General features: G+C 47.6%; 176 protein-coding genes across 176 annotated transcripts; 94 read left to right on the forward strand and 82 right to left on the reverse strand.

Annotated features, from left to right (window-relative positions):
- Nucleotides 1–577: 577 nt before the first annotated feature.
- Nucleotides 578–1,480, forward strand: N7520_003620 (Aldo/keto reductase; the record flags this gene model as incomplete). The annotated part of the gene is made up of 1 exon (XM_057137555.1): nucleotides 578–1,480. The coding sequence occupies one exon, from the start codon at nucleotides 578–580 to the stop codon at nucleotides 1,478–1,480; it is 903 nt and encodes a 300-aa protein (XP_056998020.1).
- A 2,084-nt stretch (nucleotides 1,481–3,564) lies between these two features.
- Nucleotides 3,565–5,244, forward strand: N7520_003621 (uncharacterized protein; the record flags this gene model as incomplete). The annotated part of the gene is made up of 1 exon (XM_057137556.1): nucleotides 3,565–5,244. The coding sequence occupies one exon, from the start codon at nucleotides 3,565–3,567 to the stop codon at nucleotides 5,242–5,244; it is 1,680 nt and encodes a 559-aa protein (XP_056998021.1).
- Nucleotides 5,245–6,369: 1,125 nt separating this feature from the next.
- On the reverse strand, nucleotides 6,370–7,695 carry N7520_003622 (FAD-dependent oxidoreductase; the record flags this gene model as incomplete). Its single annotated transcript, XM_057137557.1, has 1 exon — nucleotides 6,370–7,695. One exon carries the CDS (start codon nucleotides 7,693–7,695, stop codon nucleotides 6,370–6,372), a length of 1,326 nt encoding a protein of 441 aa, XP_056998022.1.
- A 612-nt stretch (nucleotides 7,696–8,307) lies between these two features.
- N7520_003623 (fungal specific transcription factor domain-containing protein) lies at nucleotides 8,308–10,402 on the forward strand (the record flags this gene model as incomplete). Its single annotated transcript, XM_057137558.1, is given in 4 exon segments — nucleotides 8,308–8,731; nucleotides 8,742–9,526; nucleotides 9,585–9,811; nucleotides 9,856–10,402. Coding segments are annotated over 4 exon segments (1,983 nt in total), but the record flags the coding sequence as incomplete, so codon positions are not given.
- Nucleotides 10,403–11,182: 780 nt separating this feature from the next.
- On the reverse strand, nucleotides 11,183–13,357 carry N7520_003624 (uncharacterized protein; the record flags this gene model as incomplete). The annotated part of the gene is made up of 1 exon (XM_057137559.1): nucleotides 11,183–13,357. One exon carries the CDS (start codon nucleotides 13,355–13,357, stop codon nucleotides 11,183–11,185), a length of 2,175 nt encoding a protein of 724 aa, XP_056998024.1.
- An 8,469-nt stretch (nucleotides 13,358–21,826) lies between these two features.
- Nucleotides 21,827–23,296, forward strand: N7520_003625 (mannosyltransferase -domain-containing protein; the record flags this gene model as incomplete). Its single annotated transcript, XM_057137560.1, has 1 exon — nucleotides 21,827–23,296. The coding sequence occupies one exon, from the start codon at nucleotides 21,827–21,829 to the stop codon at nucleotides 23,294–23,296; it is 1,470 nt and encodes a 489-aa protein (XP_056998025.1).
- A 1,917-nt stretch (nucleotides 23,297–25,213) lies between these two features.
- On the reverse strand, nucleotides 25,214–26,555 carry N7520_003626 (polysaccharide lyase family 1 protein; the record flags this gene model as incomplete). The annotated part of the gene is made up of 5 exons (XM_057137561.1): nucleotides 25,214–25,768; nucleotides 25,824–25,920; nucleotides 25,979–26,104; nucleotides 26,158–26,279; nucleotides 26,370–26,555. The coding sequence occupies 5 exons, from the start codon at nucleotides 26,553–26,555 to the stop codon at nucleotides 25,214–25,216; spliced, it is 1,086 nt and encodes a 361-aa protein (XP_056998026.1).
- A 6,726-nt stretch (nucleotides 26,556–33,281) lies between these two features.
- Nucleotides 33,282–33,884, forward strand: N7520_003627 (uncharacterized protein; the record flags this gene model as incomplete). The annotated part of the gene is made up of 1 exon (XM_057137562.1): nucleotides 33,282–33,884. The coding sequence occupies one exon, from the start codon at nucleotides 33,282–33,284 to the stop codon at nucleotides 33,882–33,884; it is 603 nt and encodes a 200-aa protein (XP_056998027.1).
- Nucleotides 33,885–40,385: 6,501 nt separating this feature from the next.
- Nucleotides 40,386–42,109, reverse strand: N7520_003628 (FAD-binding oxidoreductase; the record flags this gene model as incomplete). The annotated part of the gene is made up of 3 exons (XM_057137563.1): nucleotides 40,386–40,663; nucleotides 40,725–41,459; nucleotides 41,524–42,109. The coding sequence occupies 3 exons, from the start codon at nucleotides 42,107–42,109 to the stop codon at nucleotides 40,386–40,388; spliced, it is 1,599 nt and encodes a 532-aa protein (XP_056998028.1).
- Nucleotides 42,110–42,478: 369 nt separating this feature from the next.
- On the forward strand, nucleotides 42,479–43,325 carry N7520_003629 (uncharacterized protein; the record flags this gene model as incomplete). Its single annotated transcript, XM_057137564.1, has 2 exons — nucleotides 42,479–43,032; nucleotides 43,097–43,325. The coding sequence occupies 2 exons, from the start codon at nucleotides 42,479–42,481 to the stop codon at nucleotides 43,323–43,325; spliced, it is 783 nt and encodes a 260-aa protein (XP_056998029.1).
- Nucleotides 43,326–43,587: 262 nt separating this feature from the next.
- Nucleotides 43,588–44,427, reverse strand: N7520_003630 (Cupin 2 conserved barrel; the record flags this gene model as incomplete). Its single annotated transcript, XM_057137565.1, has 2 exons — nucleotides 43,588–43,872; nucleotides 43,915–44,427. 2 exons carry the CDS (start codon nucleotides 44,425–44,427, stop codon nucleotides 43,588–43,590), a joined length of 798 nt encoding a protein of 265 aa, XP_056998030.1.
- A 454-nt stretch (nucleotides 44,428–44,881) lies between these two features.
- On the forward strand, nucleotides 44,882–45,937 carry N7520_003631 (uncharacterized protein; the record flags this gene model as incomplete). Its single annotated transcript, XM_057137566.1, has 2 exons — nucleotides 44,882–45,765; nucleotides 45,826–45,937. 2 exons carry the CDS (start codon nucleotides 44,882–44,884, stop codon nucleotides 45,935–45,937), a joined length of 996 nt encoding a protein of 331 aa, XP_056998031.1.
- A 216-nt stretch (nucleotides 45,938–46,153) lies between these two features.
- Nucleotides 46,154–47,467, reverse strand: N7520_003632 (wax synthase family protein; the record flags this gene model as incomplete). The annotated part of the gene is made up of 1 exon (XM_057137567.1): nucleotides 46,154–47,467. The coding sequence occupies one exon, from the start codon at nucleotides 47,465–47,467 to the stop codon at nucleotides 46,154–46,156; it is 1,314 nt and encodes a 437-aa protein (XP_056998032.1).
- Nucleotides 47,468–47,676: 209 nt separating this feature from the next.
- N7520_003633 (cytochrome P450) lies at nucleotides 47,677–49,509 on the forward strand (the record flags this gene model as incomplete). The annotated part of the gene is made up of 6 exons (XM_057137568.1): nucleotides 47,677–47,825; nucleotides 47,875–48,287; nucleotides 48,339–48,547; nucleotides 48,609–48,929; nucleotides 49,011–49,291; nucleotides 49,350–49,509. The coding sequence occupies 6 exons, from the start codon at nucleotides 47,677–47,679 to the stop codon at nucleotides 49,507–49,509; spliced, it is 1,533 nt and encodes a 510-aa protein (XP_056998033.1).
- A 791-nt stretch (nucleotides 49,510–50,300) lies between these two features.
- N7520_003634 (type I polyketide synthase) lies at nucleotides 50,301–55,674 on the reverse strand (the record flags this gene model as incomplete). Its single annotated transcript, XM_057137569.1, is given in 3 exon segments — nucleotides 50,301–51,977; nucleotides 51,996–53,857; nucleotides 53,877–55,674. 3 exon segments carry the CDS (start codon nucleotides 55,672–55,674, stop codon nucleotides 50,301–50,303), a joined length of 5,337 nt encoding a protein of 1,778 aa, XP_056998034.1.
- A 756-nt stretch (nucleotides 55,675–56,430) lies between these two features.
- N7520_003635 (4-hydroxybenzoate octaprenyltransferase) lies at nucleotides 56,431–57,249 on the forward strand (the record flags this gene model as incomplete). The annotated part of the gene is made up of 1 exon (XM_057137570.1): nucleotides 56,431–57,249. The coding sequence occupies one exon, from the start codon at nucleotides 56,431–56,433 to the stop codon at nucleotides 57,247–57,249; it is 819 nt and encodes a 272-aa protein (XP_056998035.1).
- A 413-nt stretch (nucleotides 57,250–57,662) lies between these two features.
- N7520_003636 (uncharacterized protein) lies at nucleotides 57,663–60,474 on the forward strand (the record flags this gene model as incomplete). The annotated part of the gene is made up of 2 exons (XM_057137571.1): nucleotides 57,663–58,417; nucleotides 59,028–60,474. 2 exons carry the CDS (start codon nucleotides 57,663–57,665, stop codon nucleotides 60,472–60,474), a joined length of 2,202 nt encoding a protein of 733 aa, XP_056998036.1.
- A 441-nt stretch (nucleotides 60,475–60,915) lies between these two features.
- Nucleotides 60,916–61,518, reverse strand: N7520_003637 (Transcription factor; the record flags this gene model as incomplete). Its single annotated transcript, XM_057137572.1, has 1 exon — nucleotides 60,916–61,518. The coding sequence occupies one exon, from the start codon at nucleotides 61,516–61,518 to the stop codon at nucleotides 60,916–60,918; it is 603 nt and encodes a 200-aa protein (XP_056998037.1).
- Nucleotides 61,519–61,770: 252 nt separating this feature from the next.
- Nucleotides 61,771–63,703, reverse strand: N7520_003638 (uncharacterized protein; the record flags this gene model as incomplete). Its single annotated transcript, XM_057137573.1, has 2 exons — nucleotides 61,771–63,045; nucleotides 63,128–63,703. 2 exons carry the CDS (start codon nucleotides 63,701–63,703, stop codon nucleotides 61,771–61,773), a joined length of 1,851 nt encoding a protein of 616 aa, XP_056998038.1.
- A 3,594-nt stretch (nucleotides 63,704–67,297) lies between these two features.
- On the reverse strand, nucleotides 67,298–68,377 carry N7520_003639 (NAD(P)-dependent alcohol dehydrogenase; the record flags this gene model as incomplete). Its single annotated transcript, XM_057137574.1, has 2 exons — nucleotides 67,298–68,096; nucleotides 68,154–68,377. The coding sequence occupies 2 exons, from the start codon at nucleotides 68,375–68,377 to the stop codon at nucleotides 67,298–67,300; spliced, it is 1,023 nt and encodes a 340-aa protein (XP_056998039.1).
- Nucleotides 68,378–70,442: 2,065 nt separating this feature from the next.
- On the reverse strand, nucleotides 70,443–71,781 carry N7520_003640 (NADH:flavin oxidoreductase/NADH oxidase; the record flags this gene model as incomplete). Its single annotated transcript, XM_057137575.1, has 2 exons — nucleotides 70,443–71,537; nucleotides 71,605–71,781. The coding sequence occupies 2 exons, from the start codon at nucleotides 71,779–71,781 to the stop codon at nucleotides 70,443–70,445; spliced, it is 1,272 nt and encodes a 423-aa protein (XP_056998040.1).
- A 1,038-nt stretch (nucleotides 71,782–72,819) lies between these two features.
- N7520_003641 (MmgE/PrpD family protein) lies at nucleotides 72,820–74,274 on the forward strand (the record flags this gene model as incomplete). The annotated part of the gene is made up of 1 exon (XM_057137576.1): nucleotides 72,820–74,274. One exon carries the CDS (start codon nucleotides 72,820–72,822, stop codon nucleotides 74,272–74,274), a length of 1,455 nt encoding a protein of 484 aa, XP_056998041.1.
- A 1,180-nt stretch (nucleotides 74,275–75,454) lies between these two features.
- N7520_003642 (short-chain dehydrogenase) lies at nucleotides 75,455–76,450 on the forward strand (the record flags this gene model as incomplete). The annotated part of the gene is made up of 1 exon (XM_057137577.1): nucleotides 75,455–76,450. One exon carries the CDS (start codon nucleotides 75,455–75,457, stop codon nucleotides 76,448–76,450), a length of 996 nt encoding a protein of 331 aa, XP_056998042.1.
- Nucleotides 76,451–76,936: 486 nt separating this feature from the next.
- N7520_003643 (fungal specific transcription factor domain-containing protein) lies at nucleotides 76,937–77,959 on the forward strand (the record flags this gene model as incomplete). Its single annotated transcript, XM_057137578.1, has 2 exons — nucleotides 76,937–77,215; nucleotides 77,432–77,959. The coding sequence occupies 2 exons, from the start codon at nucleotides 76,937–76,939 to the stop codon at nucleotides 77,957–77,959; spliced, it is 807 nt and encodes a 268-aa protein (XP_056998043.1).
- Nucleotides 77,960–79,130: 1,171 nt separating this feature from the next.
- On the forward strand, nucleotides 79,131–80,744 carry N7520_003644 (MFS transporter; the record flags this gene model as incomplete). Its single annotated transcript, XM_057137579.1, has 1 exon — nucleotides 79,131–80,744. One exon carries the CDS (start codon nucleotides 79,131–79,133, stop codon nucleotides 80,742–80,744), a length of 1,614 nt encoding a protein of 537 aa, XP_056998044.1.
- Nucleotides 80,745–81,517: 773 nt separating this feature from the next.
- N7520_003645 (uncharacterized protein) lies at nucleotides 81,518–82,372 on the forward strand (the record flags this gene model as incomplete). The annotated part of the gene is made up of 1 exon (XM_057137580.1): nucleotides 81,518–82,372. One exon carries the CDS (start codon nucleotides 81,518–81,520, stop codon nucleotides 82,370–82,372), a length of 855 nt encoding a protein of 284 aa, XP_056998045.1.
- Nucleotides 82,373–82,616: 244 nt separating this feature from the next.
- Nucleotides 82,617–83,537, reverse strand: N7520_003646 (alpha/beta hydrolase; the record flags this gene model as incomplete). The annotated part of the gene is made up of 1 exon (XM_057137581.1): nucleotides 82,617–83,537. One exon carries the CDS (start codon nucleotides 83,535–83,537, stop codon nucleotides 82,617–82,619), a length of 921 nt encoding a protein of 306 aa, XP_056998046.1.
- Nucleotides 83,538–86,729: 3,192 nt separating this feature from the next.
- N7520_003647 (uncharacterized protein) lies at nucleotides 86,730–88,577 on the reverse strand (the record flags this gene model as incomplete). Its single annotated transcript, XM_057137582.1, has 1 exon — nucleotides 86,730–88,577. One exon carries the CDS (start codon nucleotides 88,575–88,577, stop codon nucleotides 86,730–86,732), a length of 1,848 nt encoding a protein of 615 aa, XP_056998047.1.
- A 1,368-nt stretch (nucleotides 88,578–89,945) lies between these two features.
- On the forward strand, nucleotides 89,946–91,349 carry N7520_003648 (uncharacterized protein; the record flags this gene model as incomplete). Its single annotated transcript, XM_057137583.1, has 3 exons — nucleotides 89,946–90,195; nucleotides 90,251–90,958; nucleotides 91,009–91,349. The coding sequence occupies 3 exons, from the start codon at nucleotides 89,946–89,948 to the stop codon at nucleotides 91,347–91,349; spliced, it is 1,299 nt and encodes a 432-aa protein (XP_056998048.1).
- A 2,314-nt stretch (nucleotides 91,350–93,663) lies between these two features.
- Nucleotides 93,664–94,842, reverse strand: N7520_003649 (uncharacterized protein; the record flags this gene model as incomplete). Its single annotated transcript, XM_057137584.1, has 1 exon — nucleotides 93,664–94,842. The coding sequence occupies one exon, from the start codon at nucleotides 94,840–94,842 to the stop codon at nucleotides 93,664–93,666; it is 1,179 nt and encodes a 392-aa protein (XP_056998049.1).
- Nucleotides 94,843–95,244: 402 nt separating this feature from the next.
- Nucleotides 95,245–97,209, forward strand: N7520_003650 (uncharacterized protein; the record flags this gene model as incomplete). The annotated part of the gene is made up of 1 exon (XM_057137585.1): nucleotides 95,245–97,209. One exon carries the CDS (start codon nucleotides 95,245–95,247, stop codon nucleotides 97,207–97,209), a length of 1,965 nt encoding a protein of 654 aa, XP_056998050.1.
- Nucleotides 97,210–99,260: 2,051 nt separating this feature from the next.
- On the forward strand, nucleotides 99,261–100,940 carry N7520_003651 (histidine phosphatase family protein; the record flags this gene model as incomplete). Its single annotated transcript, XM_057137586.1, has 3 exons — nucleotides 99,261–99,858; nucleotides 99,913–100,042; nucleotides 100,094–100,940. 3 exons carry the CDS (start codon nucleotides 99,261–99,263, stop codon nucleotides 100,938–100,940), a joined length of 1,575 nt encoding a protein of 524 aa, XP_056998051.1.
- A 2,348-nt stretch (nucleotides 100,941–103,288) lies between these two features.
- N7520_003652 (uncharacterized protein) lies at nucleotides 103,289–104,155 on the reverse strand (the record flags this gene model as incomplete). The annotated part of the gene is made up of 2 exons (XM_057137587.1): nucleotides 103,289–103,915; nucleotides 103,973–104,155. 2 exons carry the CDS (start codon nucleotides 104,153–104,155, stop codon nucleotides 103,289–103,291), a joined length of 810 nt encoding a protein of 269 aa, XP_056998052.1.
- Nucleotides 104,156–104,746: 591 nt separating this feature from the next.
- On the reverse strand, nucleotides 104,747–106,888 carry N7520_003653 (GMC family oxidoreductase; the record flags this gene model as incomplete). Its single annotated transcript, XM_057137588.1, has 3 exons — nucleotides 104,747–106,283; nucleotides 106,339–106,776; nucleotides 106,833–106,888. The coding sequence occupies 3 exons, from the start codon at nucleotides 106,886–106,888 to the stop codon at nucleotides 104,747–104,749; spliced, it is 2,031 nt and encodes a 676-aa protein (XP_056998053.1).
- Nucleotides 106,889–108,008: 1,120 nt separating this feature from the next.
- On the reverse strand, nucleotides 108,009–109,648 carry N7520_003654 (CFEM domain-containing protein; the record flags this gene model as incomplete). Its single annotated transcript, XM_057137589.1, has 8 exons — nucleotides 108,009–108,301; nucleotides 108,353–108,420; nucleotides 108,473–108,855; nucleotides 108,909–108,976; nucleotides 109,033–109,069; nucleotides 109,119–109,303; nucleotides 109,352–109,487; nucleotides 109,544–109,648. The coding sequence occupies 8 exons, from the start codon at nucleotides 109,646–109,648 to the stop codon at nucleotides 108,009–108,011; spliced, it is 1,275 nt and encodes a 424-aa protein (XP_056998054.1).
- Nucleotides 109,649–110,829: 1,181 nt separating this feature from the next.
- On the forward strand, nucleotides 110,830–112,465 carry N7520_003655 (peroxidase family protein; the record flags this gene model as incomplete). The annotated part of the gene is made up of 7 exons (XM_057137590.1): nucleotides 110,830–111,031; nucleotides 111,081–111,199; nucleotides 111,251–111,281; nucleotides 111,334–111,483; nucleotides 111,536–111,856; nucleotides 111,909–112,083; nucleotides 112,135–112,465. The coding sequence occupies 7 exons, from the start codon at nucleotides 110,830–110,832 to the stop codon at nucleotides 112,463–112,465; spliced, it is 1,329 nt and encodes a 442-aa protein (XP_056998055.1).
- A 626-nt stretch (nucleotides 112,466–113,091) lies between these two features.
- N7520_003656 (TMEM165/GDT1 family protein) lies at nucleotides 113,092–114,772 on the forward strand (the record flags this gene model as incomplete). Its single annotated transcript, XM_057137591.1, has 3 exons — nucleotides 113,092–113,685; nucleotides 113,749–114,652; nucleotides 114,705–114,772. The coding sequence occupies 3 exons, from the start codon at nucleotides 113,092–113,094 to the stop codon at nucleotides 114,770–114,772; spliced, it is 1,566 nt and encodes a 521-aa protein (XP_056998056.1).
- A 731-nt stretch (nucleotides 114,773–115,503) lies between these two features.
- N7520_003657 (telomere repeat binding factor family protein) lies at nucleotides 115,504–118,308 on the forward strand (the record flags this gene model as incomplete). Its single annotated transcript, XM_057137592.1, has 3 exons — nucleotides 115,504–115,615; nucleotides 115,833–118,197; nucleotides 118,254–118,308. 3 exons carry the CDS (start codon nucleotides 115,504–115,506, stop codon nucleotides 118,306–118,308), a joined length of 2,532 nt encoding a protein of 843 aa, XP_056998057.1.
- A 546-nt stretch (nucleotides 118,309–118,854) lies between these two features.
- On the reverse strand, nucleotides 118,855–119,547 carry N7520_003658 (WSC domain-containing protein; the record flags this gene model as incomplete). The annotated part of the gene is made up of 2 exons (XM_057137593.1): nucleotides 118,855–119,195; nucleotides 119,265–119,547. The coding sequence occupies 2 exons, from the start codon at nucleotides 119,545–119,547 to the stop codon at nucleotides 118,855–118,857; spliced, it is 624 nt and encodes a 207-aa protein (XP_056998058.1).
- An 814-nt stretch (nucleotides 119,548–120,361) lies between these two features.
- Nucleotides 120,362–122,178, forward strand: cps1 (Gly-Xaa carboxypeptidase; the record flags this gene model as incomplete). The annotated part of the gene is made up of 3 exons (XM_057137594.1): nucleotides 120,362–120,690; nucleotides 120,745–122,078; nucleotides 122,135–122,178. 3 exons carry the CDS (start codon nucleotides 120,362–120,364, stop codon nucleotides 122,176–122,178), a joined length of 1,707 nt encoding a protein of 568 aa, XP_056998059.1.
- A 655-nt stretch (nucleotides 122,179–122,833) lies between these two features.
- Nucleotides 122,834–125,203, reverse strand: gta1 (glutaminase GtaA; the record flags this gene model as incomplete). The annotated part of the gene is made up of 7 exons (XM_057137595.1): nucleotides 122,834–122,906; nucleotides 122,954–123,089; nucleotides 123,140–123,283; nucleotides 123,334–123,536; nucleotides 123,589–124,612; nucleotides 124,659–124,951; nucleotides 125,010–125,203. 7 exons carry the CDS (start codon nucleotides 125,201–125,203, stop codon nucleotides 122,834–122,836), a joined length of 2,067 nt encoding a protein of 688 aa, XP_056998060.1.
- An 838-nt stretch (nucleotides 125,204–126,041) lies between these two features.
- N7520_003661 (uncharacterized protein) lies at nucleotides 126,042–126,266 on the reverse strand (the record flags this gene model as incomplete). The annotated part of the gene is made up of 1 exon (XM_057137596.1): nucleotides 126,042–126,266. One exon carries the CDS (start codon nucleotides 126,264–126,266, stop codon nucleotides 126,042–126,044), a length of 225 nt encoding a protein of 74 aa, XP_056998061.1.
- A 2,225-nt stretch (nucleotides 126,267–128,491) lies between these two features.
- On the reverse strand, nucleotides 128,492–129,523 carry N7520_003662 (60S ribosomal protein eL21). Its single transcript, XM_057137597.1, has 4 exons — nucleotides 129,472–129,523; nucleotides 129,291–129,358; nucleotides 129,176–129,223; nucleotides 128,492–129,040 (listed from the first exon to the last, which is right to left on the reverse strand). Exons 1-4 carry the CDS (start codon nucleotides 129,505–129,507, stop codon nucleotides 128,710–128,712), a joined length of 483 nt encoding a protein of 160 aa, XP_056998062.1. The 5' UTR covers nucleotides 129,508–129,523; the 3' UTR covers nucleotides 128,492–128,709.
- A 253-nt stretch (nucleotides 129,524–129,776) lies between these two features.
- N7520_003663 (40S ribosomal protein uS4) lies at nucleotides 129,777–130,600 on the forward strand (the record flags this gene model as incomplete). Its single annotated transcript, XM_057137598.1, has 5 exons — nucleotides 129,777–129,784; nucleotides 129,846–129,883; nucleotides 129,941–129,959; nucleotides 130,037–130,135; nucleotides 130,189–130,600. The coding sequence occupies 5 exons, from the start codon at nucleotides 129,777–129,779 to the stop codon at nucleotides 130,598–130,600; spliced, it is 576 nt and encodes a 191-aa protein (XP_056998063.1).
- A 298-nt stretch (nucleotides 130,601–130,898) lies between these two features.
- Nucleotides 130,899–131,884, reverse strand: N7520_003664 (uncharacterized protein; the record flags this gene model as incomplete). Its single annotated transcript, XM_057137599.1, has 3 exons — nucleotides 130,899–131,329; nucleotides 131,385–131,565; nucleotides 131,666–131,884. 3 exons carry the CDS (start codon nucleotides 131,882–131,884, stop codon nucleotides 130,899–130,901), a joined length of 831 nt encoding a protein of 276 aa, XP_056998064.1.
- A 249-nt stretch (nucleotides 131,885–132,133) lies between these two features.
- On the forward strand, nucleotides 132,134–133,414 carry N7520_003665 (uncharacterized protein; the record flags this gene model as incomplete). Its single annotated transcript, XM_057137600.1, has 2 exons — nucleotides 132,134–132,231; nucleotides 132,298–133,414. The coding sequence occupies 2 exons, from the start codon at nucleotides 132,134–132,136 to the stop codon at nucleotides 133,412–133,414; spliced, it is 1,215 nt and encodes a 404-aa protein (XP_056998065.1).
- A 414-nt stretch (nucleotides 133,415–133,828) lies between these two features.
- Nucleotides 133,829–134,551, forward strand: N7520_003666 (DOPA 4,5-dioxygenase family protein; the record flags this gene model as incomplete). Its single annotated transcript, XM_057137601.1, has 4 exons — nucleotides 133,829–133,899; nucleotides 133,950–134,082; nucleotides 134,141–134,198; nucleotides 134,247–134,551. The coding sequence occupies 4 exons, from the start codon at nucleotides 133,829–133,831 to the stop codon at nucleotides 134,549–134,551; spliced, it is 567 nt and encodes a 188-aa protein (XP_056998066.1).
- A 595-nt stretch (nucleotides 134,552–135,146) lies between these two features.
- Nucleotides 135,147–136,382, forward strand: N7520_003667 (uncharacterized protein; the record flags this gene model as incomplete). The annotated part of the gene is made up of 5 exons (XM_057137602.1): nucleotides 135,147–135,234; nucleotides 135,283–135,613; nucleotides 135,664–135,720; nucleotides 135,780–135,941; nucleotides 136,013–136,382. 5 exons carry the CDS (start codon nucleotides 135,147–135,149, stop codon nucleotides 136,380–136,382), a joined length of 1,008 nt encoding a protein of 335 aa, XP_056998067.1.
- A 1,647-nt stretch (nucleotides 136,383–138,029) lies between these two features.
- On the forward strand, nucleotides 138,030–139,680 carry aspE (septin; the record flags this gene model as incomplete). Its single annotated transcript, XM_057137603.1, has 2 exons — nucleotides 138,030–138,511; nucleotides 138,561–139,680. The coding sequence occupies 2 exons, from the start codon at nucleotides 138,030–138,032 to the stop codon at nucleotides 139,678–139,680; spliced, it is 1,602 nt and encodes a 533-aa protein (XP_056998068.1).
- An 815-nt stretch (nucleotides 139,681–140,495) lies between these two features.
- anxc4 (annexin ANXC4) lies at nucleotides 140,496–143,247 on the forward strand (the record flags this gene model as incomplete). Its single annotated transcript, XM_057137604.1, has 2 exons — nucleotides 140,496–142,883; nucleotides 142,951–143,247. 2 exons carry the CDS (start codon nucleotides 140,496–140,498, stop codon nucleotides 143,245–143,247), a joined length of 2,685 nt encoding a protein of 894 aa, XP_056998069.1.
- Nucleotides 143,248–146,126: 2,879 nt separating this feature from the next.
- N7520_003670 (uncharacterized protein) lies at nucleotides 146,127–146,357 on the forward strand (the record flags this gene model as incomplete). The annotated part of the gene is made up of 1 exon (XM_057137605.1): nucleotides 146,127–146,357. The coding sequence occupies one exon, from the start codon at nucleotides 146,127–146,129 to the stop codon at nucleotides 146,355–146,357; it is 231 nt and encodes a 76-aa protein (XP_056998070.1).
- Nucleotides 146,358–150,738: 4,381 nt separating this feature from the next.
- Nucleotides 150,739–153,776, forward strand: N7520_003671 (putative C2H2 zinc finger domain protein; the record flags this gene model as incomplete). Its single annotated transcript, XM_057137606.1, has 3 exons — nucleotides 150,739–150,891; nucleotides 150,991–152,881; nucleotides 152,962–153,776. The coding sequence occupies 3 exons, from the start codon at nucleotides 150,739–150,741 to the stop codon at nucleotides 153,774–153,776; spliced, it is 2,859 nt and encodes a 952-aa protein (XP_056998071.1).
- A 1,176-nt stretch (nucleotides 153,777–154,952) lies between these two features.
- N7520_003672 (RNA-binding protein) lies at nucleotides 154,953–156,309 on the reverse strand (the record flags this gene model as incomplete). Its single annotated transcript, XM_057137607.1, has 3 exons — nucleotides 154,953–155,068; nucleotides 155,169–155,776; nucleotides 155,852–156,309. 3 exons carry the CDS (start codon nucleotides 156,307–156,309, stop codon nucleotides 154,953–154,955), a joined length of 1,182 nt encoding a protein of 393 aa, XP_056998072.1.
- A 693-nt stretch (nucleotides 156,310–157,002) lies between these two features.
- Nucleotides 157,003–157,430, forward strand: N7520_003673 (translocon subunit SSS1; the record flags this gene model as incomplete). The annotated part of the gene is made up of 4 exons (XM_057137608.1): nucleotides 157,003–157,087; nucleotides 157,154–157,212; nucleotides 157,286–157,313; nucleotides 157,390–157,430. The coding sequence occupies 4 exons, from the start codon at nucleotides 157,003–157,005 to the stop codon at nucleotides 157,428–157,430; spliced, it is 213 nt and encodes a 70-aa protein (XP_056998073.1).
- Nucleotides 157,431–157,944: 514 nt separating this feature from the next.
- Nucleotides 157,945–160,245, reverse strand: N7520_003674 (WD40 repeat domain-containing protein; the record flags this gene model as incomplete). Its single annotated transcript, XM_057137609.1, has 6 exons — nucleotides 157,945–158,183; nucleotides 158,232–158,997; nucleotides 159,048–159,413; nucleotides 159,469–159,833; nucleotides 159,893–159,988; nucleotides 160,017–160,245. 6 exons carry the CDS (start codon nucleotides 160,243–160,245, stop codon nucleotides 157,945–157,947), a joined length of 2,061 nt encoding a protein of 686 aa, XP_056998074.1.
- A 3,169-nt stretch (nucleotides 160,246–163,414) lies between these two features.
- N7520_003675 (sorting nexin-3) lies at nucleotides 163,415–164,114 on the forward strand (the record flags this gene model as incomplete). Its single annotated transcript, XM_057137610.1, has 3 exons — nucleotides 163,415–163,492; nucleotides 163,684–164,005; nucleotides 164,086–164,114. 3 exons carry the CDS (start codon nucleotides 163,415–163,417, stop codon nucleotides 164,112–164,114), a joined length of 429 nt encoding a protein of 142 aa, XP_056998075.1.
- Nucleotides 164,115–164,914: 800 nt separating this feature from the next.
- Nucleotides 164,915–166,937, reverse strand: N7520_003676 (telomere repeat binding factor family protein; the record flags this gene model as incomplete). Its single annotated transcript, XM_057137611.1, has 3 exons — nucleotides 164,915–165,788; nucleotides 165,838–165,867; nucleotides 165,919–166,937. The coding sequence occupies 3 exons, from the start codon at nucleotides 166,935–166,937 to the stop codon at nucleotides 164,915–164,917; spliced, it is 1,923 nt and encodes a 640-aa protein (XP_056998076.1).
- Nucleotides 166,938–167,206: 269 nt separating this feature from the next.
- On the forward strand, nucleotides 167,207–167,733 carry N7520_003677 (uncharacterized protein; the record flags this gene model as incomplete). Its single annotated transcript, XM_057137612.1, has 2 exons — nucleotides 167,207–167,289; nucleotides 167,325–167,733. The coding sequence occupies 2 exons, from the start codon at nucleotides 167,207–167,209 to the stop codon at nucleotides 167,731–167,733; spliced, it is 492 nt and encodes a 163-aa protein (XP_056998077.1).
- Nucleotides 167,734–168,549: 816 nt separating this feature from the next.
- Nucleotides 168,550–170,177, reverse strand: N7520_003678 (uncharacterized protein; the record flags this gene model as incomplete). The annotated part of the gene is made up of 2 exons (XM_057137613.1): nucleotides 168,550–169,419; nucleotides 169,485–170,177. 2 exons carry the CDS (start codon nucleotides 170,175–170,177, stop codon nucleotides 168,550–168,552), a joined length of 1,563 nt encoding a protein of 520 aa, XP_056998078.1.
- A 3,095-nt stretch (nucleotides 170,178–173,272) lies between these two features.
- N7520_003679 (40S ribosomal protein eS4) lies at nucleotides 173,273–174,479 on the reverse strand (the record flags this gene model as incomplete). The annotated part of the gene is made up of 5 exons (XM_057137614.1): nucleotides 173,273–173,326; nucleotides 173,380–173,674; nucleotides 173,823–174,107; nucleotides 174,168–174,305; nucleotides 174,466–174,479. 5 exons carry the CDS (start codon nucleotides 174,477–174,479, stop codon nucleotides 173,273–173,275), a joined length of 786 nt encoding a protein of 261 aa, XP_056998079.1.
- Nucleotides 174,480–174,852: 373 nt separating this feature from the next.
- Nucleotides 174,853–176,066, reverse strand: N7520_003680 (aspartate-semialdehyde dehydrogenase family protein; the record flags this gene model as incomplete). The annotated part of the gene is made up of 3 exons (XM_057137615.1): nucleotides 174,853–175,661; nucleotides 175,715–175,972; nucleotides 176,036–176,066. 3 exons carry the CDS (start codon nucleotides 176,064–176,066, stop codon nucleotides 174,853–174,855), a joined length of 1,098 nt encoding a protein of 365 aa, XP_056998080.1.
- A 522-nt stretch (nucleotides 176,067–176,588) lies between these two features.
- Nucleotides 176,589–177,610, reverse strand: N7520_003681 (aromatic alcohol reductase; the record flags this gene model as incomplete). Its single annotated transcript, XM_057137616.1, has 3 exons — nucleotides 176,589–177,041; nucleotides 177,103–177,516; nucleotides 177,575–177,610. 3 exons carry the CDS (start codon nucleotides 177,608–177,610, stop codon nucleotides 176,589–176,591), a joined length of 903 nt encoding a protein of 300 aa, XP_056998081.1.
- Nucleotides 177,611–178,586: 976 nt separating this feature from the next.
- Nucleotides 178,587–179,878, reverse strand: N7520_003682 (uncharacterized protein; the record flags this gene model as incomplete). The annotated part of the gene is made up of 5 exons (XM_057137617.1): nucleotides 178,587–179,007; nucleotides 179,071–179,453; nucleotides 179,504–179,571; nucleotides 179,623–179,659; nucleotides 179,717–179,878. The coding sequence occupies 5 exons, from the start codon at nucleotides 179,876–179,878 to the stop codon at nucleotides 178,587–178,589; spliced, it is 1,071 nt and encodes a 356-aa protein (XP_056998082.1).
- Nucleotides 179,879–180,440: 562 nt separating this feature from the next.
- Nucleotides 180,441–181,231, forward strand: N7520_003683 (alpha/beta hydrolase; the record flags this gene model as incomplete). Its single annotated transcript, XM_057137618.1, has 2 exons — nucleotides 180,441–180,848; nucleotides 180,908–181,231. The coding sequence occupies 2 exons, from the start codon at nucleotides 180,441–180,443 to the stop codon at nucleotides 181,229–181,231; spliced, it is 732 nt and encodes a 243-aa protein (XP_056998083.1).
- A 1,161-nt stretch (nucleotides 181,232–182,392) lies between these two features.
- On the forward strand, nucleotides 182,393–183,893 carry N7520_003684 (transcription factor domain-containing protein; the record flags this gene model as incomplete). Its single annotated transcript, XM_057137619.1, has 3 exons — nucleotides 182,393–182,535; nucleotides 182,585–182,675; nucleotides 182,727–183,893. 3 exons carry the CDS (start codon nucleotides 182,393–182,395, stop codon nucleotides 183,891–183,893), a joined length of 1,401 nt encoding a protein of 466 aa, XP_056998084.1.
- A 2,598-nt stretch (nucleotides 183,894–186,491) lies between these two features.
- N7520_003685 (FAD-binding oxidoreductase) lies at nucleotides 186,492–188,337 on the reverse strand (the record flags this gene model as incomplete). Its single annotated transcript, XM_057137620.1, has 4 exons — nucleotides 186,492–186,644; nucleotides 186,696–186,877; nucleotides 186,930–187,983; nucleotides 188,032–188,337. 4 exons carry the CDS (start codon nucleotides 188,335–188,337, stop codon nucleotides 186,492–186,494), a joined length of 1,695 nt encoding a protein of 564 aa, XP_056998085.1.
- Nucleotides 188,338–190,035: 1,698 nt separating this feature from the next.
- On the forward strand, nucleotides 190,036–193,557 carry N7520_003686 (uncharacterized protein; the record flags this gene model as incomplete). The annotated part of the gene is made up of 9 exons (XM_057137621.1): nucleotides 190,036–190,110; nucleotides 190,165–190,312; nucleotides 190,366–190,460; nucleotides 190,513–191,130; nucleotides 191,182–191,334; nucleotides 191,385–192,584; nucleotides 192,634–192,762; nucleotides 192,818–192,934; nucleotides 192,988–193,557. The coding sequence occupies 9 exons, from the start codon at nucleotides 190,036–190,038 to the stop codon at nucleotides 193,555–193,557; spliced, it is 3,105 nt and encodes a 1,034-aa protein (XP_056998086.1).
- A 767-nt stretch (nucleotides 193,558–194,324) lies between these two features.
- Nucleotides 194,325–197,587, reverse strand: N7520_003687 (uncharacterized protein; the record flags this gene model as incomplete). Its single annotated transcript, XM_057137622.1, has 5 exons — nucleotides 194,325–194,350; nucleotides 194,398–195,060; nucleotides 195,105–196,149; nucleotides 196,214–196,721; nucleotides 196,842–197,587. 5 exons carry the CDS (start codon nucleotides 197,585–197,587, stop codon nucleotides 194,325–194,327), a joined length of 2,988 nt encoding a protein of 995 aa, XP_056998087.1.
- A 1,391-nt stretch (nucleotides 197,588–198,978) lies between these two features.
- On the forward strand, nucleotides 198,979–203,121 carry N7520_003688 (RNA dependent RNA polymerase; the record flags this gene model as incomplete). The annotated part of the gene is made up of 4 exons (XM_057137623.1): nucleotides 198,979–199,193; nucleotides 199,268–199,424; nucleotides 199,481–199,934; nucleotides 199,991–203,121. 4 exons carry the CDS (start codon nucleotides 198,979–198,981, stop codon nucleotides 203,119–203,121), a joined length of 3,957 nt encoding a protein of 1,318 aa, XP_056998088.1.
- A 332-nt stretch (nucleotides 203,122–203,453) lies between these two features.
- Nucleotides 203,454–208,590, reverse strand: N7520_003689 (DNA-directed DNA polymerase zeta catalytic subunit REV3; the record flags this gene model as incomplete). Its single annotated transcript, XM_057137624.1, has 2 exons — nucleotides 203,454–208,291; nucleotides 208,356–208,590. 2 exons carry the CDS (start codon nucleotides 208,588–208,590, stop codon nucleotides 203,454–203,456), a joined length of 5,073 nt encoding a protein of 1,690 aa, XP_056998089.1.
- A 501-nt stretch (nucleotides 208,591–209,091) lies between these two features.
- Nucleotides 209,092–210,486, forward strand: slu7 (mRNA splicing protein SLU7; the record flags this gene model as incomplete). Its single annotated transcript, XM_057137625.1, has 1 exon — nucleotides 209,092–210,486. One exon carries the CDS (start codon nucleotides 209,092–209,094, stop codon nucleotides 210,484–210,486), a length of 1,395 nt encoding a protein of 464 aa, XP_056998090.1.
- Nucleotides 210,487–210,822: 336 nt separating this feature from the next.
- N7520_003691 (60S ribosomal protein eL37) lies at nucleotides 210,823–211,845 on the forward strand. The gene is made up of 5 exons (XM_057137626.1): nucleotides 210,823–210,885; nucleotides 210,955–210,972; nucleotides 211,053–211,115; nucleotides 211,295–211,366; nucleotides 211,495–211,845. The coding sequence occupies exons 2-5, from the start codon at nucleotides 210,969–210,971 to the stop codon at nucleotides 211,632–211,634; spliced, it is 279 nt and encodes a 92-aa protein (XP_056998091.1). The 5' UTR covers nucleotides 210,823–210,885; nucleotides 210,955–210,968; the 3' UTR covers nucleotides 211,635–211,845.
- A 208-nt stretch (nucleotides 211,846–212,053) lies between these two features.
- N7520_003692 (uncharacterized protein) lies at nucleotides 212,054–213,274 on the reverse strand (the record flags this gene model as incomplete). The annotated part of the gene is made up of 3 exons (XM_057137627.1): nucleotides 212,054–212,365; nucleotides 212,417–212,881; nucleotides 213,014–213,274. The coding sequence occupies 3 exons, from the start codon at nucleotides 213,272–213,274 to the stop codon at nucleotides 212,054–212,056; spliced, it is 1,038 nt and encodes a 345-aa protein (XP_056998092.1).
- Nucleotides 213,275–214,208: 934 nt separating this feature from the next.
- Nucleotides 214,209–216,610, forward strand: N7520_003693 (putative C6 transcription factor (Gal4); the record flags this gene model as incomplete). Its single annotated transcript, XM_057137628.1, has 7 exons — nucleotides 214,209–214,241; nucleotides 214,293–214,322; nucleotides 214,384–214,478; nucleotides 214,526–214,839; nucleotides 214,898–215,577; nucleotides 215,636–216,165; nucleotides 216,226–216,610. 7 exons carry the CDS (start codon nucleotides 214,209–214,211, stop codon nucleotides 216,608–216,610), a joined length of 2,067 nt encoding a protein of 688 aa, XP_056998093.1.
- Nucleotides 216,611–216,854: 244 nt separating this feature from the next.
- On the reverse strand, nucleotides 216,855–217,730 carry N7520_003694 (CIA30 family protein; the record flags this gene model as incomplete). The annotated part of the gene is made up of 3 exons (XM_057137629.1): nucleotides 216,855–217,098; nucleotides 217,154–217,621; nucleotides 217,687–217,730. The coding sequence occupies 3 exons, from the start codon at nucleotides 217,728–217,730 to the stop codon at nucleotides 216,855–216,857; spliced, it is 756 nt and encodes a 251-aa protein (XP_056998094.1).
- Nucleotides 217,731–218,318: 588 nt separating this feature from the next.
- N7520_003695 (uncharacterized protein) lies at nucleotides 218,319–218,925 on the forward strand (the record flags this gene model as incomplete). Its single annotated transcript, XM_057137630.1, has 2 exons — nucleotides 218,319–218,574; nucleotides 218,669–218,925. 2 exons carry the CDS (start codon nucleotides 218,319–218,321, stop codon nucleotides 218,923–218,925), a joined length of 513 nt encoding a protein of 170 aa, XP_056998095.1.
- Nucleotides 218,926–219,579: 654 nt separating this feature from the next.
- On the reverse strand, nucleotides 219,580–221,184 carry N7520_003696 (OTU family ubiquitin thioesterase; the record flags this gene model as incomplete). Its single annotated transcript, XM_057137631.1, has 7 exons — nucleotides 219,580–219,664; nucleotides 219,715–220,176; nucleotides 220,224–220,495; nucleotides 220,549–220,814; nucleotides 220,862–220,925; nucleotides 220,976–221,062; nucleotides 221,113–221,184. 7 exons carry the CDS (start codon nucleotides 221,182–221,184, stop codon nucleotides 219,580–219,582), a joined length of 1,308 nt encoding a protein of 435 aa, XP_056998096.1.
- Nucleotides 221,185–224,641: 3,457 nt separating this feature from the next.
- On the reverse strand, nucleotides 224,642–226,290 carry N7520_003697 (uncharacterized protein; the record flags this gene model as incomplete). The annotated part of the gene is made up of 4 exons (XM_057137632.1): nucleotides 224,642–225,865; nucleotides 225,920–225,980; nucleotides 226,032–226,193; nucleotides 226,247–226,290. The coding sequence occupies 4 exons, from the start codon at nucleotides 226,288–226,290 to the stop codon at nucleotides 224,642–224,644; spliced, it is 1,491 nt and encodes a 496-aa protein (XP_056998097.1).
- Nucleotides 226,291–226,869: 579 nt separating this feature from the next.
- On the forward strand, nucleotides 226,870–227,087 carry N7520_003698 (uncharacterized protein; the record flags this gene model as incomplete). The annotated part of the gene is made up of 2 exons (XM_057137633.1): nucleotides 226,870–226,962; nucleotides 226,989–227,087. The coding sequence occupies 2 exons, from the start codon at nucleotides 226,870–226,872 to the stop codon at nucleotides 227,085–227,087; spliced, it is 192 nt and encodes a 63-aa protein (XP_056998098.1).
- Nucleotides 227,088–227,172: 85 nt separating this feature from the next.
- rho3 (Rho family GTPase RHO3) lies at nucleotides 227,173–228,205 on the forward strand (the record flags this gene model as incomplete). Its single annotated transcript, XM_057137634.1, has 8 exons — nucleotides 227,173–227,222; nucleotides 227,279–227,329; nucleotides 227,416–227,433; nucleotides 227,502–227,518; nucleotides 227,572–227,586; nucleotides 227,644–227,765; nucleotides 227,837–228,038; nucleotides 228,087–228,205. The coding sequence occupies 8 exons, from the start codon at nucleotides 227,173–227,175 to the stop codon at nucleotides 228,203–228,205; spliced, it is 594 nt and encodes a 197-aa protein (XP_056998099.1).
- Nucleotides 228,206–229,667: 1,462 nt separating this feature from the next.
- Nucleotides 229,668–230,872, forward strand: N7520_003700 (NIPSNAP family protein; the record flags this gene model as incomplete). The annotated part of the gene is made up of 2 exons (XM_057137635.1): nucleotides 229,668–230,310; nucleotides 230,388–230,872. The coding sequence occupies 2 exons, from the start codon at nucleotides 229,668–229,670 to the stop codon at nucleotides 230,870–230,872; spliced, it is 1,128 nt and encodes a 375-aa protein (XP_056998100.1).
- Nucleotides 230,873–231,803: 931 nt separating this feature from the next.
- Nucleotides 231,804–233,534, forward strand: N7520_003701 (aminoalcoholphosphotransferase; the record flags this gene model as incomplete). Its single annotated transcript, XM_057137636.1, has 6 exons — nucleotides 231,804–231,943; nucleotides 232,149–232,158; nucleotides 232,260–232,417; nucleotides 232,468–232,514; nucleotides 232,562–233,325; nucleotides 233,394–233,534. The coding sequence occupies 6 exons, from the start codon at nucleotides 231,804–231,806 to the stop codon at nucleotides 233,532–233,534; spliced, it is 1,260 nt and encodes a 419-aa protein (XP_056998101.1).
- Nucleotides 233,535–234,120: 586 nt separating this feature from the next.
- On the forward strand, nucleotides 234,121–234,726 carry N7520_003702 (40S ribosomal protein eS27; the record flags this gene model as incomplete). Its single annotated transcript, XM_057137637.1, has 3 exons — nucleotides 234,121–234,123; nucleotides 234,278–234,340; nucleotides 234,544–234,726. 3 exons carry the CDS (start codon nucleotides 234,121–234,123, stop codon nucleotides 234,724–234,726), a joined length of 249 nt encoding a protein of 82 aa, XP_056998102.1.
- A 1,771-nt stretch (nucleotides 234,727–236,497) lies between these two features.
- N7520_003703 (uncharacterized protein) lies at nucleotides 236,498–237,013 on the reverse strand (the record flags this gene model as incomplete). Its single annotated transcript, XM_057137638.1, has 2 exons — nucleotides 236,498–236,792; nucleotides 236,949–237,013. The coding sequence occupies 2 exons, from the start codon at nucleotides 237,011–237,013 to the stop codon at nucleotides 236,498–236,500; spliced, it is 360 nt and encodes a 119-aa protein (XP_056998103.1).
- A 263-nt stretch (nucleotides 237,014–237,276) lies between these two features.
- N7520_003704 (alpha/beta hydrolase) lies at nucleotides 237,277–238,128 on the forward strand (the record flags this gene model as incomplete). Its single annotated transcript, XM_057137639.1, has 1 exon — nucleotides 237,277–238,128. The coding sequence occupies one exon, from the start codon at nucleotides 237,277–237,279 to the stop codon at nucleotides 238,126–238,128; it is 852 nt and encodes a 283-aa protein (XP_056998104.1).
- A 451-nt stretch (nucleotides 238,129–238,579) lies between these two features.
- On the forward strand, nucleotides 238,580–239,206 carry N7520_003705 (uncharacterized protein; the record flags this gene model as incomplete). The annotated part of the gene is made up of 1 exon (XM_057137640.1): nucleotides 238,580–239,206. One exon carries the CDS (start codon nucleotides 238,580–238,582, stop codon nucleotides 239,204–239,206), a length of 627 nt encoding a protein of 208 aa, XP_056998105.1.
- A 349-nt stretch (nucleotides 239,207–239,555) lies between these two features.
- On the reverse strand, nucleotides 239,556–241,250 carry N7520_003706 (proteasome regulatory particle lid subunit RPN5; the record flags this gene model as incomplete). Its single annotated transcript, XM_057137641.1, has 5 exons — nucleotides 239,556–240,158; nucleotides 240,209–240,697; nucleotides 240,750–240,986; nucleotides 241,062–241,118; nucleotides 241,173–241,250. 5 exons carry the CDS (start codon nucleotides 241,248–241,250, stop codon nucleotides 239,556–239,558), a joined length of 1,464 nt encoding a protein of 487 aa, XP_056998106.1.
- Nucleotides 241,251–241,590: 340 nt separating this feature from the next.
- On the reverse strand, nucleotides 241,591–242,976 carry N7520_003707 (uncharacterized protein; the record flags this gene model as incomplete). The annotated part of the gene is made up of 1 exon (XM_057137642.1): nucleotides 241,591–242,976. The coding sequence occupies one exon, from the start codon at nucleotides 242,974–242,976 to the stop codon at nucleotides 241,591–241,593; it is 1,386 nt and encodes a 461-aa protein (XP_056998107.1).
- Nucleotides 242,977–245,372: 2,396 nt separating this feature from the next.
- N7520_003708 (2-deoxyribose-5-phosphate aldolase) lies at nucleotides 245,373–247,184 on the forward strand (the record flags this gene model as incomplete). Its single annotated transcript, XM_057137643.1, has 4 exons — nucleotides 245,373–245,428; nucleotides 245,498–245,579; nucleotides 245,683–245,890; nucleotides 246,367–247,184. The coding sequence occupies 4 exons, from the start codon at nucleotides 245,373–245,375 to the stop codon at nucleotides 247,182–247,184; spliced, it is 1,164 nt and encodes a 387-aa protein (XP_056998108.1).
- Nucleotides 247,185–248,626: 1,442 nt separating this feature from the next.
- Nucleotides 248,627–253,258, forward strand: N7520_003709 (uncharacterized protein; the record flags this gene model as incomplete). The annotated part of the gene is made up of 5 exons (XM_057137644.1): nucleotides 248,627–249,209; nucleotides 249,263–249,321; nucleotides 249,382–251,720; nucleotides 251,780–252,425; nucleotides 252,473–253,258. 5 exons carry the CDS (start codon nucleotides 248,627–248,629, stop codon nucleotides 253,256–253,258), a joined length of 4,413 nt encoding a protein of 1,470 aa, XP_056998109.1.
- Nucleotides 253,259–253,731: 473 nt separating this feature from the next.
- Nucleotides 253,732–254,208, forward strand: N7520_003710 (uncharacterized protein; the record flags this gene model as incomplete). Its single annotated transcript, XM_057137645.1, has 1 exon — nucleotides 253,732–254,208. The coding sequence occupies one exon, from the start codon at nucleotides 253,732–253,734 to the stop codon at nucleotides 254,206–254,208; it is 477 nt and encodes a 158-aa protein (XP_056998110.1).
- A 360-nt stretch (nucleotides 254,209–254,568) lies between these two features.
- N7520_003711 (uncharacterized protein) lies at nucleotides 254,569–254,949 on the reverse strand (the record flags this gene model as incomplete). The annotated part of the gene is made up of 1 exon (XM_057137646.1): nucleotides 254,569–254,949. One exon carries the CDS (start codon nucleotides 254,947–254,949, stop codon nucleotides 254,569–254,571), a length of 381 nt encoding a protein of 126 aa, XP_056998111.1.
- Nucleotides 254,950–256,157: 1,208 nt separating this feature from the next.
- On the forward strand, nucleotides 256,158–256,896 carry N7520_003712 (uncharacterized protein; the record flags this gene model as incomplete). The annotated part of the gene is made up of 2 exons (XM_057137647.1): nucleotides 256,158–256,671; nucleotides 256,730–256,896. The coding sequence occupies 2 exons, from the start codon at nucleotides 256,158–256,160 to the stop codon at nucleotides 256,894–256,896; spliced, it is 681 nt and encodes a 226-aa protein (XP_056998112.1).
- A 397-nt stretch (nucleotides 256,897–257,293) lies between these two features.
- On the reverse strand, nucleotides 257,294–260,195 carry chsA (chitin synthase I; the record flags this gene model as incomplete). The annotated part of the gene is made up of 4 exons (XM_057137648.1): nucleotides 257,294–257,308; nucleotides 257,357–257,875; nucleotides 257,922–259,946; nucleotides 260,007–260,195. The coding sequence occupies 4 exons, from the start codon at nucleotides 260,193–260,195 to the stop codon at nucleotides 257,294–257,296; spliced, it is 2,748 nt and encodes a 915-aa protein (XP_056998113.1).
- Nucleotides 260,196–261,352: 1,157 nt separating this feature from the next.
- Nucleotides 261,353–262,013, forward strand: ltpA (tyrosine protein phosphatase LTP1; the record flags this gene model as incomplete). Its single annotated transcript, XM_057137649.1, has 2 exons — nucleotides 261,353–261,407; nucleotides 261,469–262,013. 2 exons carry the CDS (start codon nucleotides 261,353–261,355, stop codon nucleotides 262,011–262,013), a joined length of 600 nt encoding a protein of 199 aa, XP_056998114.1.
- A 350-nt stretch (nucleotides 262,014–262,363) lies between these two features.
- N7520_003715 (demethoxyubiquinone hydroxylase family protein) lies at nucleotides 262,364–263,089 on the reverse strand (the record flags this gene model as incomplete). The annotated part of the gene is made up of 1 exon (XM_057137650.1): nucleotides 262,364–263,089. The coding sequence occupies one exon, from the start codon at nucleotides 263,087–263,089 to the stop codon at nucleotides 262,364–262,366; it is 726 nt and encodes a 241-aa protein (XP_056998115.1).
- A 422-nt stretch (nucleotides 263,090–263,511) lies between these two features.
- Nucleotides 263,512–265,498, forward strand: N7520_003716 (RNA polymerase-associated protein; the record flags this gene model as incomplete). The annotated part of the gene is made up of 4 exons (XM_057137651.1): nucleotides 263,512–263,720; nucleotides 263,783–264,531; nucleotides 264,584–264,723; nucleotides 264,776–265,498. 4 exons carry the CDS (start codon nucleotides 263,512–263,514, stop codon nucleotides 265,496–265,498), a joined length of 1,821 nt encoding a protein of 606 aa, XP_056998116.1.
- A 1,894-nt stretch (nucleotides 265,499–267,392) lies between these two features.
- N7520_003717 (protein kinase subdomain-containing protein) lies at nucleotides 267,393–270,537 on the forward strand (the record flags this gene model as incomplete). Its single annotated transcript, XM_057137652.1, has 8 exons — nucleotides 267,393–267,613; nucleotides 267,670–267,930; nucleotides 267,975–268,555; nucleotides 268,610–268,644; nucleotides 268,693–268,726; nucleotides 268,799–269,434; nucleotides 269,486–269,755; nucleotides 270,161–270,537. 8 exons carry the CDS (start codon nucleotides 267,393–267,395, stop codon nucleotides 270,535–270,537), a joined length of 2,415 nt encoding a protein of 804 aa, XP_056998117.1.
- A 1,314-nt stretch (nucleotides 270,538–271,851) lies between these two features.
- Nucleotides 271,852–272,397, reverse strand: N7520_003718 (uncharacterized protein; the record flags this gene model as incomplete). The annotated part of the gene is made up of 2 exons (XM_057137653.1): nucleotides 271,852–272,252; nucleotides 272,280–272,397. 2 exons carry the CDS (start codon nucleotides 272,395–272,397, stop codon nucleotides 271,852–271,854), a joined length of 519 nt encoding a protein of 172 aa, XP_056998118.1.
- Nucleotides 272,398–274,644: 2,247 nt separating this feature from the next.
- Nucleotides 274,645–278,562, forward strand: N7520_003719 (uncharacterized protein; the record flags this gene model as incomplete). The annotated part of the gene is made up of 2 exons (XM_057137654.1): nucleotides 274,645–277,448; nucleotides 277,500–278,562. 2 exons carry the CDS (start codon nucleotides 274,645–274,647, stop codon nucleotides 278,560–278,562), a joined length of 3,867 nt encoding a protein of 1,288 aa, XP_056998119.1.
- A 517-nt stretch (nucleotides 278,563–279,079) lies between these two features.
- On the reverse strand, nucleotides 279,080–280,093 carry N7520_003720 (uncharacterized protein; the record flags this gene model as incomplete). Its single annotated transcript, XM_057137655.1, has 1 exon — nucleotides 279,080–280,093. One exon carries the CDS (start codon nucleotides 280,091–280,093, stop codon nucleotides 279,080–279,082), a length of 1,014 nt encoding a protein of 337 aa, XP_056998120.1.
- Nucleotides 280,094–280,691: 598 nt separating this feature from the next.
- On the reverse strand, nucleotides 280,692–282,165 carry N7520_003721 (uncharacterized protein; the record flags this gene model as incomplete). The annotated part of the gene is made up of 2 exons (XM_057137656.1): nucleotides 280,692–281,372; nucleotides 281,422–282,165. 2 exons carry the CDS (start codon nucleotides 282,163–282,165, stop codon nucleotides 280,692–280,694), a joined length of 1,425 nt encoding a protein of 474 aa, XP_056998121.1.
- Nucleotides 282,166–283,611: 1,446 nt separating this feature from the next.
- On the forward strand, nucleotides 283,612–286,737 carry N7520_003722 (uncharacterized protein; the record flags this gene model as incomplete). The annotated part of the gene is made up of 1 exon (XM_057137657.1): nucleotides 283,612–286,737. One exon carries the CDS (start codon nucleotides 283,612–283,614, stop codon nucleotides 286,735–286,737), a length of 3,126 nt encoding a protein of 1,041 aa, XP_056998122.1.
- Nucleotides 286,738–287,711: 974 nt separating this feature from the next.
- N7520_003723 (uncharacterized protein) lies at nucleotides 287,712–289,319 on the forward strand (the record flags this gene model as incomplete). Its single annotated transcript, XM_057137658.1, has 1 exon — nucleotides 287,712–289,319. One exon carries the CDS (start codon nucleotides 287,712–287,714, stop codon nucleotides 289,317–289,319), a length of 1,608 nt encoding a protein of 535 aa, XP_056998123.1.
- A 277-nt stretch (nucleotides 289,320–289,596) lies between these two features.
- Nucleotides 289,597–290,421, reverse strand: N7520_003724 (uncharacterized protein; the record flags this gene model as incomplete). The annotated part of the gene is made up of 1 exon (XM_057137659.1): nucleotides 289,597–290,421. One exon carries the CDS (start codon nucleotides 290,419–290,421, stop codon nucleotides 289,597–289,599), a length of 825 nt encoding a protein of 274 aa, XP_056998124.1.
- A 1,330-nt stretch (nucleotides 290,422–291,751) lies between these two features.
- On the reverse strand, nucleotides 291,752–293,335 carry N7520_003725 (peptidase family M28; the record flags this gene model as incomplete). The annotated part of the gene is made up of 6 exons (XM_057137660.1): nucleotides 291,752–291,826; nucleotides 291,885–292,056; nucleotides 292,109–292,251; nucleotides 292,310–292,687; nucleotides 292,748–292,914; nucleotides 292,972–293,335. 6 exons carry the CDS (start codon nucleotides 293,333–293,335, stop codon nucleotides 291,752–291,754), a joined length of 1,299 nt encoding a protein of 432 aa, XP_056998125.1.
- Nucleotides 293,336–293,602: 267 nt separating this feature from the next.
- Nucleotides 293,603–294,630, reverse strand: N7520_003726 (NAD(P)-binding protein; the record flags this gene model as incomplete). Its single annotated transcript, XM_057137661.1, has 3 exons — nucleotides 293,603–294,023; nucleotides 294,079–294,517; nucleotides 294,588–294,630. 3 exons carry the CDS (start codon nucleotides 294,628–294,630, stop codon nucleotides 293,603–293,605), a joined length of 903 nt encoding a protein of 300 aa, XP_056998126.1.
- Nucleotides 294,631–297,124: 2,494 nt separating this feature from the next.
- N7520_003727 (putative monooxygenase) lies at nucleotides 297,125–298,542 on the forward strand (the record flags this gene model as incomplete). The annotated part of the gene is made up of 2 exons (XM_057137662.1): nucleotides 297,125–297,371; nucleotides 297,452–298,542. The coding sequence occupies 2 exons, from the start codon at nucleotides 297,125–297,127 to the stop codon at nucleotides 298,540–298,542; spliced, it is 1,338 nt and encodes a 445-aa protein (XP_056998127.1).
- A 921-nt stretch (nucleotides 298,543–299,463) lies between these two features.
- On the forward strand, nucleotides 299,464–299,862 carry N7520_003728 (uncharacterized protein; the record flags this gene model as incomplete). Its single annotated transcript, XM_057137663.1, has 2 exons — nucleotides 299,464–299,558; nucleotides 299,748–299,862. 2 exons carry the CDS (start codon nucleotides 299,464–299,466, stop codon nucleotides 299,860–299,862), a joined length of 210 nt encoding a protein of 69 aa, XP_056998128.1.
- A 520-nt stretch (nucleotides 299,863–300,382) lies between these two features.
- Nucleotides 300,383–302,094, forward strand: N7520_003729 (bZIP transcription factor; the record flags this gene model as incomplete). Its single annotated transcript, XM_057137664.1, has 4 exons — nucleotides 300,383–300,674; nucleotides 300,755–301,359; nucleotides 301,416–301,899; nucleotides 302,048–302,094. 4 exons carry the CDS (start codon nucleotides 300,383–300,385, stop codon nucleotides 302,092–302,094), a joined length of 1,428 nt encoding a protein of 475 aa, XP_056998129.1.
- A 238-nt stretch (nucleotides 302,095–302,332) lies between these two features.
- Nucleotides 302,333–304,380, reverse strand: N7520_003730 (uncharacterized protein; the record flags this gene model as incomplete). Its single annotated transcript, XM_057137665.1, has 8 exons — nucleotides 302,333–302,657; nucleotides 302,710–302,847; nucleotides 302,900–302,986; nucleotides 303,048–303,131; nucleotides 303,189–303,486; nucleotides 303,551–303,788; nucleotides 303,850–304,024; nucleotides 304,076–304,380. 8 exons carry the CDS (start codon nucleotides 304,378–304,380, stop codon nucleotides 302,333–302,335), a joined length of 1,650 nt encoding a protein of 549 aa, XP_056998130.1.
- Nucleotides 304,381–304,941: 561 nt separating this feature from the next.
- N7520_003731 (enoyl-CoA hydratase/isomerase family protein) lies at nucleotides 304,942–305,853 on the forward strand (the record flags this gene model as incomplete). The annotated part of the gene is made up of 2 exons (XM_057137666.1): nucleotides 304,942–305,348; nucleotides 305,412–305,853. The coding sequence occupies 2 exons, from the start codon at nucleotides 304,942–304,944 to the stop codon at nucleotides 305,851–305,853; spliced, it is 849 nt and encodes a 282-aa protein (XP_056998131.1).
- Nucleotides 305,854–306,140: 287 nt separating this feature from the next.
- N7520_003732 (uncharacterized protein) lies at nucleotides 306,141–306,614 on the forward strand (the record flags this gene model as incomplete). The annotated part of the gene is made up of 1 exon (XM_057137667.1): nucleotides 306,141–306,614. One exon carries the CDS (start codon nucleotides 306,141–306,143, stop codon nucleotides 306,612–306,614), a length of 474 nt encoding a protein of 157 aa, XP_056998132.1.
- Nucleotides 306,615–308,798: 2,184 nt separating this feature from the next.
- On the forward strand, nucleotides 308,799–311,880 carry N7520_003733 (uncharacterized protein; the record flags this gene model as incomplete). Its single annotated transcript, XM_057137668.1, has 5 exons — nucleotides 308,799–309,105; nucleotides 309,162–309,442; nucleotides 309,519–309,762; nucleotides 309,835–310,262; nucleotides 310,555–311,880. 5 exons carry the CDS (start codon nucleotides 308,799–308,801, stop codon nucleotides 311,878–311,880), a joined length of 2,586 nt encoding a protein of 861 aa, XP_056998133.1.
- A 161-nt stretch (nucleotides 311,881–312,041) lies between these two features.
- On the reverse strand, nucleotides 312,042–314,601 carry N7520_003734 (MIF4G domain-containing protein; the record flags this gene model as incomplete). The annotated part of the gene is made up of 2 exons (XM_057137669.1): nucleotides 312,042–314,258; nucleotides 314,311–314,601. 2 exons carry the CDS (start codon nucleotides 314,599–314,601, stop codon nucleotides 312,042–312,044), a joined length of 2,508 nt encoding a protein of 835 aa, XP_056998134.1.
- A 210-nt stretch (nucleotides 314,602–314,811) lies between these two features.
- On the forward strand, nucleotides 314,812–315,290 carry N7520_003735 (signal recognition particle 14 kDa protein; the record flags this gene model as incomplete). The annotated part of the gene is made up of 2 exons (XM_057137670.1): nucleotides 314,812–314,838; nucleotides 314,934–315,290. The coding sequence occupies 2 exons, from the start codon at nucleotides 314,812–314,814 to the stop codon at nucleotides 315,288–315,290; spliced, it is 384 nt and encodes a 127-aa protein (XP_056998135.1).
- Nucleotides 315,291–315,551: 261 nt separating this feature from the next.
- Nucleotides 315,552–317,200, reverse strand: N7520_003736 (cytochrome P450; the record flags this gene model as incomplete). The annotated part of the gene is made up of 4 exons (XM_057137671.1): nucleotides 315,552–316,465; nucleotides 316,537–316,713; nucleotides 316,767–316,975; nucleotides 317,025–317,200. The coding sequence occupies 4 exons, from the start codon at nucleotides 317,198–317,200 to the stop codon at nucleotides 315,552–315,554; spliced, it is 1,476 nt and encodes a 491-aa protein (XP_056998136.1).
- Nucleotides 317,201–317,638: 438 nt separating this feature from the next.
- On the reverse strand, nucleotides 317,639–320,911 carry N7520_003737 (uncharacterized protein; the record flags this gene model as incomplete). The annotated part of the gene is made up of 2 exons (XM_057137672.1): nucleotides 317,639–320,563; nucleotides 320,612–320,911. 2 exons carry the CDS (start codon nucleotides 320,909–320,911, stop codon nucleotides 317,639–317,641), a joined length of 3,225 nt encoding a protein of 1,074 aa, XP_056998137.1.
- Nucleotides 320,912–322,229: 1,318 nt separating this feature from the next.
- On the reverse strand, nucleotides 322,230–322,733 carry N7520_003738 (uncharacterized protein; the record flags this gene model as incomplete). The annotated part of the gene is made up of 1 exon (XM_057137673.1): nucleotides 322,230–322,733. One exon carries the CDS (start codon nucleotides 322,731–322,733, stop codon nucleotides 322,230–322,232), a length of 504 nt encoding a protein of 167 aa, XP_056998138.1.
- Nucleotides 322,734–325,875: 3,142 nt separating this feature from the next.
- On the forward strand, nucleotides 325,876–327,570 carry N7520_003739 (permease of the major facilitator superfamily; the record flags this gene model as incomplete). Its single annotated transcript, XM_057137674.1, has 3 exons — nucleotides 325,876–326,069; nucleotides 326,168–326,430; nucleotides 326,480–327,570. 3 exons carry the CDS (start codon nucleotides 325,876–325,878, stop codon nucleotides 327,568–327,570), a joined length of 1,548 nt encoding a protein of 515 aa, XP_056998139.1.
- Nucleotides 327,571–327,806: 236 nt separating this feature from the next.
- Nucleotides 327,807–329,240, reverse strand: N7520_003740 (glycosyltransferase family 31 protein; the record flags this gene model as incomplete). The annotated part of the gene is made up of 1 exon (XM_057137675.1): nucleotides 327,807–329,240. One exon carries the CDS (start codon nucleotides 329,238–329,240, stop codon nucleotides 327,807–327,809), a length of 1,434 nt encoding a protein of 477 aa, XP_056998140.1.
- A 1,562-nt stretch (nucleotides 329,241–330,802) lies between these two features.
- N7520_003741 (acetamidase/formamidase family protein) lies at nucleotides 330,803–332,247 on the forward strand (the record flags this gene model as incomplete). The annotated part of the gene is made up of 5 exons (XM_057137676.1): nucleotides 330,803–330,877; nucleotides 330,928–330,946; nucleotides 330,995–331,283; nucleotides 331,336–331,612; nucleotides 331,669–332,247. 5 exons carry the CDS (start codon nucleotides 330,803–330,805, stop codon nucleotides 332,245–332,247), a joined length of 1,239 nt encoding a protein of 412 aa, XP_056998141.1.
- Nucleotides 332,248–332,333: 86 nt separating this feature from the next.
- Nucleotides 332,334–333,713, reverse strand: N7520_003742 (NAD(P)/FAD-dependent oxidoreductase; the record flags this gene model as incomplete). The annotated part of the gene is made up of 2 exons (XM_057137677.1): nucleotides 332,334–333,460; nucleotides 333,521–333,713. The coding sequence occupies 2 exons, from the start codon at nucleotides 333,711–333,713 to the stop codon at nucleotides 332,334–332,336; spliced, it is 1,320 nt and encodes a 439-aa protein (XP_056998142.1).
- A 2,255-nt stretch (nucleotides 333,714–335,968) lies between these two features.
- N7520_003743 (dihydrolipoyl dehydrogenase) lies at nucleotides 335,969–337,741 on the reverse strand (the record flags this gene model as incomplete). Its single annotated transcript, XM_057137678.1, has 4 exons — nucleotides 335,969–336,808; nucleotides 336,870–337,352; nucleotides 337,431–337,510; nucleotides 337,606–337,741. The coding sequence occupies 4 exons, from the start codon at nucleotides 337,739–337,741 to the stop codon at nucleotides 335,969–335,971; spliced, it is 1,539 nt and encodes a 512-aa protein (XP_056998143.1).
- A 2,544-nt stretch (nucleotides 337,742–340,285) lies between these two features.
- Nucleotides 340,286–342,176, forward strand: N7520_003744 (uncharacterized protein; the record flags this gene model as incomplete). The annotated part of the gene is made up of 5 exons (XM_057137679.1): nucleotides 340,286–340,682; nucleotides 340,733–340,886; nucleotides 340,936–341,410; nucleotides 341,462–341,788; nucleotides 341,844–342,176. The coding sequence occupies 5 exons, from the start codon at nucleotides 340,286–340,288 to the stop codon at nucleotides 342,174–342,176; spliced, it is 1,686 nt and encodes a 561-aa protein (XP_056998144.1).
- Nucleotides 342,177–342,560: 384 nt separating this feature from the next.
- Nucleotides 342,561–343,064, forward strand: N7520_003745 (MGMT family protein; the record flags this gene model as incomplete). The annotated part of the gene is made up of 1 exon (XM_057137680.1): nucleotides 342,561–343,064. One exon carries the CDS (start codon nucleotides 342,561–342,563, stop codon nucleotides 343,062–343,064), a length of 504 nt encoding a protein of 167 aa, XP_056998145.1.
- A 1,522-nt stretch (nucleotides 343,065–344,586) lies between these two features.
- On the reverse strand, nucleotides 344,587–345,280 carry N7520_003746 (C2H2-type zinc finger protein; the record flags this gene model as incomplete). Its single annotated transcript, XM_057137681.1, has 2 exons — nucleotides 344,587–344,830; nucleotides 344,889–345,280. 2 exons carry the CDS (start codon nucleotides 345,278–345,280, stop codon nucleotides 344,587–344,589), a joined length of 636 nt encoding a protein of 211 aa, XP_056998146.1.
- Nucleotides 345,281–346,952: 1,672 nt separating this feature from the next.
- Nucleotides 346,953–348,897, reverse strand: N7520_003747 (CNOT2/3/5 family protein; the record flags this gene model as incomplete). Its single annotated transcript, XM_057137682.1, has 3 exons — nucleotides 346,953–347,013; nucleotides 347,078–348,576; nucleotides 348,643–348,897. 3 exons carry the CDS (start codon nucleotides 348,895–348,897, stop codon nucleotides 346,953–346,955), a joined length of 1,815 nt encoding a protein of 604 aa, XP_056998147.1.
- Nucleotides 348,898–349,391: 494 nt separating this feature from the next.
- Nucleotides 349,392–350,223, forward strand: N7520_003748 (D-aminoacyl-tRNA deacylase; the record flags this gene model as incomplete). The annotated part of the gene is made up of 4 exons (XM_057137683.1): nucleotides 349,392–349,398; nucleotides 349,452–349,630; nucleotides 349,689–349,731; nucleotides 349,787–350,223. The coding sequence occupies 4 exons, from the start codon at nucleotides 349,392–349,394 to the stop codon at nucleotides 350,221–350,223; spliced, it is 666 nt and encodes a 221-aa protein (XP_056998148.1).
- Nucleotides 350,224–350,472: 249 nt separating this feature from the next.
- N7520_003749 (peptidylprolyl isomerase) lies at nucleotides 350,473–351,861 on the forward strand (the record flags this gene model as incomplete). Its single annotated transcript, XM_057137684.1, has 5 exons — nucleotides 350,473–350,485; nucleotides 350,571–350,638; nucleotides 350,694–350,703; nucleotides 350,764–350,850; nucleotides 350,921–351,861. The coding sequence occupies 5 exons, from the start codon at nucleotides 350,473–350,475 to the stop codon at nucleotides 351,859–351,861; spliced, it is 1,119 nt and encodes a 372-aa protein (XP_056998149.1).
- A 609-nt stretch (nucleotides 351,862–352,470) lies between these two features.
- N7520_003750 (uncharacterized protein) lies at nucleotides 352,471–354,363 on the reverse strand (the record flags this gene model as incomplete). Its single annotated transcript, XM_057137685.1, has 1 exon — nucleotides 352,471–354,363. One exon carries the CDS (start codon nucleotides 354,361–354,363, stop codon nucleotides 352,471–352,473), a length of 1,893 nt encoding a protein of 630 aa, XP_056998150.1.
- Nucleotides 354,364–355,626: 1,263 nt separating this feature from the next.
- N7520_003751 (O-methyltransferase) lies at nucleotides 355,627–356,501 on the forward strand (the record flags this gene model as incomplete). The annotated part of the gene is made up of 3 exons (XM_057137686.1): nucleotides 355,627–355,671; nucleotides 355,719–356,402; nucleotides 356,457–356,501. The coding sequence occupies 3 exons, from the start codon at nucleotides 355,627–355,629 to the stop codon at nucleotides 356,499–356,501; spliced, it is 774 nt and encodes a 257-aa protein (XP_056998151.1).
- A 1,414-nt stretch (nucleotides 356,502–357,915) lies between these two features.
- N7520_003752 (zinc-binding alcohol dehydrogenase family protein) lies at nucleotides 357,916–358,929 on the forward strand (the record flags this gene model as incomplete). Its single annotated transcript, XM_057137687.1, has 1 exon — nucleotides 357,916–358,929. One exon carries the CDS (start codon nucleotides 357,916–357,918, stop codon nucleotides 358,927–358,929), a length of 1,014 nt encoding a protein of 337 aa, XP_056998152.1.
- A 466-nt stretch (nucleotides 358,930–359,395) lies between these two features.
- Nucleotides 359,396–361,175, reverse strand: N7520_003753 (ribosome-binding protein NMD3; the record flags this gene model as incomplete). Its single annotated transcript, XM_057137688.1, has 4 exons — nucleotides 359,396–360,513; nucleotides 360,578–360,867; nucleotides 360,938–361,036; nucleotides 361,111–361,175. 4 exons carry the CDS (start codon nucleotides 361,173–361,175, stop codon nucleotides 359,396–359,398), a joined length of 1,572 nt encoding a protein of 523 aa, XP_056998153.1.
- Nucleotides 361,176–362,889: 1,714 nt separating this feature from the next.
- Nucleotides 362,890–363,364, reverse strand: N7520_003754 (uncharacterized protein; the record flags this gene model as incomplete). Its single annotated transcript, XM_057137689.1, has 2 exons — nucleotides 362,890–363,066; nucleotides 363,122–363,364. 2 exons carry the CDS (start codon nucleotides 363,362–363,364, stop codon nucleotides 362,890–362,892), a joined length of 420 nt encoding a protein of 139 aa, XP_056998154.1.
- A 373-nt stretch (nucleotides 363,365–363,737) lies between these two features.
- On the reverse strand, nucleotides 363,738–366,272 carry N7520_003755 (uncharacterized protein; the record flags this gene model as incomplete). Its single annotated transcript, XM_057137690.1, has 1 exon — nucleotides 363,738–366,272. One exon carries the CDS (start codon nucleotides 366,270–366,272, stop codon nucleotides 363,738–363,740), a length of 2,535 nt encoding a protein of 844 aa, XP_056998155.1.
- Nucleotides 366,273–367,909: 1,637 nt separating this feature from the next.
- N7520_003756 (NAD(P)-dependent alcohol dehydrogenase) lies at nucleotides 367,910–369,002 on the forward strand (the record flags this gene model as incomplete). The annotated part of the gene is made up of 3 exons (XM_057137691.1): nucleotides 367,910–368,208; nucleotides 368,300–368,522; nucleotides 368,574–369,002. 3 exons carry the CDS (start codon nucleotides 367,910–367,912, stop codon nucleotides 369,000–369,002), a joined length of 951 nt encoding a protein of 316 aa, XP_056998156.1.
- A 1,312-nt stretch (nucleotides 369,003–370,314) lies between these two features.
- On the reverse strand, nucleotides 370,315–371,722 carry N7520_003757 (uncharacterized protein; the record flags this gene model as incomplete). The annotated part of the gene is made up of 2 exons (XM_057137692.1): nucleotides 370,315–371,085; nucleotides 371,141–371,722. The coding sequence occupies 2 exons, from the start codon at nucleotides 371,720–371,722 to the stop codon at nucleotides 370,315–370,317; spliced, it is 1,353 nt and encodes a 450-aa protein (XP_056998157.1).
- Nucleotides 371,723–372,233: 511 nt separating this feature from the next.
- N7520_003758 (uncharacterized protein) lies at nucleotides 372,234–373,025 on the forward strand (the record flags this gene model as incomplete). Its single annotated transcript, XM_057137693.1, has 1 exon — nucleotides 372,234–373,025. One exon carries the CDS (start codon nucleotides 372,234–372,236, stop codon nucleotides 373,023–373,025), a length of 792 nt encoding a protein of 263 aa, XP_056998158.1.
- A 1,399-nt stretch (nucleotides 373,026–374,424) lies between these two features.
- On the reverse strand, nucleotides 374,425–376,798 carry N7520_003759 (Hsp70 family protein; the record flags this gene model as incomplete). The annotated part of the gene is made up of 9 exons (XM_057137694.1): nucleotides 374,425–374,802; nucleotides 374,895–375,108; nucleotides 375,170–375,303; nucleotides 375,366–375,468; nucleotides 375,528–375,789; nucleotides 375,864–375,936; nucleotides 376,001–376,045; nucleotides 376,095–376,621; nucleotides 376,690–376,798. The coding sequence occupies 9 exons, from the start codon at nucleotides 376,796–376,798 to the stop codon at nucleotides 374,425–374,427; spliced, it is 1,845 nt and encodes a 614-aa protein (XP_056998159.1).
- A 365-nt stretch (nucleotides 376,799–377,163) lies between these two features.
- Nucleotides 377,164–378,568, forward strand: N7520_003760 (uncharacterized protein; the record flags this gene model as incomplete). Its single annotated transcript, XM_057137695.1, has 2 exons — nucleotides 377,164–378,121; nucleotides 378,183–378,568. 2 exons carry the CDS (start codon nucleotides 377,164–377,166, stop codon nucleotides 378,566–378,568), a joined length of 1,344 nt encoding a protein of 447 aa, XP_056998160.1.
- A 261-nt stretch (nucleotides 378,569–378,829) lies between these two features.
- N7520_003761 (uncharacterized protein) lies at nucleotides 378,830–379,552 on the reverse strand (the record flags this gene model as incomplete). Its single annotated transcript, XM_057137696.1, has 1 exon — nucleotides 378,830–379,552. The coding sequence occupies one exon, from the start codon at nucleotides 379,550–379,552 to the stop codon at nucleotides 378,830–378,832; it is 723 nt and encodes a 240-aa protein (XP_056998161.1).
- A 2,104-nt stretch (nucleotides 379,553–381,656) lies between these two features.
- Nucleotides 381,657–383,201, reverse strand: N7520_003762 (uncharacterized protein; the record flags this gene model as incomplete). Its single annotated transcript, XM_057137697.1, has 3 exons — nucleotides 381,657–382,843; nucleotides 382,900–383,072; nucleotides 383,122–383,201. 3 exons carry the CDS (start codon nucleotides 383,199–383,201, stop codon nucleotides 381,657–381,659), a joined length of 1,440 nt encoding a protein of 479 aa, XP_056998162.1.
- Nucleotides 383,202–384,624: 1,423 nt separating this feature from the next.
- Nucleotides 384,625–385,851, reverse strand: N7520_003763 (uncharacterized protein; the record flags this gene model as incomplete). Its single annotated transcript, XM_057137698.1, has 1 exon — nucleotides 384,625–385,851. The coding sequence occupies one exon, from the start codon at nucleotides 385,849–385,851 to the stop codon at nucleotides 384,625–384,627; it is 1,227 nt and encodes a 408-aa protein (XP_056998163.1).
- A 3,356-nt stretch (nucleotides 385,852–389,207) lies between these two features.
- Nucleotides 389,208–393,509, forward strand: N7520_003764 (uncharacterized protein; the record flags this gene model as incomplete). The annotated part of the gene is made up of 1 exon (XM_057137699.1): nucleotides 389,208–393,509. The coding sequence occupies one exon, from the start codon at nucleotides 389,208–389,210 to the stop codon at nucleotides 393,507–393,509; it is 4,302 nt and encodes a 1,433-aa protein (XP_056998164.1).
- Nucleotides 393,510–398,885: 5,376 nt separating this feature from the next.
- N7520_003765 (MFS transporter) lies at nucleotides 398,886–400,621 on the forward strand (the record flags this gene model as incomplete). The annotated part of the gene is made up of 7 exons (XM_057137700.1): nucleotides 398,886–399,477; nucleotides 399,524–399,747; nucleotides 399,795–399,922; nucleotides 399,969–400,270; nucleotides 400,328–400,434; nucleotides 400,492–400,536; nucleotides 400,601–400,621. 7 exons carry the CDS (start codon nucleotides 398,886–398,888, stop codon nucleotides 400,619–400,621), a joined length of 1,419 nt encoding a protein of 472 aa, XP_056998165.1.
- Nucleotides 400,622–401,917: 1,296 nt separating this feature from the next.
- On the forward strand, nucleotides 401,918–402,208 carry N7520_003766 (uncharacterized protein; the record flags this gene model as incomplete). Its single annotated transcript, XM_057137701.1, has 1 exon — nucleotides 401,918–402,208. The coding sequence occupies one exon, from the start codon at nucleotides 401,918–401,920 to the stop codon at nucleotides 402,206–402,208; it is 291 nt and encodes a 96-aa protein (XP_056998166.1).
- A 1,187-nt stretch (nucleotides 402,209–403,395) lies between these two features.
- Nucleotides 403,396–403,695, forward strand: N7520_003767 (uncharacterized protein; the record flags this gene model as incomplete). The annotated part of the gene is made up of 1 exon (XM_057137702.1): nucleotides 403,396–403,695. One exon carries the CDS (start codon nucleotides 403,396–403,398, stop codon nucleotides 403,693–403,695), a length of 300 nt encoding a protein of 99 aa, XP_056998167.1.
- A 77-nt stretch (nucleotides 403,696–403,772) lies between these two features.
- Nucleotides 403,773–404,069, reverse strand: N7520_003768 (uncharacterized protein; the record flags this gene model as incomplete). Its single annotated transcript, XM_057137703.1, has 1 exon — nucleotides 403,773–404,069. One exon carries the CDS (start codon nucleotides 404,067–404,069, stop codon nucleotides 403,773–403,775), a length of 297 nt encoding a protein of 98 aa, XP_056998168.1.
- A 471-nt stretch (nucleotides 404,070–404,540) lies between these two features.
- N7520_003769 (phosphoribomutase PRM15) lies at nucleotides 404,541–406,834 on the reverse strand (the record flags this gene model as incomplete). Its single annotated transcript, XM_057137704.1, has 10 exons — nucleotides 404,541–404,713; nucleotides 404,781–405,457; nucleotides 405,508–405,797; nucleotides 405,846–406,026; nucleotides 406,083–406,092; nucleotides 406,143–406,161; nucleotides 406,215–406,534; nucleotides 406,591–406,669; nucleotides 406,731–406,775; nucleotides 406,826–406,834. The coding sequence occupies 10 exons, from the start codon at nucleotides 406,832–406,834 to the stop codon at nucleotides 404,541–404,543; spliced, it is 1,803 nt and encodes a 600-aa protein (XP_056998169.1).
- A 274-nt stretch (nucleotides 406,835–407,108) lies between these two features.
- On the forward strand, nucleotides 407,109–408,852 carry N7520_003770 (fatty acid desaturase; the record flags this gene model as incomplete). Its single annotated transcript, XM_057137705.1, has 2 exons — nucleotides 407,109–407,311; nucleotides 407,373–408,852. 2 exons carry the CDS (start codon nucleotides 407,109–407,111, stop codon nucleotides 408,850–408,852), a joined length of 1,683 nt encoding a protein of 560 aa, XP_056998170.1.
- Nucleotides 408,853–409,122: 270 nt separating this feature from the next.
- Nucleotides 409,123–411,207, reverse strand: N7520_003771 (ASCC2 family CUE domain-containing protein; the record flags this gene model as incomplete). The annotated part of the gene is made up of 1 exon (XM_057137706.1): nucleotides 409,123–411,207. One exon carries the CDS (start codon nucleotides 411,205–411,207, stop codon nucleotides 409,123–409,125), a length of 2,085 nt encoding a protein of 694 aa, XP_056998171.1.
- Nucleotides 411,208–411,552: 345 nt separating this feature from the next.
- Nucleotides 411,553–412,156, forward strand: S10a (40S ribosomal protein uS10; the record flags this gene model as incomplete). The annotated part of the gene is made up of 3 exons (XM_057137707.1): nucleotides 411,553–411,594; nucleotides 411,765–411,988; nucleotides 412,072–412,156. 3 exons carry the CDS (start codon nucleotides 411,553–411,555, stop codon nucleotides 412,154–412,156), a joined length of 351 nt encoding a protein of 116 aa, XP_056998172.1.
- Nucleotides 412,157–412,565: 409 nt separating this feature from the next.
- On the reverse strand, nucleotides 412,566–414,624 carry N7520_003773 (FG-nucleoporin nup42; the record flags this gene model as incomplete). Its single annotated transcript, XM_057137708.1, has 4 exons — nucleotides 412,566–414,108; nucleotides 414,162–414,195; nucleotides 414,446–414,529; nucleotides 414,579–414,624. The coding sequence occupies 4 exons, from the start codon at nucleotides 414,622–414,624 to the stop codon at nucleotides 412,566–412,568; spliced, it is 1,707 nt and encodes a 568-aa protein (XP_056998173.1).
- A 933-nt stretch (nucleotides 414,625–415,557) lies between these two features.
- Nucleotides 415,558–416,612, reverse strand: N7520_003774 (ELYS family protein; the record flags this gene model as incomplete). Its single annotated transcript, XM_057137709.1, has 3 exons — nucleotides 415,558–416,121; nucleotides 416,169–416,398; nucleotides 416,459–416,612. 3 exons carry the CDS (start codon nucleotides 416,610–416,612, stop codon nucleotides 415,558–415,560), a joined length of 948 nt encoding a protein of 315 aa, XP_056998174.1.
- Nucleotides 416,613–416,886: 274 nt separating this feature from the next.
- smc4 (condensin subunit SMC4) lies at nucleotides 416,887–421,423 on the forward strand (the record flags this gene model as incomplete). The annotated part of the gene is made up of 4 exons (XM_057137710.1): nucleotides 416,887–420,339; nucleotides 420,389–421,141; nucleotides 421,198–421,275; nucleotides 421,328–421,423. 4 exons carry the CDS (start codon nucleotides 416,887–416,889, stop codon nucleotides 421,421–421,423), a joined length of 4,380 nt encoding a protein of 1,459 aa, XP_056998175.1.
- A 1,047-nt stretch (nucleotides 421,424–422,470) lies between these two features.
- N7520_003776 (uncharacterized protein) lies at nucleotides 422,471–422,712 on the reverse strand (the record flags this gene model as incomplete). Its single annotated transcript, XM_057137711.1, has 2 exons — nucleotides 422,471–422,601; nucleotides 422,664–422,712. The coding sequence occupies 2 exons, from the start codon at nucleotides 422,710–422,712 to the stop codon at nucleotides 422,471–422,473; spliced, it is 180 nt and encodes a 59-aa protein (XP_056998176.1).
- A 75-nt stretch (nucleotides 422,713–422,787) lies between these two features.
- On the forward strand, nucleotides 422,788–423,526 carry N7520_003777 (uncharacterized protein; the record flags this gene model as incomplete). The annotated part of the gene is made up of 2 exons (XM_057137712.1): nucleotides 422,788–422,827; nucleotides 422,871–423,526. The coding sequence occupies 2 exons, from the start codon at nucleotides 422,788–422,790 to the stop codon at nucleotides 423,524–423,526; spliced, it is 696 nt and encodes a 231-aa protein (XP_056998177.1).
- A 508-nt stretch (nucleotides 423,527–424,034) lies between these two features.
- Nucleotides 424,035–425,834, reverse strand: N7520_003778 (glycoside hydrolase family 3 protein; the record flags this gene model as incomplete). The annotated part of the gene is made up of 1 exon (XM_057137713.1): nucleotides 424,035–425,834. One exon carries the CDS (start codon nucleotides 425,832–425,834, stop codon nucleotides 424,035–424,037), a length of 1,800 nt encoding a protein of 599 aa, XP_056998178.1.
- Nucleotides 425,835–426,644: 810 nt separating this feature from the next.
- On the forward strand, nucleotides 426,645–427,451 carry N7520_003779 (tyrosine-protein phosphatase; the record flags this gene model as incomplete). Its single annotated transcript, XM_057137714.1, has 1 exon — nucleotides 426,645–427,451. One exon carries the CDS (start codon nucleotides 426,645–426,647, stop codon nucleotides 427,449–427,451), a length of 807 nt encoding a protein of 268 aa, XP_056998179.1.
- Nucleotides 427,452–430,207: 2,756 nt separating this feature from the next.
- Nucleotides 430,208–430,976, reverse strand: N7520_003780 (uncharacterized protein; the record flags this gene model as incomplete). Its single annotated transcript, XM_057137715.1, has 3 exons — nucleotides 430,208–430,609; nucleotides 430,664–430,887; nucleotides 430,943–430,976. The coding sequence occupies 3 exons, from the start codon at nucleotides 430,974–430,976 to the stop codon at nucleotides 430,208–430,210; spliced, it is 660 nt and encodes a 219-aa protein (XP_056998180.1).
- Nucleotides 430,977–431,894: 918 nt separating this feature from the next.
- Nucleotides 431,895–436,623, forward strand: N7520_003781 (uncharacterized protein; the record flags this gene model as incomplete). Its single annotated transcript, XM_057137716.1, has 5 exons — nucleotides 431,895–432,594; nucleotides 432,651–432,709; nucleotides 432,782–434,141; nucleotides 434,208–435,186; nucleotides 435,243–436,623. 5 exons carry the CDS (start codon nucleotides 431,895–431,897, stop codon nucleotides 436,621–436,623), a joined length of 4,479 nt encoding a protein of 1,492 aa, XP_056998181.1.
- Nucleotides 436,624–437,099: 476 nt separating this feature from the next.
- Nucleotides 437,100–438,687, reverse strand: N7520_003782 (fungal specific transcription factor domain-containing protein; the record flags this gene model as incomplete). Its single annotated transcript, XM_057137717.1, has 4 exons — nucleotides 437,100–437,246; nucleotides 437,319–437,754; nucleotides 437,805–438,529; nucleotides 438,595–438,687. The coding sequence occupies 4 exons, from the start codon at nucleotides 438,685–438,687 to the stop codon at nucleotides 437,100–437,102; spliced, it is 1,401 nt and encodes a 466-aa protein (XP_056998182.1).
- Nucleotides 438,688–440,441: 1,754 nt separating this feature from the next.
- On the forward strand, nucleotides 440,442–443,306 carry N7520_003783 (GH92 family glycosyl hydrolase; the record flags this gene model as incomplete). Its single annotated transcript, XM_057137718.1, has 10 exons — nucleotides 440,442–440,831; nucleotides 440,885–441,031; nucleotides 441,081–441,201; nucleotides 441,251–441,766; nucleotides 441,814–441,904; nucleotides 441,950–442,491; nucleotides 442,540–442,628; nucleotides 442,675–442,745; nucleotides 442,793–442,885; nucleotides 442,934–443,306. 10 exons carry the CDS (start codon nucleotides 440,442–440,444, stop codon nucleotides 443,304–443,306), a joined length of 2,433 nt encoding a protein of 810 aa, XP_056998183.1.
- Nucleotides 443,307–444,005: 699 nt separating this feature from the next.
- Nucleotides 444,006–444,448, forward strand: N7520_003784 (uncharacterized protein; the record flags this gene model as incomplete). The annotated part of the gene is made up of 2 exons (XM_057137719.1): nucleotides 444,006–444,059; nucleotides 444,119–444,448. 2 exons carry the CDS (start codon nucleotides 444,006–444,008, stop codon nucleotides 444,446–444,448), a joined length of 384 nt encoding a protein of 127 aa, XP_056998184.1.
- Nucleotides 444,449–445,730: 1,282 nt separating this feature from the next.
- On the forward strand, nucleotides 445,731–446,875 carry N7520_003785 (glycoside hydrolase family 16 protein; the record flags this gene model as incomplete). The annotated part of the gene is made up of 2 exons (XM_057137720.1): nucleotides 445,731–446,530; nucleotides 446,581–446,875. The coding sequence occupies 2 exons, from the start codon at nucleotides 445,731–445,733 to the stop codon at nucleotides 446,873–446,875; spliced, it is 1,095 nt and encodes a 364-aa protein (XP_056998185.1).
- A 965-nt stretch (nucleotides 446,876–447,840) lies between these two features.
- On the forward strand, nucleotides 447,841–451,362 carry N7520_003786 (bifunctional cytochrome P450/NADPH--P450 reductase; the record flags this gene model as incomplete). The annotated part of the gene is made up of 5 exons (XM_057137721.1): nucleotides 447,841–447,958; nucleotides 448,017–448,265; nucleotides 448,315–448,755; nucleotides 448,800–449,777; nucleotides 449,825–451,362. The coding sequence occupies 5 exons, from the start codon at nucleotides 447,841–447,843 to the stop codon at nucleotides 451,360–451,362; spliced, it is 3,324 nt and encodes a 1,107-aa protein (XP_056998186.1).
- A 183-nt stretch (nucleotides 451,363–451,545) lies between these two features.
- On the reverse strand, nucleotides 451,546–452,562 carry N7520_003787 (D-isomer specific 2-hydroxyacid dehydrogenase family protein; the record flags this gene model as incomplete). The annotated part of the gene is made up of 1 exon (XM_057137722.1): nucleotides 451,546–452,562. The coding sequence occupies one exon, from the start codon at nucleotides 452,560–452,562 to the stop codon at nucleotides 451,546–451,548; it is 1,017 nt and encodes a 338-aa protein (XP_056998187.1).
- A 1,541-nt stretch (nucleotides 452,563–454,103) lies between these two features.
- Nucleotides 454,104–455,027, forward strand: N7520_003788 (PhzF family phenazine biosynthesis protein; the record flags this gene model as incomplete). The annotated part of the gene is made up of 1 exon (XM_057137723.1): nucleotides 454,104–455,027. One exon carries the CDS (start codon nucleotides 454,104–454,106, stop codon nucleotides 455,025–455,027), a length of 924 nt encoding a protein of 307 aa, XP_056998188.1.
- Nucleotides 455,028–455,693: 666 nt separating this feature from the next.
- On the forward strand, nucleotides 455,694–458,033 carry N7520_003789 (alpha-galactosidase; the record flags this gene model as incomplete). The annotated part of the gene is made up of 3 exons (XM_057137724.1): nucleotides 455,694–455,781; nucleotides 455,835–456,441; nucleotides 456,491–458,033. The coding sequence occupies 3 exons, from the start codon at nucleotides 455,694–455,696 to the stop codon at nucleotides 458,031–458,033; spliced, it is 2,238 nt and encodes a 745-aa protein (XP_056998189.1).
- Nucleotides 458,034–458,257: 224 nt separating this feature from the next.
- Nucleotides 458,258–458,743, reverse strand: N7520_003790 (uncharacterized protein; the record flags this gene model as incomplete). Its single annotated transcript, XM_057137725.1, has 1 exon — nucleotides 458,258–458,743. One exon carries the CDS (start codon nucleotides 458,741–458,743, stop codon nucleotides 458,258–458,260), a length of 486 nt encoding a protein of 161 aa, XP_056998190.1.
- A 1,430-nt stretch (nucleotides 458,744–460,173) lies between these two features.
- N7520_003791 (SUR7/PalI family protein) lies at nucleotides 460,174–461,147 on the reverse strand (the record flags this gene model as incomplete). Its single annotated transcript, XM_057137726.1, has 3 exons — nucleotides 460,174–460,452; nucleotides 460,505–460,975; nucleotides 461,022–461,147. 3 exons carry the CDS (start codon nucleotides 461,145–461,147, stop codon nucleotides 460,174–460,176), a joined length of 876 nt encoding a protein of 291 aa, XP_056998191.1.
- Nucleotides 461,148–462,083: 936 nt separating this feature from the next.
- On the reverse strand, nucleotides 462,084–464,020 carry N7520_003792 (HET domain-containing protein; the record flags this gene model as incomplete). The annotated part of the gene is made up of 3 exons (XM_057137727.1): nucleotides 462,084–462,108; nucleotides 462,132–463,566; nucleotides 463,648–464,020. 3 exons carry the CDS (start codon nucleotides 464,018–464,020, stop codon nucleotides 462,084–462,086), a joined length of 1,833 nt encoding a protein of 610 aa, XP_056998192.1.
- A 505-nt stretch (nucleotides 464,021–464,525) lies between these two features.
- Nucleotides 464,526–466,040, forward strand: N7520_003793 (uncharacterized protein; the record flags this gene model as incomplete). Its single annotated transcript, XM_057137728.1, has 3 exons — nucleotides 464,526–464,659; nucleotides 464,706–465,291; nucleotides 465,342–466,040. 3 exons carry the CDS (start codon nucleotides 464,526–464,528, stop codon nucleotides 466,038–466,040), a joined length of 1,419 nt encoding a protein of 472 aa, XP_056998193.1.
- A 145-nt stretch (nucleotides 466,041–466,185) lies between these two features.
- N7520_003794 (uncharacterized protein) lies at nucleotides 466,186–466,889 on the forward strand (the record flags this gene model as incomplete). The annotated part of the gene is made up of 2 exons (XM_057137729.1): nucleotides 466,186–466,212; nucleotides 466,416–466,889. 2 exons carry the CDS (start codon nucleotides 466,186–466,188, stop codon nucleotides 466,887–466,889), a joined length of 501 nt encoding a protein of 166 aa, XP_056998194.1.
- Nucleotides 466,890–467,731: 842 nt separating this feature from the next.
- Nucleotides 467,732–468,514, reverse strand: N7520_003795 (uncharacterized protein; the record flags this gene model as incomplete). Its single annotated transcript, XM_057137730.1, has 1 exon — nucleotides 467,732–468,514. One exon carries the CDS (start codon nucleotides 468,512–468,514, stop codon nucleotides 467,732–467,734), a length of 783 nt encoding a protein of 260 aa, XP_056998195.1.
- Nucleotides 468,515–470,905: the final 2,391 nt, after the last annotated feature.

A 470,905-nucleotide genomic window follows, 5' to 3' on the forward strand; every position in this document is an offset into this window, starting at 1 on the left:
CCACACCCTATGGTCGTATGTACTTGAGAACCTGAGAAAAGAGAATATGTAGTGTAGTATGATGTCATTGAGATTTGCACCATATGGCGAAAACGGCTGGTATTGGAGATAATATACGCTGACTATGGCTAGGTTCCGTCCCCCTATATTTCAGTTCTGTTTCTGAAATGGAGCATTTCAGATTTTAAGTAGAATTAAGGAGGTCGAGGGCGGGCATGGCAAGTTCCGCGAGGTTACGAAGAGTCGGTATAAGCTGCGTTTTAAGGAGACCTGCCGGGTTGACGGGGGTCTGTGACTTATTAGTGTCATTCATTAGCCGTCGGGAAGGGACTGACCTTTGGAGCGATCGCTTTGCGATCTACCTCTGGCTTATGAAATCGCACATACGCATCATCGTCTGGCTATTCAGATTGCCGGCGCTGCCTCTAGACTGGCCGGCCTGCTGGAGAAGGAGAAGTAGGATGATTTATTTGGCTTTCTCCTTGAAGAAGTTGGCACCATTGTGCAAGGTGAGAAGCGTTTACATATTACGAATAGGGCATAATATGAAGAATCGGAGATCTGGCTCGGTGAATGGATGAAATCCCGTCAGAATCGAGACGAGATTGTGCTTGCGATCAAATACACGGCCCCATTCCCATATGAACAAAGGGAGAAAATCCAAGTTGACTTTGGCGGCAACGGGACTAAATCACTTCGCCTCTCTCTTGAGGCGTCCCTCAAAAAGCTCGGAACAACTTATATCGATATCTTCTATGTTCACTGGTGGGACTTTACCGTCAGTATTCCAGAATTTATGCGTACTCTGGACGATCTCGCCGCCGCTGGAAAGATTTTGCATCTTGGAATCTCCGACACCCCAGCCTGGGTTGTTTCGAAGGCAAATGAATACGCTCGCTGTCATGGCCTCCGCCAATTCGTGGTTTACCAGGGCTTATGGAATGCGGGTACCCGCGACTTCGAACGTGATATCCTCCCTATGTGCTGCGCCGAGGGTATGGCAGTGGTTCTATACGGGACATTGGGACAAGGCCGCTTTCAGACCAAAGCAGCATTTCAGGAACGCGAAAAAACCAATCCTGGTCGCACTGGACCACCGATCAATGAGCACGACAAGGCAATCTCATCGGCTCTCGAGGAGGTCGCCAACGCTCGAAGCACCGATATCGCAAGTGTGGCTCTTGCGTATATCAGGAGCAAAGCACCCTACATTTTTCCACTTATTGGCGGCCGTAAAGTGGAACACCTCAGAGGAAACATTGCAGCTCTGGAATTGACTTTGAGTGAAGACGACGCGAAAGAGATTGAAAAGGCTTACTACTTTGACCATGGGTTTCCGCATACTTTCCTTAGTGGTAGTAGGTTTGGCCAAGGTACTCCTAGAGGTGCTTTCGGACCTCGCGATGTCTTTTTAAGTGACCAGATGGGCCACCTCGACTGGGTTCAGGCGGAGAGGTCACTTGACTCCTACTACAGTTGAAGTGTCAAAAGACATCGATGATTCTTGTTCAGAGATATCAAGGATTCATCTCACGACAGTCTATGGACCTGCAAAATAATGTCTCATGGCATCATAGCATCCTTAGCATAAGAGAAAAATTACTATAGGATTTTCCCGAGTTCTTATCTTTGATCGTTTGAGTACACATTACACGTTTTGTTCCACTGCAATGCCTCGTTTCTCATAAGCAATAATGTAGCTCAATATCCACACCTATACTACTCTAGAACATATGGTTTTTTTGCAGCATCTTATTGGTCAGTTTGCTGCAAATGTGGGTCTTCATATTTGCCTTTTGCTCCTTTCAATAAGCCTCGCTAGCTTTACTCAGGTAATTTATCATCGGAATTATACTGATGCCGCGCGGAAGCGCGGCCGGCTGGCTTGTAGTATACTAGTAGTATACTAGCTTCTAATGGGCGGAAAGAGAAGTAAATAGCAGAGGAAGAAGACTCCAATTATTAAAGCCTATGATTATAAGAAAGACATTTCCTTCTAGCGCCATTATCTGTTCATCAAAGGAGCTATAAGATGCTAATCTAGGTCTTTAATATTGGTTATAAGCTTTTCTTTTGTCCTTTTTAGCATACAATAAATGAAAATTCTCCAAGCTAGTATATCTTAAAGTATCTGTATTCTCATCTACCACGTAGACCTAGGAAGTTCGCGAGACAAAGGCGGAACTTTGGCGCCTAAAATTAGGCATTTTCAGTCGCAAATCTTTCTTTTATCTACAAAGAAGTTGTCGTTAGTCGAACAAGATTAAAATCTTAGTCTTGACGAAATATTTCTTTCCGTATCTCCTATGCAATAACATCTTGAGGCGCATGTCTTTCATATAGTATCGAAAGCTACGCAATGTAATTACACACAACCACAATCTATTACCACAAGCCACATATTTGACCTCAATGTTCTTTTCACATAAAACAAGCGAACATGTATGGTATCATCACATGGATTTCCTCGTATCTGGTTCTTGTCTATAAACTCAGGCATAAAATTCAAAATAGGGCCGAGATTTTGGAGATAAGCATGAAAAATTCCATGGCTCCTCAGAAATCCGAATTTGAGCATCTTTCTTGATAACTTTGTTTGGCCTATGTTTGTTCGTTTATTGGCGTCTAGTACCGCCCGATGAAATTATTCGGCATCTTTATTACCGGATATAGCATTCCCTTGTATTTGATAGTAGCCATTGTTTATGCATCAAAGAAAGTACAAGCGCAGACAGATAAGTGTGAGCGCGTGGCGCTGAAGGATCAGAGGAGAAGTGGATAAAAGAACGTAGGAGTACGTACAGAATAAGGAACAACCAGAACTGTATTGTGAGAGGTTAAATAGAAGAAGAAAGAGGAAGAGAGAGAAGTAACCACATGGGCAGTCACCTAAACTCTGATTGAAAGCCAACCCACCGTCTGAGCGTTCAGTGATGTTGTTTGGCTGCTCATCCATTTCCTAGCCGACCAACCGAGCCGACCAACCGATCATGCAGGACGCCAAGTGCTAAAACCTATGCTACTAGCTCTCTTTGGAATTACCGCCGAGACTAAATTCGTAGCTAAGCTTCTCTGGGGTTCTGACAGCGCGTCGTCAAAATACAGGGCTGATTCACAATCAGCCACAGGCATGGCGCAAAACTTCTAATTGAAAAGTCTAAAGACTGAGATGAAAATTTATTAGGCTTCTTGCTTGGGACAGAGGCTATCGGAGTTTGTGACCTTCAACAATTCCAGCGTCGCAGTGTGATAGACTGTAACATTTGAATGGTCAGAGATAGTCGAAATTGATCCATGCGGATAATGCGATTCAGAGTCAAAAGCTCCCAGAGATCATTCAACCTCAAGAATCCCCCGATTATTCCAAATTTTGTCTGACAGGGATATAATGATGTCGCAATATCACTATAATCTAACGATTTTCAGGTTCACATGTTAGAAGCGGGGATTCAGGTCAGTATAAAAGATAGCCTATTCCAACTTTCGTTCATCTAAGTGTTGGAAGACGCTATCTCACTCATTTGATACTAAATGAGTCTTTCTCAATCGGCGCCCAATAACACAATGTCGGAGACTGTGGAGTATCAAGGAGATGAACGGATACGACAGGATAGTTCGGGCCTTGCTCCCGAGAAGCCAATTGCTCGCTGCATTGAACGGACATCCGAGGTCATCATGGCCGACAATGCGAAGCAGGGCGCCGACCTGGAAAAGCAGATGACATTGGGTCGAGCCCTCAAACTTTATCCCAAGGCTGTGTTCTGGTCGATCGTTCTATCGACTGCCTTGGTGATGGAAGGTTATGATACCCTTCTGATAGCCAACTTCTATGCGTTACCCAGATTCAGCGAGAAATATGGCACCTTAGATACGGGAACTGGAGAATACAAAGTATCAGCTCCATGGCGCTCTGGTTTGTCCGATGGTGCTGCCGTCGGTGAAATCATTGGACTTTTCTTGACCGGTTACATTTCGGAGCGCATCGGTTATCGCAAGACAATTCTCGGGGCTTTGATCACGATCACCGGATTCATCTTCATTGTTTTCTTTGCTGTGGACGTCAAGATGCTTCTAATTGGTGAGATACTTTGTGGTTTGCCGTGGGGTGTGTTCCAAACAATTACGACTGCGTATGCTTCCGAGGTGTGCCCGGTTAGTCTGAGGGCATACTTAACGACTTACAACAATTTGTGCTGGGTTATCGGTCATTTTATCGCCTCTGGAGTACTCCGTGGAATGGTCGACAACACTACGGCCGACGCCTATCGTATTCCCTTTGGAATCCAGTGGATATGGCCACCAATCCTCATTGTCGGTGTTTATTTCGCACCCGAGTCCCCTTGGTGGTTGATTCGTAAGGGTCGGGTGGAAGAGGCCAAACGTTCATTGTTGAGGCTCACAACTACAAATGATCCGGAATTTGACGTCGACAAAACCCTCGCGATGATGCAGCACACGAATCAACTGGAACAGGAGATCTCTTCCGGTACCAGTTATCTTGACTGCTTCAAAGGAGTGGATCTTCGCCGAACTGAGATCTGTACCGCTGCTTGGGTGGCCCAAAGTATCTGCGGGTCAACGTTCATAGGCTACTCAACCACTTTTTTCGAACAAGCTGGACTTCCTACCGTGGACGCCTTCGATATGTCAATAGCACAATACGCCATCGCAGGGATTGGCACCATTCTGTCATGGTGGGTCATGACTTACGTTGGCCGGCGGAGAATTTACCTCTTTGGAACAGCGACAATGTGTATTATTCTTTTCATTGTCGGCATGCTCGGCATTGCCCCCGCAAGCAACAAGGCGGGATCATGGGCTATCGGCTCAATGATTCTCGTTTTTGCCTTTGTATACGACTCTACGGTTGGCCCCGTATGCTACTCTCTCGTTGCTGAGATGTCGTCTACAAGACTACGAGCTAAGACGATCGTCATTGCGCGCAACTTTTACAACATAGCAGGGCTTGTTACAAACGTCCTTATAAACTATCAACTAACTTCCACCGCGTGGAATTGGGGCGCAAAGGCCGCTTTTTTCTGGCTTGGATTGTGCTTCTTATGTTTTGTTTGGTCTTTTTTCCGATTGCCTGAGCCAAAGGGCAGAAGCTACAGTGAACTCGACATTCTTTTCGATCAAAGGGTTCCTGCGCGCCAGTTCAAACACACAAAAGTTGATCCTTTCCAGGCGAAGCAAGTTTCGGTTATCGAAAGCAAGGCAAATGGGAATATGGATGTTGTTTGAGGCTGCTGAACTATAATAGTAGGTAGTTCCTTGACTGGTTTTCAAGTCTTACAAATACTACTCTGGTACATTTGAATTTTTATTGACCGGGATCATATACTGTTTTTGTATATATGGATAATGCTGAGTGCCATTCTGGGCCTTCAGTGAGATCAGCCATGACTAGAATAATTTTTTTGAGTTATAAGAAAATTCAGTAGGTATAGCTGCCTAAATCACTAGGATCGCCATTACCTGCTATGCTAAAGAAAGTCTCCCTGCACCCACTACACCTGACCGACAAAATTCCTTGCTTCTAAGTTTTTCCGTGGACGCGTCGGTCGCGAGTACAATTCCGTACATCTCATCCCCGCCGAAGGTGGCGTTGTCCTCGGGGCACAATTTCCAATTGGCCAGCTCCATGCGGAAATTTACTCCCTGACAATAAAATATGCCCTTACAATTATTTCGCAGGTTTAAGCATGTTTAAGATATTTACATATTCGCAGATCTCCGAAGTTCATTGCGAAAATTTGCGGAGCGCAGAGGATAAATTCGCAGGTCCTTGCGAACGTGCCGCAGCCTGATCAGGCTCATATCGCGCGGCATAGATTCTTCGTAAACAGTCTTTTGGATTTCGCTCAGGAAGCTCCACCTTGACGAAACAGTCTACAATGATGGCTGATTACTTTTTGGAAAAAAAAAAAAACTCCGGTGTTTGGAGTTTGCATCATTTGGATCATTTACCATGGACCATATGCATGAGTATCTAGGTTTTCGAGACTGGTGATTTCTTCTCATTGGCATGGTGAATAAAGTAAAATATCAGCTTACTAATCTATTGATCCTCTTGTGCAGGGCTGTCATAGACTTCTGTATCCGATGATCTTCGGAATTTTCCTATCCTTTATCTCCGTCTAGCACTAAACCGCCCTCACAAAATAAACTCACTCCCCTTTCCTTCTGAACTCCGCTCACCCCGACCGAACCTATTTCGAGAGATGGCCAATTTACTACTCGCAAGCCGTCGAACTATCCGTCCTCTATATTCGGTTCTTGGGCTAATTAGGAGTAACAAGAAGCCAGATAGCTAGCAGATGAATTGGAACTTGGAATCAACACAAATGGACTGCTGCTCGAAGAATCTTATCTGCCACCAGAGGTCTTCACATCATAAAGAAGTTCGTCATGTTCTCCATCCACGAATCCGAGGACGTTCTCAACTGCATTCTCACTGAAAAGCACTGCTTCGCTCTCCGCGCTGCGCCGGATCAGGTCCCGACCGCGCTCAAACATTTCCTTCTCATATAACGATAGAGCCTCTTCCAAAGTGGCTTCATGAACACTTGCAAGATTCAGATCCGTGCCACATACCTCGAAGATTCGGTTGTATAGTAATACAGCGTCATACATGGCGCAATTCACCCCTTCACCCACAAATGGCGTTGATAGATGCGCTGCATCTCCGAGTAGAGTCACACCTGGAGCCACATCGCGTTTCCAACCAACCTCTTCTGGCCTCAGGTAGTGCAAACTCCAGGCACGGAATGGCCCTTCCGCATTTGAGGCAATAGATTTGAGACATGGAGCCCAGTTTGCGTAGAACTTATCGGAAGATAGCATCAGCTGTCGCACAGCTTCTGACTTTTCCATCGCACTGCCATTGCGGTGTTCGTAGAAGTCTTCAGCAACGACAACCCCAAAGTACATTCTGTATGTACCATCAGCCACTTGCTGTAATGTTAAGCTCCTGCTTGGACCCATGGCCATCATCATTCCCGGGCCGGCCAACTCGCAGGCTGCTTTGTAACTCTCGTTGCCGTGCGAAATCTTGCCTTCGATGTACATCTTTCCAGAATAGATTGGCTGGGCTGTCGAGATCTGTAAATTACAACCGTGACTTAGAATTATAGTCCCTGTTGATTCTGAGTTGTGAAGACCTACCAAAGAACGGACTTTGCTCCAACCCCCGTCAGCTCCAACAATTAGCTTGAACCCAGTAGCTGAGTTGCCGTTGGTGAAATGAACGATTTGACCATTACCCACGACGGCGGGGCTCTTTGTTTTTTCCTCCTCAATAAAGGACACACCGTGACCCCACTGGATCTTGTGCGCGGGTATAGAGCTAAGTAGAAGCTGCCGTAGCTGCAGGCGGTCTATCTCCGGTGCGTCGCGGCCGTCACCAAAGTGCCCAACTGTCTCTCCAGAAGATCTAACAATATGTATGCGCGAGGCATCCCAGCGTGCGTAGACTGCGTTAAATTCATCGAATAATCCCGCTTCCTTGAGTGCCTGCTGACCTGACGGGCCATGTAGGTCTAGGGAGCCGCCTTGCTGCCATGGGCCCGGTTTTGACGACTCATCACGCTCATAAACAACATAGTCCTTGAGTCCATTCACCTCAAGGAGGCGTGCGAAGAGAAGGCCGCTCGGCCCGGCACCGATAATTGCGATAGAGGCTGGCGGTTGCATAATGGGCGTATCTGAATGAGATAAAAGTGATTGGAAACAAAGCACAGTGGAAAAATTTACACTTCCAAGATATCGGCTTCATATAGACGCGATGTTCGTAATGTTATCATGGAAATCTGTATTGTTCCAGCTCCGGGTTCACCCCCTCTGATTGGTCGAGGCTGGAACCAATCCGGAGCATTCTCCGGAGACGACCAATCGCACTGCACAATTTTCCGACCTCTCCGAATCATTTCATAGACTCCGCCATCTTCGCTCAGATCTTTAAAACATTGGTCAAGAAGCCAAGATTTTTTAGGTAACGACATGGAAGCCGCTGGATATTCTGAGACAGCCCACGGGCCCGGGTTTGCTCGGTTCGCTGTGAGTACGAAGTGCGGACGACGATCGGGAATCTGCGATAACTGACAGAACTAGTGCGACTTCTGTCGAGTAAAGAAGCTCAAGTACTTCGCACCCTTGTATGACCAAATTCAAGGTCCGAAATTTGACTAACGAATTCAAAGATGCTCCAGGGAGTTGCCGAAATGTGGTGGTTGCAAGCCATGGTCAAGTAGCTGCGTTTATTCGCGAGAAGTTTCGTCAATTAACGCGAACGGGAAAAGACCCCATATGACTGAGGCTTCTGATAAAGAAACAAAAATCAGCATTGAAAGTCGCCTAGAAAGCTTAGAGTGCACAGTAAAGTCTCTGACCAGATCTATTGACGGAGCCTTGCATGTCTTGTCCGCAGCGTCCTCACGAAAAGACATAAATAAAATATCGGTTGCACCAAACCAGGCCACTTCGAATGAAGCAGATAGATCCGACTCGGAGCTATACATCGGTCCATCGCATTCTTTCTCTTTTCTTCAAGAGGCGCCTGCTGGGATCAAGCGTCTACCTCCACAAGGTGTTGAAGATTCTCGACAGGATGTTATTTCAGAGATTCACAATATGTCATCGAGTCTGACATCAGCAAGAATGGCAAATCCGATAATTGAGCCAAAAAGCTTTCATATTCCATCGAGATCTGTGGGATATGCCCTCCTTAGCAGTGAGCTCAGTCCGCTTCCTTCATCCTCCTTTGTTGTTGGATCCTTCCACTAACTTCAAACTCGCTTCACTAGAGTTTTTGGAATATTCCCGGCTTGGTGAGCCGTTTTTTTGTTTCCCGTTGGACGAAATACTCAGGCAAATCGTTTTCGAACCTGAAAAGGTTCGAGAGAAAGCATGGATTGTTTCCTTCAACTATATTTTACTTGCTGCCATATCTACGCAGCTTGATGAGCATGAAGGAAACCTCCGAAAGAACTTCCAACTTGCATTAAATGATAGTCGAATATTCCTTGAGCCATCCTTGGCTAACGTGCAGACTTTGGTCTTGCTCGCTGTCCATGGCGAAGACTTTGCTGCGCCCAACATATCATGGATGCTATTAAGTCACGCATGTCGGCAGGCCGAAGCTCTAGGCTTGCAAGTCAGGAAAAGCAGAGACCATTTCGATGAATGGCAGCACAAGCTCTGTTTATTTTGGATGCTCTTCACGCTGGACAAATCTTGTGCGCTGGCATTTGGTCGGCCTGCCTTCTTGCCATTTTCCCTGTACCGTCATCTTCCGCTGCCAGATGAAATATTTATGCGCAAATTCAGTCCCCATGACACGGAGGGCCTCGGTGATCAGCGGCCGAAATCTCATAATTCCGATTTTGGCGCCTTGATGTTCAAAAACACCATTGAGCTGGCTAAGTTGACGAGCGAAGTTTTAGATGTTCTGGGGGTGGCAAACTCAGATAAATCCAAGGATAAGACAAGGTCAAAGTTAGAAGATTGGTTCTCAAAAACGAATATGGTAAGAGTCACACTGTTTCGGCCATTTGGGAAACCGAAAAGCTAATTCATAAATTTAGACCTTGACACACGCCTTAGAGAATGCGCGAGGATCAACAGAGACAAATCAATTTCATGAAATGGAGTTGGGAATCAATAGTGCTAAATTTCAATACTTGCATTTACTAACACTATTACTGAAGGGGGATGTGTCCTCAAATGTGCGGCTATCATGTGCTCGCGAAGCAATTGCCTTGCTCCCATCATTGGTATCGAACTGGGGCTCAGTATATAACGGAGTTGTTTGGTATGAGAATATTTCTCCATTTTTAGACCCTGCTAACCGCGTAGGCAACTTCTCTATTATCCCTTCGCCCCTTTTCTCGTTGTTTTCGAGAACATAGTACACCGGCCTAGCCACTCCCAGAAACATGAAAATGATTTGCGTTTATTGGCTATTACAGTAAACTACTTTGCCGATATGAGGCCCCAGATGCGGCTTCTTGCCGACTTATGCTCCAAACTCCAACATACTGCGGCTGTTTTCCTCCAGTTGGCTCAATCCCATGTCCGCCATTGTTACTCTACAAAGCCAACACAGAATGCAGTCCTTTTATCCCAGCAACCGAAAAGTTCAAGGGCTGATGAGCAGGCCACACAGACATGGAATGATCTAATTGATATTGCCTTGGATGATCAAGAACTCATTAACTATTTGAGTTGCCTACCGGTCGACATGAATTCTACGTCTCGAATACTTGAAACTGAGCTTCACGTTCCCCAATCCCATCGTCCAAACCGCGCGGAGAACATGAGTCCAACATACTCTCAACAGCCGATATCGGACTGTACTTTTGGTTGGTTCTTATGGGATGACTATTACGGCAGTTCCAATTTAAGGTTTGAATGATGTTCCGTCTAGTAAATAATGAAGAATGTCATGCAACTTCTTATAATGCAATATTTAACATTGGCTTCCATGTCTCACACAGAAGCTATCTCAAGCCTCTCGAGAGAAATATAAATATCCGTGTACATTGATCTGCAAACAAATCAAGAGAAATATTCCACAACCTCAGGAGGTAGAAGCACACGGCTGAGAGGGGAGAGCACTGATCCAACGTTCCGGTCTCGAGACAAAATGCTTTTAACCACATATATTGATCCGATGACTTGACTGAAGACCGAAACATGATGGTTTCGATATGCAGATGATTCTTCAGTGCTTGATGGCCCAGTATACCAGCTTTGTGGACATGCTTCATCGTAACAATCCACTGCCTCCCCCATTTTGAGTTTTGGGCTCAAAGACGATGTTCTCCCTCAAGGGAAAGTCCTCTATAGAGATAGTCCAGTCTCGTTGCACTGGTAGCCATCTTGATCGAAATCAGAAAGTATACAAAGATCATTTGTAGGTTGCTCATGCTATCTCACATTATAGTAAAAGTTTTACTCGTTCCAATCAGCAAGACGCCATTATCCAACTTAATATTAGGGAATCGAAACAAGACATTTATAAGAATGAGGAGTGGTCGCCCGCTCGTGGGCTTCGCCATCAACCTAAATAACCATGACCTTATCGGTCTTGCACATTAAGTATCCAAAAATTGAGTGAAAATCCTCTACAAACAATAAAATATGACGGACACGGGTATTTAGCAAGCAAAAGAAAGACGCACTACTGCGCCAGAGCACTGACAGCGGGACAAGCCAAGATTGTCACAACGCTTGTCACATAGACTGTCGGGGTGACCTCTGGGTTATTGTTCGTTCCAACATCGATGGTAGTGGCATGCGGGGAAGGCGTCTCTGCTGAAACCAGGATCACGGTATAGGTCTCCTCGGATTTAGAAGTCACATAGGTGGTTTTTTCAGAGGACGGACAGTCATCGACGTCGTATGGACAAGCAGTAATGGTGTGAGCTCGAAAAGTGGAGCCGGTGGAGGTAGTGAAGGAGTAAAAATTGGTTTCGGTGGGAATCACCTGGGTGATTGTCGAGGGAGTCTTTTCGGCATAAGGGCAATCCTTCACCGTAGAAGCACATTTGTGAACCGTCGAAAATTCAGTTGTATACATCGTCTCAGTGTATATACTCTCCGCTGATGCAGTGTCACTGGGGGCCTCTCCTGCGATATATGTGGTGACAGGGTAAACGGTGGTGCCGGTGGCGATCACCTGGGTGATTGTCGAGGGCGTCTTTTCGGCATAAAGACAATCTTTGACTGTAGATGCACATTTGTAGATTTTTGAAAGTTCAGTTGTGTACAGAGTTTCAGTGGTAAAAGAGGCCGCTGGTGGAGGGCCACTGGGGGTCTCTCCTGCGGTGGAGGTGGTGACAGGGTAAACGGTGGTGCCGGTGGCGACCACCTGGGTCGCTACCGAGGGAGTCTTTTCGGCATAAGGACAATCCTTCACAGTGGGAGCACATTTGTAGATAGTTGAAACTTCAGTTGTATACAGAGTTTCGGTTGTGAGAGTGATTGGTGGAACAATGCCCGTTGGGTTGTTTTCGATAGTGTGTGTAGTCTGAATATGACTCGGGATGCCTGATGGAATGTTGTCGTAAGGTGGGCTCACTGAATTGGCAAAAGAGGGAGATTCAGATGCCGGAGGGGGCGAGTGAGATTTGAGGAAAGGAGTTCCCGGAGAACTCACGACATAGGTTGAGGATGAGATTGACGGCGCACTTGTGGAAGATTTCGGCAGCGGCACTGATGAAATCGGTGATGAAGAGGATAAATGGAACACCGAAGAGCTAGGTCGAACAGAGTCTGAAAAGGCGATATAACTTGAAGTAAAAGCAGTCGGTGGTGAGGAAGATTGATAAGCCACCGAAGAGCTAGAGTGAATATAAACTGGTACTCCTGTAGGACTTGAGGGAGAAGCCTCCGGCGACACGGAAGATAAATGCGGCACTGGAGAGCTAGAGCGAATAGGGGCCGAGGCTACTTCAGAGTTTGAAGGAGAGGCAATTCGCGATGAAGAGGATGGATGAGCCACCGAAGAGCTAGAGTGGATAGGGACTGAAGCTGCCGCAGAGCTTGAAGAAGGGACTGGCGATGAGGAAAATAGCTGATATACTGATGAGCTAGACCGAATAGCCGCCGAGGCTGCTGTAGAGCTTGACTGAGAGGCGATTGGCGACGACAAAGATAGATGAGCCATTGAAGAGCTAAAGCGAACAGACATTGATACTGCAGCAGAACTCGGCGGAGAAGCGATAGGAGTTGAGTAAGAGAGTGCCACGGAGCTTGAGGCTATTCCTGGAGTGGGAGTAGGAGTAGGATTTGGCGTCGGCGTCGGCGTCGAAACAATCACGGTCGAGGTATATAAGACGGTGTAGTCCACAGTCGTGACCTCAACCGAAGTCTCTGTGGATATCGACGTGATCGTTTCCAAACAGGGATTAGTAGTAAATACCTCCAGTAGCGCCTGAGAACTAGTAGCCGGGACGATTGTAGGCGTGCCGCTGAGCATATAGCATTCGGAAAAGGGGCCTATGGTGGACATCCAAATTCCGCTACAAGAGAGCTCGGTACACCATTCGTAACAAATTGCCCATGGCACGTTGACATATGCCCGAATTGTGGAAGCCCCTCCCAAAGTGGCGGAAGATGCACAGTTCGCCGAATAGTAAAGTGAGCCTGCAGCCCAGACGGAGTTGGTGCATGATTCGTGTGGAGCGCTGCCAAGGGTGCAGATCGTTTCAGTAGTGGTGATTGCATATGTGCTTGTGATTGTCTGAGAAACGGTACTCTGACTTGTTTCAGTAATCGTCGTTAAAGACGTAGCTTCTGTGATGTCTAGAAAGCCCCAGAGGAGGATGGTGATGCAGGTAAGAAAGGCCCTCATGTTGACCAAGGATCGATAAAGAAACGAGCGTGGATGAAATCAATACTAGTAAAGAAAGGAGTAGATGTGTCTGTTTATAACCTTGAAAAAGGCGAAATGAGCCCTTCAATCTCTTGTCATAGCGCCACCGTCGCCTGTCCTATCCTAGAGTCTGTATTGTGGAACGTTGTGGGTCCACTTTGGGAGCGAACAGCTCAACGACCCACTATTTGAAAGGGAAAATCAAGACTGGCCATTTTTGCCGGTGGAACAGCCGGGGTATACAATAATAACAAACCAACTCCTAAGGGGGACTTTTTGATTTTTTATATAGTCAGCCAGCCACTGAGTCCACCCTAACAAAGACCCACCTTTGAAAGTATTCCAAGGTTGCTTTGTTGTTCAGAGAATAGAAATGGGAAGCAGTGCCGGCACAACAATAATCCCTGGAGCTACCGGGCCTGCCGACATTCGAGAACTGGTCTACGCCACAACCACCACTAGTACCTGCATTAGCTTGATATATTTGTATGTCCGATTCTGTAAGCACGGGCTCTACGGATCCTTCCGCAATGTGTATTCCCATCGGACACATACATATAAATATATGATGGCCCATTGGTTTAACACTATTTGCAATTTTTCGGAATTCCCAAATTATTGCCCTCAGAAGCAAGGGAATGGAGGAAATGAATGAGGTTGAACGAACAGGGCTAGGCTGACAGGAGAAATTTGAAATTCTTCTTTATGTCAAGATGCTAGCACTTAGACAGCTTTGATGAAAACAGAAGGGCTTGTTGGATAAAGTAGGCTTCAGAATTCAACTAGAAAGCCTAGATTCAGTGACTAATAGTGGCTAGTAGGCGTCGGAAGTGACAAGAATAGAACGCGACCATGCGAAATCATTCACCGCCTTTCAACACGAGCGAGTGCTGGGTGAGCGCGCAATAAATAGGGGTGGCCCATATATGAGGTAGTTCCCCTAACTCTGTGGAGAAGGTTATGCGAAAGGAATCGCAGAGTGGTTAATTGAATGAAGCCGCCCTCATTACGGCCACAGTCTATAAGACACTCCGTTCGCATAGAGAAAGCTGCGCAGAAAATAACTTAATCACGGGAATCACAATAGCACACATTGTACGGTTCCTTCAACCAAGGAGGCGAAACAGGGTAAGCCATAAAATTTGCAGTATCTTGAAACAAAGTACCTTTCTAGTTAGCATTACCATTTTTTTTTTTGATAAACAGCGGTAAACCCTTTTTCTCTCCAAGAAGCACTTCACCTCGATTGCTCATCAGCTGAAGCCGCGACCTTGCTTTCGGTATGTTGATGCTAGGTTGGCCATACTAGCCAGCGTGTCAGGATGGTTCTCGCCGAGCTTCTTCTTGCGAGTCTCCAATAGCAGGAAGACTACCTAGTATTTCCCGTGTCTCTTCAAAATGCCATTAAGAGCCCGCCCTTGGGCCTCTTCGTTCATTAAACGATCCTTCTCACTAATAGCATCTACAAGACACAACGTATCGCAAATTCTGACATGTTTCATTCACCAGTTCCAGGAAGGGATAGGGTCGATAGCAGAGCTTCAAAACGCGAAAAGAGACGGTTACGTGAATGATCTTTAGGGGCACAGTTTCATCTTATATAAATAATTGAAGTCAGCCTTTCATTTAAAATGACCGTGGAGCACAATTCGTCGAGGGGTGCATCACCTGGAATAGTAATAACCTTTTAAGGGTGAAATTTGAGCCATGACTGAAGAGGCAGATTAACGTCCTAATCCCCAATCGCTCCTCGGTACCGCTATTTAGCCTGAAATCTCTTCGTTATCTATAAAAGTGTCATGTCCTACCCTGCCTGATCTATGGAGAGCGCGGTGAATTTGAGCAATATAAGTGGTATAAGTAGTCATAGGATTTTTGCATATTATGTTAAAACAAGTTCAACCGTCAGATCTTGATCAACCTAAGCCCAAAACACTTTACAAAAGTAACTGTTTCATGAGACTACTTCATTTCCTGTTTTTGTTGCTCACTTTTCATCTCTTATGATCGATTCTACGTGAAGAATTCACTAAAAAATGATACGTAGCTTTGTTTTCATGTGAAGTAGAGAATTTTCATTACAAAATTTTCAATTGACCCGGGCTAAAAATGCACCCAACTCCAGATTGGATTATACGCATTGTAATAACGCGCCCAAAGGAAAGATTCATTATAGGAAGGGGAAGGGCACGTCAGCTTCTTACGCACTTGCAGGGGATTCAGGTGCAAGACAGTATTGTTGAAGGCTTCAGGTTAAGAGTAGGGCGGCAAGAGAAGATTCCTAGACGAGTTAAATATCAGCAAAAACAAAAACATACAACAGTCAGGATTCGCATGTGGTCACCCACCATACTACTAACTAACCGGCGTGTGGCTTAAGTACGGCTGAGCGGACGGGAAGCCCTGTTCTCCACACCCTATGGTCGTATGTGCTTGAGATCACTTTAATCTTAATTATATTGTATTCTATAGTGAGAATATAAGGGCGTAAAATATGACATATTAGTGAAAATCACTATCAAGATAGAGTGGGATGTGGAGAAGTAAAACATAATTTCATGTATATATAAATTTGCTTCAATTAATACACGCAGTAATTTCATAAACTATCCAATCGTGCTATGGTGCCATAAATGATAACAAGTCAATAGTTTGAGTATTGCTGTGGTTAGGTTTGTCTGCAGGGTAGGTGTATATATGTAGTAAGGGTATTATTATATTAGCTTAGTAGCATTGATGATTATCTTCCATTTACTATGTGATTTCATAGGTTATGTCCCCATGGCCGCTACTCGCCTCTGTCCATATCCCGAAAATGTTCTGGCTATGCGTAGAACTGCCCGCAGGAGCTCCCTACAAAACCATGTTGAACAGCTCTGTATGCTCTATTGTAGTTGCACGCTTAATCTTACTTAATGCTATCTAATCTAGTAGATTAAGGGTCTATTATTGCAATACTGCAAAGCATGGTTAACTAAGCAAACTATATATCAACAAGAACGACCCTTATATCCGCTTCTGATGCTAGCCAGCTTTTGAATATTTGAAGACCTGAGAATTATTTTCAGCTTCGTTCCTGTCGTATTGATTGTAATCCACAAAAGTGGTCGTCTCTAAATCTTTCCCTGCCCTATCAAGCTCATAGTAACCTACGTGTGGGGTATCGCAGGCATATACGACTCTTTCGTATCGTAGCGTGATTAGTCTAGGTAAAGAGTGAAAGATCCGCTCTATTAAGGGCCATAAGCCTACGGAATGTCTCCTTATATCCCGTTATGCTAGCAAACGGGAGCATCTATCACCTCTAGCCCCAAATTCCAGGTATACTTAAGTTGGTCAAACCTGGAAAATGTCCGGGTCCGAGGAGCGTCGGCTATAATACTTAGAGGAAAGAAAAGACTAGCAGGCTTCAGCCAAAGAATATTAGTTTTATGTCAAGATATCTTGGATTCCCATTCACCCCACTTCTCGGTTACCCTTTTACATGAAGCAGAGCTGCTGTCCTGATCACGCCTATGGACCCCTTAAATAGCAAGTGCAGCCAGGACATCTTGTTTCCCATTCTTTCTTGCAATATCATGGATACTTTCGCCGTTGCAATCCCCAATAGAAAAGTCCACATTTGGAGTCTCAGTGAGCAATTGTATGATATGCAATTTTTATCTTTGTGCGGCGTAAAAAATAGCTGTTCTACCTTTATCATCCGGCAAATTAGCATCAATGTCTCCAGTTTTCAACAATCTTTCCACAGTTTGCCAATCATCTATGACAATAGCATGCATCAGAGGGGGTTTTCCATGCGCGTCTTGTGAATTGACATTGACTCGCGAAGTGCGTAGAAGAACTTCCACGAGCTGAACAAGACGATTTTTTGCGGCCCAACTCAGAGGGCTACTCTCCCCTGTCAAAGCCATAAAGCCCCCTCCCACGTTCATTCACATTTGCTCAAACTCAAATCGGGCCATCATCAATCGCCTCTTTTTCTGTTGCTCCAGTAACATGAGTTGCATTTGATAGTCTTGCAGGGCATGATTCTGCGGCATACCGGGCTCCAGAGGTAACCTGAGTGAATTTCTGCAGGCGGACTAATTGGGGATTTTTTTTTTTGCCAGTTGAAGTGCTGGAGAATGGGAGAAAGATTTTGTTTGCTTTTCCTGTGTCTGAGCTAGTTTTGCGCGGAGATGGCTCGTCCAGTTCATTGGAGAAGCATGAAATGAAGCTCTCGAATGCTAGGCTCTTCCATATCCCGAATTTAAGGGCGCCCCAGAGCGTTGCATTAGCAAAGCCTTTGTTAGCCCACTCCTTTAACAAGAATTGATCGGTAGACACCTGAGGAAATCCCTCCAATGTTTCTTTCACCACTTCCCTCGGTGGGGTCTGTTGGGAGGGTAGAAGAGATGCTTGACAAAACAGAAGTTGCGAGACTTGAGGCACACCAGTATCATCCGGGCCCAGATCGCTTTCTCTACCAGAGATTCTGCCACGTGAATAAAAAGCCTCAGAGCGTCTGAGCTTGGGTCACGTTGGAAAAAGTTGCAAAGCAACACCCAAAGTATTGGCGCAGGGTTGGATCCGGGCGCGATGTCACTATTCAAAACCCATTTAACACCACGGGTCTCATTCGCTCTGATCAATAACGGCAAAATGGAATCACTTGCCTCAAAAGAGCATCGTCACCCAGCCGAATGACGTTTTTGAATACAGATATCAAATGAGCTCCCTTGTTATCAATCAGGAATGAATCTGTAAAAGTCTCCTTAATCAACGTCCGTGCTATGGCCTGGCGTTTATCAGAGGCGATATACTCAAAACTCGCCAGCGGGTGAGAATAGCAGGCCAGTTATATTTGCCACGACCAGTCAAGCTTATATTAGGGCGCTCAGTCAACGTAGCCAATATTTCCAAATTGCCTTTCTCAGCCGCATTCGTGAAGGGTGTCTCGATCTCCCCGTCAATATTGATCATGCAATTTACATCGGCCAAAGGTTTCGGCCCCCCAGACAATAAATGAACTAGTCGAAGACCTGCATTGTGATCGGCCTTGATTGCGAGAAGAAGAGCGTAATCAAAATAAATACGATGCAAATTGAGCTTCTCCGAGCGCCGGACAAAGATAAATCTCTCCCCTTGCTGAAAAGCTGCATTTTCTCGTTTTGAGAATCCGTCTTTCGTAAGAATTTCGATATTATTGGCTTGCAAGTGCTGATATTCGAATGCTTGAGTTCCGATCAAGGAATCTGCGATTGGATCAAAGCTCAGTGAGATAGCAATTTCTAAGCCGCGATGTTGTTCCTCCACTTTGCAGTGCGGCCACAGCAGTTCGACAATTTCGGTATGTTCTCTCAGAATTGCGATTTCGAGACCGCTAGGTCTTTGCTCTTCCATGCGAGCACCTCGAGCAAGCAAAATTCTGTATGCATCAGAATGTCCTCCCTGTACAGCGAACCAGAGAGCGGTGTGCCCGTTGTTGTGAGGGGCATTGACATCGCACCCTTCCTGGACCGCAGACTCTATGTTTTAAAGTCTTCTAATAAGACTCATAATCTCGGCTTTTATATTGATAAGATCTAGAGATTGCTCGACCTTCAGATTCGAGGGACTTCACGAGGCAATCATAATATCTATCCCATCCGCCTAAAGACTCCAACAATAGGTAGCTGAGGGATAGCATTTCCATTACTATAAATTTTGTGGTATGCTCGGTACATAGGATTCAGCTAGCAGATGGTACTTGCCCAATATAATCTGAATACAGCTCGTGAGGGTTTACTACTTCCAGGAAGAAGCGAGTAAATGGATTCCTTCATCATCAAATAGGTTGTAACGCTGAAGTTGTGCCTGAAATAGGGTCGCAAAGTTTTTCGCACTCTATTCCTATCGATCATATCTTAATTTCTGTGTCAGTGCCCCAGGCTTTATCAGAGTGGCTGAGACTCAGCCACAATCGCAGCTACAAGGTTACGGTTGCAAATCATCCCGACACTGAAGTAAATTAGGAATTGAATGAAAGTGGCGTCTAGAACCAACAGAATACAGCAGTCACCTCCTGCTGTTGTTCCAATTGGTTAATCGGTAGTTCATGCTCCGTAGTCCCCGATCCCTCCCCCCCGTAAACGTTAGTCCCCATCTGCCCCAACCCGTTAAGTGCCAATTTGTCCCGTCTCTAATTCCGCGGGACGAAATTAGAGCAAGCAAAAGCGAAAGCGAAAGACGAGTGGATACCCGGCTAAGGGAAAAATGTAAAATTTACGGAGTAGGCTTCCGCAGGACCCAAGACCCGACCCAATTGGGATTTGTGTCGGGTTGGGTCCGGTTCCACTTGGGCCTTGCCGAAGCCTAATCGTAGCCGCCAGTCAAATCGAAATACGCGCAGGGATCCAGAACACAGCAAGATGCTCAAGGTCTGACAGGAATGCGTGAAGACCCATACTTGCCACGTAGCGACCCATGTGTCTGGCACCGGCAAAATGTAATTGTCGCGTGCTTTTAGTAAAGTAAGAAGATTCCTCCAAGGCCTTGGTAGGAGAAATGTCTAACCGGTCCAATTTACAAATTGAGTTATAGAGCCACGGACAGCCAAAAGAGTATAGTGTATATATTAGAAGGAACGCGACATAGATTATTTAGTGCCTAGTAAGCCCATAAGTCACTAAGCTACGGGTTTCCTTAGATATTCTATCAAGGTCGAAAAACGTATACCAATAGAATTGGTCAATGTAATAGGACTAATCAGGTACTTCAATATTCTAGATCCAGCTTATAAATCATATATTATCAATAATAAATAGGGGCCGTCTTTATTTTAGAGTAGATCGCCTATCTTATACTGGATAGCTCTTCGAGTAAATATTATTTGACTCCTGGTGTCTATATACCTATACTAAATACCTCGAGTACGGGTGATTCATTCTGGACGAGAGAAGCCGAGAAAGCAGCGTCGAGAAGCCACAATAGTCCGTCTGTGTATCTAAGAACCACGCCATTCTTTTCTCCCCAATTGACTCACAGATGACCGACTCGGCGTCGTCATCACCCCTGGACTGATCAGTCTGTAGCTGCGCCCCTAAGATGCAAAGTAGTGGTAATGCACTACGGCGCTATCATCTTAGTGGGATCGCTATCCATTAGTCAACTAGGTGACAGTGGGTGAATTCTCATACCAACCTACGAGTTGTGGCTACTGAGGGACGCGCTTCCAGACCTCATAAATCACTTTTAAGCGGGTAACTGAGCGATAACTGCATACAAAATAACCCCTCGAACTGAGGACACTTGTGGCGAACCTGGCTGTTTCCAGACCGCCTGAGGGCTGTTGGCTGTTTCTGACCAGACTGTTGGGCTGTTTGGCCATTGCCATCCGGAGTGGATTGCTGGAACCTTCCAATGGGCGAGAGAGCGTATATTTTGTTCATGCTTCTTCTCCGTCTTTCGCTTTCATCTCTCTATCCTTGATATTCTCGTTAAATATGGACACTTTCTTCCGAGATCATCTTGCCTCGTAACAGCACTAGCGTAACTCGGTCGGGAATTGGGGCAGTATTTGCCGGCGTATTAAAGTTTTTCGAAGGGCCTGATTCTCGGCTAGCGTAAGCCGGACCTCATATTACACCACCCTACAGCTAATAACGTGACCGGAAAGCGGGCTGGACACGTAAGCTAGCTGGACACCTCAAAACACCATATTAGTTAGTAAATGCGATCTTTGACAATCTTGTATATCTAACGCTTAAAGCTTATTTAGTAATTGAAATCAGACGTATATATCAAAGATAGAACTCATAGTATATAAGGAAAGCTTGGCAGTATCCACGTCAAATATCATTCTTACTAAAATGGTTTTGTGGGGTGTCCAGGTAGCTTACGTGTCCAGCCCGCTTTCCGGTGCGCTATAATGTATTTCTTATGCGAATGGCGCACACAAACGAGTTAGCGTACCCTCAAACAACATAGTAAATGCAATACTTACTACTTAAATATCTCAACAACCACATTCTTAAGACGCTCCCCCACTTACCGATAGACATCGATAGTAATATCAACTTTGAGTAAATTGTACCATGATATTATCACGAAACCAAAAATTAAGTTCCTCAGCCTATGAATTGTATCTACCGCAGCCATTATGCATTTAAAATCCTCGAAACTCACTAAAGTCTCGAAATACCAGATAAAACAACTGCAGCTTTAAGGCCAAGTTCCTATAGACCGCTGTTGTTGAGGAGATAACGAGTTGTAATTAATCGCATTTACTATGGTGTTTGAGGGTGCGCCACTCGCTTGTATACGCCACTCTCATGTGAAATAGCTAATGAGAAAGATTTCAGCTGGCTCAAGGCAACCGCGGACATACGATAAACTCACCTCTTACTATGCAGGAAAGCCCCAAAAGCAACTCTGCACAGAAGTATCCTTTTGAGGGTTGTCCTCATTGTCTCTTGATCTATAGACATGAGTTTTCTTAGGGCTTTCCCAGGCTCCCAAGCTTTTCAGGTCATTGCTGGTGCGGGAGCAGCATTAACACTACTTTTTCTGGTTTTGTTGTATTCACCAACATTACAGACTACCTCAGGGGTCTTGCACCTGGGATACAGTACTACAACTGAACAAAAAACCGCGGTCGATCTCAATGATATCAATCTAGTGACAGACCTTTCTATATACTTCTTGGATTACCCGCTCAACCCGCCGTACAAAGACAAATTTGGCGAGCTAGGTCGGCGTGCTCGGATTGTGCGCGATTGGCTAAATTTGGCTGAAAAAGAAGAGGAACCTACGACAAAAGCTTTATATGTCAACGCTGTTGAGCAAGTTGCCATCTCGCTCTTCCCATTCCTAGAGAAACCTCCCGCGCAGCCCACCTCGCCAACCCCGGTAGCAGATCTTCGTGCGTCCTTCCAACCGGGCTCAACTGGAATCGTGATCCCGACCAGTGATAAGACTCTTCGCTTTGCAGCTCACCTAGTCAGCGCGCTACGCTCGGTCCTGAACTCTACTCTACCCATACAGGTCGTCTACGCGGGCGATCGTGACCTCTCACAGGACAATAGGGCGCTTTTGTCTCACCTGGTAGAATTGGGACCGCCCCTTGAGTTCCTCGACATCAACAGCGTCTTCGATAATTCAACTCTAGAACTAGAGTTCGGTGGCTGGGCGATCAAAGCCTTTGCAGCCCTAGGCTCTCACTTTGAGCGAGTCATACTTGCCGATGCTGATGCGGTATTCCTCCAACCACCTGAGGTACTTCTCCAGCATGAGACATTCCTTCGAACCGGCGCACTGCTGTTTCATGACCGGCTGCTCTTTCAGCATGCCTTTGAAGAGCGTCATAAGTGGTGGAAGGATCAGATTCGGCGGCCAAGTCGCATGCTGAACATGTCATTAGTATGGACCGAAGATTATGCTGAGGAGCAGGATTCAGGTCTTGTTGTTCTCGACAAGAGTAGGCTTGATATCCTGGTGGGGCTTTTACATGTGGCCTGGCAGAACTCCTACTCTGTACGCGAAGAGGTCACATATAAGATGACATACGGGGACAAAGAGAGCTGGTGGTTGGGGCTTGAGCTCTCAGGTGCCAACTATGAGTTCTCGAAGCATTACGGAGGAATAATAGGCTGGGAGGAAGTTGACGAGAGAGGAAGATCGAAAGTTTGCAGCTTCGTCATCGCCCATGTTGATGCCCATGATGAATTACTCTGGTATAATGGGGGTCTGTTGAAGAACAAGGCAAGAATCGATATGGCAAACGAGTACGAGGTCCCATCGAAATGGATGATCGATGCCAACTGGCAAAAGGGTGCCACAAAGCAAGATATGAGCTGTATGGTAGGCGCGGAAATCAAAAGTCTTAGCAACGATCAGCTACGGATCCTAGAACGATCAATTGACCTCGCAAAACAAGTCGACGCTGTGGTCCTTTAGAATATAACTATTTCATACCTGATTGGATGATCCGATGGTTCATACGTTGAGATAGAATGTCTCTACGTTTTATTCTATGCATTTCAAACAATAGATAACACAAGTCTAAAATATTCATCTAGACGAGATAATGATGTCGCCGGATACCTTCATCGTAGCGGTTTGGGGTCGATGCTTTCCAGTTTATCTATCCTTTCCAGTTATATCGTCTTCAGTATTTCAGTAAGCTGGAACTGGGAGTATGATGTGATGTTGGCTCTACACTTCTAGGCGGGCTGTAGCGCACTCCAGTTAAGATGTTCCTAGAGGAAGGTGTGTAGCGTTATGACGATTTACATTATTATCAGCCAAGACGGGTTAGTTAGTCAATATTACTAGCTTATAGTAATTATATTCAGCAACCACCGGTTGCCGAAGCGCTAAGGCAAATGACCTTACTACCAAGTGAACCTCACAGAGATGAGTAAGCCTGGTAGGGTCAATATTCTCAGGCGTTAGGGGTATTCTATCTTCAGATAATATCTTAAGACTGGCACCGCTCTATGAAGGCTTAGCTCAAGCTCAGTGAGCAAATCAGGGCGCTCAGATTAGGCTTAGTGAGTAGATCAGACTGCTCAGGTAAGTATCAGGTGATGCTGAGCCAATCAGGCGCTCAGGGGCATGCTTGATTTTTCTCAGTGAGCAAAAAGCGGCAAGGGGTGAGCAAGTTTCCAGATGATTGATTCACGCAGGCTACTTACACCTATAGTATTATTGGTCATGTAAAGATTATTTACTTTTCCCCACACCCTGATTGGTTTCAATAGAGGCTAGGCACTCCACTTAGTCCACACGTTAGCCGAACTCCAATCGATCAAATCCCGGCATGGTGCTTCCTATCGTCGAGCTCTAACATATTTGAATTTATCTCCTATACGTAGATTGCCGCTATAGCTATGCTCAGACTATATAGCTATATTTATTATTACCACTATTAAACAATATAGGGGAGGGTAACCCTATAGATAGTCTTAGCGCTTGAAGATTATGGTTTCTTCTAGGCGAATCAAAAATAGGGCTATGACGGTCAAAAATTAGAATGGAATTGAAAAATAAAAACATACAACAGTCAGGATTCGCATGTGGTCACCCACCATACTACTAACTAACCGGCGTGTGGCTTAAGTACGGCTGAGCGGACGGGAAGCCCTGTTCTCCACACCCTATGGTCGTATGTACTTTAATTCACTCTAATTTAAATCATATAGTGTAAATATAGAATATCAGTGAAAGGAATTTATCATCACATGGGTGCTGTCGACAGATGAATCCTGCTGTCATCCAGGGGAGGCGTGAAAACATACTAGGAAACGGATAAGATCATTATTCCGAGAGGGACAGAGAAGAGAGAGAGAAAGAGAGAGATCTGGCTCCTCTTTCCCACATCTAATCTATAGTTCCTCAAACATGGCAAATTTCCGGATTATTATCATCAAATTCTTAATACTTGGGTGGCGTTTTTTTTTGACCCGAAAGCTTGTCCGGCTCTCGGCCTTCCTTGAAGGGTACTAGAGAGTACCGGTCCTGATTGTATTATCTGCAAGGAAAATCTATTGACTTTCCTTACTGTTTGTACAAAAGTAGATAAAGGGAGTCTGAGAGTAACTCCTAAAGATACTGCTTCGCTGTCAGTTCATGAGCAGTATTGTGCGCATCGATTCTGGAAACCAACAATTTCTAGATATACTGAAACCTGGAATATAATGAAGAACGAAGAATGACTGTATTGATGATGTTGTTGACAACCTTGAAGGGTATACAAGGAAACTTTTTCACTCTTTAAGGATAGAAGAAAGCTAATACTTATATGATACACACATTCACAAAATCTTCTCTGGAAATCGTGAGGAATGGCCCCAAAAGGATACCCAGGATGATTTAGAGATTCCCCTGGCCAGCACTGGAAGCAGGGTCAGTGCTGGCAGCCGAAGCGGTTGGCAGGGTATCGCCCGACAGGTTCTCGAGGACAATGGTGGAAGAGCCGGAGAGATCACCTTCATTAACGTTGGCTACGCAGGAACGACCAATGTAAGACTCGCAGGTGCTAGAGGAGCTACCGGAGGAGAAGAGTTCACCCTCGAAGGAATCAGTCTCAAGAACGGTGTCAACATTGCTGAAATAGTTACCCTCAGCAAGCACGTAGCCCCCAGAACCGATCTCAAAAGCATGACCGGAGTTGTTGTCCCAGTAATTGTTGACAGCGTGGAGGTAGGTATTGCCTTGGATCTTGGGGGCGCGACCACTGGTCTTGTACAGATAGTTACCCTTGAAGGTAACCTTGTCACTAGAACCATCGAGATAGACATTCCAGTAGTGGTGGCCATCGCAAGTGGCAGAGTAGTCGCTTTCGCCATCAATGTAGTTGTTGGTGAGGGAGACACGGTTGTCAGCGTCAGTGCCCAGGACATAGTGTTGACGGCCAATGCGAGCAGTCTGGATTATTCGTTAGTCACAATAAAATCATTCAGTGTATTTTAGAGTCGCATACAGTGACGTGATCAATCCAAACCAGATCGGCATTATCAAGAGTGATGGCATCACCACCCCAGACGTACTTGGGATTGATATCGGTAATAGCAATGTTCCTGCAGTGCTTTGGTTAGCCTGTACAAAACAGTAAATTGGTGTATCCGTTCAACGCACTGTACGATGATGTTGCTGGCACCGCTGACCATGCGAATACCACGGCCCTTGATGACACCACTGGTACCCTCGCCAATCAAAGACTTATTGGAGTTCACGGTGATACCAAGTAAGCCAGCGGAGTTGCTATGATCCGTATTAGCATTGAAGTTGTCAACTCCGAGTATTAGAACTCCTACTAGGTCACAGAAGTGGTGGGCGCATCCGGTTCGTAGTTGGTACACCAGTCATCCTGGTTGATAGCAACCTGGCAGGCAGAGCCAGTGCCCCAGGGAGCGCATCCAGTAGCAGTAGTGGTGCCCTCGGTGTCAGTAAAGTCAAATTTAGATTATAATAATCAGCAGGTAGACAGAAAGGTAATAACAGAAGGTCTTTACGTCGTGCTCAGGACAATAACGCGGGCCTCATCATCACCAAGGTAAGAGACAAGTTCATCAGTCGTAGTAGGGTAGACCGCAGTCGCATCTCCGCCACCAGTGGCAGAAGAAGCAAAACCCTCGGGGGTCCCCTGGACCCCGACAGCGGTAACCCTGGATGCTAGAGCGGCAATAGCCGTCAGAACAGCAGCGTACTTCATCCTGGAAAACGGTGTGGTTGAGAAAAAGGATAAGAAAATATTGAATGAATGAATAACAAAATATTACGCGGGAATGAAAGAGAGAAGCTGTAGAGAAGAGAAGCAGGATGAAAGGAAGATTCAGCTCTTTTATATACGTTTGTTTCTAAGCAATGTCCATGTTGTTTCTAGTCACTCCGAGTTTCGTATGGGGTAAGAAAACCGACAGCAGTTAGGCTATCTTGGCGTTCTCCATAGCAATTGAAGGATATTAATTGCATCCCTCTATATTTAGGATAGTCATCAGCGTGAACGAAACAAAGTAACAAGAATGAAAAATGAAATTAAAATCCAGGGAATGAGATTTCCGGATCTTAGCAAGAAGATGATGATGCCACTGCCGATCATTCGGTGTAATGGATCTTTTGGGAAGGCGATCTTCGTCTCTAGAGAGCTAAAGTCCACCTCCGAAACGAACCCACTCTCCTTGGCAAATCAAGACTACGCGTCAAAAGAGAGGAGCTTCAAATATCTGACTGATTTCTGTTTCAAGTAAAAATAAGAAGCAATTATTTCTTGGCTTTACCAAGGAATGCATACGCTTTTGAATCGCCTTTCCGATTTTGCGATATCAGCCCACTTGCGTATTTCAATGTTCACATGAGCGCCGCACCCCAAAACACCATGGTAAAGGCTAATTTTGATAATCCTACATATCAACAAACACTTCCTTAATTATATTATACTATCTTTCAATAAAGTTCGATAAGGATTTATCATAACATATACCAATTTCAAATGAACCAAAGTCTTGTATTATCTCGATACCGAAGGTTATGTTGTTCACCCCAGGAGATATATATTTTATGATCCTCAGATGATCAAAAAATTCAAATCTCACTAAAATGACTGAATATCAAATAAAAAGGACTAATGTTCAAGGAAAAGCTCCTGCAGACCACTATTGTTAAGATACTAAGTTATTATTCGTCATATCTACTATATATTCCAGGGTGCGGCGCTCGCCTGTGTGCGGCGCTCGCCTGTTCGGCGCTCACATGTGGAATACGGTTCTTCAACTCAAAGAACTTTTCTGTTTTTATTGCCTTCTTGAATTCCAAATTCGATCACGTGTCATAACAGCAGCCCGGGTGGTCTAGTGGTATGATTCGCGCTTAGGGCAGCACTCTAAGCACTCCTGCGCGAGGTCCCGTGTTCGATCCACGGCTCGGGCCTGTTAATTTCCAAGGCGGTTTGGCCGAGTGGTCTAAGGCGATTGACTAGAAATCAATTCTCTTCGGAGGCGGCGGTTCAAATCCGCCAGCCGTCGTTTTTTTATGTTATTTTCGATGGAATGGAGGTATCTATTCAGTTGATGCAGTCTCGGAGCACTGGAATAAGTTCATTCCAGTTTTGTTTCATTTTTGTTTTTCAGAAAATAGAATGCAGAGGTTCATCGTGGCGCAGGGTTTCATGCCGGAACATATGTATCACTTGAAAATATCGATACACCTCGGTGTCGAGCCACATGCATGCAGGCATTTGCGAGTCCACACATGAGTAGGAAGAGGAGCAAGTGCATAATCAAACTCTGAAAGCCACCGGAACAATGCCGAAACAGAAGAGAACAAGCTATAAAGGATACTATATATGCTGCTACAAAACCATATAAGAGACCTATACGTGGATAACTCTTCCTTTTCTCTAGTTTTATGATAAATGGCCAATAAACCTATTAGACGAAACTCCTCTTATAAATACTATATGGCCTTCAAATAGGCTCTTATAGCGCTCCTGATCGCTATTTCGTCTTAGCTAGAGTCCCCTACTATATTCCACGTTGGAGAACCTAGTTCTGAGATTGAACATTTTATTCTCCTTATAATGCTCCGCCGTGTAAACAAAAATTCCAATCCGATTCCTCATCTATAGAATCTCAAACGGATAATCTTTCTTCCTGACGACTGTTTAGTAGGTAATGATGGTATTTACTATAAAATCGCTGAAGATTATTATCATCGACTGAATCTGGTCCGACGGCTCCTAGCGCTGAAGTCCGTATCTTTCACTCTAGCCTCGTGGAATAATGAGGCCGGCTTACCTCCTCCGCCAAAATCAGCAAATTACAGCGAGGTCAGCTTTACCTACTTAGATTTAGCAGAGATGGAATATGAAATGTGCCATATCATTGATTCCCATATACATTATTGGTAGGCGGGCACAGCCAGAGAGGGGCAAGGTAAATGTGACTCTCACGTCCCTTGTAAGATGTCTCTGGAGACACCGTCATCATTTAGAGGAATTTGATCTTAATGTTGAAGATGATGTCTCTTGGGGTAAGATTTATGGCAATGAGGGCCTAAAATCTACAAAGGGAATTAGAAGGGACGAAGATACAGAGTATGAAGAAATATGGAAAGGAGAGATCCGGGCCTTCAAAGTTGAGACAGGTATCTCAAAAGATCGTGCAGCAGCTGCAGCAGAGGGATATATACCATCTTTTATAGCTTTTATAGCTAATAAAAGGCGACCTTCTTGCTCTATCAATTTTGTTTTTTTCTCAGAGCGTTGGGGTGGCATTTTTGTTGTGGTTAAAAAGTATGTATTATTATTGAAGTGGATTTTCGATGGGGTCGCTCGCGCGGCCGTGTCGCTCGGGCGACCGTGGATCACGTTAACGTGATTCACGGTCTCCCGGGCGACACTGCCGGTCGGGCGGCCCCATCAAAATCCCTCTTCATAATAAAACATGTTTATTAACCACAACAAAAATGCCTCCCCAACGCTCCGATCGAAAAAAAAAGTTGATAGAGCAGGAGGGCCGTCTTTTATTAGCTATAAAAGCTATAAAAGATGGTAAATTTCCCTCTGCTGCAGCTGCTGCACGATCATTTGATTTACCTGTCTCAACTTTGAAGTATCGGCTTAATGGGCGTGAATCTTTGGCTGAGAAGAGACCAACTGGCCATATTTTTACTGAAATTGAAGAGCAATCAATGGAAGACTGGCTACTTGATATGGATGCTAGAGGTGCTGCTCTCACGATACCTATGTTACGTGATATGGCCAATCTCCTACGAAGTGCCCAGAAAAATAACCCCTCGACTATTGGCGTCAATTGGCCTACTCAATTTATCAAACGACGCCCAAATCTCTCTATTCGACTTTCACGCAAATATGATTATCAGAGAGCTCTTTCAGAAGATCCTAGAATCATTAAACCATGGTTTGATTTGGTTCAAAAGACTATTGAAAAGTGGGGTATTGTCTCGGACGATATCTTTAACTTTGATAAGAGTGGTTTTGCTATGGGTATCGGCGCAATATAAAAAATTATCACTTCTACAGAATACCACGGGAAAAGAGCTCTTTTAAAAGCCGGAAATCGCGAGTGGGTAACCATAATCGAGTGTATTCGAGCTTCTGGAAGTATCATGCCTCCACTCTTTATTTTCAAGGGAAAAAAGTTTCCAGAGCATCTACGCCCTTATCTTCTTTTAAATCAAGAAGGAGCACGTCTTACTATAAGTGAAAATGGCTGGACTACTAATATAATTGGTTTATGGTGGTTAAAACATCTTTTTATCCCAAATATTAGGCTAAGAGTGGGAAAATATTGCCTACTAGTCCTCGATGGTCATAGGAGTCATTTAACCCCCGAATTTAACCAACTTTATAAAGAAAACCAAATTATCGCAATCTATATGCCTCCTCATGCTTCCCACCTTTTACAACCTTTAGATATAGGCTATTTTTCGGTTTTAAAGAGGCTTTATGGAGGAGCGGTTTTAACCTTAATGCGGAATAGAGTGAACTCTATTAATAAGGAAGATTTTCTTGAACTTATCGCTAATGCGAGAATTGGTGCTTTTAAGACTTCTACTATACAAAATAGCTTTTCAGCTACTAGATTAGCACCATTTAATACTAATAAAGTCTTAGAAAAGCTAAATGTGCGCCTGGATTCCCTTCCTCCTCTCGATATTATCTCACAGCGACCACTCTCTTCCGGCAGTAATAGTGATTCAAATACTCTCTGGACTCTCTCAAAATTCACAAAATCACAATCTCGGATCAAAAAAGGTCTAGAATCTTCTTCTTCAATCCTCTCTTCACCAACAAAAAGAGAGCTTCAGAAGACCTATGATATGACTATCAAAGTAGTCCACCACCATATTTTTCTCCAGAATCGCTATACCCAATTAGAGGCTACCAATAAGAAACAGACAAAAAAACGAGAGACAATACATAAGTTTACTGCCCAAAAAGGTATCTTTAGGGGTCTAGAGAATAGTAAAGATGATGTGGTTTATAAGGATGAAGATAATGGTAAAGATATATATTTGCCAGAGGTATCTACAAGAGCGGTTGTTGAGCCTACTTTACCTTCTATGCCTTCGGTTCGGCGGCATGTGACATGTTCTGGCTGTGGGATAAAAGGTCATACATATCCTAGATGCCCTTCACGTGTTTAGTAGCAAGATTTTGAGTTACTTGATGGTTTAGTGGTAGTTCAGAATTAATGATTTTTCGAAGTTTGGTGGGGTCGCTCGCTCAACCGGGTCGCCCGCGCAACCGGACTTCACGTTAGCGACACTTCACAGATGGGCTCCGTACTATCTGACATATCATCCAATGATGAAGATACCGGTGATGATAGCAACTATGGACAAAGCGATTTCTGTGAATTACCACAAGAGCCATTTATGCTCACAGACTTCGACAGTCTCTATCTACCCGTTACTCCGCATTTGCCTATGGATCTATATCATGCGAACTCATCTGGTGTTAACCAGGGGACATAATCTGTAATAAGGACTTCCTCTTTGGCGGTGTCCCCTTTGGCAATGTCCCCTTTGGTGGTGTCCTCTTCGGTGGTGGTTATCAGGAATTCATTCTACCTCGGGCAGAATTCTTCAGTGGGAATAAACTTCTACTAAGTTGAGAGACGAGTATATACAAGTCGCTCTGAATCATTCTCATTAGAGGAATGCATCGACTCTATTTTCGTACCGCTTAATTTATTCATAAGTGGAATGGCGAGTAGCATCCTAGGATTAAGTGCTCCAAATGCACTCCACTTGCATATTCGCATTGACCTCGACAACCTTCCTCGCCTACGAGTTGCCATCGCTTTAACATACCTTCAATCTCGGTATTTCTTTTACTGCAAATAATTATCGTGGCAGTATTAGCGAATTCTTTCATGCGGGCATTTTAAGTCACTTTAGGCGTTGGACCTCAGAATTCAAGTCACGAAAGAGATGGAGAAAGTGACTGATATTGTTTGTGAATGTCGATGGATTATATGGCTATTAGAAAGCTGATGTTTGTCCAATCCTCTATACAGGACTTCCTGGTATATTTACAGGAGGATTTCTGGTGGCTAGGAACGAAAGAGTTTCCAGCGGCTGAACGATATGGCGTTGTGACTTTCACAGGGCGCGAAAGTATACATTCAATAGGTCTCACCACGATCGATAGTAGATGCGGTAGCTCCTAAGAACCATCAATGACTTGATAAAGTATATGCTCCAGTTAAGAAACGAGATTCTATAGTTGGATAATAGGTAAGTAAGAAAGGAAGACCCTAAAAATTGCTAGTATTTTGGGAAACATTTAAATCGGAAGGTGGATAAAAGTACTAATCGGGACTAGTGTGCTCCTTCAGGGGCTGCTTTCTGCTCTAGTCTCTCGGACTCTAGCCTTCCTTTTTCCACCGCTCTACCCTTTTAGATTTAGTATGTTTGCTTTTTCTTTTTCTTTGTATTTTTCTTGGTTTGTATAGCAGCCCGTTCTGCGGTCTTTAGTAGTCCTCATAAAAGTGTTCATGATACTAGGGTAAAAAATGACTATTGAAATAGGTGATACGGTGTACTGTAGGGAGACAGGAAGTGTCAAGGACTCTTGCTGGACGCTGAATAGATTGATTGATGGTCAGGGACTTAAGCTCCATATCCAAATGAAAAATAGAGGGGCTCGCATGTAACCGAAAAATCCTTCTGAGATCTGTGAAACTCGGCGAATCACTATTACCCGGGGTTCATCCCTGCACTCTGACAACAATAGTACTCCAGGCATCTTCCTCATCAGCAAAAAGCTCCATCATTGAGCTATTTATCCGTATATTGATGTTGACAATGCAAGTCAGACGAGACGCCAAGCTTACGGCGTGCTCCCCTGCAGCAACTTAATTTCCCTTAATTGGTCAATTTGTCCCGGTTCGGTACACTAACGATATCTATTGCCGTAAACTATAGCCTCAATCGTGAAGGCTGACCTAGAGTAGTATCTTCCCGTAAATTGCTTCTGCTAAGAGTTTATTGTTTTATGATTTTAATTGTTTTATGATTTTAAATCTTGATTTCAAATTATGTCAAATCAGAGGTATTTTCTAGCTATATATACCGCATCCCTCTCTTAGACAGAAAACGAAGTCGAATAACAAAGTCAAAATTCAAATTGTCAATTCAATTCAATTCAATTCAGTTGAAGCTCAATTCTCACTAGATCTACTTGACCTAAACGTGAGCCTTCCCCATAAATCCTATAATTTTAATGAGACGTTGGGCTAACATCGCGTTGAAGTTATCCAATCCGATTTTGGAAAAGGACCCTCACACTTCTTCCAGTGCTCTGTCTGAAACTGTGAAAGCCACGATCCCGTACCTCCTGTACAATTCCCAGCTTTACAACTATCATACAGTCCAAACTGTAGTAGATATTTGTCGACGACCACAGAACAAAATGAAGTTCAATTATTTGATCACATACTTGGTGTTACACCTCAGTTTTGTGGCTGGCAACCCAGTGGATCTGAGCGGCATGGCAGTTGTTGAGGCGAGAGGGTTGGTGCCTAGGACGTTGAGTATCACTGGTACGACCAGCGGTTATTGTTGGGCAGTAAGCTCTGGAACACTGGTAAACCCAGGATATGCGGCCGGTCTACTTGACCTCTACAATCAGATGTTTAATTTTTTTAACGTGGTCGGCAATGTCGGGGCAGACGAGTTCATTTTCACAAGCTCCATCAACCTTGGAGTTATTTGGAAGGCGAAAGTTATCGTGATAGCTACTACGGAATCCTTCTGGATAGCTGACGCAGTAAATGATCTATATGGCAGTCTCAATTTAGGGGACCAATTATCGCTGAGGGGAGGTACTGCTGCGGTTGCGTCGGTAGCAAGTGCCCATGTCGGGACATTGATAGAGATGGTATCGATGATCAACGGCCGTTCCACTTATAATACGTTGAAACGTGATGTGGATGAAAAAGATTTGTCAAAACGTGCTAGCTGTGGAGCCGGAACAGAGGACTACAGTTCCTGTTGTACAATCGAGATCGATTGAAAAAACTGGAGCTGTACTGCAGGGCTGCAAATGCCTTTGTTTAAACGAGGCCTGAGAATTAATTTCTTCAACAGGGATCGAGTGAATATCGAGGAGAATAGAAGTGTGCGGAATAGGCAGCCGAAAGAGAGTAGATTATGTGATATTGTGCCAAGCCTTAGTTATAACGTGGATCACCAGTACCCACCAAGATTCAAATGAACGCATCAATTTCAATTCCACTTTTAGATACAAAAACATAATAAAATAAACTAAATAACACGAGTAGGAGAGTTATTATAGGTATGCCCTATGGTATTGCAACCAGAGCAGGTTCTCTGGCGCTTTACAACAGGCATTTGAGGCAACTCAATTTCAGTAGATGCGGGTTCAACAGGCTCAACTGCAGATATAAGTATCTCTTCATTACCACTCTGCTCAACCACAACAGTCTGTATCTCCTCCAAACTCCGTAAACTGCCATCAAAACCACCTGTTTTTTACTAGCATTCATTTTTTGAACCTGTTCTTTATTTGCCGCCTCGAAATGAGTGCAACGATCATGCAGAAAAATATGATGGTGGACTGTCCGGGAAGTGCGATCGTAAAAGGTCTGCATATATCGAATATTTGACACTCCAATCTGTAGAATAGGATGGGCCTCATGTCTACAGTGCATTCGAAAATCACTCCACTGAGGGGGCTGTGTGCAGATGCCAGGATGCCGACCGTTTCAGCTGAGAATCGTGGCCCAATTATGTTGTACTCTCGCTCAGCTTGGAAGGTCAGTGCGGCCATCGCGCGACAGCGGGTGAGCATCACCCGCTCTCACCCTGTTTCTCACCCTGTATATTGCGCACTCACCCTTCTCACCCCCGGTCGCGCGACGCTAAAGCGGCTCTTACCCATTTCTCACCCTGGTAGTACCCACCGAACTACTGGCCGCATTTAACCCCTAGTAGATCAGCATGGCTAATACTTTATAAAGCCCTACTAAACTAGAGCGGCGACTGCTTTACGCTAGGTGAGTGTGGGTGATAGAGGTGAGAACAGGGAGAGATTTCTCACCCCAGGGGTGATCGACCCCGCCGCACACCGACACTGGCCATACCTTGGGACATCTGGGAGAAACATATAAACAGCTCAGGGCCCCTTATTCGGTCTGCTATGATTTTCATATCGCTTGAAATATGCCACCAAAGAAAAGTTTCCAGGACAAGCTCGAAGAGTGCATTGCACGTGCTAAGTCACGTGGATTCACCCGCATACCCTTAATAGCAGGGGTACATCAGCGCGTCTAATTTCAATAGGCGGCATGCCACTTCTAGTAGGTGATGGTAAAGAGCGGTGAACAGTGGACTTCAAACTTATGGAATGCCACTGTATTTATGTATGGTCAGACAAAGAAACCGGTAAAACAGAAATCTTTGCCTGAGGCTACCAACCTCCTTACTTTGTAGTCACGTTTTACGCCATTTCTAGTAATGATCTACTATTTCTGCCTGGTTTTTAGGGGTTTTGATAAATTGGCCGCTACTCGCCTCCGTACCCTTGACCTTCACGTTTTGTTGCCCTGAAAATCACGTTGAGATGAAATGGTACCATGGAGTTAATTTGTAGTTTAGTGAAAGGTTAGAGCCTAGAGGGTCTGATTGGATGATGCTGACGTAACAAGGCCACTCAGGGTCAACGGTAGTAATAACAGCCAAATGGCAATATCGCACATACCTAGCCACCCGCCGACATATGATTAGTCTCAGTCAGAGTATCGTATGCGACTCTTTTGCCAATCTTGCCTTCGTCCAAGATCGAGATCATATTGTATGGCCTATAGTAGATGGAACCGAATCTACCCACAGGCCTTTCCGAGGAATAAAGACTGCTCAAGGCCAAGATGTTTTGCCAAGAGACACAGGTTGCCGACAATCGCTGAACTCGAATGAATGTTGCTGAGTAGACTTTGATAGGCCCAGGGATATGTCCAGGTGGAAAAAAAGTGGTTTATCCATGGACAGGCCCGCCAAGAAAAGCCCATTAGGCCCATGAAAATGGATCTTATTCTTAGGCATAATTTGTGAAAAATATGTTTTATTTTTAGTATTCTAGCTATTAAGTATAGCTACTGTAAATATATATCTGATTTTACTACCTAAGAAGTGTTTTCATGCATAAAAATCCATAGACCTGAAATAGGGCCATTTTCCTAAACGATATAATTTTCATCTATGCTCTATACGCCAGCGCCATCTGTTGGTGCATACGGGAGGTCGAACAAATTCTTCAAGTCAATTCCAAGCAGTCTCAGCCCATATATGATAGCTCGTATCATAAATCAGAGGAAGAAATAACTCACCGGCTTCGTGAAGCGTGGCTGGAGTCCACAATGGTGTAGTACTGGGACCAGGTACCAGTCGTTCTTGAGGCAACCTTGGAAGCGAGTCGGCTATTTGGCCATATTTCTCTGTCTCGGCACTAGAAAAGATGAAAATATGCGCGGCTTCCACCGCTCCTTCGGATTGCACGATGCGAACCTGCTCATGGGTGCTCGGGTCAGGAGTTTTGTGTTTATTTTCTTTTATTCTCAGTCACTTAATGTCTAGTCGCCCTCCAACCAGGTTATCAACATATTCAAGCTAGTCAGTGAGCTGATAGTGAGCGACCATAGACCAAAAGTGAGCATCGACTAGGTTTAGCTTGTAGAAGATTTTGGGCGCAGCGGAATTGCCCGTTCCAGCAGCTTTCGATGATCCAACCAAGCCGGATACCCTGAGACCAATCTCGATTTGGGAATATATGCTTGACAACCGAAAGCTGCAAAACTTGATTTCTCCCAAGGATGACAACTGAATGATCAAATTGAGATGATACTGCATACTTGATCACCATCGAGCTTTCTCCATTGGTCAGCCCCAAATTCTACGCAGACAAGATGGGAGGAATGGTTACACAACGACTCGTCCTTGGTAGGTCTTACATGTTATTAATGAGAAATCATATAATACCGATACCTAAGAGCTCAAAGGCCCCATGGTCAGATTTTTACTTTACTCTTAATTAAAAGTATCCAATTTTCAACAGCTTGGCGTGAAATGGAACTTATTCAGCAGTCCCTTGGCCGCGAATCGCCCGCAAATCTTCATCTAGCTCTGGAGACTAAGCTAAAGGGATACCCAAAGCAGAAGCAGCTGGAAACAGTCACTGAAATTTTGAAATCAAGTATAAATGCAGACGAGAAACTATCGGAACTCGTTTATGTTGCTTGGGAGTACGTGTGCAAACATAATCTCTGGTCATACGGATTCGAATCTTTGGAGCAATATCGGCAATTGATTAGCTACCAGCATCTTATACGGCCGATTATTCAGCGATTCAAAAAGTCCGACCGTATCAAAATGGCCAGCATTGCCGCAATTGAAAAGAATTGGCATATGTCGTTGAACGAAGCGATTCCTCAAAGCTTGGCCCCGCAACATTGGAGTAAAAACCTGCTGCATTTGTTAGCGACTCTTAGCAAGCACAGGAGCAGAGAAGATGCTATACTCCTAATAGAGAAAAGCATAACAAAGAGACCACCACGGTCACGTCACATCTCTGCCTTTATCCCCATCGACGTTGAGCGTGTTCTCCAGGAGTTATCTCCGTTAATTCAAGAACCGATAACTCCCCAGAGTACGTATTTCTGCATATCTCTCGAAAATGCTCCTGAACCTTACGATTTACAGCTTCCGGCGGTGAAACTCAATTGGCGACCGTAGACTGGGAGCACATTGTGACCCCGCATCCAACGTTCATTACCCCGCATCCAACGTCTGTTAGCTCACCGTACTTCTCAAATGATCAATTCCATATCGCGCATTTGCTGCATTGCATGTGCTCTCCTATATGCCTACCCTTGGTTCTTTTGTTGGAGAGCAATTCCTCCCAAATGACAGATCTCTTCGCCCTTGAACTTATCAGGTGGACACGCAATGTGTCTTGGTCAAATTTGTGTTTTATCCATCTCCAGGTACTGGCAAGTTTCAAGATTGGAGATTCCGCGCTTTGTCTAGATCGGAGTGATATCATTGCCACCCTGGATGCATTGTGCCCAGCCGACATTTACCGACGACATTTAGAAAGGCGAGAATGAGAGTTGAGTGTAAGCGAAGGTTACATGTCTACCAAGCTAAGATATGAAGAAAAAGGCGATATATTAGGTGACCTTTTGTTTTCCATGGATAATGGCGGGCTGCGTGCCAAAAGCCGTGTCGCAGCTGCATACAACCTGATCATGGAAAGCCGGAACCTGGAAGAAGTTGCCGTTAGCCACGGGCCCTTTCTGGGTCGCTAAGTGGTCAAGACTTTGCGACATGTTTTTTGATCCCGTTGCCGATCATGCTATTTCCAGATTCCAGGAGCGGGCTGGACCCACACTCCGTTTTTCCGAATCACTGGACAAGCTGAATAACAGGAACCGTCGGTCAATAACCGAATTCATTGTTAGCCATTGACACTCAACCTTGGAAGTGCTTCTATAGTTTAAACTAATGTTTACCTGAAAGACCGGATGAATAGCGGTTCTCAACATGTATAGGTAAAATCAACTCAATTCTACCATAGTAATCATCAGATGAATACCAGATATTTGAGGTTATTCAAATATTTTCTTTATCAAGAAAACTGGACGCCTAATGCGGCATTTCAATTATCATAACCCATGGGGTCTACAGGAAACCTACATGTGATGTAGTGAGGTGTCTAGGACTATGCATATGAGGTGTCTGAGTGAGTCAGAATCCTCATGCGAGTGTACTGCTGATCATATGGCAGGAGAACCTGGTGTGAAAGCGTCCCTGGCTGTTTTCTTCTTTATGATTGATTTTTCTCTCTTTTCTTTTTCTTTATTTCGGTCACCTCTCTTGTGTAGTTGTTTCTTCAAGAATTAGATTTCTAACGTCATATTATTACTAAGTTTAGTCTCTAAGCACGTACTCTAATATATAGCTTGACTTAATGCATCTTCGGGACTCCCATGCAACCTGCTTCTATGGACGTGACCCCGCAAAAGCCGTCAAGTCAACTAGGAACGGTACGGTTACAGACTAAGAACATACGAATCTTCATATAGGTCTGAATACCATAGCGATAATGACGAAAGTTGTCCCAACAAAGCGCCTCTAATTGATTTTATTGCCTACATCTCAGCCACTTAGGAGTAGATTTGGCAGGCCCGTGGATATGTCCAGGCGGACGAAAAGTGATTTGTCCATTAAAAGGCCCGCCAAGAAAAGCTCGTGAGGCCTTTAAAAGTGGAGCCCATTCTATGTGCAATTTTCGTAAAATATGCTGTATCATTTGTAGGATAGCTATTAAAATCCGCCTAATTATTACACCACCTAATAATATAACTAGTAAGCGAGCGGAACATGTAAGTGAGCGGGACACCCCAAAATGAATAGTGAATATATCAGATTATAAATTTATTTCTTAACTATAATAGACCAGAATGGATTCGTATGATGGATGATATTGAAAAGATGTCTTTTGATGGATCGAGAAAGTTTAGTAAGCATTAAGCTGTAGTAGTTCAGCTACAGTGGTGTTTAACAAGTATTGACCTTAGGTACTTCAGGGTCCACTTCTCTTATTGCCAGCAGAAATTCATATCTGGCATAATTTGGCCGAGGAATAAAAGAAAAAATCCCGTGATTTCTTCCAAGCACCCTTTTATCTATTGAATGGTGCCGTCTATGTTAAAAAGTCAGGGCGCGTGGAGTTGACTTTACTAGATTGGTGAGCGGTCTATAGAGCGGTCGGGTCTGAAAGTACTCAAGGTCAAATACTTGTTAAACACCACTGTATATGTGCTTTGAAGAAATTGATGAAAAGTAATTCGTATTGTATGCAGTCTGTAATAGAAGCAGGCATACGTGTAGTAGCGGTCAGATTCTTTCCCCTGAACCTTGGAATAACCGAACTATTAGAAATCATTAGATGGTTCAAGCTTGATATTGTTCTCAATTAAAAAGCGCCACTTCCTAAGACTAGGTATCAGTTTCAAGCTCTTTCCTTATTAGGAACATCCTTCATATCTTACATTTCGCTTTTTTTCGTCTCCAATTAACATCTCCTCATTCTGCACATGTGCATATTAGTGGAGCTAATCCATGCCATGACTGCGAAACATGAGAGCCTTGGAGGGAAGAGAGAAGAGGTTCACCACCGGGGCCTGAGAGTAGCAGGGATAAGGAACGAGACCCACCTGGGCAGGGTAGATGGAGAACACCGAGTGAAAGAGATCTTATGCTCTGCTGTCATGTAGGTGAGCAGTCTTCATGTTATCCCTGTCATACTGATTCATACGTACTAGCCTTTCACTTGGGAACACAACATGGAAAATGGAGAAATTTTTTTCAGCGGTAGGTGCTTGGGGGAAGAGACTCGGAGAGGAGGGCAGAACACGTAACATGTTCAAGTTTAGCAATGGTGCAACTTGATTCCACAATGAAACAAATAAATAGACTTCGGTAGCTGGTACATATTTCACAACTCCTCTGAAACAAAGTAGGCCCGATTCTGCAACTTCTGCATCACACCATTGGGATCATATTTCTTCGCCACAACATCAATATACTTGAGATTCTCTGTCCCGAATGACTGTAATGGCTTTTGAGTAGGGCTCGCATCATTCACGAAGATATAAGGAAGAAAAACACCCTGCGATTTTGCACTCGATGTAAGATTAGCCAATACTGAGTCGACAACACCTGTCACCGCAGATTGGTTCAAAGTTGCTGGAAATTGGACAAAAACATCCATCCCTGCATAAAATTTCGAATTATCAGTGGTAGTATGGATGAATGATAGGGAGAAAATACATACAGACTTGGGGCGTAGCTGTTAGACCAAGGAGATTCCCTCCATTCTGCGCCTTGCCTTTTGTCACCAAGTTCGGAATAACCCCTTGAGGCACATAAGAGAGTTCCGCCTCTGAAGGCAGAGAGGCGACAGCCTCTAGATACACCTCGTATGTCACCTGTAGAAGTGCAGCCCCAGTAACCTCGAAAGTGAAGGTTCCGCCATAGGAAATACCATCTGAACTCAGTCCAGAGGCACCAATTGTGAGGAGAAGCTCAGGAAGCGAGCCGTTTGTTGGTGGGTATAGTACTGAAGCCACAGGTATGTCGGAGAATACATCGAATGTTGCAGGCGTAGAAACATGTCCAACGTACCCGTAGAATACCATAGTGTAGGTGGGGTTGATCTGGATCTCCACGTTACTGTTGATATCGGCATCCTGTAGATACGTGGCATATGCTGCAAGTACAGCGGGTGTGTTGGCGAGAGTATAGGTATTTATCTCGTAGAAGATATTGACTCCTGTATTTGTCGCGAGGTCATATTCAGTCACGATGCCTGGAACGATTAGTTGAGGAAACGATGCATAGATAAAGTCATTCTCACCAAAATTGTTCAAACCTCCCTTAAGGCCTTTGAATAGATCGGCATTCTCAGTTTGAGTCGCGTTGACAATGGACCCGCTGGGAAGTACGACCTGGAATCGGATGACGCTGTCAATGGCCAACCCATATGTATTGTAAAATGTACTGAGACCACCTGCTTCCGTCAGCTTTTCAATGAAGGGCAGGGGAACTTGAATTCCGACAGTCTATGCACTCACCACCAAGAATGTACCCGCCGACACCTACAACGACTTCAAGACCACCCAAAGTTGAGAGATTATACCCCTGGAGATACTCGTATACAGTTCCCCACTGATTACCAGGCCCAATTGTAACCGTTCCGAGATCAGCGCTCAGTGAAAGAGTGTCCAACTTTTCGAGAGCGACCAAAACTCCTTGCCTGCCAATTGAACTAAAGCCCGGGTTGATATTATGTCCACCCGAGCGAATAGAGAACTTGGTATCCAAAATTTCGAGGATCTGTAACAAGGTTGAAACCTCTTGGGCTGAAGTGGGTGTTATAACACAGGACGCATTTAATCGGCAATTCTGTGACCAGGCTTCGTCGATCAATGGGTCATAGTATGATGAGCTCACTGTGAAGGTCTCATTTTTCGAAAACACCGTATCCAGCAGGTTGCAGGTATACCGGACATCCCCGACCAGGACCTCGCCCTTTGGAAGAGAGACGCCAAGTGAAGATAAAGCAGAAGCAGCCGAGGATTGAGCGGTGGAAACAGCAACTGCATCTCTCAGAATAGCCAGTGAGGCGCACAGTATGAGAGAAATATTAATCCGAATCATGATGAGTGATAGTCCTGGAGTGAAACAAACCTTGGAACTATTGCTCCTGTTCTTGTATATATGTTATGACCCACCATTTATAAATTTAATACTTGCAATATCGGGCGGGAAATGACATAAGATTATACAAAAGTGCCACGAATAAAATGACGTTTCCCCCTGGAGCCGAGCTGGCGGTAGAACGCCTTGATGGTACCTGGCTAGTATGAAAATCTTGGACCGATCTGACTCGGCCGACGAACCTCACTCCGACTCGGACATCTGGACGTACCCCTCACTCGTTCAATATGGCGATATCAGATATATATGGGAGCGATTTACACAACTTGAAATAATTCTCCCCATAATTAATCCAGATCTATGTGAGAAATGGGTTTCTTTGCGCTCGAAGAATGGGCCGCTGCCAACGACGACTACAATAATGCTCAAGCGCCTTACTGGCATGTGAAGTCTGTGCCCGATGGCTTCACAGCCATCTCAGGCATTCTATGGTCTATCTCATACATTTTGATGACTCGTCAAGCGTTCAAGGATCGTTCTTACGCCATGCCCCTGCATTGCCTTTGCTTGAACATAACCTGGGAAGCAGTTTACGGGTTCGTCTATGGCCCAGGTCCACTCAATCAAATTTTGTTCGCGCAATGGATGATTGTCGACGTGATCCTCGTCTACGCTATTCTCAAATCGGCCCCAAATGCTTGGAAAAATTCACCTCTAGTCGCGAAGCATCTGGCGACCCTTATTCTGGTTGGATGTGTGATCTGTATGTGGCTACATCTAGCCGTGGCAGCCACGTTTATTCCGAAAATCGGTCGGCAGGTTGTATTCATGACCGCATGGCCCATGCAGGTTCTCATCAACTTCAGCTCGATTGCGCAACTGCTTTCACGTGGAAATACTTTAGGTCATTCTTGGGGAATTTGGTAAGTGGAAGAACTATTCCTTTGCTCCAACAGCTTCCTGATCTGGCGCTGACTGTATGAATAGGTGGACTCGAATGCTAGGAACTGTTGCAGCTGCATGCTGCTTTTCCTGGCGCATTTATTTCTGGCCAGAGCGATTTGGATATGCGTGGACACCATATGGACAGTTTTTGCTTCTGGGTAGTATCGGGTCTGACCTGGTTTATGCTGCGGTCTATATCTATGTTCAAAGTTTCGAGAAGAACTTGAGTTCTCGGGTGAAAGTCACAGGGAACTTGAAGAAGGGTTATTGATTATTATAAAACTCATCAAATGATATGGATGTCGATCAAGAAAAGTGATCCCGGGAGATTTAAAATGTTCAAATTGATAGAAGCACTTGAGTAGTAGTCGGATTGATAGAGCTAAAAATATAACCACTAAATAGTAGTATGTTTTTGGGTATATCTCAGCGCATGCAATAATAATAGAAGAACTTTGAACATCCATTTAATTTTGGACATTTAAAGTTGACCCTTCCAAGGTTGGAAGCCTGATGATCAAAATACTATATGTCTAGTCTGATTTCTTTGCAGCCTTCGCCTCGTCTTCTAACTGATCACGAAACATTTCACATGCTCGTTCCTGTGCGTGCGGATCTGCGAAGCGACGATGGAACCAACTTTGCTCCATTGCCTGACAGGCTTTCTCCCAGTCAGTCGTCCACTCAGGATAGAAGGGCGCATATCCCAGCAGCCCACCAATCCACCGACCAACCATAATTCCGAGCAAAAGCCCGACCCATGACCGAAAGGTTACCCACCATGGTGGAGAGAGATAGGTACCTCCAGCATCAAACATCTATACTCAATCAGTTCACCCGGGCTTCTCCGTAGAACATACTTCAAATGTTGTATTTACCGAAAGAACCTGTATAAGGTCCAGCTTCTCTCCTCGTTGAAATACATCTTCCTGATACCCATACCAATTCTCAAAGAACGACTGATCCATAACTGGCCCTTGCTCATCCTCCACCGCAAGATCACTGCCACTCACTTCAAACTCCACCTCGTTCATCTCCGTTCCTGGGGTCCCATAAATGACATGGTGGGTATAAGGAGCTACTGCCATTTCACCATCAGCGGGAGTACGGTGAACGGGACGCCCATTGATATCGATGGTGAGATTGCCGCGAAGGACCCGAAAGAACTCCCATTGCGTAGGGTGGAAGTGTGTCGGGGGCTTTTGTCCAGTGGCGATCAGCTTAGCATAGATGCCTCGACTGGGTCGCATAATACCATGGAAAAGGAATAAGCGATCTGCCGGTCGTGGTAGATTTCGCACCGAAATGGCTCCATCGAATTTAGTCAATGGATCTTGACCAGCTGTGAAGGTACGGGGTTTGCAGGGAGCCATTTCTATTCAGAATGGAGGAAGTGAAAGGAGGGCAGCTGGTTGGTGATACGCCGCTTACTTTACATATCTGCGGTTTATTGTCGACCATCATGATGAAATGGGTATCTAAATTTGATAATAACGCTCGGAAAAAGACCTCGGTCGCCTCGCTATGGTCGTCTCGCTCGCGATGTTCAAATGTTATTCGGGCGAGCTGTTGCTCCCGGGATTACCCTTTTGGGGTGTCAATCGGCCGAATGCTGACTCAACCATCTGTTACAAAGGGGTTTTAGTCAGCCCCACCTGGAATAGGTATGGGTTCATGAATGCTGAACAATCATACACAATATTTGGAAGAGCTAGGTAGTTATGGCACGATAAAGGGACTTCAAAATGACTTCCCCGAACATTCTTCCTCTTCTCTTCTATAACGTAAATTGCAACCTGCCAGCCTCCCCTTGATTCAAATTCCGCCATGGTCAACATCATCCAGCCTAAAGTGGATCCCTTGCCTACGGGCATTGATCTTACGGGCCAAACCATTGTCATTACCGGCGCCAGTGCCGGTATGGGCCTAGAAACTGCAAAGCAGGTGCTTAGATTGCGCGCCTCGACTGTAATTCTCGCTGTACGCAATGTCGCCAAGGGCGAGGCCTGTGCCAAATCACTCCTCCAGGACCGCCGTATCCAAGCCCACAACCCCAAACTGACCATCAAGGTCATGGAGCTTGACGTCGACCGATATGACAGCTTGCAAGCTTTCACAAAGAAACTCCAAGAGGAGATCCCTATTGTCGATATCCTCATTCTAAATGCGGGTATCGGCCTGCTCAAGCTGGAACGCAGCCCGAGCGGACATGACCGTACCACCCAGGTCAACTACTACTCCAATGTTTTGTTAATTGCCGAGCTTCTTCCGTACCTTGAGCGTGGTGCCGAGAAGACTGGATCCCCCGCGCGCATCAGCTGGGTCGGCAGTCGTGCGCACGAGGTGACAAGCTTTGAAAAGAAGTGTCCCATCAAGGCAGATGAAGGTGTCCTAGAGCACATGGACAAAGATGAGGCCTTCGTACCGTTTCAGCGCTATGGGGACTCGAAGTTGCTTTGTGTGCTGTTCATGTACAGTTTGGCTCCGCGACTGGACCCCAAGAAAGTCATCATTAACATGATGTGCCCGGGTATGGTTAATACCAACATGAGCGACGTTCTTCCATTGCACCTGCGTATCATAGTCAATGCTATCAAGTCGTTCCGTGCCAGACCTGTTGAGGTTGGTGGCTGGATCATCTTGAATGCTGCGCTGGTGGTAGGCCCTGAGTCCCACGGTAAGATGTTGGAGGATAAGACCATCGCTGCCAAGTACGTTGATTCCTTTCGCTTCTAATAGTTTGTCAATGACTAACATGATTTCCCCTGCAGCAAAACTGCATTTATTCGGTCGCAGGCAGGTCAGGAGATTCAGAAGAAACTCTGGGAGGAGACGATGGCCGAAATTAGCACTCTGACGACGCTTCCTAAAGAGTTTGTATAGTCTAGCAAGGTATCAATAGACGAGAGCTTCGCTTCTATTCTGGGGTTTATTGTCGTTTAATTTGTACCTCTCTATGTGGAAACTTCCAGGGCTTTACTATCTGCACACGATTTCCTAACTATGCTAGCTTAAGAAATAAGCTGAGACTGCATGTGCTCATTCAATGTCCCCAGGCCTTTTCGTACTCGTAGAAAATCTATTAACCAAAATCCTCACTCATAAAAAAAGCTCCCACGCCTGCGCCACAAAGTTACCAGGCACCGCAGCGGCCGATCGTCGCGCCAGCTCTAAAGCAGCATATATGTCCTCCCTCTCATCCCGGATTCCACAGGAAAGCGCCACAGGGATTGCCAGCACATATACACGAGTACATACATACCAAGAGACCGTAATCGCATATCCCATCCACCGCCGCATTGTCGTAGGCTTTGCTCCAGACCGATCATCAACACCCAGAACCCAACATACAAAATCCTCGATTATAATCGCAACTCCCTGTACTAAGAAATACCTCATCTTCCCACCGTCCCACAGTGGAGTTCCGAAGGCTCGTGTAACCTGATAAGTACCGCAAGCGTGAATCGCTCCTGAAACGACAAAACTCATAATGTGCAGGAAGTATCGTCTTGCAAGCCGAACTGGGGTTCGTCTGGACACTCGTACACTCTCCGGCAATAAGCCAAGCAGGTAAGAACCAGGTACACCTGTCTGTCGTCGCAGTTGCTGATGCCAGGTATACCCCCAAAAGCGCCGAATGCTGTATGCTTCAGTAATACTACCGAAATTCGGTGGCCAGGAGGAAACTTCTCGCCATGAGCGAGGACCAACTTGAAGCCCGACACAGATAGCCGAGAGCGGAAGTATGAGAATAGCGAAATGGCTATATATTGTCGTAATAAACCCGACGACAATCAGGATGTGGATATGCAAATCGCCTGGGATGTTCAAGCTGGGATTTGGGTTTGATAGAATTGTCCGACATGCTAAAGTTACCAGATTCAATCCAGTATACATGGCAACCCATCGGAGAAGTTGGGATGCAGCGAATTGGAATCGAGTTGATGCGACCGAAGGCTTAGGAATACCGGCAACGCGCCAGTTCCAGCCGATACCACGGGTAACGCTGATGAGCTCGAAGGCCCAAAAAATGCGCGCTGATAGTGGGGTATTGGATATATCTTCGAGTTTTGGTGGGGTGATAGAGGAACTTGAAACATTTTGAACTCGATAAAATGATGTCTCTGGGGTGTGAATGTATAGTCGATCAATGTAGCGCGCTAGCATGTTACCCATGAACACACCAGATGTGTAGAGAAGAGCCACATCTAATACCGGAGGCGGTGGTGCAAAGAAAGCCTGCACTGCAGAGCCTATTTGAAGGAGCAGTAATCCATAACGAAGGGCAGATCCATGAGTCGTCTGTGGTATACAGACAGCAAGAATGAAGGCGAGAGCCGTATAGTGCCTACTGTCAAGGAATAGTGGATTCGGTCCAAGATTCTTAATAATGGAGGACTCAGAATAATTCATTTTGTCTATACTATTCCAAGATTTGAAGCGGAATATTTGAAATCACTTTAAGGATTCCTTTCGCCTATGTGGATTTTCCATCTCGGCGTCCTCGGCTATCCAGGTGCGTCTCATTAGGCCGATCGGTCACTACAGAGATTTTAAAAAAGGGAACAAATATACCTAGGTATAGAGGTGAGACGTTCAAATTTTATCTTGAAATTACAATTATGTATTTACTTTTTGATACTCCTGTGAGCCTTTGGCTTATTGCAATCGGAACCTTTGCTGTTTACCATGCTGTTCGTGCTGTCTATTTGATCTTCTTCAGCCCACTGGCCGTTTTTCCAGGATCACCATGGGCGGCCTTAGGAGAATAGTGCGTATCGGTCTGTCTGCTTGAAGTTGTTTTGCTAAAAATACCACAGTTGGGAGGCCTATTGGAACATTGGTATCCGACCTGGGCAAAAAGGCCAGACACTGTTCAAGCTCGAAGAGATGCACAAGAGACTGGGACCTGCGTTGCGTATGGGTCCCAATGAGGTTCATATCTACGATCCAGAATTTTACCATGAGCTATACCGAGCAGGTAGTCGATACTACAAAGATCCCACTATGCATAAAGTACTGGGTGCACCGTCAAGTACTCTGGCTGAGTGCGACCCAGTGCGACACAAGCAGCGCAAAGCACCGCTTGAGCAATTGTTCTCCAAGAAAAACATACTGAGTTTGGAGCAGATGCTAATGGAACATGTGGACTACTGCTCAGAACGCTTCGATGAATATTTCGCCCAGGGAAAACCTGTATCGATGGAGTGGGCCTTGAAGTCTCTCGCAATGGGTGAGTATCCTGCCTTTCAACCTTATGGCTCAGGTTTAATGAATCTCTTAGACATGGTTTCTCAGTTTGCCTTTGGCCAATCCTTCGATGCTCTCTCCGACCCAGAGTTCAAATCTCTCCCTGTGCGAGTCTTCCAGCAATACCTTCCCAGTCTACATGTTATCAAAGCATTCCCGTTTGTCAGACTTCTTAACTCGCTGCCTTTGTGGATTGCGAAAAGAATTCCGCATTCTGTTGAAATGGGCCATGAGCTGGAACAGGTGAAACCAGCCCAGAACATATTCAACTAGCCAGGCAACATTACTAAAGATAATTATTCAGTTCGCCTCTCGTCGCATCGATGAGTATATTGCCGCCGCATCCAAAGGGAAAACTCCTAGTTTCTCCACAGTCATGGAACGTTTGCTTATTCCCCTGCCCGAAAAAGGCTACGCGGTCCCCGACAAAAGTGGCCTGCGCGATGAGCTTCTCACCCTCATCTCTGCGGGTGATGATACCACAGGCATTGCCAATACCGTCACCCTGTTCTATATCTTCAATGATCGTCAAATACATGCTCGACTCCTAGCAGAGCTCAAAACCGTCCTGCCAACGTCAAATTCTCATACAACATACATTCAGCTTGAGAAGCTGCCTTATTTGGTTAGGCTTCACCCCCTCGTCATTATAACCTTAAAAAGCTCATGTTCCACTGATCGTCAGCTAATCATGGAATGAAAACAGACTGCAGTGATTAAAGAGGGTCTAAGATACTCATCTCCGGCAGCATCTCGTACTCCCCGTCTCGTTCCACCAGGTGGTGTCCGTCTCCCAGATGGCCGGTTCATCCCCAGTGGTACCCGGGTAGGAATGGCGATCTACCACATCCATTATAACGAGACTCTTTTCGAAAATCTACGGGTGTTCGATCCAGAACGCTGGCTTCAGGAACCTGAGATATTGGCACAGAGAACGAAGTTTCTAGTGCCCTTTTCACGAGGAAGTCGGTCGTGTCTGGGAATCAAGTATGTACAATCTACCTTTGCATTCAAAAAGATGGTGACTAATGTGCGGTTTGTGTAGTTTGGCATACATGGAGATGTATATGGCTATTGCCTATATTGTTCGATGTTTCGATTTGGATTTAGTAGGAACGACTGTGGAGGATATGAAGTGGGAAGATATGGTTGTGCCACAGTTTCATGGTGAGTTTCTGGCGTTGACAAAGAGGCGAATAGACTAGAACCTTGGAATCAAGGGGCAGAATTGCTCTCCAGGGCCTTATCAGGTGGTATGAGTGAATAAATGTATATTCAACCTTGGAACTTGAATGTTCGAGCTACATGTACATCCGAGTCTAGAGGGTCTACTGCTAGTGCTAGCATCAGAAAATACATTTGGATATCTTGAATTCAAACCCTGGCCCGGGGCATTTCAACTGAGCCACTCCAATGTTCGTTCAAATATGTGTATTTTTTTTAAACAGAACTGATAAGCATATATACATTATAGGGGAATAAATCCATTGACTGCGCTCAGTAGTACTACCTTCGAACATTCAAATGTTGAATAGTAGTAAATCTTGGAATCATATACCGTGACTTCAAATTTTTAAAGCTACTAGTACCTAACAAATACAACTTGAATGAAATTCTAGGTTGAATGGCCAGGGATTGTACTTACATACATGTATGATATACTCAAGTGCTTTACTAGTAGTAGGCTCATTCTTTTGTAAGGCACCTGCGGCGACTCGGATTTAAACTGCCCTTCAATTGCTACTAGTACGGCAGTGAACATCAATTCAAGTTACAAGATTTTGGAAGCCCTGAAGATGTAACTACTAGTATCGATTTCTCACTGTAAAAAATTTCAATTATTGCCGGTACATACATTTCAATGTTCTCCGAGTCCTTTCTCCTCATAGGCGAAGACTCAAGCCCCTCAACCGAATCCCTCATGGATGCGGAACCTTGGAATAGCCTTCCACATTGCGGACTTGAGTGCCATTCTCCATACTCAACTGCCTAAGTTCTAAGAAGAGGACTTTTCGTCCAAAGCCTGATAAAGGTGCTCAACCAAATGACGAACCGTCGGGTACTTCCACAACAAAGTTGGTCCAACACTGACAGCCAATGCCTGCTGCAAAGACATCCTGAAATGGACTGTCATTACCGAATCCATTCCCATCTCTGATAAGGCTACCGTCTCATCGATTTCCTCCACAATGGACAGCGTCTTCGACACACATTTCTTCACAACAACACGCAAATGCTCCATCAACTCCTGACCAGTCAATTTCTTTTTTTCTTCAATTTTGCCAGCCTCGCCCTCATTCACACTTGTCTTTTTCCAACCAACAATATCCTTGAGGATGGCATGAGGCAATGGCTCTCCAGATCCAAGCAATCTAGCCCGGAGAACAACACCGTGATTTGCCTCTGCAATGGAGGAAATGGAGCTCCAGGCTTTGAATGCCTCGTCAGGTGTCACATCTGTGATACCACGAGCATATAGCTCCGCCCCCAAGGCGCCATTTGAACTGGCTCCCATACCCATGCCGCGCCATGATGTCCAGAGAAGAGAGAGGACATTGTCACCCTCTATTTTTCTTGATTCAGCCAAAGCGTCCAAAAACGCATTCCCGCTTGCGTACGATGCTTGGCCAGGGAAACCTAGCAGTTGCCCACAGGATGAGAAGAGGACAAAGAAGTCTAGACTAGGAGAATTAGGTGGGAAGACAGTGTGGAGTGCTAATGCGCCTGCTATCTTTGGTGCCAACACAGCTTTGAATGCTTCTGGGGTGATTTGTTCGACTAGCTGGTCGCAGAGGACGCCAGCAGCGTGAACTACGCCAGCTACGGGTGGGAGGTTAAGGGTGGCCAGCGCCGAGCGGAGGTTGGTTGCTGCAGATGGGTGAGATATATCAATAGCGAGAGGGTAGATAGTAGCGCCGAGACGTTCGAGAGAAAGTAAACTTTCGATAGTAGATTGAGTATCGGTGCATTGTGAGGTCATCCAAGTGGAACGTGGCGATAAGGAGCGACGAGAAACAAGCACAATACGTCGTGCACCTTGACTAGCCATCCAATTAGCCACTGAAAGGCCCAGGGACCCGAGCCCACCAGTAATTAGATAAGTGGCTGCTGGGGAGAAAGTGATAGTCCCCGGAGCGGGAGTGGAGCGGAGTGGGGCGGAGCGGAGCGGACGAAGGCGGGCGGTGCGCGGAACCCCGTCGCGTATTTTGATTACATCAGCATTGTTGACGTATCGCATTGCCATGAAGGGGAATGTGGAATAGTCTTCGACATTGATAAGGCTCCCCCAGATTTCAGGATGCTCCGCGAAAATAACACGACTAAGGCCAGTGAGGGCGCTGTGGCCTAGATTGCCCTCGGAGGTGATGACGAAAAGCCGCACAGTCTTTTCATCGGAGCCTAAGCGCAGGATAGCCTGCGCAGCAGCAACGAGGCCATCGCAGGCGATGGTAGCAGTGTCGAAAATTTGATCTGTGACTTGAGGGAGGTAGAAGACTGCCAGAGACGGATGAATTCCCCATGGCAAGTCTGTGGTATCTTGATGGATAGAAGTAGATATCCCTCGGCTATCCAGCTGCCTTATGTATGTCTCCAGCTGGGTATTGGTGGTATCGGATGCGAGGAATGCGATGTGGGCAAACTCCAATGGCTCCTCGGTCAGCACAGCTGGCGGCTAATTGATTTGATGCACGAGACCTGAAGTGCTTTTTCCCGAGAAGGACTCGCCTTCCACGCCCGCAAATGCCATGCCCTGTTTTTCCATCAGGACCATTCCATCCTCCCTGATGATGATCACATCAGCTATGTTGACAGCCGATTGTGCCTTGGTGCAGTGGATGTACACGACTTCCGGAGTAGCCACATTGACTGACACGACACGGTCGACAGCCGTGGGCATCCGTAGCCGGGGCTCGTGATGCCAAAGGGTCGAAGCAATCGAAGTCGCTGCATCCATAATGGAGGTTAGAGAATCGTTCATACCGGGGACACTTGCTGAGTTGGCCTCTACCCTGGCTAGCATCTCGTTGTTGTTGGCCATATGGTTCACTACTCGCCAAGGGAATCCCATGGCTGAAACACCCACAGATGCGAGATATTCAATTGAAAAGTTTTCTGGCAGCTTCTGTGACATTCTTTTGCTGATAACCGCCAGATCAACATTGCCGAAGGAGGGTGCTGCATCCGCTGTACCCACAGTGGCAGTAGTGTTGACAAGCCAGGATCCGTCCTCGACGCTTGTTGCCTCTTCCAAACGGGATGTTATAGAGATTATCTGTGTATTTTGTCGGATTTGGATCTCACGCGGTGGAGAAACCACTACAGGCACTTGGAGAGAAACCTTCTCGACGCTCCTAGGTGACAGTGCACGCAAAAATGTACGCAATAGTACGGCAGCGGGTACGATCTCGGACCCATGTAATGGATGGCGGCCGGGAAAGGGCCGATTATCATCCTGCAGGTGGGTTTGATAAAGCACTTCGTCAGTTCCCCATAGGGCGGTGCGAGAACCCAGTAGATCATTGGCCGCTGGGTTGTGCGTTGGCGCTAACTGTGCAGCCGTCATCCTGCCCACGGCACGGTAGAATGGCTGGTGATCCCAGGTAGTACAGGGCACTGAGGAGCTCCATGCAGCGCTCGGGTTGGGATTTGTGAACTTCATGGGGCAGCCAAAGCAGTGCAGACGCCCTACACCAGCCAATATGCTTTTTAATGCCGGCTGTCTGCGCACCATGGTCGGTGTTGCGATAAATCTATCTTTTGTCTTTTCGCTAACCGTTTCAATGATAGAGTGAGTCACGATGGGATGACTCGATAACTCGACAAATGCTCGGAACCCGTCATCCACAAGTGCTGCCACTGTTGACTGTAGTCGGACCGGTTGGATCATGTTTGCCACCCAGTACTGCGCATTACGTGGCGCCTCTAATCGTGGATCCTCTAGTGATGTTGAATAAAGAGCTATATGTGGCGCTTGGGGGTTGAGCTCGCCTTGTAGCGCCTCCAGCAGAGGGCCTGTCAGACTTTCCAGCAGTGGCGTGTGAAAAGGCACATCGGAGGAAATAGCACGAACCTCGATGCCTTCTTCGCGCAGCTTTTCAGATATGCGTTGGACGGCATTAATGGTGCCAGACAGCACACATGAAGAAGGCGATGTCTCGATTGCCACGGACACACCAGGGTGCGTAGCGATGCGAGAACTGGCATCAGAAGCCGGTATTCTAACTAGCGCCATACAACCTTTGCCCATGAATTCGCGATAAAGCCGTGCTCGACGACAGACGACCAAGGCCCCTTCCTGCCAAGTCAGAGCTCCAGAGACAACTGCCGCCGCCGCTTCTCCCAATGAATGGCCGACAACAGCGATAGGAGGACCACACTTCTGCTCAAACAATGCAGCAATTCCCATATGTATGAGGAATGTCATCGCCTGGATCACATCGGTGCGGTCTGGACAGCAGGAATTTAGGATTTCAATCGCAGAGAATCCTAACTCGGCCTGAATGATGGGCTCCAGATTGTTCCAGATTGTGTACCACTTGCGCGAATACCGGACTAGAGTGGAGCAACTCACGACCCATCTCAGGCCATTGTGCACCATGTCCTGAGAATACCCAAACCGGACCTTTGAAAGCTTCTTTCCCGTCTCGGCCATTATGCGCCCAGGGATTTGGCACATCTTGGGCTACATCATTGAGTGTAGCGATAGCATTTGCAACGGAGTCAGCGACGATCGCGTGGCGGAACCGGTGGTGCGCTCGGCGCTGGGATAGTGTCGTAGCCACCGCCGATAATGAAACTTCTCCATTATTGTCGCACAACCACTGGCTTAGCCTTCTAGCTGCTATAGAGATGCGGTTCGCTTGAGGTGCGGACAAGAGAAGCAGAACCGGCGTGACATCATCATCTGGAGTCTGGGCCAATCGCTCCTCGAATGAGGATCGACCATTGAAGGCTTCAATAATGGCGTGCGATACAGTGCCACTATATCCGTACGATGCTACAGCCGCCCGTAACGGCCGTAATGGACTAGGTTCCGGGAGCGTCACTAGCTCGCGGGGCGAGCATAGTAAGTTCTTATCCCAATCGATCTTAGTATTCAAGGTCTGTAGATTGGCTTGCGGAGGCACCTGGCAATAGCGAAGCACAAGAACCGCCTTTATCAGACCCATGACGCCAGCACCAGCCTCCAAATGTCCGATATTTGGCTTGATGGAGCCTACATAGCACGGATCAGTTGGATGGCGTCCGGATCCCGCACCATATATCTCAGCCAGTGCGCTCATCTCTGTAGGATCTCCTAGCGATGTAGAAGTAGCATGAGCTTCGATGTAGTTGATAGAGTCAGATGTAACTTTCGCCTCTTTGAGCGCCTTCTGTGCAACAAGAAGCTGTGCTTGCGCATTAGGCGCCATTATTCCAAGTGTCCTGCCGTCAGATGCCACCGCACTACCCTTTAGTACGGCTAGCACTTGGTCACCATCCATGACGGCTTTATCAAGACGTTTTAGAATGACAACTCCCGCCCCTTCACCTCGACCATACCCGCTGGCCGAGTCGTCAAAGGAACGACACTTTCCATCCGCTGATATGGCCCCGGCTTCGTCTAGTACGCGGGTTAAGCCAGGTCCAAGAAGTGCATTGACACCACCCGCAATGGCAAGATCAGTCTCGCCAGCTCGAATTGCTTGTCTGGCATGATGGACAGCAACCAGGGATGATGCACAGGCGGCCTCTAGTGCAACACTGGGACCCATCAGATCCAGTAGATAGGAAATACGGCTAGGAATACCGCAATAGGCAGTCCCAACACCCATATGTGCACCAACACTGGGAAGATCTTCCAGTACCAGCTTGGCGTAGTCGTCGGAGTTGACACCCATGTAAACTGACGTGTTCGAACCAGCAAGGCTGGAAGGGGAAATGCCTGCATTTTCCAAAGCCTCCCAGGCCACCTCCAGGGCAATACGCTGCTGGGGATCCATTTGCTCCGCCTCACGTGGAGAAATAGAGAAGAAGCTAGCATCGAAGTGATCAATGTCATTGAGGAAATATCCCTTCGTGGTTGTCTGGTCCAGTATGCTCGCATTGCGGGGATGACGCTGCCGATAGGGCTCCCAACGCCAGGAGGGCATGTCGCCTGATGCATCGCCTTTATCAAGCAGGAACTGCCATAACTCGGAGGGGGATTTGACATCGCCAGGGACACGACATGCCATCCCAATGATGGCAATATCATCACAGAGGTCACTAGAGACGGGGCTTATTGTTTCGAATTCATCGTTGCTGGAGACGGGAGTTGCGATGCCTTTCCTATGCGTAGAGCCCTCGGGTGAGGTTAAGATCTCAGTGCTTCTATTGAAGGAAACCATTATGATGTGGCTTCAAATATTTCGAAGACAACTGAATGACTTTCTGTTTTTCAAATCGTTTTCAAATGTTAGATGTGGCAAAGGTCAACCGTATAAAAATATGGGTATGAAGATTCCAAAACTCCGAGTCTTTCATATCAAAATGCCGATACCGACTGGGAATTTCTATACTTCGGCTCGCTCAAGTGCTGTGGTGACTCCACTCTAGATAAGTTAACCGTTAGTCCACACCAATCCAATCCACTAGATCAGAGCGATCGGTCATATTGGCTCGTGCAATAGCATAGTAATCACTATGTAATCGTCGGCCGAGTCGAGAGTACTTCCAGGATTCACCCGAACCGTCTCTGAAACTGTTTCGAGACCGACGCCGAGTCTCGGCGCCTGGGGCCATATAGTAGATATTAAGTGGAAATTCCTATATAGATACCTATTCAAATATGACACGCTTCGATCAACACACGGACTATTCCCACGTTAGGAGCCTTCGCACGTCACATCTCAATATTCCTGCTGATATTCTGTTGCATACTTCGATTGCCAAAATTAAGGCGTCTGGATACCAAGCGCTATGACTTACTCTACCGTCCTCCAATCTCCGCGTAACGTGATACGCGGTGTATGGGAGCTCGCACGCCTACATACCCGTGAAGCCTGGCTATGCTGGTAATCCGCTATCTGGGGGGCGTGTGTGGCTGCGGGGATGCACGATGTATCATTAGATGTGGTGGCATTCATGCAATTACTGTTCGGAATATGGGTCAGCGTGACAGCTACTCACTGTGCATTCTGTACATTCAAGTAAGCCTTCGAAAAGATTTCTGCTTGTATCAGTCAACCAATTCTTCCAGTGATATCTGTGATCAAAAGTTCGATAAACATGTCGAGCGATGCAAAGTTCGCCCTCTACCGTCCGGCATGATAAGCACAACAGAAGCCATTATAGCCTTTATTTGCTGGTTACCTGTCACTCTGATTGTTACTTGGATGACTATGGGTCCAGCGGCTACTGCCAGCTTCGTTCCGGTATGGGTCCTGAGCACCATTTATCCCTTCATGAAACGCATAATGCCTTTCCCCCAAGTCGTCCTGGGAGCAATAATCGGAGGCGCGGTTTTCCCTGGCTGGGTGGGGGTTACAGGAGATTTAAATAATATGAGCCAGGCGCTTCCTTTGTTCTTTGCTACGGCAACATGGGTTGTCTACTTTGATGTCTTCTATGCGATGCAGGATCGACCGGATGATATGAAGATTGGCCTCAATTCACTTGCCATCTTTTTGGGGAACAATATCCAAGTTCCCCTGGCGGTATTATGTGCTTCCCAGGTCATCCTTTTTGCGATCACCGCAGTACAGGCAGAGCTTTCTCTGATATTTTGGGTGCTGGGGCTTGGTGTGTGGATGGTGAGCGTGCCATGGCATATTATGACGTTAGATCTGAAGGATCGGAACTCGGGAGGAGTAGTTTTTAAGAGGAACATCAAGTTAGGATTATATCTGACAGTAGTTTCTCTGGTGGAGCTATTTGTGGTTCGGGTTTATGATGTCAACTGGGCACTGGTGAAACTCAAGTGATAAACTAGGGAGCCTAGTAGCTAGCTCTGATTTGGCTGACCACGTCCAAATCCTCAAGGGTTAACAGGCCTGTCCTCCGGCCGAGCATGGTCGGTCTCTTTCTTGCTCGGCCGTAGACTTGGATGATCGGTTTATGGCTAATGATTTTAAGACCAATATATGACCTGCATTTGTTTCTACTACATTGATTTTTCGCAGTATTCAGTAAAATCACATATTGGAATCCGTTACAATGAGCCGAATCGACGTGCATCATCACTTCATTCCCCCTGCCTTTGTCAATGGTACTTTGAGTGGTACATATTTCTAAATCTGAAACTTGACTGACGGAAGTCACAGCCTACAAATCGACTCCTGGGGATCCATCAGGCTGGGCACTCCCCAATTGGACTCCGCAATCATCTCTCTCTCTTATGAGCTCCCACTCTACGCGCACCGCCATTCTCTCCCTCACGGCCCCAGGGACATCAATTCTAGCACATCTCCCGACAGCCTCCGCCACTCTTGCGCGAGAAATTAACGAATACGGCTCTAAGCTACATGAAGAAAACCCCACCCGCTTCGGTTTCTTCGCCAGTCTCCCCCATCTGACACCCGAAACCATCCCTTCCGCAATCGAGGAAATCGCCTACGCGCTGGATATACTTCACGCTGACGGAATCACCCTTTACACGCGGTACAATGGAACAGGGTATCTCGGACATGAAGCTTTTGAGCCACTATGGAAGGAGCTCAATCACCGAAAAGCAGTAGTCTTCATTCACCCGACAAACACCGCGTCGGACCCCCAAAAGAAGCCCGTTTTGGTCAATCAGAAACTTCCTCAGCCGATTATCGATTACCCGCACGAGACATGCCGAACGGCCGTGGATTTAATCACCTCAGGGACGATATCTCGGAACCCCGACGTGAATATCATCTTATCACACGGAGGTGGGACTCTGCCTATCCTCGCTACCCGCGCTGCGAACTTGCTTTACGATGCAAGTTTGACTGAAATTACGCCCGAGGTATTTCTGGAGCAGGTGAAGAAATTTTATTTCGACTTAGCCCTTTCGGGAGATCATAGGAACTTGGAGTTGTTGCTTGGGAAGAATGGATTGGCAGAGAAGGGTCATGTTTTGTATGGAAGTGACTTTCCTTATGCTCCTGTTCAAACTATCAACACGTATGTCGGTATGATGGGGAAAATTTTCCAGAAGGAGGGAGGGAGGAGAGGGAGGTTGCTAGGCGTGCAGCTGTGGAATTGTTCCCGCGATTCCGGAGGGAGGAAGATAACTAGACATTGATAATTGCCAATAGAACTGTTGAAAGGCGAATTGAACATCCTTCAAGTTGGAAGACCGACGGCGACGGGAGTCTGTATCTCATCTCGGTTCGGGGTTCCCACATAAGCAGATAGTCGGCCGAATTCGCATGTTAAGTTCATCGACATAGTTTTTTTCTTTTCTTTTTTTTATACATAGTGTCAATATTTGATGACCACACTAATAATATCCTATCCATGTGACAAGTGTCTCTTTACCTGACCCTTCCTGTACTGGGACTACTGTGGATTCTTGTGCAAGTGTTCAGAAACTGGGTAGTACTGAGCAAACTGCCTCCAGGTATGTATCACAAGCCCCCCATATTCATCTCTGGGGGTTAAGAACTAAAGAATATAGGTCCACCTGGCCTACCTCTGATTGGAAATATCCACCAAATACCTTCCGTTCGCGTGCATCAAAAGTCTGTTTATGGTCCAACTCACTCAATATATGCTCAGCTGACAACCACAGATTCACCGAATGGGCGAAAACCTACGGCGGGCTTTACAGTTTCCGCATTGGATCAGCCACTGCGGTCTTGATCACAGATCGCGAGCTCGTCAAAGAATTGTTTGATAAACGCAGCGCACTATACAGCTCACGCCCTGTATCCCATGTCGGCCAGAATCTCATTACCGGTGGTGATCATCTCCTTGTCATGAACAATAACGATTCATGGCGCCTATTTCGCAAGACAGTGCATCAACACTTCAAGGCGGCTAATTGCGAGAAGGACCATGTCAAATTGCTCGAGGCCGAGCATACACAGATGATGCGCGACTTCCTCCTATTTCCTAAAAATCATTTGCTGCACCCCAAACGAACTACTAACAGTATTATCATGAGTCTGTTGTACGGTATTCGTACCCCATCATGCGATGTTTTGCATATGCAGCAACTCTATGAAATTATGGAAAAGTGGTCTAAGATTATGGAGACAGGGGCCACGCCCCCAGTTGATATTTTTCCCTGGCTTAAATGGATCCCTCAACACTGGTTGGGTAACTGGATTGATCGGTCAATGGAGGTTTGCCGTGGCATGAAAGGGCTATACGGATCGTTCAGACGAAGGGCCATTGAGGCACGTCAAAATGCAGAGCGAAATTCGCAGATACGAGCCCACACGTTCATGGACTATGTCCTAGATCTACAAGAGAAAGTTCGCCTTACAGATAACCAGGTCGACTTCCTAGGCGGCGTGATGATGGAAGGCGCTTCTGACACAGGGTCCACGATGCTCTTAGTTATGATCCAAGCCATGGTACAACATCCCGAAATCCAGGAACAGGCGCGTGCCGAACTCGATGCAGTTTGTGGAGAGAACCGCTCGCCGACCTGGGCGGATTTCAGATCTCTACCTTATATCAACATGATAGTGAAAGAAACAATGCGCTGGCGGCCCGTCACTCCACTAGCCTTCCCGCACGCACTAAGCCAAGACGACTGGGTCAACGGGTATCTGCTACCGAAAGGAACAACAGTATTCCTGAATGTCTGGGGTCTCCACCATGACGAAAGCGTCTTTCCCAACCCCGAAGTCTTCGACCCGTCCCGCTATAAAGGCCGACATAATCTTGCTTCCGACTCTGCTGCTTCGCCCGACTACATGCAGCGTGATCACTATATCTATGGTGCCGGGCGACGACTTTGCCCAGGTATACATCTATCTGAGTGGAGTATGTTTCTCGGTGTCGCAAAACTGCTGTGGGGCTTTCGGTTTGAACACGAGGTAGATGAGAACGGGAACCCCGTCGAGATCGATACCGACCCAATTACGGGTTATACCGAAGGATTTCTTGTTTGTCCGAAACCTTACAGGTGTAAGGTTGTTCCTCGCTCTAAGGCGCATGCCGAAACCATCTTACGCGAGTTCGCGTCGGCCGAGTCTGGTTTTTTGTCTCGATATGCGACGCCATAGGTTAGGATACCATATGCGGGGGACTGTAAATTGTTGGGCCGACGTGAATGGGGGCCGAATTTGTGGGTGGCGAAGACCGGAGTCTATGCTGCATAGGGACTGCAAATAGATAAGTGTTACGCAATCAATCACATTGGATTAACTGAAAAACGTCAAATTTAGCGACAGGATCAGGATCGCAATCCCTGTATATTCGCGTATGCAAGTGATATGTCGCTTACGCGCCGGAGTTCATGGTACTCAACGCCACTTTATTCGGCCTTCGAAGAAGAAAGGTTAGAATCAAAATCTCATCATTTAGAATTAACTCCCACAGAACTCAATTTTCTTTCAAGTCAAAAAGCTTATAAATATTGCCAAATCAGTCTATCAATTCATTGTTCTATACCATATAGAGAGTAAAATGTAAGACGAAGCGCAAAGAAATGTATCATAGCGGTATTAAACATGGACATCAAGCCCTCCAGTGGATCCAGTGGATCCAGTGGAGTTAGAAATATTGACCGGCTCCGTTGTTAAATCATAGCCAGGCTTTGGATTCTCGAGATCTGGTTGAAAAATGTCAGGGTCCGAGATCAAGGACGAAGACCAACTATCCAGATCCGAAATGGCGGCAAAGAAGTCCATTTCAATGCCCAAGTCACTCCCATTCGTAAAAGAGTTACTTGATGAGCCTGCACGGGGTTCTGTTGCAATTGGATGGGTCTCATGACTTGAACTTTGGTTGGCGGTAGTCGTGGAAGATGTCTCGGAGGAACTGTGGTTGGATGACGCACGCAGATCGGATGCCTTGATGGCAAGATAAGGCGCAGAGTGTGGAAAATGACACCTGCTCGCGTCCGATAGTGGCGGTGGTTGGTCATTTGGTCTAAGAGATGAGCCGAAGTTTGCATGAAGGTCAATGAGAACTTGGATGTTCAACGGCACCCGCTTCCTCTCTCTATTGGATTCGGCACCTTTGAGGATACTGGAAGAGCCAGGTTCTGGGTCTGCATATTCGGCCACGCAGTAGTGTATAACTTCTTCAATACAACATCGAGCCATTAAGGTCTCCCTCGAGCCTTCGAAATGATGTAGGTATATTATGCCGATGAATGCGCATTGAAGAGGCACATAATGAGTGCAACAAAACCACAAATATGGCGAGAATGCAGGTGACTGATAAAGTTGAAGGTAAATTCGCAAGTAGTTGACGCAGAGTTGGCTCATTCTGGAGATATTTATTATGTTAAAGTCAGCAATGATAATTCTTTCTTCTTTGTTTTGGAAACAGAACAGAGATAGATAAGCAAGGACTCAAGCCAAAGGAGATTCGATGGCAGGGCAGGTCACATCGCGAGGAATATTGTTTGAGGAATAGAATAGATGTGGAAAGAAGTCATACCTAGTCCATGATTTATGTGATTGCGGACTTTTACTGTTTGGGGGTAGCAAAGATGCTTTCTGTAGGAGGATTGCTATTTCGGATTTCAGTAATGTCAACATGATTCGCGTCCACGCCGCAAAAACCGTTGGCTGGCTCGCATCCTCCTTGTACAACGACGGGTGTGTGTATGGAGATGCATTTGCCAGGCGGAACGGGATGCACCCCTTTTCAGGGATTCCTTGCATAGGAACGTGCGCAATCAGCGAGTCAATATTTTCTAAAAGTTGCTTTGCATCGACGAAAAACTCTTCAAACCCATCCTGTGTTGGGCCATCAGGACTCTGTATATTCGCCACGATCCTTGCTTGTAAGCGTGCGGTCTGAAATCTTCCAATGGCATATAGAATTGCCACTGATGGTCCAGTGGCGGCAGAGTCAGTGCGCGGCGAAGACGAGGCAGAATTGTTGGTTTCTTCATCGATAGTTCCAACCATTCCCACCGCTTCTAGTGCATCGCTCCCGCAGCAGAGAGTCAGTCCAGTGGAGATACTGCACTGTACATCGAGCCAAACAATGTGCCACCAGACTCGACGTCGGGTTTCCTGTTCAATGGGAGTTAGTGCAGACCACGCTGACTCTCGGTGCAATCCCATAATTTGTGCAGTGCGCACTGTAGTGCTAAGTTGGATTAAATCATGCATCGGCTCAGAAGCCCAGCCAAGGAACGATTCAGCCAGCAAGGTGGAAATTAAAGTATTCAAAGTTGGATATTTCGGATGCTGGCACAGGGAAAGGCTCGTGGTATATGCCGATTTAAGGTGGCCCACTGTCGTCTCCTTCTGTAGGCCTTGGAGTTTAGTGTGCGTCCAGCTGGTCGCTGGCGCGGCTGACGCGCCGCAGTACAGAACAGCAAATAGAAGACAGATAAAAGTAGGGTCATCGCGAAGTCTTTCCGGTGCTGAAGAGGTCTCATTTTTGCGGCACCATTCCCAGAACTCGTCGTATTGTGCCTGCAGTTCTGGCGGGTGCAGAAGAGGCACAAGCGGCCAAACAGCAACGAAGAACATCTCAAGTAAGGCATCACTAACAGACTTATTGGGCAGAGATCGCAGGAGACTGAACATGCCGACCGAGGAGATATGGGGTAGAGGGAGATCGGAACGGACATGACGGTTCTCGTCAAAGAAGTCATCGCTCAAACTCTCCTATAGAAAGTCCGAATCAAGTTAGCCATAATGCATGGAGAAGATATAACATTATAACTCCATTTATTATGGCCTAACTCACCTTTCCAGCAACGAATCCCCAGAAAGTCTGGCTAATATACCGCGAGCGGCCGCCCCGTCTTAAACTTAAAAAGGCACTGTCGGTCGGGAAAGGTGCAGCCGATGGCACTGGAGAAGGATTTCGGGTAATTGCCGGGCTGAGCTGACGCGCAGCGGTCGCATCGTGAAAGCCGGAAATCCGGATGGCCTCTTCCCATGATGGTACTGTTGAAAGGGGTTCAACTGATTGTCGAGGCGGAGACAGGGGGATCGGCCCAGCTGACGGCTGATTTGGTTGTGTATAAGGCTCCATGGGACAGGTTGTATTGTCAGTATTGCTGTCTCGTGGAACCCAATGAGACCAAGGAAGCTCCGTTGGGGCATCTGGTTTGTTGATCGCCCTATCTGGAGGTGATGCCGGTCCCGCACGGCCAGAATTGTCGTTGACCAAGGCCTGATAAACACATTTCTCTTTCATGCGCACACAGTTGGCACATTCTGGCTGTTCACGATCGCAGCGAACCTTGCGTCGTCGGCACACGATACAACTAAGTGATAAGCGAGGTTTCTTGATCTGGCGAGGCTCCGGGAAGGGCATTCTCAAAGAATGGGAAGGCCAGATGGCTTTTGTAATACTTGTTCCAAGGTTAGATCACACGCTTCAAAGAGGGGGCGGGTGGCTTTTCATCCTTTTTATCAGGGATGTTTACATAAATTACTCCTGCAGTGATGTTAAATTAAATGCATTTTATTTAATGTCGAGCTTGATATAGTATTTTTATTTTCAAATTTTATTTTATTTTATCCGAAGATCAAAGGTACGGAGATAACTAAGTAGATCTACGGAGTTCAAACCAGTTCATACCAAGGATATCAAACATCTCCGACACGGCTGAATCCTGTAGTCTAAGTATGTGGGTTGAATGCACTAAGCGGTATCAATTGCCCACGGGGGAAAGGTTCCCCTCATAGTGCCATTTACACTCCCAATAAATGGTTCTAGGTGATAACGCATTTAACAAGCGAGTTGCGTAATCCAAAATGTGGAAGGATCCATGCATCTAACTTCGTATTTACACAATAATGATTTCCTAGTAGGTTAAAAGTGTGATATCTACTGCAGTGTCCAGTTGCCCGCCAGTGTTCCCAGGGGAGGTGGGGACTCAGAAGTACTATGTCACTCATGGTATTGTCATATTTATTTCGTTCCTCCAGGGCTCATGATTCTTCCGATGTTACTGCATTATGAGTGATTTATATTTAGACCATGTCAGACAACTTGAAACAACTTGAACTTGCTTGAAATCGATACTCTTAACTAACTTCAACCCCTTTGGGTCTGCCCCCTAATCTTTAGCCAGGCGTTTTAGAAAGAGTCAAGGCCACCAATAAAGACATAACATATCTCCTCTCGAGATCTACTACTTTTCCGATCAACTATTCTTGAGTAAAATCGATCATTATGGGAGACATGATGTGTGCTTAGCGAAGGAATAGCGGCGTCAGAAAGGAAACACGTGATAAAGTAGATATAGGACAGAGGAGGGGAAGACGTAGTGCTAAGGCCAAGATGTGAAACAGCGTGCATAATACCACGTCAGCATTATCTATCCATTGGTCTCGAGTACTTTTGGTCAAGCAATGGTTATAGTGGGTTAAGTAATCCCGAACATTTCCGCGCTTTAAATATGGGAAATGTATCCCTCTGCTGGTGATAGCAAGGCAGTCCAAGATATTAGGATCTTTCGGAAGTAATTGGTAAATGAGCTTTTCGCGATCGATACAAGCGTCTGAGTATTGTTCTCTGTGCTCCACAGATTCAATTACTTTTTGACTGCATCCCGTTGTATCGTGTTTGAGAGGAGCCTTGATGATTTGATCATGATGAGAGGAATCCTGATATATGCCGGCTGCGCCTCCTAAAGCGACCATCGGCCTAAGAGTACCTTCAGGATTCAAGAACACAGGTCTTCCTTCCATGATGAGAAGGAAGCATTGCACAAATCGTAGACAAGAGGAAGCCAGGAGACAAAATACAATCTGAATGAGCAAGGGGTAAGCCATTTCGAAGGGGGTGGGCAAGGCGGTCTAACGTGGCAGATAACAATCTAGTAATATTCCCCCGAGGCGGCTTCCGTATATTGATCTAAGTCTGGACTTTCCTCCTCCAACTACAGTAAGACAAGTGAAAGATAGATACTTAATAATCTACGAGGCTTTGCTCTCTTTCAAATTATAGACGTGTATCCCATCTGCTCATTAAATTTCCACCATATTTTGATATAATCACTGAAAACGTCATTTTACTCTCGTAGCACATGAATTGTGGCGAAGTGCAGATACTGTTGTTTCAGGGAGAGGCATGTGGGCCAATCATATTTCAACTCCAGCTCAGCTGAAAGGGTCAGTGCGGGGCCATACGACGTAGGGTGATTCTCACCCGTCTCTCACCCCGTCTATTGCACACTCACCCCTTCTCACCCCCGATGACGTAGGAGTAAAGCGGCGCTCACCCCATTCTCACCCGGGCGACACCCACCAGACTATTTTCCGCGTTTAAGCCACCCGTCGAATGGCCATGCTGGCCAATCATTTAGTCTAGCCTGGTGGGGAAACAACCGGTCGCCGCTTTGCGCTCACGCACCAGGGTGATAAGGGTGAGTACGCAGTATGACAGGGGTGAGATCTAGCTAAGAATCACCCGGGTCGTGCGATTACCCTAAATATCACTCTAACCAATGTTCACTATACCATGTCATAACGTAATCAACAGGCGAGCGGCCCAGTCCAAAACACCGTAGTAGATACGATATACTTTAGTCATATAATTTCTCAATAACTACTGTTTCATTCTATTTCATTACTTGCTGGTATTGATTTTCAAGTATCTGTGGTATCTCATACGAATATCGAATAAATCGAATATCAGTTATCATCATGACGCCAAAGTTTACATCGCTGAACCTCCATGTGTATATCCTTATTCGCCATTGCGCACCAAATCAATGATGTTCTCCAAGCGCCCTAAAGTGACTAGATAGCATATCAAAAGGACCTAGGGTCAAGAAAACGTTAATACCGATCAGTTCTTCGGACCACTAACAACGAAGAAAAGCGGATTTAGAAGAGAGTGAGATTCGACGCAATAAGCATGCTGTGATTTAAAAAAGGAAATGGTTGAAGCAGCTTCATTACTGGATCATCTTCGAGTAACTAAACAGTTCATCTAGGTGAGATTCACAGATCGGAATTTCCTTGGTATTCTTCAGTGAGTTAGCGGATTGCCTCTTGATCTGTCTCCTGAATCTGCATCTCCCATATCACCCAAGATACCTCATAGCTCTCGTTGTGGAGTCACCTTTGCCTCATCGTGCTTTTATAGCATGTCACACTTGGTAAACACTGCAATTTTCCGTTTCATGGCTCCTTCCTCTCTCTCGCAAGACGTAGAACAGCTTGGTTGTGCATGTCATCAGCGGCGGGCATGACGGCCCTGAACAGTCAGCGTTTATCTTAAATCATCATTCCTCTCTGACTCACAGAATTATAGCACGAGGGGTGGTCTACTGTAATATCGTTCACTACCGCCGCCACCAAAAAATACTAAGCTATAGGAGAATAGGTGGTATACTAAGCCTAGTACCCCTCGCACCACGTATACCTAGCTAATGGTACTCATCCGGACTGGTAGATGCCTCTAGGCTACGGCTCATACCGCAATAAGGTCCTTCCGTATCTCCAGCGTCTCCTAGCGCAGCTATGAAAAATATATGCCAATCGGCACCCAGGGGGTTCTTCAGGAGGTCCCCAGTGAGCTCCTCGAGTAATTAAAAATAATATAGCACGTGGGTGGGAATACGGTTCTCAGCTTACTTATCGACATAAGATAATACCTGCTTGGTGTCGTGATTCACGTTCAGAAGTCTGGCAGTAGTGTCGGCGTCGGCCTGTCCCTGAAACCAGGGTCGGCCATGCGGACGCCGGCACGGCATGGTGACGCCCTTGAATTTGGGGACGATTTGCAGCGTCGGAAGTAATTGAAAACGGAAGTAAATGAAAACTTCTTGTTTACAGTAAATCGCCTACTGGAGTGGCTGTGAAGATATTTCAAAGGTTCGATTTGCCAAAAGATATGTTTTTTTCAAGCTGATGTAGCTCACATTTGCCCACAGCCCCGTCCCAGGGAGAAATTCTAATCTTCAGTGCTTCTATACAACACCCCTCGGTAGCGTATTTCTCCGGTCCTCAATTTCCTCAGGCTCCTCGAGATCCCTTCAATTGTCATTTCGTCCTTGTCAATGACTGGACGAATACCATGCCCAGCTGCAAATTGGAGCATGGACCTGTATGAAATCAGGTTTGGCAGAGTACTTATGATATGAAGTCCGCTGACCAGAAACTCCAGGTAAGGAATTTCTAGTTTGGCATCAGGGCCCAACACCGTCAAGGGAAATATCGAGCCTCCCTTAGCCATGATCGGCATGAACAGCTTCCAGTCAGGAGCCTTAGACGCGGTGACCAACAAATGGTTGATCTTCCGAGGAACACTCAACTCAGACTTGTTCTGGGTCGTGATAAAATGCGAGGCTCCCATTTGGGTTGCCTGCTCTCTTTTAGACTCCGTTGTACTAAATACAACAACTTCACAGCCCATAGCCTTAGCAAACTGGATTGCAAGATGCCCTAACCCACCAACACCAATGACGCCAACCACGTCGTTCGGCTTGACAACTCCGTGGAGCGTCAGAGCAGCCCAGACAGTGATTCCGCCGCACATGAGCGGCGCGGCCGCATCGGACGGTAAATCATCGGGAATTTGAAACAGAAATGCCTCGGACCTGATGGCACTCGTAGCGAAGCTTCCAGAATCTATACAATCGAAGCCATATATCTTGGGTTGGCCACTTTCACAGCGGATGGGAAATCCACTGATACAGGAGTCGCAAATCCCGCAATCACCAGATGTATAGCCCCAGCCCACACGGTCGCCACTGAATTTTTGTCAATATCTCGAAACAAGCGGGAAAATTTACCCAAAGGAGACTCACACTTTGAGTGCCTTCACAGCAGGCCCGGTTTTCTCGACAATGCCTACTCCTTCATGGCCAAGTGCAATTCCTGAGCAAAGGTAGTGCTCATCTGTTGCACAGACTCCAGAATGAGTGACAGAAATCAGGACCTGATCACCCGTAAGAGAAGGTCTTTCTGTTACAGCCTCGATGATCTCTCCTGTTGGAGTTCCCTTGTAGACTTTGAATCGGTGGGAGGACATAATTGAATATTTGAGTTGAATATTAGTCAAAGGAAAAATTCAATACAGCTTTAATATCACAGAACGACACGGGCTAACCTTAATTATAAGTTCACGGCTTGTGTAGAATTTGGAACCCTTATCTCCGGCAAGTGCTATTCATGTCCGAACAGAGAAATTTCCAATGTGGGTCTCCCGCCACTCCACAAGCAAAGCCTTTTCCACCTGTCAGCTTCGGGTTTTACAGTATATCTAAGTCCGACGAAGCAAGGCCGTTCAGGCCGCGAATCTCGAATACCTTGTGAAACTATGTATTCTAATTGCGCTTCAAAACTTCGGTCTTATTTAAAAGTTCAAAGAAAGATGTGGTGCAATTACATCATAAGTGATCCTAAATAGTAAAAGCTCAGATAAACGCATCAATTTAGAGTGGAATTAAGAAGTGCTTCACTTAAAAAATCGACACGGAATTGATATAGTTCTCAAGATAGTGGGGGCACCAGCATTGAGAAACGTGCTGCATCCTTGCCTTTACGAGTAGTCATTTCCTGGATGGGCTTCCTGGACGGTCTAGGATTAAGCCAATTTGTCGAAGTCTATATTATAAATAAATTTAAATAGCGTTTTCCAATAGCGTTTGAAAATCAGAATGGCGGTTCAGATAACCATAATGAGTACGACAGATTTTTCTTGGGACGGGCTGTATCACTGTCATATCACTGTCAATGGGAGAGGTGTCGCGAATTATGCATGGTATACCCCGTATATTATTAGAAGATAAAATAAAGTATGGCCTTTTTCTATCTTCTTTGGCTATCTGACACGCTCCTTTGTAGATAGCATTGGGTTTATTCAACCTAGTCATCATTTCTTGCAACCTATATCGCTCAATGGCATAGCTAACATGTGGAACACAGGGGCATGAAAGAAAGTTATGTTTAAATCCTTAGGGGTAGATAGTTACAAATGCTCAATTAAGCTAATTTTTGGTGTCAGGGAATTACTATCTCATGATGCCTTGTTGCCTTATCAGCCTGTTTGCGCACTTCCACAGGGCTGGAATGTGGGAATCGCCAGGTCTGTGCAAAAAGATTCAAGGGTTACTCCACCATTTCGCATCGGTTCAAGGTTTTATGGTACCGGGAAAACCGGTAATTCGAGTCCTGTAAAATACCAGTGGGGCCGAAACCCACCTCACCCTTGTCTCAAGAGGCTAGAACCCTTGGGTCTTGTTGGTGCACCTTATTTATGGTATTATCTTGTCACATTGATATGCACTACTCAAGCCTTAGGTTTAGATTAGAATATAGATTACTTATATACACATGCTACAGCAGGTCTCCGTACTGTATTCGTGTATTTAGTACTGTATGTAAATACCCACCATAGGGCAGCAACATATTACATAGTTGGTATGTATAGAGAAGGAGCAACACTATTACTACTTAGTAGACCGAGGACACAGTCCTTATGCTGTTTTGCGCAAGTAAAATTGTATTTGTTCTCTAGTGTTCTTTTCCCTTGCGTCCTCAAATTGAACGCTCAATGCTTTAGATTTTGTTGAGAAGGTGATTTTCGTGACGGATGGCGCGTCAGGCACGAGACTTATAACTGTCAAAATACTACTTGGAAAGGAGCTTCGGTCGGCATGTTTGATCTCAGAAAGAATAAACTGGCGAATGTGTTCAATTCCGTCGCTAGGTGGCCGGTGAATTACATTAAACGAAGCATGGCAGCCATTTGAAATAAAATCTGACCAAGGTTTCTCCTCACTCTATAGTCATGTAATGACAATCTATCCATTGATTGATATTTGACTGACCACCATCTATGAAGACAGCCAAATAGAGGACCACTAAGCAAAATCAATGGTATAACGAAGTCTGTTTCCCAAGTCTGGTGGCTTATCACAGGAGTATCATAGTCGCGATGATAGGGGGCGAGTAGGATTTATTTTAGCCAGTCAATTAAAACTTTTAAATAGATCTTCTAATTAATCACTTTCGAGACGAGTATCAAAATGGTATATTGGAATCTTAAATCCTTTCTAATGATATGAACCAGAACATTTCTTCCAGAAATTGTCTTAGTCGAACATGGATGCCTTGAAGGAAGAGGGATTGATGTAAGTAGATTCACCACGGCCAGTAAAGCCCCAGCGAATCTGCTTAGGCATCACGAATTCGACACCAAGGTCTTGAGCAAAGGACCAGACGAGGCCAGGGTTCTTCTGGAAACCACGAGCAACGAGCGCAAAGTCCAACCCATCGTCTTCGAGGATCTGATTGGCCAAACGACCAGAATTGATCATACCTACGGCGCCAACAGCCATTTTGTCACCAACAGCCTGCTTAACAGCAACGGCGAAGGGAACCTGAAATCCGGGGCCGGAGGTGACCTTTTGTGCAAGGTGGACACCACCAGAACTGATGTCCATCAGGTCAATGGCACCCTGCTCAGCCAGAGCCCTGGCAAACTTGACAGTGTCCTCGACACCAAAGCTCTCCTCGGGGAGGATTTTCTCGACCCAGTCGCTAGCGGAGACACGGAGAAAGACAGGAACGTTAGGACCAACAGCCTCACGTGTCAATTGAGATATCTCAAGCGAGAGACGAATGCGGTTATCGAAGCTGCCACCATACTTGTCGGTACGCTTGTTGGAGGCAGGAGACAAAAAGGAGGACAGCAGGTACCCGTGGGCGTTGTGAATTTCGATAAAGTCAACACCTGCCTTGATGGCGCGCTTGACAGCCGCAACCCACGACGACTTGAGCTCCTCGATGTCCTCCAACGTCATTTCCTTAGGCTGGGCGAAGCCGTCCGAAAAAGGGATATCACTAGGGCCCTTGACCTTATTGGGCCAGCCGCCGACCTCTTCGGTGGCGATGGTACCGCCAGACACCCATGGCGCGTTGGTGCTTGCTTTGCGGCCTGCGTGAGAAATCTGAATACCAATGATCTGGTTCTGACTGTGGGCAAATTCGACAACACGATTCAGAGGCTCGATCTGGGAATCTTTCCATAAACCCACGTCCTGTGGAGTGATGCGGCCCTCAGGAAGGACAGCAGTTGCCTCCACCATAACAAAACCGGGTCCTCGCTGGAGAATACCTCCAAGGTGAGTCAGGTGCCAGTCGGTCATATGGCCATCTTGAGCAGAATACTGGCACATAGGAGCCAACTTTTAAGTTGGTTAGCATGCTGTATGGATCGAGTTCAAATAAGACCAGCTTCTTTCTATAACTTACTCCGATGCGGTTTTGGAAGGTCTTCCCTCTAATGGTGATGGGCTGAAACAGCTTCGGTGGTGCTGATCCATTAGACTGGGGGTTTGCTGCAGTTCCTGCAGGGGGTGTCTGGGCGGGAGTAAAGTAGGAGATGCCTTCGGCCGCCTTATTCTCGATATCGAGGTTGTTAGGAGACATATTGCCAATTTTCAAATAATGATCAAATCGCCAGTATATGTGGTGTCAGAATGGAAGGTTGGAAGAAGCAAGAAAACTGGTCAATTGAAACTGAATAATGTGCTGCTTTACTTTCAAACCATGGAGTTGTCAAGCAGTTTTTATTTCAACCTAACGATGATGACTAAAAGTAAATATTACCTGCCGGTTCCACTTTCGCTTTGAAATACCAGATAATATCAATCATAAAAATTGTGCGGCGTCGAATGGCAAAGAAAAGAAAAGAAAAGAGTTCAAGGCATAAAACCTAAAAGGATTTACATAATTGCTTGCCTTGAATCTTTTTCTGTGCAATTTTGGTTGACTTAGTTGTAAAATGTCCTCGCGAGACGTCCTCAATCAATGAATTATCATGGCGGGCCTATGTGAACTTGACTATTTTTCCGGCAGACATGCTTAAGATAACCCATTCATCATTGAAAACCATTTGAATGGTGAGAATAACCAATTTGGATCTCAATGATGCAATATCAAGTGACGAAAATAAGTGCATTGCCGAAATCCGGGACAGCTGTCTTTAACATCGGAAGTACTCCGGGAAATCTAAGAGGGCGGGGAGATAAACTTCCATTTCATTGGTTAGTACCTCACCGCTCCGGGCTTAGTGAATGACAAACTCCGAAGGGTCAGCAACCCCTCGGCCCGTTGGTGCCGGGATTTTTTCTATTTTCTTTTCACTGAGCGTATCGTTGGCCCAGCATGTGTGTAATACTGCTTTGCATGCTATTTGCCTGACTCTAGTTCTGAGCATGCTGGTATGATTTTCCGGATAATAGAAGCCGTGAGCTGCTGGCTTTTGGTGGAGAACGTCTTAAGTGACGATGATAGAGAGCTTGCAATAATTATTTAATACCCTTTCATTTCCCCATTCAATCTATCAAGATATACAAAAGCATCTTATGAACACCCTCCGAATCCACACACAAACAAAACGCTCCTTTCAATATCCTATTCTGCTACCTACGGGCTCCGAAGAACAGCAACACGAAAGAAAGGAAAATGTCTCAGTCTAAGATGATCTCAGGTGGCTTCACCAGCACCGTCGATAGCCAGAGGCCTGCCGACCCTATGCATTTGCTGTGCCAGATGGTAGTTGAAACACAATACGAAGATCTGCCACCTGAGGTCATTGATCACGCCAAGTGCACCCTTCTGGATGGAATGGCCGTCACGATTGGGGGCTCTGGCATGGAAGGGATACCAGCTATCGTGGAATTGGTCAAAGGAAAAGGCGGCAAGCCCCAGACGGTGCTGCCATTCTACGGCGGTTGCGTACCGGCTGCTGAGGCAGCACTAGCTATCGGACCTATGCCACGAGCAATGGACTGCGGTGATCTCCATGAAGAGGCAGGGCATATTAGCGAGTACGTGATAGCGAGCTTGCTTGCAGCAACCGGATTGCGACCGCAGATCACAGGGAGAGACTTCCTCACTGCCCTGGTGGTTGGTCAGGAGGTCCTTGTTCGTATTGGTACCGCCTATAAAGTCATCAGCAGCGCTATCAAGGCCAACGACTGCGGTGGACACTACATCTTTGGTGCAGTGGCAGCTGTCGGAAAACTACTCCGCCTCTCTCCTGAACAATTAGAGAACGCCCAAGGGATAGCACGGACTATGACCCAGCCTCATACGATGGGAATCTACGCACCGGCGACATTGATGGTACGCGTTCACCATGGCTTGGTCTGCCAGTCCGCGATCACAGCTTGTCTATTGGCTGAGCGCGGAATTACTGGGCCACGACAGGAGGTCTTGACAGGTGCCAACGGATTCCTCCAGACGGCACGCTGGGAGACCGACCCAGAAGCATTGGTTAGGAATCTAGGGAAGCAGTGGGAGATGACACAGATTATCAGCAAGGGCTACAGTGCTTGTTACTTCTCACACTCTTCGATTGATGGGATTTTGCAACAAATGCGCACGAACAATTTTGCCGTCAATGACATTGCAAACATCCACATTGATGTGTCTCCATCGGGATGGAAGGCAGTATGTGAACCAGTGGATCAGAAGTGGAAGCCTAAGACAGTGCACGAATGCCAGTTCAGCCTGCCCTACGCAGTAGCAACCGCTGCAGTAGACGAAGTTGTCTTTGCTCAATCCTATTCAGAACAAGCTCGTCAACGTCCTCAAATCCATGACTTGATCTCGCGTATCGATGCTGCTGAGGACCCATCCATTTCTGACTGGGGAGCCCGGATAACGACTACACTACATGATGGGCAGAGAATCACCACCGAACACGTGTATGTCAAGGGCCATCCTAAGAATCCATTCGGAAGGCAAGACTTTGTGGAAAAGTTTCTTCGATGTGTACCCTTTTCGGCGTTGCCTCTGGAGCAGAAGGTAGCTGAAAACATGATTAAAAACATTTTCGCCTTGGATGAGGTCGAAGACGTGGTCAAGGTATTGCTAATGCCCTTGACACCAGATTATAATTCTAAGACCGTCTAAGAGAGCATATCGTGAGTTTGAGATTCTGCTGCTACTTTGGTATATGGCTAGTTAGATGTTATTATAATACGGTTCTTAGTACGCCAATTCCGGCTTCTGTTAACGTCTTAAATAAGCGACCCGATCATACCAGAACACCATAGTCGAGGCTATAAATTATGATGCCTTAAAGTTACTTGTATAGATTTCATACTGAAAAGTCCGATTGCAGATACTTATTACAATACTTGTATTGGGGATTTTCTACTAGTGAAATAAGAATATACATTTTTATGGCTCAAGGAACTTAATTACAGCGTAATTTTATGTTATCGTTATCATCTAGCTTTTTGATTTGCTTCAAATACCTATAGATTATAGAAGGATCTTATCGATGTATATACACGAAAATGATACGAAATCCAAGCTGTAGAGTAGTTATTAAGATGTATGGTCATTAAAAACAGGCCTTGACAGGTGTTCTGGTATGATTGGGCCGCTAGTGAAACACGTTACTTAATGTAATTCATACATGAGTGCACATAGGCAGCGGCGCACTCCTAAGCACTATAGTAAGTACAATAAATTAAACCTCATTATCTCCACAATTGTGGTTTATAGGAACTTATCATTGCTATGTAATTTATTATAAACAGTACTTAGTGACTCTAAGGAATTTGAGAATATCAAAAAGATGTTGGCTATTATACACATTTTCAAGGCTCAGCAGTGTGATTTTCGATTTGGTATTATATAAGGGTTTGATTTATTTGTGATTGATGTACGTATGTAAAAATCTTTATCAATGTCTATCGGTAAGTAATTGAATGTGATAATAAAATGGTTGTTGAGGTATTAGGTTATGAACATCATATTCAAATATGTTGTTTTGTTTTTCTGGTATTTAGGGGTATGTCAATCACTTGTATGCGCCACTCGCAAGTGAATTACGTTAGTAATCTTGTCATTGATGACTCGTATTTATTGTCTTCGGAGGTAGGCGGAGGTAGCATAAAAAACAAGTCGTCATAGTTTCTATCTCCGACTAAGCAAGACCCGTTAAAACCACCAAAGTTAAATGTTTTCTCTAATGAAACACCCACCAGCAATATCTATTTAAGCTTGCAGCAATTCTACAATATCACTGTTTCTCTTCCTTCATAAATCTTGATAGATTTCTACAGTGTCCATAAATTTCAACATGGGTTCCAGATATGCTCCCCTTCACGTTTCCACCAAGGGACCCGGCGATGCCCGTCCAACTGCTTTGCAAATCATCAAAGACGAAAACCTTGAGGACGGCCTAGTCGGTAAGAGTATCCTCATCACTGGGTGCTCTTCAGGCCTAGGTATTGAAACGGCACGGGCACTTTACCGGACCGGTGCTACGCTTTATCTTACGGCCCGTGATGTCAAAAAAATGCAGAGTACTTTGAGCGACCTTGCTGACAGCCCTCGGGTCCATTTCTTGCACCTTGACCTCAACTCTCTCTCTTCGGTTCGCGAATGTGCCGAAACATTCTTGTCAAAAAGCCAAACTCTGAACATTCTAATTGAAAATGCCGGAGTGATGGCATGTCCGGAGGGCCGAACAGCCGATGGATTTGAAACGCAGTTTGGGAGTAATTTCCTCGCTCACTTCCTTCTACTCTACCTTCTGAAGCCCTTGCTGCTGGCCTCGTCAGTCCCCGAATTCAATTCTCGCATTGTCATTGTCGCTTCTAGCGCCCATCGAGCCTCGAGTGTCCACTTCGATAACATCACCCTTGCGGGTGAATACGAACCGTGGAAGGCATACGGCCAGAGTAAAACAGCTCTCGTCTGGGCCGCTAACGAAATTGAGAGGCGCTATGGGCCTCATGGTCTACATGCCTTCAGTTTACACCCTGGTGGAATCCAGACGGAGCTGTTGCGTCATGTCTCGGATGAACAGAAGGCCACCTGGGCTAATGACGATGTCGTGTCAAACTACTGGAAGAGCCCAGAACAAGGGGCAGCCACGACTGTGTGGGCGGCCGTGGCAAAAGAGCTAGAAGGCCAGGGAGGGAAATACTTAGATAATTGTCAGGTTGCCGGACCGCATGATACTGCTAAAGGGCGCTACGCCCCGGGCTATGCCCCATGGGCATACGATGCAGATGGGGCGTCAAAGCTTTGGACAAAGACATTGCAGATGCTGGAGCTGGAGGATGAATGATGTTTATGATTAGATATATTCCTATGAGAAATAAAATTTCACTCTATCAATTAAGTTATAGTTCGCATTGTATGCGTTGAACTTTCCTTTCACGGGTAAACCTGCTCTGTTTATACTGTAATCCGTATGAGCGCTGCGGCATCCGATCTAGTGAGTATAAATGATTTCTGCTTGCGTGAACTTTGCTATGCTAGATGGGTCACGTGAGGTGACGCCAACCAGGAAACGCCAAGACAGCAGCTCAAATTGACTTTGTGGGCCTGCTCCACAATCCCCGCTCCACCTGTCAGCCACTATCGGGTTTTATGTTTTAAGTCCGGTGAGTCTGTGGCTCTCTGTGCCGTGTATTCCGAAACCTTCCACAACTGCCCTGATCGCGTTTTTAAAGGAACAGCTAGTTTTATTAGCGTCAAACTCTAATCTCAATTAGAATAATATCAGGTTGCAAACTTATTCTATCTAACTCGTTCAGATCAGCTAAAAGAAATGGTCTATCAAAGCCCGGATCCTCTAGACAGACGATTGGCGGCACTAGAAAGACTAGTCGGTACTTTGATGAACGACACTTCTAATTCTGTCCCCCGTCACGGGATGAGAGGAGAGGAAGCTCAATCCAGTGTTCCTAGACAGCCTGCTATCCCAAGGCAAGCCGATCACGACTCGATAAAATGCTTGAAACACAACGACATCCCCTTCGGCAAGCTACTCGAAGACCTCGACAGTGCGTATATACGTGGCAGATTGGGTACTGATGCGCTGCATGAGGTATGTAGATTATGTAAATCAACATCGTTTTGATTTAGGTTGCCTATAAGTGCTTACAAAATCTATGGGAGAACACAGATAGTAGTAAATTGTTCCGAAATTGGATCATCGATAACGATTAATTCTGCTGCTATCCCGGCCTGCGGGCTGATGAGCTTTTTCGATTTTTCTTCCGCCTCATCTACCAATAAAGAAATCTATCCGACACCTACCCAGTCCTTTATCCTATGGGAGATTTACAAAGAAAATGTCGCAGCGGTCCTACCGATTCTACATAAGCCGACCATCCAAGCCCTGATAATGCAAGCATCGACGGACCCTGAGTCTGTAGACCAGAGCTCAAGGACTCTACTTTTGGTGGTTTACCTCTCGGCTGTTATCAGCTTGACAGATGAACAGTGTGTCCAAGAGCTGGGAGATGAGCGTACTCAGCTTATCATTCGCTACAAACAAGCAACACAAAGAGCATTCACCAAAGCAAATTTGTTGGCAACAACTAACGTCAGCCTTCTGCAAGCAGCAGTTCTATACTTATCTTGCATGCACAAACATTATGCAGACTCTTCCTACGTCTGGGCAATGACAACAGTATTACGTCGCGTGGCTCGGCAAATTAATATGCACCTCGATGGGGCTATTCTTGGAATGAAGCCTTTGAAGTTGAAATGCGTCGCAGGCTCTGGTGGCATCTTTGCCTATTGGATGTGCGCTCATCGGAGGCCCTTGGCACGGACTGCGAAATAAATGACTTCATCTCCGACGTCCGCCTGCCGTTAAATATCAATGATGAGGATATTTCTCTGGAGTCGACGAACCCAATTCAGGAGAGGGAGGGATTTACTGAGATGACATTCGCCAACATGCGGTCTGAATTGATCCTTGCCGACTATCAAATGAGGAAAATCCCAAAAACGTGTCAACGCTCGGTAGATGCAAATTGTGATTGTATAGATCAATGCAGGGCGGTGATTGAAGGTCTGGCTAGACGTTTTCAGACCCGTTATCTTGGCAACTACGACCTGACTGATCCCACCAGTCGACTATACGTTGGTCTCGCTTATATCGTGCCGAGATTGTCTTTTATGATTCACCATCCGGTCTCCCATTATGATGTCTTCAATCTGCCAAAAAATATGTTGGATTCTTTTTTCATGGCTGCTGTGGAAGGAGTGGAGTTTCATTGCTTTATTGATTCATACGCTCCAACTGCCAAGTGGACATGGCTTTTCCGACAGAGCTCTACGAGATGTTATTTGCTTATTCTTCTCCTCACTGAGCTTTGTGTTAGGCCATCTTGTCCCTCTGTTGATCGGGCGTGGCTTGCTATCGAATCCGCATATAGATTGTGGGGACTTGCAATATCTGGAAAACGGTGGCAGACGATCTCCATGCTGATGCAGCGAGCGCAATCATTTCGCGAGGTGGCATTGCGGTCTAGAGATTAATTATCAAATTTCACTCTTTGAATAAAATTACTTAGACTCGAGAACAATGCGCTGTTGTGATCTGTGGGAATGCGAGAGGCACAGTCATGTTATAGAAATTTTTATTATGGCCATTCGGTTTTAAAGAAACTTAAGACCGGGAACCGAGGTCAGTTTTTCCATAGTGCCGAGTCCCGTGTTGAAGTGCCGATTATCCGTAAAGAAAAGTAGATTGATCTGCAGCAACAATCATAGGTAATCAATATTGTGGTCTGGGATATTAGTGGAGACCAATTCGAAAGATTCAGGGGATATATTTTATCGGAAGTCGGCATTTGAGGAAACTAACACTTTTTACATAGTTGTCAGCGATTAAAGCCGCTTGGGTCTTTGACTTGCGTACCATCCAGTAGCTATAAAATGGAGCCTATTATTCACCTAAACCTGCCTCCAGATTGCAGAAACGACTTACCACCTCCTGCATTGCAAGCATGATTAACAACGATCCAGAATGCCAGCCAGGGAACACCCCACGCCCCATTTCCAAGCATTTGATACCTTATTATCGCCAGGTGCTAGATCAGGGTGCAGTCACACAAAGTGTTTTGGACTATCAGTACCCTGGATCAGGGACGAAAGCCGACCCTTTTGTTGTATCCTGGATTCCTGATGACCCTCGCAATCCAATGCTCTTCAGTCTGCCAAAGAAAGTGGTGATTACTATCATTGTTTCAACTGCGACCTTGGTAGTGGCCGTTGGATCATCGGCCTATTCGGGTGCCGTTGATCAAGTCATGGATTACTTTGATATTGGGACGGAAGTTGCCACTCTAGGCATGTCTCTCTACGTTCTTGGTTTCGCACTGGGACCCATGGTTTGGGCTCCTGTCAGCGAGTTTGCTGGAAGACAATACCCATTCTTTATCTCCTTGGGCGGCATGGCTGCATTTTTTGCGGGTTGTGCTGGTTCGACGAATATTCAGACGTTGATGATCCTTCGTTTTTTTGCTGGCGCATTCGGATCATCGCCTTTGACCAACGCCGGTGGTGTGATCAGTGATATGTTCCCAGCTAGACAGCGAGGGCTGGCTCTCAGTCTTTTTGCGGCCGCCCCCTTCATGGGACCTGCTATTGGCCCATCCATTGGCGGATTCATGGGAATGAATGTCGGCTGGAGATGGGTTGAAGGGTTTCTGGCTGCTTTTGCGGGGCTTATATGGATTGTTACAGCACTTTTTGTACCGGAAACTTACGCTCCAATCCTACTACGGCGGCGGGCGGCTCGATTAACGCAGCTGACTGGAAACGTCTATCAAACAAAGTTCGATATCGCGGAAGAAAATGTGTCAATCGCCCATATGTTTGGTACTTCCCTACTGCGCCCGTGGATCCTTTTGTTTCGAGAACCGATTGTTCTTATCTTCTCGATATATATTGCCATTATTTACGGCGCACTTTTCATGATGTTCGCTGCTTTTCCAATCGTATACCAGCAGCTGAGAGGATGGAATGAAGGTGTCGGTGGACTTGCTTTTATGGGAATTTTGGTCGGCATGATTATTGGTATCTTCTACACGATCCCCGATAACATGCGATATTTACGGACTGTGGATCGACACGGTGGTCTTGCTCCCCCAGAATCACGCCTCCCACCGGTAGTCGTCGCGTCTGTTTGCATTCCCATTGGGCTATTCTGGTTTGCCTGGACCAACTCTCCCTCGGTTCATTGGATGGCCAGTATTGCTGCCGGTGCTCCATTTGGATTTGGACTCATCTTGGTTTACCTGGGAATCATGAGCTATTTGATCGATTCCTACACCATATTCGCCGCTTCCGTGTTGGCTGCCAATGCCGTTTTGCGGTCAATTTTCGGTGCAGTGTTCCCTTTGTTTACAACATACATGTATAATGGCTTGGGTATTCACTGGGCCTCATCCATCCCTGCTTTTCTCACTGTTCTCTGCATGCCATTTCCGCTGATTTTCTACAAATTCGGAAAATCTATTCGGAGCCGCTGCAAATATGCTGCGCTGTCTGAGGAGTACATACAAAGGGTTCACAACAATGCGAAATCTGAGGCGCCTGAGGCGACTGCCGAAAAATGAGGATTCTTGACACTTAGAATTTGCTAGGACAAGATGTGGAGCTTTTTTCTTCTTCGATTGGTCCGGAACTTTTTCACCATGTGCAGAACCGAATGTCTGGATGGGTGTTTACTTGAATTATCTGGTTGAAGAATGCACAACATATGTACATTCTGCATAGATAGGAGTCCCGTTATAGGGGCCACTGTATTTTATTAGCCAAGCGCTTCAAAAGTCTCCTTCAGTTACATATTTGTTGTACGCTGCTCCATATGACAGGTTGTGTTACTGCGCCACAAAATTCCGGGCGCATTTTGGGATACTTTGTGGAGAGGGACTTGTATGTTCCAATGACCATGTTTTGCAGCGCTGCATTAGCGGGTTTCGTGTATATGTATTAACATGTTTGAGTAGTTTATTGGAGCAGCATTATTTCATGCATAATTTGAGAGATACAGCACTAAACATACAGAGAAAACTCATTCGATGAAGTGAGAACAACTTTGAAGTAAAAACTTGGTCCAGATATTGTAACTGGACAGTTGGTCAAAACATCTGTAAAAGGCGATTTTACAAGTGTAATTTACAACCGGTAATATATGATCCGAGCTAGACTACATCGGGTTGACAGCCAAATAAGTGGCGAACTTCAGTCCACGGGCCCGGAAATTAAAGGCTTTTAGCCCGGTCATCCAGGCACAAATATCCGCATGGCTTGTAGTCCAGCTTTAACCAATTTATTCCCCACATCACTGATCTTTACAGACAACATACCGAGGTGTAAGATTGTCAATATGCAAGTCCCCGGAAATGAGCACCCTTATATCCTCGTTGGTAAAATGCCGCAGCAGGAGCGCGCCAGTAATCCCGAAGAGGACTGGACCGGGGTTGTCGATCGACTAGAACGGAAAAAATTGCAGAACCGGTTAAATCAACGGTTATACCGTAAGTGTCTCGCTCGGTTCATTACACTGGTGTTTTATTCAGCGAATAACCTGTCAACCGATCTAGGACAACGTAAGATGAATCGATCGCTTCTAGCTACCGCTGGTTATGGAATTTTCCAACCGGCTCAAGAGCCGCAATTATTGTCTCGCCGGAAAATAGCTCCTGCAGCTCCCATCCCTACCTCCGCAGAAAATGCAGCGATCTATAACTTCCCCGGACTTCGAGGCCCCGCTAGCCTGTGCGATTTTGACTCTACGACCATCGAAAGTCTAATGGCCAAAATTGAAAGCTGGGCCTACAATCAATCCTTACGGGGTACTCCAAGCGCAGAGAATCTCTTGACACTGGTTCACTTCAATGTCTTCAAAGCGATGGCATACAATGCTTTAATTTTAGGGCTAGGAACGAATTGGTTAAAAGAAGATGCTCTGTCATTATTTAACGCTCTTGGCCCAGCGCAAATGAACACCCCGGCGGATCCCCTTCCCATGAGCCTGCAGCCGACGATGCTTCAGCACATAGTTCCACACAACCCTTGGCTTGATCTGCTCCCATTACCGAGATTACGCGATAATCTCCTTCTAGCAGGAGATGCCCTTAATGAAAGTAAACTTTATACGGACATCCTAGGATTCTTAGGCTGCTCAACAGAAGGGTCAGGTCTTGTAGTTCGGGGTGAGTCGTGGGATCCAAAGGGTTAGGAGACGATTGAGGACTTTGCTAAGAACTAGATTGGGCGCTCACGGCATGTGATGATATTCAAAGCTCAACAAATGACTGGCGACAGAAATGCGGACTTAAACCCATACAGTTTGGAATTTCCTTCGAAGTAGTGCCCTACCGAAAATTGCTATGTAATCCTGAAGAAATATGATTTTCGAACTAGTGCTTGAATAATTGTATTCTCAAATCCGAACCTTGCGTTGGTAAGACAAACGAAAATACTTAATCATACAGTGCCTTGGTCATGAAGTTAAAATGCTTCGGCGGAGTGACCAACGTATCGTCGTATAGATCAATGTGGGTCTTGCCTTCAATCTTAAATAATTCCTTAGGTTCGAGTGCCCGCTCAAACGCTTCCTTGCTAAAATAAAGGGTGTCCGCCGTAGATCTAGCGATCATCAACAGTTGACGAGGTGAAATAAGATCGTTAAACGCAAAGGACGAATAGTCAGCCATAAGATCAACGCTTCGTGTGGGGAATCGGTTAACGGAGTTGCAGTGTGCTCCACGATCAGTGCGATAATACTGAGACCCTTGTTTGAAGAGGGTAGGCAAGTAATCCGGAACTTCGGCCGCGTTGTCGGGAACAATAGGACCAAGACTGGGACTCTCTCCACGAGCCTTTGCGATGCGAGCTTTTCCAGCAGTTCTCAGACTCTCTATAAGCGCAGCACGATCCGTGGCAGCGACAGTGCCCTCAAGGCCGTTCCGCATAAGCCCACCATTGTCGACCACACTGACGGTGGCCACGGCCTTGATGCGAAAATCGGTCTGTGTCGCGAAGGAAACGTAGCCTCCACCTGCGCAAACACCCATAGCTCCGATGCGCTCGGGATCCACATCGCTTCGGGTTGAGAGATAATTAACTGCACTTCGATAATCCTCGGCTCGCTGCGAGGGGTCTTCGAGACCACGAGGCTCACCACTGCTTTCACCCTGGTAAGCAGCGTCGAAGCTGAGGGTGATAAAGCCATTGCTGGCCAGTCGCTCTGCATAGAGCCCTGCAGTCTGCTCCTTCACTCCGCCCCAAGGATGACCGACAACAATAGCAGCATGTTTGCGATCTGAAGCTGACTCTTGAGGGGTGTAAAGGTTGCCGACAATCTTCAAGCCCTTGCTGAGAAAGTTGACTTTGACGGGCATTTTCAGAGGAAGATAGGCAATCTTAACGAGGTTATTTGTAACAGCACTGAAGTTTGTCAATGTATCGGCAAGTCGAACTCAAATTTGCAATGGAAATGACCACCGCTATGTATGATTTACGTGATGGGTCGTGGAAGACTTGATTGCCGGATTGCGGATTTACCCACAATCTCCGATTCAAAAGTCATCAATTCTGATATCTTTCCTGAGTAGTACTGAAAAAATATCTAAAAGGATTCAAGTGATTCAATGCAGAAAAAAAACCTCAAATTAGCTTAGCTTCATGCAAGCGGGCGGGTTCGGGTGCGGGTTTCTGCGGGTTACGGCACAGCCTAGCTACGGCTTTACAGATTGCGAAATAAGCGTAGCTTATGTCCAGATAAAAATCAATCATCGGATCCAGAAAGGTAGATAGAGCCGTAGATGTTGTTGCCGTTCAGCTGGTGGACTTCACTTCTGAACGTATAAATGCCAATTTGATCCTTGGTATCAGCGTAGAGCCTGTGCGGGGTAGCTGACATGTCTAGTAGCTTACGTGTTCAACAGCATGATAAGAGTAATAACACAAACAACTACTTACATCACGTGGTTTTCATCAGTCACTTAAGTCTTTCTTTCCGCGTGTCTTTTTTACCAGTATGTTTCCATTCTTGCCACAACCCTACAACTATAGAACCGTCCCGATCAAGAAACTGAGCCATGCTAAATCAAAAATCTATAAGACCTCAAGATCGCCATTCATTTGAGATCGCCATTTTTTGCGCCCTGGGCCTCGAGGCGGACGCAATGATGACCATGTTCGATGACGTGTGGGAACATGAAGAACAAGATGAAATTATTCACGGTGACACCAATAGCTATACCTTCGGTCGGATTCATCAGCACTTTGTGGTGCTAGTTCATATGCCTCGCATGGGCAAGATATTGGCTTCCAACGTTGCAAGTAATGCCAATATTAATTTTCTATGCATCCAAATGGGCTTGCTAATCGGTATATGTGGCGGTGTGCTCTTCGGTGGAAATCACAAACAAGACATCTTTCTAGGAGATGTTACCATCAGTATATACCTCGTCCAAATCGATTTTGGAAGATTGTATCCGTACGCCTTTGTTCGCAAGAATATGCTGCAAGATAATCTGGGCAGACCGAACGTGGAGATCGCGGGATTCATATCCAAAATCCAAGGCCAAGCTGTTCAGGCAGATATCAGAAATTCAATGCGAGTGGACCTTGACACCATCTTTAAATCGACAGCAGGCTACCCACTTTCAGGATATCCGGGAGCTTCCAAAGATAACCTTTTTGAAGTAAGCTACAATCAAAAACACGTGGAAATATGTTTTGTGCCCAATGCGTAAGCCTAAACGACGATATCTTTACCGAAGCCTTGAACATGTCTTGCACCGAGCTTGGCTGTGTTTTCAGCAAGGTGATACCGCGAGTTCGAACACAAATAACAAATAAGAATGATCAAAGTAATTTATTCCACTGTCCTACAGTATATTTCTGTGGACTAGCTTCGGGAGACCAAGTCATCAAGTCTGCTTTACACCGCGACCAAATTGATGAACAGGAAGGTGTTCTTGGGTTTGAAATGGAAAGAGCCGACTGATGGGACATTATCCCTACCATCGTGGTTAAAGGAGTGTGTGACTCCGCAGATAGCCACAAAGGAAAAGAATGGCAGCTTTATGCAGCAGCGGCGGCGGCAGCCTGCGCAAAAGGATGTTGAAGAAATGGAGAGGGACATCAAGACCGATTGAAGATAAGTCCAATTACAAACAAGCAGGCCCGTCACCAATACACCAAGTCTTCAATGGTAATTCCACGGCTGGAAAGAACATCCATAGCGGCGGCACTTATACCGCTGAATCGATGATTTTCTAACAGTCAACGGAGAATATAATCTCTAGGGACCATATCTCAATAATGGAGCAACTGTATGCCAGCAAGAATAATGAAGTGATCTACCAGTAACTCTTCCGACCAATTTATACGCTGGTGAAAGCCATTAGATTTTGTTGTCGTCAACATAAAGCTTCGAGGTATTTGTTTAAATATCTCAGCCTTGGCTAACTTACATAAAGGCTTATGTTTGATTGGGAGATGATTCGAATAAGACAAGCTTCGATATAAACTGAAGAACCTATGCAGCTTTTTGTAGGAAGAGGAAAGTGTATTGAATTTACTAAGCATCTACAATTAACTAGTTAGGTACTTTCAAGCAATCGCTAACACTATTAAGCTTAGAGTAGGCAACATAATGATATTCATATACGCATAGTTTCACCCTTAGCGCACTTCAACCAAAGCAGTATATTAGTCAAACTGTAGAGATAATGGCCTCATGTCTACAGTACATTCGAAAATCACTCCATTGAGGGGGCTGTGTGCAGATGCCAAGACGCTACCCGTTTCAGTTGAGAATCGTGGCCCAATGACGCTGTTCTCTCGCTCAGCTTGGAAGGTCAGTGCGTCGTCGCGAGACAGGGGGCGATTCTCACCCGCTCTCACCTTGCTTCTCACCCTAAATATTGCGCACTCACCCTTCTCACCCCCGGTCGCGCGACGCTAAAGCGGCTCTCACCCATTTCTCACCCTGGCGGCACCCACCGAACTACTGGCCGCATTTAAGCCACACGCCGGTTAGTTAGTAGTATGGTGGGTGACCACATGCGAATCCTGACTGTTGTATGTCCGTGATAACCCGTTTTTTGGTGACTGGTTGGGACGACTGGCCCGAGTCGCTTTACTTTTCAGCCCCTTCAGACCGCTTCAGCTGAACGCCCTGAAGCCCCTCTATTCTTCACCCACGCCGCCCTGAATACCCCTGAAGCGATGACGTGGCTCTTCCTCCCAGCCTCCTCCCCGCCCGTGCCTAATTTCGTGGCCTAAACTGATCCTGATCAGAGCTGGAGCTGATAACGGAAAATAGATCCACTGTTGCTATTGCAACCGTCTGGTCTGGTATTGGTTATCACTTCTCCAAGAGCGTAGTGAAGATTCTGACCAAAGAAGAGATGCAGAAGCGAATGGCTCGCTTCCATGGAAAAAACCATAATTAAAGGGTTCCCCCGTGGCTGAACGCATGGTGTATTTCACCAGTTAAAACTGAATTAAACTACATTACAATTATCTTTGTGCTAAAGCAGCACATCGTGAAAATCCGGCGCCGATTCGTCACATGCTCATTAATTCAACATCGATGTACAAACGTTGAGGTATTCCTTAATCCACAGGTCATATAGTTCGCGTGCAGATTTTGAAGGACTGTCACTCGTCTTGCCCAAACGAACCGATACGTGATATCCACTTGAGGGCAGGCCACCGTAAACAGTACCTTCCATTCTACAGTCAAGCAGGTTTGTCGGGCTTGGAGGTATAACCCCAATTTCAATTACTGTGACGAGGATCGCTGGGTCTCTAAGCATCCCGTTACTCAGTCGGGGCCAGATAAGCATGCAATGGCGCCACTTGCGCAAAGCCATATTGATCCTGCTGCGCGCAGCGGGTTCTTGAGCAAAGGCGGATAGACTGTCTTTGTCATTCTCCTCTAGTATTTTCATCGTGAAGGAGCCGATAAGTGTGCCATCCTTGGAAACATTCAGCCATTCTGTGGAGTTGTAACCGGGAGAGACAAAGGGCTTGCCGCCGTGGAGCAGAGTTGAGGGGCACCAAGAGAAAATTCCCTGTTTCCGAGGCAAAGAATAGCCATGGTGGAGGAAGGAAGGATCAATTTTCGGGAACGAGGTGATGATTTCCCGAGTCAAAGCCGCTTTTATATCCGGACCTTGAACATTAGTGTCGAGACCACGAACAAGAGCAGCTATCACTAGCCGATCACTTTCCCAGGTTGTACTTCGAGTTGCAAGTAGATGTAAAAGGTCGGTAACGCTCTGGATCTTCATCTGACGCAATCGCCGAATAGCCGTTGATGCAATCCAGTGCCCGCGACTGCAGTACGCAGGGTGTGAAGCAAGGACTTCTGTTTCCAGATCTTTGATCACATATCTTTTCGGGTCATTGGGATGTTGAAAAATTACCTTCACATTCTTCGATACCAGGAGCTCCAACGCAGTCCAGCCACGTGTGAACCATGGTGAGAGAGCCAAAGCGATGCAGGGACTGCCGTCATTTGCCCAAGGGTACGTTGCGGTGTATAGGTCATGGACTATGGTAATTTTGGCATCTGAGAAGTTGCGATGCATCCGCCTGATGGATAAGGCACGCGCCTTGGTCTCCCTTGGAATAGATATAGCGTCCCACCAAATGGCATTGCACTTCTCGGCTTTTGCAATGCTGCAGAAGTAATCAAATAAGCATCGATTGACCGAGTCATTGGCGGAACCAGTTCCATCCGACCAGACGTGAGAGATAGCGGCATAGTTTCCTTGCCCAGGCCGAGGAACATCATTGCTGATACACCAGGTGTACGGTCCGGGCCGGTTGAAATCCTCTTCGGATGGACTCCACGTTCGACATCCCCGGCTCGCACACTTGTGAAGTATGGAAACACGCGTACTGTCGATAGTTGCAAAGTGACAGATGGTTGAAGTACACTCAGTATGACCAATGTTTTGCGTTCTTGGAATGTGCATCGTCTTTGCAGCATCATTGAGTCGGTCAGCGCTTTCTCTGTGTGTGAAATTCCTAGGTTGCCTCGTGATGGTAATATCTGTGACCAGTGCAGGCAGATCAAAATCTGCTCGCTCACTGGCAGAGATAATATTCAATAAGCGGTTCTCGCAGATCCCTAATGCGTGCGCCTGATTCAAAGCTTCCATTATCTTTGGCTCGTAAACCTCTTGAGATGGAGGGCTCGTGACATGTCGGTAGTGGGATGGGCTTGCTTGCTCCCAATAATATCCCACACGACTTTCCTTCTTAGTCCGCCCCAGGTTCTCATAAAGCTCTACTTTACTCATCCAATCGACCATTTCATAGATCTCTGTGCTGAGGTCGTTTGGCGGTGCACCCACTTTCGTGATCCCACCAAAAAAAGCAGTGACTCCATCGTGTTCATTGACACCCTTGATCATGCCTGAGGTTATCAAGCATGATGTTCGAACCAAAACCCAATCTCGAAACTGTGGCCAAGCGGATACCTTCTTAGGGAAATATTGGCCCATCTGGTCTCTCAGCTGCCTGCACTGTTGGTTCTCGCATTCTACGAGATTTGCAAACAGGCAGAAGAGATAGACTCTATATAAGGGAGGAATATCGTATGAGTCGGAGGGTCTCCGGTAGTAACCCGCATTCTTCCCTCAAGTTTCACTCATCAGCTTTCGTATACGTCCTGGAAAGTTTACATCGCAGTTTGTCCTTACCTTCATGATATCACCTTGTCCATAGTTTTGGCACCTATCACGAGGCATATATCCTTTCGCCTTTGATATCAAGGGTTTTTCAGTGTCAAAGGGGATTATCCAGGGATCATTCTTCGAGAGCCGAAGCGACACCTCTTTCAAATTGTCCAGCGTGTAACCAGACTTCAAATGTGACCAATGAAACATTCTGATATGATAATACTCAGGAGCGACCTGATGTTAGTCAAAATCGAATGAAGACAGATTATTAGAGAAAGAGAAGGTATGGAACTAGGGGCACTGACTATAAATCATTCTTATTTACAGTTCGGGGGTTTGTTGTCTCGCTCGTCTCATGCTGGGAGAGAGGCTCTGCCATTAAATTTATCACACGTGGCTTCTTTAGTTGGTCAAGATTGCACCGTAGTCTCGATTGGCTCTTCTCCGTGCCAACCACTTCATAGGGGTCACATTTTACCATAAATAGATCGTTGAGTGTTGAGTGGCGAATTAATCACGATTGGACTGTGCACATCAATGGCGGCAACGTGCAGTTGCTAACGCATACGAGTTTTTTTCAGCTGGTGTGGCTGTGACCATGACCAACACATGCAAGTCTTTCGGGTGAATCGACAGGATCCAACAATTTAACAGCGCTGCTTACCTCAACCTGAATAATAACGTGCTAGATTCGCGTGGCTTGAGGCTAATTAGAGTAGGTATCACCCGGGCGCTCCGTTCAACCTAGTCAGCCTGACCAGGAAGCAACGATCGCCCCTCGTCCTCCTGAGTAGAACTCAACCTACCATAAGTTTGTACCTTAGCTGCATACCTACAGCTAGGTATTCTGAGCACACTAAAGCTACCTTTGGTAATCGAGGGCTAGTCAGCTTGACAAAACAATAAATACCTAACTTTCCCTTTTCTTTCCGGTCTTGCCCCCTCCTCGTATTCGACTAGGTACCCAACAAGGCCATCTTTCAAGCGCCCAGCCCCTGAATTTTCACCTCGACCCCCCCCCCCCCCCTTTCAATATCGCAAGGCACCAACTCCCAGTTCTGGAGCAAGACCAAGACGAAGGATATTTTTTTTAATCAAAATATGGCCCCTTCGAATCCAGTGATTACGAAACACGCCACACGAAATGCTATCAGCAGTCCTGCGATTACTGCCGGCGAGATTGTATCTCAATTGACGAATCCAGGAGACATATTCTCAATTTTACTGCTGCTGGGTCCGGAAATAGTTCAACAAGCGGTGGCCCAGCTCGCGGGGCGATACATCACACCGGTCGCCTTCTCATTTGGATGGGTTGCATATTCAGTGCGAGCCTTGACCGCTGTTGTTGGGGGTAAACATCGATGAACACCTTTAGATTGACATTGAACTTACTCATCGGTCGTTAGACGGAAATTTAATGCCCGAATCGGATATCGCAGATGTAATAGTGATTGGCGCGCACAGTGGCCACACGCGGACGACGACATCATGGGTTCTCGGCAGACTGCTTCGAGATTCAAATCGCATAGTTGATAAGATAATGCGCAATGAGCAAACTCACCGCACAGAAAGTACCCGAAACTCCAAGACGAAATGGTTTGAAGAAAAGATTGCGTCCAGTTTCAGCGCTAAGCCCGCAACACGACCATGGGAGGCTCTTCGTATCTCCGTATACGAGGTGATTGATAGGCCTACATGTGATCATGGTGTTCCAATAAGAGACTACATTTGGTATTCAGGCTTTGTCGTTATCTTCTTGCAATTGGTGATCGCGTCCATTCCATGGATACTCAACGATCAATGGGGAAGCTTGCTCGTAACTCTCTATGGGAGCTGTCTTGCTTTATTACAAGCCTCACTTCCTCAATGGAGACGAGAAAAATGGGCATGTCCAAAAAACGGCGGTTCCGACATCATACTTACTCATGGTAATGGAAGCCGTCATGCGATATTGATCCTAGGCAAAAGGGGTGTTGGTTTGGACCTCGAAATTCTGGCCCGAGGAACTAGGACCGTGCGAGCGACACGTTGCACGAGGCTACTTACAGCCCTGTTAGCAGCAAACTGGGTCTTCCTTCTCGTAATGGCTGCAGGCCTGAAAAACGATGCATGGTGTAAGTCCAAGTTCGATTCAATTTTGGTCAATAACTAACATGGCTGATAGATCTTCTTGGGATTGGTGTGCTAGGCAGTATTCAAAACATTGTCTGCGTTGGACTTCCGCGAAGCCCTAGTGCCCTCGGTATCCACATTCATAATACCAAGCGCATAATTCGTGGTCATCGAGTCGCCGATGTCATCAGACAAGCCGAGGAGTTATATCCTGGGGTGGGATTATCTCTTGTTCCCGTTTTTTTCCCAGGATCAATGCGGATTCAACCCTCGGAATTCGATTTCTGGAGAGAAGCCCAAGAGCGAAGCAAAAGACCAAATCGATGGGGCACTCGTATAGACAGTTTGCCACCCAAAGATCCTCCATCCTTATCGGAAGTGGAAGTGAAATAAGATACATGAGACTCTTGTACAGCTGGGGGTTTGATCAAAGATACTACTACTCCATTCTTCCATTATTTCCGATTGAGGCTTCCTAGGAAGCACCGATGATTTCTATACTGAACATACAGAAACCCGCTGAAAAGATTCTCACTGCACAGATAAAGCTAGACTGTATATGCCAATCCTATTATTCAAGTTCATATTTGCCATAATTCTGGGCCTCAGATGTCAATGCGAGAGGCTGGACACATCTAGGTATTAGTATTGAATTAGTATTAATTTTATAACAAGTTGGAACGCAGTTTAGTAAGCCATCTGGCTGTACCAATGGAAATCGCATTCAGTCTAAATTACTATGGAGCCCCTAGCTGGCAATTTAGATAGGCATAAACATGACTAATCTTAGTAGATCTATAACTAGTATCTCCTTTCTCCGGGTCTCCACCAATCCTGCTGCTCCGACATAACATCACCAGCAGGTCACGTAGCACCCGCTACCTCATGGGACGGCAAAGGAGCATTGCATTTAACGAGGTTTATTTACCCCATAACAGAATCTGCCATGTTTCCCTTTAGCAGCCTAGTCTAGAAGGACTTACAGGTCTAGAGGTTGGGAGGGGTTTAGCTTCGGGATACAGCTTAATGAATCTAAAATATAGTTAATCTATAGACTTCTATAGAGAACTACACACCGACTTATGAAAGACTTAGAATACGCTTATAGTCGCTCTCTGTACGCGGCAGGACTGTCCGTCTGATTTCGGAGTTATTGAAGTCGCTTGGGTTTACCACGTTACAGGTATAAGTCGGCAGTAGGTCTTTATTTATCATAATTACCTTCGACTTGAAGCAAGAGGAAATGGCAGAGGGATAGGAGTGAATTTTGAGGGCTACCAGCGACAATTGCCCAAACAGCAAGGGCATGGTGTCTGCTCCCGCATCGCGAAATCTTTCCCTTGATCAAAATGTAGAAAGGCACATTTTGGGACAAGAATTCACCCCCGTAGGTGCAGAATATTCAGGTGGGTGAGCTACCGCCTGAAGCCGCCCGAACTCGCCTGAAGGCCGACTGCGTAAAGCGTCGAGCCGCCCAGCACCGAACGATGGGCGCTAGGTGAGCACCACCATAGTATGGCTGTTGTATGTTTTTGTGAAGTTTTTAGTTCTTTTTTTTTATTTGTGTACAATAATCCATATCAACTTGTCAACTGGGTGACCGCCAAGGAAATTCTGCCGGTTTTTTGAGATCATATCTTCAGTGACTATCCATTTCTATTTGGGTGCAAGAAGCTAGGAATTCGCTATATAATCTTTCAATGGCCATCCCTCTCTACGATATCATAGAATAATAGCCTGTCCAAACATTAAGACTATGAAAGTAACTTTGTGGTAGCCATCTAGCATGACAAGCAAGAGTCTATAAAAAGAAATGAATGAAGTGAGAGCTGTAGGTGCCTTTCCTCGGAGGCGTCAGTTTGATCTCGCTGTCGCGCACCACCCTGGAGGATGGCCTAGCAGTGGCAGTGGTAATAAGGCCACGGGAGATCGTGACGAGGCTCGAACTTCAATTCCAGTGAAGTGGTACACTTTAAATATCCGAACATTTACAGCCAAGGTAGCTTTCCTACAATCGTGTTGATAGTCTCAATGACCCAGCTCAAACAAGGATTACCCATATTCCACCGGTCGCAGTTCTCTAAGCCTTATTCATGAAAGTCCCACTGGTATAGTTATGACTTCCGATTACAGTAGAATAACTGACGAGGTCAGGCCGCTCAGAGGCGTGTTAAAACTCATCAGTAATCACAAAGTGGCGAGGGCGAGCACTAGAACGGAAGGGCAACGCCCAGAGTGGCCAGACACTATGCGAATGTATGCCAGCGCCAGCTTTCAGAGCCGACCAGAGCCTCCGATTGGCCGAAAACACGTGCCGCATGCCAAGTGGGCCTGCGGCTGCTGACAGCGTCACTAGTCAGGCACGTTGGTCAGGTACCAAAGGGGTTTTTTTTTAGCCGGCGCTAAACGTTTAAGTGAAAGAGTATCTGGATCTGGATTCGGGCTAGTCCCTTTCGAGACAGGCGCTATGATGAACTAGCCCCCTGGACCCGAAACAATTTGAATTAGCGAGGGTCGCAGATGTCAAATGATCAATAAGAGAAACGTCGGACCAACGAGGTAAATTGTGATCCAGTAATTTGCCCGATTTTGAAAGTCTTACTCCTGATAGTCATATGTAAATGAAATCTATACATAGATTGGGGCAAAGGGAGGATACCCCGCCGAAATAACTTGACTAACACCAGCACTAACTATACTCCACATCCTATGACGACTCTCTCCATTGACCACAGTTTCCATTGGACGCCTGAAATGAATATGTCAACACGTCAGAGGTCAAATAAGCCCAACCATAGGTGGTAGACGAGGAACAGGTGGTTGTCTTGATCAGGTAGCAATATTTCGAGCTGCTGTACTCGTAGTATCCAGATAAGGCACAAGCCGAGTCTTCCTGACAGCTGATACAGCAATCTTCAACGGAAGATGAGACAGCATTAACGGATACGGTGTAGCCGGGAACGTTATTCCAGGCCAACGTGCCGATGTAATCTCCTGCTAAGCCGCCAAAGTCCGAGGAAAGAGGAACGCCAGCAATGTTGTTGGTAGCGCATGCCGCGTAGGTAGAGGTAGTGCTGATGGCAGCCGTAATGGTGGTTGTAGCTGTCACGGTATCCGTCACTGCAGGCGCGGTGGAAGTTTCGGTAATGGTGGAAGTAGTGCTGTAGCTGAGTGTGGTGGAGACATCGTCAGGAACGACCACGGAGCTGGTGGTGATGGTGTTGGTCTCTGTCACGGTGGTGGAAGGAGCAGCAGCGGTGGCAGTGGTGGGCGCCTCGGTCACAGTTGAGATTGTCGTGGTCTTGAGGATAATCTTCTCAAGGCAGACAACCTCTTGGGCGTACTTATAATCGTCCAGAATAGGAGAGCAGTCATTGTCCAGGGAGGGCTCGAATGATCGCTTGTCATTGTAGATGGGCATAGCGGTAGTCAATGTGTCTACGATGGGAGTGAAGGAATCAGAGGCTGCAATCGTTGAGGTGGTGGTGACGGTGATCGACACGGTCGAAACGGCCGTCGAGGTAATGTCATCAGGGGTGACCGTCAAAGTGGCAGTATCAAATTCAGTCGACGTTGTTGAGAACACGTCTGTGACAGTGCTTGCAGTGGAAGTAATAGTGGTGGTCTCATAGTCCGTCGCCGTCAGGGTTGACACTGCTGGAGTCACGGTGACGGTGTCCTGAATCGTGGAGAAGACCACGACGGGAGACGGGTCATGAATGCGACGAGTGATAGTGGTCGTAGGCACTGAAGCAACTGGGGATAATCCAAGCACCGTACTGCAGATGGCAGTGTGGACAGGAGCTTGACTGCTGACGGGCACGCTAGATGAGATGCTGCCAGCAGCGGCTAGAACCGCCGCAACGGTGGAGCGGAACATCGACATTGTCTTTCGTTTTTCACCGAGAAAAATAAAAATGCGTGTGATTTCGAGATTATTTTGGATATCTATGCTGGCTCTAAATACTTCTGGATTTTGTTTAGGGGAAGCTGGTTCGCCGGCTATTTTGACCTTGACCCACGGTTCCACCGCGAAATCCCCGATTCACGGCCCCATCGGGCGTCAATAGTCGAGGAAATGGGGAAAGGTAAACAGGGCAATGTGAGCTGTCTCGCAACTTTCAAATAGTCTTAAGTTTCACTTCGTCGGCGTTGTCCGTGTGCACGTTATGGTGAACCCTTAGCGATCTATATACAGGAGTCCCGCTCTTAGGTTCATTCTCATCAGTCCTTCTTTTTTGTTTTTTTTTTTTTTGCTTTGGTTTCTTACCCTAGTCACTCTTTCAACATGGGAAGCTTGCTAATTCGAGGATGGGTCCTCGTCGCATTGGCTATGCAAAGCTTTGCTTCCGCAAAGACCATTACTGAGACAACGACTGCTGACCCAGTCGCAGTTGTGACTGTCCAGCCAACTACGACTCCCACTCCCCAGGCGACTCACCACCACCACCACCAAAACCACCACATTCATTGGACTTATATTTCCAGGGCCTTACCTAGTCGCAAAGCTTGCAGCGTTCGTTCATCATCTGTTCCCTCTTCCAGGGCAACACTGGCATCCTCTGCTATCGTGGTATCATCGTCTTCGGCAGCGATTAGTACTTCTACTCCTTACTCTAAGCCGGTGCCCACTCACTCTGTGCATCATCATCATCACCATAGTCACCATTGGACTCATACTTCTCTATCGCGGCCACACCGCACTGCATGCTCATCTTCCAAGCCCATTGCCATCTCGTCGTCGTCGGCTCCTACTTCGACACCTCTCCACCAGACGACAGCCAGAACTTCTGTGCCAGGATCCGTTGCCTCTGGAAACCCTCAACCATCTGGAGGAGTGCCTGCCCAGTCGGGTAACCCTCTCCCAGAGACTACAGTTACTCCCACAGGCTCTGCTCCTGCAGGCTCTACGGCTCAGTCGACTACTTCCACAATTGTCTCTACTCGGACCGCTACCATCGCAGCTTGTCCTTCAGCGACCCCCAACTGCCCGCCATCTTCCAAGACTACGTTTGTGACCACCGAGACTGTGGTCGTTTCGACGACAGTCTGTCCGGTGGCCGATGCCACCCAGACTACATCCCTTCTCACAGGTGGACAACCATCTGTGAAGCCGGAGGGACCTGAGTTTACTATCTCTACCATCTTCAGCACCCGCACTGCCACTATCACTGCCTGTCCCTCTTCTGTCACCAACTGCCCTGCGCGGTCCAAGACAACATTCCTGACAACCGAGACCATTGCGGTGACCACAACGGTCTGCCCGGTCGCTGATGCCACTCAGACCACATCTCCTTCCATTTCAGGAGGCGAAGCTGCTACAAAGTCTGAGGAGCTTGGATTTACCACTTCCACCGTCTTCAACACCCGCACTGCTACTATCACTGCCTGCCCATCTTCCGTTACTGACTGCCCTGCGCGATCAAAGACAACGTTTGTTACCACTGAAGCTATTGCTGTTTCCACAACAATCTGCCCCATAACCGAGGCTGCCGGTGCTACTCAGACCTCGTCTGTTTCAGGATCCACAGGTGAAGGTGCTGGTGCACAGGGCAATGGAAATGGAGGCTCCGAGTCAACTATTTCCACTATCTGGACCACCAGAGTCGCGACTGTCTTGGCTTGTCCAGCATCTGTGACCAACTGTCCCCTGCGCTCCAAGACAACCTACTTGACCACCGAGACCGTGGCTATAGGGACTACTGCAATTGCTGCGTCCGCACAGGCAACATCTCCCTCCGAGGGCGCCACAGTCACCACTCAGGTTGTCGGTGTGGATTCTCAAGCCACGGAATCAGTTTCGGCTCTCCCTAAGACCACCGTCGAGGCTTTATCTGGATCTTCCCGTGCAACTGGTGGCCAGTCAAGCTCTGGCTCTGGCTCAGGCTCAGGAGTGGCTGCAGTATACACCGCTCTCTACACTGTCGAATCATGTGGCAGCAGTGATACTTGCACGCAGTACGTCAAAACTGTTGTGATGACGCAGCCCAACGTCGCCCAACCCACAATGACCTCCTCCCTGGCTAAGACGATGTATGGCTCCGGCATTGGCGGCATTCCTACTGCTTCTGCCTCCTCGGCACACATGGGACAACAGGGTAGCCAGAGCGGTGGAGTGAGTACAGGTAGCGCTTCAAGCACGAGTAGCGCGGCGTACGCTGTCTACACTGGCGCTGCGTCTGGAACCCTTCAGTGGTCTTTGCTAAAGATGATCGGCACGGCCATGGTTATGTTGGTAGCTATCTTAGCTTAGATGGTCTTTTTGATAGATCATCATCATCTTTCAATCAATAATTATCTGTTCGATTCGTATTTTACATGTATTTGATCAGTTTGAATCTATCGAGTCTTATTTCAGTCATAAATGCCACGATCTGCGAAGAGTAAAACAAAGTGATTCTCACCACTGTATGACCTCTCTGCGTACGGTCATCGAATCTATGGTAGACGAATGACTGAAATAGTCCAAGGCAGTGGGCTGATGGACATCAAATACGGGAAGGAAATGAGATAGTCGTGCTAAGGCAGGCACGTCTTCGTGGCTCTTCACAACACCTAGCCCTTCCTCTTCGATCTCAATCCATTTCTCAGGTATATTGACTACAAAGTGGCTGTTCCGCACCGCTTCCTCCTTGAATTTCTCAAGTCGGAAAAATGCATTTTTGCACACACGGACCTTAGACTAGTAGTCTTGAAAATGCTCATTCGGCAGAGGCGTGTCGATGATCGGATCTGAAGTCCAAATACAAGCTTTTGTTGGGCGCGTATGGTAGATCACCTATTTTTCCCGGTAGGTTCCGTCTCAGTCCTAGGATCGGGCAAATTATATAACAACAAGGGGTTTGCCATTGGCTACAGTTAAGACTTCGGGGATTGCTATCCATGCGCCCTTTTTTGTAGCGTGATGGCTTTCCCCAGCTCAGTTCTCTTTAGCTTTCGAACTTTGTAATCTGCCTGCCAGTTCTTTCTCTCTTACTTTCCGATTCAATTTTATTTTTGAATTTCGAACCCTCGCCAATGCTCCTTTAGATCTATTCAAATGGAGGATCCGATATCTTTCGTGATAGAAAACCCATATGTGGGAGGGCCACCAGATGAACCCACATCGTCAGAGATCCCAGACCGAGTGATCTTTGCCTCCATCCTAATAATGTTGTCGTCCAATACATTATGTTACCCATCCTTAATAATTCTGTCATGTAAGTACTTTGCGCTTGCTTTATTAAAGTATTGGCTTCTAAACTTTTTGTAAAAAGATTCATGTTTGCACCTCTAGCTTTTCTCTGTGGCTCCTTGATATTATGCAAGCAATGCGTGAAGTCGGATGAGATTTGCGATCCTATGTTTGATTGGACAGTACGTTTGATGTGGTGGGGAGTGGCTTTCCTCACTATATACCGCTCCTATCTTCGAAGAAAGTTTTCAAGACAGTAATGAAAGGTTGTTGGGTATCCGGTCATGATGTTTGGAAGATGGCATCGCACAACATTTGGAAATGTGATTTGGAGAAATATAACTGTCATTGTAAGAGATTGGTCAACTGATATCACTGGCATCTTCTCCGCCTAGCCTTCAGATCATGTGTATCTTATTCTACACTCAGCCCCTTCAAGTCTAGCGTAAGAACAATTTTGAACTGCTCAGTTGACCGGAGTTCGTTTGAGTCGTGGGTCAAGCCGAGCGACCCGGGCCACCCCGTACAATGCTGAAACATCAATATTTTCCATTTGTGCAGTAGCGGCCCGTTTTGGTAGCTCAAGACTCGCATTTGCAAGATAGCTGATTTATGTAAAGTGATTTCGAAAGAGCAGTGTGAAAGCTTGTTGGTGCCTTGAGCTCCAGGCATCCCGGTCAAGTGCTCTTTAGGCTTCATAGTTAGTGCTCTACACTCTCTTTCCCCCTTCCTTCTCACCATACCACACTTCAAAGGTAATAATATATCTCCAGTGCTACGAAGTGATCCTACAAGAGAACTGTTTGAATGTACTCCGTAGAACAGGTTTCTTCAGTCTCAATGTGATCTGCATACTGATGTTGATCTTTACCTAGAGGGGGAAACAACATTCCCAATACAGCATGGAACAACAATCACCCGGAAGTCAAATGAGCCTCGGAAGATAATCGGAGTTTCCATATCATCGCGAGAATTTTAATAAAATACCCCTGTTGTGCCATTGTTACTGCTTGTGCATTGCCCATTGCGATCAATTAGTAGACGCTGTTAGAAAGGGAGACGTCCGAGGGAACCAAAAAACCAATTCCTCACATAAATCCCGGAGGTTCTACACTTGACCCAAAGTAACAATGAAAAGCCTCGGAGTCACGCTGGTCAGCATTGCTGCCACCGCGACTGCCACCGCAACCTCTACGTCTGCCCCTGCATCTGGTCCAACTGGCTCTACGTATGCCTCTGGATTTGACATGACCAAGAGCTGGGCCAACCTTAGTCCCTACAGAGACGCAGATGGCTTCAGCATTCCCAAAGGTGTGCCCGAGGGGTGTGAATTATCCCAGGTGCACGTTCTGCATCGTCACGCTCAGCGGTTCCCTACCAACTACCCGTTGGATGGTGAAGGTATGCAGGATTTCGCAACCAAGATCACCAATTACAGCAAGGCCCACCCGGGAAAGGCTATTGGCACCGGCCCTCTCAAATTTCTCAACAATTGGGATTACGTCATTGGAGATGACACTTTGATGGAGAATGGTGCAGCAACTGAGGCTACATCTGGAGCAAACTTCTGGATCAACTATGGTCGGCTTTTGTACCGCGCAGGTCGGGAGAACGTGGCTGCTTGGAGCTCATCCTTGAATGTGTACGCCAACGGTACCTCTCGCCCCAAGCCGGTCTTCCGTACTACTTCACAGGCGCGTATCCTGGAGAGCGCTCGGTGGTGGCTCAGTGAGTTGTTCTAAGTTGATATAAGATCTTGCGCAAGCTAACATATCCGACTAGGTGGCTTCTTTGGAAACAGCGGTGCAAACAGTTCGTACAGTCAATACGACCTTGTTGTGATTCCCGAGGAGTCTGGTTTCAACAACACCTTGGCTTCATATGAGGCGTGTATGGGCGATATGTCTGAGGGGTAAGTCACTTTTCCCCTTTTCAGGGCATAGATATTGATTAAACGCTACAGCGACGACTCTGCTGAGGTCTTCATTGCCCGGTATACCAAGGACGCTCAGTCTCGTCTCGCGTCCTACTTCCCTAGCGATTTTAACGTAACTGCCTCCGACGTGCTCGCCATGCAGAACCTATGTGTTTATGAGTACACCAGTCTTGGCGGCTCATATTTCTGCTCTCTCTTCACTGAACAAGAGTGGAAGGACTTTGAATACAACGTTGACATTCAGTACTACGGAGACTACGCATACGGCTCGCCTACCGGTCGCGCTCAAGGCATTGGCTATGTCCTGGAACTCGCCGCTCGTCTCCAGCGAAAGCTTATCACCTCCAGCGATACCAGCATCAACTACACCTACGACAACAACCTGAAGCAGTTTCCCTTTGACCAGCCTTTCTACATGGACATGTCTCACGATGATATCATCCTCTCTGTGATCAACGCACTCGGTCTTGACTACTTCAAATTTGGCCCTCATGGTCTGCCTGGCAACGTCGACCATGCGCCCAAGCGGAACTTCTCCCTCCAACAAATGACTCCATTTGGTGCTCGCTTTTTGTCTGAAATCTGGACTTGTCCAAGCAACACGTCTTTCAGCAACCTTGGGCCTGTCCTTCTCAACAACCCCACCGTTGAGTCCACCAAGAACACCACGACCTACATTCGGTTTGTGCTGAACAACGCCCCTCTGCCTCTAGATGGCCTTGTGGGCTGTGAGACTGCCAGTCAAGGTTTCTGCCCCGTTGAAAAGTTCCTACGTGGTGTGCCTACACTGAAGCAAAAGGCCGAGTACCAGAAAGCCTGTTTTGGCAACTACACTACTGGACACCAGGTCGCGGATGGTGTCCCTGACTCTTAAGCAAAGAAGAAATTTGATGGTCATCTAAAAATCTTGAATCGTCTTGTACATACTACAAGTTTTCATTTTGATATAAGAAAAGTACATTCTAGAACAAAGTCCATACAAAAACGATGGTATCAATAGAATCACCAGGAAGTCACTTGTTCAAAACTTGTTCAAACCTAAATATAGAGAGGTAGAACATCAGCAATGGCAAGCGGAATGTTGTAAGCTATATTTGGAAGTACATTGACGACGGTAATTTGGGAGTTTCATCCCGTGAGACATTGTTGTTGTATATGGGACTTGCCGAGTTTAAATACATAACAATGGCGTACGTGAAGATCCCACAGACGGCGATAATGGTTAATACAAGTCCAGCGAGGCAGCCATACTTGAGCCGGTCAAGCGTATCTTGTTCTTCTTCATCGATCTCTGACAATTGGCTCGGACGCTGGAGTGAGTCGACAGAGCACTCACTTCCTATTTTAACGTCATCAAAATTTGAATAAGGAGGGGGATGGCAGTCCCGAGACAGGCGAAATTCTGTATTGTGGATGTTATTGCCAGCAAGCTTTTGACCTTTCTTGAGGACGTACCGCATTTGACAGGAAAGTACATGGTGATGGAAAGCCTGAATTAGGTGCGCAATTGAATATTTGATAATGAGTTGATGGATTTGAGACGAATATTAAAAACAGTCGGGAAGGTGGTGCAAAGGAAAGACGAGAGGAGGGCGACTGCTCCGTTGCTTTATCTTCAGGGCGGATTGGTTATACATGATAACTTTTCTAGATTGAAATGACACTAAGCCCTTCTAGAATTTTATCGAGGGTTGATATGGCACTAAGCCTATTAGGATGGGTTGCTAAGTGTATTAAGGAGCAACATTGACCAAGCTAGGCCTAGTACAGTCACTGATCCAAAAACTCTAATTTCCCCATTTTCGTCATTCCTCTAGCGGACTTGATATTACTGGGCTTCAACTGCAGTCAACGATAAGTTTCATAGATCAGTTTTTGAGGAGCAATATCTTGCTTTGGTATGTCATTAAGCTGATGCTTCTATAAGTAATCCTCTCAGGGAACCCTAGAAGGAACCATAAAGAATATCTAAGGAGAGGCCAAGGAACATTGGGGCTACTCTTTTTCATTTCAGACCGTTAAGCTGTATTTAATTTGATTTAATTGTTCTCCGCACTAGGATTCACAGATCATTTTTTCGAAATGATGACCACAGCCCTTCAAGTTCAGGGGCCCGCCCTGGACCGCGGGACTCTAGAACAACCGTTATCTCGATGGCTGATGAGGAAACCAGTGTCGAATCATCTGCGGCGCAGGGTGCATGCATCACAATCTGCACTGAGCCGGGTTTTTGCTCTTTGTCTGAGGTGTGTATTCAGTCGCTGTGGCTTGGGTGTTGGGTTCACCTTCACTAAACGGCTGAGCATGCTCGGCTGTTCTTCGGGCCGTCGCCGGCTACGAAACTACCGGGCACGGAAATTCAGGGTACGCTGGACGACTGAGATACCAACGCTGCGTATGAGAGACAACTCACAACGTATTGCATCTGTGACAAAGGTGTTAATCCTGTAAGTTAGAAACGCCCGCACTGGTCAAGATCGTGAAACTGATATCCTTTTCATAGCTTTGTCGTCACCTTTACCCTACCCTACCTTCTGAATTCTCCCTACGCATATCTTCAGTCAAAGGTTGGTTTTATTGATGGGGCATTTGCCGTGTGCTCCAATTGTCTTTTGTCTACTTTTGTGTGCCGGAATGCCATGGAAGATCATTTGAAGAGATTGATTAGATGTTCCGTGACAACATTAGTCTCCGAAAATTTGCCCAGTTATCTGCAGATAATGTACAGTCTGAGGGTACCATAGACAGGCAGGTTGTTAATATAACCGGGAAGGAATCGCCTAGTGCCAGTGGCGGTTCGGTATAGACTGGGATTGAAGTGTCGAGGGGAGTAAAGCAATCTACCAGCGTTGTCCTTCTTTAATCAACACCCATCTCTTCGCTTCTACCAGAAGTTCATAGATATCTAGGCGCGGCCACCAGTGAGTTGGTCCCACCGTATGATTGACGATGCAGACGAGGAATAGGATCTGGAGTGATGGAAGGTGAATGTATTTGATTTCCCACTCATGGTGAAGGCGGCCTAAGCAGGGAAAGCCCCACTTGGGACAGAAAATAACCTACTACGTATAAATGCCTAAGTAGCTTTAATGAGAAAGTCACATGGATGTTTCAGAAAACTTTGCTGCGAGGGCGATGATATTGCACTTGTAGCTTCACTGTTTATCTTACTTGATTCTCGCCATAAGGCTGGGACTTTGAAAAACATACAACAAAAGACTCTCAAAAGACGAGTTTCGTCATACCGATATTATCAGTCGGGACCTTTCCACCCTCGAAGTTCGTATTCTTCGAAATCCGCCAGATCATCTGGGGGTCTCGAACACAATGAAGAATGATGCTCTTGGTCAAAATATCGGTCCTCCCCCATTGCCAGTGGATCACAGTCCTTATGCCATTGTCGGTCTTCATCTTCTGCTCCATGGTAGGCAAGACAATATAAGGAGTAGCCTCCACGGGAATTTGGTCGATAGCATGGCATATGAAATGCATCAAATCTGCCTGCACGCGGAATCGGAGAGGGTCGTCTACCTCAAACCCTCGAAGAAGCTTGACTAAAGAGACACAGTAGGCGACAGGCTTGGGGGTGAGAATGTTGAAGGTGTCGTCGAATGTACAGGGGACTCTAGCAGTGTCTGCGAGGGAGAAGCCAACGATGGATAGAGGCAGGAGATAAACAACCCCGAAATCCAGATTATGCTCTGGCATCTTGATGTCGTGGCACCAGGCTCTGGTATCCCACCATCCTACCCAGGGCCGTACCGAGGGAAAAATTCGAGGGTAGCCTGCTTCGACCAGGATCTGGGAAGCCCCGGGCAGCTGGTCGTCGGGGATCACCCACTCCGGATTCTAATACTTCTTATTAATGATCACGTTTGATCTGTGGGATTTGGGTTCGTCACGTACCAGTAGATAGTATCTTCTGTCTCCACTTTGGTGGTAAATCTGCGCGCCATACTCCACGACTGGGATACCTGCTAGGATAAGGGCTCTCAAAGCAAGAAGCATGGACGGAACACCGATTTGGAGCGTGTTGACCACTTTGCCCTGGAGTTTAGCGAGCTTGTCGGGAGGGGGAGGCGCATCCATGATGGGAGGGTTTTAGCTCTTGTTTGGGTCTTCGGGGTGCTGGACAGGGTTTGAAGAAGTCGGGACAGTTTGTGTGGACTCTTGTGCAGGTGATAGAAAGTGGTTCTAGAGGAAGGAATCTCAATCCTCTCCCTCTAATATTGGGGTTACTTGAAAGAGTTATCAGAGACCTTGTGTGGAAGAGATATGGTGGGAGGGAGAGGGACGCGACAGAAAGAGGTGACCAGGGAAAGTGAAAGTAAACACGCCAGCACCTCCATAATTCCAATCCTCACCCTTCTGATCCAAGGCCACAGCTCATACCAATTCCAGCAGTCACCATTTCCTCCTCCTCTCCTCTCGCTTGCATCACACACGATTCAAATTCGGTAATCATAGGGATAACCTCGGCGAACCCTGTAACCGTGTTACTTTTTCCACGCTCCACGAATCAAATTATTGAGTGCATGAACTTGTAAAAAAACTGATAGTATGACTGTAGATTTCTATTTCATTTGAACCAGCCCTAGAGGCAATATATAAGATAACATGAAGAAGAGAGACAAAAGCTTTTCACAAGGCTTTGAATTAGACGATAAAAAAAAATCAAGATTATACAGCATCAGAAATGATGACCTCCGCAGCCTTCTCACTGACCATGTAGATAGGAAGGGCAATGTAGTAACCCGGAATCTTGGGGAAGATCGAGGCATCCACAACACGCAGGCCATCAACACCACGGACACGGAAATCCGCATCCAAGACGGCTTGGGGATCTCCATCTTCTCCAATAGCAGCAGTGCAGCAGGCATGATGACCCCATGCCTCCCGCTTGATGAAGTCCTTCAGCTCACTCTCCGTCGTAACATTGGGACCAGGCCAGACTTCCTCAAAGCCTCCATCAAGGGGAATGAGGTCCTCGAAGATTGTGCGAGAGAATTCCATAGCCTCATAAACGGCCTGAAGATCTTTGTCGTCCGCACCATCAGTAGTCACACCGGCATCAAAAGAATTGAAGTTAATAAGGGGAGTATCCCGAGGATCGGCTGATCGCAGTTGAACAGTTCCAGCGTTGTTGCGGCTACGAGCTTTCAAGGTAATCCACGTCCAGTGCTGAGAATCCTTGAGACCCTCGTAAGAGTAGTTTGGATAGTAACCGGGAAAGTTCACAGGTGCCCCTGAAATGAAAAGATCGGGCTCATCGTCAGCGACCGAGGATTGTCGAAGGATCGCAATGGCAATCCCGTTGGTGGTGTAGGTGCCTTTGAATAGGGGATCATTCTCATATTGCTCCAGGCAAGGGTCTGGAAGGGTGTACATGAAAGTGCATTTTTCGGTGAGCACAAAGTCAGTTGGGGACTTGCCAACCACACCTGTTTCATACCGATCCTGGAGATTGGAACCCACGCCCGGCAGATCTACCAAAGTCTTGATACCAAATCTGGACAACTCCTCCTTTGGACCGATTCCGCTCAGCTTCAGTAGCTGGGGAGTGTTGAATGATCCTGCCGAGATGATAACTTCGCGGGTGGCGTTCACGCTGCCGGGAGTGCCACCAGCGGACATGGAAGCACGGGGATCTGCACGATATAGGCTTTGTCCCTGGAGGTACTCCACTCCTGTAGCTCGAGGCTTGGCTCCCATGTTATCGAATCGAACTTTTGTGACAAGTGTGTTCAGCTGGATATCAAGGTGATATTTACGCGAACCATCATCATTGACAGCATTAACGGTTTGCAAAAGGAAGTCTCGGGGACCAGTTCTTCTGTATTCAGGAACGTCCACAGCGAGAGGTACCTGGAAAGGACCAGTCTGGTAGTCGTGCAGGGGACCGGGGTTGTTCATATCGCGCAACAAGACTCCGGCGAGCCCTGTAACCGTGTCAACAATTTTACCCAAGAGACTTGTACCAGCAGCAGTTGCACCCGCCAGGATTAACGACAGAAGCTTTTGGTCTTCAATAACAAGACGTAAGTCCGTCAGGCTGGTTGTGAGCCATCCATCAAATCCATGGCCAACAATGCTGCTTGGCAGGTATCTGTTGCGCTCCAATTTCTCGAAATATCCACGCATGTTGGAGGCGGACCAGGATTCGTTGCCGGTGAGAGCTGCAAGATTCTCCCAGTCGTTCTCGTATGGGTAGATTGTACTATAGAAACATCCATCAGTATACACGAGTCAACGCTAGCTGCGGGGAGGCTCACATCATAGCATTGTGGGCAGAGCAACCACCCAAAGTACCAGCGCGAGGGTACAAGATTCCTAGAGGATCCGATCCACTTGGAGCGTTGCTACCGACATGAAGATCTCCAGACGGAGTACGGTATGTCATTTTCGAGTCCTCCTCCTGGCGGGTCAAATTGGAGTAGTGGTTGACGAAGTAGTCCCACCTCATGGGCGTGTATTCCGTAGACTGGAGCTGAAGAGCAGGCACAATCTGCCTGGTAGCATTCCCCTGGTCATCGCCTGCATCTATGAGAAGAACCTTGAACCCAGCAAGAGCTAGTCGTGCAGCGAGGGGTCCACCTCCAGGACCGGAGCCGACTACCACATAGTCATACTCTGCAGTTCCGGCTTTTGTGGTGGTTCCATTCAAAACTCGCTTGTGTAAATCATGGTAGCGATGGCTTGGTATATAATCACTGTTTTGATCTTAGTCTTCGTTGTCAAGGCCAGAGAAGTTCTGTCTTTCACTTACGAGGCGAGGGCAAATGAAAGAGTGGAAAGTATCCCAAACACTGCTGGGATACGCATGATGGATGAGAAAGGAGGAAATATTGAAAAAGCAAAGAAAACAATAGTACAGTAAGAACAAGTAAAAGAAAAAGAGTGACAGGAATCAAGGAATGACAATGTTCTGTCTACTCTATTATACTGAGCGTCCAGGGGTCTTCGATGTAATTCCCGACGATGTTACTATATTCGTTCCCACGTTCCCCAAGTATTGATCGACACTAAACTGTATACCGGTTTGCACTCCATCCCCCCTTAAAATACAACACTAATACAGTATATACTACATTCTAGCCCAAGGATTTCTACCATACGATTGAATCTGTCCCGTGTTGACCCAGCACCGTGAACCGACATACTGGTAAAGAGAATATAGATATCCATACTTTTGGTGGCCTCCTTACTCAACCAATAATAAAAATTCCTTTCTGTGGGTCCATCCAAGCTTCACGGGGTCTGAGAACCCTGTAAAACGTTCTTGACCGTTGACATGTCGATCACACGGCACCTCAACGCCACCAATTTAACGGTGGGGCTAATACTGTCTGAGCTCTATTGTGCCGTCTCAATTTTTCCAATATCATTCTTCGTAGGATGAACGCTTAAGCCTTCGAGGAAAGTTTGTGGGGACAGGTACTTTGTCCCGTCAAGCGGAAACACGGGCCCGCTGTCATCCAGATTTTGGATTTCCATTCTGCTTAACTGAGTGGGTGGGCTTAGGTTTACGAGTTTCTAGCATAATGAACTTTCCTCTTTTTGGTTTGAGCAACTTCAAAGGAGTCTTCATTCAGGGGCTCACATGTGCAAGGGAATATCGCGGAGTTCTAGCGAAGAATGCTCTCCCACCTGCTTAGTTTATCACAGGTTTTGGTAATGTGTCATGTAGTCATTATCATGTATATATGTTCTACAGTGAACAAGTTTATCAATCAGTGTATGGAAAAATGCCACTTTGACATCTCGATTATCAAAAAGAAGGTTGGATATGGAATACATTCTCACTGTTCCCATAAATGAGGAGCTAGATAAGCATTGACAGCTTTTAAATAAATAAAAACAAAAGAAGAGGGAAATGAAAAGAATGAACAGAATAATTCAACAGTTACTCAGTTGCTCAGCTTGGGCAATGGACTGTTGGTCTCTATACTTTGTCGGCGAGCCGTGCTTCACTGGAGTTTGACATATCACCTAGGGGATAGAATTGGTGATCATTGCTCTTGACATGAATGTCGTGGTGAACATAGATCGGCCCATCAAACCGAGATCCAGTGCCTCGAGAGTTAGAGTTCAAGCCATACGATTTGGCAGGTTCGGTGTCGCCAAAGAATCTTGGAGATACACGGCGAAGCAAGGATCGAATTGCCGGTAAGCATGCGCAGATAACACCAACGTCACATTCAACGGTGCTCCAGTATCCAATAGTCACGTAATCCCCTTTCAGATAGTCAGTTCTTAGCAACTGGTAGAACAGGGAGAGACACTCACATGTCAAGTCAGTGGTTGAAGCAAAGTTAATGAGCGACTTCAGTCGTAGAATACTGACCAGAGTGACACTAAAGGCACAAATCAGTATTTCACAGTGAATCAATCCTCAAGAACACGTACAAGAGACCCAGGCCAAACATGCACATCACATACGCCTTCTTCTTCACTGAAAGATTCAGATGATAGAGTTGACGCAATGGAAGGGCCATGACTATGATATCAAGGATCATGTTTATAGCAGCCGCCGACCATCCTTGTGCATTAATGTGGTTGCACTTATAATTTCCCTCTCCATCCCAGTGAAGCCATGCGCCAGGCAGTGGTAAGCATTGAAACACGGAGATCAAGACAAAGGCAATCAAGTATGATACGTTCAGCCCAATAACAAAATATGTTAACCGTCGAAATTGTCGGTCGGGGAAGATTCGGAGGTAGAAACAGCAAATCGAAATTTTGGTCATAGGTAGGACACTGAGATAGATTAACTCATCCCAGAAGTAGATCTGGGATAATTTTAGTGAGTATCCAAGCCTGGATAAGTATTGAAAGTACTCACGTAGAGAATTCGTGTGATATTTTCGAAGGGAAGCGTCCACATGTCTCTCCCTAAGCCTGTGTTGGCCACTATATAGAGGTTTAGTCAAAGAACGAGTTTTTAACAGAAATTGAGAGTCACATACAGACGCCAGAAAGAGCCGAGAGTGGAAGAACCAAGCACTAAAAATTGTGGGTAAGTGAAATTTCTCCAAGGAAAGAAAGGCTATACCATTGTCAACATCATAGTCCAGTCATCCCAGCCAAACATTCCGCCACAGCATCGCAGTCGAGCAATCATTCGAAGAACAAAGACGACGAAAGCAATTACACCGCCAACGATGCCAGTATAAAAGACAACGTTTGTTCGATCTCGGATAGGAGCCCCGCATGCTGTTTCCGTGACATTTTTCGTTGCTATAATTGTCAATACTGGCAGACTGCAAGTGGAGAGTGTTTGCTTACTCAAAGATTGTCGAATAGTGCAGCTGGTAAGCACACATTCCTCAAGAATTGCGGTATATGTCGCATCTAGACATAGACAAGCCTGGTCTGTGGCTGCGCAGGATGTCTGCGTCAGTGACGAAGCCATGCATTTCAGCTTTGACAAGAATTAGCTCTTCAGCCTCAATAAAACAGGACAGAGGATTTCCATACCGCACATGTCGGGAGTATGGCTTCTAATTGCGCCTGTGCGGATGCTGCTATGACTGTAGTTGTGAAAGATGTCGCCAAGAGGACCACTGTGCTGAGGAAGCGCATTTTGAGAGCTTGTCTCAGTCTGCACCTGTAGGTACCAACGTGAAAGGAATGTTGTGATCGGAGATGTAATAGGTAAGAGTTTATTTTCAAATCAAGGAGCGTGTTTGCCAAAACATACAATCCAATCCATTCCGATAATCTTATTAACATCAACATTTGAAAAAGCCCCTCACCTCCTGTCAAACTACTCTTGACATACGAGGAATGGTTCAACGTTTTACCGTCGATCTCTACATGCGATTTTACCTCGAATCCAGTTAAGCATACTCCATACAACTCCCCCTGCATCCATACATTTCTTGAGACGCCCCAATCGATCAATCCAGACATTGGCACTCGAATTACGATCTACAGTACGAAGACCCCTATTCCCACTTCCGGTCAACTTTTAGACCTAGTTGTGGCTAAATGTCAACCAAAAGAACAGAAGAAACTAGACGCGGCGCCACCTCCCAGCCGAGAGACGGACGAGCCGCTGATCTGCACTTCGCTCTGACCTTTCCCCCCACTGAATTCGGCAATAACCGACAAGTCAAGTCAGCCACGCGGGAGACATTCAAGGTTATTCTGACAATTCAGAGACTTTTACGCCAAACTTTATTTCCTTTCTCCACTTCCTAGACTGTTAAATCCACCTTCTACTTCAAGAAAAAAGAGGCGCTTGTCCGGTGTTTTATCTTCACTAGCGCCTTGGTTATCCCACAAATGACTCGGATCGGCGCTGTCATTAACTAGGGTTCGATCCGGGACTACGGGGACGGGGACTATTTTCCCCATTGGGAAATGATCGTTGTGAACTAAATAACATCGGATAATGTATCCTAGAACTAGGTTGTCCATTTTTGCTTTGAGATTTTGTGGATAGCTTTGAAGGAATCGAATGATTATCCTGATTTTGACTACTTTGGGATGGCAATTACCGACTTAAAGCCAATGACTGTTAAATGGGGCATGCCATTTACGCAAAATACGGCGTCGTTATGGTTGCATGTTTTATTCGAGGATTTGATCTGACAAGGTTCATGCGCTGATGATCTTCTCAGGGGTAGTAACTCAGTATGCATATTTCGAATTCATATTTTGTTTGCGGATTTTCTTGTTCTTCGTCCCGGGTGGATTGTCATTCTTTCTTTTTTTGTGGCAATTGAATCTTGGATTTAGGATCAATCCATTTGTTCAATATGCGTTTCCTTGGTGCAGGGCAGTTGCTTTGCTCATTGTCACTTTCTTCCGTTGTATTTGGTTTCCCAGATGCAGGACACCATGGCAACCTGGTGCACAGAGGCCTGCATAAACGGTGTCCATTTCCCAATGATCAGCCTCAGCCTAAGGTGCACCATGACAAGCGGTTTCTGTTCTCGGACATGAGCTCGCCTGTGGATGGTATGTGAGGCGTGCCCTGTATCAGGGTTTGTGCTAACGCGTCGAATAGTCACTGGCGAACATGCTTTCCAGCCTCCAGACTTCGCAAATGGTGATCAGCGTGGTCCTTGTCCTGGACTCAACGCATTGGCAAACCACGGCTATATCCCGCGGAAGGGCGTGGTATCTGTAAGCCATTCATAGCGACGTGGACTAGCTATAAGACTAATTGTGTTCAAGTTTGGAAACGTGATCGCTGCTATCAACGAAGGTATACAATCGATATTTTTGCATAGTTTGGCTCTAGCTAACCTGTTCTTCAGTTTATGGCATGGGGGTTGACCTGGCTACCATCCTTGCCATCATGGGCACTGTCTGGACTGGTGATCTCGTCTCTCTGGATCCCAGCTTTTCCATCGGTGGTCGCGATCCCGGTGTCAACAATCTTCTGGATAACCTGGGAGGACTTTTGGGTCAGTACATATGGGATCAATACGAGTCATTGTGCTCTACTAACTTCCATAGGCACTCCCCTTGGTCTTGATGGCTCCCATAACTTCATCGAAGCGGATTCCTCCAATACTCGCGACGATCTCTACGTCACAGGAAACAGCCACACGCTGAAAATGGACAAATTCATGGCTTGGTACAACATGTCGACCGACGGCACCTTTGACATGGATCTCATGGCCAAGCGAGCCAAGAACCGCTTTGATGAGAGTGTCCAAACCAATCCCAACTTCTACTATGGGCCTGTGACTGGCCTCATTGCGCGAAATGCGGGCTATCTCTTCTCCGCTCGCATGTTCCGAAATCACTCCATCGAGAATCCAGAGGGAGTCCTGAGTAAGTGATACATTGAAAGAGATCTGCTGTTCTGGGTGCTAACTATCTCCAGCTAAGAGCCATATCCGGAACTTCTACGGCATCTACGGCGAGGAAGGTAATTTGACCTATCGTGAAGGATGGGAGAGAATTCCTGAGAATTGGTACAAGACTCCCGTCGACTACGGCCTTATCCAACTCAACCTGGATACTATTGAATGGATATTGAAGTACCCGGAGCTTGGAAGGTAAGAATGACATTGCGGTATGCGTTATTTAATGAGGCTGACTTGGTACAGTATTGGAGGAAACACTGGTACCGTCAACAGCTTTGCTGGTGTCGACCCCGCGGATCTAACGGGCGGTGTTCTCAATCTGACCAGCCTTCTGGAGGGTAACAATTTGCTGTGCTTCGTATCCGAGGTGCTCAAGTTTGGTAGTCCCAATGCGCTTGACGGACTGTATAAGAACATTGCTGGGCCATTGGAATGGGTCACTAATCTGCTTGCTGTGCCTTTGCTGAATCTGACCTGTCCTGCATTTGAGGAGCTTCAAATTGGTGGCACGCCTTTCTGGGAAGCTCTCCAGAACGACTTTCCCGGGGCTTTGAAGAGCGGCAGTTCATTTTAGACACTGATCTGTCGGTTTCTCCTTGAAAATCTGTATTAATTGAAACCCATTGTTGTATTGAGAGAGTAGATAGAAATTTTTTTGTTGTGTTCATATGCAGACTACCCCTGAGCCGGTCTAGTAGTTACGGTGACTGACGCCCTGGAACGGGTATGATTCGCTGCATAACATGCGATTGTTTGAAAATAAGATGAACCAACGTGATGATCCCTCACAATTGGGCAGAGATTCAAACTTCCGATTGTCCTGTAAATAGAAACGAGACGATCGAATCAGAGCGCGTCAAAATAATCTCCGCTTGCGGCATGGTCACGTGAATGCGCCCCCTTTGTAGAAACAAGCAACGGATCAACATTTGCTTCGTGTCCACCTTCAAATTCTTATTTCGCTCACGGAGATTTGGTCTCAATCATACACTTGATTATTCTGGCCTCTCCAATACTATCCTTCTCCGATTTCTCAATTCGCCGTGCTCGCGCCCCTACGAGACACCGTGGCTTTTGGCGTCTTGCACCGCATCCGCAAACTTATTTCCTCCGGCCAACTCGAGTCCTTTTGACCTCCCTCGCACTCGAATAACCTGACCAAAACGACATTCTTTACGCGCGCAATTCTTTCAATCCACAATGAAGATTCAGTCTCCATCATTACTCCTTCTCCTCCTTCCGGTGCTGTCAACGGCCACAGTCACCACCAAATCGTTCAGTGTGCCATCTGCTCCTGCATCGCGAGGAGCTTCAACCCTTGATACCCGATATGTCGATGCTGAGCTTGCCCCCAACGCTGTGAAAGGATCGTCAGACGCCCCTGTAGACGGCAAGGATGGCCGACCTCACGCTGGCCCGTGGGTAGAGACCACCGCGGATAGGGATCGCAAGAGTGGCAAAGGAAGCGATGATATAGACCTTGTTTCAACAAAACTCGATACCAAGATCCCTTCGGTGGGCCACATCACTGAGGATGGGAAAATGATTCCGCATTCCAATGGTGGCGTGATGGACGACCCGCACCGCGCGGGTCCTCAGGAAGGCACACGTGGTACGGAAGGGGGAGTTACTGAGAAGGGGAAGGACGACCTGTATAATTCTGCCAAGGTCCCTGACAGCCCTAAAGAGGCGCTGCCGCTGCCCCACAGCGAGAAACAGAAGTTGCCCACGAATGATGAGACTACGGGAAGCGGGCGCACTGCTGAAGGTGCAGGCACGCTTGGCATGTTGGAGGTAGGACTTTTCTTGTTCTCCACAGGTTTGAAATGAGCAATACTAACATAACGCGGACTTTAGAAACCCGCCGATCTAACTGACAAGCCCCACGATATCCCTCACCCCAAATCTCCCTCGCAGGCCAAGGACGACCCTCTGTCTGTCCAACATGGCTCCGCCGGCTCCGGCTACCCCAGCTCGTCCTCCCCCAACAAGGGCGAAGATATCACCGAGACCGATGGTCTCCACTCTCTGTTGTTCTCTTTCACCATGATTCTCGTATCTGAGATCGGCGATAAGACCTTCCTTGTCGCCGCACTCATGGCAATGCGACACCCTCGCCTGGTGGTCTTCTCGTCGGCATTCTGTGCCTTGGCCACTATGACCGTCCTCTCTGCCGTCCTCGGTCACGCCGTTCCTACCTTAATCCCCAAGACCCTCACCAAGTTCATGGCAGGGTTCCTATTCTTGATCTTCGGTGCGAAGATGTTCAAGGAAGGCCGGGAGATGGACCCAGAGGAGGGTGTTGGCGAGGAGATGCGGGAGGTTGAAATGGAACTTGAGGAGAAAGAGCAAGAACAGATGCGCATGGGTCGCCGTCGCTCATCGGTCACTCCCCAATCCTTGGAGGCTGGCCGTGTCCCCAAGTCCCGTGGCTCTCGCAATCGCCTGCCCTCGCCCCCGGAGAGCATTTCCTCATCTTCCTCCCGTGGCTCATCTCCTCGCCCCCAGCGTCGCTGGAACGACTTACTGGTCGGCGTGAGCAATCTCTTCTCTCTTCTGCTCAGCCCCGCGTGGGTGCAGACCTTTGTCATGACTTTCCTCGGCGAATGGGGTGACCGCAGCCAAATCGCCACCATTGCGATGGCCGCTGGTCAAGATTACTGGTGGGTGACTGTTGGTGCGACCGCTGGCCACGGAATCTGCACTGCTGCCGCCGTAATTGGTGGACGTGCGATTGCTGGTCGGGTCAGCATGCGCGTTGGTATGTTCAATCCTCGATCTCGTATTCCTCTGCCACAACTAACGATTTATAGTGACTTTGGGTGGTGCTGCGGCCTTCCTTGTCTTTGGAATAATCTATCTCATAGAGGCGCTCTACTAACGGGTTGCATGGTGTAACATACATTCGCGGTTTTTCTTGCAAGTTTTGGGCGGTGCATCGCGATGTAAAAGTTGGAACGGTTTGTCATACACTGTTTAATGATATAATATCGTGCCTGGTCCACGTAATGACCAGATTTATTTTCAACAATCCATGTGCTGAATCTTGCTTGTAGAACCCTACAAAGAACGGCTCTATGGGTAAGTGTTTTGGTTGCCTGGGGCCTACTAAGTGCTCACCAGAACAAACAGGAGGGAATACCGAGGGAATAGCTCGCAACACTCACCGAGCGGTACTCAACTCTCTCATCATATCATCAAAACTCCGGATTCTTCTACTGGATGTAGATTCACTGGTAAATGGTGCGTATTCCAATTGCGAGAGAAATCACACAAGCCTGTACTCCCCTCAACATGTGTATTTCTTTATCACGTGATTGGCCCAGTACATGACGTGGTTAGGGTGGTTAGGGTCCGCTAAACCTATTCCGGTAAGTGTATGGATAAATAGTAATTCCGGAAGGTTCACCCTAGAGTTAGACTCTCGGTCGCACTTGTTTATCTCACTGCCATCTCTTCTAACACAAATTCGCGCCCACTGACATGCGAAAAGCCTTCAGCCGATTCCAAAACTTTTGCAGTTGATTTCTTTTTTCTTATTTTCATCGCTGAAACAGCATATTGATACTCCCTCGATCAATAACAACAAACGCGTCTCGGCCCAGGGCTCAGATGGCAGGACCCACACAGCCTAGGCGCGTAACAAGGAGTCAGAGTCCTGGTTATCAGCACATTTCTTTGAAGAGCACCAGAAACCTCGGGAAAGGCAAGGCCGTTGATCAGCGTAAGTGACGTATTGTTTGTGCTCTCATTTTCGACTTTGGGGGTAAATATAGGTTGGTTGCCTGTACTTCATAGTGCACGCACTAACATACCCCTGCATCAGATTTCCATACCCCTCATTGGTCCGACACAAGCTTCTCTTTTTAAGCATGTTCCGCACCCTTGCCAACTCGCGGTCTCTAAGAGAGCAAATTTGTGAAACATACTGATTTATCCAGGGCTGGAAACCGTTACAGAAGAGACACCCATCTCGTCACGTCAAACCTCTTTGTCTAAACATAGCTCTCCTGTAGTACAGGGAACTCCTGAACAAGCGGAAGCAAACCACAACATTTCCGGTACCACCTTTTTAGAGGCAGAAGATTTTGAAACAGACAGCGAAGATGAGGCCTCAGATGATCCAATCATTATGCTGGACGAGCTCCCGGACCTTCAGCAAGCGGCCTCTGGATTGATGAACTTACTGGTCTCCAATCAACAGGATCCGATAGCGATTGTGAATGCAGCAAAGCGCATACGGGTAGCTGGTCCAAGCAATAAGGACTACAGGCGACTCAAATCACACTGCAAAAAACTTGTTGAGCGAATGAAGAAGTATGGCAACGCTGCATTCGTTGATGTCCCTCGTATTCGGGATATTATTCCCACCATCTCTGCAAGAGTCGATGAGAAGCCATGGAGTCCATCACCAATCCTACACAGCGCAAACTGCGCCAGATTGGCTTATGAGGTTCTATTGTCAACTGCAGAGTCAGAGCCAGCAAGACAGGTGGTCAAAAGTCTCAACAGTCAGTTTCCAGCTCCATTTTTGGACCAATTTGTCAAAGGCCGCGATTCAAACCTGGTCGGTTTTAGTGCGGTTGAAAAGGCCGCGTGGGAGCTTGCGCTGGAGATCAGAACCCAGTATTTTCTCATGGAATACGAGCGATGTCAAAGTGAGAAAGGCTTTGATCCAAGTCTTCTGCTTCGGACGGTCTTCTATGATGAATCAAAGTACGAGGGTGGTGACTTGGATTCTCGGTGGCTTCGGGGGTTTTCTGTGACGCCATTCCATGATGAAAACGGGTGTCTTCCAGACCGGTTTCATGATGCTGCTCTCGATCATATTGGAGAACTGGAACTTGAACTGACTGACGATGATGGTGCCCTCAATGTGAAAGGCCTTAGAGCCGCCTTTTCCTGGCAAAGATTCACTGTCCGCACCGCCCGTTTCCTTCACAGTCGTGATAAAGAAATCCGACGTGACCTCAAATCCCAGGCAGATTTTGATGATGTCCATGATCTTCTGGAAAGGAAGATCAAGGGCGAGAGTGTTCTCAATGAGACACATGTGCAAGAGGATTCGAGCGTTTTCCCTGATGATTCACTATTCCAAGCTACGACTCCAAACAACCGCGACCCGGAGAAGAATCAGCCCCTACGGGAAATGTCCCCGCCCGCGCAGCAAAGATCATTTGCCACAGAAACCACGCTTACAGGGTCACCTCAGAAATCCATTGGACAGCCTAGTCCGGTCAGTCTGGGCAAACGGCCCGCGGATTCACGTCCCCATCGAAGAAAATCTGGCAAGAACCAATTCTTAAACATGGATTCTATCTCTCGTTTTAAGCAACGATTGGTCAGTGTCGCGTCAGATTCGCCCGTTCAACAGCGTCCAGTACCTCAGGATACTACCGGAAATAAAGGAACCGTCGCAGAGAACCATATTGATGACTATGTGCCTTTTGACGATACGAACGAGGATTTCGACCTCAGCGGCGAGCCGGACGAATCTACCACCCCGCCTGGTTCTGCCCGAACCAGACAGGTGAGCTACAATCCCAGTCTGCAGTTTGATTCGCCTGGCCCAAGTCGACTTCGAGCGCCACCCATGACGAATGACGAGCAGGAAAGCCAGCCAGCCCAGAAAGCCGGGGAAGCGAGCCTTCAGACTCCCCAACGAACAATCTTTGACCGTCAGAACGATGCTAGAAGAGTTTCCCCCATCGATGAAACCGAGACCCAGAGTGCAGAACGGCGACCAGCTCGGCCTAATGGAGAAAACTCCAGGAAACGTGCCCGTGGCGATACAGAAGAAGAGTCTGATGATGATTTCGAGCAAGATTCGCGTGCGAGCAATACTGCCACCAAGCGAGCTATCAAGCCTCCGCCAAAGCGACATGCCCCCGCGCGCCAGGAACGAGATGAGACCTTGGAGAGTGCCAGCGAAGCAGGCGAACAACTACAGCAGCAACTCATATCCAGCCAAGCTGCTGCCCGGAAAATGCCCTGGTCATCATCCACAGCAACCACTCAAGAACTGGCGCCAGCGCCAGCGTTAGCGCCAGCTCCGACTGTCCAATCTGCTTGGGCCGCCCGCAACATCAGTGCCCAACGGCCTCCTGGTAAAGGTGGCAAGTGGTCCCAAGAAGAAGACGATCGAATCATTCGCGGGGTCGCTGTTCACGGCACATCCTGGTCCACTATCATAAAGGAAGATAAACTGTGTCCGGATCGTGATGGCGGACCTGTTTTATTGCAGAGGCAGCGTAGCCAAGTCGATATTAAGGATCGTGCACGTGTATTGAAGCGGAAGATGATGAAGTAAGTTATTCTTGTTAGTGACTTTGTACTGCATGATGCTGACTAAAGTTGATTAGAGCCGGAACGCCTCTTCCTCGGGGGTTCGAAAAAGTTGGGAATTTGAAGTATTGATCGGTTTCCGAGCTTGAATCTGGTAGGCATTGTATGATGACTTCAATTTTGCTGTGGCGTTTGTGATTTTCTTGCTCTCATGATACCCATTCGTGCTTGGTTCATTGCTTTTTTAGCATTTTTTAAGACTTTGGAGCTACATTTACACTTCACGTACAAATTTGGTGTCCTTAGTGTCAATCATTTCCGGCCATCATTCGTAAAAAGAATGCCCTATTTTACAGACCATCCAGCCCTGATACATCCTACAGAACATAACCCTATTACTGTAAATATGATCACAATGGATATCGAAGTCCATTTGGAAACCTAAGTCTAATCTAAAGATCCCATCCAGGATCAAATGAATGTAAGATGAGTACAAAGTTCAGGAAAGTCAGCCCCAGCAACAGGCCTAAAGATGTACATCTATAATCCCAAGCACAGTGAAGCGAAACCGAATCCAAGCCCGCCAGCGAGTCCGATTAAACCCCGTCCTACCAGAGGAACAGGTCTGTAATATGCAGCACGGTAAAGCAGTGAAAAAAGCCACCCCAGCCTAGGCGCTTACAGCAGCAAACCCAGCCCCGCGACAAGAATGCCCGCAAGAGATCCAGCGCGCAGCGTACCAGCAGCATTAGCAGTTGCGGAAGGCGTCGCGGAAGTCACAGCGGTGATCGCAGCGGACGCGGCATTAGACTTCGCTGCGGGAAGGGCAGTGATAGCCACCTTAGTCCCCATGGAAGACGGGGCAGTGAGAATACTGGTCGGCATGGAAGAAGGATTCACAGTAGGAGCGACAATATTGCGACCCGTTCTGGGGATAGTGGAGTTGGAATTGGAGTTGGAGTCGGAACTTCCGTGGTATTCGCCTGTAGTGAGGACAGTGTAGACATTGATACCGCCACCTATAGAAGAATATTAATATCAGAACATGTCCCGGCGGAACCAATTTGGAAGAGTGTGTATTCACTTACAATTATCTTCAGGCCAACCAGCGCAGTATTGATCACATTTGTCGTCATCAACCATGGCGGATGATAGCGGGATGGTATTGCTACAACCGCATGTGACGCCGTCTTTCAAGGCGGCAATGTGGAAGCCAGCTTCAGTACATTGGTTTAGGCAGAAGGCCTGCGATTGAAATGTGTACTGCTTCACATCTTTGAGATTGGGGACTGCGGAGAAGCAGCCAAGGGAGCTGGAGGCAGCCACCAGTGGGACAATGGCGAGAGCAGCGAGGAGAGTGTGGGAATACATTGTGTAGCTGGGGGAAATGAACGATAAAAGATAAAGAATCAAATTTATGAAAGACAATGAATGTGGATGTGGTTGTGGATGTGGATGTGGATGTGGCGTATAACGAGAGTTATGTCGATGTGGAATGCGGGAACGAGAGGAAATGCAACGACCAGCGAAACGATATAGAGTGAAAATGAGTTCAAGAAGTAAGCTAATGTCTCACTTAAGAGGGTCTGACACCTCCAAGCCCTTACGAACAGGACCCATTCTTTAATGGAGCATGAAACGGAGACCATGACGTGAAATAAGAGCGATCAGCTCTGAAACACTAGAATACTGGAGCTATTGGCTTGAGGGTGGCGCACTATTGGCGCGCTTAAGGATCGTCGTGATCATCGAGTGGAGTGTCTCGAACGAACTCCGAAAGTCCCAGGCTGAGTGGTTTGCCACATTTTTCAATTTCAGCCCCATGGAGATGTTTGTACTCCATACAAACATTGTTGTGCCCCTTTTCTCCCTTGATCAGGTGACCTTGGAAGGTTTCATCGGTTCCACCCGTTCAGGAACCATCTCAGGAACCATCTCAGGTACCATCTCAGGTACGGAGTACTCCATACTACACAACCATACATATGTCCTGGACCCTGAAATGTAACATACTGACTAATAGATAACATTGCCGACTTCATCGGCAAAAACCTCATCAATGTCCAAATCTGGCAAAAGCGGTATTATCCGCTGTGAGGGGAAGATAAGAGATAGCGCATCATATAAAACAATTCTCGCATCATCAACATGAACATTTACACCGACATACTCTCGTGTATATGCAATGAAGGCAATTACTCTCCTCGGATTGGCATTGCCATCCCTCGCCTTGAATATCCCACAGCAGATCCTCTTTCCCGGCTCCGTCAATACCCCCAACCCCGCCCGAGAGACATGTCCCCAGGCACACAAGGTCGCTACTCCCAATGACGGCCTGCACCCGGCATCGACCTTTCTCGAGGATGCTGCTTTCCGTGCTCGTCAGGCCAATCGGCTTTCGCGAGCAGTCCAGGTCCCCACGACGGTCGGAGACTATGCCACGGATCCATACGACGAGGCGTTTGCACCAATGGTAGAGTTCCAGAAATTACTCCGGGAACTGTTCCCTCTAGTGTAAGATTAGACTGGAGAATTAGAGCACACCCATACTTAGACTGACCCATCCAGACACTCCGTTGCCGAGGTTGACCACATCAACCGTCTCGGTCTAGTCTTCACCTTCCAAGGCGCAGACACCACCCAAAAGCCAATCCTCTTCATGGCCCACCAAGATGTAGTCCCAATCGACGACGCATCCGACTGGACTCACCCACCCTTCGAAGGATACTTCGACGGCGAATGGATCTGGGGCCGCGGCTCAAGCGACTGCAAGAACGTCCTCATCGGCCTGATGTCCACACTGGAAGACCTCCTCTCCCAGGACTGGCGCCCACAACGCACAATCCTCTTCGCATTCGGCTATGACGAAGAATCCCACGGCTGGCTAGGCGCAGGCTCAATCGCCCCAGTCCTAGAAAAGAAATACGGAAAAGACAGCTTCGAATTCATCCTCGATGAAGGCGGCATGGGTCTCCAAAGTCTCGGCTCCTCCTCCGACGGAGAAGTCCTCTACGCCCTCCCCGGCGTCGGTGAGAAAGGCAGCTTGGATCTCGTCATGGAACTCGCTGTTCCAGGCGGCCACTCCTCCATCCCTCCAGCCCACACCGGAATCGGCATCATGGCCGAAATCATCTACGAGCTCGAGAACCAAGATCTCTTCTCCGCCTGGCTCGATGAATCCCACCCCTCCTTCGGCATGCTAGCCTGTCAAGCCCGCTACTCCCCCTCCGAAGTTGAGTCCTGGCTCTCCACCAAACTAGCCTCCGGCGACCCAGCCGCGCTCGCCGAATCAGTCGCTCAATCCCGCGGCCCCGCGGTCCGCTACACCCTCCAGACCTCCCAAGCAACAGACCTCTTCCACGGCGGCGTGAAGACAAACGCTCTCCCCGAGAAGATCTCCGCTGTAGTAAACTACCGCGTCGCACTGCACCAAACAGCCGATCTCCTCCGCGAGCGCGCAGTCCGCATCATCACCCCCATCGCCGCGAAGCACAACGTCTCCCTCGAAGTGAACTTCCCCGGCCTGGAGACGGAAACCATGCCAGACATCGTGGCCGGTGCTCGCACACTCACCCTCTCGCCTCTCAGCGATCCGCTCGACCCGGCCCCCATCTCGCCAACGGACCCCCTCACCTCGAAAACATGGGCGCGGTTCGCAGGCGTAGCCCGTAGCGTCTTCGAGTCGCACCCCAACCCTCTGACACCCGAGTCCACCTCCACCCCCACTGTTGTCGTCACAGGCGATATCATGACTGGAAATACCGATACTCGGTTCTACTGGTCTCTGTCGGAGAACATTTACCGATGGAGTCCGTCCCGGATGGGTGGATCGGCGAATATCCACACGGTCGATGAGCGGATGCATTTGAGTGCCCATTTGGAGGGGATGATGCTTTACTATGGTATGTTGATATTGGTCTCGATTCTTGTGTGCGTTGTGCTAATGAGTTCTGTCTAGATCTGATTCGCTCGTTTGATGCTTGGGACGAGGACTCACAGTAAACGGTTTTGGAATGGTAGATGTAGATCAAGGTATATTGCATTTTTGCATGGAGCAGGCTCCCTGACGAATTTATGAAGGGTGTACGTAGTGGACGTAGGTAGATAGGAGTAAAGGGAATGAAATGCACATATGTCTTACCTATTTCATGCTGCATTATTGCAACTGTAATATTCTTACATCGTCTCCCATAATGCACAGCCCTCCAGGTCTTGCAGGGACTCCCTAAGCTCTCTACCAGAAGTCATGACGACTCAAATTAGAATAGTCCATCTCGCTCTCCGGGGTAGTGGACCAACTACTCCAGCAGCTTCGATTCTACAAAATTATCATGAAAAGAAGCATCGTCGGAAAAAAGTCAATTCATGTATGGACAAGAAACCAGCACAAAATAAAACCACGCACACAACCGTCAAGTCAAACAAGACCGGCGCTATGGATGGGTATCAATGCAAGAAAGGATATTACACGCCCGAATCAACGAAACATGTGATGCCATATAAACGAATGGATGACGTCCAGTGCGTCGTGCGTTTCCTCCAAATTGACCAAATCACGGCCATCTCATCATTCAATAATGACAAGTGGAGTGTTGGAAGGGTATAGTGATAAAAGGGTATATAAAAATAGATGCACAAGAAGCGAAGGTGTGGTCTTTTACGCGGTGACCAAAAGGGGCGCGAAAGAGCCGCCTACAACGGGGCGGGCGAAGAACTGGGTGGAGGGGTAGCTAAGTCGGTTAGTTGTGGTTCTCAGGTCATGTTCGAATTGACTTACTCTCCAGTCACGGTATCGTAAAGGTCGGTCAGGGCCTTGTTTGTTGGGGTCTGGTTGATCCAGGTGGCCAGGTGTTCGAAGAACATAGCCCGAGTTGACGTCGACGCGATCGCCGCGACGAATGATTGCCAGTCGCCTGTGCTCAAATTAGAATCCGGATATAGACAGAGGTTTGAAGGAACTTACTCTTAGTCTCGGTGTGACGGGTGTCAAGAGGAACACCATATTTGTTGAACACAGTAGGGTAGAAGGCGCTCTGCATATTATAAACAGACTGCGGTACAAGACCGAGACCCAGCTGAGCATCAGCATAGAGATTGTATAGAAGACCTGTAAATCATTAGCAAATGAATTTCTGATATGTTCGGAAGCTGACGTACCGTGGCTGCTTGCATTGCCGTAGCTCAGAGTGGTGTGGGGCGGGGAAGCATCCTTGTTAATACCCAACTCCTGCCACTTAGTAATGTAGTCGTGGGCAATACTAGAATAGTTGGCCGCATCGGCAGTGTGTCCGGTCTCGTTGGCAATGATAGCCATAGCCTGAATACCAATCATACCCTTCAGAGCCAAGTTGGTTTGGTTTCTAATTGGAGTTAGCTCGCAGTCGTTTTTGAAACAAGCACTTATTCACTTACGCCAGCGATCCAGCAAAGTCATCCGTCGAGATCTGGTTTGCTGGGTACAGCGCCTCAGCGACAAGGTACTCAGTCCACTGGGTAAGCAATTTGTAGTGTGCGGATAGGTAGGCGGTATCCTCGGCCGCCTTAGCGTACGCCAGCGTCATGATAACCATGTTTCCGCACTCTTCCAGCGGCATCTTTTCATCATTACCATCGTTGTGGCCGGTTGCATTAGGGTAGTTGGAGCCCATATCGTGCATGGCCCAGGCGTTGGGGTATTTTCCAGCCTCTTGGTTCTCATATAGCGGCGCCATAATCAACTTCAGGTACTCTGGGTTGGTGTAAATGAAGAATGGGTAGGCTGGGAACATCACATCGACGGTGTTAAGGTTGCCATCGGAAGAAATTTCCTTCATGAACAGGTACATGTCGTCTTCCGTTCCACAGAGCTGGGTAGCACCAAACACTTGTCGAGCACTGAGGGAAGTAAGTGCGAGGTAGTTTTCACCACCGAGAGCGGTGGAGTCTGTGGCTACCTTGTTATCAAACGAACTGGAAAGGCTGCTAGCCTCGCTAAAATCTGTGTGGAAGAATAACATAGCGTCCAATCCGGTATCAAAGTATGCTTTCCACAGAGACTGCAAGGGAGCATAGGTAGAGGCCCCCTCGAACTGCACCGCATCATCCTGGGTAAGACCAAGAGAGAACAGCGTGCTGACAGGGGATGAAGAAACGGAGCCCAGGTTGGATGCAAATGCAAACACTGGCCAATCATTCGAGATAGCGCGGTAGTTGGTATCAACACCATTGGTAAGGGTACCATTGGACGAGAACTGAGCACGAACAACAGTATCCTGGCCGGACTGGTGGGTCATATTATTAGAGGCATCGGTAGCCCAGTACCAGTCGCCCCATTCACCCTGCTGGTTAACCTCGGAAAATGCAAGCTGAGTCTGACGGTAGACCTTGTGGTAGGCGACACCGTCAAATGTACCATATTCCCATTCAGCAATTGTGGTCCGATCACCCGATACCCATTCTGCACATGTCAGTATATCCGATTGTTGATAGGGCTAAGAGCTTACCAGCGGAAATATCGGCGTAAACCTGCACATCGTGGGCCTTGCCATCCAAGGAAGACACTTCAACATTAAGGTAGGAAAATGTCAAGGATTGACGGCGGAGATCATCAGGCGTAATAGGTGACATAAAGGTAATGTTCATTTCTACCGCACCTGCAACATTCATGGTGAAAATGCTCTTGGTCGAGGTATACTCTAGCGCGGTTTGGTTGACAGTCGTAGATCCCGGCAGGCCCATCCAAGTATAGGCCTTGCCATCAACACGAATTAAACCACACCACCCGGTGACCTGGTTCCTATTCGTGAAACAGAGATTAGATACGATTGAAACACAATTGCAGATCCCAAACTTACTCCCAAAATGTCGGCCATTCTCCAGCCAGGTACCCGCCATTACCACCATCGCTCCCAGCATCCAGCCAGGTACTCAGGTACGGCGATTTGACAGCCAAAGGCACAGCTGGAGGACGAGCAGGCGAAAAGCTCGAAGTTGCACCAACCGAAGCAACAAGAGACCCGACTAGGAGACCGAGATTATAGAGCTGCATTGCGTGACGAAAAGGATTGGACGGGATCAAAGCGATCAACCCAGGAACTTGTCCTCTTTTGATATTTTTTTTTGTCGAAAGGAGTGAATAACAAACAGAGAAGCAGGAGCAAAAACAAGGAGCTCCGATAAGGTAAGCTGCACGAGCACTGAGATGACAGAGCAAGTTGCAGAAAAGATCGGCGTTGTTTACAGGAATGCCAGGGACATTTTTATAGTTGACCTCCTAGCCGAGCAAGGTACAGAAAGGAGATCCCAATAGGTCGGTCTCAGGCTCGCATGCCAGAATGCTCCGCTCTACGACAAACCGAAAAAAAACAGTCTAGTGCGATGGGTATGATTTCACCGAGCAGCAGACCTGCAGGTCGAAGTTCCGAGCGCGCAAGTCGGCTGATCTCCGTAAGTGTCTGCACAGATGAGATGAGATCTCATGCCTCATCGGCCATATGGTAAGGGATGAAAAGACGGGATGTGAGGGGTTTGTAGGATCCATCACAGTGCAGGGGTGGGATAAGGGGTGTATCGTGCCTATGGAGACCTTGTTTGGATGTGGGGTGCACCTGGATTGAGACTGACTTGGACTAGCTCCGAGCGAGTGAAATGCGGTCAAAGACAGTATTTTCCTAGGTCGCATGGAACAAGCGGCGGACCATGCAAGATCGACAGCCTGTGGCGCCAGTGTGGAAAGCGTATTTTAGCCTTTGGCTGAAGAGCCTGCAGGTGACAGAGCACACGGGATGGCGTAAATAAAGATGCGGAGAAAAAGAGTGTGGTGTGGGATAAACGAGTGATCGATTGTGTGTATGTATGGCTCAAGATGACCCCATACGGTCGCGAAATTAGTTGGTCTTGTCCATGACAGCGTGGGCAAGCGATACATGAGGAAGGTGCCAGGTGGGCGTGATGGGATCATGCGCACGACCTTCCTCGGCAGTCGGCTTCGTGCTCATCTCATAGTGCTTGGCCATATCATTCAGACTATCGAAGTTAGTGCCCGACAAATCTGCGGGGGGCTGATCAGCAGAGCGGATCCCATTAATCTCGTGGAGTTTTGGGCACAACATTGAACGGGTAGAAGCATCGCGGAAGCTGAGATTATCCGGGGACCTGCAGAAGTAAATAGACAACTTAATCAAGTTCAGATGTTCAAATCAGAGCGACTCCCCTTGCAGGAAAATAGGGCTGTACGCGTCAGCTCTTGGATAAGATACTGTACAGTTGTAGTGTTCAATACTTCCAATGTTGATTGGGGGCGTGAGATAGTCGCGTGCGCTAGGTATTACCCGGTCCCCGCCCCACCTCTTATTGGTTGCCCCTTACTCACTGTGATACGTCAGGGTTTTCTTCAGGGGAAATGAACATTTAAACCTTCTCCCCATGCATTGTCATCAGGAAATTTCCGACCATATGCCTTGGTGTAGGCGATTGGAGGAAATGAAAGGTTGAGCATCGGATGTAACATATTTGTGGGGTCTATCAATTAAGTACCGAGTAACATATATTCTATATTGCATTCAATCGCGATCACCCGATTTCTACAAAAATTACTCCAATTGGTATATGCGGTAGACCCTTGGAACTGTGCATACTTAAGTACATATGTAACCCACAGACCTATTTGGTAATTACTTCTGTTCCACAGGGATCCGTGTTAGACATGCAGCCCTGACCTCGCATGCAATGTATTCAAATGTGTGCCCATGTGGTCTTCACCGCTAGAATATCAAGCGACATCACAGTAACACTTCAAGTGGAGTTGAATGATATTAGTTTGACTGAAGTAAAGGTCCGAGCTCTGAACTACTCGAGTTTCCGAATGTCTTGACTGGTCCAAGTATACATACGTATGTTGAATGTGTTTCACGCCACCCCTTGCCAGTGATGTCGGCTATCATACGCAGTCCGTGCCTCAAACGTGGGTATCTAGCACACTGGAGTTGCATCTGCACATCAATGAACATTGTCATTGGCGGGATACCAAGGGGTTTGCTTGAATTGCCGGGGTCCGATCCTCAAGTCACTCTAGATCGAGTTCACATTAAGCCGATATTAGGCCGACGGAGGACTTACACTGTTAAATTGAGATGGTACTAATCTCTCACTGCGGCATTTAATATATATGGCTCGGAACAAGGCCGATGATCCTCTCAAGCTACGGCTGTAAAGTCTGAGTTGGACAAGAAAGGTAACTATCAAATTCAGTAAGGTTGATAATGTATTTAGAATCTTGCACCACCGCTGTCATTGGTACATAAGTAATAGCATGGTCGAAGTTCTGTCAACGCAGTATGTAGTACTTCTACCATAGCATTGAACCTTCAATTCAAACTTAGCTATTTACAGCCATTTCATAGGATACACAAGTTATCGTTTCGCTTCCAACCTTGGTGATCTTGCTAAGCATTGCATAAGGTTCACTTTCCCTACATGTACTGATGCCTCAGGATCCGCCAATACATCAACCTTGGAAGGGAGAGGGGCATCAAATATGTATAGGGTAGTATTGCTTTGGACTTCTTTTAGTAGAAGGTTTCAGTACATGTAATGCTCAAGAAGAGGAATATAAATTTGGAGTTTTCTATTTCTCTTTCCATCATTCTTCCAACATTTGAAGCTTTCTTCTCGAAATACATCTTCATCTGCAGTATGGAATGGCCGAGGAAAACTAGGAAATTACATTTCAGTCCTCACCAACCGATAAGTGGCTATGGACGACATGTCGGTACCAATACTTAATGCCGTGAGAAGATCACATTATCCCCGGAACCTATTTGCCGCGGACATCCGGTGCGACAAGTCATGGCTGCAGCGTCTGTTGAGGGATATCTTCGAGGCACAAATCACAAGTTCAAGACAGAGACTCAATATTTTCCTTGTCTCGAAGCTGACCTGCTGCAAGAGGTAGAACCAGCTCTGTATGGGTTGAAAAAAAAAACACTGGGAGGAGCACTTTCAAAGATCCTATCAGCGGAGAAAGAATGGGGCTGAACACTGACAAAGATGAAAGACCGCAGGAAGGAACATTTGAACATTATCTATCGCTTCGACTATGCTTTTTTTGAAGCTCACAAGCATGTCGCCACTAAAAATGGATGTACGATGAAATGATCTTCCAATCAATTTATAATTCGAGTGAATATTCAGGGGTGATAGATAGCAACAGTGTATCCTTAAGCTCGAGGCAGTTTTCAGACTTGGAACTGACTACAATCCTAATATATCCATATTGCAGACAGAGGGTTAACATTTGCATGCACTTCTTTAAATATATCATTAATCGTGGGATTCAGGTGAACTCGGAAATTTTTGATTTTTGTTTCATTCAGGGGAATCTATGCACAGGCTTGAGATGTGCCAGGGCATCGAAGACCCATCACGCGTCGTCTCATGCAGCCCAAGTCCAGTTCCAGCCACTTGGGCGTGAAAAAGCGACGTAAACCCAGTTCTCAAATAACACCGAATAACCACGCGCACCGAACCCACAGACCCATTTTCCATGCGAGTCCCTTAGATGTGGGTGTCGTAGGCGATGGGGACAACGGTCTCGGGAGCGTTACCAGCCTGGGAAACGAGGTGGCCGGAACGGGGACCAACAGCCTGGCGCTTCAGGTGGACGTGGATACCCTTCTCCTTGGCCTCACGCTTCTTGAGGGCGTTCTCCTTGACACGGTTGATGAACTCCTCGCGGGAGCGGGAGTGCTGGACGTGCTCAATGCGGACGCTGATGCGCTTCTCGAGGTAGCGGTTGTCGACGCGCTTGTACAGGAGAACACCGATGGAGGACTTGGTGACGTTGTAGACGACACCGGTCTTACCGTGGTAGACCTTGTGGGGCATACTGTTCAAACATCTCAGTTACTGTGTTCCATCTCAAGGGCAAATGTATGTCGGTGGAGGTTTTGGTGAATTTGATGTTGCTCATTGCGAGCAATTGGGCGAATGAAGCAAAGGGGAAGATTCGGATTGTACTGACCCCTTCTGAACGGCACCGTTCACCTTGATGTCGACGATGTCACCAACACTGTAAAATTTGTCAGATCTTCATTTCTTGATATTCTCACGAGTTTCGAGGTTCGGGTTGGGCGTACCGGTAGGTCTTCATGTAGGTGGAGAGACGGATCATACCGTGCTCCTTGAAGGAGCGGCTGAAGGCATACTGTGCATTTTTGTCAGTATGGTCGTTCTCTTCCGCTTCTCTCGTCCTTCATCCGACTAAATCGTAGATGGTCGATTCGTAGAGATTATAGCAAATGAAATATGGCGACGTACCCGAGTGCCGGCACGGAGACCGTACGAGTGAGGCATGGCGACGGTATTGGTGGTTGGTGTTGGTGGTGAATTGGCGACAGCGGGCCTTTGTTCAAGATGAAGCGCAAGACCCGATTAATTGTGGCCGTCATGTGACTGTGCGATCCGTGGGACCCGTGACTGGGTTGGCCCTAGCCCTCTCGCAGCCAATTTAACCCTAATCGGACTAGCTCGGAATAAGCGACTCCACCCGACTCACCTTCTTGCTTTTCGACCTTAGGGACGTTTCTTCGTAGTGTGCTCAACTTCGCGACAACTCAGCAACCATGGCCCCGTGAGTATATACAGGTCATTGAAGATGGATTATTGCAGGATTCTGACCGTCGAAATTATAGTCGCGTTTACTCCAAGACCTACAAGGTCCCCCGTCGCCGTATGTGAAATTCTATATCCCACCAAATCTTCAAGTCCCATTGCTAACTCATCGCAGCGTTCGAGTCGGCCCGTCTGTTAGTACACCCCGGCCACTGATCAGAAGCGTGCTTCTGGTTATGTCGTGACACCCCAACTAACCTGTTTTTAATAGTGACTCCGAATTGAAGATCGTCGGCGAGTTCGGTCTCCGCAACAAGCGCGAGGTGTGGCGTGTTCAGCTTACCCTGTCCAAGATCCGTCGTGCTGCTCGGTATGTGGATGAAAAATTGGTCGCGGATGCACAATATACTAATACCTCCCTAGTGAGCTCCTCACTCTCGATGAGAAGGACCCCAAGCGTCTGTTCGAGGGTAACGCCTTGATTCGCCGTCTTGTGCGCATCGGTGTCCTCGACGAGTCCCGCATGAAGCTCGATTACGTCCTTGCCCTTAAGGTCGAGGATTTCCTTGAGCGCCGTCTCCAGACCTGCGTGTACAAGCTTGGCCTCGCCAAGTCCATCCACCACGCCCGTGTCCTGATCAAGCAGCGCCACATCCGTGTCGGCAAGCAGATCGTCAACGTTCCCTCCTTCATGGTCCGCCTTGACTCCCAGAAGCACATCGACTTCTCCCTGACCTCGCCCTTCGGTGGTGGCCGTCCCGGCCGTGTTCGCCGCAAGAAGGCCGCTGCCGCCGCCGGCGGTGAGGGTGAGGATGCTGAGGAGGATGAGGAGTAAATTAGCACCAAAAAATGAAAATTGGGCGTCCGGTCGGGTTTCGCTTTGGGCAGATCAAAATTCTGGGGGTCCTGATGGCTGCAGCATCTAGCGCTTTATGTTGTATGATCATGCGAATCAATTGAACAAAACCAGCCTGAAAAATGGCTTCAATTCGAACCCGAATTCCTTTCGTTGTGTAATTCATTCCATCAAACCTAGTCAATATGCAAGTACAGATATAGTTCCTTAACGCCATTCCCCGCTACCAACCTTAAATCATTCGGTCATGTCATCGTCCGTCGATCGGTTAGAGTTATTATCCCTCCACGCCCACCATTTCCTTCAATGTCTCTTCTGCACTGCGGTACCACCGACCCATTTCCTCAGTGCCGTCCGTCTCACCCTCCTGCTTCTTCCGTCTGGCTTCGCGTGCCTGTGCGACAGCCTCTACCTTCCGCCGCTCGAGCACTGAGCACTCCCTCTCAATCGCCTCGGCTTCCCGACTTTTGCGGGGCAAAGAATTCTGGACAGCAGCCATCTGCCGATTGAGCGCCGCCAATTCTGCCTCACGATCGGCGAGCAATTTCACAGTGGCAGGGAGAGACAGGTTTTGGGATGCTCGAGGATCCGATGTATCCATGTTCGCAACTTGCTTCGCGCGGAGGCCCGCAATAGTACCCTCGAGATTTTCAATTGATTCTGGGAGGCTTGCGAGCTGCGCTTCTTGGACTTCAACGTTCTTGTAACCTGTAAAAGCGCTGTCAGCTGAGATTTTGCGAAGAAACCCCGAAGAGAAACTTACGGCTAGCCAGATCACGGCTCATCTTTTCCATCTCTTCGATCACCATGCGGGCTTCCTCTTTCCGGGCCTTGAGCTCTGCCTTAACCTCCGCCAGCTGTGTCTCCAACTCTACGTTCTCATTGTGTCCCACGATCAGAGGTGGATCGCCGACGATTGCCCGTAGAAACTTTTCTTTAGTAACCTGTTCGAGATAGGAGAATCGCAATTTGGAAAAAAGTTCCTGTACTCACAGGCAAGTTAGCGAATGTGACTGGTCATCGTGACAGAAGGTAGTAGCAGACCTTGTAGTGTGTCAAATCAGCTTCAAGAGAGGCAGGAGTTGGATCATTCAGGTTTGACAATGAGACATCTGATCTTCGCTTTGAAGGTGAGGGGTTCGCGTCGCCAGCGTCCGAGATAGGTTCTGCAATTCGAATGATACTGAGGTTCTGCTTCAAATCGCCTTGCTCATTTTGAATTTTTAGAAGCAAATCCAATGCCTCTGATGCGTTGGCTGTCATTTCAGACATATATTGCCTTTAATAGACGTGTGGTAGTATACTGGTTTCTCTGGAAAGTGGGTTGGATTGCTTCAAGCGCGAGGAGTTGTTCATCATTTGGCTTATCGCGATAAGAAGGCGGTGTGGCGGATGGATGAACGATCTGGAAGGTGCAACTAACATTACTCTTCCCCACATGATGCGACAAAAGGTGCCTAGACATATCACCAGCCGTTCCTCATGGTGACGCGGCCGCGGGCCTCTGGTTAAATGGACGACAATTATGTTGCGCAGGTCCTTGCCAAAGAGGCGAAGGACAGCTCTCAGAAGTACTCAGCTGAAGGCATAAGTGCATATCTGCCTCGCAAGTAGGTTCCTCAGAGCTCTTCAATCCCAATTTAGTCTTAGAGTGCTATACTGACACAACAATTCAGAGCCGCAGGCAATGCTCCTAAGCCAAATCTCCGATTCCTTCGCCATTTGATCAAAGAGACAGACAATCACAATACGGCTCTCAAACGCAAGGAAGAGAGAGATTCCAATACACGTATGCGAGAACTGAAGGAACAGTCTCCTACTTTTAAATCTACATCTCGTTCAAAAGATTCGTCCCGCCCCCGAGCCTCTGAGAAGTCACGCAGAGAACATCGTGACGATCGACACCGATCTTCTCGACGACACCGAAGCCGCTCTAGATCCACTGATAGAGATCGTTCACGACGACATCGGCATAGGCATAGCGAGGACGACAAAGATAGAACTCGAGAGATGAGTCGGGACCGTGAGCGACGACGGGACCGCCACCGGCATGCATCTCGCAAAGATCGGCAAGATAGAGACCGATCCTACTCAAGATCTCGCAGTCGGTCTCCCCGCAAAGAGCGCACCTCCAGATCACATCGTGAGCGACACCGATCTGCGTCCCCATCTCGCAGAAAATCCCGTTCACACCGAAACCCGCGCGATCCAGATTTACCAGCCGGCCACGCCGATACAACTTCTCGCAAGCGTGATTCCTCCCTGAACCGCAGGCACGAGTCCCCGTCCTCCTCAACCTTACGCCCTATCGAGTCAGGCAACGAGTCAGATCCTCTCGAAGACATCGTCGGACCCCTCCCTCCCAAAGAAAAACCCGTTCGCTCGCGGGGCCGCGGGGCCTACAAAGCCAACGCCAGCACCATCGACTCACACTTTGCATCGGATTATGACCCCACGCTCGATATCCAGCCAGTTGATGACGAAGGCATCAAAAAACCCTCCCGCCGCGCCGTCTCTGGTCTCATGACTGCCGAGGATGACTGGGAAATTTCTATGGAGGCGCAACGCGAACGCGAATCTTACAGATTGAGGAGCGAAGCGAGACTTCGGACAGCTGGCTTCGATGAAAAGGTTATTAATAAGTACAAGGCACAGTCTCTTTCTTCTACTGTGAGCGTGGAGCCTCAGCCCGAGGATGTGCGCTGGTCCAAGAAGGGCGAGGGACGGGAGTGGGATCGGGGGAAGTTTGTTGATGATGACGGACATATCGATGTTCGAGCTGCTTGGTCCTAGCGGTTCATAGCGGGTCTGTTGCAACATTGAATTTTTGCATGGACATTACTACTGTAACAATACCACAATGCCATTTCTCGGGTTTACCTAGAATCTTTCCAAGGCTTTCATTTCCATGTTCTGTACTGGATGGACCCGCCCGTTCCGCGGCTTTGTAAGTACGGAAACGCCCGATGTTACCAAACTGACGACATCTGTCATCATAATTTCAAAGCATTTCTCAGCAAAGCTTCTGAGGTTGTGCTGATTGATAAGATCGGATCCGACACCAGTATTTTGTGCCGAAGATCTCCCACGTTTGATACGCTATTTTGCACAATATATATATCGGGGTGCAGACCAACCACACTTGAATCCTTTCACACTCTCAAATTACTCAAGGCCAGCTCGAACTAATTCAAACACAATCCCGACATGACAGATCAATTCGCTTACTCATATCCATCACCTTTGGAGGGGTACGAGAACCTCGAGCCACTGTCCGAGTAAGTCAAATTGAATACGATCACTCTGTTCCCGTATTAATCCTGAACAGCGAGCGGAATGAAGATGGAAAATCCCTCAAGAATCCCCAAACTGGCATCCTAAGTAAAGCCTACGATGAGTTTCCCGATCCATTGAGCAAAGGCCGACGCGGCGGATTCGACGTCCACATCTACCACTTCCAAGTACCCAACCCACCGAATAGGTAAGACTAAGTACTTAAGCTAACACAAACCTCCACAGACAAACCCAGACCAAGTAGCCTTCGCAAAGGCCCTTCATGAAAGAATCCGACGCGAATGTAAGAGACATCCACCCACCAACACTCACCAAACTAACAGAAACTTAGTCCCCGAACTCCGCATCTACCGATTCTTCGACCAGCCCGTCGGCCCCCACCCTGTTGCCATGTTCGAAGTAAACATCTTCACACCCGCCCAGTTCGGAGCCTTTATTCCCTGGCTAGTAATTAATCGGGGTCAACTGAGCGCGCTGATCCATCCGAATACGGAGATTGAGACGGGAGCGGAGGAGGAGCGGAATCATACGCAGCGGGCGACGTGGTTGGGGGAGAGAATTCCATTGGATTTGAGGTTGTTTAAATTGTGGAAAGAGAAGGAGCAGAAGGAGAAGGAGAATCAGCAGGGAAGATAATTTCTTCAAAAATTCCATAGGTGTTATGGAAAAGTTATTACTACCCCGCATCAATGTGTTTTCTATGTGGAGACGAGATAATCAGATGACCCCGTCACACACACTACACCTATGATAAATGACAAGTCGGTTTATATGTATCGACCATCGAATCAGAAGCCCTGAATATGCCAGGCGGTGCCTGGGTTGTCGATCTATGGCCTTGAATTCATGCATGTAACATTCCAGGGCTTCCCCGATCAGCTATGTTTAGTCCTTCCCACTGCAGGCCGGTCACGTATCTCGTGGGATTAGTGGATAACCTGACCTTTTTTCTACGGTCCTCTAGTCTTTGACATAGGATCTATGATATGATTTGCTACATGGAGTCTTAAAAGGGCTAATGCTCCCTGTAGGTATACCCACGGGCAATGTGCAATGATGGCTATTCGTTCCTCGGTAGGTGTTTGACCTGAGCGGTATCTGAGTCTGGTGATAAGATCATACTCATGGCTATATGAATAAAGAGGACTGTATCGCTCGAGTCTCAGAAGTTGCATTATCATATCGCCGGCAAGATACCCCAAGCTTAACAGCGTTTCTCACGCACCAGATAATGCATCTTATGGCACTCGCCTTAGCGGTTCTACCTTTTCTTCAACCTTCCATCGCATCCAACATCCCGCAATATGTATACAAATACGGTGAAAATTTCCCCTGGATCTATAATCTCAACGTCTAACACGAAAAAGCTCCACTAGTATGGCTTTACAGCACAGACCCATACCGACCAAGCGATCTACAAGCACAACTTGATAATACCACGCCAGAGGTCAACTGGACATCTGTCGCAGATGCACCATCCCCACTAACGCTAAATAACCTCGACCAACTCAATGCCCTAGGCAACACAAGTGTCTATCTCACAACCTCCGGAGGTATCGCCCAGACACCCCAACCATCCTGGTGGGATGGCATCTCGCCCGACAGCGACGGACGCATCGGGAACGGAACCGGATGTGCCATCATAGTCGTAGACCATGGAAGCGGTGAAGTAGATGCATTCTATTTTTACTTTTACGCGTGAGTCACAAGTGCCCCGAAGGGAACTCGAGTCTCACAACCATATCAAGATACAACAGAGGCGATATAGTGCTAGGTCTAGAGATCGGTGACCACATCGGTGATTGGTACGTCTTTCCCCTAGGTATCATGGCAGAAGCATACCAACACTAACACAACAAAACAGGGAACACAATATGATCCGGTTCATCAACGGCACACCACAAGCAGTATGGTTCAGCCAACACTCCAGCGGGCAAGCATTCAGCTACAAAGCGCTCGAAAAGCAAGGGTTACGACCCTACACATTCTCTGCAAATGGAACACACGCCAACTACGCAATTGTAGGGTACGTACGAAGCCGCATTCACAATTACTTGAGCCATGTCATGTCCTGTCACTGATGTTTCCACTGGATAGAAGACACGACCACACCATCCCCAGCGTGAATCTGCCCATCGGATTCTTACTAGACTACACCGATAAAGGCATCCTCTGGGACCCAACACTAAATGCCTACGCATACACCTACGACCCCGCAACAGCAACCTTCGCATCAGACAGCGCGGTCTCATATCCAGTCCCATGGCTAGAGTTCAATGGGCGATGGGGAGATGCCCAGCCAGTGGGCGAGCCCACAATTTTCGGAGAAGGGAAGTACGTAGCTGGACCGAATGGGCCAAAATTCAAGATATTGAATCGGAAGACGGTCTGTCCGTCGACACCGTGTATTGTGTTGCCGTTTCGAACTTGGGCAGTGGAGAATGGGTTGGTGACACAGCCAGAGTAATAGTAGTTTATTATGGTATATAGCGATATAAAGCCCTCTGCGATGTTTTCTGAATCTAATCATCCGATACGGAGTAGATAAGAGCAAATCCTGCACGCGATGACCCGCTCCACGTGTGGACCCACAAGGAACGTGCACATTTTCATTTTGATTTTCATTTCACGACTGGTGAGTTTCCCCCGTGTGAACAAATCAGGAAAAAATATCCGAGTGCAATAAAAGAAGAGGTCAGGTGTTTGATGATCCAGGGATCCTGAATCAGTGTTGTTTCGCCCACAGAGTAAACGCGTCCCCGAAGTGTGTGCCCCACCACGTTGGGATCAAGCTCGCGTGGATCGTGCATGTCGGTGAGCCTAATAAATTAATCATAGAATATTATAACAAGAGTACTCCGTATTGGTTCATTGATGTTGATCCAGGTACAGTAAGTACTGAGAACTGTGCTCTGCCACCGGCATCGCAGGTCCACTTAAGTTGCGGCTTCCGAACCAAGTTGGCTTGGACGCGACCCAGTCTCCTGGATCACAACAAACAGCCTTAAACCGAACTTGAATGAGAAATGATGCAAGCCGAAATTCTCATTTCAAAGGTGGAGTTAAGTCCAACGGCCTGCACGTGCCAATTCAGCCTTTCAGCCTTTCACTCTGACCTCCTTATTGGACATATTCTCTATTTCTATATAGTAGAGAGTATGGACTACTCCGTAAATACCCAAAAACTACTTTACTTTGTACTCTGTACTCTGTGGAGAGCAAGAATTGGAAAATGGCCTCCCGCCTTGACCCGTTCCTTGTCGGGGATTCGCTGGTGGGACGAACAGCTCCAAGTGGGGGCTTTTGTTGCTCTGGACCGTGTCATTTTACCCCTGAATCATCCAATATCAGTTCAATTGCTTCTCATAAGGAATAGAATAGTAGTTAACAGATGGGATATATCTTGTGTTATAATAAGGTCATCACCTCCAGTGCTCACTTCTTCTCCTCCAATTAACCCCCCCTGAATCAATGAGAAATGTTATGATAAAACGTATCATAAAAGCATAAACCCTGTAACCTTTAATCATTAGCTCGAACCGACTTAAGAAAGATCCTCATCTCGGGTTTTTTCCTTCCTTTCCCACCCACTCCTTTCCCTTCGTTTCTCTCCCCTCGCGCCGCTATAGTCGGACGCTGTGAGCAGGCTGGTTCTCAATTTCAAGGTTTTTCAACTTCACCAATTTCGATTCCAAATTCCCCTGGGTCTGTCTTTCTGACGAGACGATTACAACAACTCACACTGGTTGAGAGTTCTGTTGCTATTCATCTGATCCGCCTGGTTTTCTTCTCTTTGCTGCTGTCGCAGTCTCTCTCGTTTGGATTTCTCTGGGTCGCAAGTCGCAAATCCCCGCACCTGATCAGTCTCAGACCATTGAATTGGATTGGGAACAAGGTTGTAGGTGACAGAAAATCGGATATGTAAGTTGGCAAAAGATTCCGTGCATATACAGATGAGGGGCAGATGTCGTACCAGACTCAAGGAAGTAAACAATGGGCTGATTGATGTTTTGACTGCAGATTATATCGATTTTGACATTCAAACTGCAACTTGAATAAAGAAAACAAAAAGTTAGAAAACCTCCAAAAAAACGGAAAATTTACGCGCTCAAACATGGCGACTCCAACTTCCTCGCGCGCGCCTTCTGATGTGCCTTCCACTCCGGAGCAAACTCTCAACGCTCGTCGTACCTCACTCGGTTTCCTTCGCCGCTCCAAATCTACTGAACCTCTCGGTGAACACAAAGCTTCTGGTAATCGCAAGAAGATGACGAAATCTCAAATCATGGAGGAGGATATGCGCCGTCAGCGCGAGTCGTACGCCCCTAAAGCCGCCCCTCGTTTGCCCGATTTCTCCCCCACCCCGCAGCTCGAGACCTTTGGAGGTGAAGAGCGCGATACTCTCAAGGTTGAGCCTACCTCGCCTCGTCCTCACTCTGGCTTTGTGCCTCCCCCGCAAGTCATCGACGCTATGGACCCCTACGCTCGTTCCGAAAGCATGACCCACCGTGGTCGCTATAGCTACGCCAGCAGCGCTGTCAGCACCGTCAACAGCCCTCGTCGCGTACGTCGCCGCAAGGATCCTACTTCCTACAAGTAAGTTTCATCGATTATGGATACATGAACAACTCTTAACCTAGAACAGCATCCTGGTGGTTGGCGCTCGTAATTCCGGCAAGACCGAATTCCTCAACTTTCTCCGCAAGGCGCTCACCATGCCAGCACACAAGCACCCTATCCGTACTGCTGAAGAACTGGAGGAGTTAGAACGCCAAACTTCCGCCTACGAAGGTTTCACCTCACAGTATCTCGAAACTGAATTTGATGGGGAACGCGTCGGCCTGACCCTGTGGGATTCCACTGGTCTTGAACGCAACATTGTCGACCTGCAGATGCGCGCCGTGACCGGTTTCCTGGAGAGCAAGTTTGAGGAGACCCTTGCAGAGGAGATGAAGGTGGTGCGCTCACCAGGCGCACGCGACACTCACATCCACTGTACCTTCCTGCTGTTGGACCCGGTTCGTCTCGACGAGAACATCGCTGCGGCCGAGCGTTTCGCCAATGGTACCTCCAAGGCTACTGATACTCCCGTGATGGGCGTCTTGGATCAGAACCTGGACCTACAGGTGCTGCGCACCATCCTGGGAAAGACTACCATTGTGCCCGTCATCAGTAAGGCGGATACCATCACCTCCGCCCACATGGAATACTTGCGCAAGGCCGTCTGGAACAGCCTCAAGAAGGCCAACATTGATCCTTTGGAGATCTTGACCTTGGAAGATCAGGAAGAGTACTCTTCATCGGAGAGTGCGGATGAGGAGTCGTTAGATGAGCGCGAATCCGAGGCCGAATCTCCAGAATCTTCCGGGTCGAGTGACTCCAAGATGCCGACTCGCACGCCATCCCAGCGTAGTCAGAGCACGCGCAAATCCAGCGCATCACAGGGTTCTGTCAATCCCAACGTGCCATTTTCCATTCTGTCCCCGGACCCACACTCCCTCGCATCTGGAGAAGAACCGGTCGGTCGCCGATTCCCATGGGGTTTCGCCGACCCATACAACCCAGAACATTGTGACTTTGTGAGGCTTAAGGACGCGGTGTTTACTGAATGGCGATCGGAGCTACGTGAGGCCAGCCGTGTGATTTGGTATGAGCGCTGGAGAACCAACCGTCTCAACCGCAATGGACCGCCTGCGCCTTCGCCCGCGCCCAAGTCCTACGGTGGTCGCAAAGGACCACTTAATGATGGTCGTCGTACTCGTTAATTTGATATTGTCTTTGTCTTCTTTTCTCTCCTGTTCGCATAGCTTGCTATTCCGCACATACCCCCCTTTTCCCACCTCATGCACGAGGATTTTTTTTTGTCTTTTGTTTACTTCCATTCTCCACACAAAACGTGTCACCTCGAGTGTCTGAATTCCACTTTTACGCTTTCTTTATGCTGTTCAATGTTTAACTGGATCCAAATGAGTACTGTAACCTTGACCATGTGGATAGTCCCACGTATTCTCTAGTTGTATTCACAATCGATTCCTTGGCGCATAGGCCCTATGACCCTAAAGCAGGTTCAGCGGCTGAAGCGACAGGGCGATCCCAAGCTGACCTGCATGGAACCAATAGGAACTCGTGACCGACGGTTCCATGCGCCCTTTCTGCAAGAATCAGCCAGTCGGTCGGACTTCCCCGTTGCTGTTAGAAGCATTATGAGGCTCTAGATTATTCTCTCCATTTCCCTCCAATTTATTTTCTCACTCCTAAGAGAAACAAGAAGCGAAAAGCTTCACTTCATGGTAGCACAAGTGACAGGGCTGAGAACTTGAACTGTGTGGACCCCAACACGATCCCGCTTCCCCTCGCGATTGAAACTCTCATTCACTTGTGCGCCATCAAATTCCCCCGCTCAGGAAATCCCTAACTCTCCTGAGGAATCCATCAATTCTTCCTATTCATTCTCCCAAACTTCAGAACCCCAGAACCTCTGGTTCCATTGTATACTTGCCGATAAACATTTCTCCAGATTTGGCTCTTGACGCCCCACAAATCTATCGCGGACCCTGGAACGCTTAAACCAGACCCAAACATGTCGCTTCAAGTAAACGACTCCCGGTCGCGCACCCGGTCTAAATCACCAGGTCGTCGCGAACGCTCCAGATCTCGCGATAGCCGCTCTGCATCTGACCTGAACTTATCTGTGGATACATCGCGACCACGCTCGCGCTCCCCCGCAGTTGAAAAGTCCAGTTCTAGTCGCAATTATGATCTGGACGAGGCGGAGATTGATCGCCAGTACAAATTGATGAAGGAGAGTCAGGAGCGGGTGCTAGAGCGAGAGCGGGATGCGAGTAGGGCACCCCGGAGTCCTGCGCGGTATGAGCGCGATGTGCGCCGCGATGATTCCGATGATAGTGCCAGAAGGCGCGAGCGACGTCGGCGCGAGGAGAAGGAGAAGGAGAAGGAGAAGCAGGAACTGGAGAAGAAGCGCGATCGCTACGAGCACTCTGACGATGATCGCGATATGAGAGTCGTTCAGCCACGCGAGTACGCTCGCTCTCCGCACCCTTCGCCCCCGTTACCGAGTCGTAATGGTCATGGGCGGAATAGGAACAGGCGAGACGAGGAGAGCGAAAGCGAGAGCTCTGACGACTCTGTTGATGATGATCTCGCGTACGGTGATGTACCCGGTAGTCATCCTAGCTATGCACGACCGGGAAGATTCCGCTACGCGGAGCAGAAGGGGATGTTTTCTGCGCCGCCGCTGCCTCAGCGCCCGAGTACGAAGACGGATTGGGCGGCTGTGCCTGAATGTGAGCGGCCTGGCTTTGTGCCACCTACATCGCAGGCTGGGATGCCTGGGGCGTTTCCTTCGTCGGGGTATGATGTGCCTAGCACGATGGCGCCGAGTTTTCCGGCGCCGCAGTATGGGAATTCGTCGCAGCTGCAGGGTTATGCGTCGACTGGGGCTTTTACACCTTCGCATTATCGGACGGCTTCGGCGAGCGATGTTGGTCATCCGCAGGGATATGCTCAGCCGACTCCGTATCAGTATGCGCAGGTTGATCCTAATGTGCGGTATACGTCTAAGGCTGCGCCGAAGCCGATGTATACGGCTTCATCGGAGGCGCAGTTTTCTACAATGGCTGCAGCTGGTTACCCTCGAGGACCTCAGCCTCCTATTGCCCCCGCGCAACCTGACCAGCCGGTATACTCCTACAAGTATCCTAGCTATGAGCCTCAAATCTCGGAGAAGCAACCACCGCCGCCCTCGCCTAGAGCCGCTCCGCAAAAGCAATATATGGAGATAACGCCTGGTGGGGGACGGACTCGGCCGCATAGTTTGTCTGTGTCGTCGGCCAATAACCTCGCTGTTGCTGGGGCTGCTATGTCTGGACATCACCCGCCTGCTAGTCCTTTACTTGAGCCGTATCGTGGTACCTACCAGTCAATGTCGCCTATGCCTTCTCCCATCGTCATTCCCTCTGTGCGTGACGACGATATCTCCGACTTGGAACCACTAGATGGCGAGACCTCCAGCTCTGAAACCCGCCGACGAAGAACACACACCCGCACAAAGTCCTCTATTAGCGAGAAAGAGCGCGAATACGAGCGAGACAGCCGACACCGAAGCAGCAAAGAAAAGATACGCGAATCCGACCGCAAAGACGAAAAGGAAAAAGAAAAGCGACGCAGCCGCCCAACAACCCACGACCATGACTCCCTAACAGCAGGTGACTCCTCCCTCGTAATCCGATCCCCCAGCAGCGCCGGCCGAAAAAGAGTGTCCTTCTACGATGCCAGCACCGACGCCGAGGCCATGCAATCCGCCCTTAACCACACCCGCAACATTGACAGCAAAATCATCATCCAAACCCTCCCCCGCCTAACAGGCGACGAGATCCTCCTCCTCCGCCAAGAATACAAAACCCGCGTCAAAGTCCATGGCAAAGGCATAAACCTAGCCAAACACCTCCGCCTCAAACTAGGAACATCCTCCTTCGGAAAAGTAGCCTACGCCACAGCCCTTGGCCGCTGGGAATCAGAAGCATACTGGGCAAATTGCTACTACCAAGCCGGAACCTCACGACGCGAACTCCTAATCGAATCCCTAATGGGTCGCTCGAACGCCGCTATCCGTGAGATCAAAGCCTGCTTCCGAGATACCCGCTACGAGAATAGTCTAGAGCGCTGTATGCGCTCCGAGTTGAAAGCGGATAAATTCCGTGTTGCCGTCTTACTTGCACTGGAAGAAAGGCGTCAGGATGATCGCGAACCATTAGATTCTAGACTCGTCAGGCAGGATGTTTCGGATTTACATCATGCACTTGTTTTGCGGGACGGAGGCGAGACTGCCATGATCCAGATTATCGTGTTACGAAGTGATTCGCATCTTCGAGAAATCCTACACGCCTACGAAGCTATCTATGGTCAGAATTTTGCTCGTGCAATGATTTCTAAGTCCCGGAACCTGGTTGTATGTTCCTCTCACCTGACATCTAAACAGTACCAGTGCTCTAAACTAACATTACTTTTTTTACTAGGGCGAAACACTAGCTCACATCCTTAACGGAGCCATTAACCGTCCCATGCGCGACGCCCTCCTCCTCCACCAAGCACTAAGGGAATCGAAATCCGGCCGCGAGCGCTCCGAGCTCCTGATCTCACGACTTGTGCGGTTACACTGGGAACCGCGACACTTTGAGCAGGTGAAGATTGATTATCGGAGACGGTACGGCGAGCGAATTGAGGAGGCGATTGCGGAGGAGATCTTGACATCGAGTAATGGGGGTGAATGGGGGGAGTTTTGTATTGAGCTTGTGCATAGTTCTGTTGCTTAGAGGATTTCTCTTTGCTCTGGCTCTGGCTCTGGCTATAGGTGGGAGTGGGAATGACATCAATGGATCCGGCTAGATACCCGTATACGAAAATATGATTGTATGTGCATTTGCATTGACTCTGGAGATGGAGTCTAGACGCATCATCTTCAGCCAGAGTCCAGACCAGACCAGACTATGAGATCCTTCAAGATCTCGCCGAGTCTAGACCCATCCACCACCGCCTGACATCAACAAGCCTCTCACTTCAGCTCTATAAGGCTCCCAGTGTAACCTTACTTGCATAGAACCGAGTTCAACCGAACTACGCATAACCATCTCAGACGATCATCTATGCAGCGGTGAGTACGAAGCGCTAGTATCGGTGTCCAGACGCCAGAGCAAGAAGCAGAACCAGTTGCACTGCCACAAAAAAAGACCACAACCCGGGTTTTGATCCTGACTAGCAGTCCACATCACCCATTGGTGTATGAGCCTTGCAATCGTAACTGGATCACCTGGGTCCTGACTTGGGCAAGAGCTAGAAGTTAGGTAATTGAACTGCGCCACGCCGCTTGTCCGCCACAGGCTAGCTTTGGGTTGAAAGTATAGCAAAGAGTAGAATCCTGTAAGCCAGAACAAACAACACGGAGTAAAGTCTGGATTTGTTTCAACCAAGTGGCTGCTGATGTGACTGTGGCTGATTTTGGTGGCTGGTGGACCGAGGGCGCCATGTGCAGGCAGTCACGCTGTTGCCTGAGAAAAAGGAAAGAAAAAAACAAACATTTGCTCAACATCTACTCTACCCCGGAGGTCTGATCCCGTTAACTTTGGTGGTAACGAGTACAGTGATCACACATACATGTTGACAACAGAAGTCATTCAGCCCAACGGAAAGAGATTTCAATGACTATTCGCGATAATGCCAAGAACCAGTGCATGCATTGAGTTTCGGGACTTTGGGTAGAACCAGTTCAGCTCGTCAAGTCCATGCTTCAAGTGGTTCACTTAAGGCTTTATCGCAAATTGTTTTTTTTTTTCTTTTTAAATTGATTTGACAATTTTTTCCTTGACTCATATTCATATCTTGCAGAGTTTTCCTTTTTGTCTTATCACTTAAAGAACTTGAAGTTTGTCAGCCTGAAAAAGCAATTAAGCTTGTACGGTATGGGATACACGCAAAACGGGGGACAAAGCGTGATATACAACCATGAGAGTACGGGGTACTACAGTGATCCAGATGATCTATACAGAGGAAATCAAACCACGTTGCATTAAGGAGTTGGTCTGACTCAACGGTCTTTAGTTCCATACTTGGCTGTGCTTTGGGTAAATGGTAGATGTATCTGTCGTCATTGTATAAGAGGTCGGAATTGCATAATACTGATTCGCCCGACTGGAGCAATGGATTGGATTTGGAGGATTTTGGTGATCTCATCTTACAGGTAGAAGTCAACTAGCGCGCAGCCAGCTGATCGGGCTTTCGCACTAGCCCACCCTTGTTGATGATTTGGCAATGGCGGTCTAAAATCCCCTAAGCCTAGTTCTTATTTATTGATTCATTGTTGGGCGTCGAGGCTTGGATCCATGGTGTTGGAGTGGCAGTGGAGATGCGATGTGTTTCCTTTCATTTCACCCTATTTCCCCTTTCCCTTCCTTAACCCTGGTGTTTGTACCCAGGTTTATGGCGTGGGTTCTCCTGATAATTTTAGGGGATCCGACGCTAAGGAGAATTGAGTTAAAGTGAAGTGAATAGAAGTGAAGTAAGGTGACGTGATGAGGGGTACTGTAATGTGGTACTAATGATCCAGAGATTGCCCCACGGCGCTTGTATAGTAAAGACCTATTGAATATCAGAGGTTTAAGATTGAAACGGCTGGATATTTTATCCACCGACCGCCATCTGTGATGGACTCTTTGATAGGCAGATTGAAAATCTCAATCCAAATACCAAACTATCGGGTCCGTTAGGCCGATGATTGGCATTCGGGACGTACTCGAGACTTCCGTTGTACTTGTCTTACATGCGTGAAAAGGATCCATTATGGTATCCGGCCGGTATTCAGGAACGGGGCACCCGGCATATCATATGGGCGACCACTCAGGAGGAACTTTGGTGACCCTGCTACTCAGACTCACAGTTCTACACCGATATTTCGTTGGGCGCTTTTCCTAGACAGATATGACTTGCATTTTACTTGAAATAGATGTGATGAAAATACCATAGTTTATTTCTCCTATTGCACAGGGCGGACCCTGGTTGGCAAATGTACCCCTGCATCGGATTTTGCCCTAAAGGTACAAAGTTTTGATTTTCTATTTTATTTCTTTTTTTCCCCAGTACTTTGTACCTTTGTTCGTTCATTTGTCCTTTGTCCTTGAATTTTTCTCTTAATTCATTTTTACATCCACTATTAGTTCTCGAATAAACTTTCCGATCTCTCTAGGCAGGAGAGAAATTGATTTAATTTTCCGGAAATAATTTACCCTTGATCTCAAGGCAGATCTGGATCTACAAACCCGACTCGGGTGACGCTATTATCACCCTATCCTCCATGAAATCTGTCCTGGGTTTGCACCCGGGCATATCGTACGCGGCGATGTTATGGCTATGCTCTAGATAATGCTTCTCTATCTATAAAGACCCTCACCTCGCTTGAGGTATCCATCTCACAACGCTCTCAATTTCGTGCACCGCATAGTGAGTTACTGGATCCACACCGCGTTGTTCATTCTAACAAACTGTCTATCTAGCTACAAGCTTTCCTTACCACCACCTTAGCTACGCTACGTATTACTTCTCAGGATGAGTCAATCAACGTAAGCTACTTAATACCACTAGCTGGCCATTCTCCCCACAGCAGTGAATGCTATACTGACGATTCCTCTCTTTTAGCTCCAACATGGCAATGGATCTCTCCCAGATGGGGGCATGGGCCAAATCTGCTCCCCACTTCCATGGCGACGGATCTACCACTCACCTTGACCTCGAGCTCGAGCTTTCCCGTACCGCCTCCACCACCACGTTCCCAACCACGAGACCCAGCAATGGGTACTCCCCTTCCCTGGAAGCCTATGTGAACGCCCCAAAATCGTCTCAGCCATGGTCTTCTCTCAACGTTAGCGGCCGCTAGTCAACGACCATGTAAGGCCTGTGATTGGGGGGTGGAGAATTACGAGTTCATGCAGATGCAGATGCAGACTGCATGCTGCAGGTCGGGTCGTCCGATGTCGGTACATTAGGAATGGATTTTGAATTTGACTTTGGCTTTGTTTCATGGCCGGTCCGACTGATGGAGCTAGGTACTTAGTCCCATCGGTCTGACAAACGGGATATACTAGCATCTTGCGATGGAGAATGGAGAATGGGAATAGGAACGGGGCATAGAGGGACAATTGGGGACCAGGAGTGGATTTGGGGAGTTTTGTTTCATGCTTATTCTTTGTGATTCTGGTTTTCCTTTCTTCTCATTTGTCTTATTACAAAAAATTATTGTTCTTGCTGACTGCATCTCTACGTCATCCCAGGGGCAGCAGCCTACCCCGCCCAATCACTGTAGGAACAGGATGAAAATTTTTCCTTCCCCCCTTTTGCTTGCAGCTTCTGTCTTGGTTATTTGCATATACGGTTTGACGGGACTTTCTTGATTTCCATGGTTTATGTCGATATGCCGCCCGATCCATGGAACGGACCCGCTCTATAGTGGGTATGTGGGTCTGTATAGATCTGGAGAAAAAGTGATCTGAGACAGCCCGTGATCACCATTCGTACAAGGCTGAAACCCTGATTTTTGCTTCTTTGAACTCCTACAATGGGATTCGTATCTCTCCGTAGTCGGCGCTGGCCTTGGCAGATAACTGTTGAAGGCCTGTGGAGCCTCAACGTGAACGTGACGGAAACGATCACCAACGCATACAAAGCACATCATGAGACCAAACCGAAGCACATGCAATGCAAATTTCCCAGGGCTGAGCTGGGTTTCCAGCTAAGGAGTCCCGGTGAAAGAAAAATCAAGGATAAAGCCTTTCCTCAAGAATTATAGTACCGTCAAACGGGGATTGGTCCCAGCCTCGAGTTAGTCAAGTCCGTAGGGCGACAAGAAAGAAAACCCAAACCAAGCTTCAAAGCTTGCCTAGGTAATAATCACAGCTCCAATATAAGCCATGGCCGGCATAGGCTATATTATCCCCCTCCACACAACCACACCCGCAACCCAAATCCAGGGCCCAAGTCGTGTCCGATCAGATGAGCTACCCGGATTGCTCGACCGGTGTGCAGAATTCGTGTTCATCTCCCGAGGTCTGGGGTCTGAAAAAACCTAACCTTTTCTACATGTCAGTATCCGGGGAGATATCTAGCGACCTGGCTGTGCAGAGTATAGCAAAGCAAAGTTCGCTTATCGTCTACCCCCCCCCCCCCCCCGGCCACGCCTCACTTCTGATCATCGGTCCTAGGTTTCCGGGATGTGTTTCCCGTTTCCGATGCGGAGGAGTAAGTGACACCCGGCCGAAGGAATTATGTGTATGGATTGGCATTATCTAGAGTTTGATTGGGAGCTTCTTATTGCATGTATATCCGCCCGATTTCCTATGCATGGATTCGCCCCCGTACGCGGATGCGGGGGTCCGGAGCACATGAGCATCGGCGGACGGGCGCCGATGTTGATAGCGAGTTTGAGCGCCCGATTGCATAGCAGGGAATTAAGACGGCTGGTTTGATTTATTCTTCTATCTTGGTTCTAGTTCTGGTTCTGCCTGTATGTTAAGTCGATCGTGGTTGTTTTCCTCAGATGCGCGCTGCGCTTAGCTTAGCGTTTCTTCGTGATATGATGCACAACTAAAGGGTCCACTATGATGTAACTACCAGGTTAATAGAGAAACCCTGCCTATATTGCCCTTTTCTCATTAGATTTAATTGGTTTTATCTTATTTTATTTTTCTTAGATTTGTGACTTGTCAGAACCGGCCCGATTGTTCCGTTTGATAGGAACTCCACGGGCAATGGCGGGTGTTTTCGGGTATTTTGGAGTTCAACGAGAATAATTCTAATTCTAAATTCTAATGCCAATTGAATTCAAACTTGAAGTCACGGGTGCCAGATGACCATGTTCCTCGCAAATCGCCTCATTTTCGTTTCGTCGCTCGGACCTCAACGTGTTCCATGATGGTAAACTTTTGTAAATCAACAAATTACTGTAATACCAAGGTAATGTGGTTTTAAATTTTTAGGGGCAAATGCATTCGCTACCCTCTCAGAGAATTGCAAGGATGCCATGGCTGCAAAAGCTGTTACACTTGGTACATTCCAGCTGTACGCAAACCATCGGTAAGCACCCGTCAACAGACTGGGCATTGCCATTTGCAGAGGATATTCACGTGGGTACGGATCGTGAATATAATTCCATTGTAGGCTAGAAGTTGTGTGGACATAGCGCTGGGGGTCTTAGGAGGAGGTTCCCTGACCTCCGTATTCCAGCAAAATTAATCACCCTCGAGGGTGATTCTCTAGCATCTAACTGGCCAGAATGCCATCCACCATTGCAGCGTCTGCCGCACAAGGGCATTCGAGGTGTGTGGTTGGATATGCCTGCCACTCATTTGGCTTGGGACTTACTAAAGGCCTTGAGAAAGGTGCTTCGTCTGTTACAAGGGTTGCATTAGCTGTCGGCAGCTGTAGACATGGGAGGCGGTCATTTTCATCTCCTGTGCTTTGGGGTCTGGCAACGACTAGCAAGATTTAAGACGACATATGCTTGAACGTTGATTGGGAGCTGTGACTGTGGAAGGAGACCCGCAGGGTGCAAAGAATTGATGATTGGCTCCACGAATGTTCCCACCGGCTTGTTTACTGGTTTTAAGTTTCGCCACACCAATATCGGCCCTTCTGGCAGGACTTCAGCCTCTTCAGAGAGCAGATGAAATTGGTCGGCATAGATTTCGTTGGTCGACGGGGTGAGTATTTTCCCAGTGATAGTCATATTCATGCCTTTTAAGCCTAGCCGAAATTTTGACTGTGGCGCTGGTCCGGGAGCTATAGCTCCTAAGCCGTTGAACAACGCCTCTCTTGTCCTCTGGAAAAGAGTTGCCGCGTTCCCTGGTCTCTATAATTTACTTGGCGATAAGAAAAGCTCGTTTAGTTCCTTCTCAACATCTCTACTTGGCAAGTAGACATCATCAGATCTCAGAGTTTCATCGGTTTGGCCTTCGGCAGAACAGTCGAGACCATCTTCAATTGTGTTTCCATACTTTGAACCCATCTTAGGTATAATCAATTACATATGCAGCTGCTTTTATGCTTTTTTCTGATTTTCCGACCGTAAAAAACGGGTGTAAGGTCTAATATCACAGCTGAACACATGATATTAGACCCTATATTTACCATTCTTAGACTGTTTAGGGTCTAATTAATATATTTCTAGCTTTATTCATAGATGTATAAGTGGTGGTAGTTTATTTTGAGGCTAAAATGCGTGGTGGATGCCAAGCACCCCATGACCAAAAGCACGGGTATCGCGATTCGTTTCACAATTTAAGAAGACCCACGTGGAGTTCTTAACATCTCTGAAACACTGAACTGAACAGGCTGTACGGAGTGGAGTAGATGGGTATTTAGTATTTTCTCAAAAACCTTCTTGACTAGCGAGTTGGCGTAATAATAGACACGGTTGAAGATCGCACGGGGCTGGCACGAATTGGGATGGTCCGGATAGAACGTGTTTAATAAGATAATCATATAAGAACTATTCCGGTAGTAGCCCCGGATGGTATGTCTTGTTTATGTTTTATTTATTTATCCAACATTAACCGGGATAAAATGGTTGCGGCCTGTGATTGTAACGGAAATACCAATACCATACGGCTCTGTTCTGGTGATGAAGTCGGAACTGATCAGTGATATTAATGATGAAACTAATCCTCCTCAAACATCACACTCGCTAGTGAAGCCTCACCGCCGTTCCTAAAACGCTATTGTATGATGATCTCATTGCTTCTCATTCTCAAGGAGGCAGTGCCAATCTGCTTCCCCGTGCTTACCAAGAATTAGGCGTCCGACCCGAATTCAACTGCGCCTCATGTCGGTGCTTTCCTGCGAACCATCCAAGGCAAACGATATATTCTGCTTCTGCCCAACAATGGTCTACTATCTATTTCCCTTAAAAGACAAAAAGCTGCTCAAAGGCTTGAACGGCTCATCATTCTACAGTCGGGGGTTGACCAGCCCCGCTACGGGAGCTACGGAGCATAGTTGACTGACGATTCTCCAGTGATCAGCTTGCTTCGAGTGCCCAAACATTTTCACCCGGGGGAAAGTGGGGACTACCCGACTGTCACCGCCCAAGCAGCCGCAAAAGGTATAAATAAAAGGTTCCATGCCACCTTTTAAAGGCTGCTTCTATTACTTTGTCTCTGTCCATTCACTTTGACTCATACAGCACTTGGGCCTTGGTCCAGTGCTTGAGGACCTCATAAATTTTTTATTCCAAGAATTAATTTTATTTATTCCTTGTTCCCATCATGGCTGACTTCGGTTACTTTGACGACGATGGGTCTTTTTATCTGCTTCCAGCCGAACCTATCAGACTGGCAGACTACAGCACCCACCCCAATTCGAACAACTGTCAATTGGTCTTCAGTCAAGCTTCGGCTGGAAATTCCCATTCAAACTCGGTAAGTTGGTCTGTCTTGGCTTCTCTTTACCTTGCTTGATCCAATGGAAGACATCTATACACAGAATCTATCCACTTAGCAGACACTGACAAGATCAAGAATTCGCAGGAATCGTCTTGTCCAACGAGCAGTACGAGCGAGACCAGTGCACCTCCCGAACATGAATCAATACCTGGTCCTACAGTCCAGAAGCATATTCCCGTTCGACCGGAGGACATTTATCACATGTCAGGTGGAATGGACCAAATCCAACTTCAATATCTTGAAGATGACTCCATATGTATTGAAGATGACTCCCAGGTGCTGCAGATGGTAGCTGGTATGAATCCCGACCAGCGAATGCCTGCTCTTCAGCAGAGATCTATGCTCGGTATACCTGCACTCGAGCAAGCTGAGCCCTTGGAGGGAGTGAGCCTTCTTTGCGGCATTCTCACCGGAGCCCTTCACACAGAGGCAGAGCTGGCTTCGACCTTGCAGAACCTCAGTCAATGGACAAACACAGTCAAAAGAAAGTTGAACGACAGAAAGTTGAACGACAAAAAGTTGAACGACAGGAAGTTGAACGACAGGAAGTTGAACGACAGGAAGTTGAACGACAGGAAGTTGAACGACAGGAAGTTGAACGACAGGAAGTTGAACGACAGGAAGTTGATCGACAGAAAGTTGATCGACAAAAAGATGAACGACAAAAACAGGGTCACAAAGAGGCCCGCGTCCAAACCAAACATGTCTTCTGTGGGTGGAAGTGACAAGAAGAAAAAGGCAAAGAAGTTCTTCCGGTGCACTGACTGTGGCACAACATGTGGTACTATGGGAGCATCCCAGCGACATGCTGATTATATCCACCAGCCAAGTACCAAGTATTACTGCTCTTTTTGCGATCACGTTTCGTATAGAAAAGACAAACATCGTGATCACTGTCGAACTGCGCATTTATGGGGAACAACCGACGAGGAGATTAACGAATGCATGGAGCCCCTCAACTGTCCACCTGTCTGCAAGCTTTGCCCGAGGCAGACTGGAAACTGGAAAGAGTTCTACAAATGCTTTATCAGCCACGGTATCATCGGCCAACCCGATGAAGATGAGGAGGTAGAAACTGATGATGAAGATGATGAAGATGTCGACCCAGCCCCTGGTAATGGTCGCACCTTTCCACCAGTAATCGGGGGCACAAACGTGCGTCTAGCACAGGGCCAGAATGAATACTATCCTGGCATTTCAAACCAGAGCTGGAACTCATTCTCTATTCAGAGCCCGAATATCAGCGTCAACCCACAAGCCTTCGATATGGATCGCTCATTCTCGCATGATGTTGGCATGTTGGCACCTCAACCAGGTATCCTCCACGATAATCAGTTTCAAAAACGCCGAGCAGCTGGTCATTCTGATATTCTCCGGGGAGTTACCCAGCTTGGGCTACCCCCACAGCACCCACCAAAGCGAGCCAGACAAGCTAGTGCTGAGTCTCCAGAGCACCGCCTCTGTTGGGGATGCAAACACCAATTCAGCGGCTGTGATCTCTGTGAAAACAAAACAGCATCGGTTGACAGATGCCACGCGTGCCCTGGTGCTACGATACCTATAGCAAGCGCATCAGGATCTCAAGTGGCTCGACGTACTGCTCAAGGCCAGGGCATGAATAATACGTCTTTTATCATTCCTCAGGGCCAGCAGCAAATGCGTCATGGACAGTGGCTGACTCCTACACCACTTGGAAACAACCGTCAAATGCCACAGCAGCGCCCTGGAAATCGTCGTCTCACCGGAAGTCCCCAGGGACTCCCTCGAGACCCATTTTATCATGCCAATATGGTGATGACCCTGGAACTACCAGATTTAAGCGAGGAGGACTTACTTTCCCCTGGACCTAAGCCCTCTGATGCGAATTTCGGAGGTACCTGGTTGAGTTGCCTTCCCATCCGAGTCCCACTCCTAGGAATGGCCAAGGAGCCCTCAGAAGCAACAGTTTCGGGGTTGGAGTATGGAGGTATGTGTCGAGCGTTTGATACAATGACGCTTTTCCCAGGATTCCATCTTCAATCTACTCAGACTTGCTAACTTCTACAGGCGAAACCATATCCCCCCTGGGCAATCTGCCTGTGGCTAGAATTGGGAAATCAATTCCAAATCTATGTGGCTGCCCCTGTCGAACGAAAACCTCCTACTCGAGCAATGCCCGCGTTGAACTTGCTCCTGGCAAAATTCTTGACATGACCCTTACAATCCTCCCACAAGATCGCGTTGTGCATCCCCTCCGGACCAGGGTCAGGGTCGTAGTGAAGCTGCTTAAGTTACGCTCCTCGGTCGCTCGGGCAGGGAACAAGAAGAAGAACAAGGAAGACGCGAAGGCCATTGAAGAAGTCCTCAAAACGAGCTTGGATGGTTCAGCCTCCACAGAGCCTGTCAAGGAAAGTCAAGAAGACCCCGTCGATGAATCCGACTGCTCTGAGTTCGAGGACGACGGTTTGTTCTCCGACGCCGAGTCCGTCACGTCTTCCATCTTTGAAGCTTCTTCGGTCTCCGAACTTGCCATGGTTCCTTTTAAGAGATCAAAACCAGCCTTGTTCCACAATGACGAAGACGAGGATGAAAATGCCTCGGACCTGTCCCCCGACAGGGAACCAGATGATACCGAAGCCCTCCAAACACAATCTCTATTCCAAATATGCGACTACGAAGAGACCGAGCTGGAGATTTCCATGGACCTCGATTTCCAAACCTGTCTCGAGAGACTTTCCACTTGGACCGATGGCCTCGCCGACATCGAGTACTCCGGTCATACGATCAGCGATCCTACCCGTGTCTTTGAATACTTTTTCAAATACATAATTTACGTGATATTCGCCCTAAGCCGCTCCAGAATCATGACTGATAATCGTTGATTGAGCGATGCAAGAAACTGTTATGCCTATTATACCTCTTCATTTCGACTTTCTTCCTGTTGTTCTTATACCCGATACCCCCCTTTGTTACTGATTGATTGATGGCGTTATGTGTGAATGAGACCACGATTTCTGCAATTCTCTTTCTTCCATATTTGTGATCTTCTGATTCATGATTTACGCTCTTATAGCATCAGGTGGTGCGGGCTGGACCGGATCTGACAGCGATTTACTTTGATCTTAGCGGATGCTTGGTTTCATAATAAATGTTCTTGTTGGACGTGCGTTTCTTCATTTCCTTCTGCATACATAGTTTTGTTACTTTCAGCTTCTGGTTTGTCCGCTTTGGGACCATTATCCTCCACCGCCACCGAGTGCGTAGCGAAGCCTTGTTTACCAAAATATCCTTGGCGTTGCCTCCTTTCACATCATGTTAAAGTAGCCGCAGCTTGACCGCTAGATCCCAATGTCCGAATCTGTGTGTTGATCGACACCTCGAATCAATCCTATGAGATCATTTAATCGAGGCAGTGCTAGTCTTGCATGCATAGCCCCGGCTGACACCTGGGCTGTTTAGCGTACAGCTTAGCTCCCAAAGCCCCACAGAGCTCCGCCTCGACGTTCTACATCGGGTCTCGTGTCCATGCGTGCAGAGTTAATCAACGGGATATCAGCAGGTATGTGTCTACACCGCATCCATATAGCACCTATCATCCGTTCATATTCCCATGAAATATTGCAAGGAGTATAGAGTACTCGACTGATCACAGACCTTCCAGGGTTCCAAGGTTGAACACCGATTCGCAACATGTTGAACAGTAATAATATCATAATACACCGTATCCATGGATCCCGAATACAATTTTGCTCCAGACCAGCAAGTTCGCCATATGTAAAGTACAACATGAAACACACCTTTGGATTGCATCTAATACAAGGAAGAAGAAAATCGCAACATTGAAAAAGAAAAAGAAAGAACATTGAGTGCATCGAAGCCAAATTGGAACTGTCCTCTTCCCGTAACAATCTGGGTGCTTCGACTGGAAGATGTGGGAGTGAAGCTGAGGTTAATTCAATGCCGTAAAAATAGAAAAAGCGAGGAAATAAGCCAACACTGGTGAACTCCGGAGCCAGTGAAAAAAAGGAAAGTTGGCAAAAGTGAAGAAAGCAATATCACTACTCCTGGCGACTGCGCTTCGCACCGTGGGGATTCCAGGATGCGTCTCCACCGCCACCTTGGTTGTTGAAGAACCCTTGGTTGAAAGCTGGGTTAGGAGCTTGGAAGCCTTGGCCTGGAGAGGATATCAGTTAGATGTTTCCAGGAAGAACAGATGAAAAGCCTCGAGAATCCTCGACAAGGCTTTTCAATATTTCGAGTTCATTACCACTTACCCTGCATGCCCATGTTTCCACCCATCCCGCCCATCATTGGGTTCATACCACCAGCCATTGGGTTCATGCCCATGCCACCAGCCATGGGATTCATTCCTGGCATTCCCATCATATTACCTCCGCCACGACCACGCATCCCACCAGGGCCACCACGCATGCCGCCTACCATGCCTCCACGGTTATTGAAGCCGTAGTTCTGCATGCCACCCATGGCATTACCTTGGAAGCCACCCATCATGCCGGGACCAGCACCGCCCTGGAAGCCATTACCCATATTGTTGAAGTTACCGCGATTGTTGAAGTTCATGTTACCGCCCATTCCACGGTTGTTGTTGTACCCGCCTCGGCCACGGTAGCCACCGCCCATGCCCATGTTGCCTCCACTGTTGAAGTTCATGTTTTGGTTGCCAGAGCTGAACCCAGGAGTAACGCCGCCACCGCGGGGATTATCCTTGCGCATGGGGGCATCCTTCGGGAGGGTGCGGAACGGGTTCGCATGAGGGTTGGTGTAGTTGACCATGTATTTACGGCCCGAGGCAGCAAGGCTCTCAAGTTTGTGCTTGGTGGCCGTGGCAGCCTGGGAGGTGGTGAATTCCACAAATGCTTGGCTATAAGATGATGCGATTAGTTTCTAATGGAAGTTTTCGGTGGGGTGAGCTTGGATTGTTATGATGTTGACTTACCCTTTGCTCTTTCCATTTACCTTGTGCTCACTGAATGTCACATCTTTAAGCTCGTCTTCACTACCTGCCTGGTTTACCCAGCCACGGATGTCATCATCTGTTGTCCACCATGAGAGATCGGAAACAAGTAAGGCAGTGGTGGCATCTGGGTCAGAGGGTCGGTCATCATATTCCTTGCGCTTAACACCATGGGGTGCAGGCGCATCTGCGGAGTTTTGTTGGCCCATTGTGTGGTCACCGTTGGTTGGGGGTTGAGGTTGTGGATCGTGAGGTTTGTTTTGTTCAGAGGCGGTGGTATTGTTTCCTGAAGGCTGTGTCGGTGCCTGCGGTGGTGCCTGCGACGGTGTGGCCTCTGGGGCATCTAACACCAGCTCCGAATCATCACCCTGTTCATTGGTATTGTAACCACCACCGTCACCATAGATGTCAATATCGAAGTTATCATCTTCGGTAGCCATTGCGCACTATGGAGTCCCAGGGAATGGGGGCACAGCAGGCTTCAGAGCAAAGATTCGATTTGGGTTAAGTGAGAGGTTGGATATACACAGGCCCTTGTTCCTTTTCTTTTCTTCTGCTTCTGGATCAAGGAGAGTACATGTCTGTCAATACAGGCCATTAATTAGCATGGAGAATGAACAGGCATTCAATCACAAGAACAACACGATAAATGCAGAAGATCCCGGAACCGGGTGGCAATGGGAGTGCAGAGATGAAAAAATACCACGACGCGCAAAAGGAAGAGAAGAAACAGAAGTAGACTCGACCATACGTACAATCCAAAACCACCAATTTTCCCGAACAGAATAGCCAGCCGATCAGGCGCGTACAGACTTGCCGAGCTCACACGGGATACAGGGAGAGAAAAAGGGAAAAGGGGGAAGTGAAATCTGCCACAGACCAGCCGCAACACAGAAATAACTGTATATGAACAATGAGAAAGGGAAGCAAGTCTTTCCTACTTGATTCCTTAAGAGTCTGAGGAGAGAGAGAAGGAGCTTGTGAAGCTGGGGTTCTCCGGAGCGGTTAAATTGTTAATCCGGTAAACCCCCGAGTTCAGGCCAAATGGCAGGAGATCACGCCAACTATCACTTCCTTCTTATCTTCTCTCCTTTCCTCATTCTTACTTTCTTTCCCCCCCAATTTCATCAACCATGTCTGACACCTTCCAAGAGCTTGCTGACATCCCCAAGGACTTTGTCCGTGAGGGATCCTTGTTTGTGCGCCGCTGCACTAAGCGTATGTCCACTTCCTTTCCCCAGGTTCCCCCATGATCGTCCACACAATTGCTGACTTTGGCTACAGCCGACAAGCGTGAATTCATCAAGATCAGCCAAGCTGTTGGCATGGGCTTCCTTGTTATGGTATGTCTCGACTTTCCCTCAATTCACCTACCTGTTATTTACTATTATGACAGTGGCTAACTGTTTACTTTAGGGCGCCATTGGATACTTCGTCAAGCTGAGTGAGTGTCACTTGTGGATGACATACTTAAATATCCTCAATAGGCACAGTAAAGCTAACCTTCCGTCTCCCTACAGTTCACATTCCTGTCAACCAGGTCCTGGTCGGTGGCGCATAATCGCATAATCTATCAACCTACAATTACCTTTACTGCGACGAGTCCAGAATAAGGAGAAGGGCCGAGTAACTGGAGATGAATGCCTGTTGAAATGATCCAAAAAAAGCCACGCGATTTCGATGCGCTAGGGAGGATCAGGGACATCCTCCAGAGGCCACATAACCCTTGAGTCAGCGGGGTTTTCTTTGTCTTGCCAGATCTCTCATCTGGCTACCATGCTTTTTTTGGGATGCGATGGGAGAGTGCTTTATCACCCTTGAGATACCACATACCTCTGTTTTTGTACCAATACCAATAGGGGTCTTTTTTCGATTTAATTGACGACCCCCATACCCATTTCATTTCTCATTCACATGAACCCAGCTTAAAAGAACGAAAGTGAAGAGTATATTTTCGCTAACTCATTATACCTACATTTATTGTGGACCAGTCCACGGTTAACTTTCCATATAAATAATCTCCATGAACCCGTTTTACCTGCCATGCAATATGAAAAAAAAAATGATCCTAACCCTTACCAAGCACCAAGGTGTTGATCCTCTTCAAATCGCACGGGCATGCTGCGTAAGTGCCTCATGCGTCTCGTTTCTTGGATGTGACTTTTCCGGAATCTGTTAAATTCGGGCACAGATCGAAGTTTGTCGTCGTAGCTTTGACCAATCGGTGGTTCTCCTTCGTCCTTGTCTGCACCGTCATTCCATGAATGTATAGTACATGTGCCACTAGACAGACCCCATCCATTCCACGAGGTCGCTATTGATTCAGTCAGATCATTCAAGGAGAATGAGAAATGTTACTTACCTGCAACAACAGGCGCATTCGGGTGCCAGCTTGCATCCCGAACGCAAGTCCTCCACAACATCTCCCCGCTCAACTCGTAATCCGTCGAGAAGACATCTGGTTCGTGGGGCCGGGAATTGGCAGTCGCTGTCCCAACGTCGATAGTCTCGGCCAGCGTGGCATCCATATTGTACACGTAAATCTTACCATCCTCGCTGCCGGTGTACACGTAGCGTGAGTTTGTGCTTCCGGGTGGCGAGAAGTGGCAACGAATGAGGGTCTTCAGGACGCGGTGGCCGCGGTACGTGACAACGGAACAGTCATGCTCATGTGGCTCGTAATAGTCATCGGGGTATGGTTGGAAGCGGTAATCAAACCCGGTTGTGTAGTTGTTCGGGTCAATTGTATCAAATTTAGCTGTGGTCATCATCTTCCGCAGATCCCAGAGTTTCATGGTCTGGTCTTTGCCATTGGAAAGAACATATCGACCATCGCCTTTGCTGTCGACATACGTCAGACCCTCGGTATGGCCCATGAACACGCCGGCTTCACGGCCATCGCCCATTGAGCGTCGATCCCACACTCGCAGTGTGGTATCGTCGGATCCTGAATAGAGAATATGTGGTGACGATGTATCACCAAAGCAAACTGCGTTCACATGGTCCTGGTGGCGATCTCGAAGATTAAGTACTGGTTGTTTGGTTTCAAGATCGTAGACAATGACCGAGTTCTCCGATGTGCCTGCAACCACTTCACGTCCATCTCCAGAGAATCTGAGAGACCAGATCTGCGGAATCCAATTAGCGACTATTATACAATTAAGGTTGGCATACATACTCCGAAATGCGAACTTCCCCAGCTTCGTCGCCGTCGCTCACCAGGGGGTAGGGAGAAATCTAGGACGGTCGGATCCGAATCGTCCTCTGGGTCTGTCGGCGCTAGGTAGGCTTGACTGCGTATTGAACTATAGACGAGGTGGCGATTATCCGGACTTAACGTAGCATCGGTAATGGTCCACTGGCCAAACGGATACTCGACAGTCTTATAATATTTCCACTCATAAGGGTTGGAAGTGTCATACATCCGGACTTTGAAGTCCTGTGCACAACAGAAAAAGAAATTACCATCGTCCGAAAACTGGCCGGAGTAGCTTCTGAAATCGTAATGGATGATCTTGTCTGCCGCAGAGCCCGGAATCATGTGCTAATTCGCCGTGTTTTTAGCGACGATACATTCGAGACCGCCCATTCAGCCTTACCTGCGAAATTGACTGATTTGCTCTCTTGCGCACTCCATAAGGATCCACCCCAAGCTCTCTCCACATGAGATGTGTCGCGAGCACCTTCTTGCGCTGCCTGGCGCGATCCACATAGTGCCTATCTGTTCCGAAGTGGCCCTGGGCCATCAATTCGGTGCCCTCGTCGCTTGGGACTTTCGGAAACTGGTCGGTTCGACCGGCTCGCCATGTTCGCATTCGACGTCTGAGTGCACCTGGATAATCGAAATCGTCCTCATCTTCATCTACCTCCAAAGCATCTGCTGCATTTGTTGTCCATCCGTTGGCGTGAAGGACGTGCTGCAGACCGCTAGATGCGAGCAATTCGAGTAATCGTGAGGCGGGAACTAGATAAAAGTAAGTGGCCATTATCTCAGATCATAGAAACCCTTTTCAATAAGCATACCTCGTGTCCGACCGCCATTGCCCGCTCCCTCGCCCTCGGGGGGATCATCCGCCGTCAACTCGATCTGAATGCTTCCAATATTGATGATTGGATTTTCTGTAACAATAGTAGTTAGTAAACCCACTATTCTGACCATCTGCACACAGGAATACTGTAATCGCACCATCTCCAATGCCGAGGCCCATATCGTCTTCCTCATCCGCATCGTCTTCCCATTCTTCGCTTTCATCCTGTCCTTCCAGAGCTGAATGATAGTCCGGGTCTAGTTCATCATCTTCCTCAAGCCATTCTTGTGGAGGGTGCCAAACTGAGTTGGCTTCATATTCATCTGGGGGTATTCTGCGGGCGACCATGACGTGGGTTGATGAGGAGAAGTGCTTATCGATAGCGGGTTATGGAGATAAACTCACCGCTGGTTCCGTTCGCCTTCTTATGTCATATTTCCCGGTTATAAGTTGCTTAATTCCGATGAGATATAATCCCATTGTCCTAGGACATAGTATAGCATGATGATCTTCTACTCCTTTTATTTAGAATGTCTCTCTCAATTCTGATATCGCGGGCACGACTTCCAAACGAGACATTACCGTAATCTTGTCCACTTTTTCGGACACAAGGCACAAGGCACCTTTTAGAAGCCCGATGACGAGGTCGGTGAATGGATCACGGATGATGAATATTCTGTCTATCCAAGAACATCCATCCCTCCAGCGGGTCACGGTTGATTGGCTCAACGATGGTCTATCTGATCTGGCGCATGGACTACTGGATGTTGGCGTTTCATATCTGTCATTTTCTGTGTTTGTGGACGATAATTTGTCTTCGATGCTGAAATGGAAATTGTGGTATGAGTGGTGTGACTGTAATTGAGGTAAGCCAAGCTTATTGTGTAAGTGTTGCTGGTGCTATTGAAAGTACTTACCAGGTAGGATATCGAATCAGTTAGGACTTAAAGATGTTTATTGGTGAATTCAATTGATGGATTAAACGTGCATGATAGCTTCATAATAACGATACAGAACGAGAGGAATATCTCCTGACCTCCCAGCGTTGAAGAGCCGAGAAGCCTACGTAGGCACGACATAATACTAGCACCACAGCGACTCATCAGAGGTATGTCGTGAATTATTAGATGCAATCAGTCTATTCTGTGTACAATTAACTACTCAAATAGTATCCATCGAATAATTGCTGCGATGGCAAGTTCTAATTTGGTCCTGGACTTGGGGTCATCACTGAGCACCGGCGCTCCGCCCGACTGTCAATGGCCTATTGTTCTGACACCATGGCTAATGCTCCTCTTTAAGCCTGGCAGCAAGCCTTTATGACATACACGGACACGCGAGGCAGACTTGGCAGCCCCAAAAAGGGACCCTAGGACGCCCGAAAGACCTCGGGGCACTCGCCGGGAATGCTAACCAATGGTATTGATACATTGAAAGGCGCATTTGGAGCTAAATATTTGGCTCAGTATGCCGCCAAGTTCTTGGGGTGGGTAATGATAGCGCCGAGAGTGATGGTTCGGCCAAAAGGCCTCAGACCCATCGTGGCTATCTAACGCCAGTGATCTAAGAGCCGGAAGTCGGCACAGTGACGACTGGCACACAGTGCAATCCTGTTTCGATCATGTAGTCGCGACTCTAGGGATATCATTTTGCTGGTAGCTGTAGAATTGTAATATTCAAGGTCATTGTGTCGGGCGCTGCCGCTGAGCCGCCAGCCCGTGCGTGTCAACAAGGCTGAACTATAATCTCCACAGCCCCGTTCCCACTGAAGCTGGGGATTTAAAAACTGGAGATCAATCCTTTTGAAAATCGAAATTATGGGAGATTCGTCCTAGATCTATTAATTGAACATCAAATACTCTCGGCACCATGAGACTCTCATTGGTTGCTGTTGCAGGGTCTATCCTATCTGTAGCAGCAGAGAGCCCTCTCCGCCTACTAGCCCAAGAGCCAAATGATTCAATCAATTCCGGTGTAAGTAGAGGACTCACGCCAACAACTATCTTATCTAAGAAACTGAGTCGTATCCAGTTATCATGCATACAAATCAATTATAGCCCACCGTGTGACCCAAAGAGCGTATCATGCTGGTGCCAAGATATGCCATTCATCAATCAAATCGATGACTGTACAACAGATTCCTGCACTGAGTCTGTCCAGTGTAAGTTCCTCCCGACTGCCTTCAACTAATCCTTGATCCATTAACACGTTGTACATATTAGCTACACTCACCAATTTTCAGAAGTGGTGCATGCTAGACACAGGAGATGAGCCGCAATTTGAGTGCATTAAATTAAGCAGCCAATACTCTCCGACGTCACCAAAAGACCAAGACACCCAAATCAGTCTCCAAGGGATGATCGACCGGTTTACCAAACGAGACAATTACTACAATGGGAACCAAGAACGCAGATTGTCCGCGGCGGCTATTTTCGGTATCTGTTTTGGCGCTTTCGCAGTGGGGAGTATCTTGCTTCTTTGCAAAAGAGCACTCAAGGCCGACTCGCGTAGACTACCAGTTTACGAACTTAGCCGGGGCCGTTCTAACTCAAATCATCCTTTTCCGCGATCTTCACAGACTCGGCCACCGTATGCAGGTGCCACAGGGACGACCAGGGCTTCAACGCCTCCGCCAGCATATATCAGGGAGCCAGAAGCTGCTCATGTAAAGAATATATCTGAAGGGCCGGAACTTCCGTCATATGATGAGCTGAGGGGAAGCAGTGCGGCTTAACTTGTATAAAATTAATTGGATTGGTTAATGTTTTTGAATCGTGTATAGAATTGAAAGGCCTAGCGAGAGATAGTTCTAGATTTATAAATGGTTCTAACAGTCGCTACTATCAACGCAAATATTTTATTATTCGCCTATCTTAGACATATCTCGGCTGTTCAACCTGACTCAATCTACATCCCCATTCACAGTCACTTGGACCCATCTTTTCAGGTGTGAATAAATTTGTTATTTTCCATTCACGTCGATATGTTATGCCTATTAGGTATAGATACTTGATCGCAGCATGTGAGAGACACATCCTGCTCAGTTACACTTGACAAATTTCAAACTTCATTGGCAGCTTTTTCAAGAATTTCTTTGATTTCTCTCGGAACTTTGATACGACTTCTACCTAATTACGTTTGAACATGACCCCTTCACTAAAGGACACGGATGTATATCTTGATGAGCTCCGACCATATCTCACCTGCTTTGTGACAGACCACATTCTGGAGAATCATTCAAGGGTTAGCAAGCTAAATATAGCCTTGGGTCACGCATCGCTAGACAACATATCCAACTATACTCCGTACCTCGATAAGGCCGATAAGGGCGGATCAACCATTTTCCCGCGTCTGATAACGAAACTGGATCCCCCGCTTCTCTCGCTTGCCTTTCCGTGCGGAGACGTGGTTCCTACTATTTGCTCTAGGGGTTCATATTCACCTACACTGCTACCGGTGCTGTAGTCTGATTCAGTTTCTTTTCTTAAACCCCCTACCTCCCAGGCCCACCCACACCATGCAGCACGTCCCAGAGTCCCGCCAACAGACCTTCGAGGAGATCTACGGCCCCCCGGAGAACTTCCTTGAAATTGAGGTACATGACCCCACCACAAAGTACAAGTACAGCTACAGCAGCCACGTACCTGTGTCGCGTGCCTCCAGCAACCCCGCAATGCAACTCAATGCCAATCCCAACGCCCATCCCCCTCTCAATCCAACCTTAATTCTCGCAACCCTGGAACAACATGAAATGAAATACATCACAGAGCTAACTCATCCATGTAGGTCCGCAATCCTCAAACCCACGGCACATCCCGAAACATGTACACCTCGTACGAAATCGTCTGCCGAACCAACATCCCCGCCTTCAAGCTAAAGCACTCTGTCGTACGCCGTCGTTACTCGGACTTTGAGTATTTCCGTGACATCCTCGAGCGTGAGAGCACGCGTGTTACTATTCCCCCGCTTCCCGGGAAGGTATTCACAAACCGATTCAGTGACGAGGTCATTGAGCACCGGCGCGAGGGGCTCCAACGGTTCCTGCAGATTGTGGCGGGGCACCCGCTTTTGCAGACTGGGAGTAAAGTGTTGGCTAGTTTCATACAGGGTGGGTCTCTTTTTCTTCGTTTTGCGGCATGGGAGAATGTTTTTGGAAATATGCTAATCTGCTTGGTTTAAATGTTTTAGATCCGAACTGGGATCGCAATGCGTGGTAGATTGGGTTCGCCTTGTACATAGGTTTAGGTGGATTATGAGTTTTTGGGGTTTTTTTCTTCTTATTCTTCTTGTTTTGTTCCATCCACGAAGCAACTTGAGCGCTGTGGGCTTTAGCCAAGGGTTTTGAATTTCATTTTTGTTTTCTGAGCTGAATGGAAGATTTTCCATTCTGCGATTGCTCTCATCAAGCACTGTGTGTTCGGCCATGGGTAGCATTGTCTTTCTTTGGAGACTCTGTCTGTGTCTATGTCTTCAAGGCAGAAAAGCGGTGCTAGACAGCTGTATCTTATGTGGTGGTCCTTATCTTTGGCACTTGATATTCTTGATGTTCAAGTATCATTTGATTTAATTTGATTTTTGGGTATTGCGATCTTTCTTCAACGCATTGTGGATTGATATAGCTATATATGAAGCTATACGGCATTGACTAGCTCGAACTCGGCTTTGACGAATATATGACTTCACAGCTCAAGTGTAATATAGATTTCATTAGACCTTATAAGTAAACTTGTTTTCTTGCTCACGAATGCATATCTAAAAGCACTGCTCTAGCTAAGGATGGAATATAAGTTTGAGACGAATGGAGAAAAAGTTCATTGGTAACACTTTCGCTCTCATTCGAAAAGACACGCATTGAAAACTATGGGAAAGCCGTCGTGTACTGCGGGATATCGAAGGAGAAATCAACAAAATCAAAACACCCGAAATGCCAAAACAGATAAATCAAAAACAAACTGAAAATAAATCAAAGCCTTTTTTTTCCCTCCTCTTTCTCTCTATCATCTACTTTTGTTGGGCCTTAGCTGAGGTCGTCCCAAATCATAGGAGCAAGCGTATTATCTTCCCAAGGCGAAGATGCAGCTGCCGGGTTCTCATCCAACGAAAACGAAAGTGCATTAGCCGACGGCTCAAGGAAACCCTGCGGAGGCGGTAAAAAAGACGGATCAAACGGACCAGCACCCGTGTTAGAGTGTGACGCGTTGGATAACTGACGAGTGTGAACATGCGAATCTGAACGCCGGTGAGCCACTGGAGCTTTCGTGGGAGTGGATTCGCTAGGCTGGCGATCTCGAGATACTGGCCCAGGATCGCTTTTGGCGGTTTCCAGCTTTGGCGGCTTCGAAGCTTTACCGTTGACAGAGCCTCCGTCGCGGTAGACGTGCGGGAATTTCGTGCGGAAGCGGTCGCGGAGATCTGTCGCTTTTCGGTGGCCCAGGTTGAGTCGTTTGTCCTGTTGAATGAGAGTCCATTGAAAGCCGTGGACGGCGTAGCCTTTGAGCAAAGCCTCATCTTCAGCTGTGGTGAATGGCCGGCGCGAACGACGTTTAGACTTCACTGAGACATAAGGCTCTGGAATGCCAAGGGATTCAAGATTTGTCGGATATTCGCTAGAGGATTTTGCATCCTTGGCTGGGGGCGACTGCCGAAGGATCGGGCTACCACTCCGCAAGTCCTTTTCCGAATTTACAGGTGGCACGCTCTTTGGTGGATTCTGAGAGCTCATGACTGGACTACCAGACGTAGAACTCAGCTCGGACCCCACATTCGTTGGAGACTGGAGCGGAGGACGGACCTTGCTGGAGGTTCCATCGGATGCGTCGGCTTGGGATTTGAGAAGAGCATTGGCCAAATTATCACGCAATTTCTTTGTTGCTTCATTTGGATCAGAGGCCCTAATTAGAATGAGTAAATGAAGTAAGCTCTTTGCAGTAGGTGACTTACCGATATGCCCAAGGACAACAGACCCGGAAGCTTTACATTGTGAGTATCAGAGCAGAAGAGGGGCAATAAAAGGTTTCATACCGGTCCTTCAGGTTGGAAGCCGTTCGATTCTTGAACTTGAGTTCTGGTTGCGCCAATATCGCTGTCCAGTTACCAATTCCGCACTTCACCACGCCTCGGTAGAGATCATTTGTTTCCTCCTCTGTCCACTTCCTCAAATTTTTACGAGGTCGTCCTTGGGTTTTGGATAAAGGTCCACCCGGAGCAGGGGGAGTAGAAGTTATGTCATTCGAGGTGCACGCTTTTTCATCAGGGATCACAGACTTAATTCGATTTTCGGTTTGGGTAATTTTTTCGTCTTCGGGATCATGTACATCATCGTTGTGGTCATCGAGGGTCGCATCGAGAAGCTCCTCGATCCTCGCTTCTCTCCGCTCTACAGGGTGACCCTCAGAAAGAGCTCCGGTGGAGACTATAGCAGGATCGACGGTGGTATCTTCACGAGATGGCTTTGTCAAAAGCTGAGGGATCGAGCCTGCCTCAATGGGAGGAAGGAGGGCAGCATTGGGTGGAGGTTCATTCAATCCGTTCAGAATAGCAAAAGGGCCAAAAGGAGGAGGACGTTGTTCTTTTTGCGCCTGTGGAATGGGGAGCTGCAAGTGCTCACTAAACGACTCTGTCAGGTCTAAGCGGCGGCGCTTGCGTGTGCCATGAAGGGCGTCGTCGTCGAAAGAGGAAGAGAACGGGAAGCGTTCCAGCGCACGCAGGTTTACAAAGGCCGGTAGAATGGGTTTGGGTAGTGGCTCCACATTTGATGAGTCTGTGACAGGCTCGGCCTTTTCAGTCCTTGCAGCATTGAGAAACTCGGTCACAGTTGGTAGACTCGCTTTGGAGTTTGTGGGGGCGTTTCCACCAGTCGATGTGGATTTGGGGATTATATTGGACTCCCTGCTTCGGCTTGCATTTGGCTCCAGGGGAGATGGAATGCTAAGCGTACGAGATGCGACAGGTTCCCGTAGCGGCGCGATGCGCAGGGAAAGCTGGGGAAGTTCGCGAAGTAAAGCTTCATCCAGGGGCCGCAAAGCGCCACTAGAATCCATGCTCTTACATGAAGAGGGGGGTCTTTCTAACGACTTTCAGCTATACCTGGTAATTGACAATTCATCTGATCCGCCATGGCTGCATATATAGATGAAGAGTAATTTAAGAAGAGTTGAAACGAGCTTGAAGTGTGAAGCTTCGATAAGGGAGCGATAAGAATTCGGGTAGAAATAGAGACCAAGAACGCATCTACGTCAGTAGAGATCTATTAACGCGGAGAAAGTCGATCAAATAGATCTTATCTCTTCCAAGCTTGAGTATTTTCAAAATGCCTACCATCTTCCCAACATGGCCCCACATTATTTTCGGCATCCTTGAGCCTATATCATTGTATAATCCCCCATCCAAAGGGTAAAAACAAAGAAACTAACAAGCCCCGTTTCCAGAGTCGCAGGCTCTCTCGCCCCAATCTTCGACCTTGACGGCTTTATATCTGGCCAAACACCCCACGTCCAAGCCCCTACAATCCAACATCCAAGTAGCATAGCTCTTGCCTACCAACTTGGCAATCTCTACAACCTCCTCTTCCTCGTCGGAGTCGGCGTGCTACACACTACAACCGAACCCAAGGTTCTCCGCAACTACCTGATTGCTCTAGCCATTGCCGATATCGGTCATGTATACGCCACGTACGTCGCGATGGGATGGGATGCATTTATGGACGTCGGTGCTTGGAATGCGCTGACCTGGGGAAATATCGGAGCTACCGCGTTTCTATTCATGAACCGCGTGTTATACTTTTTGGGACTTTTTGGACAAGCGAAGGCGCCAAAGGTTGCTGGGAAAAAAGACTGAATCCTTCCATTGGAGGTTCAGCGGGTTATTGCTCTATTATTGCTGGGCAATAACTTTTTCTCCCTTCACGTTTATGCAACACCCGTTTCAGCCTGAGGGAGAGATGACGGATTATGTCATGCGCTGTATTATACTTTCATAATCCGGACATTTCGGCATACGTGTCGCATGACGAAGGCTATCTAGGTTCTGACTCGACGCCAAAGGCCAACTCTGGATTGATGGATTGGATTGGATGTGCCGGGACATTTGCCCAGAAAACAACGCCAAGCAATTCTTGTCCTATGGCTAGGAACTCTGCATCAGATCTGGATTGTATTGGATAAATCTCGGGATGGAGTGCAGCGAGCCGAGCCCGATTAAGTTGATAAGTTTTTAGAAGGCCTATTATAGTGCAGAAAGAAACAAAAAGCAAATAAACAACAAACATCAGCAAGAAATCAGGAATTTGTCCAAGAAGATCCCGTCTTCCCTGATTCATACAATCTCCGATGTCCCAGCACTGCGGATGCTATCTAAGCTAGCATGGGTATAAGAAAGAAAACATGCATGCCCCACATTAGAGACCCAGCACAAAGCACAAAGCACAGCATAAAGCTAGCTAAGAAGAATGGGCTTCTCTTTTCCTTATAAAACCCTTGAAACAAACGCGAAGGTAATAGACCCATCACATTGCCCATAAACGAAATACTTTAGAAACAACCCATGACACGAGAATGACCACCTGCATGCCATGCACGCCACCAATCCACTTTTCATTTTCTGGCTCCCTCACCATCGAGCGACAAGCATGCAGGCTGTCGATCACAACCACAATCACAAGACTTTAGAAAAATCCTGGAGAAAATCTAGAAGCGGTTGAATGCTCGATTCACCATGTTGCTGATAATCCCGGATATGAGGAAATAGAAACGGAATACCCGGATTCTGAACATAATGCTGACGATAAACGGCGTAATTCTGGGCTGAAGTAATGAGAGAGGCGGCTTCTGGCGAGACACAAGTATCCACAACGACTGTACTGTAACTTCCGTTTACGTTGAGCTGAGCAGTGGAGGCGTAAAATCTATGTAGACCCTCGAGAATGGCGGTAGAAGAATAATAATCCTTTTTTGTGTATAGTGTCTGCTTCCAAGGTTTTCTGTTAGTCTCGAGTCCAGGTTGAAGTTCGAGTCCGAGTTTCAGTCTTTTGGGTAGACTCGCCTGTGCGCATTCTTGTAGTGTCTTTATCATGTCTGGTAGTGCACAACAGCACTCCCAAGTCGACATGCTGATTGTGTGCCAATTCTCCACTAATTGAGTCGTCCTTATATCGCAGGTGATGATGCTTTGTCGTGAAAGCTGTGAAAATTCCATTTCATCGATTTCGAATAGTTTTTGAGCTAGATCCTTTGAAGACGTTGTACTAAGACATTCTTCTAGAAATACAGCCGTGGTGTCGAAAGGGGTGACCCAGTCCATTGTCGACATTTGGCTGTAATGGGTACGAAAACGCTTAGCCAGGACGCTCAAGATCTTGAGTATGGTTGTCAATTTATATTGCGGATTTTTGAATAGACTCTGAACTGGACTGGCAACGAATTCTAAGCCGGGTGAAGTTGGTAGGTGAACGTTGAATGTCGGTAGAACGGTATGCAAGCATTTCACCACAGCACGGTGAGCAAATGGACTTCGATCTCGCAGATACTATAAAGAAACTTCAGTTTGAGGACTCGCAGAATAAGAACACAAGTACGTCATATGGCACAAACCTTCTCGGCTTCTACGTAAGCCAGGATCTCGTCCGGATATACTCTCAGATGGTCGACGAGGTGAATATAGAGAGCCGTATGTTGCTGTAGAAACCACTCTACTGAGGGTGACGGGTAGCCCAGCGCCGCGCGAACAATCTCCTCGAAATCCACTCTCAAAAACTGGCAATGGCTCTCTTTTTCGATGGCGCTAGCAATAGACCGGGGATCAAGCCCTCCTCTCGGCGGGAACCAGCTCCAGTGAATTGGCCGGAGTGGAGGAATCCTCGAGCGCCGCAAGACCTCCTCCACCCTCTGCACATTCGACAACACGTAAAAAGAAGGATGTTCCCTTGCATCCGAAAGAGCTAACAAGAAAAGATCGACAGTTTCAGCATTCCTGCTAATGAGTGCATTCCGTGGAAGGTTCTCATCTCGAAATAAAGCGTAGCGGATAAGCAAGCAGAGATCGGGGATATTGAAAGCCCACAACACGGTGGTAGCTTCGTCTTCCCACCAGCGATAAGAGATGGCAAAACGAGGGATCTCCGAGCCGGGCAAGAAAAGAGCGTGGTAGGAAGGAAGCCCGGTTGGTGGCATTGTCATGATTGACTGGGTGGCAAGAGACATGTTGGGCCTTAAAGTTGGTGAAATCCTGGGAATGTATGATCTAGAGGGCTCCAAGACCGATTCTTCAGTGCTCATGGACTGCATTTATACGGATACCACAGCACCTGGCCAGGCGGTGGATTGGAGGCTAGTTTGGGGTACAACAACATAAGCTGAAGTAATGGGTAAAGACGAAGTTGACTGGATACGAGAAAATTGACAAGAAATTAGGAAAAGGAAAAATAAAAACGATTTAAGGATTTCAAGTATAGGCCAGGGTTTCAAATACGGTGGCGAAGGCAGGAATGGCGAAAGTGAACAGAGGAAGCTATCTTTTTTTTGCTCTCAGCTGGGACAGGATCTTGAGGGTAGATTGGACTCTTTTAAGGGCTAGTGCTTTATCCCTGACGTAGCCGCCACGTTAGACTCATCAAGAATGGATGGGCTACGGCAGATGGGCGTATTGAAAATGGGAGTACTTTGGGAAAAGGGGGTAATGATTAATCATTCGAGAAACACGTATTGGCCCTAGAACCGGGGAGGAACATGCGGTCTCCACTGTAAAGAATGAGTGTACGGCTTGTCCTGCTGCTTACCGAACCGATCCCGTTGATTATTCTTATTTTTCTTTTCTTTTCTTCTATACCCGTTATAGTCCATTCCGATTCGTGGTATGTCATAGGTGCTTTACTATCTTATCTTTGGTCCAAAGAGAAATCGGTTGAGAAGCGGTCAACTATCAAACCTAATATACTGAAATTTCGGTTATTTTCATTTGATATCATTTTTTTTTATTTTTCTTATGTTTTTCGTTTACAGTACAATCAGTCGGTCTAGGTGATAAGCCTAAAATGGTGGCGGTTAGCCTGTAGATCAAAGTTCTCCCTTTAAAGGAATTCGAGGGGCAACGGGTATCAACCCACGTCCAAGGAACTGGAAACGGGATCTCGGTAGATCCACATGTCCCAGATATTGGTGGATCTGTATGTTGCTTAACATCAATATCATCTCACGATGCAATACATAAACAAAGACTCAAAAGACTAAAAGTGCTGGGACCTTTCATGTACAATTCAGCATAGGTATAGCGCCGCTCGTAGTCTCCGAAAGCAAACCCCGTTCTAGACCCGCTCCACCCGCCTTTTCCGCTCATACATGGAGTAGCAAGAATGGGCAATGATGTCGTTACGAATAAATAAGAATAAACCACTTTTCTCTTCATCGATTTCATCATCGATATACCTTTTAGTGGTCGATCGACTTATCTGACTGCATTATAGGGGCTGCACTAACATCCAGGGATCATCATCTATGGCGAAGGGGCCAGAGCCAGCTCATCCTCCTGCATTGCATGGAGGAATTACCGAATTCCAGGAAACCTTTCCTCTAGATGCATAATTCAGGTTCCAGCCACTCATACACTAGGTCCATGTAAGGATGATCCTGATTCCTTTAGCAAGGTTGACCTACAGCTCAACAGTAACTTGTCTCTCCATGTTGCATTGCAGCCTGGAATCCACGAATGCTATGCTGTGCATATTCCGGTTCTCCGCTTGTGGAATCCGGAATTTTTAATTTTCTGTGGAGAAAGAATGGAGTAATTAACGGGTCAAAATTGGATGTATCAGATTCGCCAGTGGCAGATGCTCGATCAGCACATCGGATCGCACATCGGATAGCACATCTGGATCGTTGCACGCACTTCGTACGGATTATTGAACATTTACGTTTGACAGTTGGACCTATACGATGCGGTGCGGACTAATTAGGAGAGCCTGTGATCAATATTATTACCCTCTCCAGGTGGATTTAATGGAAATTGCAGATCAGAAGACATCTGACTTTAATATGCATGCGTCCCTCTAATACGTCGATCGGGCGCGATCGAAGAGGCTTGCTCTGCGACCACGGGAGACTGATCAACACTAATGCCTCCTTTAACAATGGACCAATTGTGGATGAACATGTTCCTTCATTTATAGCTTTTTCCCTTCCTATCAAATTTTGTTGGAAGTTATTTCCGACTGATTATTCAACTCCTATTAGCGTTGGCTTGGTCTCGGCTTGCTTTGTGGTCGGAGTACGCCGGGTTACATAACGCCTTTGTACATGTTTCCCCACATCGGAAGGTTTTTGGTCATGTCATAGGGCGCTAGGCCCACTCAGTTTTTATCGGATCGTAAGCGACTAAGGAGCTATACATCTATTGTGAGCCAGTTGTTGGTCTTTTTGAAAGTTGCATCGGAGGATGGATCCGCATCGATGCAACTTCATCTCCGGGTAAATACTAGATCGAGTGACCTCGGCAAATTTCAATATTGGCCTCTTGATCCATCTTCCAAGTTTTTTTCAAGGCTGCTATCTAGCTTATGTGCCAATTTGACCAATTGAATGATGGTGGTGGGCGGGAACTTTGTTCGCCGAATTTTCCCTTCACTGTTTTGATATATATGTTGCGCCGAGGATTCGGAAATGCCGACGCTCTGGATAAGCTTGAAAACCTTGGAAGATTGATAATGCACCTATACATAGATGTAATTGGTTCTTAGAATAGGTCGATTGGACAGATTAACGCATCGGTCGGTATAATCACTATATCACTGGATGCCCGAATATGCACATGTGCACATGTGGGGTTGGGTTCAAATGTTGTTGATGTTGCTCGTGGTTCAGCTTCGATCTAATTCCTATATGTGGGTACCTGGGCCAGTTTACAATATCTGACAGCTGAGGCTGGGAACATTCAACATTCGAATGTTTACCAATCTTTGCATGGGTTGAATTGATTTCTTGGTACGATTATTGCCACCCAGGGCTGAGGGCTGAGGGCTGAGGTGCATCATCATATGTAGACGAGGCGTAATACTCCGTACTTATTGCTCCACTCCAAGATTCTACAAAGGCATGGGAAGAGGTACATTGCCAGTTGAACAGGCAAAAGAACATCCGGAGGGAGAGATTGGAAAGGCGAGAAAAAGTACGATCATTAAGTCATTCGAGAAAAAGGTAACGTTAAATAGGTATCATATCACTCGGAAACGAGTGTTTTGTTTGCTATGGTTAAAACTACGGAACGATGCATCATTCAAGTCCACAAAGCAGACAAGACGCCGTTTCCAAGCTACAGTTTTGGTTAATGTTTTTTGTTACATCTTCAGATGAAGATGGCCGGAACACTATTTGCCAATGTCAGAAGACATTTAGTTGGCAATAGCGTGAGCACGGCGGCGGTCACGCTCCTCAGCAATGGAGAGCTAGAGAAAATGTTAGTCTATGTTGTTGATAATGGTTAAGATTGTAAACGAACCTTGACACCCTTGCCCTTGGGCAGGGAGATCCAGGGCTTGTCCTGGCCGATGACGAAGACGTTGGACTCGCGGGTGGCGAAGGTGTTGTCAATAGCGTCCTTGACGTGGACGATGTTGAAACCACCATCGTGGCGCTCACGGTGAGTGACGACACCAACACGACCCATGTTACGACCACCAGTGACCATGCAGACAACACCGGAGTCGAACTTGACGAAGTCGGTGATCTTGCCGGTGGCAATCTCGACCTTGACGGTGTCGTTGACCTTGATGGCGGGGTCGGGGTAACGGATGCTGCAGGCCACGAGTTAGCAAAACCTTGTTCTTTCGAGATGGGGCTTACTGTATCCAGAAATGGAACAGGTTGTTCGTTTGTCCTCAACCGATCAACCAAAACATGGTCCAACGACTGAATGACACGGAACTTGGAGTATGCACTCACGTTCGCGCATCGTGCGTAACCAAGAATGGGATCCCGCCCTTGCCAAGCTGCACACGCTTGACCTTGCAGAGCTTGAACTCAGCCTCCTCAGCCTGGATGCGGTGGACGGTGAAGCGACCCTTGGTGTCGTAGATAAGGCGGAAGTGCTCGCCGGTCTTCTCGAGGGAGATGACGTCCATGAAACCGGCGGGGAAGGTGGTGTCGGTGCGGACCTTGCCGTCAACCTTGACCAGACGCTGCATCATGATGGCCTTGACCTCACGGCCGTTCAAGGCATACTTGAGACTATTCAAAGATCCATGTTAGTTTCCAATGGATATTGTGGCAGAGGGTGGAGGGTCGTACCGGTTGCGGATGAAGACAATCAGAGGAAGGCAGTCCCGGAGCTTGTGGGGACCGGGGGAGGCCTTGGGCGCATAGGTTCCGGACATTTTGTCCAGGAGCCAGTGCGAAGGCGCACTGAGGCGCTTCTGGTGCTTCTTACTGTAGGGACATTGTAGTTAGTTATGCTGAACTTTCTTCATTGGTACCGCAAAATTTTCGAGGCTTGGACAATCGACCAGGTGTGCACGCGAGCAGTCGAGAGTCGAGTCCAGAAATTGTTGCAGAGTAGACTGAAAGGAGGAAGCATCATGACACTTACGGTCCGCGTCCCATTTTGATGGATTTGTCGAGATGGAGGTGAGTTGACGGAGTATCGCAAATCGATAGAACAGACGGGTCGCGTTGAGGATCAAGGGGAATTCGCTTAGTGCGTCCGTGGGGCTCGAGCCCTAGAGCCCTCACGCTAGTCTATAACGGGCTGACACGTTACCCGATTATATCATCAAGACCCACCTTCCTAAATAGGAAATGTAATTGATTTTTGATCGCGCAGCGTTGATGGAATAATTACGACTCTAGTTTACGGTGAAGGAAATCATTAAGACTTTTCAAGTCTAATAGTTCTATTGAATCTTTAATCTTGGAGGTTATGTACCTAGGTATAATTGAATATCGCTGAGAATCCCACTTTTCGTATCTACACTTTTTAGATGTAACCCTTGATGACAGCCACCTCGGCGTTCAGGATCGATGATCCGGCAGCGCCAATCACTGTGTTGTGTGAGAGAGCGGCAAAGCGGATGTCAAAGAAACCGCCCTTGGCTCCCTCGCGAACGCGTCCAACGCTCACCGTGTATCCGCCGGAGATATCACGGTCCAAGCGGGGCTGCGGGCGATCGGGCTCATCGAACACCTTAATGGCCTCTGCGGGCGCCGAGGGTGCGCCCAGCTTCTGAGCCTCAGACTTGTACTCTCGCAAAGCCTGCATGACCTCCTCCGCGCTGGGGATAGACGAGCGGTTCTGGAAACGCAGTGATACGAATGCCATGTGGCCATCAGTGACACCAACACGGGTGCAGGTGGCGCCAATGCGGAGTCCAGCCTGCTCGTCGAATCCGGTGGCATCAGCATTCAGGCCGCCCAGAATCTTCTGGGCCTCGTTCTCCAGCTTGTCTTCCTCGCCGCTAATGTAGGGAATGACATTGTCGATGATGTCCATGCTGGGCACACCTGGGTAGCCGGCACCAGAGGTAGCCTGCTCGGTGAAGACCTCCACCTCCTCGACGAGGCCGAACTTAGCCTGCAGGGCAGCAAATGGAATGACAACACCAATGACAGCACAGTTTGAGTTGCAGATCAGGAAACCCTTCTTGAGGCCGAACTGCTTGCGCTGGTGAGGGATCAGGTCCATGTGGTCGGGATTCACGGTGGGGACGACCAGGGGAACAATGGGGTCCTTGCGGTAGTTCTTTGCGTTGGAGAAGACGGGGATCTCAGCCTTCATGAATTCCATCTCTGCGAAGAACATCAGTGTTGGTCCAGGGTCCTATGTTGCCACCGAAGCTTACCAGTCTCGCCAGCAATGTCGCTGTTCAATCCGGAGAAGACAAGATCACAGTCCGCAAAGTCCTTGGCTCTGCAATCACGCACAATCAGGTTGCTGAGCTTCTCCGACATGGGAGATGACTGCTTCCACCGCACAGCATCTTTGTACTTCTTGCCTGCGGAACGCTCTGAGGCACCGACGGCGTGGAGTTCAAGGAAGGGGTGGTCGGCAAGCAGAAGGATGAAACGCTGACCGACAGAGCCAGTAGCACCGAGGACACCTAAAACAGAAAGATGTTAGAATTGATATGAATGAGGTCATTGGGCCAATACGCAAGACCTACCGCACTTCTTCTTGGGGTATGGGGTTGCCATCTTGAATGAATATATGTAGGATAGGTGTAATTATCCTAAAGACAGTTAGATTGACGAGAACAGAGAACGAGAAGGTAAGAAATTGCAACGGTGAAAAGCCAGTTCCATTCCCGTATCTAATCGTGACCATGCCACGGAGATATGAGTCAAGGCGTCGTCCAGTGCCCCGCATAGTGGATTGGATCGGATACAAGGCATGGAAGACCCCGATCACCTCATTGACGGCATGGACGATTCAGAATGGCATTGTAGTAAGATAAAAAAACAACAAGAACTCATTTGCACTTACCAATTGCGTATGGTTGAGGTTGAATTGTGGCAAACTGCTCCGAATGCGATATCGCCAACCCCGCGATGAGTAAGCCGCCCTGGATTCTTCATTTTCTTCTCCCCGATTGGTTACTCGACCGTACATTGCTCCATTCCACGGTTTATTTCGGAGTTGGGGTTATTCTCCGGTGGAACCATATTAAATGTCTCAATTGAAGTTTATTCCTATGACGTCCGTCCGGGCAACTAGATCTATCCAGATACAATTCGCTGCACAGTGGTCTCAATGCTTTCAAGCTTCAAACCCAGAACTTCATTAGCCAACTCCGTCTCTTTGGCGTAATTTGAACATAGACCAGGCGTGTTTCCAAAAACAGTGGCTCGGACCAATGAAAAGGCACCACTGAAATCACCAGCTCCGAGCTTCTCAAAGCCCTCACTGACTTGCAATTCCGTCGTGGTCTCGGTGACCGCCCAATTGGCTCCCTGTGCTTTTTCCAAAGCAGCGAGTATCTCCCGCTGGGTGGTTTCCACGGAAGCGACATACAAGTATCGGTTGCGGGTCTCATCTGGATGCTGAAGGACAGAGACAACCGACTGCTTGAGCTCCTTTTCATTGGTGAGCGTAAAAATTTTGTCACCGCTATCCCAGATAGTGGCAGTTCTGTTTGCAATGTCGAATCCAAGAAATTTGTTTTGAAGGCCCTGTTGAATTCCTACATCAGATACAGTGATCTCTTATCTCAAGACAAGACGTATAACTCACCCAATCAAACAAACCGGACGTGGCAATACCGGTCCAGCTCAGACCTTCTGCCTCTTTGGTCTTGAGGTACTCGATCAGTTCTTTCTTCTGGCCAAAAAGCGGAAGTAGCTGCAGAACGGCACTATTCAGACTGCTGACTGAAAATTCAGACGGAATAAATCGTTTGACACCGGCACGCAGGGCAGCATCGACGAACTTTTTCTGTTCGCCAAATCCAGCGGCTCCGACTGTCGAGATGACAACATCTTGGTCCTTGAAGGCGGCCTCAAGACCGGCCTCCGAGAACTCGGGCCTGAGAACTGTGACAAGTTGAGGAAAGGATGCAACGCTTTCCTTCCGCGAGACTACCGTGATGGTAAATTGCGAAGATGCGACGAGGCCGTCAAGCACGATCTTACCAATACTTCCGCTAGCCTAGACAAAGTCAGCGAATGAATGGCTGGGTCGAACTCCAGGAACTCATTTTACGTACACCAATTATGGCAACTCTCTTGAAAGGGGATGTCATTGTGAATTGCGAATGGAAGAAGTATTTGTCTAGGATTTTACTTTTTGTTCTGGTTGAAAGATATCTTATGAGGGGGGTGTAAAGCATATTTATAGCGATGAGTCTACTACTATCAATCCTTTTGTTTCTTACCAGGATTCATAGCCAGCATTGTAACATCCGAGAATGGTAATCCTGCTGTATCGTTACCTAGCTGTATTGCCATGTCAATTTCAAGACACAGTGGCGCATGCCAATGTGGTAATATCTCGAGCCGCTTTAAGCCATACAAATTCAACGGTACGAAAATGCTAATCAATACTTCGAATATACTTGGTGTCATAAAAGGTTTTTTGATAAGAAACTGCTTTCAAATAGTTCAAATTCCGTGAAACAATTTCTAAATACATCCACGGCTACGGGGGCGAGCAGCGGCCATGAGGACAGAACCTTTTAGCGTGGCGCCTAGTACTTAAGTATTATATCATATCCTACTTAGTCTCCTACATAGTCTCCTACATAGTCTCCTACTTAGTTTCCTGCTTAGTCTTTTACTTAGTATCCTATCTAGTACTCTACCTTATTTTATACCAGTCTAGTCAAATGTTCAAATGGCTCTCTAAATCAATATAGCGGAATAGAAAATAAAGAGATAAAAGTGCAGAGAAAAAAGTGAAGCGGAAGGAGAAGGTCTGGTGGAGGTTTCGAACGTACGTCCCAAAAGTCTGCGATTTATCCAATTAATAGAGGGGTAGATTAGCTCAGTAGTATTTTGAATGTTCTGCCATCATTTATGTGATATTAAAAATTCTGTCCTCATGGCCACGACTCGCCTCCGTACTACGACTTGCCAATATTTTTACATTTCAAATAGACTGCATGTCCATAGATATTTCATACTATGTAAAATTTCTCAAATGATAACTCAATTCAATCAAATTATTGTTTAAATTTACCTTATTATGTACAGCCAGCTGCCATAAGATGAACATTGTGCCTAATCGCTATCATGCTCCGCGCTTATCACCGTCCATCCTTTGCCTTTCAAATGCGAACTTCCTCGATGACCAGGATTCATTTCCTCCAAGACGTAGTCTCCATTACTAGCACGACGCGCACTATTTGTACTGGCGTTGAAATTGTTCTCAGCGTTGATCGAATGTGTAGTTACCCTTGTCCGCGAAAGCACTCGTTCCTCCGATTGAGTCAGATTAGACTTCGATATCGACTTTGCGGTGGAAACAAGGCCTTTAGTACAAATTTTGATCAGAGGAGCCGTTGTGGGTAGACAGGCTGAAATGACACCGGCTGCGAGTTCGACAACACACCAAGTTTGTGCATCAGCAAGTGTCCAGGCAACATCGTTCATGTCGAAGATGAAGATCAAGCTGAAGCGATAAATACTCGCAAACACGACGCTAAGTTTTAATTAGCAAGCAGTTAAGAGTGTTTTCTGGGTTGTAGCTTCGGATAGCGCATACAAGCTTCCGGTCAAAAATATGGCAATGACTGATACACGCTGCCACAAACTTGCTTGTAGACCCCATATCAGCTTCGAAGGTAGAGCTAGAATGAACATGTCTGTCACGAAGTTTGGAACACCATTTCCAATGAGTGCCCCTTTGAGACTAATACAATGACCTGCGAGTGTGGGGTTGTATGCTTTGGCGATCGGGAAACACTGAAAGATGGCTAAGAAATCCATCGAAATGACCCAAGCGAGGGTTACTGCGCCAAGAATTAAGCCGCCGATTTTCACATAGCGGACGGGGAAGATGCGGTAGTACATAAGAAGTACAGATAATTTTATAACGCCGGCCGTGGTGATATAGAGGGGTTCGAAAGCAAAGACAAGCTTTAGGATCTATTAGAACTATGACCAACGAGAACAGGAAAACAGATTCTGCTTTATACCTTGAAAAATGTGCCCTGTCTATCCAGAGGGATAGTACTTGTGTGTTTGCCCATGCCATATTCAACGCCTATAAGTGATATTAGGTCGATAGCCCACAATAACACAAATGGAAGCATACAAGCAAGATTGACCCCTGCAACAACCAAAACAAATATCTAAATCGATATGAGAAACTGTCGCCGAAGTTCGAGTTGAAGCCAAGAGAAACTTACTAGTCCCACAATCAGGGTCGTGTCATCGGCCCCCAAATGCACCTTCTTCACTCGTCGAGCGAGCAGACGGAGGCAAAGAAAGATAATAGCCAGTGCAGCCAATACGATTGTTGTAACACGCTGCTTCGATTGAGTACTCTGCTCATCGTAGCCAGATGACATTTCTTTCTAGCAATTTCTGACAATCATATGAATGAACCAGAAGTTATGGGCATACCCCTGTGAAGAGCAAATTGGAGATTGGACAAAGATACCAGGCTAAGCCAAGTCCCAGGACGCTAAATGGGCCAGGCCATGGAGTTAGTTTCAGGACGGTTGACCTCACGGGAGATGATAGGCACACTCATATCCGAACTACTGGTGGGTCTCCCCAGATGTATCATTATTGATGGATACAAGCCGTGGCACGAGCCGGTGAAAGCCATTGAATCCACAATCGGCCCAGAAAGGGTTTAGTTCTGTCTTGGAATTGTAAATTAGTGCCCCTACACAGTTCGGAAAGCCGTCCGTGCGCCCGATAGGATTCTACGATGCATCTTAGACCAGAATGAGCAATTTGTTTGACGCTAGTCACTCATTCATGTATTCTCGGCATCTATATATCCGAACTACCCCCTCATCCGAAGGATGCCGCTAAAAACGAGCCCCTGAAATATGCTGAATGACCCAGCTTTTCAAAATCTTTTTTTTTTTCTTGTAGCTCTACCTCTACTTATATCTCAGTATGAGTAACCCGACATTTGTCTTCTCTCTCGGGGCCTGGATTATTCCTGCGGTTTACGATGCTACCCGCTCCCACCTAGACGCCCTTGGATTCACTTCTGTGTGCCCCGCTCATCCTTCGATCGGCGCTGAGCCACCCACTAAAACATTGTCTGACGATGTTGCCTCATTCCGTGAGGTCTTGGTGAAGCTCGCAGATGAAGGTCAAGAATTGGTTGTTGTGGGCCACTCTTATGGCGGAGTTGTTGCTTCCTGTGCCGTCGAAGGGCTGAACAAAGATGCTCGTATCAAGGAAGGCAAAACAGGTGGTGTCATCAAAGTTATATACCTGGCTGCATTTGCCATTGATAAGGGACAGAGCTTACTGGGTATGCTGGGTGGAAACTATCTGCCTTGGATGAAGGTTGAGGTCTGACTCTCCGCCAATACAAAGTAAATGGGTGAATGAAAAAACTAACCCAATATCAGGATGACTATGTCCTTGCAGATGGTGCCGGAGAGATTGGTTGGCAAGATATTTCCCTTGAAAAGCAAGAAAAATGGAATTCGCTGGCATTGCACACTTCCCGTCCGGTGTTTTCTGGCGAGTCAACATATGAGCCCTGGAGAGACATCCCCTGCGCCTATATTGTGTGTGAGCAAGATCATGCTCTTCCCCCTCCTTTACAAGAACTATTTGCTTCCAAGATGGGTGGCCCAGAGAATACCTACCGGCTTCCAAGCTCACATTCTCCATTTTTGAGTATGCCAGAGCGCCTGGCACAGCTTTTACAGCAGATTGTGAAGGCATAAGCAATTTGAATTATTACTTGGTCGGCTTTACAATCATAAATCATATTTATCGTGTCACAATCTCGTTTTAAATTGTTCACCTTGTGGCACACGCCTCATTCAAACCGAACCTTAATGAGAAAGCCACAAGAAGAACCTTAAACTTAGAAGCCAGCAACGAGTTCAATGTGCCCTCGTGTCTCTCAACGAATTATCTTATTAAAAACTCAAGTGAAACAAAACAAGTCTTCGATATTATACTAACGGAGATCGTAGACCTTGGATTTGTTTGGACGAATTCTGTTAAGACATTGGGTCGGAGACAATCTCAGCGTTCTAAAAGCGGCATGAGTTTTCTTTTAGCCCATGTATGTTCAATTGGAACAAAACATGAAATTTCGCGAATTTACCGTTATTCTGCCTGTAAGTTACAGGCCATCCTCATGTCTGTTAGCGTCTCGGACAGGGTGATTGCTTACCACCGCAAGCCGGACGGACATTTGAGGCCGCAGTCCGCTGCAGCCAATGGTATATGAGAAAAGGCTCCAGCCCCACTCATATCAGCCTTGTGCTTAGAAATGCGGTCTTGGTGGTCCGCGCCTCCGCCCCCACCAACCAGAACTAATAGCATTCTGTTTCCTCTTGTCGAACATCGTCATTATTTTTGTTACCACAGCGGCGATGCCTCCTACAGTAGCTAGTCCGCGTTCATGCCTTGAGTGTCACCGTCGCAAGATCAAGTGTGATAGATCGTATCCTTGTTCTTACTGCGTCAAGGTTAAGATCCACTGCCATTACCCTCCGCCAAGACGAAACCGAAACAAGACTGGTAGCCCTCAAACGAGCTCTGATGTTGTATATCGCATCCAGAGAGTAGAAAATACACTGCTTTCATTAGAACAGAGCCTTGTGGAAATAAGGCAATTGATACGACCAACAAACCCGTCGCAAATTTCGCCAATCAGTCAGACTGGACTCGAAGTTTTTCATCGAACGCAACCAAATCTATCATATATTGAACTGCAAAATGACTTCCAAACCCATGATACTACCGGTTCTGATGTGTCTAACCAGATATCCTGGCCATCTCCCACAACAATATCACTGTTATGGCAAATTTATCTGGAGAGAGTGGATTCAGTCCTGAAAATAGGTCACACTCCAACCGTTCAACGATTCGTCATGGGGTTTGCTCGAGATTTAAATCGCATGAGTATATCAATATCGGCGCTTATGTTCGCCATCTGCTATGCTGCCGTGGTGACCATGTCGGCAGAAGAATGCCTGGGCGAGTTTGATGAGAGTAAAGACAAGGTTTTGCAAAGGTATCAAACCTCCAGTGGATTGAAATAAATGACCGACTAACACTAGTAGATACCGGAATGGAGTTCAGACCTACCTTACAAAAGCCGATTTTCGCCAGTCATCAGATTTGATCGTCCTGCAGGCTTTCATGATTTACCTTGTAAGTCTCTCGAGCATATTCCCAGGCCTGCCAAAGGTAACAACGCATTAGATTTGTGGGAGATTTGACCACAACGGACCAGATGTTAAAAATCTCATTCCAGTGGCAATAAGTATCGCTAAAAAGAACGGCCTGCATGAAGAGAATCCCGGGCTAACGCTCTTTGATATTGAAATGCGCCGTCGAATCTGGTGGCATGTTTATATCCTCGACATTCGAACAGCAGAAGACTTCGGTGTCGATCCGCACATCCAGGAACCATCTGACCATTTTAAACTTCCGCTGAACATCAATGATTCAAATCTTCATCCGGACATGACCCAGACCCCACAAATAGATAACGGGAAAACAGAGATGATGTTCAGTCTTGTCAGATTCAAAATCAGCAACTTTGCCCGCCAAATAGTTTTCTCGAAAGACTTCTGCCAGCAAAATGGCCATGGAGTTCTCTCACCTCTGGAAAAATGCAAAGCAATCGACAACTTCAAGGATGCGATCGGAAGAGAACATCTTTCATACTGTGACAGCAGTATTCCATTGGATCATATCACTGAAATATCTAGTCGATTGATTCTTGCGAAGCTCAAACTCGCCGTGACTAAACCGCGAGACCGACTAAACCAGCACATCCTGAGCCAAGCATGTTTTCGCAATACCTGCGTTGACATATTGAAGCGTGCTCGATTTCTCAGTATATACGAGAAGGGGAAACAATGGCTTTGGCTATTCCAGACGTACCTTGAATGGGATGCGTTGATATATCTTCTCATCAACTTGTCTCTAGTGCCAATCGGCGATGGAGTCTTTTCGGCATGGAAAGTTGCTGAAGATGCTTATTATTATTGGAAGAACAAGAGATATGTTCACTTTGATGGTCGTTGGAAGCAAGTTGAGGAGTTTCGTTCGCAGGCTTTAATAGCCAGAGACATGTTCCAAAGGGCCCCAAGCTTGTCTGTACAGGTCTCTTGCCACGGGGAAAATCATGAACCATTTCCATCCCAGGAACATGATCCAAGTCTCCAGGCCGAAGCAACCGATTTTCAAAGGGATATCTCTAGCGCTTCGGTCTTTTCAGACGCTACCCCAGCCCTGCCAGAACCAAATCCGGCACTAGACATTCCTACCTCTGGAACAGGATGTCAATGGAGTGCATCGATATTTGAGCGATATTTTGAGCTATTAGACGCAGAACAGTCACAGGTAGCCCCGTGGATATGAATAAACTGGCGCGTTTTGGACCTGAAGTCTATTCTGGCACCTATCTCTTGGATGTTTCTGATAATATCTAGCCGTCGTCGTCTATCTTCAAAGTCTATACCTGAAGCTCGGAGCCTTGTCACCCATATTAATCAACTGGTCCGAAGTATACTGATAACCTCTATCAGCCTCCGCGTCCTTCTTCGTGTTCACTCTGCGACATATAAGATAATAGACCACCATAGTGACAAGCCCCAATCCAGCGAATACCAACACCAAAACGTGGCCCAGGCGATATCGTGGAGCATCTGAATTTCGATAAAAGTTTGACGCAGCAGCACCACCCATTGTACCGAAGCCAATTTGGAAAGCTATACCAATAGCTCGCTTCGAATTAGGTGCCCAGTTATTTGAAGACAGTGATAGGAGACCCGGGATAGCTATAAAACTGCTTAGTTAACGCGAATCAGCATATGCATGGGATATTGTACCTGAGTACATTCCACAAGCTGCAATAAAACACCCGGCATATGTCAAGCCAGGTAGGAAATTTGGAGGGACAACTGCGATAAGATATCCTACAACGATGGCAGTATAGCAGGCAAAAGTAAAGAAGCTTCGCTGGCCCGTTGTATCCGCAAATTAGCCCACTAGAATACAGGACATGGTAGCGGCTGCGTAAATTGGAATTGTCAAGAGTTGAGCGTTTGCGGCCGAATATCCTAGTCCGCTGATGGTTGGAAGGAATAGCGACAATGCATACACTGATACCGCCTGTTCAGGACGGGTTAATTAAAGCGATACCCACTGAGCATTCCTACTTACAACTCCCCAATATCCAACACAGTGGAGCCATGTCTGGAGACTCTTTATCAGAAATATTTTCAGAACGAAGGAAAAGGAGGAGACGAACTTGCCAATCCAGAACTGCATCTGTGAGATGTTTCCACTTGAAAGAGTACTCGCTTCCGAGTTGCGCATTTATCGAGGTCTTAATTTGTGGATAACTTAATGCGTCCAGAATAATCTTCTTTTCCTCTTCAGTAAGAAATGTTGCAGTGGCCGGCTCATCCCAGACGAAAAATTACGAGGCATCGGCGACCACTACTGTCAGAATGCCCTCCAGGATAAAGCTACCGAGATTTAGTAAGCGTAATGAGGTTATGATAAAGAGAATTCGTACATCCACCGCCAGCCCTCCAGGCCCCCAATACCATCCATCTTACTAATAAGATAGGCCAGGAGGCCAGAAAATGCGCCGGCCATTGAAGCAGAGGCAAAAATCAGAGCAAGTCTAAAATGGGCATTTGCACGTGGGTACCTATCTTCTGTGAGTAAAAGCATTGCGACAAGAGTTTGAGATATTACCAAAGGGAGAGATATAGAAAGCCAGACCAGGAACTGCAATAGACGTCAGAAAATATATCTACATGGTTAAAGTACAAGTAGTAGACATAGTGGCTCACAAAGACCTGCCTCAGCGTGACCTAGAGAGTTTTGACAGTCAGAACACTATTTAACTCGACTAGTCATGTCACTCACTGAGAAAAAAACCTAGCAGCAAGGAGTCCGGAGTAATTTCGCACAATCTCAGTCAAAGTCATGACAACACCTGGAGGTTTTTAGCTGTAGATCTGGATAGCGGATCACGTTATCCACCCCAAGCAACCATTATTGATGGAAGCCATACACTTGGCTTGAACCAGACCAAAAGGATATTGCAAACGGGCTCCGTGAATGAATATGGAAAGGAGAACACTGTAAGACAACTGGAAACACGTTAGTGGCACTAAGTTGCGCGCATTTGCACTCACCAGTTGTATTGGTTGCCAACCAGATTCAAGTCGGTGGCTAGTCCTTGAATCTTTGCATTTCCAATGCTACCTAGCTCTATGGGTCAACTCGTGTGCAATTCCAATGGTCAGGAGAAGGGCTTTTACCTCTGTCAAGGAAGCTCAGGGGGTACAGAATGGCTAGGATAGGGATCACTCGATAGTCGACTTTTCGAAGGATTCTGTTATATTCTGCTGGTAGAATTTCTACCAAGGCATCGTCTATTGGTTTAGCCACAGGTTTTTCGGGTGGTGCAATGTGGGCCGACTCATTATCATGATCGAATCGTGTAGAGTCCATCTCATTCTCTGGAAAAATGTGCTGGAGCTAGAGTGACCAAGGTCGAAGTGTGAGGAGTTTAAGGGTAACTTGATACTAAAGGTGTATACTGGAAGCAACTGAGTGTCTATTATTATCTTTCTGGGATCTCACGCTGGTTGGGGATATTGAAAACGTGGGGAAGGGGGAAGGGCTACGAATGCGAAGTTGCTGATCTCCGCTTTCTAGGTGATCTTCCCTTGCATGACTTCTTCTCCGGCCTCGGCGAGTTCGAGTGATGCAGCTCGGCGTCAAAGCCGGACTCTTGGCATTGTGATCAGTATCCCCCTCAACAATTATTTGCCTAGGTCGGCGGTGCCTGATGCAATTTATTCATGCTAAAAATACCCATGCTTTGTTTCATTTCTTCTATATACAGTGGGGAGATATTCAGTACATTGTCGTTGGTGGCTGGGAATCGAATATAACAAGCATGGGATCTTATTGGCCAATGGGTTGATTCCATTTTCAAGAATCTCTCTCAATTTCAAAGATTTTCCCAGGATTCAGAAGCCAGTGTGGATCAAGGGAACGTTTGATACCTCGCATTATATCAATTGTGTCCTCTCCCAGTTCCTTCTTCAGTGATCCCTTCTTGCCTAGACCAACACCATGTTCGCCCTGCATGTATATTAGTTTTCAAGTTAGATTTTAGGCAGGCAGATGTCATACCGTGCATGAGCCGTCCATTTCGAGAGCGCGATTCACCATATCATATACAACCTTCTCTACTCGTGCTTTTTCTTCTGGGTCTTTTCGATTAAACATGATACTGGCGTGGAAATTTCCATCGCCAATGTGTCCGAGGATACTAGCGAAAAGTCCGAGATCAACCAGTTCCTTTTTAGAGATTTCTGCAGCTATCAGTATAACACCCAAATTTGAAAGTATCGAATTTGAGCTTACCAATAATTTCGGGTAATCTGGATAGCGGCACAGCCACATCGGTCGACCAGACTTCAGAGCCTTCCTTGCGAAGCGACAACATACTCCACAGCGATTGCTTACGCGCTGACCAAAGATCATGGGCTTCTTTTTCGTCTTTGGCAAACTCAACAGATGAGGCGTGGTTACTCTTGGCGAGCAGCGTAGTTAGATTGACACTATCGGCGACACCAGCCTTGGTCCCAGAGAACTTGAAGAAGAGCGTAGGAGCGACATTCCACGATCGTCCAGTCCCACCCGCTCGATTGATCACATCCATCTGCACATCATCCAAGATCTCCATACATTGTACCGGGATACCCTTTTTGATCAACTGCATCGCAGTAGCTGCACAGTCCCGGATAGTTGGGAAAGCCATCACACCAACTCGGGTCTGTTCAGGGATAGGAGCCAGCTTCAAAGTAGCCTCTGTCACAATTCCCAAAGTCCCCTCCGAGCCCACAAACATACCCGTAAGATTATACCCGGCAGACGTCTTGCGAGGTCGTTTGCGAGTCTTGATAACCCGGCCATCAGCCAAGACAACAGTGAGATTAATCACCCAGTCCTTCATGGTCCCGTATCGCACCGCATTTGTTCCACTGCAATTTGTACCGACCATACCGCCAATCATAGCGGATGGGCCAGGGTCCACGGGGAAGAAAAGACCCGTATCCTTAATCTGCTCATTCAGATCCATCCATTGGATAGATGGTTGCACCACGATATCCAGATCATCCTCGTGGATAGCCAGGATCTTATTCATCATCGCAAAGTCGATCGTCATGCCGCCGTACGGAGCGGAGAAATTGGCCTCCAAACTGGATCCGCCGGAGTAAGGGACCATGGGCATTCGGTACTTATTGCAGACCTTGGCAATCTCCGAGACCTGTTCGGTGGAAGTCGGGTATGCAATTGCGACCGGAAGACGGTCAGCATTGAGAGTTGACCACTCCGAGTATCCGTGGGATTCAAGGTCCCCTTCCTCGGTGCTGACGGCATCTTCACCGAACTTAGCTCTTAGCTCGGCGATCGCCTATTGATTGTCAGTACACGGGACAATAATAGACTGTTTTCATCGTACTTTTTCAAAATCCTTCAATGATCCGTATTGCGCTTTTGTCGCCGGTTGTGTCTGGTTGTACGAGGCGAAGCCATAACCCAACCCCGCAGCAAATGCGGAGACAAGAAGTGTCCGCGTCGGAGTCCAAAAAGAAGGCCTCGGCGATGATCCAGAACTTGATGAGCTTTCTTGGTTGGTACTCTTCTGGGAAATTGAACTATTTGCTCGAATCTCTCTTCTAGTCAGAAGTTTTGGTGGGGAGATCCGGGGACAGCGGAGCATGCGGGGAGTGGAGAAGCCCCGAGGGACCACGAGCGTCGCTCTCATGGTGACGATAGATAGAGTCTAGTATTGGATGCGCTAGAAAAGAAGAATTTTAGAAACAGAAAACGCACGCAGGTTTTGCATCTCAAGTTCGGCTATTTCTTACGACATATGCAAGCTCGATGGTGCAGTTGTGCAAGCTAAGCGCGAATTGGATTTCCCCGCTTCGGAGTTCGGCCGATAGGATTCGCTCTCCTTCCGGGGGGATTTATTGCAGTGTTAATAGCATAAGAATATTTGATTAATTATGAATTCAAGTTCTAGGTCCAAAGTTCTAGGTCCGAGTAAAGAGTTGATTGTCTGATCTGCAACGAGAAAATCAGCAGTTTTGGAGCTTCTATTATGGTCTATTTATATCTGAGGGAATGTAGGGGGTGTAAACCCCATAGTACGTACTGAGCTCTTTATGACTATAGAAAATATATCTAGCTAATTGTGTACTTACATGTATGTAAATCCTCTAGAGAAAAAGTACCCAACTAGGAAGATGACTCTAGTCCTGAAGGTACTCCCGGAACAAAGCTCCGTCTTCTTGCTACGAGCAATTCATAAAAACCCCATTGGACATGAAATTCGAGTGAGGAGAACGCAGATTCTGCGCATTATGAAAGGCCTCTTATGCTTTGCATATCTTTTACAGGATCAATTAAACCCATTATCTTCTGGCCCAAGCTCCATTCGCTGACCATTCGCCGCATTATACCGGTAGTTATACCCCAATGGGACTTATGCTGGCTATCCAGTCAATTCACGTATCGAATCTAGGTTTCGATGTCTCCGATTTGATCCCAGTTCTAGCTATCTGTGTCGGCGGCGTCTGTGTGGCAGTTGTTTGCTGGCATATCCTTGAATTCCAACCCTCAACTGACGAACATCTACAACCCTTGTACCACTCTCCATCTTCGTTACTTGAGAGCCTGTCATTGTTATGGCTCCCATGATTGAACAGGTGCCCACAATGGGTGAGTACTTTGTCTTCCTTGTTCCTCCTTCGTGTATTGTCTTAAGTATACCGCGTCCGGCAAATACTTTGGCGTAGTAGAAGTTGTTTGGAAAATCGCGACAAGAGTCTGAGCAGCCGATAGCTGGGACCTTTAAGGGATACAACTTCATGTCTTCCTGCTGTTTGTCTCTTCGCCGTGCGGCTTGGATTGTTTCATGCTTTGCATTGATAGGATTTTCAGAAGCTGACATTGTTTTTGTTTTGTGCCAGCAACCGACGGAGAATCCCCACCATGAAAAAGCTCGCGAAGTGTTCGGGAAATATTGAGCAAATTTACCTTTTTCGTCTGGCACAACGAGTAGTCCGAATTTGATTCATCTTCGGTTGATTAACAAAAAAATCAATCGACGCCCACGAGCTTGCGAGCCATTAGACCCAACCCGGAGAGAAGTTGGAGTGACACAATGTCTCCAAGCAGATCACGTGCGAAAATATTAAAAAGACAAAAAGAAATGGAGCATCGGCGAATTGAACGCCGGACCTACTCTATGCAAAAGAGTCATCATACCACTAGACCAATACCCCAATCAGATGCTAGTATGATATCATTTTTATTCCATAATTTCAACACTTTTAGACGTTACCAGTCAGCTTTTTCCGTCGTTGACAGGGCAACCACATCAACACGGTTCTTGCAATCCGCGACAACTGTAAGAGAACTACTAACCTAGGTAGCATCGTAAATCCAGACATTGGAAATGTCTCAAGATTTGACGCGTCTAGTACGTGAGATCGAGCGGATCGTGACTGCTCCCTATGTACCATCGCTGCAGGTACGGTGTGAGTTGACTGAGTAAAGAATATTGGCTGACATCATGCCCATACAGGATTTACATGAGCTGGTGCAGAGCAGTCCATCTTCATTAGTCAAGTGCTGGGCGCTTCAAAAACCTTGTCAGATTGGACTTCTAGCGGATGTGCTGGTAGAGAGCCTTTCGCGGTCGCGAATCGCTCTTCCGCTACTTTCTACCTTTGGTGAGAAGTGGGTATTTCCCTCTCATGGGAAGCTTGTTAATGATGGACGTTAGCTTTCGAGGTCACCTTCCGAGATGCAGTTCTCCTTCGAAATCCAGCGATTCTGGATGCACTTTTAGAAAAGGCCGCTTGCAGTGGTGAATCTGAGGTGAATCGATTTCTTGGCGTCGAGAATATATAACATGCTAATGAATAAGCAGTATCGGCTGGCATGTATCAATTTGCTCTCCAGCCCAGTTCCAGGAGGCCTTGTGCCCCCTGCTCGACTTGCCAATCTCATCACAAGTCTTGTATCTGCAATGTCCAGCAATCCAAGTGCAGACACAATCGCTCCATTGCACACCCTGATGAATGGCCTTCAAGGGTGCTCGCTTATCCAGCATGAGGTTCCGACCGAGGTTATGTCTAATATGCAGATTGAATTTACGAAGACCCTACGAAATCTAGACGACCACATGGGCAACCTCCTGTGTCTCGCAACCTTTGCACGGATTGCTTCAATCAGAACAGATGGTCTTACTAATAGACACGGACCAGAACCTCCATCTTGGCTTCTCAATATTCGGCATTTCTTTGGACCTAAACGAGGCCTGAAAACACTGGACTTGGTCGTTCTCCGAGTCATCCTTGCCTGTTCATCACACTACAACAACCTGACTTCGCCACAAGCAGCTGAAAGTATTCGCCTAGCCATTTGTATTGCCGATGGCATTGAGCCGGAGCAAAAACAGATTTGGATATCGCAAAACCCCTCTAAGATTGCTAAGCTTTGTGAAAAAGTTGCAAGAGATGGACTTGACCGAGAGATTCAGATGGTGGTAAGTTGGTTTTCACCCATTTTGGATGGATACGAGCTGAACTATTTTCAGGGCATTGCCTTTCTACTGTGTCTTCTTCCTGCAGCAAATCTCCCCTCTCATGTCCGAGAACTTGGGTTGCATGTTCTTGTTTCCAAGGGTAGTAGAGGAGTAATGGGAATCATGCCACCTCCTCTCATTCAACGCATGGCAGAATCGCTGGCTGTGAGCTCACCCATTTTCTTGATATTGTCTATCATTCTGACTCTGAATAGTCCTCCGAGAAGTCTGCCGTTTATCACCTCTTGAGATTCATTTTCGAAGTTGTCCAAGAGGGTGATATGCCTGGTCGGAACTCACTTTCGGATTTGCACTTGGCCAACCTGATACTTGCAGGATTCCAGGCATCCCAATCTCCAGTATTGGTTGACGCTCTTCTAGATTCAGTCTCCACTAGAGAATCCGTCCTTGGTCTGCTTAGGAGTTTCCCAGCCATGTCTAACCAGGCTCAGTGTCAGGGGCAAGAGGCATGCTCTTGTGCTAAGAAAACACAGCAGAATCAACTTTTGATCAACTTGTTCGATATTTACTTTGCTGCCGCTCTTTCGAGGAGTGGGAACAATAAAGAGATCTTGGTTATGAAGTCTTTTGTTGGACATTCTGCGAAAATACTCACTGGCGGCGGTTGTTCATTCTCGGAATCCAAAATTGAAGATTTCCGGTATTCAGTTTCTCTGCGCAGCAGGCAGGGCTTTGCATCAATTGAATATTCAGCTCGGGATTGGCGGTCCGGGGTCGCTGAGACAATGGTCCAAGATGCTCAGAACTCCCGTGACAACATGACAAAGAAGATTGAGGAGATCTGCGTCGACTTGGAACGTCGCTGCTATGAGGTTGAAGGTCCTCTGCGTCTTGCTGAGAAAGAGAGAGACCGCTACATCTCCGAATCCGAGCAGCTTAAACACCAGAATGATGATCTAGAAAAACAACTGGAGAATTCATCTAATGCAATCATGGATCTGCAGCAAAGGTTTTCCTGTCTAGAGGAACATGCCGAAAACGCTTGTGCCCGTGTCGAAGAGATGTCTACCGCACTGGACTCTGCGCGGCAAGAACTAGTCGAGCAGCGACGCCTTGCCGAAGAAGCCACCCATCGCGAGCAAGGGAACGCTCGGGATCGGGAGTTGGATTTACTTGCAACTTGCACTGAAAGGGATGATCAGCTTGAAGAGCAACAGGAGAAGTTGAACTACCTACAGTCCGAGAATTTGCAGCTACAGCAGATCTTGGAAGAAAATTCTAAAAAGCAGGACATATTAAATGAGAAATATGCCTCTTTGATGAATGAGCTTGCTGAGAATAAAGACACGTTGGAAGCAAACAAAGCTGTTTGCTCCAAAAAAGATAATGAAATTCAAGAGCTCTTGGCGGAGACCAAGCTCATGCAGATGGAGATCCGAAATATGAAGACAATGGTAAGACTTCTTCATTCTGGGACAAAGATTATACACTGACATTGAAAAGATTGATGAGCAGAATATGGAATCTAGAAGACTGTGCTTTTCGTTGCAAGAAGTGGAAGAGAAATCCAGGCTTGAAATAGCAGCCAAGGAACAACGATATACAATGGAGCTTTCAAGAGCCGTGTCAGAGGTATGTAGTCTTCTCGACTTTTCTCCCATTTTTATTGTACTGACAAGAGCAACAGATCCAAACCCACAAGGAGGAGATCAGCCGTCTGCATACGGCAATGCAGCTCGCCGCTCAAGAAGCCTCCAAAGAACATGACTCTAAAGACAAACGTATCCACATGCTGGAGAAAAAGGTTGGGTTACCCATTAAGCTCATCAACATTGTGTTTGACTCACAATTACATAGGTTCAATCCCTTCGAGATGAGCGGGCCAACAAAGCTCGCGAGTTTTCTGAAGCACAGCAACACATAGGCAGGTTGATGAACGTCATGGGGTTTAACGCCAAACCAATGGAGCCTCCCGTTTCTACTCAAGGCCCGCAAACCGAAGGTAGCGAGCGAAGACATTCAAAGAACATGCGCCAGCCGTTTGATGACGATGAGAGCCAACTAGCCGAATCTCTCGACGAGCTCGCTGCCAATGTCAGGGGTCCCAGCCCCAAACGTCCAAAAGCCAATCAACGCTCCATGAACCCGAGCACGCTGCAACCGCCCAAGACACCCACCAATGGGCCTTCTCAACAAACTTGCCCTGAATCCACCGTCCGGTACACTCGTCAACCTCTTGGACAAACGGACACTAATAGTCCTCGCAAATCACAGTCAAGTCAGGCTTTCATGAAAGCCCGGCATCCCAACGAGAATCATCTTCAGAGCGTTGATTTAAATATGGATTTATTGGTGACCTCACACAGTCAAGAGGAGCAAGAAGAGTTTAGTTTGGCCGCAACGGGTTACCTGTCGCTGCGGTCGTAGACCGTGGCGTCAGATAGGCCCCGTCCGCGCTCCCTTGAAGGGAGGCAATGTGTCTGTATTGTAGTGGATTCTATATACAGAGGGAAGGTGGGAGGGACAAAATTGACACTTGACTGCCTGAGAGATGACGAGCTACGAGCTACCCGCAGAGGCCATCAAATGACTCTCGTGAGGCAGTTGTAGGAGGAAGAGGCCCTCGGAAATGTCGGTGTAGATATCACGTGAGGCTACAGACATGGTGAGGCTACAGGCATTGTGAGGCAACCCCAATAAAACCACTCCCTTTATTGGTGACCTCACACAGTCAAGAGGAGCAAGAAGAGTTTAGTTTGGCCGCAACGGGTTACCTGTCGCTGCGGTCGTAGACCGTGGCGTCAGATAGGCCCAAATGACCCGGGCCAAACTAGGATGGTGGAGGGGACGGTGGTGGAAGCAGCAGAGACAGCGGGGCCGGGGAGCCTGTCTGGAACTGGTGGTTGAGCTTGTAAAGGACTGACGCATTCGTCGTAAAATAGACCCTGAATGCCTCCGAGGTCCATCTCCCTAGCATCTGAATCTGGTCGTCGAGTATCCCACTATCGTGCGCATGCTGAGCCGCACCCTTCCGAAAGCTGTGACCTGAATATCCGTGTGTCGGTATCCCAAGTGCTCTTAGCTTAGTAGATAAGGTCGAGAGGAAGTTGTTGCGGCTAAATGGTCTTCTGCCGAAGGAGAACAATGGGGCGTCGGGCCCTTTGGGGTCGAGAAGTAGCAGTTTCCGAAGGGCGTCAACTGGGCATGCGCCGTCTCCCGTCTTTGCAAGAATAATTTGCACCCCTTCGTGACGGCGGTCCGTCTTACTGCGCTTGAGTGTGAGTTGCGCGTGGTCTAACGAGGGCGAGAGTCTGACGTCTGAGCGCGTTAACTTTGTGGTGGAGAAGATAGAACGTGTGCGGAGGTCTTCAGTCTTATAGGTAAATTCTCCGAGGCGGAGAAACCCAGCAAATGCTACCCGACACGCGGTTGCGAAGTTCAGGTCGTCTAGGAGGTTCGCAGTCATCTCTAAGGGACGTAACGGGAGTGTGGCGAGGCCTGCGGATAGTTTCGTGATAGTGTCACGCGAAATCGGTTTTCTGAGCCGTACTTTTGTCATGGGATTGAGTCTTCTCGCGCCGTCTATAAGACGTCGGAAATGCTTATTATCAAAGAGTTTATCGTCAAGGAAGTTGTCGATATGGTAGGCTCGGAGAGCGGCTAGGTCGGCGAGTGCGGTATCAGGCTTGACGGCCTTTTGACTAGCGTTACCAAGAAGTCGTGCGCTTAGCCATGAGGTCAATGAATGCCTTGAAACTGGCCACGCGGATAGATTCTGTAGCGCGCAGTGCTTTTCGTAATTACGCTGAACGGAGAGGTAAACGGAACGTGTGTTAGCGCTGAGTCCGTTCCAGAGCAGTTTCAGGTGGCCTGCATTGAGCTGAGGAGCTCGTGAAGAGAACCACGCGGGCGGTTCAATACCGAGAGGTCCTGCCAGTGGGGACAAATGTTAGCAATGTCTTCAAGATTATTACGTGAGAGCGCATCTGCTAATGTATTTTCCCGGGAGGGGAGCCATAGTGGCACGATGTGGATGTCTCTCGCCGCCGCTAGGATAAGTAGGCTCTTTAGAGGTGCGTTAGGCGGACCATGAAGGAAGCCTTTCTTGAGTCCCATGTGCGCTGTGGAGCTATCCGTGTGGATAACGAGAGTATGATGGAGCCAATGGTGGCTGAAGAGTAGGAAGCCTTGGAGGATAGCGTCTACTTCTTGAGTATTGATGTGCGCATGTGCGTCTTGAGCAAGGGCCAATGTGGCAGCATTGCTTTGATGAAGCTGGTGACAATGGGCCAGCCAGCAGTCTAATGTAGACTTGGATGAGAAGAAGAAGAGCCCCTGGCCTATACTAGAAGCATCTGTGTAGAGATGCGTGATAGTGCGGCGGCAAGGGTCAATGAGGAGTACGCCGTTGAAGAGAGACAAGGAGTCCCTCCACCATTCCAAATCGTCACGTACCTCGTAGGGGATACGGCGGCGCGCGCTACTCCCATGTGGGAAAACGGCTTGGAAGGAGTATAGAGACTGTAGCCTTGTTCTCCCTAGCCGGACAACTCTTGAACAGAAGGCTAATAAGCCTGCGAGGCGCTCTGTTTGCTTGAGTGAGAGACTCACTGCCGTCAGACAAGCTGCGGCGTCCAATGTGGCGCGGCACAACTTTTCTGGTGGCAGACGAGCTTCCATTGCAATAGAGTCGATCTGGATACCTAGGACTGTAACGCAGGTCCCTTGCTGGTCCTTTTTGGTATTGCGGGGGATACGTAGGTAGTCGGTGACCCTGTTGTAAACCTCGTCGAAGGGACCCGTGGGCTCGGACACCGAGGGAGACCGGGCAATGACGATGAAGTCGTCTAGGTAATGATTGATATGGAATGCAGGTAGGTGGCATTGGAGTATCCAATGGAATGCCTCGGCGAAGAGATTGAACAGAAATGGGGCCGTTGCGAGGCCAAAGGGGAGACAGCATTCGACGTAAGTCGAGTCATTCCACTGGAAGGTGTTGGTTATCCTCGGCAACGGGGACTATTCGGAAGGCGTCCTTGATATCCCTCTTGATGATTGTGCAACCTCGGCCAGCTTGTATGACCTGCTCGTAGATATGATCGATTGTCATGTATTCGATCGCTGACCAGGAGTCCGGTATGCCCTGGTTAAGGCCCTGTCCAGGCGGCCAAGATAGGTCATGGATGCGGCGCCATCCCCCATCGTGCTTAGGAACCAACCCAAGCGGTGAAACAAAGGAGGGCCTAGAGGCTAGTCTAACACGGCCGAGGTTGAGGTCTTCTGCTAGTTGGGCCGTGATTATGCCGGGTTCGTGTATGTGATGGTTAGAGGAATAGCGAAACTGCTTCTTGCCCCTATAGCCAACCTGGGCACCGTAGGTCAGAATCCCAGCGATAGTGGAGCCCAGATCGCCTGGATAGTAGCGCAGAAGATTGCTCCAGCCTTTCGCATTGAGTGGTGACGAAGAGGATTGTAATCTTGGGAGCTCTGGGTTGAACACGGGGTATTGAATAGCAGTGTTTGGTCTAGGTGGTTGCCCCTGCGGTGTGAGGCTTAGGGACAAGGGGTTAAGAACAACGTTGCCGGTGTCACTAGTGCAGTTCTCAAGAGCTATCGCTTGCTACTTCTTCTTGCGGCAGGAGGAGGCACCATGCTCGCTTAGGCCGCATGCCGTGCACTCATGACGTCTCTTGCAGCCTTCCCAGGAGCACCCTATCGTATTGAACTTATCGCAAACCTCTGTCTCATTATTCGAAGACCTGGTATTCCTGGCTTGACGAGGCCGGGCTGGAGGATTTGTTGGTGACTTCGCAGGTAGGGTGAGATTGTGGCGGAGGTATTTCTCGCGAAATGGGCCCGTGACCAGGTAGTTGTCCGTCGATAGCTCTCCTTTATCCAGTATGTATTGGTGGAAATTAAGGGCAAGTGGGAGAACTGCTTCCGACCACTGATAAGTCTGAGCGAAGTCCAGGATCTGCCTCATAAACATGAGGAGGTTGGGAATTGCCTTAGGATGTTTCTCGCCGAAGAGGTACCCTACAACGGCCAGATAGGCAAGAAAGCAAGTCGTCCATATCCGAGAGTTAGGGCCCCAGTCCTTAAGCGACGCTGCTGCCTTCTTGAAGCCCACTGTGCCTCCCGATTCGGTCATTTTGAAGACTCTATCCTCCTGATCTAGCTCGGTGACTGACTTCTCTTTGAAGCGTATAAGTTCAGTCGCCTTCAACTTCCTCTCGAAGACGCGTATAAGAAGGGCGGCGGAGACACCCGGAAATATGTCGATGAGTGATTTGACCTCAGGGGGAGGCTCACGGTTTTCTTCGAGATTATCGTCATCTTGCAGGTCCACATGAGGTCTTCTGCGGCGTAGATCGGTCTCTGCTACATCCAATTCAAGGCGTCTAGCCCTGTATTTCTGTATCTGCCCTAACCAACTGGCACGGTCTGCCGCACCCATAGTCTCCCAAATGTGGGCCGGTGGCCAAGCGGAGTCGAGCGGGGCAGGAGTGACACTGCTGGACTGGCTGAATGTCATGGTGGAGAGAGATATAGTCAAGGCTTATCGATGCTGTTGCCATAGGGAAGGACGTGAAACACAAAATTGACACTTGACTGCCTGAGAGATGACGAGCTACGAGCTACCCGCAGAGGCCATCAAATGACTCTCGTGAGGCAGTTGTAGGAGGAAGAGGCCCTCGGAAATGTCGGTGTAGATATCACGTGAGGCTACAGACATGGTGAGGCTACAGGCATTGTGAGGCAACCCCAATAAAACCACTCCCTTTGGAATTCTCTAAAGATTTCCTTTTCAGCAGTACAGCTTTCTCTGGATCAAATGACCCACTCGGCCCGCAATGAACTTACGCATATGTCCAAGTAGCGTTTTCAATTCATTTCGTTCCTGAATTTTCCTCTATTTTGGGCTTCCATCGTCTCTGAGTATCAAATTAAATTAGATGATCACGAAGCAAAGATAAAGACCAAAACAAAGGGCAATACCGCGGCCTGTCCCCTCCTTGGTCTCTCAGTTTACTGCAAGTACCCAAGTAATGTAGAGGGAGACTGGTCCTACGTCCCGTAGCTTTCTAGTTAGACAAAAGACCAGTACTATGGCATTCTATTCCTTCTATGTATATACTATATAGTATACCTAGCGATTCTCTACAAATGTAACTATATTGATCTTAACATAAATTAATGAGGTGGCTCTGCTCATATGGTTAATTAACGCTTACCTATATCAGTGTTGAAATAACAAGACATAAGAATACTTATAGGGATAAGTAGCCGAAATTTACGTTCCTTTCACTTCATCTTTTGTTGCCTCTTATTTTACCCTAGATGTTCCCTTTTTCTCATTTGAATCCTTGTGATTGACCATCTTCACCGCCATATTCAATGTTCATTCTCTTATCATATGAGTGCATGATATCTTTTGGATCGCATGTAAGAATCAAAATTGTATACCTGACCTCAGTTCAGAGCCTTTCTTAGCATGAACAAGTTCACGAACTGAAGTGTTGCCTCTCTCTTACATATTAAGTGCTTGCATTTTCAGGGACTCGACTGAGATCTTCTGTATTGTTCACTCTGGAATATTTTTTTCCACAATTGCGATATCATCTTACAGGTGGGACTAATCAAGTGAAGAGAGCATATTTCTTAGAATAGCTTTGCTTCATCAATGAGCATGCCGAGCCAACAAGCAAGTCTCCTTTTTCAACACTTTTAAGAGTCTAGAAGGTCTAACCTATCAGCATCTACCTCAGAATCGCACCTTCAACGGTAATACACTCCCGAGGCCTCCCTTACCATCTACCTTCCTACCACTATACCCCGGATCACATAATGTTTCGCCGTTCCTCACCTGCTCCCTTGGCTCCGCCTGTGTGGATGACATGGCGGAGCTGGGAATCAGTGGCCTTGGGCATCTCAGGCCTTCCGAGGGAGGCCAACACTTACGTTCTATGGGAAGCCTTCTCCAAGGAAGGCAACATCTTCTCCATTGATATTTTTGAGGACCGCCAAGGCAGACGATCAAGCCGTGGGCGAATTCGCTTCAAGTACGTCTACTTTGTTTCTCATTGACATCTATAGTGATATCTATCATATCTTCATCCTGCTAATTATACTTTAGACCTCCTCCTGAAAAAGAGTTCTGGTCGGATGGGAGCTATCCCGTGAAGCTGCGAAGTGGCCTAACCTGCCACCTCCAGCTTAGCATTCAGTTGAATTCTCAAGATCCGTTTGTACCTAGCCCCGCTCGCGAGGGAGTACTATATCCGGCGGAGATGGTAAGGTTCCAATCTCCAATCCCAAGCAGGCTTCTAACATTCTCATCTACTTCCAGGAGCTTAATGTTTCCAAGTTGAACATCGGAGTCTGCCCAAAAGAGAATTCATTCTGTACATTGCGCTCTTTTGAACAGTCGGATTCTCTGAAAGCTGTTCTTGATGTTAAGAACCGGTCGCTCTTTATCTATTTCAAGTTGGCGATCCGTCAAACTGGGGTGAAAACTCAGGGTCCTCTTGGATCTCCTTCATTGTTTAGGATTCGAGTCAAATTTTTCGAGCTCTCTAAGGTTTGGAAAATGAAAAACAATGACACCGGCGACCCTTCATATGTCATCGTCCTCAATGCACCTCCTGTCATCCACCGCCAAGCTAGAAGTCCTACATTTGGTTCGGAAATCACCTGGAGATCTTCCGATACATGGCTTCGTCAGACATCTGTGGTCCACAATCCATTGTCCCAGGGAAGCATCACTACCAATCTGCGCAAGTCTGGTCAGATCATTGACATGGGTAAGTCCCCTTCATCCAAGCCCGCAATTTCAATCTAATCAATATTGTTCTTGTAGGTCGATGGAATGTATTCAAGATCACCTTCTCTACAGCCGATGTTACGAATTTGGAGGTCATTCATGAGATCTTTAAGGATCACAATATCATCATCAAAGATGGAAGCAAACTGACGGAACCCACTGAGCGCCCCCAGGCAGTGTGGCGGTGGATTGATCACACAGAGTCCAAGCATGGCTCCATGCTCGGCAATCTGTATGATCAGGATTTTGTGCCCTTACCATTCCCTATTCGTTATCAACTTGAGGTATGTCTCTCACATAGATACTTCTCAGAGTTTGCAATGACCAAGGAGTTTCTCTTGAAACTCGTGGCTGTTGGAGAGGCTCAAGCTCAGAAGCTTCTGGAACATGTGGCCACAAATAGGAAGAAGTATCTCGACCCAATGGAGATTTTCAATCTCCAGTATTGCAAAGGTGTGAGTGACGCCAAGATCAAGAAACACTGTTGTTTCATGCGCACAGCCAGAGTGACTCCGACAACAATTTACTACAATACACCCACAGTGGACACTTCCAACCGTGTGACTCGCCGCTACATTGAGTTTGCGGACCGGTTTCTGCGTGTTCGATTCACAGACGAGGTAACTCAAGGTAGGATTCACTCCAGCTTCAACGATAGCAATGATGAAATCTTCACTCGCATCAAGAGAACCTTGACTAGGGGCATCACAATTGGTGATCGTCACTACGAGTTCCTGGCTTTCGGAAACTCGCAGTTCCGTGAACATGGGGCCTACTTTTTTGCGCCCACTCCAGATCTGACAGCCGCTCATATTCGGGCATGGATGGGCCAATTCAATCATATTCGGAACATTGCCAAATGTGCTGCACGACTGGGTCAATGTTTCTCTACTACTCGTCCTGTTTCTGGATGTCCAGTGGAAATTCAGATGTGCGAGGATCTCGTCCGCAATGGGTATACCTTTTCTGATGGAGTCGGGAAAATCTCCAAGTTTCTGGCAGAGATGACTATGAACGAACTGAAAATTAAAACCCTGACAGGTAAGCCCCCTTCTGCCTTCCAGTTTCGGCTTGGAGGATGTAAAGGCTTGCTGGTTGTTTCGTCGGTTCCTCGGCCAAAGGAAATCCATATCCGCCCAAGCCAGTTTAAGTTTGAAGCCGAGGCGGCTGGACTGGAAATCATCCGCTGGTCTCAGTATTATACAGCAACTCTGAACCGTCAAATAATCCTCGCACTATCAGTTCTCAGGATATCTGACAGGGTTATTCACAAGAAGCTGAACATCATGCTTGAAGATTTGAACATTGCCATGGGCAACGTTGAACCTGCAATTCGCCTTCTTCATAAGTATGTTGATCCTAACCAGATGACCATCAATCTCGCTCGAATGTTAAGTGAAGGATTCATGCAAACAAATGAGCCATTTGTCATTTCGATGCTTCAGCTTTGGAAAGCATGGCACTTGAAAAATCTCAAGGAGAAGGCTCATATTGTCATTGACCAAGGTGCAATCCTTTTTGGCTGCATGGATGAAATAGGAGTCTTGAAGGGCCAGTTTGAAAAAAAACTCTCTCTTCGGAATTCCTCCTACGATCAAAAAATTGCTGCTCTTCCAGAGATCTTTTTGCAAGTCTGCCGCTTGGAAAAGGGCGGAAAGCCTGAGGTAATTAAAGGTCTCTGTATTCTAGCCCGAAATCCCACTCTCCATGCGGGTGATATTCGAGTCGTGAATGCCGTCGACAAGCCAGAGCTGAGATATCTCTATGATGTCGTTGTTTTACCACAGACTGGGGACCGAGATCTCGCTAGCATGTGCTCCGGGGGAGATCTCGATGGTGACGACTACATGGTATTCTGGGATCAAGATCTCATCCCGGAGAACTGGTTCATGAATCCAATGAGATACCCCAGCAACAAAGCCCCGGACTTGGAGCACGATGTCACTGTAGACGAGATCACATCTTTCTTCGTGACATACATGAAGAATGACAGTCTTCCTCGAATCGCTCACGCCCACATGGCCCTCGCTGACAGGCTCGAGGGCGGTGTTCTTGAAGAGAAATGCCGGAAACTTGCAAGATTACATTCCGATGCAGTCGACTACATCAAGACAGGCAGTGTCGCGAATATGAACCGCGATTTGGAGCCTCAATTCTGGCCACATTTTATGGAGAAGAGACACAAGCGCCCGGAACAGATCTACAGATCGGGAAAGATCCTAGGTCAGATTTATGATGCAGTCGAGACTAAAGACTTTGCGCCAACCCTCAATCTACCATTCGATAATCGAATCCTTGAATGTGAGCTCGTTCCCGCCAGCGAAAAATATCTCCAATTGGCAGCAGATCTTAAGGTCGATTACGATACCGCCATGCGTCGCATTATGGCACAGTTTGACATCAAAACCGAGTTCGAGGTCTGGTCTACATTCGTGATGAGCCACAACTGCCTCTGTCGTGACTTCAAGATCCATGAGGATATAGGTCGCGTATCTGGGACCCTCCGAGAGGGCTTCCGGCAGACATGCTATGAAAGAGTTGGTGGACGAACGTTCGAAGAAATCGCCCCTCTTGCTGTTGCCCTCTATCGGGTGACGCACGAAGAGATTACATCTGCAATACAGGCTCTAGAGAATCCCACTCATGATGACTACGACGATGCGGAATCATTCGTTAGCGATGGAGGTGGGAAGTCACAGCTACCGCTTATCAGTTTCCCGTGGATCTTTCATAAGTTACTCGGCAGGATAGCGATAGGGAAATACAGGATCCCAATTGCGGAAGAGGTAGCCAATGGAGCCTCACGGCGTGCCAAGACTAAGATTTACACCCAAGAGGAGGTCAAGATGATCATTGCTGGATTGAAGGACCTCGCTACTGAGATAAACCCTGAGGATGAGCCTCTGGTTCACAAGAATCCTGCTCAAGGTTGTGACGCAGTGAATAGTCATTCTCGCATACCTAGCTTTGAATCAGGTGTTCATGTTGAGGGATCCCAGGAGAACAAAGCGGCCGAGCTAACCCCTGGCATCAAATCCCACGAAGCAGGTGATACTGATGAGGAAGGAGGCAAGGGGAACGGAGATATTACCGAAATTACCAAGGAGAAGGGGGATGTGGAACCTAATGCTCTTGATGATTTGCTTCGTCTGATCGATGGTGATTGAACGATGCGTTGACAGGGAGCATGATCACAGGCGAAGCAAGTTGTCGATTCCCTGTCTCCTCTCATTTACATTGTTTTTCTGTTTGCTTAACCAATAAATCGCAAAAAAAGCCAAATATAAGTGTGGATGAGCTTTCTGTCCTTCCTATAAATCACGGGTACAAGTCTGTTAAGGAGGTGGAAATGAAAATGTAGAATGAGTATTATTTGTGTGTAGAACATAATAACATGGAGGGTATTTCCAACATAATCTGTGACGCCTGTAGTAACACCTACATCTGAATCCCAAAGACCAAGGCATGATAGGACCGAATAAATCAATTAACACCAGAATCACCAATCCAAACCCTCATCCCCTTTCTTCTCCAACAGCTCAATTACCGGCTCAAACACAGCCTTTGTATGGTGCCAATTGGCCGCATCGCGTGTCCGCGAATAGAAAACAGGGCAGTCCAAGCTATCACAGCTAACCTCATCGACAGCAGAAACACCCATACAAGACCGACAAACAGTCTCAAGGTCAACAACCCGCTTCTCAGCACGCTGTAGTCTTGAGACAACATCCAAAAGAGTGATATGGGGACGCTGGAGGCACTCATTGCAGAGAGAGCTGTTGGCATCTACAAGCTTCGTTCGGCAGATGATGCACGACGAGGAGCGCATGTATGATTCAAGCGTTCGTTTCATGATATTCATTTCCTTATTCTTCGAGGTATCAACGCGCCGGATGCGCTGGACCTTGGGCATCTCATCGTACCATTGACGGACGTTCGCGCCAACAAGATTGAAAATGCGCTCTAGCGGTGGAATGATATTCTTGGTGATGTAGTACTCGGCATCGAGATCGAGCTGGGCATCCTGGAGGAGCGTCTCGGGTCCCACGCAGCGATCTACTAGTCGCGAACCAGGAGCACCGGTAATCACGACGTAGGGGACACGTTCGCCGATCTGTGGTTCCAGGCGAGGGTCATCCATCATTCGTTTAGTGCTGATCATAGCCCCGGCGGGGAGAGTGCCGCGCTCGCTGTATGAGCCTAATTTGACCTCCTTGGCGAAACAGAAATCCTGGATGGAGACGCGACCCTGCATTATCTTTGTGCATTGGCGCTGGAAGTAGGATTTCACTTGACTGAGGTCTGCTGTGCGGAAGAGGATTTTGAGAGCTTTTTCTTCGATCTTTTGTTCGGCAGGTGTACCGTCGCGGCGGACGGTTTCTATGCCTTTGGCGTCGAATTCGGGTTCTTTCTGGGAGCGATGCTCATATTTGAAGCCGACATAACGCTTTTTGGCGAGCAGGAGGCAGGGGTGGTATACTTTTTCGAATTTGAGTTTGATGGGGCGTGGGTTCATGTCGGTTACTGCTTGGGCGATTTCTTCACCGATGTCAAAGGCTTGGTCGCGTGTTCGGCCCTTGAGGTAGACGAAAAGACTGTCTGTGTCGCCGTACACTACCTCGGCACCCCATCTCTCTACCGAGTGGATAAATGCGATAGCTTTTTCCAATGTTTCACGACCGGTCTGGACGATGCTGTCTGCGATCTCGGAACAAGGCATTCGGCCGGAGAAAGATGCGGACGTGTAGCCGTAGGTCACGTTGGCAATCAGCTTCAGAGCTAACTGACGGTTGTTAAGTAGGCGTTGTAGGGTCTTGTCATCTTTGTCGGCTTTCATGCCAGACTTGACCATCACTCTGGTCTCGAGGATTTCCGTAAGCATCTTGGCTAGCAAGGACTGCCGTACTTCCTGTTTGGCGTACATCATACCATTCGGAGAGATGTTGATCTTGTCTTTGAGCAGCTCTAGTAGCCGTGGCTGTCGCTCATAGTCTAAGAATCCCATCTTGTCTCGCCCACGCCAGGAAGCTGCTCTGCCTAGGAATGTTGAGTAGCAGTAGTTGTACGCGATCATCACGCTAGGGTATAGCGACTGGAAATCTAGGACGAGAAGCGGGCTGGTGTAGAAGTCACTCTGCGGCTCCATTACAAGCGGCAGACATTCGAGAGCATTCTGCTGTCCGACCTGCCTCCTACTTGGCGATACCAGTAAATAATTTTCGGGCTTGGCGATTCGGAACATCAAAGATTCAACCTTGAATTGTGACCCTCGATAATAGACAGAGGAAAACTCTATTCCAAGAAGCCGAGCTTGCTCACTGGTGCGCGGGATTAACTCACTGGCTTCGAGAATTTCAAGATCCATTTGCACTCGGGAAGTAAAGTATTCGATGACCTTGAGGATATCTCGCGGTTTTCCGCTCCGGTACCAATTGGTCAGGTCTTTGTGAGAGTAATGTGGAATTCGGCGGTGCAGCAGATGAAACACGACATTTTCCATCGTATACTGGAGCAAATTGAGCTCGCTGCTCATCGCACGCCATAGATTGATAATATGCCGACCAGTCACCTTAATTGACGAAGTTTGACCATGACCCCACCGGTCCTCTTCTTTGCCAAACTTTCCATGTGACTGGGCCTTGACCCTAGAAATCTCGTCGCAGAGATCGAAGTCGTACTTCTTGCGAGCACGCTCAATCACATAGCCCCAGGAACCGTTGTGAACTTCGTATCCAGTAATAATGTCCGGGTCATATTCGCGGACAATATCAATCAGGCGATTGATCAAGTCAAGCTCTGTTTCTTCGCACTCCATTTCTACTTTAAGCGCTTTGGAGACCTTGTTCTCGGGTCTCTCACCCTCACCATGATAAATAACACCAACATGGACGCCAGGAAGGTGACTGTTGACTTGGATATCTGCATCTTCGGACTGAATAGACCAAAAAATACAAGAAATCTCGTCTTCAGTGGGGTTGGCCGATAGGTTTCCGCGGGTATTAACATGCACTTCCAAGCTCATTGTGCTCATATACTGGGCTCCGTGCTCAACGCTGGTCTTCTTCTTCTTTTGGGAATATTTGAACCCATATGGATTTTGAGTTGGGCCTTCAATTTGTGACAAAAATTCAGGCTTGTGCTCCGGCGAAGGGAGGCAGGAAGATGTCAAAGTGACATCCAGGGACTTTTCGAATTGCTTAAACCATTCAACAACTTCAGATCGACTAGGCGGGACAGGTGCGAATTCCCATTCTCGGATAGTGCACGATTCTCGCAATTGCCGATCATTTTTTTCTTGCTGTTCTCGGTCTAAAAGAGTCGGAGGATGCTCCCCAAACATTCCAGGCAGACGTCCAGACGGGTCAAACTCCGGAAGAAAGTGTATTGTATTACTTTCCAGGCGGAACTCCCGACCTGCATATTGACGGGGTCTTTCAGGTACGTCGGCCTCATCGCTATAGTATGCCTTTTGGTAGACGATCGAAGGACAGCCATCACTATCGATAGTGGAAACAACATCATTGGTCCCTGGACCAGCGGACCGAAAAAGTCGCAAGCCATTGCCTGAAGAGAAATCGAATGAATTGGCGATAATTCTCTTCATTTCAGAGATGTGTGGATCCAGTACAGGAGTTTCCACTACTGTAGAGGAAGAGCCCGGCCACGAAGAAGACGTGGTCTCGCTATTGCCTGGTTTGCATGCAGCGGGGCCAGATGGAAACGAGTTCGGCATATTCTGAGGAGAGTATGACGCCTTCTTTGAAGATTGAGAATTATTCTGGCTTTGGCTGAATCGAAGGATAGTTAGTGGATCATTGGGATCCTTCACAACTGGATAGTTAAGGCGAGTGTTTTCTATTTTGGGTCGAATTGTTCTGTGGGAAGAGGATGATTTGGGTTCAGACGAGGGAAATCCAGGCCGAACCGTAGCTTCTGTACCTTCTCCATCGGGTTTCCCCTTATTGCTAGGATTCTTTGATGACTTTGATGGGTCATAGCTGCTCCAGAACCTCGGCTTTTTAGCGGGCGAACGCCGATGAGAGTCAAGCTCTGAACGCTTGAGAATCTTTTGATTTTCAATGGTTCCCTTCAGGTCGGTTTGCTGACGCTCCTCTGAAGCCGATGAAAGCGAGGTGCTTTTTGAGTCCCGTTTTATCGGTAGAATCAGCTCAGATTGAGCCGCTTCATGGTTTGTAGAATCTTCTATATCGGCAACGTCATCAAAAACTCCATCGTAAAAGCTCTCTTCCAACGAATTTCCCTGCTTTTTCAAGTTTTCTTTCTCGACTCCATTTTCATGGGCACTGTCCGCTTGATCAAATTCTGGATAGTTCTCTGGTTGAGAAGATGAATAGTTCTGCGGTTGAGAAGATAAAGCGACCTCCTCATCAACAGATATGATAGGTTGTTCATCGGATTGCGAAGCGCGAGCGTCGAAAGTCGATTGGTCAAACCTTTCCGGAAAGAAATCCTCAATGCTGCTCAAGGCGGTTTTGACCATGGCGGCATGTTTGTCTGTGCTCAGGAACTTCTCAAAGGACGCATCTTTTTCATCATCCCTGTGTTTCTCGTCTGCAGCGATTTGCTCTGCCATCTCACGAAACTCGTCTTCGTGGATCCACCCTCCTTTGGACTTGTTTCTGGGATCTGCGGACATGGATATCAAGTCTTCTGGTCCAAATGGGGTACTGCTTGGATCAGTTATGCCCATTCTTTTCTTGCGTCTCTTCGTTTCGTCCTGCCATAGCCCAGCTACGCTAGGAACAAGCCGCTCGTTAAAGGCAACCGGTCGTAGCATTTCTGTGAAGTCATGATGCAAGTTTCGTTCCTTGATATCGAGTCGGTTTAAAATATCCTGTACACAAACGTCTGCCTCCAGGGGGTAGTGGCTCTGTTTTCCAAGAGCGGGATCATCAGATATGCTCTCGGGATCAATTGAGCGGTCATGCCACCGATGTTCCAGGTTGTTCAGCTCCAAATATTCTGGCACTGGAGCTCGAAACCTGACTTTTGCACAGTCCATATAGTTACATCCGTACAAATTGTAATCGCACATCCATTGCGGAACATATTGCATATGACTTTCGTAGGGTTGTAACGGTCGTTTCATCACTGCACCCTGATGCAAGAGATCGGCCAGACGGTTAATATAGAATGGATTGAGAAGGTAGATCTTGAAGAAGAAACGGTAGCCCACATGGTATCCATAGAAGGGCATCCCTTTCACGAGGGTGATATGTGCAACGTATGCGGTCTTCTGGTCGTATGCATTCCGGCGATAACTGACTGCTAAGGCATGGTCGATCGAGAGATGAAGTGTTTTAATCGCCGAGCTCACTAAGCTTTATCTTAGTATCCGATATTCACGACACCAGTCAGATTATTTTTCCCGATTACATACCCGCTTCGGCCTCCAAAGACCCATTGTACTCGATGTACAGATACGGAAACGCGCCATGGACATGAACGCATATCCGTTGGCCTGTTTCTGTGGCACCAAATACTCGAATCACCGGTACTCTAGGCCGATAGCTTTTCGCAGATGCACCCTCTCGAAAGGGCAGTGCAGGGTCCAGCTCCGATGGGGTGGCCTGATAATGATCGATGCAGTTGAGGAGCACGCGAAAGGGGTCCATCTGGCCGATATTTTTTTATCGGGACCATAAGAGACATTGCGCAAGAGTACTTACAGGGTCTATGCCATGAAATGAAGGTTGCGGAGTCCCGGAATCTTCTTTGAGTTCTGGAATCTTGACGCGCTCATCACGCGTTATGCCGCTTAGGTAATATTCACATCAATCAATCTTTGACAATGAACCTTGCTTCTATCATGTGATACGAGTTGAACAAAAGTGATAACAGGTGGCATTCCAGTAAGGTATTACAGGCTATCGTAATAATTCAATGTTTCAATAGTTATCAATTGATGACCAGGTGCTTGCATAAACCGATGCAACTTAGTGGGTCCATTTGAAATAGTCACGTGAATCTGCTTCTTTAATCGTCTTCGTTTGATCTTATCTTAACCTCACTTCCGCCCCGGAAAGCTACAACGCTGATATCCCACGCGATTGATCTTGCCGAACTCGTTTCTTCCATACGACTTCACCCACCACCTTATCGAGGTAGACTTCGCCATGTCAGGAAAACCTGCCGAAGTGGCGGCCAAGGAACGCAACGAGTACATTCCATCTTTCATTGCAAAGAAGCCGTTTTATGTCGACGATGAGGCTGGAAATGACTATTTGGAGCATCAACGTCTGCAAAAGACAACCCCCGACCAGTCAAAATGGTACGATCGAGGAAAGCGCGCCGGTCCCGCTGCGACAAAATACCGGAAAGGCGCATGCGAAAACTGCGGCGCAATGACACATAAGACCAAAGAATGTCTTAGCCGACCGCGAAAGCAAGGTGCTCGCTGGACGGGCAAAGATATTCAGGCAGATGAGGTCGTCCAAGAGGTCAACATGGGCTGGGACGCGAAGAGAGATCGATGGAACGGATACGACGCCAGCGAGTACCAAAATGTTGTGAAGGAGTACGAAGAGATGGAGGCTATCAAGAAGGCAGCAAAAGAGGGTGCCGATCTCAAAAAACTTATGGAGGATGACGGAGACGATGCCGACGAGGATATTCGCTACACCGAGGAATCTGACATGGGTCGGCAACAAAGCACATCTACGCGCAACCTGCGTATTCGAGAAGACACCGCGAAATACCTCCTGAACCTCGATCTGGATTCCGCCAAGTACGACCCGAAGACTCGCCGGATGGTAGATATGGGTGCGCAAGAAGATCAAGCCTCGGCGCTGGTTGCGGAGGAGAATTTCATTCGTGCTTCCGGAGATGCTGCCGAGTTTGAGAAAGCTCAGAAATACGCGTGGGAATCGCAAGAGAAGGGCACGGCCCCGATTCACCTTCAAGCCAACCCAACATCCGGAGAGGTCCTCCGAAAGAAGGAGAAAGAGGAATCGGAGAGCAAACGCCAGGCCTTGCGCAAGGCACTTCTAGAGAAATACGGAGGCAGCGAGCATCTCCAACACACCCCGTTACGTGACACCATGGTGGTCGAGAATGAGCGGTTTGTGGAGTACGATGAATCAGGTGCCATCAAAGGCGCTCCGAAGAAAGCTACCAAGTCGAAATACCCAGAGGATGTCAAGATCAACAATCACACCTCTGTTTTTGGCAGTTGGTGGTACGAATTCAAGTGGGGTTATTCATGCTGTTACTCTACGGTCAAGAACAGTTATTGCACAGGTGAAGACGGGAAGAAGGCCTTTGAGGCGGAGGGCAACATGCTCATGCTACCTGACGATGACGGTGATGAGAATGAGTCTGCCGAGGGTCCGAATCACGCTCGCGAGCCTGAGCCTGCCAGTGACCGTCGAAAGGATGATAAGACAGCAAATGTGAAGAAGCGGACATTGGAAGAGATGAAAAATGGTATTACAGAGGAGGAAATGGAGTCTTACAAGCGTAGCCGACTGGCCGCACAGGATCCGATGGCGAACTACGTCGATAATGAGTGATTCTGCCAATTTGCATGACCTATACTATCAGGCGTTGATGTAACTTAAATACCCCTTGAATTTACTGCATAACAACATGGGTACATGGAAATTTAGTCTATAATATGTTAAAATTCTATGAATTGTTTCTATAGACGACAAAGTAGCCATGATTGATCTGTACATCGTTTGATGCCTGAGGATTCCACCGAGCCCAGACCCATACAAGTATAGTCACATGATTTTTGTGCACGGGCTATATAAATGTCATGTGATGTGCTGACATTATCAGGGCTTGTGCCCTGGGGGTCCCGTGATGTGCAGCCCACACCTCGCTTAGCCGGCCACTTCACCCAGCGGGAAGATTTGATACGCCTAGCGACGACGACACCGACAACAGCCCTCCAACGGAATCGCCAGGTACGTCCACATATTGTTCTTCGGCGAAGCAATTGTTATCCTTGCTTCATTTACTAACGTGTATCACAGTTCCCTAATTCAAAATGAGTACGTCCCATGTCGAAACCTCGCACCGCGAATCTGAATCTCCGCAATCTCGAAATCGTCGAAACTAACAACCACAACAGCCAAGGGTACCTCGAGCTTCGGAAAGCGCCACAACAAGACGCACACTCTGTGCCGTCGTTGTGGTGAGTATTTACACCTCCCTCAAACTCGTCGACAATCCATCCCCCGGGCCCGAAATCGCAAAATTCTCTTTACAACCAGTGATGGAGTTGAACGATCATGGATACCCCAGCGGCTTGGATTGTTGGCTATTGTAAATCAGGACAAATAGCTGACCGTTGATGTTTTCGCGACCTTCTAGGCCAACGGTCCTTCCACATCCAGAAGTCGACCTGTGCCAACTGTGGCTACCCTTCCGCTAAGACCCGCAAGTGTACGCATGACCCCTTCTGAGCTTTGGTGATATGGATATGGATATGGGTGGGACATTGTCCTGGGACTTGATATCGAGGTGCACGCGTTTGGTGGAACAACTCGGCTTACGAACTTTTCTTCCAATAGACAACTGGGGTGAGAAGGCTAAGCGCCGCAAGACCACCGGCTCCGGCCGCATGCGCTCGCTGCGCAACGTCCACCGCCGCTTCCTGAACGGCTTCCAGACTGGTGTCCCCAAGGGCTCCAAGGGCCCCGAGGCTCACTAGATTTCCCGTTGTCCGATTCGGCGTCGCGTTTTTCGTTCTCGGAGAGGCTGGAAAAGGAATGAGGGGTGATTACCTGGCATGACATGGCCTAGCATTACGAGATAGATTACTCGAAATGCAAACTGGCAATTCCGGAATATTAACGCTTTCCCGTGGAGTTGGTGTGTGCGATCGTCTATCCCGTCCTATAAAACTGAGGCGGGAAGAAAAATTACGTGGAACGTGTTGGAGAAGTGACATAAAATTCAAGGAAAAACATGCATGAATTTCCTTTTTCTTTCTCGTTTATGGCTGGCAAATATCCCCATGTCGTGACAGATACAAATGTGAAGATCTCTCTTCCTGACATTCCTGGTTCCTTTTTTCTCCATCTCCATTCTACTAATTTGTTCAGCGAGACATTGCATCTTGGGTACCACTCAAGATTCTCCACGTCCAAACACTTTAACCCCGCCATCCCGATGGATATAGTACAGCAATTCCCTCTCATCCAGCCCATTCACACCGACACTCAATCCACCACCTCGACTGATTCTCAACACTCCACTCACGTCCCTCGCGGCTCCAGTCTCCAAGGTCCGGAGTTGCAGGACTGAACTTGCCCTATGCGCCAACCCGATAGCAAAAGCTGCATGTTCCCCCTCCAGTGGTGTAGATCCCTGATTTCCAGAACAAGCATTGTGAATTAGCGGAGAATCAGCCGCGAGTGTCAGTACTGTAGCATGAACCGCCTATCCACGAATCAGCCTTTATCAGATTAAATCAAGTAGATCGAGACTCACCTGCTGTAGACCCGTGACCCACTCGCTCATTTCCGTAGCTCCGATCCCCATACTTGCGCCTGTAGCTGCGAGAAGAAAATCCGGCTGGTCGATAATGAGAAGGACTTCTTCGCTTTCATCATTGGAAGCCTTAAGTTGCTCAATGACAGCGATTATGTCCTTTTCTAGGGAATCCAGGGCTGCGGTGCCACGTCCGGAGAAATGCAGTTTCTTCGCAATGCCTAGCTCGGTTGGGTTTCGTGCCACACTCTCGCTTCTGGCTACTGGTGCGGCGGGGTGCGGTGCTCTTCCAGGCACAGCACCAGGTGGACCCCGGAGCGGAAGTGTTGTGCGTGCAGGGATACCTGCATTGATGGAAGGTGGATTGGGAGTAGCATTTGTTGTTTGCGGAGGACAGAATAGCTCAGACAACCCATCCACTAAAGCAAATTGTTTCTTATCTGCTAGTCGTGCAAGATCCAAACCCTATCGTAGAAATCAATATCATGTATAAAATGACGTAGAGTCCAATTTTGATAGAAATGGAAAGAATGTATGTCTGGTCCAAAGAACATAACCAAGATTTTTTTGGTAAAGGAATAGGTTTCTCTGACTTACCAATCGCTTTGCCTCTGCTCTCCAGAATTCCCAACCCCGCAGGAAGCTTACAAGAACGATCTTCTTTGCGCCATTGTGCGACTCTTCAAAGCCTAGAGAGACGTTGGAGCTATTTGAAGTGCTGAGTGCTGAGTAGAGATATCTCAGGACTAGCCAATTGGAAGTTGCACCAAGAATGGACGAGATCAAAGTCAGGGAAGATTCAGGTTGAGATGATAGATATGGTGTGAGGAGTGGCGGTAGTGGGGGTTGAGAAGGCATGGCGGCGCCTCTAGCTCTGTCCTGGCTGGGTCACTGATATCAATTTCGATACTCTGAGATTCTCCGGTATTATTTTCTGCTTTGATCTCCCTTGCAAGCAGGCGGTTCTGAGGATTGATGTTGATAGTTGTGGAAGGAAAAAATGTATGAAAGTTGTGATTGGCCCACCGCATCCGCACCTGCATCCCCGCCAAGAAGATTTCAAAGAGCGACAGGATATAAACAGCGATCTTCTGGTTCTAAGTACTTTATAAAGAATTAAATTTACCTTAGCTTATATCGATCATGGTCTAGGTATTGATGTTCATGAGGAAATTTTATAAATTATATACTATCCAGAAAATAGAAGGTAGATACGCATACATGGTCTCTCTATTGAAGATATATACTTTGAATATTCAACAAACGTTTAGCCACCAATCGTGTCCACCCAGTACTCAAGCCCTGATATCCGCTTGAATAATTAACCTTCAAACATCGAAAAACAAAGAATTTTAATCAACCTTGACAATTATTCAAATTCGAACTTCAAGGTACTGGTAGATATTGAAAAACCAAAAGTACCAAATTACTGCCTGAGGCATCCGTTGTATTTTTTCTGCTCATCACATGACCCATTTCCCCACCATCGAGGGGATCAGTGAATGCAGCATCTCATCCATATCGCATATCTGTTCGGCCAAAGTGGATCGATGATTAATCTAGCGCCGATCGTAAGTTTCCCAGTGCATGTCGGCAGTGTTCCCTCAGATACCCACGCTCGGCTTTCCCGGATGTTTTACTATCGCAACCCCACGTCTGCTGCATGCTAGCTATCGCATCAGACTGATGATCCAGGATCAAGCTGACTCGCTACTAAGATGACTCTCTTTGTGTGTCATGATCAGAGCGCATTGGACACTTGATATCGGCTACCTCAACTGCCGTCCTAAATATGGCTAGTACTCGTGATTCCCATTCATTCGCTGTATGTATCACTGTTTATGCAAAGTCCCGGCGGAGGCTGACGGATATTTAGTGCGATGAATGTCGCCTCCGGAAATCCAGAGTAAGCAACCCGGAGTGACCCTCATTTGTCTAAAGAATGCATCACTCATTTAATTATAAAGTGCTCAAAAGAGCGACCAATCTGTCTGCAATGCCGACAGCTGAACAAGGAGTGCAAGTACAGTCCTAAAGTGTCTAGGAGTCCCCTGACTCGACAGTATGTACCCACTGTTGATTTTGAGACTACAAGTCTAACATGAACAGGCACTTGACATATGTTGAAGACCGGCTGCACTCATTTGAAACTGCTTTGAGCAGGCTTTTTCCTGGAGGAGACCTGGATGCAACTCTTCGCTCTCTTTTGCAGAACCAAGATACTCCGAAAGCACCTTCATCTAAATCCTCTTCAAGGCACTCGACTCCAGCAAGACCTGAAGCCGAACGGGCCGAGCCACCTCCGGAAGCGCTGCCATTGCAAGCTGATGGCTTTGACTGGGCAGAGAAAGAGCTTACACTTGGCGATTTGACTGATGGCATGGCTGCATTGTCAATCAAACCTGAGGGAGCTGGCTATTTTGGTAGGTACCTAGCCATGATTTAATATGGTGAACCTTGGAATCTGACTCTCGATACTAGGCGCCTCATCTAGTGTCGTGCCGCTAAGAGCTCTTTTTGACCATGGATTTGATCTGAACATTCCTGTCCGCTCAGTGAGATCCGGGGGCTTTCCTCTTAAAGCCCAGCTTTTGGAGAGTGCGCCATCAGGCCTCATCGAACAAGCATTTATTGATGCATATTTCCTCAACTACCACACAAGTTATCCATTCGTTCATGAACCCACATTCCGGGCTCAATTTAACGACCCATCCTTACGCCCCCATGGAACTGCCTGGCAGATCCTTCTAAATACGATTTTAGCCCTAGGCGCATGGAGCATTGGCGATGACAGCTCCGACCTTGATGTCACATTCTACCAAGAAGCAAGAGCATGTCTACAACAGGCATCTGTATTTGAGACGGGCAATTTGACCCTCGTCCAGGCACTGTTGTTACTGAGCAACTACGCCCAGAAACGAAACAAGCCCAATACAGGCTGGAACTATCTTGGTCTAGCTGTTCGAATGGCGATGAGCTTGGGACTTCACAAAGAATTTCCCGGCTGGAAGATCAGTTTGCTGCAACGCGAAGTTCGCCGCAGACTGTGGTGGGGTGTCTTCATTTTTGATAGTGGTGCCGCCAAGACCTTTGGAAGACCGATTTTGCTTCCAGAGGAGTGTGTGATGGATGCAAAACAGGTCATGAACATTCATGACGATGTACGTGGAGGTATACGACCTAAAATAGAACATCATGCTGACTTTTTCTTTTCACCAGGATTTGACTCCGGCAACAACGTCACTCCCTTGTGAATCTTCAGGTCCAACACTTTACTCCGGCTTGATTGCACAGGCCCGCTTTCATCTCCTCACGAACAGTGTCTACCAGCGTCTGATCTCAAGCCCAAGTGTCACCCCGGAAGAAACATTGAATTTGCAAAAGCCCATGGAAGAATGGTATAACAGTCTACCTGCCTACCATCATTATCCTCTTCAACCTCTTGCCGTGAACCAAACCAAGCTCGACTCAGACAACCTCGCTCTCGTTCGCAATCGTCTACTGTGGAGAAACTGGAATCTTATTATCTTGATTTATCGTCCAGTTCTACTTCGCTGGGCAGCCCGGCGATGGGCTCCACAAAGTGGTAGCCCTGATGGGTCATCCACCAGCTCCGACGGAGGCACTGAAGATCCCTGTGAGACGGAATGTCGAGTGCGCTGTCTACAGAATGCACGTTTGACGATTGCTTCTATCTCGGAGTACATGGACAACCACATTTGCACCAGAATAGGCGCTTGGTATATGCTGTATGTCACCCCATCTTCTCTATCATAAAGAAGTATCAGAACCCCGCTAACACCTCACAGCTACTTCCTTTTCCAAGCTGGCCTCATTCCCATCGTTTTCCTCATGACCGACCCCTCAAACCCAGAATCCTCACTTTGGCTACAGGATATCGAAACAACCAAAGCCCTTCTGAACCATCCATCGATCGGCAACAACCACTTCGCCTCGCGATGCTCCGAAGTCATTGACCGCCTCTTGGGCCCAACCAGCATGATGTCCGGTCTACCTTCAAACCCACAGCAACAGGCTTATCAGCTGCCCGCCCAAGGATTCATGCCATTCCCAGAACAGCTGTTCAACGAACAAGGATTCCCGGGTAGTTTTTTCCAGACAAACCTCCCGATGCCCAGCCCTGGAGGAATGGACTTTTCAGAATGGGTGAATTACCCAGTACAGGAACAATAGTATTTGCATGGCGCTTGATGTACAGGAAGTCAGAATGGATACGATAATGGCTGATATTGATGTTTATCGGCATATGGCCCATGATCTTGTCAGCAACAATAATGTACCTCATTTAATCCCTAGCAGGCAGTAGTATGGACATCATGAACTATTGTTTAACCGAAATATGTATTGTAACCAAAAATGAGCCCTTATCCAAATCACTTTTCTACCAACCCCAAAGGTTAGGTGGGCAAATTAGCATTCAAGACCTGCAGCCAAGACAAGAAATCAACCACGAGAACCATCCAGAAGACTTTTGCTTTTTCCACCGAGGACACTTTTCCGCAGTCGCATCCCAGTTTCCTTCACCAGTAGGAAGCCACTTCTCATCAAAATCCTGATTAAAAACAGGCATTTCATCAGGAGGAGCCAAAGTCCGCTCATTACACTTCGCGGCAATAGAAATAATCCCCAACTCAAAAGGACCATCCTGCTCATCAAAGAAACTAGAATAGAAGTCAACCAACCCAGTCCAACAAACAAGCAATTCCAAGTACATACCTCCTACACATAATCCCGAACCTCCTGATCTTTGTCAAATCCAAAACATACTCGTCCGGACTCTTATCCTTCCCCCGATAAGTGGGCCTGAAATCCACAAACCGCAAAAACAGCACCCCGTCCTCTGCATCCTTTGCATAAAAATCATTTTCCCAGCTCACCGTGCTTTGTTCCCTTCCATCCGGTCTCTTGGGCAGGATCTCCTCTTTCAGCGTGATAGTGTACATTTTCCCGTCCATGTGCTTTTCGTCGAGAACGATCTGCAAGCCGTCGTAGTGTGATAGATCCCAGATTTTAGATTCGGTTGTTGTGCGTTGGGAGGCGAAGCCTGCGCCGCCGAGGGTTTTTGTGTCGAGGTTTCCATGGAATAGTGCTGTTAGGGAGGAGGCGGAGCAGGTGAGGGTTGAGGTTGAGGAGCCGCCGCGGACACGGTCATCGGAGGAGGTCCATTCGGTGGGGTCCCAGGCTCTTCTTGTTGTTAGTGATGACTGAGTTGGGGGTTTTAGTTGACTTTGTCATTTGATTTGTCTTACCGGGGTCCGCCAAAGAGGGGGAGGCGTGGGTGTGACATTGCCATGATGTTGGATGATGTTAAGTTAGCTTTGGTGCAGAATGTTTTAGCTAAGTCGCGGGCCGAGGCGGTGGGTATGCGGGGGATGATGTCATGGTTGTAGTTTAAATGTTGGTCTCGAAATGAACTATTAATTTGATCAATTTAATCTATACTGTAGATGGTAGAGAGCTACATGTATATGAAGATTAGCTAAATATTCAACTGCAATATCACCTGTGTTGTGTTTATCTTTACTATAGCTAAGCCATAGTAATCCTTCTCATCGATCAATCGCATACAAGCCAAAATCCCATTAGGACCATTCATACCTAAGCGTCAATATGCTTAGGAAATTTCCAATACAGTCCAAGGCATAAGTCAATGTAAAGAAGTAGATCTTCAAGGTACAAAATGCAAAATGCAAAATAAAAAGTCAAAATCCCCGAATAACGAAATCCACACTCAAGCCTCACTACGTCATCCCGAAATCAATACGTCCAAGGCTTAAGCTTCCAAAGAATAAAACCTGCGATTCTTCTTCATTTATTCTACTTTCAAGCAAACACTATCATCACCGCAGCTTATCTCTTAAAAAATCAGCCTTTATTCTCAATGCCCACCAAACTTTCCATCCTCGTCTTCGTCGCCTCACCACTCGACTACGCCCGCTACAGACATACAGCCCTATTCTTCGAATTCTCGCCACAAGCAGATGCAGAAAACCACTCACAGAAAGATCAATACCGGGATCAAGATCCCAACCCAGCTACAGAGTATATCAAATCCTCCGTAATGGAGGTAATAGGGTCACCGGGATTCTTGAGTTTCGCCGAGCGCAAGAATTGGGATCTACCTATTTCATCTACAGGTATGCCATTGGCTACCATCTACCACTCTAGTCTAGAGCTATAGGACTTTGCGTGTCTAGTACTTGAGGGATTACTAACATTGGTGTTCTCCAGATCTGGCTCGCGTAGTCCCAATAGCAACACTCTCCGATAACATACCGATATCACAGCTTCGTGCTACGGTTTCTGAAACTCCCATTCGGGATCGAGATGGGGATAGGGACTGGAATAGTCAAAATTGGGTTGGGGAGGCGCTTGGAAGACTTGTCACGGCTGGGTATCTGGATGCGGGGGTAATGGATCGGGGATTGGATGCGATGGTTGATGCGGTTATGGAGGCTGAGGATGAGGAGATTTTTGTTGAGAGGTAATCTCCAAGCTGAGTCCAGGTTTACTTGGTAACACTTGAGGATGTAATCACGTACTGTATTGTACTATATTTGTAAATAGTATATCTTCCAAAGTTGCCTCTTATATGTCGACTAGCATTGGCATTTATCCGATGTATTCAGTCACGTTTAGACCCGATGTAAACCCTCTCGAGGACTGTATCCGATTATAGATGGATTAAATGAAAGAAGAGAAGGATAAGATGAATATCATAAGACATTGATGATACGATGACAATTTGGAATTATAGAAAGAGAAAGAAAAGTAGGGACACATAGGGATGAAACGCTCGAACTATGCAACGTTGCACCCACGCTGAGAAGACACAAGGCACAGGAAACCAGTCATACTAAGAAAGGTAGAGACATCGAGACTAAAGTTGAATTGAATGTAGCCGAGATCTGTTTAGCTCAAGGATATCAATAGCGATTCCGAGAGTGCCTTTGGAAAAAAAGGAAAAGAAATGAATAATGAAAGAATCCCGACAATGGTAAAAGATGCGCAGTAGAAATTGAAATTGGGAATGGGAAAGATACGCGCTAAGCCCTTTCTTGGACACGAGGCAATAAGGTTGTGGGATATAACAATGGACTTGTGTTCGTTGTGGGGTGGTGATTTCGGGTTGGTTTTGTAGGTCATCTTCGATGATGTTCATTCGGAGCCCAGTGTATAGGCTCGAAGTCTTGGTTTTGGAAATGCGCTTGGTTATACGGCGAGCTACTAACCAAGTTAGTTATCATTAGCCACGCAGGGGTGGAAAAAATGCTTACTTTTTGAACGGCGTAGTCACCGGGAGCGAGTGGCTCAAATTAGGCTTCATGACCAAGGGGTTCAAGCGGATCTGAGGACCATCTGAGGACCGGCTGGGCAGAGCGGTCATAGGGGGTGGGGCAGATGGCAGGACGGGCGGAGGTGACGAGACCGGAGGCATAGGTGGCATTGGAGCATGGCTTTGCATGGGGGACTGGTACATCTCCTGTGGGGGCGAGACTCGGTATGAACTGAGTGGGGTCGAAGAGACCGACGGCATGGGAGACATTGGAGCTCCCATAGCACCGAATGCAGGGTCTGACATGAGATTTGGAATGGACATTAGATGTGGGCTGACGTCGAAGGAGAGAGCGCCTTGGTCCCAAGGGGAGTAGTTGGTGGTCATTCCGTATTGGAAATTGACTACAGGTGCCATGTTTACGGTAGGGAGTTCGGCTCGGTAGAGGAGATCGTAATGACCACTGTGAAAGGTTAGATACGAAAGTAGGCAAAGGGGAAAAATACTCACGGGCGATACAGCAAGCGGATGGTGGCTTCGCTGGGACGGTTCGGTGATAGCTGGTGTGGTGTCACGGCATCACCCTCGCTTCGATCAAGATACAGAATTTCAACCCCGAATCCAGCTCCTTCAATGACACCGTCGACCAGGGCTTGCAGCCCAACTTCATCAATCTCGGTTCGGACAGTGTCTATCCGTGAGGCGCAGTATGAATCTAATGGCAGCGACAGAAAAGCTTGGTATCTGTGAGGGTTGAGTTTCATCCACGCGCTTGTCAACAGCTGTATAATTTGTCAGTCCAATGTGATATCGGCAAAAGACAGTGGAAACCCACCCTGAAGTGTGTAATTAAAGCACTTGACTCGTACTCGTCGTTGAACGCATTGACTAGAAAAGTCTCATCCTGATCACCATTTTGAATAGCGGTCAGCGTTTGAGCGAAAACCTCCACTGTAGCGTCCACGAAGATGTCATATAGGTCTCTCTGTAGGCCGACTTGATCTAGCAGGGCACTGAGGGACTTGATTCTCTCTAGTTCTCGTTGTACGCGCATACTGTCCCGAAGGTTGAAAAGAGTCTCAAAGTAGCCAAAAGCCACAGCTGCGAAAGGTTAGAGGACTATCACACATTCAAGTTGAGGCACCTACCTCGCCAGCCACAGTTTCCATCCCCTTTCATGATACGGGACATGGGGTGGGTGATGGATAGAGCCTAAAGCAAGGGTCAGGATAGATTTCATGAGGGTAAGTAGAAACACTCACACTCGTCTTTGTCGCAAATGTCGGGTCTGCATTGGCATATTCCATGGCAATGCTTTGGCTTGATTGCTTAGGCGAGACGAGCGGCCCCTATACACTGTTATTATCCCGTTCCTGTTGTATGAGTAAATTGTTCTTACCTGAACATCTGGTTCAAACTCATTGGAAAGCTTCTGGAACCGCTCCATCTCATCAGGGGATAGTGCATTCATATTGGCTGGGTGAGTCATGTTGGAACCAGAAAAAGGTCGTGAATGGTTTGGGGGAGGAAGAATTGATGTCGCAAGGGTGTTCTGATAAAAGCTGGCCTTCTGTTTCTCCAAGGAAAAATGGTGAGGACCGAAATGGTTCCAAGGAATTGTTGATACGGACATCGCATACGCTGAGACAAGTGGGGGAGGTATTGAGAGATCAAGAAGATTCAGATATGCAGGTCGAGATCTATATCTTCATGGATATCTGGGAGCTGTTAGATTGTGATGCAGTATGGAAAGCCAAAGCAGGAAAAGAAACCGGGGAAAGAAGCCGAATGACAGGAACACGGACCTAGTACGTTGACATTTCCTTGAAGATTTCCTGATTGGGCGAAACACTGTGCTTTGTGTGACAGCACGAAGACCCGATGGCTTGGGGATGAAACTAAACTAATTCATTTAGCATGATAATCCCAGCATATATGGTTTTCATTCAGTGGAAAGGTGGTGGGTAGTGTGCTGGACCTCAAGGGTCTCTGAGGAAATGATTGGGCCAGTGACAATTAACGATAATATGTGATGAAAGGTCTAGATGGGATGGCCATGAGAAAGAATGAACGGGACAAGGTAAATGCCAAGACAATCTTGAAGAAAGTTCAATGATGTCAAGAGGCTCTCGACCACAGACGGTGTCATCTAAAGGGTCTGGTTTGAGCGGGCCGAGTTGATCCTCTATTCTTTGTTGGAGGTCAAACTCCACTTTCCGTCAAGTAACAGGGAAAAGGCGCGGGTTGGAGATGTTTTTTCTCCCGATGTGAACCGAACCTGCCCGGGATAAGGCAAAATGGGACAAGGACGATTGACAAGTGAGATAGAAAAAGCATAAACCAATAAAACAATAAAGTCAAACTATATATAAACCGAAAAGGAAGGCCATGTCACGATAGGGTGATACCGCGATCGGGGAGGGGGAGGAAGGGGAGCTCAGACCTTGGATTTCTCACGATCACGTACACGTGGATGATCTAATCATGGAGGGGGAAAGAATATTCCTTGGAGATGGTGTCAAAGAAGGGGGGTGGACGAAGTTAAGGACCAAGGAGAAGGTTGGAAGAAGAAGAATTTGGTCTGTGGTTGGTGGTTGGTGGTTTGTGATTTGTGCTTTTTTAGTTTTCAACTTTTTCTTCCAACTTGACGCTTTCTTTCCAATTATGATGGGAAGATCAGATGATTTTTGACACGGAAAAAGTATGATCTTTTTAACAATCAAAATTGGAGAAATGGAAGGGTTCGGGCTTTGGAGGAGTGGGGGTCGTGAAGGTGTAAATCTTAAAGAGGGGGTGAAAAAGCTCAACACGTTTTCACCTTGTATGATATAGTGCACATATGATATGAGGAAACATTGAAACATAAAGTAGAAAACAAAGAGAGTAAAATCTCGACTGTCATAAGTAACGGTGCACCGTGCTCCTGCGGAAATCGAAGGCGGGAAAATGACAACACAACCATACAGCTTCCACAACTTTGCTAACGTCCCCATTCGTCCACTCTCCAGGGCTAACGCGAACAACCTCCAGTGGATCCATCTTCTCTTTGACAGGACCTAGTAAAAAAGATATGAAATTAGTAAAATAAAAAAACTTCCCCCAAGCGCGCAGCCCCTAAGCTAATCGAAACGGGGAGGAGATCCGTGTTACAGTACGCAGCCCAATACACCTACTCGGGTCTATCTCGGACGAATCGGACGTCGACGGTAATCCCACTTGGTAGATTATTGAATACCGAGGTAGATCTACTTACCACAAAAAAAACAACTTATATAAAAAAAAGAATGGTGATGACAACCGTTCACCCGATCAAAAGCGGGGTTTTGGGGGCCTTAGGGATTCAAATCCTGGAACAAGGGAATGGGCTTTTGTTTGATCGCGATCCCATCGTAATGGGGCCCCGCCGTGATTCGCGGGTGATCGAGTGCCCCATGCACCGGCAGTTTGTTCCCCGATCACTGTGCGGTGGTGATTTTCTCTCGCTTTCTGCGAGTTCCGTATTGACTTTGGACCCAATGTGTTGTCGCTTAGACCTTGCATCGCATCGCATCACATCGCATCACAGTGACAAATAGTATATTCGATCTTCTCGAACCTTCTGCAATCCCGTAGGAGAAAGATGACGATAAATTTCAAAGTGACTCGTATTTGGGCTTCAGATGTAGTAGATTTCCTGTCACCGGACTCGTAGCTCAGCTGGCTGATGGGTGGAGTTTGTTTCGTTCGGGCCATTGTAATCCCAACAGGGGCGTGCATGGTACCCCGGCTAGAGTGGTGAGCTCTGTCCTCTGTCCTCTGTGCTCTGTGGCAGCTTGATGCGTAAGTCAGGCTAGTCGCACATCTAGGCCCTAACACCCTCGCTAATACGTTTTTTATTATCACATTTATTGTCGCTGTTATGATCATGGGTATTTGTTGTCCGTGCATGGTATCCGGTATTGGGTTGTCGATCAAATCCCGAGATTCCAACCCATTTGTAGCTTGAATTCTGATGGCTTTGGACGGAAAACCTCCGACTCATTTAAGGATATAGAAAATAAACACGCTCCGTACCTGCTGCACTAGATCGAGTGCCTGGAAACATCCATGAACTCAAAGATAAGAGAATGTACAGGTACGGAGGATACAGGTCAAGAGGGTCTTGTACAAAGCACCTAGCATGAGCAAACTCAATCCATATCTCCATGTCCGGAGCTCTTTCATGCATCATATCACCCGCTCTGAAATCGAGCCCCAGGCTTATGATTGCCACTTGTCCACCTATTGGACAATTCCCCTCAACCACCATGGAAAGACTCATCTCACCGGAAAGCCAGTGGCGGGCTAGTGACCCCATTTCCGGGACACGGGTCACTTTTCTTCGGCGCTTGCGTTTTTCGGTCGTACTTTATTTGTGTCCCATGTACCGGGACAAACGGCCCTTTTAGCCAATCGATCTAACCGGGAGGGGACTAAGACTGGCTACACCGAAGGACCTGGTACCAATGTAATGTACTTAGTACGAATTGCGGGGAACCACCAAAGGGCATGGATACAGTGAGAGCATAGAATGTTAACAATATTCATCTTATCATGAGGACAGAGTAATTTAGCGTCTTCTGTCATATCAACTCTAAATTGCGGGGCATTGGAAGTTCAGCTTGAAGGGCATTTCCTTGAAAAGAAAAAAAGGCAACCGTGTGGACCTTCGGGATCCTTCCGCAGGCAACAAAGAAACGGTGTGAGATTTCGTTTTTCCACGTGGACTTTATCTGGCGAATGGGCCCGTTCTAGGTCCCCGTTGATCTGGTATGCCTTTGTTCCTTCAGCGGCTCAACCGCCAAAAGTAAAGGGAAATATGACCGCAGGTAGCCAGCACGTGCAGTTGGTTCGTTCCGGAGACACATAAGAAAGGGGTTAGATAACGGTGCGATGGTGCTAGCCATCAATTAAGAAGTTCCAGTTAATTTAAGCCCGGGCGCTTTGCCTCGCACGTCTCGTCGGCTGCGTGGGTTGAGAGGCCGCATACCCATAGGGGAGTCGTCACCAAAGCCGGGGTTGAACATGGAGCCCGCGTGCGTACCTTCGTCCGCGCGAAGCCCTTCGCCGTTGAGAGCCGTCTTCCAAAGGGAGTACAGGGATGAACTCCACTGTCTCATGGCACGGGTTCGTTCCTCGTCGTTAGGGGTTGATACCACCACAATTCCACTCGATTGGTCGATGCTGGCGTCTAGCTGCTTATTGAGAATCAGGAAGCCCAGGATATCCAGCACCTCGGGCACAGCAATTCTGACATGCTTTGAGATAAACTGGAGAGAGAATCGGGTGTACGGGGCAATCAATTTGAGCACGGCCTTGGTGCGCATATTGCGGCTGACCTCATCGATATTCTCGGCGATGAACGGGTCGGCCAGCACGTCAGGATTCTTGCTCAGCACAGCCTCATACACATGGATGTCATCACGCTGATAGGCGTCCACCAAATCGGTCATCACTGAGATCCGAGGGTCATTTTTGTATGGCTTGGTCTCTTGAGAATCGAACGGGTTGATGGTTGACTTCATAAGCATGGTGGTCAGAACCAGGTACTTCAGCACTTGAATTCGTTGGATCGAGCCCGCCTCATCGTAGTTTCGAAATGACTCAAAGAAATCGCTCTGTGCCTCTTCCCAGTTCTCCTCGCTCATATGCATTTTGCCACCACATTCTCGGATGACACCCATGATCTTCGGATGGGGCACGGCGGACCGTACTCGAAGGGCTCGCTGGTAGAGGGCCTTGAGACGTTTATTGTTCTTCGTTTCCGCATACATCTGAATCTCTAGAGCAAACAGCTCCAGCAAGTATGTGCCCTTGCTGGAATCGTCTGTTCCGTCTTCCTTCAGGCATGCCCGATGTAATTCTCGCACTTTCTTGCTGAGCTGGCCGTATTCCTTGCGCTCTAGCCATAACCGAGCCAACTTTATGTTTGTCTTCAGCCAGAGCCGCTCGTTATTCGTGTTTTGGAATGATTCAAGTGTCAAAGAATAGAAATCCTCCATGCATTGATACGCCTGACGACCGTCGGATCCCTTCTCAATGTAGTCGAGCATATTATTGATGGATTTCTCGGAGTAATTGCGAGTGACGGCGGACTTGACGTAGGTAAGGAGTTCGCGATAATGTTCGACAGCCTGTAGATTCACATTCGTTAGCACTAATGTTTTGGTCAAGGCGAATGCGCTTACATCGCTGTATCGTCCAAGTTTGAACTCCAATTTGATGGCTTGCTTCAGTCCTTTGAATCCCCTTGTATATATTTAGCATCGATAGCGAACAGACTCTAGGAGCATCGCGTACCAGTCGCCTTTGTCCATTTCCAACGGTGGTATGCCTAAGAACTCATCTACCGCTTCCTCCGGGTTTTCGGCCTTCATCTGCTTGGCATTGTAGTATTTGTTTTCGATTCCAATATCACCGGAGTCGTCATCATCACCGGAGCCCTCGTAGTCGAAGTCATAACTTTGAACCGCATAGTCAGCTTAGGTCTGGCAAGGTGTAGTAGGGGCACGCACTCCTCATCCCCAGAGTCTTGCATAAAATCATCGTCGTCCGACATTATGAGAGATTTGACCAAAATAAATTTTGGCAAAAATTGAAGAGAGTAAAATGATGTGAAGGCGAGAAATGTGGGAGGATGTTTGGTCGTGGGGTTGGAGGAGCTTGAAGTGGCAGATAGTGAGAGCTGTGTCCGCCTTCACTATCATACATAGCTCACCACTCAACTCGCTAACTGGCCAACGCCATAGCAAAGAGCATTCAAGCATTAAGACGATAGAATCATGGTTATTATGGCAATATTTATACGGATAAATTCATTTTCAAAAGCTATCTGATCTTGAAGTTCCAAATTCAAGGAAATACATCCATGAATATCATTTGTGCTGCCTGCATGTACTTGGCATTGTTTATTCATAATGGGCCGGTTCTTGGCTATGGAGTACACTGAACATTCATCATCTCGTATCCAAAGATGTACTTCAATCCATGTCTCCGACTTCTAGACATCTATTGCAGATATGTACTATTTCATCCGAGTACCTATACCCAGTTAAAAATCCGACCAGTCTTCCAGAGCTGTCGCAACGGCTCCACCGATTGGTGTCTGCCTTTCAAATCACTCATTGAATAGAGAAATATGGAAAACCTATGCAAAGCCCAAAGCCACGACTGCGTTGCGGCAGAGGGTGACTATTTCAGCCGAGGGGTGGACCAGAAGGGGGGAAAGTTGGTACCTTATTCGCCGATCCCTTTCAGGGCGCGATGTCATCGACTCGGGCTGGTCCTGAAATTCCTCCTCTAACACAATTCCACGCGCTTCACCCAGAGCGACGTTGCTCTAATTCTTTTACTTAATTTTCACTTGAACTTGACTTCTATATTTACTGGGCTCTGTTATCGTTGCGAATAACTCTCCACAGTTCTACCCCTTTAATTCACCATGGAGCTATGCGGTCGTCAAAAGGTCGTCCAGCGCAAGATGGTGCTGCTGTCAGTTTATCGTGGTGTGCCCCGAGACTTGAATAGAGCGCTAACATTTCAAAAAGAGGTGATGGTGCCTGTGGCAAGACCTCTGCACTGAATGTCTTTACAAGAGGGTGCGCAATCCCCTTCCCCTCTCCCCCTCTTTGAGCTTCCCCTCCGTGAACGCTAGAATTGATAGCTGACATCGCTCTTTGGGTAGATTCTTCCCGACTGTCTAGTAAGAACACTCCCATTATAATGGAATGCTGGGTACAGGATTCTAACGCGATTGACTTGCGCGCGCAGTGAGCCAACCGTCTTTGGTAAGATTTGAAGATACCTGCAATTGAGAGCCTTGCTAATAATGCGCCTTTAGAAAACTACGTCCACGGTACGAACCATGAGCTCACATTCGTACGTCCAACATGACACTTATCCGCGCATCTAGATATTTTCGTCGACAACGTACATATGGAGCTGTCGCTCTGGGATACAGCTGGACAGGAGGAATTCGACCGTTTGCGCGCACTTTCCTATGAGGACACCCACGTGCTCATGCTTTGTTTCAGTGTAAGCATTGGAAACTGGACCGATTGTGCAGGGGAAAAACAAAAGAAAGGAGCTGATGCGGGTGTATACAGGTCGACAGCAGCGACTCGTTCGAGAATGTCGGTTCTAAATGGATCGCTGAAATCAACGAGAACTGCCCCGGTGTTAAGGTTGTACTCACGGCACTGAAGTGTGATTTGAGGAAGGATGATGAGATGAATGAAAACCCCAGCGCCATCACTTTCGATCAGGGATTGGCAAAGGCGAAGGAAATCGGCGCTGTTAAATACTTGGGTATGTTTGGATTGTTGCAAGAGAGAGACGTGGCTAATGCGATTGCAGAATGTTCGGCGGTGCAAAACCGTGGGATTCGTGAGAGCTTTTATGAAGCTGCCAAGGTTGCCCTGGACGTCAAACCCGTTGGAGGTAGTGGTTCTGGCTCAAAGTGTGTCATTCTCTAAATAACTGGAGAATTGACATGGGATCCTATCCCGTCGTCCGGCTCTGTTCTCGCGTTGGTTCTTTTCATGTTTGATTGCCCCTTTTTTTTTTCATCCCACCCACGAATTCGTTGATTCCCCTTTGCATGCAGGCCTTGATGAATGTCGGCCTGTGACATGATTACTCTCTCGTTTTCTCTCTTCCTTTTATCACTCTGAACAAAGCGGATCCTAACACCCGTGTCTGTCGGGAGTGATACCTTTTGCATGGTTCCGCCTTAAGTCGTCGAAGCATTTCAGCGAGGTTGGCTTTCTTTACCTTTACCACCATTTACACATATATATAATTCTTATCGGACCTAATAGCGCTCTATCTCTGAATTTCTTACCTGTTGTTTGTGTAGCATGATGCTGGTCATCAATTTATCTTCCGCTTCAAGGCCGAAGCCTCAGCTCCGAACCCTTGAAAGGTTGAAAGCGGACCAGAGCCATAGTCTTTGTACGTGACCAAATTTCGGAGTGGCACAGTAACCCCTAAAATCACTACTAAATAGTCCGGTCGATCTCGAAACGATAATAGGCGACGTCATAGCGAGATCGACCCGAGTCTTTTTGAGAGTACTCCGTATAACCGCGCCTAACCGAAGCACATTGGCTGCATCCATAGTGGAGAAGTAGTGGATTTAACAATCCGAAATCGCTAGTTATTGCAAAATCCTATCTTACGATCATCGTCAGGGGGATAGTTTCTGTAAGGAATGTGGAGTCACCTTCGTCATAGCTTCGGGGCGACGATCACCCGTTACCTAGCAGCTAAGGAAGGTACCAGGTATATCAAAACAAATATGAAGGTAACAAAGAGGCAAAATTTACTAAGTAGCAGGTAGACGAAGATAGAGAACTACTACAAACATTCAAATAGAATCGGATCTAGACAACTCGAGTACTGTCATCATTACCCCCCATAACGCCCCGAGTGGGACCGTACCAAGATTCAAACCAGTAAAACCACTAAAAACATGAAAACTGGAGTCAATGATTAGAAGCTCACCTTTCCCCGCACCATCATTCAGCTATTCTCATACGTCCGTTCTGGAGATTTGCCCCCGATCGAATCAAACCAAGCAAATCAAGCGGAATAATTACAGCTCCCTGCTAGAAACGGTAAAATACGAGGTTATTTGCTTGCTTTCCCCGGGTTTTCCGTCGACTCTGATACGCTCATACTCTCCGTAGCTCTCGCGTGTCGTCTCCTTCCTTTCTGTTCTCAACTTCCCCTCCTTCTTTCCCCCTCCAATTCCCTCTTCCTTTACTTCTTTCCCATACATGTGTGATCATTCTCCTTGAAATACATCCCCCCTTGATCCCTGCTGGGCACTTCAACCTTCCACTTTCAAACACGCCGGCCACCACTTCCTCCCTAGTCCTTTTTGCATTTGCTTTCCTTCAATAATTCTACAATCCCCCAATCTAAACCCAAATCATGCTGGGTCCGCGTTTCCTCCGCCCGGCATCTTCGCTGGTGCGGCCCTTCACCTCCTCCGCCGTGGCCTTTCGCGCTCCCTCAATCAGAGATGTAACAGCCGACTCTGCTGCAGAGTTCAAGCGGCGGCAGAAGGAGTTTCGCGAGAACCTCGAAGAGGCTCGCAAGAGAAAGGAACAGCAAGAGAGTCAGTCTGTCAATGCCTCTGCCTCTTCCCCTACCCGTGAGTCCGCTCCCACTGCTCCGCATGTGAGCAATGCGAGTACATTTGAACGAATTCGCCCAGCCTATGACGCTGCCGACGCTCTGGATCATAAAGCACTAGGCTCACTCGCCATGCACCGTTATCTAGGGAATGAAGACCTGCAGGAGAACCCCAACAAGCGTGGGCCCCTGTCATCGCTGATCTACGGTACCAAGGAGGGCCAGCATTTCGATAAGGATATCGAGCGATCGTTTTCGCAGGTGTTGGCTCGGGGAAAGTACGTTCATTCCGTCGTTTTTCACGATGTCAAGCCTGATAAGGTCGATGAGTATGTCGACCTTGTGGGCGAGTGGTACCCTCGCATGGCTGGAACGGAGGAGAACCGAGTCAACCTGGTGGGAAGCTGGCGTACGCAGGTCGGTGACAATGATACCTTTGGTAAATTCTTTTTTCTGTCTTTTCCCTTTGACGTCTGTCTCAAATCGCTAATTTGTTTTGGGTTCCTTCGTCTTCAGTTCACATTTGGGAGTACCAGCGCTATGAGGGCTATCATGCCTCGCTCCACAATATCTCCACACACCCCGAATTCCGCGATTTTGACCGCAAGCTGAAGAGCTTAATCAAGAGCAAGAAAACTTCTCTCATGCAGGAGTTCTCGTTCTGGCCAACCACACCGCCGCGTCGCCTCGGTGGACTGTTTGAACTTCGATCCTATACTCTTCACCCTGGAAACCTGCTCGAGTGGGAGACCCACTGGCGTCGGGGTCTAACGGCCCGACGGGAGGTCATGGAGGGTGTGGGTGCGTGGTTTGTCCAAATTGGAGAGCTGAATACCGTTCACCACTTGTGGCAGTTTGCCGACTTGGAGGAGCGCAAGATCCGACGTGAGCAGTCATGGAGTGTTGAGGGATGGGCCGAGACTGTGCACAAGACCGTTCCTCTCATCCAGTCTATGCAGAGTCGTATCCTTGTCCCGATGCCGTGGAGCCCCGTTGGTTAAGTAGGCTTCTCTATTTTGCTCGGCCGCAAAGCGGAACCCACTCCACCTCACCCTTTTTCTCCCCAACCCAAGGGTTGTTTCTGCCACAGAGTTATTGCATGTAGAATCGGTATTCTACAATACTCGTAATGAGTATGACTTAACTGGGAGTTGTTACGGAGAGGAATCGCATCTATATGTATCGTGTATCTAGCCATGGCGTATCTTATACCAAACCGAATGGAAATCACATTACCTTTCACTTTGACTTTGACTTGTATGCCTTAATCGGTTACTTGGAAGACCCATGACCTCGAGTAAAACCCCGCAGAGGCGATCATTGCGCATTGATATTGACATTTCTACCGCGGAATAAATCGTACTTCTAGGATGTTGCATGTGAGAGAATGCGACAAAGTAAACAAACGTGATAATTCATCACTGAGGATCCTATTACGTAGCACTAGTAGTAGGAGTACAGTAGTTTGCATGTACTCTAAATCTTTTCCGCTTAAGTCCCAAGAGCGGAAAAGGCAGAAAAGAAAAATAAAGAAAAAAAAAAAACATTTAACATTAACAAGTGTCCACTCCACATATTCTTTTCTTTCCCAACCAAACTTCCCTGACAGTTCCCACCCTTCTCCGGACCCATAATAAACCTGCCCTTTTCTTCTCCGACTTTTTTTCAAGATCCGAGCGCGTCAATCCCACTCCTCCCCCCCAACCTCCCCCAACCCCAATACGAATCCATTCAATCCGTGCGCCATTCAAAAGGGCCAGATTGTAGGGTGAACGGGACGAAACGAAACGAAAGCAATAGCACCGAGCAACGAAATCGAAGCGAGTCGAATCCTGTCCAACAACTTTCCGGGATACTGATTCTGAACGAAACGACACGAATCGCATACTTGGCTACGGGCGTCAGGCGCATAGCATCGCATAGCAGAGCAGAATGGTGTACATTCGTCAACAACATCTGGCGAATTTGCGCAACTACAAATATGCTGGAGTTGATCACTCGCTTGTTAGTCGGTACATCATGAAGCCGTTCTACACTAAATGTGTTATCGGGTGTTTTCCTATGGGGATGGCGTGAGTTTTCTCTTTCCTGCTGGACTGGACTGGACTGGACTGGACTGGACTGGACTGGACTGGACTGGACTGGACTGGACTGGGTTTTGGAGAAGCTGCTTCCTTGAAGCTGTATCTATATGCATATCAGAACAGTCAGGTTTGGAGGGGTTTATTTATAAATTTATTTGCGCTTAGCTGACTGACTATCTGTTTTTGCGTACAGTCCTAATGCCGTGAGTTTATCTACGTCGGATCTACTTACTTTTTTCATCTGCAATGAAATGAAGTGCTGGGATCTATATCTTTGAGGACGATTGATGTTGATGTTTGCTAGATTACCCTTACCGGATTCATGTTCGTGGTTATTAATTTCATCACGGTGATGTGGTACAATCCTAACCTGGATACGGATTGTCCGCCGTGGGTGTACGCGAGTTTGGCGTTGGGCCTGTTCTTGTACCAGACTTTTGATGCCGTAGATGGCATGCAGGCGTACGTTATCGTGGATATACAAAGACAGGGCTTTGCTGATCTATTTGCAGACGGAGAACGAGACAGAGTGGACCTTTGGGAGAACTATTTGATCACAGTAGGTTTTCCACGATGAATTATAGGAAACGCACTGATTAGGAACAGGCGTCGATGCATGCAACACCGGACTGGGTGTTTTGATCTTTGCGGCGGCTATGAACCTCGGCCAGTCATGGGCTACGATCTTGAGTCTATTTGGATCAACTATGACTTTCTACGTGCAGACCTGGGACGAATACTACACCCAGATTTTGACTCTGGGCGTCATCTCCGGTCCTGTTGAAGGTATTCTCACCCTTTGCACCGTCTACGCCTTCACGGCCTATATGGGTGGTGGTAGCTTTTGGCACCAACCCATGCTGGAGACATTTGGCGTGTCCAAGCCCAGCTTCATCTCGCAGCAGATTTATGAGATGCCTTTTACGCAGTGGTACCTGGTGTACGGTGCGATTATGCTCCTTTTCGCCGTCGGTTCAAGTATTTTGCATGTTATGCAGGTGCGTCGCCAGCGTGGTCAGGATCCTATTGCGCCGCTGTGTGGCCTCTTGCCCTTGGTGGCGATCTGGACTCTTGTCCCCGCTTACCTGTACCTGAACCCGGCTGTTTTAGAAAACTACACGGTTGTCTTTGGAATGTACATTGGCTTGATCAATGCCTATTCCGTGGGCCGCATTATCGTTGGTCACTTGGTGCAATCTGGTTTCCCCTACCAGAACATCCTGCTGTGGCCGCTGGCGCTCGGTGTGCTGGACAGTGCCGCCCCGTTGGTCGGTCTTTGGTCGGAGCCCGTGTTTAGTGAAGGAAACGGGCAGACCATGTTTGTGTTTGGATGTCTCGGTCTCGCGGTTGGCGTTTACGGAAGCTTCGTGGTGAGTATTCTGTCGCGTTTTGATGCTGAATTTTCCCCCGAGTATCTTGCTGATTTGATTCCTTCTAGTTCGATGTGATCACCACAATCTGCGACTACATCGATATCTGGTGCCTAACCATCAAATACCCATTCGTCGAAGAAACAGAGCACAAGAACGGATCGGCGACGAAGGCGCTGGTCGAGGGTGCTTCAAAAAAGACGATTTGAACGCTGCAATTTGACGTGCAGTGATGTAAGAGTTTCCGGATTCGTGTATGAAGCATAGCTCAACCTCGATCACCACGACCGGTATAGCTCATCCATTGGCGAAAGTGCGGGGATGTCGGTTGTGATGTAATTCCGGGGGTTTGGGGAAGAGAAAGGACATCTGAGATAATGATTTTGATTTCAACAAGTACATAGCTTTGAACACGGGTTGCTCCGAGTGTATAGAAATATGAGTGTAATGTGAGACGTTTTAAATGATTGACTGGGAAGCTTGGAAGTATAGAAAGTAAATACTTGTCTCGAGCGGGAAAGCAGTCAAGTGACAATGCTTACTTAATCTGGGTCTTAGTGGCAGAACCGTGGAACAGGATTGGGTGGACAAAACCAGGCGGTCTGATTGGCGGAAGCCGCACACTGAAATTCCCCCAAAACGAGACAAGCAAGCGAGGGTTGTAAAGGGTTATAACCCTAGAGCGGACCCATTCGACAAATCCCTTCAAACTTCTCCTGGGTTCCTTCAGTATCACACAAGGCCATCGCCATCAGCGCCATTCATCAACACCCTCGCTGATCTTTAATCGCCAAGATGGTAAGCGCTCGCTCTCGCTCGATCTGAATTTTTCCCCTCTCGATTTCGACTTCCCAGCCCCTCCCGCACCAAAAGCCTGGGCAGACTCGGCCAGAATCAACATCTCCATCAAAATCTTCATTTACGGCTTCACTAATCATCGATATTCATCTAGGTTCTCGCGATCGACCTTCTCAACCCCACCCCTCAGGCTGAGGCCCGCAAGCACAAGCTCAAGGTATGATTCCCCGGAATCCCGACACGCACACGAACACTTCTCGATTCGGAAATGGGTATTGTGGTCCACGGGGTGAAGATGGATTTGGGGACAACAAGCCGGATACATCGAACCTTCGAAGCCAAAAGAGCCTACAACCAAACCAACCCGAATCAAGAGACGGATTGTTATACAACAGAATGCTGACGCAGTTTTCCGGATAGACCCTTGTGCCCCAGCCCCGCTCGTTCTTCATGGACGTTAAGTGCCCCGGCTGCTTCACCATCACCACCGTCTTCTCCCACGCCCAGACCGTTGTCATCTGTGCCGGCTGCTCCACCGTTCTGTGCCAGCCCACCGGTGGTAAGGCCCGTCTGACCGAGGGCTGCTCGTTCCGCCGCAAGTAAACGAGACGCTACGAAATAACTTCTTTTCTTATTTTGTCTTGTTGAAATGCGCAGTGGGGAATAGCATGGAGCAATGGGGATGAAAATACCACATCTTGGTTTTTGGACCTTGCACTACTTCGGTTCGGTTCGACGAGAGACCGCCGTGAAAAATGTCACATACCAAATCAACTCCTTTTCTCAATGAACGATCCCCGGTCGAGAATTCGATACCGTTTGAGCCCGTGGGGTTACTTCTATTGAGGAGGCAATGATATGATACGATTCCAAACGTACTTCCTTTTTTTACTCCCTACACCTATTACTCTTCCACCAAAAATGGGATATCGAATGTGGCTTGATCCGTCGTGTCTCTCTGTTTAACCGTTTTTCCTTGCAATTTTCTCGCTGTGATGATTCAGGCTTGTTCTTAAAATCACAGCGTTGTTTTATTTTTGTTTTTTTGCGAATGATGACAGATAGAAGATGGAATACCTCGCCAACCCCCAAAAGCACTCGACCGAAAAACGAAAAAAAAGCAACACGCAGCATCCAGCTCAGGGAGTTCCGGATATCTGGCACGAAGGCACTTTGTCAGACTTGTGCCATGTTTTGATTTGATTTCTGGTTTATATTTCTGTTGCATGAGTGTATCTACTCAATCTGAGTTATACCTTGTCCTCGCAGTTTGGAACTTGTAAGCTCGTAGTTTAGTTGAGCCTCAACCTCTATACCTGGAGATGTACAACTTTTATTTCTTCAACCCATGTCACCCCAATGGCTTAGTACCCAAGGGAAACCTGTCATCGCCGACCCATGTTCAGATCAAATTTGACCTGATCTACACGAGCAGCCCTGTATCCATCAACCCTAAAAGCCGTTACAATCCACCATTTCAGACCACAACTCATAACTCTCCATTTAAGGCCAAGATCAAGCCACTCCCCATTCCACACCGAGCGCCCCCCCCCCTTCCCGTCTCCATACATCTAACCCTAAACCTCCGCCCCACCCCTCACATTAGCAAGCCCTTATGTAAAAACACAAATATCCAATAAATCATAGGGGAGGCCCAGCCGATCCTACCCGTTGCCCGGATAGGCATTCCACCGCACCCAGCTGTGGGGACACAAAGGCCGCCCGTGCAGAAACAGTCCGTGTTCCCCACTCCCAGACGGCTACGTAACCGTGCACGTACGGTTTTTAGTGCTGATCCCACCTGCGTACAGCCAGGAACCGAGTCGATATATGACATCATTTGATGGCGAATTCTCAGGGTCTACGATGCGCCGTGTGTGCCGGGTTGAAATATTCTTCATCTTGCCAGGAGGTGTATAAATCTTGAGCTTGTTGGAAGCTCTGAAAACGATAGATTTCATTGTAGCTTTTAATTTAGATGCACGGAGTCTATCTGGTTAGGAAGTCTTGCGCATTTTACATACATTATTTTTGCAAATTCAATAAGTATGACGTTTTTTCTCTCTCTGGTAGTACATAGTAAACGAATGACATATTCATCAAAGATGACGATACCACAGAACAAAGGGTGTCATCACGAAAAATACCCAAGAACGAGGATACATTCCCCTTTGCCCATAGGACTGAGATTGTAACAACTCAATCAGAAAACATATATCCCGCTTGCTGAATAGCATTCGAATGAAGCCAGTGAAACCTTGGGAAGGCATCCAAACATCCATAGACATGCAAGCAAAGGGATACAAGATCAAGAATCAAAGGCAAAAGGCGCAAAGTCAAGTTGAAATACAAAGACAAACAACAGATCAATGGCCTAGTTCAAAGCCTTCGCCTTGGCTTTGATATCTGGTCCGAAATCGATTGGATTCGACGGGTCACTGCCGGTCATGAGGGAAAGCTTGCCGGTTGAGTCGTTGAGTAGCAAGTTGGCAAACTGGTTGCGGCCAATGACTTCCTTCATGGTCTCATTGGCGGCGCTGTCGCCAGAGGCGTACTTGTCGGCGTCGACGGACTTCAGCATGCGGTGCGAATTGCGGACGAAGTCTAGGAGGAAGAAGGCTGTTGGGTGTGGGTTTGGCGGTTGGACTTGGGGATGTGCTTCGAACGCCCTAAATTGTTATATTGAATAAATATTGTCGAGTCTTTTACTTCCTCCGTGAGGGTTGTTTCGGGGATTCTGGGATTTTGGATTTCTTTCTCTTTCACGAATGGCCGGGAAGGATGACGACAAAGGCTATGGGGAAGTATGGAAAGGTAAGACGTACTCAATCAGCGCTGTCATCTTCTCCTCAAGCTGCTGAACCTGGGCGGGGTTGTTTTGAGTGGCCATTTTGAAAGAGAAATAGAAAAGTCCAAGTCCAAGTCAAGTCCAAGTCCAAGTCAAGTCCAAGTCCAAGGTCAGGTTCAAGTTTAAGTCAGTAGTTTGTTGTCGGTGACGCCGAGGGGCTGTTTTTACCTGCTTATCACTTCTTATCGGGGTTAGACCCGGGTAAGTCTTCGAACTTCCACTTGCTTCTTCATATAGAATCTGAGAGCCTCAGATCACATACTAGATTTCAATTCAGTCGCACAATACGGATTACAGCGACAAAAATGACGAAAACATCCGCCGCGGCGCGTCAGCCCCTCAAAATCCTCATGCTCCATGGCTACACACAGTCGGGCAATCTATTTCATGCGAAAAGCCGTGCACTGATCAAACACATCCAAAAGGCATTCCCATTACACGACGTCTCAGCCAGCTACCCCACCGGTCCCATCCACCTCAAACCAAGCGACATCCCAGGCTACGAGCCCTCCAACCCATCCAGCGTCGATCCCGACGAACCAATAGAATCATACGGCTGGTGGCGCCGCTCCAACACCGCAAACCCACCCCTATACTCCGGGATTGAAGACGGTCTAGCAACGGTCGCCAAGACGCTCACCGAGGAAGGGCCCTTTGATGGCGTGATTGGGTTCTCGCAGGGAGCCGCATTGGCCGGCATGGTGGCTGCGCTATTGGAGCCAGGGCGGAAAGAAGCATTTGCGCATTTCGAAACTAGCGGGGAGGGGCTTGCCTTCCCTGCATCATTCGGTGATGCGGTAGGATTCTCGCATCCGCCGTTGAAATTTGCGGTGTGTTATAGTGGATTCCGGGCGCCAGGGGCTCGGTATCGTGGATTCTATGAGCACCCGCCTATTCAGACGCCTTTGTTGCATGTTCTTGGGTCTTTGGATGCGGTTGTGGATGATGCGAGGAGTCGGGCGCTGATTCATGCTTGTGTGGGTAATCCGGAGAAGGATGGATCGGTGGTTTGGCATCCTGGTGGTCACTTTGTGCCGAGTCAGCGGCCTTATCTGGATGCTGCTGTGCAGTTTATTCGGAAACAGGTTGAGAAGAGCGCTGCCAATGGTACGGCGATTGAGGAAGAGGATGTGAATGATATGGTTGTGCCATTTTGAGACGCCTACGCGTATACCACATTTGCTTTCATTAGATGAGTTGCTTCTGAGCGTTACCCTTTACAACTGGGTTCTTGGATTGAGACATAGACATTGTGTCTGACTTGCATATAAAGAGATCTTTATTCGAAATCGAGGCTTGGTGAAAGTCTCGGGTCGAGTCTTTGTTTTGTCGGTCTCGGTTTCGTTTTCTACACTAACAACAGATCATTTGCATTCGACAATGAAGTCCTCGGCTTTGTTGCATTGTATATAGACAAAGCATCTCAGAATTGTCAATATGTTAGACCAAGTAATCAACCTCCATGCTCCTCGAGTATAAGATCGGGCAACCTTCTTGGCCAATATTACCATCATCTCCCACACCATCTGCCTTCACACTCATCCAGCCAAACCCTTTCAACATATCACAACCTCAAGGCACGTCAAAACACCAACCACGCTAATAACGATGTCTATCCCAGTCCCAGCATACATTCACGTCAGATTTGCCAAGCTGCGCAGCGACTACCTCAACTCCCTAAGAAGCTGGGAACAAAGCGTCCAAAACAACCGCAACCTGAAGAGCTATGATTTAAGCCAGAGACTCATCAAACTCACGGATCATATAGGAAAGAATTTCCTGATCCCTGAAATTCTCAGGAGCACCCGCAAGCCCTTCTGCTTCCGCACCAGAGTGGACAGCATTATCAACATCCTTCTGGACACCATTGAGATGCTCCATGGAGACCGGTACCTTGTGAATATTGCTCCAGGCTTCCTGGCTCATATTCTGCGCATGGTAAGTATCCAGATCGGTAGACTAACCCTTGTGACTGGAAGAGATGATATGACTATTGCCTCCGATAGGTCAGCCAATGCCATGGATGCCTCGGCGCGGATTGGGGATTTTGGTGCTTGTGATGCTCTACAGCGGCAGGTGCTGACTGGGGTTTGGAAGCGGTTGCATTTTGCCGGTAAGTTCTGTGATTGTGGGCAGTGCAGCCTGAGGAGGCTAATGGATGTTGATGTTTCTATGGAGAAGAATGGATGTCTTGTAACTGATGGATCTATGGAAATTCACATGGCTGCACTTTAATCTATCATGCAGAAATACAGTGTTGGCAGACATTTACTATGCATCAGTAGCCACTCTTCACGTTCTTAAAATGTAGCACTACGCTTTCGCACATTTCACTATAATCTTTCGTAAAACACATCTCTCTTAGGTTAGCAGCAACTTAAGATCGCGTCAATGTAACTCGCCCAAATGCTGGCGTTCTCTCTAGTCCAGCCGTTACTCCTGACATCAGAATTCATCTACTGGAACACTACATAGACATTGCCACTAGGGTAGTGGATTCTTCATAAAGGGTCTACCGGCGAGATATTGTACACATAGGCAGATATTCCCGCAATCAACTTCCCAAGCCTACCAAGTATCACAATTAACGAGCCTTGGGCTTGTCACCACGAGTCGGCAGGATGCGAGCCATCATCTCCTCCTTGGTGATGAGATGATCAATGCGTTCCAGAAGACCGAGCAGGCTCTTCATATCGCTACTCCACTCGTTCAGAACGTCATCCGCATCCCGAGGTTTGGCGAAATTGACCAGCCGTGCGGGCCGGTCAATCTTAGCGTAGATAGTCTTGGAGGTGACCAGATCGCTAATGTACTTCTCCGTCTCTTCCTCAGTCAGGTCCAGAAGTTGGGTGAGTCGGCCCATCTGGATGCGAGTGTAGTATTTAGCCACTACCCGCACGTTATGCTCGATGACACGCTTGCGCAGATCCTGCCATCTTCGGTTGGCCTGGTTCTCAGTGGACTGTTTGGCTTCGGCATCGAACACATCGGTGCCACACAGGTGGGGACCGAATTGCTCGGAGACCATGGGCCAGCGCATAAGCTCGGGAATGGTGAACAGCTTAACAAGACGGGCCTCCTCAGGAACCTGTGATAGCCGCGAATCTTGTTGGATGCGGTGCAGCAGATCTGACTGCTCGTTGTCGTAGGGGGACAAGACAATATAATAGACAATGCGTGCGAGGGACTGTTTCAGATTAGCCATAGACCTGCTGTGTTACGAATCTGTGGACTTACCGCGCGCAGCTGCTCCGGGTTGTTCTCAACTGCCTCGGTGTCCAGGACTTCTCGGTAGTGCTTGCAGACATCAAGGTACTTGTAGTCATGGTTTGCCAGAATAATCTGCTGATCGTAGTAGCGCAGCTTGAGATCAGTCACATCATCATCCACCTCCATGGGAGCCTCATCCGGCCCACGGGTCTTCTCTCGCTCCTCCGCTTGCTTCTTGAGCTCCTCAATCTCCTCGGCGCTCTTCTTCGGTTTGCGATTGAAATAACGCTTGTTGATCTTGCGGATCAGAATCGAAGCCTGTGTCCAGTCGCCACGCTCAATACACAAAGCAACCTGCTCCAGAATGAATTCGGTCTTCTCCCGTCTCGTCATCGACCCAAATGTTTCCACCTGCAGCTCGCATAGGATGTCCGCCGCCGCATTGATATCGCCTTGCGTCTTCTTAATATTCGAAAGGATTCGTGTGACGCGGGCACGCTCGACTTCGACGAAGATCTTTGCACCGGTCAGTGCTGCCAAGAGATGGTCACGGATCACTCAAACTTACCTTTCCCTCGGTGACCGTCCGTAGAGTTTCGATGACAGACAACTTGACATCCAGGTTCGGGGTATCATCCAAGAACTTCATCACCTCCTGTACCATGCGCGTTGTGGCCTGCTTGAGTTGGGCATGTTTCTTTGAGAGCAGGAGCACTTGGTCGTTGAGGAGGGTCCAGTCGCCGGAGTTCTTGCTGATGGTGACGATGGCGATCAAGAGGCGCGAGGTAGTAGCAAGATCGGAAGCCTAATTTTTTTTTCCCAGAAAGGTGTGCGTTAACGTGGAGCTGGATGGTTTGAACACGGGGAAACGGGAACGTACCTGTCGTGCTTGCTTCTCCAACAGCAACAGCTTATCGATCGCACTCTGAACATCGGTCTGGAGAAAGTGGTCAGCTTATTTCTGCGTGAAACAATCGATTTGAGGGCATACCTTGGCGAGTGCCTCTGTCTCCGGAATCAGCTTGTCGGCGTCCTTGGAGAAGTCCTTCTCAGGCTTCAACAGGGACATGATGACGACAGTGAACGGGTGGGTGATTGGGGGTTCTAGAAGTCTAAGAAATGAAGAATAAAGCGACTTGAATTATATGACAATGCAAATCAGAAAATCAGCAATGTGTGGTAATAAGGCAGAAGATGACGGTGATGATGATGGAGCTTTGGGGGTGTTCCGCCCTTGAGCTGGAAGCTCCGGCACGTGATTATGATCAAGCCTGGCGCTGAGTGAACTTGCATTTCTCATACATCAATCATTTTGCAATTTGGACATTCTGGATTAACACCAACGAGCAAGTCCTCAAGTAGATACATGATCAAAACAGCAAGTCGAAACCTAGATTCCAACATTCTTGTTAAACATCAGATACCGAATCCCACTGTATCTTACTTGCCTTCCACCGCGTCATTATCGGCCTGGACAGGTTCAACATTCTGTTCGTCACTCTGTGACGAGCCAAGCCGAGCCCTAGAATTCCGAGAATCCGGTGTCGGGCTTCGACGACGTTTTTTGTTGTCGAGCTGCATATCGTGCATATTCTTCCAAGATTCGTCACACCCTTCTTGAGCTCCTCAACCATAGATTTCAAAAGTTCCAGCTGCTCATCCTTTGGTCGCCCGGGTGTACTAGCTCGACTATCGTTGCTATCGCCTTGGGAGGTAGGTTCATAGGCCGCGTTCCTCGTGACTGTCGTCCAGACTTGGGAGGGATCCTTCGGATCTCCCATGTCACCATCGTCGCGGGAAGCTGGAGTAGGCCAAGAACGAATCCCATTTCTGACACTCTTAGCCCTTTCATTTTTAACCCAAACTCTGAGAGCTTCCCCTAAGCCACTCCAAGTCCTGCGATTTTGTGCTGACTGCGTCGGATTTGTCAATATACGATCCCACCGCGGGAAAATTGCATCGAGTTGCTCGTCAGAAAGGTATCGACGGCTTTGTTCATCAGTGGCCAGAGCAACCGGCCAATAGGGAGGACATACTTTCCCCAGGCGTCCCCCGCTCTTGAATTCATGGAAAATCACAGGATACTTTTCCCTTTCGTGCTCATTATTGCGCTGCATGATTTTTCGGACTTCGCAGTCCGAAAGACGACCCGCCATCTGGTTTGAACCATCTGCCTCTTCAACCTGATGGGAGGTTTCTTTCCGCGAGATATCCAGAAGATCGGCAATTCCATCACGCAAGAAACGGACAAGGTATGCGTCCGGATTTCCCTTGACATGAGATTTCCACCGAGCATATGGCTGTCCAGTCTCGAACATAAGCCGTCTCCAATCATGTTTTTCTGCCCCCTGATCCATTAAACTGCGGACCTCTTCTTGAAACTTCTCCGAGTCGGAGAAGTTAACAAGAGCACACAGCAAAAACTTGGAGAGAGACGAGGGTGGACATCTACTTTGCTTCTCCCAGTTATTCCATTCACGCAAAGCGACTCGAATCTCCGCAGTAGTAAAATTTACTTTGTTTTTCTCGAAGCGGCCAATTGTATCCAAAATAACCGCTTTGACTTCCTCGTCCTCCTCAGATAATGCCTTCTTCGGCTCTTCAAGGTAGAGAAGTGCCTCAGGTGCTGATTTGATTCTTCTTAGCACGCGATACTCCTGTTCTTTCACTTTCTCGTAGATCTTCTTCCTTTTTGTAGCTGGTCGAAGGTGCCGCAGTTCTTCCGCCCCGGGAAGATTGCGAAAATCGGCAGGCGGTTGACAGTGACAGCAGTCACAGTGTTCGGGATGCCCCATTTTGATAGATTGCCTTACAAACTCAGATGAGTGGAATGGACGAAATATATCTGAAATGAAGAGAAGAGTGATGGTTGCACTTAGGAAAAGAAGAGCTTGCAAACAAAAACTACTTAGCTGTTTAAGTAGGAGGATCCTGGCGGAGGGCACTGCGTACATACAATAACAAGAGTGTGTGGCAAGCCCATGGGCGTTTGTATTTATTAGAATTTGTTGCCCATGACGTCCTCAATGTTTGCTCCAGATCCCCTCCACAAGGGGAAACTTGCGGCCAAAATGCGGTCACGCGATTTCATGATACTGCTAACATAGCAATGGCCCAAACTGGCCAGCCCACCGTAAAGCTGCCTGATCTGGAGATACCCGTTATGCGTTATGGACGTGGTGATCGATACATCATGTGCATAGTTATCAGCAAGCTCACCTTCAGAGAGCATCTCGAGCGAAACACACGTCACTCCATCGATATTGACGGTGAGATTCACTGTACTCGGGCTATAATGGGCAAGCTTGACAAGTGCTCGAGTCCGACACAGAGATTACCCAATCAACGACGTGGGGGGGGGGGTTTAGGTACGAGCCAGAGGTGACAGGCAGATCGTGGAGCTACGGTTGGCTGAGAACATCCTTTGTTTGAACGCAGTGGGATGTTGAGCCAATGATGGAATTAGTATTGGAATCCAGGCCGAAGAGGTCGGGCTATTGAATTTTAATATTTGGGTAATAGCGTTCTTAACAGAGAGTAGATACTCACCGACTACTCTGCCATATAAAATTGTTCCAGCAGTTGGGTAGAGCCAGCTATGTTGAACATGTCGCTGTTTCGTTCCATTCCGTTTATATAGACTGCCTCGCTTCAGCATCCTTGTATATTTGATCGGCAATTTGTGCTTCTATCGTTGCCAATCGTGCTAGCTAGCATCTTCGCTAAGAAGACAGGCCAGTCGAGAGACCATTTATCCCACTCATCAAAAACAACGGGAGCCTGAAAAATATAACAAGTGAACGGTAGTTATAAATATCAGTGATCACAACGTCAGGTATGGTTGATAGGAGGCAGAGAGTCTCAGTGGTGAATGCAATAATGGTCGACCTGGAGCACTCGGCATTGAAAAAATTATAGATCTGTGTAAAGCGGCTCGCTTGGGTGCTGCATGCACTTTGGAAGTTGTCCTCGTTTCCTGTTACGATGTACTTCAAGGGGCAGGGATCGGTACGCCCGGTTTGGCACGTAGAACACCGAGTTTAGTGTCGGTAGACTCAAGGCACTACAATGCCACATTGATTTTTCAAATATGATGTAGAGCAATATTCGCTTGCTTCTACATCCATGCACATGCTATGTCAAATCTACCGGTCTATTACTTGGGTAGGACAGGACATACATTCAAAACCTCCAACTGACTTTTCAATTCTCCCCCTTCTCATTTAACTTCACTTTTCTTCTGTTCTCTTTCGCTCTCTTTTCTTTCTATTCCGCTGTGTATGATTTTGGAGAGCCCAAAACCATTGTAGGCCATTCACGGAGCTCCTCAGGGCCCCATCCTCCATCTGACTTCCTTCTATTAGTCGTTCCTTTGCGATGTCATTAGCCCAATTTCGAACAAACAAGAAAATTCCCCGGCCGCTTCTTCATGTGGTTCGAGACTGACATAATGATAAGGTTACCAGAGGATCCGTCATATTCCTTCCACGAATTGGCCATATCTCTATCCTTGGTGTTTAGGAAATCTTTTTGGAAGGTGCGCTCATCCATTTTGAAAATGTAAGATTGGCTACACTCCCGGTTCCAAACCTCAAGGAAATCCTTTTTCCCTTTATACTGGTATATTGGTACTTTGATGGAAGCCATGATTGTAAAGATGGAGGTAGTAGTCAACACCAGAATCGATGACTACTATTATAAAGTATTTAGGATGGTATATTCATAAGAGGATCATAATGGCGATATCATTACCTCACTTAACCCTTTGACCACTTAGCTAATCCGGTACCAAAGAAATTAGAATACCGGGTAGGGTACCGGGCAAGATACTGAATGCGAGACTGAGTAGGAGACTAATTAGGAGGCGAAGTAGAATAGTACAGAAAATAATATAACACCTAGGCAGGCGCCGCGTGTCATAGAGCTACCTGAAGCTCTATGACACGAGTGGTGGTTGGATTTGCGATCGTGCCCCACCTAAAATATATATTAACTGGCTAAATGAGAAGTAATAGGTATGTAGGTAATGAGTAAAAACAAATGTTCAGGAAGATGTAAACAGTTACTACTTACTTATACTTGAGTCAGGTGACTACTAGTAGATATTAGGTGACATCGGGAAGCGGGTCCAGCCTTATCGTGTCCTGATTATCTCCAACTCATCAACTTCAACCTTACTTCAATATCAACCATGTCGACAAAGAAGCCACAAACCCCCTATTTCTCAAATGGGCAAGTTTTGTCAAGGTAAGGGATCCCACTGCACATGAATAATCACACAAGAGGCTCTGTGCTAATCCAGTCGAACACCGACAGCCCACCATTCTCGGTTCGCGTTTCGCGATTCCTCGAGAGCGTCTATGTCTTCTTTGGCTTGTACCTCGTGAGCTTCTTCTCGGTATGAAAGCCCTGGTTATTTCATTACCTGGCGCAACTTCTGATCATGATTTCTCTTTGGCCGCCTGTGCTTTTCTAATGCTGACTGACCCATTCCATTCTAGCTGGACCCATACCTTGCCGCGCAGAACTCTTCGTTCAATATTCATCGGCCGAAAACACGCAACGCATCTCGTGGTCCTACCGGTGGAGGCTCCGGCTCATATGGCTCTGGTGGAGGGGGTGGGGGTGGTGGCGGCGGCGGCGGCCCTGGTGGACCTGGAAAACGAATTGGGCGGGTGGACGATGTTCGAGGACCGGAGTGTGGCAGCTGTAAATAAGAGGGCGAACATGATGGGCCAAGTAAAGCATCAAAGGCAGAAGATTGATGGGTGTGCAACTCCGGGCAACTCTCAGTGGACACTGACTGCCTGTGCTGTGCCTGAACGACATAGGCACTTCTGATAGGATATTGAATGGACATGAGTATCGGATATGCTACACTATGCCATTTGACTCATGTGATTGCCAGACTTAATACACGTTGTACATCGTTATGATTCTGTCGCTGACCAAGTATCTGATAAGAAGATAAGATGGACGAGACATCCATTGCCACTTTCATCAAGCGACAACTGCCTTCTGTCAACGTCAGCCTCAACGCCACTTCTAATGGTCTCATATCGTGTCACGAGTGAATCAACGGTTCGTCATAATTATGAGCCTCTAGATCTCACGTGACGACAACCCCTCTCCCACCCCTCCAACGAAGCTGTAACCCTTTCTGGTGGCATGCCCCGACGAGAAAGACAGCATCGAACCCAGCATGTCCACTGTCCCATTGAATGACCCGGACTGGGCGGTCTTGATTGACAATTTGAAAGAGTGCATCCCTTCTAGATCATTGCCGGAACCGCAAATCCCATTAAATATCCCACGATTGATCGATCACACTCTCCTAGCCTTGTCAGCCTCTGAAGAACAAATCGACGTCCTTTGTGCCGAAGCCAAAGAGTACGACTTCGCCACTGTCTGCGTTCGACCGAACTATGTCGCCCGCGCTGCCGCCAACCTTAAGGGGACCAACACGGGAGTGGCCTCCGTGGTAGGCTTCCCGGAGGGCACGCAGGACACCAAATTGAAGGTTCAAGAGGCGATAAATGCAATTTTTGATGGAGCGACTGAACTCGACATGGTCATCAATTACCCGAAACTCAAAGACGGGGGCTACACAGCAGTCTACAACGATATAATGGCCGTACGTAATGCGGCACCGCCACCGACGAAACTAAAAGCCATCTTGGAGACGTCTCAGCTCAACAGAGATGAGCTTATTGCCGCTGCTATCGTTGCGTGTACGGCCAGGGTGGATTTTATTAAAACAAGCACGGGATTCTGTGGGGCCGGGGCCAATGTTCAGGATGTTAGACTGATGCATCTCGTGGCCGAGATATGCTCCAATGGTTGTTTAGTCAAAGCGAGTGGGGGTATCAGGTCTGCAGATGACTGCTTGCGTATGCTTAAGGCTGGTGCGGTGCGGATCGGGGCAAGCTCCGGAGTCAAGATCATGCAGCAGATGAACGAAGGCGAAAGTCTGGAGCAAGGGGCTAGTCATCAGGCGTATTGATTCATCAAAGCCTTCTACTCAACGTTTCTTGTCAACAAATCCCGAGAGGGAAATATTGTGCGATGGACTCGGGCCAGAGATATCAATTTACCAACGTCATCGGCCATTCTGATGACAATTTCCAGCCTACTGGTGCAAACTTGATCATTTACTTAGCATACCATGGCATCCCCTAACATTGCCGAAAGTAACAATACTCAATATTACTCGTAGCTGCCAAGTCGTACATAACCATAAAACTGACACGATACGCTCCAAATAATCAAATGACGTGTAGTATCATGTTGAATAATGAATCGACAGGCAATTTCTTGATTTGAACCCTGGAAAGGGACCCTGACCTTAACTCGCTCGGCTCTTGCAGGTCAGAACGGGATTAATATTTCCAGCGGACCGGGGCCCACTGTGGTGGATATGAGAAAGTATAGATTTCTCAGCCCGAATTGTCACTAAGGCACTAATATATCTGCCTAACTATTCGCGTGCGCCTATTAATGACAAGCATCCACCAGGCTTCTGTTGCTTGAATAAAGAGTCCAGACAATATAAAGGTCAGTGCACTAAGGTTGTGGGTCGGGCTTGTGCGTATCAAGACCGGTGCAACTAAAACCCCGGTGCCGATCGATCATCGGCACGGATCTCATTCGATTTTGATAAGATTTGTAGACTGATTGGCCTATAAGTATGGCTGGATTTGTTCTATACGCTAGTATACAGGAAGGTTGAAAGTATCGGCATCAACCCGGAAGTCGGGCTCTGGGCAAAGCACCGAGTTTTGCCTCGGTATCTTGGCATATTAGACAATTCATGGAAATCCGTTGTAAAGTCTGGGCGTCGCCGGAGATCAAGATAGAAATATAGTTAAGATTTTGCTGAGTACGTAAGCGGGACCAGTTCTTCAAAGTCAAGAGGTTATAGTAGTGGTATAACACAACGCAAGCGGCTGGTCGACCAGACAACAGAGATCCAAATGTGCGAAACCCAAAGAAGAGTCTTGTTTCTTTATCTGACCATTTCAAATGTTATAGCAACCTTGTAATGCCAATCTCGGTAAAAAATCGATCCGATGAGTCAGCGGAACCCGACGGGTCCGCTTTACATAAGAGATCGACGAGGCTATGGAGTCATTCAAGGGAAAGGAATCCACATTTCCCGGATCTGGTAAGATCCGAGGCCAATCAGCGATGTTATCTTTACAACGGGACACCGATCCTCCGTCCTTGATCCAATTCCGGCCCCGAGGGATGTCAACCGTTATGTAGTAAATAACGTCACCTTACATTGGTTTGTGCCAGACGTTTAAGTTTACTAGCCCCGGCACTGTTGCAATTCATCCGAGGCCGAGTGAGCGAATCATTGGTTAAATAAGTACTCATTTCCTTCCCTTATGCCCCTGTATCTGCTCTATAGTACTTCGCCGAATACCGAAATATCTGGCAGTCATGTCTGCCTCCTTCCGCGAGGACGAGAAGCCTGAAGAGCTGGCTTCAGAGAACCAATTCGAAGATGACGATTCAGAGACCACATATAAGCCAATTGGCTTAGACGACCCGAATGAGGTTGAAACTCTTACCCGTATAGCAACCCAACAGTCTCGGCGACAGTCTACGATCGGTTCCACACACCGTGTAGCATCAGCCGCCGCCCAAGATCCCACCCTTGACCCCAAATCCGAGAAGTTTGACTTGCGAAAATGGATTGTCACTGCCATGCAAGACGTGGGCCGGGAACGTGGCCAAAAGATGGGTATTGTGTTCAAGGACCTCAACATCTTTGGATCTGGATCGGAGTTACAGTTTCAAGACACGGTATCTTCCATGTTGACAGCACCCCTTCGGATAGGAGAGGCCTTCCGCAAGGCCCCCAGGAAGCGCATTCTCAAGGACTTCAATGGCCTTCTTAAGAGTGGAGAGCTATTGCTTGTGCTTGGTCGCCCTGGAGCGGGCTGCAGTACCTTGCTCAAGTCAATGATGGGGGAGCTGCATAGCTTAGAGATGGGTGAGGGTAGTGTCATTAATTACAATGGTAAGATTCTCTTTACTACTTCAGCTCTCAATGTCATTTACTGATCTAGCCAGGTATTCCTCAGCGCCGCATGATGAAAGAGTTCAAGGGTGAAATGGTTTACAATCAAGAAGTAAGCCGTACCAATCCCTTTCTGTTTATGAGAAACATACTGACTTGCATAACCTACTAGGTTGATCGCCATTTCCCTCACCTCACCGTTGGTCAGACCTTGGAGCACGCGGCTGCAACTCGTACCCCATCCCACAGATTCCAAGGAATGAGTCGCAGCGAGTTCGCAAAATACATGGCGCAGATAGTGATGGCCGTTTTTGGCCTAAGTCACACTTATAATACTCGCGTGGGAGACGACTTCATCCGCGGTGTTTCGGGTGGAGAGCGAAAGCGTGTCAGTATTGCCGAAATGGCACTTGCTGCATCGCCTCTGGCTGCCTGGGACAATTCCACACGTGGATTAGACTCGGCCACAGCCTTGAAATTTGTCGAGTCCCTTCGATTACTCTCGGACCTTACTGGTTCCGCCCATGCCGTGGCGGCTTACCAGGCAAGTCAGAGCATTTATGACCGCTTTGATAAAGTTATCGTTCTTTACGGGGGTCACCAGGTGTTCTTCGGACCAGCAAATACTGCCAAGGAATATTTTGAGAAGCAGGGATGGTATTGCCCTCCAAGACAAACTACTGGTGACTTTCTGACCTCCATCACCAACCCAGATGAGCGTCAAGCGAAGTCCGGTATGGAGTCTCAAGTCCCTCGTACCCCTGAAGAGTTTGAGGATGCCTGGCTTAAATCGTCAGAGTATAAACAGCTCATGGCTGAGATTGCCACATACGAGGAGAAATACCCCGTGAAGGATGACGCTGCCGCTGTTGTTGAATTCCAAGAAAGGAAACGAGACAATCAAGCCCAGCACACCCGTCCTACGTCTCCCTATATCATCAGTATTCCCATGCAGATCAAGCTTAACACAGTCCGTGCTTATCAGCGGCTATGGAATGATGCAGCCTCAACCGTGTCCACTGTGGTCAGTAACATCATCATGGCTCTAATCATTGGTTCCACCTTCTACGACTCCCCCAACGCTACCGCCGGCTTTACTTCGAAAAGCGCCGCGCTATTCTTCGCAGTTCTCCTCAATGCTTTGACGGCCATGTCTGAAATCAACAGCCTTTATGCACAGCGACCAATCATTGAAAAGCACAATTCATACGCCTTTTACCATCCTTTCACCGAGGCAATAGCAGGAGTTCTTGCCGACGTACCAGTCAAATTTGTTCTCGCAGTCTGTTTCAATATCATTCTTTACTTCCTCGTCGGTCTCCAACGAAAGGCGGGCAACTTCTTCCTCTACTTCCTCATTACATTCATGATCACATTTGTTATGAGTGCAGTTTTCCGAACATTGGCAGCCATCACAAAGACGGTCTCTCAAGCAATGGGATTGGCCGGAGTCATGATCTTAGCCCTGGTCGTCTATACAGGCTTCGTGTTACCGGTCCCCTCTATGCACCCCTGGTTCGAATGGATCCATTATCTCAACCCGATCTACTACGCGTTCGAGATTTTGATTGCGAACGAGTTCCATGGACGCGACTTCCCTTGCTCATCCTTCGTTCCTTCCTACGCTGACATGTCTGGTGAATCGTTCTCTTGCAGTACAGCTGGGTCGGTAGCAGGAGAACTGACCGTGAGCGGCGATCGCTATATCTGGCTGAACTACCGATACACATTCTCCCATGTCTGGAGGAACTTCGGAATTCTGTGTGCATTTTTGATCGGATTCATGGCCATCTACTTCATCGCCTGTGAGCTTAACTCGTCTACAACAAGTACCGCCGAGGCTTTGGTTTTCCGTCGTGGTCATGAGCCCGCTTACCTGCGCCGCGGATTGAAGAAAAGCAAGTCTGATGTCGAGACCACCGATGAAGCGGCTGTACAGCATACCTCTGGCCAAGATGGAAACCAGGAAATGGGAGCTATCCAGCCCCAGACTGACATCTTTACCTGGCGGGATGTTTGCTACGACATTGAAATCAAAGGTGAACCGCGCAGGCTTTTGGACAATGTTGCCGGCTGGGTCAAGCCTGGAACCCTGACGGCACTCATGGGTGTCAGTGGAGCTGGTAAAACCACTCTTTTGGACGTGCTGGCACACCGCACGTCTGTTGGTGTTGTGACAGGTGATATGCTTGTCAATGGTCGTGGATTGGATCAGAGTTTCCAGCGTAAGACTGGGTACGTTCAACAGCAGGATCTTCATCTTGAAACTGCTACAGTTCGTGAGTCTTTGCGTTTCAGTGCGCTTCTGCGGCAACCTGCTAGTGTCTCGGTCAAAGAGAAGTACGAATATGTGGAAGAAGTCATTCGCATGCTTCGTATGGAAGAATTTGCGGAAGCTATTGTCGGTGTCCCTGGTGAGGGTCTCAACGTTGAGCAGCGTAAGCTTTTGACTATTGGTGTTGAGTTGGCTGCGAAGCCCAAGCTACTTCTTTTCCTTGATGAGCCTACTAGGTAAGATTTATCCTTTACCTCCTATAAATTTCAACTGCTAACGTGACTTGCTTATAAAGTGGTCTTGACTCCCAGAGCTCTTGGTCTATTGTTTCATTCCTTCGTCGTCTCTCTGAGCACGGTCAAGCCGTTCTTTGCACCATCCACCAGCCTAGCGCTATTCTGTTCCAAGAATTCGATCAACTCCTCTTTTTGGCCCGGGGTGGAAAGACAGTCTACTTCGGCCCAATTGGTGAGCAATCGCGGACCCTGCTTGACTACTTCGAGCTCCACGGAGCTCGCAATTGTGGAGATAGCGAGAACCCTGCCGAATATATGCTTGATGTTGTGAACGCCGGGTCAAACCCTCAAGGTGAAAATTGGTTCGATGTCTGGAAAGGAAGCAAGGAAAGTCAGGAGGTCCAGGTTGAACTTGATCGAATCCACAAGGAACAACAGGAGAAAGTCCCGATTGAGAACTCGCCTGAAGGCCTCACCGAATTTGCCATGCCATTCTCGTTCCAGCTGTATCAAGTCACCTACCGAGTCTTCCAGCAATACTGGCGCATGCCTTCTTATATTATCTCCAAGTGGGGATTGGGTATTGCTGCTGGTTTGTTCATCGGTTTCTCCTTCTACCAAGCAAAAACATCTCTACAGGGAATGCAGACCATTATCTACTCCGTCTTCATGCTGTGTACTATCTTCACCTCGCTGGTTCAACAAGTCAGTGCTTTATCTTCTGGTTAATATTCCATACTAACTTCCCTTAGTTGATGCCTCTATTCGTCGCCCAGAGATCACTTTACGAAGTCCGCGAGCGTCCCAGCAAAGCCTACTCCTGGAAAGCCTTCCTAATCGCCCAAGTCATCGTTGAGATCCCATACATGATTATAACCGGTATATTCATCTTCGGCTGCTACTTCTACGCAGTCGTAGGAATCCCAAGCTCCCTGACCCAAGGCACTGTCCTCCTTCTCTGCATCCAATTCTTCATCTACGCCGGCACATTCGGACAAATGGCCATCGCCGCCCTCCCAGACGCGCAAACAGCCAGCGCTATTGTCGTCCTGCTCTTCGCCATGTCACTCACATTTTGTGGTGTGATGCAGCCTCCATCCGCTCTACCAGGTTTCTGGATCTTCATGTATCGTGTCTCGCCCTTTACCTACTGGACCGGAGCTATGGCTAGTACCCAAGTCCATGGACGCCATGTTGTCTGTTCTAACGATGAACTGAGCATCTTCAATCCTCCTTCTGGCCAGACATGCTGGGAGTATCTTGAGAAGTATGCCACCGCTGCTGGAGGCCAGGTACTCAACAAGGCAGCGACTTCCAGCTGCGAATACTGCTCCGTCACTATTGCGGATCAATATATTGCTGGGTCGAACATCTACTACAGTGATCGCTGGAGAAACTACGGCATTTTCTGGGCTTATATTATTTTCAATATTTTCATTGCTGTTATGACCTACTATCTTTTCCGGGTCAAGCGTTGGAATATGGAAGGTATCAAAAGGGGCCTTGGACGTTTCACACCCTCAAAGAAGTCAAACTAATTGAGGACTTGTTGCACTCTTTTTCCCTTTCTTTCATTTTCATTGTTCATACTGTATATTTTGACTGTCGTCATTTTTCTTCTGTCTTTGTTCATTCGTCTGTGCTAGAGAATTTCTTTGACCTTTTCATTTCTAACATTTTCCCCTTCGGATCTTCTTTTGACTCGGTCATTTGTTCTCATAGAATAAAACCTTTGAATATGCAACAATGTCTTATTTGAAGCTTATTGTAATATACAATCCATTGTCAGCCAGAAAACCTCTTTATCCTTTCCGTTACTCAATAATAGCCATTTTTAGTACTATCAATCAAACTGCGATAGGTGGAATCTATCTACCTTGGCATTCAAACATACGATTCGGCTATATAAGTCGAATGTTCCCCTTAGCCAGTACCTACAAACACCACTCCAGGGAGTCCATCCATCCAACCTAAATCTTGAGATTAACAATTTATACATTCTCCCTCCACCATGCCTTCCAACCCAGACAGATTCTACGAAGAGCGAGAACTACTCTTCAGAAAATTGAACATGCTGGTAGTCTACACAAACGACATCACCAAAAAAGACCTAGAATGGAGCATGTTTGTCAACCTCAAGGAAGTCAAGAACCGCCTCGAGGCCCTCATCGAGCAGGAAGCTGACACGATGGACGAAACTAACAAATTGATAGCTGAACGTTGCACAGATTATATCGTCATGATGGGCACACAACTAATCAGGGAGCCAGTGGATCGCGACTATGTTTTTCCGGAGCTGATCCATATGATCAAGATGCAAGTTGGGCGGTTGAGACTTAAGGGATGGGATGATCCGCTTGCGGATCGTCGGGATCAACAAGCAGAGGAGTTGGATGTTAGGTATAAGGTGAGGACTCCGGCGGCGATTTTCACAGCGGGGTGGATGTATTTGAATTTGTATTATCATAGTACCACTGCGAGGTGGTGAACTCTCTTAGAAATCCACTCGAATTCGAGCAATGGCTGCTGAGACTGTTAATAGGTAAGATCAAGGTATATAAACTTGAAGTATGTTGGATTGCATTTCAACTACGATTCAATTTTCACGGCCACCACCTGCACCGTTTCGATGGGAACCTAGATCGATTAGCACACGCTGCCGCAGTGGAAGAGAACATACCTGTTGCGCCGTTTCAGTCGACTCTGAACCGTCCGGCCCATTCCACTCTGAACCGTCTGACCCATCCCTCACCGTGTCAGGAGGGGACTCTGTTGGGACCCGACAGCGTGTATTGGGTTCCTTGTTGTGTAACTGCTGCATCCAGACTTCGCGCCACGGTCGGTATGCTCAAGGACTGCTTTCCCAGCCATGTTCCTCGACACAGTGCTTCCGGATGGCCTTGTCGTTGTTCATCAGGATCTCACATAGCTTGCAGAGGAAGCCATCCACCACGGTAATGCCAGGCAGCGGACTGTGCTCCCCTAGAATCCTGGGCACCGTACGGAACCTCCGGTGACGAAATAGGTGCCGCTTGAACCACTTTGAGATCTCCGCAGCTGTCATCTGTCTTGGTATATTGTCCCGATGATCTTTTGTGTGGATGTGGTAGTTGATCCCATTATCCACCACGGCCTCCTCACATACGGTGCAAAACATTAAGCGCGCTCGGGGGATGTAGATGAAAAGCTCCTGCACATCCCGTGGGATGTTCTTTGTGATGACTGACATTGAAATTGACGATCTGATGGAGCAAAGGAGAAGATAAGAAGATGAGGAAGGATGATCGTGGGAAGATAAGAAAATGTCCATGAGGAGATAGAGACCGTGTGTATAGACTATAAAGTCAAAATGCTAGTATTCTGAGATCTCGATGAGATTGAGATGATGTTCTGATAGGCCGATCAGTGTAAATGCCTCCGATTGCCCGCATCGCCCGCATTGCCGCTCTGACTGTCATACTATGGATAGGTCATAGACCCACAGATGACCGCCTCATATTCTGTCTGTCATATGGATTGACCCCGTTACCTCGCTGCGATTCTGAAATTTGTCAATACCATCGATGGATCATTCCAGCCTCACCTGCTCCACTCCGCCCAAATCAACGCTGTTTTGATTAGGCTACGTGGGACCGGTTTTTTGTGGCGCAATTACTTCGTCCTGAAACATTGACAATCAAGGAGCTTCCCCTAGTTCAACTGCAGATGGCATCCGATTGGTATTCTCCTGCGATCCGGACGAGCTGATATCGACACAAAGCCAGTCCAGAATGCCTATCGGTCTTGAATGCATCTTATAAAAAGATGGAGATCATTAGCACAGACTACGATGTCAAAATGCAGCATGTTCTGGCAGATCTGGATGAGATCGAAATGGTGTTCCGATAGGCCTATCCACCGCCCGCCCACATTCTCCTTTTCACCACGCTCACTTCGCTTAGGAGACCGCCGCGCCTCTCTTGAAAACGGCTTAAAAATAACGAATAATAATTAATATTCCTCTGCCTATTAGGCCCTAAAATTTCGGGAGACGAAGGCCTTAGTAAGCAAAGGGGACAGACCAGATGTGACTTAGGAGAGAGGAATAGGATAGGGGATCTCCCGCGAAGAGCACTTCGTAATCCCCTTAGTACGGCCTTTACCCTTAATCACACAAGCGGCAATGTGAGCTACTACAGCAAGGTTTAAGACGCTGCTCCAGCCATTGTCGACTCTGGAAGAGCCCCTCACGATGGCTGATATTAGAGTATAATGCCTTTCAAGATTCAAGGTTCACGAATCTGTATAAAAGTACTTACAATGATGATATCAGCAGCATTATCTAATCGCAATCGCAATCTTATCGCGCACAGACCACTAACCACAGCTCACGCATAGCGCAACACTTGCATACGCAACTACCTTGACCATCAACAATTTGCCAGTCGGGAGCACAAAATGGACCCCGACGCAAGCATCCCCACTGAACCCGCCCCCTCAGTCTTCAACTATGTCCTCTCCTTCCTCCTCGTCGGCGTAGCATGGGGCTTCACAACCCCCTTTATCCGACGCGCCGCGGCAGACTTCAACGCCCGACAAGAAAAACAATCCGGAACCGACACTACACGGGGTAGATCACGATCACAGGGTGAAGAAGGCGGGGAAGAGAGACAGGAAATACTCGGTCCGGAAGAAGAGGGCGTGCGGAGGAGGAGTGGGAGTCAGCAGAGAGAGGATGGGGATGAGAGTGCGAGGCAGTTGAACGCGGAGTTGGAAGTGGAGGTTGATGATACGCCTACTGCTGCGTGGATGCGGAACTCCTCTGGATCTGGATCTGGATCGTGGGTCAAGAGGAAGATTGTGACTATTTTCTGGACAGTTGTCAATCTGTTGCGGACGCCTGCTTATTCGATTCCATTGGTGATTAATTTGACGGGGAGTATTTGGTTTTTCCTTTTGGTTGGGAAACATGGTATGTTCAAGTTTTCCCTGCTGCTTATGTTTTTGTCGTTGGTACTGATTTGTGCCAGAATTGTCTTTGACTGTTCCACTTGCCAATTCCAGTGCGTTCTTGTTCACTGTTCTGGGCGAGTGGTATGTCGACCGCAAGGTTATTGCGAAGCAGACGTGGTTGGGATTGGTTTTGGTTTTGGGTGGGATTGCATTGTGTGTGCATTCGAAGAATCAGATGAGTTAGATTTTAGAGATCAGGATTGTTCGAGGTTATTTCTTCATCTATATCTACTCAAGTCGCCTGAACAGTAAGAAAACAATACCCAACTCATATACACATACATGAGATTATTTCGTGACATGCCCGAATGCATGGCTTCAAGGGTCGATGGAAAACAGAAATAGGAGAACATACACCATATCAGATACATCAATCACATCAGGCAAAAAAACAAACAAAAAACACTGCCGTGAAAAGGGTCGTCACACATATTACATGATTCCTTAACCTTGCTATACCGGATCGGACCTGCCGTGATATAAGGTTCAGGTTCAGGAGCAATCAACATCAACGTTGTGGGATATTTTGAAACACAAAATCGAAGTGAAAAGGCGAGATAAAAAACATGTTTTGGATAAAATCAAACGCCTCGGAACTGGAAGCGGTTAGCGAGTTTCACCAGAACTGTGGGGAAGGAACTTACCATGCGAACGATCAAATACCACGTTGCGCCAATGAATTTGAACATCGACAGCCCAGCAACACTCCACAAAACAACCTCCATGTAGATCATGGATCGCTCATTCTGCGTCTCATCTGTGGTGGTACCATCGGAACTGCTACTTGTGTCGAATGTTTCCAAGCCAGCAGCACTGAGAACTACCGCACCTAGAGCGAAGTTGCAGAATACCCAGGCCAACACGACCGCACTACGGAATCCCTTGTAGTAGTCTGCCTGGCGATCTTCGTCCGAAATGACCTGAACCTCCTTTGGTGGCTTCATGGCGAACTTTGCCAGTTCGGCTTCGTACTGAGCGTTCAGATCACCATCATCTTGAGGAATATTCACATCGACCTTGCCGCCGGGCTTCAGGGTCGCGGAGGGCAGTTTCTCGGCCTTGTCGTCACCCTTTGTACCCCAAGTGATATCGTGGGTGTTACAGAACGCGTAGATGTTCAGAACGTTGATGTACGTTGGAGTCAACAGGATGTATTGGATGAACTAAGAACATGTTAGGAAGAAGCACGATTGGAGAGGGGAAACATACAGATGTGAACATGTGCCACGGGTCCAAGAACATGAACGAAGCGACAAACCACATGACATAGGTCGAACCGAGGGAGACGATGATCGAGAAGAAGGTCTTGTTGGTAAAGAGCTGGCTGATCGTGAAGTCCTTTTCGGCCACTTCGGTTTCAATTGACTTGACCGTGACAAAGACAGCTGCGAAGGACAAGTATATCATGATACAGATCCAGAAGTAAACCATTGTCATGTAGAACTTGTTAGAGCCACCAGGACGGTTACCGAGAGCGAGGACGAAACATGTAACTAGAGTCGCCATGTAGAGCCACTCGAAGACAATGCCCAATACTTTACCCGCGGTTCCCAGAAGATCATCATCGCCCAGATATGTTGTCAAGATGTGGAAAACCAGGAAGAAGTTGCCGATACCGAACCACGCAAAGATCATAGCCACCGTCTGGTAAATGAACTCAATGAATAGGGCGAATTTGCGCATGAAGCTGTGGTCACTACGACCAATCTGGTAGAAGTGTGCGATGGCGTACACGGCCGCGAAGAAAGAACCGTTTAGCCAACGACGACGCTGCAGAATGAATTCGGCCATGCGGTCGGGCACATCAGTCTCACCAGTCGAATTCTTGACATAACGAAGGAGCCAGCGGCACTTGCGCTTCGAGACAATCTCGAAACACAAGATACGATCCTCAGCAAGATACATGTTGGCGGTGAAGATACCGGCATTGGCACCGTGCATCTTCTCACCAGCAAAGTATCGCTCCAAGGGACCCTGGCCGTTCTTGTCATTTTGCAGGGCGACAAACCGGTAAGCAGAGAAAGCACCAGGCAACACAGTAATGAAACCAAATGCAGACTCCAGGGGCTTATCGAGAATATTACTCAGCTTGTACTCGAAATTCTGTCCAGCCACCAGTGGATTCAGCAATTTCTTGCCGTGTGAAAGCATGACCTTGATCTCACCACACGCACCTCCACACATGGGATCCAGGTCGAATGCCTTCCACAGGTGGTAGATTGAATCTCTACCCGGCTTGGTACCAGCGTCCAAAAGTACACAAATGTTAGGGTCTAGCAGACGACCAAACGCTTGGAAGAACCATCGGTGGGAGTTGATCTTCTTCTGGTTCTTTTCCTTCAAACAGAAAATCATCTGCACCGGAGGACCCTGTCGGGGTTTCAGATGGACCTGCGTACCCTTGACCTCCAACCCCACCTGAGTGGTATATTCGTAAATATGAGCAGTCACATCTTTGCCGTTGACCTGCTGCTTGGCGATTCCATCCTGGTACACACCAAGACCAGCAAGTACCGCACGAGTACGCGCGTTAATCTTGGCACGACCATCACTGATCACACATACGACAATCTTCTTCCAAGCATCCTTGCCCCACGTTTTGCTGCTAGTGCGCGAACACATGTATTCGATGTTTTTGAACACACCGGACATTGTGCGCGCGAACAGAAAGTCGTCCTCGTTGTACATGGTCACTACAATAAAAAGCTCCGTGTGGCGCGGCTTCGCAAATAGCTTCTGACGGAGGGTGAATCTCTCCTCGAAGAAGTCTGCGGGATCACAGGTAGCAGCCGAGTACCGCATGTGGGTGAACTCGTCTCGGCCCGGGGCCTCGGCGTGCGGGACTTGGCTCAGCAATTTCGGCGCAATGGGACAATCCAGAACGAGATTTCCGTTGAACAATTGCACCTCCTTCACGGTCTTCCAACGGCGAATGGGAGCGGGACTAGGAGTCGGCCGAGACTCATCCTGGAGCTCTGGGTCGTAGTCCGGTACAAAGGAGTTGTCCTCTTGTACTAACGGAGCATGATCGTCGAATGGGGTTTGGCCACCTTCGGGGTACTGACCCAAATCGTAATCATCGTGGGGTGTATGTGTCGGCTGGTAAGGTTGAGTGTAGTAGGCGTCGTGATGGGCTTCTGGGTCGATAGCGTAGTCGTAACCATAGGGCTCGGTGTGGTGAGCCTCATAGGATTCATGATGACCATAGGAATTGTGAACATTTTCCACGGAGTACTATTAAGACTAATGTGAGTTGTTGTTTTTGGGAGCAAGTAGTCTGCGCGCAATGCTCACAGTTGGTTGCTCAGCGAGGAGATCGCTTGAGGGCATGTTCAAATGGCTTTGGGGCGCATAAGGATGGTCTTCCAACTGGTATGTGGGCCGATGGCCTGGCGACGGAGTGCGATGGTCATAGGGATTGACATAAGAGGGATTCGTCAGCGGAGCATGATGCTCGTCCCCAAAGGGATCTGTCGTGCGCATATTAGTTTGTGTTCAGTGTTCCAGAGCACGGCGTTTGAATCTCAAGGGCTATATTTTGACCACAACGGCGCAAGCATGTACCATCAATGACCAGCAAGATAGTGCAAGAAAGGCTAAAAGTTGTTTCGCAGGAGACAGTGAAGGGGAATCGGAGAAACTAACCTAGTCGGTTGTAGGACATTGCGCTTTTCTAGTAGTGGCAATTTGAGTTCGGGTTTAATTGAGTCCACCGCTTAGGGTGCTAGCTCAAGGACTGGTTGACTGGAGATTGCGCCAGGAGCGCGGGTGGGCAAGGACCAACGTCAGTGGTTAGAGAGTAGTCCGACCGAGGATCTAAACTCTCGGCGTCGTTTCAGAATAACACGCTTTTTAGCGCTGCCACAAATAGGCAATGAGCAGGGATTCTCAGGAGTGATTTGTCGCACGATACTCAGGAAGAGAAGACCAAGGTGAATGAAGAAATGAAGAGGACCTGCCCCCCTCTTGTTTGGGTGTTTACGTAGCGGGCGATCGCAGATGACGGGGTTGGCAGGCGAATCAGTGTGCATGTAATGGACCCGCAAAGTGGATCAAATCGAAGCTGATACTGAGAAGTGAAGACTTCGGAGAATAAAAAAGAGTGCAGAAGCGCTATAATCTGAGTGAGACAAAGAGTAAAATTCAAAGAAATTGCGCCCTAAGTTCCTGAAACAAAAGGATCCTTGGTTTAATGCATTCAAATGTATGGGAAAAGGTAAAAGTGGGTAAACTTCAATCCACATCGTTATCGTCACTGGGCCAACGACAAAGTCACGGGTGGAGTCAGCCACACATAGCACCATGGTTATTTTCATGCGCCTCGTGTGGCGGGAGATTTTATTCTTTTTTTAGATTTTAAGGCAGATGAATATTATATCATCAAAATGATTCCGGAGTAGTTTAGAAGATTACGTGTAAAATGATGTATAGTATCAAGTATCTTGATATTTTACTTACACGTCATTGAATTATGTACTACATTGTAATTACTGCGTGGAGCAGAAGTAAGGCTAAAGGGTTCAAGCCTATCGATATCGATAAGTCGATAAGGAATATCTTAACTCATACTCATCCAATTCTTATCCTCGACAACTCCTTCCCCCCTCACTCAATCTGTTGAATCCCAATTTTCTTTCATCATGGGTTCTTCAGAACGCCCTGTCAGCGTTCTATTCGTCTGCCTAGGAAATATTTGTTCGTGCACTGCCCCGCCTTCCCCGCTACTACCACCTGCGCCCCGTACTAATGATGTAAGGCCGCTCCCCCATGGCCGAGGGTGTATTCCGAAACCTCGCCGATTCACATCCCGCCATTGGTGAAATCGATTCTGCCGGTACGGGCGCATATCACAGCCTCGAGCCACCCGACTCCCGCACCATGTCCACCCTCCGCCGCCACAACATCACCAACTACTCGCACGCTGCCCGGAAGGTCACCAAAGATGACTTCTTAAGATTCGACTACCTGTTAGCCATGGATAAGTCCAATCTGCGCGATCTGCTGGATGTTCGGGACTCGGTGATTTTGTCATTGCAGCGCAAGGCAAACGCCAAGTCGGGGGCGAAGTCTACCCGAGCGTCGACTGAGGCTGCATTTGCGGAGCATGGTTTGGATTCGAAGGTTGCGGAGGTTCGTCTCTTTGGGGATTTTGGTCCTGGTGGGAAGCTGCATGATCGTGTCGGAGGGGGTGAGGTTGTTCAGGATCCGTACTATGGTGGTGCAAATGGCTTCGAGGAGGTTTATCACCAGGTTGTGCGGTTTTCACAGGGTTTCCTTGACCATGTGACTGGCTCAGAGTGATTTAGCTTCAGGGGACGTAAAAGCGTGAGTCAAGGAAATAGACTTTATAGAACGGTGGGTGGTCTCGACAGATCATATATCTCTGTTGATGCGTTGTGGATACATATTGTACATACCGTGAGCTGCCACCAAGATGTGGAGATCAACTACTGGGACTATACCCCTCCATATGGGTACCTATATATATGAGAAATAGACCAATGGTCTAAGATCTGACTCAGACCCTGTTCATAGTAAATGGCCCTTGAGACCTTGGAATTTGAATGGTAGTTGTACATTTAATTTACATGTTATGGCACATTTTATATAACAAAAGCTGGGTGCAAAACCTCCTGCCTTCTCTCCCCAGGTCATACCTTCTCACTGATTTTAATAGCAACTCGGCAACCCAAGCGAATGACATCCACTAACGGGTCATACGGCTTAGCTTCCTTGGAATCATTAGCCACCGCATGATCCAAATGCTCCAGCTCTTCATCCCGAATCCTCCGGAATGTGGCCAGCATATCCTTCAACTCGACATCCAATTCCTCCCCACGCCTCTCCGCATCAGCCTCCCATGACAAAAGCTCCCGAACCTGATCATTGTAATGAGACCCGATTTCCGTCTCCACGGCCTCGGTACATGCCATCGCAGCTTCGCGACCCAGCGATGCAGTTGACCAGCCTAGGAACGTGGACACACCCTCCCAGATGGGGTACATGGCAGTGGGGCGAACCTGGTGCTTTGCGACAAGGTGCTTGAATGTCTTGAGGTGGCCTGCCTCTTGGTCGTACATGTGCTTCATCAAAGGCCGGAGGTGCGGGTGTGAGCGAACAACCACTGGGGTTTGGGCGGTGTAGATGAGGGTGGCTGCCAGTTCACCAGCTTGGTTTACACGAAGTGAGGCGTCTAGGAACTCGCGCTGCTTTTTGCTGAGGACGTATCGGGGCTTAGAGCTGGACGGACTGGTTGACGCATGTCGGCGTTGAGGTAGAGCTGTCGGGGCGAGAAAGTCGAGGAAAATTGAGGTAGTTTGTGATTGGTGTCTGCATAGTGCAAGAGTACATCTTCGTAAAGCAGAAACGGACTGCATTGTGGATTTGTGAATTGGAGTGGGTGTATGGAAATGGAAGATGCCGAAAAGCATAGCGTGTCTTGGCGGAAGCGCGCGCTTGAAGTCTTGGCACCCGGACGTCATGAACGACAAAGGCCAACTTTGCGACAGACAAGCTACGAGTTCTCAAACGTCCATCCAATTAACGCCCTTTCTGTCGCTTTTTGTATAGTCCGACTTTTTCTACTGGGCTTACTTATTTTGAAGGGTATACAGGTCTTTGGTGACTTTGGTGCCAGTGATCCCGGCCTTCAATCTTTTGCGCCTCCTGGTCAGGAGCGAGCATCTACGAAAGAACCATTTGTGGTTAATTATAGGGTTGACAGGGACCCATAATTGTCAGGGACGTTTTGATATTGGGATTTTCAGTTGGAAAGTGCCTATTGGGGTAACTGATAACTATGGCTGACGATTTGGATGACGAGCTTTTGGCTCTGGCTGGTGGCTCAGATGAAGAACACTCCCCTCCCCCAGAGGATAAAGATGACTCCCCAGCACACTCTCGCTCCTCCCGATCACCACATCACTCTCCAATGGGTCGCAAAGGCACTGCCAAGCCGGTTCGCCGACCCCGGAAGTCCGTGAGAGATGATGAAGAAGATGGTGAAGTGTAAGTCCGGCTCATTTTCCAAATCTCGTTATACGTCCACTGATATCTTCAAAACCACCCAGATCCGATGCGGAGTCTCACAACTCACTTGAATCAGCCCCTATGTCCGAGTCTGACTCGGAAGCCGGGGAAGGCTCCGATGAAGAAGACCGCCCTATTTTCCCCTACGATAAGCTCTACTACTCTGGGAAAGAAAAGCAAGAAATTATGGCAATGCCCGAGATCCAACGAGAGGAGTTGCTATCCGAGCGTGCCCAACAGGTCGATCGACACAACCAGGATCTCGCCCTGCGTCGACTGCTAGCTTCGCGTGAGCGGGAGGAAAAGCGTGCTGCGGCTAAGCAGGCCAAGCGCAAGGCCGGCTCGGCAGGTCTCGATGAAAATCAGCGCAAGAGTTCTCGCCAGAAGACTACTCTTGGTGGCCGCAAAGTAGGAGAGACCTCTGCCGCCATCGATGCTTACAAGCGACAACGTGAACAGAAGGGCAAGCGCGATGAGTTGCGTCGCCGTGACCCCACATCTTCCCGTCGTCGATCCCGTTCTCCTGGCTCCGATATGTCAGATGAAGATGGTGAGGCTGAAAGTGACCTTGAGTTGGATGACCGCGTTGGTCGTTCTCCTTCGATACCGAAGGACGACCCTCCTGCCGATCTTCGGGACATTAACCGTGCTCGTGTGGGCCGCACCAACTTTGCTCAGGTCTGTTTCTACCCTGGATTTGAACAGGCCATCACCGGCTGCTATGCTCGTGTCAACATTGGGCCCAACTCTGAGACCGGCCAAAATGATTACCGTCTTTGCTTGATTGAAGGTTTGTCATTCACCGCTCATTCATCAATATCTGATCCTAATACTTTACTCAGGATTTAACAAAGGCAAGCCTTATGCCATTGAGGGATCTAATGGCCGTCCATTTGTCACTGATCAGTACGCCAAGCTGGCCCACGGCAAGGCTGTGCGAGACTTCCCCTTCATTGCTTGCTCGGACTCTGCAATTACAGAGGTATTTAGATCAAGGACCTGAGTTCGATATTCGGGCGCTAACTATTCAACAGTCAGAGTACAGCCGTTATCGAAAGACCATGGCCGTTGAGGATGTTAAGCTGGCCACTCAGAGCAAGCTGGCCAGCAAGGTCGCCGATATCAACCGGCTGATCAACCACCAGTTTACCGCCGAAGAATTGTCTGAGAAGCTCCGCCGACAAGGTGCCTTGGATCAGAAGAGAAATGTTCGCAAACGTTTTGACCTGGAGAAAGATTTGCAGTTTGCCAAGACTAATGGCAATGAAGAAGAAATCGAGAGGCTGCAGAAGGAACTTGATGCCATCGTCAATCCTAACCTCTCATGGGGTACCACCATGAACAAGCCAATTGTCGAAAAGGGATTGAGTGAAGCCGAGCGCGTTCACATCATCAACGTGCGAAACCAGAAGCTCAACTACGAGAACGTGCGCCGTGCTCAACTGGAGGAGCGCAAGGCTGCTCGAAAGGCCGCTGCCGCTGTGGCTCGTGGTGAGGCCGTTGCTGATCCGTTCATGCGTGTGCGCACTATAGCCAAGACCCACCACGACCTTTCTGATAAACCACAAGATGCGCCCAAGGCCGAACCTACCACCACCGACATCAAGGATATCAAGCCTGCCACAGCCAGCCCTAAGATCTCAACTCCCAACCCTGGTCTTACTCCAAAGAAGAAGGGTGGCTTCATGATCAGCTACCGCAACACCGACGATGAGAACATCGCTGCTCTGGATATGGATATCGACATTGATATTTAGATCGGTGAATTTACATTTCAAAATGCATACCTCTCTCCGCAATGTGAAAAATGGTGTATGTCGAGATTGGAAGACAGAACTTCCAGATCATAGCTATTTTATGTATACATTAAGGGTATCTAGCGTTTGAGGCCGTCAATTATGTCTCTTTGCACTTGCTATTACAGGATGGATCGAAATGGGTGTACCATTTGCATAGAGAGATTTTTCTCGAACCCTCTTTTAAAACACGCTATACCTTTCATTGTTGTCCTGCCCCTGACCCGTTTCTTTGCAGTATTCCAGTACAATTGTAAAGAACAGCACAAATAAAACTTCCATACTAGGCTTATATGGTCTTTGGGACCTATAGAATGATACATGTTGATCCTGCAAATAAGGCAAACAAAAGGGTTACTTTGGAAAGGGAAGTCTTGGGGCTATGTTGCGAAGAGGAGTCCGTACTCTGATCGAAGAAAGCTTTCGTAAGGTTGATGGTCGACTATTTAGGGGAAGGGGACGACTCCATCTGCTTAGTAAGTCACTGGGACCTTAAGTTATACAGTCACTCCCTAAATTGATACCGTCACTCCCCGAATGCCGAATTCGGAAAATACCCAATGTCAAAGTTCTCATGGCCAATTGAATATTCTATACAGGTTATCACTAATGAAATCCTATATCATAGCACTATGAAAGTTATCTAATAGTAAATCTGATAAGATAATGCATTTTACAGGCGGATGGGCCACCCTCGGACACCATAGTAGATGCGATATTCAATACTCGAATATCTCAACAACCACATTCTTACTCTATTCAGTTACTTGTCGATCGATATTTATGAGAGCTCAATTTCGAATATATCTAACTCTTCTAATATCACGATATCGAAAATAACATCTCCAAATACATGCAACACATTTATGTATTCAAGTCACCAAGTCATGTAAAAATTCTCAAACCCCTTGAAAGAGATAGGATATCATATAGAAAAATTACACTTCAAGGAAAATCCCCTACAGACCACTAACATTTGAATAATGTGATAATATGTTGTAATCTGTCGCATTTACCATGGTGTTTGGAGGTGGCCCATCCGCTTGTGAAATACATACTGTACGTTATTGACCATGGTACATATCAACTCTAACTCTGTTTGCAGAAGATCTGCCTAGAAGCCTATCCGCCCAGCTCCCCTTGCCTCTCTTACTCGAACTCGAGTCATTCGATCTGTTCATGTTTCTCTACATAACAGCACTCGGTCAAACGGGCGCTGCTGCCAGCAGCCTTGATAATCTTCTCGGTTATGAGAGATGGAAAAGCCATTAGCGAATCACAGATAACATCTTGATGCAAGACCGCGCGTCTCGACGTCATATTACCGTTCTTACCAAACAGTCACCAATGTGGCCCCCATTGACCATGGACACGAGTACGTGAATTTTTTCGCGGGTCAGGCGGGTCGGCCCGGCGCCATCTGGTTGAATCTTGCTGAGCCAAGTGAGAGGCCTCCCCAGCTAAAATTCGCTGTGCGACCTAGACCCAGGCGGAAAGATTGACAGCTCGTCATCCAAGAAAGGGGAAATGTGAGCAAATCAGATGGCATGAAGAGGATGTACGCGCTGTACATCCATTTCAAGAGGAGGACGCCGCATTTGTGACAAACGTGCATGGGACTACTGCCGCCGATGACAAGGTGGAGCTGAATGGACAGATTCAGTGATGTGATATGTCTGGCATGAGGTGCGCTAGTCATAGGTGCATAGCTATCGACCTATCCACGCGCCGTGCCTGCCCCACCCAGCATTCTACGTCCGGGCCGGCATACTGGAACCAGTGACTCTTGAGTCTCGCGCAGTCCCCTGCCCAGCTTCCAAAAGCCAATCCTCCGGTCTGAAGATAGGGCTCAGAGATGCAGAAAGAACCGACTATTCGATATGGTGACCCAAACCCAATCGATACCACTGGCCTATGCCTGCTGTCCTTAGATGGCGGCGGTGTCCGCGGCCTCTCATCACTCTACATCCTGAAGAGCATTATGGATCGACTCAATCATGCGCGGCGGCAGGCTGGGCTTTATTCGGTGAAGCCGTGCGAAGTGTTCGACCTCATTGGGGGCACAAGCACCGGTGGGTGGGTGAAACCACAAGCCCTTACTATCTTTTGTTCAGCACGCTCATAACAGTTAGGCTGATTGCGATCATGCTCGGTCGGCTCGAGATGGATGTCGATAGGTGCATTGCCGCATATAGCGATCTCGCGGCAGCAGTGTTCGGCGAGAAGATGCACTCGATTCCTATCAACTTCAAGGGTGATATCACGGCTAAGTTCGATTCGGCAAAATTGGAGAGGGCGATCCAAAAGGTTGTCGAGGACAGTGGTGCATCTGCGCAAGATCTTTTCAACGATGACACCGGTTCCAAAGACGGCACTGCACGTGGATGCAGGACGTAAGTTGATCCTCACACCGGGGAGATATCTCTAACCTGACCAGTTTCGTTTGCACCGCTGACCGATATACAAAGGACATTGTTCGCCTGCGAAGCTACAGCCTCCCTCATGAGCCAAACATCCGTGCAACGATATGCCAAGCCGCCCTTGCCACATCTGCCGCCACAAGCTTCTTTTACCCAGTTAGCATCGGGGATCGATCCTTTGCTGATGGTGGACTCGGCGCGAATAACCCTGTGGACGAAGTGGAGGGCGAGGCGTCGAATATATGGTGTTCTGAGACAGGAGACTTGAAACCGCTAGTCAAGTGCTTCATCTCGATCGGAACGGGAAACCCAGGCAAGAAGCCGTTCGAGGATAATATAATTAAATTTCTCGGTAAAACGGTAGTACAGATCGCGACCGAGACAGAAAACACGGAAAGAAGATTCATAGCCAGGTGGGCTAAGCATTTTGACGAAAAGAGGTACTTCCGGTTCAATGTCGAGCAGGGGCTTCAGGAGATCGGGCTTGAGGAGTTTAAGAAGAAGGGACCAATGGAGGCGGCGACAGAGGGATACCTCACACATATGGCACAAAAGTTCCGCGTGCGGGACTGCATTCAAAACATGAAACTCAAAGAGAGTGTGTATCTCGAGGATTTTTCGTAGCTAATCAACATTTAGCTGATGCTCGCAGACAATACGGAGGCATGTTTTGCCAGGATCATAAATGTAGGTAAATTATTGCTTGAAGGCTTACTTCTTACTGAAATTTAGCAGGAATATATAACCAGCACTATTCGACAACAGCCAGGTATGGAGGACATAAGGCAGTGATGACCCCCTAGTATCTTGAATTGCTTGCTGAATCGTCCTTTGTACATAGTTGATCGCTTCCACATACCGTTCCGCCTGACTGCTATGCCAGAGATTAAGAAGGAGAGCTTTTTAGGTCGACAAGACAACCTGAGAGATTTATGGCAGTACTTCCAGCCGACACAGTCCCATTCACGAAAAGTTGCGATTCTCCATGGACTTGGAGGAATAGGGCAAACGCAGCTAGCGATTCGCTTCGCAAGAGATCATCAGCAGGAATTTCCGGCGATCTTTTGGCTGAGTGGCAAGGATCAGAGCACGCTTGTCCAATCTTTCAGTTCGTATTTCTCTCGACTACCAGAGCAACCAGAGATCCCCAAAGCGTTCAGTATCGACGAAGAACAACGGTTTAAAGTAGTGCGAGAATGGCTAGAAATAGAAGGAAACTCACGCTGGCTAATCATTCTGGATAATGTCGATCGATACACTCCAGCCGACAGCGCTACCGGTGATGCATATGATGTCAGAAATTTTTTCCCTGAGACTGATCACGGCTCTATTCTAATCACGTCTCGACTCACGGAGTTGGCTGAGCTGGGCCAACCTTTTCCAGTCTATAAGCTTGACCAATCAGACACAATTGAGCTTCTTTTGTCTGAAAGCGGTCTACTATCAAGTACCGACAAGCACCTTAAAACCAGCCCAGGTAAGAGCATATCTGTTATCCGTAGGTGGAGAATAATGCTAATCTACATAGATATGCTTTCCCTTGCCACGCGTCTTGATGGACTGCCATTAGCGATTGTCATTGCAGCAGCATATATGCGTAATACCAGCACTAGCATCACTGAATACTTAGACCTCTACCAGAAGTCATGGCGTGAGCTACAGTCGCGGTCGAGCCCCGCGCGTCAGTATAAGCAGGGAAATATGCTGAAGACGTGGATGATCTCATTTCGTGAGGTCCAAAAGCGAGATCCAAATGCAGCAGCGTTACTTCTTCTACTTGCTCGCTTTGATAATCGCGGTATATAGTATGAATTGATTAAAAATGCTTCTCACAGCTATGATGTCCCTAATTGGCTCAACAAAGCTATATCAAGCAAAATTGAATTCAACGATCACGTGAAGCCCTTGATAGCTTTCTCTCTTCTTGACAAAAAGCAACAGCAAGGGACTTATGCGATGCATCCTGTGGTACAAGATTGGTGTATTCACTGTGCTAGCATAGACACACTTGTGGACCCCGTACAACTCACTGAACTAGCGTTGATATGCGTTAGATACTCCGTCCCTAGTTCAAGTGAGCGCGGTTATACAGACCTACAGCGACGGCTGCTTCCACATACGATCGGTTTACAGACCAGTCAACTGTCTATTGAGAATGTTGCCACTTGAGGAGGACTTTCTGGACTTGGCCTTCTCTACAAAGACCAAGGGAAGCTGAAAGAGGCAGAGGAGATATACCAGCGAGCACTGGCAGGCTATGAGAAGGTCCTTGGTCCAGGCCATGTGTCTACTCTCTCTACAGTTGGTAACCTTGGCAATGTCTACTATGATCAAGGGAAGCTGAAAGAGGCAGAGGAGATGTACCAGCGAGCACTGGTAGGCTATGAGAAGACCCTTGGTCCAGACCATACGTCCACTCTCAATACAGTCAACAACCTTCGCCTTCTCTACAATCGATGGAAGTTCAAACAGGCAGAGGAGATAAACCAGGGAGAACTGCCAAGCAATCAGAAGGTTGCACATCTAAATGCTAGTATGGCACGGCGGACTATGGAGAAATTCGCTAGATTGTTCAAATAACAAGACTGCAAGAATTGCATGCCTATAATGGAATTCGGAAGAATGGCTACCTCACTTCAGTATATACTAGATCGGAACTTCATATCAATTTATAGACTTCGGCATGGGCTGGCCCATTAGGCCAAACCCCTTATCCAAACTTGTGGCCAGCACGAATGTCTAGTCTACTCTTAGATAACTTCTCTCAGGGACGCAGCGAAAAGTTATCAATATTAAGGCGTAGAAGCGAACAAGGAAAGAGCTAAGGAAAATGGCTATACTCGAATCAGTTTACTTCTACACAGTTTAAATCAGTACTACGGACGGGACGTGACGTAGCAATCTTCCATCGAAACTCTATCACGCGGACCCACCATATATCATTGAATTACTAGTAATCAAAAGCTTACTGCAGCAGCAGCTGCCGTTTCGAGATCGACCCGCAGGAATCTCATCCGGTTCTCGCCCCAATTCACACCCTATCTATTGCGCACTCACCCATCTCACCCCCAATTGCGCGACGCTAAAGCGGCTCTCACCCTGAAATCGCCTGGGCAGCACCCACCCAACTACTGGCCGGATTGAAGCCACATTTTCTGCGGCCAATAGTTGAGCGATACTGGCCGGGTAAGAACGGTAGCAGTGTTACAAGTACCATCGAGGCTATTACTGGCCGTATCTCATCACCTAATCTATCAGCCCTCGCTTCTAGCAAGACCCTAGAACATGAAATTCACGGTGCCACCTGAGACTGAGTTTTTTGGGTCAAGTTGTGGCCTCAGCCGCCGACAATCATCGAGTGCTCCCCTGCCTTAAAGAAAAGACAGAGAAAAGAAAAAAAGGGAGTGTGGGGGAAGAAAGAGCTTCTGCCTCGAAGCATGTTCAGACTATCTTTCCGTTATTATTTATCGTTCGAATCCCAAGATGGCAAGGACCACTTAACCACCCACTAGTGCTTTTAGAAGAGGAAAGAATTTGATATGATAGGAAATCGATATCACTTTCCGGGGCGCCCTTCATGACTGCGCGTGCACAATTCTACCAGATTTAAGCAAAACACTGCCAATAGACTTTTGCGTGAAGTCGGAAAGGGGCGAGGTTTCAATTGAAAAAAGGCATATTACTAGCTAGTTCATAGTAACTATTGCATTAAGATACAACCCACCGCCTTCTTTAATCTCCTCCTACTTCGTGAGACGAATAGTTGTGCGTCGGTGCTATCCATAGTCAGTGTGTTTGCTCACTCTCTGGGTGTATATCAGGTTGCACAGAGCAACCCAATCACCATCTCTCTAAACCGAATTTAAACTTCACTTCTTGTCTAAATGTCAATTACTATATGCCCACTTGGTTGGTGGGCAGCTTAGACACAAAATCAGACACCGGAAGCTCGGCTAGCGGTACCAATGGTTTGTGCTTTGCCGAGGATAATTCGAATGGCGCACTCTGCTGTCCACACAGCTCTGCAAGAGGTGATGGACCTGGCCCAGGAGGAGTGGACTCGTGCGACTGCTTTCGTTGCCGTCTCCATAGCCAATATGCGAGAAATACCAAAGCAATAACTGCAATAGGACCAATTACCGCTCCTGCGATCCAACCTTTGTTTTGGGGCGGACTAGGTGTCGGGGTAGAGGTAGTCGGTATTACTGAAGTTGTGGTCTTTGAGACTATAGACGTGGTAGAGGTGGCGCTGATCGTTGTGATGTATCTATCCATCTCTAAGCACGACTCCTTTCCTGAAACTAGGTAAATAGAATACTCACCAGTTATCGTCACCAAAAATTCCAGCTCTCTATATAATGTATACGCTCGCCAATCTGGCCGACAGTCGATGTTCGTTGCACTTGGATCGCCGCCAGGAGAGGTCTGATAGATGGTCATAGTAACACAGGAGGCACCACCAGTGCTGTATCAATCCAAGGTGTTACTCTTGTAGCCTAACATACAGTGAATATGGTTGAAGTACAGACCAGCTGGTAAGGCTCCCATTATCGTAGTATAGGATATTATCTAGGCACTCGGTCGCGAAGACGCAGTCGGAGGTAGCGGAGGTGGTACAATCTCCTGTATATGTACCTGACGTCGGCCAGTAAGAACCAGCCCAGTATGGCGTGGCTACATACGTTGTTAGAAACAATTGAAGAAATTTGAAAATGAGCAAATGGGTACGTGCTGGTCGAGGCTCCAAAGTAGTATCCGATGAAATTCGACGCCAAATCCGATGACCAGCTCGTGATAACGCTCACTGCCATGGTGATAGATCTCCCCGGAGTGTTCTTGAATGGGTGAGAGAAGAGAATAGTGAAGGGAGGGAGCTAGAAAGGAAAAACTCACACCCAGATGTCATGAGCTTACTTCGCCGTCTTATTTCACCCTGTTATGTTTACTTATTTCATTAGATGACTTCTTGCGGCATGCGCAATTGGCTTGCTTGCTGTGCGCTTAGACCTTTCGGGGGCTCGTTCACCGATAGTTCGGAAAAAACTCCCAATTTGTGTTAGGCTATCTTGGTGTCTAGATTTCGAGAGCCAATCGTGGAGTGTAGGTGGTGACACCGATTTCTGGAAGTACCGTACAGTGCTAAGTAATACACAAGATACCGTTTTGATTTCGTTGTTCACATATGTTAGGGCGATCACTAATAGAGAATGCTCCCCCAAAGGACATTTCGGGATAGAATCTATGAATGAAATGGTAAATGTGATTTATTCTCCTTATAGCCTCTTTCTGCCACTCAGATTTTCTTGTGGGCTCGAGTCCATCCAAACATAAGAACACTGACTGAGGGGGCTTGAGATAAATCGTGCTGCCCAGGGGCTACCTAAGTACCGTATTTATCCATACTACCGTATAGTCGTGGGATAGAGGGGCCATGGATTCTATGATTGATCCTGTAATGATCGGCCTCTTGACATAGAACTGCTGACTTATTGACCGGTGGTGAATACCGGGCAAGAAAAACGCGACGGAGTACAGGTTGCTGGAGTGAATTTCAGACTTTCGTTACAAAAGATTAGGCGGAGGAAATAGTCGTCCACCAGGAAGGCTCAGTATCATGATGAGCACGACAGGCAGCAAGCGGTCAGAGAAGAGATGCTATTGGTGGGGGCCATCTTATCCACGCGTCCAGGATCTTAGGCCCATGTTTTACTTACCTCGTCTAATTTATTGTGTTGTGCAATTATTGCAGATTGCTGATTAGTGTGTCCTTCACTTGATTCTTATTCCTAGGGGTCCGGTCTATTAGCTATAGGGCGCTCTAAACTGAAACCCATTAAGCATAAGCAATATAGAGCTACTTCTGATCCTACAGCACCAATCGTCAATTAATCCCTACTCATCGGCCGATAGTAAAGAAGTGCTATTATCTACTTTATCTATTAGATATAATAATATAAGATATCCGTTAGGGACTAGATAATAAAACTGATAAAGATCGTTTTATTATTCTATTATATGACCTGAGTTGACGTAACTAAAATGATATAGGGTATAAAGTTTACCTATCTTTTTAGCTACCCTAATGTCTTAAAGAATCAGTTTTAATATAATTGTCATCTCATCTGAAGTGCTGTTTTTCTATTGTTTATTGTTATATGCTCGTGGATGTCATCAAAACAGTGGAATGAGTCTTGAGTGAACCTCCAAATTCTTTGTAAGATCGCGTCTTTACATCAGAGTAAAGTGATTAAACTGATTTCGATCAATCCTGTAACTAGTAGGAACAGTGCGGCGCGCCGGCATCTATTCGGATTTCTAAATCTCTCACCGAGCACCTTTATTATGAGCACAATTGAAATCTATTGCAAGGAGATTAGCACTCACAAATGCAATCAACTTATTAAGTAGTACTTGCGAGTGAGGATATTTAGCAATTTTCATTTTTAAAACTGCTATTGTATTGACTACTTGTACTTAGATCGCCGATAAGATAAGGAGATATCACGTGATCTACATAGCAACGCGAAACACGCGCATCGCGTCTGGACTATGCACATCGCCCTTGTTCAAGGACCCGCACTCGACCCTTACACCTCCTAACTTTCGATCGAATCCGATAATGACCCATTCCGTTCCATAATAATCATTCCTCACGATACCCAATACCAATCTCTAACCAAACACAAAATGTCTACTGCATCTACGCCACGGTCGACGCGTTCCGCGTCACCGGGAAATTCACCCAACATGCTCACACCGGGCCAAAAAATAAAGGCAATGATGGCTCAATTCGGCAGCGACTCGGAGTCGGACTCAGAAAATACTCGCCCTAAACACACAATCTCGAAGCTGGACTTCGGGTCCAAGCATAAATCTGCCGTCGAAACACAAAAATTCAATCAATCAAATAACAGCCGCGCCGACTCAGATGACGATGAAGATATTGTTCGACCTAAAGGCCGGATGGCAGCCCGCATGCAAGGTGGGGACGATCAATCCGAACAACAGCAAGATACAGCCTTTTCCCGACTGTCCAAAGCTCTCAGGATGGAGAGAGAACAAGCAGACAAAGCCAAGCCGCGGAAGAAAAGCCCCGCACCTGATGCTGCAGAGGCTGGAGCCGAGTCTAGTGAGGATGATCTTCCTGCCGCACCCAGGAGGAACAAGAAGGCGGCCAGACAAAAATCTCCAGATGCTGACAACCAATCTCGTAACTCATCACCCCGCGCTCGTTCAGATTCACCATTGTTCGTTTCTTCGCCAGCTCCCACCGACGAGCAAGATCAGGACGAGGACGCTGATGCTGATGAGGGAACCGAACAACTCACGAAAGGAAATGCGAGATTCCTTGCCCTCGTCGCTCAAAAACGCAAAGAGCGGGAGGATCGCGAGAAGATCGAAGAGGAGAAAAAAGCCGCCAGAAGAGCCCAATTGGCAAAATTCAGCTCGGATATTGTTTCTGGAGAGGAAAGTGAAGCCGAGGATCCAGGATCCGCACATAAGCTTTCTCAGAAGGCCCATCAACCTCGAAAGGCCAGCAAGAAGGCCATGGATGAGATAAGACAGGAGACGCAGCGCATGAGCCGGAATATGCAACTTGCGCACCAGGCCCAGACTAAAAAGAAGATTTCCAAGGAGAGCTTCTTTGCTCGATTCAATTTTGGGCAGCCTGAAGCTTCTGCGGAGCCCGCGCAGGTAAACTCTTCGTCTGCCACTGGGTCGCAGCAGTCATCAGATGCGGAGGCTCGTAAAGCTCGCGATACGCCTCACACTTCCCCCGCTCTTGGGCCTTCTACAGAAAAGTCGCCTGTAGATGCTTCAGCCGGAGGCCAATCTGTGTCCAACGTAAAAGAGACGACACTCATTGCTAATCAGCCCGCCATGAATAAAGCGGCCATTCCTAACGAGTTGAAAGTACCTCAAGAGTCGACAATTCTGCCCTCTCATCCTGCAGCCAGGAAAGAACCGTTCAAGTTTACTGGACCTGCTGTTCGGGTTCTCATGTCGAGGCAAGAAATTGCTCAACACCAACAAGAAGATTCGGATAGCGATGACCTTGAAGTGGTCACCTCACCTGCCAAAGCCCGTCGAATTGCTGCCTTTGAGAACCTTCCTGCACAAAAACTGCAGGAGTCCGCCTCAATGATCCGGCTTAAGGCTCTGGCCCACTTGACATCTCCGACTCGCAAAACAACTTCTATGACTTCTTCAGAACTATCAGCCAGTCTACTGTACAAAGCACGTCAACAAGCTGCTAAAGAGCGACGAGAGCGCATTGACGAACTCAGGGCTAAGGGTGTCGTTATCGAGACTGCCGAAGAGCGTGCAGCCATGGAGGAGGATATGGAAGACTTGGTGGAGAAAGCTCGTCGGGAAGCCGATGAGATCAAACGACTAGAAAGAGCGGCCAAGAAGAATGAGCAGGATCTTGATGACGAAGAGGATGATGGTGACTATGAATTCTCGGGCTCCGAAGAAGAGGAAGAAGGACCTGGCGATGACGATGATGCTCGGAGTCTGAATGGCAATGAAGATCTCGTCGAAGAGGAAGCGGATGATGGAGATGAGTCCTCTGATGGCGAGAGCGACGTTCTGCCCTCTGATGTCGAAGATGGAGCTCCTGGGACACGGCGCAAGCGACCAACCCGTGTCGTCAGCGATGACGAAGACGAAGACGAACCTCAAAAACAGGTACCGTCTACACCTGTTCGGGCCCCATCAAATCCAGTTCAATCCGTAGAGCGCCCTAATTTCCTAGGCATGGAAACTCCCAGCATGTCCATGGGTCTCACTCAAGCATTTGCTGGCACATTGGCGGACGACAACGACGGTCAAAGTCAGCTAGCTTCGGCGACAATTCCTTTCTCTCTGCCAGACCCGGGTCGCCCTGTGCCCAGACTGCGCCATGAAGATTCCGAAATTCTTGTTCGAGACAGCCAAGAGCAGCCGGATGAGCCTGACTTTATGGCCAACTACCACCAAAATACCAATCGCGTATCGGAATCTCCAGCTGGGCCGGCATTCTCTCAGTACTCGCAGCTCCCTGATCCTACGCAGGATCAAGGGTTTGTGCTTTCTCCGTTCGATCCGAACAAGCGATTCAGAGGAACACCACCAGTCTCAACTGTGGATACTGTCATTGTCGGACAAAGCCAATCACCAATCGTTGAGCGCAAGAGTAGACAGCTTCGACGAGGACGTGCAGCTGACCTGTCTGTTGTCCAAGAGGAGGAAGAAACCAATGAGGTCGACCCCAATGCCTTCGATATCATGAAGAAGGCCAAGAAACCGATTGTTGCATTCGACAAGAAGAATAGTAAGGCGAAGAATATTGTTGATGAGGCTGCTGAGGAATCCGAGGATGAATATGCCGGCCTCGGTGGTGCTAGCGGTGACGACAGTGACGAAGAGGAAAATGCATACGATAAGCAGATGATCAATGACAACAGTGGTGAGACTGTTGATGAGAAAGAGCTTGCGGCGCTGAATGCGTAAGTTTTGATTATTTCTAACCATACGTCCGTTTACTGACTTACGTGCAGTGTTCATGACCGGAATCGAGATGAAAAGGATGTTGCCAAGTTACTCAAGGACATTACCACCGGAGCTCTGCGCCGGCGCCGTGGAGCCGATGATGACTTTGACTTGGACGACTCGGACGATGAGCATCTGGCACGTCGACGCGAAAAGCAGCGCGAATTTGCGAAGATGCGCAAGGCTCTCCTCGCAGATAACAAGATAGGCGAACTCGCAGACAACCCCAAGAAAGCAGCGTTCTTCAAGGCGATTGAAGACCGTGAGGTTGAGGATGATTTCGAGCTGGAGTTCTTAGAAGAGGGCGGGTCCCAAAATGAATCCCAAGCCACAGAGGAACGGCAAGATGGTGCTGCCAATGACAGCAACAAACGCAAGCGGCCTCTCGAGCCATCTGCGGACTCCACCAACCGTCCTCCACCAAACCTTCGCCGCACTCCCGCTAGCGCCATGTCAAAGAAGCCTGCGACACTGGCTGAGATCCGCGAGACACTATCTTTCTTGACCGAGACACCAGAGTACGACTCCTTCCAAGAAGATGCTTCCGTCAACGAGGAAGATCCCGAAGAAGGAGATGACTCCAACACATCTGGTGCCGAAGCAGCTCATTCCGACGACGCAAGCTCCCAACCCAAGGAAGACTTCGTAAAGCCTAGCCACCCGCGCCGCACGCGTGGTCCAGTTGTCGACCGCCTCGCTTTACTCCGCCAGGCCTCCTCCAATTCTGCCACCGCAACCACGGGACCGAGCAATACAAAGCTTGCCTTCCAGACTGGAGGTAACGGCGATGGACCCATCGGCTTCAGACCTCCACCGCTTTTGCACCGTGTCTCTTCAGGCTCGTCATCATCTTCCAACGCATCCAAGACTTCTAACCGTGTCTCTAAACCCGCTGCATCGGGTCCTAAGAAGGGTGGTGCGGTCAACTCCTACACTGCTGCGCGTGAGAAGGAGCGCGAGAGACAGCTGCGGGTGAAACAGCGGAATGGAAGCTCCAATGTTGCGAAACTGCTGAACAAGCATGCTGGAGGTGGATTGGGTGCTCTGGCTGGAAAGGGTCAATGGGATTAAGTGGTATAGTGAAAATTGGACATTTCTATGGACTTCATGCATATATGTACATCTACATTGGGGTTATTGTTCTACTTGTTAGAATTATTCGGCGTTTGGGACGGGATGGAGTTTGATTTACCAGCGCAATTATAGTGCATGAATGGAAATGTATCAAATAAAGCACCGTGGACATAGAACTCGATCCATAGCTCCCTAGGTATAAATGTACAGTATAGTATGTACTCGTATTCTACCTGCTCTTAATCACGAGAGGACTGTTGAAATGTTTAGACCATAGAATTAGGGAGACGTGGTTCGTTCTTGACTCCGCTCAAATTTGCGAATTTTCCTGGTGGGGAAATGGAATGGAATTGTAGGATGGTTGGTTTAACTACGTAGAATCAAGGACAAGGTGTTGAATCACGATGAGATGTCGGAACTATGAGAATGAGTTCATTCAAATCTAAAATTCTGTTGAATTTGTTTAATGGAAATCTTCGTTTCAACATCGCCAGTCGTTAATTGTATTATTGATTCAAGGTGAATCGAGTTCAAGCTCATGAATCAAATCAATCATTGAAGATATACTCCTCGGACCCTTTTCACCCCCACCTCGACGAATTAGATAACTCTGCCAACCCGCACCAAGTGCGCCAAGATAATCCTTTACAAAGTCATCGCCAACATGAACCCTGGTCCAATTTGTGCCAATAACCGTCAGCAATAATCGAGCCTGTCGCTCGGCAACATCGAATATCAATCGGTTGGGCTTTTCTTCACCAGCCTCATAACTCGTGATAACCAAATCCAAATCAACATCTGACTGGGCACTCTGATGGGATTCATTGAAATCGTCACCACTCCCATTTTCGCCCCGTTGTTCAAACCCAGGTAGCTCCATACTCGACGCATCCTGATCAGCCCGCAAATCACCAACCCGCAATCCAAGCGCCTTGAGAACAGCAGGAACACGATCATCCGAGTTAGAAACCACCCCAACAATCACGCGATCAAATCGTCTCATCGGCCCAGCTTTCAGCTCGCGCATCCGTGCAAAGAACGGCGCAACATCGTCATACAGTACATATCCCTCCGCACCCGCAAATAGGTTCACCAGAGCCTCGACTAAGCCCGTCGGAAGATCAGGATCGGAATCAGGACCTGTATTCGAGGTACCTCGAGCATTCAGAGTAGTGGTGTTATCATGCAAATCATTTTCAGATAATGATCTTGCAAAACTCCCCCGGATCACCTCCTCCCACCACTGTTTCGGACCGCCATATTGACCGAGGAGAACATGTGCGCGCCCGTAATTCGGATATCGAGCTACTTGTTCCTGGAATGTGGTTTTGAATGCAGCTTTGAGTCTTTGCGGGGTAATAGCTGTGCGCGAGAGGCCGAATTTGTGGGCTGTTGCCGCGTATTGTTCTGGGACGGGTTGGCGTGGGTGGAAGAGTGTGCCAAACGCGTCGAAGGTGAGGAGAAGGGTACGTGGTCTAGATGTAGTTGATGATATGGATCGGGAGTTGAAGAGGGAGCGTGTGGACATGGTGTTGTCCCTGGGGGATGTTTGTGGTGAGGTGGTAACTTATGACGTGATGTGTTCTCGATCTAATCTAATCTCGGCAATTTGTCTCCACCAACCGAAGTTTGGAATTGGTTAGTGGATTCTTGTCCTGTGTAGATTACATCTAACGCTCACTGTATTTTATACAGTCGAGGAACCTCAATGTCTATTGCGAAGGGCCGCAGGTGCTACATATAGAGGGCCATTGCAAAGAGGATTTACCGCCTTTCAAGTAGCCACCGCCTCGTTGGGTGTTGCAGAAACTGGCACTGAAATACAAAACATCACCAAGGGGGATTGTGGAGACTGATATTCCTGTGTTAGAGTTTATATTGTAATTCAATAAAATAGCTAGTGGCGGTGCAACATGTCCAGTCAACAGACATCCAAGTGCGAGTTGATGTCACGGTCGTTTCAACTCCGTTGGGCAAGTAAATAGAGCTCATCCTCCAGCCCACGTTCAACTGTCTGATAAAGATTGAAGATGATATAGCCCTGTAATTACCTAAATTAAAAACATATATAGGATGAATATAACGGCTCAAGAAATAAAAACCAGCTTATACGAATCCAAAAACTTTTACTCGGTCGGCTTGGACCGATTCAAAAAATCCTCCTTCAACATAACAGGCTCATTATACGTAATCACAACCCCCTGGTCCCGAAACTGAAGATTCAAATCCTCAACAGAATCCCAAGGATAATCCTCATCCTCGGAAGTAGGCAGTTCCGGCGAAAAGTGAATTCTAATTTCCCTCAACGGCACGCGTAGCTCCACAGCTTTCTGAGCTAGATTCATGATCCACAATGATTCCCGCGTTCCGAAATCAGACCACCTCTGAACATTTCCGTCATAGCGGGTGAAATCCCAAACAAACAGCTCAAGACTGGGTCCTAGGAGATCGGATGCGAAATCGGAAGAAACGTCTAGTTCCCCTTCTCCTCCTAGTTGCCATCTTGATAGAGATAGGGTGTGGAGAGCGGTGAAGTCTGATAAGGTGGCTAGTTTTCCTCTGCCCGAAAGAGATAGTGGACCGATGGAGAGGCTGGTTAGAGTGTCTTTGTGGGTGTTGAGCATTTGTCGAAGAAGGGGTAGATCCAGGTAGTTTGGGTGTGTTTCTTCATGGTCTGGGTCGCTGTGAATGTTTTCGATGGAAAATTCGAAGAGGGATTTTGGCCAGTGGATGAGGCTGTTCAGTGTGGCTGAGGTGTCTTTGAAGTCTGACAAATAGAGCTTTGTGAGGTCTGAAGCTTTGGCAGGCTATGGGGTTGATTAGTAGAGAAAGAAATATCATAGATGGGAAACTGACCTTGGCTACCTCAACAACCGACGAGCCGTTGTTGGACTCGGAACTACCGTGGATGTGTAGTTCTTGAAGCATTGGTATTTGTAAATTCTGTAATATATCCGCATAACCAGGACCAGTAAAGGCCTCTCTGGATAATAGAACCTGCTCCAGCCGTGGCATATACTGTGAACACCGCTGAATGATATCCCAAGTATGAATTTTAGAGCCAGGCTCAAAGCCCCCATGAATGGTGAGATACTTGACATTTTTCAAACCCGGGAGAATCTCCTGAAGGCATTCCGAGTCGGTTTTGCATCGACGGGGACAGACGTCGGATATGGAAAGTGACAGGTTCTGACAGAATCGGCCCAGGGATGGATTCGCCTGAAGAGACTGAACCAATTTTCTGGTGGAGCAGACTGGGTAGATCATCCGTCGAGGAAATTCCATGCGCAAAGTATGGTAGTTGAAGGAAATGACGATGCGACTGAAGCGGCGGCACGTGTAAGCCACAGCTGGGATCAAGGCCTTGCTATAAGGCGATTGCTTATGCCAGGCACCGGTTTCAGTTATGGCTAGCTCGAGGATTTGTCTCAAGACCTCGTCTGGTAACCGAAGGATAAAAGCTGGACGACTAGTATCAACAAAAGAGTCATTAGCGTCTATAGTCTTTTGTATTGCCAGATTTCCTTTGACAGACTTCCCCAATGTGGTTTGTTGGGTCTGTCGGAAATATTTAGGTTGTCTAGTCCATCGGGTTTGCATTTTGAAAGGGAGGGAATGCTTTGAAGAACGCTAGGATCCGAAGAACTAAGAGGAATAATTCAGGGAAATATTCAGGAGTACTACGCAGAGTGAGCTACTAGTCGATCACAGCTCAGCTGGCCCCACTGCTACACCGTCTAGATCGCGATTTATCCGTGATTGGATAGATCACCTCGGCCAATATACCTTGAGTAGCGTAAAACGCGCTGAAAATGAGACACGGATCTGCATGAGAAGTATCATATGCAAATTGTTGGTAATTACTGGAGTTAGACTGGGGTAGACTGGGGAACGTGTCGATCAGCGCTGACTTATCGGTGAAGTTCAATGGAACACGTCTACTGCCCTTTTCTAAATCTTCATTTTAGTCATCCTCTGGATAGAAAAATAAAGTATCTTCAGGACGTGAATTATGCCCGTGGATTGATTTGAAGCAAGTTCTTGAACTTTTCCCAGGAACCTGGAATTCTGGGCTTTTGTTCGTCAGCAAAACCCCTCCATCCAGGTTCGATCTCCTTACGTGTCGCCAACTTCAGCTTCGTCATTTCCCCTACTTGTCCTTCTAACCTAATTCCCTCTTCTACTTTGTACATCGCGCCACTTCCCCATGAGAGTGAATCGATTCGGAATCTTCTCTTAATGGTTCTTGACATACTAGCATGAGAGGGTAGAAGGAAGATAAGCTGAGCAACGAGAGAAAACTATCGACTTGGTAACGGAGAGTACATCACCCTGAAAATGGCAAACAAATGTGAATAGATGGACGCTGGAGGATCGTGCGACCGGGGTGAGGAATCAATCCCTCTGCATGGTGCGACTTACGCCTGATCACCCAAACTGATTATTTCATCTCTCGCGATTACGGATGATGAATTAAGGGAATGTATTAATTTTGAAAATCTTGAAGTTCGCAGAACTTCCAGTCTCTGCTTCCAGTGTAGAGGAGTATCTTACAGGACATCTCTATGAAATCTCCATCTGTAGATGGTCTTTAAGTACTCCGGAGTGAATTGACAAAACACTACATGTGCGATGCTTGCCTCGTGAGATATTTGGTTGTTTCTCTGAATCAATGGCCAAAATGACGAGACGAAGGCAGGGGCGAGCAAGACATGCCCAAGCATCAAGTAAAAATCATGTGAGCATGAACATCGTAATTGAGCTTCCATAAGAAAGAAATGCGATGCGCTTCACAATGTGCTGATATATAGAAAATATAAATTTCCAAAGTTCGAGTATGTGAGTTTTCCAGTTTGAAATTCACAAGGCTGATGCCGCGACCTAAGATAGCCTTAATGTTAGTCGCTGGGGTTCAGAATTGGCTAGCGCTTACTACTAAGTAACAAGTAAGAACCCCGCTCGATCTAATGAATCGTCTTGGTTCTGGATTCAAAGCTTCAACAGTGCTTTAGAAAACCCTCCTAACATCGAATTCCTGAAATCAAGATGTCGCTCCCAATACAAAGTATAGTAGCTACGCCTTTACATGCCGTCGCTGAATCAAATATTGGCCTTGCTCACCTCCATCTTGATTTCTCACTGGCCAAATTTGAGGCGCCGCTTGAACTTCGTCCGCTGGGGAAAGAACTCTCCAAGGCCCGACGAGAATCCGCGGAAGATGGATCATTTCATATCCTCGCCCGACGACTAGGTGTGCTCTTTGATGATGTTTTACCAAACGTGCCATCGCTGCTCGAAGCGTATGGAGCCCGTGCCAGCGAGATCGTTCAAGAGACGACACCAAAGTTGAAAAAACCCGGAGATATTGTGGAGGGATTCTTTGGGTCCCATCTCGGTATAGACTCTACCACAATCTGGGCAAGTGCTACCAGCGGAAAGTCAGTGCTCCGCATCCATCTTCTTACTTGCATGCTAGCTCGGATATGGCCTCCCCAAGAGGCAACTGCAATTTGGGCAGAGTTGGTTACTCAACGGCAAAAGATCATCAAGAACCAAGCTCAATCCACCGAGATTGCGGATAATTATTTGGCTCAGTTGGCAGCCGCTCATGAAATCGACAGATCATCCCTAGGGAAATGGGATGCTAGCGCACGGGCATGGCTACAAGTTGCGGATCAAGCGCGCAAGAAAGAGCAAGTTCAAGCTCAACTGATTGTCAACAATCTTTCCTTGGCTGTTAAATCCCATGCCGAATCAGACCAAAGCTTCGCAACCAAGACGAACTCCTATGACAGCGTCTTACTCAATGTCAACCGGGCTTTGACCACGCTGGACAAATTGACTAAAGGAGAGCCGCAAAGGATCACCGATGGGGGAATCCTACTTGGCTTAATCTCCTGGCATCTCTACCCTGATCTCGTTGTCTTGGGTTCAAGCACCAAGGAAATACAGCAGCGAGACCCCTTGATCAAAGCGGGGGGAATCGTCACTATCTCAATAACCAGTGAGGTCGGCCGTGGGGAGGGGGTTTATTGGTCTTTGCCCTTGGCCAGCCTTAAATACTACGGAACAGTTCAGCAAGAACGGTCAACGATGCGGGACTCCAGAATTTCTGTTGAACAACTCCAGGCATTATTACTGGGTGCTTCGTTGGGAGCAGATGAAGCTGCACTCACCGCGGCGCAGATTTTGCAGTCTCTTTGGAAGATATACTACAACATGTATCAAGCCAAAATGTGCCAATTGAGCAATAAAACCTTTGAGCCGCCCGAAGACCTTCTTAGTCTCCACCGCGTGGATCCATTACAAGATGCCCCCGCGTCACTCAGAGCATTGATGAGAATATTGCACATATTGTTTCCTCTCAACGGTGGGATTGAACTTGTTTTTTCCGCTGACGACAATGAGAAAAATACCGCCTCCCAGCTCATGCGGTATGGAAGCAACTACGGTAGATCTTGGATCGGAAACACGAGTAGTTCCATCTCAAGTCTATTCGGCTTAGCAAACCTGTCATCCCTGCTTTGGACGATTACCACCCCAGCTGCAAGAATACAATTACTTCGTGACATATGCGTGAAAAACCATCTATCCCCATCGGATTATATGATTCGTTTTCGAACTTCGGAAAAAGAATGGGCCTATACATCAATAACCGAGGAATCCGAGACTGTGCATTGGGGGAAGAAACGGAAATGGGACCAATATGCGTCTCAGGATATGGGGTCTGTTAAGATCCTAGAGATTCCACCAGATGAGACTTGGGCCTTTGTAGCTGGCCTTGAAGCATTGCGGGGGCACGTTCAGGCACAGATTCAAGAGCATATTGCTTGGGATGCACTGTATAAGGACTTTAAAAAGAACGAGGATGAGCCGGATACTTTTGGTACTTATCAAAAACTTTACAGCGAACTTTTGGAGGATGAACCCTCCTACGGTGATCGAACTGTTATTTTTGATTTGGTCTTCGGACAACACAACCTTGCAGCGGTTTATGCGAGAAGAACTGTTCAATCGCCGAGAAAACAGATTTTCTCGAGTACAGTTCCTCTCACAATGGTGCAAGATTTGTTGGATAGAAACCTATTGAATCTTGATACTCTGGCATCGCGTCTCTCACATCATTTCGAGACTGAGCAAACCGCTCATGGCAACTCTCTGCTTGCTCTTGGACGAGTTTTACATTACTATAAGTGCCACTTACCCCAAGCCACTGTGTCAATGGGCGTGATCAAGAACAAACTGAACTCTTGGGTATGGTCCCAGTCGGTAGTCAATGAGCTCGACATTCTTGATACCCTCGCCGAACAGCAAGCTCGCGCAGGAAATCTACCAGTGTCGATTTACCCAAGCTTATTACCACGCGAATCTGCATTTGCGGCAATTTTACAATTTGAGTCAGGTACCATAGATGTGGATACATCTGATCTGACAGCCGTATTGGCAGTGTCAAGTGGTAGTTCGCTTTTCATTGCCGAAGAACTTCTTCACGATCCAACTCTTCGAGTGGATGCTCCACAATACGCAATATCACATCTGACAGGAAATATTGGGAAGGCGGGAATAGCTCTATTGATCCCTCCACCTGAGCTTAATATCCGCGAACACGACCTTGAGCGATGGCAGTTTGTCAACCACAATCCATTTGATGGTAAACTAAGTGGTGGAGAATTTGAGGGCACATCTCTTCATCTGTCTTTTACTGGGTGGGAAGGGCCTCTCACCCTTGGCCCATCCAGATACCGAGGGATGGATGCCTATTTCGTGGAAACCCTAGTCTCAGTGAACGACGGTGGACAATGGGTGGGTGATCTGGATATCTTGAAGGGTCTCAAGCATCTGAAAATACAAAACAGCAGTACAGACAAAAAGAAATGCCTGCATGACCCTGGCTTCTCAGCGGCTGGGGTAAAAATGGTGTCCATAGACTGCTGGGAGGAGATCCTTGACCCGCCTGCTGGATTTCTAGTGCTACGTTCTTCACCAGACATAAATGGTACCGGCTATTGGCAATGGATGGTAAGACTGGCAGCGGTGGGCATCGCGGCATCAAGAAATTACCAGTGTATCTGCTTACCCGTTGGAGACTTTTGTTGGACCTGTGTCGTTGGAAATCTCCGTGAACACGCCAGTTCCGCTGATTTTAAGCCCAGAATATTGTTCATTGGCTAGTTTTTCAAATCGAAGCAAATTCGGATCACAAAACATTTGCCCCAGTCTTCGAATGTGTCTAGCAAATACTATCATCAGAAACGTATCTCGCGTCTAACTGTATTCCTCTTTGCCGGCAAGCTCAAGGATTGGCGAATTGATGACTATTCCGCATACCAGACAATTGTTCCTCAGACTCGGACGTATCAAACCCTATCCAGGTGATTTTAACAGACATCTGAAGCCCAAATAAAAATGGGTGGGTGGGGAATTCTTCTCCTTCAGAGTTTTGAGAGACGCAAACATAGTCCATGAAAATCAGACTGTTGACGCTGAAGATACTAAGTTCCCGCTTGAGAATGCTGGGTACCCCTCCTTACGCACCGACGACAGCTGGCGAAAATATTAGATTGGTGGGCTGGGGCTCGGTTTGATTCGTCAGATGTTTTTCGAATTCTTGCTAGCATGTTCATTGATTTTTTTTTTCCAATTTATGATCTAATGGTAAATGTGATCTGGATAAGATCTTAAGGACATGTCCTGAATAGATTTGCCAATTTTCAAGCTTTATCGAAGCAGAGACCTTCATATCCGGAGGTAATTAGCGGTGGATCCAGGTGGATACAATACCCGAGATAATTAAAGTGATGACCGAGTATCTGAACAGTACGAAATACTTTGCAGGTGCAGGAACCCCACTTGTCATTGAATCAAAGTATAGAAACTAAGCCTCCAGCTATTTTATTAGTTAATGTACAAAGACTTCACCGTCCATATATCTGCCTAAAACCGACGTAATCTCAAATCAGTAGAAGTGGATATCCCCGCGTGGTGGGATTACGCGTCTTATCCGAATCAGCCCTAACGCCTAAAACGCCATCAGATATAATCAGTCTTCTTCTTTCCCTTCCCCTAGGCCTTCACATCCTCGAGCTATCTGTTGAACAAACTAAACTACCTTGAAATCTTCGGAGGGGAGAAATCTCCAACTCAATATGCGGCCCCACCACACTCTCCTCGCGATATGCTCGCTCCTGGGCTTATCAGCAAGCTCCCCAATATCAACACCTGATACCGACCCAGTCCTCAAAAACGCCAATCACATCTTCAACGTCATCCAAGACTCTATGCGACAATGGGGCTCATCCCTCCACCACAACGGCGTCTCATTCTTCCTCGCAACCGTTCCAGCCGGAACACAGCTATACCACGGAACATCGGCTTCAGTCCCCGTCAACGGAACAGAATGGCTAGCCTTTGAGCCCGAGCATGCTCTCGTCTTCGCAAGGGCACATCGCGGTCCTCCCGGTGGAAAGGACGAGAAGCCCGGACCGAAGCACGAAGAACTCCGCCGTCGGAGGGGAGATGGACCTCCACCACCCATGCGAGGTGATGGAGACAAGGATGAAGACGGTAGTGCCAAGGGCTACCTGCACACATACGCAGCGGCGAAGAATCTTCGCCTTCTTTATATTGATGGTATGTCTGCTGGAAAGACAGAGAAAGGAACGCTTGATTCTCAGGATATTCTGCTTTTCAATAACAGTCTGGGCGATGGAGAGAATGCTGGTCCTGGACCCAGGGGGGAGGGGGAAAGAGCTCGGAGGGCGTGTGAGATGGCTGAGAATGAATGGGCTGGTCGGATTGATGGCTTGTTGCGTATGGAGGCTGGGTTTGAGGTTATTCTTTGTTCGTTTGCGAGGGATTTGACTCCTTTGCGCATTATTCAGACCCAGTCTGATGAGTCGGGCGATAAGGGTCCTGGTGCTCATATGCGTGATGATGCAGGGCCACCCAAGGATCCTAGCTTCGGCGGTCCTGGTGGCCCTGGTGGCCCTGGAGGTCCTGGCGGTGGCCCCGGAGGCATGGAAGCATCACGCTGGGCACGCGCTGTTGCATCACGATACGACGGCATCGGAGGACGCAGGGTTCACCTCAACTATGACAGCTTCGTGACGGCGCTCTCGCACGATATCGACCTCTTCCCAGCTGGCTCGAGTCTTCCTCGCCTTACCCATCTTGAAGCCTCGACACTAGAGCCCGTCCGCAAAGAAATCACCGAGATGATCCTTACTCATGATCCTCGCGAGATATCCTGGGAGTGGCAAGCTACTACTGATATGATTGTGACACGGTACGCGGATGAGCTTGCGTACTTCGTATCTGATGATATGGCGACGATGGAGGAGCTGCGTAAGCAGATTACCCTGCTTATGAGACCGTTTGTGGATTACAGTGAGCGGAACATTAGCATGGAGGCTGAGCGGTGTGCGGTGCAGTTCCTGCCATTCCAGTTGCAGGATGCGGCTACTTTCCCTGCGCGCGCTGTGCATCATGTTGCCTATAGAGTTTGTTATACGCTGATGGAGGCTGTTCGGCAGGATAGTCTTACTTCGGCGAAGGAGATGATTCAAGAAGTTATGACAGATCTTGATTGGACGGTTTGGAAGAAGTGTCGGGGATGTTTGGAGAGTGAGATTTGTGTTGTGCCGATTTGGCCGATGGGGTCGGTGGGGGATTATGAGAATCCGCAGTGTAGGGATGCTTTGAGTCCTTATGACCACGAGGGGGAGAATTACTGGGGAGATCACCGTCGCCCTTGAGTTTGGTTAGTGCTTTTTGCGTTTTACTGTCGTTTGAGATACCTTGATACCTGTTTTTCCTTTTCATTTACAGAATGCCAAGTGCTTTTCACATGTTCAGATTGAATTCACGCTTCCGCGTATAATAGTTTAGTTCAATGATGTATAAATAACATAAAAAAAACGGGAACTCCTCATGTGCAGTCGTTTTCATGCGCCCGGAAGTCGAAGTCTAACTTTCGAGTCGCATCAACAGAGGACCCATAGAAGCGAATGATCAAGTCCCTTCATGGGCGGTTTACAGGGAGGTAGCACCCTGGGCAGTGCTGACGACGGTGCCGACAGTGCTGGTCAGATCACCAAGGCCGAGGGTGGAGAGAAGGCCAGTCACAGTGGAGGTGAGACCACCGGCAACGGACTCAACACGGACAAGCAAAGCGGAGGAGCCGTCACTGCTGAGGACACCGAAAAGCTCGTTGGTGGGGAGGCCAAGCTCGGAGGCCTTGGAGGCAAGGTCGGAAACAGCGGGGACGGAAGCAACAACGGTACCGACGGTACCCTTGACAGCGGAGAGGTCAAGGCCACCGAGAGCGCTGGCGAGGGTAGACTCAGCCTTGACGAGGATGGGCTGGTTGTTCAGGCCGGTGATGGACAGAACGTTGTTGAGCTCGGAGCGCTTGAGGTTGGCGACGACACCCTCGAGGACACCGATGACGCTGCCGACGACGTCACCAACAACAGACAGACCAAGGGAGCTCAAAAGGCTCTCAATGGTGTTGTCAAGTTCAACAAGAACGTACTCGCCAGTCTGAGTGACGAAGGTGAGGCCGGAACCGGTGTTACCCAGGTCGGTGAGAGACGAAGCGGTCTTCACGATGGTGCCAACGGGGTTGGAAGCGCTGCCGAGGTCAAGGCCGGTCAGCTTGTTGGCGAAGCCCTGTTCAAGCTCAACGAGCATGTTCTTGCCGGTCTGCTGGTTGGTGACGGTCAGGACGCTGTGAACGCTCTTGTTGATTGTGGCAACAGCGCTGCTAGCAGCACCCGAGGGCACGATACTAGTAGGGGTGGGCAAAGCCACGGCAAAAGTGGCCAGAAGGGCAGAGAATGCGAAAGCGGCCTTCATTGTGATGGTAGAGAGTGACTGTGCTTGAAAAAGCTGGAATGAATGGACGGTATGAACCGGGAAAAAGGAATGACTGGAGTAAGAACGGGATGCAAAAGCTTCTTGGGTTAGAGGAAGAGATGACAAGCAATCGATATGGCCTGCTCTTTATACGTCGGCCCCATTCTCAGGGGAAATGAATTCTAACCCGGCCATTGTCCAGGATTGACGTCGAGGAAGCAGTGATGCTCCACATCTCGTGCACCAAAAATGGCGGTATCCTGAAAGTTCTCCATAATTCAATTGGGCATAGATCAAGAACTGATCATCCCATCAAAACAAAGGAAAACAACCCACGGTGGGAACATAGTGGAGAAGCGCTTGACTATCAGAGGGGATGAGGCGTGTTGGGAAGCCTGAACCCACCTTAAACTTCAAAGGAGGTTGCATCCTCATTAGCCACCGTAGATCTCCCTGACTCCGCTCAAGTCCCAAACTTGGGGGTAATTTGACATATTATGGGGCAGAATGCGCTGTCAACCAATATTTTGTGTCATCTGTTAGAAAGTATTGTTCTTTCGACAGACTAAATTCGAAGCTATCCAAGCGACAGCAATCAGCTAATGTTGTTGATTCCGCCAAGCATTTCCCACAAGGTTTATGCTCCCTGTACATGGCGCATAGGGGAGCGGTAATTTGAGTGCTTAGGCCTAAGAACTGGGTTGAACAAAGCCACGCGAAGCCCGTTTGGTTCGTAGATCGACAACGGCGGTTTGTGGACCCGCAAAACTCTGCCAATGGCGCGTGGAACCAGGACGCTGAGGATGCCAACGACTGCTTTCATGGCCCCACCACCCGGTGCTAAAATGCGCCGATTATAATCTCAGTTGGTGGCTAACAGTGTTCCTATCATCAAATAGTACCGTCGGTGGATCCCAACTCTTTTTCTGAGAACAGGTGCAGGATTCAGGAATCTAATGTCCGAGCTTTATTGCATCATAGGCTGAGCGATATTTGGAAGGCCCTGACGTAGTTCGTAAGTGACGGTATTTCCCCTGGATGATTGATCCAGGGCTTGGGAAGCTTGAAGTCACGGCGAACAGTCCACCGAGTGGAGAGTGACAGGAGACTTCCCCTGACGATCGCTGTCAACAGCACTTTGAGACAAGGTTTTGACAGAAGTTTGCCCGCGCGGGGAAAAGTCAAAGATTTCCACGAAAGACTCCAAATACAAAATAAAACATAAATTCAACAGCTTTGGAGTGATCTAATTACTACCCACATTCAGAATACGGTCTCTACGTGGGGTTGCAAATCTTATATTGGCAAGCTTTGAGGCCTGACCTCTAATTTACCGCCATGCATTGTTCCAACCAGCCTGCTCCACCACAAATGCAAGCGCTAGCTCAGTGAATCGTGCCATGTGCTACTTCTACATCAGTACGGAGTAACTTACCCCTATCCACAAATGGAAGGTGACTTACATCGACAGAGAAATAGCCACTTTCATCATTCACCCACATAGTGTCGCGAGAGCTATGAACATAGGGATCATACTCACCGGGGAAAACACCTCCCGCTAAGGGGTTTCCCTCCGACGCAAAAGCGGCAGGGTAGTTGAGTTGAGTATACGACATGTAATCAGAGCCAGCGTCCCTATTCCGTCAGTACGAACCCCTGAGCCAAGCCAAGAAGCGAGTCAACTTACGGTCCGAGATCATAGATCTGTGTTGGAATGGAGATGTATTTCTCGCTTAGAGCAACCGTCCAATTGGTAAGAGCTGGGTCAGCTTGGGTAGAAATGAACCCGATTGTCTCGGTCGCGTTGCGCGCTACAAAGGCCGTCATGTCCTGGCCAAGAACTGATATTAATGCTTGCCCCAGGTGACCGCGTCTCAGGACCACTTACGAATTCCATCATCGCTCCTATCTGTGCCCCCTGCTCCTTTTTGTAGCGGGCGATGGGCTGGCTTCCCAACAAACCACCCTCTTCGGCTGCATACCAGTGGAACTCGACCGGTCCATTCTTGGGCGTGAAGCCGCTCTCGGCCAGAATACGGAACGCTTCCAAGATACTGACTGTACCTGAGCAGTCGTCATCTGCTCCGGGGGCGGGCAGAAGAGGGAAAAGGTAGTTGGCCGAGTCTTGATGCGCACCGACGATTGTCAATGGGGCAGAAGCATTGCGGACCTTGGGCTCGAAGCGAGCAATGATTGATGACTGAGGGAAGGAATGGGTGAAATACTCGAGCGAGATATGGGTACGGAATGGAGATTTGGCGATAATCTTTGGTTTGATGTTAGTTCACCTGGATATCCCGGTCCAGTCGGTTGTTGAGGGAATTACCTCAGCGATGTGTTCATGAAGCCACTCGGAGCTCAATTCGCCATGGATATCTCCATAGTACCGGTTATAGTAGCCAGTCAGATGATGGAGAACATCTGTCATCCGATTTCGATCAACCTTGGGGAAAAGAGGCCGAATGAGGCTTTCATGGACGAGCTTAGGGAGATCTGCCGAATTGTCAGTCCTTTAGAGATACTTCGATCGATCAAGCGAACTTCACTCACGAGGATTGCCAGCTGTCAAGCTCTGCACCTGTTCTGCATAGAATTCTTCATGGTCGGTAATGTCTACGAACTTCTTGCCCTGTCTACGGAGGCGCAGCTTGTCTCCTTCAGTCATCCATTGTGGCTCGGAGTCATCACCCAGGACACGTAAGAGACGCGGTTGAGCAAGGAGCGATTCACTCTCGGGATTGAGAGAGACAAATGCAGCGACTGGATCCGAATGCGCTTTCAGAGCTGCAAGAATGGCCTCGTCAACAGTGTGTTCGTGCGCGCTTGGAGTCTCGGATGCGAAGACCACTTGCGCGTCGGTAGCTCTGGCGACGTGGGCTGCGCCCAAAAGGAGGATTAAAATAGATTTCAACATTGGGTCAAATGTTGGAAGTGGATATGAATTCGCAACCCGTGGGTTTACAGTGGGTTTTAAGGAGATCAACTGTTGCCTTGCCGTGAGGGGAAATCGGAGATAAGAAATCAGTGATAAGGACTTGGGTTGCCATGACAGTATCATCAACATTTACTAGTTCATAGTAATAAGAGATCCATGCAAAATTGATTATATTGGAAACATCAACTCTTTGAGTCTTGCTTACAACACCCGCCAGGTCTCTGAACCCAAAATTTGCTGCAGTACCTAAATCCGATGCCCATTGTTCTCAGGAGTCAATGACTCGGAACACCGCGCAGTCTCCCCTTTCCACGAATCAATATCTTCCAAAACTCCTTTGATCTCATATATCATAAAATCAATAGTCTCGGCCCCCATCAACAATCGCGTCGGCAACGGACGCTCAGACTGTCCAACCACAGCATCAAAAAGTACTTTAGCACAGCTCTCCGGATCACACCAGGTGTCCTGCGCCTCCATATACACAGCTAGTTGATTAAAGGCTCCGCCAGGCAAATCATACGCCGGATGTCTTGGACGGATTCCTGAGCTTGATTCAACGAACTTGGTCCGCACGCCCCCAGGAGCAACAATCAACAAGTTGATATTCCACTCCGGACGAAGCTCCTGCGCAACAGACTTAGTAAAGCCCTCCAGAGCAAATTTACTTGTCATTTGAGATCAGCAAGAATCATCATGCGGGCCCAAGGGTTCACACAAACCTAGCATGGTAGAAAGAATGACCGGGTGCGGTCATAGATCCGCCAATTGAAGAGATCTGCACAATGGTACCACCCTGGCCTTTGGGATTAATCTCTCGGAAGACTCGAAGGGCTTCCCGGGTTATGTACACCGGACCCCAGAAATTGGTTTCGAGTTGGTGACGGGCGTCGGAGTTGGAGATGGCTTCCATATCTCCTAGTAATCCGTACCCGGCATTGTTGATCACGACTTTGATTTGCTGGAACTTGTCTAGAGCTTCAGCGATTACACTGGTGATGTCTTCTGGACAAGTCACGTCCAGTTTGGCTTTGAGAACTGTTGGACCATCTGGGAGGTAGGAGAGTGATGCAGTGTTACGCGCAGTTGCGACGATGCGGTGACCGGCTTTACAGATCGCTTGTGCGAGGGATTTTCCTAGGCCGGATGAGCAGCCAGTAACTGTAGATTCGTGAATTAGAATTTGAACAAATTTAATGGGTATAGAATCACAGATACAAGATAAACTTACCCAGCCACACCATCTCAGAGCCGAAGTTTGAGGATGCTGTCATTGTTGAGTTCAGCAGTGTATATATCGATTCTGTGGAAGATGTATGCCGATGAGAAGTTTCGATCTACGATTCAAGGCGTGGAAAGAGGTCCCTTTTGAGTTATTCTAAGCAAGACTGATCACGAAATGATGATATATGTACCTGAAATACCTTACTCCCGAATCCAAGCCAATCAGGAAGGAGTTATTGCCCGCTATACTCAATCAGGAAGATGCACTAAGTCCAAGGCTGCAAAAAGTGGGTCGCCTCTCCTTACATGGTCGTCAGTTCATTCTTTATCTTTACAATGCTCTACCTGCACTTGTACGCAGTTACGATCCATGACAGCGATGAACAGCGGACCCACCTTTGTGGTGGTCACCGGGAACCCACAGGAAGGCCAAGGAAAGCGACTCAGCGAAATACGATCGCATATGGCGAAAAGACACCACCAACATCGAATACAGAATAAAGACAGGACGTGCATCCAGCCTGACCAGATAGATGCACTAATCGATCCACTGGACATGCTGGGGCCTGTGACTCGGAAGTTTCAAATCTCGCTATCCTCTCCTCCCCTGCCCCCATCTCCCACAGGCTACAATAGAATGCAACAATGTAAGTCCAAACTGAGTGACTGTCAATATCCAGCTCCCAAGACCTGATCATGATGTTAGTCATGTATCAATATGTGCATCAAAGCCACCAGATACACCCTTTCTTCGCAACAGTGATATGTGCGGCAGTGTCCCACCCAGCACTCATGAGTTCCAAGATTTTGAATGCTTCGGCATGGGATGATATTTCTACAAATGGGAATATCAGTTATCTCACTTTCCAACAATGCAATATTACGCGAAGACTACTTTGTCAGACACTGAATGATAAGAACATCGGTCTGAGTGATATGAATATCGCAGCCTTAATCGCAGTTCTACTTTTTGATGTAGGAATATGTGAAGCATCTGGGGCTAATGGAGACTAATGCCATGATAATAGTTGATTGCAGACGAAGATGCATTTTGCTTGGATTATCAAGGACTTTGGGCTATTATCGATATTCGCGGGGGTATGGAGAATCTAGGATTTGAAGGATTTTTGAAAAATGGCTTGTTGCTGTAGGTACCACTGATCTTTCTCGTTCCCATCCCATAAATCCCAGCTAATACATTCTTAGCATCGAGGAACTGAAAAGGGTAGTTGAAATTATGCCAACACCACGTCTTATAGCGAGGGAAATGTCTCCAACTATGGACATGTCATTATTTACCTTAGAGGCTGAGCAGAAAAATGCTGCTTTATCAGAAAGCTCATTGATAAGATCTGTGCTGGATCACCTTTATCACTCTACTATGGCATTAGGGAATACTCGTGGATCTCCTCTGTGGCTGGTTCGCTTGCCACCAATCACAACGTTTGGAGTTGACGCTTACCCGTCATATGACGACGCCAGAGTACCAGCTTTGCTCCAGACAATCCAAATTTTGAACTGGTATAGCTGCTCATCTGATAGATCGGATGATCTCTCTCGTGCATTTTTGGACCTGAAGAATATCTTGGAAAATACCGATCTAGAAGGATTCTGGAATTCTCTACCGGGCGCTCTGATTTGGTGCCTTATTATTGGCGTCCGGTTGTGCCCCCCTGGACCCTTGCGTACATGGTATCTGATGCAGACTGCCAGAGTGTCATGCACAATGGCAATGCATCATACTGACAGAGTTTTCCAAAGCCTCCACACTGTCTTGGAGGGGTTGGATGGAGGACAAGACGTGGCGAACACGTTCCCATGATAAAATTGCGGGCACGGGATATACTTTTGGAGGTTGGGAACCATAGATTAGCGAATCAAGCTTACGGGAAAAGTTATTCGGCAATTCCACAGCATAAGAATCAGACTTACTCCGATTCCGCCAAGTCCCGATTCCGCCAAGTCCGGAGAAAAGTTGTGGGGAACGTCTGGGGTGGCGGGGCAAGGAGATCCGCAGAGAGATAGACCATACTGCACATCTATGATCTATTCTCGTTCAATGATATGCATGTCAAATTAATTTTCCTCCGTATGACTCGATATTCACAAATTTTATCACCAATTATACTGCCACGAATTCCGAGAATTTTTGCTGTTTATCCGGAGTTGTGATAAAAATACTATTTTCAGGATGCTTAATTATTTCTCCCGGTAGCGTAGACTTCATACAGTCGCGGATAAAGTCCAACCAGGATTCTTGGATCATCCAGTAGAGTTGAGGCTTGGTCAGCCCCTCCGTAGAGGACTTGTGGGGAGTTGTGGGAGAAGCGGGAAAAATCTCATCCGCCCTCGTCATCCTGAGACCAAAATGTGATGGCTAAAGGGCCTCGGTGAAGGGAACTTCGGGAAATTTAAGAATCTCCTATCGCCGTCATTCTATTGACCTTTTAATTCAATTCTTCTCTGTCAATTATTCAATCCCTCTACCTTCCCACCTCTCCGCAATCCCCCACCATTTCCTTACTTCCGCTTATATCCGACATAATGGCAAAGACTCCTCAGGATTTGCAAATCGCCATTCTGGGCGCCGGCATGGGTGGTCTTACCACTGCTCTTGCTCTGGCTCAGCGCGGTTTTAAGAACATTGATGTTTATGAGCATGCACACGATCTTGGTTTCGTTGGCGCTGGTATCCAGCTTGCGCCTAACATGGCCCGTGTTCTGGATAACCTCGGTGTCTGGAAGGGCATTGAGGCTGAGGCTGTAAACATTGGAAGCACTTCTGTCCGTGGTATGTCTATCTTTATAACCCAAATGGTACCTCTAACCTTGAAGAACGGAGTTGTGGTAACTAACAATGGCTGTTTATAGTTGGTGCCGATGACAGCGAGCTTGCCCACGTCGAGCTTGGCTACATTTTGGAGACTTACGGATATCGTCACATGGTCGGTCACCGTTCATCATTGGCCAACGGCCTTTACCAGGGCTGCCTGAAGGAGTCCGCTATTAAATTCCACTTCGCTACCACCGCATCTGAGGTCGACTCATTCGGCCCCCGGCCGTCATTCACCGCTACCCCTCGCGACGGCGAGCCCTCCTACAAAGTCACATGTGACGTCCTGCTAGGAGCTGACGGAATTAAGAGTGAGACTCGCGAATCCATGCTGAAGCTCCTGAACGTCGAGGCCACCATCAGGGATACCCACCAAGCCGCCTACCGTATTATGATCCACAAAGAGCAAATCAAAGACGACCCCGAGCTTCTGGCCCTGATTAATAGCACCCGAGTTACCCGCTGGATCGGCGAAAAGCGCCACATCATCGCCTACGCCGTCTCCAACAACACAATCTACAACATCTCTACCACCCAGCCCGATACCAACTTCGCCGGAGCCCTCAACGCCACTTACACTACCAAGGGCTCCAAGTCTGCCATGATGGAGGTCTTCAGCGACTTCTGCCCCATGGTCAAGCGTCTCCTCGACTACGTCCCCGAGGGCGAGGTCTGCGAATGGAAGCTGCGTACTCATGATCCCCTCCCTACATGGGTGCACCAGCAGGTTGCTCTTGTTGGTGATGCCTGTCACCCTACCCTCCCCCACTTGGCCCAGGGAGCTGCCCAGGCCATCGAGGATGGAGCCGTTATCGCTGCTGCTCTCGCCCGTCTCCCCGATACGACCCCCGAGTCCATTAACAAGGGTCTCCGTGTCTACGAGAAGGTCCGCAAGGGTCGTGCCGAGGTTCTTGTCGAGATGGCGGCGGCTTCTGGCCGTGCTCTGCACTTGGGTGACGGTGCTGCTAAGGCGGAGCGTGATCGTCAGTTCGCTGCTCTCAAGGCACAGGGTGGTAAGGGTCCTGTGCCGGATAAGTGGGCTGATGCCGATGTCCAGCGTGAGATCTATGGATTTGACTGCGTCAAGGTCACGGAGGAGAAATTTGACGAGTACTTTTCCCAGATGTAAGCGTGTTCTTCTTTGCTTATAAGGGTTTTATCTTGGCATTTTGTGAAACTACTGGCTTTCACTTGCTGTATATCTTATTTTTCTCCTGTTTATATTCACGAGCCTGCGGGAATAAGAGCTTATGACGATATGTGCAATTGCAATTTCCGAGAACTTTACTAAGATTTATTTTATCCAGAGAGGGTATCCCGCGTGAGATTAAACTTGCCTAAAAGTAGCACGTAAAGTCATGTTGATTGTTCATAGCTGGAATCAGTTGATTACTGCACATGGAATGGACGCTTCAAATGTCGAGGTGATCGTATAAGCTTTGATCAAGACGCTCCAATAGGCATGATTTATAACTTTACTAGTCAACATTTGAAATCTTGACGAGAAATGATTATGACAAGAGAAACCCAATAATAAAAGTAGTGAGACCAGCCAGACTAGGAACCCGGATCGAACAGACGCCGTTAGTAGTGGTTTTAGCTATCGGATTTACGCACACGTAAGAATATTTCGTGTTGGCAAACGACCCATATCACGCAACGTGTTGAATGGAGTGCAATTAAAGTTCGAACCTGGGCCAGGGTTGACCTCAAAACCGATCAAATTTGATGGTGGGGGAGTGCTATTTAGCGGTTTCATCTGCTGAGCAACGAATGCATCACTGTAAAATCCCGTGTTAGCAACCTGAGTCTGTCTCCTAGTCTAGATGTGCAGAGAAAAACATACAAAAAGCATTTTCCACAATCGCGTGCTCGATAATGATATTCAGAAACATCAGTTGGCCAGTACCGAAACCGCATGTTTCATTGGTTTATGACGTATGTTTTGGCAGTAAATGGTGTGAAGTGTCTGCTCAGCCTCAATTTTCAATAAATCTGGTTGATTTTGCAGTAAGGTATCTTCCCTTGAATTAACCATCTGTCGATCAAAATGGAGAGCTTCTGCCGTGATGCTTTCAGTCAGGAATTGGTGGATGACGGTCGTACTCTCAAAGCTGTTCTGAAAGACGACGCTGGAAACGAGGTGTAATCCACTATTGATCTCAATGGAAACATAGGAATTGATGGAGATATATGTACGTATATCCCCTGATGGCTTCCCATCGTTCTTTCCTCTACAAAAGCAACATTGTTCCCTGCCGCATTGTTCCAAGGCATTCTAGCTAACGCCAAGAAAACCTTGTCGTTTCGTACGAGAATGGAAATCTCACCAAGGATCACTCTTATTCGAGATGAGACCATTCATCAACGATGCCAAAAGCTGTGGGTCTATGCTCTGCTTCTGCCGAGACCGGCCTCGGTGATGCTGATTACTACCATCGCTGATTGAACTTGAAGGAAGTAATCGGTATTGACACTGGCAGGCTTGTATGGATGGAACAGAGGACGTGACTAACCTACATGCCCATGGGGAACAATCACAGAAAGGAGGATTTAGAGACGAGAACATCCCTGCGGCAGCGGAGACCTGGTAGGTGTATTGGACTAGTAGAGACGGAGCTATGGAAGTGGCCAAAGACGCAGAGAAAAACGGAATGGATTGTGAAGACTTCCATAAAAAAGTCGTGGGATTGGTTTGAGGGGATATGTAAATGACTGAAGATGATTGAAGTTTGATAAGTTACGGGGCGAGGCTGAATGATGTGTGCGAGCAAGCCGTGGACATGTGAATAATGGGATTGAGGGCTAGAGAGCAAGCTGTCAGTTTAATCTGCAGATCCAAATTTCCCCGGATTAAATATGCAATTTTGCACAATTTATGCGGACGCCACATCGGAAAAAGCGGGGAAACACCCCTGGACACGTTCTTTCCCCCACATCTACCCCTTCCCCATCATTGAGCCATAAGCATGTCGACTTCTGCCTCTCGAAAACGTAAAGGGACCTCGGCTTCTGATCAGCAAAGTGACAGGAAAAGACTACAAAACCGGATCTCCCAGCAATGCTTCCGTGAAAAACAAGCTACTTACATCAAGCACCTAGAGCAGTTTGTGAACAATGTGGAGGGATCCGATGGATTTGAATTCAGTGATGCATCAAAAAATCTGCAGCTGATTCGTGAGAATCACAATCTGCGTGAGTCGCTCCTCGGTATGCGAAAGAAACTTCTGAGTTTCGGCGCTCAAGCGACATCCATGGCCAGTATGTATACTATCTAGTCTTCTAGCTCAACTGGAGTATGAGCTTGCAGATCCTCATGAGCTGACCAAAATTTTATTTAGATTTGTCGGACGGAGTTTTGGACCCAGCTCAGAATGTAAATCATTCACCGACATACCTGAATGATGATGAACCCATAACAAACATTGTGCATCGACTTGAACCTACCAATATCCATACGGAAAGAGACAACTCTGTTGTAGCAACCAATCTAAGTCGACTTCAGCAGGATGGTCACCGGCTTGATTCACCACGAAATGAAGAGAGCATAGCGGGAAATCTCAACGGCCACCTGGACCCACCCAGTGATACCCCTATCGTACTTGAATTTGAGGCTGCTAAGCCGTTGTCGACCGATACAGATCTCTCAACTTTCTTTGCAGGGGGACTAGTTAATTTCAGTCCGTTGAAAGGGCTCTTAATCCAAAAACCCCCAAATGCCTCTACCAAATCACCGCTGCTGATACTGGAATCTAAAATACAAAATGCCGTTCAACAGTTCAGCCTCCAATCACTTCATAATACTATTAGCATACTTCCTTTCGTCGGTGATCTATCCACAACTGAGATTCAACAGATCGATAACCAAACGCTCATCGATATTGTGCATCTGGTCGCTCAAGCTATGTTTCAAGGGAGCCGCGTTGGAGGATACACCCTAGTGTTGGTAGAAGCTCCATTTGCCAATCCTCAAAGATCACACTATGCTCACTAATATTTTAGTGCCCAATTGATATCGCCGAAAGGGTGCTTGTTTGGCGAAGTAATCCCACCAGCGAGAATCGTAACAGGATCGAACCGCCCTTTCGGCCCACGGTACTTCAACAACGGTTTCCAGATCACCACCCCGCAATTGATTTGCTCTATTGGAATGAGCTACGCGATCAGCTTATCCTTTGCCATGAGGAGATTGACTTTGGCTCGACTGTCTATCGCTGGCAGCTTTCCTCGGTCATCGAGTTCCCTGAGCAGGGAGTTGCGGTTTCGTCGTTGGAGCTCTTTAGCTACCTGGCCAATCCTGCACAATACAATCTAAATGGAGTAGTTGAAGAGGATGTCATATCCATTCCCATTGTTGATGTCACAGCGCGAGATATAACAGCCCAAATGAAGGAGTTGGCTGCCTCTTACGGACTAGATCGATTTGAGGAACGAAAACTTCCGGCATGGATGGCCCATGAATATCCCTTTCTTGATATGACTAACAGTAAGTCGGTTCCGGAAGATCTTGAATTGGTCTGTCTCTTTTTTCTGACTATACTTACAACCATAGTTATAACGAAATACCCGGTCGTCACTGTAATGCATTTTCTTTCCCTTTCTGGGAGATTGAATTGTTGACAACTGATCTGAAGTACCTGTCTTTCAATACTGGTTACAGGCAGTTTCGCATCAGCCTTGAGCGTGCTAAGTCCGCTCCTAGGATTGATAGAGCAATATATGTTGATTCAGCGGGCAATTCATATGATGTTACGTACAAAAGACCTTCAAAAATGTTCGGGTATATAAATACTTTAGGCACTCATCCTGGGCTTATTCCTATTTGCCCCCTGGCTAGGATTTCCTCCTTATACCCCTTGGTGTCCACATCGTCCTTTCCTTCCTGTCTTTATATATCATTTGTCCAAAATCGAAGATCATTACACTTTGTTTTTCCGCTTTTCAGCAAGCTTGATGGGAAGTTGACTGCGCTGAAGCTTTCCCGTCGGATTCTTTGGCAGGGCTTCAATATAATGTAGCCCACCACGTAGCCGTTTATATGGCGCGATATGTTGATTCACCCATGCTTGGATCTCATTCAATACCCGTCGACGCTCACTCACTGGTACCGAAGGAGCCAAGACCGCATAGCCAATTGGCCATTCGGTTTGACGTTCAAAATCCCAATAACCACAGACAGCAGCCTCGATTACTTGCGGGTGAGAGCCGAGGATGCCTTCAAGCTCGGAGGGGGCAACTTGATGTCTACCATGGTATCAGCAAATGCAAATTGTGGGGCAAGTTAGTGGATCTCTACCCTTTCACCTTGATCATCTCCTTTCGGCGCTCCTGGAACCACAGAAATCCATCATCGTCCATTGATAGAACATCGCCGGTTCTCATCCAACCGTTGTGAAATGTTTCTTTGTTTGCTTTTTCGTTATTTTTATACCCCCTATATTGATGCGTTAGTAACGAGTAAACGCTGCATAATCTCATACTCCTACATGAAGACCGTGGGTCCTCTGACCAGAACCTCGCCAGGCTTTCCAGCCTCCACGTCCATGAGATGCTCATCAACAATGCGGATTTCGCTAAGATTGGTTGTGAGTAAGTAAAAAAGGATCAAACGCGACAGGGCAAAGATAGTCATACACCTGAGGTAACACTCTGCCTACACTTCCTGACTTTTCTATCGATTTGAGATGTGGCAACGTGGCGACTCCAGTCTCACTCATGCTACATTATATAACTGTCAGCCAATATAGAACACACAGAGATAGACTTCAAGCCTACCCATATCCTTGAACAAAGTGTACACCTTTGAATACACTCTGTAACTTCTGGACCACTTCAGGCTGCAATGTGGCACCAGCAGTCAGGATATATGAGATACTCGAGAGGTCAAATTCCTGCGCCAAGGGATGTTGAACAAAAGCCACTGCTACACTAGGCACAACTTTCATGATTGTCGCTTTGGCCTCGGCACATGCCCTGATGTATTTGGGGAGGGTGTATTGTCTCATAACACCGATGTACGAGCCCACAAAAGTAGGGACAATCATGGCGCCCAATACGCCAAGCATGTGGGCAACTGAAAATTGAGAAGGAGTCTTAGCTAGAAATCTCCCGTCCATACAGTGCAAGATGGTACTCACATGGTGCAAAGAATATTTCTCGAGCATTGCAGTTGTTCAGCCACGGATCACTGATTCGCGCTCCGGACAAATGCGCGATGAGATTGTGGTGGCTCAGGAGAACAGCCTTGGGATTACCGGTTGTTCCTGAGCTGAAAAGAATCAGGCAGGGGTGTTTTCTGTTATCCTGTCCCGTAAGATTGAATGGAGGCAATGGATTCAAGCCTGCCGGAGGCTGATCGATGAATGACCGAGGAAACTTCAAATTATCATGCTTTAGCAAAGATGGGCCTTTTTAAGGGGAGGAATCGCAGACTTACAGCCCCTTCATCGTCCCCGAGCTCCACTATAGTGGGGGTATGCTTCAGCCCTTCAGCTTTTTGTAACCCATCAAGCATTCGCTTCTTGAGATGCGGCTCAACGGCGATAATCTTCGGCTCAACAACGCTGATCGCATTACCTAGCTCTGCGCCAGACCAGGCAATATTGATTCCACTTTCAGATGATTAGCATATCGAGAAGCTCGAGTAAGATAGACGAACATACGCAATGACGCATCCCATCCACATGATAGAATGAGCAAACAGGGAGTAGTCGACGGAATTGGTCGAGTAGATAATTGCAGTATCACCTGGTGCAAGATTGTAGTGGTGTCTGAGCACAGCAGCGCCAATAGCAGCCTGTTTTCGAAGACCTCCGTAAGTGATCTTTTTATTTGGGGTCTCCAGGTCCTCCACAATGATTTTGTCATGGTTGACCACATCCGGGTTGTAGGTGTTCAAGAACTCCGCAAGGGACATGCCCTCTGGGACGGCATAAGGCGGGAGAACAGAACGGAATATTTTCTCCATTTTTGAAGAAGAAAGTTGTTTTTGCTTTGGGAATCTTGTCTTAGATATTTGCTGGGATGCGTGCAGATTTCAGACTTCTTAATGAATTTATAAGAATATGCAGGGGTTGATCATTGGGTGTGAGGAGTGTATTGAATGTCATCGAAGAAGACAGGGAATGTGAGATGTATGACAGATATCTCAATCCATTAAATCCACCAGATTCAGTAGAGACTTTACAGTTAAACCATAGTACGAGTATCTCGAACCGGCCTGTCCATGCAACCCCTTATCTTCTTTGAATCTCAATTACAAAGTTGGAAACAATAAAACTACTATTCACAATACGCTAGTAAACTGTAACAGATTGTCACATATAGTTCAACGCTTCGCAGACTGGTACAGTCAGACTTTCCTTACTACTATACTTTTCGCTTATATTCCCTTGTTCTCGGCGGAAGGGAACGGATCCTAAGAGTGCAGTCATATATTTTGAAGAGTAAACTGATTACTTTGATATACTGATTTCTAGAAAATTTCTACTTTTATACTATTACCTTTCAGGGTATATTCGTTTTCAAAATGTCCGACTCGCTAGCCACCCAGCCACCCTCGACAAGCACATACCTGCTATCGTTTCCAACTCCTCACGTTCTCCTTGTAACCATCAATCGTGAGAAGTCACGAAACTCAATTCCGTTCGCCGGACATGCGGAAGGAGATGCCCTCTTCACTTGGTTTGATCATGAGCCCTCGTTGCGTGTCGCCGTAATCACTGGCACAGGAAATAAAGCATTTTGTGCCGGTGCAGACCTCATGGAGAGGAATACCCGGACCTCTTCTGTCGATAGTAAAGGTACCCAACCACGGCAAACCTCTATGCCAGCCAGTGGATTCGCGGGATTGTCCCGACGAAAGGGAAAGAAACCCATTGTCGTGGCTGTTAACGGTCCTGCCTTGGGTGGCGGGTTCGAAATCTGCCTAAATTCGTAAGAATACCCTGACATTCGAGTTTGTCTCATGGAAATTGGGCGCTGACGAAAAACCTAAAGGGACATTGTGGTTGCTGCCCCGAGTGCCAGATTCGGCCTACCGGAAGTGAACGTCGGACTCTATGCTGGAGCCGGTGGTCTTTCCAGGATTGCACGCAGTGCGGGACTGCAGGTTGCATCAGATGTGGCGTTGACTGGCCGCCAGCTTACTGCGGGGGAGGCGTTGCAGTGGGGGTTAGTTAGTCGCGTCGCGAAATCACAGGATTCTGTGGTCTCTGAAGCAGTAGAGGTGGCGAGTTTAATTGCGAGCAAGTCTCCAGACGGCGTTTTTGTTAGTCGTGCAGGGATCAGGCAGGCCTTTGAGACAGCGGATATGGAGCAAGCGAGTCAGATAACTGCGGAGAAATATGAAAGGTTGCTACTGGAGGGGGAGAATGTGAAGATCGGCGTGAGGGCTTTTGCGGAGAAGAAGATTCCTCAGTGGGTACCTTCTCGCCTCTAGTGTAGTTTTGCATAGTAGATGATTCGGAATATATGCATTTCAATCTCCAGCACCTTCCAAGAGGATATGAAATATTACTATCTGGAAGATGGATAGTAACGAATGTCTGACTGTACATTTCCGATTACATAACCCTGATACTAATCCTAGTATAAGGACGAGAGATGTTGTTCGTTGGACCGAGGTCTGAGAACCTGGCCTCGGGTTCAGAGACTCCATCTTAAACACGTTGGAAAACACAGCAAGATCATCTTTCGTCAAGACTGAGCTATCAACTTCGAATAGTAATGGCAGTTCTAGCGAGGACCCCGGTAATTATTGGTGTTGGCGATGTCACCAACCGATCGACTCGATCAGAAGATGCAAAAGAGCCAATGCAGCTGATACTGGATGCTATCCATATCGCTATTGAAGATACCGATCTATCCTCCGAAGGTCAGAAGCAGCTGCAAAAAAGCATCGACAGTGTTGATGTTGTTGCCACTTGGTCCTGGCCCTATAGTGACTTGCCGGGTCAGATCGGTGACCGTCTGGGGGTGAAACGTCTTGACCACAAGCGGCTGAGTGATCATGGCGGCCACTCACCTGGTTTAATGCTTCACGAAGCCGCCGCTCGAATCGCAGACGGGTACTGCGATGTGGCCATTGTGGCCGGTGGAGAAGCTCTTGCTTCCGGTCTGCTTATATCGTCATGCCATTGCACCCATAAACTGACATGCAGTAGTCGTTGCCCTGAATCGAGCTGGAATAACAGATCCTAAAGGGTGGACTCCACGGCCCGTGGGCCAGAAATCACTGATGGAGGAAATGGTGGCAGGTTCGCGTGGGGCACAATGTGAGGGCGAACACATTCGATCGCGTCTCTCCACTTTATATTCAGCATTTCGGAAGCTGACATGCTCGGGAACATTTAGCAGTAGCAACCCGACATGGCATTTCTCAGCCCAACCACATATATCCGATGTATGAGAATGCATTGCGTGCCCACCGAGGGCAGACTTATTATGAAAACATCCTCGAATCTGCAAAGCTTTATTCAGAATTCTCGGAGATTGCAACCCAAAATCCGGCAGCATGGACTTACGGACAGAAGCCGTCTTCAGTAGATGATTTACAGCAGACCAAAGGGAAGAATAGAATGATTTGTACCCCGTGTAAGTTATGTCTGCTATCGCAGATATTATCCCCCCGCTGATCATAAAATTAGACTCCCTTCTGATGAATGCATTCAACAACGTTAACATGGCCTCTGCCTGCATCTTGACAACTACGGATATTGCCGGCAAGTTGAGTGTTCCCAAGCACCTCTGGGTATATCCCATCGGAGGTGCTGGCTTTGAAGAGCATGGTGACTGTGAGATCGCGTAAGAGTGCCCCTGAATTTCGTTACAGACTAACATGTAAGATAGTTTGGTTGCGATCGACTTATCACATTTGTCCCTCGATTGGAAATGCAATAGATGCTGCCCTCCATCTCGCAGGGCTTAATCAAGATGAAATTGACGTGCTAGATATCTACTCGTCAGACCCCTTTCCCGTCCGCAGATTCTCGTATGGACGTAAAAAATAATACTGACATTCCATAGCTGTTTCCCCATCGTTCCTAAACTGGTTTGTGAGCAAATGGGCATATCAATCACCAATCCTTCGAGACCCATAACTCTGCTTGGTGGTCTGACCTCATTCGGAGGTGCTGGAAATAATTATTCAGGGAATGTAAGTACTTTCTAATCCAGACCGGCTTTCATCAGCTTACTTTCCAGGCACTGGTTGCAATGACCCGCGAGTTACGCCACGGAAATAAATCCAATGGATTGGTTCTTGCGAATGGCGGCTTCCTCACCCATGAGCATGCAATTGTGCTGTCAAAGAAGCCACCCGAATCATTTGGACTTCCATTGGAAGAGGCCCATCACCAAGTATCGAGTATCGGGGTTCCGGTCTTCGATGAGCGTGCTGAAGGCGAGGCAGTAATTGAGGTTAGTGGTCTACAAGAAAGCCCATGCCACTTTTTGGTGCCCCCTTTGTCCCTTTTCTTGTTGCTCTCATCTTCCTCTGAGAAATTAACGCGAAAGCTTAATAGACATACACCGTCGAATTCGATCGGAAAGGAAATCCTATACGAGGACTTATTGTGGGCCGAACTCTCAACAATCAGCATCGATTTCTCGCGATTCATGCGGATGAGTCAACTCTGTATCAAATAGCTAGAGCATCAACTGAGCCTATTGGACGTAAGGGATTTGTATCCTCCGCTACGGATGGAAAGAATCTGTTCACCCTTTCAGGAGTTACGTCATCGCTCTAAACTCCTCGGGCCAAGTTCGTTAATTAGCTGAATTGATTATTGGGCAAAATGAGTTCAATCAAGACTCTCCAAGATGAGATTACTTGATGTTGAAACTCATCCTAAGTCTAGACTGTACTACGGTAGATTCTTCCGATGGAAAAGGATGTGAGGGTCAAAGCACTCTACGGTGAGGGAACTCCCTCGGCAGTCTAATGACTTGTAATATTATAAATAATTTTAGGTACCCATAAAGAACAATAATGTCATTTTGAGCCAGTGATAGAGGTGAGGAATCGACATTTAGAGTGTGCTGGCCACACTTAGGTATTCGCGAACCGCGGTTAGTGGGTCATCTTCCAACAGTGCAGTCAGATAAATTCCAGTCAGACAATTTAGTCATAATTGTACCACGTAAGGGTTTCAAATGTAAGTGGATCTTTTCGTACATGGCTCAGCACTTATGCTAGCTCGAATTAAGTATATCCCTAAAGATATCCGTGGACCCCTCCAATTGGATGTGGCTACTTATTATGACCATTTAGGAGACACTTTATGTCCCACCATTCCTGCATGTGGTATATAAACCCTGACGGTAGGTATTTCGTATCTAGAATATTTTAACCTTGGAACAAGCGCGTTACCTGGAGTTTTGATAATGCCGCGCACAGTTGCAGAATCGCGTGGAGTGGTAGAGCCCTTCGGCAGCCATAGTCCTTTCGCAGAACCAGCTTGGTACAACTCTCTCGCCTCTCCCTACTACAAGGACAGCCACCGTGCATTGAGAAAATACGCGCGCGAATATGTCAAGAGACACATTGAGCCCTTTGCTGAGCAATGGGAAGAAGACGGCATAGTCCCAGAGGAGGCCAGGCGAAGCTTCATCAAGGCAGGGTTTATCTTTCAGGATCTGCCTCCGCAGTATCGGAATGGGGTGCCCTTGCCTTGTAATATCCCCTATGACGGTTTGTTTTCCTGGGTAGCAATGATGAAAGATTGACTGATGGTCTTTGTATATTAGAATGGGACATCTTTCACTTCATCATTCTGCAATACGAATTGGCCCAGATCCATGGCGGCGTGAATAGTGGCTTGAGTGGTGCATCAGCAATCGGTGCTCCTCCAATTGTTCATTTCGGCACAGACAAGCAGAAACAAGAATGGTTACCAGGGATCCTGAGCGGTGATGTCTGCTTCTGTCTCGGTGCTACAGAACCCACTGGAGGTTCGGACCTGGCGAATTTGCGAACCACGGCAAAGAAGGATGCGTCAGGTAAGTTCTACATTGTCAATGGAAACAAGGTTCGTGGTGGCACATTTCGTCTTACCGATCGCTTCTAACCAATAATGTGTTGTTGTGAGGCTAACCTAGATATAGAAATGGATTACTAGCGCCGCCATAGCCACACATATGACCACGGCAGTCCGAACAGGAGGCCCAGGGGCAGGAGGTGTATCTGTCCTGGTGATTCCAACGAATTCGCCCGGGCTTTCCATGCGCAAAGTGAAGAACAGCGGAAACAATGCGGGAAATAGCCAGTGGGTGACCCTAGAGGATGTGCGCGTGCCTGTGGAAAACCTTATCGGTGAAGAAAACAACGGATTCGCTACTCTAATGAAAAGTAAGTCAGTCAAACTTCATTCACCCACTCGAGTTCAACAAATGACTGACTAGCGTGATGTGAATTTGACAGATTTCAACCGCGAAAGGCTTATGATAGCCGTCAACGCCAATTCCCTAGCCCGAATCTGTTTGAAAGACGCATATGGGTATGCAGTGGACCGTCAGACATTTGGAAAGCCCTTAATTACACACCAGACCATCCGGGCGAAATTTTCCACCATCGCTCGGTACCTGGAATCACACTGGGCGTGGATCGAGCAGCTGGCGTACCATATCAAGGTCAATAATGGCGACATTGATGATCTGTCTGCACGCATAGCATTGGCCAAAGTCCACGGAGGTCGTTTATTGGAAATGGCTAATCGAGAGGCGCAGCAGATTTTTGGTGGTGCTGGATATCAACGAGGAGGGATTGGTGGGCGAGTGGAACAGATCAGCCGAGATTTGAGGATTATGGTTGTTGGTGGCGGAAGTGAGGAAATCCTCACAGATCTCGCGGTGCGCCAGGAAGAGATGTGGAGCAAAAAAAGAGCGAAAATGTGATAGAAATATGGGTAGCGGATATTCATTGATTTTATATTGTGAAAGGGAATATTACTAGTAGTATGTAACAATTTAGATGGATTAGATCATTCCCGTCTCAATCTCCCCGCGTTTCATTTCAACGCGTCCGCGTTGCGCAAGTTTTTCGCCTAAGGGCTTTCAGGGCTAGCCTACATGCCTTTACCGGGCGTGAGTGACATTTTCAAATCATTGTTCTCTACAATCAACTCATCAAATCTACCTGCAGACTCCCTCGCCATTCCGCCTATCCCGCCGCCAGTCTACGCGCCGTGGTCCACAGTTCGCAACTTCACCTCGGTTCCTTCTCTCCCAACCGCCCAATGACATTGACATACTCGATGATGATGATTTCATATCCACTGCCCCAGTCGCGAGCACTTCTGCATCACGGCGTAATGTCGTTCCCCCGCGCTGGAAAAGAGACGTGATTGAAGATTACGATGAAGACGAACTACCCCGAAGCATCAGTACACAAAGGAGAGGGGAATTAGCAGATGATGCTATCGAGAGTAGTCAACCAGAAGCTCCCGCAACCCCGGGACTCGTGGACCCAGAGGAGGAGACCGTATTTGCCTCTATCGAAGATGGAAACAAGCGTCGACGCGTCTTGGGACAAAGCTCTCTCACCCAGAAGCTGCGTGAGGACTTGGATCACACCTCTTCACCAGAGGTTCTGAACCAAGCAGCTCAAGAATCACCTGCCCCTCAATCTAGACCTGGATTCCAACATCCGAACGTACACGCGACACCTGTGCCATCGAGACCAGGGGGCATCGGAACATCAACTCCAGGTCCTGCGAGCACTCCATTTCGTAGTAAACCCCGGTTCATGCTCTCGGGCAGCAGGCCACCAAGTAGTCTGCCTCTTTCGAGCACACAGACACAGGCACCGTCACAATCTTTAACCCCGCTCGAGAAACGCAAGCCGGCTTTTGTGCTTCCCCGATCCCCATCTCCAAAGCCTACGATAGAAGATATCCCGGCGCCATTCTCGCCTTCTTCGCGCGCCCTTCGTCGTCGGGGAAAACCTCGTGCGGGTGTCTCGAATTATTTGCCTGGTGGTATGGCAGCGGATGTACGGGGCTGGATCCTTGAGATGGGGTCGAAGCGCGAACAGGCACTACAGACTCGATTACTGCATGTCAGCTCCGAGGACCGCGCATCTCAAATGTCGAGTCGGTATCTTGTGGCGGCTCGAGTAATAAGTGTTGATAACGGGATGCTTAGTAGCTCAGGTCCACTTGCATTTATCAAGGCAGAGGCTGTGAACGATTCCGCTGAAGAGGGTGCCAAGGTTCTCAAAATCCTTGCTTTTGGACCTCCTCGCTCTAAACCGCGCACGTCTTCGCGTTCTATTCCAATTCACATCCAACCGGGAGATTTGTTGGGGTTTCATCGCGGCTTAGCATGGAATATTGACCTCCACGGCCCTCAGGCTTTCCCATCTGCTGTAGAAATGCAGGCGATTTACTCCCAGGTGGATGGAGCTGAGAAGTCCAAAGAACGCTGGCTGGTGGCTATGGAATGGGACCTGGTGCAGGAAGCTACTTGAGTTGTATATTATCAGGTCTCTACTAATGTCCGAAATGAATTATGTGCAACGAAATTCATTCTCTGCATTGCAAGTTTGATCAGCAAGTTCATGATGGGTATATTCTAGATACAAACAACTGCTGAAAACAAGATCTTCATGTACAGACCATCGCGCAGTCATTAATCGCGAATCGCCTTGAGTGCATCCACAGCTACATTACAACCCCAGCGAACCAACTTCTGGTCTTTCTCCGACTCCAGAATGTCGGTCTTGGAGACGACCTTGCGAATGAAGAAAATCAATCCCTTTGCGACGTGCGGTGCGTCTTGGACGCGCATGCATATTTGCATCAAGGACTCTTCATCCTTAACCGGTTCCTCCGAGCCAGCAAGCTTTTTGTTTTTCCTTGCCTTTTTGCTCTTTTGGGATTGTTGGATGATGGTAATAAGCATCACCTCGACAAAGGTCCTCGTCTTCGGCTGCAAGTAGGCAAAGTTGAGGTTCTTCAGTATGCTGAGCGTCAGATTACCGTCCGCAATCAGCATACCATACATCTTAGCCAGGTTGATGACAGCCTTCATGCTGACGGCGGTTTCCTCGTCCTCAGGATCAAAGTCTGCTTCCTCGTCATCCATATCGCCTTTCTCGCCCATTCTCTTGAAGATGTTCCAAAGGGCAAACATGAAGGAGACCTTAATGCGGCGTCCCAGGTCACCGCAGATTCTTCGTGCAATGAGAGTGTAGTACGGGTTATGTGCGTCCTCCTCCATCGCACAGTGCAGCAGAACACGGGGGATTTCGAATTCCTGGGCACGTTTCAATCGAAGCTTGAGAAGTCTGACATGGGCATCTTGGAAGTCGTTGGCGGACATAATAGCCACGAAGATTGATCGACGGACATCAGTGTTCATTCGGTGGGCTTTGGCGAGATCGCCCAGGTCAGGCTCAGCATCACTGTCATCCTCGGAGTCGGTTGAGACATCTGCCAATTCTTTCCGAGCAGAGACCAACGGGTCCTCCTTCCAGCTTGCACCGACAAGCCACCACTTGCCCTTCTTTGAAGAGTCGTGAATGTCAGCACGGGTGATACTGATGGGTTCGGAAGCACGAATAACTCGAGAATTATTCAGAGCACCCAAAATCTTGCGCATTTTAGTGATATGCTCGGTGGTAATGCTGGCACCAACAGCATTCTTGACGCGGTTGTTCTTGAGGTCGGTAATAGAGTCTATCATGAACTTTGTGCGGACCGAAAGCTTGTCCTCGCCAATCTTAGCCACAGAGGGCTGGATGAGAAGGACGATATCTTTGAGCGCCGAAGGGTCATCCTGACGAAGCTGAGGACCAGAGATTCGAATGACCTTGAGCAGAAGTTCCGTGTTGTCCTCCGTAAGATCCTCCAAGAAGGAACGCACGTAGTCGAACATCAACGGGCTTCCAATGACGTGGAAGTTGTAGAGTTGTGACAAAAGAGAAATCAAGTTGATAACCTCTTTGCCTGCGAATGTTCCTCGCTCATCACCATTGGCATCAATCGTTTCCACAATCTTCTGCACAATCTCAGCACCAAAGTCCATTCCCAAAAGCTTGTAAAGAGCTGCGATGAAACCAGCATGGAGAATCATAAATGTGTCCTGCAAAGCAGCCCTTTCGCAGATAAGCCCCATCAACAGATCGAGTAGAGTTGATGTGACATGCTGTCGTGGGTAGTCGCGATAAAGCTTCTCAAATTCAGATACAATAGAGATGAGGTTAGCCTCGGAAAGCTTGTTCAGCTGTCCCTGGGCCTGACGCTTTAGTCGGGTTAAAGACTCCGTTTCTGGGTCTGATAGGGCTCTTAATGATGGGGGAACATATTTCTGAGGCTGCGAGCTTTCGGTCTTCGGGATTGGTGCGACGTATGGATTCTCTCGTTTCTTCGCAGGAGCTTTTTCTTCCTCGTCGAAACCATCAAAGTCACCGTCGTCGTCACTCTCATCACCAAAAATTTCCTCATCAAGGTCATCATCTTCATCACTGTCTTCATCGCTGTCTTCATCCTCCTCTTCACGCGCTTGAAGTTTCTGGGCCTTCTTTCGCTTGTTCTGGAGCCATTCGTCCGCTTCTCGTTTCCGTTGTTTACTCTCATCCTCTGACGCCTCCCCCAAATCACCCAGTAGGTCATCTAGCCCATCGTCTTCAAATTTCTTGGATGTTTTGCCCTTCTTAAGGCCAAGTTTCTTCTCCAAAGCGGCAATCTCAGCGTCATCCTGAGCGAGTTTAGATTTCACACCCGACGGAATATGAGGAACTTCTATGTCCTCGGGTTCATCGATCTCCGAATCATCTTCCTCTTCGTCATCCTCGTCCAGATCGTCGATCGTCCCCGAAATCCTCCATCGAATCCTCCTCGTCTTCTTGGTGGGACTTCTTCAGGCTCGTCTTCATGGACTTTGGGGAGGACCCGACTTTATTCTTGAGCGCCTTCTGACCTCCCTTGTTCACCAATGGCTTCTGCGCTTCGAAGTCGGAATCCTCATCATCATCACTTGCCTTCTCCATTTGACGAGGGTACTGTTTCCGTGGTTGCACATTTGGTCTCGACTTCTTCTCGTTCCGTTCCGCTTGTCGGCGATCTTTTCGTGAGGCAGGTCCGTTCAGTCGGCGCTTCTTCTCGCCATACCGATCGCGAATCCCGAGCTCGGACCGTAAGTCACGAGGCAGAGAGGTTGTATTGTGCTGCTGACGTGGACGTTTCATGTTGACCGTGTTTTGGAAGAGAAGTGATTGAATATTGATGGAAGGAAACCTATGTCTTGGGCGGTAGGATTTACTTTTTTCTGCCTGCCAAATTCCAGGGCGGTAAACTTGAACCCACAGCGGAGTTTCTTCCCCCACGAGATAAATGTTGCGTGGTCTCGACACGATATCGCCGCTTAATTGTCGCTCACCGTCACATTTTTATTCACAATGGCCCCTCCTCTGAGCCATGATGAGGTATGCTGCGATTCCCTGTGATGTCTTGTGTTGAAATTCCGCCCATTCGGCCACGCGACCACCACCAAGAGCTCCGCTAACCACGTCACCGCCAGTTCTTCTCATCTCTTACAAATCTCCTTTCCAAGACATCCGAAAAGGCACGGGGATCTGTCTCCATGACTCAAAAATCTTTACCCAATTCCGAATCCAATTCCCCACCTTCAACCCTCATTCGCATCACCGATGGAAACACCAATGCGCCGATGCCCAAGGCGGACAAGCAAGGCAAGATCACCAAGAATACATCCTCGAAAATCAAGTTCTCGACAATTGTGACATCAGATGACCTCGAGACATTCTACACCCGTTATGCAGAGCTGTGCAAGACTGGGATGACTGGAATGAAGAAGCGGGATCGCAAGCGCAAGACAAAGGCCAAGGGTGGAGCCTCAAAGGCTGTTAAGGCATAGAGCTAATTTTCCTTGTTATGGTTTCATGACTGAGTCTGGACCTCCAAGGGATATGTTCTCTCGAGTCCACTGAAGGCTTTGTTCCATTTGCATTTTATGGCGTTGACCGGCGGCTCTCTGGTAGCAATGGCTATTCAAGAGATTGTTTTTCCTTCTGGTGTACATATGTCCTAATGGTGATATTGCGCGAAGCTCATACATTTACCAATATGCTAGCCAATTCAACATATCTACGAACAGAAACCCATTCACTACCCCTGATTACCCTATCACCAATGGGAATTGTCCTTGGCCTTCTTCCACTTTGAAACCCCATTTGACACCTTGGAACTCATTCCTTCTTGCTACCTTGACAAGGCATTTGCCTTTGATTGCCCCCATAATTGAAACCAGGGCCGCCTGGTTCCTCGGGGGCTCTTTCCAGCTCCCATTAACTGGCTCAACATCATATCGCAAGATCATCATAGCAACCAAGCCTAGAATCTCCGAACTAGCAAAATGCCGACCAGGGCATATGACAGGGGAAATTCCAAACGTCATAAATTGCCCTGGGCGCCGAACATCCTTCTTCCCCTCGGTATCATCCGAACTCACCGTTTTTATAAACCTCCGCGCATCAAAAACGGCGGAATTTGCACCCCATACAGTAGAATTATATCCCATTGCATCTGCAAGAATATTGAGCATACTCCCCCGCTTCAAAAGGTACTTTTTCGCAAGTAAAGTATCCTGCAACACAATGCGCGAAGAGCACGTCGTTGTACGCGTACGCAGCACCTCTTGAAAAGTAGACAAAAGCAACGGGCATTTCTCTCTCATAGCCCCGATGTCAATATTGTGAGACTCGTCTACTGCAACAGAGAGCGCATTTGTCTTGAGCTCTTCCCGAATTTCAGCACGCAATTTCGGGCGGGTGTAAAGATCAAACAGCACCCAGAACGCCGCGGGAACAGTGTTCGACAAGAAAGCCATGGTAATGGGGATTTCCATCTTCGCGGACTCGTCCATGGAGACTCCTGCTTGCATTACCGTCTTGTATTGCATGATAGCCAGCTCGGATCCTTGCTGTGGGCCGTTGTTCTCAATATATTTCACAATGGATTTGCAAACCTTGCTACGAGCTTTCAAAGTCTTACGTGCCGTTAGCCGTGGGAAAGGGTTCACAGCCAAAGAAGCTAGATTTGTTTCGAATTCCCTATAGATCATGTCAGTCCGGAAATCCATCTTTTGTTGACTCCAGACTAACAAGAAGCCTCTGCAACCTCAAGGTTCCCATATGGATTAAGGGGACCGTATAAAGACTCTGTGCTTGCATCTGTTATGGCCTCGCGACACCATCCATATAGACCGATTTTCGGGCTCTCGCCGAGTCGATCTACATAAGGGAGCAACAACCGGGTCATGCATTTATTTGGTCCAATGACTTGCCCATTAGCGTTGGAGCCATATCATGCTTAATCTTCTGTATGAGCCCACCACCACCAGACTCCTTTTCTCGCAGTAAATCAAGAGTCTTCTCGTTTTCGATTCCTGCGACTTTCCGGAGACCCCAGGTTACCAATGGATCAAGTTTCAAAGTCTTATTGTGGCGTTGAGCTGCTTGCATTAGATCGGGTGATGTGATGATGTATGTTTTATTGAACACTATGTTTGATGTGAAGATAGGCTTGTCGCGGTTGTTCTTTCTATTGAGTATTTAGCTTTGTCTCGACGTTCTGGCAATACACTACTTACGCGAGGATAGTGAAATAACCAAACCCGGATGTTATGAGTCCGAGTAAATGTCCCACCAGGGGAATCTTATTCGTCACCACTGGTGGTTCGCGAGGGTCGCCTTTGCGGTCATTGTACACAACATATCCCATAGCGAACACGAAACCGAGCGTTAGAAGTTGAGCGGCGTCTAGCATCGTGTTGGGGGCTGGAAGACGTTCATGCTTAAAATGTTTTGTGAGAATACAACTTTGATGGTATGAATCTGATATATCACAATAAAGTACTCACAGGAGTATCAGCTGTACATGTGAGTAACATGTTGCTTGGTTGGGAGCTGATTGGCGGGCCGCGCATGGGTGTTTTACCCCCCGTCAACATTCAAATGTTTACTCACTTGGTCCAATGCGATCCTTGAATGAGTTTGAACACATGCAGTCCTTATTCCAAAGTTCTTATAGTCCTGGGATGCAAGTCTACAGGTACCCATCATGGGTACTAGTTGACGCATCTACCTACCGCTGGTATTTCCCTTCACATGCAGATATGTGCATGTTAAACATATATTTTGTTGATTGACGAAGAATTCATATTTCACCCATACCTAAATACATGTAATCTAACGTTGGAATCTATCAGCTTGTCCACTGGCTAATCCAAGAACTAATATATCTTTTGATTAAACCATCAGTCACCGGGTCTTTCACATAAGCCAAAGACGGACAGTCTCGTGTGGTGCACTGGGTTTCGAATGAAAGTCGTCCAGCTTTTGCTTGCGAATCATCAGATCCATACTTGCCCCTCCAAAAATCTATAAGCTTAATGCTAGGATTCTTTTCTGGGTCCTGTTCACTCTCTGCCAATCTTTGCAGCCACTGTTGCGGTGACACGACTTCAAACTCCGGTAGGTCAGAGCCTTGCTTCAGAGCCGGGAGCAAATCATCCTTCCAGCTGAAGGTATTTGGGTTGACCAGATGATATACCAAGTCCACGTCTGACGGCAGGGTGTTACACAGGGCAATTTCTGTGATTGATTGAGCGCATTGATCAACAGGGAGCCAGCTTGGACTTTCATCAAGTGCTGGTAGTGCACCCGTTGTCATTGCGCTGCGGAACATTAGAGCAACAGCTTCCGTGTCGTTCCATTGAGCATTCTTGGTATCGCCGCCCAGCTGACCAATTCTTAAAATTCTAGCGTGCATGGCTGTCTGACGCATTGCATTGTGCGTTATATGCTCTGTGACTAGCTTCGATCTTCCGTATCCCATAGTCTGCGCATGCGATAGATCATGGATCAAAGACTCGCGAATTGATGCAGGTTTGGGAGTATTGCTTGCGGTGCTCACACTGGAGCAAAAGAAGAACCGAGCAGGAGTTGGAAGTTTCGAACGTAGACAGAAGTTGATGAGGTTGTACGTGCCACGAATATGTTGTTGCTCAAAGGATCGGACACCAAGGTTAAAGTTGACTGCCCAGGCACTGTGGATGATACTCGTCGTAGATGAGAGCAGGTGTTCAATGACAAAGCTATCCAGACCGAGGTTGGCTTGAGAGAAGTCACTAGGCACAGCATGAAGCTTTGCAGCCTCGGAGTCCGTGAGAGAGATTTTGCGATCGGCTAACGCCTTCCACATACGAGCACCTGCAGCTGCTTGTCCAGGTGCACGTACAAGTGCCCACACCTCAGAAACATCTGGTCGTTTGAGCAGTTCGGCAATCATGAAGACTCCTAGATTTCCAGTTCCGCCCGTGACGATGACAACTTCTGTGTTTGGCTGCTGCTGAATGATCGGGTTGTGGAGAGTGAAGGATGAATATCGGGCAATCATTTCACGCATGATTTCCACTTCATCCTCCTCTTCAAATTCTTGCCCAGTCCGCAGCTTGAACAAATGTCTCGCAAGGGCGCTGATAGTTCCCTTCTCGAAAACAATATTCTGGGACAAACTGCCACTCTGGTCTCCAAGGTCGAGATCCCGCACGATACATCTCCATATCCGGGTAGTTTGCAAGCTGTCAATGCCAGCAGAAAAAATATCAGCATCTGGGCTTTCAAGTGATACACCCAAGTCATCCTGGAATCTGGATAGGAGCCAGGTTTCCAATTCTGAAACGTTAAGTGCAAGAGTTCCATTTTTCTGTCCACTGCCTTCGAATCTGGAATAAGCTCGTTGAATATCATCTTCGAATTGCTGATAAACTTGAGCGCGAATACAAGTCCCTTTGTCTGTCCTTGCATATGCCACATCCGCCCCCTTGATGATTACCAATTCCTTCGGAATTCGCGAGAACGTCTCCGCACGAGCATTCGCCGCTTCCACGGCGGGCCAAATCGTTTCCAGAAATTCGTCATTACCCAAATGGGGTGCCTTTCCAGGAGCACGGAAGATCAAAGCCCCTGGTACGGTTCGCTGAAAGCCGAATACGACACACTCCCCCACGAGCTCTTCCTCTCGAATACGCCCCTCGATCGGAATAGGAAGCACCTTTTCGCCGTTCACAAGGGTAATTCGGTCATCCAGGCGAGACATGTACTTATAATAATTGCTTTTTTCCGGATCAGGATGGCGCGTGAACAGATCTGCTGTTCGAAAGCTATTTTCCGGATTCTTCTCACTGAATGGCGCCTTCGAGTTGGACGGACCCTTGCTCGGCAATCCGTCTAGCGCAACGCACTCAAAAATACCAGGCGATATTTCATCCATGAGAGTGTAATCCGCAACGGGGCGATGCAGGCGCATATACTGCCATTCTGTATCTCCGTCGGATCGGAAGGAGGTCATGATCTGCCCAGTCTCTGTCGCACCATAGTTCGCGACGAGGTTGACACCTTGTGCAACTAGCCGATCACCGAGATCATCGGGGCAGCTCGATCCACCATAAAGAACGAGCTGAGGACTAGCAAGTGCTTCAATCCCCTCCTGCTTTTCAGCGAGGAGTTTGATGACATATGGCACAGCGCTGATTTGCTGCGGTTTGGCTACCTTCAAAGCGTCCACAAGGTTCTGATAGGTAATAGCGAGAGAGTGGTTTCCAAGGTATGCTGATTGGCGGGTGTAAAAAGCTCGTCCGAGCTCCATCAAGGCGTGTGAATGAAACAAGGGACTGATGGTGAACAGGCGCAGTCCAAAGCTCTTGCGAAAATTGGCAAGACATTGATAGTTGGTTAAGAAGATTGGTTTCGGAAAGCCTGTGCTTCCAGATGAGTGCAGGATCCAGGCCATCTTTTTGCTTTCCCTTGCTGGGTCGACGTTTGATCGCTGGAATTTTTGAGCGTTAGAAGGCCGATTGAACCAGTCGTCACGCTTCAAGATAGGAAATCTGGTACAGCCGGGCCGCTCCGAGCAAATATCGGTCACAGTCTGTTGGTATTGATTGGCGATGACAAGTTGACTGCAATCTACCATGCTCAATAGGCGAGCATACGCCGGGGCTGTAAGTCGAGTTGACAAGAAGAGAACAGTATATCCCAGCCGATTCAGTGCGAAGAACGTCAAAATGACTTCGAAGCTGGACCCAGCGAGCAAAGCAACTATTGGCGCTTTTTCCAAATTGGGATCCTGGAAGATATCAGTCGAAGTTGGCAATTGTGTGCTTGCTCAATTTACCGCTGGTGGGAGGCCTTTTTCTATATAATAGCGAGCCGCAAGATCCGTATACTTGTCCATGTCTGCTGCCGTATGTTCTTCGAAGTCATCTGCTTTTCGAACTGGGTAGCAAACCAATGGGTGATTTGCTTGATCGGACTGAGCTGCATGATCCTTGAGAAGCCCATCGATTGTCATAAATTGTTCAATCGGAGGATATCCAGCATGGAGAGTGCCGTTGAATAGGTGAGTAGCGAGGTCTTGGGTTTGGGTTTGCGATGGCGGCACTGGCACCATCGTCGTTTCAGTCATTGTAGCCATTGTCGATAATCTCAAACGGTTTAGGCTTTGAATTTGCGGACATCTGGAGGTTATTTATTTTATACGCGATTGTTGTTCAGTGGCTTCGATTCGGGGTCCCTCCGAGAACCAAGAGGGTTTTCCGGATATCCGGTTGGGGTTTCTGGAGTGCCGGAAAAGAACACATAACCATTTTCCGCGAGCACTGACATTTCATTGGAAATCGCTAAGGATATCTTACTACGAGAACAGAATATGTCACATCACTTTCAAGGTTCCGGGTTTTATAAATCAAGTTTGAAGTGATTACTTGGTTCCAATTCGGCGTGGGGGTGGATACGTACATATTGCAGGGTAAACACCGGGTCAGCTTATACAAAGCACGGATAAGTATCCGACTAGAAGTCCACGTGCACAGTATGAAACCAATAGAGCAAAAGACAGTTTTCCTAGGAATTGACCTTCGACGGGCATGCAAGGGTCAGTGATGTCCTATGAACTAGAGAGGACGGATGGCAAGAAGTGCGAAGGTCAGCTATAAAATTGCGCGTAGAAATAGAGAGATGGAGTACAAAAAATGGCAATGGAGAGAACATTGCTCAGAAGCTGAGTATAAGTCTTTTTCTCCATGGCTGTATGGGTTAAAAAGGCAAAAACAAGTGGTTCCAGAGGGGGTCGAACCCTCGACTTTGGCGTTATTAGCACCACACTCTAACCAACTGAGTTATGGAACCGCTTATGTAACATGGTCCAGTATAATGATCTATATGTTTGTCAACAAGATAATAGGTCAGAATCTAGCCTTGAAACTAGATGACAGCAAATCAACTTGGCTCATTTTTGTATTCATAGCCCTTAGTTTTTCTCTAAGCTCATACCAGAACTCATGCCTGAGTTACAACAAATAATTTGGCCACGAAGTGATGGCTATCAGTCCTCAAAGAGCCCCACCCTCCTATCACTGAGGCTATGATGATAGCAACCGCAGGTATTAAGGAGGATGGGGTTGTCCGAGCGAGCGACCCTTATCAAAAATTCACGTTATCATTTTGTGGCGGCTATGGAGGAGTATGAAGGTCGCGAGGAACTGAAGGATCTACAAGAAAAATGGGCCATCTCTTTCGCTGCTCTCAAAGAAACCGTTGCAGAGTGGATATATTGCGAATGGTTGAAATTTTGACATGACTCAAGCTAACTAGGTCAACATGATGTTTATCATAAGCTCAAACAAAAGAAATGCTACAGCGTCGGCGACATGGAAAAAAGGAAGTTCAGCTTGATATTGGCCATTACATAGCCGGAAAACACCAAAGATCAGCAGCAGTACATGATTTGCTCCTTAAAGGGCAAGAGAAAGACCAAGGATTCCAGCGGCACCAGCAAGGCCTACAAAGATAGCACCCGTTGCGGCAGGGGCCCCACCAGTAGAAATTGAACTTGCATCGGCGTCCGAGGAGCCAGTGGCTGTGGCAGTAGCGGTAGCAGTAGCGGTGACAGTACTGTGGGAGCCGGAGGAGGTGAACACATCCTTCTGGGTGGCTGTGAGCTCGTACGAGTAAATGGCAGCGTCCTTTGTGGATTCGAAGTGCTTTACGCTCTCAGGAAGACTGCTGTACCACGCCGGCATGGTACCAGCCAGCTCCGCAAGCTGTTCGGTCATTCGAAAGGCGCTGTTGTATTCCAAAGACGAGGCCCATGCGGTTGGCTCGGCGCTTGCGATGGCTTCCTCAACCCATGTGGGAACTGCCAATAAAGATTCAAGAGCGGTATCAACGGTGAACTCGTCCAAGTTAGCGGCCAATGCCGCGGTGGCAAAGAGGATGGTAAGTGCCTTGTACTGCATCGTGCTTCAAGAATTGTGCGAGGAAATTCTTACACAGCGAATAGGAATATTTGTCACAATTGATCACAGAAATGAGAATGGAGCTTCGGGAGGACTAGGCAGATGACTGGTATAAATGAGATTAAGAGGAAATATTTCGAATTTTAATGAGTTGCCTAGAACTTCCAAGAGCCACAAACATTGGAGTACACTACTATATGCCGACCAAGCTAAAATTTCAACAAGGAAAATATTTCAGAAATTTAGAGCATTGAAACCACTACCGTACAGGACCTGAAGATGGCACGGTAGAGCGAACCGGATAAGCCGGGAATAATTATTCTCCAAATATTTTGCACTACTTCAAATTTGGTAAAACCCTTTGAAAAAAACTTTCCAATCCTGTCCCTTGTGGGCCCTCATATTTCTCATACCCGCAGAAAAGTTCGAAAGTACCAATAGCACTCGTAGCGTGCAGGGATCCAGGGATCCAGGGGTAGCAGAACACGCTAAAACCCTTAGATCCACTACTAGCTTCCCACCAACCTTTTCGTAAGATTGATAGTTGTATTGACGGTATTATTCGTTTGACTCTCCGAATCCGCTTTAGTCCAAGATTTACCAAGATTTGAATCTTGGAAACTTAGCTTGAGTATCCCCACTGCGCTCTCCAACACCGTCCAGATACTGGCCATTGTGATTCAGCAGTGCTGCCCCATGCCCATCAGTAACATCTCTGGAAGAAAGCAGCTGAGACCGATGACCCCACGTAATTTAGTGTTGTAGAGAACCAACACTATTCTGCTTTCTCTTTCTGTTTCTCTGTCTGCTTCTCTTTCCATTCCTCTTACCTTCACTGTTGATCGTCGAATCATCTTTCGCAGCCATTGACGTACCAGTTTCAAACTCACCTTTTCTTTTCCCTGTTCAGTATAGCGCTTAGAGAAAATTTACAACTAAATTGTCATTAGTGCTACCGGAGAAGGTCCCAGTCCTACTAACAGAGACATGGCATCAAATGTTTTTATCCTAGTAAGCAAAGACCGATGCAGAGACAATGATGTAACCGCTTATTTCGTAGAAGCTTCACTGGACCGACCATTCGACATTAAACTCGGCTTCTTTTACTAATCACAGGCTACATGAGATTGCGGCGCCTATCATATTCCGAAATCATGCGTTAACAATTATATTCCAAAATTGAGGAGAATGGACAGGTGAAAGAGGGCAGTTTGTCTAAGAGAGGGCCGGTCGAGGAACCTCGGGCCCCTCTACCGAGACCAATATCCTACTATTTGTTCAATTTATAGGCTGACTTGAGTTTCAACTTGATGAAATCTTTTCTCTGCCACTATACTCCAAATGGCTTGACTTAAGAGTACGACTTATACTAGCATGCTCTCCAAAAGGAGCAGGCCTTGTTCAACATCCTCGATGTTGGTTGCAGTACCCGGAATGCAACAAAAGGCCAATACAGATCGTTTAAAAAGCGACATATTCCGAAATACGCAATCGAGTATTCTATTCTGCTTATAATCAAGAGATTAAGTTGCTGAACCGTTTGTATACATATCATGCATGATTCAGTCTCATTTATGTAATATAGCGTAATTTAATAGGCTAGTAAATGAAATTTTGGTCGAGCTACCTAAATATAATTCTTACCTTACCCTACAATTTATAAGGATAAAGATAAATATCTTATATAGACTAGAGGAAGAAATAAAAAGTATCAGGTAATGCTTTTTTAGCCAAATGAAGTACTACAGATTATAAGTCAAAGGTTGGGTCCACGTTACATAAGCGGTTCCATAACTCAGTTGGTTAGAGTGTGGTGCTAATAACGCCAAAGTCGAGGGTTCGACCCCCTCTGGAACCACTTGTTTTTGCCCTTTGTTTTTTATCTACCCTAACTACTCAGCTTCCAAACATCATTTCCTCTAAAATCCGACTTACACCTTCATGCGTACTGATTGAACAAGTCATAACCTGGTTTGGATCAAGAATAGCAGTGTTGAAAATTCTTAATTGGTCCTTTTGCTCCACCCAAAGATGCATCTTTATGAAGCGTGGAGACCTTGCTTGACTCTGCGCTATATTTGGTTCAATTTCCTCATTTCGAGTCGAGAATTGGTTCCCAAAAAACGATCAATCGCTTCAAGACTTATTCCGGCAGGCTTTATGGTGAGTCAAGTGAATATACAATTTCAATAATGATGTTTCTGGTGATACTTACCTCCGGCGAAAAGAAATGCGGAGATCAGACATCCGAAAAATAGGTCAAAATATCAACGAATGTTTATACATAGAGAAATATATAAGTTCTCGGGTCACTTGGTGCTCCGACGTCAAAAAGGGCTGTTACAGTTCCTTGCATGGCGGAATCAAGGCCAAATTGCGCTTCAAAAATAGAAGCAGCCTTTTGCAAGGCAGTCTTAGCACATTGTTTCTTTACCACAATATCTTTTTACGGGTGCTCTCCAATTGCTCCGCCGACAGGAATATTCTGATTGTATATATTTAATTATTTTTTTTTAGAAAAAATAAGCAAAGTATTCCCGACGAGAAAGGTTTCTTACCACATGTGCAATTATGACGAACCCGATGAGATTCAGATAAGATGATAAATTAAATAGATATCAATATCGGCTATATGTAAATTCCAAGCCAAGACCGTTCTTTGAGGTCTGTGAGCTGTCTTTTTCATCCTTGACTAGACCCTGATCAGCCCTCATCATCGTATCCTGTCATATCCGCTGGAAAAGGCGCGGATATGGAAAAGAGTCCGTGATCCCATTCCAGCATCAAAATTTTCCTCCAATAATAGGCTGAATAGCCTTAACTTAGACAAAGAAGCTTTGACCTAGTGGGGGCAAAGTGTGGGGGAGATGCGGGCTAGGGGTTGCTTACCGCAATTCCATACCATAGATGCATGTCTTGGCTTACTATGACTGCATACCAGGTAGACATTCAATAAATGTTATTGGTGGGTCGTCAGTTTTGCTTTCATGTCTCTCCTCTCTCCCACATTACCCCGGACTCGATGATCTGCATGTACTCAGCTCGACTCGGAGTGCATCAACGAAGCTATATAAACCATGGATGTATCACGGTCAGTGGGATTCTGGGGAAGAGTCGGATTTTCTTGCTCACTGACTAAATCATGGAACGCGGCGAGAATACAATTTCAGATGCGGAGGTGATGGGGGAGAAAGCAGAGATGTCACACGAAGAAATTGTGCATCTTGCTGAGTTGACCCCAGAGGAAAAAGTGCTTGAGAAGAAACTTCGTCGTCGCATAGATCTTTTGATCATGCCACTTGTGATTCTTGTTTACCTAATGAATTATATCGACCGGTGAGTAATTCAGATGCTGATAATGTTCAAAGCACAGAACGATCGGTGTGATACTTCCCAATTTTTACGTCCAGTTTCCTGATCATATGTCCACATAGAAATAACTATGCAGCCGCCAAACTTCAAGGACTTACAGAGGATCTTCATCTAGACGGCCAGCAGTACCAAACCGGTCTTTCCATCCTATTCGTCGCCTACATCCTCATGCAGGTTCCATCTAACCTCCTCCTCAACTACATGGGGAGACCATCTATCTACCTTGGCTTCTTCGTCACAGCATGGGGCTTAGTCTCTGCATGCACCAGCCAAGTAACAAGCTACCGTGGGATAGTAGCATGTCGATTCATTCTAGGCTTAGTCGGTAAGTCCACCACCATCGCAAATAACATCCACATACTAAGGTGCATCAGAGGCGCCTTTCTTCGCCGGAGTCCTGTTCTACCTTTCCAAATGGTACACGCGATCCGAGTTGGCATTTCGAATGAGCATCTTCTACTCCGGCTCACTAATCAGCGGCGCATTCGGCAATCTCATCGCAGCCGGCATCCTCAACGGCTTAGCCGAAAAACGAGGTATGTCAGCATGGCAATGGCTCTATATAATCGAAGGGTCAATCACCTGCTTCATCGGTGTGGTTATATGTTTTATTCTCCCCGACTTTCCCGATACGTGGCGGCTTCTCTTACCAGAAATGCGAGCCGTCGCCATACGCAGACTGGCAATTGAAGCAGCCGAGGCTGATGTCGATGAAGAAGGTAGTCCGGGGATGAGCCAGCTGAAGGGCTTGAAAATGGCAATGACAGATATCAAGACCTACGTGTTCGCATTTGCGTTTATGTGCATTGCTGGCGGAGGAAGTTTTCAATATTTCTTCCCAACACTAGCGGAGACACTGGGATACAGCAAGACGATCTCGTTGTTACTCGTTGCGCCACCATATGTGTTTATGGTGTTTTACAGCCTTCTTCATAGTTGGCTTTCTGATAAAATGGGTGTTCGGTTTTGGTTTTTCTTTTATCCCATTCCCATTACGATTGTTGGATTTGTTATTTTCATGACTACTGATTCGTTTGGACCGAGATATTTTTCGTTGTTTTTGATGAACTTCACTTTTGCCCAGAACGGGACCCTTTATTCTTGGATTGCGAATGCGTTACCTCGACCTCCTGCGAAGCGTGCTGCTGCTTATGCTTTTATCAATTCTATTGGGAACTCGGCCACTATTTGGACGCCTTATACATACTTTGACTCGCAGGGGTATCATTACCCTGTTGCTCTTGGTATCTGTATTGCATTGCAGGCGTTGGGTGGTTTGTCGGCTATGTTCATATATTTCAATCTGCGATCGTTGAACAAGCGCCAAGAACGATTGGATAATGAGAGTGGGGAAGTGCAGCTCACTGAGAAGGAACTGAGACGACTACAAATTACCGCTGACTATGAAGGGATTGATATCGCGGCGGCGCGTCGGTTGCAGAAGGGATTTCGATATACGCTCTAGTGGAAAAAGTCGTCTCAGTTACATTATGTGATTCATATCCACCGTTTAAATACTGATATTATTTTGTGGAGAAGCATTCTTAGCATTAGATATGGATGTTTTCCAATTTTACATAGCGGTAATGTAGCAGATACATGATGAATTCGTAAGGCTGGAAGGGCCGAACCTGCCGGCATCGCTTCCCAAGAATGCGCTAGTTAATGAACAGTAAACACCAAAAACAATGAACAACAGGTCTACTTGGCCAATGTCCAAACAACCTCCAAGACTTGCGGACTTTCAGGCTCCTCCTCGAAGGACCACTCGTCTTGCTGGCGTAGATAATACTGCCGGACCTGTTTGTTCGCGGAAACCGCATCTAGCAGTCGGTAAGACACTTTACCATCATCTCGTGGCCGCAACGGTCCCAAGCTGTACTCGTAGGACTCATCCTCCTTCCAAGAGTACGACCAAGTCTGTTCCATGGAGGCCAAGTCTTCTGGTGTCTGTGGACCTGAGTACTGAACTACGGAGAATCCGTTGATGAAGTACCAGTCATCCGTGATTCTCCAGCGTTGAAGTTGGCATTCGTGGCCACAGATGTCGGCGACTTGGCTCATGCCGACGATATTTGTGGGAAACCAGTTTTCAGATTTCCAGTGGTGCACGGATAGAGGTAATTGGCGGCCTGCTTCGTAAAAGCCGGAGCCATCCGGGCTCAGATCAAGCTGAAAGAGGTGGCGATCCCAGGTCAATTTGGTGGTGGTGTGTCTGTAGATACATTTGGATACACGCTTATCGCCGTGGTCTTTGTACTCGAAGCAGTCGTCGAAGTGGACGTCGATTTCTTGCAGCAACGGCATTGAGAGGAAGACTCCGGCGCCTCCGTAGCCCATATAAGTGAAGGATGCCATTTGCTGCATGTTTTCAGTTGGTGCGCCAATGTAGTATGGTTTAGTTGCGTCGTAGGTCGCTAGTTGGGCGACTAGGCCCTCCATGCTAGGGAAGAAGGTGTCATCATCGATAATGACAGCCCACTGAGTCGACTCGTCGTGAAGTTCAAAGAGGATCCGTGTGAGTCTGTAATAACGGTCTAGGAATTCTTCGTCGTTTTCCAGGATCTGGAGCGTCACGTCCAACTCTGTGGCATACTCCATGACCGCGGTGGTGTTTAGGCTGTCATCGCTCTCAACCAGAGCGATCACGCGAGCTTTTGTACCACCTGCCCATCGCGAGATCGCTTCCAAGGAGTCGTCTAATCGGTCTATGGTAGTCGCCACACCAAACATCAAATGGGATGCGTCCACAGGGGCTTTGCGTTTCGGTACTTCGATATTTACCACCCCCGGACATTGCGGAAGAGTATCAATAGTAGCATCTGTATCGAGCTCAAGGCGGTTGAACTCGGGAATTGGAACATCCAGGCTTTCCGAAAATCCGGTAAATTTTTTCGACTCGGTGACTCGAATATTCCAACGCGCATAATCCACCGAATGATTGAAACCCAATGAATGTAAATATCCAATATCGACAGAACAATCTCCGATTGGAACATTTTTCGAACTACTTGATCCCCAATTGCTGGTCAAAGTGGTCTGATCTAATCTGTTGTGGTACACCAAACCACATAGCAAAAAAACCAAGAAGATGGCTGCGGCGAGTGCCCTTTGCAGAGAGCTAAGTCGAATCATGGCGTAAATTGTTCCATGTAGGAATAAACAGGTGTTTGATGAAGAGTTATACCCCCAAACTTGAAACCAGACGTAAGGGAGCTTACGTGTCGACACTTGTAACACGGGTGCAGATCGGAAACCAAAATGACGGCAAACGACTGAAACAAGCCTTGGGCGCAATCTTGGCTTGGAAAGTGTTCGATCATGATTGAATAAGAACGCGCGGCCCGGGGCTTTTTGATCCGCCGGATGCAATCATTGGAACTTGGCTGCATGCGGTCGTATATGTGAGGATTAGCGGGAACGTCCGGCACCAGCTACAGGGGCCAGGAATATAAATCCAGCACAATTGCACAAATGAGAAACCATTTCTGTGCCTTGAGGACCAGCCCCAGTGGAGTGTATTCCCCTGCGGAATTATTGAAGTAGCAGTATGATTGGTTGTTTCAGAATATGGGCTCCGCTTGGCATGCTAATGCTACTGCATGACACACAACATGTATATCAAGTTGCGTATTACTCCATGACGCGTTGAGTTACTCCGTTGATGTACTAAAATAGAAACTATCAACCCTGTTCAGCTCCGGGGTACAGTATTTGTCGCCTTGTAATAATTACAGACTGGGTTGACGTGGGGTTGAAGGGTTTTCTGTGGCTCTAAGGGAAACCGCCCCACATACTACGTCTTCAGTCTTGGCAGCCTATGTGGGTAAAGGATTGAAGATCTTCTAGGGGCCACATCATCAATGGACCAGGGACTCTGGACGGCTTGAGGCACTAAAGTGAAGTGGCATGAAGATATAAGATTGTCCCAAGCACTGCTCTAACCGACCTCAGTATTGCAAACGTACTGTCAGCCACTACCGCTTCCCAATGAGAAAAACACATATCACATTCAAAAACCCTGAAACGACAATGAGTCTAGAAGAAGTAGGCTGAGACGCCACCTGTATTGCGCCAACTACTAGTTAATGGAGACAAAAATCAGGTCTAGACTCCTTTTCTCCGGTCGGAAGCTCGCCTCAGCTCAACATTCTATCCATCAACTTTAAAGAAACGGCATTTTCATAATCGAGTGCTAATTGGCGTCTTTGTTAGGTGAGAAGTTGTGCTATTCTGGAATGGAAAGATCATATTCAGCATCAAACCTCGCATGGATTCAATCGACAAGGCACCGGTCTAGACGAAATCGATGCACGTGATGGTGAAGTGATCACGTGCCTGGTTCCATGAACTTTGATGCCTTGTTACTCAGGTGTTACTCAGGCATCAATTATCCTCTATCACTAAGTAACTATGGAGGTTCAGTTAATTGATCCCCTTTGAAGGCCAATCAAATGGTTGATATGCTCATGCACATACGAGGTACAATTGAATTGTTGATCCTCTTTTGCATCTGCGAGGTCGGAACTAATCACCAAATTTGGAGAAGAGTATCCTTACCCCTCTCAGCTCCGCGGAGTACTTGCTTATCTCTACAACCCACTTTCATCGTCGATCCCCACTTACCTTGGCTTGATATAAATCGTCTGAAACGCGGCCTTGTTCATCACTTCACAAGTTAAAGTACTTTAATAAGCATGGGTATCACTGGCATCCGTACTGCTCTGAAGGTGGATTTGGAGAAGCATGCCCGCGAGCAGCCTGGCTTACACGTATGAACCCCTCCTGTGTGAAACAAAACTCATGAACTGACATCTTTTAGAACCGATGGCACCCGGATAGTAGGTTGATGTTATAGCCTTCAAAAACCACCGCTAACCGGTTAATAGTCCCGGCCTGTGGAAAGATCGCTAACAATGAAGTCGTAAAGATCGAATGTCTGGACTGGACGGGCGGACAGATCAAGAACAACGACTCGGCCGACGATGTGAAGAACGTCGATCTCACTGAGATCCACTATCTCTCCGGCCCATTCGAAATCGAGACCGCCGAGCCGGGCGATGTCTTGGTAGTTGAAATCCAAGATGTTCAACCTTTCCAAGAACAGCCATGGGGATTCACCGGTATCTTCGACAGGCAGAATGGCGGCGGCTTCTTGGATGAGCTGTATCCGAAAGCGTATGTTTGCCCTCACTTTGCGGTCCACACATTCTTATTCAATCTATTGTAGTGCGAAGGCAATTTGGGATTTCGAGGGAATTTTCTGTTCCTCGCGCCACATCCCGCACGTTCGCTTTGCGGGTTTGATTCATCCGGGCATTCTAGGATGTGCTCCCTCGGCGGAAGTCCTTGCCGAATGGAATCGCCGTGAGGGTGAGCTTATTTCTGCGAATACTATTGAAGATCGCATCGTTGCGCAGCCGCCAAACCCCACAAATGTCCATGCTGGTAGCTCTGCTGAGGATATTAAGGAAAAGGTCGCAAAGGAGGGTGCACGAACAATTCCGGTATGTCTTGGCCCATCATTTGCATTTATTGATCGAATGATTACTCATGTACCTAGGGCCGTCCTGAGCACGGAGGTAATTGTGATATCAAAAACCTCTCCCGTGGCTCCAAGGTCTACCTGCCCGTTCACGTCCCAGGCGCGAAATTCTCGGTGGGAGATCTTCACTTTTCCCAGGGAGATGGCGAAATTTCGTTCTGTGGCGCCATCGAAATGGCAGGTGTTATCACATTGAAGTTCTCTGTGATCAAGAACGGTATGGCGAAGCTAGACATGAAGTCGCCGATCTTCCATGCCGGTCCTGTAGAGCCCCAATTCGGCCCCGGGCGCTATCTCACCTTTGAGGGATTCTCAGTGGATGAGAATGGCAAGCAACATTATTTGGATGCTACAGTGGCCTATCGACAGACTTGCTTGCGAGTCATTGAATACCTGCGACGGTTCGGGTATAATGATTATCAGATTTACTTGCTGCTCAGCTGTGCTCCTGTACAGGGACATATTGCTGGCATTGTGGATATACCAAATGCCTGTACTACTATCGGTGTGCCTATGGATATCTTCGATTTCGATATCAGACCCGAGGCTGAGGTTATCAAGAAGGATATGGGAGCTTGCGCATTCACGACCGAGTAACTTTCAAGTGTTCACTTTGAAAGGACTGGCGGATGACAGTACTTGAATTTGTGGCCATTTATCTATAGCTTGCTCTAACTACTCTTTCATACCGAAGTCCACTCATTTTCTTTCAATTTTTGAAAATCCATGACCTTGTCTGGCCCACCAAAACGATTCTGCTTAGAGTGCCAATCTCTATTTACCGCTGTATCAGGGCGCCATCGGACAACGTGCTTTAGTTCCTTTTGTAGATTTCCCTCCAACGCATCCGCAATAAACCCGCCTATGGCAGGCATCTGCATCGCTCCATTGCCAGATCCTCCCACAGCGACAATGAGAGAAGGATGATCGGGATGGCGATCAATCAAGAATGCCCGATCGGGCGTATCAGCATCCCAGCAAATCCTTGCAAATGAAAAGGGTCGCTCGGCAAGGTGTGGCATCGCATCTCGCAGAAAGTCTCTAGCTCGTGCCTCTGCCTCAAGGGGAATCTGATGCTTCGCAAACGGTACACTTCGCTCCTCTCCGCCGTGTAACGGATCAGCAACAAAATTGCAATATCCAGGATGCTCATCGCAGATCTTGAGCTCATGATTATCTTCATCCGGCTCCATAAAGAATCCCTTCGCAATGTTGAATAAGACCGGGAGATCACAATACAGTTTTGCTTCCTCGGCGCTCATCTTGATATGGCACAATGTCCAGGCAGTGGGACGTAACTGTTTCTTAAAATCCAGTAGCCGATCACTCCCAGCACCCGCAGCTAATATAGTATGATCTGCCACATGGTGTACTCCGTTTTCCGTCTGTGCTCCCACCGCATCACCATGGTCAAAGAGTAAAGACACGACTTTCCCCGATGGCGCCCCGGTTATGAATTCCGCGCCCAGGCGTTGAGCCTCCGTGAATGCTGCGATCATGGCTTTCTGCGCGTGAATCCAACCAGCTCCACTCTTGCTCAGCCAGCCTTTCCAATTTGGAAAGTCCCCTGTCAAGACTCCAGGTGGCATTGCGTTGCGAAAGTCTTCCGCTGTGTTGAGAGATATGAATTCGGCATCGGAAGGGTCTATCTCTTCTTCCTTGATATGCTGGATTAGAGCTGGAGTGTGCCCCGCGACAATGAATCCTGTCTCGTGAAAATATGGCTGGAAGATGGGGTCAGTTTGCCAGCCTTTCAGTGCAGCTCGACTGCAGGTTGTAAAGGCGAGACTTCTTGCGTCAAAGTTTGCTTCTGGAGAATGTCATTTTTTTAGCTGAAACAAGACGGATTGAAATAATCATAATATCTGACCTTTGAGCTCCTTGTGCTCCATGATTTTGTTCACATCATTGCCAGCCGCAATTTCTGACGGCACAGGGTAAGCATCCAACACCTTGACATTTGTATATCCTCGGCGAACCAGATGCAGGGCAGCTGAGCATCCCCAAGCTCCAGCGCCGACAATCAGAATGGAAGAGGCGTGGTTGAGCGGTTTTTCTGTCATGCTAGTGTCTTTATTATTGTTTTGCAATGAGAAGTGATTTAGATAAATGGAAAGGTGAACACTTTGCAGGTTCTCCGCTCTTTAACTAGCGGGGTCTGGCCCGCTCAGTCTATCTGTGGCGTGGACTTTCCAATCCCTAAAACCCCGTGGTAACTAATTCCTCTCTCTCATGAATCCCATATTTGATCTTATCACTCCTTGGGCGGTTGTTGTATCCATCAATACTTTTTGCTGTTGTTGATACCGTCGCTTGGAGCTTCCATTTCTCTTTTTACCCCTCACGACTCCCGTCTTTTTATTTGACAAGAAATACACCGGTGAGCTGGACCCTGATCACCAAAGACACTGGGGTCAGTCTAAACAATATGAGCAGGAAATCTGCGCTCGACTGTATACTTCTTCCGGTTTGCTTAACATCATATATATCCCGTCGGCGACGAAGTTTGGTCGCAAGACCGTCTTCATTGTCAGTGAATTGATCCCCTGAGGGGGCAATACATAGGGAGGTCCTTATCATAGAGATTATCAGGATATCATCGTCTTAGCACTTCAAGGTGTGGGTATAAGGCTTATCACATCAGGCTTTGGATCAACATGTCATGAGTTTTGTCAACAAGCCGTGAGAGCAAGCATGCTGACTCTTCTTGACACTTTGATTTATTCTTCACACAAGAATGGAGTCCGATGGTTACAATTTGCGTCTTCTTTCAGCAGCTCGGGTCTATTCTGGGACTTATACTGTACTGCGTATATATATGTCTCATGGAGTTAGATGGCTCAGTATACATCATCGCAAGACGAACCACTGGCTACAAGGATCCCGAAATGCACCTTTGGAGATAAGTCTTCTCTTTCAGGTATGGCAACAGTATTTGGAATTGAACAAGTCGATGAGGTAGGCAGCAAAGAAAGGTTCCATTTTCATTTCATTTTACTGACCAAACTATTCCACCAGATCCCCAGTGAGCTCGTCGCCGTACCCGCAATCTACTTCGCGATTCTAGATTCTGTCTATTCCTTCATATTTTCCAGGGTCTTGGTTATTTTCCTTGTGCTGGAGAGCAATTAACACGGAACATGTGAAAAGGTTTGTCAAGTATGTACAGATCGTTGGAAATTTCAAAATTATATATCCTCAAGACATCTCACGCCCTTTTTCATCATATATTCACGTAGATGAGAAGGTGAAAATAATTATTTGAATCATGTGCAAAATAAACTCATAAAAACATTTAGAAACGATGAAAAGACATAAAGGGCAATTTGATGGAATATCGAGGTTGGTGAAGGACTCGAGGTCGAGGGGGAGTCAAGGTCGAGGAGAGTCGTGGTAAGAGGAGCCGAGATTAGGGGAAAGTCAAGAGGCTAAAGGAGGTCGAAGATTGGGTCCAAATCTTAGAAGTTGGAATTCAAGGTTGGGGGGAAATCCACCCCACTACTCAGCTTTCAGTAGTCCCTCCCTTGTTTTCAGGGGCTATCGGGGCTCTTGGGATCAAGTACGCCAACACATGGGATGCAGATTTGCTTCAGCTAAACGTATGCATGGTGGGGACAAGTAGGAGTCGTGCACCTGACTTGGCCCCGGTTGAGTATGAAACCGCTACACTAACCTGCTGGGTGGATGACTTTTTTATCTCTCATTGATCCATATAAGGGAAGAATTGAACGAAATATCTATGAAAAAGGAACGAAAACGAGGTGTTTGGGAAAATTTGACCCACGTATATTCGATATTATGCTCTTGTATTCAATGCATAGGAAGCTGCTGGTTTATTATATTTGGCAATTTTGTTACTGGTAATTACTTTATTTTGATGGTGATATGGTGGGGGCTAGGTAAGCATAGATACAGAGGCTCGATATATAGGTGAATGTATACAAATGAGGCCATTCGAAATGTGATATCAAGCCGTTGGGATTTAAAGGTCCCTGGCTCGAACCTTGGCGGGCCCACTTTGGATTTCTTTTGATTGGCTTATCTTTTTACCCACTTTTCGTCTTCATGCATACCGAGTCGCCTCGATCATCCCTTTTCGGGCTTCAGGTGAAGGGAAATCTTGAAGTTTCGTTTCATTAGATAGCAAATGACAAATAACAAAAGGTCCGCTGGTGAATAATTCTATATTTTGTTTAAAAACAATAAACATAGGAAATGATTACATGAAATGCTACATGTAGTTTGCTAGCGAAGCTAGACTAAAGGACCAAAAAAAGTAGTACATGGGTTCAGAGGATATCAAGGTACCGCGTCGCGTCTAGAAGTGGATGGGCTTGGAGTAGGTGGCCATGGCAGCCTCCTTGAAGGCCTCGGAGAGGGTAGGGTGGGCGTGACATGTGCGGGCGATATCCTCGCTGGAGGCGCCGTACTCGATGGCAAGGGTGGCCTCGGCGATCATCTCGCCGGCACCGGGGCCAATGATGTGGACACCGAGAATACGGTCGGTCTCGGCATCAGCGATGAACTTGACGGTACCCTCGGAGTCGAGGTTGGTCTTGGCACGGGAGTTGGCGCTGAAGGGGAAAGAACCGACGTTGTACTTGACACCGGAAGCCTTGACCTCAGCCTCGTTCTGGCCGACCCAGGCGACCTCGGGGTGGGTGTACATGACGGAGGGAATGGCGGCGTAGTTAACGTGACCGTGGCCCTTCTTGATGTACTCGATGGCAGCCACGGCCTCCTCCTCGGCCTTGTGGGCCAGCATGGGACCGAAGGTCACATCACCGACGACACGGATGTGGGGGACCTTGGTGCGGTACTCCTGGTCGATGACGAGACGGCCACGCTCGTCCTTGTCGATACCGATGCTCTCGATGTTCAGGCCCTCGGTGTAGGGGCGGCGACCAATGGCGACGAGGACAACATCCGCATCGAGAGTCTCCTCCTTACCACCCTTGGAAGCCTCGACGTTGAGACTGATGAGAGCACCGCTGTCATCACCCTTGACGACCTTGGTGTTGGTCTTGAACTTGATGCCCTGCTTGGCGAGAATCTTCTGAGTCTGCTTGGCGATCTCAGCGTCCATACCGGGGCCACCGATCTGGCCAAGGAACTCAACAACGGTGACCTCAGCACCGAGACGGGACCAAACGGAAGCCTATTAAAAAGTTAGTTTCTAACTTCGCGTAAAAGCCGGCAGATCGGGCAGGTGATCATACCATCTCCAAACCAATAATACCACCACCGATAACAATCATCTTCTTGGGGACCTCCTGGAGCTCGAGAGCGCCAGTGCTGGAGATGATGCGCTTCTCATCAATGTTAAGACCGGGGAAAGGAGTGGACTCGGAGCCAGTGGCAATGAGAATGTTCTTGCCGCGGATGAGCTGCTCACCACCATCGAGCAGGTCAACCTTGACGGTGTTAGCATCAACGAAAGAACCGGCACCCTTGACGTAGTCGACGCCGTTCTTCTTCAACAGGAACTCAACACCCTTGGTCAGGCCATCAACGGAGGTTTCCTTGGCCTTGAGCATCTGAGCGAGGTTAAGCTTCACATCGCCGACCTCAATACCGCGCTTCTTGGTGTCGTGGAGAATCTGGTGGTAAAGGTGGGAGTTGTTGAGGAGGGACTTGGAGGGGATACAGCCGACGTTCAAGCAAGTACCACCGAGCTTTCCGCGCTTCTCGATACAGACGGTCTATCAAGATGTCCAGTTAGCAGGTAGTCGACAACCCTGCTCCGGGACGGAGAAGGAGAGAAAGAAATGTATACGTACCTTCAAACCCTCCTGACCAGCCTTAATGGCAGCAACGTAACCGGCAACACCACCACCGATGATAACCAGATCGTGATCACCTGTTGTCCGGAGAGCCGGGAAATCAGCAATCGCATCCGGGAAGAGTAGGAAAGGCCCTCGTCTCGTTATGACGAAGAACCAGGAAAGAACTCACCTGACTCAGAGGCGTAGCCACGTTTTGAGCCAACGAGGATCATAGGAGTGGCGATGAAGGTGGAAGGGACAGCCTTAGGGCCGCAAGCGCGGAGGCTGGCCCGCGGCGCGGCACGGGGCAAAACAGCGCGGAACATAGCGATTGGCGGTATTAAAAAGATAAAGAATCAAGATAACGATTTATACCTCCACGGAAGATGACCTGGAGGGAAAGATGGCGAGGTTGCGCAAAAGGGGACGTGGTTTTGAAGTTACGGGAAGAGAGGACTGAGCTTTTGCGGTATTTTGAGATTGGCCGAAGGGGGTTATGTAAGCGGTCGGGTCGACTCGGTAAGGTCACTTTGCCGGATGACGATGCCGGGGCTTTCTGTTTCGATGGGATAACTGATAACAATGTTTAAATGTTGGGAAATGATATTGATACGGTGGGAAGACGAGAAATTCCAGGGTTGTCTAAATTTTATCCGATGATCATCTGGGTGCCGTATCTTCCTATATATGTTATGAAACAATCCAGGCATGACGGGAAGCCTGAAGGCCTTTTCCGCCCTCCACCTGTCCGGCCAGATCTACCCCGGGAAGACATCAATGACTAGCGCTATTTTGGCTTTTAGTTCGATATGCCCGGAATCCGCCAGTGAAAACCCGCGGGTTTCCAATGGGGTTGGAATCAAGTTTACCGTATGCTTCGCCTCCGCGGCTACACTCGGCCACTTCCAGGTATAGTCTTACAATTACTATGTAGCTTTTACCCTTTTGAACCATCGCCACCCTATTTTATGGTAGTACCTAGGTAACCATATCCCCCCGAAATCGTCGATATGGTTGATGATACCTGGTACATTGGTGCCGCTGCCTATCTAATCGCATGTACAATACGCCATGGCGAGTCGTGACCATGCCCAGCTGCATTTCATGGCAGATAAAAGAGATGGGTCATTAAATTGCACGATGTATCTTAAATGGTTTAGGATAAGATGACCCCTGATTCTAGGTTTTAGATTTCTATTTATTTATTTATTTAGCTGTCGCTGCTTGGATATTAATGTATGTGTACCAGCATTGATTGACACCTAACTAATAAGGCGGAGGATCCTCCCGATTCGATATTTGGATCCACTCTCAGAACCAAGCATTGGGTAAATTTTGTAATCATTACCACGGTCTTATACCGTCTCCTTTATTCGCAACCTCCAGGGCTATTTGTGGTATATTCTTTTCCTAGCCATATCTTTGAAACCAGAGCTTCCCCTCTCCACATCCATCCATCTATCCACTCACCAACTTCCTCATCTCTATATCTCTTACTCTAGAGCTTTCCCTATCCATATCCATCAATTTATACACTCACGTCTTACCTCTTTATCATATAATTTATACACAATATTCAAAGGCCGAGAAAGATGAATTCAACCCTATATAGAGGATATGGACGACCTCTTCTGAGTTAGTTATTGGTTCTTAAAATTTACCCTGCTACTTATATTAGACTGTCTATTCGAAATTTACAGGCAATACTTGTAGCGAGCGTACAAGCCCAGTATAACATGAACAGCAGATCCCTGATGCCATACGCGAATATGCCCCGAAACCCAGCCGAAGCCAAACAAGCTCGAGGCATAAAACGATGAGGCTGCAGAGAATCTTGCATTGCGGGCTATTACTGTCGTTGAGCATCGTGCCTTTATACTGGCATTTTTATGAAAGACGGCTCCTCACGTTGGACGACTGCGGACCGCCGTGGGCTGACCGGAAGGGGAACGATTTAATGTCACCAAAGTGTTGAATATAACCATGGTTACCTTGTCGTTAGCTCAGCTATACCGCATCGCTCCAGCGGTCAGACTGGAAACCGCCAAAAGTCTGCTCATCAATCAGTGGAGAAGGGGAGATCAAGGAGATACACCAGCCAAGCGCATCAAGGTTGCTTCAGTTACGGTCCAGCCGACTATGGTACAATCTCAACAAGTACTGAGCCCAGGAATCGAGCTCTTTCCTTGATCAATGCAGTTTTCGGGACTGCACCTGTTGTATGGGGTTTATCAGGGTTAATATTAACGGAATCTGCCATATGGATCAGATATGATATTTCATCGCTATGAATTCTTCCCGTCGGTAGAATTGACCATCGCTAAAATGGTCACATGCAATTTCGTTACATTCCTGGGGTGGGAAATGGGGAATTATGTATATCGGAGTTCCCCCGAGTTCAAAGCCCACATTTGCACTTTCGGATTGCCGATTCCAGTCTTCACCGGCTAAAGGCCAATCACCAATAATTCCACCCATCCTCTCCATACCTGATCCAACCCCCACAGACCCAGACCCAGACCCATTTTCTTCTCCAAATTGTGGGGAATCAAACACTCCAATACCCAGATGGCATTGTCCCTGCTTGTTCCTGTGCCGCCGGGATGTAACCATATCGGACACTCCTTGCCTATCCTAGGGTCAAAATTGGCCGATCCCCGTGGGAAAATTTCCTCACGATTTATGACTCGGGCCGGACTTGGACTTGGCCTTGCTTTTAAAAGGCCCGAGGACCCATTATGATGTCGTGCGACGTCGGAACGTGTTTGGATTTACCCCGCGTGGATTTTTGGCTAGGCCTCTTATATCGTCTCGTCGCACTGTGATTGTACGTGGTACAGATTTGATTTCGGTGGGGAATTTCGTTCAAAATGAGTAATAGGATTCATTCTTGGAATGTGGTTCATAAGTTGGAGAAGCGACAGCTTCTTGTTGCGATCAATTGTATCGCTGCTCTGTCGATCCTATTCTTTGGATATGATCAGGGAATGATGTCGGGAGTGAATAATGCCGAGGATTATGTCAAGCTTATGAAATTTGGATATACGAAGAGGGAAGATGGAGAGCCGACTGTTGTGGTCACTAATTCTCTACTTCAGGGTGGAATCGTCGCGGTGTATTACTTGGGGACGTTATTTGGTGGTTTGTTTGGTGGATGGCTGGGAGATCGCATAGGAAGAATCAAGTCCATTGCGGTCGGTGCTATTTGGGCGATCGTTGGTGCTAGTCTGCAGTGCTCCGCTCAGAACCATGACTGGATGATTTGTGGTAAGTGGTTCATCATCCACAGCGATAGTTTCATGGCTAAGATTTGACAGCCCGTTTTGTGAACGGAATCGGGACGGGGATCTTGAACGCTATCGTCCCTGTCTGGGCTACGGAGACGGCTGAACACACTTCCCGAGGACAATTCATTGCGATTGAATTCACGTTAAACATCTTTGGTGTTGTTCTTGCCTACTGGTTGGAGTTGTACGTTGTGTCTCTACATACTGTCCCGCATCATCTAACCAATTGTTAGTGGCCTGTCATTCATCGATGATGGAAGGTCTCCTTTCCGCTGGAGATTTCCCATCGGGTTCCAAATCTTGTTCCTCGTGGTCCTCTTCTTTGCCGTCTGGTTCTTCCCCGAGTCTCCTCGCTGGCTCGTCAAGGTTGGTCGAGAGGAAGAAGCTCAGTACATTCTCCAGCGCCTTCGTGGAAGCAGCCCGGAGGACCGCATCCGCGCCGAGGCTGAATTCCTTGATATTCAGGCCATTGCCGAAATGGAGAAGACCGTGGTTCACGGCAACTCGTACCTTTCCATGCTCTTTGGCTATAAATCAGGGGATCTCCACATCGGTCGCCGTGTCCAACTTGTGATCTGGCTGCAGATTATGCAGGAATGGGTAGGTATCGCTGGTGTAACGGTTTATGCTCCGACAATTTTCAGTATTGCAGGATTCGACTCCACGAAGAGTCAGTGGATTAGTGGGTTGAATAATATCTGCTACATGGTAGGTTGCGTGTAAATGTAGGTAAACCAGTGGATTACTTACACTTTCTAGTTCGCCACACTCGTCTGCGTCTTTACTTTGGACCGCATCGGCCGCCGATGGACTCTGTACTGGGGCTCAGTCGTTCAAGGCATTGCGATGTTCCTCGCTGGTGGATTCTCTCGCCTCGCCATCAACGCCAAGGCAGCCGGTGACACCGGTCATGCATCCTCATACGGTGCAGCCGCAGCTTCGATGATCTTCATTTTCACGTCAACTTTTGGAGCGACCTGGCTGACTGTACCTTGGCTGTACCCTGCTGAAATTTTCCCATTGGCCGTGCGTGCTCGTGGAAATGCCTGGGGCGTTGTTGGCTGGAGTATTGGAAACGGATGGCTCGTAAGTGCAACATCCAGAACCTTTCTGACAATGCTGACGAACTTTTTCCCGCTAGACTCTACTGTGCCCTGTTATGTTCAGCGCCATCGGTGAGAAGACGCTGTATGTGTTCGCCGCGAGCAACGTCATTACCATTCCGATGGTCTGGGCTCTTTACCCGGAGAGTAATCAGCGTACACTGGAAGATATGGACTTGTTGTTTGCGGCCAAGACACCCTGGACCTGGGATGCAGAGGAAACCTTCGCTCGTCTCAAGGCTGAGAATCCAGGCATGGTCCAGTCAGTTACTCGCAAGGGCAGTGTAGACCCGGAGACAGGCAAAGTGTTGCTTACCGCAGCAAAGGGTGATGGAAATGCGATTTCCGCCGAGCACGTTGACAACGCATGACTTCATAGAGAGTAATGAAGCTGAGGACTTAGACAATAACATTCAATGTTGAGTTAATGAGTCATTAGAAATACGATCGGAGTATATGATTATAAATCTCAAATATGCTGATTGCGGGGAACGAATCTGATTGGTCACATTGAGAACAATGTTTCTAGTCAATATCTATTTCAACTTCAATCCTTCCTTCATAAATCCACTTCTCAACCAACTGCTTTCTCCTCCGTCACCATTCTACTACCAAGAAACTCTGGTTGCATTTATCCACGTCCTCATCATCTCAGTAAGCCCCATCACGTCGACGCGTCATCCCGCGTCAAAAACAATACAGTATCTAACAAATTTCCAAAGCTCTACAAACAAAAACACATTACCAAATCCAAAATGAATACCAAAATCCCAATATCAACCATAAAATCAGACCCAGATCCAACCCCAAAATCCAACCCTCCACACTCAACCCCACCCAAATCCACAACACCCACGCCATCCAACCTCCAAACCCAAAAATACCTCCGCCGCATATCCCTCCATCCAACACTAACTCCCTATCGCCGCCGTGTCTACCGCGTCCTCCTCTCCGTCCCGCCTGGTCGCTGGACCACATACTCCGCCATGGCCACATACCTAAACTCCAGCGCGAGAGCTGTGGGGAACGCGATGCGCACGAACCCTTTTGCGCCAGAGGTTCCGTGTCATCGTGTTCTTGCAGCTGGGGGGTTATTGGGCGGGTATAAGGGGGAGGGTATGGCGGCTAAGGACGTTAGTGAAGGGTCTTTTCGGGATGAGAAGAGGTTGAGATTGAAGGATGAGGGTGTTTTGTTTGATGGGGGGAAGGCGAGGGGCGTTTGTTTTACTGATTTTAAGGATTTGGGGGGGAAGAAATAATCTTTCAAGGTTATTTCAATGTCTTTATGCTGTTGAGGTTGCTTGGCTTTAGGCTTGTTGACATTGGGAATGGCTGATTGATCAAATATCTAGGTTTCTATGTACAGTAATGTGCAGCAATTATTCTGCAAATCCTTGAGAACCGCATATCAGATGCTAATTTACGTAACAGATATGTACTGGCTGACACTCTACGTTCATCCCCTTTCATCATACCTAGACGATCAAAATAATATGACAAATCTTCAACTCAGAGCCTCTTCGCCACAAAGGTAACTAGTGGCGATGGGGCCATTACCATATGCGGGATACGGTACAAATGGAAAGTGAATAGATCGACAAATCGACAAATCTTCCGAACATCCGCCTCCCGGACAGGTAAATAGGCTCGGCTACTACATGCCATACTGAGTGGGCAAAAACTTTATAAATCAAGCAGAAAATAAATTCAACCTTGCCAAGAACAGTACTGGATAGCAATGACTTATTTATCTGCACAGTGACGCAAATTCATGTGTTGTCTCTTGGCAACTTAAGTGAATTATCCCTCCGGTGTGGAGGATGCGATGCGATCGACAGATACCCCGCATGACGCATCGTCAAAACTTAGGAAAAGGGAACAGATTTACTAAGTACAATTTGTCACTCTTCTCCTCTTTCAGAATTTGTCATTCTACAGTCCTCGGCTCAGCCTATCCGAAAGTTCCAGCCACCATAATAGAACGGGAAGATAATAAAGAGTTCAGCAGATACCCGTGGACCGGACCTGAACTTAAAGAAGCTAATCCCAAAGAGTTAAGTCGTGCTTCTCGAACCCGTGAGAGAAGAACTCTACAGCTCTAGCGCTGGTATTTGGGTTCGAGAAGCGAGACTTCTTTGTTTGCCTTTGTTGATGATTGGTGTGATTTCTTGTTTTTGTAAAAAGTGGGGATTGTGGCAGGTTCCTGAATTCGGAATGCATGAATTCAAAGCTTGTTATCGACCTATGGGAGTGGACGTTTATATTAACTCTCGGTGGTCCGCGGCAGATCCGTTGATGTTTACGGGATAGTGCATGGGGTCGAGGACTGTGTTTGTTTGTGGAGTTGGTGCCGCCACATTATGGTGATCATTGAGCTACTCCATATTTCATTTCAATGTGAGATCTTGGAAAAAGCAAATATTGGAATTTGAGGGTTTGGAGGAGATGTAATTATCGCGATTCCTATGGGAACTGGTATCCCGAAAAGCATCTAACCGGACTCATCTGTCGTCTATTGCATCCCAAGCAAGCAACCGTAAAGAAAATAGGTAAAAGGGAAGAGACAAGGGTAGGTGTCTTGGGTAGTCTATAACAACACGGATTGAAAACAGAATCGCACATGCGATACAGAAGCAGGTGTAGCGCCAGAAGCCCAAGGAAAGATGTAAATAAGACATGGGGATAATTTGGCGTCGTGAATCGTGAAATTGGTGATAATGTGTAGCGTGTCGCGTAGAACATCGGAAGCAAGGTTGCACAAGAGCATTCAATTTGAAAGCATCATGTCATATCCTTGGAAGATCGTTTCAAGGCTCGCCGCTTAGGTACATCGAGATGGTGGTAAGAACGCAAATGTTCAACCAGGTGGTCCTGGCGAGGGAATCCATTGGCGCCTTTGCGAGAGCAGTGTTCAACAGGACAGTTGCGAAACACTGGGTAGTGGACGCTAGACTGATGACGCTTTAGATCCGCAAAGCGCGTGAAAGATTTACCACAGTCGTCGCAGCCGAAGGGTTTGGCTGGCCTGGGAATAATTAGCGACCAGTACCACAACATTGCCTACAGCAATGTTGGGGACTTACTTGGATGGAACGGGTGATTCAAGACCCGAATAGTCCCTTGTGAGAGGAAAATTAGGCATGGGAACCTCCTCCGGCATGTTCAAGCTACCGTATGAGCTTCCACAGCTACTAGCGGTAGGACTACTGGGTAGTCCGGTCGCCGTGATTGACAATGAAGTATCAAAGACAGGGACTTCCATAGGTCCATAGATATATGGCGCATTTGGTGCACTAGTGAAGGAGTAACTATATGGCTCCGATACGAACTCGGGAGCGAACTCCGGGGTGGAAAATGAACTGGCGACGTCGCACATATTATCGTAGACGGACGGACCGCGAAAGAAGAAGTCCATATCGCCGGGTGAGGAGGAGTAGGAAGACGAAGATTCCGCGTAGTTGAAGGGGGACTGCATATCGGGTGGATAGTCGATAAGGGAAAGGGAAAGGGAAAGTGGAATTGGAATGGCCATCTAAATAAAAGGATTTTCAGCAACTAAATTGTCAAGAAGCCAAAAATACCAGAAATGCCGAATTCCAGAAAAAGAAAAAAAAAAAAAAAGACTTGCAGGGGTGCTTGACTAGGGGCAAGATGTACCGACGAATCATTAACTTGGGGGCGAAGATGTTGAAGATCCAGTAAGATGACAGAAGCAAAAGCAAAAGCAAAAGCAACAGCAAACAGGAAATGGGAAATCAGCCATCTTTTAAGTCTTTCAACAAGAAACGCTAAGAAATGCCTCAAGAACCACCACACATATGGGCAACTCAAAACTCCATGGCTTCAACTCGAATACAGAGCACACAGCCCCCGTCATTGGGAGATCAATGCGGGAATTTCTGCAAACAGATCCTCCATGCATGCTGACCTTCCACGTCTCTTCCACCAGCCTTCTAGCGGCGAGGTCCAAAGTATGATTGGCTCTAAGGCTCAAGGGCTGGAAATAAACCAATTATAATGAGAGTATCATATTGGCCCCGATAAGCCTGGTAGCGGTCAGACGATGCATGAATGTGCTCGACCCTCTAGTTTTTGGTTCTGCCCGCTGGGGAAGGATGATCCTATCCATTTGAGTGTTAGTGTTTTTCTGGAAAACTTCTAGCGTTATGCATCCTTGCTGGTCTGCTTTTCTCGTCTTTCCCCTCGTTTCAGGTTGCGGCGTCGATGACGGAATGACCGTATGAATTTGGAATTGTCGTTTAGGATGTTATGAAGTTTCACCTTCTTTTCATGGGTTGGATGTATAGAAAAAAAAAACCCTTTGCCTTTTGTATGGGAATCATTTTATTTACTCGGCAATACCGTGCCGAAATGAAGTCACCGATCTTTGGGGAATCAATCGCCAAGCCACAATATGTTAGTACGTGAACGGATCAATGATATAATGGGTTCGGGACCCGTCCGCACAGCCCTGTTCCTGTTCCTGTTCTCTTGACCTTCTAGAAAAAACCAAAAATCCCGCATCCATGATCGGGTTAGCGTGCCAAGCCTTGGGAATACATGTCTAGTGAGGCGACTTGGGTCACTGCTGTGACTGGTCGGGTTCAACCATTAGAACGCTTGGATATTGGTGAACCGCCTATGTAAACAAGTCCCAATTCTTCCCGTAAAAGATTACATTTCATTGGATATGACCAGGTTGATATGTCGGGCACAAGTACGGGAGTAATGCGAGCTCTTACCCGTATCCATTTTCTGCAGGTACTTTGCAACTCTCGCCCGAGCCTCAGGTCATCTGGTCTAGGAACTTTCTACACTTCCCCGGATCCTGCAAAGCAAATGGCATCTAAAAAGTCTGGTTTCATTCGAACAGGGGATAACTCAAAATGGCACTGAACTCCCGTTTCCCGAAGACCCATTCATTGCACTCATTGCTCGATGCCGTATCCTAGCATCATTGGAAAACAATAAAGAAAACAAAAAAATAAAAGCACAGGAACGGAAAACCCTCCCGATTCACAACCCCATGACACATCTATTCTTGGAAGTTTTTTTCCCAGGAAAAAGAAAAAAGATACACTTGCTATCTGGTCATAGCGTCGAAGGTAGGGGCTTGGCTTTCATAGATCCAATCCAATTACTACGCCTCATAACTCGTCCTCGAGATATTTGTACACAAACTTGAAATCAGCCTTGCGTCGGTTCATCCTGTCGGGCAATAAGTCAGCACATGTTATGTCTAGAACGGAATCTGGTTTATGGACAAACGTACCAGGTACTTTCATAGTCGAAGAATCGGTAGGTACCCTGTTCGAACTCCTCGGTGATGTTCTTCGGCTCCTCGTGCCGCTGAAACCATGTTTGGTATTGCTTGTGGAACCGCCAACTTTGGTTCTTCAGGGCCTTCGCTGCCAAATATTGTTGGTAGGTCCCTTGTCGGTAGTAGAAGAGGTAGAAGAGGGTGTCAGTGTCGATGCGGCCGGTATCATACAACCGAGGATCGTCAAAGATAGCAAGAGGTTCCTGCGGATAGTAAAGGGGAGTGTTGTAAGGATTTTGGGGCTTGTAATGCCGCGGCTTTTCCGCATCCCCAGCCTCCGGACAATTTTGAAGAGAAGTCGCCAGAAGTCTTGACACGGCAGGGGTGGGCTCATTTGATGAACGCTGCTTAGTCACCTCGAATGATTGTAACAAGTCTTGAAGTCCCGGAGGCAAATGCCATATTGACTCTTCACTGCTCTCACTATCCTGCGTCACACTGCTGCCGTTCGTTGTCGGCGCCTTGGACGCGTCCGCTTGAGCGGCAGGGGCTGGTGATGAAGTACCCGAGATTCCCGAGGAGACCTTTGATCGTGAAGCAAAAGCAGGCTCTTCAGAAGAGGAAGTCGCAACAGCAGCACTGGGTGGCTTGGAAATAGGGTTCACGTGGGCAACACTAGGGGAGGCAATGGAGGATGCCTTGGAGATGGGAAGGGCAGCGGAGAACGCTGGGCTGGCGCCTGGTGGTGGGGGAAGTGGTAAAATGCCAACTCCACTTTTGTCGCTGGCCGCCGCCGCCGCCGCAGCTGAAGCATACTTCAACGTTTCTCCAGGTAGGCGAGTAGGGAGCGGTGCGGGTTTCATGCCAGGGGTGGCACTGGATGAAGCAGATGGGAGGGTAGCGAGAACAGGAAGCGGAGACTTCATCTGCGTTGATGGTCGTCTAGTCGTCGTGGGATCTGCCTTTGGCTTGGGTTTCGGCTCCGGCTCATCATCCTGAATAGACTGGGTATCTTGTGATGATACACGATCGTTCTCGTTGCCCATTCCGAATTGGGCCTCCACCTCTTCACCAATGTCCAAGTCATCATAGAGCGTCTCATCCTCTCCGGAGTAGTCGATATTCCCACCTTCCTCGACGTAATATGTGATACTCTCTTTCAGATCCATCACCTGGTTCACCTCTAGATTGCCATTTTGCAAGGACCGCATGAGGAACTCAAGCTTGTTGACATGCCACTTATGTCGCTCCGTCACTCGTTGAAGGTCGGCCATTCGGTTGGCTTTGGACATATCTTTCTTCCCCTTCTTCATTTGCGCATGCAGTGTTTCTTCTTCAGCCTCCATCGCCTCGATCTTCTGCCCCAGCTCATCTACCATGGCAGAAAGAAAGTCGGAAGCTTCCACCTTCTCCTTTTCTCGGGGATCGAGTCGTTGCGCGGCTGATAGGCCTTCTTTGGAGTAGGCCTTTGTCTTCATCTCTTTCTCGACGGCCTTGAATTGCTCCATACACTGCTCGAAACATTAGCCACCTGGGCCTCGAACCCCAGTGCTCCAGCTGAAGCATTGAGTACCTACCGTTTCAATCGCTTTTCGCTGCTCCAATAAGGGAGCCTTGTCTTTGACTTCATTGCCTGCCGCCCATGATTTGATCTGATCACGAAACCTTTGAAGCTTCTTGATCTCGCGTTTCAAGTTCTCCTCGAGCTTATCGCGCTGGGTGGGGTTTGTGGCGGAACGGATCTTCTCGTAGATGCCCTCGAATGTTTGTATCCCTTCAGCGACTCTCTTGAAGGTCTTTTCGATCTCTTGCTGTGTTTTGCGGGACGCCATGGCGCGTCGGAGTGTGTGGACTGGACCGGGGAGGGCGATTCAGTACGGGTGGATTCAGAGTGCAGGCTCAGGCGACGAGCTCAACACTGCACAATTCTTAAACGAGGATAAGTCTAGTTTGGCGGGAAGTTCCCTGGATGTGACAACAAGGGAGAAAGCGGAGTCGAAGTGGGTTGGAGATCCATTTGCAACTTGCAAAGCTTCCATTATTACCTGTATAGGTAGGCGGTCGTTTTAGGCAATATAGAAAGGCGGTGTGGGAGGGCAGGCGAAAGCTGGAGAAAAGCGGCCATTGCTATCTACACCGTGGGGGTGAAAGTTAGAATGACAACATACCTGAATAAAGACGAGCAAGCTTTAATGTCCAGGTGTTAAGAGGAAGGTGAGTCAATTTTATGATGGGGTGGGTGTCAAGATCTCTAGGCTAATCTGGTACCAGTACGCCTTATAGAATTTAGATCCCTTCGTCGCCACCAATTTCAACACAATCCAAGATGAAAAGTGCGGCAATTCAAGTTCCACAACTTACCCTTATTCTTTGCTGATCGTCCCAGTTGTTATCCAAAGAGTGAAATCGGCTTCTGTCACAGTCGATGAAGAATTAATTTCCTCTATTGGGCGTGGCCTACTTGTATTTGCAGGTATCGGGCAAGATGATACCGAGAAGGAAGCAGAGAATCTTGTGAATAAGGTACTCAAGGCAAAATTCTGGCCAGATGAGAATGGCACACAGGTTAGCTTCCAAGGCTCTGGACCTGAATCGACAATCCAACCTCTAAACACCTTCACAGTGGAAGAAGAATGTCCAAGAAATTGAAGGCGAGGTCCTTTGTGGTAGGTGGTTTTAATCCATGCTCTTATTCGATTGCTAATACCACTCTCTGTCTAGTATCCCAGTTCACTCTCTATGGAAAGATGAAGAAAGGCAACAAACCCGACTTTCACGATGCAGCCAAGCCCGACGTTGCCCGCAAACTCTACGATCACTTCTACAACAAGATGAGCTCCTCATATAAACCTGAACGAGTGAAGAATGGTGTCTTCCAGGCGATGATGGAGGTGGAGTTGAAAAATGATGGGCCAGTGGGTGTTGACTACCGCAGTGAAGACGCGGCGGTATATATTGCCTTCCTGGCTTTTGCCCTTTTCGCGTCATTAACGACCTGGATGCTAACACCTTCTTATCTTCAGGTCACAATTGAGATTAATACCAATCTCCCGAAGAAGGAGCCGAAAGAGCCCAAAGAATCCAAGGCTGACGACAAAGATGAAGAGCCGATCAACGGGACATTTGAATTCAAAATTCCTCCAGAGTTACTGCAATGACGATAAATAAGGATAAAAAGTAATTTATGTTATATATTCATGTACATATTTTTTTTGGAGATATACCCGTGATGGTACTAAAGTATATGGAAGCTTCCTGAAGAACCGCAACAAATCTTCCCCACTAACAGCTTCCTTTCCACTCTCCGTCCCTAGCGATCTTCCTTTCCACTTTTCTCAATCTTCATCTCCACTTTTTTCTTTTGTCAATTCTCATTTCAACCTCTATCACTCGGTATACATTCAGCTATGGCTACTTCTCGTACGTGCCTCAATGCGGGGTCATCATTCTCCGACTCTCCCGCCCGCAATCACAGAGTTTGACTTGTCGCTAACCCAACTATCAGAGCGCTCCCGTGTCTTCTTTGACATTCAGATTGGTGATCAGAAGGCCGGTCGTATTGCCTTTGAATTGGTTAGTTTTTTATTAGGTCATAAGTGATCACTGATAGCTAACTCGCCTCTTACAGTTCAACGATGGTACGACACCCCGAATGAGTTTGCGCATTCACCTAACATATAGCTAACCCCGACGATCAGTTGTCCCTAAAACCGCAGACAACTTCCGTGCTCTCTGTACCGGAGAGAAGGGCATCGGCCAACAGGGAAAGCCATTGACTTACAAAGGTGTGTCTCGGACCCCGCGCCCCCGCAATGGCAATGACAAGCAACAATCTGCTAACCAGGTCGATGGAAGGCTCAATTTTCCACCGTGTCATTAAGCAGTTCATGATTCAGGGTGGTGACTTCACGGCGTTCAACGGTACCGGCGGCGAATCTATCTACGGCGAAAAGTTCCCCGATGAGAACTTCAACCTCAAGCATGACCGTCCCTTCCTACTTTCCATGGCCAACTCCGGCCCTGGCACCAACGGCAGCCAGTTCTTCGTTACCACTGTTCCTACCCCCCATCTCGATGACAAGCACGTTGTCTTCGGTGAGGTGATCAACGGAAAGAGCATTGTTCGCAAGATCGAGAACATGCAGACCACCTCCGACAAGCCCAATGTCGATGTTACTGTGGTGGACTGTGGTGAGCTCCAGGGTGAAGAGTACGAGAACGCCACCAAGAAAATCCAGGACGCTACCGGCGACCCATACGAGGACTTCCCCGAGGACCACCAGGGCGAAGAGCTGACCGCACCGCTCGCATTCAAGATCGCTTCCGACCTAAAGGGATTCGGTAACACCGCATTCAAGCAGGGCAATCTGGAACTTGGTGTAGAGAAATACCAGAAGGGACTGCGATACTTGAACGAGTTCCCCGAAGTCGGTGAGAACGATCCCAAGGAGCTGGAGGAGCAGATGAAGTCTCTCCGATTCACTCTCCACTCCAACTCCTCTCTGCTGGCTGGCAAGCTTTCGCAGTTCCGCAATGCCCAGAATTGGGCCACCTATGCGCTCCAAATTGCCGAGGCCGCCAACGCAAAAGACGCCGACAAGGCCAAGGTGCACTACCGTCGTGCTGTTGCCTATATTGGCCAGCGGGAGGAGGATTTGGCGCTCAAGGACCTTACTGCTGCCCTAAAATTCGCCCCTGGCGATGCGGCTATCACCAACGAGATCAACAAGGTCAAGAAGGCCGTCAAGGACCGTGAGGCCAAGGACAGGAAGGCTGCTCAGAAGTTCTTCTCTTAGGCTGCTATGCGCGTTCTGACCCCTCCCTTTTCCAATATGACTCATGACGTGTTCCCGGCTCACTACGATGCATGATGTATGATAAACTATCATCCGGAATGGCTATCCGGATTGGTACGCCTGCAGGGACCATTCCAAATAGTACAAGATCCACATGAAATATTCCAATATATGGCCAACATAACGTTCATGAAAGTGTAGTTGTAGGCCAATCCGGCATGATAAGAGATTTTAGACATGTGTATACATAGATTAGATATTTGGTGTAATTGGAGAAACAGAAACTTCATGCCGCGTCAACATTGGATGTTCTTTCACTTCAATTACATGAAATACAGGACGGCGGAACATAGACTGAGGTATAGTAAGTAGCCCGCCCAAAATCTGGTTCTCATATGTGCTGGTGAGTCTTGGCTGAATTCCATGATGGTATTGGTCTCTTTATTAGACTGATGAACTCAAAGAACTGTGTTTTTACAATGAGTTAAGATCTGATAATGCAAACAAACCTCCAATTCCAAGTATGAAAACAGGTTGGAAATCTTCTACACACTCAAGGTCAGACAAATAAGAAACTCATTTCATTATGTACACATGTAAATATCTAAATTATATTAGTAAATCATCCACATACGCAAGGGTATCACGATTATCGTCCATCAAACGACCATATTCCAAAAGTAAGCGGAAAACATAAATCTCCATATCCTCCAACCGCAACACCTCCTCCGCCCACCGCTTTCCATTCATCGCAATCTTCTCCGCCTTCCCATCATGACCATTATGACCCTTGTACCCAATAAAGTACTGAAGGATACCATAAATATCCATATAAAGGGAGTCCAGCGGCACAAAGTGCGCCCAGGGAATCAATCGCGAGTCATGCCACTCTTTATATACCGTTGCTTTAATAGGCAAGGAAGTGGATAAGAGGAATGCGCGATACCGACCGCTAAATGAGTTCCCGTCGATATCGGGGAGATATTTGTATGCGTATTGCTCTTTCATAGGCATTGGCTCGACGATACTGAAATATGGATCTTGGTATGAGCAGTGGAAGCCGTCTTCTGGAGGGAAGCATTTTAGATCGAGGAAGCCGAGGTCGCAGTGTTCGTTTAGGAATTCTGGTAGTGTGCCATCGAGACCGGACCAGACATTGTAGTAGTGGTAGTCCGGTTGGCGGAAGTTGATACCGTGTGAGGAGGACCCGTTCGTTGTTGCGACGGTTGTGCCGTTGAGCATGGAAACGAAGCGTTGGCGTTGGTAGCCTGTCCATGTATCTTCGCGGATGCGGCCACCGCTGGCGATTCCGCGCCAGAAGATTGTATCTTTCTTTTTGGACCAGGCCCCGCCTTGGTTTTTGAACCCGCCGGAGTACATGGGGTTGTCTAAATAGTACATCGCGGGTGGGATGAGAATTTCGTTGTTCACGGTCAATTTGGAGCCTCCGAATAGTGGGAAAAGCTCGTGGGATGTGGATAGTGAGATTGGTTCGATGAAAGTGCCATGCAGTGCTTGGAGTTCTGCTCTCCAGCATGGGTCTTTGGATTTCTCGAAGTCCTCCACGTATCCGGTCTTGGAGAAGTTGCGGTAGTTGAAGAATTCGCGGGGTGGGTTCGAAAAGTCTATGTGTGGAATGTTGGAGTTCCGGCCGGGGCTTTCGGGGGGACAGGCATCACGCATGATATCCCAGAATGGTCGACCTGGTCCTTCGTAGGCTGGACCCCACGGTTCGGGAAGCGCTTCGGGGTCGAAGGCGGGTAGCTGCATATACTGATCGGTAGTGTTGCTGGCGTCGATAAGTTTGCGACGGATGACGTCCTGCTCACGATACTCGGATAATGTGTCCCAAGGAATGATAATCCGGGACTCGTCCATTCCGTTCAAAGGAATATCCATGTCGGGTAAGAACTGCTCGAATTTGGATATCATGTCCATCCACACCTCAAGCCAGTTCACACCCGTGTGGCCGACAGACGAGAGCTTCTTGTTGCGAACAATGATACGCGGGTCAAATCCGGAAGCCTGCCGGCGCATTTCTTTCGGATCCAGCCCCCAGTAGGGACTCAGGTCATCGTAAATTTGATCGAACAAATCCTCGATGAGTAAAGCGTCTTTGGATTTGGCGAATTCATACCATTCATCGAAGCCCGGGGGTGGGTGCCGTCCGCGACGCACTCGGTACTGCTCCGTAAGCTGGGTCAGATTGAAGACCTGCTTCGCGCGCAAATCGGCCCATTTCTTATCGGCATCGCGAATCAAGTGATCGATCGGGTGAGGGACAGCATTGGGGTCATCCTGACTCTGTAATGTCGTGGGATGTTCGTATGTAGGGTCCTGGCTCGAATTTGAGGCGCCAGTCTTGCTACCGCCAGATTGATGGATTATTCTGAGTGGATAATCGGTTACACGATACAAGCGACCCACGATGAGTAAAAATAGGAGGGAGGAAACGGCTAGAAGGGTGAGCCGAGCCTTCAGGCTCAACTTGGACGCGATCATGGCTGAAGAAGCCGATATTGGGACTACCAGCTTCTTCGCAAGTAAAGGGGGAAGAACATGGTTGAACACGAAAAGATAAGTGTTTCCTCACGCTCTTGGCCAGTCCCTTAAACCCTGGACGGGGAATAGTGTACACCAATGAGAGCAGATGGTGTTGAAGTAAAAAGTGGCTCCGCATCCGGCCCATTGGGGTCCCTGATCTAAGCGGCTGCATTCATTGGTCTGGAAAGTAGGAAAACCGGGTCCGCACGAGTTCAAAGCCACGGGTTGGCGGCGCTTGACGGGGATAGTTCCTGGAGCCCCGCTCAGAGCAAAACTTGGAATATGATTAAATGTCATGATGTCTTACATTTTTGCTGCCACCATGAACTGAATGCTGAGAATATCTTCATTAAACCTAATAGCTTTACAAGCTCCATGCGTTGATTGAGAACGAAAGCGGAAGATTGGAAATGTAAAGTTCTGGGGGCGGCCAAGTTGTGCCGTCATGTGTCCGTAATAGGCAAGTGTCCCCACATTTTACTAAAATCGCGTGCTGGAGAGGAGTTCACCGCTTTTGATTGGTTTAATGAAATTAACATGATTGCAATTACCGGAAATTCATCTCTCATCGGTATTTATTTCCAAGTTTCAAACCCCGGGAAACTTGCCCAGGTCATGTGGAGTCCTTTATTTATGATCTTCACATGTGCAAGTTTGAAATCATCTCTTGGGTTCATCAGTCAAATATACATTTTACCGTTGCCAGTGCTGAGAATGTATAACCATATATCGACTTGATTACACTTATAACGTTGAACAGCAACACAAAACTTCATCTAACCCCTGAGCTTTGCAGCATTGAAACCTTGGCTATGTAACATTCAAATGTGCCAAGATTCCACCAGGCCGGCTGTCCATGTTCATGGCTTGAACCTTCAAGCCTTGGCAGGTCCGTGCCACGGAACCACGAAAAGCATCGCGGAGAAGGCGATAGGCACCTAGACTCAAGTGCTAGATCCTGAACCCAAAAGGATCCATCACAGATTAAGCGTCGATCCCTGTTAGATTCCTTAAATCCGAGCCTTAGATGATTCGGATATCGATGCGCCATCTTACTGCATAAGGCATAAGGTTCGGGCATTCCCGTTTCTGGCCGTGCGTCACAAACTCCGAAGTAAACAATCTGTGAATGGGATGCTATAAAGAGCAACACCGAAATGCAGATGAACAGAGATCAAGATCATATTGCCTACAGAATTTACAGTTCTATCAATCATTACAATGTCGACGAAGCCAAACTCCCCTCCCGCCCTGACATGGGCCCTTGTAAGTTTACGCTGCTCCCTCGCCCCAGCTTCACTAACAGCGAATAGGATGGACGCGAGGTTGACCTCCTTCACTATGTCTTTGCCCGATCGGATCTCAAACATATTCGTGGCCACCCAGAAAAAGTCCTCGCCGCAATTGATGACTACCACCACAAGTTCTCCAAGCTCATGAACGTCGGCCCGATCAAAGGTGCTTTCATCGCCGATATCATTGCCGAGCGTAAACCATCGGTCATGATTGAGCTCGGGGGCTACGTCGGCTACTCCGCCATTCTATTCGGTGATGCGATCCGCAAAAACGGAGGAAAACAATATTTGAGCATCGAGAAAAATCCCGAGATGGCAGCCGTTGCGAACCAGCTGGTAGATTTGGCCGGACTACGAGATGTTGTCCGAATTGTTGTTGGAGCCAGCAATGAAGTGTTACAGGACTTGTTTCGCGAGAAGGAAGTTGATCTTGTGGAATTGATTTTCATGGATCATTGGCAAAATCTGTATTTGCCGGATTTGTGGTTGCTGGAGAACTTGAAGGTTTTGGTTCCCGAGAAGTCGATGGTATTGGCGGACAATGTGATCATGCCTGGAGCGCCGGAGTATTTGGAATGGGTTCATTCGACCCCTGAGCAGAAGAAAGTGATTGTTGCTAACTCGGATGTTGGCTCATTGACCCCGAACGCGGGTCTAGTGTATGAGACAGTGGTCTCTGAGTTTGACACTGATTTTGGACCGGTACGTACTTCAAGTTTCGAATCCTTTGCTACAGAAATGACTAACATGATTTAGGACGGAGTTGCGGTTACTAAAATCACCGGAACACAGGAGACTTAGAGTGAGGATGAAGAAGAATTCGTTGTTGTTCATTGCTAATTCAAATATCATATATCGCAAGAAAATAAAATAAAAAAATACAGTAATGAAAGTTAAACCACAAAACCCATTTCCTTCCAATTGTCAACAAACAAATCGGGCGAATGGTATAACACAAATATTCATTACCGTTTCCCTCCTTTCTTTACCAACCTCTAGCTCCAGAATCCCATCTAAATTTCCAAAGCCATCACACTGATTTCACCACCCCTCATTCACTACTAAAACAAATATTATGCCTTCCCAATGTCTCCACAAAACGACTTTCTTGTGTGTCTGCCTGACCACCCCAACGTCCTTCAAACCAGAATTGAAACTCGGCCTCTCCACCTTACCCACAACAAGCCACACTTTGCATCTGGCAATATTGTCTTTGGCAGTCCGATTTACTCCTCCCAGCCAAGCAGTATCGAATAGTGAATGACGAAGCTCACGGGTAGCATCCATTTATGCAAAGCTGATACTGAGGAAGAGGTGTGGGAGACGATTCGCAAAGATCCATACGCGAAGCTTGGGATTGGAACCTGGAGGGAACTGTTGTGACACCGATGAAGGTTTTTTGTCAGCAAGCCTTGTGATTTGTTACGTTTTACGATATCCAGAAGAGGAGGACATCTGAGCACCATTGTTGAGGTTCATATTGGTAGAGAATATTCCTAGTATTCTGTACAATTAATAGTGCAGCGAGTCACTACTCATCCATACTCAATATTCCACGTGTAAGATGAGCTACATATCATGAAATGAATATGTAGTATTTGAAAAAGCTATGGAACGTACTGTGAGGTCGATTTCTGTCCAAGGTGTAACACCGAATTTCTTCGATCTCTAGACACGTGTAGATGTAACCTGATGAGAACTTAATTTGGATTCGGATATAGGTAAACTCGGCATATACCAATCCGTCATCACAACACAAGACATCCCGAAGACAATTTAAGGCGACCTGCGCTCAAGACTAACTCAATGTGGTGCATGGTTGGGATGAACGCACGTCTAGCACGTCCCGATCCGGTTAGCCTTGCGATCCCCGCTCACACTAACTAAATCAAGTTAGACTTGAGCGGAGTCGGGCTTAGTGAATATAGTAACACTCGGAGATAACGTTTCAATGAAGAATCAACTACTCCGTAGACAATGTATGGCCATGCACAAATAATTACCATATTTAAAGAATTACCTCTAGCTGCTAAATTCAATCACCCAAGCAACTCCTCCATCACAACCACAAATCAGCGAACACAGTTCAATTCATTCTAATCTTAGATTATTGTTTATACATGAGCAGTTTCTTGCCAGCTTCTTCTCCCGCTTCACAAGGAAATCTCAGTTTCAACAAGCCACCAAAGTCACATCACCCGTTGAAACCTTCGTAATGACCTCCAACTCAGCTGCATGGCTCACTGAAGTTAAAGCTCACCCATTCCAAGTCAAGGAAGCGCCGGCATACGTCCCCGAAGATAATGAGCTCCTCGTCAAGAACCACGCCGTGGCTATCAACCCCGTCGACGGCAGCCTACAAAGTAAGGCCTGGTGGCCGATGAAATACCCGACCATCCTCGGTCAAGACGTCGCAGGGGAAGTCGTCGCTGTCGGCCCCAACGTCACCCGCTTCAAAACCGGTGACCGCGTTGTCGGCCACGCCGTCGGAATGGCTACCAAGCGTACACAGGATAACGCATTCCAGACATCCACCATCTTGCAGACAAATATGGCCAGCGAGCTCCCAGCCAACATCTCTTACACGGACGCTGCCGTCATTCCTCTCGGTCTTTCAACTGCTGCCTCTGGTCTTTTCCAGGACGAATTCCTGAAGCTGCGACTCCCCACTGAGCCCCGTCAGGATACCGGACAAGCTCTACTGATCTGGGGTGGTGCGGGCAGTGTTGGAAGTAATGCTATCCAGCTTGGTGTCGCAGCCGGCTACGAGGTCTTCACTACTGCCTCACCCAAGAACTTTGATTACGTCAAGAAGCTAGGTGCTACTAAGGTCTTTGATTACAGTAGCCCCACCGTTGTTGAGGATCTGGTCAAGGTGCTTAAGGGAAAAACTCTCGCGGGTGCGATGGACTGTGTTGGTTTTGCTGGCACTCCTCTTACCGTTGATGTTCTTGCGAAGACTGAGGGTAACAAATTCGTCTCTACTGTCAAGGGTGGATTCCAGCCGCCGGAGGGCATTACTGTAAAGAGTGTGTTTGCCACTACCATCAAGGATAACCATGTTGGTAAGGCTGTTTATGAGGATTTCTTGCCCAAGGCTCTTGAGGCGGGAAGCTTCATTCCTGCTCCTTCCCCGCTTGTTGCTGGATCGGGACTAGAGAATGTTCAGGCTGCTATTGATTTGCAGGACAAGGGTACATCTGCTCAGAAGGTTGTTGTTACTCTGTAGCTAGTCCCATGTCAATGCCATTACAGCTGAAGTGCGCGTTTCCGAATTTGAAGAGTAATATCAGCGTTTTACTTTTTTTTTTCTGATTGACCGTTTTGCGCGCGCTCAAGCTGCCAGTGTTCTCGATTTAATTCTATATAGATGAGATAGCTGAGAATTGACTATCCCTCTAGCAATGTAATTATCTTTGCAGATTTAAATTGACTAGGTTTAGACAAATCATGTAGCATTAGGTTAGGTATTCCGATGTCTATTGAGACTGCCAAATCAGCTACGTTTTACTTCCTTCTATATATGCATCGCCGCTTTCGCACCGCATGAACTTAATAATAAAGGTCTTTACATTCATTGCATGCTATGTACTAGGTAGCTCATGTCGATTTCAATAACTTTTTCGTGTCTCAAGACCCATCGGAAAGAAAACAAACGCCAGCCATGATCATCAGGGATATCACTCAGAGAAAGCTCATTCCCCCATATTCAGCTCATCAAAGTCGTCAAGGAGCTCATCCATGTTGATCTCCGGCACGCCGTTTTCGCTGTCATTATCCTCATCCTCATCCATAGCATCAGCTGCCTGGCGCTCCTTGCGAACCTTGTAAAGGTCCAGAGTCTGCCGTAGCTCGGGATCTTCTTCGACATCACGCAAGAATGTCTCAAAGTCCTCCTCGAGGCGATTGGCGTCATTTTGTTCGCGGCGACTCTTCTGGGCAGCACCAGTCGCCTCCTCGGCCTCGTACTCGCGGGCCATACGCTTGAGGCGCCAAGCACGGTTCTTGGGCTTCTTCTTGCGGGCGTAGTGCTTCTTGACGAGAACAACGTCCGGAATAGTTGAGCTGTATTGAGCGCTTCCCTCGATAGCCTCGTAGTTATCATTGTTGAACAATGTGCCGCTAAGGTGGTAGCCGAGCACGGAGTCACCGACGTGCAGAATACCGCCCAAGTGAGTGCGGGTGAAGTATGTGATATCGTTGGTGCCCAGGTCCGAAGCACGGGCGACAGTGGCCTCGGCGAGGTGGTATCTGCCATTTGACTGTCCAGTGGGTTCGATATCCATAACGATAAACTCCTTAAGCTCGGTCACATCGGCGAGATTCTTGAACGGATTCCGCCAGTATGTGGACGAGGGGACATCGGCTGTCTGGAGGGTAGTCGGGTCTAAAAGGTTAATGGAAGTACCGACGCGGTAGCACAGAGTAAGAGGCGAAATGTTTCCGATTTGACGGGCAAGCTTGATGGGCAGAGCGACAAGATCATCCTTGCAGATGGGAATCAACTCAATGGAGAATGTGAACTTGTAAGACTTTGTACTGGTGTGGATATCCATGGAAATAAGCTCCTGGGACTTCTTCATCTTGCAAGGAACAACAGAAGACAGGAAGTCGCACATCTTCTCAGCGTGGTTGCGCTGTGAGAAGTAGAAATCAAGACCATCCTTGGCCTCCTTGATGTTAACTGTGTCCTTGTGTGCGCCGTTCTTCAGGATAAGTTGCTCCAGGTAGAGGAAAGTACGCTTGTGAGGCACCTTCTGGCGGACCTGGACGGCGGCTCGCCAAGTGTTATGGGTGTATGACTTCTTGCAGTCTGGAAGGAGGAAAGAAATGTCAGTTTACGAAAGTCGCAAGATAAGGACCGATGATTTGCATACCATCACACTGCTGCGATGCAACAACATATTCCACCTCAAATGTCTGCTGAATGATTGTGCCCTGGAAAGCCTCCTGTTGAATTGTGATCTTGACCTTCACACGGCGGGAGTGAGGCTCGGTCCAAATAAAACTGGCGTCGATAATGCGGACTTTCGACAGGCCACGAAGACGTCGCAGACAGACCGCAAGTAGTTCTTTCGATTCGGGGTTCGCAACAACCCAGCTGTTGGGGGGCTGGAGCCATCTCTCGCAATCTCTGCAGCAGTGGAGAGTTCCCTCGCGCTGGATACTGGATTGGCGAGCGCATAAATCAGTAATTTGTTCACACGCGGGGTTACTAGTGGTGGCTCAGGCCTTACCCTTGAGAAACGTCGACATTCAGTCGCAAACAATCCTGACACAACGCTCCGGCGGAGGTGGTTCCATCAATGGGCGCACCACAGTTGCAGCAAAGAATACTGAGAGAGATTAGTCCCCATCCCGACAATAAAAAACCGCAATCAAAAAAAGATTTAGCGATAAGAAAACTCACGTCGCCATAGCAGTAGGCTGGTCCTGCAGCCCCATGGGCACAGGTGCGTCCAAATCCATCGACATGTTGAATTTAGGATGCGAACCACAAATCCTAAAATTCAATCACAAATGTGAAGTGATTCAAGATCGGATTTGTAACTTTTTTGCCCCGCCTCGTTCCAGTCAACTTTTTTGCGGCTGACTCATCTGTTTGCTTCGTTTGTACTCCGTATCTGCCCAACCCACCGGATCGGATTTACGATCCTCCGGCTTTCACTAATATGATCCTTCTCCACATCAGTAGACTTTCCTTGCAGTGTACTTACTATCGTACCTACTAGGCAGTAGACGGGTTGATACTCTGTCAACGAGTAGCAATAAAACTTCCACTAGTGTGGTCTATCTCATACTAGATGTACTTAGTATTAAAAACGAATGAAGATATATAACATGGCATCAAGTTCATGCATTCATACTCTTTTCTACGTATAAATATATAGAGCTTTTTTGGAGATTTTGTTTCATCGACACCAAAATAGCAGTTCCATTTACTGTCCCAGTTGCCTCCGAGTTCATTCGTCTCACCCTCCATAACCCATTGCCCATTCATATAATTTCTTTTGCTGTCATAAACCCACTCAGAGAAAGAGCTTCCCGCCATGTTTGCATAATTAACAATGCCTAGGAAGACGTCCAAACCGGGCTTCTTGTAGTTGCTTGAGACGGGAAAGCCCTTGGTCCCGAAAGTAGTAGTGAAGATGTATCTGTCTCTCGGGATTTGATCTCTCGAGATGAAGAGGGTTAGGACCCTATAGCCCGTGGTCACAAAGTGATCCGCGAAGTTGACGAAGTGATTCAAATGTTCGCTACAGCGCGAATGGTTGCCTCACTGGACTCGTTCAATCCTTGAGCGCAGTTAGGGATGCGTATATCCTCCATGAAATTATATTGTGTTAACTAGATTCATAGCTTGTTCCTTATTAGCTTAGTGAAGATCGCGGGAGGGTTATGTGGCGTGACAGTACTCAGTGTGGGTGAGATGTGATGACTGTTGAAGTTTTCTGAGGTTCACAGATGACATAGGCACTGAGCAATAACTCATAGTTGCCCTGACTTGTCCGTTTGAGGTATTGCCGACTATGCTGGACTGTCGACAGCAATAAGTGTTAAAAAAAAGCTCAGCTTAATATCAGTGGAGCCATGGTATAACAGGCATTGGGTGGGTGGTCAACCTATCTCTGCCTTTGTCTACGTGCCCGGTGACCGTGCAATACATGACGGAAAAACTAAAGAAGCATCCCAGTACGAAAATAAAATTGATTAGCAATCCAATATCAGGAAATCTGGCAATCTTGCTCGATGCCATCAAGACGTGACCCCCAGTACCGCAGTACTGCGGGTGCGGCTGAGAAATCCGCCCCTGGCTGTAAGTTGCGAGACGCCTCGTTTGACAGTGATTAGAGATGCTGGGTATCTGGACCGATGCATGTGATTGGGAAATGATGCAAATAAACTCTTCATAAAAAAAAGCCTAATCAGGCAGCAGTTCGACACCATCGCCACTTGGGGCTGCTATCCAAGCCTAATTCAACGCGGCGAGTCCCATCAATCCACAAACCATTAAGTGAACTGAGCATCTTCACGTTTCTTGCTTGACTACAGTGAGGCTCTTATCTTGTTTCATAATTCGTTGATTGCTGGTATGTCGCTATGGCTGGTCGGCTTTGACCCATTTTATTATCATAGCGTACAGAGAACGGATAACTAAGAAATACATAGGCACTTGGCATTCAGGATTTCATTCTCCTCGTGTAGCAATGGCAGCCGCCTGGTCGGAAGTCGCGATGATATCCGCAAACCATTTCATGGCCTTATCCTTCTCTTGCTGTGTTGTGCTACCAGAGGGCGTCTGCTGTATCGCAAGTTCGTGGCGCTTCAGATGTGCTCGGAGGTTTCTCGTTGAACTCAAAGGATTCTCCACCCAATTAGCCATTATGTGACCGTTCGAAGCGTATTCTCAACAAACTCACCCTGCGGTGTGCACACGACGGAAAACGGCAGAACACCTCCCCGCGATGAACAGCAACCTCGCCGCGATCATTCTGTAGTGCAATTAGTAAACGATTCTGAATGGCTTGTCTTTTCGTCATTGAGACTGATTGACTTGCCCTCTCGTACTCGGGGAGAGCGAGATCTCCATTTTGACCACGCACCAGATAGTCGAGGTAGTTTTTGCATTCTTGGAGAAAGACAGGCGTTTGGATACGGGCCATCGTGCAGTGGAATATGATTTGTAAAGATTGACTTGAGGGGTTTGGTGGGTGTGTATGAGGAGGAGGGTGATTGGGAATGGCTGGCGGGAGAGACGAAACGAAACCAGTTGGAAAAGAAAGAGCGCATTTCTCATCTGGGAAGGAACGAACTTCATTAAAAAAATTACTATTTACTTCCATTATGCGGGTTTTCCACTATGACCTAGTTCTACCATCTTGAGCAAGAGCTGCCACAAATGCACAGCGGAAAGCCTCTAGTCTAAAGCACACCGAGTAGAACTTGGAAGATTCGCAACCTGAAAGTAGATTACGAAAATGCCATTTTCTTTCTGTGCTTCGGAACTCTCAGTGAGCCAGCTTTAATACAATATGATTACAGAATAATGACAGCAGCAATAGATAGCAGCACCGCAACGAAGTGCCCAACTACCCAGTGATTCTCATTGGCTGCGCCGGTGTAGACCGCGTTCACAGCACCGACAGTCGAGCTAGCGCTGTAGGTAGATCCAACAATAATCTTTGACGAAGATGCTGAAGCGTGTAAGCCAGAAGAATGGGCTGCGGGATTGGTGGCTCCAGGACTAGCCAGCACTGCAAAGGAAGACTGCGAAGTATGAGACCCAAAGCCTGCGGCTGCGGCTGCAATGCTAGATTCGGATTCCACAGTCCAAGATCCACTGTTGACGGAGGAACCACCTTCGTTGGTCAGTGTGCTGCTTTTGATTGTGCTGACAACCTGCGGGTTGACAGCGACCGTCTCAGTTGGGGCGGCCTCCGAGGCAACCTCCACTTCAACTGCAGAAATACTGGACACACTAGTAGGGGAGACTAACAATATCTCGGTGGTGACAAAAACAGTCTTAGCGGACGCTTCACAAGAAGACTGGGCTGACGGGCAGCTGGTGATTGTGGAAACTCGAGTGCTAAGTAGCGATGAAGGAGAGTATTGTTGAGCGGATGCACCATTTCCTCTAACAGTAGCCGTAGAGGTTGAGACAGCGAAAGATGTGTCTGACACGACAGTCGAGGTGGCAGCAGAGAGCTCTTCCACGGGGCAAATGGTGGTCGAGACCACAATAGTTTCCGTTGTCACATAAGCGCTCTTCTCGGAAGCTGGGCAATCAGTTACGCTGGAAGGACAAGCCGTGATAGTTGCAGTTCGAGTGGAAAGCACAGTCGAGGTTGTCATGAGTGAAGCACCACTACCGGACTCGGGAATAGTTGTTGTGAAAGAATGGGATTCCTCAGTGATGGGGCAAACAGTCGTCGAGACGACAAGCGTCTCCGTGGTTACGAAAGTACTCTTAGCGGAGGCTGGGCAGTCCGTCATAGTGGATGGACAAGCTGTAATAGTTGCAGTTCGAGTGGAAAGTACAGTTGAGGTTGTCATTTCTTGCACAGAGTGGCTGCTCAGTGAAGTGCCACTACCGGACTCGGGAACAGTTGTTGTGGAAGAATGGGATTCCTCGGTGATAGGGCAAACAGTAGTCGAGACGACAAGCGTTTCCGTGGTCACGAAAATACTCTTAGCGGAGGCTGGGCAGTCCGTCACAGTGGATGGACAAGCCGTGATAGTTGCAGTTCGGGTGGACAAAATTGTGGACGTCGTTGATTCTTCTTGCGTGAGGTGGCCACTCTGTGCGGCACTGCCACTGCCATAATTGGGTTGGCTGCCAGCTGTAGGACGTGGCTCCTCAGTAAGAGGGCAGACAGTTGTTGACACTACCAATGTCTCAGTTGTCACAAAAGTTGTCTTAGCCGAAGCTGGGCAATCAGCTTGTGAGGATGGGCAGGCTGTAATCGTGGCAGTCCTCGTGGTCAATACGGTCGATGTCGTAGAAACCGCATTGCCTGTTTGACTAGAGAGGCTTTCAGTAGTGGTAGTCACACCACTTGCCAAACCAGAGCTTTCCTGTACAGATTCACCTGCCGAACTACCAGTGTGAGCTTGAGCAGGCGTCGGAGAGGGTTTTTTGGTGGGTTTATCGGTTTGGGGAATGAAGCTTCCGCTGCCGGCGGGTGCCGATGTGGTCTGAGCTGTTGATGTGACAAAGGAGACAGATTCAAATGAACTGGGAACATGAGCTCCAGATGTATGTGTTGAGCTTGAGGATCCACCAATTGTCGCAGAAGTCTTTCCTCGGCTGCTTGGGGCAGCACGTGAATTCGATGGTAAGCTCGAGGACCTCGAATGATGAACGGCACTGCAGGATGAGCGGGCAGGTCTGGAGCTAGCCACAACATGGGGTGTGGAAACCGAGACTGACGACGATCGACCGACGGAGACGGAGACGATTGTTTCCGATGAAAGTGTACTGATATTGGATGATGCAGCTGAATGGGGTCTCGCGGAAGAGCTGAGCTGAGACGATACAGTCGACTGGGCTGTCGTGGAAGGAGTGGAGCTAGCCACGACATGGGATGTGGAAACCGAGATCACTGACGACGATCGACCGTTGGAGACGGAGACGATTATTTTCGACGAGGGTGTACTGGTATTAGATGATGCAGCTGAATTGGGTCTCGCGGAAGAGCTGAGCTGAGATGATGCAGTCGACTGGGTTGGAGTGGAAGGAGTAGAGCTAGCCACGACAAGGGGTGTGGAAGCCGAGTTCACTGACGAAGACGATAAGTGTGAAGAGTTAGGAGAGGAATTCTGACTTGAAGGCGTTGAGCTGGCGCTTGCAGCGACAGATGATGAAGGAGTGTAAGAAATCTCAGCAGAGGGGCTAGTAGTGGATGCAGACACACTAGGGGTCGGACTTGACGAAAGAGTGATTATATAGGTGGTCGTGATTTCAGTGGTCGAGTATTCTGTTACATAGTTTGTTTCGGTTTCGGTAGTTGTCACAGAACAGGGGTTGGTAGTAAAGGACCCTACAGCTTGGTAGGCTGAGTTCGAAACCATTGATGCAGTCGCGATAGAAAGATATTGACAAGAAGATTGCGCAGTCACGTAATTAACTCCATTGCATAACCCTGAGAAGATACGGCAAAACTCCCAGCAAAAATAGATATTTGACTGGCGCGCATAAGGGCCCAGTGCAGCTTGTGTTTTCGTAGCGATGATAGATGAGCCGCATGCTTCTTGATAATATCTGCCACTCGAGGACCATACATAGTCGGAGCATTGGGAGTTGGCAACAAGTGAGGCAGTACCAGGAACGCAAGTAGTGGTGGCTATGACGTTCAAGGAGGTAGATGTCACAATATTGGTGATCGTGCTGGCATAGGATGAAGTGATTGTGGCAAGTGACTGGCTGTCAACTCCCACGCGCGACGGCGTTCCTGACACCAAATGGATTGAGGTCAGGATTTGCAGTAGAGTGAGTCCTTCCCACCTTGAATAGCCTCATTGTAGAGAGGGAAAAGAGGGAAATTCCTCCCGTTCGATTTGAAAGAGTGATATCGAGGGAAGACAACGTTCAAGTCTCTTACAAAGAGAGTTTTCTTTTGGATGGGGACTGAAAGAATGATAGCGCGCTCCAAAAATCTTTATAGGGGAATCCATCCGAGTATTCTACTCAGAAACTTCCGGTCCGGGAATTCGTCAATAGTGCTATCTCAGCTCGGGTATCTCCGCCCGTCGCTTAATTTTTCCATTCGAAACCATGAAAATGCGATACAACTGCCAAGAAAATCAACATTCGGTGATGTGTCTAACCAGCACAAATCATGCTTCTGCTGATCAGGTAACTAATGTAAACAACACACCTGACTGAAACAAAATCATCCGATCACCTTAACTATGAGTCGACATCTAGGTATAGAGACTGATCTGCATGAAGGCGTACTGTACACATCGTTGCCCTCGGATGCAGGAACCCGTTCAAACCCAAAGTGGAGCCAGAGGAACTAAGCCATCCGCCCCTGTGGCGTAGACGACGTAAACATTGCCATTTTCATCTTAGACATTCCCATAAGATCCAAAGCCGTCGACAGAAGTTAGGACTAATTTGGAACCCATTAGAAATCGATTTAAGTAGACAATTGTTTTCAACGAGTCTACCGATTAGTAGCGCTATACCAAGTTGGGCATAGTCCTAAAGGGTCAACGCTAGACCCAAAGGAGAATAATAGTCTGCCACATGGCCCATAACAGCCCGATAAGCTGTAATCTTGAGGGGTAGCACTTACTATAAGTCTATAACTATATGGTCTTGTTGGGCATAATCTTGGTGTCTCGTAGAATTGGTTCTTCAGATCTCATTAGGCCTGAGTATTACAGTTTAATGAGTTTACTTAGGCACGTGATTGTCAGCTTGAAATAAATGAAGCGACGGAAGAACGACCTCTTGAAAGTTTAGGTTTGAAAAATCTTGAGATACGCTATGTTTACTTGACTTGCCAGCTTCTTTCTGTAACAGTATTTTGCAGCTTTGGAACCTGTCCATCACATTTCTCTTTTGTATCGTCACAGTATCAGGTCTTCACTCCCGTCCCAAATCGCGTACCAACACCCCGGGAACAGGAGCCAGACCACCTCGCTTTTGCCAACCACCTTCCTCTTTATTGCCTCTTCACCCTGGGCTAATGGAAGGAAAAATGTCCTCGACACCAACCTTGCCGCCGACGATGCGCGCCTGGGTGCGCCCACGGCGCGGTCCTGCGTCCAGCGCACTTGAGTTGACAACGGTATTTCCCACGCCTGCAGTGCCTACGGATTCATCACCCGATGTCCTGATTCGCGTATCACATGTGTCACTACAGTTTAGTACCGAGTCTATGATGAAGGCATTGCCCAGTCTACCATTCCTCGGCCCGTGGGTCCCCGAAATCGAGCTTTCTGGCGAGGTTGTGGCGGCTGGCGAGGGCGCACCGGCAGAGGTGCGCGGCGTGGGCTCGTATGTCGTCGCCTTTCAGAATATTCCCAGCGCCGTGATTGGCAGAATACGTGCGGCTGCCTGGCTACCAGGTCACACCTATCGATAACAGTGTTGATATGGCGTCGGCCTCGGGCATTCACGGGTCTGGCAGCACCGCACTCAAGATGATCCGCACAGCAGGTGTGCGAGAGGGCCATACAGTGCTCGTAAATGGGGCTAGCGGGTCAGTTGGCTCGGTGCTCGTGCAGCTTTGTAAATTGCGTGGTGCAAAAGTGGTTGGTGTGGCCAGCGGTGCCAACGGGGCTATGGTTCGTGGTCTTGGCGTGGACGAGGTAGGCAAACTTCACTAACTTTTCACAAGAGCATGGCTAATATACAAAAAGTTCATCGACTACCGCAAACATGATCCGCTACCAGCCTACCTGGCGCATCAGTATGGCGAGAACCCGTTTGACTTTGTGCTCGACTGCGTTGGCACGCAGGCGCTCTTTGTGAACTCGCCGGCTTATCTTAAGGCCGAAGGCGTCGTGATCAACATCGGTATGCTAGAAGGCTTGTTTGTTACGGCGCGGAATATGCTCTTCAACAGCTGGTTGCCCACTTGGCTGGGTGGCGTGCCACGTCGCTACATGACGTTCAGCACGCCGCCGGCGCGTGACGACGCAGTATACCTTGCACGTCTGGTCGAGGAGGGCCATTTGCGTGTGCCAGTCGACTCTGTCTTTGATATGGAGGACGCCATAAGTGCCTACCAGTGCATCTCCACCAAGCGTGCACGTGGTAAGGTCGTGGTCAAGGTGCATGGCGCCTAGACCGCTGGCGTATCGCGGTCGTATGAAGGGATTTATGTTTAAGAATATGATACCAATTTAACACCAGGGCTGGGATAAAGCTGGTTTGTCCTACCCTGTAGGCAATGGCATAAAAGCACCTTCTACTCCTTCCTGCGCACCTCTGCTAAACACTGAACAAAATGTCCTCCTGGGTAAACTCTCGTCAAATCAAATAGCCCTCGCTTCACAACCTCGATGCCAAGAGAGTAAGAGAATCTAGGGCTCCTGTATCATCTCCCAAACAATGCACTTCTATAATTCCAGAATCATTTTCAACAAATTTTGTCTTACCCAGTCAAGGAAAGATGTGAAGACCGGAACTAAAGAACTGTTGACGCTCATTGCTTGGAGGCATTGGTCAATCATGGTTGGATGTATCTCGTAGCGGCTAAAATGACAACCAACTCTATCAACAACATAAGCTGCAGCTTTGTTGTCAGAGGGACCGCCGTAATATTTTCGACACCCTTAGAATGTGATCCATAGAAGATCCCCAGTGTAGACAAAGTATCATGCTACCGGCTTGGAGAAACAGCGCGCGCATAGTGGTCTAATTTGACAGAGGGTACACAAAACTTTATTCGGCAGCCCCCGCATCAATTTTTGGAGGTACCAACCTTGAGTCGTCCGTTGACCTGGAGCGCAGGGGTTTAGTGCCACGGTTTAGGGGCCTTTTAGCAACTTAGACCTGTTACAGTATTTCCGGAAATCGGTGTCACCCCCCGCACTCACTCATTGTTCCCCGAACCCTAATGCCAAGAGAGGCCAAACTACTCTTGGGAGATGCCATTCATTTTGAGGGTGTATGTAAATTATTCGACTATCACAATACCGGAAATCATGTGTATCACCTGTGAAGCCGGAATTTACGACCTGATTGGCCCCCTTTGCCTAAGTCTCAGTCGGATTTCTTGCTTAGCAAACCTACTGGCCGTGCAACAAACTATGGCTAGGCTGTCAGCTCTTGCCTTTCGCGATTTGTGACGTGAATAACAGTGATACAGTAAGCTACGTAATAAGGAGATGGCCAGGGCTAGTAAAGGTTTCCAGAGTTGCATACGTGGAAGATACAATTGATTTTTCGGGCCCCCAATTCTCAGCTATCTGAGAAAGACATGGAAACGCTAATGCTAATAAATCCCAGGAATAAGTACAGCTCAGACCACAGAACGTTCTTTTGTTTTCTTTCCGCTCCATATCATGGGTAGAGAAGCCTTGAAAGATTCTAGTGAGCACGATTTTAGGGAACAATAGCCTTGATTTAAAATATGACAAAGTTTTCAAATACAGTCTATCTATCAAAACATCTCCTTCCGGTTACAGAATTACCCCCCCGACCTCGGCCCCTGCCCCGGCCCCGACCCTGACCCCGAACCCAGGGTCTTTCCGGTTGGTGAAAAAGGGTCTTCACTTTTGAATGGATTTCTTGTCGCCAGTCAATCATCTTCCCACCCAAAGCATGGTTCATGATTTCACAGCCAATAATGATTTGCCAGCATTGGTCAAGGTACTGATTCATTTCAGCTCTATTGGCAGGGTGAAGGGGATCATGCGGGACCTCGAGAACCCTTTTGGCTTTATAATCGGCGAAATACATGATCATAAACACAATCTCGAGGGGAAAGCTCTTAGAAAGGAGGATTTGTTTCACTGATTCAACATCAGATTGCGACGGCTGATATTGATCAGGCAATGGCCCTTCTAGATTGAGGAACTCATCAAATGAAAGTAGACCATAGTGGCCATGGTGACCGACTTGGATGATGTCTGTGCGATGGAGCCAATGGTTCATATCATTCATACGCATATCATCGCAAAAGTGGTCGCAGGGAATTCCAAAAAACTGTTGATGTGGATAAGGTGTTGCTTCGCAACCATCAATCGACTGGGTGATTTCTCTCAGCATGTACTGATAGAATCCTGTATGGCGATAGTCGGTTTCATCAGTTCTACCCGCTGTCGGGTCACAGATTTTCGGGAAACAAAGGGCGATGTTGAGTGCAATGTAGGCTAACAGAGCACGATGTAGGACCACATCCCACCCGAGATTATAGGGATTCGCCTGTAATAAGACTTAATGATATCGTCTGCAACAATGAAATGGAAAGTATACATACTAGGCAATCACAGAACGCAGCAGAGTACCACCCTAAAATTCCCACGTCTGGGTGAGCGCACGCCTGAAGAATTGGATCTAGTTCGCCTAGCATGAGTAGCATCTTCACTACCTCCAAATTGAGGAATCCGATCTTAGTGCTACTCGTGAAACGGCAATGATCACTAATAACGCAAGGGTGGAGGAATGCGAAAGCAGTTCTTTGCTCAAATGGAAGTCTCGGCCCGCCTTTCATCCGCTGGGATAAATGTGATTCAATTGTTCCAACAAGCTCATCCCCCAAGAGAACATCACTGGGACTGGGAGGGCTGTATTTTTCCGGGTATTGGGCTCGCTTGCGTTTCGAATCATCATACACGGCCTGTACAAAGGCCTGAGCGAATCTATCTTCATCAGGAGATTCAGGCGCAGGAAAACTTGGGTGCAAGTTAGTGACACCGCACACACAGCCCCTTTTCTCCTTCAGTTTGCCGGGAAGCTTAGGAAGATTCAGGACGCGAATTTTCTCTGCAAGCTCACCCGGGGCCCAGTGAAGATTCGAGGCAAGTAGATGCCATGGTATATTATCTGACGGGTGGTACATTAGAAATTTCGTGGAAATATAACGAACTATTGACAGTAACGTGTTGATAGACGATAAGTAGCGGACATATAGCAAACCTCGTATGGACTTTTCTCGGGAAGGTTCCAGGAATGTCTTCCTATTTTTGTGGTACAAAGGCGGTCCACCAGTTTCTAGACGCGCTCCATCTTCAGCGCGATTTTCGCGTCACCCCCAACCCAGGTAAAGAGGAAAGTTATCCAAATCTTGAGTTTCTAAATATTTGTGTTTGTGAAAACCGGAAATATGCTATTCAGATCTACTTTCAACTAGAGTTTAGTCTAGCTTGGGGTTTTAGGCTTCGGGGAACGATGAAATAGTGTACGTGAGGACACCGATTCTCGGAAATACTGTATCGATCCGAGCGTGGATCCTGTGAGAAGAAGCCAATTTCGAATATTGCTGTAGCAGGAGATCGGACTGCGTTGTGGTTGATATTGCTGCGAGATAAATCTGCCGCGTTGTGTACCGAGCGGGAGCTAACCGCAAATCGATGGCGAACCCACCCGCGGGAGTGCCCGAACCCCATCTCACAAACCCACGCCAGTTAGTTGCAGACTTCCAGCCTCGAGGATCGGCCGATGCAGCTCAGATCATATGGAAAAGAACGAGGAATGGCGAAACATACACAGCCGATGCAGCTCAGATCATATGGAAAAGAACGAGGAATGGCGAAACATACACACCAACTGAAGGCACAGGCCGAATTACCACCAGAGAAGTGTGGAGGCTCATCGACAATCTCAAGGACATCATCCACCAGCAAACCACGCTCATCGAAGCCACTATGGCCGAGCTTCTAGAAGGGAAACACGACCAAAACATCCTTCGAGAACAGAATGAAAAGCTACACGAGGAACTGCACGCTCTGCGAGTACAATTCGAAGCCAGGCCACCGGCCCCGTCGCCCACATGGGCCGCAATAGCAGCCAACAACGCCAGCGATGCCCCCCAACCGACCCTCCAACGACCGGAAAACGAACGAAGCTGCTGCCGTATCAGCACGCAAAGATCACTGGTCGACCCGAGAGATAATGGAAATAGCGATGACAACCACCACAGTTCTTGGCGTATCTACCGACCCACCATCGAAACAGACGCGATCTTGTTCCTGAGCCTCATTTATGTGAACCGAAACATGCCTACCTCCTCGCGCCGTCAAATTCCATGCGATCACCCCGACGTCTCCGCCATTAAGATCTGGACAGCTGAATCCCAGACACTAATTTTTTCGGTCTATATTCCTCCCGTCCCGCTCTTCGCTCCGGATAATGTATCGGCATAGTCAGCGCTCATGGCAATTCAAAACACAGTTTCAAACGCTACCCGGGATGGTCAAAGGTCCACGAGCGTCATACTCGCTGGAGATTTCAACCGCCACTACCCGACCTGGGGAGACAACGACGTTCCATCGCGGTTCATTGAAGACGCAATCGACCTGGTTAACCTTTGTATATCTTAAATTAAAGTCAATTACCTAAGCGATCATCACGGGTTACTGACATGCTTGATACCTCCAAATCGCCACTATAAGCCTAAGAAAGACAATCATTTCTCTTTGCCTTCTTCGAACTCAAAAAAACAACATGATTTTGTCGTCTTCTCATGAACACACTCCACAATTAAAGTGAGCTACAAGGGGTTGTGGGATAACTCGAGGAGCTGTGTAATACGAAGGAGTATCCAGAAATGGAGACAAGGTCGTTGACGGTCGGGTGTATGTAGAGTAATATACGAGAGGTCAGAGTTCGCTACCATGGATAGCCAGTCACAAGAAGTGCATGAACACTCAAATACCTAGCTCGAAAGTGATGGTTTACCTGCAAGAAGAGAGTAGAGGTGATCGACTCCTGGAGGCAGATCTGCGCATAAGATTCATCTTTTGACGCAAAATGCCACTTTCCACATTTCAAGGTCGTGTCTGGCGCGACAGTGGCATTCGATAGTGGGTACACTATGAGTTCTGAATACCCTGAATTTTCCCCGGGACTCAAAGTCACGCCGGAAATTGGTGCGGTGGCTGTATAGTTCCCGTCCTGCCCAGCTAGGCAGATGACATGACCCCAAGCTTCTGTGACCGATTGGATGTTGGAGCAGTCCCATTCAAGCCAAGAGTTGTATTGTCTCACACTTGCTGGAGTGTACGATTCCGTAGACTCGATCGAGCTGCATGTGTCGTTACTCTTGAGAACATAGGTAGTAGCGCAGCTGGTAGAGAAAGATCCATGTTTGCCGCTAGGCCGTCACATATCAATGAGTTGACGAGAGTTGGCCATGACCAAGGCTGCCGACGATATACTGTACTTCAAGGCAATGGAGTCGAATCAGAATACGCCTCGCTTCGCAATCTCGATGCCAAGGGGGTAAAAGAATCTCAGAGAAATTGCTCAACAAAGTTCAGCTAGCAATTCCCTTTGGTGTTTAGGATGGATAGCACTCGCACGCTTCGCTCTACAGTTTGCAAGAAGCGTGCGAGGCGAGTCTATAGAGCATGTCAGAACAAGGGAAAACTATAACTATGTAGTGAATCATTCTTTCCATGTATAAAATATGTAGATCTACTGTGAAGAATGATTTCACAGAGACCTTGAAGAAGAATTTATTTCAGCGATACAATAGAATATTAACGGCCAAAGCATGAGGCCAAAGGGGCAGAAACCAGTAGTACATATAGAGCCAGCTCTTTAATCATCAAATTCCCCCGCTGGCATCCATTTCACCGCAATAGCCTCATGCTTGGTGCTCATAATCCTTTTGTCACGCGACCAGAGCTGAAAGGAAAGATCAGCAGGCCCGACCACTACCCTCACATCAAAAGTGGTCCTCCAGAATGTGGGTTTAGTATTGTACCAGTGTCTGTTTTTCAACTTTTTATCCACGCTTTCGGTAGATATGTCAAGATCGCAAACTTTTTGAACCCCTCTATCTGCTAAATTCAACGGCAGTTGATTAGGTGCGAGGGCTGACATGACAATGCTGACTTTCCAGGGGTCATTTTCACGACCTGGGTCCATCTTCAATTGGAACATCCTAACCAACCCTGTGTATGGAATTGAGACACCCTAATTGAATGCAGAGAAATCAGACAAATTGGTCGTCGGGGTGAGAGATCTAGAGAAATGATGCGAATGTAGTTCGGCTTGTGAAAACATACCTGAATAACAAGCCAATCGATCTGATCGACCGCGTAAGTTTTCTTGTCTCGTGGGTCAAGTCTGACTGCCTGTCCGATATGCTTTTCGGGATTATAGATCTTATCACAGACAATCCCGTAACTTACGGGGGAGCATCGCGACCCAAAAGTGAGGACCCCACGTTTAATCTGCTGGATTCGATCCAAGACCAAACCATGAACTACTACCAGCTGTCTATATGGATATGAAAGTTAGCGTACTATTTCCATGTCGCGATTTTAGAGGTGAACTGTACGGTTCATCGGCGACGAGAATCTGCATTCCATCTGCATTTGGATGACCATGGGAGCTGGAATCATTATATCTCTCCACAAGACGCTGCAGTACATACGGGGAGCTCCCGAAGCCTCCCGATAGGACAAGATATGCCTTTTTCCATTGCAAGTAAGTATCGACAATAAGTGACCGCGAAAACTGGGGATAGTACCCACAATATTGTCTCCAGGGTATTTGGAATGCATTTGACGGATATGCCCGTCCATAAGCTTAATCATTTCATCAATCTTGATGTCAAAAGCAATCTTAAGATCCTCCCTAAGCGAATGGTCAATATTGTAAGGACGATGAAAAATCTGCAAGTCCAGTTAATTTACCACGCAATTTGCATCTGCCCATCATATATTCCGGCATCGACATGATCCCCAGTAGCGTCTAATAACGGAACATCAAGTTTCAACCAAGGCGTTGCTGTGGCTTCTGTCCCAAAGGCGCACTTCAAACGCTGGAAACGACCTGATATCATTTTCCATGCCGTTTCATTTGGTGGAAAACTTAGATGATTTTCAACCTTGTCCAGTCTTGCACGTATTAGATCGTACATCTTTCGGTCAATGAAAGCTGAGCCAATAGGTTGTCCTGTATTTCAATTAGCTCACATGAAATTCAATTTCTGTGATGCGATATTAGGTGACTGCCAAGTATGCCAATACCTTCAACATGTCCAAGCTGCTCGAGCCTTGTTGGCTCTCCTCGTGAGGAAATGAGCTTTAGCACATTCACATCCTATTTCAAGAGACTTGAAGTTAGAGCAATGTAGAATGCTTTGTAGTTGTTCAGTTTCGCTCACAGTTGTCCCTCCACCTGCATCGCAGACCAGAATTGTCTCATCTGTCTGTGGAATTAAGGGTAGATCGTCAGTCAATAGCTGGAGCCTCTGGCACATGTGTCATTCTTGCCTGATAATGTTCATTACCGGCATAGACTGCAGCGGCTTCAGCCTCAGTGAGGCCTATGGAAACACGGTGCATGGGTGTTTTGGCGCTGATTGCTGTTTCGAGGAGTCTCCTCGTTTCTTCCACCATCCGTACATCCTTCCAGGTAGTTGGCACGCTGAACAGAAACTCAACATGACGCGAAACAAAATTAGGGATGCAGTTGTTGAAATGGGAAATCACGTGTCGATAGACACACTGAATGTAGTCTTGGAACCATTTCTGGGCTTGTCCGCGGCTTGGACTTCCAGGATAATCGTCATGGTACTGAGGCGCAAGGTGTAATTTGAAAAACTCTTTGATGTTGGAGGATTTGTCTTCTTGGTCACACTGGAAGCCCCAGTTTTTCACCAAGCCCTGTTCGTCATATTCGATGTAAGTTGGTACTTTGTTGGCCAGCTCTCCAGGTAATTTTCCTGGCCAACGTTGAATTGTTTTTGGGGGAAGCCATTCTGGTGCAGAAGAGTAAGCAACACCTATAGAAGTAACTGTTAACATGGTATAATCGGAACGATACAAATTCATCGCTTAAAGAAAAGCCTACCCGTAAAGGTCATCCCAAAGTCAATACCCACAATGATGTCTGGGATCCAAACATCCGAATCATCATTTAGCCCTCGATTTTCAACAATGATTACCTCTTTATCACTCATTTTGGTCGTCGTGGTTTAATTACAACTCTTTTCAGGAGCAGATCCACACAAAGTCTTTGGAGACGCTGAGTGCGGATGTAAAAATATCAACTTCGCAAATTTTGCACTCCCCACCTCTGACAGGGATGTTGACCCCATCACGCATCTCGAATCTCAGCTCAGAAATTCTTCGACTAATTTATGAGCGGTTTCTTTAGCTGCATTAGCCCTGACGCCGGCGCAAATCGGGTTTCAAACTAGTAATTTGACTGAAAAGGGCCGACTAAACTCCGGTATCATCTTTTGGATACAATAGAGCTTCCCCAAAATTCCAACTTTGATCATATTCCCAAAAAATCCAAACTTTGGAAGCTTTCAACTTCAAAATGACTACAACTTCCGAATATCAGTCCCCAGCTAGTTCTTCACTTTCTACCGAATCTGATTATGTATCTACTTCTGCTTCGCCTCCCAGCACTTCTAGTGCTTCCATCATCGAGTCCAGTACAGTCGCCACAACAACAACAGCAGCCGCAGCAGCAGCAACGCCAACAACAACAACAACAACAACAACAACAACAACAAATGAGGGTGTTGCACTGACTGCGTCTTTGACATCATATACTGGCAAATCGACTTCCCTGATGCAATCCAGCTCTACTAGTACGACGACTGTAGCAAAAAACAGCACATTGAGCATACAATCGTCGCAGCAGAATACCCCTGATAGCAGAATCAGTTCTGGGGCACTTGCAGGAGCCGTAGTAGGCGCTTTCGCCGGAGGCTGCATTTTGGCATTCTTGGTGGCTTTCCTTTGTCTCCGCGGTCGCAAAAAGTCACTATATCCTCCTGCAAAGGAAGAGCCCTCCGTGTTGGTTTCCTCAATTCCCCCGAAAGGCCCAATACAGAGTACCAAGAATGGGCCTAATGCTTCCGTCACTGTGGCTAATGGCAACCAACCATACTCAGAGGTATCTGCCATTGGCACTATTCCTCTTGACCTGTCCGCATTTGTTGCTGAGCCTGCAGATGATAGCACGGTTTGTACGCGGGTACAGGCTGTCTTTGACCAAGTCAGCTTGCATGTGGATAATTACTACTCCCGTCCTGGCTCACATCGTCGATTGATGCCGGAGATGGTCGCTCAAATCAATGATTTTGATTCCTCATTGCTCGGTACTTCGCTGGCGACACTGCTTTCAAACTCCAGATCCCAGAGAGCGATCCTCACCCACACACTCCTTCATGCTATCTTGGCGGCTATTCAATCTCAAAGCCAAGGGACATCTCTGACCCCGGCATGCTATAGACTGGGGACAGAGAATGATCTATCAAACGTTGCTGGTACAGTCCATCCTTTCCGCCTCCATAATCTTTCAGCTCACTGACGGGATTGTGTTTACAGATGATCGTGCGGTATTTGCCTGGCGCATGTTAACATCTTATCTTTACATCAAGGATGCCCGTAATAATTCAGCCCAGGTGAAAGCCCAAGAAGATTTGATTACACGCTTTGCAAATACCTTCACTGAGACATTTGCCCCATACAGCGACCCCCAGTTCAACGAAGCTGATCGCTTGGCCCATATGATAAGCGTGACCCGGACAGCGGTGAATCTTGGCGTTTGGCTGTTTTCTCAGCCATGCTCAATCACTTTTCGCTGGTCGACGACTACACCCATGGTGAACCAGGTTGTTATTCTCCCAGCTGTAGTAAAAACATGTGACGAGCATGGTGTACGAATGGCTGTGCCTCAGACCTTGCTAGAGGAGTTTACGCGACAGATTTGAAAATACCCTCTCTATACCTAGAATTTTAATTGGATAAATGTTCGGAAGTTCATGGAAAGTTTGTACAAGTCCATCTCCCCTTCGTGATCTAAAGCGGGGGTTACTAGTTGTTGACTCTGGGAAGAGTGCTCTGTCGACTGCCGGTGTTCTATCTAATAGAAATGGACATAATCATTTGAAAGAATGTCGCTAGGTCAATACTCGGAGAGGGGTGACTACTTTTAGACCTCAATTATTCCCATTCAAAATTTTTGCTCAGTACTATACAGTCTTTCCTTTAGACCGACGCCAGGCCAACATGTCATTCATCTCATGGTCCAATGTGCTCGGCCTCGGAGAATTCCACCTGCTGTTCTCTTCTAGTTGACTCAGACAACTAACAGAATCATCCAAGTTCGGCGAGAGACTAGGCGAGTTGTTAATTTCCGGTTTGTAGGCCATCTCTGCTTCCAGTTCGTGGACAGGGACAGTGGCAGACTCAGGAGTATCAAGCCGCTGCAGACGAGCTAGAACAGCCATGAGACTGGAATGACAAGCCAAAAGGCGATTTATCATATCCCGCGCTCGTTGACTATCACGATAGACCCAACGAAATTGCCTCCCCAGGCTGAGCTTGCCGTTCCCGGTCTCCTTCTCTACCCGGGTGGGCTCGAGAAGAATAGCAACGCCAAGGGCTGCGTTCTCGACATCGAGGATGGTATTATCCATCCATAACATCTCACTAGGATCTAGTAGGGGGCCTTTCAACTGGCGCAGACGCTGTGCTTCGCGGAGTTGTGTAAGAGCGTGGTCTTTTGTTTTGAGCATCTCCGCTGTTTGTTCATTGACAGATGATAGATGAATATCTCTTTCAGATATTCGCCGCCAGATAGACTTCTCGCGATATGAGTTTTGGTCGGCAATTATGGATGATTGGACATCCGATGATGGTTTTTTGTGGTCTTTCTTCTTATAGAGTTCAGAGACGCGAAATTCCCCCTCCATTAAGCCCATTTGATTTGGCGAAATAGTTACTAGGGCTGAAAGAGGACCGGAGGATTCCGCTCGCCCTGGGTGATAGTATTCTTTAGTCCAATGACCGAGTATACAGAGAGAGAGCTAGAGAGCAAAAGAATGAATATGGTGCTATTTTACGCCCCAGACGAGTGGGATCAAACGGAACCAATTCGGAATGCAGTAAATCGATTCATCCGATAAAAAGGAGTACGATCGGGGATGTATTACCTGCTAGCGGTGGTTTTGGGCTCTAGGCTTTGAAATTTATTAGTTTGAGCAACCAACTCCCAGTAGCTCCATCTCGGCAAATTTGGCCCCACCCACTCGCATTGATACGTGATAGCTGTGCATAAGCGCATTCGCTATTGAATCGAACCGAATCTCATGCGTGGTCACCCAAGTCGCATTCTCTATTGGCCAGCTTGGCTGTGGGGGCAGGATGCTAGCATAACAAATGATTCTTTTGACATGATTACGGGGATAGGGCGACTTGTGAACATTTCGGATCTCGTCCACAACAACAAAGTTTACATACGGGATCATGAACGAGATGTGCTACCCTAGTAAGTTGAAAAGAAGACTAGGAATCAATCCAGCTGGCTAAGTATGGCTTTTGGCTCCAGGATAAAGGCATCTGGCAATATCCAAACGATAGAGAAGGACCAAACCTGTGCAGTAATTTTGGCCCCCGATTCACTGAAAATGTCGACGAATCAAAATCCAACATTCCTAAACTAATGCATCTACTCTTCGATTCATCTTAGCGTTTCACGTGTTGAATACTCAGGGCGAAATCGCAATATGATCGTGTCGTGAAAATTATAGTTACAAGAATTTTGTGCTCCAGGAAGGACTCATCAAATCTAAGCCAAAATCGGGTGTCAGCCTCAAGGTTGTTATTCGAAGAGACCTTTATCTGGAGTTTGCCCCAGAATGTGAACTTTTCTGCGAGTTTCTAGTGCTCTAGAACTGCTGAAAATGGTTTTGTTGTGTCGCGCAGACAGCGGCGTATCCGCAACTTCGGATACCACTTGCTCTGGCGGTCTACTAGTGATTGGACAAAAGTATTTGCACCCCTTTAAGACCCACCTCTAAAATACGTATACAAAACACGCTAAACTAGTCGTATATGTCGGTTCGGGGATATTGAGGTATTGACTGGTACAGGGTATCCGAGAAACTCTCTGCTCCGCGTACTGAATTTTCGGGCGAAGAATATTTGGGTGGGTTAACAGGTGCCCGGATTCCCCTGAAAAGGGCTGCTGAAGCGGCGAGCCACCCACGACATCGAATTGTGGGCGCTAGGTAACCATGGTTATACTTATGCTGTTGCACGTTTTTGTTTTACTCCAGTCAATATGCTTACTCTTCGGCCTTTTCACCTGAACGCCCTGCGCACCACTATTTTACACCTCAATATCATACACTCCCTTTCGTTGTAGGTGCGTTATTGCAGTCACTGCACCATAGCTACTTATTTTCTAAGAACACTAAAATAGAATAATGATGAAGGGTGTATTGATCAAAGTCTAAATATATCTGGTTTCTTTTGCTATCATTGAATCAAGAACCACAAGCCGCAGGGCGGCTAAGTGCCAGGCCTGATTGAGGGACTGTCTTCTGCTCCTCCTGTTTGTACTGCTAAAGGTAGAGATTCTCGAGGTTGTTGATTGTCGTAAGAGTGGATTTATTATCTGAGCCTGGGGCCTTATCAAAGCCTGCTAGTAGTCGCTGGAGCATTTTTTCTGCCTTCACCAGCTTATCCAATTTAAGTAGACAGAACCAATTTTATGTACTGTCTTCAAATGTTGTTGTTTGACCTAGACCAAAAGCTTAAAAGTAGCCTGACAGTGCTCGCTGATATAGCTTCTCTGCCGCTTTCAGCATCCAGCCTCATTGGCGTAAATGTCGCAGCTGATACAGGCCAGTGCCTATTGACCTTGATGTACTGATGTGAAGAGTCCGACTACAGAACTTTTAAATCCGAGTTCGTGAGCTAGAAAAAACGTATCTGAATTATATGCTTACTTATTCTCTGTCAACCCACATTGCTACTGTACTTACTATCAATTCATTTCATCACGATCTCTGATCATTCAGCTAGCCAAACCCTACCCTCGAAATCATGTAACCTCACTCTCTTTTCATTTTCAAGTTCTCCATCAGGTAAAAGCTGTTCATCCTGACCACCTTCGTAGATGAATAACAATGGCATCACATCGTTTTTCCATGTGGGAACCACGGCTCTTCGACTCCGCAAAATAGTACCCACTAAGGTAATGATACCTAGCAGCCATACCAGAATAGGGAGAGAAATCCATTGCCAATGCACGGTCACATACGTCGTATTCGACATAGCATGACCCAGAGTTGAAGACTTTGCCCCTTGACTATCTGCCGCAGAGGGCGTCGAATCTCGAAAGGTTTTTGACATCGCAGCAGCCGCATTCTCCATAGCACAACGGAGCCTTTCGGAGCCAGTGGCCGTACAGCCGGTGATATTCGAGACTGCAATGGCTTGCATGAAATCAGCGCTGGCGTAGGTAGCATACCCTTCGACTGGAATAAATGTAATGCGACCAAGAGCTGACTCGACGCTACCGGCAAAGAAATACATAAAAGGGTCCATCGCACGTATTGCTTCAAATGTTATCATGAAGGTTGTGTTCTTCTCAATGCCCATTTCTGGTCCCCAAGGGGGGCTGAGAGAGTACCCATCCAGATCTTGGTTGGCAGAGCGGTTTTTCCAGACAGATAATGTATCTTCATGATAGATACCCCCAGTAACTGATGGGCGAAATCTTCGGACTATGGGTTGCAGGGCGCATTCCAATGCTTGCCATTTAGTCGAATTTGTAAATACGTCAACTTCATTGATGGACTGATCAGGTGCGATAATCTGGACATGGTAAAAAGGGGAATCTTCTTGAATAATAGAGACTCCGCCGGGTCCTGCAACGACCGCAGTTGCGACTGGTCCGTTTTCTATGTAATTGGCGGAGATTGTGCTTGTCGAGGAATTGAATCGAAGATGGATAGAACAATTGCGTTCTCCGACCATTGCCAGATCAGCTGTATCATTTGTAATAGTATGGCATTGAAAGTCCAAATACTTTGTGACGTCGGAACAAACTGCTTGCATTCCCAGTGAAGTGATTGGATCCCAGGTGCAGTTTCCAGTGCCGCAGGTATAGTTAGGAATTGACCATGGCTTTGATGGGTCATTGTTGAATATTGAATTGTAAACGTTGGCTTTTAGTGTTGGGTCTACATAAGCCTCTGTTATGCGTTTTGATGAGCGACACTCAAGACCAGAGGAGCGCTTTTTGACATACCTCCATCTAGGCCAAGTTGTGAACCGACGACGTCGTACACAGAGTTATTTGATACAATCGCTATTTGCGAGGCATCGGGTGTGAGCTTAGGATAATAGTGAAGAAGGTTTTGGGTGAAGGGATCGAAGGCGATCGCAAGAATGACGGCAAGACTTCCTGGGACAGCAAAATGCCTGCACCATGAGCAACCAACCGGAGCAAAGCATTAAGGGATTGACCTACCTTGCACGTAAATCCCAAATCAGCGCGGCACTGCCAAAAAGCCCCCGACTAGCTGCATCAAAGGTACGCAAATCAGACATGGCCCGCGAATTGTTGGTGAACCACAGCCATTTCAGTTGTCCTAGACTCTCGCTAATCGCGAATAAGACACATCCTTTAGAGATAGTACTTAGCCACGATACCAAAGAGTTTAACGAAATGTACCCCCAGGTTGGCTGAGGTTGATGATCATAGGAGGACAATGTCACGATAATGGCGATCAAAAGACCCGTAGATAGACACATAGCTAGTAGCTCCCAAATAAATAAGTTTGACGCCACGTTCCATAAAGATGACCGCTTTTTTGATTTGAATTGATGACCTTTGTAGACTGTGTCGGCTTTTACAGGTAGTTCGCTTTTTGATGCATGTGGGCTAGGAGAGGCTTGCGCTGGTTGCTCAAATTCTTGGTTGAATTCCATATTGCAAAGACGTCGTTAGGGACGTGTCCCTGCGAAGATAGTTGGAAAACACAAGATTTTGTAGAAGGAGAGTATGCAGATTATCCTCTGAAGATTTTCTATTTCGGATCTATCAAGTGCTGACTTAATCCCTCGGATAGAGGAGGGTTGGGGGGGGTGGGCGCTAATTGAAACGGCGCTAATTGGAAACGATTGGCAAATTACACCTCCAACCGGTCCTCGGACCCTGTAGGTTCGTATTTACATTGCCTAAAAATGGTCTTCTCCCAGGTCCGTGGCAGAAGAAGGTATTCAGCCTCCTGGGGCTTACAAGCCAAATTCTAAGGTTTATCGCGCTTGGACTTGTCAGGCGGAGCCCAATTTGCTGGCAGGAGGAATAGCCACATCACCCATTATGTGCAGGCAAAGGTTCACTGCAGGCGCCAAGTCAACAAGACAGTTGGAGGAACGTATGATCATCTGATCACCTCCTGTAAGGTTGGGGATTTTTTTGAATTTTATTTCCAATTCATCCAAAGGGAAGATGTCTGATTGATGGGTGGATAGTTGCTGCTAGATACTGAACAAAAGGATGTAATCTGCTAATGGGGGACTGAATCCCGCATTGGGAAAGCTGCATCAGTCTGACTGTTTAATGGTGAACTTCATTCTAGAGGGCTCAGCCATACCTATCTATTTTAATGCGGCAGCTCGTTTCATATTCTCGGTTACCATATAGTTACACATTACCGTCAGTTTAATTACAGAGAAAGACGGTAGTACAGATTAGTGATATCCGTGGACCTAGTTACAAAACTTTGTGACGGACCAGGTCGTGGAGGATTTGGGCGGAATCCAAGGGGCAGTGGGGCGAGCCGATGGATCAGACAATGGGATGAAGTCAAAGTCAAGATGTTCCATATGGTGTCCAAGCATGAGTTAGCCTTAATGTGGTAGCTAAGTACCTGTGGTCCCATTTTTCTGCACGTTCCTCTCAGTGAAATGCCTGAAGGATCAGGTTTCCGGAAAGAAGATAACTTGATTCATCACAAATATGATATGTCTAAGCTTTGGCTGTTCCCTCACTCTCGCGGGAGAGGATTTTCCGGTCTCTCCTCTTCTTCTTCTCGTGCGAAATAGCCAGGACCATATTAACTAAGAATATTGTCACGAACAAGATCCCCACAAAACACACAACTACTAACACGGTGACAATTGAGAAGACCGAAAAGCCGTAAGAAACCTGCTGAAAGGTGTGGTTCGTGTTCAGTGGTGGTACAGTGGCACCGACCTGCATCGCCGAGAGTATAAGGGAAAAATATACTAATACGATGAGTATCCAGGCGAAATTTCTCTGGAAGAAGATCGCATAGCGGTTATAGCCGTATAAATAGCCGCGAATGAAGTGCGTGGAGAAAAATCGGATCCTGTATATTGAATTGATCCTTCCTAGTCGCAGCTCGCCAAAGTGGTAGCGTTTATTGACCTGGTCGAGCGTATTTGGGTCGACATTAGAGAGGAAATCTGCCACGAAACTTTTCCACTCGATCCACGTTATCTCACATGGGAGAAGATCTAGCTTGTGAGCTAATTTCAAGTCGAGAGAAGAGCATATCAACCAAACATAGGAGAGCAAGATTCCACAGGCAGATTTATGAAGCTCCTCCGATTCACAGAGATATTTGTCCCAGAACATGAAGTTTAGCATATAATCCGGAAGCGGCTTGATGAAGATCGTGTTCGAGAATTTGAGGAGATGGAGGTCCGCTTGCTCTGTCAGGAGTATATTGAAACCCATCATCTTCAATCGGTGTATGGGTCTGGCATTTAGGGGTCTCCCGGCCATCCAAAGATGCCTATGTATTCTGTTAAGCCGAGTGTGGTCCAGATCCCGCTTTAGATAAGTCTCTATATCCTCTGCGACCAAAAAGACCCGGTGATCCTTATCCCGGGAAATTGTCGGCAAGTTCCCCAGCAAGACAGAAGAGGAAGCAGCTCTATGTGTGCGTTCTAGCTGCGGCTGGCTATCACTAGCGGGCGGTAATTTATGGTCATTTGCAGTAGGATCTTGACGGATACTGCCAGTGGAATCCGCTAGTGGTGCCTTGAGGCTACTTTGAGCAGGATCTTGGGGGCCACCGCTAGCAGTATTTGTTGGCGATGATGCAGACTCATCGACAGAAGGATTTTGACTGGCATGGTCAGAGGTATAGGCTTGCGTTGGCAATCCAAAGGAAAAGGGAGGCCTCAGGAGTTTGCTCTGCACGGCATCAACACCCAACGATTGCATGTTCAATACAATCAATGAAGCCGTAAAAGCTAGGACAGCTGGTTCCGCGAAGCTCAATTTATTTTGCACCCTCCATTAGTCTCCTGAAATGGGGTACGGTGTCCGGAAAAAATTGAAGTTAAGAGGTAGGCTATGAATAATAACAGCTTTCCAAAAGTGAAGGTGCTCGGAATTTGTTGCTATTTGTGGCAAGAGGGCGAGGGACTGGAAACTTCCGTGCTACTCGCCGATCAAGTTGGACATTCCATCAGAGCGGGCTGCGCCCGGAAATCATGTAATATAGAGCTAGAGCCGTATTTTAAGACGAATCCGATTGGCCAGAGCGCGGTCTGCTGAATGGCTATTAAGAGACGGCGCTAAACTGGCCGCGACTAGGCTGATTCACTTTTATTACACCGGATAATGAATCGACTGCTTTGAGTTATCGTTTCTGTTGAATGTTAAATGCGCGTTCGCGTGACTCTCACTCGGCAATTACTCGCCTCGGCCGCATAACAGCTAAAAATGTTTCACTTCTAGTGGTACCGAATGTCACGCACTTACGATTGGCTATTGATTCTAGGGAACATCCGTTATCTGTAAACAATGGGGCTGTGTTAACTAGGAGACTATCGAGACGCGGCGCGTTATAGGCATGAAAGGATTTTCTAAAAGGTAGATTCTGGTCTATTCTCCTCTGACAGTGCTGGGTGCAGTCCTTTCCAAAAATTCAGGCCATTTCTATTGCATCAGTGCGCTCCATTCTCTTCTGCCCCTCCTTTGACGTCGAAAGTCTCACAGCATCCTTAAAGAAGACCAAAACAAAGGGGTTGTCTTCCCCACAAATAATCTATTGTCAACGAGTCTTTTTGATTCAGGATGAATCGGACCTCCGCCCCTCTAACCACTCAAAAAAGCAAAATGGGGGCTGAGTTGGCAGACTCAAAGGATGTGTTTTCATTTAGAAATACATATTTTAAACAGAAACTGTTACCCGAGAGACGGCAGATTTTAGCCGAGGGGCCACGTCAGCGCTTCAGGGGTGTGCAGGGCATTGTGTTCAGGTGAGGGGGCTGAAAAGATATGACGGGAGTGAAGAGGAGAGCGGCGAGGGGCACGTACAACAGCCAGGATTGGCATGTGGTCAGTCACCTAGGGAAGCCAAAATGTAATTTCAAAACTCGAAATTACTTGAAATTTGAAATGAGGTCTTGAAATCTAGAAGTTGCACTAGACCATGACAGGTAGTTAGTATTCAGATCTGCTGACGAATCAGGGCACCTGGTCTTTTCAAGTGAAGGCAGAGACAAACCAGACCTAATACTCTGAACAGGTAATCAAAATTGAAAAACATGTACCAACGGTACGGGCCAAGTACAATGGGGTTGAACAAGTATTTGACCTTGGCTACTTTCAGACCCGACCGCTTTATAGGCCCCTCACCAATCTAGTAAAGTCAACTCTACTCGCCCTGACATTTCAATATATACGGCACTATTTAGTAAATAAAAGGGTGCTTAGAAGAAATTACGGGATACTACCTTTAGATATGGATTATAATGAATTTCTGCAGATTCTGCTGGCAATAAGAGAACTGGGTCCTGAAGTACCCAAAGTCAAACACTTGTTAAACACCACTGTTTGTGTACTTGTCTGGTATTTCTAGGCTGCTGTGGTGTGCGCTTACTAATAAAGTTGACAATGGTGAGGTCGCATCTGGATGCAACCATCCAAAGCTGTCTATAATTCTTAGGACTACACGGCAGAAAAAGAGCGGAGTATTATTGCTGCTGTTCATTAATGTTGGCTCCTGTCGGCAGCTGATCTGCTGCCCAGGGGAAGAAAGGGCTACATAATAGCGTGAAAACAGAAAAAAGGGACAAGATCTCTTTTCTGAGAGGTATGGAGGAGAGAAAGAGAAAGAGAGAGAGAGAGAGAGATCTAGCTAAAGACATGCACGCGCTGACAAACGGAGGGGGTCAGCTGACCCTATATACTCCAATAGCTCCAACTGCTGAGACCGAGTATATCCAGAAGTAAGAGCACAAGGAGCACAGGAAACTCTTTATTCGGAGGACTGAGAGAAACGAAAGAAGGATCGAGTGAGAAAGGTTATACTCTTATCTCCTAACCTAAGCTAATCCCAAACAGGAAAACATACAGCAAGCAAAAACTAGAAGCAAAAGTATGCCCAGACCAGAGCCTCAGGCTCTAACAATTAGCCATATCTCTGTACTAAATCCCTCATCACATCGAGGACCCTATTAAAGAAATTAGCGACGAAAATAGACGGTAGGCTGAGAATAGCCTTACTGCGTACGGAGTGTCTCGTTTTCGATGAAAAGCGCTGATACGTGTGTATCAAATCTCCTAGTCTTATATTAGATACGTAGAAGGTCGGGTTTGCCTGGGGACCCATAGTAAATGGCTCTTTGAAATATTTAAGATGCGCGTAGAACCCTCTTATGTGTCAAATCAACAGAGCATGAACAAGTGAAAGGTAAGGAAAGAACAGTTTGATGGGGTGCTCCGGAGATTGCGGGATTTGGGGGCTAAATATATGCCGCCGTCTTCCCTACTCATTGCCGAGCATGCGGAGGATTGATTGGAGGGTGATTAAGACAGCCAGCCGATTGGTGGTTCCAGCGAGGAGGGGAGAGCTGGCCACGTAGTATGTGCTTCGACAGCGAAGTGTTGCGTATTCTTCTGGAGTAATTCCCATTCTACCGTTCTTTCATTATTCTCTTGATTGACAGAACTCGCGCCGACGTCAGCTTTGATAATTCCGGACATCCGGTATCAGCGCCCCATGCCCTGGTTTTTGTGGGCTACAATGGTTAAGTTTTATATCCTTGGCCCCGGGAAAATTTAATTCTACCCGATTGCTAACTGTACACTAGTTCTTTCGAAAGCAATGGCGTGCGAAGCCCAATTTACACCCCAACAGTCCTTCAACCAGTACCTCTTCAACTAAGAACTCAAGTAACCTGCTTTCTCTATCAAAAAACCCGCCCACAACGTCCATCACTTCAGATAATCAAGCGGAGGATGTGAAAGGCCCTCTTGGACTGAGCCTCCTATTTTCTCCGACGGAGCCAGAGATTGACTTCATCTTCATCCATGGCCTAGGTGGCAGTTCTAGAAAAACATGGAGTAAGTCATCCCTGCAGTCTCATTTCTGGCCAAAGGAGTGGCTCTCCAAAGATCCTGCGTTCAAGAATGTCCGCATCCATAGCTATGGATACGATTCATATTACTTAAAAGGAAGGGAAAACTGCTTGAATATACACCATATTGGAAAGGCATTCCTAGGCGCAATAAGCAGTTCTCCATGTATTGCCAATTCTAGAACGGCCATCGTTGTCATCGGCCACAGTATGGGCGGTTTGGTGACGAAGAAAGCATATATCTTGGCGAAACAAGACGCAGTCCACAAGGAATTGTCAGGGCGATTCGCGGCGTTCTATTTCCTAGCTACGCCGCATCGAGGTTCCGACTCGGCAAAGATGCTGAAAAACCTCCTCAAGGTTGCTTATGATCGCGCTTATGTTGGCGATCTGGAACCAAACTCTGAGGCTGTCCAGGTGATCAATGACGAATTCCGGCATATCTCGGCCGGGCTTGAGCTGTGGTCGTTCTATGAAACGCAGAAAATGAAACTCTTTAGCTCACTCATCGTCGATCCTGAGTCGGCCGTTCTCGGTTATCGAGAAGAAAAGCAGATTCCCATGGCTGCTGACCACCGCACAATATGCAAATTCGGCACACCTGAAGACTCTAACTACGCCCAACTACGAAATGCGCTCGCCTCTACTGTGAGCATAATTAAAACGGCAATCGTGGAGCTGAAGAGGAAGCAGATGCGTGAGAGGACCAAGGACCTCAAGATGTTCCTGAAAATTCCCGACGTCTTAGACGATGATCTTGAAAACGTCTGCGAAGCTCGGATGAACGGGTCATGTAGATGGATTTCCAACAAAGCCGATTATATCAAATGGAGAGATGGGAAATCCGGAAATCAGAGGACTCTATGGATCAAGGGTAGGCCAGCAACGGGGAAGTCTGTTCTCTCAGGCTATATCGTAGATCAGCTTAAGGAGTCCGGCCAGGCATGCAGCTACTTTTTCTTCCGACATGGAGACAAGTCAAAGTCTAATTTAGGTTGTTGTCTCCGATCTCTCGCTTTTCAGATGGCTAGTTCCCATATCGAAGCTAGTGATGCCATTCTAGGAGTGCAGGCGGATGGTGTTTGCTTAGATTCCGTTGACGAACGTACCCTTTGGAGAATTCTCTTCCTTTCCGGTATTTTTCAGGCCCCAATGGCCCGGCATTACTGGGTCATCGACGCTCTGGACGAGTGTTCCAATCCTGCAATCCTTTTTAACACCATATTTTCCAACATGGGCGAGTCTATACCCTTGCGAATCCTCGTGACAAGTCGGGATACGGTCGATCTGGCCCAACGCTTTTCAGTCATCCCACCCAACCTATTTCAGTATTTGCCGATCTTGGAAACAGACACAGAGTCAGATCTCAGGCTTTTGATACAGAGAAAGACTCAGGCTCTAACAGTCGTGGGACCTGACGATCAAGGGACATTAGCCGAGAAAATTCTAGACAAATCCAAGGGGTCCTTCTTGTGGACAATCCTGGTGCTTGAGGAACTCCTATGCTGCCACAGTAAGAAGGAAATCCAACAGATTCTCCAAGATGTGCCGAGAGGCATGGTGTCATTATACAGGCGCGCTTTAACCTCGATGTCGCAGGCCACTCGCGGAAAAAAGCTGGCCAAAACCATTCTCATGTGGGCAGTATGTGCGATTCGACCAATGACAATCGGCGAGTTGGATGGTGCTCTGACTCTTGAAATCCATGACTCATTCCCAATATTGAAGGAGAGCATTGCCGCACTCTGTGGTCAACTAGTGGTCGTGGACAAATATGGGAGAGTAAATATGGTGCATGAAACTGCTAGAGAATTCCTTGTCGCCGACGGACTTGATTCCGAGTTTTACATTGAAAAAACAAAGGCGCATACACGGATGGCTCATGTGTGTCTCGAATACCTTGCTGGGGAGGAAATGAAGCCTCCTAGGAACACTCGACGTCGTTCATCTGCAAATTTCCCAGCAAGAAGACTAGATTTCGCCGCTTATGCATACACATCATTCTCATATCACCTCTCAAGAGCTGATCCATCGGCGGCAGAGACATTCCAGCTTGTCGTACAGTTCCTGAAATGCAATGTCCTCACTTGGATCGAAATGATCGCTGGCTGTCAAAATCTCAGCTACCTCATCCGCGCCTCAAAACACCTCAAAACCTACGTCAACGCATGTGCTACTGAGCATTCTCCACTAGATCCTCATATACGAGACCTTCGACAGTGGATCGCGGACCTTGCTCGAATTCCTGCCATGTTCGCCAACGCCCTCATGGTATCTCCATCATCAATATACTCTTTGATACCTCCATTCTGTCCCACCGAGTCTATGATATACAACATCGGGGGCTCAGGCCAGAGGCTCGCAGTGAGTGGCGCTCTTATGAAGCATTGGGACGACAGGTTGTTGTGCATTGATTTTCGTCAGGGGCAACCAAGGGCTTTGCGCTATGGAGACGAATTCCTGGCCGTAGGTCTCAGTTCAGTGTCCGTTGTACTATACTATGTCACATCATACCAAGAATACAAGGTTTTGGAACATGGTGAAGGGGTCGAATTCATCGCTTTCGCGATCAGAAGTGGCCTCTTAGCAACATGTGGTAGGAGGATGATCAAGATCTGGGACATCAGAAGTGGCGAAGTGATACACAGCTTCGCGAGCCTTCCACGTCCGATGGCTATGGAATTCGATGATGAGACGCTTTTAGTTGCAAGTGGTAACAACTACATCGCGTCTTGGCATCTGGGACACGATGTCGAGCCGACGTCAGTGCTGGTACCATGGTGTGATACCAATACGCCAGAGACGAGCCGAAAACTTCCGCGTGGGAGCCCATGCGCACTTACCCTCTCTACCAGCCACAGAATGCTTGCTGTTGCATACAGTGGTCAACCAATCATACTTTGGGACATGGAAGAGGATGCCTTCGCTGGTAGCTGCGGCAAGAAACTCTCCAGCGGAGAAACCAGCACGCATGTTGTCGTCGCACTTGCTTTCAACCCTAATCCTGACATTAGCCTTCTCGCAGTCTCTTACCTTGATGGTGATCTTGCCCTCCTTGACCCATTTACCGACCAGCAGCTAGAATGTTTTCGTGCCAACTGTCAAACACTCGTCCCAAGCCCTAATGGGCGTCTCCTGGCAGCCGGTGGTGCAGATGGTATTATCCACGTCTATCAATTTGATACTTTCAAGCTCCTCTATCGGGTCAAATCATCCAACTCTTTTATCAAGCAGCTTGCTTTTACCAGGGACAGTATGCCTTTTGCCGACATAAGAGGCACCCATTGTACTGTCTGGGAACCTGAAGCTCTATTGCGAGAGTCCCTAAGCGATGGCAGCAGCGGGACCACTTTCGCCACCGAGGTAGAGACAGTTTCCACAGAAGCCAAAGCAAAGATCACTGCCATAGCGATCCACCACATGTCCGAAATTGTGTTTTGTGGGAAGGATGACGGGTCAGTCGTACTTTACGAGCGGAAAATGGCAGTGAGCTTGGGGACTCTCTACAGCCACAAGTCACCAGTCCGCCTGTTAGTCTGGATCGAGACAAGGGATTCCCTCCTTAGCGTTGATGCCTCGAATAGGATCTTCCTACATAAAATCCGCAAGTCAGCGGAAAAAGGCTGGCCTGGCGATCTGACTGTACTCTTCAAGTCCCACCTGCATTCCGGGGAAGCAATCAGAGATGTACTAGTCGGAGAAGTAGCAGGGAAATTTTTGGTATCTACTCGTGAGTCTGATCATCTGTTCAATTTGAACAGCGGTCAGTACGAGAGAAAGCAGCCGTACCCAAAAATACCAGGAGCCCGAAAATGGCTCCCTCATCCAGACTCCTCTCTACATCTGATCTGTGTGTACAACGTCAAAATATGCACTTACTGCTGGAGTGACTGGTCTGAAGCTTCATGTTTTGCATTGCCTTTGAATAAAGAAGGGACAGAGCTCAAGAATGCGACCCTATACTCGCTCGGTCCGAAACGAAGAATCATGCTCGACTTCTTGCTTCTGGGCAGCTCCACCAACATCAACAGGATTGCGATAATTGAAGCAGAATTTCTTTCAGTCGTCAAAAACGATGATAGAGTCTTCCAAGGCAAGCATTTAGGTGCTACGGTCGCATTAGGTCAAGTTGCCACAGATGAAGCAAAGAATTTCATCTTAACATCAAGTCTTGCCGCTCCAGGTTATCTGCAGATGACGGCATTCGAGCTTAGTGTTGCTCATGTTATCGACATTCATGAATCCAAGCTCGTGTTCCTGAACCGGTCTTCTTGGGTGTGCTCTGTTGACCTTAGCGAGAGCAGGTCAGGGATCCCGCAGAGCAAAGATTCCCCAGGGACTGAGGTCTTTGAGCACTTTTTTGTTCCATATGATTGGTTTGCTGGAAATAGGGACATTGTTTGTGCCTTGGCAAAGAGGGATATTATGTTGACTCGGGGTGGTGACTTGGCGGTGATCAGAGGCGGTCTTGACTATGCTGAGAGAATTTGTATGGATAAAAGTCCGAAATGAAGAGGTGTATTTAGCCTTAATCACGGGTAGCGTATGCGATTTGCATACCCGTGTGTGTTGAAAATACATGTCTCGAATCTTGGTAACTTTCGCATGTGAGTGGGTGTTCGCGAAAGAATCAATCTTGGCAAAATGAAATGTAAGCATCTCACCAAATTGCATATGAGGAGCGTCCAATGCGGACCACCGACTAATGGCGCTGCTGAACTTTTCAGACCCTGGAAAATGAAACACTAGCGCCAGATGAGAGATGAAAACTGAGATCGGTTACAATTTTTTCAACGTTTCCGTGGTGGCACCGACTATGCAGACAGCTAGGTGTCGTAATGAGCGCGAGATAATTGCAGAGACTTTGCACTATCCCAGCGGCCGCTATCATTGAGAACTACATGGGAAAATTGAAAGGGGAATCCCGTTATCTGTTTTCAGATTACCATGTACTTCAATAGCGAAGTAAAGTTGTAGTGGTTAAAATTGGCTCAATCTTTTTTTTCTTTCTTGTTTGATTGGCCAGTCTGTTTAGAGAATAAAGAGCTTCACTTCATCAAAGGTGACTCAGAGACTGCTTTAAATCCGGAAAATGGACGGGCAATCAAACTTAATGAATTTAAAATTCTTTGTTCATGCGTCTAGGGGCTCAACGAAGGCTTCAGGGGTCCCAAAAGTATAGGCTTCTTTGTCTCCAGAATTTGAATACGTCACAGCGACCAGGGTGAGCATCATTTGTTTGTCTTGCTAGTTGTACTGTGTATGCACTGTAAGTGTTTTCTTTTATGTGCTTTTGGCCCCCATCTCGAATCAATAACATGTACGGAACAAGGATCATCAATTTAATTTTGTTTTACTTACGAAGATTGACTAATTCATCTCCTCCACAATATTACATCTGCGCTTTCAAAGTTGTTTGGTAAAAGTTGATGATGACGGTATTAGACAAGAAGCATTTTAGGGCGGCCCTCAACTTAGTAGACGGTCAATGACGGATATGCAATAAGTCGTTCGCAGTAAAGCCAGGAAATGAGTTTTCGGAATCTACAGAGTACTGTTTCAGTAAACTTTAAGATTATTGTGGCTAATGTGATAGACATGTCACTCAATGACCGGGTAGGAAGGCATGGTTGGGCCAATCTTTTGCAATCAACACTCTTCGTTTACCGAAATCTCCACAGTGGCCCAGATCTCTCTATAGCTTTCTTGTACCACGAAGTCCTTTACTTGTTTTATATTCGAGTCATTGAGTTTCTTTCTCCTTCTAGACTCAGCTTTAACATGTAATTTTGCGGTCTCCAGAGCACCTTTCCGTAAATTTGATACCCAATACTCGTTTTGTCTTGCGTCTTCATGTGTCAAAGAGTCTTCAAAGCGTCAGAAGCTCTTCTTTAATTAGAGATGGTTTTTTGTTTTAATTTGTTCATACTTTCACACAGGGGACGGGGGGAGGGCACACCGGAACTGCAGGGCAGTTGGGGGAGTCGTGGGAGACCGGCTCCACACTGAGAGTCCCTGTAGGAGGGAGGGAGGCGGAAAAGGAGCCGGACGGAGACGAGAGGAAAAATTCCCGAAGGCGGGCTTGAGCATTATCTATCGGGCTCTCATTAGCAGCGACACCCCGCAGAAATTTGAACAATCATCAAGTCGTGCACATGTACGTAAGACTTTTCGATTCAACACTTGAAAGCATGGGCGGCAGCATGTGGAGGTGATATGCAGCCATGCGGCTCGATACGAGTGCAACCGTGACCTAGGTGAGACTGGCAGGCTGACGGGTCTCCAACTGGCAGTTGTTGGCGTCTTCGTGTCCTTGATCAAGCTTCGCATCACAGGAGTACCACTATTTTGCTGTGCCTAGAGGAATGATCGCCGCTGTCGTCGTGATACTCGCTGGCATGATTTTATTGAACTAGTACAGTGTAGGTGGCGTGCTTTAAAAAGTGTTATTCAAAGTGGTATTGGAAATAGTGCGCCATGGCGGCGATTACCGACAATTTAGGTGGCCTGGTTAAGGTGCAACGCCAAATGGACTGTGACAGGATTTGCCTTCTGAGAGGAATGGAGGAAGAAATGAAAGGCTATCTACGCAAGAAAGAAGCATCATAGGCGGTAATGTGTGGTGATGGCGAGGAAAGAAAGACCAAGAACTCGTGTCCCCCAAATATTGCCTATCTGACCTTTCTGTTGTTGGATTTTGGCTTCCTCGTTTCCATGTTCTATGCCACTTTTGGATGTGGACGGGCAGATGACGCATGTTTAAATCAATGGAAGTTTATTCTATTCATTGCTCATTTTGGTTTAGTTCTCAACATGGATCCAAACGCCCGTCCCTCCAATAGCTCTTGCTCCTCTGAACAATACCGCCAGCCATCGACTTTGATCTCAAACACCAGATACTTATTTTCCCAGAGCTTCGTCATTCCTTTTATTGTTGACCTGAACACCGCCATTTGGCTGTCGACTTGATGGAAGCCCTGATTTATCTTGTCAAATCCTTCCTTGTGCGCCCTCACAAGGTAGTCTGTCCACACGAGCAGATCAACTCTTGTCCTAGAACCATCCCGATGACCACACTCGCTGGACTTCCCTCTGAACTATTACTGTTGATATTCGAATTCCTCCCGGTTGTTGATCTCCTTTGTTTTGCCCTACGTAACCGCAACCATCGACTCTATGCGTTGTCCCGAAAACAACTGAGCCGGCTTCATCTCGCACAGGACGATGAGATTTCTGTCTTGAGGCGGTTAGAACGAGATGATCCAGAATACTTTGCTTGCGATTTTTGCTTAACTCTTCGTCGGTTCGATGGATCTGAATGCTTTGGACTCCATGAGTTATCTTATCGAAGAACTTGCCCAGTCCCGTGTCTACACACTGCTCCATGGTTTTTGGTTGATTCTAGTCTGAGAACCCATTATTATGCGAATCATTCACCCTACCGGCTTTCGTTCCTACAGATTAAGCTTGCCCTGAAGAGGTTTCACTATGGCCCAACATCCGGGGTCAGTACTGGCTCTCTAGGCTACACACAAGTATGCCACATCCCAAGCCAATCAGCTCACCCGCACATCATTTCGCTATTCTCAATGGAAGCACAGATATGTCCAGAACCATTTGGTCTTCATATCAGGATGCAAGATATACTTGTTGTCAGAACAGCAGCTGATTTGGTTCCTGACCCAAGAAAGGGGTGGAAAGATCCGTTACGAACTTTTGAGATATGTGCACATGCCTATTTTCCGGATTTCATCACTCCTATCGTGGATCAATTTCAAGAAGGAGGGAAACAGTCGGTTTCGTATGTCGGGATGTGCAGGATGTGCAACACAGAGTACCGTCTTCAAATCGCTGTGATCGACAGCAAGGTCACTTTCATCATGACAAGATGGATCAATCTAGGCACTGGCCTAAGCCCCGACGACATATTATGGAGAGCTCATATCTATTTCTGGCTTGAGCCAGCCGCTCGCATTCCAGCGCACCTCATTACCAGTCCCCGCCAATGTTTTGAAGACACTGCACTTCAATCATACAAAGACTTGCGATCCCATAACCTCGCTTATCTCAAAAACCAGCAGTACAAAAAGGCCATGCGACTAGATACATACAAAGATGTGTACTGGGTCCCATATAAAGAGTCCCTAACCAGGCGTTTGTATGAGTTCTTGGTATACTTCTTTGAGGTCCTATTATCCTTCGACTAGTCGGTAACTTCGAGACAGTACGACAGTTACCAGAAGTGTTAAGCACAAAGCGCCATTCGATGACACATTTCCTAACTCTTCTAAAAGTTTTTCGAGTGGCACAAACACTTCGATTGATTAAGTCTTTCCGAGCATGTCGTACTTTGTTGATAGTATGACTGTATCCGTGCTCTCCAAGGAGCGACACTGGCTTGACAATCTTATACAGAAGATGAACTAATCTTCAGTGGCTCTTCATTTATTCGAGCCTTCATGGATGCTAATCTCTTGCAAACCCTCACTTGGGTGAAATGGCTAGGGGCTCCCTCATGGGAGTGCCCTGACACAATCAATCCTTCAAAACAATGAAATAAAATTTTGCTTTTAGATCGAAGATAATTTTTCGGAAGGAAGCAACACCTATAACATTCAAATCCATGATTTTCAACCTCGGCAAATGTAAAGACTAAACGAAGAACTGCCAACCTGGATGTCAACTTTTCCCAAGTATTTGGCCCAAAAGAGTGCCTTACGAATAGAGAATTCAGGGGTTTACAAATAGTGTAAACTGATCAGTATTAAGCAAGGGACGCATTATGTGGAATGGATATGACTATGCATTTATGCATATGTCAGCAAGAAAACGCAAGTAAAATGCAAGTGCGCTGCATGACAAAGGAGAACAGAGAAATCAATTGAGTCCGGGGAAACTGGGGTTTCTGGGCATCTGCACATAATCAGTGCCCATATAAACTCCAACGTCTGACTTACCCTTCTCTTTATACTCATCTGTTTTCTAGCTCTCTTAAAGAAGGCTGGAATGACTTTAATTAAGCTATTTTGATTACAGATGATAGAATCTTCCTAACTAAATCTACATTATTATCACTCTTATTATTATTCATGGATTTAAGATACAAGGGTAAAGGGCTGGGCGAGGGTAAGATAAGAACCCGCCCTCCGCCCGGACCCCGCGGGCGGAGGGCGAAGGATACTAGCCTTCAAAATGTTTCTCAATGTAAGATATCAAAACTTGATGGGGTGACTCGCTCGATTGTGAAAACTGTATACCTCATCCCTCAGCCCCGACAGAGAATCAGCCAATCCGCCAGTACTAGCCGATAACTGTCGCTAGCGATTGAGAATTCGGGGAAGACAAGCAGAACGCGATGACTGGCTTCTGGCTTCTGATAACACTAAGCGCTTGACGAAATAGGAAAGCCTTAGGAGACAGCTGCCACTAGTATGAATTGGGGGATGTTCTAAGGCCCAATACGTTAGGGCTGCTATCATAAACTAGGGTAGAGAATATCTGGTACAGGGAGATAAGGAGGATAGTTACGATAGAGAACCTACTGATCCACTAGTGCTAGCCAATAACTATCGCTAGCGATGGGGGTGCGGGGAAGCTGAGCGAAACACGATGACAGGTACCAATAACACTTGGCGCTTTCACGAAATAGGAATCTTGAGGAGATGTCAGCCGCTAGTTTCAACGGGAGGATCGTCCAAGGCCCTATGCACCAGCACGGACTCGTTATCGGGGCTGCTATCACAACCAAGGGTAGGGAAAGTCTGGCATGAGAAAGATAAGCAGGATAATTACGCAGAGCTCATAGTTAGTTAAATAAGAATGCTGTTCTCTGCTAAAGAATCCTCGAATTGGTCTAAAATTTTACTGTTTTCTACATGCACAACTATCATGTCACTCAATAAATACCCCGAGACTGAAGAGTCGCCGGCCACGACCGAGGCTGGTCAGACTAAACCCATCCGACTGAGTCCATCTGGAAACCCTCTTTACCCAGCAGTGACAGAAGATCCCTTAGATCCTCTGAACTGGAATTTTTTACAAAAATATACCTGCATTATGATTGCATGCTTTGCCTACTGCCTACTTACCTACTTCACGACCGCGCCAGTTCCATCCTTCACCGAACTCGAAGTCCAATTCGATACGACCTATACAAAAGTGACTTGGTCTTTTGCAGTGCCATGTCTCGGCCTTGCTATTGGTCCGCTCATTACTTCGTCCTTAGCTGAGACATATGGACGTCGTATGGTGTTGATTGCCAGCACTGGCGTTGCTGTTGTGGCGAGCGGGTGCACCTCACTTCATGAAATCTCTCTTTCAGGGTATATGGCTGCACGATTCTTTCAAGGATTAGGCGCCGGTCCATCTGCAAATATCGGTTTAACAGTTATTAATGATTTGTCTTTCGAGCATGAGAGGGGCTTTCGGGTGGGGTTATGGGCCATGTCTGCTAACTTTGGGACAGTGCTTGGAGCCGTGGGTACGTATGAGGACTCGAGTCAGCGGATTTTACTGACATTTTGCAGTGGGTGGCTTCTTGGCTTCTGTTTCTCAGTATTGGATTAGTTATCATGTTACTATCCTTTTCGGGGTCTTACTTATCTGCGAATGTCTCTTCCTCCCAGAGACCCACTATCCACGTGCAGTGGTGTTGGAGTATGAAGCAGATTTAGAAGGAAAGAATATATCCATGGAAACAAAGTATGATGCCATTTCGGACATTAAACGGACGAAAAAGTTGGGTTATCTGGTAAGAATTTTTACCCCATGGAACGCTCGGCTCTCTGACGAGAACAGCATTTGAGAAAAATCCCAGGAGTCAGACACCCCAAGCCCTGGGACGCAGTCTTAGTATTCTGGAAATTGTGGACATATCCCACAATATCCATAAGTGTTTGCTGCTATGTTTTTTTCCAGTATTGGTGGTAAGTAGAGGTCCAGACCGCATTGACAACCCCTCTAACCTAATAGGATCTGTTCGATCATGACGATGGAGCCACTGGCCTACGAGAGCCGCAGCGTTCAAGTGCAAGGTCTCCTCTTTATTGGACTCCTCCTGGGTCTCGTGTTTGCTGAGGCGTTCTGCTCCGGTCGCCTCAGTGATTGGCTCGTTGCTCGGTTAGCTCACAAGAACGATTCGCAACGCATTCCAGAGATGAGACTCTGGCTCGGGTATCCGGCTGCAGTAGTGTCATCGGTGGGTCTCATTCTTTGGGGCATTTCGGTCAATAAAGATTGGCACTGGATGACGGGCCAAGTGGCTTTCTTTCTGTGTGAGTACTGATCAGGGGTTCCGGGGTTTCACAGACCATTCATTAACCGTTGTTTAGATGCTGCGGGCACGCAGGTTGGAAATACAGTGCTTTCCACATATATTGTCGACAATTATCCCGAATTTGCGATGGAGGTGATCATGTTTTACTCGGTGGTTATCAATGTAAGTGCCCCACGAGTGTTTCTAGACGGCCCCGGCCATTGGACTTACCCAGGCCAGTTATCGGCTTTTATCAACCCGTGGTTCATTAGCCTCTGGGTGGAGGTATCAGGTACGCATTGACCCTCATGTTTTCTCTACTGAGTAAATACTGAAAGATGAAATCTAGGATGGAGCTGGACTTTTATAGGGCAGGGCATAATATGCAGCTTAGGACTGATCCCCACATATGCACTTTTGCACCACTTCGGATCCCACCTACGGAAGCCACTATAGACCATTGGAGAAGGACTAGCCTAACTCAACCTATAAGCCAATGGTTAAAGGTACTCAGCCCTAGTGTATTTCTCCATATCCTGATTAGTCCATTCTATACATACATATCGCCCGTGGTATATGTCTTTCAGCCTGTGAACACCCTTTGAAATCCTTAAGCTCTATCCATGGCGATTTTTTTTGGGAGAATTTAATGTGTTATTACCTGAGCCCTGTTTTCTTCCCCCCCGCGCTTCACTTTTCTACATAGTAATCAGCCCGTTCTTCCGGTCCTATCTTCCTCAACCTATCCTCACCCTGTGTTCCTGCAATGATTGTAGTCAGCAAGTACGTTTATCTTCAAATAATCAACCTCCGAGGTGCCCTGCTCAATTGAATACAACACGCTAACCCCATTCCCGTGAAGATTTTCTACGCTAGCTTGCACTGTTGCCCCATTAACAAAGAACGGATAGATATCATTCAAGTGACTATCGATTCTTGTTATTTAATTTCTACTACTGCAGTAAATTTTTACAAAATGGTCGCTATTTTAGAACTGCCAAAGTTTTTAACGGTATACGATCGATATTTCCAATTGGTACGTACTCACTACCGCTGTCCTTCTATGGTTGAGCCGAAACACTAACTTGTATACAATTCATTCCGACCCCCCTTCTCTCCCATATGGGGTAAAAGATGATGGAAATAGTTATCGTTATTGAAGAAAGGTAGGGGACAAAGGTCAAGCCAATTACATGAGTGATAAACTTTCCGTCATGAAAGCTCTAAAGGCGTTTTACCTAAATCATTTCGTTCGAAGAGTATGTTGCAAGTACTGTATTTATTTGCTACACATAATGTCACAAGGACAACACGAGTTCCTATTACTGTAATAGAGACCAGGAAATAGCTCAAAAACAAAGCTGCTGTCTCTCTAAACATGTTACTTTTAGCTTGTGCGCTTCAAGGATTTCCATGGGACTAGACTTTACCTAAATCCCGAAGGTGAATCCCATGGGACTTAACGTAAATGGTGTTTCCCAGGCCAAGAGCCTAATACCAGGTTCCAAAGAGTCTTTTCCGTAAAACCTATTTCAACCCGGGCCTAACCTAGTCTGGCAAGGTTTCTAATAATCACCTAGCGCTAATCACGTGCGATACGGCATATACCTCCAACGCTAGTCCTTTTTACTTCTTAATCCATTAACTACCTCGCCTCTAGTTAAAAATGGCTACTACCAGAACGGATGCCACCTGCGTCCGCGATGATATGGCGGCGTACCGCCAAAATACATGGGGCTTCTTCTTCTACCGTACATGCTACTACGACGATGATGCACGGTGGGAGAGTTTCCTAGAGCGGATGAAAGCATTCGCAGAAATGGCGCTACTCAATCCCAAAACGGCGAACAAGAATGGCGACGGAGAAGTTCTATTGGGGCAACTTGAATGGAATATTCAATCGGACCCCTCGCTAAATAATTGTTTATATGAGGAAGTCTGGCGGTATGGATCATGATCTCTTCCTATTTTATTTTTACCGGAGAGTTCGAGGGAAACGAAGTACTGATCTTTTTCCCGTCTCCTTAGCCGCCACCGGGACCTTATGCAATCTCTTTACGGGCAATATTGTCCCGCCATTGTCCGACAAGGATACCCCATTATCGTAGATAAAGAGGCCCTGGGCTCTGTCCTAGAATCCCCTTCGCCAGATGCATGGACGACTGGTGATTCTCTTAGGACGATGGCCTATGTGAATGTGCTTGATATGCAATGGTTTGAGGTACAGGATGAGCCAGATAATGGAATTGGATCGGAAGTCGGGTGGACGAGGGTTTCGGCCCATAAGCTTTATCCTAGATTACATTCGTTACTAGCAGGTTCCCTTTGGCCGCAGGTCATCTATCGTCATCCTCGCACGATTTCTCGTTTATGCTAAATATCTGGTTTGCGCTCAATATCGCTATATCATCTCCTTTCCCCCAATATCGAGGGCAGATGTCTTCTTAACAGCGGGTGTTGAACTAGCTGGAAATATCTCCAATGGTGTTCATGGAGAAGGAGGGCAAGGAATACGAGATTAAAATTTTGGGTCGGGGGGTAAACCGGAGGCTATATACGGCGACTCACGGTGTGGTTAAGGACGCATGACGCTAACTCAAGTAGGATAAGGCTGAACCTAATTAAAAACTTTTCTATAATCCTTCCGATATGGTGTAGTGGCTAACATCGTCGTCTCTCACACGACAGCCGGGGGTTCGATTCCCCCTATCGGAGTCTCATGGGGGTGATTTTTTTTTCCAATTCAAATATTGGTCGCTTTCATCAACGAACGTAACGCTCTTGTTTCAAATTTCACGAGGGTGATTTTTTTGGAGTTTCTTCTTAACACTCTTTATTGGCATTGACTACTTCTATACGCCATATATCCTAAGTTTCTATGTTTAACATGATGTCCGAGCCGCTATGGTGTAGCGGCATAATAGTTATGATGTGGCATAAGCCCTCTTGGTCAAGCATTTCTTCTCCTTTGACTGATTCTCGGAAGATGCAAAGTCAGTGGTAAAGGAGGCCCAAATCCCCATCTTATATCTTCTTCGCGAAGATGCACTTGGCGCGTGTTACGAGGACTTTCTTCATCAGAAGCAGAACTTACACCACCGTCATGGTGGGAGTGTCCATGATTGACTGTACCATGTGCAAGATATGCATATTGGTGGTGATTGCTACGGCGGATCTGAGGCTCTATCGGTGCTGTTTGATGTGTATGGTGATGATGGTGTTGCCTCGCAGGATTCTGGGGATTTCTCTGATGTCCGTCCCGATGCTGGATTTTATGTTTGCCGTGATGAACGTGTGGATTTTCAACATTCTCGTGTTCGGTTGGTCTGTTCTCTGGACTTGGGTGGGTATGGTAACGATGCGGATGCCCAGGATGAGCACGACGTGGTGCATCTGGGGGATTGGTATTTTGGTGATAAGGGCAGCCTGGTTTGGGCGGTTTAGGTTGAATTTCGGTAATCCTGGATTTAAACCGTGGTTAGTAAATGACCAAGCGTAAATTTAAGTCTTTATTCAGCGTGTTACACATACATGGCAGGATCAACATGCCCTCGATGAGCAGGGTGGCCGCTCTTGTCCTCGGGTTTGACCTTGCGAGGGTGCTGATGCTTTTCAGTTGGGCCTCCCGCAGGACCAGCTATTTGATGTTCATGTTCAAAAAGTGTGTGGGAGCCATCACTTGTGTTGATGGTGCTAGCGTGCCCATGGAAACCTTGAGGTTGGTACTGGTGGTGCAATAGCTCCGGTGAGGTGTGGTGGACTGAGTGGGCAAGATTCAAACATCCTTGAGGGTGTTGACCTCGGGTTGGATAAGACATGATACAAATATGGGTTCAGTAATCGGGTCAACCCACATACACACACATGTGCATGCAAGTTCATTCAAGTGTGAAAGGTGGTGATGATATATGAGGTTGGTTCAGAAAAGCGAGCCTGCAAATGATATATATTTTCCCAAGTCATGCTTGCTCCAAGGTTTTTGAATGACTGAATCTGTGCAGTGCTTGAGATCAGTGTAACCTTCAAACATGCAGCTTGATTCAAATTGTCTTTGGCTGCCCAAATGACCGAACTTTCTGAGACAGTCGGTGAGATTTCTGTACCAGTTGACATACCTAGGTGGGGGTCTGCACCTGGGGCCAGGTTACACACAGTGCCTTCTTTGTTCGATTCGTCTTATCTTACATTGATAAAAGCGTGACTACTAGGTACTGAGTAGATAAACATATGCATTTGAAATCTCGGGGATCATATTTTCAATGACTCTAGAGACTTGAGCATACATTTCATCACTTAGTGTTTATAGGTATATTAAGGACATGACCCGACGAGGTCGGAAGCTGGTCGCTGTGGGTCATAGAAGGGGTGTATTTCTGAACCCATTCCGTCCTAATTGTGAGGAATGTTTCACAGACAGCCTTGACGGCGTTGTCACGAGAGGTGCCACAGCTTTCAATGTAGACTTGGGGCGCGTATCAGTTCAATTCAAAATATGCGACTAAACAGGGCAAGTTGCAACGGGAACTTACATTTGACCTTTGGCTCCGTGCCCGAGCCTCTGATCGTGAATCGCACTCCCCCTTCCAGCCAGAGGGTCAGCATCTGACTGGTGGGATCTTCAGGCAGATCTGGTTTATTTTCTGAAGATGCGGAATCAAATCCTTCCGTCAGGTCTCTCCAGCGAAGAATTTTGAAGGCCCCAAACTTCATGTTAGCAAGGAATGAGCCTTTTCGAATTCCACGGAACAGCTCGAGGGTAAGTTCCGGGTTCGGAGATCGGAAGTAGTTATTCAGCGTCTCGTGATGACCAAATTCCCTAAAGAGCTGTTGGAGCTTCGCATGCGCAGTTAACCCCTGGGACTTCCATTCGGCATAGGCCAATAGAAAGACGGCAGCAGCTGTAATCCCATCTTTGTCGTAGCAAACTGAAGGAAACATATAGCCGAGTGCTTCCTCGTAGGCAAATGGAACAATTCTTCCAGTGCGTTCGAGATCTCGAGCAACGTTACCCATCCATTTAAAACCAGTCAATGTCTCTTGAAACTGAGCTCCTTTGGCCTTTGCCATCTTTTTAAGCATGCCACTGGAGACAGTCGTGGTCAGGAATGTAGCCTTCGATAGATCATCGCTGCTCTTGAAGGAATCGAGGATATGAGATGCCAATAGAGCACCCATATGATTGCCAGTAAAAAGAAACCATTCACCGCTATTCAGGTGAGCCAAGACTCATTGACCAAAAAGGAACAATAGACTTACTTCACCTTTTCCGCGGCCGCGAATCGATCTGCATCCGGGTCATTGGCAATGATCAGAGTCCTACCTTCCTCATCGGCTGTCTGTATGGCAAGATCAAGAGCTCCAGCCTCTTCAGGATTGGGGAATTTAACCGTAGGAAACTCAGGATCCGGTGCTGCTTGAAGAGGGACAGATACGAAGTTTTCCACCCCAAGAGAGTCACATACATCTGGGAGGACCAAGCCTCCAACGCCATGAAGAGGTGTATAAATAAATGGACTAAGTTTCCTCGACTCTGAAACTGTCGAATTCTTTTCAAAAGTCAGCGTTTATGGCCTGGAATCTCGGGTCCTACTAACTGCGTATTCTTTGACTTGCTCCCTGTAGTGGAGAATGAGATTCTCATATGCGTCGGCATGCAAGTACTCGCCGGGCTGGAGTTCACTCCATGCACTTGCCCAAGGTTCGAGATTATCGCGGATAGCCTGAGCTATCTCTCCATCTTCAGGCCGATTGATCTGAGCGCCGTTACTAGAATAGCTGAGCAGAGAGAGTTTAGTTTATACAGCAGGGCATAGTTTGATAGTGACTCTTACACCTTGTAGCCTAGAAGAAGATCAGTAAATTGCTTTTGAAATTTCCGGAAAGTCAAATACCATTATCTTGAGGTGGGTTCTTGAAGGTTGCCTGTTAGCGCTACTTCTTATTGGGAACTATTTTTGACGTACATGGCTTGCAGTCACCATTATACCCGCAGCAGCTTTGAAGTAGTTGATACCAAAGGGAACCATTGGAGTCGGCGATGTCTTTGAGAAGAAGTAGACCGGAATATGCAATGCAATGAATGCATTGGCAGCAAGCTCGGCGAATCTGCGAGAATTATGTCGTGCATCGTATCCAATCACAATACCTCTAGCAGCGATCTCAGGCCGTTGGGTTTGGATATACTTTGCTAGTCCCTGAGAAGCTTGAATAACCGTCAAGGAATTCATACAAGAGAAGCCTGCTGCCATGCGGCCGCGTAAGCCCGCCGTGCCAAATTCAATGCCTGTGGATCATTGTCAGCTTCTCTGGTTGAAAGGCTATGGACATAATTCGGCATACGATTTCTGAGGCACAATTCCAGTGCATCCAAATCGTTGGCATCCCGGAGATGCTCTATTTCCGCGCGAGTCTTGGGGTCCTAGATCCGAATATCCGGTAAGATGGATGATCAGACCACAAGCATAGCATCTACTATTTACCTGGTCCCACTGGAGCCATGTTTGGACCAGCGATGAGGTTGATTCCTGAAATAGGTCAGAGTAAGTTGAAGATTCTCAAGTCGAGCATAATGTACCTGAGTCATTTTATGAAAGTGGTGTGAATCGTAAAGTGACGTCCGTGCTTGGGAATTGTAATCACGGACGTGGAAGGACCGCGGCTGATCCCCGCTTGTTGATCCACCTCCTTGATACATTTCTGCCTTGTCCTCAACATTTCCTTTTTCTTCACGTTCCTCTTCCGGGCTACTACGATCATACGATGTATTGAACTCCTTATATTCCATTTCCTCCTTTCTCTTTCTCCTTTTTTTAATACACTTCCCCCGCATTCTGTTCTCCACACCGCATATTCTCCCCATGGAGAAATCCGCTCCCCGACCGGTCCGGAAGGACACTCTGCTGAGTCGTCGATACATTGAAGGCTTGATTGCAGAAGGGAAACATGTCATCATCTATGAAAACAGTGTTCTGAAGGTGGATGCTTTCATCAAATTTCACCCTGGCGGTGAAAAGCCGATCAAACATATGGTGGGCAGGGACGCGACGGATGAAATCAATGCGTATGGCTCTCCCTCCAATCCCGTGTTCTTGGCTTTCGCTGATGATATGTTTATATTCTAGTTTACACTCGAGAGAAGCCCGCGATCGTATGCCCTCCTATAAAATTGGTCGAGTCGAAGGTGTCTGGACAAACTTTCTCCCCCCGATTCAAGGCGGCAAGTTCCGCCCCTACACCGAAGACACCTGCTCGAGTGAGGATGACTTGACAAGTCAGGACACTTCGAGTCAAGAGGGTTCCACTCCACCTTCTCCGATCTTTGATGCGATCGACTCTAAATCCATAACCCGCCGAAAGAGGTCCAAAGGCACAGACACCGCTGCTTCCACGCCGGTGGAGGCAGAGGTGGATTCACAGGCTAGGCCAGCTTTCCTCGATGCTCGAACACGCGAGGAAATTGTCTTCGATACCGCAAAATATCCCTCGTTGGACCAGGCGAACCAAGAAAGCATCAAATGGAAATACCGCGAGCTGTACAAGCGCATGCAAGATGACGGGTTGTTCAACTGCAATTACTTCTGCTACTTCATCGAGTGCTGTCGATATACTATTTTTGCAACACTGTTCTACGTCTTTCTTCGTCTTGGTTGGTGGGCAACCTCTGCGTTCTTCCTTGGGTGCTTTTGGCATCAGCTTGTTTTCACTGCCCATGATGCTGGTCATATGGGCATCACCCACAATTTCCACGTGGACACAGTCATTGGAATCCTCATTGCCGATTTTATGGGTGGCTTGAGCCTGGGCTGGTGGAAGCGGAGCCACAATGTGCACCATATCGTTACCAATGAGCCGGAACACGATCCAGATATCGAGCATATTCCCTTCTTTGCCATCTCGCATCGCTTCATCGACAGCCTTTATAGTACATACTATGACCGCAACATGACCTTCGATGCCGTATCCAAGGCCATGATCAAAATCCAGAACTATAGTTACTACCCTATCATGGCGCTGGCCCGCTTCAACCTCTACAGACTAAGCTGGGAGTACTTATTGAAGCGTCAAGCCCCGCGAAAAGGACCTGCCTGGTGGCATATTTGGCTAGAATTTGCCGGTCAGGCTTTCTTCTGGTATTGGTTTGTTTACGGTGTGATGTACAAGACCATTCCCGACTGGAGTAGCCGACTCGTGTTCTTGTTGATTTCTCACGTTGTGTCTTCACCTCTGCATGTTCAAATCACGCTCTCCCATTTCGCCATGTCTACCGCTGATATGGGTGTTCACGAATCATTCCCCCAGAAGATGCTACGAACTACCATGGACGTCGACTGCCCTACCTGGCTGGACTTCTTTCACGGTGGTCTTCAGTTCCAGGCCATCCACCATCTCTATCCTCGCATGCCCCGTCACAACTTGCGTCGTGCTCAGAAGTATGTTCTGGAGTTTTGCAAGGAGACTGGTATTCCTTACGCCATCTTCACGTTTTATGATGGAAACAAGGAAGTCATCGGCCGACTCGGTGACGTGGCAAAGCAGGTCCGCCTTATGGAGGAGTGCCGCAAGTCAATTGGTACGGAGGGCGTCTTCTCTCATCACGATTAATGATTTCCTTGACTATTCTATACGTGCCAGGTGCATATGCGAGTAAATTATATCTCTGTCGACGTTCGAACATACTTCCTCCATTCCAACTTTTAATATACCTCCGTAGTATTCCCACACCCAGTGGTTCATCTTTGACATCAATATGTCTACCTGATAAACCTCCAGATCAATGACGCATACCTCCAAGGGGTGCTACGCCAAATAAGCTCATAGGTTTTGTGGTATGCGTACATGTCGTTTTTACTATCATATAGTCTATATTGACATTTATCCCGGCATCCCACCTCCACGCGCAATTTTCTTTGCCCGCTGCTGGCGCCGGTTATGATTAGCTCGGCTGGCCTTATTTTCTTCCTTCCTCCTATGCGCTGCCGGGTTACTTTGCTCTCCCTGTCCCCCAGGCGGACCACCTCCTCGCCCACCTCTCCCACCTCTTCCCCCACGGCTCCGTCCACCTCTGCCTCTATCTTGTCCTCCATGACCTGCAGGTCCACCAGACGACTCAGAGTCATCTTGCTCATCTCCAGCACGCGGCCTGCGATACGAAGTAGAAGACAGAGTGGGCTGGTTCAGCGAACCACTCACAGAGCCACCGAAACCATCAGCAAGTAGGTTCTCAAGCTTAGCAAGACGCTTTGGATCCCGTGCAAGCATAACAGCCCAGCCTTCGATCGCCTCGTCCATCATATTAGTCTCACGCTTGAGCTGGGCGCGAGGCTGCGAGCGACGCGTTGTAGCATCCCGAGCGAAGAGCGCAGGGTTGGACTTGTACGCGCGAAGTAGTATCATATCAATATTCTCAGCGGCTGCACGCTGGTTCCGCGCTTCGGCTTCTGCGTCTGCATCGACACCTGCTGTAACGGCGTCAACGGTCCCTCCCACGTCTGCAACGTCGTATGTGTCGTCACGCTCGTCATCATCTGAGTCGAATGCTGCGAGTGCGGAGAGAATGGCTGCTTTGTTTGTTGCGTGTTGACTGCGGTCTGCTAGGACTTCGTCGGCGGTAAGATCAGGGTCTGCGCGGCCGAAACGTAGTTTGCCCTTTGCCTCTCCTGAAATGCTTAGTTCTGCGATATCGATGTCTCGGTCGAAGACGTTCCTGCGTTCTGAGATTGGCTCCAGGGGTGGCGAGTAGAATACGGGAGGTGTTGGACGAGGCGCTAATTCGTGTTTTGGTCCTGCTTGAGGTGGGAGTTGTTCGGTTCGATCCAGAGATTGGAGTTCTGAAGCGAGTGAGTCATCCAGGAGATGGGAAATCACAGTTTCAGGATTGTCGTTGTAGACGTCCAGGAGTCGCACGATGAAGGCGGAGCCCAGGTCCGGGAAGAGGTCTTGGACCTGCAAGACGAGAGACATTTTGTGTGCGTGGATCTCGTCTTCGATCTGTAGACCAGATGACGGGCTTTTGCCCTTGTCCATTTTTCTTCGCCTTTGGTATCGGTGATGCAAGTGTTTTGACTCTATCTGGTAGACGCGAAGACTGGAGAGGAGATCTTCACCTCGTTTTTGAGGGTGGATGTTGAGATACTTTTCAAGTCGTTGCAGCAGGTCGGAACTACAAATAAGATCCGAGAGAATTGTTGCCTTGCCTTTCATTTTTGGCGTGTCCACTCCTGCGACGGCCTTTAGACTGAACAGCTGGTCCAGTAAAAGCGACAAATTGGCTGAGGATTCTTTCAGTAACGAGATAAGCCCCACGTAGAGATTTGCGACAAGAATCTTTCGAAGCTCATTTCGAGTCTTTGTTGATTGGTAGGATTCTGCCAGTGTATCCAGAAAGTCGGACCCTGCCATTAGGACCTGGCCGCAAGACGGCAATACTGAAGCCAGTACTGTCAATCTTCGAAGGTCTGTGATGACATTGGCCACTGCTGATGGATTCCCTGAAGATAGTCGGTCGATTACGAGTGATTTGGCACCTTCTATGCTGGATGATATCTTTTCATGGTGTATGTCCCATGTTTCTGATAGAGACGTCTTTAATGCCGTGCTTGACGGGTAGCAGCAGCATATATTTCCGAGAAGTTTCCAGTTGAATAGTTCAACTGGAGGATTGGAAAGAGTCAAAAGATACCGTCTTGTCGTTAAAAAGCATAGTTTCCGAAGGTTTCGAGCTTTAGGTCCAGATTGTAGACCCTGGTCACCTGCTGCGGCATTTTCATAGAAAGACTCTAAGAACGAGATAGCCGGCAGGTCTTGAGGAGCAGCAAGCTTGAATTTTTGATCATTGGCATTCAAACGAATGCTCAGTAGCATCATCCATGCATCCAGACATGCTTCCCAGTCATCAGATGGGATGGTCCTCCGGACTGCGGGGGGAGGTACCGGTGCCAGTGGAGGGAAATCCGCCATTTTAAGATTCGCTAAAAAAACAGAAATGGATAATAGAAAAATGAATTCACTCCAATAAGGAGTTGATAGAAAAGAAAAAGCGAGCAAATAATAAACAAAGCGACCAGCCAAATAAGCTATGTCGTGTAGATAGAACTGCATTGAGTCCCCGACTGCGGATGACTCAGCACATTTCCCAATTGGGACTAGCGTTGCGATAGCCGAAGCACCAGGCGTTTTCCCACTAAAAATGTTCACAATTCTCGTCGCATCCACAATCTCCGTCGCCATCATCACTTTACCGAGCCCAGCAGTTCAGGTCTTGATTGGCAATTAGCTTCTTTCAACCACCACAAAAATCTCAAGATGTCTTTCCAGAAGCCCGAGAAGGATTTCGGCGAGGGCCCTGTACGTGAAATTTCATCTGCTATCATCTCCCACTACCTATATGTCGCCATCATCCTCCCCGCCGTCGCAAAGTCCATCGTTCAATGCGCCGCGGGAGGAAACCCCTCCCCATTTCCTGCAATTGCCTTTACGTCTTCATTCTTGTGTTCAATCGCTAATGCCCCTCATAGAAGGTCCACAAGATCCGTATCACCCTCACCTCCCGCAAGGTTGCCGCCCTCGAGAAGGTCTGCCAGGAGCTCTTGGACCGCTCCAAGTCCAAGGGTCTCCAGGTCAAGGGCCCCGTCCGTCTGCCCACCAAGACCCTGAACATCTCCACCCGTAAGACCCCCAACGGTGAGGGTTCCAAGACCTGGGACAAGTTCGAGATGCGCATCCACAAGCGCCTGATTGAGTGAGTTTCCCCGCTATCCATAAACAAATGGCGGCGTTCTGCCGTACTGGTCTCAACTGGACATGTTACTGACTAGGATATAGCCTGCTCGCCCCCACCGAGACCGTCAAGCAGATCATCATCAACATCGAGGCCGGTGTTGAGGTTGAGGTCACCATTGCTGCTTAAATGCACTACACTCAGTAGTTCTTGCAATGGATCAGGGAGGGTCTTGGACTGACTCCTTCGTGTCATGTCTTGTTCATAGATTTACGTTGGCGGAACAGTTGGTCGTTCGCTTTGAGCCTGAGAAGGAATTCGTGGTGGATACCCGCTTTACCTGATATACAAAAAAAATGGAAACATCTTGAGAAAGAATATCGGTCTTGACTTGAACGTAGATTTGAATCGTTATTATGCCGTAGCATGTGTAGTTGAATGGCGTGAACCCCGAACACGCTATTTTGAACGGGGTCCCTAATCACTTAAAATAATTTTGTTCCCACCGATGATTGCAGCCGCAAGTCATCGGTATGCACCTTGAACCCTAACAAGAAAACGAAAAGAAAACAACGAGGGTTTCCCACCGCCGACCATCTTAGAAATCGAAGCTGATGTATTCTCTCTTGGGTGGCACTGAGGGGATAATCCCATCCTTAAAGTACCCGTTCGCAAGGAAGAATTTGTACATCTCCTCGACTTCGGTGGTGTACTCCTCATCCTTCCCTTGGGAATCACGCAGCGTAGCTGGGTCAGGCGGTCCATCAGGGAAGTTGATACGAACCAGAGTCTTGGGGTCTTGCGGGTGCTCATAACAGGGGTGGTTGTTAACGTATCGGACGGGTTGGCCCTTCCACGCGGTGAGTTTGTTAGAGACAGGATCACGTCTGGTTTCACCCTGCAGTCGTGGAAGTGGGTTCAATTCATTGGGGTCATTGATCTGAATGAACGCAGGCGGACCAGCATTGGTGTTTGCTACCGGCACGCCTTGAGGAGCTGCTGGTTGACCGAAGGGAGTAGCAGATTGAGGGGCCCCAAATGGATTTGCTGCTGGGGCAGTCGGTTGTCCAAATGGACCTGGATTAGCCTGTTGAGGCTGACCGAATGGTGATGGGTTTTGGGAGGGTTGACCAAAGCCGCCTGTGCTTGATGGTTGGCCAAAAGGTGATGGCGCTGGTTGCTGGGTTGCTACCTGTCCGAATGGAGAAGGGTTCGCAGGTGCAGGCTGTTGGGTCGCTGCCTGTCCGAATGGAGAAGGGTTCGCAGGTGCAGGCTGTTGGGTCGCTGCCTGTCCGAACGGGGAAGGGTTGGTATTCTGATTAATTGCACCAAATGGCGAAGGATTGGTGTTTTGGTTTGCTGTAACGAATGGAGAAGGGTTGGCATTTTGGCTCACTGTACCGAATGGAGAAGGGTTGGCGTTCTGGCCCACTACGGCAAATGGCGAAGCGGATGCTGTGGCACCACCAAAGGGTGCTGCAGGGCCGGTGGGTTGACCAAATCCTGTTTGACCAAACGCCGGCTGGTTGGTGGCAGGTTGTACTAATCCTGGCTGGCCGAATGCAGGTTTTCCGAACCCACCCTGTCCCCCCAAAGTTGAGGGTTGGCCAAAGGGAGATGGATTTTGGCCAAGGATGGATGGCTGACCAAACGCAGTTGGCTGGCCGAGGCCAGAAGTTTTTCCGAAGGCTGATGGCTGACCAAAGGCTGAGGAATTACCGCCGAATGCATTGGTCGGAGCAGGGCCAGATGGTTGACCGAAAGCAGATCCGCCAGCCGGTGCTGCCTGGTTCGTATTAGACTGTGTGCTGCCATTGACAATGTCGATGCGGTTCGGATGTTCTTTATCTCCATCGAGGATGTATTGTATAGCCCCCTTGGGATTACTCAGCGCCACTTCCATCTGTTTTACAGACTCTTCATACAAAGCCTGGGCCTCCTGCAAGGCCTGGTCCATGTTGCCTGCTGCCGCTGCTTGATAGTGGCGGAGGCGCATCTCTTCCATGCTCTGTTCACGTTGGGGGCCGCCGAACAGCTGTCGTGGAAGATCCTTCAAGGGCGCGTATGCAGAGAATACCCATTCTGGTCGGCCTTTGCCGACACTCAGGTCTAGCTTGATGTCGCTCTCATTTAAGTTGTAACTTTTCCAAATTAGTCAACGAGGCATTGTCAGAATTTGGTTCCAGATGCTTACTTGGCTGGTTGCTGGTTCTGCTGAGAGCCTTGACCTACCACACGTAGTGAATTAGCGCTTCGATACTTTGGGAAGATAGTCTTGAGTATCTTGAGTTCGCTGGCTGAGGGGGGGGCAGGCATCTTGTCTTGAAGGAGAGTGATGATTCGGTAATGCTTGGGTGTGTGAAAGTGAAGTGGTTGAAAGATCAAGGTAACAAGGAAATATACAAACATAAAGCGGGGAGATTTCATAAAATTCCGAATCCATCAAGACTCCAGGGCTCTTGGTAACAATTCACTTACTTCCAAAGCCACCTGAGAGGGCACCAAACCGGTTCCCAGACGGTCCGGCTCCAGCACGGCCAGGGTGCTCATTTTTGCATGAGTCTAGACAAGAATTAGCAAGTAATTCGGAGCAAGATCGGTATGTTCTTACCGCCAAATTTGCAGCGACCTTGCTGGAAGAAACGACAGACAACCATATTTCAGCTAAGACCGCTTGTCTTCCAAAGTTGCTTCGGCTGTTATATCCTCAATGCAAGCAAACACAGAGCCCACGCGAGAATAGGATCCCAATCCAATGTAATCCAAAGTGATAGTAACTTCAATTTCTGGATTCGTGAATGCGGAGAAAGATACAAAGCACGCTGTCGAGTCCAACGCGTATGAATGGGAACTGAAGCTGTTTTCCGCGATTTGCGAGTTGCGCTAGTCTCTTATCGCGCTTTATCGGTTATCGCCCTGGAGCAGCACTTGAGCATCAATTGATGATAAAATATGAGATAATTCAAAGTTACTGTATATTGAATCATTCAGATGATCAAATTAATCTTGTTGTGACCAATTCTAGTACCGTCTATATACCTGTGCATAGCTCGTTCAATGTTTGCTCCTGCTTAACATCTGCAACAAGGGGCTTCATGACCACACCGGGATACATATATATGTCCAAAACATTATGTACAGCGAAGCTTTCTTCACTCCGACATGCATCAATTACAAAACAAGTTGACATTTTCCAAGATCCCAACGTTGACTTAAATTTCAGATGCAACATTCATTTTTTCAAATTATATGTTGAAAATGTACTAGGGTAGATTTTTGGCATCTACCGGGCAACATTTGAACGCGGAAAGGCCAAGGTAGGTATTACAAAGCTTATAATTATGCGGCAGCGTGCAGATAGGTAAAAGTATGCATCCAAGAACGCTGGAGAAGTCTATGTAGTCTTGCATATAGGGGGTTTCATTCACAAATCGGCAGATGCAGGCGCATAGGCTACCGTGCCAGCAGAGTTCCAAGGTTCACATGCAAGTTCAAGTTCGTCTCGATGCTATTGCATCTTCCAAAACTAAATAAGTTTTCTCTTTCAATCCGTAACTCCTGTCATTTGACCAAATTTGCTATCATTAAAATCATTCCAAATGGGTACCACTAGGTCGCGCGTACCGCATGCTCTGACGTAGATCGTCCCAATTAAGTCCGTCCACCTTTTTGCCGCCCAATGCCTCGAGTTCTGCGGACAAACCGTCAACTCTGCCTGTCGCCAGGCGCCGCATCATCAAAGTGTCCTTGGCACCGGGGAAGGTATTGGCACTCCCGCGGAGTAAAGCCTCCTCTAACCAATCCTCTTCATCTTCATCTAGCGGTAGGCCGACCAATTCCATCGCACGCTTACTGCGTGTTTGACCAGCCGGAGTTTTGTGAATGAACTCAACCAGCTGCACAAAGTAACTGTGTCGCTGGGATTCGTCGTATTTTCGTGAGAAGTAGAATGCTTCAGTGACATTGGAACGACATAAGGTCTCGTAGAAGGATCGCTGCACCTTTTCGGTTGCCAGAGGCGGCGCAGCACTGAGGTAGTATGCGATCGCGAGAGCGTCATCATGTTTGGGAAGTTGTGTCAGAGTGAGGATATAGAGGATTTCATCGGGAAAGGTAGGAATGAGCGAAGGCTCGGCTAGGTATTCGATTGCGCGCTGTTACATGTTAGCAATAGCTATGAACCTCGGGCGGGGCAACGTACCCGGAACTCAAGCCGATCCATATGCCATACACCTTCGATAAAGAGACGATATTTCTCTGGCAAGTGACATGATCGCGCAAACTGAGCGGCTGCATCTGGTGCCGCGCGACAGTCCTTGAGAAGGTAGTAGATCAAGGCTTGCTTATGATGAATGTCAAGCTCGGAGGAAATGATGTGATCGATGAGTGATCGCAAGTCGGCATTGGTCTTGGGAGGATAGACCTTGGTCACTATAGACATTCTTGTGGTCAGCTGTAGGATTCATGATCAGGAAATTAAGCTGTTCATACCTCCTTTGACACCGAGTAGCCCCAACAGTCGATCGGCGAAGAGATGGTTCTCAAGCGCACGACGGTTGGAGTTGATTTGTTCAGTTACCTTGGCATCATAATGATATTTCTTGTTGAAGCTGAAAATATGATTGAAATCCTCCCACGGCGCCATGGTTGGGAGCTTTGTTGTAGAAATAGAATATGTGAATAAAGTGCTCCGCAGGCAAGCGGTGTAATCTTGGTAATGGAAATCGGTAATGTCATGGTAAATTGATGGCGGTGAAGGCTGTGTTATGGCAGAACAACTAAACTAATCCTATTTGGGCGTGAGGTAAACAACCCACTTTCTTAAGGTTCCCGCAGCTTGCTGCATCTATCTTTCATCATCCCATCCCCCGCTATCCCCGCGCACCCATGAAGGAAGCGCTTCCACTAATTTGCGCATAATGGCTTCACTTGCACAGGGTCGGCGTACCAGTCGCCGTTCAGCTTCCAGAAGGAGTTACGCTGTCGAAGATACTTCCGATTCAGAGGACCCTGGCAATGTGACACCCACAGCCTCGACGCATGATGACGATGAGGATGAAGAAGAGGAGGATTACACACCAGTCCCCAAGAAGACAAAACGTGTGTCGCGGAGCCACGTGAAACTCGAACCATCGACCCCCTCTACTGCGCGGCCGGCGCGAAAGCCCCGGCCGTCGATTGCAGACGAATCGGACGCATCGCAGGTCACCGACACGGACGAAAACGACGAAAATGATGGAGGAGCCAGCTTTGTCTCAGTTGAAGCAGATCCCAGCTCCCCCTCCAACAATCCGGCATTGAAGAGAAAAAGTATTGAGGCTATGGAGGCGGATCCCAGTTCGCCCTCCAACCAGGCGGCATTAAAAAGACATAGTATGCCTCATCCCCGCAAGAATCATGGCTCAACCACGCCTAAGTCGGTCAAGGGCTCACTTCCCACTCCAGAGTCATCCGCATCGCCAGAGCCTGAAGCGCGAGCTCGTCGGGAAAGTGTACCGCCCCTCTCCGATATTACCGAGTCAGCCGTCAACCAGTCACCATCGAAACAACAGGAGGAACCGAAGTCCCAGGTGTCTTACATCAACCCCAACTCTACAGTATTGGAGAAGCCGATGGATATTGTTATGAAGTCGAGAAATGTGGCTGCCACCCCAGAGGAGCCTGCTGAGGCCAAGCCTAGGATGATCATCCAGAACTTGATTCTGACAAATTTCAAGAGTTACGCTGGAAGGCAGGTTGTTGGTCCCTTCCATGCATCTTTCTCATCCGTTGTTGGACCAAATGGATCGGGCAAGTCCAACGTTATCGATTCCCTTCTCTTTGTGTTTGGCTTCCGCGCTAGCAAGATGCGACAGGGCAAAATCTCGGCCTTGATTCACAACTCAGCTCAGCACCCCAGCCTACCTTTCTGTGAAGTCGAGGTCCACTTCGAGCAAGTTCTCGATTTGCCAGAAGGCGGCCACGAAGTCATTGAAGATTCCCACTTGGTAATTTCTCGACGAGCATTCAAGAACAACAGCAGCAAATACTACATGAACAAGAAAGAGACAAACTTCACCGCGGTTACCACCTTCCTGCGTGACCGGGGAATTGACCTTGATCACAAGCGATTCCTGATCCTACAGGGTGAAGTCGAGTCTATTGCCCAGATGAAAGCAAAGGCAACGGGCGACCACGACGAAGGTCTTCTTGAGTATCTGGAAGACATCATTGGAACCTCGAAATACAAGACCCCAATCGATGAGGCGGCCACCGAGTTGGAATCTCTCAACGATGTTTGCGCAGAAAAGAACAACCGAGTCCAGCATGTCGAGAAAGAAAAGAATGCCCTCGAGGACAAGAAGAACAAGGCTCTCGCGTACATTCAAGACGAAAATGAGCTTTCCCAGAAACAGTCAGCGCTCTACCAAATCTACATTGATGAGTGTGCCGACAATGTCCGTGTGACCGAAGAAGCGATTCTTCAGATGCAGGAGCTCCTGAATATGGAGCTTGAGAAGCACGAAGGAAACGAATCGGGCATCAAGGCGCTGGAGAAAACCTACAAGCGTGGGCTTCGGGAATACGAGACCATGGAGACGGAAGTGCAGGGCTTGCTGAAGGAAATGTCCAAATACGATAAGGAATCCGTCAAATTCGAGGAGAAGAAGAAGTTTTTGATTGGAAAGCAAAAGAAGCTCGAGAAAACCATGCAAACAAGCCGCCTGGCCGCTTCTGAGTGCCAGAGCTTGGTAGAGAAATTCAGCGACGATATCGAGAAAAAGACCAGCGAGACTACTGAGCTGGAGGAGGAAATGAAGGCAGAAGAAGAAGAGTTGAACTCAATTCGTGAAAGTCTCAAAGGAAAAACCCAAGGCCTTTCAGACCAGATCGCGGCAAAGCAGAAGTCTCTGGAGCCCTGGAACGAGAAGATCAACAAGAAGCAATCTTCTGTTGCTGTCGCCCAGAGTCAGCTCGACATTCTCCGCGAGCGGAGCAATGCTGGTGCCGTCTTGCTTGAAGAGGCACAGGGCAAGATTGCCTCTATTGAAGAGACCTTGCAGACCAAGCAAACCGACCTCGAGGAACGGCAAGCCCAGAAAGAGACCCTGGAAGCTGAGGTGGAGAAGCTGAAGCACGATTTGAAAAAGTACATCGCCCGTGAACCGGAAGTTCGTTCTCATGTTTCAAGTGCCCGTCAAAAGGCCGACGAAGCACGCGTGAGCCTCGCGAGCACACAAAACCGCGGAAGTGTGTTGACAGGATTGATGCGACTTAAAGAATCTGGTCGTATTGATGGATTTCACGGCCGCCTGGGTAACCTGGGTATCATCGATGAGAAGTACGATGTCGCTATTTCTACCGCATGTCCAGCTCTCGACAACATGGTAGTAGAGACCGTCGAGGTCGGCCAACACTGCATTGATTACCTGCGCAAGAACAATCTAGGCCGAGCCAACTTCATTCTCCTCGATCGGTTGCCTCGTCGTGATATGTCCACCATCTACACACCCGAAAGTGTCCCCCGGCTCTTTGATCTTGTTCAACCCAAGGACCCTAAGTTTGCCCCGGCTTTCTACAGCGTCATGCAAAACACCCTGGTTGCCAAGGACCTTGAACAGGCAAACCGTATTGCTTATGGTGCTCGACGTTGGCGTGTGGTCACCTTGGATGGACAATTGATCGACGTGTCTGGTACTATGAGCGGTGGTGGTACTCGTGTTGCACGAGGTGGCATGTCTTCAAAGCAGGTAGCAGATACCACCAAAGAACAGGTTACCCGTTTGGAGGCAGACCTAGAGGAGTTGGAACGCAAGTTCCAAGCTTTCTCAGAGAAGCAGAGAAACGTGGAGTCTCAAATGCGCGAGAAGAGCGACGAGATCCCACGTGTGGAGACCAAGATCCAGAAGCTCATGATTGAGATTGACAGTTCCAAGCGCAGCCTTGCAGATGCTCAACGACGGGTAAAAGAGATCAGCGCCGAGCACAGGCCATCCAAGTCCGATGCATCTCAGGCAGCTACTCTGGAAAAACAAATCGAAGCCATGAACGAGGAGATCGAAGATCTCAATAGTCAAAAGAGTGGCATCGAGGAAGAGATCCAGACCTTGCAAAGCAAGATCATGGAAGTTGGTGGTGTGCGTCTTCGCGGTCAGAGAGCCAAGGTTGATGGCTTGAAGGAACAAATTGGCATGTTGGCCGATGAGATTTCCAATGCCGAAGTGTCAAAGTCCAAGAATGAGAAACTCATTGCAAAGCACATCAAGGCTCGTGATGGCTCAGAAAAGGAGCTTGCCCAAATGGCGGAAGAACTGCAAAAGTTGGAGGAGGATGTTGAAAGCCAAGCAAATGATGCTTCTTGCTGGAGACAAAAAGCCGAAGAGGCTGAATTGGTGAGCCAGCCCGATGGAATGATGAAGACCGCGATGCTAACTTTACAAGGCCCTCGAGACGAAGAAAGAAGAGCTCAAGGCCCTCAAGGATGAACTTGATGAGAAGGTTGCCGAGCTCAACACGACACGGGCCACTGAGATCGAAATGCGCAACAAGCTGGAGGAGAACCAGAAAGCTCTATCTGAGAACCAGAAGCGTAGTCGCTACTGGGACGAGAAGCTTTCGAAGCTTTCTTTGCAAAATGTCAGCGACTTGGGCGAGGAGCAAGAATCCACCGACCTCCAGATGTACACTAAGGACGAGTTGGACGCGATGAACAAGGAGTCCTTGAAGGCAGTCATTGTAGCACTGGAGGAGAAGGTTCAGAATGCCTCTGTTGATCTTGCTGTCATCGAAGAGTACCGTCGCCGGTCTGCTGAGCATGAAGCACGGTCTGCAGACTTGAACACGGCATTAGTATCCCGTGATAGCGCCAAGGCTCGTCTGGACGGTCTTCGATCAGCTCGTTTGAATGGCTTCATGGAAGGCTTTGGTATCATCTCTCTTCGTCTGAAGGAGATGTACCAGATGATCACTATGGGTGGTAATGCCGAATTGGAGCTTGTCGACTCGCTGGATCCTTTCTCGGAGGGTATTCTGTTCTCTGTCATGCCGCCAAAGAAGAGCTGGAAGAACATTGGAAATCTGTCTGGTGGCGAGAAGACATTATCCAGTTTGGCTCTAGTCTTTGCCCTTCACCATTATAAGCCCACTCCACTCTACGTCATGGACGAGATTGATGCTGCCTTGGATTTCCGAAACGTGAGTGCCCTACATCTTTTTTGCTGGTTTGCTGGTCAGCACTAACAGTACGATAGGTTTCTATTGTTGCCTCCTATATCAAAGAGCGGACTAAGAACGCCCAATTTATCGTTATTTCCTTGAGAAACAACATGGTATGTGAACCAATGCTGTTGTTTTATACAACTGAGCTAACAATATCCGCAGTTCGAACTTGCCTCCCGACTTGTCGGAGTTTACAAGGTCAATCATATGACCAAGAGTGTCACAATCGAGAACAGGGACTACATTGAAGGCCGTTGATGATTACGGGATCAATATCTCATCTTTTCTTTTCTGTTTTCCTTAGCATCCATGGATAGGTACCTGGCTGGATAGGGTTGCCTGCTTCTGAGGTCGTTTTGATGATATCATGGGTTTGGAGTATTTGGATCTCGATAAATATCATTTTTCTTCATGTTATTTGTTTTCTTGAATCAGTGAATATTCATTCTAAACCGACTTGGGCTAGAAAATATATTTCGATGCTGTCATCTGAACATTACCAGCCCTTAGAAGCATCTCCAACCGCCCTGCTGATCATGTAAAGAGAATCACCTAGTAGGTTTTAGGTTCGGCTAATATGGAAATTACGACGCACTAGTCACCAAACAAATGTCCACCAGTCCCACTTTTCCATTTTAAAGGTACCATTACCGACGCAAAGTACTGCCCAGGGTTAAATTCTTTGCTGGTCTGATTTTCGCAAGTTATTGACCATATAGAACATGGATTTCAGATTCCTGAATGTAACTATTAGTGGGGCTTTCTATCTAAGCTACCGCCGCTTTCACTGGGAACCTCAGGCTTAGACTCACTGAGCATCTCAGCAAAGGAGTGAGTAGTCTAAGAGACCTTAAATTGGTCAGTCAGGTAAGTTCATTCCTCTTCCGTAGATTCTATTCATGAGACTTCCAGATGCTCTGAACAGAAGTACTACCACTAACCAGCCTGGGAACTTTAGTGCTGCTTGAGTTAAGAAACTGAAGTGCGTAAGCTGAAGAAATAAAGATGTCTTGATTGTGTCAAGGGTCATCGACTAATTGCCTTTTAGCTAGTAAGCCCAAATAAGCCCGCCCCAGCTTGGATGGTCATTAGTAGATACAGCTCCTTCATTCCCCTCTTTCACGTGTGCCTTTTCAGTCCACGGTCCTGATAATTTGCGCTTCACAACATATTGGTAATATATGATGTCCCAAACCGGCACCGTGTGGGAGATTTGCCTATTATACTCGGCGATGGTGGGCCATGGCGCACCGACCATGACGGCTTCACACCTATGCCTTGCCGGGTCATAGTCTACCGTGTAATTCAAGTATACTTGGCTGTGTACTCGGAACCTTTGAGCAAGCGATTGTCTCCAATTCCATATAGATCGACCCCTTGGCTTTGTGCGACGCGAGCTCCGTAAGCAGTCCATGCGATGCCCGACTGTGTGTGACCTGAATGATAATCCATGTTAGTAGAGTAACAACTAAATTAAAAGGAATGAACGTCATAGTACCTTGATCGCGACCGGATTCGACAGATTGTCCTGTAGTTGGGTTATACATGGCGAAAACACTGCTACATGGATCGTTGATGAAAGCATTTATCGCGTAGCGCAAATGAGGTTTTGTTACGTCAGAATGGAAACTACACTGCGACAACAAAAGCCAACGACACTTCGTCCTTCCAAATTTCAACTATTCAAAATGTTACGCTTAAAAAGGCCTGGAATGTGACATTTCCCGTCGAGCGCCTCCCGCCATCCTACACGAAGGATTTGACGATCACCTTCACTCATTTCCCTCAAGAACCACAGTGATTGATGTTTCTCACTTTTCTGGAACTGCAACTTACGAGACAACCTTCAAAACGACTTCAAAACTCGCTAAAGGTTCTGTGAAGGATAACGTTTCAGATAAATATCTTCTTACCCTTGGATGTGTCGAGAACATTGCCTCGGTCACACTCAACGGAAAGGATCTCGTTCTCTCGTGGCTACCGCCATATGAACTGGACATAACCAATGCGATAAACCTTGATGCTAAGAACACGCTTCAAATCGCGGTGACAAACACCTGGCCCAACTGGCTGATCGGCGACGAGTCACTGCCTACCGAAGCAACCTATAACAGTACAACACAGGATTTCAGCGTCGAATCTTGGCCAGATTGGTATGCAGATGCGATGAATAGTACATCCACCTCATCTCGAGACACCTGGGGAAATGCGGTCGGAGGATCAAGCAAGTTGGATAGAAAGCCCGGGAATTGCGTGGCCTTTGCTGCCTGGAAGCATTATAACTCTACCGACCCGCTGTTTGAGAGTGGATTACTGGGCCCAGTGGTGATCCCAAAAGCCGCTCTGGTTGATGTATCATAGTCAGATTTGGAAAATAAAGCGAAGCGAAGTAAATTCATTATAGCTCCATTTTTCTCTTGTTAGCTTGTACAGATCATCTTCTAGGTTTGTGCCGGAAAGCTCGCGGTGAAGGAAGTGAGGAAATATCTCACTTATTGGAAAATGAAAAAGAAGACACATGTGCTACATATGAAGGGAGGATAGAAATGTGTAGTAATAATAGCAACCGCGTCTAGCGGCAATACTTCACGTATGACTCTAATCCATCAGTATGTTCCTGATCAGGCTAGATAGGGTGCATAAAAGTCCACGATTTAGGGTGTAATTATAGTAATTCCTCGTTTAATATTGTCGGTGCATGTCTGGCACTTCCTTTGTTAGTAGCTGAGACACTCAGCATTTGATTCATGAATACAGAAGGAAGATGAAGATTGGAGGGCGAATTAGGTATGTGTATGGCTTTTGCTACGTGCTTCTTATACTAACAAGCAGCCGAGGTGGCTGTGATATCATCTCTAGAGTCTAATCCTTAACAGTATGCTAAGCCCTGGCCGAATTTAAATAGTGGAAGTTCCGTATCATAAGGTACGTCTTCTTTACTGTTCGCCACCGCTTCCATACTGCTTGGGAGATCAAATGGGAGCTTGCCTTCTGGCGCAGCACCATTGGTTCCCAGAATGATATCGAGGAAAGCGTTCTCAGTGCTGCCATAGCTCACTGTTAAAGCAGTGGCTTGGCTTGCAACTTCCGGAATGACTGCTGGGCGATCGAGATACACATCCACGATGCTGACAGGAACCTTGGAGAAAATTCCTGCCTGGCGAGCCTTTTCCTCGGTAGAAAATGCCAAAGACCCGGCGCGGAAGAAAGACTCAAAGCCGCCCTGGCGGGGTTCGAACGGGCATTTAAGGCGCATGATGGCAATATCCGCTTCTTCAATGCTGCTGATCTCAAAGCCCCTCGCCTCGGCAGCTGACTGACTGACACCTTCGATATAAATTTTCTTGCCTTGATAGACTTCCTCTCGAAGGGGAAGGGTGTTTTTCTCATTTTTCAAGAGAGTGAACGACCGTCTCTGAGCTGCCTCACCTTCCCTTTTCCACTCAGGCTGTCCAATGATCTTCCCAGCTGCTTCCTCATCGACAAATGGATTGTCAAATAGACCGAGTACAAACTTCTCTCGCATAAGCCGAGTAACAGATTCATCAATTCGAGATTCAGAAATGAGACCCTGTTCAACTAGTTGAATGACCAATTCTGGTACTGATTCTCCTCCAAACTGATCACAGCCAGCATCGAGAATCTTCTTCGCTCTCTCCAAGTGAGAAAGACCCTCACAGCCCCAAGCCCGTGCTGGCATTGATTGACCGAAGATCTCAGTATCCGTGATAAGACCCCAGTCGGTACAAACAATACCTTCAAAACCGAGTTCTTCTCGCAAGACCCCCGTGATCACGTCTTTGTTGAATGCGAAGCCAACTTCTTCCCATTCAGTACCCACTGGCATTCCATAGTATGGCATAATGTGACGGGTACCAGCCTCAATGGCCTTTTTGAAAGGCTCGAGGTGATATTTCATGTTATTCCCAGGATAGACTTGTTCGCGACCGTAAGTAAAATGAGGATCTTCCCCGTTAAGTTGCGGACCTCCACCTGGGAAGTGTTTAGTCATAGTCGAGACGCTCGTGGCGCCTAGTCTATCTCCCTGGAAGCCACGGATGTAGGCCTGGGCGAGCTCTCCCGACAAATCGGCATCTTCACCAAAGGTCGCGTTGATTCGAGCCCAGCGATACTCCGTTGCCAGGTCGACTTGCGGGTGAAGAGAAACGCGCAGGCCGATTGCGATGTACTCTTGTCTCGCGATGTCGGCAAACCGCTCAACAAGCTTTGCATCACGCAGTGCTCCAAAGCCCAATGTCTCGGGCCATAAACTCATGGCACCGGAGAAGAATGAGGCCCCCACATTCTCGTTGAAATGATGCCGAGGGTCGGAAGAGATGGTTATCGGGATCCCCAGGCGAGTTTGGGTTAAGGCGTATTTCTGGAGGGCATTATGCCATTTTGCTATCATGAGAGGATCTTGGACTGGGCCAATAAGATTGAAATGGGTCATGAGTTTCCCCGAGATCTGTTCTTTTGTATCTCCAAGGCCAAAGTCGGGCAATGCGGGCGCAAGAGAGCCGTCTGGGCCGGGAAATACCATGTTTTGAAAGAGCTGGCCAGCTTTTTCAGCCAATGTCATGCGGGCGACCAGATCGGACACCCTTTCATCGATGGATTTGGAACTATCGCGGTAGAGAGGCGAAGCCTCTTCCGTGTGAGAAGTCATTTTGAGTGAAATGAAAATCTTTGCCGAGACGTATTGATGGAATCGAGGGGCGCGCTTTTGATATGGAATTTGAAGTGGAGACGAACTACGCAATCGAGGGGAAATAAACGGTCAAGTCTCTCAGCCTGCTCCTTTAGATTTGGACATAATTATGTGGGGCCGGGTAGACCAAGAATATTTTCATCGGCGCACCGGTACCTAGACCTTCCGATTCTCCAACCATGGCGATCTTCGATCAATGTCCTCTGAATTATGAATAATGATACTTCGTGCAAATGAAAGCTTCCGGACCAGTAGATCATCCTAATGTTATTTGTATCGGAATCAGGTGAGCTGGGTGTTCACCATCTCGCACTAGTCCCGTTTAGACCCAGGTATTACCTCTTTCCTCTTCCTCTCTCTTCTCTCTTCTCCATATCACTCAATACACACTGTTCTGTCCCTCGGCAGCTTAGGCGCCAGGATTAATCATCATCTTTTGACATAACTGCTAACACCAAATCTCAGTGGCTGCCTAAGGGGCTTATTCGGCCCCACTTTACGGCTTCGGCATTATCAAATAATGCATAATTATATGTATCGGCTCGCGTAAATCTTATGCGGTCCTGACTTGTACATTATTGTGGAGATTCAAACTTGGTCCGCTTAAGTTTACAGAAATAGACGGATTCCTTTTATGAACAATTCCGAACCCCGAAGGATGATCCGACATAAAGATCAAACGCCAAGATATAATATTGTCGATCTCCCCATACACTATCGAGTCAATTCCAACCTGCCTTGTTTCATAATTTCAATATCAAGACCAAAATGGCCTCGGAATATCCCACGCTCCCCAGCCCGCCTTTCCATGATGTCCCCGGCATCTTCAACTTCCGCGACCTAGGTGGATATTCCGTCCAGCCCTCCGGCTCGGTACGCAGTAATTTCATTTTCCGCTCCGCCTTGCCTACAAAGATCACCGCTGCCGGATGCGACAAACTCGTTTCTGAATTACATATTAGTCACATATATGACCTCCGATCCGACCTCGAAGTCGACAGGGACCCCTCCTCAACAATTACAGGAGTCGACAGGCATCATGTTCCGGTTTCTGCCCTCAAGGACGCTAGCCCCGAGGCAATGGCACTGAGCATAAAGCCCTACCTGTCCACAGATGGCTCCAAGGGCTACGTTACTGCTTACTCTGAGATATTCTTGTCCGGCGCCACTGCGTATCGTCGGCTATTTGGGCACGTGCGTGATCGACCTGATGAGCCGTTCCTGGTTCATTGCACAGCTGGAAAAGATCGCACCGGATGCTTTGGGGCATTGGCTCTTCGCTTGGCCGGTGTTGAGGACTTGGATGTTATTGGGAAGGAGTATGGGTTGACGGATCTAGGACTTGCTCCGCTTAAGAAGATGATGGCGGCAAAGGTCACAGAGGCTACAAAATTGAACGACCCTGCTGGTGTCGAACGGTTACTAGCTTCTGATCCCGAGAATATGAAGGCCTCCATGCTTTGGCTGGAGGAGAAGTATGGAAATGTTGAGGGCTACTTTAAGTCTGTCCTCGGCTTTTCGGATGAGGATATTCTTAGAATAAGATCCAATTTGGTAGTTCAGGGGGACATCTGATGCCCTTTGCTACATTTTGTCGGCGGCTCTATATTTTCCTCTCAACATTCAGTGAAATCAACGTATTGCATGCGGCATGAATGAAGCTAGGAATCTCCGGTTGATTACATGACCTTTTCCCATCCCCTCCCTTCAAATGTTCCTTCAAGTTGATCAAAGTGAATTGTTTGTTCAACATCCATTCTGTTTCATGCTTCAAACAAACCATCAGATTTCTCTATTATCTTCCTTTATTTCCGAAATTCTGTGATCGCGAATGTGGCGTAGCCACACATCACCCCTCGCCTGTCATGTGACAGAAGCTGACTAGGAGCAGCTGGACACATAATCAGCTGCTTACGACCTAACAACAAGTTGAATATTCTTATCCATGCGGCAACCTTCAAATTGATGGAGTACATGGACCATGAAATCCCAAATCATGCCATCTTGTCTCATACTTGGGGCACAGACGAGGTTACTTGTCAGGATATGCAAAGGCTGGAAACTGAACAAAGAAGAACCCCGTCTCCCCGCATTCGAATATCCCAAATCACCTCAAAAAATGGATAATCCAAAATCAAGCACTCCTGTCAAGGAGCGCTCCAAGACAATACACATTATGTCTGGGTGGATACCTGCTGCATTGACAAGACAAGCAGCGCAGAACTCTCTGAAGCAATCAACTCCATGATGAGATGGTATGAGCATTCTGATATTTGCTATGCCTATCTGGCAGATGTTCCTCCAAACCTTGATCCAAATCAACCCGCATTTCAACAGAGTCGATGGTTTACCCGTGGATGGACTTTACAAGAGCTCCTTGCACCTGAAAAGCTACTATTCTTGGCCCGAGATTGGTCAGATCTGTTTTACCGGGAGACAGTATGTAGTCAACTTAGTGAGATCACTAGTATCAGTGTGTCATTCTAGAAAAGAGACAGCATTTTGAACCTGATCTTACTCCGAAGAGTCGTCTGAATTCGGCTAGCATTGCTGAAAGAATGAGTTGGGCGTCAAAGCGCGAAACCAGTCGACCGGAAGACCGAGTATACTCTCTGCTTGGTATATTTGGAATAAACATGCCACTGCTATTTGGCGAGGGAGCAGGGGTGTTTTTGCGGCTGTAGGAGGAAATCATCAAGCACTCAGATGATCAGTCATTGTTGGCATGGCATTGGGATCCCATCATGAACATGGACATAGCTTTTAAAGAGTTCCAAGATTTATCACGGCCTGTCAAATAACTCAAGATGTCAACAAGTGGAACTCTCGCCAGTTCCCTGGCGGCATTTCTGAAATGTGGAGATTATCTTCCCTGCAGTTTTGGCGCGCCGAGTCCCCCTTTTTCTATCACCAACAAGGGTCTTAGCATGGATATTCCACTCCTTATTGGAGATGATGTCTCCTTCGATCTCCTTAAATGCCAGACCAGAGAGACCCTACCGTGCTCATCGCAGTTCTAATCAAGTGCATACAAGGGAACCTCTATGTGCAAGCCAAAGGGGCGATGCATTTGGCTGGACGTCAAGCCTGGTTGAAATGGCCACGGAAACAAGTATACCTACTTCCCAGTTTGGACTTCATGAGCAACGCCGTCGAGATTCCATATTTTACCTCCATTATGAAAACCATCCGCCAAATCTCCACATCACCAGAGTATACTCTCCATACTTACCCACGTCGGGTCCTATGATATTGATGAGAGGAGAATTATCCGAAAATTTCCTTGAATGGGGTGCGAGAATCCTTGTTTGGTTTGAGGATGCAAACGACGATTCCCAATTTGTTTTCGTTTTCCACCTGAGCACCAAAAATTGGGGGGGACCAGGGAAACCCGTCAACTAGACGACTTTTGGAAAGACTCTTTGTTCTTGTTCATCAGGAAAGAAATGATCTAACGATCCAGGATTTAGTGAACTGGTCGCGGAGAGAACTCATGTTGGCCGCACCCAAGGACGATTTGGTGCCATATTCCGCCGCAGTCGTCACAGAGGACTTTTTCGGCAAATTTCTGTTCAACGTCGAGATAAAAGCGGGCCGTAATCATGAGAAGGACCCGAAGGACCTGAAGGGCCTTAATGGCACGAGATGGTTTCGTGACATCTTAATGCCTGGCGTACATGAGCGACAACTGCGGGAAGATAGCTTAATGTCCTGCGAAGCTATTATACCCTAGCAACGTGGTATATTCGTCGTCTCATTAAAAATCTAGGCTTTTACCTTGGATGCTCCCCTTCATTATTGACCTCCCCTTTCAAAAAAAAAATTTTGCATTGCTTTTCCGAATTGCTACTGATGTCCAACTTGCGGCATGTCTTATTGCAAGTCTCTCTGCGGGTACCATGGCGGGTCATTCGCTACTTTCTGGGACAACTCTCAGGAGATTTCTCCACAGCTTGATTCCGGGGGGTTTCCACAAATATCTCAGAGGGACCATCGTCAGACTTTCCATACTGTACTTTTACTGCAAGCTCTTGCCTGACAATCTTTTGTCGGTTATTTTGAGGATGCAGTCAGGAAGTAGTACGAAAGGATATAATCCCAGTCTCTCTTTTTAATTCTCTTTTCTTTTTCAAATTGTTCAACACATACACCATATGATACCTAGTAGATATGTTCTTCTCTGCTCTCCTATGTTTCCCATAGCCTGAATTCCAGAGGAAGCTTTCCTTTCGAATGAAATATTCTCATATTAAAAAAATATCAGTTGATTCAGTTTAAGCGATATAGTGAGTCAAAGGCAACAAACTAAACAGTCCAGTAAATAACCCAGATCAGTTTGATAACACGGGTGTCTTTCCAACCCACTTGGAATCTTCCTTCATTTCGGCCAAAACCCATGCCGCGATACTTTTTCTGGTCAAAAACATACCATCCTCACCAGACCCGGTATAAGTTGCTTTGACCGGTGCCTCAGCTCCATTGCCAAGGAACGGCACACGAAAGAGGGTCCATTTCAGTTGGTTCACATCTTGAGAGGCCACGAAGGAACCCAAACCGTTAAATTCCTGGTAAGCGGAGCCGCCAATAATCTTGATAAATATGACAATAGCCTTCCATTTGAAACCACCCTTATCCTCAGGTGCAGGATATGAGCAAGTGCCTAGTACCAGGGCTCGTTTGTAATTGTTTTCGATTAGCAGGGGGAATATAAATTTCATAGCATCGGTGACAGGCTAAAAAAGCAAGTTCGTGAGCAGTGAAGCATGAGCGAACCTAGAGAACCGTACCGTGCCCTGGGAGCGGGATACTGGCCCGGCAAAAGAAACAAAGACAGTGGGGCCGGAAGCGATCGCTTCACGTACTTTCGATTGATCCTCGAGAGTACCTTCGACCACAGAGACGGGAGTAGCGCTGGCAATATCCTCGGGTATCTTGTTAGGACTTCTCACGTATAAGGTTAATTGATGCCCCTGCTGCAAGGCAGCACGGCAAAAATCCAAGCCAGACTGGCCTAAGAGGGGATGAGATGATGGAATTTTGAGGATTTAAATAGGATGGGTGCCTACCAGTAGCTCCAAGAACTAATATGTGGGATGCCATGCTTAATCGTAGCTTCCTAAGACAGATATCTAGTGGGGTGGGGAAGGAGGTTCCAAACGTTTGAAAACGCTTGATGACTAAGCGGACGAAAAGGCTCCGGTTCCACAATTCTATGTGAACGTTCTGGATGAGATTCAAAAGGATAAAAAGTGCTTTGTCAAATAGCATAGATTTCCCATGTGGATACCAGATGGAAACCAGATTCTAATTCATTCAATAATCTTGTGGAAACCATCATTAATTGTGTTTGAAATGTCCACTAGCTAACGGATACGGATAGTTTAAAAACCCGAGTGGAGCCTGGAATGGAGTCCGATTGTATTTGCCTCCGCGATGCCGGTAATAGAATTCCCGGGCCGAGATCTGCAAGGCTAATGGTGTACTTCAACTAACTGGTTCTAGTTTAGTTATGATGTCTATTAATGATCTCTTTCTAAGGTTATCTATTGCTGCTTTTACCTATTTACGATTAAATCCGATATGTACTCCCAGATCAGGTTTTGTCTCTCCATGGAGATAAGCGTATTGTTCCATTAAATTAACTCCGTACTTGTATCCACTATTTTGATTCAAGGATTTTCTGTTTTTCTTTCGGAAGCAAAAAGCTTCCGCCCCCCCTGTAGTGGATTTCCCGGTGGATTTGTTATCACAAATTATTCTTTCTGAGTGGCCCGATTCGTCAACGTTAGATCGACACGTAAATTGCTATAAAGACTGCATGGGACCGATCGCCCAATTTCGAACCGATTTGTAAATCCTCACCTCACCCTTGTCACTCGTTTGCATATCAGGTGGCTTATATCGCACTCATTTCATTCCTTTTCTTTTTCTACTACCTGCCTGATAACATTTGACTAAATCTCTTATTTTCATTTCTTCCTTACCCAAGTCTGTTGGACTGGCGTTCTTCGGAAGAGAATGCCTTCGCCACCCGGCACAGCCAACACGGCTACAAATACGACTGCTAATACAGCCACTAATACAGCTACGAATTCAGTCGATGATCTCTTGAACAACAATCATGACTTCGAACTAAAGGAATTCACTGCGGTTCGAGGTACCGAAACACCGGATGGAGACAAGCCTAGTCAAGACAACACTGAGCATGGTCGGGCCTATGGGACTAATCGCATGTCCATTTCGCAAGAGGATCAAGATAATCTCATGAGACTGGCGAGTCAAGTTTCGCGGAAAACCCACCAGGGAGGAGTGTTTGAGATTGGCGATGATGATGCTGCTTTGGATCCCGCTAGCGCCGAGTTCGACCTTCAGAAATGGCTGAGCTTCATGATTCAGGGCGTCAAGAGCGAAGGCATCCGCATGAAGAATTCCGGCATCGTCTTTAAGAACTTGCATGTCACCGGTACTGGCTCGGCACTGATGTTGCAAGAGACCGTCACTGATCTTCTGATGGCGCCAATGAGAATCGGCGAAATGGTCAAGGGTTTTAAGTCTGAGCCTAAGACAATTCTTGCGGATTTCAATGGCGTGGTGAAAAGTGGTGAAATGCTTCTTGTTTTGGGAAGACCGGGATCTGGCTGTTCGACATTTTTGAAGTCCTTGACTGGAGAGCTTCACGGGCTCAGCGTCGACTCAAACTCTGCTATTCACTATGATGGTAGGCCCTGTCATTGCCTGAACATGCTTATTGGTCAATTGCTGACAACCTTTCAGGTATTCCACAGGCGCAGATGATCAAGGAGTTCAAGGGAGAAGTTGTATACAACCAAGAGGTGAGAGCCCACTGCGGAATTTGATACTCTTTTGGCAAGCTTTCAGCTTATGCTAAACCTTGTGATCACTAGGTCGATAAACATTTTCCCCATCTGACTGTCGGACAAACTTTGGAATTCGCAGCAGCTGTGCGCACTCCTTCTCGTCGACTTAAAGACATGTCTCGCGTTGAATACTCTCAGAAAATGACCCAGGTCATTATGGCCGTGTTTGGTCTCAGCCATACATACAACACCAAGGTTGGAAATGATGTGGTCCGGGGTGTCTCAGGCGGAGAAAGAAAACGTGTCAGTATCGCCGAGATGGCTCTGGCTGGTGCGCCGATCGCGGCGTGGGATAACTCAACACGTGGTCTTGATTCGGCGACTGCGTTGAAGTTCGCGGAATCCCTACGTCTGTTCGCCGATCTAGGTGGATCTTGTCACGCAGTCGCAGCATACCAGGCCAGTCAAGCAATCTACGATCTTTTTGACAAGGTGATTGTCCTATATGAAGGTCGACAGATCTACTTCGGCCCAGCTGCGGGAGCTAAACGCTACTTCGAACAACAAGGATGGTACTGTCCCCCACGACAGACCACTGGTGACTTCCTGACATCTATCACCAACCCAAGTGAGCGACAGACTTCTCCGGGTATGGAGAAGAAAGTTCCACGGACTCCAGAAGAGTTTGAGGCGCGCTGGAAGCAGTCCAATGAGTGCCGCCAGCTACAAGGGGAGATAGTCGCTCACGAACAAGCGCATCCTATGAATGGAAACGTGGTCACGGAATTCAAGGAGCAAAAATCCGAAGGTCAAGCCAATCATACCAGAGCCGAGTCGCCATACTTGATCAGTGTCCCAATGCAGGTCAAGCTCAACGTTAAAAGAGCTTATCAGCGGATTTGGAACGATATTGCATCAACCCTCACTGGCTCTGTCGGACAAGCTATCATGGCTCTCATTATCGGTTCTATCTTCTATGGAACTCCGACCGCCACTGCAGGATTTTCTGCAAAAGGCGCCGTTCTGTTCTTCGCAGTCCTACTGAACGCCCTTCTTGCTATGACGGAAATCAATAGTCTCTACTCTCAGCGGGCAATTGTGGAAAAGCATGCATCGTACGCGTTCTATCACCCGGCAACTGAAGCCATCGCTGGTGTGATCGCCGATATTCCTGTGAAATTTTTGATGGCTGTGATGTTCAATGTGGTTCTTTATTTCATGAGTGGTCTTCGCACTGAGCCGTCACAGTTCTTCATCTTCTTCATGATCAACTACCTCATTATGTTTGTCATGAGTGCCGTATTCCGCACGCTCGCCGCTATCACTAAAACTGTATCTCAGGCCATGACCTTGGCCGGTGTTCTCGTTCTGATGCTTGTCGTCTACTCTGGATTCATTGTCCCCGTGCCATACATGCATCCGTGGTTTGGTTGGATTCATTATTTGAGTAAGCTTTCAACTCCCTTGAGAGTGGGTGGTTACATGATACCAGAGACTAACTTCTTTTAAACAGATCCGATTTTCTACGCGTTTGAGATCCTTGTGGCCAATGAATTCCACGGCCGTAATTTTGAATGTTCTGGATTCGTTCCTGACTACAATAACCTCTCGGGCAATGCTTTTGTCTGTTCAGCGACAGGCGCAGTTGCCGGCCAACGCACAGTCAGCGGTGATGACTACATATGGGAAAGCTTCCGGTATACTTACGCACACGCTTGGCGGAATTTCGGCATTCTCATCGGGTTCCTGATTGGTCTGATGGCGATTTATTTCGTTGCCACCGAGTTGAACTCTGCTACAACGAGCACTGCAGAGGTTCTCGTCTTTCCCCGGGGCCGTGAGCCAGCGTATATGCGCGGTGGCCATGAAGCATTGTCTGATGAAGAAAATGGAGAATCTCGCGCGACTACAGCTGCAACTGGCGATGTTCATATCGACAAAGAACTATCTGTTCCCAAAGAAGAGGCTGATGGTGATATTTTCAATTGGAATAATCTTGTCTACGATATTGAGATTAAGGGAGAGCCTCGCCGCCTGCTCGATCACGTCGCTGGTTGGGTCAAGCCTGGCACTCTCACAGCGTTGATGGGAGTTAGTGGAGCTGGAAAAACAACACTCTTGGATGTTCTTGCCCAGCGAACCACTATGGGTGTTGTTACAGGCGACATGTTTGTTAATGATAAACCCCTCACATCAAGCTTCGAGCGGAGTACGGGCTACGTCCAGCAGCAAGATCTTCACTTGGAAACGGCCACTGTCCGCGAAAGTCTCCAATTCAGCGCCATGCTTCGACAGCCTTCTTCTGTTTCTATCGAGGAAAAGAATCAACATGTCGAGGAGGTGATTGACTTGCTCAACATGCGAGAGTTTGCTGACGCTGTTGTTGGTGTTCCCGGAGAAGGACTGAATGTTGAGCAGCGCAAGCTGTTGTCAATTGGAGTCGAACTTGCCGCCAAACCGAAGCTACTGATTTTCCTGGATGAACCTACTAGGTAAGTTTGCCCTGATCCCAAACAAAGATTATTTCAATCGCCTAACATATTGCCAGTGGACTTGATTCTCAAAGCTCTTGGGCTATCTGCACTATGTTGCGTAAGCTTGCGGACTCGGGCCAGGCTATTCTTTGCACCATCCATCAGCCCAGTGCCATTCTCTTCCAAGAATTTGACAAATTGCTTTTCCTCGCAAGAGGAGGCAAGACAGTCTACTTCGGGCCCATCGGCGAAAACTCTCGCACCCTATTGGATTACTTCGAAGCAAACGGTGCCCGCAAATGTCAAGACGAAGAGAATCCCGCGGAGTATATGCTGGACGTTGTGAACAAGGGTACAAACGACAAGGGAGAAGCCTGGTTTGATGTCTGGAAAGCAGGTCCCGAGTGTGCCGAGGTTCAAGCCGAGCTTCAACGTATCCACGAGCAGACGAAAGGAAGAGTTATAGAAGGAGACTCTGAAGGAACTGGAGAGTTCGCAGTATCTCTGACCACCCAGCTTCGCGTTGTTACATACCGCATCTTCCAACAATACTGGCGGATGCCCTCGTATATTATTGCGAAAATGATGCTCGGTATCGCCTCTGGACTTTTCATCGGCTTTTCATTCTGGAAAACTGGGCACTCGCTCCAAGGAACGCAAAACGTCTTGTTCTCCTTGTTCATGATCTGTGCCATCTTTTCCTCCATGGTGCAACAGATTATGCCATTGTTCGTTACTCAGCGATCTCTATACGAAGTCCGTGAACGCCCTAGCAAGACATACTCCTGGAAAGCGTTCATCTTGTCAAACATTGTGGTTGAGATTCCTTACCAGATCCTGGTCGGTATCCTTGTTTTTATCTGCTATTACTATCCAGTCAATGGCACTGGAGAGTCTTCTGAGCGACAAGGTTTGGTCTTGCTCTTCTGCATCGAGTTCTTTGTGTATGCTGGAACCTTCGCTACGATGCTGATCTCAGCTTTGCCGGATGCCGAAACTGCTGGTGCAGTAGCAACCCTTCTATTTGCTATGACTTTGCTTTTCAACGGTGTCATGCAAACTCCCACGGCTCTCCCTGGTTTCTGGATTTTCATGTATCGCCTCTCACCGTTCACATACTGGGTCAGCGGCATGACATCCACCCAGCTTCACGGGCGCGAGATTAAATGTTCTTCTTCCGAAATGGCCGTTTTTGACCCCCCATCAGGACAGACATGTGGACAATACTTGGCCGAATATCTTACCACTCAGGTTGGAAAGCTCCACAACCCTGATGCGACGGCTTCTTGTCAATACTGCTCCGTTACCACCGCGGACGAGTACCTGAGCGGCGAGCAGATCTATTGGAGTGACAGATGGCGCAACTTTGGAATTGTCTGGGCCTATGTGATCTTCGATATTGCTGTGGCTATCGGTCTGTACTACGTCTTCCGAGTGAGGAAGCGAAAGGCGTAGAAGGAGGTCGCGCACTTGATCTGTACATGGGCTGGTGTTATGTACTGGAGTGTCTATACATTGATGAAGGTGGAGGCCATGTCGAGTATATTCGACTGTTTTGTAGGTCTTCATCCAGTCATGGATTAATTGCGTTGCTTTTGTGTGAAATTTAGAGTATAGAGTACTAGAAGTCGCGATCAATTGATACATAGAAGGCGAACATTCTGGAATAAAAAATCTTCAGTAAATTTATACTAGAATTTATACGAGTACTTTTGTAGGGATCTGAGTGTATGATAAATGACTAGAATTCGACCTTTGGTGCAGGCTATGCGCGCTTAAAGGAGCTTTCTTCCCTGAGAATGATCATTATTTTCGAACGCGCGTATTAGAGTAGCCATTCTATCGTATCACTCACTACTAAATGTCAAGGATGTTCCAATCCACAATATGCAGAAATCTATAATATTAAAAGACAAGGCAAACACAGACTCCTAGGGGTACCAGCTATTCGAAGGTGCTCCCTGCTCGGTTTCGAAGGAATTGACCCATTCAGCGGTTTTGAAATCTTCTGACATGCTCGAAGGAGTAAAGGAATAGTTGGAATTGGCGGTTGGCGTAGAAAGTAAAGATGGAGATGGCTGATGGTTAGCCGTTAGCAAAGATTTGGAAGCCAGAAATACCATTGCGCTTTTATTCAAGAGAAAACGTACATCCATAGAAGATTGGAATATAAAATCATATATGCCCCCCGCGGCGTTGACGGCAGATGAGAGACTATGATCGGCGAGCTGTGGGATAGCTGATGATGGGACTGCTGACATAGTTGAGGGGATTGAACACGAGGGTGATTGCCCATGCGTTGCTGGTGTGTATGAAATATGCTGACTGGAAAGTCCAGCACTAAGTGGCTCTACCTGTCGCTGGTCTTTTCTTTGTTGAACGATTGTCTCCGCAATGTTCAAAATCAATTCTGCAAGAGCTTTTAATGCCTCTGTATGAGAAGAGCCACTCACAGATGACCTTTGGAGCGTGGTTGCAAACATTCGTAGATAGGACAGGTCGGACTCTATCTCGGGGCCTGTCGGGTCTCTCACAATGTGGGCGAAAATCATCAAGGAAGCGACAAGGACATAATACATGGTGCACCTAATTTGATAAGCTGAGATGCAAAGATCTAAAAGAGGCAGCCGACTTACCAGGAGAGGAGAGGTAGCACATCAAATGAGCAATTTCCATATCTCAGAAAGTGGATAGTTGTTCGCGAAGCCGAGAGGCAAACTAAGGCACTTAATTCTGCCTGATCAACACTGCCAGTAGAATCTTTTGTTTCTCCCTCGACATTCTCAGGCTTCAAATTCAGGAACAATGAGACACGGTGAATTGTACCAACAGTGTAGTAGTAAGTCATATGCAGCATCATGACCGACTGAGTGTCGAAAGCATGAGAAGGGTCGTTTATATTCACCTGAGCTTCAGGCTGTAGTTCCGGAGACAATGAATCCTTCCATGCTTGCAAGTATTCATCCAATTCTCCAAGCAGAAACAACCGATGTGTAACAGGTTTTGTTTGATACCTAGCAGAGTATAGCCACTTGCATACTTTGCTCTGGATCAGAGCAAGATCAACGAAGGCCCGGAAGAGTTTTCTGTCTTCTCCATTTGACTTGGCCGCATCAGGAGATGGTGGATCGATTGAAATCTCATCGTCATCTATCAATGACGGGTGACCGAACCGCAAACATATGGCCTTGTCAAGGATGTAGAGAGTCCAGAATATGTTTTCTCTCGACGCCTTGACTTTGGGGGATATCTTATTGCCCATGAGTTTGCGGTGGAATCCTTTGTTCAAAGCGAGCCGGATGGCCATTGAAAGGAGCATCGAAGATGTCTGAAATGAGAGATTCGAGTCCGCGATGATCGTCTAAAAATTCGAAAGTTCAGCCAATCGAGGCGCAAGGACACAGGAGAGAACGAGACGACACATACCATTCCAATGAGAGCCTGAATGGACATCGTCGTCGGATTTCTGAAGATCAATTCCGGCACCACACTCATCGCATTTTGAAAATAGCCCCACATTCGTGTAGGCTTCTCGGGTGCTGAGTGTATTTCGTTTGTGCGACATCTGGATCCAATGCACAAGACTAAGTTAATACTTGCGTACCATGATGCGGTCTCTGGCGGGGTGTTGGAGTATTGCATTGCAAAGTATTGATCAAAAGTGGCCCTATCATATAGATGTAGTACTCGGTTGAAAATTCCAAAGTAATCTATATATATCAGTAAATGCCTCAGATGCACGAAGGTTGAAAAACGAACTTTCCACATATATAGCAGCAATATCCCGTGGTGGAAGATCTTGGCGACTCTGTTGTTTCTCAGCCAGGGTGAAGTCGCCGAAAGAGAGATGTGAAGATGAACGGAAACGATTGAGTAAAACCATTATTCGTTCCATGTTGTATGCTCCAATCACCCCTGGAAGCCACTGCAAACCTTGTGGTGACATAATAGACAAGGCAGAGGATGAGCCTGTGATGTTCTAGTTAGCTGACAACAACTTTAAAACTCAGATCTCTTGACTGCAATTTGAATACCAATAAAGTCGGTTTCACCATCACTATTCATAAAATGAGTGGAGCTTTCGTGGCTAAGATTCGCTTGCTCTTCGATCAGAGCATTAAAAGACCCCCCTGTAAAGGGCATCTCCTGCGCCAAAGGGAGGGATTTCATTGCTTTTTCCATTTGCGCAATCCGTTTCTCCATGGAATGCACATACTGATTTCTATACAACTATTAGGCACATTTGCAGGTTATGAAATCCAGTTCCGCAAGGTTAACTGACTTTGGTACGGCTTTCCCTCTGGTCCTGATAACAGTAGGAATGCATCTTAAGTTCCGCTGTGCGCAGGCGGTACACGGGGTATCGTCTGTGCGATTGCATCTAGTCTAACAGAAGAGCTCAGCCCACTTTTCTTCGCTCATCAGACATGGGACACACACTTTCATTCTCTTACACCTCTCACACACTCCCGGGTGGTGGCGGATGTTGTGATTTGTGTCCATTGCATTGATTGGTCTTGAACCAATAATCCCAGTATTTTTTCACAGAAACCTGTTCATTTCCGCTTGAAACCACCAGGCTAATGACGAAAATCGGACCTTAAAAGAGACGGAAGAGTGTTTGAAGTTATGCCCAGACTCGCAGTTGATCTTAAAAATGAGTTCATATCAGTCTTAGTCAGCATTGATGCACAAAAAGTCAGGCAGTCAGGCAGTCAGGCAGTAAGGCATCAATAGTGTTGTAGAGTTGGATAGCGGTGACCGGTGACCGATGGCAGTATGGCCCAGTTCAAGGCTTGTTGCCTGAGGCATGAACCTTATTGTAGACAGCTGAGACCCCCATTCATCATAAAACATTTTATTCCAAGTTGTTCTTTTTACCCCCACGTCTTTGGAAAAGAATCCTGACTGCTTAATATCTGGATTACATCATAGTTAGTGTGCTCGGGCGTGGTCAATCGTACTTACCAAAAAAGGGCAAGAGATCTGCACTAAAATGAAAGGTAAAGAAAGGGCTCGAGTACCTGAACTTCCCGGTACCCATGTGGTGCATCACGTAGCATGCGGGGTAAGACGACGAAAGTAACGACGTACAACACGATCCTACATAATATGCGGGGAAATCAAAGTAGCCTGACGAAAGGGATCGGGTTGTTTCACGCCGGGGAATGTATAAGAATGGAGGAGGCGCAGTGTCTCAGTCTATCTCCTGAGCATACCTTGCATGGTTTTATCTTCTATTCAGATTCTTCGCTCTTCAAATAAAGCCAGAAATGCGTTTGAATCCCCGATTAGCCCTCTCGCTGGGGCTGGTCTTACTCACCACCTCAGCAACAGCCGCGGTCGATCTCTCGCAATATGTGAACCCGTTCATCGGCTCTGAAGGTCCAGATGGGACGGGTGCAGGGGGAGGAGATATTTTCGTTGGTGGTGCGCGCCCATTTGGTGTCGCGAAGGTCGGTATAGATTCGACGGCTGTCAATTGGAGTACCGCGGTGTTGAATGGTGGGTGGACGCCTGACGGAAATGTGACGGGTATTAGCATGATGCATGAGAGTGGGACTGGGGGGGCGCCGAAGTATGGGTTGATCGCTCAGATGCCGTTGACTTCGGTTGGTTCGCCTGTCAACATTCTGGACAATCAGACTTATAGCCAGCCGAGGGTGAGTAGTTTTAAGATGTTTTTGTACTGGACTGACAGGCTTATATTGGATAGGTTGGACATGATGAGGCGAGTGTGGGATATTATAAAACTGAACTGAAAAGTGGAGTGACGGTTGAGTTGTCTGCTTCGCGTCACGCGGGAATCATGGAATATACATTCCCGGATGGAGAGAAGCATGTCCTGGTTGACGTGTCTCATGTATGTCACACTTGACCCCTGGCTCTAGAAACTGCTAATATATATCAAGTATCTACCTGGAAGCCCAGGTGACTCAGGAAGCCAGTTCTATGTCGGTGGAGAGATTGAAATCGAGGATGACGGAAAAGCATATACTGGATATGGAACTTACATCGGCGGATGGAATAACGGTAACAGCGAACCTAGTATTATTGCAGAATGGACACTGATCGAAGCTAGGTGCACCATTCACAGTCTTCTTCTACGGGGAGTTCTCCGAAGCCCCAGACCAGGCCCGTACCTTTTCCGGTGTCAACACAGACCCGATTCCCAAGTATCAAAACCTGGCAAACGGCGGCATAAGTCAGCCAATATATAGCAACCAGACCACAAAGGCTGTTTCAGGACCAATGAACCAGCGGATCGGTGCTCTGATGACCTGGAAATCAGGGTCTGCCTCCCGTGTTGTCTCTCGCGTGGGCATCTCTTCAATTTCCACCGCCAGAGCTCGGTCCTACCTCGAAAAGGAGATCCCATCGTGGACGCTGAATGACACCGTAGCCGAAGCCGTCAAGGAGTGGAACGATGATGTCTTCAACAAGATCCAGGTCCCACTAGATGATTCAGCGAATATGACACACGTCAGACTGCTATACAGCTCTCTATACTTTACTCACCTGATGCCCTCCGACCGTTCTGGCGAGAATCCATTGTGGGATTCTGACGAGCCATATTGGGACGACTTTTACACCATGTGTAAGAACAAAACGATTTTCAGATATGGACTTTACTGACATTCACAGGGGATATCTTCCGCTGCACGGTCAGCTTCTATCACATCTTCCAACCAGAGTACTACGAGTCCATGATCCGGGGTCTTATTGATATCTGGAGGTAGTTTCAATCCTCCAAAACTTTATTCCTAGCTGACTCCTCCAGACATGCAGGATACATGCCAGACGGCCGATCCGGAAACTACAATGGTCTCGTCCAAGGTGGATCAGATGCCGATAACGTCCTGGCTGATGCATACGTAAAAGGTCTCCGAGGATCAATCAATTGGACGGATGGATATGCCGCAATGGTCAAAGACGCAGAGGTGACGCCGTACAACACATTTGATCCTACAGATTTCACTGCAAGCACGAAAGAAGGTCGTGGTGCGCTGGATGATTGGAAAGAACTCGGCTATGTGTCGCAGGATCGCAACACGCGCTGCATCTCACGGACTGTGGAGTATAGTTTGAATGATTTTGCGCTCAGTCAGGTTGCTAAAGGGGAGATGCAGGGTGATGTTCAAAAATATCTGAATCGTTCTGCGGGATGGCAGAGAATTTGGGATTCGGGTGTGGAGAGCTTGAACTTTACGGGATTTCTGGCACCCAAATTCTCGGATGGGACTTTCAATAGCTCGGGCTACGATCCGCGGTTGTGTTATGGGTGCGAGTGGTCTAGTTATACTTATGAGGGTGTTCCATGGGGTATGTTCGAAACGATTGAAATAGTGACATGGCTGACTGAGAATCCAGAATACTCGTTCGTCATTCCTCACGATGTTGAGACTCTCATTAAACTTATGGGAGGAGCGGAGACGTTCGATGCACGGCTTGATATGATGGTAAGTGTATGATGGGTGCATGCTATGGAATACTAACTTTGTTCAGTTTAAACCAAACATGTCCATTCAAAATCTTGGTGATAATGGGGCTGGCATTACCACATTGATGAATATCGGGTATGTTGAATTGATCGAATTCTACTGATATTGACTGACCAGAAAAGAAACGAGCCCGACTTTGCTACACCCTATCTGTACAACTATATTAACAAGCAACACAAGTCTGTCGCACAGTCACGCAGCCTGGCCAACGAATAGTAAGTGTCAGAAATAAAAGTCTAGAAGCATCACTAAGCCAATGACAGCTTCAAGGATGCCTACTACGGCATACCCGGCAACAGCGATGCGGGGGCGATGAATTCCTGGCTCCTGTGGCAAATGCTGGGCATCTATCCAATCGTCACACAGCCCGTGTACCTACTGTCGTCACCCTGGTTCCCGGATTTGAACATGACCATCAACGGCAACAAAACGCTACGCATCTCCGCGACTGGGCTGGATGAAGGATACTATGTGCAGAGCGTAAAGATTAACGGAAAGCAATGGGAGAAAAACTGGTTCGAGCACGAAGATGTCATGGTCAATGGCGGGAGTATTGAGTTCGAGCTAGGCAAGGATGCGAAAACGTGGGAGAGTGGTGATGTACCACCCTCACCCGGACATGTGGAATTGAATTGAGAAACCCCGTATGTTAGCTAGAGGAGAATGGCGAACATGCATAGAGGATCTGAAAACGGCTTATCACAGAGGAAACTTTTATTCAATATTCAATTTACGTATTCTTGACCTCCAGATGTCAAGTGCGCGCTGGAAGGTCTGGGCTACCCCGCATTCGATTGATAGGAACCCGCAAAATCCATGCGATAATCATGTATTGTAATCGTGGGCTACTAGTTCCGTGGGAACCGATTGCACAGCACTGCCTCCCAGAGCTGATACCTAGTACTTGAGTCAATGCAACCGGATCAAGGTCATCGAGTTTCTTATTTAGTTAGCTGACAGCCAATAGTTGGTAGAAGAGAAATTGTTATGGCAAGCTTCCAGGTTTGTTTCCTTAAACGAGGTAGATCGCTGCTCTTCCAGGCCGCCAAGGCCGACGTTCTCTTGACGTCAGAGCGGGATGAAAAGAGGAGGTCAGAAACATTTGAATGAGAAAATATGCCGCAATATGTTTATAAAAGGTGAAGATTGTCTTGAGGCTCTCGTTTGTTTTTATTCTTCTCCTTTGGTCAGTGATTTTTTTTAGATCGAGATCTTGCGTTGAGCTTGGCGATCATTGGAGACCCACCGCGATCGATATATTCTAGAAGACTTGGAAGCTCCCTACCGAGAGAAGAATACATACATTTTTAATCCACTGAAGTGTCAACAATAACCATGGTCAGTGCAGTGGATACCCACGGAGAGTCAAAGTACGGATCAGAGATCCCAGTACCATGGCTCCTATCTGAAGCCCCTGGGGTGGATTGATAACTGACGATTGCGTGCAGGCGCCCGCTGGAAGGAACCTTGCAGCACGAGCCGGCAACGACGGCTGCCCAAGCACTATCTCTGGTGGCGCAATTGCTGGTATCGTGATTGGCACCATTGCCGGAACCCTACTTCTCCTGTGGCTGTGGCGAGTTTGCCGACTCCCCGGGGCATGGAGTGGCGGTGGTGAACCCGATGTCGGCTACCGTCCACCCGTCACTCGGACTCGAGGTCGCAGAAGAAGAAGCACTGGGTCATATGTGGATGTTATTGAGAAACCACACAGTTCACGCAGTTCAAGACAGTATCGGGAAAATGTTCGACGACCAGCTAAGGTGTATCTTAGCTGAGCTTGAGCGAGAGCAAATCGGGAAGTTGGATAAGTATGTGGGGCGGATAATGTTTACCACGCTGCACATTTGTTAATTATTATGACCAATAAATGTTCCTCAAATTTCATATTCGGGGGAAATCTCTGTTAATGGTTTGGTCTCCAGTAGCTGACGTAACAAAAGGCGCTGAGGGTCCTCGGGGACTCGGGGCCGTAGCCGTAGCCGCAATCCCTCCAAGGACCCTCTGTCCTAACGAGACTGGGAACAGGGTTGAAGCGAATGTACGAAGTACTCTTGTACAACTGATCTCTCAGGGGAGACACTAGTGATCTGTCCACGTAACGGCCAAGGACTGGCGTAACGCCCCAAAGCTTCGCCCTGGTCATATTTCGTGAATCAGCCAATCAAAGTTTCTAAATGGTGCCCCTATTCAGTAGCTCAAGTTCGCTTGTGCTGAATCGGTCATTTGGTGCGAAATTAGGTCCGAGCGAACATAAAGTGGGGAGCTAGAACAAAGCAGGGATTTGATGAAAGAGTTCCCCACATGACTTGGGCTTGTTGTCAGTGGAAATTGTGGATTTCTCAAGCGGGGCAAAGTAATCCGAAATAGCCGGTTCGTAAAAAAGTTCAGCGAATACGAATCTCAAAATAGACTGCCCTGCATCAGGGGTGAGCGATGTTAAGTTGGGTGCCTAAATCTAGGTCTAAATCTAAATGCGATGAAATGGTGTATACAGTACTTGGCATATAAATTGCTATCCAAGTGGGTGACATTCGCCGATCATGATACGAGGTATATACGAGAAGCTTGGTATAGCTTAACACTGTCTGTATCTAACCATGGTAAATATAGTCTTATCGTGGGTTTTCATCCAATTATATTGAAGCCTTCCAGGTAAGAAATTGCCACAACCTAAATTAGTTTAGCGTCAGGTACGGGGTTAAACCTCGGTTGGTTTAGCTCTTCACATATTCTTGCACTTTTTAATCCCCTTACTGTGTTGTGACCACACAAAAACAAATTAATCATTTACTTTTTTGCTTTAAGCTAACCCAGAAATGTATCGAATCCACTTCTGTATTTCCTTCCCCCCCATTTCATTTCAATGCTTTCCTTCTTCTAAAACTCCCTGACTACTCGTGGTATCTTCCACTTCCGTTCATTTCGTGCTACATCGCACATCCACTCTTTTGGAATCGAGTATTCGAGACTTTGATCTCGTGTCCCCTCATTGTTTGTTTTCCGCAGACTACCAGGGCCGAATAGTTTGTTATTGACTTAAGAGACCGGGACTTCAACATGAGAAACACATTCACCCTAGCCGCTGTGGCCCTGGCTGGCTATGCCGCTGCCCAAACCTCAACCTCCTGTGATCCGCTCAACGCTACATGTGCCGCGGATCCTGCCCTTGGCACCGAGCATACATGGTGGTTCAACTCAACCCTCGACTCCACAATCTGGAATATGACCGATGGCTCGCTCACCTATACCGACGAAGGAGCTGAATTCAGCCTCGATACCAATGGATCCTCTTTGACACTACAATCCAACTTTTATATCTTCTTCGGCGTCGTCGAATCATGGGTCAAGATGGCCAAGGGTGCAGGTATTATCAGCAGTGTCGTTCTCGAATCTGACGACCTTGACGAAATCGATTGGGAATGGATTGGATATAATACATCGGAGGTGTCGACCGACTTCTTCGGCAAGGGTAACACCACATCATACGATCGCGGTACCACTGCGTATGTGGAGAATGCCGACACCGAGTTCCACAACTACACAACCTACTGGAATCACGATAAACTGGAGTGGTACGTCGATGGAACTTTGATTCGTACACTCCACTACAACGATTCCTTGGCTCTTGGGGGCAAAAATTACCCTCAGACTCCATGCCAGGTCAAGATTGGTATTTGGCCTTCCGGTGAGGAGTCCGAGTCGTTAGGTACCATTGAATGGGGTGGTGGTCTGGTAAATTGGACCAACGCTCCCTTCACCATGACCGTCCAGAAGGTTCGCGTGCAGGATTTCCACACCGGCAAGGAGTACAAGTACGGCAATCACTCTGGTGACTGGCAAAGTATTGAGGTGATCTCGTAAGTATTCTTCGCTCGAGGCTTCGCCCAACCATAACTGACTGTCCTAGGGGTAACTCTACCACTGTCACCGAATTGAACAAGAAACCCAAGGAGACACTCGCAGAGAAATGGGCCGACCTCGGCACAGGAGCCCACATCGGAGTCTACGTTGGAGCCGGTGTTGTCGGTGCAGCCATCGTCGGTGCATTCGTATGGTGGTGCATGCGTCAACGCCGCAAGGGCCGTCTCGAACACGCCCTGGATGATACCAAATATGCCGACCAGCGCACCGAAATGTTAGATCACCAAAATAACTGGAGACAAAGCGAATGGAGAAACAGTGGCTACAAGCAAGTCAGCTAAAGCTGATCCACTCTTCATTTGATTTTGTTCGCTATGAGCCGGCTCTTTGGACCGGTTCCACCTGTGCTGTCGGTCTCTAGACATCACCATGACTTTGACTTCCTGACGAGACTCGTGTCCCTTTCGAAGGCGTCTGCGATGGCCATGGAACCCCTTAATGACCATTTCTTTTTGCCTCTCCTTGCCAATTCTTCAGCCCTGTTGTTTCGGGGGCTGCTTTTCTGTTGATATCCGTCTCTTGCCCCCTTTTTTCGGTTCAGTCCGGCGTTATATTGCCATTGCCTTTTCCGATCTAGGCCATTCGTTCATATACATCATACACCATACATGATTTGTACATATTTTCAAAGACATTGTTTCTTCTCAACCACCAATCTTCTTGCAGGCAAGGTGTTGCGAACAGGCAACCACGAAAGGGATTCTCCTACCTTACATGAAATGGTCCCATTGAGCTATTTTAAAATTAGCCTCGACCCCCTTGGAAACTATGACCTCATAATTTCTGATACAGAATCCATCGGTCGGCCCGAACAGAGATCCCGTGCCCGATCGGATATTGATAATTCGAGGCCAATTATTGACATAAATTACTTGGATTGCGGAGATCGACCGAAAATTGACTTCAGAGAGATGCCGAGGCTCAAAGGTGGAACCAACAGGCAGGCATAATTATCCAACCCCGTGTACAACGTGCGACAAGAGAACGACTCTGATTTCGCGAAAGAATCAGGTAGTGCAGAAGTCTAATTGGTCCGACAATCAGACAAATCATAACGTCAATGTTCATGGCGGGGTTAGTCACGGTAACAGCTTCATTCCTGACTGCTGACCGCGGGGCGCTACACCGGTCGGAGCAAACTCAATCGGATTTGAGGATTCAACCCCGTCTCTTGGCTTTTTAATTTTATTTATACATAATATCACTCATCCTTCTTTCTCTCAATTTTACTTTATACTCATTCACTATGAGCTTCAAAGAGGTTCCTATCCCGGGACCCAAGGGGGTCCCACTTTTGGGTAACATCTATGATATCGACGCAGAACTGCCAATCAAGAGCATTGACCTCATGGCTGATACTTATGGTACACAGCGAGCACCGACGTGATCTAGCATGTCATGAGCTAATGAGAGTTGCTCTAGGCCCGATCTATCGACTCACCACCTTCGGCTCCCCGCGTGTCTTCATTAGTTCCCACGAACTAGTAAACGAAGTCTGCGACGAAGAACGATTCACAAAGAAAGTTTCCGGCGGACTGAAAGAAATTCGGAATGGCACTCACGACGGCCTTTTCACTGCCGAGGTCCCAGGCGAAGATAATAACTGGGGCGTCGCGCATCGAGTCCTAGTCCCTGCATTTGGACCACTGGCAATCCGCGGCATGTTTGATGGTGAGAAAACCAACAAAACTGGGAAGACGTAAATGCTAATAATGTACAGAGATGTACGATATCGCGAGCCAGCTCGTAATGAAATGGGCTCGACAAGGCCCCAATGCCGCGATTACGGTCACTGATGACTTCACCCGTTTGACTCTGGATACCATTGCACTTTGTGCTATGGGAACGCGATTCAACTCATTCTACCGTGACGAGATGCATCCGTTTGTCGAGGCCATGGTGGGCTTGCTTGCTGGATCGGGGACACGGGCTCGTCGTCCGGCTCTTATCAACAACCTGCCCACGAGCGAGAACACAAAATATTGGGCTGATGTGGAATATCTGCGAAACCTCTCGCAGGAGCTCGTGAACGAGCGCAAAAGAAATCCTGAAGACAAGAAGGATCTTCTAAATGCGATGATTCTAGGTCGGGACCCTCAGAGCGGGAAGGGTCTGACGGACGACTCGATTGTCGACAATATGATTACATTCCTGATTGCTGGTACGTAATGATCGAAAAAGTCACAGATGAAGCTAACAGTATAGGTCATGAAACCACTTCCGGCATGCTCTCATTTTTGTTCTATTATTTACTCAAAACACCACATGCTTACAAAAAAGCCCAAGAAGAGGTTGACCAAATCATCGGGAAGCGCAAGATCACAGTGGACGATATGGCCAAGCTCCCCTATATCACGGCTGTCATGCGCGAGACTCTCCGACTCAAGCCGACCGCGCCACTCATCGCCTTACACCCCCACCCGGTCAAGAATAAAGAGGAACCAGTCAAACTCGGCGGGAAGTATGTCCTAAACAAAGATGAACCCATTGTCATGATGATCGGAAAGATGCAACGCGACCCGAAAGTGTGGGGCCCTGATGCGGAAGACTTCCGACCAGAAAGAATGCTGGATGAACATTTCAACAAACTGCCCAAGAATGCATGGAAGCCGTTTGGAAATGGCATGCGCGGCTGTATCGGACGGCCGTTTGCATGGCAAGAAGCCTTGCTCGTTGTGGCGATCTTGTTGCAAAACTTCAATTTCCAGATGGCCAATCCTAGCTACGATCTTCGCATCAAGCAGACTCTTACTATCAAGCCTAAGGATTTTGAGATTAAAGCTTCGTTGCGCAATGGGCTTGATCCGACGCATCTTAGTATGACGTTGAGTGGTACTCTTGAAGTGAAGGCGTCCGATACTGGGGATCGCGAGAGAAAGCACAAACCCGTTGTGGCTGGCAAACTTAAGCCTATGCATATCTTCTATGGAAGTAACACGGGTACTTGTGAAGCGTTTGCGCGCAGATTGGCCGATGATGCTCAGGAGTATGGCTTCTCGGCATCGACTGCTTCTTTGGACTCTGCCATGCAGAACATACCGAAGAATGACCCTGTCGTGTTCATTACGGCCTCCTACGAAGGACAGCCGCCTGATAATGCAAGTCACTTTTTTGAGTGGTTAAGTGAACTCAAGGGTAGTAGTTTGGAAGATGTCAATTATGCAGTCTTTGGCTGTGGTCATCGTAAGTGATAAAACCCAGTGCTCAAACATCCTGCTAATCAAATATAGATGACTGGGCTGCTACATTCCACCGGATCCCAAAGGCAGTGAATGAGCTGATTCTGGAAAATGGAGGAAGCAGACTTTGTGACATCGGACTTGCCGACGCCGCTAATTCCGACATGTTCACCGATTTCGATGGCTGGGGAGAGACGGCATTCTGGCCATCCATCACAGCGAAGTTTGGAGGAGGACAAGACAAAGCTGTCAAACCGAAATCCTCCTTGCAAGTAGAGGTGTCATCGGGAATGCGCGCCTCAACCCTAGGCCTCCAGTTACAGGAAGGTTTCGTGGTGGAAAACCAACTCTTGACCCAGCCCGGTGTGCCTGAGAAGAGACTGGTCAAGTTCAAGCTCCCAACCGACATGACCTACAAATGTGGTGACTACCTAGCCATTCTCCCTGTGAACCCAACGCCAGTCGTCCGGCGAGCAATCCGGCGCTTCGATCTCCCCTGGGACGCCATGCTCCGCATCCAAAAGCCATCAAAGAGCACAGCTCCACCATCCATCCCCCTGGACACACCAATCTCAGCATTCGACCTCCTCTCAACATACGTCGAGCTCTCTCAGCCCGCATCAAAACGCGACCTGAACCTCCTCGCCGACGCCGCCGTCGAATGCGCCGAAACCCAAGCCGAACTCCGCTACATCGCCTCAAGCCCCAGCCACTTTACTTCGGGCATCGTCCAAAAGCGAGTCAGTCCCTTGGATCTAATGATGCGCTACCCAGCCATCAAGCTTCCAATCGGCGATTTCCTCGCCATGCTTCCACCCATGCGCGTACGCCAATACTCCATCTCCTCCTCCCCACTCATTTCCCCTGAAGAATGCACAATCACCTTCTCTGTCCTCAACGCCCCTGCACTCTCGGCCACATCCGATGGTGAAACAGCACAATACATGGGCGTTGCATCCAACTATTTATCTGAACTCCAAGCCGGTGAACGGGCACATATCTCCGTTCGTCCGTCTCACTCGGGTTTCAAACCTCCAGCTGATCTTCAAACGCCAATGATCATGGCCTGTGCGGGTACGGGTCTCGCGCCATTCCGCGGCTTTGTTATGGATCGCGCCGAACGAATCCGTGGAAGATGCTCACACTCTGATGGCTTGAGCGAGAAACCCGCCAAGGCAATTCTATACGCCGGCTGTCGGACCAAAGGTCAAGACGATATCCATGCTGCCGAGCTAGAGGAATGGGCGAAGATCGGCGCTGTTGATATTCGTTGGGCATATAGTCGTCCATCGGATGGATCCAGTGGTCAGCATGTCCAGGATTTGATGCGAGGGGATAGTGAAGAGCTTTGTGAGTTATTTGAGCAGGGTGCGAATATTTACGTTTGTGGTAGTACTGGGGTTGGGGGTGCTGTTAGGGATATTTGTAAGGAGATCTTCGTGGAGAAGCGTCGAGAGAAAATTGCTCGAGCTAAAGAAGCTGGGGAGGAGCTTTCAGCGGATACTGAACTTGATGATGATGCAGCGGCTGAGAAGTTCTTTGATCGGTTGCGAGGGAAGGAGAGGTATGCAACTGATGTTTTCACATGATGATCACGGGGGTTTTTTTCTTATTACAGTGGATGAATTATTAGTAGTATGAATTTGCCATAACCTCAAAATCACTACCTAGCCTAAGTTTGGACTGGCTCCTGTTTACTGTACCTTGTTACTGCGGGATATGATTCCTGGAAAGAATTGGGTAAGTTGCTATTCACTATCCCGTTAGGCGTATTACTGCACTTGATGAATGGGTCGACCATGACACCATGCCTCGACAGTAGCCTTTGCAGCCGCCTCTAAGTTGTGCAACGTTCTCTCCGCATACCAAGCGAGATGAGGCGTCAAAACCAAATTTAGCTCCGCTGCTTCAGAGCTCAATAAAGGTGAGTCTCCTCTCCCACAAGGTTCTATGGCGTACACATCCGTGGCCGCTCCTGCAATGGTGCCACCTTTAAGAGCTTCAAGCAACGCCTGCTCATCAACAATTCCGCCTCTTGCGACGTTTATCAACAAAGCATGAGGGGACATCGTCTGAAACTCTGCAGTCGAGATCAAGTTGATCGTCTCGGGGCTTCGAGGCAAGCACAAAAACAAAACCGTCGATTCCTTCAAAGCATCTTCAAAGGCGATCCGATCTCCTCGAGGAGTCGCACCCTTTCGCTCAGCTATGTTAACCTTCATGCCAAGAGTTTTAGCCAAGGCTTCAATACGCTTCCCTAGCATTCCGTATCCAATGATACCGACAATTTCATCACTGCACAACAACGGACCCCGTCCGTCCGATCTAGCCAATTTCGACCGCAGGGACCCGTTCGTTTTCCACTCGGTATTGAGATCCGGATCCTCAGGCACCAAAGTTGTGGCGTTATGCAATATGAGAAACCTTCGTCGCGTAGCGAAATAGAGTCCAATGGCGTGCTCACTGACACTGTCCACATTGTTACCTGGACAATTGCAAACGAGGATTCCTCGGGCCTTGGCTGCTGCTAAGTCGACGCAATCTGTGCCGGTTGCCATGATCACGATGAGACGGAGTTTTGGAGTGGCTTCAGCGTTTAGGACATCCGAATTCAGACGGATGGTTGTGGTAATGACAATCGTGGCATCTTTGATTCGCTCGATAAGCTCTGATGGCTCGGTCCAGCGGTGTACGGCTTTTGTGTATTTTCCGGGTATGTCGAACTCGGGTATTTGATAATGAATGGCCTCAATGGCGACGATATGGTGATGAGCATCTTCGTGTGACATAGTGAAAGAGATAAAAAGACAGATAGGTGACTGATCGCGCCTGGAAATTTGCAGATGCCCGGGTAGATAAACGGCAAGGCCTGGTTTATTAAGCAAGGCCGCGCCCTTCATTTGACAAGGGATATTCAACGAATCTAACCGCACCCGTGGGGCAATGCACATCGCTTTTGTTAGTAGTGGGGCATATCCTCTCTTCGTTTCTCAGTCCAGAGGCTTTTCCTCATCCACATATCCACATTCATCCTTGCACTCGGTTCTCTAGCTCGGTATCGTAGGAACATGACATCAAAACTCAGCCGTGATACGCCGATATCAACACTGGGGATCTATGAAGCCACGATCAGTCCCGGGAAGTTTCGATCGGAGTCGGGATCAGGCCCCAAGACCCACCAAAACGAGGCCGGTTGTAGCCGACCGCATTTGTTGACATCAAGTTGTGCCATCACCACAAGACCTTATAACAGAGCTTATTGGAAAATTTCATTATTACCGTTGAACCTTTCGTATGCGCAAACTAACATAAAAACGGTACCGAGAAGCGAGGAATCCATGTGGAGGACGATATGAAACCGAGAAAGCACATTAAGAATTTAATTTTGACTGAGCACATGTAATAAGTTTAACCAGAAGAGCTACTTGCACAGTCATGAAGCCTCGCAAATTTGAAGAACTATAGTGCACTCCCAGGGGGTATTCTCTGGGAAAATATATGTACTGATACTTGCTTTGGCCAATTGAGGCCTCCCGATTTCAAGTCCACTTTTTGCCATCAAAATGGTAGCTAACGGATCCGCTTGGGGCCTGGAATGGAGTCAAATGTAAGTATTTGCCTCCGCGGTGCCGGTATTTGAATACCCGGGCCGAGATCTATAACAGGTTCTAATTTAGTTGCGATATTTTTTTCTGAAAGGAATCTATCTGTAAGGTTATCTATTGCTGCAGTCAGCTATTTACTATTTGACTCGATGGCTGGACTCCTATATTTCGTTATTGATAACATCACTGAGTAACCCTGTCAAGCCCACCAACACTGCCTTGCGAGTTGGCAAACTTGTATATCCGCTCGGCATAATTGTTAGGACCCACTTTAATATGGGACCGTGCCCTCAGCTGCTCTTGAGCTTCTCTCGTTTCCCATAGCACCCATTATCACGCTCGCTATTTCCGTAGCCTGTATCCATCTGATCAATAATTAAGCCTGTCTGGGATGGCAGACCGGGAAACTTGTGCCAATCCCTCCGTTTGGGCTGAGCACATCTGCTACGTTTTTCCGGACGCTGTTATCAGAGGAACTGGCGAACCAATCGGAGATCCTGGGGTACCCCACGCCCTTCGATGACAAGAGGGGCTATCTGCGGAAGCAGAAGTTCAGCATCTCGGCATAGGTCAAGCGAGGTTGGACAAGAATGGCGATGCAGCACCGAAATGCCGTTTCTGTCGGTGACGACTGGCCCAGTCGCTCTGAATAAATACCCACGATCTGAGTTCTTTACTGTAACAACGTGCGACCATTCAAGTGAGATCAATCTTAAATCCCGAACATGCATCTTCAATACGTTGTTGTCGATGTATTCACCACCACTCGCTTCCTGGGCAATCCTCTTGCCATAGTACGGGTGCCTGCAGCATACGGTTCGCAATTGTCGCAAGAGAAGAAGCTGCAGATAGCTGCAGAGTTCAATCTGTCCGAAACCATTTTTCTGCATGAGCCACAGAACAACAGTCAAGAACCTTTTAATTCTCTATCGGTCGATATATTCACGCCTAAATGCGAGATTCCTTTTGCTGGCCACCCCACCATTGGGGCGGCGGCATATATTCTCCAACATTGCACTGATCTGAGCTCGGAAGCCTTTCAGTACTTGGTCACTAAAGCGGGGCCCATTCCAGTCGCTCAAGAATCTCCGACCGGAATCGTCAGTGCCAGAATACCTTTCGACTATCATGTCCACAAGGCGACTGTCAAATCTAGTGTTACGATCACTGGAGTGTCCCCCATTGTGTCCATTGTGAGCGGATTATCCTTCGTTTTGGCCGAGTTGCCCGATTTGAAATCGCTGGCAGGTGTCAGCGCTGGACTACGCGATGACTGTTTTGTTCCTCATGATCTAGATGAAGGCTGGGATTCTGGCCTCACGGCCACCAAATATTTCGTCGACCTTGGAGAGGATCAAAAAGGCCAGAGACAATTTAGGACGAGAAATTTTGTCTCTTGGGAAGATCCAGGCACCGGAAGTGCGGCAAGTGCACTGGGGTGCTACATTGCATTGAAAGAACCCAAAGAGCGAGGCAGCGGTCCTTTCAGATACAAATTTACACAGGGTGTCGAAATGGGCAGGCAAAATGATATTTTTGTGAGTGTCAAGAGAAGTGAGGATACAACACAGGTCAAAGAGGTCTTTCTCCGAGGCTCTACTGTCTTGGTCTCTGAGGGGCGTATGATGATAGATGATGAGACAGCCTAAACCGCACCACGATACTAAGAAATATCAATTGATAGTAGTTGCGATAAATTGAATTTTCCCACAGAAAATCGACATAATGCAGCGCCTCATCCGTCTTACCGACAAGCCACGCAATCCTTAGCTTTTCTCTTTGTTAAATTTGAATAAAAGCAGGAGTGAGGGGGATTTGCAAAGCAAAAACCGGGGACTCCACAGCGGGGCATCTTCGGGCATTCTATCTTGGCTTTACTGTACTCCGTAAGCCATTGAAGATATTTATTTTGCGGATATTCGGATTATCCAGCCATGAGCGGCTGGATCCGACTCACTCGTCACTGATCTGCATTTCTCATATAAACCCTTCATCTCCAAATCTATGGGCTGTGTTCGATGCCAATAGTCAAGTCTTGGCGCGCGGCGGGATTCTTGTATGCTAACCAATCATACGCGTTCAAACCCGCCGCTAGGACGCGCTTCTTTCTTGAAGATCTCTGACATTGTCGGTGGAGCTATACCCCGCGTGGGGGCTTGGTAAATGCAGGGAAGACCTGGTACGGTCTGGCCTGTTGCACGGAGTTTTATCGGACGCCTTACTTCTCCCCTATAAAGGTACGTCAATCCCCAGGGGTTACTCATTCCCCTTTAGAGGAATACATCCTCGGTTTAGGCAAGGGGCGAACAGCTAACATGTTCCACCTAAGCAGAAAACTAGCAGTGACCAGTCTGGTCTCCCTACTTGGTTGCTCTTTGGCAACGGCTCAGTCCAGCACAGATGGTGAGCTACATGTGAATTCCGAAGCTTCAAGCGCTTATGCTAACTCTATATAGCAATTGTTGTGGACGAGACTACATTTGCGCTGAATGGCGACAATGTTTCTTACCAGTTCCATGTGGATAATAGTACTGGGGACTTACTGTCAGATCACTTCGGTGGCAGCGTGACGGGTCCCATTCCCAGGGAAATTGTGAGTGCAGTGAACGGCTGGGTTGGAGTACCGGGTCGCACTCGAAGAGAATTCCCAGATCAAGGTCGAGGGGACTTCCGTATGCCAGCAGTTCGCATCCGACAGACAGAGGGATATACTGTATCGGATTTCCAGTATCAGTCCTATGATATCAAGCACGGAAAGCCAGCTTTGCCGGGTCTACCGTCGACATTCGGAACCGATGACGAGGTCACTACACTCATCGTGCATCTGTATGATGAATACAGTGCGGTCGCTGCAGACTTGTCATACTCGATTTTCCCCAAATATGATGCGATTGTGCGCAGTGCCAGCATCACCAACAAAGGGAAAGGCAATATCACCGTCGAGTCCCTAGCGAGTATCAGTGTGGATTTTCCCTACGAGGATCTGGACATGATCAGCTTGCGGGGAGACTGGGCACGGGAAGCTCACCGTGAACGGCGAAAAGTTGAATATGGAACCCAGAGGTACTTGATCTGAGTTCTCATGTCAATAATTTGACTAATGGTGTATCAGCTTCGGAAGTTCGACGGGGTATTCCTCACACCTGCACAACCCATTCCTCACGCTAGTGGATCCGGCGACCACTGAAGCTTCCGGTGAGGCATGGGGATTCTCACTCGTCTACTCCGGGTCGTTCTCCGTCGACGTGGAAAAGGGATCACAAGGCTTTACCCGGGCTATGTTGGGATTTAATCCCGGTCAACTGTCGTGGTCTTTAGCAGAGGGTGAAACTTTGCACTCCCCAGAATGTGTGGCAGTCTATTCCAGCAATGGAATCGGTGGCATGTCCCGCTCCTTACATCGTCTTTATCGCAACCATCTCATCAAGAGCAAGTTCGCCACTGCCGATCGCCCACCGCTCCTCAACAGCTGGGAGGGACTCGGCTTCGACTACAATGCAACCAGCATATACCATCTGGCCCAAGAATCAGCCGAACTGGGTGTCAGGATGTTTGTCCTGGACGACGGCTGGTTTGGTGACAAGTATCCCCGCACCTCTGACACTGAAGGCCTCGGCGATTGGGTGCCCAATCCTCGACGATTCCCCGATGGACTAGCGGATACTGTGAACAGCATCACCGGCCTCAAGTCCGGCAACACGTCGACTAACCTGCGCTTCGGAATATGGATGGAGCCCGAGATGGTCAACCCGAACTCTAGCCTCTATCGTGAGCACCCAGATTGGGCACTCCACGCAGGACTGTACCCTCGAACACAGCGAAGAAATCAACTGGTGCTTAATCTCGCCTTGCCTGAGGTCCAGGAGTTCGTGATAAACTCTGTATCCAATATCCTGAACACCGCCAACATCACATATGTCAAATGGGACAACAATAGGGGCATTCACGAGATGCCTTCTCCCTCCACAGACCACGAGTATATGTTAGGAATATACAAAGTCTTCACCAACCTCACCACCCAGTTCCCTGATGTCCTCTGGGAAGGCTGTGCCTCGGGTGGCGGCCGCTTCGACCCAGGCATACTGCAATTTTTCCCTCAGATCTGGACCTCGGACGACACCGACGCTGTCGAGCGTATCACCATCCAAATGGGAACATCCCTCGCGTACCCACCCAGCGCCATGGGTGCCCATCTATCAGCTGTCCCGAACGAGCAAACTGGTCGAACACTCCCCGTCGCTTTCCGTGGACACGTTGCCATGATGGGTGGATCATTCGGACTGGAGCTTGACCCGGCTACTATCCCAGAAGCCGACAAGGCCGCTCTACCGGGCCTGATTGCACTTGCGGAGAAAGTGAATCCACTTGTTTTGAATGGTGACATGTATCGCTTGAGCTTGCCCGAAGACTCGAATTGGCCTGCTGTCCTGTTTATCTCAGAGGATGGAGCCCAGGCTGTCCTTTTTTACTTCCAGCTTAGTCCCCGTGTGGACCATTCTATTCCTTGGATCAGACTGCAAGGACTGGATCCAACAGCTATGTACAGTGTTAAAGGAAAGGGGACGTACTCTGGTGCGACGTTGATGAATATCGGCTTACAGTTTCCCTTTGATACCGATTACGGCAGCAAGGTTGTATTCCTCGAGAAGCAGTAATTACAGACTACGGTTACTCGTGTATGGAATGCACTACGTGTGTGAAACTTGGGCTTAAAAGAATGCAAGGCTTGAATAGCTGAAAGTCTATATCTATTCGGACGTCTAGATGTCCGTTATATCAGATCACAAATCACAAAACTAAAGAGACCAGCTCTAGCGCAAAAAGAACACCCATCTAACCATCTATCAATGCGAAAAGTCGGAATGAGATTTATAAATGCTTAACGGCGCTTGACACCCGGCGTCGCACTAGCACTAGCGCTGGCGAGGGCGCTTGCACTAGCTTTTGCCTTAGCCTCCTGACGAAGGGTAGCACCCTTGATGTTCTTGATAGCCAAGAGATCGTCCTGGACCTTGGCACGGAGTGCTATCTTTTCGTCGCCAGTGGCCGCCTCCCACTTGCGGTAGTCGGCGTGGTAGTTTCTGATCGCCGCACGGACAGCAACGGGTTCCCTGGCGACGGGGATCTCGGAGGCGAGAGTGACAGCAGTAGACGAGGGGATAGCGGAGGAAGTCGCGGTGGGAACCACTGGGGCCGTCTCTTGGTCGTAAGCCCGGCCAGCTTTGAAACCTCCGGAGCCGGGAGCCTCGAGGGGGTGTAGCTGCTTGATGGGCACGATGGGCATGTCCCGGGCGGCGTTGTTCTGGGGAGTCAGCGCGAAGGCGGTGCTCATGAGCCCGAGAGTAACGAGAGAGTAGAAGTGCATTTTGGAAGAGTGGTAATCGGGTCTGGTCGGATTGGAAGAAAGTTTGGGTTGTTGGGTTGGATTGGATTGGATTCCTGATTCTGAATAATTGTAGAGGTTTCGGTCACCGTGTGCTACTTTATATCTCTTGCTGCGATTCCCCAGAGACTGAATGACTAAAAAGGTAATCGCCACTAAACAGACAGTCAATACATTGAGGGAACAGCCTGAAGCTGCAGGTACCATTATTGTGAGATTCTATGTTGATCAATCAATTGAAGCGCACCCGCAGTTGCCACATATAACAAGTCTGTGGATTTCTTATTGGATGAAAGTATATGGGGCAATGTCGGGTGTGAAGCTTCAAGGTAGCAACTTACTAGTATTGGAAAAGGTAATTAGATCCTAAAGAAGTATTCACCTACTGTAGGTAAGTGCGGTCCAGAAAAATGTTGGACTTGGCCCCAGTGGGGGCATCAATTGGCACGGATGTCCTTCAAATCCTCTACTTACGCTATATGATCCCAGTTCCAATTATGAAGTTCTTATTAATATTTCTTTATATTAAATAGCATCTGTGTCATATGAAGCTGCACCAAATACTCATTATTACACGGCATAGTAAGACTGGGCGGATGGCGGCTCGGCTTTGGCCCTATTCGCCACATCTTCAATTGGGGGCGTGTTACCTAGAACGTCAATCTTAAAACATCACCCTGGTTCCAGGTCTGCCGATTTCCAAGTGGCGTCAAATGGTTGATATCATTGTTCTTTATTTGCAAAAATGGGTAAGTTAAGTTACGTTAAAGGATTTTACCTATTCGAGTGAAACGACGGGCAATCAGGGCCAGACTCTAGCTACGGCGCATTTCCACTGTCTGTGTTAATCTAGTCTACATCTGTAAACCAAAACATTGATAGCACCTGGGGTGTTGCAAATTTAGTGACAAACGCGATGTTGACAAACTATTCATATCCTGTCTTTAGCACCACCTGATCTCATAGGTTCTCCTGGTAATCCATCGCTTTGGTAATCTCTAACCAAAGGCACCAACACTTGACGTTGTGGGAGCCTTCTCCGCTGCGGCTTTTCTTTGATGGTAACGCCACTGGGGCTGAGCCAGGCTCCCGACATCTGATTGCTTATAATTTGAGGATTGCTAAACTCGCCCTAGAAAACATATGTGAGAATTCAAACTCTGTACATGTACTTATATGGTGTCATATATCACGTTAACACTCCCTAATAAAACACAATCGTGGTACAAGTACATCCTTGGACTCTACATCATAACAAAATAGCACTTTTGATTGTTGTACATGTACCAATCCAACGCATAGGACATGGCCTCTTTGATATCTATGAAAAATAATAAAACAACCCTAACGCCAAAATGACAGTCTAGTGTGGAAGCATGCCCGCAGGATATATATCGCAACCGAGTTGCACGTCATTGGATACGGCTGAACAGTGCCCTATTCCCAATACCACGGTTTAAAGAATACTCATCCGAGTCCTGTAAAGAATATTGAGACTCATACCGCATCAAGGAAGCCACTTTGTGTATGGTAAGAAAGGCCTGTATCACAGTTGCACTCCATGCCATCCCGAGGAAAGTGTTATTGTGCCGGGCCGAAACATCGAAATCGTCGGTTCGGAGTAATGAGACAAAATTCGCAGCTACCACGGAAGTGATGATTGAAGCGATTAAAAGGCACATGGTGCTGAGCTTTTGATCTGTTAGTGGACTGCCTTCACCAGGCATGTGTCTTGACACATACCATTAATGAAAAAAGTTCTAGGTAGGAAGGCGGTGTTTCGAGATTCCCCCGGATGGAATAATCTGGATGACCGGGCAAAGGCTGTGTCTTTGAATCCGGTATGCGGTAACGTGCGAAGCGTCGTCTAAAGTGGTGGGCGGCGATACGGATCAGTATCGATAGGATGACGAAACTGGCTCCTAAGATGAAGAACACCGTCATCGCTCGACTTGCGGGGGTGAGGGCATCGATGCTGGTTGAAAAGGACTGTTCCTCCCCAGGTTCTTGGATTCCTGTGGCTTCCCTGATTGCTTCGAATGGCTTGAAATGAAACAGGACACTGCGATCGGAGCACTTGCTCATGCTTGTTTTAGTTGTGGTGGTGTTGTCTGCGTCGATGAATTGTTGCTCAAGTCCTACACAGTAGGACATCAGGTAGACATTGACAATATTTGGGCCATCCTGAGTAGTAGGCAGTTGAGAGAGGTCAACCTGCTTTTGTTAGATCCAGCCTATTTCCGCCTTGGTGGGTACTTACTCTGAAAATCTCAGCATCGGGCAGGAAGTTGGGTGAACTACCGGCGAACAAACAGATGAGGAGAAGAATTAGAGCCACCACTGAACCGAAGACACGCAGCAGAGGATGAAGATAGGTATAGGCCATTGGGGACCATTGCGAACCTCAAAATGTGTCCGCCATCGCAACGTTATGTTCCGTGTCATTAATATAATTAAGTTTCGAAACATTCCAGTAATTTAGTACATAAATGAATCTGAAATCTCACATTGTTCAAATTTGGAGCTCGTCACGAAAGTCCCAAGCTGTCCTCGAAGTCGACATATTAAGGGGTCGGGTGAACCCGTTAAATATCTGCTATCCCCACTGCTTGCTTGAAGGATTGTAAGATCGAAATCGAGAGGCTATTATTTGGCGATCTGATTATAAAGAATGTGCTATCTAATTATGGCAGGCTTCGCAGTAGATCGATCCAATCTGCTTGGTGCATGGCAAATGGTCGGTTTTTGGTGGAATGTGGATGTCACTTCCGCAGAGATCGAATGCAAGGGCGAGGACGATCGGGTAGCAATCAGAGGCAAAAAGTCAATGGCCATTTTAGTTTCAGAATGGCATTTGGAAATCTTAATCTGGCATGCACAGGAGGGCATTTATGCAAGGGAGCTTGCATAGAATATCTGCCCTAGATTTCCATCAAATAGGATTAAGACGAAAACTTCAAATATGTACCATTTTCTTGGCGCCAATAGGCCCCAAGCGGGGAAGATGGAAGATGACTACAATATGTAGGCTGACAGCTTCACACAAAACGTATGTGATATTGGGTATGGGGGGAGAAAAGAGAGAAGGAGCAGAAGATCTAGAGGATATGCCCCCAGACCCAAAACTAAGCTAGTCCTAAACGGGATGCCAGCGCTGCTCAGGTCACATGATATGACCCAGGGACACCGACACATTTGATCATATTTGAATGTTTTCTAAATGATAAGAACATTACCTCGTGCCATTTCATTGGCACGAGAGTGCCAGAATTTAGGTATCACATAACATGTCCCCAATCGCCGAAATATCTGTTTCTTCTCATCAACACACTCCAGCATCAATGCCACTGTGCGACAAATGAGAAGGCACCACACGCCAGAATGAAGAACCTGCTCATCTTGAACGTCAAAGTTAGCAATAGCTGTAGGTCGATCAGTCCCTGGCGTGACCCATCCTTCCTTTTCAAGTGCGTCCCAAACTAACAACGGTTTCACTCCAGACACCCCATAAGGTTTGTATCGGGAATTTGTCTTGAGAACCACAGAAGTGTAAAATAGCGGAGCAGCAATCTCCAGCATTCCGTTGTTGATGATTTCTCCCACAGTATCCACCTGAAAAGATTGCATAGAGACTGAGGCAACTGGAGCCTGCTCCCTTGTATCATTATGTCGTTTCCAGAATTCGTGTTTCGTTGACCCATCAACGGCCACCCAGGACCATGATGGGGCACGAGAAGTGACTGGCCTACTCATCTTCCACATCGCTGGGTTCGTCCGTGGGTACCTCATGGTGTTCTTTGATTCCCATAGCAGACCCCAGGGTAGATCGGATTCCCAAATTCCGGCTACATATCGTCCGCCTATTTCCTCTTGGAGGCGGAGAGCGGCGCCACTAATTGCGGGAAGTCGGTCGCCGGGATATGTGAGCGCCCGGCTGGTGTATTGATCTACTGCGGTATACCACGCCGCGAGAAAGTCTAGTCGACGGTTAGGAAGGGGAGTAGGTTGATCTAATCTCGAGCCTGAATAGTCTCTTCGCCAGTCAAGAGGACTCAAAAGTGATGGTGAATACGAATCCTGTCTGTTGGATCGAAATCCATCTTCCCATTGTGCCTCTTCTCTACATTGGAAGATGATCTGGTCTTCCCCGTAGGATAGAAGTCGGTTAGGAAGCACGGACTCTTGGAAAACCCAGGCTCTTTTTCGGGCCAATCCCTTGGGGAAGCGATCTGGAGTATATCCTCTCAGGTAAATGTGACTGCATTCGTCATATCGAAGTTTGAATGGCTTTGGCAGGTCTCGGGGTTTCAGGAAGCTTTCCATGACTGTACTGACGTTTGCCGCTTGTACAGCAAAATAGGAGTTTCCGTATATGTTCTTCATTTGGTCGATCTGTTGTTTCTTAACTTCTTCGTCATCCTGAACAATGCAGAGGGCATCGACCCACACATATCGCACACCGAGACCTTGCGCGACACGTATGACATCTTGTATTGTCTTAGGTAGTGTCTCGTAATCAATTGACTCTTTCAGTTGCTTCATGTTGTCTTTCATCAATTGCACTGGCTGGGGCCGTATGCCCCACACATAGCTCAGCACAATATAGAGAGCTTTCTTTCTTGACTTGTCATTTTCAAATATTTGCAAGCTTGGAGTTGCGCCACTGTCATGTATTTCGATCACAAATCGAGGCAGAACTGCTTCATTGACAGGATCACAGGCTGAATGTTTTGAGCATGATTTAATCCATCCATGGATCTTAGCAAAGACCCGATCCGACGTAGGATTGGGATCAATCTCCCTAGCTGAAAAGGTCTTGGAAATTGGCTCATCTGTCCTGTCAGTCTCGCAACAGGTAGATTGTTAGTTTTTGACTTAGCTCTTACCTGGACTAGCAAATATTGAGTAGCTAACCGAATGCCTTGGGCCACCATAATTTCCATAACGAGTTAAATCCTTCAGATCTAATGCGGGCTCCATGGTCAATTCTTGATCTATATTCACCGCGGAGGGTAGGAAAGGTGGCTGTCCATTCCAATTCAGCGAAAAAGGTGGTCCGGGGTTTAGGCCATGTACCACCTCGACCCGTTCCCATTCCGCACGTTGGATTTTATAAAGATAAGCACAGAGGGGACAGCCGTTCAGTGCGGAGGATTTGAAATGTTGAAAACTGGTCCATACATCACCAGGACTATCCTTCAAAGGAGGAAGAAGACTGCATGAAGAGCATAGCTTCTCGCGGTTTTCCACAACAGCCATAATGTGGATGGTAGGATGAAGCTTGAAAGTGGGGTGTTTATGGGGGCGAAAAGGGACCCGTTGTACTCCGTACTCCGTATACGGTAGGTGTTTGGGTTTGCACCCGTGGCAAATATTTGAGCCAATCATATTACAGTTCCTGGTCCACTAATTTCCAACCAATGAAAAGCACGGCAGACAAGATTCCGGGCTCGGGGATTGAAATTTGAAATTTAATTTAGAGGTTCGGCATTTAAAAATTGGAGTGACAGTGTCGAAGTTATAAAAATTGGTAGGTTTTTGACACTTCCCCTGAGATCCAAATCTTTGGCCATTTTGAACACGTGAGTGCTTGGCTTGGATCTTGCGCAAAAAATGATTCGATGGCGTGATATAGTCTAACTTTACCTCTCAGATCGACCTCGATATATTCAATTTGCTGATCGGCCGAGAGATCAAAGGCCGGTTTGATAAAAGAAGACCGTCAACATCATTCGACTTATTTGGATTCTTCAAACACATCATCATGCCAGCCATTAAAAGTGTAGCAGTAATCGGCGCGGGCCCAGCAGGTGCCATTGCTGTCGATGCCTTGATGCAAGAAAAAGCCTTCGACGTGGTGCGGGTTTTTGAACGCCAGGAAAAAGCTGGTGGATGTTGGTTTGTCAACCCGTCCAGCAATTCACTTATGTTCTGACAATAATAGGGTCTCAAGAGATGACGAACCTCCACGGCAACTCAATTTTGACGGCTTAGCTTCGCGCACGGCAGATATGCCACTAGATATCCCGGAGCAGCTGCCGTGCCGAACCCCGGCAGGAAATCAGGATCGCTTCACTGACTCTCCTGTGTACCCTGGGCTGGAAACGAACGTGGATGCTGGAGTCATGTCGTACTCCCAAGAGCCGATTCCCACTATCCGGTCTCAGTGGTCAATAGACCGCCACGGGCCGGAGACCCCTTTCAGACACCATACTGTCATTCGGCAGTACATTGAGGATCTCTTAATTAAGAAGGGACACGGCGGTCTTGTTGAATATAACACGACTGTTGAGCGGGCGATCAAGCATTCTGACAAATGGATTTTAACTTTGCGCCGCCGGGAAATCCATAATGGAAGTCCGTCAGATTACTGGTGGACCGAGGTATTCGATGCGGTGGTGGTTGCTTCAGGCCACTATGCAGTGCCATATATCCCTGCTATTCCCGGGTTGGAAGAGTTTGCAAAGGCATATCCTCGCAGCGTTGAACATACTAAGCATTATCGAGGAGCGGAGAATTACCGAGGAAAGGTATGAAAGTTAGTTTGTCAAGAAACCATGTCAGCACTGACACACCATAGAAAGTCGTTACCGTCGGAGCGTCAGTCTCTGCCGCAGATACAGCAGTCAGTCTAATTGACAGTGCTCAAACCCCCATCCACGCCGTAGTCCGCGGCCGCTACAACGTCTACTTCGGCGATGAAGCCTTTAAACACCCAAAGATCCAGCGCCGAGCCCCAATCTCACACATCACTACCCAAGACCGAACAGTGCATTTCGAAGACGGAACCTCCGTCAGCGATGTTGACAACATCATCTTCGGCACTGGTTTCACTTGGACACTACCATTCATCCCACATGTCCCAACACGCAGTAACCGTGTCCCCGATTTATACCAACACGTCTTCTATCGCCATGATCCCAGTCTTGTCTTCATCGGAGCCGTTGGCGCTGGTCTCACCTTCAAGGTATTTGAGTGGCAGGCTGTTGCAGCTGCACGGATCCTTGCAGGCAGGGGTACATTGCCTCCGCTGTCTGAGCAGGAGAATTGGGAGACGGACCGGATCGCGCAGAAAGGCGATGGTCCCGCGTTCACAGTCATCAATCCTGATTTCAGGGCGTATTTTGAAGAACTCCGTCGAATTGCAGGGGAGCCAGGCAAGGGTGTGCCTGGACGGCGATTGCCGCCCTTTGATCAGAAATGGGTGGATGATTTTGATGCAGGGCATGAGCGGAGAAAGAAGATGTGGAAACGGGCCAATCTGGCGGCGAAGCTTTAGCTTGTATAAATGTTGTTCAGTATTTCCCATAGAGCACAGTCATGAGCAAAACTTTTTTTATTATGGAAATTAGTCGGTTTTGGTATCACAAGAATCCAGTTGCATTGGAGATGACATGTGTACAGTACATGATCATTCATTTATCATGTCCGTCACTATCACTATTCAACTGGTCAGTAAACGGGTTCATTGTGGCTCCAGCCACAAGCACTAAGCGCCTTGGCATTTCCCTCAAACGGAAGCGCATGCACCTGTAAGACCCAAGCTTAAAGCGCCAATCCGCGCGCAATTTGCTTCCCCTTTATAAACCACGTTCTGCTTCACAACGTGGCTGCAAAATCGACTCATCAACCCCACCAATGCTGATCCCCCCAGATCAAGTCTCGGATCCACCACGAGCTTGAACACCCGCGCACATCCGATCGACGATCTTTCTCCATTCAGTATCTCCCTGGTGTCGGAAAAATGGCATCAACCCCCCGCATTTCAACACAACCCGCATACTGCTATGCATCCCGCAACTTCGTGCCCTCCATTAATGGCGCTCCGAAATATTACGCTGAAGTCCCGCTCTATCAACCCCACAAGCCGAATGATGATATGAGTGCGATTCTGCAGGAGTGCTGTCACTCGAGGGTGTGGCTGTACTCGGATCCGAATCCTTGTACGGCAGTTTGCAATTCGAATTCTGTGAAGCAGGCGCATGATGTCTCGTACTGCTTGAATTCGAAGACGATCATTTATGGAGGCAATGTGCTGGATTCGGGCAGCTCGTTGATTTCGCGTTCGACTAGTGTTTGGACTGTGTTGTTGGTTGGTGGGTTGATAATCTCAGGGATGATGGTTTAGGGTGGGGCCTGGATTTTGTTTTTCGTTCAAGATACCCTTTTGTTGTTCTGTGATGTTGCGCCGATATAGGACTCTGGCAACGATTGATATAGACAAAGTGAAAAGTACAAGATCGCAAACCTAGAGACGAAATTACGGAACTGGAGAATAAGAGGTGATATAACAAGGCTAGTCTTAGGGGGTGCATGTGTTTGGCCTCCTAGCTGAGGGATTATATGACTTTCATGATGAGACTGACTGATCGCGAGGATAGGTATTCGAGTTCAGCGGGGTCAAAGAGCGGTCCAGCGCCTTGACAGGTGATGTGCATATGTAGAGAGATAAACCAGGGACCTTGAGTTCAGACAACGGACGAGTAACAAGGTTTGGGAAATTGTTCTCCCGAAAGTGTCCATTTATCGCTGCTCAGGTAACCGACCACGGGAAATAGACTTTTTGTTGGGTTTAAAGCCAGAAGAAATTGGAGGGGCGTCATCGTCTAAATCCTTGGCCGCTCCCTGCATGGCCGTGATTCAGGCCATGTGCCTCATGAGTTTCCCCCGCTCCGATGGAGGAATTGGGTGCAAGGCCGAATCTTCTGTCTTCACCGTGAAAGTATCACCTGACTCGATCCTCCTGTCTGTCTGCGCATGGTGCAAGACATGACGTTCCCCAGGCTTCGATCTGAATATGAAGCGCAACAAAATTAATCAACATACTCATCAGTGTCACTATAATCCAACAAATCAAAGAAATGAACGTAAGCAAAGTGATGTCATTAACTAACGCAAGTGGCAAGTGAACATCTTTACACCAGCTTTTAAACATCGAAGATCCAAGAAAATTAAAGCCTAGAGGAAAGTCTATTCGCATAAGACACAGTGGATATAGTACCACTCTCGATAGCGGGCACTCATTCCCAGGCAGAGAAGCCAAAGACTCTGATGACATATCGATGGATCAAGAGTCGCATCATATTCGTCGATAATTTGAGTCATGAACATTTCGGCAGTGTACCTCCAAGTTATTAGGCCTGTTGAATTTTCTCTCACATCCGAGGAATGGGCATTTGTATGCCTTTGGGGATATGTGTTGCTCATCTCTATGGCGTTGCAAATTATACTTACAACCAAAGGGCTTGTTATAAGAACAGCCTTCCAGTCACAAATGTAAGTCTGCTCGAGCGGTGTGGCGTTTTGGGGGAGGTCATCTTGCTCCCTCATCTGTTCCTGGATGGTAGGACAGTGATTTGTCCCTATGGGGGATGTTGTTCCGTGCAAATAGTCGACTGGAGAGTCGGTATCCACTTCGTACCAAGTAATTATGGGTAGGTTGACGAAGTCGAGCAAGAGACTCGGATTGGCTTGGTGCCAGGCCGACGGGGTCGGCTCCTGGAATCGTAGAGCCATTGAGGGGGAATCGTTATGACCAAAGATTGATGCGGGTGTTTCTTCATGGGTGCCAATAAGCGGCAGGTCTTTCAGATAGCCTGGTGCATTGACAGAGCTGGGTAAAGGGCTTAGGATAGTTTGATCCCAGATTTTCAGCATTGGCTCCTGCTGTGACAGAGGCCGCAAAGCCGGTGAAGAACGTCCAGTGCCTTCCAAGATACTCGTCTGTTCTTCGTGGACTCCATTGGCTGACATCTTTGACGGATAACAATCAAAGATGCACACTGAAAGATATCGGGTAATGGAGATAGGCGAAGGTAAAAGTAGCACAATGGTATTTATGAAGAGGGTTTTTCTCGACGGCTTGGTCGAATGTGAAAAGAACGAATGCATCTTTGCGGTGAGAAAGGGGGGCTTATATACCAGAAGGCAATCTCCTAGGCGATGTGGATGACGCCCAGGTGGGCGACAGGATGGGCGTATTGAACAACTCATCCTTCTCCCATCGGAGAAGGATGAGTTGTGAGAAGGATGGGAGATGGATGGAAAAGATGGATGGGAGATGATTTCTGCATGGTTGCAAGTACAAGATGCACTTGTGGGGCGACTAGCTCCACTATTACGTTCTAATAAGGACATAATGAATGGGATTGGTCGTAACAGTGTGAGGCACATGCAGTATGCAGATTAGATCACACTTGAACTAGACCATTTCTGGCTCTCTTTGGCAACAAAGAGATTTGCCAGAAATGGTCTAGTTCGTCGTGGTTGTGACTGTCAAGTAGATCAGTCCCAGGGAACAAAACCGGTACGGAGCATTACGTCTCCCAGCATTAGTACTTATCTTTCACACCTCAACACCGCTCCTCTCAACTTTACAAACTATCCATGATTCTGGTCCTTACTTCTTCAATACCTTACTTAGAGTAATCAGGGCTGATGGTCCAACTTTGTGGCCATGTATTTGCCACCGGACGGTAAACTCTGTGATTGGTCTGTATATGAAACGTCATGACTCTCGGTATACATAATTAAAGTCATTTAAAGCCAAGAGTGGAATTGGGATTCGGGACTCGGGACTTGAGCCGCTGACCATTTACAGTTTACACTCTGATAGGATCTTATTTGTGCGTTACGTTGACATTCTCGGCTTAAACCACCAAGCGCCCCAGTGTTTAATCCATCTCACTGGCAGATGCTCCCTTCCCGAGTTCCCCGCTCACCGCCGCTGAGTACTTCAGAGGTTTCTCAGCACAGCAATTTACGGAGCTCCTGGCAATCAGATCTGGCTCCGATACACGAGGGACCGCTGTCTGATTCCCTCATCCTCTCCTATTCATCTTTGTCCCTTTCCCATTTTTGCCATCCCATTTATTCACTTATAAAACAAGAGACTCACTGCGTCATAGCGTCTCGCCCATACACAGTACCAACACATACCAGGAGTTTAAATGCTATCTAGCTGATGGCTCGGCTCATGACTGTGCAATAAAGTAGGAACCAGAAATTCACTGATCTGGTTCGATCACTACAGTATGCGTAGAGAAACTAGGAGATCACACGATATGTCGCCCTTTTTACACATTCTTCCTAGGATGATAACCCGTAGATCGATCTTCATTCAATTCTCGGCTTTGCAGGTCTCCCAAAATTGACTGGTAAAGAATTCTGCTGATTTTGTGATAGTAGGTTCAAGGTTTTAGCTCCTACGGCTAGAATATCAGTTTCGAAGATTCTAGAGTCGCACGGAGTACGATTGACCCGATTAAGACGCGCTGTGGATGATCTTTTTTTATTTTGACCGGGATCATCGCCCTCCTTTCCCCGGAGGGAGAAACTCACATGCCTCCTGACCAGCAGACCTCTTTGTTTTTATTTTCCTTTTTCCTTATAATACTTGGCGAATTGTGATCTTCCTGACCAAAAACGGAGCTCCAGATCCCAGTCTTGTTTTCCCACTGCCCCCTCGTGCCCTTTCAGACATTACTACGCCAATCAGAAGAATAATAGCCGACCCCCGGCTCCACATCAAACCGATCTGTCCAGCTTCGAGAATTTAACTAGTAGACAACGGTACATATACTTTTTCAATGATGGTCGGACTGCTGTAAATCTGATTTACTATACATGGTACAGTATATTCCCTATGGTTCTCCCCTTCTGGTTGACACTCCGAGGAAATAGCCAACCCAGCTAACCATTTCGCGAATCACACTAAATAGGATCATATTTGAGCGTACATGGAATATGACAGAATAATACCCAGCTAACTCTCTCGAGCATCCCAATAAATGGGACTCTCGAGTCCAGTACCATCCTAATTTCCACCTGGTATCAAATTTTGTATCACCTAAGTGGCTTAGATAGCCCATGAATCTTTTGCAGGCGCCCCAGTAGGATACCCTCCCTGTTGTATTCTCTCCTACATCCCAGCAATAGGCATCCGTATGCCTTTGCGACAAGGTGCTGCTTATCTCTATGGCGTTTCAGATTACCCTTGCAACGAAAGGGTTTGTAATAAGAATAGCCTTTCCAGTCATATATAAGATTCTGATCGCCCGTTATGACATCTGCTTGCTAAGATCGCGGTTTGGATTCTATCTCTATGATACGCCATGTTAACATGGCTGAGGCTGATAGAAGTGA

Source organism: Penicillium odoratum (genome assembly GCF_028828045.1).
Source record: "Penicillium odoratum strain IBT 22623 chromosome Unknown utg000003l_segment0_segment0, whole genome shotgun sequence".
NCBI lineage: Eukaryota > Fungi > Ascomycota > Eurotiomycetes > Eurotiales > Aspergillaceae > Penicillium > Penicillium odoratum.

Bases quoted from the DNA above. Each gene is read 5' to 3' on its own strand.
- N7520_003662 (XM_057137597.1), bottom strand. From the start codon at position 129,507: ATGCCTCACTCGTACGGTCTCCGTGCCGGCACTCGG. The intron at 129,224-129,290 runs GTACGCCCAACC...CAAATTTTACAG, and splicing joins ACCTACATGAAGACCTACCG to TGTTGGTGACATCGTCGACA. The intron at 129,041-129,175 runs GTCAGTACAATC...ATGTTTGAACAG, and splicing joins AACGGTGCCGTTCAGAAGGG to TATGCCCCACAAGGTCTACC.
- N7520_003691 (XM_057137626.1), top strand. The intron at 211,116-211,294 runs GTGAGTATTTAC...GCGACCTTCTAG, and splicing joins CACTCTGTGCCGTCGTTGTG to GCCAACGGTCCTTCCACATC. The intron at 211,367-211,494 runs GTACGCATGACC...TTCTTCCAATAG, and splicing joins TTCCGCTAAGACCCGCAAGT to ACAACTGGGGTGAGAAGGCT.